This window comes from Felis catus, chromosome B1, assembly GCF_018350175.1.
Source record: "Felis catus isolate Fca126 chromosome B1, F.catus_Fca126_mat1.0, whole genome shotgun sequence".
Lineage (NCBI taxonomy): Eukaryota > Metazoa > Chordata > Mammalia > Carnivora > Felidae > Felis > Felis catus.
Genome location: NC_058371.1, coordinates 7206475 through 7701489, shown reverse-complemented (window position 1 = coordinate 7701489; position 495015 = coordinate 7206475). Strand labels below are relative to the sequence as shown.

The 495015-nt window shown below is 40.3% G+C and overlaps 4 protein-coding genes and 3 long non-coding RNA genes across 12 annotated transcripts; 2 read left to right on the top strand and 5 right to left on the bottom strand.

The window, feature by feature from the left end:
• Window positions 1-21525: 21525 nt before the first annotated feature.
• LOC123384744 lies at window positions 21526-30922 on the bottom strand. 4 transcript variants are annotated; one of them, XR_006596240.1, is made up of 5 exons: window positions 30800-30922; window positions 30346-30451; window positions 29656-29882; window positions 25559-26204; window positions 21526-23310 (listed from the first exon to the last, which is right to left on the bottom strand). It is a non-coding gene; the product is annotated as an uncharacterized LOC123384744 (long non-coding RNA). The 4 variants fall into 4 exon arrangements; XR_006596239.1 differs by lacking the exon at window positions 25559-26204 and having other exon boundaries at window positions 29656-30080; XR_006596237.1 differs by lacking the exon at window positions 25559-26204.
• A 6830-nt stretch (window positions 30923-37752) lies between these two features.
• Window positions 37753-392866, top strand: GPM6A (glycoprotein M6A). Of its 3 annotated transcripts, none has more exons than XM_023252303.2 (7): window positions 37753-37957; window positions 347531-347723; window positions 367253-367409; window positions 378634-378787; window positions 385241-385317; window positions 385873-385938; window positions 390734-392866. In XM_023252303.2, the coding sequence occupies exons 1-7, from the start codon at window positions 37954-37956 to the stop codon at window positions 390884-390886; spliced, it is 804 nt and encodes a 267-aa protein (XP_023108071.1). In that variant the 5' UTR covers window positions 37753-37953; the 3' UTR covers window positions 390887-392866. The 3 variants fall into 3 exon arrangements, with proteins under 3 accessions (XP_023108071.1, XP_019683771.1, XP_011279668.1); XM_019828212.2 differs by lacking the exon at window positions 37753-37957 and adding an exon at window positions 228945-228966; XM_011281366.4 differs by lacking the exon at window positions 37753-37957 and adding an exon at window positions 229700-230286.
• On the bottom strand, window positions 191241-218890 carry LOC123384745. The gene is made up of 4 exons (XR_006596241.1): window positions 218776-218890; window positions 201753-201870; window positions 194520-194665; window positions 191241-191400 (listed from the first exon to the last, which is right to left on the bottom strand). It is a non-coding gene; the product is annotated as an uncharacterized LOC123384745 (long non-coding RNA).
• On the top strand, window positions 206594-211683 carry LOC109498702. The gene is made up of 2 exons (XR_002155556.3): window positions 206594-209766; window positions 211174-211683. It is a non-coding gene; the product is annotated as an uncharacterized LOC109498702 (long non-coding RNA).
• Window positions 392867-442242: 49376 nt separating the features above from the next.
• LOC109498699 (beta-defensin 130B-like) lies at window positions 442243-449266 on the bottom strand. The gene is made up of 2 exons (XM_019828211.3): window positions 449209-449266; window positions 442243-442533 (listed from the first exon to the last, which is right to left on the bottom strand). The coding sequence occupies exons 1-2, from the start codon at window positions 449264-449266 to the stop codon at window positions 442352-442354; spliced, it is 240 nt and encodes a 79-aa protein (XP_019683770.1). The 3' UTR covers window positions 442243-442351.
• Window positions 449267-464918: 15652 nt separating this feature from the next.
• On the bottom strand, window positions 464919-482147 carry DEFB109B (defensin beta 109B). Its single transcript, XM_045055590.1, has 2 exons — window positions 482057-482147; window positions 464919-465124 (listed from the first exon to the last, which is right to left on the bottom strand). Exons 1-2 carry the CDS (start codon window positions 482145-482147, stop codon window positions 464919-464921), a joined length of 297 nt encoding a protein of 98 aa, XP_044911525.1.
• A 9163-nt stretch (window positions 482148-491310) lies between these two features.
• DEFB108B (defensin beta 108B) lies at window positions 491311-494769 on the bottom strand. Its single transcript, XM_019829895.3, has 2 exons — window positions 494640-494769; window positions 491311-491471 (listed from the first exon to the last, which is right to left on the bottom strand). The coding sequence occupies exons 1-2, from the start codon at window positions 494767-494769 to the stop codon at window positions 491311-491313; spliced, it is 291 nt and encodes a 96-aa protein (XP_019685454.1).
• Between the last annotated feature and the right edge of the window lie 246 nt (window positions 494770-495015).

Here is a 495015-nt window from a genome sequence, read left to right as displayed (position 1 = left end):
CAGAATCCAAAGCAGGCTCCAGGCTCTGCTCTGAGCTGTCAGCACAGAGCCCAATGCGGGGCTCAAACCCATGACCCACAAGATCATGAGCCGAAGTCGGATGCTTAACTGGCTGAGCCACCCAGGTGCCCCTGGGAAGGACTTTTTAAACTTTAATTTTTGGAAAATTTAGCCAAAAAGGCTTTAGATTCACTTTAAAGAAAAAAAATTAAAGAAAGAAAAGAAAAAGCACTCACAGGGACACCTGGGTGGTTCAGTCAGTTAAGTGTCTGACTCTTGATTTCAGCTCAGGTCATGATCTCACAGTTGGTGGGTTCAAGCCTGGTATCAGGCTCTGTGCTGAGAGCGCAGGGCCTGCTTGGGATTCTCTCCCTCTCTCTCTCTCCCTCTCTTTGTCTCCCTTTCTCTCTCTCTCTCTCTCCCTTTCTCTCTGCCCCTCCACCACTCGCTCTCTCTCCTTTCTCTCAAAATAAATATACATTTTTAAAAAGCCCTATTTTAAATGTAAAAATGGCAAGAGAACAGAAATAGTGTGACAAAAAAACTGATCAAACTGTACATCAAATACCTAGAGCGCTGAATACTTAAAAGCTTACTGTATATCAACACACTTCTAAAATTTGAAATAGTTTTTATGGGGCGCCTGGGTGGCGCAGTCGGTTAAGCGTCCGACTTCAGCCAGGTCACGATCTCGCGGTCTGGGAGTTCGAGCCCCGCGTCAGGCTCTGGGCTGATGGCTCAGAGCCTGGAGCCTGTTTCCAATTCTGTGTCTCCCTCTCTCTCTGCCCCTCCCCCGTTCATGCTCTGTCTCTCTCTGTCCCAAAAATAAATAAAAACGTTGAAAAAAAAAATTTAAAAAAAAATAAAATTTGAAATAGTTTTTTAAAAAAACAATTTATTTCCATAATTTTAATATTAAGGTGTATATTTATTACATATATTTAAAATTAGCATTTGTGATATTATGAAATGATTGCTTATCCAATGTCATTCTTTGGACTTCATGAAATACCAAAAGGGCTTAAAATTAACTAATAATTGCATAATATTTGAGATCTTATCTCTAGAATAACATCGATTTGATTCATTAAAAAAGTTTACAAAGTATTTAAAGAGGAAAATACAGATAACACTACAATAAACATATTTAATAAATTGCAGGCTTCTGTCATATTTGTATCATGTCTTTTAAAAAAAAATAACACAAATATGGATAAAGTAAAATCATCCTTTTTTTCTCTTGTCTTTGGATTACCCTCTCATCTAATTAGATTAACTAATCTAACAGATTAACATATATTCTAAATTCGTTTTATTTCTCATCATTATTTTTTTAATTTTATACATATTGGTAAGTATAGTTATAGTTTGTTCATGTTGACTGATCTGGATCTCACTGTACAAAATCACAATCTATTTATTTACCTATGGAGTATTTAAGTTATGTGAACTTTTCCGTATTGCAAAATGAAATGAATCTCCTTATATGTTTACTTTTCTATGAGTTTCTCAGACCACAGGTGGGATGATACATATGTTCCTGGGTCATGATACATACGTACCTTCAAGTACAATAGATATTACCGAATTCCTCTCCATTTATACTATAACCGGCAGTATGTAAATGTTTTTCCTGCTCCATATCCTCACCAACATCATATTTTCATAGCTTTTTTTTAATTTTTTTTAACATTTATTCATTTTTTGAGAGACAGAGAGAGAGCACAAGCAGGGGAGGGGCAGAGAGAGGGGGAGACACAGAATCCGAAGCGGGCTCCAGGCTCTGAGCTGTCAGCACAGAGCCCGACGCGGGGCTTGAACTCATGAAACGCGAGATCATGACCTAAGCTGAAGAAAGAGGCTTAACCGACTGAGCCACCCAGGCGCCCCATATTTTCATAGTTTTTAATGTAATCGATGTAAAATGGCATCTCTTTATGATTTAAATGTGTATTTCCTGAACTTGTTGATATGGAACATCTTTTTCTGTTTATAAATGAAGTCTTCCTTTCCTTTGATTATTTTTCTTTACTTTTTTCTCTTTTCCTTACCGATTTGTCATTTTTTAAATAGTTGGAGTGTTAATCTTCGTTCAACATACTCTTTGCAAATATCTCCAAATCTTCAGTTGTGAAGAACTCTCAATTTCTATTCCTTTCAATATTTATTCTATTTTCCTCCTCTAAAATTTCAAACGGACCTATAATAGAGTTGTCAGATCTACCTAGCGTATGTCTTTATCACTTTTTCTTTTCCTATTTGTTCTTATTGTCCCTCTGTACTGAATTATATATAAATCACTCAGTACAATGTTTCAGTTGATGAATACTTCAGGTGGTTTTCAAGTGGTGAGTCTAGGTCCTGCCCCAGCCTCATAGGAACCCCCTCGACTCCATTTCTCATCTAGTGCCAACTCTCATCTGCCTTTACCTGCTTCAGTCTTAGGAGCCAGAAGGCTACGGTTCCAGCCTCAACTCATTATATTTAGTCCTCAAATGTGTTAATCAAATTTTTGAGTGAGGTTGCCCCCTTTGATGTTCCAATACTCCAAATCCTGATTCCTCAACCCCCCAGAAATTTTGACTTTTTCCTAGGAAAATGTTTTCTGTACATTCACATAAAATTTGCATGTGAATCCAGAGATTTCACCTTCTGAAATCCCTTTAAGGATCCATAACCCTAGGTTACCAAGCCCTATTCTATTTCCCTGATGAGGAGTAACTCCTTATCAGGGCAATACAAATCAAAACCACACTGAGATACCACCTCACGCCAGTCAGAGTGGCTAAAATGAGCAAATCAGGAGACTACAGATGCTGGAGAGGATGTGGAGAAACGGGAACCCTCTTGCACTGTTGGTGGGAATGCAAACTGGTGCAGCCACTCTGGAAAACAGTGTGGAGGTACCTCAAAAAATTAAAAATGGGCCTACCTTATGACCCAGCAATAGCACTCCTAGGAATTTACCCAAGGGATACAGGAGTGCTGATGCATAGGGCCACTTGTACCCCAATGTTTATAGCAGCACTTTCAACAATAGCCAAATTATGGAAAGAGCCTAAATGTCCATCAACTGATGAATGGATAAAGAAATTGTGGTTTATATACACAATGGAATACTACTTGGCAATGGGAAAGAATGAAATCTGGCATTTTGTAGCAACGTGGATGCAACTGGAGAGTATTATGCTAAGTGAAATAAGTCTTACAGAGAGAGACAGATACCATATGTTTTCACTCTTATGTTGATCCTGACAAACTTAACAGAAGACCATGGGGGAGGGGAAGGGGAAAAAAAAAGTTAGAGAGGGCGGGAGGCAAACCATAAGAGACTCTTAAATACTGAGAACAAACTGAGGGCTGATAGCGGGTGGGAGGGAGGAGAAAGTGGGTGATGGGGATTGAGGAGGGCGCCTGTTGGGATGAGCACTGGGTGTTGTATGGAAACCAATTTGACAATAAATTTCATATTAAAAGTAAAAAGAAAAAAGAAAAGTTTTAATGTACCTTCAATATGTCATTAATAAAGCCCAATCAAAACAAATTAAATACAAAAAACAAATAAACAAACAAAAACAAAGCCCTATTCTATAGGCTCCACGCTTCTGTAAGGCGTTGGTCTTCAGACAAGTAGAAATGCCTTCCTTGTCTTCGGCAGTATATCCACTTTGACAAATGAGTTTCAGACTCACACTTTCAGTGTTCTCTCTCACTCATGTTAGTTCTTTAATACCTTTTTTCAGTTTGATTTATTTTACATGTAGCTGTAAAGTACATGGTGTGTTCACTCAGGAGGCTGTTAAAGCCAGATTGTACTGGCCGGAGAGAGAGGACTTATATTTTTCAGGATTTTTGCAACCCGTTGTTAAACCCAGCTACTGTTAAAATTAAATGATACAAACTAATAATTTAAAAATTTTACTGAAAACGAAGTATACTCAAAATTCACCACTTTATGATTATTTCTTAATATTTTACTTGTATCTGTGTTCTTGAGGTTATTTATGTCCACTAAGTCTATTTATGTCAAAGTCTGTATGGTGGAAATATTATATAATATTGCATATTTCTTCCCAATTTGGCATTCAATGATATCACACTGATGGCTTGAAATTGCCAAAATGGGGGTGTTCACACTCCAGAAATGAGCAAGTTCTACAAATCAGGGTGTGGTTCATAGTTTTGTTGACTGTCTCCACCTACACTGTGTAACATAGTATCTACTATCAAAATGTGGTTATTTTTTTAAATTAAAAATTTATTTTTCCACATTCATTCATTTTTGAGAGACTGAGAGAGACAGCGAGAGCTGGGGAGGGTCAGAGAGAGAGGGAGACACAGAATCTGAAGCAGGCTTCAGGCTCTGAGCTGTCAGCACAGAGCCTGACGCAGGGCTCGAACTCATGAACCATGAGATCATGACCTGAGCCGAAGTCAGATGCTTAACTGACTGAGCCACCCAGGGGCCCCTGTGGTTACTTAAATTTAAATTAATTTCAATAGAATGACAACTTTAGCTCCTCAGTCACAGTAACCCCATTCCAAGTGCTCAATAGTTACATGTGGCTAAGTGGTTACCATATTGAATAGTGCAGATAAAGAACATATCCATTGTCACCAAAACTTCTCTGGGTAAGTGCTGGTTTATTTCGGGAGTCAGAAAACTGTTTCCGTAAAGAGCCAGATAGTAAATATTTTGGGTTTTGTGCGTTGTACAGTCTCTATCTACTCAATTCTGCTGCTGTAGTTCGGAAGCGGTCAGAAAATACATAAATGAATGGAGGTGGCTGTGTCCCCAAAAGACTTTATTAACACAAACAGGAGACAAGCTGGATTTGATCTACAGGCTGCCAGTCCCTGGTATAGACTTAAGAAGGTGATGGGGAAAATATGAACAATACAATTCAGCTGTAAAGCGGGATGTGGTTGTAGCTGTTACACTGTGAATAGCACCACACACTGAGGAACTCGGCTTCCAATATTCAAAAATTATTATCCAACGCCCTGAAAATGTTGCTAAAGTCAGTGATGAACAAGCCTTTATTGTTTTGCTTTTGGTTTACTCATTAACGTAAATAAAAATATCAATCAACGCTCAAGTCAACTGTAAGTCACTACACTCATCTATCAAATGCAGCCCTAAGTGGGCTACAAATAGAAGAGTTTGGCAAAACTTAATGGAAGATTCTGTGAAAATCAATTAGGTGCATGGAATATAAAACAAAGAATATTGCATATTGTATTATGTGTAAATTGCAGGCAACATACCCTTTATATCAGAAAAGCTTACAGTAAACTTATGTACACGCATATACGCACGTGTTTGTTTTCAGAAGGCTGGTTGTTAAACATTTATCAGCAACCACTAGAAAAGTCCTTAAATGTGTCTAAAAATGTGGCTCAAGGGGCGCCTGGGTGGCTCAGTCACTTGAGCATCCGACTTTAGCTCAGGTCGCAATCTCGCTGTCCCGTAAGTTCAAGCCCCGCCTCTGTGCTGAAGGCTCAGAGCCTGGAGCCTGCTTCTGATTCTGTGTCTCCCTCTCTCCGGCCCTCCCCCGTTCACACTCTGTCTCACTCTCTCTCTCTCTCTCAAAAATAAATCAACATTTAAAAAACTTAAAAGATAAAATAAAATAAAAATGTGGCTCAAGAGTGCCTGGTGAACCTTGGTGTTTCTAAAGCCATCTGTCCATGTATCCACCTGTCTTTTTATCTATCTATCTAATGTGGCCTTGAAAATGTGTTTCTCATCTCTTGCTCTGGGGAGCATAAATGAGAGATGGCCCATCTATGCTCTAAAGCCACTGCCATTATGTCAAAGCCACGCTTCCCCATAGGTAAATTTTATCTCAGCAATTATTGTTTGACTTTGGCAAATAATGAAAGGGAAAGTTGAAATGTCCCAAGAGTGTACACTTGGCCCATCAGATTGGAGGAAAATTATGTGAATACGTTTCTTTAGTAAAAGGGGAGATGCTGTTTGAACATATATTTGCATTGAATATTGGGAGTTAATAGAAACATGAGTAACGTTATTCTTTTCCTGGACCTGACTTTATACCCTTCATTTTACTGTCTTCTACTTAAATAATAATCTATTTTCAACTTATATAGAAATATATTTTGGTAGAAGGTACAGGAAACTTTTATCTGAAATGAATATTATGACTTCCTAAATACAAAATTCCCAATGTGGGCACTCAAATCGTGTGTGTGTGTGTGTGTGTGTGTGTGTGTGTGTGTGTGTGTGTAATATATATTTTACTGTCCATGTATCTAATAAAATTTATCAAAGCTTTATAAATAACATTGAAGAAGTATATATAATACATTGACAGCATGACAGACTAAGCAAAAGAAAGCAAAGTTCAGACTTGTAGCTCTGGAAAATACACGGTAGACTGTTTCTGTATGAAAACAAGACAAGATGTTGCTATGAACGGGAGTCCCAGATGAAGCAATTTGCCGAAAATATCTCAGAAGACTGTGGGCCCCCAGGACAAAGCTTTCTGCTTCTAGAGATGACTGCCAACATTTTGAATCCACAATTTTAATCTTCAGGGACTCTAGGCTGAAGGGCTCTTGAAAATGTTTTTACCTGTTTTAAACATGCTTAAGGAAAATCTTGTTCAGCGCATGGCTGAATTTCTCTCGGCTATGCTTTTGGAGAGCAGTTGTGAAATTCCACCTCAGAGGATTTCTTCTGTGTTACTGTATTCCCAACCATAGCCAGCTTGCCAAAAAAAAAAAAAAAAAAAAAAAAGAAAAGCAACCAGAAAAGACTCTGAATATATATTTCATTAACTATGAAAACACTGGAGTCTTCTGGATGTAAACTGATACATTGATTGATTTTATTACCTAGATATATTTTTCTAGGAGCACAACAGGCTAAATTAATTAAAAGTTTGTCCTGGTTTTTTTTGCAAATTGGTTTTCCACACTACCCTGTCCCTATGCCATCCTGATTCCACAACGATATTAGTCTTGGGATAGATAGAAAAAGAAATAAGAAAGCAACTGATTCAAATAATCTTCTAGAGAAGTTAATATTGAATTTTTTTAATCAAAAGTAGAGTGTGGGCAAAGTAAGTCAGTAAGTAAGCAAGTCAGTCTTGACTGTCTAACAAGCACGTCAGTGAGTGTCTAATATTGTCACATACATAAATTACTTTGTTCAATTAATGTTTAAAATTTGAAATTTCTATTTGGTAGGTTAGAACTTAAGAAGATAGTTGTATTTAGCTTTTCAAACCCTTGCACTGAATAATGTCTTATTTTTACCTTGAAATTTAGTGATCCTGAGGCAAGATCCTTAGGATTAATTTATAGATATTCTGTAACTGTTTAATTGCCAGGGCAGTTTAGTACAGTTTTTCTTGGTATACAAAGGGACTTTCTCTCCAGTACTTGAAAGCATGGTCAATGTTGTGAAATTTTTGGGTTTTTTTTAAAGTTTATCTATTTATAAAAATAAATAGAGATATTTTAAGTTTATTTATTTATAAAAATAAATAGAGAGAGAGAGAGAGCGAGCACGAGCTGGGGAGAGGCAGAGAGAGAAAATCCCAAACAGTCTCTCTGTGGGGCTCCATCTCATGAACCAAACTCAAGAACAGTGAAATCATGATCTGAGTCAATATCAAGAGTTGGACACTTAACTGACGAACTGACCCAGGTGCCCCTATTGAGAAATTTGCTATTGAGTTATATGTCACTTCCTCAGTTATAAGAATTTTACTCATATAGGAGGGAACCAGGTAGAGGTTATAAACTGTTCAAAGGAAGATTCAGAACATCACAAATTTATATAGTGTGTAAAAAAATGTTGAAGTGAATTTCAAATGGAGGCAAAAACCATGTTTTGGGGGAAAGAGAAAGAAGTCGATTATATCTTTACCAGAGAGGACATAATTTGCCTACCTATCAGTCACCTACAATTTAAGGAGAAGGCAGAACAGCTCAGACCATGAGCAGGATTAGACCAAGCCAGCCAGGAGGATGGGTTATATAGTCAATGCGTAGATTTCTATCGTCTTTTCAACAGCTTGTGCTGGTGATCTTTGGGAAGCTAGCTACGGACACACATGTGTACTCATACAGGTGACAAATACGTAGACTTTAAATTTAATCGACTTCATTGATTCCTAACAAACATCACATACAGGTTCACTAGGAGGGGAACAAAGATAATCCCGGGGCATCAGAGGACTGAAACAGTATTTAAGACTGAGCTTAAAATAGCACATTGGCATGATTGTAAACTAGAATCATCTAATAGCTATCAAACCATTAAAAGAGAATTTTGGTTTGTTTATTCACCGCTACTATTCCAAAATCTTTATTGTCAAATGGACAGTGCTTCATAGTTGAGATTTTTTGGTGGGGGAACAAGTGGAGTGTATTATGTTTCTATATAACGAGAAACATACTAATCTCTTAATAATAAAAAAAATCCTGATGATTCCTTGTTTGATTAAGGAATGCAGTCAAAAAATAAGGTTACTGCCATTATCTGCAAGAGTGACAGGCTGGCAGGACAATCCTAATCCTTCTAATGATTTTTCAGCGATGATTTTGAGTTGCCACTAGGTGACACTGTTGCGGCCTTCGTAAATGTTGCAGGTGATTGGCTGTCCTGAAGGAAGTGGAAGTCCCAGCAGGCCAGACTTGATTCCTAGCCCTTTCCCTTGACTGTTTGTTTGCTCACTCATAAAAGTCTACTCAAACCAACAATAGCTCTGGTTCCGATACAGGGATTCTGAGAGCTGTGATTCTTCCTAGTTGTCTGGAGCCAAACCAATGAAACCCAAGCATTAGCCTTCCTGCCTTCCAGGGGTCAGCTTGCTTGGTATTGTGCATGCTTACAAAGCATATGTCTACCCAGGACCCTGCCGAGTCGCCCACCTGACAGTTCTCTCCTTAGTTGCCACTCCACTGCGGTCACTGCCAAGGATGCCTGGGCCTGGTTCCCCTAATGGGACATGTTCCATTTTGGAAGCCAGAAGCAGGACTGTGAATATGGAGTTCCTCGGACCCCTCTGTCCCTTCATGCTCCACAGCATTACCACCCCATGCTTAGGGACTGGTGTAACGAACTTGCTGAAGGATTGGTGTAACAAAGGAGTTATAACTTCAGACTGCATGCTTAATATGCGTTTGCTGACCATCCAGAGCAAAGCCACCCAGGAGCCTATGTTACAACCTACAGGGCTAGAGTTTTGACTGATGGGTACGTTGAAGTTCCTATCCTTGATCTCCTTCCTCAGTAATGGCTACTTCATAAAATCACCTCCATCTTCTGAATTCTACCATTCAGCTCTCCACTCACAATTCAGGGAATCCAGCCCTTACCCACAGAGGTTATTCTCATCCCAGGATCCCTCCCTCTTCTGCTACCAGAATATTTCTCTAAGTTAGAAATAGCCATTCTAGGGTAACAGCTCCTAGGGGTCCCAGGCAAAGAGACAGGGGAGGATGGAAGAGAGAGTAGGAAGGAGCTCCAATGGCAGAGACACCAGATCAGTGTAGACGTCTGGTGTTCCAAGTCTCCTATGATGATATCAGCCCAGACAACCACTCCCACTCTGTTGTCCGGTATCATAGTTTGCAGGTATGCCCCTTTCTTCAGATTGTCAAATGGGCTGCTGAGAAATTAAACACAGACTTGTAAGGAACACATTTGGGAGAACATACAGCCCTCTGAAGACAACCAGCAGTTAACAGAGCCAGCGGAATGTAAACAGAGGTTGCAAACCGGTCAGGACCAGCATTTGTGTCGTGTTTGGCTTAAAGGCTTACGCAATTTGTTTAAAAAATGAGCGACATTCAAAAATCAGGAGATGTTACTGTAAAACTTCACCGTTCCACCTTTTCTACCCAAACCAGAGCACTGGCAGTATGGGTTCCTCATCCCGGATGACAGCCATCAGCTGGAGCTGAGTCTCTGACCGTCTGGAGGAGACAGGCTGCCCTCTCTGCCAGTTGCTACTCCCCTCGTTCTTCTCACACCCCACTGCCTTAACTTAGTTATAATACCCACCCGACCACAGCAGGGCTGTGGTTTTGCAAAGTCTGATCTAAACTCTCGAGGAGTGAAGAAGATTTGTCCAGCTGTCCCGTTAGTTGTAAGGGGTCCCCCTCTCATGGCAATAGAATCAGTACTTGACATTGTACATTTGGTGCCATTGGTTCCTCCCCTTCGCCTTCGCTCCCCCATTCCTTCCAAATGGGCTTCTTCCAGTTTTCACACAACGTTTTGATGTCTCAGTTGACGTTGATGTCTCAGCGTTGTTGCAATGCAAACACTTCTGCCATTGTTAGGACTGACCATCCCTCTAGTTGTCAGCTTTGAACCTCTTATCCTTCCCACTTATCATCTGACTCGCACCAATGTCTTTTTGCGTTAAAACAAACAAAATGTATATAAACCCATTTCTTAGCGAGGTGTCTCAGAAGGCTCTTCTCTTAGCTACACGGACATCCCGTGGATGTTGGAGCAGAAGTGAAAGGGGCAGTAGATGTTTAGGTTATAGAGCCGTAAGCTTGTGCAACCTTGAATAAACTAACCAGCTTCTTTGATGATCAGTCTTCGCATCCGCGAAATGGTGTGCGACACGTTTCCTTATCCTTGGATTCAGAAATAAACGGGCTCACTGCATTAGGGACGTTTTGAGAAACATTCTAGTGAAGATTCAAAGTCACACAGCATTGGCCTAATAGAAATGCTGTCTGTCAATGAGGAGGAACAGCTATAATTAAGGAATTCTAGGCAACTTGAGGGTAGCTTTTATGGACAATGTTTTCCAGGAAGAGAGAGATACAAGTAAAACTGAAAATATGTACCACAAAGTTTAGTTTCATCTCACATTTGGAAGAACAGAGAGATTTAAAGATTGTTTTGGTTAAAGAAATTTGGAATGAGCCTGGGTGGCTCAGTCAGTTGAGCATCTGGTCTTGATTTCGGCTCAGGTCATGATCTCTCTGTTTGTGAGTTCGAGCCCCACCTCCGGCTCTGTGCTGAGGGCGCAGAGCCTGCTTGGGATTCCCTCTCTCTCTCTCTCTCTCTCTCTCTCTCTCTCACCCTCCCCTGCTCATGCTGTCCCTCTCCAAACAAATAAATAAACATTAAAAAAAATAAGTTTGGAATGAATAAGAGTAATCAGAAGTCATTGGGTATTAGAGGGATGGTCTAAGTCATAGAACGAAGGAAGGAGATTCTTTTGGGCTCCTGGGTGGCTTATTCAGTTAAGCATCCGACTTTGGCTCAGGTCATGATCTCACAGTTAGGGGGTTCGAGCCCCGCATTGGGTTCTGTGCTGACAGCTCAGAGCCTGGAGCCTGCTTCAGATCCTGTGTTTCCCTCTCTTTCTACCCCTACCCACTCTCTCTCTCTCTCTCTCTCAAAAATAAATAAAAATTTAAAAAAAATTTCTTTTTAAAGGAGATTCTTCTGAAGAATGAGCAACAGAAACTTTTTCTATTCACCTCTTTGTTGAATGGCAAAGCAGGGTCAAAATCAGAAAAGTATTGGGTAGATGCTTCAAGAAGGGGCTAGTAGAAAATACTTCTGTTTTCTGTGATGTGATTTAATACAATTGGTTAATGGATTGGCATTGTTGCCGTTTTAAAATTCCAGCCACTGTTAGGATTAACCATCTCCTTAATCGTCAGCTATCTTTGTGCATAAAACAGACGAACAAGTAAATAAAAGGAATTTCCTGTGTTGACTATTCTTACTCCATCCCAAGGAATCGGTGGTACAGGAACACATCCAGAAATAATTGGTAGAAACTTTAAACTTTTGTTTTTAGGAATGTTTTTAAAGTTTATTTATTTATGTATTTATTTCTTTAGAGAGAGAGAGAGCATGTGGACGCGCTAGGGGCAGAGAGAGGGAGAGAGAGAATCCCAAGCAGGCTCTGCACTGTCAATGCGGAGCCTGACGCGGGGCTTGAGGCAACGAACAACTGTGAGATCATGACCTGAGCTGAAATCAAGAGTCAGACGCTTAACTGACTGAGCCACCCAGGCGCCCAGTAGAAACCTTGAAGTGAAATAACTGGAAACTGTGTGTGTAAAATAATATAATTATAGCATGTCATAGGAGTCACCGTAGAGTGACCTCTTGCTTATTTTGAATGTGTCAAGCAAAATGTTTTCACTCCATGCTGATTTCATACTGCCCAGAATCAAATCCATTATTTCAGGAGCCCCTCTTGACGGCTAACTCCGTGTTGGGTTCTGGGACAATGAACTGAGAAAGACTAATTTTCTGGGTTTCAGAAAGTCACAGTCTATTGGAAATGCAAGAATAGGGGCCCCTGGGTGGCTCAGTCAGTTAAGTGTCTTGATCTGACTCTTGATCTCGGTTCAGGTCGTGATCCCAGGGTCGTGGGATCGAGCCCCACCTCAGGGGCTCCACGCTCAGGGCAGAGACTTCTTGAGATTCTCTCTCCCTCTGCCCCTCCCCCCTAATCACGTTGTCTCTAAAATAAAAAATAAAAAAGCATTCTCACTTAAAAAATAAATAAATACAAGAATAACTCTGGTACAATGTGGTAAGTGCTATAAAATCAGCATGTGGAATTTCAGAAGATGAAGGGGACTTGAGGAGTCCTCACAGAGAAAAGGCTACTCAACAGTGATTAGGAATTTCCCAAACAAACAAAGGTACCAGGGCAGTGCAGACCCAGGCAGGCGGGAAGTGTTACGTGTTCACGTAATAAAATGTTAACGTGGCAAAGTTATGACACTAGAAGCACGTGACATCAGCACAGGCTTCCAGAGGTGCAGACGCACCCGTTTTTTAGAACTAGTATCTGGGGGCTTCTGGGTGACTCAGTCAGTTAAGTGTCCAACTCTTGATCTCAGCTCAGGTCGTGATCTCACGGTTCATGGGTTCGAGCAATGGACTCTGAACTTGGGATTCTCTCTCTCCCTCTGTCTCTGCCCCTCCCCGGCTCCCACTGTCTCTCTCTTAAAATAAATAAATAAACTTAAAAAAAACCCAAAAACCTAGTATCGACGCAAGTAGCCAAACGGAGTTCTCCATTCGCTTGACGCGTTTCTCTGATTTAAATGATATATTTTAAAGACCTCTAAATGATTACTATTGTCTAATTATTTCCCTGTAGTTCTGTTCAGAAACATAAATAGCTATCTTTGTATCACCTGTCTGGTTTTCTATTTATAAACAGAAAGAAAACCCACTGTATCATTTTACATCGTGTAAAAATTACTTCCTTGGCAGTCTTGGTGGATGTGTCTGGAAGTGATACATGCTTTAACCCACTCATTTATAAAGTGGTTTATGAAGCTAAAGAAACCTTGAAACCAGGGGATCAATGATATCAGTGCTTTCCGAGTTTTTCCCTAAAAGAAAACAAAAAAAAAGCAGGGAGCAAAGTGTGAACTTTTAATGAGAGCATTGTGTGACTACAGAATTTTTTGGAAGTTTCAAACTATATTAGAACTTGATGAGAATGTCACATTGGACGCCATAAAATGTATCCATATTTTTAATACAAAACGCTTATTTATTTATTTATTTATTTATTTATTTACATTTTATTTTGAGAGAGAGAAAGTGCGAGCCCAGCAAGGGCAGAGAGAGAGGGAGAGAGAGAATCTTAAGCAGGTTCCACACTCAGCATGGAGCCTAAGGCAGGACTTGAATTCACAACCATGAGATGCTGACCTGAGCCCTCAGCAGAAATCAAGAGTCAGAGGCTTGGGGCGCCTGGGGGGCTCAGTCAGTTGAGTGTCCGACTTCGGCTCAGGTCATGATCTCATGGTCCGTGAGTTCGAGCCCCACATCAGGCTCTGTGCTGACAGCTCGGAGCCTGGAGCCTGCTTTGGATTCTGTGCCTCCCCCTCTCTCTGCCCCAACCCACTCACATTCTGTCTCTGTCTCTCTCAAAAATAAATAGACATTAAAAAAAAAAATACAAAAAAAAGTCAGAGGCTTAACCGACTGAGCCACGCACGTGCCCCCAAATACATTTTTACCCGAAATATTCACTGTTCACTAAAATTGATGGTTCAGGAAGATGATTCTTGCTTTTACCTGGGGCCTTGAATGTAAGCCTAAGGTGTTAATTGTTTCTGAGGGAAAAGTACTTCTGAGATTCATGTTGTGAGTGATAAACGTGGTCTCTTTGACTTCTCCACTGATGCCCGGAGAAGACACACTGAAAGATGCTAAAAGGTTAAAATTCGGAGAAAGCACGGTTGTATTTAGCAAAAAGAATGAGTTTTTAGGCCTAGATCTATGCTTGGATTCTAGGGTGCGACTGTCTCGTCTTTGGTGCGAGACACGTACTCAGCATCTTTGAGCTACAGTATCCTAATCTGAAAGTGTAACAAATAGTAATCAGTTTACAGGGTTATTTTAAGGATGGCCTGAGAAAAGGATGTGAAAGGGCTTAACACACTGCTAGCCTAGATTAGGCAATCAATAAGTAATCGCTGTTGTGATTATCATTTAGATAGTAATACAAGCTCTAAATTACTTTTTTTTTATTTCTCATCAGTGGACAAAATACTTATCTTTATACATAAATCAATGTAATAGAAGAAAAACTAGTTTTATTGCCAATAAAAGCAATTTGGGGGGGAGGATAAAATAAAATCATTACATTTTTCTTCTCAATTACTGCGAGTTTATATTCCTTTTTTTTTTTTTTAAATAGCTTTAATGTTTATTTTTGAGACAGAGAGAGACAGAGTGCAAGTGGTAGAGAGACGGAGACACAGAACCGGAAGTAGGCTCCAGGCTCTGAGCGGTCAGCACAGAACCTGACGCGGGGCTCAAACCCACGAATTGTGAGATCATGACCTGAGCCGAAGTTCAGCGCTTAACCAACTGAGCCACCCAGGTGCTCCTGTGAGTTTATATTCTTAAACTGATGTCACATGCCCCCCCCCTCCTTTTTCAGGGAATTTAAATAAAAATCTTACAACTGGTGTTTCTGAAAGCTAGGTCTGCGTATAGCCAAAGCACCAAGAACCTTGTTAAAAAATGCAGCTTCCTAGACCTTCTGAATCAGAACTCTGTGTGGCCCGGACTTCTAAATTAAAAAAGAAAGGCCTTGCTAAACACAAACATTAGGAGTCACTGCAGTAGACGAGCACCTACTCTCAGTTTTCTCTGGACTTCCCTGGTTCTGACGCTGAAAGTCCCATGTCCTGTGTTCTCATACCTCCCCCTTGGCCCACGCCAACGTGGGTGGTCAGTCACCCTAAAAACAGAATTTATTATCAAGATCTAGCTATGTAACAAAGACAATAGAGTGTTTGCAAAGCATTTAAATTAAGCTTTTGGAAAACAAGAAAGATTTAAGTAACAATTTCACCAAGATGATACTGCCTAAAGAACACCGATTCACTCCTGGTGTTAGGCTGCCCTCTGGTGGAGTGTGCTTTCAACTACAACAAAAGGAGAGCGGATCATTCAAGTGAATTGGATTTTTTTACAGGTTTTGTTGTTGTTTTAAGTTTATTTATTCATTTTGAGAGAGACAGAGAGAGAGAGAGAGAGAGACAGAGAGAGAGAGAGAGAGAGAGAGAGAGAGAGAGAGAGAGAGAGCATGAGTGGAAGAGAATCCCAAGCAGCCTCTGCACTGTTAGCTTGAGCTCAAGCCTCATGCGGGGGCTCCATCCCACGAACCATGAGATCACCGCCCAAGCCAAAGCAAGAGCCAGAAGCTCACCCAACTGAGCCACCCAGGGGCCCCTCTCTTTTAAAGTTTGCTGATTTCCTTTTCTATCAGGAATGGAATATGCTCTACATAAAGTTTCTCCTTTGATATTAAACACACAGAGGAAGCTCTCTGTAATGTACTTAATATCAGGCTGTGAGCCCAAACCATACAGTCCCCTAGTGGGGAAAAAGGTTATTCACTGTGCCCTTGGTATGCAAGTTCTCTTAGTTGCTGGTAGGGAGATTCCGCTTCGTGTGAAATCTCGAACGAAACAGCTCATGTAAAGTCGAGTCTCTCAGTGCTGGTCTGTGCATCCGCCTCAGCCCTCACACACTGGTGTCCCTGATTTCCATGTGTTTTCCTCCTTTGCTTCCTTCCGAACCCTGATGGAGTGTGATCAGAGAATCCTTCCTGAATCCATTTCATAAGTAGCAACTCTTTGCGTGATACTTTCTATGCTCCTTAGCCTGCATTAGTCCTCTCTAGATCAGTCAGCCACACCCAACATCTCTCCTCTCTCTCTCTGTCTCTCTCTCACCACCAATTCCACTAGAAACAGGCGGGGACTTTGCCCATATTGTTTACTGCCGTATCGGCAGCATCTCAGAGAGGACGCCCAGTAGGTCCCGGTAGGTGCACAGTATGTATTTATTGAACGAACGAATGAATGAATGGTCAGTTTTTAATAAGCATAACGCCAGCTCTCTGAGAAACAGCCCTCAGCCAGACACGGTGCATGTTTCCCTGCAAAGAAAAGTTTCAGTTAAAGGAAGTCACGCTGCAGTCGTCGTCCCACTTACCTAATTCCACAAACTGGAAATAGAGTGGTAAGGACGGGGGGTGTCGCTCACAGGCCCAGGCAGGCCCGGCACAGGCTGGCTGTGAAGATGGTGTAGGGCCCCCAGCGCCAGGCTGGGCTGCAGTCCTTTGGAGTCGCCTCAAGCTGGGTATAAATTACGTTGGGCAACAGACCAGGAGATCAGGACTAGGAAAGCCTCACTAAGCTTCAGGGTGACCGGAAGCAATCAAGGAAACAATAGCAAACGGGATGGCAAGTGCGTGGCAGGACGATTAGAAAGCGCCCAGTTCCAAGGCCAAGCTCCACGCTGGTTGGCACCAAGAAAGAGAAGCATCTCCGTGCGGTGGCGGTTACCTCGGGACCTCCTCGCCTCGTAAACGTGGGCGAGTCAAGTCTTGCTTTATTTTTCTCGCCTTGTCATCAGGATGAAAACAGGAGATCATCCGGGTAAAGTCACACGGCAAGTACGTGGTCAGCGTGGGCTGTCTGGCAGGTGCACGCAGACAGGCCCCTTGTGTACCCCTTGTGTGCACCTCTGTATAAAACCTCCACGTCGAACATTCCCGATGTTCACTGGGTCATTCCCATTCTTCTCAGATGTTTGCGGGTCCTGCTAACTTTTATCCGATAGCTTACAACTGGCCAGAAGATCAAACACTAGCGTGGCAAAGAAGGCTCGCTCTACAACTTTGGAGGACTTCAAGATTCGTAGAGTCTCCTTTTATTTATTGGTTGAATATACTAGCAGACATGCTTTGAAATATAGGGACTTTATAATTTTACTGTCTCTTCCTGAGCTTGTGTGAAGAGAGTAGGAAATCCACGCGTGTTTTCTCTTTTTATTCTTATTCTCTTTATTCAAAATCAAAAGACCAAAATAAAATTAACGAGATGTCCTTCTTACCTCGTAGTTCAAAGGAATCTTTATGGCCGTTCAGAAAGGCAAATTGCCAAGGGAAAGTTCCCTTCATAGAAATATCCTATAGTCCTCATCCCCAATTACGTTGATTACTTGCTACCAGACTCACAGAGAAAACCGCTTTTCATTCCAGCAACATTTTATCATTTCTTTATGCTGTGCTAATCACAGTAACGTAAAATTTATCTACAGCTAAGAGTTTAGCCAAGAATCAGAAAATAACTCTATAAATGCTTCTGGGTTATCTAAAATTATGAGCACTAAAGCTAGCGCAATTATATTCTGAATCAGAAGACTACAGACCAACATTCAGAGCATACTAATCCTGCATTATTAGCGATTCTAGCAATTGTGTGAATTACCAAACTCTAGCTCGTTTGAAGCAGTCAGGAATGGGGAAGACTGAAAGTGCTAGTAAACTAGACGTCACAAGGTAAGAAAAATCCCAAGAACCAAACCTTCCATGTTATTCCAGAGAACAAGAAACAATAACTACGGCTGGCCCTAAAAACTATATTAAATCAAACAATGCCTTTTGGAAATACTTTCTAAGTCAAAACTTATTTCAATGGACCAGGTGTCAATTACCCTGAATATTCGCTTAAGTACCAAATCTCATTTTCTAATAAAGATGCATAAATAGGGCAGGATTTGTTTGTTTCACACTCTTCTTTAATTATTTATATACAGATTTGTACTTGTTATGTTTGATGCATACATTTAACCTCAATGAATTGGAAAGTCTCTTAAGAGTGATAATGAAGGTCTTCCCAGTTTTTTTTTTTTGTACTATTTCTATGTCTCTGAACACAGCTTTGTTCATAAAACAAGAATTTTGTTGTTATTGTTGGTTTTCTTTATTTTTTTTAATTTGTTAATGTTTTATTTGTTTTTGAGAAGGAGGGGAGGGGCAGAGAGAGGGAGACACAGAATCCAAAGCAGGCTCCAGGCTCTGAGCTGTCAGCACAGAGCCCGACACGGGGCTCGAACTCATGAACTGTAAGATCATGACCTGAGCCAAAGTCAGTCGCTTAACCGACTGAGCCACCAAGGTGTCCTGATGTTTTTCTTTATAAGACAAATTACATCATGATTTCAGGGCAGTTAAAGTCTTCTCTCATTTATCCATGGACATTGTCAATATTAAAAGTTTCTAATAGCCCAAAATACAATTATGCATATCATAATATCAGCATATATATATGCAATAATATATGTAATATATATATTATATATGTTATATATACACAATATATATTATATCTGTTATATGTGATATATATTACGTATGTAATGTATGTTATATACGTGATATATATGTAATGTATGTGATATATATGTGTAATATACATATTGCCCTACAAAATATGTTTATGTCACATAGACTACTAATGTTGCTGTTACTATATTCTAGCTAAATTACACAACTATGCGTATAAAAAACTACAGGAGCTTGTAAATAAGGACATGCAAACAGAACTTCCAGTAGTCCGTCCTACACGTCTTTAATGTTCAACGGAAAATAAGAACTATTTTTTCTCATTAATACTCTTTGATAAAACAGGACGTAGCTATAAAATTTTGGGCTTTTGACTGAAAATACATCTGAGAAGAACATAACAAGTGATAGTACCTGAAAACAATGATAACAAGTAGTGTTTTACAATTTTTTTCAACCTTATACTTTGATATAATTTCAGACTTAAAGGAAAGTTGTGAGAATATTAAAAATAATTTACAGAGCACCTGGGTGGCTCAGTTGGTTAACTGTCCAACTTCGGCTCAGGTCATGATCTCACGGTCTGTGAGTTCGAGTCCCTCGTCAGGCTCTGTGCTGACAGCTCGGAGCTTGGAGCCTGCTTCGGATTCTGAGTCTTCCTCTCTCCCTGCCCTTCCCTGGCCCACACTCTGTCTGTCTGTCTCTCTCTCAAAAATAAATCAACATTTTTTAAAAGAGAATTTACACGTACTTTTTATCCAGATTCCCCAAGTGTTAACATTTGTCCCCTTTGCTTTGCTTTATCACTCTCTCTTTTGCTTTCTAATGTATTATACACAAAGTATAATTTTCTCTCTCTGTAGATATTTGTTCTTTTTTGAAAGTAATTGGCAGACATGATGCCCCTTTATTCTCAAATATCTCAGTGAATGTTTCCTAAACACAAAGACATTTTCCAGCTAAAATAACAATTAACCAAAATGAAAACATTAACGCCAATATTATGATCTGATCTACAGACCTGTCTCAAATTTTGCCAATTGTCCCAATAATATCCTTTGTAGCTAAGGAAAATTCTGGATCACACATTGACCTCAGTTATTATGTCCTTCTGGTCTGCTTTCATCTGGAACATTCCTCAGTTTTTGTTTTCATAACCTTGATAATTTTGAAAAATATAGGCCAGCTTTTATGGGACACAGCTTCATGATTCGATTCAGTTTATGTATTTTTGGCAGGAATAATGCAGAACTATGTTGTGTTCCCTGTGCCTTGAATTAGGGGGTACATGATGTCATCCTTTCCTATTCTTGTTGATATTTACTTTGATTTGTTCCTTAAGGTGGTGTCTTCCCACTTTCCCTATGTAAAGCTGTATTTTTCCAGTGTAATAAGTAAGCATATTATAGAGGATAATTTGAGAGTAAGCAATATGAATTTCCTGTTACTCATCAGATTTGCATTCCCGAGGTTTAGAATGTACGGATGATTCTTCTGGAATCAATGGTTAATATGATGGTTGCCGGACTGTGATTAACTAATTTTGCAATAGCGCTGGTTTAAGCAGACATCAGATATATTCTATAATTGTTTTTATCTTTTCATAGTTTAATTCTTTTCTTAATGGATTTTTATGTTCTCATTTTTTCCCACTGCTAGTTTTATGTAAGAGAGCTATAAAAATTGCCTAGGTCGTTTGGTAAAAAGCTACTGATTGTATAATTCAGTTCCTTTTTGTAATAAGTGATTGTATCAACCATGTTATCTTAATAATTTTAAAAGTAACGATGCTATCTTAGGAGTGTAACATTTTATATATCAAGGAACATCCTTAAGAAAGATGGTGTTTACCAGGCCGCCTGGGTGGTTCAGCCGGTTAAGCGTCTGACTTCGGCTCGGGTCACAATCCAGTTAGTGGTCCGTAAGTTCGAGCCCTGCTTTGGGCTCACTGCTGTCAGTGCAGAGCCTGGAGCCTGCTTTAGATTTTGTGTCTCCCTTTCTCTCTGCCCCTCCCCTGCTTGTGCTCTGTCTGTCTGTCTCTCTCTCTCTCTCTCTCTCTCTCTGTCTCTCTCTCTCTGTCTCAAAAATAAATTTTAAAACATTTTTTTAAGTCAAAAAAAAAAAAGAAAGAAAGATGGTGCTTTCCATTCGCTGACTTGGGACTTGTCAATGTTTTTGACAGCATTCTGATTATTGGCAGCAAACAGCAGGAGCCATAGAAAGATTGTTTACACAAACGGCATTCATTTTAATTTATTTCTTTTTCTTAAGTCTATGACACCATGTGGTTAAGATTTACATGACACAGCAAAGAGTTTTCCATAATTTTTGTATTCTGATTCTTAAAGAAAGATGCCACGTGAGGAACAACACTAGTGGGGAGAAAAGGTTTTAGAAATTATGTATTGTTGGGTAGTCCTTGCAAAGGCATTTAAAAAAATTTTTTTAATGTTTGTTTATTTTTGAGAGAGAGAGACAGAGACAGAGCATGAGTGGGGGAAGGGCAGAGAGAGAGGGAGACACAGAATCTGAAGCAGGCTTCAGTACCTGAGCTGTCAGCACAGAGCCCGACGTGGGGCTCGAACTCACAGACCACGAGATCATGACCTGAGCCGAGGTTGAACGCTCAACCTACTGAGCCACCCAGGCGCCCCTGCAAAGGCAGTTTTTTCTTAATTTTTTTTTTTAACGTTTATTTATTTTTGAGACAGAGAGAGACAGAGCATGAACGGGGGAGGGGCAGAGAGAGAAGGAGACACAGAATTGGAAGCAGGCTCCAGGCTCTGAGCCATCAGCCCAGAGCCCGACTCGGGGCTTGAACTCATGGACCGCGAGATCGTGACCTGAGCTGAAGTTGGACCCTTAACCGACTGAACCACCCAGGAGCCCCAAGGCAGTTTTAAATTTACCAACCCAAATAGACTAGACACGCTCCTCCTCTACAGACCCTTTCTGTATACACGTAGTATGGAGATCTGAAGGGTGGGTCTAATGCTTATCAGCCCACAAAAATTACTTCTAAACTTATACGCACTCTATCTCTGGATATTAAAATGTCATACTTGAAAATTTTATCTTCTTTAAATGATGTAAATCGGTCATAGTACGGGGAACATTTGAAAATTATTTTGTGATAAGGTGGGAAATAAAATTGGGAAAAATTCTAGCATGGAACTATGGATTGGCATTTATTGGTGGTTTGCCAACAATCAGGTACTGACTTCCATCTTATTATCAACCCACCACCAAATAATTCCCATGTAAATGCTTGATTAGTACTCTTGGACCTACACTTTCAGGTGTATAACTTGTTACCATAAATATTTGCTCACTGGGATAATGGTTTAGGTGAAGAGTACCTTAAATAGAGTCGTTCTGTGGTTTTTGATATTCAAATGTAGCTTACTTATTTTTGTTGTCATTTCTTCTTACTTTGCTTTGGCAAAAATTGAGGAAATAGGTTTATTGAAAGGACTTTAACATTTATTTTTATTCATATGAGACTGGATGACATCACAATTTAACGGCAGCATTTGTAACGAAAAGGACAAAGGTGTCATAGTTTTGTGAAGGTAGAAATCACATACACTTGATCTCTCTCCTCTCTTATAACTTTATAACAGCCTTTATCATTACCCCTGCTTCCTCCCATTCCTCACCTCTACATCTATTCCATTCCCAATCTTTTTCTTAATCCCAAACCATCCTTGACCTGCTTGGCTTCTAGCTTTACTAGACCTAGTTTTATGTTCAGACATAAAATATTCACCATATGTAGTTTTCACAGATTAACCATGTCAATGGAACAGAAAATGGAGGTTTTCTTCTAACCATCAAGAACTTTCAAAATTGACCTCCCCTCAACGCTCAAATATATCTCAGTACAAGGATTCAAAATGTTCTATTTTTAAAATCATGTCATACAAACTTGAAATAATCCTAATCTTAACATATACTATCGGCAGTGAAATAAGCATGTTTTTGTATGTATATGCATGTATTGTATGTATCGTATATTATGTATGACATACGATACACATATATAAGTCATTTAATAAATTAACTGCTATCCTTCAGTCAGCGCAATTTTTAACATGACTGCAGCCAACAGATAAATAAGACATCTCTAATTCTGATTAAATGATTCATTACTCTAACTTCAAGCTATTTTCATATAATTTAAGGATCAATGAAACAACAGAAAATCAATGATAATGAGAGGGCTCTCTGGCTCCGCGACTGCCTTTGATCTTATTTTTTGCTGCAAACAAAAGGAACCAGCTTCTGCTTTTAGCACTTTTCTGCAGTCAGTAAAAATAATAAAATCAGTATTACAGTGTCTGTCACACTACAGTCAAGTTTTTTTTCTCAAATGATTTGTCTTTCCTGTTAGCTCCCGAGTTTCTTCTTTTGTCAGAATTGAAATGGTTCATGCACCTTTTTGGCCACTCCAATTCACACTTACCAACAGTGTGAACGTGCCTGTCCCAACAGTAGGAAACAGTAGGGAATATTCCTAAGGGTAGCAGGAATCATAAAGAAAAGAGCCTGGAATTAGAAGCCAGAGGTCAGAGTGCTTCCCTTTGGGAGGTGGATGGATGTCCCAGCCCTTGGACCTGCTCCTTCAGGCAGGTCACAAACTCTGTGCTTTTGTCTCAGTGGAATTTTCCTGCAGCGGGTGAAAAAGAGACATCAGTAATATTATTTCCTTTTTTTTTTTTTTTTTTTTGATGTGTAAGCAATGAAAACGTAGTGGCCTAACACTACAATGATTATTTCTCATGACTGATTGGCTGGGTGGTTCTTCCTCCGTGTGGTGCTGGCTGGAGTCATCAGTAAGACAGCACTTGATAAGTATATTGAGTGGGGAAGACCAAGATGGTTCCCCTTACATGTCTGGGGCTTTGGTGCTGGTCATAGGCTGAGACACCTCATTCTCTCTCTCTGCGTGGTTGAATTCCACATGGTCCCTCTCTCTATCAGGGCATCCTGGACTTTTAACCTGGAGGTTCAAAGATCCAAGAGAGCAAATGTCCGAGTTTCCAGGCCTATAAAGTCCCTGAAATGGCAGAGTGCTACCTCTGTTGCATTTACTAGGCAAGACAAGTCGCATTCTACTGGGCAAGGCCAGCCTGACTCAAGATGAGCGTGTGTGCGTGTGTGTGTGTGTGTGTGTGTGTGTGTGTGTGCGCGTGCATGCGAGAACAGATTCCACTTCCTCATAATGAATGCCATGGACACACAGGGAGGGGAGAAATTGTTGGCTCCTAAGTTCTGAAACTATCTGTAAGAAAGGTACATTTTTTTGTATGCTTCCCAGATTAATTTCCCGCATTTTTCCGTAATCATGGACTTATACCCTCAGGAAATTGTTCTTCCTACCCTCAGTCCATATACTTTCAGGGAAGGCCCATCCCTAGCTCAGTATAAAGTATGGGACCTTGGTTTGAGTTGTTCAGAGCATCATATTGCTTTTACTGTTGAGTTCAGGAGAGAAAAATATCATCTAATCAAAGTCAGGTGGGTGCAGCAATGTATTTTTCTGGTCCTTCTGGGAAAGAGATCTTCATTCTCTTCCTTAGTGGGCTTGAAGCTAAAACGGTAGGGTTAACCAGAGACGCTGAATAGAAAATCAGCCAGACAAGAGATCAAGCAGAAGACAGTAGAGCCAAAACCCGGAGAGAGGAAAACCAGACCCCGGCAGCATAATTCGAATCTGCTGGAAGCCAGCACCCACCTTGGTTTTCTCCGGGTTGTAATACAATTTAATTCTCTTTGTGCATAAGGCAGGATGAGTCAGATATCTGTTCACTTGACCAGAAGTGTTCCAACCAATCACAGTAGAAAGCTAAAATTGTCTATAATTCCATTCCCTTCTTGGCTTTTGTGGCTCAACGTTTTAAATGCCTTGAAAGAAGACAGTGAGGAGACATAATTCCTCTGTGAGCCATATGAAAAGAGAATGAAGGATTTTCCCGATATTAAAAAAGAGATTTTTGTCGGGTCGATATTGCAAGCGGATGGAGGAGAGATCAGTTGTTATCTGATGCTGTGCGCCAGTACTCCAAGGAGGTGGCCAAGCCTCGGAAGGGAAAGAAACCATAGCCAAGGATAGCATGGAATCTACAAAGCTGGCTGGCTTGAAGGACCCGTGGAGAACGGGATAATGAGAAACCTGAACGCGCCATTTGAAAATAACACATTAAGACTCCAAGGACGTTGCAACATCCTTATGGGGAGAGCCCATGGGACCCCTGACTCCAAGTGCCCTGCCATCGCAGGGGAATTGAGACCAAAGGTGATAATAAATTAACTTTTACAAAATAAAACAACGATTTTTTTTGTATCTCCATATCTGTAGACTGAAACTTACACTTCTTAAGCACTAATAAATTACATGAACTAAGGCAAATTATTTAAGATATCTGGATCACAGCGTTCTCCTATACAAAAGCTGAAGGATGAGGGATCATGACGTTGAAAATATCTTGTATGTCGTGTCTCCCTCTCTCTCTGCCCCTCCCCCACGCATGCTCTGTCTCTCTCTGTCTCTCAAAAATAATGAATAAACATTAAAAAAATTAAAAGAAAGGAAATATCTTGTATGTCTATGATAAGTGGAGAGAGAGAGAGAGAGAGAGAGAATGTGTGTGTGTGTGCAGGTGTAAAATTTCAGGCCCTGTGGAGCACCTACTATGCGTCAAGCTCTGTGCCAGACGTTGGGAGCACAGTGATGAGAAGAATAAGCCTGGGTCCTGCATGGCCAGAGCCTGGAGTTCATGGGCACACAGAGTCACAAATGAAAGATGAGCTCTCTGCTGGGAGGGGTACTGAGCCTGTGGGGAGCATCTAGGAGGTGTGCCTCCCCAAGTCTTGAGGTCACACAGAGCCACCAAGCCAAGCCAGTAGCTGCTTACCGAGCAGAGTGGGGGAGGAGGTTTGGCGGGGGCAAGAACTGTGCTAGGCCGGGAGGAACAGCACATTCAAGGCCTGTGTGGAGAGAAAGCGTGGTAAATTACAGGAACCAACGCGTTCACGAGCAGGTCGAGCTTAATCTCTGATGTGGAGCCTGGCATCCGTACAAGGTGATGCTGGAGAGCTAAGCAGAGGGCGACCATAGCTTGAAGTCGCTTGTAAGCAATTTAAAAGTCTCGAGTCCCATTTTAATGTTTAGGTAGAGGATTTTAAGCCAGGAAATTATGTAACCGGATTTGCATTTTTAGGATGACAAATTTGGCTGCAGATTAGAGGATAAAATGGCGGGGGCAGGGACCCCATGAAGGAATCGGACGTTGTGAATGGGAGTGTTTTTCCAACAGCCCACTCCTGGTCTGAAACGCGGCTGTCACCCCTGGGCTGTGATTGCCACTCTGGTGTAGACGTTTCTCTTTACAGAATCAAAAACTGCTAGAGCTCCTTGGTGGTCTCAGAGCATCTTGTCGCTTTCACCATTATACTTGGATCCTCGGAGATCTGCTAAGAATGCCACTAATTGTTCTCACATAGACCTACGAGGATGAGCCTCACTCCGCTATTTGATGACCCCCCTGAATCGGCCTCCACCTACAGAAAGTAATAGTATAATTATGTTAATTGTGATCATATACTGAATTCAGGGTTTGGGGAAGGACCGCATATGTTATATTTATGCAGAAGACCTGGCACATAGTAGGCGTTAAAATAAAACCCATGATCATTATTTATAGCTGATTTGAACCTCCATGCAGTTCCTTCGCACAAGACTCGAGCGTTCTCTTGTAAATGTAACTCCTTCCCCTGAGAGCCGGGAGTAAATGCATGAACGGGATCAAAATAACTGTAAGCCATAGTTAGGTCTATTAGCACAAAAGACAGCATCGTAACTCAAATGTTGCGGGAAAAACAATACCAGGCATCTCCAAAGAAGCAAAGGAATAAAGAAACTTGAAAGTGCTTATCTTCATTAAAGAAATACATGAGGTGTGACTGAAGTCATGTGGCTTCAATGGGGCTTTGAAGGCTGGCTCTACAGACACACAATGAGCCTCCTTATTGCATATTTCACAACAGGGATATTAGAGGCAGGAGAGATAAGGGAGGTCTGGTTCTTCCACATTAAATGTAGATCTCATTTGAATTGCATTTTAACTACTGTGCTTCTGATGTCCCGAAATAGTTTATCATCCTACAAACATGGTGAATTCATGACAGTCTTCAAGGTTTTTTGGAGGGGGGATTACCAAATGATTTTTATCTTTATAATATCTAAAGTAAAATGAACAACGTTTAAAATTGCTTTATTGGTGGGGAAAAAATTACATCTCATTTGCTCCTGGCAAGTGGACTACTGTTCCCAATAGATTAAGAGCAAAGTTAACTTTTCCCCATATCCTTTGGGGCGTACAGAATACCACCGTGTTAGCTGAACTTATTTCATATGCAGAATCTACAGTTCTTCTCACATGAAACATTCCAACGTTTATCCTCTTACACTTCTACTTCTATTATCTAAAGGTCCTCTGTGATTTCATAAACATTTTTATGGGACATGGAAAAATAATGGTGGTTGTGGTTGTTTATAGTAGGCATACGTGTGATAACTTACAAAGTGCTGGGTAACTTAACACTTTTGGATAAAATTATAGATCATGGTCATGTTATCACAATTTTTTTAGGTCAATTCCCAACACTTAAAAAATATCTTTTGGGGGGCTGAAATTCTCCCACAAGTCTGCAAAGAAAGACACTAAATTTGAAAAATTTTTAAGGACAATCAAAATGTACTAATAATATCCATAAACATTCATTGGCCTTTGCTAGCTTTTACTAAATAATCATCAATGAGCCATATTGAACATCTTTCCAACATCGCTATTTTTTTTTTTTTTAGGAGAGTTGTCTCATATAGTCCATTTTGTCCTGATAGTGTATCAAATTTAAAACTTGATATACTATCATTCTCTCTGTCCTACAAGTGGTAGCTCTGGGCGAGTATGTGAGCCACGCAGACCCATGGTAGCATGTTGTGCTTTTGACAAAAGCCAGCAGCCCTGGAGGTGGTCACATGACCTCTAGCAGGGCCAATCGAATTCCTCCATAAAGCAGACCAGGGACAGGTGGAGTGAGAGGTGCCTTCTCTGTAGGGTTTCTCCACTAGAAGTTCTCGGGGATAATAATGCCATCTTCCCTGTCACATGTGGAAAACAGAGACTCTTTTTTGAGGGTTTTACTTGTAAGAGGCACAGAGTGAGTACCTAGGGAGGAGGAGAAGCGTACTTGGTATGTGAAATGTGAAAAGACAACATTCCAAGAGTGAATTGTTCTGTAGAGAGAAAGGGTGGGGCTACTCTGAAGGCCATACCCTCGTGGAACCACTGCTAAGCTCATGGGCACCCATCACACAAGATGTCCCATATTCTGTCTTCCATAGAAGAAGGGCACCCTACCTTTTGGTCCTCTTAGCTCAGGAAACTGGTTTGTGGAAACCTAAGGGACTTTGACCAAAGTTAGCTTTCTTCCTCTTTACCATTTTGTCTATTTTCCTTCTTATTTTTCCTTCTTCTTCCTGCTCTTTTATTTTCTTTCATTTTCTTATGTTTTCATTTTTCTTTATTTTTCATTTTTCTCATTTTGTATTTTCTGATTTTTCTATTAGCCCTTTTCTCACCTTTTCTTTTTTCATTTTCTTCTTACTTCCTTTTATTTTTTATTTTTTTTTTAAATCTTTTTTTCTTTCTCCTTTTCTCATTTTTCTTTGTTGTTTTCATTTTTCTTTCTTTTCTTTTTTATTTACCTTTTTTCTTTCTTCCTGATTCATATTTTTTCTCATCTTTAAAAAATTTAGTTTGTTAGTGTCTATTTATTTATTTACTTTTGTTTTTTTTTTTTTTAATTTTTTTTAACGTTTATTTATTTTTGAGACAGAGAGAGACAGAGCACAAACGGGGGAGGGGCAGAGAGAGAGGGAGACACAGAGTCGGAAGCAGGCTCCAGGCTCCGAGCCATCAGCCCAGAGCCCGACGCGGGGCTCGAACTCACGGACCGCGAGATCGTGACCTGAGCTGAAGTCGGACGCTTAACCGACTGAGCCACCCAGGCGCCCCTATTTATTTACTTTTGGACTGTTATCATGTTCTGATTGTTTTAGAATAAATTCATTAGATGACCTGTACTAGTCAGGGTTCTCCAGGGAACTACATTAATAAAATAAGGATTTGGCTCAAGTGATTAGGGAAGCTGAGAAGTTCTACGATCTGCCATCTGCAAGCTGGAGACCCCGGGAGAGCGAGGGGTGTAATTCAGTCCAGTCTGAGTCCAAAGTCCCGAGAACCAGGAAGACTGATTCCAGCCTGAGGTCAGGGCGATGAGATGAGACATCTTGGCTCATGTGAGGCATAGATTTAACATTCACATGGACTTTAGGCCTGGTTTTCTTTGAGGTTATTTGGATCAAACCTCCCTCCAAATTTTCCCAAACTCAAACTGACCTCATGGGGTACCTGGGTGGCTCATTGGGTTAAGCTTCTGACTTTTGGTTTTGGCTTGGGTCATGATCTCATGATTCCTGGAACCAAGCCCTGCATTGGGCCCTGTGCGGACAGCATGGAACCTGCTTGGGATTCTCTCCCTCTCTCTCTCTGCTCCTCCCTCGCTTACATACGTGCAATCTCTCTCTCAAAATAAATAACCAGGCATTAAAAAATTAAAAACAAAAAAGACTCACCTTTGAGGACACCTGGAGGACACTTTGCCTCCAACCCCACAGGAAACCCCACGCGCTATGGGCCCTCTCTGCCCGTCTCTGCTTGGGAGACCCACATCGCCAGCTACCGTCTCCTCAAGAGCATCGACAAGGGTACTTGGCCCTGCACGTCCTGACCCAGAAAGATGTGGCTGTGAGGATTATCGACGATATTCGGTAGAACTCTCTCAGCCTCCAGAGACTGTACCACAAAATCCCAGCCACAAAGGCCTTCGGTCACCTCCACTTAGGGAGACTTTTTTTTCAGAGATTGACACTGAGGAAACACTTTACCTCATCTTGAGTAAACTGGTGGAGGAGAGCTGTTCCATTACTCCGTGGCCCACGGCAGCAGGAAGAGGAAGAGGCTTCAAGTAAATTCCACCAGAGACTGTCTGCTGTGCTGTCCTGTCACACGGAGGTTGCGACGGACCGATTATTTATGTCCTCGCAAAATTCATATGTTGGTGCTCTAACCCCCAATGTGGTGGTCCTTGGAGATGATTAGGATTTGGAGGTACCTTTGGGAGGTAATTAGGTGTAGACGAGGTCGTGAGAGTGGGGCTCCCAGGACTGTAAGAAGAGGGAGACACTGGAGCTTGCTCTCTCCCTGCCATGTGTGGACCCAGAGAGAAGGCAGCCACTTCCATGAGGGGCGCCTTCTCCAGGAATCAACTCTTGTTGGCACCTTGACTTTGGACCTCCCGGCCTCCAGAACCCTGAGAAATAATGTCTGTTGTTTAAGCCACCCAGTGCATGACGTCATGTCATAGTAACCCAAACCTGCTGAGAGAGGGACCCGAGGCAGAAAACCTGCTTTTGGATGCCGACACCGCACATCCTGGCACAAGCAGTGATCTCACCTCTGGCAACAAGCTGGGTACCTCGTGTGGCAGTGCCCCTTAAGCTGCCCCAGGTTGTCCCAGGGTGACAGGTACAACAGCACCGTGGTGAATGTGTGCGGCCTGGGAGATACCCTCTTACCGTCAGTGATGCCCGCCTTTAGACAGAGAGAACTTCCCTTCTGCGTGTTCATGGAGTATGAAACTTTCTTGAGAAATTCTTATCCTCAGGCCCAGCAAGAGATACACTGGAAGAATCAGGAAAGATCCGTGGATGAACGTGGGCCACGAAGACAATCGAGAGCCTTGCACTGAGCCACTCCCTGACCGCAAGGATCGCCGACAGACTGAGCGATGGTATACACGAGAGAAGACCCGAGAGTTGCTAACGGGCCAGGACTATGGCGGAATGATGGCCACCTGTTTGCTCCCGGGCGACAGGCGACAGGAGCTGGGGGGCCACCCTATGACTCTGAGGCCCCCATCTTCAGCTGATCCCACCAACAGCTGCTCTCCTTCCCCAACCCGCAAGGGGCACGGCACAGGATCTCTGCCAACCCAAAGCGGTGGAGTTTCAGCAAACCTGTCATTCTCACCTCTAATTCTTAATGAGGATAGTCAGCGTAGCAACGCAGAAACTCCAGGGCGGGAAGGACCGGTCGTCAGGGGGAGACCAGGAGCCCATCCAGAATGCCTACCAGGTGCTCTGCACTGCCTGGAGAGGAAGACCGTCCCCAGCACAGCCCCCAGTGTGGCTCCACCCACAGCCCCCCTCCACCCACAACACCCGAGGCTGTGTGGGGGGGGGGGCCCAGACGGAACTACCTGCCCCCCAGGGCATATCCTCCAACACTCCCTCCAACCTGGGCAGCTGGGACCGGGGTAGAACCGGTAGAACTTGCCTGGTGCTGTGACCCCAGGCTCTTCTCCAGGCGACGGCCAGGGCTGGCAGGGGGCCACCGGGACGGTCTTCACCTTCATCCCCAGACACCTGCGTTCCAGGTTGCCCAGAAGAAAGCGTCTGGCAGTTGAAAACGCGCTGAAGTCAACCAAACATCACAGGGCCGGCAGCGCGGGCGGGGGCGGCAGTAATGAAACTGAGAAAGAAAGTCAGGAAGTGATGCTGACGCTCCAGGTGCTTTCCGTGGAGCTTGAAGACCGCGCGCTCCGTGGAGCCCAGCACGGGGTGTTGGAGGGAAGCCGGCGGCGCACGCAACAGCAGTGGGTGGGGCCCCAGCCAGCAGGAGCAACTGCGGCCCGGCCCGTGCACGGCACACCCGCCCAGAGGATTTGGTGCAGTAGGGGGTGGAGGTGTGCAAACTGCCTCGGCGGTTCCTCGCGGGGCTCAGATGAAGAGGATATCCAGCAGCACGCGGCCTTCAAAGCCAGCGTCTCCAGAATGACCGTTCGACTTACAAGACCGCCAGGAGCCGCCTAGGAACGGGAGGAGCGGCCCTGCATCTGGGCGCGGGCCCTGGCCTCCTCCGCCACCCAGGTGAGGCCAAAGAGACCTCCTCCCCCTCCCCTCCCCTGATTGGCTTTACCTCTTTTGCCTGTTTGTGGAGGAAGAGGGATGGTTCTATAGAAACGAGCACACCTGGGGCACCTGGGTGGCTCAGGTGGTTAAGCATTAGACTTCGGCTCAGGGCATGATCTGGAGGTTCGTGGGTTCCAGCCCCACAATGGGCTCTGTGCTGACAGCTCAGAGCCTGGAGCCTGCTTCAGATTCTGTCTCCCTCTCTCTCTCCCCCTACCCCACTCGTGCTCTCTCTCTCTCTCTCTGTGTCTCTGTCTCTCAAAAGTGAATAAACATCAAAAAAAAAAATTAGAAATGAGCGCACAAGGCAGCTCATGCACTCTCCCACCAATGACTGTCCTGATGTATACAATGTGTTTCAATGCAGTAGTTAAACCCAAACAAACAACAGTCTGCTTTATTGCCACGCGGTCACAAAGAAGGTTCTCTGGTTCTCTACAACTTTGCAAAGGAAGGCCCCGAATCCTCCAAAATTCTCTTGTGACCCGACTGAAATAAAAACGAAAATGAAATCACAAAACACAAACCGTTCCCTCAAGGGAAACGAAAGCTTGGTAAGACCGGCCCAAGAATGGGACATACGTCAGTGACCTGGACAGGGGACAGCATTTGGGGGCGGTGGTGCTGGTTTTTCTTGCTGGGAAAACAAGGCATGAAGGGCACTTCTGTAGGATCCATGTTGGTGTAAAACAACCATTCTTTGTAAGCCTCAGGAATCCAGCAAAAAACAAAGCAATAAGTCTTGTGGATGGACACTGCACTCCTGGAAAAACCAGCTTGCTCTCCCTAAAACATCCCTTTTATCATCTGTTGTCCTGCTCAAGGATCCATGGTTTCCTCTTGACCCTTCACATGTCAATTCTGTTGATTAGCTTTTATGGCCATCCAGACACCATTTCCATTCATTTTAGTAACATGTAGATTTGCAACTAACATTTGCACAACTCTTTTAACATTTTCAGCCTTTTCAAATGCATTATCTTATTTAAATCTGACTCCAACTTTTTGTTTTATTTTTTCACAGCTCCTGATATGGCTGTAGCGGACGTTAGAATCCCTTACTGACGACATCCCCAACACTTGTCCTCAGAGTCCCTTGCCTGAATACCAGGAACCATCACCTCCATTGCACGCTGCAAATCTTCTTTGGTCTTAACTTAGGCTCCAGAATCACTCCAGATTTCTCAGCCTCTGAAATCTCAAGGTCTTCTTCAGCAGTATTTGAATATAATCTATCTCCATTTTTCAAGCTTTATTTCCGCTCAATCTGATTTTAAACTTCATTTATGCTTTTAGTAACTTGACCCCTCTTTTGCCCCAGCTGACATTCTCCTGTTATAGTTTAGATCCAAGATGCATGATTTAGAATGTGTTTTTCCCCCCGACAGCCTTAACACATTTTTCTCCCTCTCTGTCGTAACCTCCACGAAAGATCTCAGCCATCTTCTAATCCAACACCCTGTTTTATTCAGGCTACTGGGCACTGCTAAAGTAATCACAAAGATATAGATTGGTTTCTCTTGAAATCTGGGTTCAGTCTTGGTTACAACCTCAAGGCTGCTTAGTATTTCTCTTATGTACCATGATCAGCTTCTCTCCTGTACCTCCCAGAAGCTTTACCAAGCTTCATTATTTCCATGAAGTGGAACCCTAGGGCTACTGTGCTCTTTTCCCGGACATCTCTTTCCTAGTGCCAAAAGAACACTCTCAGGACTATCAGGACTCTTCGTCCCAAAGCTCCGCATTGAAATAAAACCATTCTTCCTTCTTTCCTTCACTCTGTTTTCCAAACTTGATTCCTGAGGGGGACTGGAAATTTTTCCTCTTCTTCGTAGATTATCCCTCCTCTTTGTTCCAGATCATATCTCTTCCTTCTACTCTAAGAAGGAGATCTAAGATCATTATCTCATATTCAATAGTATATTAAACATGGCCACTGACGGGTTTGGGGGTGACGGTGAGGGTGTGCATCCGATGGCCAAGAAAGAATTCTTGAAGACATCTTTGGTGCAAAAAAAAGATGGGGACAGGACCCGTGGACAGAGCTGCACTGAGGCTGTTGAAGAGTGACTGATTACGTGGACACCTTCAGGTTGGGAGAGGGTTAGGGACAGAGTAAGTCTGTAAAGAATTTTGGAAGCAAGGTTTCTAGGACCTTGAGGGGCTAGCTGTTGTTAGAAAAACGTCATTTATTGCTGTTTAGTAAAACCTTGGTCATGAAGCCCTTCAGGTGTATATCAGAGGCCATATGCTTGGGGTATAATTGCCAACATGTACTTGGGCATTAAAGATAAAGGCAGTTTGCAAAGGAATTTTTATGGGTTTAAGGAGACCCACAGGATCCCGAAAGGGGGGTGGTGGTCAGGAAAATGTTAAGCCAGGATTCCCCTTTGCCCCCAGCAAAGTGTCATCATCGAGGCAGCTGAGCTCCTGGAGGGAGGTCACTCTGCCTGTTTCAAGGACTTGCCAATGGGCTGTAAGCCGGCCATACGGGAATTTAAGTTTTCATTTGTCATTGTTTCCCACATCAGCATGGCAAGCACTTAAACCCCCCTTATATCTTGGTGAGGGTGATATTAGGGCTCCAGGAAACGGAGTCTATAGGTTTCTGGAGGTTAGACTATAGATAAGATTGCCTTTCTCTTACAGTTTACTAGGTTATCCGCAAACTGGAGGAGACTCCTGTCCTGCGTGACCATGATCTTTATCAGTCAATCATTTGTTTTCTTTCCTTTCTCCGGTCCTTGGGGAGCCAGGAGTGTCTGAGGAATACCACACATATCCCACCTGGGGTGGTGGTGCTGTTAGCTTGTGCTCGGCCCTCAGCTTGCCTTATGGTCCCTCATCCGTCATACTTGTTTTATAGGTGAAAAAAAGACCTTTCCTAACCTAACACCTACTAGATACTGCCTTATCTTCTTCCCTGATGAGCTGTGAGTAGGTTATCAACAGTATTTTCCTACTTCCCACTTTCTCATTACTTACTCTCTTTCTAATTTCTCTCCTCCTCATCTCGGACAATACTCTTGCTAATTGTTGGAGAAGGTCATCAGTTGAATGGGGAGGTAGACTTAGACAGTTGAGGGGCTCCTCACCCCCTCCCCTCCCCATCCTTGGACTGTGCATTCTGTCCACTGCATTAGGAGCCTCTTCAAGGACGCAGCTTTGAGAGAGCAACGTGTTGTTGAGACTCTCTGGATGGCAGATGTGACTGAACCTCATTAAGCTCTCTGCATAAACTCTTGAGGTTCTCGTGGGTGGGTCAGTGCGAGGATCTATTTGCCTGTGCCCGCCCAAGACAAGCCTCCTACACACATCCCCTTACTTATTCAACCTGCCACCTGCCCATCTGGACTGCTCTGCCTTTCTTCTTCCCTCCCTGCCTCCGTGTCCAGGGGCCAGTTTCAAATTTCACTTGGGGAGCACCCCACGTTATGCTAACTCACGCCAATGTTTCCCCAGTGACCTCACAACTGCCAAATCCAAAGAGAACTTTCCAGTCCCCATCCTATTGGCTTTGTCTGTGATAGCTGATCCAGCTGACCACTCCGTCGTTCCTCACAGAACCTTCTCTGGGTCCTTTCCCTAGCCGAAGAGCATTCTTTGGCCCTCCTGTTTGTGGACTTCTTGCCTACAGCTGTTAAATGTTTGTGTGTTTCCATTTCCCACTGTTGATGTTCTTTTTCTTTCAATTCTGCATTCTCCCTAAAGGAATCAAACCGTGATGATGTCGGAAAGGTATCTGAGACAAAATGCTCCACGCATGACCAGCAGTTGTTCTCTGCCCAGATCAAACCTTCGTATTTGCCAAATATGTAACGAAGCCTCTCCACTCACCTCAGAATTTAGCTAACACCTCAATTTTGAGTACAGTGGCTGATAAGAAGCTTCATGTTCTAAAAAAGGTGGTGCTAGTCCCATCCTCACAGGACTTGTGAAGAGGTGACCCAGGCAGTGGGGCTGGAAATGAGGGAGGAGGAGAGAGATAGTTTGGAGACTTGATGGACAGTCAGGTGTGTGGCATGAGAAAGCAGAAATGCTGAAGAATTGGTGATGTGATTAGAACGTAGACACTGAGACAATGCATTACTCAACATTCCCATTTATAAATTATGTAATTTATAATCTGTTAAATCTCGGGGGAGAGAATGGTTTTTCTATACCTGAGATTCAGGATATTGATGCCCATTTTTATGGTCACTGTAAGATAGATTACTTAAACATCAAAAAATTTTCTATATTCACTGATAATCAGCCAAAAGAGAGACAGCATCATGATTTAGATGGCAGTATATAGCAGCTGATATTTTTAGTGTTTTTCAAAATTCTTATAAGTCACTGAGCGTGTCTGAAATATTTATAGATTATACTCAGTGCCGGAAGATACCACCGTCTTTTTCAAGCATGTAGCAATCCTCATCAATCTGAGAGAGAGTGTGGTGAACTGGTTAAGATCCTGGGCTCTGGAGCATTTCCGCTGAGGTTTGAATCTCACCTTCTTGTTTATTACCCATGTGAATTTGGACAGGTGATTTTTTTGTTTATAGCTCAGTCTCATCCGGAAAGTGGGAACGATAGTATCTCCCTTATAAGTTTGTTGTGAGAATTATGTGAATTAATATAAGGCCCTTAGAACAGTGTCCTGCATTTCGTAAGTTGTACTTAATTTGTTACTGTTGTAATTTCATATTTCAGTGTCATGATACAACGCCACTGGGAAATCTAATTGTTTAGAATTGTGCTATCTTGAAATAGGTCCTTGGGAAGTGGTGGCTGGTTATCTGGGGTGATTCACAAGCTGAGTTTAGGAATTAATCTCCATACATTCATCATTTATCTTGATTGAACCCATGTATAAGTTATGCTTTGCTGCAATCACAGTTCATGAGATTCCATTTCCAGAACGGTGATGCATTTCTGAATGGAGTGCTGAACGCTTACAACTTTTATCGATCACTTCCTTTCCCCTCCCACAAGAATAACTTTCTATTCCCATTTAACTGAAATGCATTTCCAACATGCTTCCAGGAGCATACCTCTTCCATTATGTGAGAAACAGCTGTGCAAATGTTTCTCTGCTGTTGTAAATATATGCTCTGCATTTCTGTATGTATTTCTGCTAAACATAATGTTCTTTACTTTTCATATCACGTCTTCTGCATTAGAAAGCCATGCTCCTCAGGGGTAGTAACCGTGTCCACTTTGTTTTTTACTTCCACTTGTTCGCCGCATCGATTTGTATGCTTTAGGCTAAGCAAGAAGCTTAAGACACTTTGGGGACGGATTTGCTGAAATTAACTTCTCCAGTCTGAATCCTGAAAGAACTAGGCCATTATAATTACATAATTTTTTTTTTTTAAACTTGAAGAGACCTTAGAGATCAGGTTTTCCAGATCCTTCGTTTTACAAATTAGGAAACTGAGTCCCAGTATATCCGTGGTAGAGCCAGAATCACAATCCATTCCTCCAGGCTGATAAGCCCAGGGCTGTTTCTGCAGCGTCAGCTCCCTCTTGGATTGAGTCATTTATTTTCCAGGTGACTTCTGCATATTATGGTGTGGGGGGGGGGGGGGGGAGGGGAGGGGGTAGGGGACTGGCTTTTAGGTCTTTGGAGCCTTGCCAGGTTACAGAAACCAACATATATAGCACAGAAGAAGGAAGAGAGACCTAATATAAATTAAAAGGGGGAATTTCTCTCTTCCTCGTCTTCAGTAATATCGTTATCAAGGGAAAAATGGCATACTTAAGATCTTAGGGAATGCGAAATCATCGTAACCCATCTGTCTCTTCTGGAATGATCTCTTCGTAGCCTGCACGTTAGGGGTGATTATTTTGGCCAGAGGGTCCTTGCCCGGGTTGGGGGTGGGGTGGGGTGGGAGACAATGCGTGTGTCTGTGGTGTGTAGTTCCCATTTGGGGGGAGGCGTCTGCACGTGGCTGGCTGCGGAGCGAAAGGGGGCGGGGTGGGGGGCGCGGGGAGGAGAGCGCGCGCGAAGGGCCGGGCAGTAGCCATTAGCCCGAGGAGGCAGGTGGGGAGCGGGAGGGGTCTGCGCGTCCTCCGAGGTGCCGGGAGCCCCGAGAGCCGCTCGGCCCGGAGGGGGGAGGCCGCCACTCGCCGCGGCGCCGGGAGCTGAGGAGCGGCCAGAAGAACTTGGTGGCTCGCGCTCGTCTGGGGACGTTGGTCCGGGGCCGCGGGGCAGCTGGACGTCGGGCCATGGGTGAGTGCGCGGGCGGGGGCGCCCCAGCGCGGGGCCTCGGGGGCGGGGTGGCACCGCGGGGAGAGTAGGTGTGGGGTCGGCCTCCGCGTCTGTCTCGGGACTTGCCCCCCCCCCCCCGGGCGCGGGGCGGTGGGGGCGCGGTGGCACCCGGTGGGGTGGGGGTGGGGGGCGCGGAGGTGGCGAGCGCGCGGGGACCGCAGCCCGGGGACGCCGCGGAGGAGGGCGGCCGGGGGAGCCGGGGTTCGGGGGGGACTGACGTGCGCACGTGTCCCCGCGCTGCCGCCTGCCCTTCGGGGAGCCAGTGGAGTCGGGGCGCGAGAAACGGAAACTTCGCACAACTTCCCTTCGCTCGGGTTCCCGTCCGGGCGCCGCCGGCGCGGGGCGAGGTCGGGGACACCTTCGGGTCCCCTCTCAGCTGAGCGCCGGCCTTGCACAAAAAGGTCTGCGGCCGAGGCTGAAGGCGGACTCTCCCCTCCACCCCAGCGGGGCAGACGGCGTGGTCGAGGGGGCGTCCAGACCCGCTCGGGTGGCCGGGCTGTGCACTGCGCGCAGCTCCGCTCCGCTCGAGTCCCTGGACGGGGTCCACTCCTCCAGAGTTTGGCGGCCGCGGCGGCGGCTTGGACCGGCCCCAGGAATGCGGTCGGGTGGGGTGGAGGGGTTGCGAGAGCCCGGTGCGACACAGGCCTTGCAGACCCGGCGCGAGGAGGTTGGTTCCACGGGGAGAGTTCTCCGAGGTGCGAGGGAGGGGCCGGGGAGGAGGAGCCTCCCGGCTGCGGTGTGCTGGGCTCGGGGCGCCCAGCGTCGGGCCGTGCGGCTTCTCCGGGTTACTGATTAGCGACCCGCCGGCACTCGGGGTTACTGGTCAACGCCAGCACGCTCGTTTCTTCTCGTCCAAGTCCAGTGCGCGCCCCTCCCCCAGCCTCTCCCTTGTCCTTTGTTGTAAAGGATTTTTTTTTCCCACCCCCCAGAGTAAAGGAGGCTTTGGGATAGACGTGCTCGGGTTGAAATTCCTAAGTTCCCACAGGCTCAAGGGTTAGGGGATGCTTTGACTGCTAATCGGTGCAGTTTATAGACGCTGGCCAATTCAGGAGAAAGGAAAAAAGAGAAAGCTGAGGACAGTTTTGCCTGTGAATGTTAATTGTGGTCAAGACATTCACAGTCTCTTCTCGCTTGACCCGGAAGTCTTAGAAAGACCCATTTTCAGGGCCTTTGAAAAATAAAGCAGTGTTGCAAATGATCTCCAGAATGGACTGGCTTTAAAAGCTTTCTGAAATTGAAGGACTATTTCCAAGTTAAGAAGGAAAGATAAAACACTTTCCCAAGTGGGGCAGAAAGTATTTAAGGCTTGGTCTTCCTTCCTGTCTTTCATTGTGCATAGAAATATAAACTCTTGTTAGAATAACCGCGGAGGAGAAAAGCTCTCAAAAATGGAAAGCCAAAGTAATTGACTTAGTGTAATTTACTCATTTACCCTACTGAAAGCACTAAGATGCTGTTTGTAACCAACATTCTCTAGAATGTTCTCTAGAAGGAATGAACTTGTTTGCCGTGTAACCTTAAGCTTGAGTGGGCTGCCTACCCAAGGATAAGGTGCTCTTGATTTTGAAGCTAATTGTTTCTCTACTGTTTGCATACTATAATGAACACAGTTGGTCCTGGAGTTTGCTTCAATGCCCTTGGATAAATTAGGCTTGATCCCACATATGGGAAGGTGTTATCGTGGAAAGGAGTTAAAGCTAACACCTGAGCCCTTAGGCTGATCCTGAGCTTGGTCTCTAACCCTTATGAGTTCTCTTTCCTATCTGGAATCTGACAGATGCCTAAAATTTGTCTCCACCTCCTTCTACCATTACATTTTTCTTACTGAAATTGTGGTCACGAGAAATTCCTGTTGATGTCAGATGGCCAGTGAGGGAGAGTGGGTCGAGGAAGCAAGTGAGAACCCAGGAGTCAGGGAGTAGAGAAAGAACAGGTATGTAGCAATGGGGAGTGAGATCAAGATGCCAGGACTCAGGACAATGACCCAGACACGCAGTCCAGAGATAGGAAGAGCCACCAAGCAGATGGGGGTCGGTGAGAGACCGAAGAGGGGAAATATGTACAGAAACTCCAGAGAAAACACTTGGTCACTTGAGGTCATCTTTCTCCTCTCTTACTTGCGAAAAACACAGAACATCAGTCAGAGTTTCTTTTGTTTGTGGTAGCAGGGGGTGAGGGCACTGGAGTCCACATTGCCAGGATGAAGGGGGAAAAGCAGGGTAGCAGAATGCCTGGCTGTGCCAGCAAGCTGAATCCACCCTTCTCTGGTGTCATGACAACCGAAATTTATCATTTATAGAAAGGAAGATGGTGCTATGGGAGTGAATATAGCAATCAGTTCTTGTTTGACTCAGGAGAAGAAATCCATACTCTAGTTGGGGAGAAGAATGAGAATAATTGGTTAATCAAATACTCTGAATAATTTATAGTTATATCTATAATGCACAAGGCTAATTTTCAAAAAAAAAAAAAGGAAGGTTATTTGCAAAGTAGGCAAATTGACATTTTGGCACCTCTTGCTTCCTTCTTTATTTTCTTTCCTCAGCAATGGCTTCAGCTTGTCTAGTTATGCAACAAGTTTTCCCCTCTGCCCTCAAATGTTCCCCTACAGAAAGGATATGATGAGGTGTTTGATACGAAAACAATGCAGGGCTAACTTTTGGCCAAGAGTATTTGCATTTTAGCTGCAAGGCTAACTTTGTTCTCTCATCTCTCTAGTGGTAGAGTTTCAGGCTCCAGTGTGACACGGGTCAGGAATATTTTTAATTTCTCTTCTAACCACATCACCTACTGTTTTATTTATTTAAAAAATGACGTTGGGCGTTATTTCATTCCACAGGTTACTGTGGGAAGCTGCACGGGGGGGGGGTGTGGTATTGGAGCTGATTTGGGCCATGTGAAAGGGTTTGGTAAGGGAAGAGGTGTTGTAGGTAGACAATGGGCCCCTTCTCAAAGCAGGAAGGAAATCAGTTTTGGGGAACAGTAAGACATGGAGCTGAGTTGACAGGATGGACTTCATTTTGGAGAGCCTTCAAAAGTAACCAGAGGAATTTAGAATTTATACCAGAGGAAATAGGGAGTCATGGAAGGTTTTTGAGCACAGAAGAATTACAATGAAATCAGTGCTTAAAGGAGATGAATTGATTGGTGTTGTTTAAGACAAAGGATAATTTGGAGAGAGTAGACCCAGAAGATAGACTTAGTTGTCAAAGTAATCCTGAAATGATAGGCCATGTATCTAGACCAGTCATAGAGGAAGAGTGGTTAACAGTGGAAATGGGGAAAAAAAGATAGGTGAAAGATACCTCTAATGAGAAAGCTGTAAAAATAGGCAATTGAGTAACAGCAAGGAAAGTGAATCATCTCTCTCTGGAGATTGGAAACCTTGAAAATTGGGGAAATAGTGGGTCCCTTGAGAATGTTTAAAGGATTAACCAGATGCTTTATTTTCCGGATGCTTTGGACAGAAAATTAATTTCATTTTTGGAATGTTAATTAAGAGGTGATAGCTAGACATCTAAACACAAGTGTTTAGTATGTTGGAAATGCATAATGAGAACTTAGCAGAGCACGGGAGCAAGAAGGGAAATAAAGATCTGAGGGTTGCTAACCTCTAGTAAGAGTTAAACCCATGCATCGAAAGTGAGAATATAAGGTGTGCTGGTTGAGGGGTAGGAAAAGAAAGGAACATACACCACATAAAAGGGACTAAATGCCCTAAAATTAGAACAATGAAATGTTCCATCTTTAATATGCAGCTTTAGATCCAGGAGTCTGTAAATTTTGATGAGAAGAATCTCGGGAGGAAATATTTTGCTCTCGTTCAGTTTCGGTAAACATGGACTTGGTTAAGGATCTGTAAAATTATTTGCAAATTTAGGCAAGGAATAATGAGACATCGTATTGTTTTGAACTCATACTAGTTTTAGGAAAAATATGACCCCCTACAGGCAGTTATGAGCAGGGCATAAAGAGCCTGGATTTGAAGCAGGACAAATAAGATAATTTTTTATGTCTTTGGGTGAGTCATTTAAATCTTGGGGTTTCTGTTTTCCCCAAGGGCATTGGGGGATACTTGGTATAAATTTATGTAGCTCAGATCTTGATTTGGTAACAGAGGGAAAAAAACACGCAAAGAAGATAGAGTTGAGCTATTTTCATTAAGCAAATTAAGAACATTTTAATGATTCTAGGCTACTAGGTAAAACTTTTAAGGGTCATTTGGCCTCTAGTATGTTATTCTCCCTGGAAAATTTATAAAAGCCTGAGAGTCTGAGCCTGAACAGAAAAAGATAAACTAATGTTCCGGTTATCTTTGCTGCATAACAAGTATCCCCAAAACTGGTGAGTTAAAATGACAGTTTATCATTAATCTCTGTGGGTTCTGTGGGCTGTCTCCTGAGCAGGTCTTGTTTGAAATCTGGTGCCTTTGCAGTCCAGTATCTGCTGGGGATTCAGGCATCAGAAGACTTGGCTGGGCTGGTTGTCTCAGGTAGGTCTCACATAGCAGAGCTGACAACTGGCTGTTGGCTGAGATGTCAGTTGGGGCTGCTTCCAAGGGACTTGGGCTTTTCACAAAATGGCAGCTTGATTCCTAGAGGCAGCGTCTTGGTGCAAGGGTTCCAAGAAACCCAGGCAGAAGCTACGGGGATTGTTATGACCTAGAACGTCCTGTGTCTCAGAGCATTATTTCTGCTGCCTTCTGTTGGTCAGGAAAGTCATTATGGGCGACATATTCAAGGGGAGGGGCACTGGATCCCTCCTTGTGATTTAAGGAGCAACGTAGTCTCCAAGGAGAGAAAAAGAATCGCAGTAGCCAACTACTACTTGGTCTCATTTCTACAAGAGATGCCTTATAAGTGTGCTTTGCCGTAGAGACATCCTCAGGTTTGCCAGGGAAAATTTGATGTACGTTTTCTGAAACATATAGGATAAAAGACTGCATCTTTAATTAGAAATACGAAGAAATCTAGGCAGTCCCGCTAAAATTTCACAGCAGAACGGTTGAGTGTGGAAATTCATGCCTGGGTGCAAATGTGTTAGGAGGATGCTGGGATAAAGCTCTACTCAAAATAATTTCAAATAAGATCAGCTTGTCTTTCTTATTTTAATTTAAATGGGGGAACTTCTGAAGCGATTGTGAGATGCTCTTTATTTAACTTAGAATCAAGCTTTTGTCATACAGTAGAATGTAGGTCAAATAAATCCTTTATTGAATATCCTCTCATCATAATGAACTAAATGCTTTGTGGCAAAACTGGTCAGAAGCTTGCTTCAGTTTTCACAAACATATTAATTATACAAAACACGTAATGTGAATTGGTAGGGTGTTGACTAAAAATAAGTATGGGCTTAAATATTCTGATTTTTGGAACATATGTTTCTAAATTAAACATGTAACATTCAATGTAACAGAACTTTAAATTCTCATTTTATTATTTTTTTTTTAAAAGTTTATTTATTGAAGGAGAGAGAGAATCCCAAGAATCTGTCATCACAGAGCCTGATGAGGGCCTCAGTTGCTCCACTGAGGAGATCATGACCTGAGTTGAAACCGAGTCGGATGCTTAACCGACTGAGCCACCCAGGCGCCCCTCATTTTATCACTTTTAACTGGAAAGGGTCGGATCAGAGTTGTTATTTCCGATACAAAAAAAAAAAATTGGTCTTTTTCCTAGACAATTGAAACATAAGAATTAGGGTGAAAGAAATGGGTTCAAACTCAAGGAGGGCATTAGTTTCAGGCGGAAACTTACTAGCGGCCTTAAAAAAGAGTTAGGTTCTGCCTTTCAACTTGGCTGATCTAGGCTCATTCTATTTTCAGTTATTTGACGAGGGACAAGGGTAGATACTGTGAAGCCGTATACTTGGTGCACATGACACACAGACACAGCCTCGTCTCACCGAGAAATAAAGGCTTGACCTACATAACCAGGATAGTGGGAATAACGCATGAGGTAATATGATGTGTACTTAAATTCGTCTTTACTTTGTCAAGATCACCTGTCGGAACAGTCGCTCACGACACGTCCCGCATAACGTGTCGCAACCACCCAAACTGCATAATAGCAGAAGAAGTATCTCTTGCTGCTGCTGTAAAATTTCTCGTGCTACGACTTCTAATTTTCTTGTTCCATTAGAATAACTGAGGGAATATGTTAAGTACTAATTCCTGGGTCCCGCTGCCGGGGTTCAGGTGGAGAAGGTCTGGGCCTGAGAAGCGGGCTTGCACTTTTAACACGCAGCCTCGCCCGTTTTGAGGCGGGAAGCCTGGCGCCTGCTTTGAGAAGTAACTCTTCCAGAACGCCCGCCTTCTCTCCTTCCTCAGGTCAGCGGAGCTACCGTTACAACCTTATTCCTTTACCCGTATCTCCGACACATTACATTTTATTCTAATCCGGTTCCTGCTCTAGAAAGTGTTACCAAGAGCTACATTTTGGGAGTGATGTGACGTTTCTGTTTCTTTTCTCCGTTCAGCTTGTTAGGTCTCTACACTTCCTGTCTGTCCCTTCTGCCCCAGCCATTCCTTAGCCTTATTGTGGGTGATGCTCTCCAGAGATGACTGAAACCCTCCCCCTGAAGACGGCTTATGATTTCCAGCGTTATGGCTTCAAGAATTTACGTGTACATAACACCCGAATCGCTGTCGCCGGACCCAGCTGCCCCCCTACGTCCACCCGGCCATGCCTCTATTCCCCTAACCGCAGTATGTTCCAGACGGAATGAATTTATCCTCCCCGGATCTGGTTCTCTCTTATCCCCTCTTTTCGTTTGTCGATGACTCTGGACTACACCTGGCCCCTAGCGTCTCTTACCGTCCCCCCTGGCTTGTCACGTGTCGTCCAGTTTGCTTGGACTCAGCGGCTCCCCCTCCTGCCTCCGCTCTGATGGTCTTTTCTGCGGGAGGTGCCAGCCTCTTCCATCCCCACTCCTCGTCCCCTACGATGGTCACCACACTCCATTCAAGCACGGCTCTAACCCCGCCTTTTATCCTCACCACTGTGTTTCCTGCTGTTCTCTCTCCTACGTTTTCCCTCTGACCACACTGATTCCGTCCACTCACCGTAGCTTTTTCATACCCTCCACTATGTGATCATGCCTGGTTTCGCTCTTTGCCAGGCCCTTTCTGTTTCTCTGTGGAAATGTAAAACTTTATTGCCTGGCTTACTTTCGTTAGCACAACTTAAATGTGTTCCCTGCATGAAGACTGTCCAAGATGTGCCCGGCTTGGGGTTTTCCGAAGCACGGGGTGCATACTAGTGAGGTGCCAAGTGTTGTTATTTTATGTGTTTAACAAGCACAATATTGCATATGTGCCATGCACTGTTTTAAACTTTTTAAAAAACTTTTTAAAAATATTTTTATTTATTTTTTTGAGACAGAGACAGAGCATGCGCAGGGGAGGGGCAGAGAGAGAGGGAGACAAAGAATCCGAAGCAGGCTCCAGGCTCTTGAGCTGTCAGCACAGAGCCCGACCCGGGGCTCAAACTCACAAACCGTGAGATCGTGACCTGAGCCGAAGTCAGACGCTCAACCGACTGAGCCACCCAGGCGCCCCAACATTTGTTTTTTAAGCAATAAATATGCTTTGTTTAAAAAGGAAGGCAGTGGTGTTATATATGTGGAGCTCTTACAGCGTTGATTCATGAAGAGATAAAACATTTGGTAACCCCAGTCATCTAAAACATGGTTATATTATTGGCCTTTAACTTCCATGTTTTAAGTGTCTTTGAGTACTTAGTGATCAATCTTCGTAACAGTTGTGTTAATTATTATTGCCTTTTTCATTTTTACACGGAGGTTTAAATAATTTGTCCAAAGTAACGAAGTAGCAGGCAGCAGAGAGGGGATTTGTACTCAGGCGGTCTGTGCTCCCAAACACTGTGATGTACTGTCTTTCCATTTCAGATGGGTATGACCTTATTGTAGGTGGTCACGGCATTAAACAAAATAGAATTTTAGTGATAAAGTTATTCTCATCTCATTTTTTTTCAACTCTTTTGATTAAATCAAGACTGACTCCTAATTTAGTGCTGTTAGTTTTATGCATTTCGCAGGAATTACCTTAACAGATCTCCCTTATATCACATGATAAGTGCATTCTGGTTTACATCAACTGAGAGGTAAAGTGATGCTCAAGGTAAAAAATGGCCAAATAATTAAAAAGTACCAATGATAGTTCAGATATTTCCTCTTATAATAAAGAGAGGGCAGGCTGTAGACTTCGAACGTTTGGTAAAAACTGTTTTTTTTTTTTTTTTTTTTTTTTAGATAAGCAATACTGATTATTTATTTATGGTAGAAATTGAAAGTTTTATTGACAATATATTTTACTAACAATGAAAATTGTATTTTAAAACAGGAAGTAGGGGTGCCTGGTTGACTCACTTGATTAAGCATCTGATTCTTGGTTTTGGCTCAGGTCATGATCTCGTGAGTTTGAGCCCCACGTCGGGCTCCGTGCTGTCAGGGCTGAGCCTTGCGATTCTCTCTCTCCCTCTTTCTCTGCCTCTCTCCTGCTCTCTCTCTCAAAAATAAATAAAGTTAAAAAAAACCCATGAAGTAAATGAGAGTAATGATGATACTAATAGGGATAAACCATATAACCTGGAGGCAGCTTGGTGCTGCTGAAGTAGTTAAAACAAGTATTTCAATAAATTCTTAACCTAATTCATGGAAGCCGTGGAACTTGGGCCCTTCTGTCACTTAACCTTCTGGGCCTGTGGGAGTGATACCATCAATATCTATCTTACAAGGATGTTTGTGTAAAAAAAGAAGGTATTTGGGGTGCCTGGGTGGCGCAGCCGGTTAAGCGTCCGACTTCAGCCAGGTCACGATCTCACGGTCCGTGAGTTCGAGCCCCGCGTCGGGCTCTGGGCTGATGGCTCAGAGCCTGGAGCCTGTTTCCGATTCTGTGTCTCCCTCTCTCTCTGCCCCTCCCCCGTTCATGCTCTGTCTCTCTCTGTCCCCAAAATAAATAAACGTTGAAAAAAAAATTAAAAAAAAAAAAAGAAGGTATTTGACAAGAATCTTGAGTATAGTAAGTGCTCAGTGATTCATTACATTTTTACACATTGCTGGGCAACATGGTAGGAACCATGAACATGGTGTCCACATGCCTGGAGTTTAGTAAATGCTGCATCTGATGAAAGTCAGCCTTTCTGTCTGCTCCCAATGTCTTCTCTCTCCATCTGTCATGGCAGTTATTGAATGTGTGAATGTGTGTTTGCTTCCCCAGTATTTGACGTCATGTCCAGACTCTGAAGGCAGTGGCTTCCAGATTATTGGCATAGAAACCAACGAACATTCTTCCCATTAATCTGTTTGTCTAATGTTGCCGACCTTGCCGCCTTAGTAGAAAGTTACAGAAATGCAAAACGTGATTCCTCTTTATGTAAAAATGTATTTAGAATTCATCATGGCAGGAGATGGGAAAGAAGGCAAAGGTGTGGAATGAGTCCACATCTGTCCAGAACAGAGTTAAGGATGCAGTCGTGGAAGGGATTCAGCACTGACCAACGTCCCTTAGATAAGATGAAAAACATTAAGGCAACAGAGATCTAGAAGAATCTGCTGCAAAGCAGATGAAACAGAGTTAACATAATGTCGGGAGAGTCAAAGGAGAACAGTGTTTTGAGAAATAATCCGCAGTGTTCAGTAGAATAGAAGGAACTCAGGAATGCCATTTCTTTTGCTTTAATGGCTTTTTCATTGATAGAAGCCTGTTGAAATTAGTGTTTTTAGTTAAGAGGTGAAGATACAAGCCTGCTCTCATGGAGCAGGTTTCAAGGACCAAAAACAAAACAGAACAAGGAAGGAAGGAGAAAGGAAGGAAGGAAGGGGAGGGAGGCAGGAGGGAGGAAGGCGAGAAGAGGGGGTAAGGGACAAGGGGAGAGGGAAGGGAGAAAGAAGGACAGAAAAAACTTTTAATGGATCCAAGGTTAAGTGAAGAGTTTTATGAGGTAGGAAAGAGCCAGAAGAATTGCTTCTTGTTTTGAGAAAGAGGGGAATAGACCGAAATGCCATGGAATGACAGAACCTCTGAGCAATGGATTATAAAACAATTAAGAATATGAACTTATTTTATATTACTTATAGTTAAAAAATTTTTTAATGTTTATTTACTTTTGAGAGAGAGAGAAAGCATGTGAGCGGGGGAGGGGCAGAGAGAGAGGGAGACACAGAATCCAAAGCAGGCTCCAGACTCTGAGCTGTCAGCACAGAACCTGACGTGGGGCTTGAATGCACGAACCCGTTGAGATTGTGACCTGAGCCGAAGTTGAACACGTAACCGACTGAGCCACCAGGTTTAAACATAGTTTTAAAGAAAAAAAATCCTATTTTTTTCTATAAAATGTTTGATGGCATTTGAGGGTTTTTAAATTTTTTAATTTTTTAAAAATGTTTTTATTTATATTTGAGAGAGAGTGTGAGTGGGGGGAGAGACAGAGAGAGAGAGGGGGCAGAGGATCTGAAGGGGGCTCTGTGCTGACAGCAGACAGCCAGATGTGGGGCTCAAACTCATGAACCCGGAGATCATGACCTAAGCCAAAATTGGGTGCTCAATTGACTGAGCCATCCAGGCACCCCAGGGATTTTTATTTACTCATTTTTTAAATCAAAATATATATATTTTTTCAGGAGTAGAACTTAGTGATTCATCACTTACATGGAGCACCCAGTCCTCCTCCCAGCCAGTGTCCTCCTTAATGCTCCTCACCCCTTTAGCCCTTCCCCCCACCAGCCACCCTGAGTTTGTTCTCTGTATTTAAGAGTTTCTTATGGTTTGTCTCCCTCTCTGTTTTTACATTATTTTTGCTTCCCTCATGTTCATCTGTTTTGTGTCTTAAATTCCACATGTGAGTGAAATCATATGATACTTGTCTTTCTTTGCCTGACTTATTTCGCTCAGCATAATACACTCTAGTTCTATCCTTGTTGTTGCAAATGCAGGATTTCATTCTTTCTGCTCGCTGAGTAATATTCCATTGGATATTACAACATATCTTCTTTATCCATTCATCAGTCTATGGACATTTGGGCTCTTTCCATACTTTGGCTATTGTTCTAGCGCTGCTATAAACGTTGGGGTGCATGTGTCCTTTTCAATCAGCATTTTTGTATCCTTTGGATAAATACCTAGTAGCGTAATTGCTGGGTCGTAGGGTAGTTCTATTTTTAATGTTTTGAGGGCCTCCTTACTGTTTTCCAGAGTGGCCATACCAGTTTGCATTCCCACCAGCAGTGCACAAGAGATCCTCTTTCTCCGCATCCTTGCCAACATCTGTTGTTGCCTGAGTTGTTAATGTTGGCCATTCTGACAGGGGTAAGGAGTGTTGTTGAGCATTTTTTCATGTGTCTGTTAGCTATCTGGATGTCTTCTTTGGAAAAGTGTCCATTTGTGTCATTTTCCCATTTCTTCACTGGATTATTTGATTTCAGGTGTTGAGTTTGATAAGTTCTCTATTGATTTTGGATACTAACCCTTTATCTGATATGTCATTTGCAAATATCTTCTCCCGTTCTGTCAGTTGCCTTTTAGTTTTGCTGATTGTTTCCTTTGCTGTACAGGAGCTTCTCATCTTGATAAGGTCCCAATAGTTCATTTTTGCTTTTGTTTCCCTTGCCTCTGGAGACATGTGTAGTAAGAAGATGCTGCAGGTGAGGTCAAAGAGGTTGTTACCGATTTTCTCCTCTAGGATTTTGATGTCTTCCTGCCTTACATTTAGGTCTTTCATCCATTTTGAGTTTCTTTTTGTCTATGGTGTAAGACAGTGGTCCAGGCTCACTCTTCTGCATGTCGCTATCCAGTGTTCCCAGCACCGTTTGCTGAAGAGACTGTCTTTATTCCATTGGATATTCTTTCCTGCTTTGTCAAAGTTAGTTGCCCATATGTTTGTGGGTCAGTTTCTGGATTCTGTATTCTGTTCCACTGATCTGAGTGTCTGTTTTTGTGCCAGTACCATACTGTCTTGATGATTACAGCTTTGTAATATAGCTTGAAGTCCGGGATTGTGATGCCTCCAGCTTTGGTTTTCTTTTTCAAGATTGCTTTGGCTATTCGGGGTCTTTTGTGGTTCCATACAAATTTTATAGGATTGTTTGTTCTAGCTCTGTGAAGAATGCTGGTGTTATTTTGATAGGGATTGCATGGAATATGTAGATTGTGTTGGGTAGTATTGACGTTTTAACAATATTTGTTCTTCCAACCCATGAGCATAGAGTATTTTTTCTTTTCTTTTTTTTTTTTTTTTTTGCATTTTCTTCAGTATCTTTCATAAGGTTTCTATAGTTTTCAGTGTATAGATTTTTCACCTCTTTGGTTAAGTTTATTTCTAGGTATTTTATGCTTTTTGGTGCAGTTGTAAATGGGATCAATTCCTTGATTTCTCTTTCTGCTACTTCATTATTGGTGTTTAGAAATGCAGCCGATTTCTGTACATTTATTTTGTAATCCTATGACTTTGCTGAATTCATGGATCAGTTTTTTGGTGGGAGTCTTTTGGGTTCTCCACATAGAGTATCAGGTCATCTGTGAAGAGGGAAAGTTTGACTTCCTCTTGCTGATTTGGATGCATTTTATTTCCTTTTGATTGCTGAGGCTGGGACTTCCAACACTATGTTTAACAGCAGTGGTGAGAGTGGGCATTCTTGTTGTGTTACTGACCTTAGGGAGAAAACTCTCAGTTTTCACCCATTAAAGATGTTGTTGGGTCTTTCATATATGGCCTTTATTATCTTGGGTATGATCCTTCTATCCCTACTTTTTTGAGGGTTTTTTTTTAATTTTTTTTTCAACGTTTATTTATTTTTGGACAGAGAGAGACAGAGCATGAACAGGGGAGGGGCAGAGAGAGAGGGAGACACAGAATCGGAAACAGGCTCCAGGCTCCGAGCCATCAGCCCAGAGCCTGATGCGGGGCTCGAACTCACGGAGCGCGAGATCGTGACCTGGCTGAAGTCGGACGCTTAACCGACTGCGCCACCCAGGTGCCCCTTTTTTGAGGGTTTTTATCCAGAGAGGATGCTGTATTTTGTCAAATGCTTTTTCAGCATCTATTAAAAGGATCATGAAATTTTTTTTTAAATGTCTATTTATTATTGAGAGGCAGCAAGACAGAGCATGAGCATGGAAGGGGCAGTCAGGAGAAGACAGAATTTGAAGCAGACTCCAGGCTGTCAGCACAGAGCCTGACATGGGGCTCAAACCCGCCAACTGTGAGATCATGACCTGGGCCAAAGTTGGACGCCCAATTGACTGAGCCACCCAGGCGCCCCAGGATCATGTAGTTCTAATCCTTTCTTTTATTAATGTGATGTATCACGTTGATTGATTTGTGGGTACTGAACCAGCCCTGCATCCCAGGAGTAAATCCCACTCGATTGTGGTGAATAATTCTTTCGACGTATTGTTGGATCCGATTGGCTAGTGTCTGTTAAGAATTTTGCATCTATCTTCGTCAGGGAAGTTGGTCTGTGGTTCTGCTTTGTGGTAGGATCTTTCGTCTGGTTTTGGAATCAAAGTAATGCTAGCCCTGAGGATTTTTTTTTTTTTAATGAAAGAATATGCTTCCTGATTGTTTTAAATTGTCAAAGAATATGCTTCCTGATTGTTTTAAATTGTCTAATAATATGTTCAGTAAAGATGTAACTTGTTGGTTTTGACAAGCATATTGTGTTCATTTTTCTTGTATTTCATTTATACAAGATATTCATACCTTTAGTACTGAGAGTATGTAGGTAAATATATGGTCTATATTCAAACAGTTAAATGAATCAAAGATAAAGCATATTGTGGCTAAATATTTTCAGGTCAGAAATCAGGAGAAAGTGGTTCTTGTCCAAGCTCACTTGTTCTTGATCTGTGGTCCCTTTTCCCCTCAGGTGTAGATGAAAACTTGGGTTCAGTCGCCTATAAAATTCCATGCAGCTCTGAATGCCTATGAGCTAGGGGGGCCCGGCTGGCTCAGTCAGTAGAGCGTGCGACTCTGGATCTCGACATTGTGAATTTGTGCTCCATGCTGTGTGTGGGGATAAAAAAATAAAATAAAATAAAAATAAATGCCTATAAGCTAATCAACAAACAAGAAAATAAATAGAGACAAGACACTGGTGCCCACATCCTCATCAGATTACTAAAGCGGATGGTTGCATAGCAGTGAGTGGCTCAACTGCAAACAAACCTGTCCTTCTTAGTAACTTCTTTGTGGTTTCAACCCAGACTTTCTAACAGAGAAGACTTTGAAGACTTCAACTAGAAGATTTTGAGATTTTTCCTTGTTTACAGCCTTCGATATAGTTTTTTGTACTAGTCAAATGAAGATAAAGAAACAACTGACACAAAACTCCAAACTCTCACATGTCCAGGAATTATCTCAGGCTTCTTTCAGCTCTGTTACTCATTTATAAGTCTTTATCTATTATTACTTATATACATTATTAATATGTAATAACTATAATTACAAATTATAATATTCATATATATTATTGAATATTATATAGTAATTATAGCTGTATGCTATACTACATATTATTGTTCTATTATATAGTAATTATAATTGTAATAATATGTTGCTCTTAAGTGAGGGAACTAGCTGATATATTTCAACATGTAGGTTTATATTTAAAAAAAATTTTTTTTATCATTTATTTTTGAGAGACAGAGACAGCATAAGCAGGGGAGGGGCAGAGGGAGAGAAGGAGACCCAGAATCCGAAGCAGGCTCCAGGCTCTGAGCTGTCAGCACAGAGCCTGATGCAGGGCTTGAACCCACAAGCCGCAAGATCATGACCTGAGCCGAAGTCAGACGCTCAACCGACTGAGCCACCCAGGCGCCCCTGTAGGTTTATATTTCTTATGCTGGTAGCATCCTAAACTTTTGAAGTATATTGCTGCATGTGTGTCTGTGTGTGTATGTGGGGGGTTCTTGTTTTCTGCATTTTTAAAAATTTGTTTAATTTTTGTGTGAGTTAAAGACAGTGTTCCGTGAGGTTGGGACAGTGAAAAAGGACTCATTTTGCAAGTCCCAGAAATGGTGTCTTAACCCTTGGCAGTGTTCTGTGGAGGTTAAAAAAAAAAAAAAAAAATATATATATATATATATATATATATATACACACACACACACACACACACACACACACAGCCATGCTTAGATTCTAGTGTATAAATCCCAGACATTTTTCTAGACAAAAATATCAAGGCATAGAGAAAGAGATAATATCTGAAAATGTAAAATAAAATACAAAAATAAAATATAACTCACTGCTGGCTTATTCTTTCTGGGTGGAGTATTTTGTGTTTGCTGTTTCTTTTACTAAACGAAAACAAGCATGTACAGGATGGGTGTTGAAATGGACTTGTAGAAAAAATTCTGAAGACCGAGCACAGTCATATATTGACTGTAGTAGACATTTTCTATCATTGAGACAACTCACCTGTGGTGTCAGATAAGTCAACTGTAGGCTTCGGACTTGAAGCACAGATCATGAATATTGGATACAAAGGGAGTCTCTTGCATTCCTGTTGCAACTTGTCTCCTAAATAGTTCAAAATAGACAAAAATTCACAAGGAGGTACCAGATACAGGAGACACGTGTGACAAGGTTATCCATCATTGTCACTGTTTTACATGGTGTTTTCCCTCTAAGAAAAGATTTACAAAGAAGGATACAGTTTTGTTAATTATACATGAGACAGTCAATTCAGAGTGACAAGCCTCTAGGAAAAGACCAGAGCAGCTATTAATATAGGCGCACAATTTGTAAGGAGTTTGTTCCTTACGTATAAATGAAGTAGAGATCACTAGGAAAAAAAACAACAACAGTGTTATTAATTAGTTCCATTCATTTCGCAGCCGTTACCTCAGTGGTCGTCCCTTTACGGAACATGATAGTACGTGGTTTACGTAAACTGAGAGGTAAAGTGATGCTCCACTCAAAAGAGTTTAAAAAAATTGAAAATAACCAATGATGGCACTGAACTTACCACGTATTAAAGTCACTGTTGTGGTGCAATGATTGTGCCTGGGGCCACCATTTCTTCTATGGTAAAGAGTGCTCTGGGTTATGTACTGAAAACTTGCTAAGGAAGTAGATGTTAAGCATTCCGTCTGTTAAAAAAACAAAGGTGGGGCACTTGGCTAGCTCAGGCGGTTCAGCTTCCGACTCAGGTCCTGATCGCCTAGTTCGGGAGTTCGAGCCCTGCGTGGGCTCCTGACTGACGGCTTGGAGACTGCTTGGGACTGTCTCTCTCGCTCTCTCTCTCCCTCTCCCCATCTCTCTGCACTTCCTGCATGCTCTGTCTTTAAATAAATAAATAGCGACTATGTGAGGTGATGGATGTGTTAATTAACTGAATTGTGGTATTTCACAACGTATACGTGTATCATCGTGTTGTAAGCGTGAAATATGTACAGTTCTGTTTATTGAGTAAACGCAATAAAGGCGAGCAGTTTATGAAAATAAGAAACTAACTTAAGAGTACCTCTCCCCAAAAAGCAGCCTCTTAAATTTGGTGTAATATTCATGTGAGTGAACACATATTTCACAAGAGTCTGCCACATGCTCACCCTTGTTCTGCACACACTGACATAGTGAAGGATGTAGAGTAATTCTCATTTTTGGTCCAAAAGGACTTCCATCTTAATTAGAGATACAAAACGTGCACACAGACAACTATTTGAGAATTTTGCAAGATTAGATAATGGAGATCTAGATTTTAGCATTCTAAGGATTGCTGCAACCGCTGGTCAAGAATGGAATAGACCAGTGGAGGCCCCAGCCATCACAGCAAGTTTTCCAAATGAGGAACCCTAAAGAGGAGCTGGATGGGCTGTGGCATTGTCACACAGTAGGGGTGGTAGTCGTGTGGGCATAGCCCAGGAGCAGGAGCAGAGGATGAGGGAGGTAGAGGTGGGATAAGGGGTGGGATATGGGGTCATGGCCCAATGGAAGGCGTTCTGGTCATGATGAACACAGCGTGAATGGTGCCCTGGGGTGAGCAAGGTTGGGGTTCCACCTGCATCTTGTCCTTCTGCTCTCTCCCTCCGGTACCCTAACTATACCCTTCTCATCGCCCTCATCCAGCCCTTAGAGCCTTGTCCCATTTGCTTTCTTTCTGTGCCAGCCTATCATTGCTTCCTTTCCGTTCGGTCATGGACCAGTGTTCCAACCACTCTTGCAATTATTTTTGATGCCCTTAGCCCTTTGTCCCAGTGAGTCTAGATTATTGCAACCTGGATGGGATGAAGGCTTGATACAAGGATCCAGAAAATGGTTCTATTACATGATCATGCAATTGTAGCATTTCAGACAGGGAGTGATAGGAGAGTGCAGCAGACTTGTTACAGAAAGGAAGGAACTACGAGAGATAATGAGAAGAAAAGCTATCTTTTTATCTGTCAGAATGCCAACCACAAGAAGTAGATATTGGACGAAGAGAGAAGGGAGAGAAGGCAGTCATCAGAGACAAGCACAGACAGACTGAAAAAATTCACCATGCAGGCAGTTGCCAGTTGATTAAACTTTATCAATTCCCTTGTTATTAAATAAGAGGATGGTCTGGAATGACTTCTATCAACCCAGTGATTCAGGACTGCTTTGTTGATCTTCCTGTCCAGAGTGAGGTTTTGTTACTTCCTGCTACCGCTGGTGCTGGTCCCTAGAAACTGTGCAAGATGATAAACTTTTCAGATGAGAGAGTATTTTACTAAGATTATGCAGTTGGCTTTGCTCTCGTTGTAAATAAAACCTTCAAGCAAGCTTTTAGGGTCCAATTTCTGATTGAGTGCCATGATATATCCAAATTTATAAAATTTGACCCAAAGATCTAAGGACATCGACTTAATTAGAAATGAAATAATTTAACGTAACGAATTATAGATTATAAGTTAATGGGCTGTTGTAATGATCAAACTAAATTAAAAGTTTTTTAATTGACACTTTATTCGTTTTGTATTTTTTTTATTTTCTGAGATTTTATTTTTAGGTAATCTCTATGCCCAGCGTCGGGTTTGAATTTACAAATCTGAAATCAAGAGTCACATGCTCGACCCACTGAGCTAGCCAGCACCTCTAACAGTTTGAAAGTTTAGAAACCAGAGATGTGATATGGTTATGTGTTAGTAATGACAGGATATCAACAGTTTTGAAAATATCACTTTATGTAGAATTGTGAACTTTTCTCTTTTTCCCCCCTATTTTTAAGACTTAATATGTATGGTTTAATTGAAATAAAGGACAAAGAACAAAGTTTCCTTTTTCTTATCATCTTAAATTTCACGTTTTCATCTTCAGTCTCCCTAATTCTGGGGCTCTCTTCCATTTCCTTTTTTTTTTTTTCTATCCTGTTTTTCCCTCTTTCTTGCTTTTTCTTGGCTGTTAAAGTTTAAAATGATGAATGTTCGAAAAAACTCTTATCCTTGTGGTTGAAAGACTCATTCAGTTCTCTCCCAACTTCTGTGTAAAAGAATGACTCAAAACAACGTAAATAAAATACTACATAATTAAAACAAAGCATTCTGTATAGGTGAGTTGTAAAAAACTTAATAGGGTATCTGTGACTGTGGTTTTTTTTTTTTTTTTCATTCTCCATTGAAGCTTTCTTAAATTAAGATGTGGTCCTACATGCCGGTGAATTTCTAGGTGCAAATGTGCCCCCGCCCTCAGCTGCCAAGTGGGACTGGTGGGCAGGACTCTAGTCTTCCCATTTCTGTACAGACTACAGAAGTGAGGTTCAAGTAGCTGCTTGCTCTCCTCAAGCAGAGTCCTTCTGTTTCCTTTGTCAATGGCTTTCTTTTTCTATCCCAGTGGCTGTAGCTCACTGTTTATTTATTGGCTGTTTAGAATGAAAAAATCTAGTCTTTGATCATTGACGACAAATCAGAGCAATGAGCCATCACGGTACATTGGGTAGAGTCTTAGGCTGTTAGGCTCTTGGCTGGTTTGCTGTACTTTACTGTCCTAAAAGTTTGAGAAATCTGGCTGCTTCGTTGGTTGTTTTGCTCCTCGTATTAACACTTGCCAAACCTTTTGTCATGTGTCTTTAGAGCCATGACAGCTGCTAGGTTAAATTTCAGTTTTGATCACTGCGTCTTTAGAAGTTAAGCTGAGGACGAAAATAGCCATTTCCTTCACAGTGATTGTAGTGGATGGTGATCACCTGCCTGCTGGGTGCTGAAGTCATAGCGACAGGCCCTCCTTACTCTCTTCTTGGCATCTCAATTAAGCTTTTTAGTCTTTGAATTTGTAACTACAAAAAAAAGTGTGATCTCCTCAGGAAAATGAATACGTTCTTTTATAGGAGAACAACTTCATAGAGTTAATCAAGCATTCTTTTTCTAATGTCCATTTCTGAACTAAGCTAGAAATTATTTGCACTCCTTCCTTTATTTTTCTTCCAGTTTTCATAATTAGCCTTTCAATGGACTTAATCTTTTAATTTTAAGATGATTAATTGCCAAGTTGTTGGGTGCCATTGCTTAGGTTACTAAGCTAAACATACCCGGCAATAACAAGGAGAAGTGCATTGAATTTGCTATAATGGCAACAAATACTCAAGTTTTATTTCCAACAAAGACTCAGGACGTTTTGTAGTCAATGGTGTTGTCTTGAGAAGAACTGTAGTTATTTCATTTTTCTAGAGAAAGGTAGATTTGGTAAGGTAATTTAATTTTTTTGTATTAAATTTTTCTACTATGTATAATAGGAAGAGAAAATTATTTTTTTCTCTTTTTACAAATCACAAATACAGTTGACCCTTGGGCTACATGGGGATTAGGGACCCTGGACCCCAATCCCATGCAGTTGAAAATCCACGTATAACTTTTGACTCCCTAAAAACTTAACTACTAATTGCCTTCTGTTGACTGGAAGCCTTACCAATAAACAGTCAACTAACACGTATTTTGTACGTTATATGTATTAATACTATGTTCTTACAATAAAGTAAGCTAGAGAAAAGAAACTGTTATTAGGAAAATCATAAGGAAGAGAAAGTACATTTATAGTACTGTGTTGTATTGGGGGAAAATACATATATAAATGGCTCTGAGCAGTTCAAAGTGTGTTGTTCAAGGTTTAACTGTAGTCGTAATCTGTCCCTAAGTAAAGGCCCTTTTGAGACATCGAATTATAAACTTTAGACTTCTCCCAGACAGGTTAATGGTGGAAAAAGAGTATATAATTTTACTTTATAAATTGACTTCAACAGAATTTTATATTCTTCAGTTCATGAATTTCTAAGCAAACTTGAACAAATCAGCCTGAAGAATTCATGGCATTTTCACTGCATTTTTTTTTTATTTAGAAAAGTCTGTTTTTGGGGCACTTAGGTGGTTCAATTGGTTAAGCGTCTGACTTCTGCTCAGGTCATGATCTTACAGTTTGTGAGTTCAAGCCCTGCGTCGGGCTCTGTGCTGACATCTTGGAGCCTGGATCCTGCTTCAGATTTTGTGTCTCCCTCTCTCTGTGCACTTCTCTTGCTTGCACCCTCTCTCTCTTTCTCAAAAATAAACATAAAAAAAAAATCAGAAAAGTCTGTTTTTAACTCCTTATCGTCCCTCCTTTGGTTCCTTTGTTTTATTTGTTATTTCTAGACGCAATAATATGTACCTTCCGGACTTGCTGAGATGAACAAATGAGGGAGTGTATGTAAAATAGTTTAACAGAGTGACCAAGAAATAGTGCTTGAAATACACAACACACACACACACACACACACACACACACACACACACACACCTGATTATGAAAGTAAGTTTGTTTAATTAAATCTTTGGTCTTAATTTCTTTTTAAATCTAACATAAAGGAAACTCTAGATTTGAGAGTATAATACAAACTTCGAACAACATGCTTATTTTTCAAAAGCAGTACACACTGTGTGTATTTTATCAGGAATAAACTGATTAGTTATGGCTTTTCTGGATAGAAAACATTATTCAGAATAAGCTAGAATTAAGAGCAAGACACTGCTCAAAAGTGTTTGGGAGCCATCCTGAAAGTCAGAACTTGAGAAGTCTGTTTGCATAATTCATTCACTAAGCAATTTTTAAACTTGTTATTTTCCAGAGAGCATACTTCGTGCTAGCAATTGCCAGGACAAAAATGAATAAAATATGGTACCTGACAGAGTGATAAGACAGTAGGAGTTTTTAGGTACAACAGGTGCTGTAGTGGAAGTTTGGATGGGGTGTATGGACAGAAGAGAGTAGTTAAAATTCCCCCTAAAATGTCAGCAAACTGGATTCCTAGAGGTAGTCTTAGGTTGAGCCGTAAAACGTGAAACTAGTTTGCCTGATGCATGGATCAGTGTACAGGCGTTCCAGCCACGGACGTAGTATGAATAAAGCATTGAGGTGAAAACAAAGCATGAGGTGTTCAATGAATTGTAAGCCGTTCAGTTGAGTGGAGTGTAGACATGTAGGAAGTATGCATGGATCAGGAGGGCTGCAGTGGTAAACAGGCGGCAGGTTAGGGGTCTTGACGGAGAATACTAAGTAAGCCTGGGGAGCCACTGCTAGGCATTCAGGATGCGGATATTTAGATTGTTCCTTGAGGTCACTTTAAGTGATTTTTATTTTATTGAGATAGTTTCACTTGGGGATGACAATATGATAACTGGGAGGTGAGGAAAAATAAGAAAGGGGTGCCTGGAAGGCTCAGTGGGTTGAGCATCTGCCTGTTGGCTTCGGCTCAGGTCATGATCTTGTGGTTCGTGGGTCGAGTCCCACACCAGGCTCCGTGCTGACTGGTGGGACCCTGGAGCCTGCTTTGGGTTCTGTGTCTCCCTCTCTCTGCCTCTCCCCTTTCATGCTCTGTCTCTTTCTCTCTCTCAAATAAACATTAAAAAAAATAATAAACAAGAAAATATAAGAAACATAATTTTGAAGAATGGAAGTAAAAATACCAAATAAAAGGCTATATAAAAGATCTAATCTAAAAGTGTCTTAAAAATAATTATGTCCAAGCAGCAATTTATTGGAATGCAAGAGTAGTTAAAGATCTGAAATTTCATTTTTGACATTTAAAGGAGAAAAACTACGGGATCATCTTAGTAGATACCTATTTAATAAAATTTAATGTTGATTTATGGTAAGAATTATAACCAAATTAGGAATAAAGCAGAATATTTATAAACTAATCTATATCCTACAGGCTGACAGGTAACATTACATTTAATGGTGAAATACCAAAAGCATTTCCAATGAAGTCAACAACAGGATAAGGATGCTAACCCTTATGGTTATTAGTCAGCACTGTCTTAGATGTCATAATGAGTGCAACCTGGAAAGGAAAATAAATTACAAGTGGAAAGATTGGAAAGGAAGGGGTGAATTTTCATTAATCAAGATGATGCACTTATTTATATAGGAGATTAGAGAGATTCTACAAATAAGACCAGAAAGGATGCCTGCAATAAGGTCAACATATATAATTAACGGCATACCTATACGTACTGTAGTGGTGTTGTATGGTGACTAATGGTAGCTGCCTTTGTGGTGAGCGTAGAATAACAAAAACTCGTGGAATCACTATGTTGCACACCTGAATCTAATGTAACATTGTGTCAGATATACTTCAATGAAAAAAAAAAATTGAAAAGAGCATGCCTGGGGCACCTGGGTGGTTCAGTCTGTTGAGCGTCCGACTTCGGCTCAGGTCATGATCTCGCAGTTTTTGAGTTCGAGCCCCGTGTCAGGCTCTGTGCTGACAGCTCAGAGCCTGGAGCCTGCTTCAGATTCTGTGTCTCCCTCTCTCTCTGCCCCTCCCCTGCCCACACACTGTCTCTCTTTCTCTCTTTCTCTCTGAAATCTAAATAAACATTAAAAAAAAATTTAAGACTCTGTATGGAAAAGTGATTTTCTACAAATTGACATAATTCTGAAAAAGAAGGAAAATGGAGAGGTGAATCAGGCTTTCTAAATACCTAGATTTATTTCTTAAACTCTCGTAATTATAACTCTGGTTTGAGCACTAAATGAGCAGAGAGATGAATGGAAGCCAGTAAGGATATCAAAAACAGATGCAGATTTCTGTTTAATAGGAGAGGGATTGCTAATAAGTGTAGGACTATATAATTAATGGTGTTGGGGCAACAGTTTTGCACATAGAAAATGAATAAGTTACTTTTGTGCCTCACACATACCCCTACCTCACTCCACACAGGAAAATAAATTCTAGATGTATTTAATAAGAGGGATCTAAAAAGGATCTAATTGTGAAAAACAGTCTTAAAATTATGAAGGCAAATATAGGAGAGTTACTTTGTGATAATGGCATAGGGACGGATTTTTAAAATAGAGGAAAAGTAGTACTAATAAAAGAAAAGGCTGACAAATTTGACCATACCAATATTTAAAGTGTCGTTAGAAAGAAATAAAAATATTAAAAAAATACAGGCCACATCCTAAAACCTTAATTTTTGAAAAAACCTAAATAGCTTTTGTAAATCATTGACAAATGATACAGGCTGTGTGCTGACAGCTTGGAGCCTGGAGCCTGCTTTGGATTCCATGTCTCCCTCTCTGTCTGTCCCTCCCCTGCTCATGTGTTGCCTCTCTCTGTCTCTCAAAAATAAACAAACGTTCAATAGAAGAATAGGACAAATGATACTAAACGAATGAGCAAAATAAAAGGGCAAGAATTTCACAGTAGAAGAAACTATAGATGTCCCATGAATATGTCAAGAAATGTTCCAATCTCTGGTAATCAGAAAAAATCAAGGGTGTGCATTTGTGTGCGTATGTGTGTGTGTGAGAGAGATTGAGAAAGATGACCTGAGTAATACTATACGTATCAAATAAATTGAATTAGTAGCTGTAAAGTTTGCAACAAAGAAAACTTCAGGCACAAATGGCTTCAGTGGTAAATTTGACCTACCATTTAAGGAAAATATAATAGTGATTCTGTCACTAAACTTTCCAGAAAAAAGAATAGAAAGAAATACTTCCCAGTCTATTTTATGAAGCCAGCATTATTACCTTGATGCCAAAACCAGACAAGGACTTGAATAACTCTACAGATCAGTCTCATGAACATAGATGCAAACATCCTCAAGGAAATTTTAGCAAATTGAATCCAATATATAAAATAGGTAAACCATGAAAAATAAAGCACGTAGGCGTTAGACTAGGAAAGCCAGGCTGGTTTAACATTTGAAAATTAACCAGTGTAATTCACCAGGACAACAAAGGAGGAAAATACTGTCTACTCGTCTCAGTAGACGTAGCAAAAGCATTTGACAAACTTATTACCATTCATGATAAAATTCCTTCACAAACGAATATAAGTGAACTCCTTAACTTGATAATGGGCATTTACAAAAATCTGTACTTAATGGTGAACGCTGAATACTTTTCTCCTGAGACTAGAAACCATACAGACATCCCAGCACTCACTACTCCTCCCTCATTGTGCTGGAGATTCCAGCCAGTAAGGCAAGAAAAAGAAATAAAACTCTACTTTAGATTGGAAAGGAAGAAATAAGCATTTTCTCTTTACAAATAATAGTATTATATGAGTAGAAAGTCTGAATTAATTTACACAAAAGCTATTAGAATTAATGTGCGAGTTCAGCCAGGTTGCAAGATACTTGGTCGGTATATAAAAAATAAATGTATTTCCATCTACTAGCAATAAACAAATGGAAAGTGATATTTAGAAACAGTACCGTTTATAATACTACCAAAATATATAAAACAGGCATGAGCCTAACTTTATGCTGAAACTATAAAACATTGATGAAAGAAAACAAAGACCTAGGAAATGGAGAGACATCCTACGCTCTGATTAGAGGATTCAGTGTTGTCAGTTCTCTCAGAATCCATCTGTAGATTCAGTGTAATCCCAATCAAGGTTCTAGCAATAATTTGTGTAACATCAACAAGTTGGTTCTAAAATTTAGATGGAAAAATAAGAATAATCAAAACAATTTTGAAAAAACCAAAAATGTACAATTCAAGATTTTAAGACTTACTCTAAAGCCATAGTAATCAAAATAATGTAGTATTAGTGAAAGTATAGACATACACGTGACTGGAACAGAGTGCAAAGTCTAGAAGTGAACACACATAAAAAGTCAACTTATTTTTGACAAAGGTGCCAAGACTATGCATTGGAGAAAGCAAAGTATTTTAAACAAGTGATGCTGACAGAATTGGGCACTCATGTAAAGGAATAAACCTTGACCCAACCTGTATTATGTAGAAAAATAGACTCAAAATGGATTAAAAAAACCTGACATTAAATTATAAAACTTTTAGGAGAAAACATAGAGAATATCTTTGTGGCCTTGGGTTTGGCAGATGTTTCCTAGGAAAGATACCAAAATCCTAAATTTAAAAGAAAAAAATTTGATCTAAATCAAAATTGGCAACTTCTGGGAAATACATTCTTAAGAAAATGAAAAGAACAGCAACGTGCTGGAAGAAATTCTTTGCAAAATGTATCTGATGAAGGGCTGGTCTCCTGAATATATAAAAAATAATGAAAAACCAAATAACAACAACAACAAGACCCAATAAAACAGTGGGCGAAAGATTTATACAGGCACTTTACCTAGGAAATATACAGATGACAAACATTTAAAAGATGCTGAACATTGTTAGTCCTAGAGAAAGGAGAATCAAGCTGACAGAGATGCCACTACATACCTACTAGAATAGTCAAAAACCAGACCAAACCACACCAAACCAACCCCAGGAAAACACATAAAAAAAAAAAAAACCTAACAGTATCAACTGCTAACAACAGTCAACTGGAAGTCACTTCTCATCATGTGCTGTTGGGATGCAAAACACCACCACCATTTTGAGAAATGATTTTGCAGTTTCTTATACATTTAGTATGAACCCATAAACCCACCCTTATGTATTTACCTAGGATAAATGAAAACTTACGTTTACTTAAAAATCGATGAGTGAATGTTTACAACGGCTCTACTTATAGCATTAAAAACTAAAGAATCCAAATATCCTTCAACTGGTGAGTGGATAAACAAATTGGTAAGGCCTCCAGTGAAATACTACTCAGCAGTATAACAGAAAGAACTGCTAACCCAGGCACCCCCAGGGGAACGTTTTCTATATCTTGATTGTGGTGGTGTTTATGGGACTGTATACATTTCCCCAAATTCACAAAATTATAAACTACAAAGGGTGAATTTAGCTGTATAACAAATTGTACCCCAATAAAATATAATCTGAAGCAGATATGATTAACTATTTCCCTTGGTAAATTTTGGGTGGCAGGTTAATTTTTTTTAGTTATTTTTATGCTTAAAAATAATAAAAATTAATTTGCCCAATTTTTAATAGATGAAAAAAAATTCCCTCCAGGTAACCATTTTCCCCATTCCCATTCCAAACCCTGTTTACAATCTTATCTTCCTTAGATCATTTAATATTTCTTTTTTTTCTTTCATTTCCTTCAGTTTCACGCAGTGTACAAAATCTTTAAGCGTTAGGTATAATAGAAGTGAGGATTTTTAGTTTTTTGTTTTTTGTTATTTTTTTAGAAGTGAGAATTTTAAAAACAACTGTTGATTAAAATCCTTTAATTTATGCAGGCATTAAGCATTAAATAATATGTTCCGTTTTATTTTATATTAAAAATCGAATGCATGTGAGTGACAAAATGCGCTAACGGACAGAAATCAAACCCTGTGCCTCATGACTCATGTGCTGCTTCAGGGATGGCCTTAGGGGGATCCCTGACTTTTTTTTTTTTCAATGTTTATATCTTGAGAGACAGAGCATGAGCAGGGGTGGGGCAGAGAAAGAGACATAGAACTCACATCAGGCTCCAAGCTCTGAGCTGTCAGCATGGAGACTGTATTGGGGCTCGAACTCATGAACCATAGATCATGACCTGAGCCGAAGTCAGACACTTAACCGGCTGAAACATGCGGGCGCCCCGGGATCCCTAACTCTTAAGAAGTGATATGTACATCTGTGTTTTCAAAGGTCACATCACTGTTACTGTTACCAACAATATTTTATCTCTTATTCCAAATGTGAAAAAACACATTTTCAAAAACCTGTCTTGATTTTACTCCAAGTAGAATTTGGACCCATGATTGTTATATTCCATCAAACCCATCCAATGCTAATAATAAGAATTTGAATTTCTTTAGGAAGAGCACTCACACATTTAGTAGAATAATCCAGTGAGTAGAAATTGAGCTTGCACACATGGGAGATAATAAATAGTAGGTCTGTCTCAGAAAGAGAGGTAAACACATTATCATTGGTCCGGGGTCAAATCCTACCACCTTTGTATTCCTAACAACCTGAGACAATTTGAACCATCTTCCTGAGGCCTCAGAGATGTTTTCTTTTTAATTTTTGTAAAGTTACGATACTACAACTTAAGTTTTGTTGCATGGATTAAGGATATGCAAGTAATTGCACAATAGCCCGCACTTTAGTAGATGCTCAAAATTACCTGTAATAATTTTATTATTTGGCGAGAGAATACCACTAATCCTAGTTAGGACAAAAGAGTACCTCGGGTAACGTGGTAGCCAGTATACTGGACTGTGTAGCCACAGCCGTCAGACTTGTAGAGCAAGAAGCAGATGGCTATCCTAGAATTACCATGACTACCAGTAGTGACTGGTTACTATTTACTTTTGAAGCAATATACTGCAAATCGAATAAAGCTATCTGTTGCATCTGTATTGTCAGAGATTATAAGTAACCTATCTTTGCTGATGCTGTTCAGCAGCGTAGGCTGGGTCAAATTTCTTTCCTTCTCCCTACCCTCCATGTGAACTTCTGGTGTGGTTCCAGATTGAGGAAGCCAACCTCAAGAACTCAGGGGCTCCACAAATAAAGGCTTCACGGGATTGATGTTTGCTTTTGATTATGGTTTAGAATTAGGCTGCTGAACTTAAGAGCAAATAATTGGCTCAGCTGATGCGATAATTTTTGCTTATCCCCTAGCATCTGGAAAAGTTGTGTTTAACCTCTTAGGCAGTGTGATTAAATATTCAGTAGTATAGATTGGTGCCTGCTGGAAGAACAAGCTATTAATTCATGGAATTGAAATAGAATTGGAGTAGTCTGTAATGTTTGTAAACTTATACCTGATGAAACGATAGTTAGTTTTCATGTTTTTGTGGCAGTTGTTCCTTAGTGGAAACTCAATTCTTCCACAAACACTCAGTTCTGCCCAAAGGGAAATGTATTTTCGTTAAGGGAAGGCTAACATTTGCCTGAAATTGAAGAACAAATTCATAGGGAGCACATGTAAGCTATATGCTGGATTTTTTTTTTTTCTGTAAGAGTTCTAGATTTTTAATATGGCTAATTTTTTTTTTTACCTTAAACTGATAGTTTTAGACTTTACACAAGACATGATGAAATAGATGAAATGCTGGATTAAGACAGCACCTTTACTATGACTGAATGTAAATTTAGCTCCATGGTTACCTGTGGATCTCAACTCCGAGTGTGCATCAGCATGCTTTGGAGAGCTTTTAAAAACTGGGGATATTTGGCCCACCCGCAGAGATTCAGTATATGAGTCCAATATGCAGCCACCTGTGTTGGACGCTAGGGTCTTTTATTGCTGTATTATTTATTTATTCAGGCTATAAAAGTAATACCTACATCTCAGTGGCTCACACAATAAAGTTTTATGTCTCCTTAAGTCGTAGTCCAGTGTGTGGGGAGGATGTGCTGAGGCCAGTGGGGAGGGGACTGACACCACCCCTCCCCCCATCATCCCCTGAAGGCCTCTGAATTTCCCATAAGGAGAATGAGGGGAGAGAGAATAAGGAGGCTGAATGGGAGGTTTTCTGTTCAGTCCTGTGTTGGTAAATGTGCTTATATTCTTATTACGTTAGCCGGATTCAGTCTTGAGGTCTCCACTTAACTTCAAGGAGGTCTGGAATTGCTGTCTACATTTGTGCCCTGACGGAGGGGAAACAGGGGTCAGTGAGTATGTGGCAACCTCTCCCACGATCTCTTACTCTAATGTCTAGAACTGATTTTGATTAAAATAAGCCCAGAGATATTCTAAAAGGTAATTGTGAAGGGTAGATCATCTAAAATCACTTTCTTCCTTAGGTGTTTGTTTCGTGTCTTGAAAAAATAACACCGAAGTACATAATTTTACGTGGTCATAGAATTTGGATTGAAGACGCTGATACAGCAAGGAGACCAGCATGTAATCAGGGTATCCAGGGTTAGGTAGTATGTGTGTGAAGGGAGCGTATTGAACTGAAGGGTTTAGAAACTCAGAAATACTGAAAAGAAGGTTAGGGTTACATTTTTCCTATGAAAGATCTCCTCTGAAGTAGGACCAGAAATTCCTTTCAGTTTGGTGTTAATGTTAGTGAGTCATACAGATCTTCAGTTTGGTTCCAACTTTTCATTCCATTGACAGTCTCACTGTAAGGCTACTCAGATGAGAAAAAGTTGGGATTGTCTTCAACTTTTTATATGAATATTGTGCTGCATTTGAGTCACAGGGCCTCGTCTGTGGGGCTTCTGTTTAAGATAGGGTTAATTTATTGCTGCTTTCAGGTACTGGGAAGAATGCGGTTTATTTACATTCACCAAGAATGTCTAAGTTCTCCTAACAGGTATGAAGAGTGAAGGTAAATTAAAAACCACATTCCAAGATATTATTAAAAACAGCAATAAGGTTTTTATTCTCCCTTATTCTAAACTTGAGACATTGAAATAAGTGGCTTATTTTATTTATTTACTTATGTATTTATAAAGTAAGTATATATACTTCAGGCTATAAAAGTTACCAGCCTTTATTTATATACTTATTTATAAAAGTTTATTTTCAAAGAGAGCGCGAGCAGGGGAGAGGCAGAGATAGAGGGGGAGAGAGAATCCGAAGCAGGTTCTGTGCTGTCAGCCCAGAGCCCTACGTGGGGCTTGATCCTATGAGATCCTGACTTAGCCGAAACCGAGTCAGACGCTTAACTCACTGAACCACCCAGTTGCCCCATAAGTTACTAATTTTCTTTTTTAATTTTTTTTTTCAACGTTTTTATTATTTATTTTTGGGACAGAGAGAGACAGAGCATGAACGGGGGAGGGGCAGAGAGAGAGAGGGAGACACAGAATCGGAAACAGGCTCCAGGCTCTGAGCCATCCGCCCAGAGCCTGACGCGGGGCTCGAACTCACGGACTGCGAGATCGTGACCTGGCTGAAGTCGGACGCTTAACCGACTGTGCCACCCAGGCGCCCCTCATAAGTTACTAATTTTAATACATTTGACAGCATGCTCAAGATAGTGCTAAATAAAATACTGCAAAAATTTGCTTTTTCATGGGTATTCTTGACCACCATAGGAACATTAAAGATATGAACATTTATTTTTCAATTCATGACATTATTAGCGTATCAAGAATCAGTCTGATTATTTTATAGTCATGTCATATTCTAAAGGCTAACTTTGATGAATTCTGTCTCAGGTGTGATTTCTTTTAGACACTAATTATTCAAGCTATTCTAAAATCTTTTCTTTGGTTTTCTTACTGACCATTTACTCAAAGATTAAAATATTATTTTAATATCTCAACCTCATTTCAGTGAGCATATTAACGTATTAGTCTACTAGTTTGCAGGATATTTAGACGATTTCAAAGAACCAGATAGTCTCCAGTGGCTTAATTATGTAAATGCAACTGCACTTCTTGTATTCAAACATGTTAGGGAATACAGGGTTTTATATTTGTTTTATTTTTCTGGATATATTTAATTGCCTTTTGTGTTTAATCTAGGCACTTCTACCTTTTGGTTATGGAATTTATGTTATTTATTTGAATGTCCTCTATGTGGTAGTTTTACTTTCTCTGTAGGGTCATAGAGGTGATCAGAACGGTAGGTTCTCTGTGACTGCCTTAGTCCCTGACACATGACAGGATTCAGTTAATAGAACTTTTGGATTATCATTTATCTCTGTGCCCAGCACATGGAGCAAAGCGTCTGTGCACTTGGCCATCTTTGCCGTAAACTTTCACTTACTGAGTATGCATCACAGCCCTGCACTACAATATTTGGTTGCCTACAGTGTGTAAAAAGAACAGTTGTAACGTAAAAAGCTAGTTTGAGAGAGAGCATATTTAACCACAAACAATGAGCTAAAAACTATGAAGTTATTTAAAAAACTGATGAAAAGCATTGGTGTAAAGCACCTTAAGATGATTTATTAAATTGAATACAGGTCTTGGGGCGCCTGGGTGGCGCAGTCGGTTAAGCGTCCGACTTCAGCTCAGGTCACGATCTCGCAGTCCGTGAGTTCGAGCCCCGCGTCAGGCTCTGGGCGGATGGTTCAGAGCCTGGAGCCTGTTTCCGATTCTGTGTCTCCCTCTCTCTCTGCCCCTCCCCCATTCATGCTCTGTCTCTCTCTGTCCCAAAAATAAATAAACGTTGAAAAAAAAAATTAAAAAAAATTGAATACAGGTCTGAACTAGAAGAAAGTCAAAATCACTGAATTTTCAAATGCAGGTACCGTGGTTTTGATACCTAGCACACATAAGGGCCTCAAAGCAACTGTTACCTTGATTTTGAAAAGCAAAATCTTCTATTTCTATCTCAGTGAATGAGTGACAATCTTTATAAATGGTCTCAGCACCTTTTATATAGAAATTAATTTGATTTTTAGTATGGTTTTCCGGATAGATAACTAATAAAGTATTTTTCCAACCTAAAAGTCTGTGATTCTGATTATTTTACTTGATCTTTGGTTAACAGATCCTTTCCATGACTAAAACTAAGCCTTAACCTATGATAGATTAAATGATCAAATACTAACTTAGAATAAGAACCATTAATCATTTTAGGTACACTTGCGGTGAGTCTAGCATAACGTATAAACTTGTGGAATCACTGTGTTGTACACCTGAAACTGATATAACGTTGTATATCGGCTACACTTCAATAAATTATTTAAGTAATTATTAATGTCTAAATGTATGGTGTAAGTACTGGAATATCTCTAACGAGTTAGCTAGGAACTCGTGAGAATTGAGACCCTAGGTGCATCAATGCAGTGTTGGGCAGCTTGTGGTTTGGTGTTTGTCCGTTCATTTCGTCACTAAATAAATACTGATCGAATGCCCTCTGTGTACTTACTATGTGCCAGGCACTCTGCTAGATGCTGAAAATCTGTTGATGATGAAAACAAATGTGGGTAGTGATATCACAGATACTCATAAACTAATGGGGGAGAGAGACAAGCATCTAATTGCAACTCAGGCACTGGTATTTGACAGGATCCAATAAATAAGTAACCATCATTACTCACCCGAGTCTGGATGGAAGACAAATGGTCTGACAGATGGAACTCAAAATGTTAGCTCTTTTGCTACTGATGAAAAGATCTTGGTGAAGAGAATGTTAACTCCTCTCTCCGAGGGGGCTCGTGGGTACAGCTGTGAGTTGGACAGACTCACCCCCGCACAAGCAGCGCGTACCAGTGGCTGCCTCTCCGAGCCCGCCCATCTAATAGCGTATGGCATAGAGCAGAGAATGCAAGCAGGAACCCGTGTGTTCTAGACTCCCTGAAGGCTGAAAGTGGAGATGTGAGCGATTGTGGACGTTAGGGAACTCACTGTGGTTCAGCTGGTTGTATAAAGAAAGAGTGTTAGGAGATGTCTGGAGGAGATGACTAGGGTCAGGATGGTACGGTGCCTTGTCAAGTTGAGAATTTCAGTTTTTCCCAAGAGCACCAGGGAGCCATTGAGGGATCTTAAACAGGTAGTAGACATGTAGACATGGTTGCATTGCTTTTTTTAAATATCATCGAGAAAGCATTGTGTGGGGCAGGACTGAGAGGGACGAAAACAGCCAGAAACAGGTTGTTTTCATTACGAGGGACAGAGGGCATGCAGTGTGAAGAGGGGTAACAATGTTTGAGCAAATAGGTTGGAAGACATTTGCTGTCTCATCTTTCTGGCTTCTTCTTAGCCACTTTGCTGCTCATTAGCACCTCCAGAAGGAGGGTGGACAGGGGTGCTGAATCAGATCTTTCTAATGTTCTTTCAGAGCACCTGTTATGAAGAATGCTTAGTAATTTTTTTTTAATTGCAATGGATAGTCGCGGTGCAGTTTGGGATTAACTGAAAACTTCATTTATTCATCCTGTCCCAGGATCTCATTAGCGTGTATGATTGAATTGGAAGTGATTTTAATTATTTAGTTGACCCTTTTAATTACCTCATTTTGCCTGTGATAGTTTGTAAGCTTTCTGCAAGATTTTAATTTGATCACATCAAAGAAGTCACAGCTTCCCACTGAAAACAACAGCGACACAAGCAGCAAAACCATGTTCTAAAGTTCTGTGACATTCCTTTTGGGATTAGATGAAAAGCTAAATCATTCTTGGATCATACTGTATTTTTAAGAATAAACTTAAAAAAAAAATGAGAGAGAATACACTTTTCCTCATTGTATAAACTTTGTTGAAGTAGATTGCTTTTGGTTTGAAGACCGGGAGTAGACTGTTAACGTCCAACAGCTCAAATGTCAAAATATCTCATCCTCGATCTGACTTCGGAAGCTACTGTATTTACAAAATTAAGTCCTCTTAATTTTGCCATGTCATTTTGTTAACTGTCTGGCTCCGTGTTTTAGGATCTTTTTGAGTTGGGTGCTCACTGTTATGCACATGTCTTGAGAGAGCAATAGTCATGTGGCCATCCCTTCTTCCACTGACAGTGCCCACTAAAGCCCTCATGCCGTGCCTAGCAGTGTTTACTGCCCCATGGGCCCAAGGATGATAATATATACTGATGATAGGTATAACTGCTCATGGTCATGCTAACACAGATATTTTCTATGATAGCAGAGAGGAGGGAATAACTAAATTTTCACTTCATTATCAAGGGCCGAAACTTTGGGTGAGGGAGTAAAGAATAGAGCATTTCAAACCACAGAAAGTGAGACTAAGCATACTAACATATGCAAAAACAAACAAACAAAAACCCCACTCAGAGACAAAGATAATGGAAATGTCCTAGTTTTATTATTACCTTATGTATTTATTATTGTATATTTGTATCGTCAAAGGACAGTCTCATGAAATTTGAGAGTGTATACGTGTAGATCCTAGAGCTGCTAGAGCTGTAAATTATCTTTACAGATCCTAGTCCAAAGCTGTTTATTTTATAGTGTGGAGCCTGGGGCTCAGGAAAATGAAGCGACTAGCCCGAAGTAGAATGGTGACCGAAGGCAGAACAAGACGTTACTGTCAGCCGGCCACCGTCACAGCACTGCCTGCAACCCCCCCAGTGAACACACGAGGGGCCTCTTTGAGATCTTATTTTCTGTTTCATGTTCTTGAATCCTTTGGGAAAAGTTCTGAAATTTTAACCCAAACTCTCGTGACAACAGGGATGCTATCAGCATCCAGATTAGCCAGATTAGCCACAGTTTTGTCCGGGACATTGGTGTCCTCCTGGGTCGGTGCTGTACCCTCGACAACGTGTCTTCCTCTACAGAGAACTTTGAGTAGACGCTTCCATCTAGAGTTTCCGCAGAAATGTTTCCAGACAACCAAAGATGGTTTTAGCCCCACCACTCAAGATCAGAACTTTCCGAAGACAGCTTCCAGTGCGGATGGAAGTATATTATGAAGGAAATAAAATTACAGCGTGGCAGAGGATTTGAGTCTAGGATTCAAGACCCAGTAGATTTCTAATGAATAAAAGAAGACTGTAGAAACATTTTGATTCATCTTTCAGATGAGCCAAGGGAATACCAGGGGGATTTTTTCTACCCAAGGAGTTTCCGTTCTCACAGCTACCTGTCCAGCCCTGGAGGGGTACAAGGATTCTACGGAAATGCGGGAGACTTTGTGTCATGTGCTTTTATCTTCCCAGGCAGTTTATGTTACAAATGCATCTTGGGTAAATCCCATGTCACTTAAAAAAAAAAATTGGTAAACTAACAGTTTTCAATAACAAACATTTCAGAGAAAATTGAAAAGAGCCATTACCAAGGTAATAAAGTTTACAAGTGAAAATGTTTGTATTTAAGATCAGTTTTAAAATTCTGCATTCAGTATTTTTTCAATGGTGTTTCTATCTCTGAGTCTTGTTAGAAATAATTACTGGCATGAATTTAACAGTCATCAAAGACTTGGTGTTGTAATGCACATACAGTTAGTTTTGAGCGAAACATCTATGCATTTCATTATTATTTTCATTAAGATACACTGGAATATTGTACTGTTCTTAAATGCATTTTCAGCACAAGGAAATCTGTAACAAAATTTCTGGTGCTTTTAGTAGATGCATCTGATACAAATCTATAATTTTTTTTTTTTTTTTTTTTTTTTTTACTCAATTTTAGAGCTAAGGAAGGTCTTCGAGCTGAGGTCTTTTGAATGATGAAGAATGAAGGGTGTGCAGAGAATTCTAATGAGAGAGGAAGAGGATAGTGAATAGCAGCACCACGGGAGAATTTAGGTCAGTCACGCTGCACGTGACTCTCTTCTGACTGGAAATATTTTTCAAGTAGAGAACAACGTATTCAGCTGCAGGCCTCGTCGCCGGCAGCACCGTGGAAGGCAGCTCGTGTCCTGCCAAGGAAATAACTCGTTTCCACCTGCCCGGAGTCCAGAGAACCCCTAAGTGACTTGAACAAGATGTAATTTTTTATCTCTGTTGGTTTCTCTCCCTGGAACCAAAGAGCTCCAAATCAGATAAATTGTAGCCGTTCTGTACCATTGATTCCAACACTGTCATGATCTCACAGTTCGTGGGATTGAGCCCCACCCAGGTTGGGCTCTGAGCCTGATTCAGATTCTGTGTCTCCCTCCCTCTCTCTGCCCCTCCCCTGCTTGTGCTCTCTCTTGCTCAAAAATAAATAAGCTGTTTTAAGAAAAGAAATATGACTCAGAGGATAGGCTTATCTAGGGTTTGATGAGTAGTAACCTACAGGCAAGTACAGGCTCCTTTAAATGCTCCCATGTTGTGGGGGACCTGAGAATGGCTCAGTTGGTTAAGCTTCTGATTGCAACTCAGGTCCTGATCTCGTGGTCCGTGAGTTCAAGCCCCGTGTAGAGCTCTGTGCTGACAGCTCAGAGCCTGGAGCCTGCTTCGGATTCTGTGTCTCCCTCTCTCTCTGCCTCTCCTGTGCTCGTGCTCTGTCTCTCTCTAAAAAATAAATAAACATAAAAACCAACTGAAAAAAATGCTCCCATGTTTTGATAGCAGATGAAGAAAGACCTATCTCAGTATTACCTAGAAGGACAGGTTTCACAGGAGCCTGGCAGCAGGGGGTGGGCCACGCAGTCTATAATTTTGCCTCAAATTGCCAAGATGTTAAATTAAGACTATAAAAAACCTAAACATGTTCTGTACTATAAAATTGGGCAGAGGAAAAATGCCCACGGGTGTCTTGTCTGATGCTGCAGACCAGCAGGCTTTTCCCAGCAGTGATGTCTGTTTCCTTGGCTGTCCTTCTTGAGGCCGTCTTGCGTTTGCAGCTTCCCTGGATGCCCCAGGAGTGCCCTGTGCTGGTCGGAGGCAGGGTGCGACTTCCTTACTTCTCCGTGCTGCCGCCTCTGCTGTTCAATGGGGGAAAATGGGCTTTGAGTATCAGGTGATGTTGACACTCCTAAGCACAGGGGACTGAGCATTCCGGAGATTCGGTCTTCTTCGGACAGCTTACTGATTTGAGTGGATGAGGGGACAGAGGAACTTAACATCTTGTTTTGTTTTGTTTTGTTTTGTTTTGTTTTGTTTTGTTTTGTTTTGTTTTGTTTGTTAGAGTTGTAATTCCTGCCTTTTCATGTGACCTTTCATTTCAGGCACAAACAAGGAAGTTTGTTGTGGCTTTGAAGATAAGGCTTTCCTGGATTCCTTTCCCCACTTCCTTTTTTTCACTTGTGATGGGATTAAGCTGCACTACCGTGCCTCTGACCCTCTCACTTGAATAAGGAAGGAGAGGAGCTCAGAACACTTTTTTTTTTTTTTTTTTACTTTCAAGGAGGGAAGGAACCACTACCAGCTCCTTCCGTACCTATTCCTTACGGCTCCCTATTTAGTGAACACTCGTCAGTGGATGTGTGTGTGAACACACACACACGTACAAGCATTGGTTATCGGTCACTAGTGGTTTTTCCTCACTTTCCCCGATTTCTGCATTTTTCCCTTTTCCACTGACGTTCCCCACATTGTGGCTCTGAAAACTGCACAGTGTTTGACAGCCAAGTGGCCTGTGTGTTCACGGCAACCAGAATTTGACCTTCAACCTTCGGTTTCCTTCTCTGTTATGAAGCACAAGTCAGGTTGTGTTTGTGTAAAAGCCAAAAAAGCAGATTTCCGGTGAAAACAAAACTTCTTTTTTGAAAGGTGGCAAAGTGCATGGGCAAAATCGTTTGATTTCCAGAGAATTTGCTAAATATTTTTTGGTAGGAAGCATTGTCTTTGATGAAAAAGTTAACAAAAAAGGAGAAGGGAAGGACACAGTGGAATATTTCGGTGTCACTGTGTTGGGAAGAATAATACCATCTAAAAAGCTATTGCTGAGTTGGCCTTGAAAGTAAAAATAATTAAAAAAAAATTTTTTTTTTTCAATGTTTTATTTATTTTGGGGACAGAGAGAGACAGAGCATGAACGGGGGAGGGGCAGAGAGAGAGGGAGACCCAGAATCGGAAACAGGCTCCAGGCTCTGAGCCATCAGCCCAGAGCCCGACGCGGGGCTCAAACTCACGGAGCGCGAGATCGTGACCTGGCTGAAGTCGGACGCTTAACCGACTGTGCCACCCAGGTGCCCCCAGAGGAAGTTTCTTAAAGGGATTTCCAGATGCTAAAGAAGACTCCCAGGATCCTGGAGGCCCAGCTGTTGTCAAGCTAAGGTTCCCCTCTAGCAAAGCATTATCCTTAAGACAGTAGGGAGTTCCCAGAGATGACGCCTTTTTCTTGTAATATTACTAAGGCGTTTGTGAACGGTTGGAGACTCTGTCATTTCGACCACTTGTTTTCTGTCCTTTTCTTCCTTCTTGGCAGCCAGGAGTGCCTGGGGAGCATCACACATGTCCTACCTGGGGAGGGGGTGCTAGCTTGTGCTTTGTCCTCAGCTTGCCTCATGGTCCCTCATCATCTCTGTCACCCCAGCCCCGGCAACCATCCGTCTTCTCACAGTCTCCATGGTTCTACCAAATGTCCTGTAACTGAAATCATAGTATGCAGTCTTTGCAGATTGGCTTCTTTAGCTTAGCAATACCCATTCAAGACAGGTTTCTTGTCTTCTCGTGAGTTGGTAAGTTGCTACTTTCTGTTGCTGCACAGTATTCCGTTGTGTGGGTATATCACGATTTGTTCGTCTCTTCACCTATAGGACATGGAAGGGCATTTTGGTTGCTTCCCAGTTTTTGCAGCTGTGATTGAAGCTGCTGTAAACACCTGTGTGCAGGGTTTGTGTGGTGAGTCTGTAACTCTTTTGGTTAATCCCAAGGAGTGTGATTGCTGGATTGTATGGGAAGGGTATGTTTCTTTTGTAAGAAATTGCCAAATTGTCTTCCCAAGTGTCTGTATCATATTGCATTCCTACCAGTAATGAATGTTTCCTTGGACATTTTTTCTTAAACAAGGGCTGTAGTTCTCTCTGTTGTGTCCCCCCCATTATTATGCAGCGGTGTTATTATGGTGGTGGTAGGGTAGGTGGGAAGAGGACCATTCTCTAGTCCTGTGATTGGGCCTTAGTCTTTTAGAGAGTCTGTGCTCTTAGGCTCTGCCCGTTCGTTACCAGTGCCTCTCAGTTTCCAGCACCACCCCATCAGGTGAGACTGGAAGGCTCCAGTGGGCTGGAGTTGGGTATCTCCCTTCAACCGCATGGAGCGCCACAGGAGACCGAAGTGTGGTATTTATGTCCCTTTCTCCGGGTCAGTTTGGGTTTGGTAAAATACTTTCCCTTAAGGATAGGTCTCGCTAAGAACACAATGCTCCAGGTGAGCCTGATCTGTGTGCGCCCCACCTCCATCTTCTGCTGGAAGCTTCGTGGATTTTTCTCTTATCTCTGTGAGAACTTAGTAGAACTGCTGAGGTTGAACTCAGAACATGCAAGAGTTTCCCGAAGACTCGGCCCCTCTGGTGTCTTATGTTTTATTTTTTTAATTTAAATTTTGGGTAACATACAGCACAGTATTGGTTTCGGGAGAAGAATTCAGTGATTCATCACTTACATGCAACCCCCGCAGTGCTCATCACGAGTGCCGTCTCTAATGCCCATCACACATCCAGTCCACCTGCCACCCACCTGCCTCTCTCAACCCTCAGTTTGTTCTCTGTTGTTAGGAGTCTCGAGTGGTTCATGTCCCTCTCTTCTCTTCCCCCCTCCCCCCCAGCTTCCCATATGTTCATGTGTTTCATTTCTTAAATTCCACATGTGAGTGCAATCAGATGGTATTTTCTCTGGCTGACTTATTTCACTTAGCATAATACTCTTTATACCCATCCATGTTGCTGCAAATGGCAAGATGTTATTCTTTATATGGCTGAGTAATATTCCATTGTATATATTCATCACACCATCTTTATCCATTCATCAGTAGATGGACATTTGGGCTCTCTCCGTAGTTTGGCTATTGTTGATAACGCTGCTATAAACCTTGGGGTGCATCTACCCCTTCGAACTGGTATTTTTGTATCCTTTGGGTGAATGCCTAATATTGCAATTGCTGGATTGTAGGCAGTTCTATTTTTAGTTTTTTTGAGGAGCATCCATACTGTTCTCCAGAGTGGCTGCACCAGTTTGAATTCCCACCAATATTACAAGAGGGTTCCCCTTTCTCTGCATCCTTACTAACACCTGTTCTTTCTTGGGTTGTTAATTTTAGCTATTCTGACAGGTGTGAGGTGGTAGCTCATCATGGCTCTGGAGTTTTAAGCTCTCAAAACTTGTCCACACTGAGCCTCCAGCAACCCATCAATTACAGTTGAGATTTTTCTACCCGGACACTTATAGGGATTTCTGTTCCTGTAAGCTGTGATTATCTGTATGTGCCTGTCTGTGTCTCCAGTTTTGGGGGGCACAAATTTGTCCTGGGACCTCAATTCTCTGATGGATCTGAGAGTGGTTGCTCGTTTTTTTTTTTTTTTTTTCTGGCTCTTGGTGTTAGAACAGAGTGGCGACTTTTAAGCTCCTTACGTGCCAGAAACTGGAAGTCTCTCGCATGGTATTATGATTTTGGTTGAATGAACATTCTTCTGTAAAAGTAATCTGATGGCGATTTTTGCAAGCACTTTGAAAATTCGTGTATTTAAAGAGGATGATGAGTTTCCAATAAAGGGGTCTGTGTGAACATCATGAGAGATGGCCATGACAGTGTCTACAACCGACAGTCCCTTAGCTCAAGATGTGTTTTATGGTGTCAGCTACACTGAAAGAATGTTTGGGTTAATAAAGCTTTAGAAATTAGCACATGGATTTGCCTAGGCTTTGGAATGCAAAAGCCAGTAATATTATTGCTAATAAGGTTCTTGTATGTTAAGTGGAATATGTGTGTCAAATTACATGGTTTACTTTTGTCCCTAAGCTACATCTTGCAGTTAACTATCATTTTTTCCCCAAATTCAAACAACTTTGTAGTTGAAAGTAACATGAATTTTGTACATTATGTTTGTAGCAATGTTGTGGGATTAGTCATGGGATCACAGAATTTTAGAATTTGAAGGGATCTTTAAAGTATTTTTTGTTTTGTATGGCTCAGATCAAACCTATAAAAGTTAAGTGTCTTGTCTAGGGACAGAAAATGAGTATGTGGCATCACTTGTATTACAGACTTTTAAAATGAAACTTTCAGCCTTGGTCCTTTTACTTTGATCTTACTTACTTGGAGGGGATTATACCACAGTAGAATTTATAGTGGTAACCCTGAGACACTGAAAGATTTCAAAGCAATATCTGACCCATCATAGAATGTCTGAATTCTATGCCTAGAATTCTATTCCAAGTTTAAAATGTTTGTATTTTATTATATTCGAATGATTTGCAAACTTACCCCAAGTATGACAACTTTGCTTAAAAAAAAAAAAAGTTTAGTTAGCACACATTGGTGCCAACCTATATAACTTAATAAGAGCATATTTAAGAAAATCAGTCAGGATGTTTCTGAATTCCAAAGTAGACTATCTGGCAGTGACTTTGTGATATCCTGTAGGGATGCTATTTAGTGACTATGTAACCGTGGTCTCTGGTTACTTATCCTCTTGGTGGCTCAGTTTTCTGCTCTGTAAAATGGGATGTGGATAATAGTTTCTAACTCATAGTGTTATTGTAGCTATTAAATTAATTGTATACTTTGCCTAAAACAATGTCTGGTAGTAGTTTCCTAATTAATATTAGTTATTACCATCAAAGAGGATAGAGAATCAGACTCTCACGATTCACACTGTTGACCCTCTTCCATTTAAAATCCTTCCTGAAATCATTATGGATGGATGATTGGCCATTTCTGTGTTACCTCTAAAATAGTTCCTTTCATTCCACTGATTTTGTGTGGATACGTGTAGCAGGGGGTGAGGCAGGAACATGTCCAGGGAGTTTCAGTAATTGGCTGTGTTGGTATGTAGGCCAGCAAAATCTAGTCTTCAAATTCATTGCACATAACCACCCATTAGTGGTGATTGACCTGCCGTGCTCCATAAATCCCCAGTGCCCCTAACAGTCTGGTGCTCTGGTCATCTTTGCTGTCATTTCTTTTTAAACGATTTAAGTACACTTCTGTAATTGAGCTGTTGGAATTGTGTGCATGGGACATGTGTGTGTGTGTACGTGTGTGTGTGTGTGTGTGTGTGTGTGTGTGTGTTGAGGATTGTGTTTAGGGCCATGAGTGCTTATCATCTGGTGGGCATGCAGAGGTAATATTTAGTGCCTCACGTCATGAACTGTGATGCTAGCCCCTCCTGTGAGCACTTACCATATGTAGAACGTCAAACTGTGTGCCATGAACATGGGGACATTAATGTTCATGACATGTGAATGTAGAGTTCCCCATTCCGGGCGCCATTAACCTAGAAACTTTGAAAGTAGGTAATTTTATACTTGTTTTCATGTTTCATTTCAAAGTGACTCTGTTTTCAGTCAATATTTCTCGAGTGGGTTTTGTAGAATGATTCGGTTTTTCTTCCACCATTCCCCCTACACTGCAGCCTTCCATTTCTTTTGACAATAGATTAAATTGAAACATTTTTTTTTAAAGTGGGATTCTGAGCAAATTTCGTAGATATTCAGACACTAGTGATGCTCTCAATTCATTTTTCCCATTTGTAGGCTTGTGATGTTCAGCCTTGACACGAAGACTAGAAACCCTGGGCTTTTGTCGCGGGGAGGGAAATGAATCAAAGGAGCTTTTTGTCCAAAGTGAAGACTATAATAAGACAGCGGTAAGAGGGTCAGCGGTGACTTTGTGGGTGAAACCAGGTAAAGCATGCCTCCTCTTGGAAACCCTAGTGCCCTGGCAAAGTAGACAACTCGGATGGAGGAACGTAACACCAAAATTCGTTTTAAGATATGATCTAGATTCAGGCTTAATGGACTGCTAATGTATATTCAGAGTGACTAGAGGGGAGAGTCCCCCAGAGAGTCCTCCGGAGATCTGTGGAAACTTGTCTTTCTGGTCAGGAAAAGAAAAAAGTCCAGTATCTTTAGGTAGAATACTGTTTCGGCCATTTTACATACTGCCCCATCACTTAGCAAATGGATTTAGAAACAGTTTGAAAGCTGCTTTATAGTGCTTCATGGCAGTGGCTTTGAAAACACATTTCAAATACGGTTGCTGTCTCCACACCCATAAACCCAGTGCTATGCCGTAGAGCAACAAGCTTGTCTCTGAGTGAACGCTGGTTTCCTAAAACTTCTAGGCACTTACTTCTTTAAGTGGCCACCGTTGGGAAAATACTTTGAAGATGAATGATACCATTCAAGTGTTGTATTTGACCCAGTGAACTGTCTACAGGAACTAAAAGAAATGTACAGTGGTGTAGCTTTCACAACCAGTGACGCACCAGGATCACAAGTCCCCTTGCGTGGGAGGCACTTACAAAAATTTGTTTTTATACTTACTTAATTTCTTTTGAGTACAGGTTGGCACAGGGCAAACAGACTGCTTTGGCTTTACTGAGAAGTCGTAAATACATGTAATCCACCGCTTTCAATTTTGGTGAATCTGGACAAATTATTTAGCACCATGTAAGATCCTTATTTTTTATTTTGTTCTGTATTTTTTTTTTAAGTTTTTATTTATTTTGAGAGAGAGTGTGAGCGCAGGAGGGACAGAGGATCCAAAGCAGGGCCTGAGCTGACAGCCGAAGCTGAGCTGACAGCTTGAGCCCGAAGTGGGGCTCAAACTCACAAACTGCCAGGTTATGACCTGAGCCGAAGTCAGACGCTTAACTGACTGAGCCACCCAGGTGCCCCTGCTGGCCTTAAAATTTAAATAAAGGCATAAAAAATAAAAATGCTTTTGATATTCATGCTACCATCGATAGGATGCAGAGAAGTGAAAAAAAGAAATTCTCCTTGACTCATTTGTTTGGAAGTCTGGCCCCCCGCGTACCCGTGGAACTTCTCTCTCCCTGCTCACTGCTGTCTTTTACACATGGAGGAGACCGATTGTCAGGACATTCTCCTCACTGTCCTCAGTGTGTTATATTTCTCACTGCCTTCATGTCTCACCCCGTGTAATTTCTTTGCCTGGAATAATAACACCGATAAGTTCATCTGTGGAATGAGTTACAACCTAAAAGTACTTTTCATATTTATTTGATGATGATATTTCGTAGAGGAAACAGTTGAAAATCATGGAAGTTTCTTTGCTCAAGGACACAATGACAGATTTGTCTAAATGACACATTAAGGTCATGATCTGAGTCAGGGTAGCCTATCTCCAAGCTTGCTTTTAATGTGCCACACGATATTCGTCTTTCTTTCGTTTTTTTCTAATTTCACTGTAAGCACATTTGTACCCTGTGATTGAATTCTCTGGACAATCCGAGTTCTTGCTTTTCAGATAGTAATCATATTCCCCGTATGTCATATACTATCTTTCTTTTTTCTTTTTGTTCATCTCTTGAGCACCTGGCTTGGCCTCCCTCCCTGTGTCAAGACCCTGAGAGATTCTCCTAGCTGGATTGAGGATGGAGCGTTCTAGCTGCTGGTGTGATGGTTTATTGACTTACTCTATGTGAGTGACGTTCGCCTCCACTCCTCTTAAGCAGCCTGTCCCCTTGATCATCCAGTGGATGGCACAAGAGCTGTTCCCCTTCAGAAATCGTAAATCCATCATTTTACTCTCACGAGTCAGTCAGCATTAGACCTTTAACTTCTCAACCTTATCGTCTCTCCATTTCCATTGGTATAGCTCTGAGTCTTGCTTCGATTAGAGATACCTTGCTTTAGGCTTTTCTCTCCCCCTCCAGGCTTGTCTTCCTTCGAGCCATCTCTGTTTCTGTAAATGCAAAAACTACACCGCCCCCCCCCCCCACCTGGCTGAAGCCCTTTGGTGAGTCTTCATTGACTTCAGGACCTCTAGGGGGCTGCAAATACCCTTCACCATTGTTCGTTCCTCTCCTTCTCATACGTCCTGCGCACAACATACATGTATGCACATAGTATCACACGACTCACATTTCTGAATCCTACAGAACTCTGCAAAAGATAGCAAAAGAGATCTCTGTCCACCTCGTCTGTTACTACCACTGGATTATTCCTGTGTGTTCTTACATTTTCAGCATGAGCTTAACTCTCGCCATCTTGCCTGATCCAAGTATGTGAGTACACAGTAGCCTTATCATTATGATCATTAGCATTATGCCCTCCTTCTCTACTCCCTATCCTAATTTGGCTTGGCTGTCTTGTCCAGCTTTCTTGGGCAGTCCATATAATACGCTTTTCATTTGTTGCAAAAGCTCTTTCATTTATGTTTCCAACCAGGCTATAGGTTGTTTACACGCAGGGAATTAAAATATTTCTTCTGAACATACTCACCTTGTAGAACGTCAAGTGTATAAGTATAAAGTAGGGGCTGATCTATGTGTTTGTTCATTTGAAGTGGAAATTAATTAATGAAGTTCCTTGAGAGCAGGTGCCCTTTCGTATGTCTGTGACATCTGCCTTGGCACTTAGCTTAGTGTGAAGCATAGCATTTTTGCTCAGAGTGGTGTAGGTGGGGACAGGGGGGAGGAGGAGGGCTGATAGGGAGTGACATGAGGCTCTAGCAATGGGTAGGATGCATCTATTCAATGTGTTACACCTTCATTTGTCAGCCTCCTTTAAAGCCTGATGGTTCTGTTCTGGACATATCTAAGCCACGTGCTCTGTAAGAGCTAGTTTTCTTTGCTAGCTTTTCTGGTGGAGCATGTTTTCTCCATTACCTTTTCTCCTAGGTTTATATGAATAGTTGTGAAATACACTTCGATAGGCTTTATTTCACTCCAAGCCGTTGAGTAATTTCTGTATAATTTCCTCACTAGAATATTGGAAAGTAATCTTTGACAATATGTACTCTAGATTACATGGTTTGTTTGAGTCCCACATTTAAATTAAAGAACGATAAACATCATCACATTATTACTTGTACCAGTGGTCCTTATTCCCCTCTTGCCTCTATTTAATATGCATTTTGCTTTCGTAAGATATGGTTGGCATTGAAATTGCATTACGTTGCTTAGAAATACAGTATTCAGTTGAAGTGAATACCTAACAATTAGACCATTAGAATAAGAGGACGAGGTACCAACTTTCTTTTGTACCTTCCAGTCAAACGGAATCAGTTGAACACCTTTATGTACAGATGAACTGGTGGACAGCTTCCTGTCTTATTGAAATCTGGGCCTCAGTAATTCAAGTCTTTTTAATTTGAATGAGGAAATAATTTAGAATCTGACAGTCAAATTATATAGCCGAATTTTTTTTAGAAACATTATTTAAAAAAAATGTTAGTACCTTGCAGAGATCTAGATATATACAAAGAAAATATTCTTAGAGATAAACAAAGAAATAAAAAGGTGAGGAGAATTGAGGGCAAAGGGAATTTGATTCAGAAAAATGAGGGTGCCTGGGTGGCTCAGTTGGTTAAGCATCTGATTTCGGCTCAGGTCACGATCTCAAGCCCTGAATCGGGCTCTGTGCTGACAGTGCAGACCCTGCTTGGGATTCTTTCTTCTCTCGCTCTCTCTGCTCTTCCCCCACTCTCTCTCTCTCTCTCTCTCTCAAAATGAATAAATAAACTTAGAAAGCAAATGAAAACTGACGTGAAGGTGGGGTGAGATTCTTAAGCAGAGTGTGTGCCATTAGGTCGTATAGTTATTTATCAGCAGCCTATACATGGTCTCTAATTTTTCTAACATCCAACATGAAAAGGAGGCGTTTATGTGAACGCTATTGTCCATTGGACAAGAGCAAGTCAGAATATGTGTCTTTCTGGTATATAATGATAAATTTGGCCAGTGCATTCTCAAAGAATGAGAATTGTAAAAATTTCATGAGCAATGCCTTCAACAAGATCTTTCTTTTTTTTTTTTTTTTAATTTTTTTTTTCAACGTTTATTTATTTTTGGGACAGAGAGAGACAGAGCATGAATGGGGGAGGGGCAGAGAGAAAGGGAGACACAGAATCGGAAACAGGCTCCAGGCTCTGAGCCATCAGCCCAGAGCCTGATGCGGGGCTCGAACTCGCAGACCGCAAGATCGTGACCTGGCTGAAGTCGGACGCTTAACCGACTGCGCCACCCAGGCGCCCAAGATCTTTCTAATGATATATGTGACTTAGCATTTGATTTTTTTTTTTTTTTTAAGTAGGCTTCTTGCCCAGTGTACGGCTTGAACTCAGGATCCTGTCACTGAAAGTCCCATGCACTATGGGCTGAGCCAGCCAGGCGCCCCCGCATTTGATTTTGTGTGACCAGCATCCACTGAGTGTACTTCTGTGGGGCCCGTTTGGTGTAGCCCCAATGATACAGGGGTAAATGTTGACCTGCCTGTTCTCTGGTGAGGATGGGGGGAAGCCCTCATTGAAGCATTTGTCCATTGGACAAGAGCTTTTCCAGCATTTTCATGATGTAAATATTTCCCCGAGGGCTGGTTTCAGTGTCACCGAAGGCAGAGTTGCAAGGAGGGTGCAGGCCAGCCCCAGTGCACTGCTGTACCGCCCTGGCCCGGCTCCATCCCAAACTGGATTTGGACTCTCAGGAAGGCGTAGTTCATTCATCACACTGATGGAGGCAGGCCCCATCCGTACTTTTTTTTCCTAAACCACTTTTTATTGTTATTACTGTCAAGTTGCAGTGATTGTGAATTATGCATCCTAGTAATTACTGGGAATGAAGTTACTTCTTATTACCAGTGAAGAGCAGAGCCAGATGATTTAATAATCAGGTGTATCCGAGGTTGATTGTCCATAAAGAAAACTGAGAACCCTGTCTTTGAAAAGATTTTACTTTACCTCTATGCTGATCAAGACACGTGATAGGTAATATTATAAATCTGAGCACTTGTTTGATGCCAGACGCAATTTTTGCTTTACATATATTAGCTGGTTTCAGTACTATCAAAATAAAAATTATACTGTTATTACTCATTTCTTTTACTGTAAGGACTCAGCTAATGAGTTGCACAGTTGGGATTTGAACCTTGGTCACCTGGTTCTGTAAATCTACCATGTTGCAGTTTTTTTTTAATTAATTTATTTTTTACATTTATTTATTTATTGTTGATAGGCAGAGAGAGAGCACAAGTGGGGGAGGGACAGAGAGAGGAGACACAGAATCTAAAGCAGGCTCCAGGCACCAAGCTGTCAGCACAGAGCCCGATGCGGGACCCGAACTCACAAACCGCGAGATCATGACCTGAGCCTAAGTCAGATGCTCAACCCACTGAGCCACCAAGGTGCCTCAGTTTTCAAAAAAAAAAAAAAATTTTTTTTACATTTATTTATTTTTGATAGGCAGAAAGAGACAGAGCACAAGTGGGGGAGGGGCAGAGAGAGAAGGTACCATGTTGCAGTTTTTAAATTTTTTTTTAACTTTTATTCATTTTTGAGACAGAGAGAGACAGAGCATGAATGGGGGAGGGTCAGAGAGAGAGGGAGACACAGAATCTGAAATAGGCTCTGGGCTCTGAGCTGTCAGCACAAAGCCCAATGTGGGGCTCAAACTCACGGACCGCGAGATCATGACCTGAGCCGAAGTCAGATGCTTAACCGACTGAGCCACCCAGGCGTCCCTATGTTGCAGTTTTTAAAAACATATTCTCTATTAGCGATTGCACATTTATTGGATAAAGTAAAGGACATGAGATATTTAAATAAGCTGTTCTTTAAAAATGAACTTCTTATAGATTCTCCTTTCCTCTGCGAACTCCAGGAATAGGTCTGCTATGTGGCAGATCTTGTTGGCATACGTGGGAAAGCTGTCCCTTGCCCTTCCTGTCCAGATTTAACCTGAACAGCGGGGATGTCAGGTGTGGGCTTGGCCTCATCATGGATTATCTGTGTGGCAACCCACCCCCCCCATCCCCCCCCGGCCCCCCAGCTCTTCTTCCAGGCATTGTAGCATTTGTTCCTCTTCAGGATACTTGCGAAGAAAAACCGCAGTTTGCTTTGGCCAAAGACAGAGGATGTTTTACCTATTTATCTATGTTAGTGGTTGTTGTTGATCCTCTTGACCTCAGTAGGAATAGGCCCTCCCAGCTCCCTGCGTGGCTTTCTCTGTACTGCTGGTGTGTTCCTTCAGTTCCTGACGATCTCTCTTTTGTTCAGTGGCTGCCTGCTGAGATAAGGGGGTACTCTTACTCAGTTAAGCGGAAAATGGCTAACGTCCAAAGTATGTGTAAGACCCAAGGAGATAGAGGGATCTGAGGCCCTTGACCGGGACATAGTTGTACTACAAAGGCTGAACAGCATGGATAACCACAGACGCCTTAATAGGCTTACGTAGGAAGCTGGCCCTGCTCTCAGAAGATAGACATGTGTCACCTTCCTTAATGTTTGAGGGGAGAACGCAAATGGTGATTTCTGTCTCTCTCCAGAGATGACCGCCTGGCTCATCATGTCAGATTCACGAATCTTCAGACCCCCTAGGACTCTCCTCGACTCTTTATGTGAGAAAATAAAAGGTAGCACTTAGTGTGGTGTTTGTAATCGCTCGTCATCGTTCTGGGCGCTTTGTGTACATTTTTATTATACTTCTCTGTGTACTGTCGTCCTCATTTTCCAGATGGGGAGATTGAGGCCTAGAAAGACGAGGAAACAAACGTGCTTCAGCGTATGCAGCTCTTCAGTGTTTGAACGAGGATTTGAACTGGGGCAGTCTGGCTGCAGGGACCATATACACTTGGCCCCTGGAGAAGGCTGTCCAGTTGAACTTTCTGAGACAATGAAAATGGTCTGTCCTAACCCTGAGCCTTAGACGCGAGTGGCTGTTGAGCAGTTGAAATGTGGCCAGTGCCCCTGATCAAATGCCGTTTTAAACTTTATTTTAATTATTTTAAATTAAAATTTAAATAGCCATCGTGTGATTAGAGACAATCTTGTCAGACAGTGCGGCCCTAGACCCTCCTGACTCTCTAGGAGGAGCGAAGGCACGTAGTAGGCCAGGAGGAAGAACTAAGGAAAGTCAGCAGTGTGGATTTCTGTCACCCGGCTTTCATTGCTGTCAGCGTTTATCACGACTACAAAAAATACAAAACAGTTGTTAACCAACTGGTTGACCCCCTTTTAAGAGTCACCTTGGTGCCACCAATACATGCCATGCATCGTATGTGTCAGGCCTCAAAGTCGTATGGCGTGCCACACTAAAGAAAGCCATGATGCTGTATTACCTAAGAGTGATGACAATTAAGGGAAACATCCATTAGACTCTTGCATGCCTTGCTTTGCAAGCATTTGGCTGCCCCTGTTATGGCAAGAAAAGTTCTCTCTTCCCAATCTTTGTACTACATATCTTAAAATGGATATAATTTAGGTTTCTGAAAATGCTATTTCCTGAGCCATTTTCACATCTAGTGCACAAATTATTATTCTCTTAGAATGCTTCTCTGTGGAAAATTGTCAGGATACAGCAAAGGTTCCAACATAGTGTATTTATAGACTTTTCAGCTGCAAAAACTATAGAATTCTGGGAACAGTTTGATGTCGAATAAAATTTCCCTGCCCTTTGATATCCTTCTTTATTACATAAAATTTAGGGTTGTAGATGCTTAAAAAGCACGTAATAGTCTTTGATGAAAGCAGATTCTTCCCATTATTTAACTCTTATAATCAGGGTCAGTCGCCCCAGTGAGCACGGTTAACTCGCTTCCCCGCCTGCGGATCTGAGCCGTGAGGAATGGAAGACGACTGGGTGACAGTTTTATCTTCCCGTCCAGCAGAATCGTTGTGTCTCCTGGTGCAAGCATTCCTTCCTTTGGAACCGAGACCTCCAGGCCAATGATGCATATGGTCAGAGAGACAGGAAGCAGAAATCGTGTTAGCGCATCCCCGGGGGTAGCAGAGAGTGGTGCCTCTCCTGTTTCCACCCTTCAGTTTCCAGACCCATGAACCCTGATTATGAGAGAGATCCAAATAACGGATGCCGATTCAAAGCACATGCAGCCTCCTGGAGAACCTTGGCCCGGCTCTGCCAGGGTTTGCCACCTACTTGGCACTGTGTCTGACTGAGTCTTCAAGAGTCGTGCCACTATCCTGTCAAGCCAGCTGCTTCAAGATGGTGGAGAACGTGGTAAGAGTCGCCAATTCCATGAGCATGGCCCCATTGCCACACTTCATCGTTATGAACTGTATCTCTTTGTCGGAAGCGTGGTGTGTGGAAAACTGTGACAGTGAATAAGGCATTTTATAGGTTCACAGGTGGTGGTTTGGGCAGAAGTGTTACACACAAAGGAGGTAAATCCCTATATAGAGTAAATATGTATTCCAGTAAGATGAAATGCTGCTCCTCCCATGATGCCTGTGGTCCAAAGGAATCAACTGCCATCAAGGAGCTGGCTGGCTCATCACTCCAGGAAATGGTGTTAGGTTGGGTACACACTATTGGTTTATGCTGCTGACAGATCGGACACTTCACAGTGCCGCAGCGAGGTCAGCCTTGGTGAGTGAAAGTCCATGTCACCGAGCCCCACGCGGAACCTACATCCGTGTCACCGAGGCTACCTGTTCATTAGTTCATTGGGCAGTGGCAGGAGTGGCTGGGGGAAAGAGGCTGACTGGTTCCAGAGAATACATCCACTTGCCACCGGAAATACAGTCATTAGTGCCTTTAAATATAAGTAGAGTAGATGGGCACCTGGGTGGCTTGGTCGGTTGTCTGACTTCGGCTCGGGTCATGATCTCACGGTTTGCGAGTTCAAGCCCTGTGTCGGGCTCTGTGGTGACAGCTCGGATCCTGAAACCTTCTTTGGATTCTGTGTCTCACTCTCTTTCTGCCCCTCCCCCATTCTGTCTCTCACTCTCTCTCTCTCAAAAAATAAACATTAAAAAAAAAATCTAATTAGATTAGAAAGCCAATTCCAGAAGCTCTAGAACCATTTCAAAAGAGTCCTTTTGAAGAATTTGTTCTTCTAGAACCACTCTCGGTACCAAATCTGTATTAGGGTTCTCTGGAGAAACAGACCGAGAGGATCTATACATACACATGTTATATACATATATGTATCCTATATATACATGTATATATACACATATATATGTATATGTGTATATATACGTATATATATGTATATATGTATATATACGTATATATATATGTATATATACACACATACACAAAAAGGGTTTATTATGGAGAATTAGCTTATGTTTTATGGAGCCTAGCAAGTCCCAAATCTGCACTGCAGGCAATCCAGGGACCCAGGAGAGCCTATGGTGCAGATGAAGTCTGAAGGCTGTGTCTGCTAGGAAAATCCTTCTGGCTTAGGGAGCCTAGTCCTTTTCTGTTCAGGCCTTCACAAATGGAGGGCTGTTGGCTACCCAGAGATCACTATTTAATTTTCATTTTCCCAATTTATTTATTTTTTAAATGTTTTTATCTTGAGAGGGAGAGAGAGAGTGTAAGCAGGAGAGGGGCAGAGAGCAAGGGAGAGAGGAAGAGAATCCCAAGTAGATTCTGCACCGTCAACGCAGAGTCTGATGTGGGGCTCGAACTCTAAAACCATGAGATTGTGACCTGAGCCAAAACCGGGAGTTGGGTGCTCAACTGACTGAGCCACCCAGGTGCCCCCAGTGATCACAGATCAAAATGTTAATATTATCCAAAAACATCCTCCAAGATGACAAATAAAATTTGCCATTACAGTAATATAAATACGAAGAAGCTTTGACTTACACAAAGCTATATAATTCTGGGATAGAACCAGATTTTTTTTTTTTTCAGAAAATTGTCACAATTCATTCATATTTGTCATTGGCTGGTGCTTACTAACTATGTGTATTACAGGTGCCTTAAATGCCTGATCTCTCATTGTTTCAGTCATCTTCCCATGCAGATGGTATTCTCCTCTTTAGTCAAGGACACTGAAGTTTCAAGAACTGTTTGGCCAGTCAGTGGTAGAGGACAGATGTCTGTCCAGAAATGTCTGGTGCCCAGACCAGGGCTCTTCCTCTTCTTTCTTGAAGCCTATCTGTTTTGCCTGTTCGTGACCTGATGACATGGAAAGGACAGGTGTCAGTACCTGTTCCTACTGTTTCGCCTCTGTTTCCAGTACTGTGCGTATCTACACAGCAAAGAATCCATAATGTATGGTTCTTCTACTCATTTTCCCTACTGAAATTCCAGGCAAATAGGCTGTTTATAAAGAAAATGGCTTGTTACATAATCATCTTGAGAAAGTGATGTGTTTTGTCCCATGGTGAGTTCAGTAGGCAGGATGAGAGATGAAGGTTTCTAATCACATAGCAGCATTTTTGCATTTAAGAGTATCAACTTTTAGGTTGCGGAGAAGAAAACCTCTTTTCTAGGGGCTTTGAGGAGTGGGTGACATTTACTGTAACAGAAGCCTGAAATTATCAGAAAGCCTTTTGGAGCTTTCGTAGGAATGAAAAAAAAAAAAAAAGCCTTGCAGATACCCTGTTTTTTACTTCAAGATTATTCAAGCCCCTGGTAGATATTTCCATTTAGAGAACTCAACTTTCTGACAATGCTAAATATTTTTGATACTTTGGAAATTAACATAGTTGGATTTATGGTTGGTAATTTTTTTGTGTGTAGTAATAGGTGGCTTGCTATTAATCATTTAAAGGTGATAAGAAAAATCAAGGCACTTAAAATACTTTTATTAAGATAACATTTTTTTCTTTAAATTAAAGTGAGGACCCTAACTTCCCTCTCCACACCTAATCACTTAGGCATAGGACAAATAGTTTTTTTTTAAGGCATTGCCAAATCTATTGACGATAGCATACTGTCCCAGGTTTTTCTGAGAGTAAAGTTATATCTAAAAGCTCTCCAGAGGCTTTTTTTTTTTTTAATTCCTGAAACACATTCCAATGACCAGAAATTATTTTGCAATTCTTTTCTGGAAACCTGTGGTTGAACCTGGAGTGTTTGGATTTTGTTGAAAGTCAGGAATAATCCTCAAGTATTACAATCCTGTTTTCATATTTCAAAATTACCTTTTATTTATACGGGAGATATTGGTATGTGCTTGAATTTTTTTTTGCCTTTAGGAATTAATGGCACTTATATTTAATTTATAAAGTTATAAAATGATGTGAATAAAAAATTGAATAAACATAATCATTTATTAAATTTCACAGGGACTCTAGACTCATATCTAATATAATTATTATTCTTTTCTAATGATATAAACAGGTGTTTGTGTTTGGATGGGTGATAGATCTTTTAAAATATCATAGTACTGTAGAAAGCAAATATGTTAACTCTGTTAAAGTGTATTGAATCTCCCCCCACTCATAATTTGTTATTAAATGAATTACTTTTCTTAATGGTGAACATTGTGTGTTTCAAGATATTCTGAGGGAGTTCTTACACTTTTTCTTTACAAAATCATTTGTGATTCAGTGGTGCTTGCACACAATCTGATTACTAAAACTTTATCTCCTTTCCCTCATGAATTTTTTTTAAAAAATCACTGGAAATATGATATGTGAACTCACAAAGCTATAGGTGCTTTTTCTGTTTCATGGATTGTCATCCAAAAAACTTAATGCAGATTATCAGTTAGTTTTTAAACCAGCTGTTTTGGGATAACCACCTGTTCAAGGAATGTACTAAATGTGCAGAATGAACAGATACTGTGATGCCTATCAGTTCCTTTTTATCTTCTTCATGCGCTTAGAGTCAAGTTGGGGAAGGACTTGAAGGATTGGAAGGCTGGGCCAGAGAAGACGCCCTTGTTTTTCTGCTGCTCCCAAGGAATCTTTCCTAAGGTCAGCTCTTGATAAGAAGAAAAAGGGAGTAAGTAGTAGGTACCTGATTCAGGCTAATAGCACTGCATTATTTGGCTTCTTGAATTTTTAAAAAACTCAACCTTTTTTTTTTTTTAATACAAAATATATGCCAGACATAGCTAAGATTATCTTTAGGGTTAGTATGAAATTTCTGTTACTTGACTTTTTAAAAAAATTTCCCCTTATCAAAAAAAGGAATTCATGTTTAATTTTAAACAAATCAGAAATTATAGAAAAGCGTAAAAAAGAACCTTGATGTCACTTTAATCACATCACCCATTGGTAAGTTTCTAATAGTTTCTAGCTATTACTTTTGGAAGTATTTTATGATATATTGGGATTATGTGAAAGTTTGGGTTGGGTTAGCTATTCATTTTAGGAATGGTTTCTTGAGTTGTATGGAAAGGAGGTTAGCTGTAGAAGAGGAGTTGGGTGGGTTTTTGTCCTCACCTCCCATTTCTACATACACCAGGGCACCAAATGCAGATTTCTTGGACCAGCAGTAAAAACATGTGGTCTTTCCCAGGAAGTATCACTTATTTTCAAGGATCTTTAGTTGATTTCAACACTTACACTTTATTTACTCTCATAACTATTTATTGGTGGTAATTATTGTTGTTATTATTAGTAACAGTATCACTATTTTTATCTTACTGAATGGGCACAGGCTTATAGCATAACTTTATGGCAAATGCTTCAAGATTCCTGCCAAAGGAAAGAGTAGAACCACAGTTAAAATTTTCCTCTCTTCTAGTTAGTTGTTTCTGATTTTCTCTGTGGTTATATTAACCCATGTGTGATTTATTTCTGTATTTGAGTTATAATAATACTTTACCTAAGATTTAGTGGAGTAACCAGAATTTCCTAATTTAAATGGTCTAGAGTCAAACAGTGTGGAGAAGGGGGGACAAAATGAGGTGGATTAGTCGGTTTGGGTTGCCATAGCAAAATACGATAGACTGGTGGCTTAAAGAACATAGACTTATTTCTCGAAGTTCTGGAGGCTGGAAGTGTGAGCTCAGGGTTCCAGCAGGGTTGGGTCCTTGGTAAGGACCCTTCTCGTGATTTGCAGTTGGCAGTCTCCTTGTTGTGTCCTCACAGGGCAAAGAGAAAACTCATCCCTCTGTGTCTCTTCTTAAGAGGGCACTTCTTTTTTGTTAATTTTTTTTTTCAATGTTTATTTATTTTTGGGACAGAGAAAGAGCATGAACGGGCGAGGGGCAGAGAGAGAGAGAGGGAGACACAGAATCGGAAACAGGCTCCAGGCTCCGAGCCGTCAGCCCAGAGCCCGATGCGGGGCTCGAACTCACGGACCGCGAGATCGTGACCTGGCTGAAGTCGGACGCTTAACCGACTGCGCCACCCAGGTGTAGAGGGCACTTCTTAAGAGGGCGTTAAGAAGCACCTGGGTGGCTCAGTCGGTTGAGCGTCTGATTCTTGATTTTGGCTCAGGTCATGATCTCACAGTTCGTGGGATTGAGCCCCTTGTCTGGCTCTGCACTGACAGTGTGGAGCCTGGTTGGGATTCTCTCTCTCTCCCTCCCTCTCTCTCTGCCCCACCCCTCAAGCACGTGGACTGGACGCTGTGTCTCTCAAAATAATAAACATTTACAAATAAATAAAAGGGCACTAATCTTACTCCTGAGGGCTCCACCCTCACAAACGAATCTCCTTTTAAAGGTCCCACCATCACACTGACGGTTAGCATTTCAACTTATGAATTTTGGGGGGATGCGAACATCCTGTCCATGACAGGAGGATTCCATAATTTTGGAGAAAGGATTACAAAGTTCTACCCTTCCTCAGAGGGCTTACTAAGCTGCCAGTAGTATCCTCAAGTGTCCTCCTCAACTGCTGACCCGGAAATGGGATAGAAAGTCAATAGGTGCCCTATTGCTTGGTACGCTATTGACACATACTGTTGCGGAGAAAAAGAGTAGAACTTCATTCACTCATGTTTCATTCCTATGTTAACTCATCCACATTAAGTAATATACAGTGTCTGCTCTGTTCCACCTGCCTTGCTAAAACTTCAGAATGAGATGAGGAGACTGGGAACATAAAGTTTTCAGTGTTCCTAAAAAGAGTGGTGGGGAGTTAATATAACGTACTTAAAAAAAATACTCAGACCTCAGTTCTAACATTGATTGTGCAGTTAAAGTCTTGGGTGTCTTTAGTTAAATCAATGGCATTTTTTATTTTAGCTGAGTGGTCATAATACCTGTTCCGCTAGCCAATCATTCGGAGAAGCAAATGAAGCAATGAATGTAAAAGCGCTTGCAGGATATATATTATAGCACAAATGCTAATTATTATTAGGACTAATGTGAAAATACATATGGGATCTAGGAGATGCTTTTGTAATACTTCATCTTGGAGACATCATTATTTTTGAGTTCTTCAGATTTATGAAACCAATGAAGATATTTTTAAATGACTTTCTTCAGTAGAAGTCTTCCCTCTAGTGGCTGCTGTGAGAAATCACATGAAGAGTTTCTAATGCTGAATGTTCAAGTGGAAAACAAAACCAACTAAAAAGAATTGAAAAAGAAAAATGCTCTGATTGAGAAGGTGTCAGCTAGTTTTTCTTTTAAGACTATCTTGCAAGTGTTTGAAAGCGAGGAAGAAAATTCCTTGCTCCTTTTCCGGTATCTGATTGATTTGAAGGGAGACGATGGTTAATAGCCTGAGGCCTGGAGGAAGTGGGAGAGAAGGCACGTGCTCTCCATTTCACCATTCATGAAGCCCTTTCAGATACATGCCCTGAGGGGATTTTGCCTGCTCTCCTGATCTGTTTCCACAACAGCAGCAACCTTTAATCTTGGCTTCCTCACAGGAAGTTGGCTAGAAGTTCTGGGTGAGTAAGCATATTTGGTTTGTCTTACGGACACCTTAAAAAAAAATCATTCCCAAAGGGGGAAAAACATTTTAATTTGTTGGGCTAATTGCTAGATTTACAACCCCAGCCCCTCACAGGTCCCCATTCTCTATCCCCTGCCCCCCCCCCTGCAGTTTTGTATGTCCCTTTGCCCACGTGTTCTGCCTGTGCTCCCGTCTTTCCGTCCCTGCACATTCGGACTTGCTGTTCCCTATTCTTGGCATGCTGTTCATCACATCACTGGTCCCTGTGGGCTCCCACCTCCTCTCCTTCAAGTAGGTCTTCCCTGATCCACGAGCCAAGCAGGCTTTTGACAGTTAATCTTTGTCACATCACCCATTTATTTACTCCAGAGCTCTTTCCAAAACCTGAATTACTGTGTAATCTATTTATTTGCTGATTCACCATCTGTATCCCTCACAAGAATGGAAACCACATGAGGCAGGAACTTTGTCCCTTTTATTCACAGTTGTTTTCCAGAACCCAGCATGGTTCTTCCACTTGGCACATCCTTACTAGTGGTTGGCACAATGAATGAATGAATGGAAAATGATATTAACATTAACTAATTGGTGTTAGTTTTTTTATAAAGGTTTACTTAATCTTGAAGTAGTCTTTGGTACCTTGTCTTCGTTGAGACTCATTTTTCCATCTTTGAAATAATTTAACTTCTTAGTTTACTTCATCGGTGACGTCAGATGTGTAAAAGATTTTCAAGTTTTTATGTAGAAGTTCCATTACAGAATTATAACATTCAAACATTTGAGGAGAATGTTTAGTGAGCTCTTGTTGTGCTAAACAAGAACGTGATGTTTTTCTGTCTTTTTAAAATTCAGTTTGGTTCTATAGTTTATTTTGTGATATATTCAGGTTTTTATAAGTAGACAATAAGAGGCGATTTCATAAATTAGTTTTCCTGAAATTTATGTTATTCCACCTTGTTCAGTTTTCCACAAAGAGATAATTGCTGTTCACACTCACATACTGTCCTCTTTTCTAGTCTCAATACATGATTTAAAAAAAAACCCATGTCTTCTCAGATGGCTTACTTTTTATACCTCTCATCAGTTTAAAATTTTTTTTTAACATTAATTTATTTTTGAGACAGGGAGAGACAGAGCATGAACAGGGGAGGGTCAGAGAGAGGGAGACACAGAATCCGAAGCAGGCCCCAGGCTCTGAGCTGTCAGCACAGAGCCTGACGCGGGGCTCGAACTCACGGACCGCGAGATCATGGCCTGAGCCAAAGTCGGCCACTTAACCGACTGAGCCACCCAGGCGCCCCATCCCTCATCAGTTTTGATTGCTGGTCTCCTTTGAGACTGTTGTAAACAGACTTCCTGTTCCATCATGGTTTTGAGACCAAAAAATGTACATGGAGCCCAAAGATTCCAGGTCTCAGGGACTGAGGCATCTGTATCTCTGTCCCCCGACAGACTGCGGTGGGGGGCAGCTGGACACGTCATTAGGAAGTATATTGCCGTGTTTGCCCATTCTATTCACGTTCGTGGCCTACTGTTGTGAACGTGTTGCCTTATACAGCTAACAAACAGGTGGTTTTGCTCTCAAATTGTGGCAAAACGGCTGACTCCAAAAACTGAATTTCTTACTTGAATTTTCTGCTCTGTCATTGTCTCCATACAGCCCTGTGAAAGCAAGGGCGATGTGCACAGATTGTAATAGTGTCCCCCCGATAATGTTTTTAAAGAACTGTATGCTTGCTTTCTAAATGCGGAAATAATCTGAGTCTGTTCTGACTGATGCTGTGTATGTGTGTGTGTGTGTGTGTGTGTGTGTGTGTGTGTGTGTGTTTAAGAAATAATAAGTTTTAACTATTGTCAATGAATGATAGGAATTGGAATAAAATTAATATGCATTTTATAGATCTCCTTATTACAAAGACTTTAAAAATAAACAGATAAAAACCAGCTTATCATTGGCTTATTCAGGCTTTCTTCTTTTGCACTGTGCTTTTCTGCTTTCGTTACCATAGTTACTGGTTTAATCATGATGCACAGAACCATTTCTAATTACAGTATATGCCAGCACAAAAATTAATTCTTTGCATATCTTAGACCACAAACAGCTTGTAGCTTGTTTTTTGGCACTTTATTACCAGATATTCTGAAGAAGACATTTGTACATAATTTTAAATCTGTTATTTTGTGCTATTTATTATTATCATGAAAGTAAGTCTCTAAAGTGGACTTATGTTAAAATAAGCAATCCAAAAAGTTTTTTAAGAGATGAAAGCTTATTATAAGTGAGTCATCATTAGTATTATCCCTAACATGTGAATTAATAGCAGTTTATACACATTTAACATTAATTTCCCATCAGGAAATACTGCTAAAAGGATGTTCATCATTTAGAAACCAACATTATTAGATTGCTATAATTAAGCAATTTAGCCAGAAGCCAGGATTTGAGCATTCAGATTTTTTTTTAAAATGGGCAGTTTACATCAAAATTTCCTTTCTAGAGTTTGAAGGGTCTTGGAGACCACTTAGTACAAACCATTATTTCTTCATGTGTGTCAAACTCTTGTACGTTAGTGGCTGTGGTTAATTCTAACCAGAATTCAATCTGGCTTTTTAGCTTCTATTCCAGTAACCCTGATTGTATCAATATAGTTAAGAGCAGGTACCAAAAAAATGTTACAGGCATTCCTTTTAATTTTCATGATTATTTTGCAGCTGAACAGCTTTTGTTTTTTAATTTTTTTTAATTTTTTTTTTTAACGTTTATTTATTTTTGAGACAGAGAGACATAGAGCATGAATAGGGTGGGTCAGAGAGAGAGGGAGACACAGAATCAGAAACAGGCTCCAGGCTCTGAGCTGCCAGCACAGAGCCCGACGCGGGGCTCGAACTCACTGGCCGCGAGATCATGACCTGAGCTGAAGTCGGACGCTTAGCCGACTGAGCCACCCAGGCGCCCCTGAACAGCTTTTTAAAAATATCAATAAATTATAAACAATAGAGATTTTAGAGTATAATAATTTCTATGAACATTTTTATTGCTCATGTGAAAATGTTATTATTTTTATTATTAAAATATATCATGCTTCATTTCTGCCTCAGTAAAATGTTTGAAAAACCACGAGAGCAGTTATTCTCACAAAGTAACAATGTATCTTTCCCTAAACCTGTAGGTAAATGTTTTCTGTTAGATTGTTCAAAGGAATTGTCATTTCAGATTGTTGTGATTATTATGTTGCCAAACATATTTGAATCCTTTACATAGTTTGATGGAAACACGTCAGAAGTCATGCATGTTGTTTCCAGGATTCCTCTGGTTCTAAAACCTCTTGTGTATTTCATAAATGCTAGTCCACTAGGCATTTTCAGTTTTGCTGATCAAACTGATCGCAGTCATACGGTTTAATTAATAGCATCATAAAATAATAAATGGACTCGAGCAACATCATTAATCTGACCTTGTTTGTATCTGTGTTGCTGTGTTGGTATCTTAACTGGCACGGGATCTTTATGGCATGTGTACATTTTCCCGGAAACAATGTATGTAGCCTGGCACGGGACCCTATAGTTCCATTTGTGCTTGGGGGAAAAGCTGGGACTACCCAACTATATAGGTTTTTCTGCCTATGAAGTCGGAAGTAGATAATTGTAAAGTAAAAGCATGTAATGTTTCCTGCACAAAGCCCAGATCCTTTTTCCTGTTGTTTCTGTTTAAAACCACGGTACTGAAGTTCTAGTCCAAAATATGTATCCACTCATTTGTAGTTTTTTTCAAAATGAGTTTTCACTTCCAACTGAATTTTATTCTGACTTTTTCCATCTGGTAGACTTACATTATAGTTAATGGACACATACAAGGAGTATATGATGTTGTTAACTGAAATAGCTTTAAAATTAGTGAATTATTTAATTGCCATATAATTGGTGAAGAGTGGCCTCTCTTTATTTGGGGAAGGCGTATTTACTGGCTTTTTATTTGGTATTTTTAACTTGTGTGGCAGCAAATGTAAATCGGCTGGGACAGCGTAATTCTATTAAATGTAGCTATGCTGATTTGAAAGAGAAAAAAGTCTCTTAATTTGGATAACAGATTTTCCATCAGGAGGAATACAGATTACAAAATCATTCACAATTCTGAATACCCTAGAAATGAAATTGTAGACATGAAGATTACTACATGAGCTTGTCTGTCCTTTTTTTCCAGGATTCTTTGTTATTTTTCTGACATTGCAGCAGCCGAGTGACATTAGTTGTATTTGCTCGAAGAACATTGGGTCTTCCTCAGAATGCACTCTGAATTCTAACTCTCATCTATAAGGTGTGACAGACCTAATTTAGACTTTTATGCACATACGATCAATTGGCAATCATAAACAAGGGTGATATTTTTAAGTGCAACATTTTCAAACTTTTTTTTCTATTTTATTTTTTTCATCATGATGAGTGTATTCTTTAATCCCACCCCCTACTTCTCCCCCATCCCCCCACCCACTTCCCCTCTGGCAACCATCTGTTTGTTCTTTATAGTTAGAAGTCTGGTTCTTACTTTCTCTCTCTCTCTCTCTCTCTCTCTCTCTTTTTCTTTGCTCATTTGTTTCTTAAATTCCACGTATGAATGAAATCATAAGTATTTTCTTTGACTTATTTCACTTAACATTATACTCTCTAGTTCTATCCATGTTGTTGCAAATGGCAAGGTTTTGTTCTTTTTTATGGCTGAATAATATTCCGTGTGTGTGTGTGTGTGTGTGTGTGTGTCTGTCTGTCTCTCTATCCATCCACTATCATCCATCTGTCTCCTCTTTTTTATCCATTCATCTATTGATGGACACATGGGCTGCTTCCATAGTTTGACTGTTGTAAGTAATGCTGCTATAAACATAGGGGTACATGTATCTCTTTGAATTAGTGTTCTTGTATTCATTGGGTAAATACACAGTAGTGTAATTCCTTGGTCATAGAGTAGTTCTATTTTTAACTTTTTGAGACCTCTCCATACTGGTTTCCACAATGGCTATACCAAATGGCATTCCCACCAACAGTGCAGGAGGGTTCCTTTTTTCTCCACATCCTTGCCAAACTTGTTGTTTCTTGTGTTTTTGATTTTAGCCATTCTGACAGGTGCGAGGTGATATCTCATTGTAGTTTTCATTTTCATATTCCTGATGATGAGTGATGTTGACCATTTTGTCGTGTGTCTCTTGGCCGTCTGTATGTCTTCTTTGGAGAAATGTCTATGAATTTCTTCTTCCCATTTCATAATTGGGTTGTTTTTCGGGTATTGGGTTGTATCAGTTCTTTATATATTTTGTATACTAACCCTTTATCGGGTCTATCATTTGCAAATATGTTCTCTCATTCTATAGATTGCCTTTTAGTATTGTTGATTTTGTTGATTATTTCCTTTGCTATGAAGAAACTTTCTATTTTGATGTAGTCCCAATAGTTTGTTTTTGCTTTTATTTCCCTTGCCTCAGGAGATATATATATCTAGAAAAATGTTGCTACAGCAGATGTCAGGGAGATTATTGCCTATGCTCTCTTCAAGGATTTGTATGGTTTCAGGTCTCACATTTAGGTCTTTAATCCATTTTGAGTTTTTGTGTGTGGTGAAATAAAGTGCCGCCATTTCTTCTGCATGTGGCTGTCCAATTTTCCCAACACCATTTGTCGAAGAGGCTGTCTTTTTCCCGTTGTATATTCATTGCTCCTTTGTTGAAGATTAATTGATCATATAATCATGGATTATTTCTGGGTTCTATTCCATTGATCTATTGTCTTTTTTTGTGCCAGTGCCATACTGCTTTAATTATTACTGTTTTGTAATATAACTTGAAATCTGGAATTGTGATACCACCAGTTTTGTTTTTCCTTCTCAAGATTGCTTTAGCTATTCAAAGTCTTTTGTGGTTCCATACAAATTTTAGACTTGTTTGTTCTAGTTCTGTGAAAAATGCTATTGGTATTTTGATAAGGATTGCATTAAATCTGTAAATTGCTTTGGGTTGTATAGACATTTTAACAATATTTGTTCTAACCCAGGAGCATGAAATGTCTTTACATTCCTTTGCATCATCTTGAATTTGTTTGATCAGTGTTTTATAGTTTCTAGAACATGATCTTTCACCTCTTTGGTTAACTTTATTCCTATATATTTTATTATTTTTGGTGCAGTGTCACTGGAATTGTTTTCTTAATTTCACTTTCTGCTGCTTCATTATTAGTGTATAGGAATGCAACAGATTTCTGTACATTGATTTTGTATCCTGCAACTTTATTGAATTCATTTTTCAGTTCTAGTAGTTTTTTGGTGGAATCTTTAGGGTTTTCTTTATATGGTATCATATCATCTGGAACTAGTGAGAGTTTTACCTCTTCCTTACCAATTTAGATGCCTGTTATTTCTTTATGCTGTCTGATTGCTGTTGCTAATGTTGATGTTGTACTGCTAATGTACTATGTTGAATACAAGTGGTGAGAGTGGACATCCTTGTTTTGTTCCAGACCTTATGGGGAAAAGCTCGCAGTTTTTTACCATTGAATATGATGTTGGCTATGGGTTTTTCATTTAAGACCTTTATTTTAAGATATGTTCCATCTAGGTCTGCTTTGCAGAGGATTTTTGTCATGAATGGATGTTGTACTTGTCAAATGATTTTTTTTTTTTTGCGTATATTGAAATGGTCATACAGTTTGTGTGGCTATGGGTTTTTCATTTAAGACCTTTATTTTAAGATATGTTCCATCTAGGTCTGCTTTGCAGAGGATTTTTGTCATGAATGGATGTTGTACTTGTCAAATGATTTTTTTTTTTGCGTATATTGAAATGGTCATACAGTTTGTGTCCTTTCTCTTATTGATGTGATGTATCAAGTTGATTGTTTTGCAAATATCAAACCACCCTTGCATCCCAGGAATAAATCCACTTGATTGTGGTGTATGATGTTTTTAATATATTGTTGGATTTGGGTTCCTAATATTTTGTTGAGGATTTTTGCATCTATATCCATGAGATATCATGGCCTGTAGTGTTTTCTCTCTCTCTCTCTCTCTCTCTCTCTTTTTTTTTTTTTTTTTTTTTTTGGTAGTGTCTTAATCTGGTTTTGGCATCAGGGTGATACTGGCCTCTTAAATGAATTTGCAAGTTTTCTTTCCTCTTATATTTTTTGGACTAGTTTTAGAAGACTAGATATTAACTCTTCTTTAAATTTTTGGTAGAAATTGCCTTTGAAGCTGTCTTGTCCTGGACTTCTGTTGTTGGGGAGGCTTGGTTCTGGATTCAGTTTCATTGCGGGCGATCTGTTCAAATTTTCTGATTCTTCCTGCTTTAGTTTTGGTAGGTTATATGTTTCTAGGAATTTATCTATTTCTTCTAAGTTGTCCAGTTTGTTGGCATGTATATTTTCATACTATTCTGTTGCAATTGTTTATATTTCTGTAGTGTTGGTTGTTATTTCTCCTCTTTCATTAATAATTTGGTTTATTGGGGTCCTCTCTCTTACTTTTCAATGAGTGTTGCTAGATGTTTATCAATTATGTTGATCTTTTCAAAGAACCAGCTCTTGGTTTCATTGATCTGTTGTTTTTTTTTTTTTCGGTTCTGTATCATTTATTTCTGCTCTAATTTTTATTATTTCCTTCTTTTAGTGGGTTTGGGTTTTGTTTGTTTTTCTTTTTCTGGCTCCTTTAGGTGTCATGTTAGGTTGTTTATTTGAGATTTTTCTTGCTTTTGAGGTTAGGCTTTATTGCTGTAAACTTCCCTCTTAGAACCACTTTTGCTGCATCCCAAAGGTTTTGGATCATTGTGTTTTCATTTTCATTTGTTTTTATGGGGTTTTTGATGTCTTCTTGGATTTCTTGATTGACTCATTGTTTAGTAGCATGTTACTTAACCTCCATGTACTTGTGATCTTTCCAGATTTTTTCTTGTGGTTGATTTCTAGTTTCATACTGTTGGCTTTGTTTTGTGGCCTAAAATGTGACCTGTTCTGGAGAATGTTCCATGTGTACTTGAAAAGAATGTGTATTCTGCTGCTTTAGGATGGAAAGTTATGAATATGTCTATTAAATTCATCTTGTCCAATGTATCATTCAGAGTCACCATTTCTTTGGATGATCTGCTCATGAGGATAAGTGGACTGTTAAAGTCTCCTACTATTGTTGTACTACTATCAATTAGTTCCTTTATGTTATTAACTGTTTTGTATATTTGAGTGCTTTCATGTTGGGTGCATAAATATTTGTAATTGTCATATCCTCCTGTTGGATATTCCCTTTAATATTATGTAGTGTCCTTCGTCCGTCTTTATCTCTTGCCACAGCCTTTGTTTTAAAGTCTACTTTGTCCAATATAAGTATTTCTACTCCGGCTTTCTTTTCACATCGACTTACATGGTAGATGGTTCTCCATTGCCTCACTTTCAATCTGCAGGTCTCTTTAGGTCTAAGATGAGTCTCCTGTAGGCAGCATACAGATGGGTCTTGTTTTTCCATCCATTCGTTCATTTTGTGTGTTTTGATTGGAGCATTTTAGTCTATTTACATGCAAATCAGTTATTGATAGATATGTTCAAAATAATTTTAATAGTCAAATAAAAAATTTTCCTATTAAAAATTATTCTGTCTTGGGGCACCTAGATGCCTCACTCAGTTAAGCATCTGACTCTTGATTTCGGTTCATGTCATCATCTTTCTCACAGTTCATGAGTTCAAGCCCCACATCAGGCTCTGTGCTGACAGTGCAGAGCGTGCTTGGGATTCTCTCTCTCCCTCTGTCTCTGCTCTTCCCCTGCTTGCTCTCTCTGTCTCTCCCTCAAAAAAAAAAATAAATAAATAAATAAATAAGCTAAAAAATTTTAAAAATATTTAAGATTTATTTAAATATTTATTTAAAAAGATAAAGGGATTGAGGGCAAGGCTGAGGTACAAAAAGATGAAACCCAGACACTGTGTTATCTATTCACTTGAGGTCAAATATATATAAGTAATTTATTAACATTTTAAAAATTAAATTGGTTGATTCAGAGTCACCTTGCTGACCAAATCAATTATATTATTTGATTTCAGGTTTTGATCTAAGTGGCATTTGTAAGTGTAGATGCAGTTTTTCATTATAAAGATTAGCTTATTTATTTAGCATGGGTTTGCTCTGGACTTAGTGCTTTACATGAATTATTTATTTATTTATTTTTAAATTTATATCCAAGTTAGTTAGCATATAGTGCAGTAATGATATCAGGAGTAGAATTCAGTGATTCATCCCCTACATAAAACACCCAGTGCTCATCCCAACAAGTGTCCTCCCTAATGCCGCTTACCCGTTTAGCCCATCCCCTCACCCACAACCCCTCCAGCAACGAACAACCCTCAGTTTGTTCTCCATGGTCTGTGTGGAGCCTGATGTGGGGCTTGATCCCTCGACCCTGGGATCATGACCTGAGTCAAAATCAAGAGTTGATCACTCAACCGACTGACCCTAAGAAATGCCCCTAAACAAATGTTTTAAGTACTATGTGTCATGCAGAGTATTATGTCCATTTGTGTGTGTAAGGCACATTTGTATATTTTTATAACGTGAATTGGGTCACACTTTGCAAGCTTTTCTGTAGCTTGTTTTTTATTTGTTTTTTCATTAAGATTTTTCATAGCATTACATATATAGAAACAAACATTTGTATTAAAAGGCTGCATATACCTGTATTAGATATGTAAAGTAATGTCTTTAATTTAGGGGCATTAAGGTTAATTCCTTTTTATTATTTACAAAAAATGCTACAGTATAAATTTTGCCCTTGAGTGTATATGTTAGGTTTTTTGTAGATTTCTAAAATAGAATTGCCAGATCAAAGAAAATGCACATTTATAATTTTAATATTTTGATTAATTGCCTCCTCTAAAAGCTATTTCCATTTTTAATTCCACTAAAAGTGGATAATGGTTTTGTTGTCCTGTACTCTTGGAAACCCCGGACATCCTGAATCTTAATTGTGGATATAGAATGAAAGATATCTTCTTATGTAAACTTCTTTGATTCTGAGTGAGATAGACCATCTTTTCATGTATCACTAGGTATTCGTGTTTATTTTCTGTGACATATGTGTTCAGATCCTTCCATTATTTTACTATTTAATTGCTTGTCTTCTTTTATCATTTATTTATGGTTCCAATTGTATTATGGATAGTAATTCCTTGCCTAATACAATTTAGCAAGCAGTTTTTCTTAATTTTGTGTTTATCTTTTAAATTTATGGTAGTTTTACTTGACTGAATGCTTAAAGTTTTTATACTATTACATTTTTTTCTGGTTTTATGTCTTGTTAGATTATCCGCCATATCCCAAGAGCTTGTAATATTCTTTTATATATTTCCTAGATTTCTTATGTATATTTTAACATTAATTCATGAAATACCCTCAAGTACCTGCTGGCTGCTGAGATCTTTGTCCTCTGCTAGGGTACAGAGTGGGGTTAACCCAACATGAGCCCTGCTCTCAATGGGCATAGTGTCCTAAGAATGCTAATGACATAAGCAGTTTAGTGACTTAATTACAAATTGAGATACAAGCAGTGTTGGAGAGACATTCGTGGAATTTATATTTTATTTTTTTTTTATTTTGCTGGGAAATCCTGAACTCACCTTTCATGGACACACCAAATCTACAGCTATGTCTATGGAACAATTCCCTCTAAAAAGGAATGGAAAGGTAACTACACTATTCCTCCACAGCAAAGGATTAAAGGGCTACAATTTCAAAGGGTAGGAGAAGAAGAGATGTGGTCTTGGTAAAATCCCCACTCCTGGTGGGGCGACCTATAAGCAGGAGCAATCTCACAATCTGGAGTTTCTCCTGGAGGAGGGAGGGGCTTGTGCCCCACACCAGGCCTCCAGATATTGGGATCTGCATTGGGGAGATTAGCCTCAATGTCTGGCTTAGAAAACCAATGGGACTTACATCCAGGAGACCCAAATGGCTATAGGGAGCTGAGATCCTTCTTTTAAAGACATCACAAAGAAAAAAAACTTATAGGCCAATATTTCAGATGGACATAGATGAAAAAATCCTCAACCAGAAACCTCAAATGAAATTTAAGAATATATTAAAAGGCTCATCCGCTATGATCCAGTAGAATTTATTCCAGGAGTGCAAGGATGATTCAACATCTGCAAGTCAATCGGTGTGATACACCACATTAACGAAATGAAGGATAAAAATTATATGATTATCTCAATGGATGCAGAAAAAACATTTGACAGAATTCAACATTCATTTATGATAAACAGTCAACAATGTGGGTATAGAAGGAACATACCTCAACATAACAAAAGCCATATGTGACAAGCCCATAGCTAATATCCTGCTCGAAAGTGAAAAGTTGAAAGCCTTCATTGTAATAATCAGGAACAAGGCAAGGATACCCACTCTCCCCACTTTTATTCAACATGCTACTGGATGTTCTTGCCAGACCAGTCAGGCAAGAACAAGAAATAAAAGGCGTTCAAAGTGGAGTGGACGAACTTGTAAAACTGTCACTATTTACAGATGACATGATTTCATACATAGAAAAACCTGAAGACTCCACAAAAAGAATCTGTTAGAACTGATAAATTCAGTAAAGTGGCAGGATACAAAAATCAGTACATAAAAACCGGTTTTGTTTCGATATGGTAACAATGAACTGTCAGAAAGGGAAATTGAGAAGACAATCCCATTTACAATTGCATCAAAAAGAGTAAAATACTTGGGAATAAATGTAACCAAGGAGGTGAAAGACCCATACACTGAAAACTATAAGTCATTAATTAAAGAAATTGAATAAGACACAGAAAAATGGAAAGATAATTTATGGATTGGAAGAATTAATATTGTTATGCTGTCCAAGTGATCCAAAATAATATACAGCGTCAATGTAATCTCTATCAAAATTCCAATGACATTTTCACAGATATTGAACAAAAACAATTCTAAAATTCATATGGAACCACAAAAGACCCCAAATAGCCAAAGCAGCCTTAAAAAGGAAGAACAGTTGCGTCTGGAGTCATCATTTTCATTGTTTTCAAACCTTATTACAAAACTGTAGGAACCAGAAGAGTTTAGTGATGGCATAAAAGCAGACACGTAAATCAGTGGAACAGAACAGAGAACCCAGAAATAAAGCCATGCATATATGGTCAATTTATTTACAACAGAAGAGGTAAAAATACACAGTGGGAGAAAGACCATCTTTTCAATAAATGGTGTGGGGAAAACTGATGAGCCATGTGCCAAAGAATAAAACTAGACCATTACTTACACCATACACAAAAATTAACTGAAAATGGATGAAATACTTGAATGTAAGACCTGAAGCCATATAACTCCTAGAAGTAAACAGAGGTGGTTAAGCTACTTGACGTTCTTCTTGGCGATGAATTTAAGTATCTGACTTCACCAGGAAAGGCAAGAAAAGGGGGAAAAAAGCAAGTGGGGCTCCATCAAACTAAAAAGCTTTTGCACAGCAAAGGAAACAGCAAGCATTAATAAAATAAAATGGCAGTCTACTGAATGGGAGAAAATATTCTCATATATTCATATATATCAGATAAGGGGTTAGTATTTAAAATATATTAAAAAAACTCATAAAACTCAGTATAAAAAAAAATGAAGCAATTTGATTTAAAAATGGGCAGAGACCCTGAATAGATATTTTCCAAAGAAGACATACAGATGGCTAACAGGCATGTGAAAATGTGTTCAACATCACTCATCATCAGGTCAGAACCACTATGAACCACAGCAATTAGAGTGGCTGTTATCAAAATGACAAGAATCAACAAGTGTTGATGGGGACGTGCAGAAGAAGGGACCCTCGTGAGCTGTTGGTGTAAATATAAATTGGTGCAACCACTATGGAAGTTACTAAAAAAAATTAAAAATAGAATTACTAGCCGATGTCTGGGTGGCTCAGTTGGTTAAGCATCTGACTCTTGATATTGGCTCAGGTCCTGATCTTGCCATAGTGAGATTGGGCCTCACATTGGGCTCTGTGCTGACAGCATGGATCCTGCTTGGGATTCATTCATTCTCTCTCTCTCTCTCTCTCTCTCTCCCTCTCTCTCTCTCTCTCAAAATAAATAAATAAGCATTAAAAAAATAGAACTGTTATATGATCCAGCAACTCCACTTTTGTGTATTTATTTGAAGAAAACAAAAACACAAATTGGAAAGATACATTCATTGCAGCATTCACCCTTCTATTCATTGCAACGTTATTTATAATAGCCAAAATTTGGAAGCAAACTAAGTGTCCATCAATGGATGAATGGATAACGAAGTTGTACACACACACGCACACAAACACACACACTGGAATACTGCTCAGTCAAAAGAAGGGAGATCTTGCCATTTGCACCAACACAGATAGACCTTAGGGGAACAATAGTAAGTAAAATACGTCAGAGAAAAAACAAATACCATATGATTTCACTTATATATGGAATCTAAAAAACAAAACAAAGAATAAAACAAGCAATACAAATATCATAGATACAGGGAACACGGTGCTGGTTGCCAGAGAGGGAGGGGTTTGAGAATGGATGAAAAAGGTGAAGAGGGTCGAGAGGTACAAACTTTAGGGGCACGTGGGCGGCTCAATCGGTTAAACATCTGACTTTGGCCCAGGTCACCATCTCATAGCTCATGAGTTGGAGCCCCGCGTTGGGCTCTGTGCTGACAGCTCGGAGCCTGGGGCCTGCTTGGGATTCTGTGTCTCCTTCTCTCTCCGCCCCACCCCTGCTCCCGCTCTGTCTCTCTCTCTCTCCTTCAAAAATAAGCAAACATTAAAAATAAGAGGTATAAACTTCAGTTACAAATGACTAAGTCATAGGTGTATAATGTATACCATGGTATACATTATATACATACCAATGTATACTATGGTATATACCATAGGTGTATAATGTATACCATGGTGACTAGAGCACATCTCAAAGTTGTCAAGACAGTAGATCCTAAAAGTTAACTCTCCGGTGACAGATGGTAAATAGACTTACCGTGATTATTTACAATGTGTATGAAGGCCGAGTCACTATGTGGTACCACACTATGTGGTAGTTTATGTGGTAAACTAATAAAATGTTACCTGTCATTTTACCTCATCAAAAAATTAAAAAAAAAAAAACCCTTGACAATATGTGCTCTAATGAATCAATGTGATTCTGAACTTCATTTTATTAAATCAGCAAGACGGTACTTTTTCAGTGCGTTTAGCACATCCGCTCTCCAAGATCAACTTTGGATTTGCTTATTATATTTTATAAAACTTAGAGTATCATAAAATTTTCACTGTGGTTTACTGATTTCCTAGACAAAAAAGGGGAGAACTGGGGATATTCTATTAAAGAGTACTAGAAATCAGGAATTTGAGTTTATTCAAATCCTACTTTATTCCTTGAATTAAATGTATTTCATGTTTTATGTTTTGTTCATAGGTAATACATATACCTTATATTTCTCTTTAGTTAATTGGTATTTATTTATTTATTTATAAAATTTTTTTTCAACATTTATTTATTTTTGGGACAGAGAGAGACAGAGCATGAACGGGGGAGGGGCAGAGAGAGAGGGAGACACAGAATCGGAAACAGGCTCCAGGCTCCGAGCCATCAGCCCAGAGCCCGACGCGGGGCTCGAACTCACGGACCGCGAGATCGTGACCTGGCTGAAGTCGGACGCTTAACCGACTGTGCCACCCAGGCGCCCCGTTAATTGGTATTTAAATGGGGATGCAAAAAATTCTGATTTCTGCGTCTTCTGTTTCCTCTGACAATGGTTTTAGAAATCCAAATCTTCATGGCTTTGGCACGACAGAAGGAAAAGCGGAGGGTGTGCAATGGGGCAGACTTGCTTTAATATTTGAGAGTAACTTTTTTTCCTGTACAGTGAGGGTCCGTACATTTGAGTAATTCCTGAGAGCTGCCATAAACAACCAAATTCAGTGAATCAGAGGGATTCACCACCAAGGGGATGGGGGCTTAGAGGTGGAAAGGTGACCTGCGAGGCTCTCACGCGGCAGGAGACGACGGGGTAAAGGCAGAAGGGTCAGCCAGTGCCCCACGGCCCGGGAGTCAGCGTCGCTATTGGAACTCAGAATGGAAGCACCTTACTGTGCTCTGAAGGGTCAGCGCTCAGCCCAGTGCCTAGGACGGCAGGTGTTTGGGCAGTCGTGCCCTCACCATGAGAGCAGTCAAGAAACACATGTGAGATTAAATGGGACTGAGAGATGGTAATTTCTTAAAAACAGGTTTTAACATTTGCTTTGGAATTTTATGCTTGATTGTGACCTCTGAGCATAAGATGAGGGCTTGAGCAATAATTTATTTTTAGCACTATTGTTTTTAAGCATATACACGGAGGGTTTGGTTGAGGCAGCAGTCTAAACAGTGGGACTACACGGTATAGCTAGCATAGTCAGTATGAAGCAGTTTGTTACACGATTTGTAAAGATGCCTGGAGGTGTAAATGACAGCTACAAAATTATAAATGGAGGGAAAATAAATGTGATGGTTTTATTGCCTGGCTGAAAGGGTATCTGAAAGCATTTATAGGAAATTAATTTTCTTTTTCTGTTTACTTTTATTGAGCTAGTTAATTTCAAACAAAACCCCATAAATTAAAAAGTTTTTTAATGCTTATTTATTTTTGAGAGAGACAGAGATGGAATGCTAGTGGGTTAGGGGCACAGAGAGAGGGGGAGACACAGAATCCGAAGCAGGCTCCAGGCTCTGAACTGTCAGCACAGAGCCCGACACAGAGCTTGAACCCATGAGCTGTGAGATCATGACCTGAGCCGATGTCGGACGCTCAATGGACTGAGCCACCCAGGTGCCCCAAGACCCCATAGATTTTAGAACCCAAACAAAACACTGGTATATGCCCTCAAACATTGTAAGTTTGCGTGAAGAGTATCTTTAGAAAATTATGGTGTTGACATTTATTGAGATGAATATAGTCTGTGTAATTTCTCCTACATTGTCAGATTTGGGGGATGTTTTAGAGGATTCCAGTCACTACAACCTTGAATTAACAACGTTAATAACCAATTTAGTTTCTATTGTCATAAATGATTGACTTATTTGACTTACAGCCAAAATTTGGTGTATCGGTGTTTTCCTAGATTCATGGATATAACCCCTCCCCCCCCTTTTTTTTTTGGTCAGGTGTTAATTGATTCAAGTTTGAGAATCACTGGTTTACAAAAGAGAGTAAATGGTGTAAAATTAGCATTTAGAAAATTGGCTTTACAGAGGAAAATTTCACTTATAATGAAGCACACTCATTTCAAGCATAGATAGAGTTCAGTGACTTCTGACAAATGCGAAACCAGTGTAAGCATCACCAATCCCCAGAAAGATCACTGGTGCCCTTTGCTACTCTTCGCCAACACCACCCCCCTCCGCAATCACTGATCTGCTTTGGCTGCTGTAGAAGTTAATGTAAATGAATATAGCTTTTGTCTGGCTCCTTTCACTCACCATAAAGCTTGAGAGGTTCACGCACACGTTGCTGTGTGCACAGCGCATTTTTCTTTTTCCCGTGCTCAGGAGTGACCCATTGTATGGATTTACGATTTGCTTATTCACTCACCTCTTGATAGATATTTGGGTTGTGTTCGGTTTGGGCTGTTTGAAAAAAAAAATAGCTTTTAAGAACATTACGTGCAAGTCTTTGTGTGGACATAGGTTTTCCGTTTTTTTCATTAACTACCTAGGACGTCTTTGCCGAATCATGTGGCAGTGCCTGTGGAACGTTGTAAGAAACTCTGAAACTGTTTTCTGAAGTCGTACCATGTTATATTCCCAGCAACAGTGCGTAGGACTTAGTGTTACCCCCACATCCTCACTGATACTAGATATTGTCTACTTTGATTTGAATCATTCAGAAAGTTGGTAGTCATATCTTACTATAGTTTTAATCTGCATTTCTCTGAAGACAGGAGATGTTGAAAATGTTTTCATGACCTGATTGTCAACTTGTATATATTATTTTTTGCAGTGCCTTATCCTTTACCCAGTTTTAATGGACTTTTTGGTTTTCTTGTGATTAGGACTTGCATGGTATATCTTTTCCAGTCTTTTACTTTTGACTTGATTTCTGTCTTCATACACACGTGTGTATCTTACAGAACGCATGCAGTTGAGCACAGCTTTTTTATACAGGCTGAAATCCACATTTTATCACACTCTTTAACACCATGAGCGTTATTGTAATTGGCAGTAGGGGTGGATTTAATTCCTTGTTTTTTATTTTCTATATATTCCATCTATTTTTTGTTCATTATTTAATTTTTCCTGGCATTTTTGGAGTTGAGTATTTTTACTATTCCTCTAGTTTGTTATCAACTATATTTCATTTTTTTTTTTTAGCATTTGTACAGGGTTCAAGTAGGATTCATAATATACACTTCAGTGTATTATAATTTACTTTCAAGTAACATATATCTTCACATGTAATGTAATAACCTTAAAACAATGTACTATTTTCAACTTCCTTTTTGTGTATTATTGTTGTTATATATTTTACTTCTATGCATGTTGTGAATCCAGATTACTTTGCTATACTTTTGTTTTAAACAATTATCAAAAATTTAAAAAATTTAAAAATGCCTTTAGGTTATACCTACTTATCACTTCTGGTACTCTTCTGACCTTTATGTAGATCTGACTTCTCTCTAGTATTATTTTCTTTTTGCAGAAGTATTCTCTTTCCTGTTTTTTTTTTTTTTTTGGTAGTATTTCTGCTATAAATGGATTATCTAAGCTTTCGCTGATATGAGAACGTGTTCTCTTTATTCCTTCAGTGTATGTTTCCCTGGATGTAAAGTTTGTGGTTGACAGTTTTTTCCCCCAGCACTTTAAAAGCAGTGTTCCATGTATTTTAGATTGTATTGTGTCTGATGAGAAGTCTGAAGGTCTCATTTCTGTTCCTTGACAATTAATGTGTGTTTTCTCTCTGGTTGCTTTTAAGATTTTTTTTTTTATTAACTCTTTTCAACAATTCGGTTATGAAATGCCTCGGTGTGGTTTTCTCTGTGCTTATAAACGTTGAGACTTGTTTTGTTTTGTGTTTTTGAGTCAGTGGATTTTGAGATTTTATTAAATTGGGAGAAAGTTCAACCATCATTTCCTAAGAATGCTTTTTCTGTCTTGCCTATCTCTTTTTATCTGAGATTCCAATTACACCTGTATTAGACTGTCCTAGAAGTCACTGAGATCATTTTCTTTTCTCGTCTTTCTGTACTTTTATTTTCCTGGTTTCTGTATCTATTCCATATCTTCTTAGTAGATTGGGCTATTAGTTCCATCCAAGGCACATTTTAAAAATTATTATTTATTTATTTATTTATTTATTTATTTATTTATTTATTTATTTATTGGTGGGGGGGAGAGGGGAAGACTGAGGGAGGCAGAGGATTCTAAGAAGACTGTGTGCTCTCTGCACGGAGCCCGATGTGGGGCTCAAACTCATGAGCCACGAGATCATGACCTGAGCTGAAGTGAGATGCTTAACCGACTGAGCCACCCAGGTGCCCCATTCAAGGCACTGTTTTTTTTTCCCCTAGGATTTTATGCTCTTTTCTTCTAGAAGTTCTATTTGTTTCTTTTAAATCCTATAGCATGCTTATTATAGCTGTTTTAAAGACCTTTTTTGCTCTCTGGCATTTATGACTGATGGGTCTGTTCTGTTGACTGATTCTCTTTCTGGTTTTCACACCGAGGACTAGAGGAATATTTCTATGGATGTCACAGGTTGTGTTGGAATTTTGTGTGTTCCATCAAGAGTGCAGGAGTTTCTTTTAGAGGGAACCTAGGTTACTTGTAGGTCTGCTTGGTCCTTCTAGGCTTGTTTTAGTTTTCTTAAGGCTAGTTTACAGTTGTCTTTCCTTCAGGGCTAGTTGAGCCCAAGCGCTGGGATGTGATCCTGCTGGGGTCTCTACTGATTGCCTTGAGCCCTCAACAAAGTTTGTCTATTATGGCAGGTTGCTATTCAGAAAACTCTGCACTTTGTTCAGTCTGTATCTCCCTGCCTGCTATTCTATACAGAATTGTAATTTGGAGCAGGATCCTAAAGCAGACGGCCTGGGCTCAAACCCTGCCACTTGTCATGTGCTTTTGGTAAAAGTACATAACCTCTCTGTCTTTGTTTATGTTGCTGTAACAAAATACTCTTGACAGGGTAGTTTATAGGCAACAGGAATTTACTTCTCACGGATCCGGAGCTGGGAAATCCAAGATCCAGGCACCAGCACGGTTGCATTCTGGTGAAGGTCACCTTCTGAATTGCAGACTGCTGACTTCTCACTGTGTCCTCACAGGGTGGAAGTGTCTAAGGAGCATTGTATGGTTTCATTTATAAGAGCGCTAATCTCTTTCACGAGGGTTCTACTCTCCTGACCTGATCATCTCACAAGGGCCTCCCTTCCTAATGCCTAATGGCAATGCCATTGCCTTTGGGGTTAGGATTTTAACATATGAATTCAGGGGGCTCACAACCATTCAGACCATGGCATTTTTCATGCTTCATTGTCTTTATTTGCAAAAATGGGATGTGCTACCTAGTCACAGGGTTGTTGTGGGCGTTAAATGCATTAAGATATGTAAAGCACTTAGAATATGTAGGGTACAATGCAAGTGCTCAGTAAGATTTAGAAACTATTATCAGAACTTTAAAACTCTTAAATATAGAATATTCAGAATTATTGTACAAGTGTGTGTATGTGTGTGTGTTTAATAGTGACTCGTGTGTGTATATTATACATATTGATGATTGAAACCTCAGGCATAGAATCTGGATTGGGGATGGAAGGGTGTTATAAACTGCTAATTTAGGGTTACCAGATTTAGCTAATAAAATTCAAATTTGAATTTCAGATAAACAACAAACAATTGTGTAGTATAAATATGTCTCAAATATCATATGGGATACAATTGTAATCAAGATATATTATATCTCTATTATAATTATATATAAAATATAATATGATTTCCTTTTTATCTACCATTAAAATTTAACTAGACATCTTATATTTTATCTGGCATCCCTGTTATCCATGAGCAGTGGAAGGATAGAAGCAATCTTCATATTCACACTGACCTAAGCTCAGGACTCAATAGTGCTTACATTAACCAGTATTTATTCAATATTTCTCTCTGCCTCCATTTCCCCATCTGTAAAAGGGGCACAGTAATAGTGATTACCTCATAAATGGCTGTTGTAGATCAAGATTGGAGAGACCCATGCTTGCAACTGTGCCTGTCTCAATCTAAGTGCCCAGGAAAGATTCACTGCGATGTTGATGCCTGTGATAATAATTATCATACCAAGATCCTCTGATTGCTACTATTATTTTTTTAATTATTTATTTTTTATTTTTTTTAGTTTATTTATTTTGAGAGAGAGAGAGAGAGAGAGAGAGGGTGAGGGAGGGGCAGAGAGAGAGGGAGAGAGAGAGAATCCCAAGCACGCTCTGTGCTGACAGTGCAGAGCCCGACGTGGGGCCCAGTCACACGAACCGTGACATCATGACCTAAGCCGAAATCGAGTCGGCCGCTCACCCGACTGAGCCACCCAGGTGCCCCTTGATGTTTTTAAAATTAGATACGATTTCCTGTCTCAAGAATCTGGTTGCTAATTCAACTAGGAAGAGCTAAATGCCATCACAATAATGGAAAACTAATTGAAATAATTCTGTGACTTGTATTATCTAAATTTCATATATTGCACCCCGCTGTTGTTTACCAGAGTGTCAGTTCCTGAATAATATATTGTACCAGAGTTGTGCAACATGGACTGAGAAAGAAAGATCTATGTTTAGGAAATAGTTGTGTTGCCTTCCTGCCTGCTATGTGGGAGGAATGGAATGCTCATTCATTTTATCTGTAGGAAAAGTGCCAGAATTCTTGATAGAAATTTTCAGATTATTTGAATAGCTTTTATTCTTAAGAATTCAAAGGGATTAAAATGAGGTTCAGCATTTGAGACTCAAGAAAACTTCAGTAAGCAAAAAAAAAAAGGAGCCCTTTAAAAATTTAATTCAGAGTTGAGTGTGACTGTCTAAATTTAGCTTGTGAAGTACATAGAATAAGCTGTATGAAACTCACAATGCTCCTTAGAAAAGATGAGTTCAAGCTGCAGCCTTTTTCAAAAATAACAGAAGAAAGGTTTTTAAAGATTTTTTTTTTTATTTTAAGATCATTGTTAACGCTTTTTTTGTTGTTGATGCTGTAGCCGAGTCTAAAAACCTCTTCAAAAAAGGAATATTTACATGGAAGCAATCTTCACCATGAAGAACTCAACTGCTTCTGGTGTTTTTTGTTTGGAAACTGCACGCTCTTTTCGAGCAGAGGCAAAAAAGCACAATTTTTACAGGATGTTTTTAGTAACAGAAGGAGGAGTGCCTCACTTCAAAGTGACAGTGTTGTCTGTTTCAGGACTACGACAGTCATCTCTGGGGCTTGGGTAGCATGTCAGATGAAATAAAACAGCTCTTGATGGTTTGTGTTGAAAACAGAAAGAGCCAGAGAGAAGGAAGTTGAGATTAATTGATTTTTAGGCTTGCCTTTATCCATAGGGAATATGTAGGTTCCCAGAGGACAGGAGTGAGAGAGAAGTTAACTCTTCATTTCAAAATACTGTTTGGTCCCTGTTGCCCCAAGACAGGCACACAGCCATGATGTACACAGGAGACCGTATTCCTTCTTACGGTTCTTTGTGATCTCCACTCTACCCCCCCACTCTCTCTGCTTCTCCCTCTCTCGGCATTTATCACATTCTGCTCTATATGTTTTGTATACTCCTCTTTCTTACTAAGATGGAACAGAAGATGTTAGTAGTATAGTTTTGTTTATTTGTACGTTCATTGCATTAACAAATACGGTGGTCTACACATACCCAAGTCTTTGTAGACAGTTATTTGAAAATAAATGGGTCATGGTAGCTGAAAGGGAAAAAAAAAGCTCACTGTGTTTGCTCCTTTGAATACCTCTGTACTCCAGATGTGTGGGTTTCCTCCCAACACCAAGCAGTTCTGACTCCGAGGGCCTGGAGTTTAGCATCAGATCACAGAGGTTGTAGGTTCACTCCCGTAAGACCGCCTCCCCCCAGACGCCACTCACAAGTTGTGTATGTACTCCACTCAGTTAACGTGTTTGGGGGCAGTTTGACAAATGCAGAACAGTGCTATTTCATTGGTATTTTAGTAATTAAATTTATTTTTGTTTAACACAGAGTCCTACCAATGGGGATAAAAGTGCCTTTGAGAAAATGCTAGAGCAGTGCCGTCTTAGAAAAGCACTTATATTTCCAAAGTGCTTCTGGCTTCTTGAAGCAGGAACTAATGAGGTTTCCTAATAAGATTTAGCCTTCAAAATATTTTGATTGAGATAGGTGATTTCAGGAATATAAAGATGTTTCTTTTATTTATGAAAGTGTCCTAAATACAGAAGAAAATCCCTTGTGTTCTCAGATTGAAGGCTAATGTTGGGTTCCATGTCATAAGGCTGCCATCTTTAATTTTCATTAGCATTTCTGGGAAGACGGTTGCTTTTAAAATTTGGTTTACTTCTTTTACTGAATCACAGCTCTGAAACTACTGAGAGTTAAAGTATGTTATTGTATTCTACACAAGCCTTAGACTTCCAGCATGGGGTAGCTTCATCCATGACTTCCTTATGTGTTGGCTACCCATCAAAGGAAGTGCTCCTGGGAAATATTGTAATAATGTGCAATAAAATGTATTCTCAGACAGCCCCATCCATGCAAATTAATGAAGGATATAACCTATTAATAAGGGTGTGTTTCCCTTAGAGCATCATTATTTTAATTTTGATAGTTGGATGTTGAATAGATTCCTATTCAGAGTTCTTTGGCCAAATTGCATGATAAAAATATGTGTGTATATGTATATATATATACACACACACACACACACACACACACACATACATACACACACACACACACACACACATACACACATACACATATACACACACACACACATACACACACACATATATTTAAAAAAATTTTTTTAATGTTTATTTATTTTTGAGAAACAGAGACTGAGCATGAGTGGGGAAGGAGCAGAGAGAGAGGGAGACACAGAATCTGAAGCAGGCTCCAGGCTCCGGGCTGTCAGCACAGAGCCCAATGCGGGACTTGAAGTCACGAACCATGAGATCATGACCTGAGCCGAAGTCAGTGCTTAACCGACTGAGCCACCCAGGTGCCCCCAAATGTATATATTAACGTGATGAATCAGAGTTAAATATGCTTCTTTCTGTACTTAGGTCCTAAGTCTTTTGCAAGTGGTAATCAAAAGAGAAAAAAAAGCAAACTGCTGTTTTTATGTTTTTATGGCAGCTTTCCTTGGTGCATATTCAGTTCTCTACACTGCCCACTACGAGCCCCCCAGGTTCACTGCCACCCCCCCAGGTAGCATCTGTCTTCTGAAGTGATGCCTGTTGCTTCTCGGCCTTTTGGCTGACATCAAGTGAAATGATGCCCAAGTAGACCTTGCTTTTGTCTCAAGCTCTTCTGGATGAATTTTTGATTTAGATTTTTATTTTATTTTTTTATTTTATTTTTTTTTTTTTTAATTTTTTTTTCAACGTTTTTATTTATTTTTGGGACAGAGAGAGACAGAGCATGAACGGGGGAGGGGCAGAGAGAGAGGGAGACACAGAATCGGAAACAGGCTCCAGGCTCCGAGCCATCAGCCCAGAGCCTGACACGGGGCTCGAACTCACGGAACGCGAGATCGTGACCTGGTTGAAGTCGGACGCTTAACCGACTGCGCCACCCAGGCGCCCCTAGATTTTTATTTTGGGGGTGCAGGAGGTTGTAGTGGAAGTAGCGAATAATGTCCCAGTCTCCTAAACTTGTAACCCTTGCTACGAAATCATACATCCATTTGCTCCCTGTGGACAGACTACAGAAGAAAAGACTGGATAATTTTCCCACATTAGGGTTTGTGTCACTGGAGTAAGACTTTCCACATTTTTCAAAACTGTACTATTTCACTCCATTTATTCCATCTTTCTTGTCCTGAGTCACTGTTGTGTTAATGAGGAAGTATTTATCATTGAAAGGCACATTGCAAACTTCTTTGCAAGAGGCTTCCAAGTCTTGAGGATTCAGGAAGGAAGAATTTGCTTGCTTCAGGGCACTCCTAAGGCACAGCGTAAACTTAGGAAAACATACAAAACTTCTGTTTTCTGAAACTGACTTCTTTTCAGCAATGACTGAGGTTTCATGAGGACTCTGTGTGTCACGAGAGCGGAGTTCTTGTGGATTGTGGAGCCCATGTGTCTCGTCTGTTTCAGCGGTGCTCAGGGGGCAGGGCAGTGCTCCCAGAGACGACCGGACATCGCTCAGTCAAGAGAATCAGCCTCTCAAAGCCATGTTCTTCTGTCCCATGTGCAGTTTCAGAAGAGAATCTCTGCATTCCTTGTGTTTGTCTTCACATTTTATCTTTTACGCCGCCTACCAGTAAAAACATTTTCCGTACGTGTCCTCCCTAGGAGAACACATCCAGACCCTCGGCGTGTATCATTGCCCTTCTGTGAGATGTAGATTACAAAAAATATTTCAAGAATAGAAATTAGAAATACTTGAGATAAAGTAATTAATATTTTAAATACTATTTCATTAGTGACATAGGCACCTATTTGGTTTTCCTGAAATATCATGGTGATGCATAATCTTTTTATTACAAGTCACATTTGACCAAATATACTCCCATATATATGAAAATGGGCTAAGGCAGTGATTTGAAGGATTTTAAGTACACTTTATCTTGTGGTTATTAAGTTCCAAATACTCCTTTAATTGGCATTTCGGCATATACCATAATATTTTGAACGATCAGTATCCTGTCTCTACCAGTGCTGAGGTTCTCATAAACTCAGAAGAATATTTTTCAAAATATTCCATTTTGCTAAATGGAAAGTATTCTTTGTTGAAGTATCATTTTATTTTAACGCGAACCTTTTCTAAATCTAAAGCACATGCTTGATTTATAAAAAAAAGGATTCTTAATTCTAATATGTTCTTCTTGTAAAATGATAAATATCTCAGGTCAGATATTTTCACAAGTACTGTTGTTGCGCCTCGATTCATAGTAATTTTTCTTGGACAAATACGTAAGGTAAAATTTGTGAAATACGTTGATTTCTTTTCAGTGTTTTCTTATCAAATTTAGATACCACGTAGTCTTAGGTCATCTCAGTTTTAATTTTTTTTTTATTTCCCTCTCAGAATTTAAAATTATCCAATGAAAAATAGGAGCTTCATTAAAAGATTCTTCCCACAAATCAATCTGTTCTTAAAAACAGATTTTAAAATTAAATCTTAAAAATCAGTTTGATTTCCAGTTGTTTAATTTTTTCCATATCCTTGTCTATTTTTCTTTCAGCTTACCCTAAGTAATTGCAGTTGACCCAAAGCTTCAAAAGCCAACGTTTTTGACACTGCATTTATTGAATACATTGTGAAAACATTCAAAATTTAGACATATACATTCAAGATTTAGAGATTTGTTTAAAAATGCACACAAGTATACATACACACAGATAAATTTTGACAACTACAGCCATATTTTGATTAGTATAATATTGAAATTAGAAACTCGTATGAATTCCCTTAAAAAAAGGAACTAGTATGAATAATAATTCATCAAAGCCAATTCCAAGTACCTTTATTAGGAACATTGTTTTTATTCTAAAGCTGTGCTCCAGCAAAGTTTGTATTCATACCATCACCATAAAAGCAAATAATTCTTTTCGTCAGTGATGAACTTTTAAACTGCATTTACAGTAGTAGTATTGGCCATAATGCTATGTGTTTCACTTTAACTGAATGAGCTTCTAAAAGCTTTGTTTCAGATACATAAATTAGATTTTAAAATTCAAATCATTCCGGGAAGTAAACTTAACTGGTTTTCGTTTCTGTGCTTCTCTTTGGAGCATTTATGACACAGGATAATTTAACTGTTTGTGAAGTTCATTTGCCAAGTAAAGGCTACATCTTAATAGCTCTAGCCATGTGCACAAGAAAATTTGCAATAAAATAATTTGTGGAACCATCTCCAAGTCAGGCATTTGGTGTAGGTGCAGACATCCTTTACACAGTGACACGGCAACACCCCTTCCCCAGCTTCACATCCTAAGTCACTGTGACCAGGTACAGGCTTTTTAACAAGATCTTTGAAAAGGATATTCCTTCTTAGCAGATTTACATTCTCTTATTTTCATGTGAACAGATACATTAACGCGACTCTCAGTGGATGAGCATTTTAAAAAGTTAACACATACATCATCAACTTCTTTGAGAAATGCAAGTCTGGTGTTTAATGTTCTCATTAAACAAGAGCTTTAGAGGGGCTCCTGGGTGGCTCAGTTGGTTAAGCGTCCAACTTTGGCCCAGGTCATGAGCTCATGGTTGGTGGGTTCGAGCCCCGCGTCGGGCTCTGTGCTGACAGCTCAGAGCTCGGAGCCTGCTTTGGATTCTGTGTCTCCCTCTCTCTCTGCCCCTCCCTCACTCATTCTCTGTCTCTCTCTGTCTCAAAAATAAATAAAATATTTAAAAGAAAACAACCAAGAACTTTAGAGCTAATTGATGGCAGAATGGTTCACTGCAAAAGGAAAAGCTTTGCCAAGATAAATAATATAAACAATGGTAGATTTAATGGCCCAACCACTATAGCATGAGCGTTGAGAATTCTCTTGGATTTATTCTCAGGCCAAACCGTGCAGTCTCTTTTTCCTTCACATATTTCCCGTACACTGAACCCATCATTTCCCGTGTACCTCACTGATTCCTCTGACCAGTGGCCGGACAGCTCTGCTCCCCTCAGTCTTTAGCAAGAGCCACGGCACATCCAGCTGGGACAACAGATGCCAAACGGGCTCCTGTGTCTCATTCTTCTCCCGTTCCTTCCTGACGCTGCTGCTTCACTTTATCCATGATCACACTGGGTGCTGTCACTGCCAGGAGGATTTGGTAATATTTCATTTGGAGAGGGTCGGCAATGGAGACACATCATTACCAGTCTTCTCCAGATGTAACCATAGGTTAAAATGAGGGCTCTGTCTGCTGCACACAAGTTTCTCACATGTTATTGGAGATGGGATGCCAAAGGCAGGAAGTAGAAATCAGAGGCTGCCAAACGCATCTTGCCTATGTGAGTGCAGTTGTTAATAATGACACTTCATCTGGAAAGGAAAGATCCAGGACAGAGATTTAAGTGAGGACCACTGCAGGCAAACGTAGATGGCCCCAGGCAAAGAGGGAATTAGGACCCTTTTTATTCCTCATGTTTGTCTTATCGAGATGTGCGTGATATAGTGGAGCAAGATAGGGAAGTGTGGAAAATATCTTTCTAGTGGGGGCGCCTGGGTGGCTCAGTCGGTTAAGCGTCCGACTCTTGATGTCAGCTCAGGTCACGATCTCACGGTTCATGAGTTGGAGCCCCACGTCAGGCTCTGCACTGGCAGTGTGGAGCCTGCTTGGGATTCTCTCTTTATCCCTCTTTCTCTATCCCTCCTCTGTTCTCTCTCTTTCTCTCTCAACAACGTATAAACACCCTTAAAAAAATCTTTCTTGGAACCTTCCTCATTCTCAGCAGACTTCTCACTTCCGTCTGCTTCTGAGGTAGGTGTGTGCTAGATTCTCATTGTTTAGTGTGTTACTTTCCCTGGTGTCTCATGATTGGAAGAACTTGGACTCTTCAGTGTTCTTCCCACTACACATTCCCATGGCCCACTTCCTTCGGGGTAAAATTCTTCTAAAGAAAGAATGCTCTCAGGTTATTAAATTTTTCAGTTCTGTGGTACGTAAACTATTCACACTACTAAATGTCAGTAACTAGAAAGACTGTCTTTGACAACATGTTTAAAATCTATTTGACTTAGATATTACCAGAGATTTAGCATTTTTCCTTCAAAAAATATTAATAAATCGGTGGTGATATGGATAATGACAAACTATCGGTGAGCTCATGTTGTTACGTATCCTAGATAAATAACAAGTGTGGCTTGCGTTGTAATTCACCATTACTGAGATGAAGATGAGCTAAAAGGTGTACCAATTACATTATAGGACAATATAGGCAGTGATGTGTTTCCATTTGTAACGGCTAATGCAGTTAAATAAATGAAAGAAACAAAGAAGAAACTTTCATAGTCAACTAGATTTTATATAAGGTTAACTTAAAATTATTAGTAATTATGGATTTTGCTTGAGTATTTATAAAAAAATCATATCATGTAAATATTATTGTAAATTCCAAATGGACTGATCCTTATCTAAATTCAGACTTGGTTCCAGTAGAAAGGAAATCAACTGAGCCAGTTTCATCTACATAGAGATGTTAAAATTGGGCTCCTTGAATTTCATTTCATTATACCATTATTGAAACGTTTTTATTTCTCCAGCATCATTTTTTTTTTCCTTTTGGTGTGGACTTCAGAGCAGAGATAAGACTGGAAAGCCTTTGGGGCCCTTTCCAGTTTGGCTTGAATGCCCAAGGATAAAGTAACCCTTGCCAACATCTCAGGCTCTCTGGAGGCTCTGAGATTATTATAGAACTGAACCAATATCTGGCCAGAGAATCCAAAAGGAACTTTTAGCCTAAAGATATGGGAGAGGTAGTGAACTGATATCAGGCACTCAAGAAGACCATTGTGGAACATGCAGCACAGTTGGGTGCGATTACTAGAAATTCCCTAAATACTGATGTCAGCCTAGGAAGGAAACTAACATTGTTTCCAATGTGGAGGAGTTTACTTGCATTTTACTCATGCAATCTTCACATAAACCCTGGAAGGCATGTACTAGTAGCTCTGCTTTACAGGTCACATATTTTTATCCCACCTTATATGAGTCATACACATATTAGGTGGGGGAGTGGGATTTGAACTCAGCTCTCTTGACCTTCAAGGCATGTTCAGTTTGCACACAAACTGGGTATTCCACTCTTTGCCTCAGAAGTACATTTCCTCCTCATTTTACCTCTGCTCTCCCCGATTATTGCGGGTGGGAAATCGAGCAAAGAGTCCATCTGGATAGACTTCTTTTACCAGCTCTAAGGCCTATCCAGTTTGAGTTGTCATTTTTGAGAAATATGGTATGCTCCAGTAAGTAAATGCAAAGAGCGCACTCCAAAAACAAAAAACAGAAAGGAAGAAACATGATGCAGCAAAGAAGAGGGACAGGTCATGGTCAGAATTTGAATACTTCGTGTAATGTAAAACCCATTCTAGTCTTTCATAAAGCAGTGGGTTTCCAAAAGGTGTTAAACTCACTGCACACACAAAATTTGGGCCCCATTCTACTTCTCTTAGGAGTTCCTTGAGGCTTTAGCTATTTTACATTATTTAACAGGTTATGGAATATTTAATCTTTTTTAGAGCTCATTTTTAAAATTGGGAACAATGGTCCTTGACTTTTTTGATAGGATGGAGCATAGACTTCCTTGGGAAATCTGACTAAAATGTTGAAATTCTCCTATCCATGAATAAAAAAAAACTTTTTATTTTGAACCTTAGGCCATTCACAGGGTTTGGAGGGCAACTGTGGCCCCATGGAAATCAGATTAAAGTCACTATCACATTGCCTGCCTAATTAACCAAATTAATTTATAATCTGTTTGGGCATTCCTTCCTCCTCCTCCCTGCCCCTCCTCCTCCTCCCCCTCTTCTTCCTTCTACTTATTTAAGGAGAGAGATTATTGTGTATTATAAATGTTCTTTTTAAAGAATGGTTTTAATTTAACTCTGTTGATTGATAGAAAGTTAGCATAGTCTGAATGAAATCTGTGCCTGTATATCTTTCTTGGATGATTTGCAGTGTGTGTTTAATCTGAAGATTTCTTTCTAATACATAATTTTGCCACCTCATTGCATTTGCAAAGTCACTTCGTTATCTTTTCCAACCCTTGCTTTAGCGGTATTACAGAACCTTTTTCACACAAACCAGCTAGTGAGTCCTAACTAGGAAAGAGATACTCCTCTCAGAATTACCGGTAACTGCCAGTCCGTCCCTGTGCTAGGTTCCCATTTTTTCCCAAGATACTCATGTGACCCCTGAGAAGACCATTCCTCAGGATATTTATGGATAGTGGTGCTTTTTGGTATAGTATCTATGAAATATCTTTAGACATTTTGTGAGAAATGATTAAAGCTACCTTATTATAGAAGTATGACACATACCATTGTAATGCCATGCAACTTAATATTGTATTTTAGGTATGAATGAATTATTGTGAGGAACTGTGTAAGAGGAGATTGACAGGAAAAGCCCATTATTAAAGCATGAGAGGTACTTAACTGGATTGATTGATCCTGCATCTGTTTTATTCAAATAACATGTTTTGAATCTCAGCATTGCCTTAACTATGCCCAAGACCCTCATACCAAAAAGCAGGAATCGTTAAGAACACACCTTGTCTCAACTTTTCATAGCTTGATTCCTTGTCTCTGGAACTAATGTCTTTTGTAAAACTTTTCCTGTTGTGCATTTTAGTGTGCCTAACTGATGTCATACATATATAGATGTCATACATATATTTGTAGCATTTTCATCTCTTCTCTTGCTGTCTCCATAGATCTCTTTAAAATTTTTATTCTTTTCAGTTTTATTGAGGTATAAGTGACAAAATTATACAATACTGAAAATGCATATTGTGGCTATTTGATATATACATTGTGAAAGGATTCTCCCCCCCCCCAATCCAGTTGATTAACACATCCATCACCTCAAATATTTACTCCTATGCATATACTGTGAGTATAGTCTGGATCTATCTCATTTAAAAGTGACACTTGATGCTGAAAGGGAAAAAAAAAAAAACCCTACAACCAAGAATTCCCTACCCAGCCAGGTTATCATTCAGATTTGAAGGAGACATAAAGAGTTTCTCACACAAATAAAAATTTAAGGAGTTTATCACCACTAAAACAGCCTTACAAGAAATGTTAAAGGGATTTCTTTAAGTGGAAAAGAAATGGCTATTATTAGACATAATAAAAATATGAATAAAAAGATGTAAAATATGTCAACATATGTATAAAATGTGAGAAGGGGGGTAAAAAGGGAAGAGAAGGGGATATTTTTTTCCTGTAAATTGTGTTTGAACTTAAATGACCATCAAATTAATACAGGCTGCCATTTACTTAGGATGTTGTATAGAACCTCATGGTAACTACAAACCCATAACCTATGATAGATACACCAAAAATAAAGAGGAAGGAAGCCAATCAGAGCACTGTAGATATCCACTGACCACAAACAAGAGCAAGAGAAGAAGAAAGGAACAAAGAACTATAAAAACAACCAGAAAACAAATTTTTAAAATGGCAGTAAGTACATACTTATCAATAATTACGTTAAGTGTAAATGGCCTAAATGCTTCAATAAAAAGACATAGAGTAGTGGAATCGAAAAAAAAAAAACAAGACTCATCTATATGCTGCTTACAAGAGACTCACCTCAGACCTAAAGATGCATACAGACTGAGGGTGAGGGATGGAAAAACATTCACCATGGAAATGGAAGAAAAAAGGAAAGCCAAGGTAACAAAGTAGATTTTAAAATAAAGACTGTAATAAAGAGACAAAGCAGTACATAATGATAAAGGGATCAATCCCACAAGAGGGTTAAACAATTGTAAATTATCTGTGCACTCAACACTGGAGCACCTAAATAAATAAAGCAGATATTAGCAGACATAAAGAAAGAAATCAATGGTAATACAATAATAGTAGGAGACTTCAGCACTCCACTTACATCAGTGGATAGATCATCCAGACAGAAAATCAGTAAGGAAGCAGTATCTTTGAGTGACTGACACAATGGAACGGATAGACATGACAGGTATACACAGAACATTCTTTCCAAAAACAACAGAATATACATTTGTTTCAAAGTGCACATGGAATATTGTCCATAATAGGTCACATATTAGGTCATAAGACAAGCCTCAGTAAATTTAAGAAGATTGAAATCATACCATGCATCTTTGCTAACCTCAAAAGTATAAAATGAGACATAAATCAAAAGAAAAAACTGGAAAACATCACAATCATGTGGAGACTAGACAACATGTGGATACCAGACAACCAATGGGTCAATGAAACAACCAAAGAAGAAATAAATACATGGACTCAAATGAAAATGAAAACACAATCATCTAAAATCTCTCAGATGCAGCAAAAGCAATTGAAAGAGGGAAGTTTATAGCGATACAACCTCAAGAATCAAGAAAAAAACTCAAAACAATCTAACCTTATGTCTAAAGGAACTAGAAAAAGAACAAATAAAACCAAAGTTGAGTAGAAGAAAGGAAATAATAAAATTCAGAGCAGAAATAAATGATGTGGAGAGTAAAAAGCTATAGGAAAAAAAAATCAGTGAAACCAAAAGTCAGTTCTTTGAAAAGATAAACAAAATTGACAAACCTTTAGCCAAAGTAGAAAAAGAGAAAAGACCCAAGTAAATAAAATCAGAAATGAGACAGGAGATTTAACAACTGACACCACAGAAATACAAAGAATTATAAGAAAATACTATGAAAAATTGTATGCCGACAAACTGGACAACCTAGAAGAAATGGAAAAATTCCTAGAAACGTACTATCTTCCCAAATTGAACCAGGAAGAAATAGAAAATCTGAATAGACTGATTGTAAGTAACAAAATTAAATTGGCAATCAAAATACTACCAAAAATGATACTTATTTTCTTCAGAGTATTCCAAAAAATGAAAGAGGAAGAAAAAGTCATTCTATGAGGCCGGCATTACTCTGATCCCAAAACCAGACAAAGACACCACAAAAAAAGAAAACTATAGACCAATAACCTTGATGAACATATGTGCAAAAGTCCTCAATATTTTAGCAAATATTAGTAAACCACCTATCTTTTTAATGTATTTGAAAAGATAATTCACTACCATTAGGTGGGATTTATTCCTGGGATGCAAGGATGGTTCAATATTTGAAATCAATTGATGTCATATACCACATCAACAAAATGAAGGATGAAAATCATATGATCATTTCAGTAGATGCAGAGAAAGCATTTGATAAGATTTGCCATCCATTCATGATAAAAACTCTCAGCAATACAGGGTTAGAGGGAATATACCTAAACATAATAAAGGCCATATATGAAAAACCCACAGCTAACATCATTCTCACTGGTGAAAAACTGAGAGCTTTCCCTTAAGGTTAGGAACAAGACAAGGATTTTCCCTCTTGCCACTTTTATTCAACATAGTACTAGAAGTCTTAGCCACAGAAATCAGACAAGAAAAAAAATGAGGTATCCATATTAGTAAAGAAGTTTAACTGTCACTGTTCACGGATGACATGATACTATATATAGAAAATTCTAAAGATTCCAGTAAAAAACTACTAGAAGTAATTAATGAATTAGATAATGTGGGAGGATACAAAATTAACCCTGAAAGTGGGTTTCTGTACATTAACAACAAAGTTGCAGAAAGACAGATTTAAAAAACACCATTACAGTTGCACCAAAAAGAATAAAATACCTAAGAATAAACTTTACCAATGAGGTGAAGACCTGTACTCTGAAAATGACAAAGCACTGTTAAAAGAAATTGAAGATGACACAAATAAACGGAAAGAGATTCCATGTTCATGATTTGGTAGAATAAATATTGTCAAAATGTCCATATTACTCAAAGCAATTTATAAATTCAATGCAATCCCCATCAAAATGCCAACATTTTTTTTTGCAAACTAGAATATATAATACTAAAATTTGTATAGAACCATGAAGACCCAAATAGCCAAAGCAATCCTAAGAAAAAAGAACAAAGCTTGAAATATCACAACTCCAGATTTTAAAATATATTTATAAAGTTGTAGTAATCCAAGCAATATAGTACTGGCACGAAAATAGACACAGAGATCAATAGAACAGGAGAGAGATCCCAGAAATAAATCTACATTTATATGGTTGATTAATCTATGACAAAAGGAGGCAAGAATATACAATGGTAAATACAAAAGAAAATTCCAGGAAAGCAAGTTAAGAATCTTTCAGTCAAAATCTTAGGTTGAGGAAATTCTATCTGTAGTTAACTTTTGCTAAGCTTTGTTTCCTATAGAAATGGTAAACAACCATTTAAGACATTTTCCAGAATCTATTTGTTGTCGCAGACTATGAGTCTGGTGTTCTCTCTTGTCCAGCAAGGGAGCAGATGCAGAATTGAATACGAGAGAGGCTAATGTCCGGGAGGAGACAAGAGCCCTGAATAGGGGTTTCGTCTCCATATTTTTTAAGCTCACAAGATATTACCCACGTGGTGAACGTGAAGAAACAAGATCTTACACACGTGAATGTGGAGAAAACAATCAGTAATAATGTGTGTGTGTGTGTGTGTGTGTGTGTGTGTGTGTGTGTGTGAAGCAAAGGGTCTGGGGGGCAAGTGGAGTTTGTGATATTGGTGTCAGATTGAAAGTAATTTCCTGCAGGTCATACAAGTTACTCGTGATCCCATTACAGTATCTTGCTACCTAACCTTGGGCACTTTCACCCTATGGTGGTGGCTTTCCACCGTAAGCTTTTTTGTAATCCATTTATGTAAGCAGAACCTATTTCCCCACAATTTGTCTAATATCAGCCTATTTTTTAAAAGATATTTATTTATTTTGAGAGAGGGAATGTGAGCAGGGGAGGGGCAGAGAGAGAGGGAAGACAGAGAATCCCAAGCAGACTCCCCACTGTCAGCCAGAGCCCGATGCAGGGCTCAGACTCTTAAACCACTAGATCGTGACCTGAGGCGAAATCAGGAGTTGGATGCTCAACTGTCTGAACCACCCTGGCGCCCCTCAGCCTATTTTGATAAAGACAGGAGTTAAGTCTATCAGACTTCTTAATAGAGACTAACATTAATTCAGAAACCATTGAAATATTAAGACATTATTTATTGAGTATTGAATAAGTCCTTTTCGTATTTAAAGGTTTTTCTTCTTGATTCTTTTTTTTTTTTAAAGCTTTTTCCACCTGTAGTTGAACAGCTCTTGCTTCTGGAACCAGTTCCATTACCTAAGCAAAGCTTTCATTTCTTAAAACCTGACAAATGCTCAGGTTACATCTTTGTCGTTTGTCCAATATTTTTAAAGAAAATTTATACTTTGCACATATGGTTACCTTCAGGTTTGTCTGAAATACCTCTTCATTATAAAATCTCTCTTCTTTTTCATTCAGTGTCAGCGTTTTAAATTATGTATGCAACATATGCCCTCATGTAACTCCTCATTGTGAGAATATAATATGTTAGAAAGGGAATTACAATAATTTACTTTTTTATCTGATGGGATTTATTACTTAAAGGAGTCTTTCGGTTAATGATTAAAATGGCCTAATGATTTTAAGTTTCATTAAATACAGAACCAGGAAAAAATGATCTACTTATTTAAAAATTATAACAATAACATATAATTCCTTACAGTTTCCCCCTTATAAGATAACTTTGTTGTCTGTGTTGTGTTCTTTAGAAAGCTTTCCTCTCCTCGAGTTGAGATTTCTTGAACTATTTGGATTATTTTTCTGATGCCTTTTTCCCCTGTGTTTTTTGTACTGACTCATTCCTCCCACGTACTAGCTCTCACAGTTTTTAACATGTTCATCTGGAATTATTTTACGATCCTTCCCCTCTCCCTGATTTCATAAATTTTGTATCAAGGAGGATGAATGAAAAGGAATCATCTGTTAGGTGGATTTTTAATAGCTACCTACACTGTGATGACGATAGTACATGGACAGATAAAAACCAGCCTTTTTCTGACTTCTTTTTTCTTAGGAGAATTATATGCTACTTTTCTTTGGTAGGAGTTCTTTTGCCATCTCAAGCCCTTGTATTCATTGTTTCGCTTATTTGTTGATAATATTTCATTTCTCACAACATTCAGTCGACAGTAGCCTCTAGCAGGGCACTGCAAACGCAGGTAAAGGGCTCCTTTAACAAAGGTTAAAATGAGGAGGGCATCTTCAGTTTTAGGACCTCCAGAGATAAATGTGATTGTGTAGAGGGCAGACTTTAAGAAGCTGCCTGTGATCCATTCATTTGCTTTCCCAGGGAGATGCTTCCCTCTGCCCCCCTTACCCCTTTCTAGGGGGAAAGCTAAATAGTCAGGTGATCCAGTCCAGCTTCCTCGTTAAGTGGGCTCCTGTAGACCAGTGGTATTTGCCAGGAGAACTAGACTTTCTGTCTTCTGCGAGAATGCTTTTAGCAGGCTGTCCTTGGCCAAAAGATTTCTGCTAGTGAGTAAACCCTGGGTCTGTGGATTTACACGGCAGGGGAATGCCCATCAACTGCAGAACACTTTGGGGTTATAAAATGAAGTGTTTAGTAACTTAAAAAGTCCTTTTCGTGTGAACAATAACTTGTGAAGCCTCTCCTGCACTCATCTCTTGTTCTAGATCAGAGGAACCATGTCCATTGCAGAAAGGGACCTGAGGAGTCACATGGGATGTCCTAGCCATCTTTATATGAGCCCTTGGATTGTTCTTGCCTTTGAAATTATTAAGAAAATGTGGTACTGTGTAAGAGCTCTGATTTATGGTGTTTGATTTCACAGTTTGAAAGTGTGGGTTAGATCAAATTACTACCTTTCCCCCATGATGTGTATACCTTTTAGGCTAGCTTCCGTCTCTCAGGGCTGCCCTGGATATCATAGAGAATGGAGGAAACAAAATACAAAATTAGCATGGGCGTTGACGCCCGGGGGCCCTGATGAATGCTATCTACACTTTTTACAGGCTCTTATAACTCCTGAAATAGGCACATGAAAAAGACAACATTCTAGAGGACTTAAAAGAAACACTTAGCATTAGAATATAGGTAGTTTTGATTTACACAAAACTGATGGAATTAGGTAGCCTGTATATGTTATATCCCTTGAACCACCCTTATTCTGTCTGTTGCATAGCAAAGAGATGGAATGCACTAAATGGAAAATGAGGTTTCTTTTTATAGGACAGATGCGAGTTTTAAATCCACGCTCCCCCTATACATTGTGGCTCAGGGAGAACAGATATGGAGGAGGTGGCATGTGGGAAGGGATGGGGAGTGTGGTTGCTACAGGAGGAACCCTGGGACCTACAGAGGTTGCAGGGCATTTGAAGGAGTGTTGCTTTGCATGTATCTACTTTGTATGGTCAGACCAACAGAACCAGGCAATGGGATAGGAGAATACCACATTTCAGCCCCATCTCAACAGAGTGGGGACAGCCTGAGATCACTCTGAGCATTCCACAGCAGCGACCCTTCCAGCTTTAGATCTAGGAGAGATGGTTGGATGACCCAGCTTCCTGTGCATACAGGTGACTGGGGGAATCCTCAGTCCCTTCCCTACTGATACATGTAAGGTCAATGTGGCTACATTCTCATTTGGAGATGAGCAAACAAATAACAAAGCAAAACAACAAACAAAATCATGGAATAATCAGTGTATAACAGTAACAGCACAAAAAGACTAATGCATTGCCTAGATAACATTGTCTGTTTCCTCACACTCTTGATTTGTCCCAGACCCTGGGTGTTGTCAGAGTGGATAGAAGAAAAATAACATTGTTACAATGGATTTGTATTTGTCAGATTACAAGTAAGACTGACTGACCCTTGGATTTATTTTATTTTATTTATTTATTTATTTTTAATTTCTTTTTTAATGTTTATTTATTTTTGAGAGAGACAGAGTGTGAGCAGGGGAGGGACAGGGAGAGAGGGAGACACAGAATCCGAAGCAGGCTCGGATATGTGAAATCATATTTGTATTTGTATTTGTCTTTCTCTGACCAATTTATTTGACTTAGCACCATACTCTCTAACTCCATCCATGTCACTGTAAATGGCAAGATTTCATTGTTTTTTGTTTTTTGTGTGGCTGGATAATATTCCGTTGTGTGCATGTATACTAATTCTTTATCCATTCATTGATTGATGGACACTTTGACTACTTCCGTATCTTGGTTATTGTAAATAATGCTGCTGTAAACGTAGGGGTACATGTATCCCTTTGAATTAGTGTCTTTGTATTATTCTTTGGGTCAATACTCTGTAGCACAATTTCTGGATCATAGGGTAGTTCTGTTTTTAACTTTGTGAGGAACCTCCATACTGTTTTTCACAATGGTTGCACCAGTTTGCATTCCTACCAGCAATGTAAGAGAATTCCTTTTTCCCCATGTTCTTGACAACACCTGTTCCTTGTGTTGTTGGTTTTTAGCCATTCTGACAGGTGTGAGGTGATACCTTATTGTAGTTTTTGATTTTCATTTACCTGATGTTAAGTGATGATGAGTATCTTTTATGTTTCTGCTGACTAGCTGTATATCTTCTTTAAAGAAATGTCTGTTCGTGTATTATGCCCATTTTAAAAATGGATTATTTGCTTTTGGGTATTGAGTTGTATCAGTTCTTTATATATTTTGGATACTAATCCTTCATAGGATATGTCATTTTCACATATCTTCTCCTATTCCGTAGGTTGACTTTTAGTATTGTTGATTGTTTCCTTTGCCATGCAGAAACTTTTTATTTTGATGTAGTCCCCATAGTTGATTTTGCACTTGTCCCAGAAGATATATCTAGAAGAAAGCTTCTATGACTGATGTCCAAGAGGTTATTGCCTGTATTTTTTTCTAGGATTTTTATGGTTTCAGGTCTTCACATTTAGGTCTTTAATCCATTTTGAATGTATTTTGTGTACGGTGTAAGGAAGTGGTCCGGTTTCTTTCTTTTGCATGGTGTCATCTGGTTTTCCCAACCTCATTTATTGAAGAAACTGTCTTTTTCTCATTGGTATTCTTAACTGCTTTATTGAAGATTAATTTACCATGGTTGTGTGTTCATTTCTGGGTTTTCTGTTCTATTCCATTGACCTAAGTGTATGTTTCTAGACAATCTTTTTTACTTTTTTTATTTTTGAGGGAGAGAGAGAGCGGGAGAGGGGCAGAGAGAGACGGGGGTGGAGAATCTGAAGCAGGCTCTATGCTGACAGCAGAGAGCGCAGTGTGGGGCTTGAACTCACGAGCTGTGAGATCATGACCTGAGCCGAAGTCAGCTGCTCAACCAACTGAGCCACCCAGACATCCTTCTGTGTGTCTGTTTTTGTGCTAGTACCGTACTGTTTTGAATAACTACAGCTTTGTAATATTACTTCAAGTCTGGAATTGTGATGCCACCAGCTTTACTTTTCTTTTTCAAGACTGCTTTGGCTGTTTGGAGACTTAGGTAGTTTCACACCAATTTTAAGACTGTTCTAGTTCTGTGAAGAATGTTGTTGGTATTTTGATAGGGTTTGCATTAAATCTGTCGATTGCTTTCAGTAATATAGACATTTTAACAATAGTTGATCTTCCAATCCATGAGCATGCAATATCTTTCCATTTCTTTGCATTGTCTTTAATTTCTTTCATCAGTGTTTTATAGTTTTCAGAGTACAGGCCTTTTTCCTCTTTGGTTAGGTTTGTTTCTAGGCATCTCAATATTTTTGGTGCAATTGTAAATGAGATTGTTTTCTTCGTTTCTCTTCTTGCTTCGTTATTGATGTATATAAATGCAACAGATTCCTGTACATTGATTTTGTACAGTACGACTGTACTGAATTCATTTATGTGTCCTAGTAGGTTTTTAGTGGAGTTCTTTGGGTCTTTTATATATAGTATCATGTCATCTGAAATAGTGAAAGTTTTACTTCTTCCTTGCCTGTTTGGATTTGTCTGATTTGCGTATTTCCTTCCCTGTTTGTCTGATTGCTGTGGCTAGGACCTTGAGTCCTAGCAGTGAGAGTAGTGAGAGATGCCATCCGCGTGTTGTTCCTAACCCTAGGGGAAAAGCTCTCAGCTCTTCCCCATTAAGAATGATGTTATATGTGGGTTTTTAACATGTGGCCTTGTTTTATTTTTTATTTTTAGTGTTTCTTTATTTTTGAAGGTGGGGAGGGACTCAGAGAGAGGGAGACAAAGGATCCGAAGGTCTCTGTGTTGATGGCACTGAGCCTGATGTGGGGCTTGAACTCACGAATAGTGAGATCATGACCTGAGCCAAAGTCGGATGCTTTACTGACTGAGCCACCCAGGTTCCACTCATATATGGCCTTTAGTATGTTGAGGTATGTTCCCTACTTTGCGGAGGGTTTTTGTCAGATCCTTTTTCTGTGTCCCTTGAAATGATCATATGGTTCTTATCTTTCCTCTTATTGATGTCGTGTATCACATTGATTGATTTGTGAATACTGAACTACCCTTGCATCCCAGGAATAAATCCCGTTAGATAGTGTTGAATGATTTTTTTAATGCGTTGTTGAATTCAATTTGCTAATTAGTTTGTGAGGATTTTGCATCTGTGTTCATGAGAGATATTGGCATGTATTTCTTTTGTTTTTTTTGGTAGTATTTTTATCTGATTTTGGTATCAAGATTATACTGGCCTCATATGAATTTGGAATTTTTCCTTACTTTTCTATTTTTTTGGAATAGTTTGAGAATATTAGGTATTAACTCTTCTTTAAGTTTTCTTCTTTTTAAAGTTTATTCATTTTGAGAGAGAGAGAGAAAGAGAGAGAGAGAGAGAAAGTGTGCATGTGAGCAGGGGAGGGCCAGAGAGAGAGGGAGAGAGAGAATCCCAAACAGGCTCCGAGCTGTCAGGGTAGAGCCCAACACAGGGCTTGATCTCATGAAATGTGAGATCAGGACCTGACCTGAAATCAAGAGTCAGACTCTCAACTGACTGAGCCACTCAGGTATCCCAGTTCTTCTTTCAGTGTTGGTAGAATTCACCTGTGAAGCTATTTCATCCTGGACTCGTTTGTTGAGAATTTTTTGATTACTGATGCAATTACTTTGCTGATTATTGGTCTGTCAAATTTTCTATTCTTGTTTCCCTTTTGGTAGTTTATATGTTTCTAGGAATTTATTCATTTCTTTCAGCTTGTCCAATTTATTGGCATATAGTTTTTCGTAGTAGTCTCTTATAATTATTTATGTTTCTTTTGTGTTGGTTTGTATTTCTCCTCTCCCATTTGTGACTTTATTTATTTGAGTCCTTTCTCTTTTTTTCTTGATCAGTCTGGCTAGAGGTCTACCAACTTTATGTATTTATTTTTCAATGAACCAGGCCTTGGTTTCATTGATCTGTTCTATTGGTCTTGTTTATTTGACTCTATATTATTTATTTCTGCTCTAATCTTTATTATTTCCTCCCTTCTGCAAGTTTTAGGGTTTTTTTCTTCTTTAGGAGTAAGTTTAGGTTGTTTATTTGAGATTTTTCTTGCTTCTTGAGGTGGACCATTGTCGCTGTAAACTTCCCTCATAGAACCACTTTTGATGCATTCCAAAGGTTTTGGAGCATTCTGCTTTCATTTTCATTTGTTTCCGTGTAGCTTTTTATTTCTTCTTCTATTTCCTGGTTGACCCATTCATTGTTTAGTAGCATGTTATTTAACTTACATATACTATGGTCTCTCCAGATTTTATCTTGTGTTTGACTTCTGGTTTCATAGTGTTGTGGTCAAAAAAGATGCGTAGGTATGACTTTGATCTTCCTGAATTTTGTGAGGTTTATTTTGTGTTTTGTGGTTTGGCTAATATGTGATCTGTTCTGGAGAATATTCTCTGTGCACCTGAAAAAGGTGTGTGTTCTTTTGTTCTGAATATATCTGTTAAATCCCTTCTGTTTCAGTATGTCATTCAGAGCTACCATTTCCTTCTTTGTCTGTTTGCATGGTCTGTCCATTGATGTAAGTGGAGTGTTAAAGTCCTCTACTACTATTGTATATTATCAATTAGCTCCTTTAAGTTTATTAACTGTCGTATATATTTAGGTTCTTTTTGCTGGGTACATAAATATTAACAATTGTTACATCCTCTTGTTGCATTGTCCTCTTTATCATTAGAGTATCCTTCTTTGCCTCCTATTACAGTCTTTGTTTTAAAATCTATTTGGTCTGATAAAAGTATTGCTACTTGGACTTTCTTTTGACATTTGTTTGCATGTTACATGTTTCTTCATCTCCTCACTTTCAATACAAGTCTCTTGTATAGATGGGTCTTGTGTTTTTATCCATTCTGTCACCCTGGGTCTTTTGATTGGAGTGTTTAGTCCATTTACATTCAAAGTAGTTATTGATAGGTATGTATTTATTGCCAGTTTATTTATTTTTTTAAATGTTTGTTTATTTTTGATAGGGAGAGAGACAGAGCGTGAACAGGGGAGGGGCAGAGAGAGAGAGGGAGATACAGAATCCAAAGCAGGCTCCAGGCTCTAAGCCGTCAGCACAGAGCGCGATGCAGGGCTTGAACCCACCAACCATGAGATCATGACCTGAGCCAAAGTCAGACGCTTAACCGACTGAGCCACCCCGGTGCCCCAATTGCCAGTTTATTACTTGTTTTTTGGTAGTTTCTGGAGATGTTTCTCTGATACTTTCTTGTCTTTCTGTCTTTCATGGTTTGCTGATTTTCTTTAGTGACATATTTGGATTTCTTTCTCTTTACTCTTTGTGTATTTATTAGTGGTTTTTGATATATGGTTACTATTAGGTTTTTATATAACCTCTTCTGCAAATAGGAATATATATTAAGTTGATGGTCATTCAAGTTTGAACCCATTCTTTACTCTTCTCCTTCCCACATTTAGGTATATGTTGTTACATTTTACATCCTTTTATTTTGTGAATTTTTAGACTGTTTTTTTACAGAACTCTTCATCTTTATTGCTTTTGTTTCTTACCTTTATACTGTCACTTTTGTTCTCTTCTTCATACTCAGAGTGTCCCCTTTAACATTTCTTGCAGGGTAGGTTTAGTGGTCATGAATTTGTTTAGTGTTTTTTTTTTTTTTTTTTTGGAAACTCTTTATCTCTCTTATTCTGAATGATAGCCTTGCTGGATAGACTGTTCTTGATTGCAGATTTTTCCTGTTCCAGCAATTTGAATATAGCATGCCTCTCCCTTCTGGCTTAGAAAGTTTCTGCTGAAAAATCCCCTGCTACTCTTATGGATTTTCCATTATAAGTTACTGTCAGTCTTTCTTTGTCTGTCTTTCTTTCTTTCTTTCTTTCTTTCTTTCTTTCTTTCTTTCTTTCTTTCTTTCTTTTTTTCTTTCTTTATGTTTCTTTTATTTCTTTTTTTTCTTGATGCTTTAAAAATTTTTTCCTTTGAGGGCGCCTGGGTGGCGCAGTCGGTTAAGTGCCCGACTTCAGCCAGGTCACGATCTCGCTGTCCGTGAGTTCGAGCCCCGCGTCGGGCTCTGGGCTGATGGCTCAGAGCCTGGAGCCTGTTTCCGGTTCTGTGTCTCCCTCTCTCTCTGCCCCTCCCCCGTTCATGCTCTCTCTCTGTCCCAAAAATAAATAAACGTTGAAAAAAAAATTAAAAAAAAATTTTTTTTCCTTTGTGATTATATTCTGCCAATTTAATTATAATATGTCTTGGTGTGGATCTGCTTTTGTTGATTTTAATGGGAGTTATCTGTGCCTCCTTGATCTGGATGTCTGTTTCCTTCTCCAGATTAGGTAAGTTTTTAGGTATTAATTCTTCAAATAAATTCTCTGCCCCTTTTTTCCTCTCTTCTGGGACTCTTTTAAAGTGAATGTTCTTAAATTTGATGAAGTCACTTAGTTCCCTAAGTCTGTTCTTGTTTTCCATAATTCTTTTTTCTCTGTTGTGTTCAGCGTCATTACTTTCCTTTCCTCTGTCTTCTAGGTCACTAGTTGGTTCCTGTACTTCTTCCAGCCTGCTGTTCATTCCATCAAACATGTTTCTCATTTCACTTATTGAGCACTTTATCTCTGCTATGTTATTCCTTATCTCTTTGTTAAGGGTCTTACTCAGGTCTTCCACTCTTTTTTCAAGTCCAGTGAGTATCCTTATGATCATTATGTTAAATTCTCTTTCAGCCATATTACTTATATCTGTTTCACTTAGACCTCTGGCTGTGACCTCATCCTTTTCTTTCATCAGTAAATTTCTCTGTCTTCTCATTTTGTCTAGGTCTCTGTGCCTGTTTCTTTGTGTTAGGAAGGTCAGGTATATCTCTTATTCTTGAGAGTAATGTCCTTATCAAGAAGAGGTCCTTTCATGCCCTGCTGGGTAGTGGCTCCTGTGCCCCAGGCCCGGCATTTCCAGGAGTGTCTCCACTGTGTGCTGTGTGTGCTCCACTCTTTTGTCCTGGTTGCTCTGTCCTTCAGGCCTGTCCTCTGCAGAGGCTGTCTTCACCTGTGGTGGGCAGTGTTCGGCCCCTGGCTGGAACGTAGCACATTTTAACCTGGCATGTTCTGATCTGTTTGTGAAATGAGACCTGTCACCACTGCCATCAGAACTGAGGTTCCACAAAACTCCTGTGTGGGGAGACACCGTGTGAGCAGCGGTCTAGGCTGGTCTTCTCAGGGAGGGTGCCTGCTGTGCTGGGGCTGAGGCAAAGGAGACTAGGAAGGGTGGTTGTTCCAGAGCTCCAGGGGCAGGGCTTGGTGTAAACAAGTTAGGTAGGAGTGTCAGGGCTGTGCTTGTTCCTGTGCTTATGCTGAGGGGCGGGGGAGGAAAATGGCACTGACCAGTTCCTCGTTCCCAGAGGGGTCTTTCCATGAGTGCTGTCTCTCTGGGGTTCACTCTGAGATGAATGAATAACCTGCCCACTGTGTGCCCCAGGCACTCTTCACCTCGCTGTTTCCACACTATGTCCTTGGATTGATTGTCTTGTCTCCAAGAGCAGCATGGGGCCTTCAGGGCTCTATCCCAGTGAAGCCCACTGAGCTTCAGAACTCCAGGCTTTAAGCCTTGCTGGTTGCAAGAACTCATAACATTCGGCCCCTCTTGCTTTCCAAGCCCATTGCTGTGGGGATTCCTTTTCCCCATGCACTCCCTGTGTGTTCGTCTGTCTCTCACCTTCTCCATGACCATGGCTGCCTCCCCACCTCAGTGGCCATGGTGTGTTTCTCTCCCAAACCGTGTCTCCACACTTCCTACCTTCTCCAGGGTGGCCTTTTCTCTCCCTTTAGTTGTGGAGTTTGTTCTTCTAGTCTTCAGGTGGATTTCTGGGGTATTTAGGCTGACTTGACAGTTATCTAGTTGTATTTATGGGATGAGGCAAGCCTAGGGGCCTCCTACTCCAGCACCATCGTCCAAACTCCATATGAACTTGTTTTTAATTAAGGAAGAATATCTTCCTTTCTGATATACATATTACAGATATTTTTTCACAGTTTATCATTTGCCTTTTGGTTTCAGGCACACATTTTAAATTATAATATGATTTCATTTGTCAGTATTTTTCCTTTCCTTTAAAGCATTTGATTTTTATATCTTGCACTGAAATCTTTCTTCATACATTTATGGTTTTATTTTTAAAAAAAATTTTTATAGGGATGTTTTATTTTGACCATGGACTATTTTATCTTTAAAATTATTATTTGCCTTTCAACTCCCTTCACCCATTTCTCCCATCTCTCTGCACTGCCCACCTCTATAACGATGGGATTTTTTTTTAAAGATTCCACATATAGGGGCATGTGGGTGGTTCAGTTGGTTAAGTTCCGACTCTTGATTTAGGCTCAGGTCATGATCTCATGGTTTGTGGTTTTGAGCCCCACATTGGGCTCCACACTGACAGGGCAGAGCCTGCTTGGGATTCTCTCTTTCCCTCTCTCTCTGCCCCTCTCCTCTTTGCATGCTTTCTCTCTCTCTCTCTCAAAATAAATTAATTAAAAAGGAAGATACTACATGTAAGAAAGATTATATGGTATGTGCCTTATCATTAGCATATTCTTTTTTTCATATTCACTCTGTCCTATTCTTATTTTCACTTTTAATTAACATTCACTTCTTCTCTGGTTTCTGTTGATGTGATAAAGCCTTTTCTACTGCATACTTTGGATCTTGGACTTTAAGGATGGAACTGTGTGTGAATACTGCAGACCCTTAGGATTTGTGGAACATCAGAGGACATAGATGTAGGTGCAGTTCATTTGAATTACATCTAGAAGATCTGCTGCCTCAAACAGATGGGGTTGGAGACGAGGCAGTTTGGTAAAAGACAAGGAGATGTGAAGAATAAGGGATTTAATCAGGACTAAAACTGGAAAAGAGCAAAAATGAAACAAGAGGATTCTTGTGGGAGTATGTAGTCCTCTCAGGTGTATGTGTGTGTGTGTGTGTGTGTCTGTGTGTGTGTCTGTGTGTGCATGTGCCTGTGCCTGTGTGTAAAGGTGGAAGAGTGGTTTTAGTCTATTAGGCTGCTGTAACAAAATACCATAGACTGGGTGGCCTATAAACAACAGAAATTTATTTCCCAAAGTTCTGGAGACTGAAAATTGTTAAAACAACCAAATTCAACCCAGTAAATTTGAAGATCTAATGGGATTTATTAAACAATTCATTAATTAGGCAGCATCCAATCTAGCAAGTAGAGGGGGGCTCCAGGGAGTTATATAAGATGAAACGTTTTTATAGGAAGGAGGGTGGGACAAGAAATTTATCAATAAAAGAAAAGGATCATTCCAGGCAAGGTCCCCGTGCCTTACAGGGAATGGGGGTGGTGGTCTTGCAGATGACTTCATCTTCCTTTGAGCATTAGAGATGGTCCCTGTGGCAAACTAATTGGCACTAATTGAAATATTCCTAACTGACTGGTTAAGACTACATTTCTGGGGAATTTGAAACCACACTTAGATTAGATATAAAACCCTGGTTTGGGGAGTCAGGTTAAGTGATGCCATTTGGGGCCTGTGGTTTTCTTTTTAACAAAGTCCAAGATGACAGTGCCGAAAGTTTGGGTGTCTGGTGAGGAGCCACTTCCTCACGACAGCTGTCTTCTCATGTGTCCTCACACGGTGGAAAGGGCAAGCTGGTTCCCCAAGGTCTCTTTTGTAAGGACACCAGTCACAGTCACGAGGGCTCCATTCACATGACCTGATCACCTACCGGAGGCCCCACCTTCTCATACCAGCACAGTGAGGTTAGGATTTCAGCACATGAAGTTTGGGTGGACACAACTTTCAGAACATAGCAAGTGGTGTGTAGGCGAGAGAAACCAGAGGTCAGAGGCAGCGGGTGTTCCCGAAAACAGAGCAGGAGTAGGTGGCACGACGGCCAAGAAGCTACTCCAGTGAGTCAGAGGAGCCCCGTCACCCTCGAAGTGAGTCTGTTGTCCGTACTGGCTGAGGAGCAAGTTTTGTCTGTGTGGTTTCAACAAATGTGCTCGTTGTTGAACTGAAACGGTCACAGGCCGTTTGTCCTTGTGGCAGGGGTGGTTCTGCCAGGGCTCTAAAGGTGGTGTCACAGACTGCCCGGATCCCAAAGACAGTGTTCGCTTTTACCGATGCCAGAAATGCCTTTCACTTTGATCTAGTTCAGTGGCTGACGACACCCCTAACATCTGTAGCTAAGATTCCCCGGCTTCATTTGCTTCTCATCAGAGTCCATTTTTGTCCAAAGCAGTTGCAGCATCTGTACCTACAGCTCTGAGGGAGGAAAGATGTGTTTGATGGTCTCCCCGAGTCAGCAGCGTCTACTTGAACTCATTAGGATTAAAAGGGAATCCGAGGAAGAAGGAAAGAAAGGTAAAACTGGATTGCAAAACAAGGGGCTTTGGCTGCCTTCAGCGAGGAGGAGATCTGTAGATACGCGACAACGGCGCTGTGTTTCGGAACAGCACCATGGTTACCGCCTGTAAAAATAATGCGGAGAGAAAAATAAGAGCGCTGGCGTTCGACCATTTTTTTTCCTAAGATTGGTTTTTATCCACTTGTTTGATAAAATGAAAAGATCCTGCAGTTTGCGTTATCTTGACGAAATTAAAAGACCAAAAGCAAATTATAAATTTGTCTTTAAATGCTCACTGCTAAATATTCCCGAATGTTGTGCTCTCTCTCCCTCCTCTAGACACCAGGAGTCTTATGTTTAACAAATCTTTGTGAAATCATCCGTCTGCTGATCGACAGTCAACATTCTGTGACGACTGTAACTTTCACCCACTACTTCTTAGGCTTATTATCACTGATGCTGTGACACAGTTGCCGGAATTTCAATGCTTTTTGCATCCAGCTGTGGCCATTGATTCCCTCATTGGATTTGATGGTGTTAAGCACAATAAGAAAGATGACTTAATGGGTCTTAAATGTTTACTGTTATTGAAACCATTCTGCAATTTTCATTACCAAAAGAAGTCCCTGTTGAAATGTTACTTTCCACTTCCCAAATGCTTCTTGTAAGCCGACACAAAGAAATGTGGTCCACGCCAGCTGTTTCCGTCTAATTTAGAGAGAAATTAAGTGCTCGCATTCAGTAAAACTCCACTTAAATGCTCTTCTTAATGAGGAAAGGACGGAAGGCCATTTCATTTTCACAACTGAACGTAAGCTTGACGTTTTTCCAGCATTAGCATTCTTATATAATATGAAGAACAGCTCTTTTAGAAGGTGATTCTTTAGTGTCAGAGGATATGTGTTGAAGGCGATCGACTATGCCACCCCAAAACATGCTCATGTGACATCAGGATTTTTTTGAGCTGCAAGAACTGAGAAAACAGACACAGAGAAGTTCTCCATCCTCCTCATTTGCACAAAAGCAGGCATCAGTTTCCCTTTGTAACGAATTCTGCTGAGTGTTAAAAAACACGTAACGTGAGCATCGCTGAAGGTGACTCGGGTTTTGCCAAGTAAAGGGAATAACAGTGTAGGTAAGGAAAGAAAGGCGTATGAGGGCATAGAAAGTTCTAGAAGCATAGGCACCTATCTGTTTATCTGGTGCTAGGTCTCTAGTACCTAGCACAGTGCCTGGCAAACTAGTAGGTGTTCAATAGATACATGTGGAAACATGAATAAGTGAGTTTTTGTTCCTGTAGTTGCATGGATGCCATTAACAACATCACTGCAGAGAAATAGCATGATTTCATGTATTGATTGTGATGGCTGACTTTTTTTTAAATGTTTATTTATTTTTGAGAGAGGGAGCATGAGCAGGGAGGGGCAGAGAGAGAGGGGGACAGAGGATCTGAAGTGGGCTCTGCACGGACAGCAGAAAGCCTGATGTGAGGCTTGAACTCATGGACTGTGAGGTCATGACCTGAGCCTAAGTTGGACGCTCAGTTGACTGAGCCACTCAGTCAGGTGCCTCGAGATGGCTAACTTTGGTGGCCATTTGAATAATTCATGGCAGAAAGGATTTTCATCCAGCACATATGTTTTGAGGGCCACAGTGTCTCCCACATACTTGTTGGGTTTACTAAGGATGAAAAAGGTGTGATTCCTTCTCGGGGGGGGCTCACAGTATGGTGGGGGACGTAGAAACAGAAACAGACAACTCCATAATACAGTAATTGCAGTGACAGATGTATTCCCAGGGGGCGTGTGTTCGCAAGCCCATCTTGGGGCATTGGGATCCTCTGAACTTGAGTTGAATCTAGATGGGTATCTCTCAGAAGAAGGAAGTTGGGCAGATGTTTCCAGAGAGATCTAGCATGAGCACAGATTCTCCCTGAGACTCGGCCCTGGGTGTATGCTGCATCCGGCCTTCATAGAATTCCACAGAAGTGCAGACGTAGAAGTGGAGGTGGTCAAGAGAGGTGGGTGCCAGGCCTTGAGTACTTAGGATTACGTACGCAAGCATTGCAGTTTTGTCTACCTGTGAATGAGGGACTGCTGAAGTGATACCAGCAGAGGGGTAACACGCTCACATTCATATTTTATAGAGATCATTTTTAAATTGGTGTGAAGGATGATTTGAAAAAAAAAAGACAGGATTGATGTGGAGACATCAGTTGCATTAATTGAAGAGAGAAATGATTCAGGAAGCCAGAGAATTGCTGTGCAGAATGATAACTTTTATTCATCAGAATTAACTGGTAATATCAAAGTAACTTGATGTGGTTCTGGTTTAATAGAGTTTTATTTTGCTTATCTCTATTCATAATTTGAAATTGAAAAATGCTGAGAACTTAGTTACTTGCCAACCTCAGTGACATATAACAGGCATCATTAATATAGCAAAAGGAAAATGGATTCTAATTTAAGGACAGTCATTTTTCAGATTCAGTGGCTTGTACGGAGGACCTGATCCTGCAGTTCTGAGTCTAGGCCGATCTTATTCTTTAATCAAAGTAGTTCAGTTGACTCAATTGCCTTTGTAGAGATTCGGGAAGGAATTTTAGTGTGCATCCAGCACTACACTTTTCTCTTTAGCCCTTAACCGTGTGAACCCATTGTTCTTAAATATCTTACATTTCAAAGAGTGGCTGTATTATATTTTCCCAGTTTAGGCAAGAAACAAATTCATTAAAGGGGTCCAGTGATAACCAGCCATTTTGTTCAGCATGTGAGTGTAGCTCCGGCCTGCGTTGGAGACGCCTAGATCTGCCGGTCCCTGGGCTGTTGCCTGGAAGGCCCGGTTCTCACCTCTCCCGGGCTCAGCATATGAAGATACTGTCCTCGGCAGGCTTCACTGTCAGCTGGCTTCCAGCCACATTCTGTCAGTGGGAGGCCCTGGAGGGAAATTGGGAAGTGGGAGGTAAAGAGAACTGGGGTCCTTACTGTCTTCTTTCCCCACCTCCAGTGGCATCTGTGTCTGTGGCTCCGCCTCCTGACATTCAAGCCCAGTATGGACCCAGCCACTTGCCCTGGTCCTGGACTCCAGCAACACATCGTCCTCCCTCCAGTTAAGGGACCATATCAGCTTCCCACTCTTACCAATCCCTACACTGTCTCACTGGCCTCCTCTTGGCTTCTCAGCAGTTCCATCACCTATAAAACCTATTCCCTATATTGATTTCTCTCATTTAAATTCGTAGAGTGATTTTGTTGCTGGGTGAACTGGGGAGACCGAGGGCCCTGGGGCCTCGAGCTTGCCTGTCCCAAAGATGCGGCTGAAGTCTCTTGGTCACGTCGCAAGAAAGAATGCAAGGACAGACAGGACACTGCAGACAAGTGACACAAGTGGGAGAGTTTATTAAAGCCAAAGTACACTCTTGAGATGTGAGACACAAGCTCAAACAAGATCTGTGAGCTGGGGTTTGTGTTTCTTTTACTGACAGTTGTTAACAAGGGGGTGGGATATTCATTACTCGGGGTGGGGGATTTCTTAGAAGCAGGGTTTCACCACTTTTCTTCCTATAATTGGTCAGGGGTTCCTGGCCTACTTTTTTGGCCATTTTGGACCTGTCTGGTTTGATCCGTTTCTTGTGGAGGGCTGCCCCGACAGGCCTCTGACTTTGACAGCTGGCCATGACTTTCTCTCTGTTGGCCTCCAGGCATCCTGGTTGAGCCTAACTAACTGCTGCTAGCAGTTTTTGTTTTCCATGTTGGGCCCCACCGGGTGCACAAGGCAAGTGGAGTTCTTTAAAGGCTTGAGTTAATCATCTTGGATTAAACATTTTCAGTAAATATCCCCAGTACACTGTTCAAATAGAAGATACCACCCACAGAAGAGGACTTCTGGGTAATATAAAAACAAACAAACCAAAGAACCAAGAATCTTTTCAAATTTCAACCCCATTTTATGGATAAATACAGAATTCGGCCCTGAATAATCGATGTTGTGGCACATTGCTTTACTGAAATAATGTTTTTTTATATGTTACTTCCCAAATTCCACCCTGCCTGCCACCCCAAAGCAGCGGCAGAGATGGGTTCTTTTGTAACTTATCTAACTGGGTTTTGTTTTGTTTTCTTTTGTTTTGTTTTGTTTTGTTTTGTTTTGTTTTGTTTTGTTTGCAAGGTAAAGGGCTGAAGTAGAGGGCTCTTGGAGACAATGATGCTCTGAATTCTGGTCAGCTCTGTAAGCAGTAGTGCTCAGTCCATGACTGGGGTAGGTGAGGATCTGTCATGAGAAAGCTTTTGAGAAGTTGTGGAAAGCCTTGAGCACCAGTGAGGACAGGGATCTCTGGATCTCAGAGGGAGCCAGGACTCCCATCTGTGTTCCCAGGCACCTCCCTGAGCAGGTGGCCGGGTCTCAGGGGGTTATTTTCTGGTGCATTTAGGAAGTGCATTAGGAAAGAAAACAATAATATTCTAACTGTTAAAGGAAAGCGTTACTCATGATACTTGTTGAAGCACAGTGAGGCCGACTTGATTCAAAGGGGGTGCTGTCTCGATAGGTGTGGGGACCTCTGCAATACGTCTTGCTATGGAGGAGAGAGCCTAGCTTCCATTTCTAACACAGTGTGGGCAAGTGAGAATTCATAGCCCAGGAGCAGGATGGGGGTCAGTGGATGGAAAATTACTAACGGGAAATGATGGGGAAAAATCTGTTACAAGATGGCCGACAGGACTGATAGGAAAATCCCAGTCCCTGCCTGAAGACTCACTCCCCTTCCGGGTTCTTCTTCCCACCCTGCTTGCCTTTGCGCCAAATTACTATTAATGAGGAATGCGGAAGTAACAGACTATAAATTGTCCCCTCTGTTGATGCTTGGGACTCAGACCTCTGGAAGATGATCTCCTCTGAGCCCACCGGTGTAAAATAAACCTCCTGCCTTCCACGATCTCCCGAGTGCCGCTTGGTTCTTCTGCCGGGTGATCCAGACCAGTTTCCATAACAGAAACAATAAAGGTTAAGGGAAATTTTGACCAAACTACCCTAACAGGATTCTTGCCGAAATTGCAAAAGCCAGGTGATTGGACGTTACCTGGGGGATGGTGGAGGATGAGGTACCTGATCAGTTATCAGGGATGGCTAGATTGACTGAGCAGGATTCTGGATAAAATTGAACAATTGAGAGATAAACACAGAAGCCTGAAAAGGAACTCAGTAAAATTTGGTCAATGAGAGAAACTTACCAGAACCTAGGTCCTTGTGACTCTAGTGTCTTAAGGCTGCCACAGGGACGTCAGAGTTTTTTGACCTGAGGACCCTGTGGGTTTGGACACTGAGTGTCATGGTCACATCACCAGAGCAGACTGTCGTAGACCCTTTGCCAAATGCCTTGGTGCTACTGAACCCTAGAAAAACCCCAAGTCTTTGTCATCCTGAAATGCAGAGCTCCCTAAAAAGATAAAAGTTGAATTTATTGTCATTCTTGAAGGATGAAGCCTAAAAGTCAGAATGTTGATTTTAAGAAAATAATTAAAAGTAATACTACATATATACCTGGCTTTGCTGACTCAGATTTATAGCTGAGGTTGCTTATTGAGATCACACTTCTTGATTTGCAAAACTATCACAAATTATGTTTTAACTACCAGATGTTAACAGCAAATTTGCGTAATAAAAGTAAGTGGGAAAGGCCAGGAATGCAGAGATTTAGAACCACTGGAAGCCAAAACAGAATAAATCAGAACAAAATCAAATGCATGGTAGATCAAAAATTTGGAAGTAACAGCTTACGTTAAGGCGTGATTATGAATAGTTACATAAAAAGCTGTTAAAACATGTGTTAATTTGAAGCATTGCAAAAATAGCCATTATGCTTGTGTGTGAGAGAGAGATCAATGCCAGTGTATTTAATACAGAGTTTAGCAAATATTACAAACCCTCACAAATCTTAGTTTTCATATCTTTTCTACATTGCTAAGCACAAGAAACAATTATTGAGACTATGTCTGTGTATTGTTGTGTTGATAGGCTGGCCTGGGATTATTAACCTGTTCGTAGCATGTTTTCCTATGTTCAAATTTATTAGTAATTGTATCCTTTTTGGTGATATGCTTGCATATCACTGTCCTTTTTCCTCACATATGGTTTCTAAATTTTCCACAAAGAACATTTATTACTTTTAGAATAAATATAAATAGTTTCTTTCAAAGTCCCCGATTACCTCACTCTGGCAATAGGAAAGGTTAATTTATTCACTATTTTTTTTTTGAAGACACAAGATACATTCTTTATATCACTATTACTTTTAATATCAAAATCTAAAATTATTCTGGAAGGAAAATTTTAAATAGAATTTTGAATTCTTTATATTGACCACATGGAGTCTTTTGATCTTTATTCCAGCCCATAAAGAAGCTTACTGTGCAGACCAAATAAAGAGTGTATTTCAAAGCAAGCTGGCTTCACCAGTAGAATCTAAAGGCATTCATTGGCATTCTGGATCTTAAGGTGGTCTTGTGCTACAGATAAGATTTAGTATCGTATTTGAGTGTACTTTGGAAATACCATGTTCTGGGTCCCCTGAGGTACTAAGTAACCCAGTGACATGTGTGGCAAGGAACCATCATGATGACATATCTTATGGGATGACTTGGGAAGTGGTTGTAGTCTTAGTGGCTTGGGTTTTGGAAACAGAAACTGGCATTAAAGCATGGATCTGCTACCTAATAGCTGAATGAGCTTGGACATGAAAATATGTCTCTAAACTTCAAAGACTCTCCATATGGGAAAAGGGGGTCGGACATTCCCTGTATGTTATTTGGTGTATAGATTTTCTTCCTAAATGATAACTGCTGTTCCAGAGCAACATTTTTTGAAACTCATTTTGTGTTGGAGATCTTTACACATTGTCCTATGTCAGTCTTTTTTTTTTTTTTTTTTTTAATATTTGACTGCTACAAGGTACCCTTAGTATGAGTTTAGCTAAATTCACTTAACCACTTTCCTTTCGATGGACCTTTGAATAGTTTCTGGTGTTTTACTGTTAAAAATACCGCTCACGTGAAAACCCTTATATCGGGTTGTTTGTGCAGATTACTGTGAAGAAGTTAATAATGAAAAGGTGGAAGGGTTTTGGTAGAGGATGTAGCCCCATTATCAGCTAGAAATAGAACATTTCCTTTTGGCATTTGCCTGGAAATCTCTTTTTTGTGGTAAGCAATTGTGGGCAGAATGGAACAGTTACTTCTCCAGAGGGGTCTCATTCACTAGGTGAAACTAGTCTTTTATATTTTGTGAGTTTTTTTTCCAGTTTAAGCAGGGCAATCGCTCTTCTAGAGGAATTCTTCTAGAGGTTCTTTTCTTTGAAATATACAGAAGTATCTTTGTCTAGATTAGATATAAATGATTCCGCATTCTTGGATTTGTCTAATCACTTAATCTCAGAGCATTTAATTTGGTCTGTACCTTTTTTCTTCTTTCTGAGTGACAATAATCTTTAAAGGACTCATAAAAGCCTTGTAATTCAGAGCTGGAGATAATTTGCCATCCTGTGCTCTGTGGTCGAACTAGATTCTACCTCCTCGATTTTAAATCATCAACAAATAAGGTGAATGTAGCTCTTGTAAAATTGTCATCCTCATAGAGACCAGAATAGCTTTGGAAGGTGGGAGTCTAATAGATGGTGGGAGTCTCTGAAACTAGAGATTAATTCATCCTTCTATTTTTAGGACTTGACTTTTTGCTAATCCATTTTGACAGGTAAGATCTCAGAAATATTTAATAATGTGAAGTGTGGAGCTCTCTGGGGTCAGATTCTGACCATAATATATATATACATTTTTAATTAAAAAAGTGGGGCACCTGAGTGGCTCATTCGGTTGGGCATCCTACACGGGCTCAGGTTATGATCTCACAGTTGGTGAGTTTGAGCCCCACGTTGGGCTCTCTGCTGACAGCTCGGAGCCTGGAGCCTGCTTTGGCTTCTGTGTCTCCCTCTCTCTCTGCCCCTCCCCCACTCATGCACGCTTGCTTGCGTGCTCTCTCTCTCTCTCTCTCTCTCTCTCTCAAAAATAAACACTAAAAAAAATTAACATGTTTTTTAATTTTAGAGAGAGTGAGCTAGTGGGGGACAGGATCAGAGGGAGAGACAGAATCCCAGGCAGGCCCCAGGCTCAGCACAGAGCCCATTGGAGAGCTCGATCCCGTGACTCCAGGATTATGACCTGAACTGAAATCAAGAGTTGGATGTTCAACCAAGTGAGGCACCCAGGAGTCCCATTATTATTTTCTTGAATAAATTTGTGCTGATTTTTCTTATCAAGATTTTTAGCATCTCCAGGTCCCACAAAGAGATGACTGAATTGATAGATATGAGGGTATCCGAGGCTATAAATTCCTAGGATAAACTTAAATTCTTCAGTGAACTTCTGTCTTTTTTTAGGATGTGAATTTCTTAACTAGATTATGCAATTCTGAGCTAAATCAAGATTTGAACCTATAAAATCAATATGGTTGGTCATCATCTTCACCTAAATTAGAAGACATTAGGAAGGAATATCACACATTCAGAGGAATGTGTTTAAAATGGAGAGAGGGAAGGGGCACCTGGGTGGCTCAGTAGGTTAAGCACCTGGCTTAGGCTCAGGTCATGATCTCGCAGTTTGTGAGTTCGAGCCCCGCGTCGGGCTCTGTGCTGACAGCTCAGAGTCTGGAGCCTGCTTCAGATTCTGTGTCTCCCTTTCTGTCTGCCCCTCCCCTGCTCACGCTCTGTCTCTCTCTGTCTCTCATTAATAAATAAATAAAGTTAAAAAAAAAAAGATGGAGAGAGGGTGCCATGAAGGTGCTGGAGAAACAGAAGAAAGAACAAACCAAAGGCAAAGAAGATGTCAACTTACAGGAGGCCAGAAAGGAGGCTGATCAGACTCTGGTCAGGAAAGAAAGTATTTGCATGTTTTCATTATTTTTTTCTAAGGAGTTCTTAAGGGAAACAATTTTATGTTTCAGAGGCCCCTTCATAGCAATAAAAACTATAGCTCATTGAGTATCTGAAATTTGTAACCTTTTTTGTCCTAGGCATCTCACAAAATGATTATTTTATTCATATACAAGTTTCTCTAGCATGGTCAGTAATTAAGTTCAGAATTGTATGTGGTAAAATCCTGACAGAATATAAGAAGTTGGACAACAGCCCACAGGTTCATTGAAATGACTAGGCAAGTGATTGAAAATAAGAGAATCTGAGAATCAGACCCTTTGAATCTTGGGTCCAGCATCACCACTCACCCACCCCCATGTTATCCATGTGTCTCACTAAATAGTAAAACAAAAGCCAATAAAAAATTTGCATCCAGAAATATGAATATGGAAGGATAAAAGCTTAGGCAGTGCTCCCAAGGGAGCAGAGGACTGGCCAGGAGCAGAGCTGGCCCAAATGTAGTCGCCAGGAACCCTAAGACATCCACAGGGTGCTGGCATGTCGAAGGGGCCCCTGCTGAGCGCCAGAATACCCAGTCCTGATCTGCGACTCTGCATCAAAATCGTGGAAGAAAATCAACCAGAATATCAGTAAAACCTTTATTAAAAAATGTCAGGCGGGGAAGACGCGAAGGAAGATGGGATGTTTAATGAGGTTTAGCAGGAAGGCCCTGTTATATTCACCTAATAGCGTGAATAGTCCGTCAGGGATGGTTCTGGCTTGTTCCCTACCATTGTTTGGGCGATTTGGAGGGTATCTAGAGGGTAGGAAGGAATAGAGGCCATGTACAAGAGACAATGGGAAGAGGGCACAGCTGTGGGGATCAAGCACATGCAGGAGCCACAGCAGAACATTCTTAGTGCGTCAGTGTCTCTTACAAAATGGATAAAAATACTAATTGAGTAAATGAAAGAATGAACAAATAAACAAAAGAAATAAAAATAGAGTGCAAGAAGATTTCTCAGGAATAGCCCATTGCTTCTGGGATTGTTCACGAATTTCTGTGAAATAGCGTATGGATGACGAATTGAGTTTGGAACATGTGACAAGAGGGATACACGTTCCGCAGAGAGAAGAGAGCACGGACGGTTGAGAACTGAGGCAAAACGAGGGAAGGGAAAGGGAATAGTCAGTAGCATAAGTTTTTTTCTAGATTTTCATACATTTTTTTCTAGGTTAATAAAGTAAATTGGAGTGAGGATTTTAATTACTCAAATGCTGGGCGCCTGTGACGCCATTTCTCACTGGGACAGTTCACATGAACAGGATGCCATTTTGTTAGTTTTGTTCTTGTTGAGGGGGGAAATGGTCATTTGCTTTGCTTACCAGAAGCTGTCCACGTGCTAGGCTTGGTGGTCGGAAACCAGTAGACTGCTTCTCACGGGGGCCTTCTGACCTTCTCGGCCTCAGTGGCACCTCACGTACAGCGTGAAGCATAGCAATGCACCACAGCCACGTTGCAACTTTCAGTCCATGTGCTGCTCTCTGTTCTTGGCAGTATCGCAGCTCCACAGCTTGCAATATTATGAATCATAGCCTTGTCTTTTCATTTTATTCTTTATTTAGTCCTATAATTATCTAAATGAGCTTTGAAATTGTGAGCTGAAGCTTCAGATTAGTCTCTGACTCTGCTATTCCCAGGCTAAATTTGGTTCAATACTTTATATTTCTTAAAAAGAGGAAAGAGCAAAGTAATTTTGAAAGTATGGTTCAAGTTCTCACTACCTGCCCTTCTCTCTTCCTCTGTCCTAAGGAATAACCACTGTCTTGAAACAAGAGTGTTTTTTTTTTTCTGTGTATGTTTCCGTATTACTTACTCCCCTCCAAAGACCAACAAGAACACTCCTGTATTTGAGTAAGTTGGGTGTATTTCAATGAGGAGGGAAGTGTGAGGAATCTCAGAGAGTGTTGGAAAGAGCTTGTAATAGATTTGTGTTTGTGTTAGGAGATTTTGGGGGTAGGATTTGAGCAAGTGGGTTTCTTCTCTGGATTGCTTACTATTAGGAAAGAGTAATTCTATTATTGAATATCTTAGTACGTCTTCCCTAAAAGGAGGGAAGAATGGATAGGTTAAAGCTGTAATTGGTAAAGAAGCAACAACTGCTCATGTTAGCCAGGACAGGGGATGCTTAGATGCTCTTTTTCAACATGAATTCATAGTGGTCTTGTTTTTTATCTTGATCCGTAATGGCCACAGAGTGGCCTTGTCTGACACTGATGTTCTGTGCAATTGTTTATATCTTATAGAAGAAGCCAAAGTCCATGTATTATGAAACTCATCAAAGCAAATTCTAGCCCAGTTCCTAGTTGATTGTATCAGCTCCACTGACAGGTGTCCAAGGCTGCTTTTTTCATGCATCTACACGTATGTGTATATGTGTACATATATAATTTATGCCATTTAGACAGTTTTCTTAAAATTTACATGGATCACGTCATGCTGCAGGCATGATCTTTACTAATTTGCTGGTTAAAATGCTCATTCTCGATGCATCGGGTTCCCTGTTCTCCGCTGTGTGTGTGGTGTGTCATTGTATGAATAAGCCCCGTTGAGTCACCTATAGATAGATGGTTTAATTATGTGGGTTGGCTATTTTATTGACTTGGGTAGTGCTGTCAAAAACATGAATATAAATGTCACATACATGCAGATGGGTTGCTCTAAGGCATTTATTCTAAAACAAAACTGCCATTTCAAAAGTAGGTATTGCCAAGTTGGTCTCCAAATCTTAATTGTATACGTTTTTGCTGTGTCTGCTATGAGAATTTGTTTCCCCACATCTTCCCACAGCACTTGTTATCAAAGTTAAAGGTTTCATAACTGACAAAAGTCAGTCTTCTGTGTGTGCATTAGAATTTTATTGCTATGTTAATATGATTTTTCTATAATTATCAATGAGCCTGCCTATTTTTTTGTGCTTTTGGCCATTTAGTTTTTCAGTTCTATGCATGATTTGTGTACATTATTTGGTCACTTTCCCAATGAATGTCAGGTCTCTTGCTTATCTTGCTTAAAATATTTTTATATATTTTAGACATCATTTGTACCGTCTGTGAGTCTGTGACTTATCTTTTCCTTTTTTTATGTTATTTTCTCACCCAGAACATTTTAATTTTAATGGGATCAGGTTTATTAGTTTTTTTCCTTTGTGGTTCGTATTATCCCTCTTTTGTTTTTTAATGTCTTCATTTATTTTTGATATATATAGAGAGAGACAGAGAGAGAGCATAAACAAGGGAGGGGCAGAGAGAGGGAGACACAGAATCCGAAGCAGGCTCCAGGCTCTGAGCTGTCAGCACAGAGCCCAATGTGGGGCTCGAACTCATGAACCATGAAATCATGACCTGAGCCAAAGTCAGACGCTTAACCGACTGAGCCACCCAGGCACCCCTGTTCTAAAAGTTTTAAAAGTGTTATTTTTCACATTAGGTCTTTAGTTGGACCCGGTTTGTGTGCGCGCGTGTGTGTGTGTCCAGGTTAAGGTAGGTATCTGTTTTTTTTGAACCGTGCTATTAGTCGGTTGTCTAGCACATCTTTCCCTTTTGATTTATGACGGCACCTTATTCCTGAGTCCAGTTTCTCTGTATGCATGGATCTATGGCCGAGCTCTTACGTTTTCTTACATTCTTTAATTTGGCAATATCTCAGCGTTTTAGTTGCACTTTCTTCTTGTACTTCTTTAAAGCTGCTTTATCTATTTTGGGCTTTTTATGTTTCTATATTGCTTTCACTTTCATCATGTTATGTTCCTTGGATTTCTTCCGGAAGTTTAAGAAGAATCACCTTAGCTTATAAAATTATGGGGAAAATATCCTCCTTTAAATATGGACGCTTTTTATTAGTGAACATGGCATAATACCTGTGTGTATTGCAGTGAGATTCTCTAATGTTAAGCCATCATTGTACTCTGTTTGGTGCTTATGTATTATTTTTTATGTTTTAAAGTAGATTTTTCGAATTTCAGTTCGTAATTAAAATCAACTAAATTTTCCTATGGATGATGTCCTTTTTTGTCTATAGCATCAAGATTTATTTGGTAATTTAATTGCAACACTCGCTCTCTTTCGATTCTGTAAAACAGTTTGTTTAAAATAAGAATTCTCTTCAGGTTTTCACGGGGCTTTCCTTTAATACTCTCTAGATCTTCTTATTCATCAGTGGGTAAATTTTTAACTACAGATTCATTCTTTAAATTGTAATAGTGATATTCAAGGTTACCATTTCCTTTTGAGATGTTCAGAATATCCATTTCATCAACATTTTGTCATACACTCAACTGACTTATGATGTCTTCTTGTTTTTCAAAAGCTTTATCACAGTTGTATCCTATTACATCTAAAACCATCGTTGGCTGTTCTCTTTTGTTTTCGGTAAAACTTGCCAGTGGTTTGTCAACTGTCGTAGCGTCATCATGAGGAGCGAACTCTTGTGTGTCTGCTTTCCCGCACTTAGCCTTCTTCTTGTGACACATACCCATTTTGTTGCATACGGTGGTAGTTTACTACTGTAGTAGAAGTTCTCCTTGCTTCACAGGATTTTACAGTATTGCTATACCACAATGTACTTTTTCATTCCAACATTAATTGGTATCGCAGTCGTTTTCGGGTTTTGGATACTATGAAAGGGCTGCTTTGGACTCTTTTTCATATATCTTTTGCCGCATATGCATATATACATATTTCTGAAAGGTATATTCCCAAGAACTGAAATTGCTGAGTCATACAGTTCAGGTATGCCCAGATTTAGTAGCTAATTAATGTCAAAGAGTCTTCTGATTTGGGGCAACTTGATGGCTCAGTTGGATAAGCTCCGACTTCAGCTCAGGTCCTGATCTCACAGCTCATGGGTCTGAGCAGTGGGCTCTGACAGCTCGGAGCCTGGAGCCTGCTTGGGATTCTGGGTCTCCTTTGCGCTCTGCCCCTCCCCTACTCACGCTCTGTCTCTCTGTCTCTCTGTCTCTCTCTCTCTCTGTCAAAAACATTTTTTAAAAAAGTAAAAAAAACCAGAGTCTTCTGATTTGAACTGTGTCAGTGTATGAGAGTTGCTGCCACCCAGTATTCTCACCATAACATAGTTTTGCGTGTCTCTTTCATTTTGCCGTCTCGAATCAAAGGACTTCGAAATGTACAAAGAAATCTGAACTCAACATATATTGTTGAATCTTGTACGTATATCAAAGGAGCGTTTCACCTAAATATGAAGAAACAGTTTCTCTAACAGTAACTGGTGCTTCAGGTATGTTAGTTCAAGATTAGAATTATTGGAATTTTAAAACAAGACCCTGACCTTTGCCCTATTACTTTGGTCCACTGTATGATACACTTTGAAACATTTGTGCTCAGTTTCCTAAAGCCAACTCTTAACTCTACGAAAGAATCATGGATGCGGTTTCTTAAAACTGTTCAGAAAATTTGTTTAAGTGATATGAATCATCACCAGTGTATGGAAATGTTGAAAGAAGTGGAAGACAATGAATTTAATGATCTTGTGTTCTTTGCCAGTGCGTATTGGTTGACTCATGGGAGAATTTTATGAAGATTTGCAGCTCTTTTAACTCCATTCAAGATTTCTTGAAACAAAAGTAATGCTTGCCAAATACTCAATAATCAGGGACAGAAATGGCAATGTGATTTACATTTTGTCGTCAATATTACACTGCATACGAATAAGCTAAATTTGAAGCTCCCTGGAAAGGAAAAGCTTATTTTGGCTTTAGCTAGATATCTATGAGAATTTTGAAATTGAAACTTTTCACAATACAAGTCACTAATGATTTCATAAATTTTTCTAAAATGAATCGGTGTGTAGAACAGCGTTCTGTAAATTGGCTATAAAAGCAATAAGAAAAATGTGAATGTTTTTTGCTCTTGACAGATTTAAATTTGTTTTCAACTCATGCAATATCTCAGTGACACAAAATTAATTTACTTACCTTGGACTTTTTTTTTTAAAGTTTTATTTGTTTTGAGAGAGTAAGTATGAGCAGGGGAGGGTCAGAGAAAGAGGGAGAGAGATTCCCAAGTAGGCTCTGTGCTTCCAAAGCTGAGTCCAACACAAAGTGCTTGGTTTCACAAACCATGAGATCATGACCTGAGCCGAAGTCAAGAGTCAGACGCTTAACCATCTGAGCCACCAGGTGCCCCAGACCGATATACTTTTGAAACATAGTTTTGAAAGTGATATGCTTTCATTTTAAAGCCCTATCTATTGTTCTAAAAACACATATATGGCTAAAAACGTATGTGTTCTAAAAATAATATGTGGCCACCAGAAAATTAAAGATTACATAGGTGGCTCTCATTATATTTCCATTGTGCACCGATAATCTGGAGCAGTAGGTTAGATGTGTGTATTTTCAGAACAAGAAACCCCAAACTAATATGCTGGAAAACCAATTAGCTTAGTGACCTTATGTTTTAATCCCATGATTTTTCATTGACTCCAGGAAGTAATATAAATAACTTCAGATGGTGCAAATTCCATAGTTCGACTCTGACTCCTGTTCCAGCAATATGACCTACTCTGCTGCCTGGTGCATTTTAGTGTGTATGAGAACATGCATCTTTTGAATTTCTTTGATCTTGTCTTACAATTTCCTGTGCTTTAAAAATTTGTATATAAATTTTGTGCCTGATGCTTAGAATCCCTTTCTAATTCACCTTGACTTCTTGGTAAACTCCTATAATTTTTCGGAGACCCTGCTCATGTTTTTTTCCTGTTTGCTAGGTTCCTTGACTTCTCTGGGTGCAAGATTAATCTTTCTCTGTGTAACCACTGTCTGCCTCATACTTCTGTGATTATCCTTTATGATAATATAATTATTTTACAAATCTGTCTCCCAGGTAGACTGAATTCCTTTTAGCCTTGTTTTTCACATTTCCTTACACGTTCTCTATAGAGTGTCTGGGATTGCCCATGCCTCATAGTGTGTATGTTAATATTCTTTAAATGTATGAAGGACGAAAACTTAAAGCGTTTTAATGAGAGGATGAAAAAGATGAAGAGAAAATTAAAAATTTCAACATCTATAAAAAAGGTAGGCCACCTTCTTAACTTTGTAGAAGAAGACTTTTACATATTTGTCAAAAATCTAAAGATAAATAATATGAAAAAAGATGAGCTTTTAATTTTATGTAATATTTAATAAGGCATTATATAAAGATTAATATTGAATATCTATCATTCTTTACTGACAGTTTTATTAGCCATCCAGTAGCATAAAATAATTTCAGTGCTCACTCATGCGTTAAATTACTGGCTGTGTCAATTACCTTTAAATATTTTGAAAAGTACATAGCAGACCTCATGGAAAATATTAAAGGAAAATTGTGTCACCAAAAAATAATAATACGTATTATTAAAGAAGCACACTACTTAGGCAAAATGGAAAACTTAAATATACTCTCTTGCCTTTTATTTCCTGGAAATAGAGGAAATGAGGCATAAAGTTTCTTTTTTTTAATTTAAATTTTAGTTAACACCGTTCAGTGTTGATTTCAGGAGTGCAATTCAGTGATTCATCACTTAAATACAATAACCCAGTGCTCATCCTGACAAGTGCCCTCCTTAATGTCTGTCACCCATTTAGCCCATCCCCCACCCACCCCCCTCCACAATCCTCAATTTGTTGTCTATCATCATCTCTCGTGGTTTGTTTCTCCTCTTTTTATCCCTCCTTATATATTCATATATTCAACTGTTTTGTTTCTTCGATTCCACATATGAGTTAAATCATATGGTACTTGTCTTCCTCTGATTGACTTGTTTAGTCTGCTTAGTATAATACATTCTAGCTCCATCAACATCTTACAAATGGTAAGATTTCATTCTCTTTGATGGCTGAGTAGTATTCCATTGTGTATACACACACGTGCTCATCCCAACATATATATATGTGTTGTGTGTATGTATATATACATATACATATACATATATACATACATATATACATATAAATATACATATGTATGTATATATGTATATGTATATATATAAACATATGCCACATCTTCTTTATCCATTCATCAGTAGATGGACATTTGCACTCTCTCCATAGTTTGGCTATCGTTGATAATGCTGCTATAAACATTGGGGTGCAGGTACCCCTTTGAATCTGTATTTTTGTATCCTTTGGGTAAATATGTAATATTGCAATTGCTGGATCATAGGGTGGTTCTCTTTTTAATATTTTGAGGAACCTCCATACTCTTCTCCAGGGTGACTGCACCAGTTTGAATTCCCACCAACAGTGCAGGAAGATTCCCCTTTTTCTGCATCCTTGCCAATACCTGTTGTTTCTTGTGTTGTTAATATTAGCCATTTTGACAGGGGCGAGGTGGTATCTCATAGTGGTTTTGACTTGTATTTCCCTGATGATGAGTGTTATTGAGCATCTTTTCATGTGTCTGTTAGCCATCTGGATGTCTTCTTTGGAAAAGTGTCTATGCATGTCTTCTGCCCATTTCATAACTGGATTATTTGGTTTTTGGGTGTTGAGTTTGGTAAGTTCTTTATAGATTTTGGATACTAACCTTTATCAGATACATCGTTTGCAAATATTTTCTCCCATTTCATAGGTGGCCTTTTAGTTTTGTTGATTGTTTCCTTTGCAGTGAAGAAGCATTTTACCTTGGGGCGCCTGGGTGGCGCAGTCGGTTAAGCGTCCGACTTCAGCCAGGTCACGATCTCGCGGTCCGGGAGTTCGAGCCCCGCGTCAGGCTCTGGGCTGATGGCTCAGAGCCTGGAGCCTGTTTCCGATTCTGTGTCTCCCTCTCTCTCTGCCCCTCCCCCGTTCATGCTCTGTCTCTCTCTGTCCCCAAAATAAATAAATGTTAAAAAAAAATTTAAAAAAAAAGGAAAAAAAAAAAGAAGCATTTTACCTTGATGAGGTCCCAGTAGTTCATTTTTGCTTTTATTTCCCTTGCCTCTGGTGATGTGTCTAGTAAGAAGTTGCTGCAGCCAAGTTCAAGGAGGTTGCTGCCTGTGTGCTCCCGTAGGATTTTGCTGGTTTCCTGTCTCACATATAGGTCTGTCATCCATTTTGAATTTATTTTTGTGTATGGTGTAAGAAAGTGATCCAGTTTCATTCGTTTGCATGTTGCTGTCCAGTTTTCCCAACACCATTTGTTGAAGAAGAGACCATCTTTTTTCCATTGGGTATTCTTTTCTGCTTTGTTGAAAAGTTGACCATATAGTTGTGCATCCATTTCTGGGTTTTCTATTCTATTCCATTGACCCATGTGTCTGTTTTTGTGCCAGCAACATACTGTCTTGATGACTACAGCTTTGTAATATAGTTTGAAATCTGGAATCGTGAGAGGTATAGAGTTTCTAATTGTAATTAATTAAAATGGTAAAATGATTTATAAACTATGGATAAATGTATAACAAACCATTAATCTAAAAGATTAGATGTAAACTATTTTTGTTATAAATTAAAAAAAAAATATTTTTGAGAGAGAGACAGAGAGCATAGGAGGGCCAAAGAGAGAGGGATACCAAGAATCCCAAGTAGGCTCCGTGCTGTCAGCACAAAGCCTGATGTGGGGCTCAAACCCATGAACTATGAGATGATGACCTGAGCCGAAGTTGGATGCTCAACTGACTGAGCCACCCAGGCGCCCCTAAATGTACACTAATTTGGGAGCACCTGGGTGGCTCAGTCACTTAAGTGGCCGACTCTTGATCTCGGCTCAGGTCATGATCTCACAGTTCATGAGTTCAAGTCCTGCATCAGGGTCTGTGTTGTCAGCACAGAGCCTGCTTGGGATTCTGTCTGTCCCTCTCTCTGCCCCTTCCCCACTTGCGCACTCTCTCTCTCTCTCTCTCAAAATAAATCAACTTGAAAAAAACCCCAATTTTTTAAACATTTTTTTAAGTTTTATTTTTTTTTTGAGAGAGAGAGAGAGAGAGCAGGAGGAGCAGAGAAAGAGGGAGAGAGAGACAGAATCTCAAGCAGGCTCAGCACTGTCAGCGCAGAACCCGATCAGGGGCTCGAACCCACAAACTGTGAGATCATGATGTGAGCCAAAACCAAGAGTCAGACACTTAACCAACTGAGCCAGCCAGGTGCCCTTAAATGTGAACTATTTTAATAAACTTCTCCCAAATTATTTTTTTAAAACCCTTTGACTATAAATTATATGTTGATTATGGCTTGATATAGTGTGTGTTCAGAAAAATCTTTTTCAATATTATTCATTACGAATATCACCGTCATTATTATTTTGATTGTTTTCTCAAACATTCGATAATAAAAATAGCATTCTTTTTTAAACAAAAATTACCTTTCAAAAATAAAATCAGTTTCTTACATATGATACTTAGCAGAGGAAGAAAAGCCATGTCCCTCACTATTTTGATGTTTCTACATAAAGGTACTCAACTTTTTTTTGTTGGATGATTATATAGGACACCAGATTGCTGTCCTGTTACAAGTGTCACTTATTTTGATTGTCACATTAGAGTGACTCGGTTTTACTGCCCCCCCCCCCCCCCCCCCCCCCCCCGCCTCCTGTATCTGAAGCTGGGAAAAAGTCTTCTGCAGAGGAGAGGCCAGTAGCCTGTGGCTCACACGTGCCCACATCTGGATCTGTTGGCTGAATTCCCCTCAGGGCAAATCTCACTTCCTGCTAGATTTCCTACTGGACATCATTTCCCTGTTGGCAGAGAATCATCAAGGTGTATTCCTTCTTAGTAATGCTTCTAGAACCTCCAGAATTGGACCTTGAGGCACATTCTGCTTATGCATAATACCATTGGGATGGTGTTACCAAATCTCTGTTTCCTTTCTTGTCCCTTAGCTGGGATCTTTCCATTCCTAGCCCCAGGCTCTCCTTACCATGAGCTTCACCCCTAGGTGATACCCAGAGAAGATGTGTGAAGAAAAAAAGAGAGAAAGAAGGAAAAGAGCTCTTGATTGTCCGAGCAATGGCAAAAGTCAGTGTATTGGTTGGATCCCATCCCTCTTCCCCATTCTTGGCATTTTATTTTGACTAACACTAAACGATGTTCCCACTTTCATGGTGAAGCGTAGCCTTTCGGGTCTGTTTAGTGTGATCTCAGGTGGCATTTGCAAATGTCTTAAATTGCACATCCCACAGGACAGACTTTGCTGCAAGGATGTGGTTACCATGGTACTCAAAAGACAGTTCGGGGAGAAATGTATCTCCTCCACAACCAGAAGTAAAAGCCAAAAATAGAGTGGCATGTTTTCTCCCCAGAGAGTGAGGACATAAAGTACAGTATATGTTAGTAATATGCAAAGTGTAATTTTAGTTTGTAAAACTTCCTTATTACTTTAAATCTAATCTATTTAATGAGTTTTAATTATGACTTCCCTGTAGCATGAGTCATATTATTACTCCTGTCGCTCGTTCTGATGAGAAAGTCAATATGCTGGCAATCTAGTAGGAACTGCTTCATGAAACTGCTCATCTAAAGCTCATGGATGGCACTGTCACGACACTCCTCCTAGATTTCTTCCCACAGTAATACTATTTTTAGATCTGTGTACCATATGGGAATCAGACTACATGGAGAAATCACAGCACAGGTTCCGGAAGCTTCGAGCTGGGTGAAAATTCTGTCTAATCTTCTCAGTCTACAGACGAAGAAAATAAAAGACAAAAAAGGTATCTGACTTAGCCAGCCACTCAGGTGATTAGAAGTAAAACCAGCACTTGCTGTCAGACCTCACTGAGGTTCCCTTTTTGGCACTTGCTTGTAGGTTTCCTGTTGCTTGCTTTATCATTGCAAGACATCAAGGGCTAGTCTAGCAGAGGGAAGTCAAGGCTCTTAAAGATAGGAGATCCAAAGTGATATTTCTGCTTCCAGGGCATTCATTCTTAAAAGGGCTTAAGGGATCTCGAACGATCATCATCTGCTTTTCTATAGGTTGCTGAGCCTGGAAAAACGTTGATGTGTTATAAGTCATTTTGCTGTGTCTGGATATTTCAGTGGAGTCTTTAGGGAGGCAATATCCAGTGCCTTGGCCAGTAACTGGCATCTTGACTGTCTAACTTTTGAAATATATCTCCTGACTGTGGAGAATCGTTATCATGTGGATCATTACACTTGACCACTGTAAAACCGTTACTTTATGTCTTTTTTAAATCTTAACTGGGTTTTTAGTGCTACTGGTGATTCTCTTTCACCTCTGAATGACTCTGTTAATGATTCCATGATCTCAATTATGAATGCTGTCTCTTCCTTCAGTCTTCAACTACTGTGCCAGTTACATTTATGTGTGTGCGTGCATGTGTGTGTGTGTGTGTGTGTGTGTGCGCGCGTGTGTTGGTGGGGGAGGTTGTTGTTGCAACAAATAAAACTACTTACGGATGGATCACTTAAGCCAAATGAAATTCACTGGCCTGATACCAAAAGCTCATGGAAGTGCAAGAAGTCTGGAGAAACAGCCTTGCAGAGGACAAGACCAAGGCAGCCGGGAAGCCAGGACGCAGGAGCTGTGGGAATGGTTATTTGGCAGGACCGTATCAGGGCACAGCTGCTAGGGAGGATGTACTTCCCACCCTCTGTCTAGTCTTGCATCAAGGTTTAAAGTCCCGGGAGGAAATTCTCTGGCTTAGTGTAGGACACGTCTGCCTCTTGGCTGTATGGGCTGGTGAGAAGCAGGATTGGGCCCCCACAGCTTTTGTGATGGGAGGCAGGCACCTGGATTTCATGTTGTAGCACACTCACAAACACTGGGGCTCAGGTAATTCCGCAACAGGAAATCCAAGTGCTCTTAAGAATCCAAATAGGAAAGGATATAGTGTGGAAAACAACAATTGTTCAGTGATCCTGCACACTTCTCTTCTCATTCTTTGCACATGGCCACATCCTGGATTAACTGAAAAGATGAATGCCATTTGAAGTGAGCTGTGTAAAATTTCCCCTTCACCTATTTCCCATTGATTTCACAACAAAGAGCCCGGATTTTCAATCCAATTTACCTTTTCTGGAAATGTGTTATCGCATCTACCTTCTTTCCCACATTCAGTCTCATTATCACTGTCTCTTTCCTCTTGATTTAAAAAAATATATATTTATTTATTTTTGAGGCAAAGAGAAAAGGAGAGGGAGAGAGAATCCCATCCAGACTTCACACTGTCAGCGTGGAGCCCAGCACGGGGCTCAAACTCACAAACTGTGACATCATGACCTGAGTCAAAATCAAGAATCGGACGCTCAACCGACTGAGCTACCCAGGCACACCACTTCTTGACTTTTAAGATATTCACCTTCTCATTTCCAAACGATTAAGAAAAAAAAAAAACCCTTGCCACTGACCTTTCTTTTTCCGTAAGTACCATCAGTTCACCAATTTCTCAAAGTTTCAAAAGTGTGGGTCACACCCATTAACTTTGCTCCTTCGGTATCTACTCCTTTGTCCCCCTCATGCCACAGTTCCAGAACTGTTTTCTCAAGTTCCTGGAGCTTTGTCCCAGGACCAAAGGTCTCCTGTGCATCCTCTCCCTCATTGAGCTCTCTCAACACCATTGACCACATGTCTTTTATTGAAAAATCTTTTTTCTTTGCCTTCCTAGTATTACATTCTGTTTTTAAAGTGTCTCTGACCTCTTGTTTTTCTGTCTTTTTCCTGGAACATTTTGTTTCTCTAACAAATTATACGTGGGTGTTGATCAATGATAGTCCTTAGACTTGTCGTTACTTCTGTTTCTTTATTCCACGATTGTCATTGACCTGCAGCACCATGAGGGGGGCACTGCCCAGATTTGCACTTCTGTAAGGAATGTGGTACGACATTTTCCTTTGTGTTTCGTCATGCCTCTTTCGTGAAAGATGCCATTCTTTACTTTTTAGACCAGCTATTCATGTATTTTGCTCCAGTTTTCCATAGGTTGTAATTTTCTGGCATTTATGGGACGCTTTCATTGCGTTTTTACTATGTGACAGGTGCTCAGTAAACAGTTGTTAAATTAATGCAGTAAGTTAATATAATGGAAAACAGACATCTCCATAAAAGTCTAGGAAAATAGGAGTACAGTAGAAACAAATGTTAGGTAATGAAACATAACTTAGGGCACATGTAACGTTTTATGAATGTAAGCACAAATGTTTGAGCTTTCTGATTATGAATATTTGGCTCTGTTTCCATATTGAGAATCCGTCATAGAAAGGAGACTTAAGAGAGATAAGGTCACGCTTTATTACGTCTTTTAAAATTGGGTATTCATTTTAAAACTATAAAGGAAACGAGGCACCTGGGTGGCTCAGTCAGTTAAGCGTCTGACTCTTGATTTCAACTCAGGTCATTATCTCATGGTTCGTGGGTTTGAGCCCTGTGTTAGCGCAGAATCTGCTTGGGATTCTCAGTTTTCCTCTCTCTCTCCCCTCCCCTGCTCACTCCCTATCTCTCTCTCTCTCTTCAAAATAAATAAATAAACATAAAAAAACTATATAGGAAATAATGAAAGAACACAATTTTTAAAGATTAGATTTAGATTAAACAAAGGTTTATTGAGCTTCTTGTATAGAGCATACATTATGTTGGTGCTTTCTCATTGGTTTATTTGATGGTCTCTGTAATTTCATGAGAATGGTATGTACGTTATTTTATTTTATTTATTTATTCTTTTGAAGTACGGTTGGCACACAATATTACATTGGTTTCAGGCATACAACACAGTGATTCGACAACTCTGTTAACCATGCTATGCTCACCACAAGTATAGCTACCTTGGTTCACCGGCCACCACACAATACCGTTACGGTATCATTGACTGCATTCCCCATGTTGTACTTTTCACCTCTGGGACTTACTCATGCCATAACTTGAAGCCTGTACCTCTTATTCCCATTCAACCCATTTTGCCCATCCCCGCTCCCTCCCCTCTGGCCACCATGACTTTGTTCTCTGTATTTATGGGTTTGTTTCAGCTTTTTTGTTTGTTCGTTTTGTTTTTCAGATTGCACATACAAGTGAAACCACATGGTATTTGTCTTTCTCTTTCTGACTCATTTCACTTAGGACAGTTCCCTCGAGGTTCATCCATGTTGTTGAAATGGCAGGATCTCTTCTTTTTTATGGCTGAGTAAGATTCCATTGTAACACCTCTTCTTTTTCATCCATTCATCTATCAGTGGGTGCTTGGGTTGCTTTCAGATCTTGGCTGTTATAAACAATGCTGCTGTAAGTATAGGGGTGTTTATATCTTTTTGAACTAGTGTTTTTGTTTTCTTTGGTTAAATACCCAGGAGTGGAATTAACTGGATCATAGGCTATTTCTAGTTTTAATGTTATGAAGAACTTCCATACTGTTTCCACAGTGGCTGCATCAGTTTACATTCTCACCAACACAGCCAAGTGTTCCTTTTTCTCCACATCCTCATGAGCCCTTGTTATTTCTTTCCTTTTCTTTTTTAAATCTAGCTATTCTGACAGGTGTAAGGTGATACCCCATTGTGCTTTTGATATGCATTTGCATTTGATGATGAGTGATATTGAGCATCTTTTCATGTGTCTGTTGGCCATCTGTATGTCTTCTCTCGAAAAGTGTCTATTCAGATCCTCTGCCCATTTTTAAGTCAGATTATTTGTTTTATTGGTGCTGAGTTGTATAATTTTTTAATATATTTTGTGTATTAACCCCCTATAATATATATCATTTGTGAATATCTTCTCCCATTCAGTAGGTTATCATCTCATTTTGTTGATGGTTTCCTTCATTGTACAAAAGCTTTTTATTTTGGTGTAGTCACATTAGTTCAATTTTGCTTTCGTTTCCCTTGCCTCAGGAGACATATCTAGAAAAATGTTGCTAAAGCTTATGTCCGAGAGATTACTGCATATGTTTTCTTCAAGGCGTTTTATGGTTTCAGGTATCACATTTATGTCTTTAATCCATTTTGAGTTGGTTTTTGTGTATGGTATAAAGAAGTGGTCCAGTTTTAGGAGAATAAAATTTTTAATGAAAATTAAATGCCTTCTTTTGGAAAAATGAAATGAATTCATTGATAATTATTAGTTATCTGTGAGAAACAACAGAGTTGGTCCTTCATATCTTTGATTTATTGCAATTAATTGCTTCATAATTTGGTCATTTTTAAAGAATATATTTTCTCATTAGTTTCATTAGAATATATTTTCTCATTTATATGGAAATTATTACATAACTGGATAACAGATGAAGTAGTGATTACATATATTTTAAAGTGTAAACAGCCACCTATTATAGTTGAAAATGTGATTATACTCTTAATTGTAATAAATAATATACAGAATGTTTATGGTGATCATTTTGTTTTCTTTATTGGGCAATTTTCTTGGCAGACCTATGGATAATTTTTCAGTAGATGTAAAATCACAAATGACAGAATAATTGATTTAATAAATGAATATCTTAATGTGATGTTTATGAGTACTAGGTAAATGATTGTTTAACAGGAAAGACCTGCTGATGTTTGATGTGGACTCATTTTTTCTTCATTACTCATCTGAAAATTAGCATATTATATATATATATATATATATATATATATATATTTCTTTATTTCTCATCTGAAAATTAACATATATGTCTATGTGTATATTCAACTGAAGTAGCTGAAACATATACACAGACATGCACAGGCCCAGAGAAACATAAATTTTAAAAGCATAATATTTTATCTTTCCTCTTCCCCAAAATGCCTTAAATATAATCAGTAGGTATCTATTTGTCCAGTAACCAATGCCATTTTTTTTTGTCACTCCATGAGGGTTAATTAGCATTATTTCTAAACCCAGAGGAATATGATTTAATCAATTCTAATAAGACTTGTTAGAGAGTACTCTGATGATCACATTTTGGTTTCACAGAAGTGTAAATTTTAGAATCTTATTTTCACAGGAAGGTTATACCATCTGTCTACATGTTAATTTATTGCTTCAAATGCATTAACTTTTTTGCACCTTTTGTCACATCAATTTTGGCATTGTTTACTTATTAACTCTTATGTTTCTAAGATAGAGTTGAGGGACTTTTACTCTCTGTACTGCAAATAATAAAACAACTTAAAATAATATTAATTCATTATATTCACTATGCTACAAGAAATTTATAATGCTCCTTCCATTCTCAAAGAAAACCAAATAGAGTTCTGTTATATGAATTTTAGAAATATTTTAGTCTCTCTTTTTGCCCCAGTTAAAAATTTTTTTAATTAAACAAATTTTTTAATGTTTATTTATTTTTGAGAGTCACAGGAAGAGAGCACGAGCAGGGGAAACAGACAGAGAGGGAGACACAGAATCCGAAGCAGGCTCCAGGCTCTGAGCTGTCAGCATAGAACCTGATGCAGGGCTCAACCTCATGAACTATGAGATCATGACCTGAGCCGAAGTGGGACACTCATGAGCTGAGCCACCCAGGCACCCTTGCCTCAGTTTAATATACTATAATTTCATGTCAGTTCACAAACCTGCTTTGTAAGAATGTTTTAATACTTCCTGGGCAAAAACTAAGATGGCCTCCAAGAGAAAGAAAAAATCAAGGAATCTCTTCAAGCAGTTTGAGGAGGTGCCTGGAAATAGAGGATGTAAATCTGAAAGTGGAGTAGTGAGGGGGAGGTAGAGACCAGAGTGCCCGTGGGGACACCTGTGGTGCAGCCTGGGGACCAGAGGCATTGTGGAGTGCCGCACCTGATGAACGTGCACATCTGTAAGCTGTACAAATGAGAGGAGAGGAGATTTTTTTTTTTTGAGTTACTTTTAATGTCAGCTTGCCTAATTAGCCAGGAGAATGAGGAAGAGCCAGTAGAGGGAAGTGAATGAATAAATGGAATTTCTGAAGGAAAAGAACTACAGTAGAAGGTTAAGCAGTGTCACATTGTTAGTTTTATTGTAAGGAATTTAGCCAAAAAAAAAAAAAAAGAGCACAGAGAGATTATGTTTTATAAACCATAATTAGAAATTCTCGGTAGAATGCATCAGACATGTCAGGAACAGAAAACATGTTTGTTGAGTTCTAGTAATGAAATAATTTATGATCTCTTAGCAATAGCTGGAGGAAAAAGGAATAAAACTTTTGATACGTTTCCGCAGCAGAAATTGTGAGTAGTTTACAAATATTCACATATAAAATGGTCATTATAGATTGCATTGGTCTAAGGGTAAAGAGACATCATGATGCTCTACATTTTACACAAAGACCATGAACATGCAATGTTCCTATCCTGGAGAAATATAAGAACAGGTAGTCCTAGTAGGGAAGAGGTCAGAATAAAGCAAAATTAATGGTGTAGATGGGTGTAGGGAATGGTGTCTTTACTTCCCAGTACAGGTAACAAGGAAGAGAGAGACAAAAATAATGACCAGGGTTAAAAAAAGGAGCTTGAGAAGTATTCCAAGATAGGGGGGATGGGGTGGAGGCATCTAATTTTGTAAGATTGAGTTCTTCTTTTGAAGATAAAAATTCCAATATTTTGGCTACAACTTTGTCTAAGACAAAGGTAATAGGATCAAGATACATCACAGGGAGAGTCTAAGGAAACACCAGAAGACTTTTTCCTGTACAAAAAGTGGGGAAAAGAAGACAAATGGTCTTAAATAAAGTCTGAAAATATGATATTAACATCATTATGACAATATATAATAGCAACTCACATTTATTGCCAATTTCTTGTTTGTCACAAGTGGTTTGTGTCTTGAGTGCATTTACTCCATCCTTCCAACATCAAGTTAGAATAAACATCCTTTTTGGTCACCACTTTATAGATGAAGAAATAGCAGCTTTGGAAGACACAGGTTATCTGTGGATCCAGGACCCAGGATCCAAGCTGATAGAGACTGGTTCAGATCTGAACTGCCTAACTGTAGGAGCTGGAGCTTTTAATCACTAGAGACAGAAGAAAGGAGAGGAAATCTCCCAGAAGGGCAAGTTTTCATCATGAAAAAAGGGATTGGGATCAAGGAGAAGTTAGAAGGGAAGATAAATCATGTGGTGATAGCAGGACTCCTGTATATCGAGACGAGGAAATTTTCAGAATTCTCAATAGAATTGTCTGCTGTAGCAGATCCAAAGAGAATTGTGAGGCTTAGAACACAAAGTAATAACTTGAGAAAGTTTCACTTGTGTGAGTAAAAATCTCATACACGTTATTGTTTCCTTTCTATCCTCAGTGTTTAGCATTGTGCCTGTCACATAGCAGGCACCTAGTAAAATTTTATTGAAAGAATAAATAAAGGGGCAGAGAAAAACCTGATAGTTGAATGTTCAGTGTCAACAAAGTAGTCTGAGAACCTGAACTGAAAGGATTAGGCTAACTTTTTCTCCCCCACAAGAAAGCTCTCATGAGGCATTGCTGTTTGATATTTGAGGAGGAGAATTTGTTCACTGAAAAAATGGAGGAAACGTTAAGACTTGTTTCAAGAAGAAAACAGGAGAAAATCCGAGTGGTCTTGAATTGGCCATAGATTACCCAAATGGTACGGAAAAAACACAAACTGTAGAGCAAATACGATAAATTCGTTTTAATCAGAATTAAAACTGTTTGTTTTTCAAAAGACATTTCAAATAGTGAAAATACTGGCCACAGAAAAAGAAATACATAACTATAATTAATTATAAATTTTATCCAGATTATTGTAGGAATCATTACAACTCAACAATAAGAGAAAAGCAATCTTATTAAAAATTGGCACAAGATTTGAAAAGGAAATATCAAGAAAGAAGATATGTGAATGGAAAATAGACACATGAAATGATGTTAACTTCACTGTCGTGGAGAAATACAAATTTAAAGTACAATGAGGTATCTTTACCCACCCATTGGAATGGGATCATTAAAAAAGTCCAGCCATGCCAAGTGTTGGCAGTGATGTTGAGCAAATAGAAAGTCTGTACATTGCTGGTGGGCATATAAAATGGTACAGTTTGGGGAAATAATTTGGTGGTTTCTTATGAAATTCAACACATATTTACCATGTGAACCAGCAGTCTCACTCCTGGGTATTTATCCAAGAAAAATACGAAAGCATATGTTCATGCAAAGTCTTATACACAAATGTTTATAGTTATTTTATTTGTAGTAGCCTCTAACTGAAAAAGCTCAAAAGTCCATGAACAAGTGAGTGAATTAACAAATTGTGGTGTGGTCATAGAATATAATACCAGTCACCAGTAAAAAGGAATAGACCTTGGGGCGCCTGGGTGGCGCAGTCGGTTAAGCGTCCGACTTCAGCTCAGGTCACGATCTCGCGGCCCGTGAGTTCGAACCCCGCGTCAGGCTCTGGGCTGATGGCTCAGAGCCTGGAGCCTGTTTCCGATTCTGTGTCTCCCTCTCTCTCTGCCCCTCCACCGTTCATGCTCTGTCTCTCTCTGTCCCAAAAATAAATAAAAACGTTGAAAAAAAAAAAAAAGGAATAGACCTTTAATATGTGCAGTGTCATGGAGGAATTTCAAAATAATTGTTCTGAGTGAAAACAGCCAGAAAAAAGGGATGTGTACTGTATAATGTCATATGCATAAAATTCTGGAAAATGCAAACTCAACAGTGTCAGAGAGAAGATACGTGGTTGTCTGGGTCACAAAGAGGCATGAGGAAACTTTGGAGGGCAATGGAAATGTTCTTTATATCGTGGTGATGGTTTAACATCTGTATGCACATTCGAAAACTCATGAAATTATACACTTTAACTTATTGCATGTCAACCAGTCCTTTATACAGCTGTTAAAAATGTCTACAGAATAGTATCATCAGGATAGGTAAAATGGAAAGAGACAGGAGGTGGAGTAGAGAGATAAGAGACAGAGAGACAGGTTGAGGAGGGAGCAGGGAGAGAGAGAAAGAGAGCCAAAGGAGACAGAGCAAAATCCAAACAAGCCAACAGACAGACAAACATATTTGGAGAAACTGAAATGCTCATTTCAGTGTATTTGGTACAACAGCCACTTTGGAAAACGTGAAGCTGATATGACCTTGATTATAGCGGCAACCAGAGCCTTAAATGCCTAGTAAAAATTTATTTTAAAACGTATAATCACAGAGTATACCTGCCAGAATTGCTTAAATTCTGCTTCCCAGAAAAAGGAAAAGGGAGGAAAACATCAGTCTTTGGAGTAGAATGCTCACTTAATACTACTGGGAGTTTAAACTGGTTGGTAAAGCCAAACACTGGCATGCCCTCCAGAGAAACGTGCGTTGTTTACTGATGAGTTGAACAGGGAGGTCCAAACAGGACTGTTTTAATAGTCAAACACCAGCAAGTACATAGGTGTTCACAACAGTGGTTTGGATTAATAAATTGGGCTGTACTAGCCCGATGGAGACACTAGGCAACACAGGGAATAAACAACCCTCACCTGCAGGATGAATCCCATGGACATAATGCTGAGCAAAACCAGACAGATTCAAAGACTAGGAAGTGTGTGATTCAGTTGCTATAGGTTCAAGAACAGACAAAATTAATTCATTTGGTTAACGGTCAAGGATGATGGCCCTTGTTGAAGGTAGTGACTGTGGGGAGTTAGGAAGTCTCTGGTGCCGTGGCAATCTGCTAGGCGCTGTTTATGGGAATATTCAGTTCGTGAAAACTCACTGGAGTCTTGCAATGGCATGCTTTTCTATACACGTGAGATCCATACGTAAAAATTTTTAAGGGGTGCCTGGGTGGTTCAGTCGGTTGAGCCTCTAATTCTTGATTTCAAATCGGGCCATGATCCCAGGATCAGGGGATCGAGCCCTGCTTTGGGCTCCACACGGATCGTGGAGCCTGCTTAAGATTCTATTTCCCTCTCTCTCTTTCTCTCTCTCCCTCTTTCTCTCTCTCCCTCTCGCTCTCTCTCTCTCTCTCTTGGGGTGCCTGGGTGGTCATTTGGTTGCATCCAACTCTTGATTTCAACTTAGGTCACGATCTTGAGGTTTGTGAGATCAAGCCCTGCGTTGGGCTCTGCGTTGACAGCAAGGAGCTTGCTTGGGATTCTCTCTCTCCCTCTCTTTGCCCCTCCTCTGCTAGCATTCCCTCTCTCTCTCAAAACAAATAAATACATAAACTTAAAAAAAAATCCTCCCTCTCTTTCCCTCTGCCCTTCTCCCCTGCTTGCACTCATGCTCTCTGTCTCAAAAAAAAAATTTTTTTTTGAAGAACTTAAAGCCTCAGGCAAAACTAAATCTATTGAGGACATAAGATGTAAATACAAAGTGTGCTTTGAGTGGGAAGATTTTTAAATATAAACTTGTCAATTCTGCCTTGAATTGATCTGTATACTTATTTCAACTTCAAGTGGTATTTTTTAGATTAGCAGAGCAATTATTATAAACTGCATCTGGAAGAATAAATGTGTGCTTATTTGTATCATAAAAATTATGTTTTCTGTTTGGGGTAGGAAAATGTATAGTGTGTTGCTTGTATATTATTTATTGTTCAGTCCATTTCTGTTCCATACAAGATAACATGACTTGTAAATTTGAAAACAAATTCAAATTGCTATTAGGGATAGTGAAAAATGGAAGTGTCTAAGTTTATCTCTAGCAATGTGATTTATATATAAATGTTCATGAAATTGCCGATAAATGATTCAACGTGTTTTAACGGTTGTTTTTTAGTTTGAAATAAAATTACTGAATTCATTATTTCTTGGAGTCATATAGATGAGAAATAGAGGAATAGAGGTAGGGATATACATACATACATACATATATATATATATTTTTTTAAAATGTTTATTTACTTTTGAGAGGGAATGCGAGTGGGGGAAGGGCAGAGGGGGAGGGAGAGAAAGAATCCCAAGCAGGCTCAAGCTGTCAGCACAGAGCCCAGTGTGGGGCTTGAACCCATGAATTAATGAGATCATGACCTGAGCCTAAATCCAGAGTCTGATGCTTAACTGATTGAGCCACCAAGGTGCCCCTATCTATATATAATTTTTATACATGTATATATTTTGTATTTTTATCTTTTATCTAAATATATTTATCATCTATATATATCTTTTTTCCTCTTTTAAAGCAAGTTCTAGTATTATTTGTGGTTTTAATTCCTTCATAAAGGGTAAACAGAGCCTGATGCAGGGCTCAAACCCACAAACCGTTGAGATCATGACCAAAGCCAAAAATCAAGAGTCGGATGCTTGACCAACTGAGCCACCCAGGGGCCCCAATGCTGTTTTGTTTCATAGAGCTTCACAGTGCATGTTAGTAAGTGGAAAAGTGCATATTCCCAGGTTCAGGGAAGAATTGTTTTATGTCATTGAATTTCTTGGCTAATAGATATCTGGAGTAGGTTGTATTTAAATTAACTATAAAGAGAAAATATACCATTCACTTTTTAAAAGCTGAAAATGTGGCTAATTAAGGGAGAGCATATCTAGCAGAAAATATTCTGGTGCCTGTTTAATATCCCATAAATATTTAAAGCATATAAACTCCATAGACCAAGAGAGTTTATTTAGAGCAATATACTGACATAGGGCTAAGGGCACGTCAAGACTCTCTGATGATAGTTTGCCTATAATCCCTGAGATTTGTCAGACCAAAGACCTGAATTTCACAAAAGCTAGTCTTTTTTTTTTTTTAATGCTTGATAATGTTGCTTACACATACACAGTTTCACACAATTAATTGAAAGTTGCTTACACACAGTTAATTTCATTAAATACCTTTGGAATCCTTAGGAGCTTAGGTTATTTACTAATAGACAAAGTGGAAGTTACAAATTTTCCTCTGAATTCTGCTTTTCCTGCCTCCTGCAGACTTCCTTAAGGTGTATTTTCATTTCCATGTATCCCGATAATTTAAAATTCCTCTTGAAACATCTTTGATCCTGTATTACTTAGAAATATTGTACACCTGAAACTAATATTACACTGTATGTTAATAACTGGAATTTTAAATAAAAACTTAATGAAAAATATATTGCTTTATTTCCAAATATTTGGGGTTTTCCAACTGTCATGTGTTGTTTATATTAGAACTCTAAGTGGGGCGCCTAGGTGACTCAGTTGGTTGGGCATCTGACTTCGGCTCAGGTCATGATCTCCCTCCTGGTCCATGAGTTCGAGCCCTGCATCGGGCTCTGTGCTGACAGCTCGCAGCCTGGAGCTTGTTTCAGATTCTGTGTCTCCCTCTCGCTCTGCCCCTCTCCCGCTCATGCTCTGTCTCACCCTGAAAAATAAGTAAACATAAAAAAAAAAAGCTCTAAGATATTACTCATCGTTGTTTTGAATTCATGGAACCACAGCATGGCTATTTCTGTTTCTGGGCATCAAACTGCTAGCAACTTGGTGTTTTGTGATATAGGATATTTTCCAAGAAAATTCCAGAGAGCACTGTATCTGAATTCTTGTCGTCTCAGTCTTTGCGAGTGGAATCTAACGAGGATGTGTGAATCCAGGGACAGGAGGGTGGGAGAGAATCTATTCTGTGGGTTTATTGGGATATTCTTTCTGTGGGAAATTCACCTTTCTGCACTACCGCTCTATAGCACATGTGAAGTTCATAGAAGGGTATGGAGACAGAGAGATCTAGTGGGAGTGAGTTTCATAGGACAAATTATACTTAATTACAAAAGAAGAATACATACTTGGCCTCATGTTCCTTAATTTGTTTAGTATTAATTTAGAAGATTAAACTGCTTTCACCTTTGGCTCTCTCTCCTTTACATGTTACAGGAATATAATTAATTCCCAAACTTTGAGGATCTAGTCCTTGAAAATTTTGAGATTTAACCTAATTTGCCTTAGATTTTTAAAAAGTAGTTTGTGTGTGTGATTTATTGAAATATAATTGATGTACATAAAAACTGAACATGTTTAATATGCACAGTTTAAGTTTTGACATATTTATACAAACCTGACACTGTAACCACATGGAAGGTGATGAACATATATTCCCCTTCCTCCCAATTTCTCCATCATCCTTTGGAGTTCTTTCCACCTGTCCCACTCATCCCCTCCCTCCATCCCCAGGCAGTCACTGATTTTCTATCTACCGCCACAGGTTAGTGTGCAGTTTTTAGAACTTCAGATAAATGGAACCATACAACATGTACCCTTTTATCTTCTTCCATTTAGAATAATTATTTTGACACTCATCCATATATTTTGCAATGCATATCAATAATTCATTCCATTTTATTGTCAAATAGTATTCCATTTTATGGAAATTCCAAATTTGTTTATTCCTTGACTTGTTCGTGGATGTTGGGTTATTTTCAGTTTTAGAATCCTACAGATAAAGCTGTTATGGATATTATTGTAGAAGTCTTAGTGGGGACATAATGCTTTCATTTATTTTGCATAATACCTAAGAGTGAAATGGCTAGATCACGTGGTTGGTGTATATTTAGCTTTTTAAGAAAATTCCTAAATGCTTTCCAAAGACATTTTACCACTTTATATTCTCATCTGCAGTATATGAGAGCACCACTTTCTGCACACCGTCAACAACACTAGGTATGGTCAGTCTTCCTAATTTTAGCTATTCTCATAGATGTGCCATGATACCTTATTGTGGTTTTCACATGCATTCCCCTAACAACTAATGATATTCAGTACGTACTTGTATGTGCTTATTTACCATCCGTGTATTTCTTTCATGAAATGTTTTTTGGCATCTTTTGGCCAATCAGTTAACATGGTATATCTCTCCATGGTATATATTCTTTCATTTCTCTCAGAATTATTTTTAGTGTTCGATATTTGCTTCTTGGCTGTTTTTGTCATATTTATCCTTCGGTATTTCATGTTATTTGATGCTATTGTAAGTGATATTTTTATTGCAATTTCTAATGATCAAAATCGGTTTCTTTTTCCCTTATTGTGCTGGATAGAACCTCCAGTGTATTCTTTAATAAATGTGGTAAGAGTGAACATCCTTATTATGTTTCTAACCCTGGAAGGAGAGAATTCAGTCTTTCATCATTAAGTATGATGTTAGTTAGATGTAGCTTTTTTTGTAGATGATTTTTATCAAGATGAGAGTTTCTTTTTATTCCTAGTTTTTTTTAAGTTTATTTACTTATTTTGAGAAAGAGAGAGAGAGAGCGAGCAGGGGAGGGGCAGAGAGAGAGGGCAAGAGAGAATCCGTGCTATCCGCACAGAGTCCGATATGGGCCTTGATCTCACGAACCACGAGATCATGACCTGAGCCGAAATCAAGAGTTGGCTGCTTAATCGACTGAGCCCCACCAGAGGCCCCTGTTCCTTGTTTTTAATCAAGAATGGACCAGCATTCTTCAAAGAGCTAGAACAAATAATCCTAAAATTTGTATGGAAGCAGAAAAGACCCCAAAGAGCCAAAGCAATCTTGAAAAAGAAAACCAAAGCAGGAGGCATCACAATCCTGGACTTCAAGCTATACTACAAAGCTTTCATCATCAAGACAGTATGGTACTGGCACAAGAACAGACACTCAGATCAATGGAACAGAATAGAGAACCCAGAAATGGACCTACAAACGTATGGCCAACTAATCTTTGACAAAGCAGGAAAGAACATCCAGTGGAATAAAGACAGTCTGTTTAGCAAACGGTGCTGGGAAAACTGGACAGGGACATGCAGAAAAATGAACCTGGACCATTTTCTGACACCAGACACAAAAATAAACCCAAAATGGATGAAAGACCTGAATGTAAGACAGGAAGACATCAAAATCCTAGAGGAGAAAGCAGGCAAAAACCTCTTTGATCTTGCCTGCAGCAACTTCTTACTCAGCACATCTCTGGAGGCAAGGGAAACAAAAGCAAAAATAAACTACTGGGACCTCATCAAAATAAAAAGAAGGAAACAATTAGCAAAACCAAAAGGCAACGGACAGAATGGAAGAAGATATTTGCAAATGACATATCAGATAAAGGGTTAGTATACAAAATCTATAAAGAACTTCTCAGACTCAACACCCAAAAAACAAACAACCCAGTGAAGAAATGGGCAAAAGACATGAATAGACACTTCTCCAAACACTTCTCCAAAGAAGACATCCAGATGGCCAACCGACACATGAAAAAGTGCTCACCATCACTCCTCATCAGGGAAATACAAATCGAAACCACAATGAGATACCACCTCACACCTGTCAGAATGGCTAACATGAACAACTCAGGCAACAACAGGTGTTGGTGAGCATGTGGAGAAAGAGGATCTCTTTTGCATTGTTGGTGGCAATGCAAGCTGGTGCAGCCACTCTGGAAAACAGTATGGAGGTTCCTCAAAAAACTAAAAATAGAACTACCCTATGACCCAGCAATTGCACTACTAGGCATTTATGCAAGGCATGTGGGTGTGCTGTTTCGAAGGGGCACGTGCACCCCATGTTTATAGCAGCGCTATCAACAATAGCCAAAGTATGGAAAGAACCCAAATGACCATTGATGGATGAATGGATAAAGAAGATGTGGTGTGTATATACAATGGAGTATCACTCGGCAATCGAAAAGAATGAAATCTTGCCATTTGCAACTATGTGGATGGAACTGGAGGGTATTATGCTAAGTGAAATTAGTCAGAGAAAGACAAAAATCATATGACTTCACTCATATGAGGACTTTAAGAGACAAAACAGATGAACATAAGGGAAGGGAAACAAAATAATATAAAAACAGGGAGGGGGACAAAACAGAAGAGACTCATAAATATGGAGAACAAACTGAGGGCTACTGGAGGGGTTGTTGGAGGGGGGATGGGCTAAATGAGTAATGGGCATTCAGGAATCTACTCCTGAAATCATTGTTTCACTATATGCTAACTAATTTGGATATAAATTTAAAAAAATAAATAATAAAATTAAAAAAAAAAAGAAAAAAATGGATGTTTCATTTTCTCAAAAATTTTTTTCTGCAAATAGTGCCGAATTGATACAACTTATATTTAAATGTGATTATTGAGGGGCGCCTGGGTGGCGCAGTCGGTTAAGCGTCCGACTTCAGCCAGGTCACGATCTCGCGGTCTGTGAGTTCGAGCCCCGCGTCGGGCTCTGGGCTGATGGCTCGGAGCCTGGAGCCTGTTTCTGATTCTGTGTCTTCCTCTCTCTCTGCCCCACCCCCGTTCATGCTCTGTCTCTCTCTGTCCCAAAAAATAAATAAACATTGAAAAAAAAAATTAAAAAAAAAAATAAATGTGATTATTGATATGGTTAGGTTTAAATCTGCCACTTTGCTGATAATTTTCTGTTTATTTCTTCTGTCTTTATTTCCTTTCCCTGTTTTTAGATTGAATATTTTTTATAATTCTGTTTTACATTTTTTCCATGCTTATTAACTACAAATCTTTATTTTTTCTATATTATTGGTTGTTTAGTGTTTATAATACTTATTTTAACATGTCACAATCTATCTTTAAGTGATTTTGTACTTCAGGTATACTGTAAGAGCCTTGCAATTCTGAGCTTTATTCTCCCCTCTCAATCTTTTTTTTTTTTTTTTAAATTTTAACGTTTATTTATTATTGAGAGACAGAGAGAGACAGAGTGTGAGCAGGGGAGGGGTACAGAGAGGGAGAGACACAGAATCTGAAGCAGGCTCCAGACTCTGACACACAGCCTGACTCGGGGCTCGAACTCACAAACTGTGAAATCATGACCTGAGCCAAAGCCAGTCGCCTAACCAACTGAGCCACAGGTGCCCCTCCCCTCTCAATCTTTGTACTGAAGTGTATTTTACTTCTTGTCTGTTAATAAATCACATACTACATTGGGGCGCCTGGGTGGCGCAGTCGGTTAAGCGTCCGACTTCAGCCAGGTCACGATCTCGCGGTCCGTGAGTTCGAGCCCCGCGTCAGGCTCTGGGCTGATGGCTCGGAGCCTGGAGCCTCTTTCCGATTCTGTGTCTCCCTCTGTCTCTGCCCCTCCCCCGTTCATGCTCTGTCTCTCTCTGTCCCAAAATAAATAAATAAACGTTGAAAAAAAAATTAAAAAAAAAATCACATACTACATTGCTATTATTTTTGTTGAACCAATCAATTATATTCTTTAAGATATACATGATAATATTAAAACTTAGAAGTATAGAAAAATTCAAATTAGTGTACAGAGAATTCCCATTTTCTGTTTGCACACCATTTCCTTGGTTAATAATCTCCTACATCCGTATAGTGTATTTGTTAGAACTAATGAACCAATACTAATACATTATGATTAATCCAAGTACATACTTTATTCTGATTTACTTAGTTTTTACCTAGAATCTTATATGACTGTTCCCGGAAACTACCTTATATCATCAATGGGTTTATTAATATATTTTTGTTTTTTGAGCAATTCCTTTTTTTCTAACACTGTAAGATGCTCCAGACTCATCTTGTATCTTTCCAACCCAGTCATAGAATCAGCCATTTCTCCAGAGATTCCTGGTTCAGTTTATTGGTGAATGGTGTTAAAAAGCAAGACATGGGGACTAGGTGTGCTCATGGCTGCTGGAGTGTCATTACTTCGAGGCCATCTCAGCTGACAGAGAAAAGAAATACATGTGTGGATGTGAACTATATGTATACACATATTTATACATGTTTCTGTATGCAACATCTGTGTCTATATAAAGTTAAACATAAGTTCTTACTGAGATCTCCAGTTCTGGTCCACTACCTTCTGGGTCATTCTAGCGTCTTCCTCTTACTGGTCTACACATGTTCACTCCCAGTGTAAGAAACGTGACTTGCACTGTCTGCTGTTCATTTACTTATTTTTTCACTCCGGTATACTTGTATAGTTGGACCAGAATTGTAATTCCTCCTCCAGTGGAAAAGTTGTTTTCTACTGGAAAACAGCTTTATTGCCTGGAGTTATTCATAACTGAACTTCTCTGTTCATTTCCCTTTGCCTCTTGTCTTCCAGACTCCATTTGTTTCCAAGATGATTTTATCCGTCACCTTATCCCTATCCCTTCAGTATGGTTGTTTTATACATTTGTTATATCGTTAGATTATCCTGTTACAGTCTGTACTCTTTCCTTGGATCCTCTGTCCTAATAAATGATTTTTTAAAAAATTTGCATACATGAAGGTTCACTTTTGTGTTGCAAAGTTCTGTAAGTTTTGCAAAAGCAAATTAAATTCTTGATATTTAGAAGACAATTATATGTATTTTTTGATGTCCTTGCTTGCTAATTCTAATATTTGGTTCTGGGTCTGTTGAGATTAATTTTCTCCTCATTTTGGGGCATGCTTTCTTGCTTCTTGTATGCTTAGTAATTGTTTTTAAATTGAGGTGTGATTGACGTATAACGTTGTATGAGTTTACAGCGTGCAGCATGTTGGTTTGATAAATTTATATATTGTGATATGGTTACTTTCTCCAGTAGCATTAGCCAACGCCTTTATCATGTCACACATTTATCATTTCTTTTCTTGTGTTGGGAACAGTTATGATTTAGTTTCTTTGCAACTCTGAAGTTTATCACACAGTATTGTGGACTGTGATCACTATGTATGTTATGTATCAGATCTCCAGAATTTATTTATCCTATTAGTTGTAAGTGTGTACCCTTAAACAATGTGTCCCCAATCTCTCCACCCCCAAGCCCTGGTAACCACCATTTTATTCTTTGATTTTACAGATTCAATTTTTTTTTTTTAGATTCCACATGTAAATGATACAATATAGTATTTGTCTTTTTCTGTAGACTTATCTCCCTTAGCATAATGCTTTCAAGGATCATCCATGTTGTTGCAAATGGTAGGATTTCTTCTTTCTCATGGCTGAATAATATTCCATTGTGTATATATACCACATCTTTTTTATCCATCTACTTATATATATTTACGTTGTTTTCATATTTTGGCTATTGTGAATAATGCCACAATGAACATGGGTATATGGATAGCCCTTCAAGATACTGATTGCAATACCTTTGGAGATACATACACAGGAATGGGATTGCTGGATCATATCATAGTTCAATTTTTAATTTTTTGAGGAATGGTTTCCTTTGCTGTGCAGAAGCTTTTTAGTTTATTATGGTCCCACTTGTTTTAGTTTTTGTTGCTTGTGTTTTGGTGACTTATCTAAGAACTCATTGCCTAGACCAAAATCAGGGATCTTTTTTTCCTGTGTTTTCTTTTAGGAGTTTTCTGGCTTCATATCTTACATTTAATTTTTTTTTAAGTTTTATGTATTTATTGTTGAGAGAGAGAGAGAGAGAAGGGGAGGAGCAGAGAGAGAGACTGAGAATCCCAAGCAGGCTTCATACCTTTAGCACTGAGTTTGAGGTGGGGCTCAAACTCACAAACTGTGAGATCATGACCTAAGCCGAAACCAAGAGTTGGATGCTTAACTGACTGAGCCACCCAGGCACCCCTCAGGTCTTCCATTTAAATCTTTGATCCATTTTGAGTTAATTTTGTGAGTGGCACAAAGTAGGGATCCTTGTCTAGTAATTTTTGAGTTTCTTGTTGAGTTTTTTGTGTCGTTTATTCTTGAGCTGAGTTCTGGGGTGCAGTTAATTACATGGAAACAGTTTGATCCCTTCAGGGCTTCCTGTTCTGATTTGTTAGTTGGGACCAGACCAGTGTTTTGCCCAAAGTCTTTATTACTGAGACAAAACTCTTCTCAATCTTCTCAGAGACGGTCATAAGATCTTCCACTAGCTGGTGGGAACAGTCACCATTTCCAGCTCCGTGTGACTAACTGGTGCTGTTCCTTCGAATCCTTTCCCGTGGTCTTTTCCGCACTTTGGTATTTTCTCACATGTCTTTGTTGATCAGTACGCTGCTGAATACTGCAGACACACCTTCAGTGGATCCCCAGATTTTCTCTGTTCAGCTCTTTTCTCTCTGGTACTCTGTCTCTGGAACTTCTGCCTCGGTCTTTCTGCTCAGTTTAATCTCTTCAACCAGGAGAGTTCAGCAGCCATGGCTGGGTTTCCCTTTCCATGCCTGGGTTCGGCAGACCTGGCTGGGTTTCCAGACTGCCTGGAAATTCCTTCAGGTAGTAGCTGAGGAGTTAATAGGGCCCGCTTTTCTGGGGGATCTCAGTCTCTTGTTTCATCATGTCCTTGGTTTTAAAAGCCATTGTTGCATATATTTTATTCAAGCTTGGGTTGTTTCAAGTATGAAGGTAAATCTAATCCTAGTGACCCAATTTTGGCCTTAAGCAATAGCCCATCCACTGTCTTTCATTAGAACTTTCTTCTCTCCCTCCTTAAATCCTAGGATTTTTACCTATCTGAGCTCCCACTGTTGTCAGATAAAAACAGTTCTTTGTGACACTTAGTCTCTGACTTTACTCACCTTCAAGTTCAAGAAGCTTCAGGTAATTTCTGGACGGCACACCCCCACTTTGTCTTCTTGTGCTTCTTTCTTTCATCTTGTTTCCTTTTATGGCTTGGCTTTTATTTTTTTCGAAGAGACTGATTGTCACAGATCCTGGGGATATTTATCTTCTTGCTAATTTGTGCTGGCAGGAACTTATTTCCAAACTATGGGCTTCTTTTGTAAATCAGATTTAGGTCCTTAGAACTTTGTTCAGCACATTTTCAGTTCACCTGACCAAGTCAGAAATACACTTTCCCTCTACTTGATCGTGTGTCTTCTCTTGTGAGAGTTTATTTGTTCCCTAACTTACAGGCATGTTTAAGTCAATTGGCAGCTTGTGCTTAGTTTCAAGGTGAAGTGGGTATGTACATTTCAAATTAATGTGGCCAGTTATATATTGTGTATGTACGTTTTGATAGTGAAATAGTTAAGAATGTTTAGGCTTACAACAATTGTTTGAATTGGTTAAGAAGGCTTAACGTTTTTATGTTTGGTAACCGAGTGATACTAATGTCCTAATATCTTTGCACAGAAATACTGCGTAGAAATAAAACTTCAGAGAGTCACGTGAATTCTCAAGTTACCACAACTCATACTTGTGGGGTATTGTCCTTTCCCTTTAAAAAAAAATACCTTGGAACTTAACTCCTTACGTAAAAGCATAGAATGACTCTCCTGGTAATCTTATTAATTCTTTGTAAAGAGCAATGAAGATTTCCTGATTTTCTTACTTCTTGATCTCATCGCTTCTATGGCTTTGTAAAGCTAAGGAAAAAAAAAAAAAAGAACTTGTTTTATTTTCCATTATTGTCTGATTTGTGCTGCACTGTTATTTAATACTTCCTTAATATTGTGGTAAGCTTCAACTCAAGTTTTTTTCAGTTAAGATCAGGTAAAAAGGGAAAAAAAAAAAAGAAAAGCTTCTTTTGTTAATACTTATAAACTCAGCTCCAGAGTTTTTTTTTTTTTTTTTCATTAAATAATCCTTTTGGATATTGTGCCCCAAAAAGCCTCATTTCAATAATATTTGGGAGTTGAGTGGAAGTAATCACTATAAATATGTATTAGTTATTAAGGGCAGAAGTGGTAAAGTAGTCTTAAAGTGCTTTGATTTCTATGAACCAAAGTGGTTTGAAAATTTTCCCTTAAAATAAATATTGGGGGGAAAATGCAGCAAGTTAGCTGTACCACTCAATTATCTCTGTAGTTTTGTGTAACCAGACTTTTTTAGGATCTGTGCACCCTGAAGATGATGTTCAATGGGAGAAGAAATGTGATGCTAGCAATAACTAGATGGCCTACTTGGCTACCACGTTAAGGAAGGAAAAAGAGTGTTTACTGAGCGTTGATCCAGATAGTTCCTTAGATCTTACATAATATGTCCATTAACTTCCAACAAAGCTGTACATCTTTTCTGATTTCCACCATGCTGTAAGAATGTGAAATATTTTGTTTCATCAGTTTTTCCATGTCTTCATTCAAGTGATTTTTTTCATCGTGTTTGTCTGAAAGCCGTGTGAAACTTTTTATATTATAAAGGTAGCAGAATATTAAATATATAGGAGAGAAATGTAGATGTTATGTAATTAGCACTCTGAGGGTGGCTCAGCTGGTTAAGCACATAACTCTCGATTTTGGCTCAGGTCGTGATCTCGCAGTTGTGAGATCGAGCCCCATGTCGGGCTCTGTGCTGACAGCTCAGACCCTGCTTGGGATTTTCTCTCTCTCTCTCTCTCTCTCTCTCTCTCTCCCTCACTCACATGCGTGCTTTCTCTCAAAAAAAAAAAAAAATAGTGCTCTCAAATTATTTTCTTCATTCCTGAAATTTTAAAAAAAGGCCTAAGTACATTTTCAAATTTTGGAATGGAAATAGTTATTAATGTGAACTCTAAGGGCCATATCAATGAAGATACATGATGACACAATCAGGGATGTTTCACTTTTTCTTTGTCATCTCTGATAAAGTGCAAGTTAGAGCCAGAATGAAGACAAGTCCGGGCCCTGAAAGAATGCTTAAATTTTTAAAAACCCATCTTTATTTGGTCTAATTGCTTGTGGTCTCTGTACTGTCACACTTCCCTGGTGGTTTGCCTGTCTCCGTAACTCTCCCTCACTTCTTCTGGTCCCCTTTTCTTACTTACTACCTTTTAACAATATAGGTCTTCCAAAAACTTCTTTTTTACCACCATCTTTTTAATTTTTATTATTTTTTCTTTATTTAAAAAAATTTTTTTTAATTTACATCCAAATTAGTTAGCATATAGTGAAACAATGATTTCAGGAGTAGATTCCTGAATGCCCATTACCCATTTAGCCCATCCCCCCTCCCACAACTCCTCCAGTAACCCTCAGTTTGTTCTCCATATTTATGAGTCTCTTCTGTTTTGTCCCCTCCCTGTTCTTATATTATTTTGTTTCCCTTCCCTTATGTTCATCTGTTTTGTCTCTTGAAGTCTTCATATGAGTGAAGTCATATGATTTTTGTCTTTCTCTGACTGACTCATTTCACTTAGCATAATACCCTCCAGTTCCATCCACGTAGTTGCAAATGGCAAGATTTCATTCTTTTCGATTGCCGAGTGATACTCCATTGTATATACAGACCACATCTTCTTTATTCATTCATCCATCAATGGTCATTTGGGCTCTTTCCATACTTTGGCTATTGTCAATAGTGCTGCTATAAACATGGGGGTGCACGTGCCCCTTCGAAACAGCACACCCACATGCCTTGCATAAATGCCTAGTAGTGCAATTGCTGGGTCATAGGGTAGTTCTATTTTTAGTTTTTTGAGGAACCTCCATACTGTTTTCCAGAGTGGCTGCACCAGCTTGCATTGCCACCAACAATGCAAAAGAGATCTTCTTTCTCCACATGCTCACTAACACCTGTTGTTGCCTGAGTTGTTCATGTTAGCCATTCTGACAGGTGTGAGGTGGTATCTCATTGTGGTTTCGATTTGTATTTCCCTGATGAGGAGTGATGGTGAGCACTTTTCCATGTGTCGGCTGGCCATCTGGATGTCTTCTTTGGAGAAGTGTTTGGAGAAGTGTCTATTCATGTCTTTTGCCCATTTCTTCACTGGGTTGTTTGTTTTTTGGGTGTTGAGTCTGAGAAGTTCTTTATAGATTTTGTATACTAACCCTTTATCTGATATGTCATTTGCAAATATCTTCTTCCATTCTGTCCGTTGCCTTTTAGTTTTGCTGATTGTTTCCTTCGCCATGCTTTTAGCTTTTTATTTTGATGAGGTCCCAGTAGTTTATTTTTGCCTTTGTTTCCCTTGCCTCTGGAGATGTGTTGAGTAAGAAGTTGCTGCAGGCAAGATCAAAGAGGTTTTTTGCCTGCTTTCTCCTCTAGGATTTTGATGTCTTCCTGTCTTACATTCAGGTCTTTCATCCATTTTGGGTTTATTTTTGTGTCTGGTGTCAGAAAATGGTCCAAGTTCATTTTTCTGTATGTCACTGTCCAGTTTTCCCAGCACCGTTTGCTGAAGAGAGTGTCTTTATTCCATTGGATATTCTTTCCTGCTTTGTCAAAGATTAGTTGGCCATATGCTTGTGGGTCCATTTCTGGGTTCTCTATTCTGTTCCATTGATCTGAGTGTCTGTTCTTGTGCCAGTACCGTACTGTTTTGATGATGACAGCTTTGTAGTATAGCTTGAAGTCCAGGATTGTGATGCCTCCTGCTTTGGTTTTCTTTTTCAAGATTGCTCTGTCTATTCGGGGTCTTCTCTGGTTCCATACAAATTTTAGGATTGTTTGTTCTAGCTCTGTGAAGAATGGTGGTGTTGTTTTGATAGGGATTGCATTAAATATGTAGATTGCTTTGGGTAGTATCGACATTTTAACAATATTGTTCTTCCTATCCAGGAACATGGAATCTTTTTCCATTTTTTTGTGTCTTCTTCAGTTTCTTTCATAAGCTTTCTATAGTTCTCAGTGTATAGATTTTTCACCTCTTTGGTTTGATTTATTCCTAGGTATTTTATGGTTTTTTGTGCAACTGTAAATGGGATCGATTCCTTGATTTCTCTTTCTGTTGCTTCATTGTTGGTGTATAGGAATGCAGCTGATTTCTGTGCGTTGATTTTATATCCTGCAACTTTGCTGAATTTGTGAATCAATTCTAACAGTTTTTTACCACCATCTTTTTTCTTGATAATTTATCCTTTAGATTCTTATGCCTTTCCATGTGTTTATACTTTTATTCTGAACTGATGGAGTACCTATTATATCCCAGGAATAATACCAAGTGCTAGGAATATAGATTTTACTTCCTGGTCTCCTCCTTTTATTTAACACCTAATAAGATGACGAGAGCTCCTACTCCAAGTATCATGGGGAGTTCAGCACCGTCTCCTGAGAGCCTGCTTTCCTGTATCTATCATTCTCATTTTAAAGCTCTCACAGATCCTGCAATACCCAATTACTTCCTGAGGCTGCCTTTTTCCTGTGTGTGTGGCCACTGTCCTCTTTCTGGCTTGTTAAGGCCCTAATGACACACGTTTGTTGCATAAAATGGATTTTACTGGGGGATGTGTGGGTGGCTCAGTGGTTAAGCATCAGACTCTTGATTTCGGCTCAGGTCATGATCTCATGGGTTTGTGACTGTTGCCCCCCCCCCCCCCGCCATTGGGCTCCATGCACAGACCGTTCAAAGCTTGCTTGGGATTCTCTTTCTCAGGACTTCCCCACACTCTGTCTCTCTTAAAATAAATAAACAAACATAAAAAAAAAAAAAGGATGCCTGACTGGCTCCGTTGGTTAAGCAGCTGACTTTGGCTCAGGTCATAAACTCACGGTTCATGGGTTCGAATTCTGGGTTGTCAGGCTCTGTGCTGACAGCTTAGAGTCTGGAGCCTGCTTTGGATTCTGTGTGTTTCTCTCTCTGCCCCTCATGCTTTGTCTCTTTGTGTCTCTCAAAAATAAATAAATGTTAAAAAAAATTTTTTTTTGAAAAGGATTTTACTGAAAACTAAAGGGTAATGGAAGAAGATTATAGCTCAGTACAGAATAGAAAATTGTTTAAATTCATTATTTAAATTTTTTTTAACATTTGTTTATTTTGAGAGAGAACATGAGTAGGGGAGGGGCAGAGAGAGAGGGAGAGAGAGAATCCCAAGCAGGCTCTACACTGTCATTCCGGAGCCTGACTTGAGGCTTGAACCCATGATCTGTGAGATCATGACCTGAGCCAAGATTAAGAGTCAGATGCTTAACTGACTGAGCCACCCAGGTGCTCCTAAATTCATTGTTACACTGAAACAAAGCCAACCCTTGGAAGTGAATGAAATTTCCACGGTGCACAAACCAGACTAGCAAATGGCAATTTGTTTGCATTTTTGCACCTGTAGGTGCAGCAAACTCTATGTATGTGGAAGTAGGGTCTCAAGTTTCCCCTTGTGCACTCCAAAGCCGCTGTTTCCCTGATGCCTGTGTCGCACCAAGTGGAGGGCTAGGGGCCCATCCCTCCTCAAAGTAGTCTGACTGCTCTATCGTCTCATTGCACGTCAAGAACAGTTGTATATTTGGTTGGAGACTGTAGCCTCCAGAAAACCAAGGGGCAGGAAAGGGGAAAGTGGGCTGCAGGAACACACTGCTTGTGGGAGGAATGTTTCTACTAAGAAAATTGTGGAAAGTGTAACAGAGAGAAAGCCTGCCTACACGGTGGGGATATCAGTCCTACAGATACAGGAGAACCTTGGACTGCCAGTACCTTGGTCTGCAAGTGTTATGCAAGATGAGCAAATATTTCTAATAAATTTTAACTTGATAAACGAGCAATGTCTTGCAATACGAGTAGTATGTGACGCCCGATGTCACATGATCAGACCTGAGCCAATGGTCCTTGAAATTTTCTTGGATATACGAGTGTTTTGGATGACAAGCCTGTTTCCAGAATGAATTATCCCCGCAAACCAAGGTTTTACTGTATACATTTCTTGGAAGTTATTGTAAAACTGGATATTGGTTGTCCAAGAATATCCCACATCCAATCAGACTGTCGTCCCTATGAAGTATGCATCTCCCAGCTCATACATCCTCTCTGACTCCAGGACCGCCTTCTCTTCCCTCCTGGATGCTGTTAGTGTAGCAAGGCTAGCCTATCCAAAATCAAATGGCCTCATCCCCAAATTGTTTCTGTCCTTGCATTTCTTAATTTTGTTTATGCCAACGATAGCCCTCAATCATTCACATGTGTATCCCCTCCCTACCATTGCCCTCACATTCGTACGTTTCTTTTCCTGACGTTTTGAATAGGCATTTCCCGAAGTGTTCCAGTTCATCATCTCTCTTGAATTCCAGTGGTTGGCCCCTTGCTGTGCTGATTTAGTTCCTTGTTATGTCTATGCAGGGTATTATAATAAATTCCTTGCTCATTGTCATGTCTCTGTCTCTCTTATGGCATAAGATTCCTAAAGTGGAGCATAGAATCACACTCCTGATTAAAAATTTTCACAGCTGTCTTCTTTCACACTGAATAAAGTTTTCATCTTTTTCTTCAGATCTTCCCTTCAGTAATGTTCTTAGATTTGTCCCTTATTTTTTATAGATGTAGGAGAGGGAGGGTGGTAAGTCTCTCTTCATTTGCTGCTCTGCGTCCTTCCCTTCTTCCAGGCTCAGCCAGTCTCTCCTCTGTGTTCCTGATTTTGCTCATGCTGTTTTCCCTCATTCTGGAATATTCCTCATTCCTCTGTTCCCATATTCTGCTCATCCACCGTGTCCAAATGCCTCCCAGTCTTCCCAGCTCAAACCATATGGCATCTCTTCCCAGAAATCTTTTAGTACGACTCATTTCTTTTCTCAGAATTCATTTAACACCTTCCCTGTGCTTCTGTATTGCTATGATTCTGTGTTTTATTATAAACGTTTGTGTCTTCTCTTAAGTTCCAATATTTATCAGATGAAAGAAAAGTGAGGACATTGGCAAATATTATAGGTGAAGACAATTATCAAGGGATAATTCTCAGTGACATATAAGTATTGTTTTCATCTCTTTGTCAATGAAACCATTGCCGTATTAATCAGAGCAGGTTGGGCTGGGCTACAGTAACAAATTAACTCGCAAATCTGAGAGGCTTAACATATCAATAGATTTTTTTTTAATTTTCAATATTTATTTATTTGAGAGAGAGAGAGAGTGAGGGAGAGAGAGAATGAGTGGGGAGAGAAGCAGAGAGAGAGGGAGACACAGAATCCAAAGCAGGCTCCAGGCTCTGAGCTGTCAGCACAGAGCCCGACGCGGGGCTTGAACTCAGGAGCTGTGAGATCATTACCTGGACCAAAGTCGAATGCCCAACCAACTGAGCCACCCAGGCGACCCTCAGTGGATTATTTTTGCTCATGCTGCAGGTTCAGTGTGGGTCATCAAGGGACTTCTGAATCGGAAAATGGTGTATCTCGTAAAACTACAAATATGAATAAAAGTAATTACCAGTTTTGAAATTAATACATTTTATACATAGAGATAATTGTCAAGGAACAGCATTTCATGTGGTTCAATACTATCTCCTTGTTAAGGAATTAGTTGAACAACGAAACATCCAAAATGAAAATCAAGTGGCTTATTACTTTTCCTAATATGAAGTTGATTGGATACATTTATTTTCTTATTGGTTTCTTACTTGAATATTCTTTTTATTTACACGTAGATAAATAGAACTCCAAAATTAGTGTAATATCTTTTTAGCTTAATCATAACTGTAACAACAATACGTTAGGTTTTATGTTTATTAGTTAATAACTAACAATATTTATTGTTGTGTGCTGGAAACGTGTGCAGAGAGCCTTGTATACGTTATCTCCTGAAATTCTCAGAACATTCCTCTTTGGTAGGGACATTATTAATATTCTCACTGTTTAAAATAATTTTTTTAACATTTATTTATTTTTGACAGAGAGAGACAGAGCATGAGTGGGGGAGGGGCAGAGAGAGAGGGAGACACAGAATCTGAAACAGGCTCCAGGCTTCGAGCTCGAGCTGTCAACACAGAGCCCGACGCGGGGCTCGAGCTCACTCACGAACTGCGAGATCATGACCTGAGCCAAAGTCAGACGCTCAACCGACTGAGCCACCAGGCACCTGTTAAATGTTTATTTATTGAGAGAGAGAGACAGAGACAGAGACAGAGAGAGAGCATGCTCATGAGAGCTGGGGAGGGGCAAAGAGAGAGGGAGGGAGACAGAGGATCTGAAGCAAGCTCTGCATGGACAGCAGAGAGCCTGATGTGGAGCTGGAACTCACGAACTGTGAGATCACGAAGCCGTGAGATCATGACCTGAGCTGAAATCAGACTCTCAACTAACTGAGCCACCCAGGTGCCCCGGTGTTCTCATTTTATAGGTGAGGGAACTGAAGCTAAGATAGGGTGGTACCTTTCCAGACATGCGACAGCTAGAGCCAGGTAAAGCTAGAATCTGACACCCGCTACGTCTGACTCGAGTCTCTGAATTATAACGTGTCCTCAGGTCTGCTGCTAGAGGCACTCCTTCTCATAAGTTAGTTTGCTTCTTAACCTCCAGAATTTTATGTAACATGTTTGATTTTAAAGACTGGAAGCCAGTTGAGGAGTTTTAGAACTTAAATATGAAAGCCCAGGAAGATTTAAAGTCTTTCCAATTAAGAACTCATTCATCTGATGAGTCCCAAATGGCATCAAATAGTTTCAATTCGTTGACTTTCCTCGGTAAAAATGGAAATGTACTCATGTGGGAAAAGGCTTTTCATTAAGGACTGCTGTCTTTGAAACGAGGAAGGCCAGACAACTACAAAACAGATTGTCATTAAAAATTACACTTTACTGGGGCGCCTGGGTGGCACAGTCGGTTAAGCGTCCGACTTCAGCCAGGTCACGATCCCACGGTCCGTGAGTTCGAGCCCCGCGTCGGGCTCTGGGCTGATGGCTCAGAGCCTGGAGCCTGTTTCCGATTCTGTGTCTCCCTCTCTCTCTGCCCCTCCCCCGTTCATGCTCTGTCTCTCTCTGTCCCAAAAATAAATAAAAATAAACGTTGAAAAAAAAAATTACACTTTACTGAAAATGAGCAAGAAACCAGTTTTAGGATGAGTCTGCTTAGAACCACTAGAGTATAGCCTTAGTGTTTTGACATCTATTCAAGAGGAAGATCTGTGAGCTTTCTTACCAACTAACAATGGACGAAGAGCTAGGCATTTGGGCGATTGGCAGACACAAAATGAAGAGGGGATCTGGAGAGACAATTGAAGAATTTAATATTTCATCTGCAGAATACTGTTCTTGGTTAGAAAAATACTGCGAGCCTCTGAAGACCAGGAGTTTGCCTTAATGGGCACATGTACATGTAGAAACCTTGTGTCTCTCGTGAGAGAAAGGAGGACCATCCAGTGGGCAGTTTCAAGTAAGAATCCGTATTGTAGCAAAATGTTCTTGAGTTCATTTGGTAGAGTATATATTAGATGGAGTATTCTATCTCTTCTGTATTAAGCCAGGCGTCCTGCTTCTCCACTGAATTACTACTTTGGTTTAGTAACTGTTTTATGTCTTTTTCTATATGTTCTAGTATGCTTTAAGCTGATATGGGAGATTCATTGATTACTGGCTCTCACTTATACAGCTTATACTGGCAGCCAAAATGCTCCAAAAATATTGTTTGATTTTGGGCTCAGAATGAAGCTGTGTAAATGAATGCATTACCTTCATTCCTTCTTGTGTAGATCAAGTCTCGCTGATCATATATATTCTAGTTATGAGGTTGAGCACACAGAAGCTTTGTATGTTTGTATTAAAGTTCTTAACATAATGGCTTTATGTCTGAGATTATTTGAATTTAGTATTCTTTACCTTGATACTTTGGGTAATATCTGATTATTCAGGCTCTTTAATTGTCATGCAATATGGCAGAATCAGGCAAATGGAGTAGGGGACATAGGGACCTGATGCTTCAATACATCCGTGTCTTTAATCGCTAAGAAAAAAATACATTTTCTGAACATAAAAAGTTGTGAATATATCAACTGATGATTTGCTGTGTAATACATTTCTTTGGGGAAAGAAAACCCATCATGATTTACTTGGTATCTAGTTAATGCAGAGAGCCTCTCAGGCTGAAGACCTTATACATAAGGGCATAGTTGATAGGGCTTAGAGAGATAAATCAGCCACACCACCTCCGAGCACTGCTCCCTATAAATTTCGTGAGAGAAGAATCAGTGTTTGAATTTTCTTTCCAATGGTGCAGGGTGTTTTTAACTGAAGTTTAAAGGACTTCATGGATTCATATTGGCCTTCTTGAAACACCAAAACATACACAAAACTTGCTAGGTTTTTACATATTCATTTGCAGGCAGTCGAGATAGAAGGCCCAAAGCTTTTATCAGATTATCAAAAGGGCCCACGATGCACAAAAAATTGGGAATCATTTGAAAGAATAGTTTCTTTCTTTTGTTGTCAAGTATAAGGTGAACTTACAGGTTACTTAGAAGTAACTTAAAAGTAAAATTGGAAACAGAGACACAGTATTGTGGGATATTAGGATTTGAAAAAATAAATACCTAAGGCTGCTATAACCACAGGCAGGAGGTGTAAACAGCGATTTATTGCTCATAGATCTGGAGGATGGGAGTTGGAGACCAAGTCCCTGGCAGATACAGTGTCTGGTGAGAGGCTGCTCCCTGGTTCGTGGATGGCTGTCTTCTTGCTGTGTGGAAAGAAAGCAAGAGGTTCTCTGGGGTCTCCTCTTGTAAGGGCACTAATCCAGCCCATAATGGTTCCATCCTCATGACCCAGGCACCTCCCAGAGGCCCCCCTTCTGAACCCCATCACACTGAGTTAGGTGTCAGTACATGAATGTGAGAGAGACACAACACTCCCAGTCCAGTGCAGTGTTCTAGTGATATTTCCTATAGAAAGCGTGCTGTGAACTTGAGGTCGGTTAATATTTGGAAAAGGGAAGGAAGGGCAATCCAGGCCATGAGAAGGGCTTGAGCACATAGATGGTATATTTTGGGGATGGCAAATTATTTTATTTGTCCCTACTGTTAAGTATAAGAAAGGGTACAGTACAATATACATTTGGGACAGGTAGCTTGGAGACGTTCATGAATTCAATCATTTAAGCAATGGAGAAAAACTAAAAGTGTTTTAGAATAGAAATAATGTGACAAATCCCTTCTATGAGCCTTGTCTCGACAATATTAGAAAGGGGAGCTTTGGGGATATTATTGTAGTGATTCAGATCAGGATTACTAAAAGGAGAAACAGTGGGAATAGAAAGGTCTAGATTATTACAGAAATTTCAGGGCACCTGGGTGAGTCAGTCAGTTGAGCGTCCAACCCTTGATTTTAGTTCGGGTCACAATCTCAGGGTTGTAAGATTGAGCCCCACATTGGGCTCTGAGAGGAACATGGAGCCTGCTTATGATTCTCTCTGTCTCCCTCCCTCCCTCCCTCCCTCCCTCTGTCCCTCTCCCCCACTCACACTTGCTATCTCTCCCTAAAATAAAAAATAACAATAATTAATAAAAAGAAATTATTATAGAAATTTCAAGAAAAGGAATTATCACCAGACTGGAGAGGTATTTAAGGATATACCCATATTTTCTGCAATTAATGAAAATAACGTCCCTAATTGACTTATGTCATACATAAAAAAGTCTGTTTCTTTTACGGTGTTGTTATTGAGTATAAAGGAAAAATTCAAGATATAGCACTGTTGAAGGGAAGGTGCTATTTGACTTCAGAAAAAGAAGACTGAATTAAGCAAGAATAAATGCAAATACAGTAGAATATCTAAGACCCTTTTCTGTAGCTGTTATATCTGGAAAAGGTGAAAGAGGTTAAGATAAGTTTTGCCTGTACCTGTCTTTCAAAAAAAAATCAATGTGTAGAGAAAAAAATTTAAAAGTAAATTCAATAAAAAATAAAATAAAATAAACCCTGATTACCCAGAGCCCAAGAGACACTTAAAAAAACTTGTCAGTGATCAGAAAATCAGCATAAGTATTTGTAAGAAAATTAAGAGGGATTTAATGAGTCCTTAGTTAATTTGAGACAACGTGTCTCTTATGCAAGTTACAAGCCTTCTTTAACCACTGCTTCCTGGTCTCAGCCATCATCAGGGGCAATCATGAATGACTGTGGGTGATCATGAGTGATAGAGGACTATCTGGAAGGTCATAGGCAATCACATATGATCATGGACAACAATCCCTGAGACCTTCTCATTTGTGATAAAAAATTTCTGGGCACAGAAATATAAAGAACTATGTTTATTCTTTTCATGGTCACTTAGCATGTAATGTTTTGAGCATCAAATAGCCCACTGATGGAAAACAAAGTTGGTAACACTATTTGCCCTTTCCCCTTCACATTGAGTTTCTGTGAAGACAAAACCCAATCACATAAAATATATAATGTAATATGTATAATTTTAAATGGCATTTAAAACTTAAATTGTCTCGGGGCACCTGGGTGGCTCAGTAGGTTGAGCATCTGACTTCAGCTCAGGTCATGATCTCACACAGTTTGTGAGTTTGAGCCCTACGTCGGGCTCTGTGCTGACAGCTCAGAGCGTGGAGCCTGCTTCGGATTCTGTCTCCCTCTCTTTCTACCCCTTCTGTTCTTGGGCTCTCTCTCTCTCTCTGTTTCTCAAAAATAGATAAACATTAAAAAAAACTTAAATCATCTTACACAATTTAATGTTAAATTTGCCTTTGGAGAATCTTTAGAATTTAAGAAACCTTGGAAACATTATCCCAAAAAGGAATTCTCTGCAAAATATTGCTTCTTAGAAAAACCAAGATATTTTTCCATAATTTTCTCAAATGTTTTATATACACATAACCAAAAAGAACCAAAGTCTAATTTTTAGAATAACCGAGTATGAATGACTACGTATGTCTCATATTGTAAATATTTTAAAAATTATTTTGGCTACATGTATATTCATGAGTAAGCCCTTTCCATGTTATATTAGAGCAATACAGATTAACTGGGTGTTTTTGAAAGTGGTAAATTGAATGACAAATGCGGAAACTACAACACTAATGTTTTTTATGCAATGCAAGTTCATATCGTGCATTTTACTTCTACATTTTTCAGAGTCATTTGAAAACCTGCTCATCTGTATGTGACTATCAAAACATCAGCTCCTTACCCTCTCTGTGTTTCAGAAGGGCTAGGATGTTTTCATGGTCCATACGAAGTTATAATTTAGGATGTATGTGAAAGATTATTCCTTTCCTTGGAAATAGATGATTGAATGTATCGGCAAGGACACACTGCAGAGGTGTGCTGGCCCTTTAACGCTCTGTTTCTGTTGTCATGGAAATAAGATTTTCAAGTGGGTTTATCTGCTGTGCTTTGCTTTTTATAGATTCCCTATCATTGTAAGTTGGTTTTGGATGAGAATTCTTATCCTTTAAATAAAAATACCAATCTTTACCTTACCATCTTTCAGTGTATTTCCCCATAGGGTTCCTTAAAAACCCAGGAGTGGGGGTGTGTTAGATTTTCCAGGAGTAGGCATTATATATAGATGCTTAGCTCCTGGCTCTAAAAACTAGGATTTTTTTTTTAAAGAATTATAATGGAGAACAAAAATGCAGGATCCAATGTCAAGCTTTTAACATGTATTTTACTCTCACATTATTAGTTGTACAGGTATAACTTATACAGGAGAAACATTTTTTAATTTTTTTTAAGTTTACTTATTTATGAGAGAGAAAGACAGCATTAGTGGGGGAGGGGCAGAGAGGGAGGGAGATACAGAATCCGAAGCAGACTCCAGACTGTGAGCTGTCAGCCCAGGGCCCAACACAGGACTCAAACTCATGAAGTGTGAGATCATGACCTGAGCTGAAGTCGGATACTTAATTGACTGAGCCACCCAGGTGCCCCAATATACATGAGAAAAACTTGAAACATGAACATAATCATGTACCTGCCCTTATGTTGTTTATCCAAATTCCTACCCTTGGCCTTACATGTTCCTTGATGATTTAGCACCCTTTTCCCTCAGAATTCATTCCTACAGAGATAGATGCCAGGTTGGAGTGTTGGTTCTGCTCCTGACAAGCTGTGTGACCTTGGCAAATTTGTTGAATTATCCCTTTCTCAGTTTCCTTACCTGTAAAATGAGAATAGTAACAGGGTTATTGTGACAACAAAATTTTTTAATATACGTAGAGTACTTAGAACAGTAATTTGAGCTCCAAAATAGTGCTCAGTTAACATTGTTTCCCCTGGTATTATCTTTGATAGTTCTCTGCCACCTTTTTGTTCCCTCTTCACATACATCAACCCTTTTGCTGTCTTCTGATGGGATTTATCAATTAGTAATGACAGATGCCTGCTTTCCCTCCCACATTACCCGATACTCTGCTTCCTTGCCACTTACAAAACTTGGAAGTTATACATTTATTTCATTACTAGTTTACTGTCCATTCTTCCACGTGTAAGGGGATTTAATACATATTTATTGAACTAATAAGTAATGGAGAAAACTCATTTAAACTGGCTGAATGTTTTGCCATTTCCTAAATCACTAAGTAGATATTTTCAAAGTAGAAATGATTCCTGAATTTCCAAATGAGGCATTTTCCTATGTTCTGGAGAATCTAGCATGGGTTAGATTTATTGTTAATTAAGAGAAAATCTCTTTCGTATGCCAGAGTGAGTGGTGACAAAGGTTTCACCCTGTTGTACTAGAGATGATTGTTGATTTCTTCTTTATGATTAGTTAACACGTGTAAGAAGTTTCATTGCGATGGCTGTAATTTACATGTCATTTACACTGCCTTCTCTTTTTAGGAAGTACAATATTAAGTGACATGCTTAAAAGGTGTCATGGTAGAATACTGTTTGTTAGGGCCTTCTCTGACTTCTTCAAATGAAGGTGTGTGTTCTTGGGTGGCCAGAGACACATGAAGAAACTCTTTGGGGTTGGGAATGGACAGCGATGAATAGCTTCAAATGATTAAGTGTTTCACTAGAAAACTGGTGTTGAAACTTGGTCTGCTCCTATGTTAAAGATATTTAGATGGTGCCTACTATTTGGGTGAAGTGTCTGTTTCAAATATTTTGCCCATTTTTTAATTTTTTGATTATCATGCTTGTTTTTCTGATTTTGAGTTCAAAGAGTCCCTTGATATTCTGGATACAGGTTCATAATCAAATAATGCAAGCATTGCTCTCAGTCTGTGACTCACGTTTATTTATTTATTTTTTAAGTGATGGTGTTTTACTTATTTAAATTTGGCAGATTTTTTTAAACTTAAATTGTTTCTATTGAGTATAGTTGATGCATACTTTTTTTTATAACAGTGTCTTTTAAAAAGAAATGTTTTTTTTTGAAGTGAAAACTCTTTTCTTCCAGTTTGTCATCAGTATGTTCTTTCCTTATTTTTCATGCAAAGTTTTGTTGTTGTTGTTGTTGTTGTTGTTGATGATGATGATGATGATGATTTTAATGTAGTAGAATATTCTTTTCTTTTTGATTGGATCTAGAATGTCAGTTGTAGTTAGGAGTGTGGTGTTCCCTTTCCAAACCTACAAAGGGGATTCGTCTGCGTTTTCTCCTAGCACTTGTTGAATTTTATTTATTTGTCTTCTGATTCATTTGGAGTTTCTTCTGGTATGCGATGTGAGATGTGGGTTGGACTTCTTTTCCAAAATGCCTATCTTGTGCCAATACCATCTATTTAAAAGTCCAGCTTTTTTTTTTTTTTTTTTTTTTTTTTCAACGTTTTTATTTATTTTTGGGACAGAGAGAGACAGAGCATGAACGGGGGAGGGGCAGACAGAGAGGGAGACACAGAATCGGAAACAGGCTCCAGGCTCTGAGCCATCAGCCCAGAGCCCAACGCGGGGCTCGAACTCACGGACCGTGGGATCGTGACCTGGCTGAAGTCGGACGCTTAACCGACTGCACCACCCAGGCGCCCCTAAAAGTCCAGCTTTTTAAGGAGTCTACCAACTTTTACCATATCTTGAATAGCTCTCAGTGAAATATACTGGCAATATTAAGATAATAGACCAGTGGAAAATGGCACCTCAAATAGCAAATTGTGATTTATTCCTAAAGATTCCTAGGGTCTTATGTAGATTCACAGCTTCCTCTTAATAGAAACACTGTCTCCTTTACTCACATGAAGTTTTCTTCATGGCCAGGAGGGAGTTATAGAGTAAACGGGAGTGGGGATGTACTAACAAAGTGTAATTATATCTGTTTACAATCAGTGCTGCTTCCTTGAGATCCTGCTTGTGTCGCAGGGAACGAGCATTGAGTTGCAGCAGACAGAAAAAAAACACTGTGACTTTCTCATTTAGGACAGTAGCATTACATGTGAGCAAGTGTGACTTTTTTTCTATTTTTATTTTTCCTGAGCAAATGGAAATATGAATTTTCACTTCTAGAGATAAAGAGGGCCAGATTTCTTCTGGGGCGCTTTAGGTAAAGGGGGAGCAGAAACCATTCTGTTTCCAGAAAGGTTGAGTCAGAGGTGTCTGAAGAATTCTAAGTGGGTCTCTCTGTCTACCAAGACAGCTGGATTCATGAGCCAACTTCAGGTTTTTGGTTTTGTTTTCCCCTCAAGTGCTCAGGTAGACACATTTAACAGATCATGGTGGTTTGGGGGCTAGATTACAAACTAATGTTTACCTACGAGTCATGGTACATTTCAAGTCCAAACAACTATGTTGTGTGAAGCTTGGATGATATTATGATGCTCATTTCTGTTTTTCTGTGGGAGAAATGACTCAGTAATTTCAAAATGAATGGTGTCTTCTCATAAATGAATTAAGAATTGCTTTCCATTCTTTTTCTTAGCCCCTTTTCTTGGAAAACACAAGCAGAACTGATGACTTAATCATGATCGGTCATTATCAGAAGAGTACGTTTGTGGTTTATCCAACACCACTTCAGTGGCTGTCCTTTGCAGGGTGTGTGCAGGTGCTTTGTGGAATAATCCAAGAGCACAAGAATCTGGCTCTTGGCCCAGAGCACGGGTGACCCTCTATTTGAGGGTTTCATTTCCAAAAACTTGGCCTATCCCCGTGTGTTGGTCACAGATTCAATAGCCACCCTTTTACTCTTATGTAATTTTATATCTAGCCAAGTACTCAGGTTGAAAGTGCAGAGTAGAGATTTCAGTGTTTATCTTCTGACCACCAAGACAGACATGGACATAAAGTACTCTATAATAAATGCTCAAGAAAATGATTACTTCTCACTGCCCCCTCAGGGACTCCACTGGCTCTGCCCATGCCCCCCTCTCTCCTGGGTTACTCATTTGTCCTGAGGAGGTCTCCATGCCCTGCTCTTGCTCCCTTAGTCTCTTCTCAACAACATGGCAACATGGCAGCCTGGTGTATTTATTTCCTAAGGCCACTCTAACAAGTGACCGCATGCTGGTGGTTTAAAACAGCAGAATTTCTCTATCACACACTACTGGTGGTCAGAAGTCTGAAATGGGTTTCACCAGGCTAAAAGCAGCATGTCAGTGGGGTGGTCCCTTCTGGAGACTTTAGGAGAGAAGCCAGTCCTTTGCATTTTCCAGTTTCTAGAGGTTACCAGTCTCCCTTGGCTTCATAGCCCTTTTCATTTTCAAAGCCAGAAGTATAACATTCTGTCTCTTGGTCTCTGTTTCTCTCTCTCCTTCTCCCTCAGTCTCATTCTGTCTTTCTCCCTCTTACCTCTGCTTCTGTTGTCACACCTTCTTGGACACTGACCTTCCCCACCTTCCTCTCATAGGAAGGAAGACCCTTTGCATTTACACTGGACTCACCCAGATATTCCAGAATTATCTCTCCACCACGAGATCCTTAACTTAATTGCATCTGCAAAATCCCTTTTTGTTTCATGAAGTCACATACCCTGTATTCTTCTTGCCACATCTGGTGATCCTGTATAAAGTAAATAAGATCATATCACTCCTCCATTTAAAATGCTCCAATAGTATTAAACTCCTTTTTTTTAAAATTTTTTAGTTTTTATTTATCTTAGAGAGAGAGATAGAATGCAAGCAAGGGAGGAGCAGAGAGAGAGAGGAAGACACAGAATCTGAAGCAGGCTCCAGCCTCTGAGCTGTCAGCACAGAGCCCGACACATGGCTGGAACCCACAAACCGTGAGATCATGACCTGAGCCAAAGTCAGACTCTTAACCGACTGAGCCACCCAGGTGCCCCAGGTCCTTCTTAATAAAAGTCAAAATTCATAAGTGGCCCTCAAAGCCACTGTTGTTTTTCTGATGTCATAGCCTGTACTCTCTTTAATCCCTATGCTTGAGCTCTGCCGTCTTCCATGCTGCTGTTTGGGGCATGTTCCAGTACATTCTTGCCTTAAGACCTTTGTTCTGCTTTTTCTTTGCCTAAAATCCTTCCATATATCAACATCAGTATCTTTGCACGTCTTCCAAGTCTTCATTTAAACTCATGTTCTCAATACTCCATTCCCTGGCCAGCCTCGCTAAAGATTCAACACGTTTCTCTAGGAACGTCATACTGTTCTTCTCCTTTGACGTTACTACAACCTATCTAATTTTTTGTTTGTCTCTTGACCTCTGTACCAAAGAGGATAGAGGTTTTGTCTTTCTTTGCTTACTCCTCAGTCCGCATTGCCTAAAAGAATTCCTGCCCTGTGGTAGGGCTCAAAAGGTATCAGTCGAATGAGGGGCACCTGGGTGGCTTAGTCAGTTAAGTGTGTCTTGATTTTGGCTCAGGTCTTGATGATAGGGTTCGTGAGTTCAAGCCCCACATCGGACTCTGTACCAGCTGTGTGGAGTCTGCTTGGGTTTCTCTCTCTTCCTCTCTCTCTGCTCCTCCCTCCTCTCAAAATAAGTCAATAAACTTAAAAACAAAAAAAAAGGTACGAGTTGAATGAAAGAACAGCCTGGGGGACGGGTGGGGGGAGCTGAAGAAAATGGAGCTGAGCTGGAAGAAGTGGGCATGTTTTCTGTGGAGACATGAGGTTGAGAGAGGGCTGCAAAGAGAGCTCAGGGAACACCAACAAAGCTGGTGAGGTGGGGCCATAATGTGGCGGAGAAAACCCACCTACTCACCAGATTCATGCTCCCGCTTTGAACGTCAGACCAGCCACTGGCAAGTGGCCTCCCAGCTAAGGACCACACTTACCAGCCACCTTACAGTCAGATACAGCATGTGACAAGAGTCCTAGCCATTGGGGTGTCACCGGAATCAGGGGCACGCCTTCCAAGCCAGACCCACAAAAGTTTCGCACGTGTGGCACCTTTCCGCTCTTTCCCCTTGTTGGCTTTTTGGATAGGAGCCAGCTCCCAGGGGAACAGTAGAAGCCCCACACAAAGTGGCAGACCTTAGGTCAGCCTGAATCTCTGAATGGCCGCTCGTGGGAGGAGGGTCTCCCATTGTTTCACCTCTCCGGTTGTGTAATGCAAGCAAGACGTGAGCTTCTGCTGTGTTTGAGTCATCTGTGCTTTTACATTCAGGGATCTTTTTGTCACACCAAGGAGCTTACCCTACATCATAGAATACCGTATTATGTACAAATGGAATAGTATTCTAGTGGTACATAAATTTGGAAAGTTAGTTGTAACCAAATAATTGTGGAAAGTTAGGAAAATGAGAATAATTTCTTATGATAAAACCAGTAATTGTACGAAAATCAGAAAATATGGATAATCAGAAGGAAGAGAAATAAATTCATAATCCTACTGTACACACATAGTTTCTATTAATACCTTGCATATCTATGTATCTATATATCTTTGTTATGAGAATGGGATTCAACAGCCACTGTAATTCATAAAATTTTTCTAAGTCAACCCTTTTCCACTTGGTAAATGTTCTGCAGCCCCTATTTTTTAAACACACCCAAATATAACTTATTTTTACTCGTAGATGTCTGTATGTGTTTGTATTGGCCTGTTAAAGAGGAGCTGAAGTACACACAGTAGAAGTTAACGTCAGTCCTCCTGGAAGCGTGGTGGAGATTGGTAATGGAGAAAGACGTTGAAGAATTATTTTTACATACATTTTTGTATATTGTATTACTTTCAGAAGCAATACTGAGATTCATGCCCAAATTTTCTGATTCACTAGGTATAGAGTGAGTTCTGGGATCTATATTTTCTTTAAGGCTTCTCAGGTGAGTCAGATATAAATCTGCATTTAGAAGATGATCTTTGATTCCCCGAGATACATATTCTTGCAGGAAATAAGCTCTGTCCATGAAGGTTATATTGAAGTAAACAAAAGTACTTAAATTTCCATCACGTGATAAAATTTATGTTTTCTTATCACTTTTAAATGGGCTCGTATCAGTGATATTTTCCTGTGCTATTTATGCATTCATATATTCCTAAGGAGAAACGCAATAGCATTGGCTTTCCAGGAGAAAGGGGCCTGGGAGATGTAATCATGTGGGCATTCCTGACTTCCCAGGAATTTGTGACAAGCACCTAAGATGGTAAGATATAGTTCTACAGCAGCATCTTCTCAGGGTCAGCACATGAGCACATGATGGGATCCCGTAGCGAGGACAGGCACACCCAGAGAGATGGATGAGGGAAGGGCAGAATGGATCAGTTTAGTAAATGCTAAAAGGAAAGACATGGCAGGTGCCATGCAGCCCAGTCATGGGGCTCCTGACCCAGTTTGCATATTCAGGGATGAAAAGAATTAATATGACAAGTAATCAACCAAATTTTTATGCTTCTCTCTCTTTGAGGGCAATCTATGCTGCCAAACATTCACAAGGGCTTCAATAAGATGAAGAAGGGATATATTTTGGCTTTCTAATAATAGTGGGGTAGTAATTCTAATATTTACATAATCATTATTTATGCTCTCTTAGCCTTTGTCAGTATAAACTTAGAAATAGTGTTTTTTTAATGTTTATTTCTTTTGAGAGAGACAGTGAGAGGGGGGAAAGACACAGAGAGAGGGAGAGAGAGAGATTCCCCAAGCGGACTCCACTCTGTCAACACAGAGCCCGATGAGGGGCTCAAACTCACAAACCCTGACCTAATGACCTGAGTCTATCTAAATCAAGAGTAGGATGCTTAACCAACTGAGCCACCTAGCCACCTCCCACCCCACTTTTTATGTTATGTTATGTTATGTTATGTTATGTTATGTTATGTTATGTTATGTTATTTATTATTTTTTAATATGAAATTTATTGTCAAATTTGTTCCCGTACAACACCCAGTGCTCATCCCAACAGGTGCCCTCCTCACTGTCCATCACCCACTTTCCCCTCCCTCCCACCCCCCATCAACCCTCGGTTTGTTCTCAGTTTTTAAGAGTCTCTTATTGTTTGGCTGTCTCTCTCTCTAATTTTTTTTTCCTTCCCCTCCCCCATGGTCTTCTGTTAACTTTCTCAGGATCCACATAAGAGTGAAAACATAGGGTATGTGTCTTTCTCTGTATGAGTTATTTCACTTAGCATAGCACCCTTCAGTTCCATCCACATTGCTACAAAGGGCCATATTTCATTCTTTCTTATTGCCACGTAGTATCCCATTGTGTGAATAAACCACAATTTCTTTATCCGTTCATCAATTGATGGACATTTAGGCTCTTTCCATAATTTGTCTATTGTTGAGAGTGCTGCTATAAACATTGGGGTACAAGTGCCCCTGTGCATCAGTACTCCTGTATCCCTTGGGTAAAATCCTAGCAGTGCTATTGCTGGGTCATAGGGTAGATCTACTTTTAATTTTTTGAGGTACCTCCACACTGTTTTCCAGAGCATCTGCACCAGTTTGCATTCCCACCAACAGTGCAAGAGGGTTCCCATTTCTCCACATCCTCTCCAGCATCTGTAGTCTCCTGATTTGTTCATTTTAGCCACTCTGACTGCCGTGAGGTGATATCTGAGTGTGGTTTTGATTTGTATTTCCCTGATGAGGAGTGATGTTGAGCATCTTTTCATGTGCCTGTTGGCCATCTGGATGTCTTCTTTAGAGAAGTGTCTATTCATGTTTTCTGCCCATTTCTTCACTGGATTCCAAAGAAATCTACACATTCAATGCAATCCCAATCAAAATTGCACCAGCATTCTTCTCGAAGCTAGAACAAGCAATCCTAAAATTTGTATGGAACCACAAAAGACCCCGAATAGCCAAAGTAATATTGAAGAAGAAGACCAAAGTGGGAGGCATCACAATCCCAGACTTTAGCCTCCACTACAAAGCTGTAATCATCAAGACAGCATGGTATTGGCACAAAAACAGATACGTAGACCAATGGAATAGAATAGAGACTCCAGAATTGGACCCACAAAAGTATGGCCAACTCATCTTTGACAAAGCAAGAAAGAATATCCAATGGAAAAAAGACAGTCTCTTTAACAAATGGTGCTGGGAGAACTGCACAGCAACATGCAGAAGGTTGAAACTAGACCACTTTCTCACACCATTCACAAAAATAAACTCAAAATGGATAAAGGACCTGAATGTGAGACAGGAAACCATCAAAACGCTAGAGGAGAAAGCAGGAAAAGACCTCTCTGACCTCAGCCGTAGCAATTTCTTGTTTGACACATCCCCAAAGGCAAGGGAATTAAAAGCAAAAATGAACTTTTGGGACCTCATGAAGATAAAAAGCTTCTCTACTGCAAAGGAAACAATCAACAAAACTAAAAGGCAACCAACAGAATGGGAAAAGATATTTGCAAATGACATATTGGACAAAGGGCTAGTATCCAGATCTATAAAGAACTCACCAAACTCCACACCCATTCTGCTTTTTAAAAAAATTCTTGTTAAGGGAAAGAAGCACACAGATGAGAGAATGTTGATAGTTTAATCCATCCACTGTGAGTTAGAAACGTAATGGAGACGTGTGTCCATACAGCAGCAATGTGAGCTGACAGTCCACATTCAGTGCTCAGGGAGTCGAGAAGGGAGAACAGTCTGCGAAGGTCAGAGAGGCAGACCTCCACTGGGAATATGCTAGCCGACTGCATCCTGGATAAGAGGGCTGAGAATTCTGCACCATTTCTCACTTTTCCAGCATTTTGTAGCCACCTGAGCAAACACACACGCCAAGTATAAAATAAACTGAAAATGACTGAACAATGATAAGGGAGGGTAGGATCTTTTGTCGTGTTGCTGAAGTGTCCTCCTTCCCCTCCCCCATGTCGGGCTGGAAACCACAGCTGAGGTGTGGGAACATTCTGTAGTGGATTTCGCTTTGCTTTGTGAAAGCAAGGCCATCATTGTCAGATTAAAGGCCTGACAAATAACTACCGGAGTAAATCTCAACACGTCTCTTGGCCTGGTAGCCAACAACCAGTTGGGCAGCATGAAGTATACTCTTCCCTGTGAAGATGCCGTGTCTCATACACCTGTCACAGCGGCCACACAGGGTACAGGGGCCACACAGAGCCCTGTAGAATTGACTTGAGACTGCAGCATATTTGCAAAGGACCTGGGAAACTCCTACCCCATTTTCTTCACATATAATTCAAGAAATGGTGGCCTAAATATCACTGGCCCAAGTAGAGGGTTAGGAAGGATGGTTCTCTGCTTGCTCAGACCTGGAGACTGTTTGTTGTTTTTATGTATGGTTATGGCTGATTTGAGGTGACCACTAGGGACCAGAAAAATTTCAGGCTGGCGGTTCAAGGCAAGAGTTTGGATGGTTGCGATGAATCACAGTTTCTGGTGTGACTCATTCTACTCTCAGGGCATACCGCTTAAATTCTCTGTCCCTTAATTTCCTTATTTATTAAATGGGAAAATAATACATCTTAATTTCTCTATTAGGAACAATTAGACTTGGCTGCAAGTATTTATTTGTTTGCATGTTCATACCTTGCCGTATTCCAAAAGAGGTCTCTGTTGGCTAAGAAGATACAAGCGTGAAGGACTGAAGATTGCTTTGTGAGCTAGGTTGAGGATGTGGTAAAGACCTTTGCAGATAAAACTAGCCAACCAGCATTATCTGGAGTCTCCACGTTTCTCTTGCACACAGCACATTTTCAGAAAGCAGGATGGTGCCAAAACACCAGGGTATAAAAGATAAGCCATTGTGTGTCTAATTTTGGTCTTGACGTCCATGACGTCCATTACATTAGGCTCGTGCCCACTCTGGCCATGTCTACTCTCATCCTAGATTTACTACTTAGTTTTTTTGTGTGATGCTGAGAACATGTAACTTCGTGTGTCCAAGTCCACTTCCAGTGTTGCCCCTTCCTTAATCTTACCGTAAACGAACTGACCTCTCTTCTGCCTCTGAGGTTTCTTCATACCAGTCTAGTGGTGCCTAATGACGATATGAGGAAATGCACCGTGGATGTTGCATATCCCAACAAAATAGGGTTTTGAGGTAAGAAAGGTTTCTTAGCAACTTAAAAAAAAAACTATTCTTTGCAGCCCATAGTAGAGTGCCTTGAACTAGGTATTTTATTAATACCGATTGAAAGAATTTAATGTTGATTAAATTGATCCCATTGATAAATTTGAATGAAATTCTCCAATGGTCTATGAGTATTCCTGTGCTTACACAGAGTTCTTGGGTCCCTGGGGGAGGGGCTAGCAGGAACGATCTTCCCTAGACTCGCTTAACGCCCTGTCTGGTTTCACCTGGTATAATTTTTGCTCCTGATTCCCTGTCTTTTTCGCTGGCTCATATTCTTACTCATTTTGCCTTCTTTCTTTAATTTCCTCCCTAGGAATATTTACCCATTCTAACGATTTTAACTAGAATTTCTCATTGATGGTATTTTTGCTTTTTTGTTAAGAGCCTGTGCTGCGAAGACATTTTTCCATTGCACACCCAGCTCTTCCTATCTTCCGGAAACAGAACCTTTTCATCTTTGGGGGAGGGGCGAATGGTTCTACCAATAAATTCTCCCACCAGTTGGAATTACCCTTCATTCTGGTATTGCTTTGAGACATGAACATTGAGGCTAGGCATTGTTGTCAACCCTATACCCTGCTGGGGGTGGAGGGAGTCTGTGATAGAGACAAAGGTGTCACATGGCAGAAAGAGTAGAGGCTCTACTTCCTTCTTCTCATACTTTTGGGTGCACACAGGCGTTTTGTGCCCTACACACTCCCTTGTCATGACCTGTCCACTTTGCAGGTGGATGCATGAAACTTCCCTTTGTTTTGTTTTGCTTTTTTAAGAGGGAGAGATAGAGAGAGTGTGAGTGAGCGGGAGGGGGAGAGGGAGAGGGAGAGAGATCTCAAGTGGGCTCCATACCCAGCGCAGAGCCTCACACAGGGCTCGGTCTCACGACCCTGAGATCATGACCTGGATTGAAATCAAAAGTCAGATGCTTAACCCACTGAGTCACCCAGGTGCCTCTATAACTTCTCTTTGGTTTAAGCTTGTTAGAGTTGGGTTTCTGTCTCTTGCACTAAAAGAGCCTTGCGGGGCGCTTGGGTAGCTCAGTTGGTTGAGCGTCTGACTTCGGCTCAGGTCACGATCTCACGGTTCGTGAGTTTGAGCCCTGTGTCGGCTCTGTGCTGACAGCTCAGGGCCTGGAGCCTGCTTCAGATTCTGTGTCTCTCTCTCTCTCTCTGCTCCTCCCCTGCTCACACTCTGTCTCTCTCTCAAAAATAAGTAAAGATTAAAAGAGCCTTGAGTAACCTACCAGATGAATATAATATTTCTACTTTAATAAATAGAAAAAAGTTGTATGGTTTTTGGAGATTGAAAAATAGACATCAAGATCTAAAATCGTCTGGTTTCTGTTACATATGGGAGAATTTTGTAGAAGAATAGAATAATACCCAAGTTAAAGTTCCTTTTTACAGATGTCATTGTTTCCTTCTGCCAGATTCTAAAAGACCTCAGGTTCTTGGAAGGTAGATATACCTTATGAATTTCTTTGTTGTTAGTACATAACACAATTTCTGACACATAATAAGAACTATGCCAGTGATTTTCAATTGAAGTAATATATGAATATTATTGATTATAATGATAATTGTCCCGATACTAAATCCCTGGATAACCAGGGTATTTTTTTAGAAGTCCATTACATGGTATAATATACTATTTTGTTTTATACTCCCTGTATTTGTAAAGAAAAAAATAATATTAAGCTTCCCCTTTTACAGACACATAATTTATTTAAGAGGGGGAAAATTACGGTCTTCTTAGTTGGGATTAAGTTTTAAATCTCAAATAGTTTGGGGAAGTCAAGATTAAAAAATATTTTTAGAGTCAGTCAGCTGAAGAATAATAGCTTCTCATTTGTGTTTTGCTTGTTAAGGAGTAAGTTGTTGCGTTCCTTGAAAAAAAAAAAAAGATGAGAGCCAGAATTTTAAGAAATAAACAAAAACAAAAAGGAGACAGGGAATTGGCAATAATAGGGAAGATCAGGGGGTGCTGATCTAGGCGAGTCTCTGTCTAGTATCAGTCAAGTATTTCAGTGTCGAGAGCCATCTAGAATTGAGATTGTAGAGTGGCCCTTAAATATGGAAATCAGAAGTTCCATTATGGCTTTTGAGAGCGGTGTTAGGGGCATGAAGTGAATGGAAATCAGGTTTCAGGGGGACCTTCTAAGGGGTGGAGAGGAGTGTGGGAAGCCTGTCAATTAATCTCATTAGGGCATGGATTTGCTTTGCAAAACAAAGAGAGAGGTTGTTATGTTACTGACATAGAGCCTATCAACGGAATATTTTCAATTGCGTGTTGAGGAATTTGTATTTGATTCACTGGGGCATTGGTCTGTTCAAAATAAATTACTCTGAACAGTCAGTCATAAAGTAATTTAGACCCTGGGAATGTAAGCCTAGTGCTTTGAGCTTTTGTTTAAAAAAAAAAGTGTCAACAGAGGTAATGTTACAATAAACACAGCAGCCATTCAAAAGCACCTCCACTTTGGACTCATAATTTTTTTCTTGTTCTTTTTTAGTGTCTTCAGTCTTAACTCTGTAATCTATTAGATTCAAATATCATTTTGTTTCTATCCAGTGAGTTTAATTTATCCAGAATGTAGCTCTACAGGGATTCACAGTAATTAAATAAAGGGCATTTCTCCCAACCACTCAGTGTGTTTTCATAAAAACTCCAGCTTTAATTATTAGCTTACAATAAAAGGGCAAGTGGAAATAGATTCTGTATTATTTTCAATAAAGAATTCTTGCGTAAGTTCTTTAAAAAATAGATAAATGAGAGAAGTGAATCAAATGGGCTCAGGGGAGGAGTAAAAATTGGCAGACTAAATATAAAGTTATTCAGCCCACTTTTTCTCTTGTCCCGGTTAGCCTGGGACGTACACGGAGCTATGGACCAAAATAAGTCAGCAAATATAAGTCAATGGAATCCATGGAGAAATAAATCAGAAATAATGGAAACGTCCTATAAAGCTGAACAAACACAATGAAGAAAAAAATAAGCACGGCATGGATTTGAAACGTAGTAAGAGCCCTCTTTTTCATCTATACCCTACTTCTTAAAAGTGAATGAAGGGTGTGGATTCTGCAGGCAGGCCGCCTGCTTGCATGTCACATCTGCCAGTCATTCGTTGTGTGATCCTGGTAAAATCTGTGCCTCCGGTTCAACGTCTACTAAATGGGAATAATAGTAGCACCTACCTTCCAGAGTTATGAAGAGTCAATGAAACAATCTACATAATGTTCTTGGAACAGCACTTGGCAAATCAAAAGGACATATGCGAGCATTAGCTACCATTATAGTTGTTATTACTGTCACCAGGATTCTATATACTAAGAGCTACTCAGCTATAATGTGTCAATGAAGGAATGTCACAAGTAGCATCTGTGTTATTTATACGTCTGTAACAAATGTGATGTAATAACTGTGCCTCCTCTCCCTCTCCTCTGTCTCGTCTTCCTCTCTGTTCCTCGAACCATAGACAGTCTAACTGTTTGCCTCCAGAGAATAGACATCCACTTCCTGTGGGACCAGCTGTCATGACCAGACACTGGGCTTGGTCTGACCATCACTGTTCAGTTCGTGGCAATGACAAGAAGCTGATCATTTGGTACTCAGTGTTTAAATTAATCTGTTTTAAATAAAACGATTTAAGGGACTGTCTCAGTCCGGTCCAATCTAAATTTACCTTGTTCATGGCATCTACATCCAATTATAGAATAGCTTCTCATATCCTTCAAGAATAATGGCTATATTCTTATTTTATATTTACCATAAAGGGCCCATCTTGGTAATTTTTCTGAAAGAAGGCTGTGGAAGTTTCTACATGCAAAAACTGAAACCTGCTAAAACCCCTCAGTGAGTAACACTCCAGGAGAAACATTAATCTGAAACACGTTTTCACTTGGCATATCCAACTATACCATGGATATTGTTGCTTCATTAATTTGCTTTAACATTGTCTGTTACACGGAGCACCTGGGTGGCTCAGTCGGCTAAGCATCCGACTTCAGCTCGGGTCGTGATCTCACAGTCCATGAGTTCGAGCCCCGCGTCAGGCTCTGTGCTGACAGCTTGGAGCCTGGAGCCTGTTTCAGATTCTGTGTCTCCCTCTCTCTCTGCCCCCTCCGTGCTCATGCTCTGTCTCTCTCTGTCTCAAAAATAAATAAAATTTTTTTTTAAATTAAAAACATTGTTACAATTTCCCCAACACAGCTGCTTTAACAAATTATTGTTTGTACTAGAGGAGAGTTACATTTCCCACCCTGTATTCTGGTCTAAAGGGGCATTATTAAATAATCTTTCAATTCGAGGCTTTTCTCCCTTGCAATATGGTTATGCTTTGCCACTGATAAATATCAAACCCATTTTCAACTTATTTGGGATGTATAAAAAAGTTTAACATTCTTCACAATTTTTAAGATTTTTTTTTTTTTAAGAGAGAGCACAAGTAGGAGAAAGGGGCAGAGGGAAAGAGAGAGAATCTTAAGCGCAGGGCTCGATCCCATGACCCTGGGATCGGGACCTGAGCCAAAACCAAGTGTCAGACACTCAACTGACTGAGCCAGGTCTCCCCACAGTGTTTAAAATCTTAAAGAATGTTTTTTAACGCTGGGACTAAGGAAGAAATACCGTTTTGCTCCCTTTCTACATATATAAACCGTGTATTGCATCATTAAAAGATGAAGTTTGATACAGTTGAAACTTACATTGCAAATACTGACATATAAGAACAGTTTAAAGTACTTCCTTAGAATTCCTGACGAATGTTGGCAATTCATAAGCTCTGTGGGTTCTTCAACAATCACTGTATTTGTTACTGCTTTTAGCTTAGCCTCTATCAAAGACTCAACGTAAGTATATATATTCTTGTCTCTAACACCATCCACAGGTTGGGATTTAGATGTAACAGGGCCATAAAATTACTAATTTTAGTAATAATTAAACTAATTGTGTTAACCTATAATTAAAAATTCAGCTTGACAGCCTTAAAGAGCCTGTGTAATATGAGAAATTCTCTCACAAACATGGATATCTGATTCTGTTAGAACAGCAGAGTTACCACACAGAGAATAATCATGGTCTTGAAACAACATGCTGAGGTTGCCACCTGCTTTTTTTCCCCCCCGACTTCGGGAACTCTTTAAAGTTTTAGCATGAGATCCTGGAAGCTTCTAAAGTTCTTACACACAACCGATTAAAATTATGCCCTTCACTAAGCCTCAGAAACAGTTTATAATATATAAAGCTCACGTGCTGTCAGGTATCAGTGTGATTTACTAGCAGGTAGTAAGGCGTCATACGTCCTAACAGTTGGAACACACTTCTGCTCTGTGTGGTTCGTCAGGCAGACCTATGGCTCGGGCAAGTCCAGAGCTGAACCGGGAATTACTAAACCAGATCAGTCCACCAGTGTATCACATTGAATATACAGACTCTTGAGAAAATCAATACATACTGTTTAGGGAGAAAAAAAAAGGCTTATTTATTGATACACTGGCTAACATTATTTTCACAAAGCAGATTACCGTATGACTCAAGACAATATAGAGTTCATCTAAAACCTGCCTTGCATGACCTCAGGCCTTTCTCTTACCTTTTCCTCAGCAATTTATGGGAGAGTAAATCATTTGAACTGATGTCACGTATGGGGATCGGAGAAAGAAGGAAACTAATATTTGCTGAGTGCCCGTCATGGCTGCACCAAGATTTGTGCTGACTGTGCTTGATTTTATAAAACCCCCGATGAATAGGTTATCTTTTTCTTAGCTTGCAAATGAGAAGCAGAACCATAAAGAGGTCACGGAGGATGCACAGATCTGGCGGAGCCGCCGTTGGAAACTGATGGCCAAACCCAGGCTCCTTCCAGTACATCAGGCTGAACTCAACTGAGCCTGGAGAATGGCCGAAAGGCTTTGTACCTGAGGACAGATAATCTGGTAGTTTGTTCCTTAGGCCTGTTGAATAAAGAGCTAATTGGTTTGCATCCTTTACAGCCTACTTCACAGAAGTTGTTCAGTGTTAATAATTCAAAGCCCTGGCTTAGGAGCCAGACTGCCTGGTTTCTAATCCCAGCTTTGCCATTTACTGGCTGTTCCCTCTCTGTTTCCACATCTATAAAATGGGGATGATAATAGTGTGTGTCTTGTGAGGTTATTTTGAAGGTTACTGCGTAAAAGTTTGGACAAAAATGTAAGAACCAGGACCCCTGGGTGGCTTCGTTGGTTAAGCGTCCCAACTATTTTTTTTTCTTAATGTTTATTTACTAATTCTGGGGGGAGAGAGAGAGCGGGGGGAGGGGCAGAGAGAGAGAGAGAGAGAGAGAGAGAGAGACAGAGAGAATGCCAAGCAGGTTTCACACCATCAGTACAGAGCCTACGGGGGCTCAAACCTACGAACTGTGAGATCCTGAACTGAGCCCAAACCCAGAGTGAGACGCTTAACTGACTGAACCCCCTGGGTGCCCCAAGTGTCCAGCTCTTGATTTTGGCTCAGGTCATGATCTCGTGGTTTGTGAGACTGCAGAGCCTGCTTGAGATTCTCTCTCCCCACTCTGTCTGCCCCTCCCCCACTCACGTGCACTCCCTCTCTCAAAATATGTACATAAACATTAAAAACATGTAAGAACCGTGATGGGCGTATAGTGAGCCCTGACCAGACGTCTTGTTGTTCTGAGCTGCATCAGGCAGATGGGTACAGTTTCCAGGGTGCTCTAGCGGATAGTATTTTTCATACAGCACGATTTACTTCTTCCCGCTTAATGATAATGGTGGTTATTATTTCATCACTTTTGTATAGCATTATACGTCTTTCAAAGAACTTTTTCATTCACTTTCCTCTGGGGCCTTATTTCCCCTCACCTGCCAAATGGCTTCAATTAACGAAGCCCTGATGTTGATGGGGACAGTCAGGTGCTGTGTCAAGATGGCGTATTAGAGACACTCACCTCAGTATCTGGCGCTTGGTACACCACCTTGCGAAGTCAGCAAGGCAAGTGTTGATACATTCACTTTGTATTTCAGACAATGGAGGAAGAACCTCGTCGCTTAAAATCCTGTAATGGGTTAGTGGTGCCTCTTAGCACATAACAGAGTGCCTACTGCTTGTTAATAAAGAAGCAAGTCATGGGGCCCCTGGGTGGCTCAGTCGGTAAAGCATTGGACTTTGGCTCAGGTCGGATCTCATGGTTCACGAATTTGAGCCTTGCGTCGGGGTCTGTGCTAACAGCTCAGAGCCTGGAGCCTGCTTCGGATTCTGTGTCTCCCTCTCTCTCTGCCCCTCCCCCACTCGTGCTCTGTCTCTGTCTCTCTCCCTCTTAAAAAAGATGAATAAACTAAAAAAAATTAAAAAAAAAAGAAGCAGGTCACCATTGGAACTTGTGTTGGAATGACTTCTAGTCATTCCATTTTATTACACTGCCTGGTTAGACTTCCAACGATATGGTGGTCACATGAGTTCATTAATAGGAGACTCAGTAATGAGCTCTGGGTTTTGAAAATGAGAAATTTTTGTTGTTGCCTTACACAAGATGTTTACATTTCGCTGCACACGTTGAATTTTGCTACAGTTTTGGTTTTTTATATGTCAATATTTAGCTCCTTTAGTGAATGTAATCAAAACCCAACGTTATGTTGAAACCACACTATTAACAACTTGGATGTGCTGAATAACCACCTGAAAGGTATGTATAAAAAGCAGTGTTTTATAATGGAAGGTGTGATAGCTCTGGAGTCAAACAGACTCGTGTCTCAGTCCTGATCCTAGTGCAGGACACACACACACACACACACACACACACACACACACACACACGGAAAGAGAATGGATTTGTGTGTTAGGTAATATTTTAGACTGTTCTAAATCTCAGGATACAGATTAATGGCAAATGGTTTTTGAGACTGAATGCAGCAAGCTTCTTTTTTAAAAACTGCAACTCTGATTTCAGTTTGGCTTCAAAATGTTCTAGTTTAAAATGCTACGTTGTACCACATCAAAGTAATTACAAAAGATCCATTTGTACAGAAAACATAATATTTATGGCCACTACTGATTGCTCAAGTGTCTCCTTGATAGTTTTCCTTCCCATGTAATAAATAATAAAATTCTGTTGATGACCATTTGATACTAGGGATTTTCAGATATACATTTATTATGACGGCTGTGGATGATGTTCAAAGGCCTCATCTGTTGACAACCCAGATAAGGAGACCCCCGAGCCCTCTTTAGTATATTACTGTGATTTCTTTTCATCCTTGCATATATCAGAACCTAATAGTATCTTTTAAAAATGTTATTTGTTTAGTTAGCCTCTTACCTCCCTCTTCTAGGGTACAGATACCATGGCAGCAGGTACCTAGTGCATGTTTCCAATGAACTTGCCCTAGAAGTAAGATTTGTATCTGGAAGAAGGTAAACACTCAATGTACCATTGGGGAATTAATGAACGAAAGACTGTCCCTGGGAAAATTTCCTTGGATGTGTGTTTTCATTGAGTTTTTACTCTGAGTTTCAGATATATAGCATAGTGATTCCATAAGTCTGTTATGTTATGCTAAGCTCACCACAAGCTTGGCTACTGTCTGTCACCATACAATGCCATTACGGTACCCTTGACTGTATCCCCTGTGCTCTACCTCATCCCCATGACATTCATTCCATAATGAAAGACTGTACGTCTTCTCTCCGCTTCACCCATTTTGCCCAACCCCCCACGCCTCTCTTTTTTGGCAACCCCCAGTTTGTTCTCTGTATTTGTGGGTCTGGTTCTGTTTTTGTGTGTTTGGTTAGTTTGGGTTTTTAGACTCCACATATAAGTGAAATCACATGGTATTTGTTTTTGTCTGTCTGACTTAGCATAGATCCCCCTGGATCCATCCATGTTGTTGTAAATGTCATGGTCTCATCCTCACACATTCCCTTGTGTGTGTGTGTGTGTGTGTGTGTTTGTGTGTGTGCGTGCATGCGTGCGTGTGTGTGTATACCTCTTCTTTATCCATTCACCTATGGATGGACACTTGGGTTGCTTCTTTATCTTGGCCAGAGTTAATAATACTGTGATAAATATACATTTGCATGTATGTGCCTATGTCTTTTCAAATTAGTGTTTTTGTTTTCTTTGGGTGAACACCTAGTCCTAAAATTACTGGATCATAAGGTATTTTGAGGACGTTTTCCATTTATTGGCATCTTCTGTAATGGTATCCTACTCATTTAGCTATAAACATTAAAGTTGATGGGGCGCCTGGGTGGCTCAGTCGGTTAAGCGGCCGACTTCGGCTCAGGTCACGATCTCGCGGTCTGTGAGTTCGAGCCCCGCGTCGGGCTCTGTGCTGACACCTCAGAGCCCGGAGCCTGTTTCAGATTCTGTGTCTCCGTCTCTCTGACCCTCCCCTGTTCATGCTCTGTCTCTCCCTGTCTCAAAAATAAATAAAACGTTAAAAAAAATTTAAAAAATAAATAAAGTTGTTTGTATCACTTATTTGCAGTAATTCGTTAGTACTTGTTTACTTTTGTTTATTAAGTCATGTAATGTAATGGAAACAATGAAATTTTGAGAGAAATGTATTCAAATTTTGCTTTGTCATGGCTGTGGAACTTGTGCAAATGATTTGCTCCTCTGAGTCTCAGTGTTATGACCGATAAAATGGGAATACCACTTATTCTCAGATTCTAAATAACCATCAAGGTAAAAAAAAAAAATGTGTCTAGTATACAGTGGGTGCTGCACAAACACGGGTTCAGTTTTATTGGATAAGAAGAGTTAAATATGGAACCAGGAAGCCTGGGCCCTTCAACCTAGGTCTGTCCTCTTCATGAGCGGTGAAGGAGAAACAGTGCAGCTGTCAACCATAGGCAGGGGAAATGTCATCCGTGTAGAAATATTAAAAATGAAAAAATGTCTGATACTTGACAAACGTGAGTTGTAGAAAAATGATACGGAAATTTAGTCCGTGGGATGGAGGGAGGAAATAGATCAGATCTTCCAGAGTGTTTGCAATATAAATCCTCAAAACAGTTTTGCAGTTTATCTAGGGCGAGGGCAGTGGGGTGTTTACTGGGGATTTGAGCATACTGCGGAAAACCAGGAGACGCAGTTGCAACTTGATGGATTGTGTGATGGCCACACGGCTAGACTGAAGCCCAGTCGTGCCCTCCAGGGCTGCTTCGAACCTCATAGTAAGGGAGCCCAGAGTAAGGGAACTTTTAGGATGTAAAGTATTTTTGTTGTTTGAAAGCTTAAGTGTGTTGATCTAACCAGAGCCGTGGGATGGGTCCAAACAGACCATATGTCATCGCCGATAGAACTTTCTTGGGACGATGTTTTCTGGCTGTTTCTGGTACGTGAAGGATGTAGGCATATTTGTATCCTCGTAATTAATGGAAGATGGATCGCAGTCACAGAGCTCTTGCTCAAGACCAACAAACCCCCCAAATACCAGCCCACAAAAAAGGAACAAGGCATATAAACTCACGCGTCTCTCTTGGAAGACAGGAAGGAAGCGCGTTTTTTTCTCCACAGCTCTTTGGGAGAAGCCTGGTACGTCCTGCTTTTGAGGTATCAGTCCAAGTACATTGGTAGAGAGCCTGCTGAAGAATGAGAAAAGTTGTCAATCTAGGAGTACTTTCCTTTTAGGAGATAAGAATTTTTAGGTTACCTAAGATGATCTCTGGAAATGTAAGAGTAGACTTTCATATTTTTTTTTTCATCCAGAAAAGGACTTGCAATCTAATGTGTAAGCAGAAACACCAAGATGCTTATTATAAAGCTGAGAAGACTTGAATCTTATTTTTCCTCATCATTTCTCTATGCACCATGTTGTGTAATCAGCTTTTTCAGAAGATTTTTCCTATCATCTGTGTCTGCCGGAACACTCAAAGCAAGATTTAAAATCGGGATTTCAAAACTCAGAACTTGTGGCAAGCTGCAGCTTTGCGGACCTTGTGCTTGTCTCCCTGCCTTTCTTGCTCCGTCTCTCGCTCCCTTTTCTTACTGATTTGTACGAGCTTTGTCGTTTGTAAGATCCAGTGTGGCAAGTAAGGTTAGGCTTAACTGAGATTTCTAAGTTGTTGCACTTTGGTTCAAATACATGGAGAAAGAAAGAATTCATCCTTCAGCCAAGATACAACGTATCCAGTGTCCTCGTTGTAACGGTGAGACTTCACCCGAAAATGAAACAATGCTGGCGTGAAGTGCCCTGTGACCTATGTTAATCACGTACTGGGTCAGTCGTGTTTTTGCGGGGGATGAATTTACAATTACAAAGACCAAAATTCAGATTCCAGTTCCTTCATTCACCAGCTGCGTGACCTCGAGAAAGCCTCAGTTTTCTCCCCTGAAAGAAGGGTAGCTCTCACAGTTGTCTGGGTGGTAGAAATAACTTCTGTGAATTATTAGTCTAGCACCTACGACGTAGAAGGTGACCATGAGTGGTGGCCCGCTTACACTGTCAGCTTTATAAAACTATTCCACGTTTTGATAACTAATATATTAAACCACTGAAACAGGACCAACAGACATGCAAAGAATAAATACAAATATTATTGCAAATTCTACTTTCTCATAAGCAGCATTTTAAAAGTTATTTTATTTTTTAAGTTTATTTTGAGAGAGAGAGCGTGCGCACATGCAGGGGAGGGGTAGAGAGAGGGAGAGAGAGAGAACCGCAAGTAGGCTCTGCATTGACAGAGCAGAGCCCAACACAAGCTGTGCACCTGTGAACTGTGAGATCGTGACCTTAAGCTGAAGTCCAGAGTTGGACTCTTAACCAATTGAGCCACCCAGACGTCCCTGGAGAGAACCATTTTTAACATTTTCAAATATATTTGTTCAGAGTTGTTTTCATACCTGTATGTACACTTTAAAATATATCCTACTCAGACTATTTTGTTATACGGTTCTGTCCCTTCACTTATTGTGAACAACTTTTCATGGTGATAAGCATGATTTACATAATCACAAATGGCTACATGATATTCCAATCTGGGGATGCACCAGAAATGTTATAACTGATTCCCTCCTAAAGTGCTTTTTTTTTTTTTTCCTGGAAAAGAAAAAAAAAAGCAGTAGCACTGTTCAGAGAAAGCCAGATTGAAAAGGCAGTTCCCAATTAAAAGGAGAGCTTCCGGTAGATTAAAGGCAGAATGAAAGCAATTATATAATATAGCCAAGTGGAGTTTATACCAAGAGTGCAGGCAGAGTTTAATACCTGAAAACCTACTGTAATTCATATTTTATTTTGGGGGGGGGGCAGGTAATTAGTGGAAGATAGCTTGTATAGACTGGAGCTGTCCTGGGTGCCACCAAACTGTCACGTACAGAGGAGAGCAAGCAGGAAGCACAGGTAGCTGCGGTGGTGATGGGTGAGGACACTGACAGGTGCCCTGGGTGTCTGGCCGGGTAAACAGTGGCCACCGGGCGGGGCCTCGTGCGTGGGAAGAATAACGGAATTGGACGACCTCTGTGAGCATGTACAGATTCCTGTCGCTGATGGAGAGGCTCAGCATCACCAAGGTCGTGAGCGTGTGTTGTATGCGGCACACTGTGTGTCCCACGGAGTGCGAACGTGTATGTGTTTTCAGGGTGCGTAGCTCAGCGGCTTTCGGCCGTGTCCCCTCCTTTTCCTTCACTTTCTGGATACTATATTATTATTTTTTTAATGTTTATTTATTTTGGGGAGAGAGAGAGAGAGACAGAGTATGAGCAGGGGAGGGGCAAAGAGAGAGGGAGAAGACACAGAATCTGAAGCAGGCTCCAGGATCTGAGCTGTCAGCACAGAGCCCGACACGGGGCTTGAACCCGTGAACCGTGAGATCACAACCTGAGCCGAAGTTGGACATTGAACTGACTGAGCCACCCAGGCACCCCTCTCAATGGAATATATTCGTAGAGATAATAGATATACTCATGGAAAAAGATTGCTGAAGTTCAATATAATTTATTATAAATGAGCCTCAGCAATGTGGAATCAAAGGGAATCTATTTCTGCAGGAAAACACATCTACCCAAACCTACTGCAAACAACATCCAAGGGAGACAGAGTAGAATCATTCCTTTTTAATTCAGCATTGTGCCAGTGCCCGTGGAATGCACAGGAAGGTAGCAGGAATACATAAAAAAATAAAGACTGGAAAGATAGAATCAAATCTGCTTTAATTCAAAGATGTTAACAGTTGCATAGAAACTTCAAGATCTGTACATTAGAACTATAGAAGAGGTTAGCAAATACACTTTTTCTAGAATTAAATTTAAAAATGTGTTCCTTTACTTCAAAGAGAGTTGGGAAATGTCATATAAATTTTTTTTTTGTAAAAGAAACCGGAATACCTAGAAATGAAAATGATGAAATGTATGCACATCTTTTAGGGAGAACTTTATTTATTTATTTGTTTGTTTGTTTATTTATGTTTATTTATGTTTATTTACTTTGAGAGAGAGTGTGTGCATGGGGGCTGGGGGGCGGGAGGAGAGGAGCAGAGACAGAGTGGGAGGGGGAATCCCAAGCAGGCTCCCTGCCGACAGCGGGGCATGAACTCAGGAACCATGAGATGATGGCCTGAGTCGAAACCAAGAGCAGGACGCTTAAGCGACTGAGCCACCCAAGCGCCTCCTTAGGAGGAACATCTTAAAATGTTCACAAGATATATGAAGTAAGTCCAGAAACAATGGACAGATGGCACATGTCCATCGAAGCTGACTCAGTGTTATAAAGATGTTAATTGTGTCTCATTAAATTTGTGAAGGTACCATAAGTTTGATAAATGCAAGTAATTTTCCCCTTTGGTATTTGAAAGCTGATTTTAAAATGTATATGGATGACCAAGGTTTTACTGAGACGGTTTTGAAAAGGATGACCGAAGTTTGAGGATTGGTCTTCCAAATAAAAGTTATTGTAAAGCCGCTGTGTAATTAAGAAAATGTATTATTGACACAGGAATGGGTTCATAGACCAATGACACTGAACAGAGAATTCAGCATTAGTCATGTTATATGTAATATAGGTGTAGATACTATATATGTAATATATAGTGACGTATATAGTATATAAAGGGGAACTTTTACCTGTGTGCACACAGAGACATGCAGAATATTCATTGTAATATTTTCTGCAGTAGTTTAGAAATTATAAATCAATATTAAATGTTTATCAACAAGTTGGATCTATAAATATCATCAGAAGATTGGGGAAAATATGTGGAAAGATACATACAGTAAAATATCATTTATAATCAAAACCTGCAAAGCATTATCAAATTGTGTGTGTGTAATTTATATACATATGTGTGTGTGTGTGTGTGTGTGTGTGTGTATATATATATATATATATATATATATATATATATATATATATATATATAATTATGAGGACAGTATACAGGAATAAAAACACCCTGATACTGATTGTTGGTTAACAGGGCTGAGTGGTAGGATTGGGGGAAATGTAAAGACTAGAACGCAATTAGCAAAGGGACACAGGGGCGACTGGGTGGCTCAGTTGGTTAAGCATCTGACTCTTGATTTTGGCTCATGCCAGGATCTCATGGTTTATGGGTCCGAGCCCTGTATCGGGCTCCACGCTGACAGTGCACAGCTCTTTCCCTCTCTCTCTGCCCCTCTCTCCCTCTCTGACCCCCCCCCCAAACAAGTAAATAAACATTAAAAAAACAACAACAAAAGGACATGGCAGTCTTTCCAGTACTTTATTTTATATGTTGGGTGGTAGATACACAGCTGTTTATTGTTTATGTATAATATTACGTCTGAAATAGGACTTTGTGACAAGAGCCTTAGCTTAGCTCATATTAAATGCTGTGGGGTCTACTCCTTAATGTAAGTGTAGGCAGATAGAGTGGCGGTTTGAAGAATGGTCTTTGGGGTCAGAATGCCTACATTTGAATCCAGCCTCACCACCCTGTTATTTTATACAAAGAACTAAACCTCTCTGTGCCATTTCATTGTGTATAAAAATGGGGATAAAAATAGTAACTACCTGAGAGGGTTATTTTAAGATTAAGTGAGGTAAATATAAACGCCTTAGAATAGCGCCCGCCCATGCGAAGGGCTGAGTATAACTTTAGTTATTATTATTATTGTTGCTTGTATAATATGTTGCAACCACTTGTTTAATTGTGTCTCTCTCTGGGCCAAGCTGTGAGCCCTGCGAGAGGGGCAACCACCTCTCTCTGGTTGGCCTGGCCCAGCTTCTGCTACATAGTAGTCATTAATTGACAACTTGAGTTGTTTGAGTGTTTGATCAAGTCCATTCTTCAGCGAGCTCAGTTTAAGTAGCATTTCTGAGGAAATAAAGAACCAACGGGGGCCATTTTTTATTATTTCTTTCTAAGTTGGTAGCCAAGTTTGGATTTCGAGCTGTGAAGCACAGGCCACCGGCCCGGTGACACCATTGCTTCTTAGAGGCAGGATTTACCCACCACCCTCCCCCTGCTGTGCCCAGCATGGTTCCTGCAGGTTTCAGGGAAAACACAAGTACCAAAGGGATTTTTGGTTTTCTCTGGTTTGCTGGCGTTTTGGAGGGAGACAAAAACTATTTAGAAGTGTAAATTTGTATCAACTTTTGGGTTTACAAGAAATGCTTATAAAACACGATTCCTATTTTGAAAGGGTCAATTTGTTCTAAGAAGTGTCACTCTTGGAATTTTACTGTCTCTCCTTACCATAGTCAGTGTTTCAGACAGGATAGCTTTCCCTAAGTAAAGGAAATGTGGCACATGATTAATAATTTCCCAGGTGGGGCATCTGGGTGGCTCAGTGGGTTAAGCACCTACCTCTTGATTTTGGCTCAGGACATGATCTCAGGGTTTTGAGATCAAGCCCCATGTTGGGTTCCACACCTAGTGTGGAGCCTTGCGATTCTCTCTCTCTCTCTCTTTCTCAAAAAAAAAAAAAAATTTTCCAGCTGCCTTCGTGTTTTACTGTTTTCGTTTCGAAATACCTCTTTATTGTTCTGCCATCAACTCTTCAGGAGCGGCTTTTGTTATATATGAATATAATGTGTATGTCCTGGAATTATTGTAAATGGTGTTCGCACTTTAGAACACTTTGTGGAAGCTGCAGAATGTAAGAGAAAATATATTTTAAGCCACTGAATTTATCCACTCATTCATTATTATCATTTCATGTATTCGTTCGTGAGTTCAGCAAATATCTACTGAAAGCTTGCTATGTGTTTGTCTTGTGGAAAGTGGATCCAGTATCTGATCTCATGAGCTTGTGAGCTGCGGACCAGTGGGGAACATAAATGTAAAATGCAAACTTTGGGGGGAATAACTCTGTAATGGCAACGTGTTATCAGTGCTACAGGAGGCCTGTTCTCTGGGTGGGGGAAGTTTTGCCAGGACACAATTCATTTAAACTAAGATCTGATAAGTGTATAGATATGGCTCTCTAAGGGTAGAGGGAAAAGTGTTTTAGGCAGAAGGAACAACATTGACAAATAGGTTGGAGACACCAGGAGGAGATAACTGAGTGAGGAATAGCTAGGGGAGGTTAGGCGTGAGAACCAGGCTCTGCCCTGTCAGGCCTCATGCCTCCAGCCAAACTAAGTAGGTTGCACTTTGCCCTAAGAAACCGGAAAACCATGGGGGCACCTGGGTGGCTCAGTTGGTTGAGCGTCCGACTTCGGCTCAGGTCGTGATCTCACCGTCCGTGAGTTCAAGCCCCGCGTCGCGCTCTGTGCTGACAGCTCGGAGCCTGGAGCCTGCTTCCGATTCTGTGTCTCCCTCTCTCTCTGACCGTCCCGCGTTCATGCTCTGTCTCTCCCTGTCTCAAAAATAAACAAACATTAAAAAAAAAAAAGAAAAGAAACTGGAAAACCATTGAGCAGATGTAAATAGGGCCATGAGATGGTCACGGGAGCAGGCTTGGCCAACTCTGAAAATGCAGTACGAATAGATTCAAGAGGAAAGAGCTTGAAAGAACTAAAGGTAATTTCTTGGGGTGAAAAATAATAGCTTTCGTACCTTCTACCTTTTAAGACTCTAGGCTTCTAGGGCACAGGACTGTCTCTGGATTGTGTCTCTGCCTTCAGTAACTCTGGGGACCAAGACTCAGGACCTAATTTTCCAGGACTAACCACCCTGGGGATAAGATGCCCCATAAACACTAAAGGAGGATTTCTGCCCACGTAGCCTGGTGTTTGTCCATTACGGGTAATCAGAAGACTACCCCTCTTTATGAGCTCTTGAGTATTCAGTTTCAACTGTGTAGAAAACCTTTTTCTTCTCCCTTCTACCCCCTTCTCTTTTCCCTAGAGAATATCAGGGTATCAGATCAGCTCAGCCTGTACCTCCTAGGAAAGCAAGAAATCTTTTTTAACTATCAAAACTAAGTAATAGGTTAGGTATCCTTGCTGTGAGCTCATGTAGCAACCTGTGATTTTTTTTTTTAACATTTATTCATTTTTGAGAGACAGTGTGAGTGGGGGGAGGGGTGCAGAGAGAGAGGGAGAGGGAGACACAGAATCCGAAGCAGGCTCCAGCCACTGAGCTGTCATCACAGAGCCCCACACAGGGCTCGAACCCATGGACCCGCAAGATCATGACCTGAGCCGAAGTCGGACGCTCAACCGACTGAGCCCCCCAGACGCCCCTGTACCTGTGCATTTTTATCCTTGATAGGGATCACTGTCGTACAGTGTTGTGAACATCATCATTAAGGCCTGGTTTTTTATCAGTATTTCTTGCCTACAGAAAGTTCCTATGTGTATAATAATGCTGAATAAACATTTGTATGATTAAATAATGAAAGGGAGTAGGAATAATGATACTTTAGTTTAGCAAGACCCATATGACCATGGTCATTCTGTGAATCGACTGCACTATACGATTATAAAAGATGATAAAAGTCTAAAGAATGTTACGCTACTCTTAACAAAACACTTAAAACACTTAAGTGTTTGTGGTGGTTTTATTTTCTTTAGGAAAATGTTGTGGAGTCCCTTTCTGACTTAGAGCTTAAACCAGCAGTCAAAATTTCCTTTTTTTTCAAAAATGTTTTATTTATTTTTTTGAGAGAATGCAAGTGGGGGAGGGGCGGGGGGGGGAGGGGCGGGACAGAGGATCTGAAGCAGACTGTGCTGAGGGCAGAGAGCCCGATGTCTGGGCTAGAGCTTGGGAGCCCTGAAGCCATGGCCTGAGCTGACATTGGGCGGTCAACCGACTGAGCCACCCAGGTGCCCCCAAAATTCTCTCTCTTTTTTTGAAATGTAGGAAGAAACCAACTAAGACATTTCCTTTTCAGGATAACGTTAGATCCGTGTCTGAAACATTTGAGGAAAACCAGATTACTGAACGGTGTTCATGTCTCCTCTATACTTGGTTCATGTTTTCACTCGTCTTTTTTGTTAGTCTGACTCAAAGACCTTAAACATTTTTGTCCATTTCTTAAAGCTGATCCTGTATTTGGAACCCTTAACTTGTCGTTTAATCTTAACTCTGTTTACTTGGCTTTACAGAGTCATCACAGAGATGACTGAATTGTGTACTAGAAGAATATGTAGATATTTTCTTGGTTTATATGATAAAATGTTTATAAAGATAAGATGAGGTATTAAGGAAAAAAACAGCTCCAAATTAAAGTGAATTAAGAGAAAGGAGAAGGACAGATACGTTCAGGTTTAGTGACTAATGCGTCTTTAGCTTATGCGGGAAAAATGTAGTGAACGTTATAAATATTTCTTAGATAATATTTGAAAGAGAAATCATATTTCACATTAACTATCATATTTTTAGGCTGCCTAGTAAACTCATACCTTCTATTTTAGATAAATGACTAGAAGAGTGGGGTAAGTGCAGTGTGGTATAATGGAAAGGACTTAGGTTGTGGCATCTCACTGTGTCAGCTTCTAGGTCCTAAAGGAAATCTAAAAGAAACATTGTTGCCAGTTTTTAAGGCTCATGTAGCATGCTTTAGGATTCATGTAGTTCATCTACAATATAATGCCAATCATTTCTTTCTTCTAACTAGTGTTCAGATACTTGATTGTTCGAAATGTTTTTAATTCAAATGAGACCAAAATTTTATTTTTTTCTCGTTTATTTTGAGAGAGAGAATGAGTGGGGGAGGGACAGAGAGAGAGAGAGAGAGAGAGAGAGAATCCCAAGCAGTCTCAGAGCCGTCAGCACAGAGCTTGACTTGGGGCTTGATCCCACAAACAGTGAGATCACAACCTGAGCCAAAATCAGGAGCCAGACTTTTAACTGACTGAGCCACCCAGACGCCCTGAGATCAAAATTTCAAAAGACAATTCTACAAACAACAAATGAGCCCGGCAATCACCTGCCCTCAAATAGGGAGAAAAGGAAATAAGGAAATTCATGTTTAGTGGGAACCGAGTTTCCATTTGGGAAAATGAGAACATTCAGGAGATGGATGGTGGTGATGACTGTACCTGATACCATTGCCCTGTGCACTTCAACGTGACTGAGATGGTATGTTTTACGTTACATGCGTTTTACCACAATAAAATAGTTGATCTTTGTTCCCTGACGGGTGATGGCCGTAAGGAAGCTGTGTGTGTGTGTGTGTGCGGTCTGCTCCTAAAAATCCATTTAGCCTGGATTTGGGGTGGTTCTTCACACATTCAAGGAACCAGAATAAGTTGCAGTTGTCCTCTTTTGTGAACAATTTGAGTGTGAACAAGTCTATTTGGGAGAAAAAGTTGATCATTCAAAGGAATTTGTTCACCTTCCACAAGGCTCCCAGAAGGGAGAGTCTAGTTACTTTTCCATTCATCTCGCCCAAGGAATACTTTTTGTTTCCCTTCCATTTCTTCTCTTTCTTTCCTACGTGTGGTGGAAAAGAAAGCCATGCGCTGAAAGCTGAGGTTTGAGAATGCTGGTGGCCCTGGTCATGGAACGGAGCGTAGGCTGGGGAAGCGGCTGCCAGCGTCAGAGCGTTCGACGAGAAATCGCTGACGTGGCTTCTAAGACTTCCTTGGTCCCTGAATCTCCCTGGATCTCACTTTTTGTCCTACGTGTAATAGAAAAGTCACTCTTTCCCTATCTGTTTTACAAACGGGTTAATGTGTGTGGATGTGTTTTGTAGATTGTAAACTGCTCTAGGTATGCGAAGTGGCCTTATTATTTCCACTGCTCTTACCATTAATGATTCTTCGCTGAAGACTTGTGCAGCATAAAATGAGGAAAGAAGGTAAATGAGGAGTGAGGCTCCGTTGTGTTTTGACTCTATGCCAGGTTATGTCAGCCCTGGGCTAAGTTGAGCAGAGACACTGCTGTGATCTGGCTCCTTGATTTCCCTCTTGGTTTCTTTCTTTCGGTCTGTGCCCTGAGCAAGCAGCTCGCTCACAAACCCTTGAATACAGATTGAAATATATTCAGAAGAGATAGGTTTTTTTATTTATTTGAACCACACTTACCTGTGGGTTCAATTCATTTGAATGGGGAAAATAAATCACAGATGACTTCAGAAGGAGGAAGTCTGAACACTCTTTCCTGAGAAATCGTGAGACATCCAGTGGGATGTTGCACGAGATTTGTCTTGCCTCTAAATAGTTGCTTTTGTAATGATTTCAAAGGAGGCGTGTAACGTGTTACTGACCCACTTTAAAAATATGTGTGAAATACAGGCTATAATGCAAGGAACTTCAACTGTGGATAATTGGGATGTGAATTAGTTTTCATGAAAGGTAAGGAATTAGTTGTGTGTGTGTGTGTGTGTCTGTCTGTCTCCATGTGCTGGCTTATTTGGACATGGAGACAGGGACAGGGATTCTTCTTCATACTTGATACTCAAGTAAGGCTGTATGTGCCCTTGCAAGAGAAACTGTTTCTCACTATACCTTTTGTGAAGTTGGATTGCGCCCTGTCGCTCAGTGGGCTGAAGTACAAATGCTAATTTATTGCCAGACTGCAGGGCTATGATTTGCATTCCAAATCAGACTGCAGATTCCCATTATAAATTGTTTATCCCGCCGTTCCTTATCTCGAATTTGTTCCTTCTTTTATTGTCCTACTCATTCCCCAATAATGACCCTGGAAGCTATTCCCTTTCAAGAGATTCCCATTTAAAATCAGCAGTTTTCGTGGACTAAAATTACAACAATAAACTACAAAGACATCAGTAGATTCCTTTTGAAAAACTTCAGTGTTTTTCTCCCTTTCCCCTAAGAATCGTAATGCACTGAAGTACAATAATTGCTTAAAACATATCCTTCAGGCTTTAAGGTTTATACCGTATTTTTGTATCTTTTTAAATCTGAAAGGTGTGAGCTTATAAAACCTCCGTCAGTAATAACCTCTTACAGATAAACCCTGAGATGGCATGATTGCAGCCTTTCTTGCCACTTTAAAATCAAAGTAACTAGATGCTCGGAGAGGAGAGCAAAGCAAACGCGTTTTCGCATTTTCGCGAGGTATCTGACTGGTGAGAATCAGGCTGCAGCATAAAGAAGCAGCAGGAATCTGGGCTTTCCCACTCTGGTGGCAAAGAGGGGGAATCATGGGTTGGTGGTCTGCTTCATGTTAGGAGGACACCCCTCCATCTGTTCACAGCTCAGCCTCTTTCCAATTTAAAGCCCAGATTTCCATACAAACCTCAATTTCTTTTCCCCATTTTAAATGCAAAGCAAGGCTTGTGAATCACAGAGTCTCTGCTCCTGGGATTCAGACCAAATTTCCCCCCAAAATTCTCAGGCTGTTTGCTTGAATACCTGCTTACAGTGGTACACAATGGGCAGCTTTGAGAAGAAAAATTGATAATCTTCACGGAAGAGTAATTTGAATGAAATTACACTTGACAGTCTGTCTCCAAGCAAACAAGAGGCGCGAGGGAGCCTTTGCTAAGCTCCCAGGACTTGCCCAAGCCACTGCTGTGGGAGCTTCCCAGGGAAAAAAAATCACCAGTTTCTCCAACATCTAATTGAGCTTTTGATTAATTCCGTGTACCAGATTCTACTGAAGAAAGGTAGCCATGGAAGAGAATATGGAAGAGGGACAGACACAAAAAGGTACTGTGCTAAAAAGGGTTTGTTTGTAACTAAGTAATTATTTTGCAGTTTCCTTGTTTGCTTTAGACACTTGCCAGTGGGGCTAATGAATGTTTCTCTCTTGGAAGGCATGTGTGTGTGTGTGTGTGTGTGTGTGTGTGTGTGTGTGTGTCCCCCTTTTAGTCCGTAATGTCTGGCTTGAATGTTGTCATTATTTGCAAATCTTTCAGATCTCAGTGTCCAGATGCAAAGTCGAATTTGGTGATAAGAGCATTGCGGTATTGTTGCGAACTCTTCCTTAGACCAGTCTTTGTTAACCTTCCTTTATTTCATGCTTTCACGCTTGTCAAGCTGGGTCAAGGGACTCCTGGCGTGAGCCACAGACACAATATTAGGACCTAGTTGTCGCTAAAAATCTGATGATGTAACCATTATCGATACCTTTGAATGGACATCCTATAGAACAAAGACCAGGCGTATATTTATTCTGTTTTGGTTCGGGCATCTTCTTAACAAGATCTTTTTTTTTTTTCTTTGCGTGGTTGCAGTTTGGTTTTAATGTAGACGGAGCAGAGGTTCATACATTTTCCCAGTGCATAGTGATGTTAAGGTTTTCCTTTCTTATGGAGTTGACCATAACCCACTTCTGAGTAATAAATGTCAAGGGTATTTTTTGATCCGTTTTTTAAGCCTGTGTAGGTGTATCTGCTGTTTAAGTGAAATTGCCATTTTTATAGGTTAACAATAGCCAAATATTGACAATTTCAAATGATTCAGACACTGTAGAATGTGTGTGTGTGTGTGTGTGTGTGTGTGTGTGTGTGTGCGCGCGAGCGTGTGCACGCGCACCAAGCGGTAGCTCTGGAGGGAAGTGTAGCTGTATCTCAGGATCAGAGCATTTTCTCTCGTGTCTGTTCTCAGGCTTATGTAATGTTGTACAAAATGCTCTTGTGTTCTTAGGATGGAAACAGTGACACAGGTAATATACATAAAGGTAATATTTAAGAGTAGTGCTGAAATATAGCGATCATATTTGGTCTTGAATGTATGTAAATGCATTATTTTAGAAAACCATATTTTACATGATAAAACAGATAGTTTGGAAGCATAGTACAGTTTTTCATTATTTTGAGCCATTCAGCTTTGCTGAGTCTTGAAGCACAGACACACACACACACACACACACACACACACACACCCAAACACTCACATATACATAATCTGAGACTGTTGACATCACATATATAAAGGTTTTATATAAGCAACAGGAAGGTAATACATAAGCTAATGTCCAAATTTTAGTCATTAGCACATTTGTTAATGATACTCTCCAAGGAAACACAATAATCTACCTGGGTGTCATGCGATCTAGTTCTTAAAAAAAACAAAAACAACCCTCAGCTACCTTTATTGTATGAACAAATAGCTTAAGTGCTCATTGGAGATTTGAAATGGCAAATTTTCATGGTGATTTTCACCCTTTAAAGGTATCTCAATTGACTACTTTGCGAATAGATTTTCTTAATATTTTTATAGCACATAAGGGGATTGCTTCTTGGCCAGTTAATTTGTTGAAGGAAAAATAAAGTGATAATTTTCACATAGAGAAGTGATATTCATTACACTAAATAAAATCTTGAGATAATTCATGGGTTGTGGTAACAGGTTGAAAATGTCTGGGCAAGCCTTGGTAGATACAGGAACCAAGAAAAATGATGTCATCAGTTATGTTTTTCCCAGGTAACACTGAAAATCTTTCCTTCCTGGGGATGGAAGCAGCAGGGATGTGATGAGGAACAAACATCCCGTCGCAGTGGGTTTTTTTCTTTATCATTAAGGTGTGCATGTTTAGATTAGGAACGGTAGTGGAAAATCATCTTTTAAAAATGAAAAGAATAGGTTGTATGATGGTCTGTAAGTATGTAAGGATACATAAGTAAAATACCCATAATTAAGCTTTTTTTATTAATTGAGAAAGATGATTTAACTCTGCATTCCTGTTTTCTGTTGCTTTCAACTCTGCCTATGACCCTTTTTCTATGTGAGTTTGCTTTTAGAAAGTTACATTTGAATATAAATGCTCTCTGTGCCTGTGCAGGGGTCAGGGAACAATGTACATTTTGAGAGGATCTAAGTTGGAAAGGTACTTGGCAAGCAGATTAATCGTAAGAGATTTTTCAAGAGTTGAGATGGGCAGATTTAGTGATCCATCTACTTTAAGGGAGAGCAACACTTTGCATCAACTCTCATCCTGTTTTTCTTAAATTGCGCAGAATTTTCTTAAGCAATAATTCACGTATCACAGAATTCTCTTCTGTTTGAAAGATGCCCTCCTGTCCCTTCTTACAATTTCAATCTATTTTTCCCTGTTACAAATTAGAAAGACTTCAGTTCATGTCAGTATTGACCCATGTCAGCTTCCAGATTCAACTACAGTATGAAATGGAAGCCAGTGGTTCCATAAACATATTTGAAAAGATAATATAGTTGATGCTTGGAAGATATTCTTCCATAAGAAATGGACTTTTCTTCATAATGAGATCTCCCTTCCCCACTTAATCTGTAAAAGGCAATTGAAAGTAGCCCTAATACTTACCCTAATTTAACCATGTATGTTCAGCCTGGAAGAAACCATATATGTTCAACCATATATGATTTAGAAGTATGGGGTTTAACCATGTATGTTCAGCCTGGAAGAGAGCACGATTTAGAAGTGGAGGTGACCGGGTGACCTCACAGTCAATTCTGCTCAACGCCTTGGCGTGAAACTGAAATGGGTTCACTAATCTGTTGCTGCACCCATTTCTGCCACCGTCCCAAAAGGCGAGCATCTCATTGTACTGAGTGGGAAACTAGTGCTTTAGGAAACATGTCTTTTTTGTAAAACATGCCCTGTACGTGAAAGCCCGTTATTTTATCTTGGGTTCAACCAAAGCAACAGTATTCTGGTATTGGAGAAAAAAAGAGAAAAAGGAGAGAAGTTGTTTTGAACTTGGCCCTTAGGTACAGCCATAACAGACCTAGCATCCCTGTTGTCAAAACTTGGGACACATGGTCATCAAATCGTGGCAACAGTGATTTCAGTTACTGTAGAGGGATTGGGCCAAGTGCATGAAGAGATTTTTACACAGATTTAAAAGGTATACGTTTATGACTTCTAGACATGCAGCCATGTCTGGAACATTTCACTCAATCCTATGGGAAAACACATAAATGATTTAAGTGTGTCTGATCATTAGTGACCTAGTGAATGTGTGTTCCAGTGGCCAGACAAGTGGGTGACCATTACTTTACAGACAACCGCAGTGAACAAGTTACTGAATTAGGAGGAGGTCAGAGCTGATGAATTAATGATTAGAAGAAATGATGACATTACACGGACACAAAAAGAAAATAGCAATGAACATGAAGAGCTAGCAAGTGGGAATGTTCGTAAATTGGCTGAACTGCTCCCAATAGCCAGAAATTGATTGATTTAATTTCTGAACATGAACATCATATGAAACAAAACCTCAAAATTGACATGTAGTGTACCAGAAATGTTTGATCAACTCCAAAGATAATGGCTACGGCGTTACTCGGCATGTTTTTCTAGTATAATTATCAGTATATGAATCTCTTTGTCAACTTCTTGAGTTCAGCGGAGGCAACCACAGCCTCTGCCCCAACAGTGATGCCTGACGTACCCTGTCCTCGAAGGAATCAGTCCTTGGTGATCCTCGGGGACTACGTCACCAGAGGAAGGAGAAGCTCAAACTCATGTGACAAGGCACAGTTTGTCATCTGCACACCGATCACATGGCTGTTGTTTAGGGGCCATCGTTCATCTTTAGCCAAACACATGTGCACGTGCCCCAGTTCAGCATATCCTTAACTTGTTAAAACCAAAAAGAATATCTGGATGAAAGGGCAGTACACAGGGTAATTTATTTTTTTTCTCTTGCTGTCTTAACGTTTGTCTCATAATGAATACTGTACAATTATAGTTGACATGTCTACTCATAATTATATACTTTTCATTTTACATTATACATTTCGACATGCATTACTATTAGGAAGTCTGTGCCCAAAAGCATGTATGAGGTATTTATGGGCTGACTGAAATTCTTCTCGAAAATTTTTTTGATTAGGGTTAGTTTTGCCTTTGAGGGATGACTTTGCAGCCTAACCCTTCTTTAGTCAGACGTCATCCCTCAAGAAAAGACACCACGTAGTAAGTGAAAAGGGAGGTCCTTTTGGCTCTATGACTAAAGAGGATGTTGGGCAACTTAAATTGCCCAGTGATTTCAGTGCCAGATAGTGGCCTAAGGACTTCACATAAATTAACTCATTGACTCTTCACAATGACCTTAAGTGGTACTAATACTGAGGAAACTAAAAATCAAATAGGTTAATTAACTCGACCAAAGTCACATAGTAGCAAGGAGTAGAGACAGACTGAGACCACGCCCTACGCTGTGCTAGATATCAATAATGGCCTTTCTACCACACCTTTTTTTTTTTTAATTTTTTTTTAACGTTTATTTATTTTTGAGACCGAGAGAGACAGAGCATGAACGGGGGAGGGTCACAGAGAGAGGGAGACACAGAATCTGAAACAGGCTCCAGGCTCTGAGCTGTCAGCACAGAGCCCAATGCAGGGCTCAAACCCTCGGACCGTGAGATCATGACCTGAGCCGAAGTCGGTTGCTTAACCGACCGAGCCACCCAGGCGCCCCTACCACACCTTTTTTTAAGTGCTGTGCTTAAACCACACACTTCTACTACACTAATGAGCTTGCTCCGTAATGTCTGGCCATGTTCATTATCACCCATTGTGGCCTTTTTGGCTAGATATGGACAGCTTTGCAAGTGCAACCAGTCCCTAGGTGAGCCAGCAACATGTGACCTGTGAGTCTTGATTCAAAAAAGATGAGCTGGGTCAGTGGGACTCTTCTCTTGAGAATTGAGAAAAAAAATGATCCTTTTCGTTTTGTTTGCTTGTTTGTTTAGAGAGAGACTGTGAGTGGGGAAAAGGGAGAGGGGGAGAGGCGGAGAGAGAGAGAGAGGGAGGGAGGGAGGGAGGAAGGGAGGGAGGGAGGGAGAGAGAGAGAGAGAGAGAGAGAGAGAGAGAGAGAGAGAGAGAGAGAGAGAGAGAGAGAGAATCTTAAGCGGGTTTAATCCTCACTAAACTTGGAACCCGACTTGGGGTTAGATCCCACGACCCTGGGATCATGACCTGAGCCAAAATCAAGAGTCCGATGCTCAACCTACTGAGCCACCCGGGTACCCCAAGAATAAGTGATTCTTGATGTGCCCTGAAGATCTCTTCATTCTGCCAAATATCTTTACAGTGATTGAGCTGTCATCCCTCAGCTAATCTGAGTGAATCTCTGTCCTTTGCAATCAAAGACCTCTAAATAAAACAAATGAGCAGATCCTTTTAGGAGGAATCTTATGGAAAGAAGTTCAATGTTAAGAAATATTCCCTGACTTTAACCTACCAAGTGACAGGTGAACCAAATGTATACTTACTATATACTTGAATCTCAACGTGAAACTACTCTTTAACATCCTAGATAATTCTGAGCTTTTCCTTCACCATTCATTTTTTACAGTGAATAATTAGTTCAACTTAAAACCACGACCTACCAGTAAACTATTGGTAGTAAACTATTTTGAGAACCAAGGAAACCAAAGAACCCAGAATGAGTCAAATTGTCTGCTTTGTTAATAGACTTGGAATCTTTAATAGTATTCCATTGAAATCCACAAGACAGTGGCTAGGCAAATAACAATCACAACATCAAAAACCTTTGAATAGTCATTTAAATGGAAGAATTAACTAGCCTGGTTTTGCATCTTGGATGTTGGCTACTTGCAGATCCGTGAAAAAAGGAATTTGTCTTGTCTTCCTCCAAGTGGACTTCATCTCAACAAATATTGTTGGCTGCCATCTTGATATTTGAATAACAGAGCTACAAGAAACTGGGACATTCAGATTTTATAAAGTGTATAGGAGAAATCTGTCCTGTGAGTAGACAGCTGTGTTTTTACTGGCGGTGAACACTGGAGTCTAAGAAATTATCCTCCTGGTGTTATCAAATGTAGTCCAAAGACGCTCGTCAGTGGGGAGAGTTAGGTGCATTTGTCATAAAAAGTGATATCCCCAGAGCTTCTGCTTTGCTCTGATTATTATGACTTCTTTGGTTCCGATAAAATAATTTGGAGTTGTGTCATCTTACATTTTCTTTGGATCAGTTGCTGATTATGTTTTTTATAACTGTGGTGCTATTTGTCTCAGAGATCCAAAATCCTCAGTAAAACATGTGCCAACATCTTAGTAAGATAAATGATGCATATTAGGGTTTTCTTTTCTTTTTTTTTTTTACATTATCATTAGAATGAGTATATTCACCTTTTTTAAAACAAAAGCTCCTGATACAGTTACTTCATTTTCTCCCTGAATTGAAACTTAAACATTTAAGGAGACTAAGTGAGAAGTCCAGTGTAGTAGATTGAGATATTGATACAGAATGTACTTGAGTGAGGACTTCAAAATGGGTCTTAGAAATTATTTCTTAATTAGTCCAGAAGGCAAATGGCTTGTGTGGGATTCATAGAATTCAGAGGATAACTGCTAGTTTGTCAGTTTTGGCTTCCATTTTCCTCTGAACATCTACCCCTCCCCACTATGCAAAATGTTTGACAGTTTTCTTTTTCATATATCGAAGACAGACTGCCTGGCTTCTTTTCAAAATCCTTTTGGATACCATCCATACTCACAGGTGGCACAGCTGTGGATTAGCTGACATGATGAAAATAATTCATGGTTTCCCCATGTGCCCTCTAGTCAAGTTGTGACCATTGTCTTGGATATTCTTAATCCGAAAGAAACTTTATTCTTTGAAAAAGAATGGAAAATAAAAGGAAAGAAAAACAGAAGATAGCTGATTTGTTTCTCTCAAATTGTGAATGGGAAATTTAACTTTAGCTCCAGATAAAAGCCAGTCGCGAATTGGGGTGGGTTGTAGAGCACATTGGGGAATTAAGTAACAATAGGAGCAAAGCTGAGGTCAGAGGAAAAAGGGAGGATGACTCTTGACTTTTAAATGATGTGTGTTCCTCAAGTCTTAAGGTGGAAGAACATGTTGGAACGTTACTGCTGGGTACAATCAGAATAATTTCCAAAAGAAAGACATTTTGGCACGTAATTTAAATCACGTAATGTTTTCGGACCTAAATTTCTATCATATGAGAAATGGTAATCTTTTAGGATACCTACCTCTACAAAAGAGAGCGATTTGATGGAGTCTAGCCCTGAGAATGACGCTAGGAACGTAAAAAACATGCATGGCCTCTGATTATGGAGCATGCATACTTTTTATTCTCTAGCAAAAGTGAATCAGTTGAGAAATTTTGCTAATTATCATTTCTCACTAATAGAAATTTCAGTGTTTTGCCAAATGCTTTCTTTTTCTTTTAGTGTAATTGATTTCCTTCACTAGAAAGGTTCTTTGAATGATATATTAGCTATTTTTTAATAATATAAAATTTGGAAGGAAAACTTTTAATCGCTTATATTCCTTTATTGTTATTTGATGAGAAATATTATTTTCTTGTAAATAATCCAAACAAAGAAATAATACATGGCCAAATCCCTTTCCCCAAAACCTTAGCCTCTTTTTTTTAGTTTTTGAGACATGTCTCCCATTTCCTACAATACTAGATATTTCATTTTTAATAGTCTGTGCCATATCAATTTTGCACTTCGATTTAGTGATTGCACATCTGAAACGTAGCTGTCTTTACTAACATGGTTTATATTTTATGGAAAAATAGTAAATATAGTAGCTAATACTTAATAATCCAGGCACTGTCTTCAGCATTTCATATTGAGTATCTAGTATCAGTATGAATTAATACATTTTGATTGTGGTTTTCTTGTCAATTTCCAATGCTTTTTGACTTTCTAGACACACTCTTTCATCAATGGCTATTTAGTTCAAACTCAGCTCTACAAGGAAAAAGAAGAAAACCTCATACAAATATCCAGAGAATAAGGAGGATTTTAATGAAATAAGATAGTGTTAATTTCATCTTTGAGAAAGAATGGTTCTAGTTAGAAACACTATTTTTTTTCCATAATAATAGCATTCAAATGCAAATTTTGGAATTTTAGACTGGGAAATTCTTTCTTAATGGTAGGAAAGAATTGTATTCATTTTTGTTAAAACACCATCAAGTATTTTGCAAGCAGAACTAATTTTAAAAAAATACAGTCTTGAGCATTATCTGAGCAATGGAACTTGTAGACATGACGTTGAGCGTGGGTTGTCCATTAAAACCAACCTCAGGGTTTGAGAAGTTCTTTTAAAAAATTTGTATATTTGTTTTGAGAGAAAGAGCATGAGCAGGGGAGGGACAGAGAGAGAGGGAATCCCAAGCACGTTCCACACCACCCAACACGGGGTGTGAGCTCACAAACCATGAGATGATGATCTGAGCGGAAATCAAGAGTCAGATGCTTAAGGGAGTCACCCAGGCGCCCCGAGGCGCCAGAAAAGTTCTGATTGTCTTAAGTGATATCCATATTTCACCAAACCCAGATTCATTTATAGTTTGTTATACTTCAGAGATTTTATTATGGATTTTCATCGACTTTTTAAAAATCTCATCCTTTTACAGTATAAGATGACAGTGGCTGCTACTTTTACAGAATAACTGAAGCTAAAACATTTTTAAATTGCTTTATTCAACCACCCGCATAGAAAATTGTAATTAAGATGTAGAGTTCAGAAACAATACAGTAAGATTCTCTTTATAAAGATCAGACATGTAGAAAAGCCAGCAGTTTTTGTAGCCAGTCAAAAGAATTGATTGGCCAGTTAACTTGTGGGTTCCGCCATCAAATGACTTGTTACAGCCCTCTTACTTTCAACTCTAACTCGCTTTCTTTGTAACTCTGTCTTAGTCCTGGTTTTTTCAAAACCCTTATTTTTTGAGAATTCATTTTCTCTGCCATTATCTTTGGGTTTGGCGGGTTTAATGTGAGTTTTAGATGAAATAGTGACTAGGTGGACATTCCTGTCATCATATCTGCAGCATTGTAAGAGTCTACTAAATTCAGATCTGTCTCCCTGTCTCCTTTCCTCTCTTCCATAACACATTGTGACCATTTAAAACATAACTAAGCCACTTCCCTTGAGGCAGAGAGTTCCAAAAGTTAAAGGATGTTATGGGTTTAGTCACTTGTTTGAACTGTTGGAACAATTACCTTCTGAAAGTTTGTTTAACATTTAATGAAGGGCTTCTCTTATCGTTTATTTTTTTATGTACTATATGTTATACCCATCTCCCTTTTCGAAGTACAAATCCCATAAGGGATGGATTTTACCTTGTTCTTGAACCCAACTGGCAAGTTTCTCTGAATACAATCCCATTCGTACCTGATGGATGATGACGGTGGTCATGGTAGTAATGGTGATGTTGGTGATGGTGATGATGACAGTGATCGTGATGATGGTGATGATCATGATAAGGAAGGTGATGGTGATGATGATGATAGTGGTGGTGATGGTGGTGGAGACTAGGAGAAGAGGAAAAGAAAGAGGATGGAGAGGGAAGAAAGAGGAGGAAGAAGAGGAAGAAGAAAAAGATGAAGTCAACTGTTCAGGTTAAACGAAGGGTGAAACTCTTTTCTAAATAAAAACACATCTTTCAGAACCGCTAAATCTAATTTGAAAAAATGCTGTCACGACTCCATTTCATGTCCTTAGATTTGAATTTTAAAAAACCTTTTTTTTTTTTACCTGAAATACAGTTTGATAGCCGCCTTCGTGAAAATGAATAGATTTTCATTTTTATTATTAAAGAGTTCACATATATATTGCATTACAATTCCAGCAATTAAGTGAAATATATGGAACTGTCAAGTTCAGTAGGTGGATCCTGAAACCTGGAAAGTCGTGTCTCACAACATTTTATAAGATGCTAATAAAGAAAATATAGCATAGGTGTATTTAAACTCGCTGACACTGAGCTCATTGTGTTCGTTAGTCAGCGTTAATCAAAGAAAACAAAACTGTGGAAGAAATAACAGTTTAAAATCATTGAGGACAATTTAACAAGATAAGACCTTTCTGAAGCTCTATCCAGCTGGTCCATATTTGAGATCGTAGCTTTAAAGACCAGCGTGTCAATGAGTAGCATTTCCCTTTACCATCTTTTATGCTTTCAATTTTCATATTTTTATCAGTATACAGTCTTAAACTGTTGCCTGATAGTATGGTTGTGACCAGGCCACAGTCTGAAAGCTCGAGTCACTAGTACGTGAGGAGTATTTATCACAACATTTACCGGATCATCTTTTTCTCCCTGAGGAGAAAAAATTTGGCGTACTAATTTTTTGGTATACTAACCACTAATTTATGCTTTGGGATAAACATGTGATACCATTATTTGGCGACATTGAGAGTGAGTTCTTCCTGAGCTTCTAAAATCATGTCATGTTTTATATGCCAGCTATGTGGCCCGGCCAAAAAGTATAGTCTCTGGGAAAGATTCATTACAGAGATTTGCTGCAACACTAGATAAAATTTAATCAGCAAAGAGGTGGCAAGCACTTACGGTTGACATTGGTCTCAACACCACAGAAGACTTAGGAGCTTCAGATGAATGACATACGACGTTCTTTCATAATGATGTTTGGTAATGGTGTCTGCATATCAAGGGTGGCTACCATTTTTGCATGAACGTCAAAAAAATTTTACTCATTGTTTCCGGTAAATTAGAGGGAAATTTTGTATCACATTCATGGTTCTGTCATCATTACGGTATGTGGCTGCAGCTCCAGTACTTTATTTTTTTTTTATTTTCAAATTTTGCAGTGATGAAAGGCAACATCATTATGGGTGTCAAGGTCTCTTGAGGCAGCTGGATGTCCAGATGCCTCTCTGCCACCAAGCATTGCATACGTTTTAAAATATTAAAAATACATGGGGCGCCTGGGTGGCTCAGTCGGTTAAGCGTCCGACTTCAGCTCAGGTCACGATCTCACGGTCCATGAGTTCGAGCCCTGCGTCGGGCTCTGGGCTGATGGCTCGGAGCCTGGAGCCGGCTTCCGATTCTGTGTCTCCCTCTCTCTCTGCCCTTCCCCTGTTCATGCTGTCTCTTTCTGTCTCAAAAATAAATAAACGTTAAAAAAATTAAAAAAAATAAAATATTAAAAATACAGAGTATGTTTTTAAATCTAACATGCTCTATTTAAAAAGCAAATCAACTTCAGGGTGCCTGGGTGGCTCACTAAGTTAAGCATCTGACTTCAGCTCTGGTCACGATCTCACAGTTCATGGGTTCGAGCTCCATGTCGGACTCAATGCGGATAGCTCGGAGCCTGGAGCCTGCGTCGGATTCCGTGTCTCCCTCTGCCTCTGCCCTTCCCCTCCTCGAGCTCTGTCTCTCTCTCAAAAATAAATAAACGTTAAAAAAAAAATCGACTTCACTGGCTGCTCCATTCCATCTGTATCAGATTCCCAGTGCATCTCCTCCTATGTATTGTCATAACCACTTTGCTTCAGCCTTAGGTACTACAAGAATTTTTTTTTTAATGTTTCTTTAATTTTGTTTTGAGAGAGAGCACGAACGGGACAGAGGAAGAGGGAGAGAGGGAATCTTAAGCAGACTCCACACCCGTGTGGAGCCCATTGTGGGATCATGACCTGAGCAGAAATCAAGAGTTGGACCCTTAACCAGCCAAGCCACCCAGGAGCCCCTAAAAGAATTATTTTTAAATGCACTGGTTGATTTGGCTTACTTGACTGTATTATAGATGTATTAAGTTGAACTATGTCAAATTGCTAATATTAGACAATTTTCATCTGCAAAAAAAAACAGGTACTTTAATATATCTATACTCTTAGCATATACATTTATGAAACTTTTTAAATGTGTTCATCATTTCTATTGAGAAAGTAGAAAATAATACATGATATGGAACTATTAAGGTTTGTGTATTTACATTAAGTATGGTTAAACTTATCAAACTTCCTCCAATTTCTTTATGACCTCATTAATTTGTTGTGTTTTTTCCCTTTTAACAAAAATTGGCAAAATGTTTGGAGATTTTTTTGTTTGATGCATTTATATATAATGGGAAAGCTAACATTTTTCTCATTTTTGAAGTCATCCGATCTGAAAGTTTGGTCATTTGGGGGCTTCCTAAACATAGTACTAAATTAATATCTGTGTTTTTTTCTGCCTGTCTCAGAGTGGACAGTATGACCTTTCATCTAGAAAGTAGAATATTTGCTTTGTTCCTCCCTGGTTAAAATAGCACTCCCCAAATCATTTCCCATCTATGTGGCATGATCCAAAGGAATCTCATCTCCCACAAGCTGAGAGTATCACTCTGCCACGAGCAGTTCTTACTTACATCATCCGAGACAGGTTTGCCAGGCTGTTTGTGGTCTTTGAGGGGCAAAGACTTAGATACCATTTCAATATGGAATGTAACCCAGACATTAAATCGAACTATTACCTTTTGGGTTATTTTGATGTTTTATTGTGCGAGATAAAGAAGCCTTCATTGAAAGGGTCTTCTAATCTGTGTTTTAGAAATAGAGTGATGCCACAGTTTAGGCTTTGGAGTGGAAAGTAATTCAGGACAGCACCAAAGAACCCTGAAATGCCCATTACTTTATGTAGATGCACAGTTTCACCTGTTAGTTTTTTTAAGTGTGGGTGTGAGGGGGGAAGATAGGAATGGATGGGAAAGAATTAGGGTGGACTAAATTGTTTTATTTTTTATTTTTGGGCTAAATTGTTTTACAGCAGTTTTGGCCCAGAGTGGGGAGACTCCCACCCCTAATTTAGATGAACTCCATTCAGTACAATTAATATGAACCTCATATTACCAAGAATTGAACTTACATTTGGTTAGCATACACTGATTAAGTAAAGTAATTTATTTCTCCAGCCCACAGTTTGGGATAGATTTGCTACATGGGTAACTTTATTTTTGTTGTATTTTATGTATTCCTATTTATGTTCCATTTTGTAATGTCTCAAAGAAGATTCCCCTTCAGTTTCTGCAACAATGTTTAATCATCTGTCACAAATGACACAGTTATTGGAATCATTTCATGACGTCTTGACCACTTAGAAGTCTGTGTAATTTTTAAAAAAATTTTTTAGACTTTTTTTTAATGTTTATTTTTGAGAGACAGAGACAGAGCTTGAGTGGGGGAGGGGCAGAGAGAGAGGGAGACCTGAATCTGAAACAGGCTCCAGGCTCTGAGCCGTCAGCACAGAGCCCGACGCAGGGCTTGAACTCATGAATTGTGAGATCATGACCTGAACTGAAGTCGGACGCTTAACCAACTGAGCCACCCAGGTGCCCTTATATAGTTTTTTTTTTTTAATTGTACTCTTAAAACTGGTCATGTTATTTGAAACAAAAAATTTTTAATATTTTTTGAAAACTTGTTATCAAAAATCCATCCTGCTTAAGAAACCGTAACAAGTTGGATAAAAAGAAGAACTGAATCTGAAAATATTTGAATGATGTGCTTATCAAAAGAGTTTTGTATATGCCTTTTGTCTAAGGGCTTTTTATTTGTTTGTTTTTGAAACTGTGTCCTATTTCTGTGATGACAAATAGAAGTCTTCTGGAGGTGTCTGTTGGACCTCAGCCCTCTCCCTCACTACAGTATTAACATTTTTACTTTTGTGTATAAGGAAATCCATATTACCTCTAGTCCTTGTATGCTTTACTTTGTTGCATTTGTGTCACTCTTTGTTATGAGTTGAGTTTCCGATGCTGTTCTCAAAAATTGAGTCTTAGGTTCATGGAAATGCCCGGTGGTGTGTGGGGGGAAGGGAACAAGAAGGAGTGTGAGCTCATGGAAGAGGTCACAGAATGAAATTGCCCAGAAAGGACAGTGGCCCACAGTCAGAAACTAAAAAAATGGATATGTGCTTTGGTCAAGCAGAAATGATTTCTATTTCAGAAGAGGGCTGGTGGCTGGAAGAGTCTAGAAAGGAGAGTGACCGGAGCTCCCTGGGACAGCTGAGGAGAGAGAAGCCTGGCCTCTGCCTTACGATATCGAAGAGCAGGAAATCAGATAGGGTTAGAGGGCAGGGTTGGGAAAGAATAATGTTTCCCGTTTTGCAAAATGAAAAAAAAAAAGAAAAAAGAAAGAAAGGAGATGTTATTACATATCAGGCCCCTGAAATCTGTGAACTCTCTGCTCATAAGTAGCCCCTGGCAAGGATTTCCAATTTCCTTCATTTTCTTTTATGTGAAATACAGCTGAGGATTTGCAGACAAAAATTGAATACCTCTTTTGGAGCCGTGTAAAAAATGCATTTTATATTTCCCTTGGTAAAATTGTTTCCTGAGGAAATTCGCTATTTTCTAAGGAGAAAATGTAGGCCACAAAGAGAAAAAAAAAAATTCTTCCATTTCAACTGTGTGCTGCATTTGCTCGGATGAAGAATTGACTCCAGTTTAGGAGATGAATAGAAATGACACACTGGAGAAGAGTAGCCAAAAAAAAAAAAAAAACAAAACAAAAAACCCATCTGTGTCAATGAAAGAGGTAAGTTGCCTCCACCCCCTCTACCAAAAAATAATTTTAAAGACTTTCTGCGTTGTTTGTAAATTTTCGGGAAGGCAGTACGTGGTCAGTCTGCAAGGAAGATGGCCGACACTCAGCACGTTGCTCTGTGAAACCCAGCTGAGCTCACGCTTTCCCAGTCGGCGGCCAAGCGCTTCTGTCGTGCCGTGTAGCCGCAGCAGCGCGACGCAACGAGATACGGACCCAGCCTGTGTGACCAGATCACACATGTGGTGAATGGAGTGCTGTGGCGACATTTGGTGTAAAGACAAACCTGCTGCCAAGTGTAGACAACCGAGCTTCCTCAATGGTTGTTAAACAAGGCGCCAACAACCTTTGTTGCTAAGGGGATGACTTGGCCTTAAAGTGTTAGAAATGAAAACCTTAGAAGAATGGTGTCTCTGTGAGTGACACAAGTTGTGTGTCTTGGGTGTCTCTGTGAGTGACACAAGTTGTGGCAGTGCTTACGCTCGGGTTTGCCTGGGTACCACCTCTTTTAGGTGTGTTGAAGCCTAGACTGCTGTCCCTCCTTCTACTTCTGATGTTAGATTCTGATTCAGTAGGTCTGAGGTGGGGCCCAAGAATCTGCATTTCAAACACTCTCCCAAGCTTGACTACAGTTGCAAATCCCGGGACCACACATGGAGGGCCACTGGGCTAGTAGGTGATCCTCTCCTGGTTTTACTGTGTAAAATTCAATGGTGAATTTCCCAACTGAGATTTAGAATGTATACATCAAAATAAGGGTATTACGGATTTGAAATCCGAAGCCTGAGAGGAAAAGCGTAGTCAGAGATGGCAGTCATTTAAAATGAGAACTTTCTGGATAATAACCCCCAAATTTCGCTTTTGAAAATCAAAAGGATTTTTGAAATCTATGATCATGTGCGTAAGCTCTTGATTACTTCAAAAAGTGGTCTGAAATGTGCAGTGATACACAGCCTCCCATCTGGATGATTCGGTAGATGCAGGAGAAAATTATAATCATGGGATGACAGGGAAATGGCATTGAGATAGGAAACTTAGAGTTACTGAAAATGCTAACGCATGTAACAATAAAACAGTTAGGCATTCAGTGTACATGGGACCTCAGTTGTTTAGGGGGAGGGTCTGAACATTGATTCTGTGTCACACTGGACTGTCATGAACTGTTGCTGGTGTTAATACCATTGTTAGTGTCACTAGCTAAGGAACAAACATCTTAAATAAATTTTATGTCGGAGATCATGAAAGATCCAGTGAAGGTCACCTGTAGGTTATAAATATTATAACTAGTTATAATATTATAACTAGGACCATAGGTCCTAGGTCCTATGCCTAGGACCATAAAAACTAGGCATTTTTTATTCACAAATTAAAGTAAGTATAAAAAAAAGTGTGACTGTTGGGGTGCCTGGGTGGCTCAGTCAGTTAAGCGTCGCTCAGGTCATGATCTCACGGTTCGTGGGTTTGAGCCCCGCATCAGGCTCTGTGCTGACAGCTCGGAGCCTGGAGCCTGCTTCACATTCTGTGTCTCCCTCTCTCTCTGACCCTCTCCTGTTCATGATCTATCTCTCAAAAATAAATAAATGTTAAAAAAGTTTAAAAAAAAAGATTGTAAAAAAAAGTGAGACTGTTGAGATTCCAGTTGTTAGCATGTGTTATACACTTATTTGATTTTTGCATTTCTCTGTTAAAATGTACATAAATTATCTGGAAGAAATAACTGAGCGTTGTTTGCACACTGAAATGGAATATGATATCAGATTAGTTAATTTTTTCTAGAGAAAAGAGCCCTCAAGAACCTGAGGTAATCATTTTCCCTTGAAAAAAATGAAGACATAGGCTTAACACGCACCAAACACAGCTTGGGACTTTATAGAAATTGGTGAAATTTTTGTTTTGATCAGAATGACTTTCAAAGTGAGGTCAGTAGGCACTGGGGAAGAAAATGCCTCTGGGAACTTATTATATGTTCATTAGCTCGAAAGCAAACCAGAAAACAGCTGAAGACTATGCCTTCCTCTTAGTATGGCCCCTACGAATGGTACCTCACTACTTATTACAGGATTCCCAGATGTTAACGTCACTGTGGAATTATGATCTGTTTTTGGTAAACACAACAGAAAAGGTGTGTGAATACAGTAGAATGGGGAGAATGGCTTATATTCTAGCTCCTCCATATTGACAGAGAAAATCATAAACTGCCAGAGGGAAGGTAGTGGAAACAACCAGAACCATTCACTGTGGGTTCCAGTCCCAGCTCTGCCACATGCTGGCCATATTTTTGGTCAGGTAACTAAATTCTGATCTAGACACTAAATTTTATCATCTATACAATAGGCAAAATAATGTCTATATGTTGGGATTGATATATTATTAAATAAGATTATTGTTAATTATCTACATGATTGGTACTGGTTGGTAAATTGTAGATGTAAAATGGGTTTTTATTCATCTTTTAGAATATGGTATTATTTTCATTTGTGTTGTATTGCCTCCTTGTCCATGCTAAAAGCCATCTGAAATTTACAAAGTTTGGTCATTGCACGTAGATCATTATTTTAGGATGACTATGTGCCAGCCACTCTTCTAAGTGTCACTGAACGAGGCCAGCTGGATAATGGGTCTTTTGATGTGAAAGTGGAGACAGGCTGCGACCTAGACAACATCCCGATGTAAATAAACAAATAAATAAGAACACATCAGCGATATGCTTACAAGAGAAACAGACTAACGTGTTGAGAAGTGACAGGATTGTACCTGAGCCATTGGCAGTGGCTGCAGTCTCATCCGAAGATTCCCCCGGGGGAGTGGCTGTGCTTGGCTGCTTACTCACCTGCCACCTTGTGGGCGGGCCACAGCATTGCCTCATCACACAGCAGCTGGCTTCTGAGCAAAGGATCAAAGAATATGCAAGATGAAAGGCACAGTGCTTTTGCAATGTATCTTGGAAACAACATTCCAACACTTCTTCCTTAGTCCATACATTAGAAGCAAATCAATAAATACAGCCCTTATTCAAGTGCAAGAAATTCAGAAAGGCATGAATGGCATGAGCACGGGTCGCTGAGGACCATCTCAGAGGCTCTCTGCTACAGGTATCCACAGGTGCCTCAAAAGCAACGCATCCTAAATGCAATTTATCCATTTACAGTGGAATCTTCTCTGCATACTTTGTTCTCGACTTCCGTCACTTCTGACACCATTTATATATTTATGCTGTGTCCAACTACTGCCTTCCACGTTCTCATCCACATCTAGTTGGTCTCCTAGTTAGTCTCTTCAGAAATGTCTCCTAGTTCTGGCTTCTTTTCATCTGTTCAGAGCTGAAATCAAGAGTCAGACGCTTAACCAACTGAGCTACCCAGACATCCCAGCCTTTAAGCTCTTCATTCTTGGGGCATCTAGGTGGCTCAGTCTGTTGAGTGTCTGATTCTTGATTTCAGCTCAGGCCATGATCTCACAGTTCATGAGCTGAAGCCCCGCATCGGGCTCTGTGTTGACAGTATGGAGCCTGCATGAAATTCTCTTTCTCTCCCTCTCTTTCTCTTCCCCTCCCCCATTTGCGCGCTCACGCTCTCTCTCTCTCTGTCTGTCTCTGTCTCTCTGTCTCTCTCTCTCTCTGTGTCTCAAAAGATAAACTTAAAAAAAAGACTCTTAATTCTTGCCATAAAACTATTATCTGATTAAAAAACGTGCTTCTCATAAAGATGTTGCTATATGGACATGTTTTGAAAGGTGGTGGAGGGGACAACATTTCAATTTTAGAAAGTTGATAAAAGCCACAGAATATTTGAAAAATAATTTGCTCTTATTATGAAACTGTGTGTGTGTGTGTGTGTGTGTGTGTGTGTGTGTGTGTGTGACAGAGAGAGAGAGAGAGAGAGAGAGAGAGAGAGAGAGAGGGAGGGACAGAAAGAGAGAACTATGAATGGCCCTATTTTGTGGTATTTCTCCTGTGTGTTTTAGACTGGTGCTTCCATTTTCCTATAATCAATTATGAGTAGTCTCTGTTAGACGAGAGATCGTTGATGCTCTTTTCTCTTACACGGATTAAGATGATTGTAATCAATTCCTGAGTTCAATTTTTAACATGTGAAGTTAGTGTTTTATAAATAAATAAATCTTCCTTTACACATAACGAAAACGTAATGGAGAACTTTTCAAATTCATTGGAATAATAAAGTGAGCTCCAAATTCTGTGGCTGCCATTAGTTGGCTGCGTGGCATATGGCGAGCCACTTAACCTCCATGACCTTTATGTTCCTATTTGCAATGTTAAGAAAATGCACTAGAATTCCCTGTCTATGCTTCTCTTAATTTGGGACATGATTTTTAAGCCTGATACTTTCAAAGGCAATGTAAGAACATTATTACATTCTTGTTATCTACTAAAACTAGAATACCTTCTCTATTCATATGTTTTATTTTTCTTTGCTTATTTTTTCATAAAATAAGTTCACCTGTCATTTGATGTTATTTATAAAATAAGCTCATTTGAACCTCAGTATTCTGTTAGGTAGTAGAGACTACATGGAATGATTACATTAAATGGAATCTCTAGTCCAAAATGTATGAAATATCTACCAGAAAATAAAAACATTCATATTTTATTCATTCCCTCTCCCTCTCTCTTTCTCTCTCTCTGTCTCTCTCTCTCTCTCTCTCTCTCTCTCTCACACACACACACACACACACACACACACCCCCACACACACACCCCAAAAGCAAATTATAAATGTAATAAAGAAATGGCCAAGTGAGAGTAAAACATCTTATATGTTATGTATCTAAAGGATTCATCTAAACATTTCTTTCACTATGGTGCAGGCATTGATGCTGCCTTGTTTTCCTTTATAAGAAGGAACAGTCTATCTTTTTTTTCAATTAAGAGGTGACTTCATCATGTCGTGAAGTCCTTCAATCCATAGCTTTTGTTGTTCTTGCTTTTGAACTAAATAAAGGCCTCCTTAAACAGTAGTTAACAGGATTATACAGTTTAACATGTGCCTTCATAAACTTTCATTCTTTAATATCGAATGGAGAAAATTTTTCCATTTGGTGTTTTCTAATTTGGAGAATATGGTATCTTTATACTACGTGTAAGTAAATGCCCCAGTGGCATTTGATTTTGTAGTAAAAAGAGAAGCTAAATATTTCAGGCATTTGGGTAGAAAATAAACTCATAAAGGCAATAACCAGGGCAAAAGATTAAAAGCATCATACTTGTTATACTTCTAGCATTCTGATAATTTAAAAAATTGATGGCACTTTTAGCTGTTGTGAACATCTCTATAGTGCAGTTTCAGGAAATCTCATTAATATATCAGTCCCTTTATTTTACTGGTGAATTTGTTGACAGATAGTAATTGGGCCACTGTATTGAAATGCCCCATGTAGCTCAGAATTCTCTGTGTGGGTTGGCATGACAACCACAGTGGTCGATTAAACATGCTCAGAAATGGAGAAACTGCTTCTCAAAAGATGGTAACTAGATGAGGGAGCAGGAGACTGTCCAGAGAATGGCAAAATGGATGGAAATTTCTAAGAATCGCTTTGAGTGTGCTATTCTGTCTTGATTTATGTAGCCTTAATAGGGTAAACACAATATGTAGGAAGAGCTAGATGTTTAAAACTTCACTTAGATGATTGGCATATGTATTTTTGATTTTGCGTAGATTTTTATAAGAAAAGGTTGAGATAGCCTTAAAAGATTAAGTACTCTTTCAGAGAAAATGCTTATATTACCCAGAACAAATGGAATCACTATAAATGGTAACTTCTCCTTAGCTCTTTCCCTTTGAAAGCATTCTGGGAAGCGTATGGCAGATGATAGATGCAGATGGCATAGATTGGCATGTTGGCACCCAGGCACTGCCTTTGCCAGCCAGAATTGCCATGGCCAGATTCAGGGACCAGGGAGATGGTGAACGGATAAGTCATTAGCAAGACAGACAGAGGTTGGAGAAAGACTGATGGTTGGCTCCAGGTCTCTTTTTTCTTCTGTATTTCGAGTCCATCCTGTGGCTTGTATGTAACCAGTAACCTAAGACAAAATTTGGAGGTAGTCCATAAAAGTGAGTCATTGTGATCGTAGGACACTTCGTATTTTTTTGTCCTTCATTTTTTTATTACCGGTACCTCAGACAGCACTTAGGGTAGGACGAGAAGGCATCAGCTACCTAGCAAGTCTTGTTTTTAATGAGCTTGATTTTATTTGGCTACTAAGATAATAAAGACAAGATAAAATGGGCACAACAGATTTACTGTGTCTGCAACTCATGTAGGTGCCAAGACAGTCCATAAGTGACGTGAGTGAAGGCGGCGGATTTTCATTTGATTCTTTTTTATTAGTGCTGCGCCTGTATGGAAATTCAGATATGGATGTTTTGAGTAGTCAATGAACAGGATGTAAATATCAACTACAAAAGAAATAATTTTGCGTAGCCAACATCATTTCAGAAGTCTCTTACTGAAATGAATTTTAAACATCAGGCTCCTTTATAACATTTTTGAGAGGGGGTGGTATTATAGATCGTCTTCATTCTACAAAAGGAAATTAACTGTGTAGGATTAAGGAGCTAATTAGTGACAGAACTAAGCCTAAGACCCTGCTGGCCTGATTCAAATGCAGGCTCTTTTTATAGCCCCGTGGTGCCTTCTAATCCCGCCACCATCCCTACTGTGGTCCAACGCGATAACTTCCGAGTTCCACGAGCTGTCCATTTAGTGCAAATGAAACCAATACTGTTGGCTTGATGAGTTTTATTTTGGTTTTCCTCATTTTCTTCCTTTGTCATAGTTCCTTATCTGAGGCTGTGGGCTCTAATTGATTACTTTGTGTGTTTTCATTTTTAATTTTGAATAGCCGTATTAATATTTTTGCTGTATTTAAAGGTCTGATTTGTTCGTCAAGAATGATCAGAGGGTGGGTAGGGTTAAATATTTACTTGTCATTGGTTGGTATTTAAAAATCAACCCTGAAAAAACAAAAACAGCTTTTGAAATTACCCTCTAATGTTATAGATAGCCGTCTCCATGAAATTCTCATTTTCTCCATGCACGTAATTAACAGTAATAAAATTTGGCTTCAGTTTGTTTTGGAAGTGGCTCCTTCATTAAATTTCTAGCTATGGGGGCAAAGATTTTGTTTTTCTCGTATTACTATCCTCATGCTGCTTTGGTTGAAGCTTTTCAAGTACTGAGGACTCAAACTGTTACATTTTTAAAAATCAATAATCTGCATTTTTTATTTTATATTTCTTATTCCTGTTACCGAATATGAACTGAACATGTCTTACCGATTTGAAGATAATTCTCTGAGAAAAAAAAATTGTTTTCCGTGATTTCCAGATTGAAAACACATCTCTGTTGCCCTCGCTTTTTTTTTTCTTTCTGACATGTCAGTTAAACATCTTTGTTTTCATTCTTTGTTCCCTCTTTTCAGTCTGTCCTCAGACCTTTCTCATTGTCCTTTCTTTTTCAAGTCTCTTCTCTGTCTTGTTCTTGTCTATTCAGATCCAGCCCCACTCTCCCTGGATTCGGTTGCTTCCATTAGATTAGCACACGTTGAGGAATCTCCATAAAAGAAGAAAAGAGTGGGTGTAAGAGCAGGGTGGCCTGGAGAAGAGATGTGCTGGAAAGTAAAAGCTCAAATGAAAAATGGGAAGAGTACAGATAAAAAAAAAATGAAGGGAAAGGGATAAAACCATGTACAGGAATGCTATTTTTGTTGGTTCAAACTTCATAGCATATATCTATATAAGGTATTTTTTCATTCTGTATTGGATTCACTCATTCTTTCATTCATTCATTCATCCATTCTACTTAATAAATAGATAGTGAGCCCCTGGCTTGTGCCAGCTCTAGCTGAACCGCTTGGGACACAACAGTTAAAACCACACACAAGAAACGACACAAAGTCCTAGCCTTTCTGGAGCCTATATTCTGGTGGATAAAAACTTAGCTTAAAAATGGTGCTTTATACTGTTTACGAATATCCTGGTTTCAGACGTAAAAGCAAAAAAGGTTTTCCCTAGAGGATTGTACCTTGCATAGACTGAATTTGTTTGACTGCGAAGAGTGATCTCCAGTAAGCAGTTCGAATTCAGTAGAAAAATCTGCATTGGAATTTTGCACTTTTTTTTTTTGAGAGACAGAGTAAGAGAGTATGTGTGTGTGAGTGGGGAGAGGGACAGAGGGAGAAAGAGAGAGAGTATTAAGCAAGCTTCGTGCTCAGCGTGGAGCCTGATGCGTGGCTCGACCCCACGACCCTGGATCATGACCTGAGCCGAAATCAAGAGTTGTAGGGCTCCTGGTTGACTCAGTTGATTGACTGTCTGACTTTTGGCTCAGGTCATGATCTTGCAGTTTGTGAGTTCGAGCACCACATTGGGCTCTGTACTGACAGCTCAGAGCCTGGAGCCCGCTTAGGATTCTGTGTGTGTCTCTCTCTCTTTGCCCCCCTCCTGCTCATGCTCTGTCTCTCTCAAAAATAAACAAACATTAAAAACAGAAGTGTTTAAAGAAAAAAAAATCAAGAGGTGGACACTCAACCAGCTGAGCCACCCAGGCATCCCAGAAGTTTGCACTTTTAAGTTATCAATAACTATGTGATCATTGATGATATCGGTATTGAGTAAAATCAACCTGAAGGTGTTTGTAGATCAAGAAGAGGCCCCGTACAGATTTAAAGAAAACATTGTTGAAAGAAGCTGAGAACAAGAAAGAGAATGTTAAGTTACCAGAAAGGATGTGTCGTGTCCTTGAGGGAAGGTGCAAACGAAGTCACAGAGGAAGAGGAGGCCAGGGGTGTCCCACTCTCATGAAGGCATGGAAGACAAGGTCAAGGATAGCCAAACCTTTGAGTGAGTCTTTCCTGCGGTATTTCTCTGAGGCTCATACTATCTTATATTATTACAGCTTTAAGATCTATATTCATGCCTGGTATGTCCCATCCTGTGAGAAGAATGTTACTTTCTCATGCCTTGTGTGATCTTTGATACGGTAGGGATTTGAATGTGCATTTACATCAAGGGCAAGGAATCGAAGTAGTGGAGAAACAGAAAACAAGAAGACCGCCCTGAGTTCTAGGCCAGTGAGAAGCTGGTAGAGGGAAGTCATTTGTGGGAGGTGCTGAAATCTTGTGTGAACTTGGAAAGGCTCATGAACGCTTTGCAAGAAGACCTGACCACAGGTTTTTTCCTGTCCCTATTTAAAGAATAAAGTTTAGGCCTGTTTCTTGAACACAAAGAAGGAAGATTTTTCTAGGTTTCATTTTTTGTGTGTTTGGCCTTATATTTTCGGTCAGAGAAAGCACAGTTGTGGGGCAATTAGTCCGGAGGCTCCTTGAGGGATAGAGTGGAGGATCAGAGACTAAGGGTTGGTGGTGGTAGCAGCTACACCCAGATAAAGGCTATAAGTTGAAAGGATTCAATTGATTCAAGGAAACATGGGGACAAAAATAGATGAGACACCAGGTGTCTCCAGGCCAAAAGAAATACTTGCGCTTTTATCTGTTAAGTAGTCAGTAATAGTATGTCCGACAGTGTCTGACAGATGTCCCTGTGTTTTCTGTTGCGAGTTAAAAACATCCAGCGGTGTCCTGGGAGTTGGCTGCGGCGCCGTGAAGTGCTTCGGGTCACAGGTCGCAGAGCCTAGGTTAATGCTGTGGTTTCTCATATCTTGTTCTTTCCGGAACAAGTCGTGTGCTCTGTCATAATTGCTTGTGGATTTTCGGTCCTCTTGCTGGGCTGAGCCTGCAGAAGACATGAGCAGAGAACCCACATCTGTTTCGTTCCTCCTTGGGTCCCCTGTGCCCAACATGGTGACTGGTTTATGGCAAGGGGTTCAGTAACTAGTTGTTGGATTAATCCAAATTGTGGCTAGGTTAATCTCATTAGGCTTTATATAAAATGCTAATTTATCTACATGTATTTTGCAAGCCGTAATTAATTTCTGGCAATATGTTTTAGCGGATTCACTGTTACAGTCTCTGTGAGATCTGTTGACGATGTATGAGCAGAATGAATGCAAGTGCTCGAGTGAATTGCTTTCCTAGGTCTGCGTGAGAGACCGTGAATTAGATGAATAATCAGTTTGGGTACACTTTTGAGGGAATTGTGGTAGACGTGAGAATAATAACGATGACAATAGTGAGAATTCGTATAGTACACTTAACTCATTTTATTCTCCAAACAGCTGTAGGAAGGATGATGCATAGCAAATTACCCCCCGAGTTAGGGATTGAAGACAACATTTGGTTTTTTCTCTCTCACAGTTATGTGGGTTGTCTGATTCATTCTTCTGCTCCATGTGGTATTGGCTACAAGATCCTGGGACATCTGCAGTCATCTAGGGTCTTGATTCGCTGAAGTGTCCAAGGGGCCTCAGTTGATGCTGGCTGTTGACTGAGACTCAGTGCCAGTACCCCTAGGTGTGGCCTCTGCGTGGGCCTTGGACATCTCACAGCATGGTGGCTGGATTCGGAGAGCGAGTCTGACAAGAGCAAGTGGCCTTAGAGACCCAGGCAATAGTCACGAGGATTCTTGTGATCTAGACTCAGAATTCTGAGACCTTCTCTTCCACCACATTGTATTTGTAAAGGCAAGTCACTGGAGCTAACCCAGATTTAAGGGGAGGGGAATTAGATCCCACTTTTCGGTGCAAGAGACAGCATGCACAAGAGAAGAAATGAATTAAAAGTGGTTAAGTTTGACTTTCTACTGCATGTAGGTACTATTCTTCTTACTTTAGAAATGAGGGCATGGATTCATGGAGAGGCTGGTAACTTAGTTTCATAGCTGAGAAATGCAGCAGCCAGGACTCAGATTCAGAGAATTTGCTCCCAGAGCCTGTGCTCTTAATCACAACCTGTTACTAAGCCTCACGTCTAGCAATACTGTTCACTGTCCTACATGATCACACACATGCACACACCCACATACACACACACACACACCCACACACACACACACTCAGTATAGTGAGAGATCATGATGGCAGTGATGATGGCTATAATACTTTGTTTTGCATCATTTATTAATGTTCACATTGACATTTTATTTACTCATAGATTGAATTTTTCTTCTGTACTTTAATGTTTAAATGATTTTAAATTTACAAGAGCATTGCAAAGATAGCACGGAACGTACCAATGTAAGGTCACCCAGCTTTCTCCAATTTTTACACAAGCGTGGTACATTTATCAAAACTTAGGAATTAACAGATACACTTTATCTGGACTTTACCCAGACTTTATCTGGATTTCTAATGTCATTTACAGATGTCATTCCACGTCTTCAGATCTAATGCAGGATATGAACTTGCATTCAGCCAGATCTCCCTAGTTTCTTCCAGTGTGTGACAGTTTTTCCATCCTTCCTGGTTTTACAGGATCTTGACACCTTTTGAACGATACTGGTCAAGGATTTTGAAGAATTGCCCTCATTATGTGTTTGTGGGATGTTTTCTCAAGATCGGCCTGCGTTTTGGATTTGGGGGACGAATGCGACAAGAGTCATGTGAACATTGATTGCTTGCTTCGGGTTCTGTCCACCAGGCGGCTTCTCTCTGAAGTTACTCTTTTCCCCTTTACATACTGTATCTGTTAGACATCCGTCATTGAGTCCATCCTATGTTTTAGTGATATCAGATATTTCAGAGAGGTCCTCTGAGGCTCTGCAAATATGATGCCGCTCAAAGAAAGAATTTGAACCTCTCTAGATTAATCCTGGTTTTTCTCCTCAGATTTGAACTTTTAGGTACCACGTTTATTTTTATAATGATTTAATCTTTTTGTCTGTAAATGCTGTGGTGTTATGTGACAAAATGAAGGACCATAATATAATCCAAGTAATTCTTACCAGTCTATGTAATTCCTCATACAAGCTATCTGCAAAAGTATAAAACACATTTAAAATGTGTTTTATCCACATCTTCTGTTTACTAGATTTCCTTTAATGAATCAAGTGAAAATACGCGTTCATCCTACGTGATTCTATCAAAGCACATAACTTATTAAAGCGCAGTATTAAGCTTTAATACTGCGCTTTAATAAATTGTGCATTGTTTTAAGTCGTTAAGTTTTCTTTCTTTCGTATGAAATTTGGTCTTCTACAAAGATCAACTTTCTTAAAGACTTTAATTTACGGAACATTGAAGTCGGAAAGAGTTTATAAATTTCTGATGAAATTAGAGAAGTATCCAACACCTGCCACGATAAGTCACAACTGTTCAATTCTTTTCGCAGCTTTTAAAAAACTATCCTACTGGTAGAATTGATATGAATTAATCTCAGACGAATTTTATTTTGAGTTAGGTTTCCTAGACAGATGAAAATGGGGATGTTGAGGCAGTGCCTGATTATTTAATAATTTGTGTTTATGTTGAGAACCATTAATATTACAGTGAAGGAAGGAAACAAACACATTCCTTTGTCAGGAAACAGTTCATTCAAAGCCTTTCTCATTTTAGTAAGCAGAACAAGAACACAAGCAATTTAAACTGTTACTAAACCAGGAAAGTTGAAAATAATTTAGAACTAGTATTACTTTTTCTGAGTTTTGATTCATCGTTGCTGATAATTTAGGGCAATATATTTTTTCAAATGTGTTCTAGAGACATTGGCTTTACCAATTATGCATTGATTTTATGCAGTGCATTCAGAACAAAACAAATACATATTTTAGAATGATAGCCATTGAACCATGAGTTCTGCATGTAAATAGTGTTTTAGAAGTTTAAACCATAACACCATATATTAAGAGAAGAAATGAGAGTAACAGTTATTTTCACTACTAAATTTGGAAAATTATTTATTCATCAGCTCTGTCCTTAAGGTATATGCAAATAATGCAGTTTACGCTAGTTATGGAATATAAGTTATTAAAATATATAATGTAATTCATCCACCTTATCTATGATTTCCATAATTGCAAATATTCTGGGAGGATTAGGTGCTGTTTTCTATTTGGTTGATTCTACTGGTTCATCAAATGTGATGACTTTATATAGACTGGAGAGTTTTATTCATTTGCTATACTGTTGGTCAGAGAACCAGGGAGCATACAATGATACAGCCTTTTTTTCTGTCTCCAAAGAACAGGTGACCAGGTAGGGGAGGGAGACATAAGTGTGAACTTCTACCTTTTAAGGCTGTGTGTGATTTTCTTAGTTTTTTTTTTTTTTTTCCTTTGGGACTTCAGGGAATTTCTATGTAAACGTGATTCTTTTTTTGTGAACCTTAAGGATAGTTAAGATTTCAAATGGTAGAAATGGGTGAGATGATATTCCATAAAGAGAAACAGTCTTAGTAAAAGCCCAGGGTGGGTAAAAAAAAAAAAAAAAAGAATTTTAAGAAACTCTAAAGGTCCTTTGTTAGAGCCAGGGTAAATGGAAGATTAGTCTGGGAAATAAAATTGGGGCCAGATGATTAGAAGGTTTTGACCTAACCTTTTTGACTCTACACAGCAGAATTTGGTGATTAAATGGTGGTGCTTGTTGTAATTGGCACTTATTTAGCCTTATTTTTTTTTTATTTTTTAATTTTTTTTAACGTTTATTTATTTTTGAGACAGAGAGAGACAGAGCATGAGCAGGGGAGGGGCAGAGAGAGAGGGAGACACAGAATCCAAAGCAGGCTCCAGGTTCCGAGCTGTCAGCACAGAGCCCGACGCAGACGCGGGGCTCGAACTCACAGAACCGCGAGATCATGACCTGAGCCACCCAGGCGCCCCGCCTTATTATTATTTTTTTTAATGTATTTATAGAGTTTGAGAGAGGGTGGTGAGAGGGGCAGAGAGACAGCATGAGAGAGAGAGAGAGAGAGAGAGAGAGAGAGAGAGAATCCCAAGCAGGCTCTGCACTGTCAGCACAGAGCCCGATTCAGGGCTCGGTCTCAGGAACCATGAGATCATGATCTCCGAAATCAAGAGTCGGAGTCTTAACTGACTGAGCCGCCCACGTGCCCCTTGGCTTCATAACTTTTTGTCACCATGTCTTCAGGGCATCCAAACAGGCTACTTGGCTTTCTTTTTTGCTACTTGCGTCTCTGATAGAAAAATTTAATGTGCCTACATGGTTTTATTTCCCCTCTGTGGGTGATATTTGAGTGATGGTATTAAAAATAAATAAATGAAGGTAATGGCTGTCCTTTTTGCTTTATTTTTGTTTCTTATTACTGTGCCTGAGGCCCACTGCTTCACTTTTAGGCTGTCTTTTTTTTTTTTAATTTTTTTTAATGTTTATTTATTTTTGAGACAGAGACAGAGCATGAACAGGGGAGGGTCAGAGAGAGAAGGAGGCACAGAATCTGAAACAGGCTCCAGACTCTGAGCTGTCAGCACAGAGCCCGACGCGGGGCTCGAACTCACGGAGTGTGTGAGATCGTGACCTGAGCCAAAGTCGGCCGCTTAACCGACTGAGCCACCCAGGCGCCCCTCTTTTAGGCTCTCTTTATACAAGTCTGAGTCATTCAGTGTTGCTGCTGACGAGGAACTAGGGGTTTCATTTTCCTGTATGTCCAAACATCTTGCGTTTCCACTGGAGACTGAGCGTGTGCTCTGAGCCCCCCGAGTTCCTCTGCCGCAGGCTGGCCTTTCATGCGTGTGTTATCACTTACCCTGACTCATCCGAGTTTGGGAACAGAAGCTTTGGCTCAGACCTACCGTAGAAAGTTATCTAAAGCCATCCAGTAAAATACAACCTTCTGACAGATAGGTGATTACAAACTCACTGATTTGGGAAGTACGGAACCCGCTGGGAGCAGATTGTGAAATTGCTTTCCCTGGTTCTCTAGAGCTCTGCGGTATCCAGATAGTCTAGGTACTGTGCACAAAGCATTCACTAATTTGTGTTGAGGAAATTCAAATGGTCATAAACTTCAAGAAAAATTTAAAAATATTTCCTGCTTTTAGAAAAATACTGAATTATTTAGCAAAAGCAGTGAGATAAGGAAATAAACATAGGCCTGAGTGTGAGCGGAGCGCCTACTCTGTGCCAAACACTTGGGATGAACAAAAGTGACGGAAAGCTGTGCTGTTGCACAGACTTGCACTCCCTTTAGCAGAGTGCCAACCTGAACCTTATGCGGGTTTTCTGTCAGAAGCTGGATGGGGCGCCTGGGTGACTCAGTCGGTTAAGCATCCGACTTCAGCTCGCGTCGTGATCTCGCGGTTCCTGAGTTCGAGGCCCGCATCGCGTTCTGTGCTGACAGCCCAGAGCCTGGAGCCTGCTTCGGGTTCTGTGTCTCCCCATCTCTCTCTCCCCCTTGTGCGCGCTTTCTCTCTCTCTCTCTCTCTCTCTCTCTCTCTCTCAAAAATAAATGAACATTAAAAAAGAAGTTAGAGCATGCACTAAGGTATTGGTTCTTCTGACTTGGAAATTCCCTTTCCACTAATTGTGTTCCATTCTAATGAGTTGTATGTTTTTACAGTTTTTCAAAATGAGTACAAATGTACTGTCTTCTTTGAAGGAAGCCCCTCTTTTCATAAAGCATATTAATTTTGAACTTCTGTTTTTTCCCTTATTTCCTTCGAACACTTTTACCCTCCTGTTCCCTTACTAAGAATATCTTACGCAGCACTAGCCTGTGAGGTGCAATCCCATTCCTGCCAGAGTGCTGTGTTTGTTGCCAGAGTGGGAAAAAACCCCACAGAGTTGCTAATTTTTATTCTGTTTAATAGAAAAGTCTTTTAAAATTTCTTAATTGATCCTCGGGGTGTGCTTCTAGAGATGTGTGCAGGCAGATGATCCCTGACTTGTTTCGTGATGGGAGTTTGTATTCTTGAGGGTCATGACAACTGAGAAGCTGTGTGAGAACAGTCCCTTCTGGCAAACATACGTTCCTGTTTCCCCACCAACTTAACTGGGAACCACTGGAATGTTCTCCAGTATCCTCAGCTCCACGATGTGCTTTTGCAGAGAATGACGTAGGTCTGCGTGGAGTGACTTGGGAGGGTGTTCAGTTTCCATTATAAAATCAAAACAAAATAGAAATCATTCTCCCCATGCGTGTGAGTTTGGAAATATTTTTATAGGGGCACCTGGGTGGCTCAGTCGGTTAAGAGTCTGACTCTTGATCTTGGCTCAGGTCATGATCTCATGGTTATGGGATCAAGTCCCGCATCTGGCTCTGTGCTGACAGCACAGATCTTGTTCGGGATTCTCTCTCTCTCTCCCTCTCTCTCTTCCCCTGCCCATGCTCTCTCTCTCTCCCTCTCTCTCTGCCCCACCCTGTGCTCTCTCTCTCCCTCTCTCTCTCTGTCCAACCCAGTGCTCTCTGTCTCCCTCCCCACCCTGTGGTCTCTCTCTCCCTCTCTCTCTGCCCCACCCTGTGCTCTCTCTCTCCCTCTCTCTCTGCCCCACCCTGTGCTCTCTCTCTCTCCTTCTCTCTGCCCCTCCCTGTGCTCTCTCTCCCTGTCTCTCTGCCCCACCCCATGCTCTCTCTCTCTCTGCCCCACCCAGTGCTCTCTCTCGCTCCCTCCCCACCCTGTGGTCTTTCTCCCTCTCTCTCTGCCCCTCCCCATGCTCTCTGTCTCCCTCTCTCAAAATAAATAAATAAACTTAAAAAATAAAAATATGTTTGTAGGTAAGGGAATGTCTACAGAGACTTAAAGATCAAATGGTTAACAGTGATTATATCAAGCTAGGTGAGATTAAATGACAATATCATGAGGAACAGCCATAGGGATAGATCAAGAACCGGAGTAGGTGAGGCCACATACAGAGAATGTGAAAACACTCCCCCATCATTTTCCCAAACGTCTGTGAAAACTTGATGGCTTGCTAGTAACAGCGTTTTTTTGTTTGTTTGTTTTGGTTTTTGCTGGAATATCATTTTATAGGACAGGTTTTACCTCAGTTACTAGCAAATTTGTAAATAATTGGCAAATTTTATTTCAATTGTATAAGTAATAGAATAATACTTAGATTATAATATGCATAATTATATAGTAATGCATATGCTAGTAATATACAATTATATTATTGATATATTTGTATAGTTTTATAATAAATGATTTATTTTATAGAATAGTGATGCTCTATTTTATGTGTAATGGATATATATTGTTAATGAGAAAGAATTACTAGGTAATTAAAATCACGTATGTCATATTAAGTGGAAAAAAATTGAGGAATCTTTAATAAGGAAATCTCTGTGGTGTTTGATTTTCTCATGATCTACCGTTTTATTACATATCATTCTTACATACCTTAAATATGGAGTTGGAGAAGCACAGAACTGGACGACTGGAAAAATGTCAGGAACGGATTTTAAATGTTGCCCTGAGTTTCCTACAGTCACTGTAATAGTTAGAGCTTAAATTAAATGCTGCCCATCACTGTAGGATAATTCCAAGTGCAGGAAGCCTGGGTGCTCTAAGAAAACCATTCTGGTGGCCCTGCGCTGCCATTCTTCTAGGTACACCCTTACCTCTGTGACTAAGGGTGAGGGCTGAATTGGAGCCGGAAGGAGAGAGGGTGACAGGTAGATTCAAAGTTTTGTTCCATATGCGATGAAAGAAATGAGAGGTAAGTAATAGACGCTGAATAAAGTAGTTCACAGGATTACTGCTCTATAAATGCCATGTGGATTCTTGAAAGACCTTTTAAAGGTCAGCTTGTTCTTTCTGGGCTGGTTCCACTGGGTAAGTAAAGTGTAGAAAGCAAAGATAATTGCTATGGTGTAATGTGAAGAACCTTACAAAATGTTTCATCACTTACTCTTCGGTTTCCCCGTATCAGAATGAGATCTGCTTTTTTTTTTTTCTTCCCTAAGAAAATTGGATGACTCCTCTGGTCGTCATCATCTACAGATAGTATATTGGGCACATTATTGAATTCTAATAACATTGGAGCAAAGGCTTATGATTATACATTTAACATATTCATTTATGCTAATTTAACATACTGTTAGAAAGCTAGTTCTATTTAAAATTTGCAATGTTTTGCTATTTTCTAATTAAAAATTGACTGTTACTAATTATAAAATAGGAAGCCTAACCCGGTAACTTACAAGACAAGTAGATATAACACACCCGCTTAAGAAGTCTTGAAGAAAAAAATTTACATTTATAATTTCTGTACAAGTTTAGTAAAGAGGAGAATGTTCCCTCTCTGATAACTTCATGTTACATAGTGGAATCACTTCAAGCTTAAGAGTAAATCAATAAAAAATATCTTCCTTATAAAATGTGTTGAGTATCTAGTATATGTTAGGGACTAAGATATGTAATTTTATTTATTGAATATTCAGTATTAGGTCATGTTGAACCCATTAGCAAAGACTCTGAAAGGCTGAGTGCTTTTTTTGTTTATAAAGACAAAATCCCCTTGTCTCCCACTCGCTTCCTCCACTCATGCTTCCATAGCTATTAGCAAAGTCTAAAATAAAATTAGGGTTTTGTAAATGTTGTTTTATGTATCATCTTTGTTTCTTTGCATTTGGGCACGAATTTCTCTGTAGATAGCTTTGCTGTTTGAATTTGAGCTGGTGGCATAGCCCTTGGCATCATGTGGTTTGTAGACTTAACATCCCTACTGGATACACCATTTGAACGTACGTACTCTTATTTTCCCTCTGTTCGCAAAAATGTCACTTCTTTTACATACCTATCCCTTTGTATGTATTAAAATATGTTAGAAGCTTTACAAATCATGGTATGGGATGGATATGTAATATGGGAGCGTGAAATGGAAGAGTAACCTTCGGTAGGGAAAATGAAACTTTGTTAGGAAGCACTAAATATGCAGTGAAACTAAGTATTATTGAGGTGGGGATTCTTACTCTTCCCATTCATGAAATTGATTTCCCAGGGCAGCTTCCTAGTCGTTGCTAACCCTGGTCATGCTTCCGAGATCAATGTTTGAATATATTAGAGACTGAATAAGTTAAAAGACGCTCAGAGATCCCTTACACACCTGACTTTTTTGGCAACAGCTCAGGTTTTGACATCATGAATCAACACAGTTTGCTCTTTCGGAGACTGGGTTTCTGTTATTCCTTACAGATTGCCTTCCTCACATCAAGGTTGGCTAGGTCTTTGTTTGGAAGCCAAGTGGGAAGATACATTTGCTCTTACTGTCAGTTATATGAAAAAGGCACATTAACCTAATTCTCTGTAGAATTTACATATAAATTGGTTTAACACAGGGGGTAAGTCAGTTCAAAATAGGACACTCTTAGGATAGACACTTAGTATAATGCTTAGTATAATATTGAATTGAATTTTTATCTAAGAAAGTTTTATTAGGGTTCTTGCTGTTAAAAAAGTTCAGCTGGGTACATTTAACGATCAAATTGGCTTTATGCAATGATTCGTGTCAGACAGCGTCTCATCAAACAAACGGAAAGGAGCTCACAAGAGCTGTACAAATAGGATACTTTTATAGTCAGAAGGGGCAGGGACGAGGAAAAAGTGTCTTAGCTCATTTTTCTTTCAGGGTTGGAAGGGGTCTGAGTGGATCACTTACTACTGCTGACCAGGAAATCCCAGGCTGACGGGTTAAGATACACTCCTGGGGAAGGACGAAACTGCAGTTCAGTTAGTTTGGGTTCGGTGACAAAGGGTTAGCACAAATGACTCTCGGTGTCTTTTTTTAACATCACCATAGATCTCTTTTTGGAAAAGACTTTTCTCATCAGAATGCTTGTCTCTTTTATTTGCCCTTTAAAAAAGAAATCCTTTGTTTCAACTCTTCGCGATCTTGATGGTAATTCTCACACCACAAATTAATAGTGATATCAGATATATTGCGCCCTTGCCTTTTTATAACCTGTGGATTTCCTTGAATTCGGTGTCAGTTGAGTAGTTTCTTTTAACATTTTTACTTTGTTTCTCAAGCTTTTCTCTTTAGTGTTCAAATCCAATGTCAGTCTATACACGGTAAAATATAACCTCTTTTTTTGTGCTTTCATCCCAGTGGGCTGATTTATAGATTTATAACTTAGGTTTTCACAGCACGTTGACCCAAGGTGGTAGGAAAAATGGCTCTGTTTTTATAAACTTTTTATTAGCTTTTCTAAAGATAGTAGATTATATTTTGCAATGTATTTCACACATGACTTGCTTTATAATACTTTGTATGCTACTTTGCATCATCAGAAATTTTCCTGATTTCTAATTGTTTTGAAATTCAGCAGATAGACCTTTGCATGCCCTTTAAAGGAGCTCAAAAGCAGGGTGTTTGGGAATGAAGCTGTCATTTCTTTTCCCTCTGCTCTGTCAAATTTTTTCCACATTATTTTGAAATACAAAATATTTGCTAGCGATAGGACAGGATTAAAACAGGATTATACATCTAGCTATGTATATACGATGGAATATTACTCAGCTGGAATGAAATCCTGCCATTTGCAATGACGTGGATGGAGCTAGAGAGGATTATACGACGTGAAATAAGTCAGAGAAAGACAAATACCATATGATTTCACTCCTATGTGGAATTAAGAAACAACAGATGAACATAGGGGAAGACAAAGAAAAACAGAGAGGGAGGGAAACCATAAGAGACTCTTAACTATAAAGAACAAAGTGAGGGTTGCTGGGGGGGAAATAGGGGGGGATGGGCTAAAGAGGCAATGGGGATCAAGGAGGGCACTTGTGATGAGCACTGGGTGTTGTATTTCAGTGTGAATTACTAGATTCTGTACCTGAAACTAATATTACACTGTGTGTTAACTAACTGGAATTTAAATAAAAACTTGGAGAGTATATAAAAACAAATACATTGAGGCTGGCAGAATTCAGTTGTGCATATTATAGTATATTTTAGGCAATGAAACAACCATTTGTAGAATTACAGTAACTAAAGAAGATATTTTATTGTATTGTTCATGAAAATCAGAGATTGTGACTGCCTTTACAAAACACTGTAAACGTGATGACACTTGTTGCATAGTTTATAAATAAACATTGACCTTGAATACAACAATGGGTTGGGTGAAAGGGAAGGGAAGGTAAAACTATAATGCCTACTGGGAATGCATTCAGATCCTCTGGGTGCATATTAAAGGAATGTGTTTTAGATGAAAAAAAATTACCAAGCTGAAACAACATTTGAGTTAATGGAAAATTCTAGAAATTTAGTAGAATAATATATATATGCTAAATATCAGAGTCCTCACTTTCCATTTTTGGCTACGACTTGGAAAAATGCCCTTCTAGACATCTTCATTGGTTTATATTGAACTGTGAGAATGATCTTAGAGAAAAAAACTCCGTCTTCTCCCATTTCTGTCCTTCAGTGGCTGCAGAATGTCTGGAGTCCTCCTCAGGTGTGCGTTTTATAACTGATTGAGTCTACATTCCTCAGCTTTTTGAAATTTTATGAGGTTAATTTATTATTTGACCAAAGATATTTTTCTTAAGTTTTTTTGCAAAGATTTTTTTGCAAAGATTTCTTTCTTAATTGCAGATGTTTTGACAATACTGCTCTTACACAGCCTCGAAGACTTTTAAATCAGCTGTAAATACATCCAAAGATCTTGGCCTAACATGAAAACTGGTATGAGTTCCCACTCATACCAGCCTTCCCAGCCAGGGTGGATCTTCCACATTCACACAGACAGACAATAAAAATGTTAGCATTACAGAATTCTGCTCACCTTTTATCCTGATTTTAGTTTACATCCACAGGGAAATACAGTTTGGGGATCATCAGGGAACTTAAAAACAGAAACTATTTTAGGCACATTTTTAATTAAAACAATGAATGAACAAAATCCAACCTATTATTAAGTGTTTGAGAAGGTATTTTTTATATATCATTAATTTTATAAACTCAGAGATAGAAAATAACTGTTTTTTTTAGTGATTTGTCAGCTGTTCCTCCTAAAAATATCCTTTATTAGACAGTCATGACTGTAACATGAGGTTTTTCTCACCAATTGATTGTAGTATAATGATCCAATGTTGCCATTGATAATTATTCTTAGCTCTGTTGTTCAGTTGTTACAAAGATCCTATCATTATTTTATGATACTGTTCATTGTATAAAATATTGGTGAAATTCACTCCTGACTTAAATTATTTTATCTGTAAAGCTCAGCGCTCAATTGTCTTTAGTTTCCATTTGGAACGTATGCATTGTTGAATTCTATGCCCAAGTAAAATATCAAAGTTGGGTTTTTTTTAGTTAATTAGATTGGCTTTATTATTTGACTGTTGATGTCTGTAGTTTGTGAACATATATTTTCAATACTTTAGTATTAATATTATAGATTGGGTGAGGAAGTGATTCGAATGGCAGACTATTTGAGGGATTTGTATTTTGTATGAAAAAATGAATAAGCTAATTAATACTGTTAAGTGATTGCTAAGTCGAGTTGTATTAGATACTGTGGTATTAACCCAGTGGTTGATTGCTGACCTTTTTGGAGACTTTTGGTACAGTAAGAGGTAGAAATGAGACAAACTCAAAATCAGTTTTCCTCCTCACTTGTCTAGTTACACACTAATGGGGTTATATTTGTACTGCATAGATATCTAAATCACAAACAGTGATTTTGACAGAACTCTGGTCTATAGACCTTGGTTGTCCTTAGCGGACTTGAGGCAAGTGGGAATTTGTTTTACTGATGAATTTCAAGCCTTGTTGGACAACAAAGTTGATAGAACTGGGTTTCATGACTTTGATATGTGGATTAAAGAAATAATTAAGGAAATTTTATTTACTTCATTCTAATTAATTTATGTTGAGGGATTTATTTTTTTAAGTATTTATGGGATGGTATATAAACATTTTGGTTTTGATGTTTAGCATATTGAACATTTTCCTTTCTGTTTGTGGAAATAAAGGCTTTGTTACTCAGGGTTCGGTGTACTGAAATCAGAGCTTAGGCAAGCCTTTTGTCTGGAGAGAACCGCTTTCACATTAGCTATTGCTGTGTTTCTATGGAAACTGCAGGACTCTGAGGTATAGAGGGTTTGGTCCAACAATGCACAGTGATAGCCAATCAGAGTTTCCTTCCCTGTTCAACCCATTAACATAAAACTGTGCTTTCACTTGCTCTCTAAGGAATCCAGAAGCAATTCCATTAATTTTCCCCCCATAATATGCATATGGCATTTTGTGTCCAATTAGTAGTTTCTAATATTAGTGAACACCAACCATCATTTTAAAAGGTAATTTGGTAGATACAAAAATCAGTATTTACCTTCAGAGTTCTCCTTTTTGTATTAGACAAAAATATTTCCTTAAGATCGGATGTTGAGATTTTGTCTTTTTTCGTTTGCCACCAGTATATGCCAATAGGCTCTCCTCCTTTCTGTATTTACTGTAATGATGCAATATGGCATCTGTTAATAATTTCAATGCAAGCCATTTGTTATGTTTAAGGCTTCGAGTATACAAGAAAAGAAGATTTTTTTTTCTACTAAATACTCAATGGCTTATGCTGTTCTTATTCCTTGACGTGTACAAACGTGGTAGTGATTAATAGGTTTTGAATGTAGAAAAATGATGTCCTGGAAACCCATTCAACTGGTTTTCCATATGTAATACAGCTGATAGACACTTGCTTATATGAGCTGATGGAGAATGCCCATCGGATGTATGGAATCTTCACCAAAATGTCACTGGACAAGACTTTTTGAATGAAGATGTACGGATGAAGTGTTTTGGTTAATTAAATAATCATAAAGACTTTTAGTATGCTGATTTATTCCACTGCTCTAATCAAGACCTGAGATGAATCATTGACCGAGAGTGTTCTGAGGAAATTCAAGATGCCTTGATCTGTAAGCACATCTCTTTATATTTTTGGACTCTCCCTGCTTCCATTTGATTTCTGAATACTAGATAGTTCTGTTTCGTCCTAGATGATGGATAGGATCATGACTATCTTTCTCTTTACCTCTTGCACTCTTTTTCGGTATATGACACGTAGATTGAGAACAAAAGCGTGAAAATCTGCGAGTGACTTAATAAACGGAGAGCAGGAAGACAGATGCTAACCCAAGGGGATGTGAAGAGAGTAGAATCTGTCTTGAGATTTCTCTTCCCTTTGTTTTGCTTTTGTTTTTCTTTGTTCCTCTTTCCCCCAGAGCAAGTGGATAGAAGCCAGTTGGGAGGGCTTGAGGCTCAAAACTCAGCACAGTGACAGGAAGGCAAGTTAGTGTGTCTACACTGGGGCGATGTGGATTGAAATAGGAAGATTTCGTCCCCTGCGATATACTTGTGACATTTCTGGATGAAACACGGTGACCTAGGCTAGGACAGAACTCCGCCAGTGATACACCATTGGAAGCACGCAACAGACTTCTTTTCTCGGGTTGCTCTTTCCTCTTTATACCCTCTTGGCCTTTAGCCTTTCCTGACGCTTTTATTCCAACCAAAGCCCCTTTCAAAGTGGCTTTTGCTCAGCTTTCATCCGTTTCCTTCCAATTAAAAACTGGCATTTACAGAGGAAGATTAAGGAGCAGTACTTGAAGTAACCTGGTAAGTTTGATTGACAGACAGGCTGACCCCAGGAAAGGGTTCGTGTCTGTAGCCCCAAGGAGGCTGTGTGGGAAATATTCATGAGTACGATACCTTTTTTCTTCCTCTTGTGGTTGACCTGGGAAGATCAGTAAGTGTGTACTGAACAGAAGAATAAAAGAAGAGGCAATTCCTAGTAATGCACAGAGCAGGACAGAAGTAAGAATCTGAAATCAATCTGGTGGCCTCGCACAACAATAAAAATTAATTCAGATTAATGGTCATAACATTAATTTGGAAGTTTAAAGAAGGAATGTCAGGTTTTCACTGAGATTTGGAGTCCATGGACTTAATTAGATTATGGCAAGGTAAAACCATTCCATTTATTCAGAAGAATAAAGGCGGAGATCTCATCTGTATCTTGTGCACTATTGCACATCCTGTACCTAGCTCCATGACTTGTGTGCACGGCAGTAATAAAATCCTTGAGTTCAGGAGTAAACAAATGATTTCTCTGTTTGGACAGTTGCAGTGTGAGCACAGACATCCTGGTTTCTTTGTATTTGAATTTGTATTTGCTTTTTCTGTGCTTTCATTGTGTTTTATGTCTTACAAATGTCGCCTATGGTATTTATGGGCAATTCATGAGACTTAAAGCAAAAGCATTTAAGTCACTGAAAGATCTTGAGCAGTGAGAGTGGCAAGATCCAGTTTGAATTTGTAAAAGATTTCATGTATCGGCTGTGGGGTTGGAACAAACAGGAATAAAAGAAGCAGAATTTGGAGGACTATAGCCATGGTCAAGGTGATAAAGATTAGAAAAGATAAAAGAGTTCTTTTTTAAAAAACTGTTTATTTATTTTAAGAGAGAGAATGAGAGTGTGAGTGAGCAGGGGAGGGGGCAGAGAGAGAGAGAGAGAGAGAGAGAGAGAGAGAGAGAGAGACAGAGACAGAGAATCCTAACAGGCTCCACGCTGTCAGCACAGATCCTGACGTGGGGCTCAATCTCACAAACTGTGAGATCATGACAGGAGCCAAAATCAACTTAGCCAACTGGGCCACCCAAACACCCTGATAAAATAGCTCTTAACACACAGACACACGTGCATGCGCGCGCACACACACACACACACACACACACACACACACACTACGGCAAACAGAGACGTGATATATTTAAGAGAGGTCACTGCTAGATATATATTTAGATAAACATCTAGATATTTTCAGTAAGTATTTTTATTTGCCACTTGTTTCATTCTTCACAAGGTATATAGGAAGCTGTCCTTAATGCCGGCGGGGGGGGGGGGGTGGGCGGGGGCACCTGGAGGGCTCAGTTCGTTAAACGTCCAACTTCGGCTCAGGTCATGATCTGATGGTTCATGAGTTCGACCCCGCGTCAGGCTCTGTGCCGACAGCTCAGATCGTGGAGCCTGCTTCGGATTCTGTGTGTGTGTCTCTCTCTGCCCCTCCCCTGTTCGTGCTCTGCCTCTCTCTCTCTTTCTTTCTCAAAAATAAGTAAACATTAAAAAAAAAAATTTTTTTAAATACTGGTGAACAAGGGATATGCCACAAATGAGGTCACTTTGGGAGAAGTCAGGTTATTCTGGTTAACTTTGGGGAAAGCTGTGTAGAGAGAGTGCACACCGTCTCCATGGGTAATACCTGAGCATGTGTGGCTCTGACGGCCAAGGAACTGGCAGGAAGAGAGGGAGTAAATCTGTAGCGGGGGGATTGTTGCATGAAGTGAGGAAGATCGGGACTTGGCCGGGATGTCAGAACCGGCTCTCCAAGACCCTCATAAGAAAATTTTGCAGGAGAAGGTTGCCCTAGCACAAATTCAGCACATGCGACATCGTGAAGAAAGAGAACTTAAAGCAATTCAGGATTAAGATAGCATGGAGTTCAAAGAGGCAAGTGTGGGGGTGAGCTGGATGCTAAGCAGGTGCCTCGAGTGGAATTTATAAGCCATTCTAAGACGCTTGAAGTTCATCCGCGGCGGGGAAAACCTCTTAGAAAATGTTTTAATAACATAAATGATATGTTAAAGTTGGCATTTTGGAAATGCCACTGGCTGCAGCGAGATGAGATTAAGAGCCTGAAGATTAAAGTTAGCAAGCCTGGTGGCCACAGGGCTCTGAAAGGGATCTCGGGACTTCTTTCGCAATGCTAAAAGTCAAGATGGGAGTAATTATAACATTCCCCGTGCTATTCTTCTTGGAATCATTCTAGCAGAATGTCACTTAGAAATAAAATTCAGCCATTTGATGAAACTGCTAACCTATTGAGACTGTATAAAGTATTTCTTAACTTTTAACATCTAAGTGTAATATTTTCTGGACAGTAATTTTCCACTGGAAGAAAAACTAAAAATATCACATACATATGTAACATAATATATAAAAATATAACTATAACAGAATGAAAACAGCGAGCAAGTTTAGCATTTACTGGAAGTATGGTGGCCCATGGCCAGACTTTCTTTGGGTCCGGGGACAAATTAAGAAATAGTGTATGGGGATATAGAATTTATTTGGCGAGTGGTGTCTCTTCTTATAACCCCAATCTGAAAGTCAGCCAGCATGCAGCCCTGGGCTTCCCAGACCTGGGCAAGACCTCACTCCGGACTGTTGGATCACCTGCCGTGGAATGAACCCTCAGGAGGCCCAGAGAGGCCCTGGGGAGAAGTTTCCATTCACTTGTAACTTTATCTTTGACACAACTTACTCCCTCTCTCGTCTTCAAACCCACGCTGGCCTCTATGTTAAATTCAGCGAAGTGTTTTTGTGCATTTATCTCATTTATCTCTCTAAGGTAAGGAAATGTATCCCCATTTTTAGATGAAGCGTATAAAGATTGTGTGGTTTATCCAAATTCACATCGCCACTCTACTTGTTTAAACGCTTTCACTGCAAAGTCAAGATTTAAGCCCAAGATTATTTGAAAATAATGTCATACACAATCCCAGTTAAGTAAGCTGTCTCTTAATTAACAGTCTCTTATTTAGGAACGTAAAGGATATTTCTGAAAACTACCTTTCAAAGCATACCTCATTTTCTTCTTTTGCTTTACATGTAAATGTTTATATTTACCTATGTTTTTGTTCCAAATGATGAATGGTCCCCAGATATTTAGACTGAACGTTTGGAATAAATGAACAGTACAGTATATTATACAATAAAAAATTTTAAATGCACAAAGTACTTTTATTAGATCACAAATTGACTTTGTAGGCAATGGGCCATTTTTTTATTTTGTTTTTTTTTTTCACTTCACCCTCACTACACGTTTTTTATCTTCTTCGAGTTTAGTCACCGTGTAGAACTAAATTTTTTAGTTCCTTTTCTCTGTGTTTGCTCCGGCAACTCCTAAACCCCCAAGAAATGTGATAGCTACTTGAATTTCCCCAACAGGCAGTCTCTGTATCCTGTGTTAGCAATATACGGCATCTAAGACATTTTCTACAGAGTTTCTATGTTCTTCCACTGGAAGAAATCTGGAAGGCACACTCTGCCTCATCAGTGACACAAAACCGATTTGATGCTTTCCTTCAAGATTGCTTTGTACTCTGCTATGTAACATTCACAGTCTAAAAATAGTCTTTTCTTAAACCACGTTTGCACGTTCCATATCATTCCCACCTTAATCAGGTGAAAGCTTTTTCCTAGAATTGTGCTTGTCAAACTGAGCCCCGTCATGTAGTAATCAAATAGTAATTCAAAAGCAGGTGCTAATTAGAAGAGAAATCCTTCCACTTTCTAGAGAAACAGGAAGCATATTGGGTTTAATGGAAGTTCTGATTTGTGTTTTTACCTCAGCTGTAGGCGTGAATATGAAAAGACCGTCCATGTTGAGAAATGTTAAACTAAATGTTGTAACCCTTAAACTGAAAAATGTGATCCCCACTTGAATCTCCCAAGCAGACTGCTTCCTTTCCCTGTGTCTATAGTATATGGCATCTCGCAGGTCTTCTACATACAGGGTTTATCTTTTCCCTCTGGAGGTCTCTGAATGTTCTGGAGTGAACTGTCCCCTCTGTGCCAGCATTACAGGTCTGAATTCGTGGGTGCCAAGTCTATGCCTGATGAATATATTTCAGCAAACCCCACATTTCTAGCTAGCCCATGTAATGAACGAAATAGAGAGGAAATGACAAAACTCTTCAGATGCGTTCTTGTCCAACGGCTGAGGCCTTACCACGGCCACATATTTGATTTCACGGTGCACCAGAGACATACAGTGGATTTCATCAAAACTCCCCTACACAAAAAATAAAATGTGACGAATATTTCCTCTGAGAACCTGTATTTCCTCAATATGTTCGTTTCCTGGTTTGTAAGACTAGAGAGGGAATGTGTGAAGGATCTTTTGAGCTTTCAAGGGCCAAGCAGCCCAGTCAGAGGTTCCTGGTTTTGGCAAAGGTTTGCTGGGCGTAGGGCAAACACATTTTCCTTGGCCAGGTTACAAGCAGCTTTCATGTATAGAGAAGTCATCTTCCTGTCCCCCACAGGAGTGTCACCTCACCGCAACATATGTAGCTGTATTCTGCCAAAAAGGGGGCAGATTTTTAATCTTGGCTTTCGAAAAGAGGTTCCATCTGTAGCTCTTGATCTCTTCTATAAACTCTCCAGTTTCTTTTAAAAGAATGGTATGTGTCTTCAGGAGAACTCACGTGCCTGCTGAATGTTTAAACGGTTCTGATAGGTTTTATTTCGAGAAACTGTGTCAGACTCCTTAATTATAAAAAGAGAGAAAGGAGAGAATAGCTACCTCATATTCTCTCGGTGCCCAGAAAGGCAGTGCCGGGAAGCCAACCAGTGTGGTTCGTTCACTGCTGAAAGGTCACGATCACCACGGCACATTCGGGGGTAAAGAGCGAGTGGAAACGTCGACGCTGTAACACATCGTTGGAAATGATGCATCAAGGATAGGTATCTTAGGGGAATTTAAATCCAGTTTACATATTAATTCATATTTTAAGACAGTCAAGGAGTTGGGGGGGAGACAAAGGAAAATGAAGCTGGTGAACAAAAGTCATCTGATTGGTTGTGAACTGAAATTGCTTTACTTGAAAATCACTCCTTGATTTTGAAAGGATTGACATCCTTTCTGTTTTTTGTTTTTTGTTTTGTTTCCCCCCAGAGAGAGGTTTATTTTTTACTGAGCACTGTTTTCCTAACAGAATTTGATCTGCGGCTCTTCAGAATCCGTTACCTTGGCAACCTTTTTATTTTCTTCATCTAGAAAATTCAGGAGGTAAAATAAAGTTCATGAGAACAGTATTCCTAATTTCCAACATTTTTTGAAACGTCGTAACTAAATGAACTATTTCAGAGACCAGAGTATAACATTTACTTAATTGATGTATGATTGTTTTACTGAAAAGACAGGTATCTGTTTCTTACTATAAAAAGCCTCCATGGGTTTACAATCTACTGTGGGAATGGAAGATTAAATAAACAACCAAATCAGTACATAATAATAAATGACATTAAGTGCCGAGAACAAAATCAGTTGAATGTATTTTAAACAAAAAGCACCATGATGCCCTAGTTTTTATTGGAGGGATTGGAGGTTGGTTTGGAAAACATGACATAGGAGGAAAAGCCTGAAAGGAGATTTAGGACTTTTTCAGGTGAAGAGTTATTAGTTGATAGTGGGGGAAATAAAACAGCATTTGAGAAGGTTCTAGAACAGTGTGGTGCAGGGAAGATGTTGACAAAAGGTCCATGTTGACAGGACACAATGAGGAAGGGGGATAATGCTGCTAGTCATACTACGGAACAGGTCAGGGTCCAGGTAATCCAGAGACGGGTTGTATTGAGAGCTGGGCTTTTATTTTAGCGGTAAGAGAAAGCTTTGAAATGGTTTAGGGCAAGGGAAGTACCTAATTTACTTAAATTCTTAAGAGATTCCCTCCAGTCTTTGGGGAGAAGAATAAAATTGAGATGGTCAAGACAAGAGGGAATGGTCTAGATAAAAGGTGATGGTGACTCGGTCTAGGGTAAAGGCTGTGGAAAATTTAAAAACTGGAAGGGTTCAAGCCATTTTGCACATCAAACGCACAGGATTTGAAGATGGAATGAATAGTGGTAATGAGAGAGAATGTGTTCACAAAGGGCTGCCAGGCTTTGGGTATGAATCCCTAGATGAGTGGAGTTGCCTTTTTATGGAAATGGAGAAAGCCAAAGAAGAATTTAATATGAAGGCGAAGATATTTAATTCAGATAAAAGTTTGGGGCATACACACGATATCCTACTTAATGTCTCACGTAGGTTCTTGGCTACCAATCCTGGTGTTTTGTCATAGTCTTGAAATTCAGTGAGTTTCAGGCTTCTTTGAAGATATGCATTTTATCTTTGGTATGTGACAGATGAGCTCTTTAATGGAAAAAAAGATGTTTCGTCTGTAGAGAGAAAAAATTTCCCCCAAATCTTATATTCTTGTTTTCTTTTTTTTTAATTTTTAAAAGTTTATTCATTTATTTTGAGAGAGAGAGAGAGAGAGAGAGAGAGAGAGAGTGGTGTGTGTGTGTGTGTGTGTGTGTGTGTGTGTGTGTGTGTGTACAAGTGGGGGAGGGGTAGAGAGAGGGGAGAGAGAATTCCAAGCAGGCCCTGCACTGTCAGTGGGGCTCAAACCCAGGAACCACCAGATCATGGCCTGAGCTGAAACAAAGAACCCGACGTTTAACCGACTGAGCCACCCAGGTGCCCCTATTCTTGTTTTCTTAATTTGCATTTGCAAAAGAAACATACCATGTGGCATCTATATTTTCTATAAAAGCAAGCAAAATGAATGGTTAAAATAATATCCCAAAGTAGAAACACCCCAAATGCCCAAGGACCAATGAATGGACAAATTGATATATCCATATAGAATAGTATGCAGGCATTAAAAAACAAAAATGACACATGCTACATCATGGAGGAATCTTGAAAAAATACACTGAGTGGAAAAAGCCAGACACAAAAGGATACATACATATGATTCCAGTTATTTGAGATTGCCAGAATGGGCAAATCTGTGGAGACAGAAAGCAGATGAACCACTGCCAAGTGCTGGGAGATGGGGAAATAAGGATCAACAGGCCAGTGGGTACAGAGAGTCCTTTAGGAGTGATGAAAATATTCTGGAACTAGACAGTGGTGATGGTTGCAGAACATCGTGAATGTACTAAATACATAGAATTGGATGGTGAATTTTAGTATGTGTATTTTGCCACAATAATAGAGGGATCAAATAAAATATTTATTGACTAGGGGCACCTGGATGGCTCGGTGGGTTAAGCATTCAGCTCTGGATTTCAGCTTAGGTCATAATCTGACGATTTGTGAGATTGAGCTCCGTGTCAGACTCTGCACCAACAGTGTGGAGCCTACTTGAGATTCTGTTTCTTCCTCTCTGCCCCTGCCCCCCTTGTGCACTCTCTCTCGCTCTCTCTCTCTCAAAATAAATGAATTAACTTAAAAATATTTACTGACTAAAACAGCATTTCCCAAATCACATCGCACAAGGCTGTGTGAAAAGTGCTTGGCAGAGTCTGAGTCTAATGATGCTAACTGCAGAACTTCACACAAATATCGATTTTATTCTATTAAAATCAACAGTAGTTTAGGATATTTAAAACTGAACATTTTCTATTGGAGAGGAAAAATAAATTAAAAGGAAGTTGTTCTCTTTGGGTATATGGGAGACTCCAGGAAAAAAAAGCTGCATGTTTTCTGATATTTTCATAAGAAACCAATGTTATTACTTCAAGTTTATCATAGAGACACGTAGAACATTCTGTTTCACCCTATTAAGTAAAGAGTTTATAACTAAATAGTCTGGGGTTATTTTATATCATTGCATTTTAGTCCCCAGATAAACTACATCTAATGAGGCCACATTTCATATGTTAAGAATGGGACATACCGGGGCGCCTGGGTGGCTCAGTCAGTTAAGCGTTTGACTTCGGCTCAGATCATGATCTCGCAGTTTGTGGGTTCGAGCCCGTTTCAGACTCTGTGCTGACAGCTCAGAGCCTGTGTTGCATCCACACAGACTCCTGAAACAGAATGCTATGGGCACCAGTGACAGTCACAACAAAGTTTATTACAATGAGAGGCAAGGCCGACCGATCGGGACCAACACTCTTGATAAGAGTGCGGCCTCGAACAGCCGGGGTACAGAGTTTTTATAACCGATCACATCGTTTTATCATCACCTGGGAACAGAACAAAGAAACAGTTTCCAGATGAGTTAGAAACAGTTGCCAGATGAGTTAGAAACAGTTGCCTAATGAGGTGTTTATTTTAGACTTTCTGCCTCTAAGTTGCAACCAGTGGATCTCCTTGACCCTGCCTCTGATGCTCTTTTCTTTGAACTTTTGTTTCCTTAATTGGTGAAGCCTAATTTACAAGGGTATGAGGCATAGTTTACCAGAGCAAAGCAAGGCTGTTATCTCTTAACCTTCAGTGTCAACACAAAGCTGTTATTTTTCGAGCTAAGCATTAGCCCTACACTACAATTTAAGCCTTACACCTGGAGCCTGGTTCGGATTCTGTGTCTCCCTTTCTCTTTCTGCCTCTTCTTGTCTCTCTCTCTCTCTCTCTCTCTCTCTCTCTCTCTCTCAAATAAACGTTAAAAAAATAAAAAAAAAATAAGAATAAGACATACCAGTAAGTGGGAAGTGAAATTACTTTTCATTGATCATTAAGAAGTCATGATATATTTCAAACCTCAAAATCTTAGTAATAGTAGTCAAAATAATATGATTATTGAAAATACCGTATCTTTAAAGGGAAAAGAAAAACTCTTGGTGGCAGTCAGAGGAAACCAATTTCATATGACTCAGTTGATGCACATCCCAAAGGAGAGATGACTTAAAAAATGGCGCTGAGGGGCGCCTGGGTGGCTCAGTTGGTTAAGCGGCCGACTTCGGCTCAGGTCATGATCTCGTGGTTCGTGAGTTCAAGCCCCGCGTCGGGCTCTGTGCTGACAGCTCAGAGCCTGGAGCCTGTTTCAGATTCTGTGTCTCCCTCTCTCTCTCTGCCCCTCTCCCGTTCATGCTCTGTCTCTCTCTGTCTCAAAAATAAATAAACATTTTTTAAAAAAATGGCGCTGAAATAAACTTACAAAAGATTGCAAAATGTATTGAGACGCGCTGGATTATTTAGGAAACAATTCTGGCAGCATCTTTTTTCAAAAATGGATTTATTGTGATACAAGTCATATGTCGTAACATTCACCAACGTAAAGTTCACCATTCACTGGTTTTTAGTATTCTGGCAGTTTGAAACCATCACTACGATCTAAACTTAGAATCATTTCATTACTCCGGAAAGGAACCTCCTACTGTCAGCAGTCACTCCCCATTTCCCCTCCTTTCTCCCAGCCCTAGGCAGTCACTAATCAATCCACTTTCTGTAGTTGGCCAGCTCTGCTTTAAAGTGATAACCCAGGGTGGTATTTTTTATTTCTGGAGGACTTAGTATTTTAATTAAGGTCTCACCCTGGAGATTGTGGGGAAAGGAAAAAAAAAATCATCTGCACTTGACCTGGAGACAGTCATACTTATTTCTGGCCAGTTGTGGGGATTTCACATTTCTCTTTCTATTTGCCCCAGCTGAAATTTTTTTTCCCACAATCCTTTGTGTTTTTTTTTTTTTTAATCCAGCAGCTTTTTATAATATGAGTGAACAACGTTGTATCAGCCCAGGAATGTATACTTAGATTTGCTCATTTAAATTCTTTATTGCATTATAGTCGGACTAACTCCCGTATTGATTTCAGAGTTTAAACCTATTGCATAATGCATATAGAAATGATCAATGAAAGAGAAGCACATTGGTACTAAACATAATGAATCTACTCTGACTTCAGTATTTGATAAATAGTGAATGTTAGTGGTCATGTAAATGTCTTTGAGTGAGTGAATGAACAGTAAAATGAATGTGTAAATAAAAATATGGCAAACTGTTTGTATACAGATAGCATAACATATGTTTTTAATTACTACCAGCTATAGATGCTCAGGTCTGTGCTGCTTTTGTGGTTCAGAACATTAAGTGTTCAGTGCATCTGTGCATTCAGTTAAGAATTCCGCCAGCTCTGATAAAATGTATCGTGGATGTCAGGTGAGGGTAAGATACCTCAGGGAATTCACAGCATAGAGAGAGAACACTTACACTTGAGGGACCTATGAGCCTTCACAGACATTTAAAGCTTGTTATTTGGCAGCTAAGAAATCATTGATGTTATTTGCCATGTTTGTAGGCTGCAAGTGTGAATTTAGATTTCATAAATTTATCTTTAATTTTCCATAGGCAGGGAGAGATTATTTGGGTGAGTTGTATTCATTTAAAAACATTTTTATCAGTATGTTATTAGTGGTTCAATTATAAATTTCCAAGTCATTTATTCCCAAGTTTGAAACCTTGTCACCTATTTATTTAATTATGGCAAAATAGATACAACAAAAATTGAAAGATGTAGCTTTGTCTGCCTGAAATACTGGTAACAGTGTCTTTTTGCGTTTTAATAGAAGTACAGTGTTAAATGATATAGCAGCACAGGGGTGAAAGTCATGGACTGGGCAGTGAGGTTACCTGAGTTCAGTGAAGGACTTAGCTGTTGACCTTAACGTGTCTTTAGTTCCCTCCGTGAGACTCTGTGTCAGTAAATTCAGGATAACAATAGCACCTTCCTCAAAAGTTTTTATGAGGATCAAAACAATAAATAAATAAATAAATAAATAAATAAATAAATAAATAAATAAATAAATAAATAAGCCTTAATACAGGACCTGGTATAAAATAAGCTTTCAATAAGTGTTAGCTATTATTCCTGTGTCCTAATCACTCTGAAATAGTTGCCTTTTGATCTCCCATTACTACTGTTTACATTTTACACATTCCCAGATGGCCACTTCCCACTCTAAAAGTATTGTTTTTCTGTGGCTTTCTTTCATTCCCTGCAGAAGGATCTTGATGTATATCTCTATCCCTGTATTTATCATTCTCTCTCTCTCTCTCTCTCTCTCTCTCTCTCTCTCTCTCTCTCTCTCTGCATTTGGTTAATGACTGAACAATTCACTACTAGTAGAACTAGTTTGATAAATATTCACTAATTTCGTTTGATTCATATGAAGAATATTTATCCTTTTCCTATAATTTTCCTAATTTATAATCTGTCTTTGATTTTTGAATTCAGTCTAAAGCATTTAATATATTTCATCAATTTCTGAATCTTTTGAGTGTATTTTCGTAAAATGCCCCTAGAGTTCCATAATGTGAAAAGATAGGAGATTAAAAATAATTCCCCAAATCATGTTGTATTTCTGGTTTGTGCATCTTTTCTCAGATGCCTTCTTACAGATCTGTACATTTTGAGCATCATTAACCTGTCACTGGGAATTACGTGGGAAACGTGAAAAGTTAAAAACATATATGCAGAGGTCATTATGATTTGAGGAGAAAGTGATTTAGATTTGGGCAAAAAACAGCATTCTTATATTCATTCTGGTAGCATTATGAAGAATAAAATTCCCTTCCTTCTGAAAGTCGTTAACCCCCCTTGTTAAAATAAAATTCTTCATATTTTAGTGATACTCAGTTTTTTTATTACAAAGTGATGTATAATCTTGGTAAAACAGCAAAAGCTATGGGATGATAGATGACAAAAATTAACAACCCCACTTAGCCTCCCCAAGCCCCAGGACTCATTTCTGGACAACTAGCATTAATAATAGTAAATTTTCAGCCCTAATACTAGAGATCAGTTTATATTCATAGTCTGTCAGAATAGTTTTGGAAGTCTTTTTTCAAGAAAGAGGAAAAGACCCTCAGAATTCACAATAAGAATTATTTAGTTGGATGTCTTCAAAAAGAGGGCATTTTACAGTCTTTATAGAAAGCTTCAACTTTTTACCATCTTGACCTTTTATCTTTAATGCTCAGTTGTCTTGAGGGATTATCTACGTGTAAATTACATTATTGTCTCGTCTCTTTCTCTACGTGTAAATTACATTATTGTCTCGTCTCTTTCTATGGCCATTGTATTTCTTTAGCTTCTGTCTGTTTCATTTCCACGCATCAAAGTCACAAAAATCACTTCCTTTTCTGAAGGAAACCATTGTCCTGAAGCAGACAGCCACTTCCAGAAAATCCACACAGGTACAGCCATCAAAAACACCTGGATGTTTTCTTCAGACCCTCACAGACTCAGCAGCCTGAAGTTCCATCAGGAATCATCCACACCTTGACTAGCACATGATGGGTGCTTGCTCATTTCTGAGTGACCGAACGTGTGAGCTAAAGATTTAATTTTGCTCAGCGTTGTCTTTATCGCATACCTGTGTGTGTGTCCCAGACATCACGAGCAAGACGTGACCCCTACTGTCGAAGCGTGTAGGTTGTAGCGATTTTTGTGGCTTTGATTTGCTAATAAATGGAATACATGGACTGCCTTGTATAGGTTAACATGGATTTGGAAATAAAACTGATGCCGTGGCCGTTTTTAAGGGACTAAATAGAGAACTCACGGCCTCTTGGACCCTGGAGGTAGACTGCAGGGTTTGTGTGTGGAGAGTTTGACTTTCCTGCTCTGCCCAGCAGAGGACAGCAAGGTGTGCTCGTTACCTTGTACTTACATTTATGCACTAGCACCTTCACACTGTCACATGACATACAGTCACCGAAGGATGCTCCTTGTCTTTGTATGTCTGAAGTGTTTCCAATGTCCCTAATAGCATCAATGAAAATGGTCACTTTTAGATTTAGTTTGCTATTTTCTCCCTGTTGGCTCAACTGAGGCCCTCTACCAGCATCTCCTTTTTTAAAAATTTTTTTTACTGTTTTTATTTATTTTTGAGAGAGAGAGAGCAAGCGGAGGAGGGGCAGAGAGAGGAGATGCAGAATCCGAAGCAGGCTCTAGGCTCTGAGCCATCGGCACAGAGCCCGATGCGGGGCTTGAACCCACGGGCTGTGAGATCATGACCTGAGCTGAAGTCGGACGCCTAACCGACTGATCCCCCAGGCCCCCCTCTCCCAGCATCTGCCAAATAACACTTCACGGTACCGGACAGCTAGAAAGATACTTCCCATGTTCAGGCATGTGCGTGCTGTTAACCCAGAGGAGCTAGCAGATTTGATGGATTCCAGCCACATTTAAGACTTTCCTCATATTATTTGCTACTCTGTATTGATTTCTCCAAAGTTGCCATCCATTTTCTTAGAGATGTTACTGATGTGAAAGCAAAATGCCTCTCTTTTATGTCATTTCTTAGTTTTCCAGTTTTTTTTTTTTTAGTTTTTTAAATGTCTTTATTTATTTTTGAGACTGTGACAGAGTATGAGCAGGGGAGGGGCAGAGAGAGAGGGAGACACAGAATCCAAAGCAGGCTCCAGGCTCTGAGCACAGAGCCCGACACGGGGCTGGAACTCACAAACCATGAGATCATGACCTGAGCTGAAGTCAGACACTTAACTGACTGAGCCACCCAGGCGCCCCAGTTTTTCCAGTTTTTACAGTTTTTAAAAAGGAAATGAGGTAAATAAGAGAAAATATTACTTACTGGGCATTTAAATTTTTTTAAAATGTTTATTTTTGAGAGAGAGCGGGAGAGGAACAGAGAGAGAGGGAGATAGAGAATCCTAAACAGGCCCTGCACTGTCAGCTCAGAGCCTGACGTGGGGCTCGAACCCATGAATCATGAGATCGTGACCTGAGCCAAAGTCATGCTCAACTGACTGAGCCACCTAGGCCCCCCTGCTGGGCATTTTGTTTTTATGTCTCAGGCCTGTGCTGGGTCTTTTAAAATAAATACATATTATTTAAACTACACAGTAGCTCTTAGAACTCCCCTGGTCTAACAGTCGAGGAAACAGAGGTGGGGAGAGGCTAGATGTTGTATCAGGTTAGCCCGCTGACTGGGAGGTGGCGGGAGGTCCAGGGGGGCACCATCAGACCCAGGCCTTCCTCCCACAAAGACCACTCCTCCCATTGACAGGCTACACTGTGCACTTTCCCCTTCTTTGGCTGTGGTTTAAAATGGACCATACAATGCATTCGCAATTATATAACTGAAATTATATTTTATTTTGTTTATCATAATATTAGGCTTTTAATCTACTTTTTATTCTGTTTCTTGCTAATCTGTTCAAACACCTATAATGTGCAGATTTTCATATTCATTTTGGTTCTATGAATGGTTCTCTGTTCAGTCAACCGAGTCTTCTCTTGCTTCCTTTTTGGATGTAGGTTTGCTCCCTCTTTTTGTTTCTGTAGCACTGTTTTCCTGCGAGCCTGTATTGTTCCCTTGGAGAATTTTCTCATTACGTCTTTTTTTTCATGAGCTTTAAAGTTAAGGCATATAAACCAGTTAGCCCAGACTCTGCTGTGTGCATGTGGACATCACCTTCCTTGATGAAATACCCCTGGTCCTGGGGATCTGGCATCATGAACACGCATTCTGGACCTTACCCTTACTGGGAACACCGGAAGAACCATGTGGCGTGATTGGAGTGCACTGTGCTCCCTATATTAGTTATTTATCGCTGAACTACACATTGTAGTGGATAAAACAACAGCAAACATTTTTTTTTTCATATCCTGTAGTTACTGTGGGCCAGGAATTTCAGACCAGTCTGTCCTGAATCATGTTTCATGAGGCTGCAGTCACATGCCAGTGGGGTCTGTAGTCACATGCAGGTCTGACGGGACAAGGGGATTCACTTCCGAGGTGATTCACAGGCTGGTGCTGTCGAGTTGGGGTTGGCTGTCGGCGGGAAGCTTCGGTCCCTCCTTGAGTGCATTTTTCTACAAGACTGCTTGTGAGCCCTCATGGCGTGGCAGATGGCTCCCCTCACAGTGCTCGAAACTGTGGTGCCCTTTATAAACTAGCCTCAGAAGTGACACGCTGTCATGCCCTTCGAGTACCACAGCTAAGACCAACTGACAGTGTAGGGAAGAGACTACGTAAGGGCGTGAGTATTAACGTAAGAGCAACATCACTGGGAGCCATCTTGGAGGCTAGCTTGCCCACATGCCAGGGTAAGGTTCCATTATGTGTTCCTAAACCTACTGATTGTCCCATATTTGCCTTTTTGGATTCGCTGTTGTTTCCTCGTAAAATAAATAATATTATTTTTTATCCTCAAAGTTGCTCTCTATGTTTATAATCTCAGTTTACTTGGGGAGGCCAGTATCTTATCACAGGAGCAATTTATTTCATTTGTTCTTTTAGTTCTTATCACCCAGGGTACTTATCAATATCATTTCGACATCGCATGGCTGTCCATAATTGCATTATTGTATAGGGTATTTCTTCCACAGTATACAGATATTCGATAAATTCATAACTCTAGCTCTGAGATATTTTTTCTGGATTACATATTCCGTGCCTATTGTGTGTCAATGCCTTGATACCCCAGGTGACAAGGCAAAATTAATTTTTTCCCTTCTCTTAGCTCTACACACTATCCCGTCAAATTCAGTAAATGGTTCACCATATCCTAGTCTCACAAGCAAAATATTGCCATTTATTTGACATTCTTTTCTTCATATGTAACATGGAACCAGTTACAATCATTATGGAGTTTACCTCCTTAATACCCTTTGAGATTGTATGTTCCTCATCGCTGGTGTTGTGGCCACAACCCAAGTCTTGTCGTCTCTTGCCTGGACCGTGTCGTTCATATCCTGTTTGCCTGCTCTCCATTCTCGGCCACAAATCCGCCCTCCAGCGTTCTCCCAGAGCACCCTTCAGTGCTTCCTCATTAACGTGCAACGTAAGCCTCACACTCTGTTCCTTTTGTAACTCTCACTGCCCCCTTCACTCCCATACCTTCCAGAACATACTAGGCCCCGATCACGTGAATCACCTGAAAGCAGCAGCGCACCAGAGCTCAGCTCCTGTGGTAACACACTCAATCCCAAAGCGTTTCTCCTCTTAACTGTCTCTCACCTACAGAACACCGACTCATCTTTCAAGGCTCCGTGCAAAGGTTACCTCTTCTAGGAAAGCTTTGCTTAAACTCACCTTAAATAGGACACACCTTCCTCATTTGTTTGTTTCTTAAACTCCACATGTGAGTGAGATCGTAGCATTTGCCTTTCTCTGACTGACTTATTTCGCTTAGCATAATACTCTCTAGCTCCTTCCACGTTGTTGCAAATGGCAAGATTTCATTCTTGTTATGGCTGAGTAATGTTCTATTGTGTATATATATACACCACATCTTCTTTATCCATTTAGAGGTCGATGGATACTTGGGCTATTCAAAGAAAACAGAGGAGTAAAGGGGAAAAAAAGAGAGGGAGGCAAACCAAGAAACCATAGATTCTTCACTATGGAGAACACACCGATGGTCACCAGAAGGGAGGTGGGTGGCCAGATGGGGGAGGTAGGTGATGGGGTTAAGGATATACTTGTTGTCCTAAGCACCGGGTGAGGTGTGGGAGTGTTGAATCACTATATATTGTACAGCTGAAACTAACATTCCAGCGTATGTTAGCTAACTGGAACTGAAATAAAAACTTGAAAAACTTGTTAAAAGATTGACACCTTCCTGTCTTTAGATTTCTCTTCCGATAGCCTGAAAACCCATTGATGTCAAGGATTATGACTGAGTTTTTCCGAATTTCCTGAGCTTACACACAGTAAAATGCTAATGATACACAGATACACAGAACTCATCAAGTAAAATGCTAATGAATGGAAAGGGAAATTCATTCATTTGACCTCGGTAGATGGATTGCTAGTCTGTGACTTATTCAGGAGCATTACATAATTATCTACAATAGTTTGTATATTAATGGTATTTTCTTTTTTTTTTAAATATGAAATTTATTGTCACATTGGTTTCCATACAACACCCAGTGCGCATCCCAACAGGTGCCCTCCTCAATACCCATCACCCACCCTCCCCTCCCTCCCACCCTCCATCAACCCTCAGTTTGTTCTCAGTTTTTAAGAGTTTCTTATGTTTTGGCTCCCTCCCTAACCTTTATTTATTTATTTATTTATTTATTTATTTATTTATTTATTTATTAATGGTATTTTCAAGGAATTGTTTATTGGGTTTGCTGAGAAGTACCACTATCATTTGATTGGAAAACCCCTGTATGTACAATTTTGAATAGAAGCAGTTCGTAGTTTCTTGAGTATACATAGAACTTAAGAAAACATGATTTTGATTGTTTCATATTCAGATGTCCAAAAATAAATAAACCTTTTTAGTTCCCTGAACCTCAGTAATTGAAAACGTTAACTATTGGTTGTATGGTTCCAAAGTTTCATTTTAAAATTGAAAAATCTCTTTTGTTCCTTGAAAGCTGTAACACAAATTTTATATCCTCTTCCTGGCCCCATCTGAAACCCCCAATTTTGATTATGTGGCATTCATGTAATGACAGAGAAGAAAAGAATTTATTTTAGCTAAGAATGCCATATTTAATTTTTACATTTAAAATATTTTGAGTGCATTTATCACATTGCCAACCAGAACACCACACTGTTTTCTCTAGTATCATTGTTCTTTATTCCCCTAGAACTACAACAAATTCTATTTCTCGGAGTCTTTGTGTCGTTACAGTGTATGAGAGGACTTTGAATTTAAAATATGTTAAATGTTCTGTTTTGTTCTAACCATGTTGTAACGTTCTGTTCCACAAAAGGTTTTTTTTAAAGATTTTTTTCCTATGTCTCTATTTCTTGAGACACAATTAAAAGTGCCTAAAAGACAAAAAATGTGTGTAACTAACTGTGTGTGTGATATATAGAGAGAAATGGATATACTTCTTCAGTTTTGAGCCACAGGAATACAATTTCACTTTGTTGCTAGACTAAAATTATTGGATGCTGACATCTGGGATAAATAGTTGAACAAGTAAAGTCAGAATGTTAACTGCACATTTTCTTTATTTTAATTAAATAAATAATTTACAGCTCTGTTCTTGCCTTGTCTTTGTCACTGGATTATGAGTTCTTTAGGTAGATGGAACAAAGGCGAACAGCATTCTAGATACTGGCTTTTTGTAGTCTCTTCTTCACGTGGAATGCCATTATTATGCTCTGAAGTAAATAACCAATACCTGGGAAGAAGGTACATTTTAACATGTGTGATTTAAGAATCTGAGCTCTAAAGCTGAATGAACATCAAACATGGAGAGTGTACTTTTATTTCTCCTGAGGTTATTGCTTTGCAATTGAATGAAATGTGTTTAAATTATGAAATACAATTACAGAGTTAAGATTAGCCCACTGGTATATAGAAAGTCAGAAATTTGGGAGTGTTTGTTATCCTCAGACTTTTTTAAAAAATCTTTTCTGCTTAGAAATTAATTTTCTGGGGGTGCCTGGGTGGCTCAGTCAGTTAAGTGTCCCACTTCGGCTCAAGTCATGATCTCAAGGTTTGTGAGTTAGAGCCTCACGTCAGAATCTGTGCTGACGGCTCGGAGCCTGGAGCCTGCTTCAGATTCTGTGTCTCCCTCTCTCTCTGCCCCTCTCCCACTCACACTCTGTCTCTGTCTGCTTCAAAAATAAATAAACATTAAAAAAAATTATAAGGAATTAGTTTTGTAATCTGAAGGAATTGAGCTTTCCATGGGGCTAACTTACACCTTTTAATTCTTTCATACCTATCTTCTAAACCAAGGCCCTTGTCATTGTTGCTGTTGCGATTTCAACCAACCAACTTGAGCACATCAAGATTTTTTTTTTGAAAATTTTATTTATTTTTATTTATTTATTTATTTATTTTTAATTAATATATGAAATTTATTGTCAAATTGGTTTCCATACAACACCCAGTGCTCATCCCAAAAGTTGCCCTCTTCAATACCCATCACCTACCCTCCCCTCCCTCCCACCCCCCATCAACCCTCAATTCTCAGTTTTTAAGAGTCTCTTATGCTTTGGCTCTCTCCCACTCTAACCTCTTTTTTTTTTTTTCCTTCCCCTCCCCCATGGGTTTCTGTTAAGTTTCTCAGGATCCACATAAGAGGGAAAACATATGGTATCTGTCTTTCTCTATGGCTTATTTCACTCAGCATCACAGTCTCCAGTTCCATCCACATTGCTACAAAGGGCCATATTTCATTCTTTCTCATTGCCACGTAGTACTCCATTGTGTATATAAACCACAATTTCTTTATCCATTCATCAGTTGATGGACATTTAGGCTCTTTCCATAATTTGGCTATTGTTGAGAGTGCTGCTATAAACATTGGGGTACAAGTGCCCCTATGCATCAGTACTCCTGTATCCCATGGGGAAATTCCTAGCAGTGCTATTGCTGGGTCATAGGGTAGGTCTATTTTTAATTTTCTGAGGAACCTCCACACTGTTTTCCAGAGCATCTGCACCAGTTTGCATTTCCACCAACAGTGCAAGAGGGTTCCCGTTTCTCCACATCCTCTCCAGCATCTGTAGTCTCCTGATTTGTTCATTTTGGCCTCTCTGACTGGCGTGAGGTGATATCTGAGTGTGGTTTTGATTTGTATTTCCCTGATGAGGAGCGATGTTGAGCATCTTTTCATGACATCAAGATTTTTGATTCAGCCCATTTTGATTCAGGCACATATTCATGCACCGAACCACTATGTAGTATTATTCAACTGCGGTGCACCTTGGGTTTATTCTACTTGGAATCAGCAGCGGGTGGGAAAGAGATCAGGACTGAAAGAAGTAGTTGAAATATCTGCTTATTAGGAGAGATTGAGAAATTGTCAGTTGCTAATAGTTTTAATAGGAAGATTAGCTGTAGAGCCTTCTAGGTGAAGTAACTGGTGTAAGCAAAACTCCGGGGAGAAAACACACTTCTCTCTTGTGAAGGGTGGCCCTACCTGGTATTTTGATCTGTGTTGGGGTACAATTGCATAGCTGAGGGACAGTGGAAGGTGGGGTACATGAAAGGCAGAGGTAATACTTGATGTAGAAGGCAAAACATGACCAAATTGTTGGACATAACATAGGTAGGTCCTTGCAAAGTAGTCTGTTTTACTTGAACCATTTGCAGAAATGATAAAAATAGAAACAGAAAGAGGATTTTCAGACGAATATGCATAGTGCGTAGGAAAGTAGAGAAACCAGAATTTGGAAGACCATTTAAGAAGCTGTTAGTTTAGATGTTTAGACATGAGCGGGCAAGGAATTTGCTGTGAGATAATGAAGAATTAAGTTTTAAATTCCTAAGAGTAAAATTTCTTATTTAGTGAAGGGGATAGGAAAATCGAGGCCCTGAATAAGATAATTTATGAAGGTAAAACCAAATTGTTTCAGGCAGGGTTTATTAGTTCAGGTAAAACTAGTCAGATTTCCTTTTAAAATGACATTCCTATTTTTATCTATGAGACATAATTATCTCCAGTCCATTTCACTTTGATATTTTCCATCTCAAGGTAAAAATATATTGTCTCTGTGCAGATATGCATTTTAATAACCTGACTGTATCATTTTGTTCATAATTCCTTTCTAATCATTTAGAGCAATTTTCTCCTAATAAATGTAAAACATTGCTGGATATTATTTTTAGCATTTATGAATATATATTTCATGCTAAGATGAATTACTTTTTATGATCAAGAATAACCCACAGATTCTGAACGTGGAATATCCAATATTGATGCTGTTGAAAATCTCTGGGATTGTTTCCTGTAGGAACAGAAGGGTAAGGCTGTGGATCTCAGCCTGGAAATGAGTTCACGTCTGTTGGTTCTAACTTTGTGTCCCACTTGGGAAATGCGGACACAACGTTTCAGTCCATGGGGACGCTAATGGAATTGATTAAATGATACTTCCCCAAACTGGAGAGCATTCCGTCTACCGTTATTAGCACGCGGCCAAGCAGTCTACTCGCCTAACCACTGGTCTGACACATAGCTTTCCCTGTATTCAGATGGGACCTTGACACAGCTTCCTGAAGTGACTTCCTCATCTCATTGTCCAGATTAGGACCCAGATCCCTGCGAAGAAAAGAAATGTTGTAACCAAGCAGGAGATGCCGCAGAGTTTATAAAGCAGGAAGAGATCTTCATCCTTACTGTATGCCTTCATCCTTTATTTTCACGCAAGAGATAGATGAACAGATAGAGGAAGATAGAATTAAGGACTGTTTTCCTTGATTATACTACGTCAAAAGTAAATATTCCTAGCACCTGAGGGCTTGAAACCAACCTTCACACTCTTGGAAAACATGTTTCCTGTGAGGCCGTTTCTTTGGTCCAATCCTTCCTTCTTGGAGCAGACTTTATTAGCATAGAGGAGGGATCACCATACTCTGCCTGAGGAAGATGGGAGGACCAAGTGGTGACTCATTTTAAAAGACAAGTGGACGTCAGACAGGCATGGGAGAATTCCAGGTAGTGAGGCAGCATGCATGAAGGAACAGGATTGGAAGGAAGCGCGTCCAAATCAAGGAACTGCTCACTAACCCATTTAAATTATTTTTAATATTTATTTTTGAGAGTGAGAGACAGAGTGTGAGCGGGGGAGGGGCAGAGAGAGAGAGGGAGACACAGAATCTGAAGCAGGCTCCAGGCTCCGAGCTGTCAGCACAGAGCCTGACGCAAGACTGGAACCCATGAACCACGAGATCATGACCTGAGTGGAAGTCGGACACTTAACCGACACTTAACCAACTGAGCCACCCAGGTATCCCTGTCCACTAAACCATTTAGATTCTACCCTCGGGGTAACAGGAAGGCTAAGGATAACATGAATGAATTTCACAAAGGACATTTGATACTTGATAATATTTGCATTTGATGTCATCATCCTGTCCTAGAAGGTAACAATGTTGTGTTCACAAGAAATGAGGAGAAAAGAAACGATCTTCCTAAGCAAGATGCGATCTACATCAGCGGTAATGCGATGGAGAAACAAGGCCAAATTAGGAAGTGTTTCTAGAGAGAATGCTGAATGTGGTAATGTGAGAGCATTGAAAAGAAGGAAGACAGCTGGGAGGACTCCATAGCTTTTTAGCAACTGAGTGCTCCCCAGTACCATGACGCAAGACTGAACCCAGATAAAAATGTGCAGATATCAAATTGAGTCCTTCATGTCCTTACGATATCCTCTGAGTGCAGAGAAAAAGCACTCCGTCATCATCTCCAGGGCAGACATTTGATCAGGCCTTTTATTTCTGACATTTGCCAAGTCCAAGAACTTACTCCCCAGTTCTGCCTTCTTTCTCCAGTGTTCCTAAAGTTTCTCCTTTCCCCTCATCTTATAACTTCATTTTCCCTGAAATGGAAGAGAATAAACATACTGCCTTTTGTGACCATGGGTCCCCCTGTGTTTATTGTCCATGGGACAACCACATGTAAAATTATATCAGTTCTGTTTTCTCAATTAATGCAAATGTTTTTACTACAGACAGTATCACTGAGCTATGCAGAGGTTAAGAAATTTGCTGAAGGTAACCCGTTCATATGCAATACAATATAATTAGCTCATACAGTTAGAGTATACTGAGGTTGGAATAATAAAATGCCATTTCCGCAGTTCAGGGGAAGTTTGAAAAATTTGCTCTATGTTACTGATTGAGTATAATTTCCATATGATTCCTACCCCTTATTTTCTAAAATGTCATGATTTTATGTAATCACTTTCTATTTCCTGGCAATGTACCTTCCATGTGCCCTCTGATGGTAATACTGTCATACCCTCATATCCATCTTTCTGACTCTTCAAAATTGTTTTCTTGTCTTCCTGGACTTAGATTCTGTTGATGCATTCAAGCATTAGAATCGAAATTGTTTACAAGACTATAGAAGTAAATCTCTTTTTATTCCTCCTGCCAATCACACAATCTCAAACGTCCCATTTCTGGTTTGCTACCCTGTAATCTACTGCTGTTACTCCTGGGGACGCAATATGTCTACTTCATTTGTGGATCATAGATGAATTTCTCTAAAGATTTTAACCAGAATGATATTCCCTTCTAAATGTCTTCCAGAGCTGTTTAAAAAAAAGAAAAAAACCTTTTTTTTAATGTTTATTTTTTAAAGAGAGACAGACAGAGTGTGAGTGGGGGAGGGCCAGAGAGAGAGGGAGGCAGAATCCAAAGCAGGCTCCAGGCTCCAAGCTGTCAGCACAGAGCCCAATGCGGGGCTTGAACCCACAAACCTCAAGATCGTGACCTGAGCCGAAGTTGGACGCTTAACTGACTGGGCCACCCAGATGCCCCCATCCAGAACTACTTAAAGAGCTTTAGTTAAGAAGCTGAAATAGAGAAACACAAACTCTTAAAATATCATACATGCACTTTTATAACCACCCGTGTTGATTTTGTTCCTACCATTTCTCAAGAGCTCCATTTTTCAATCCGTGGGTACTCCTGTACACATAAGTCTGGGCTTCTAGAAGCCATAACCCACACGAACTTTAAGGACCATGCTCTGGTTTAGAACTAGGTATACCGTTGGATAAAAATCAGTAGAGAGATTTAACAGGAGTATAGTTAGGGAATCTGGCCTTATGCACAGGGGAAGTGGCCAAGCCTTTGAGAACAATGCCCATCACCCAGATGTGCAGTGGTTGGTCCTAAAGCACGCCGAGATGCTTCAGATTCTGTGTCTCCGTGTCTCCCTGCCCTTCCCCCACTCGTGCTCTGTCTCTCTCTCTCAGTCAAAAGTAAACGATTAAAAAAAATTTTTTAAAAAAGGGGGTGCCTGGGAGGCTCAGTCGGTTGAGCATCCGACTTCGGCTCAGGTCATGATCTCACGACCCGTGAGTTCGAGCCCCGCGTCGAACTCAGTGAACTTTGTTCAGTCTCTGTGCTGATAGCTCGGAGCCTGGAGCCTGCTTCGGATTCTGTGTCTCCCTTTGTCTCTGCCCCTCCCCTCCCCTGCTTGCTCTCTCTCTCTCTCTCTCTCAAAAATAAGTAAGCCGTAAAAAAAAAAAAAAAAAAATTAAAAACAAAACAAAACACCGAGAGACAGCGAGGAAGCAGAGAGTCTAACACATGTTGCAGCACCTTTTCATTCTCTGACAACACATGCTGGCCTGATAGTCTGGGGGACGTTGTCATCAGAGAGTCGTGTGAAGAATGTCTTAAAAAAAGGAATTCACATCCAGATGACCATGATGTTTTATTTAAATATACAAAAGAGAGAGAGAGAGAGTGGTTAGGCATTACCCATCACTTTTCATGTCCATGTTTATCATAAGCAGTGGTATGCACAACTGTGCCATTATGGGATCAAGATACAATGTTCTGCTCTGTGCTCATTCTTTGAGCAAGAACCAGAAACTTTTATCTGGATATAGTTATTATATGAAGGACACTATACATATATTAAAGAACATATCACTGTACGCTTTAAGGTATTGGCTTAAAATAATGGTCCCCTTTGTAATTCATATTCTCTCATTGAGTGATCTCATACTGAATTCAGTCCAACAATTATTTTACCAGTCATGAGAAAGGCACGGTGTTATAGCGTTCTTTTTTAAAATACGTTTAAGTATTGCAGTGTCTTCGTGCTAAGTAGTCATCCAGAGTGACCTGCTTGGCATCGGACAAAACAATCCAGTTGACTTCCCATATTTTGCCTCAGTGAGTGTATTGGTAATCTAGGAATATATTGATAATCTATAGACAGAGCTTTATAGTGGTTTGTGAAGATTCAACTCTTCTAATGTCTATTATTTCACGTTTTCAAAAGATAAACTTAATCACCATCTAGCTAATCTGGGAAAAATCTACCTTTTAGACTAAATATGATTGGCATAGATTTAGTACGAAAAAAAAAAACCTCCCTGGGAAAAAATGTGAATATAAAGGGTTCATTCTCTAAAGGTATCACATTTCTGATCTGCCCATTTTGAATATCAGAAGCTTTATTCTAATTATGATGGGTTTCACATTTCAGAAACTTTTATGTAAAAATATAAAATACCATATTTGATCTTTAACTCTGATCTTTAACTCGTGATCTTTTAACAGACCGCATGAAAGACTGGTTGAGGATAATTGAATTCTAGTATTGTGTGACCTATATACAGGTTAATATACAAGCAGCTTAAGAAGATGTACATATGAAATTAACACAATAATTTGAAATATTTACTCCCTAAGGAATTAATAAAATCCCTAGTCAAGGGTAGCTACAGTGTTTCTGTAATGACCTATTTCAGTCCTCTTCCTTGTTTTTCATAGTGGTTCCCCCATCAAATACTGATTTTCTCTCTTTTACCAATGTGTATCTTGTACTTGTCTGAACCTAAACGAGTACTTTGCGGGGCGGGGGGTGGGGGATGCGGTAGCTGATGTTTATATTATATGGAAATTTTAGCCTGTCTCTCTGGGACTGCTCAAAATGTACGCTTCTAGTCCAGCAGATGATGAGTCCTTTCCTTCTTCTTTATTCCTGCTGCTGTGTCTGCTGTCCAGCAAGAACCCCAGTCACCTCCCATTGGGGTTATTCAAATGGACACTTGATTTCTTTTCCTCTGGTCTTGTCCCAGCTTAAATCCATCATCCACACTGCAGTGTGATCTCTCTAAACTCTACATCTCTTTCTGTCCCTCGGAATAAATAAAACTCAAACCAGTTAGCATGAAAAAGCCCTCTGCATCCCCACCTTTGGGTCCCATTTCCAGCCTCAGACGACATCTTTGTTCAGTCTGCGTCGTGCACCCTGGTAATATCAGAGGTGATTGTATTTCTCTCCACTTACCGCGACATTTCTGCAGTCCTTTGTGTGTTTGGTCATTGTCTCCTCTCTGCTAGTCTCGTTTTCCTTTGCTTGAACAGTGCCTCTATATGATAGAAGTAATAATAATGCAGGCATCCTTTCTTTAAGAGGATTTTGTGAACTACAGCTTCGTACCATTTTAGAGGGAAGAGTAGTACAGTCCCCCTGCCAACTGCACCAGAACTGAGGCAGGGGCATCTCTTTCTTATTCATCGTGGTGCTGTTAGCACCTAGCCCAATGGTTGGCACACAGTGGGCAGGAAATGTCTGTTGCTCTTTTCCGTTTGTTAATCTGCACATTAAGCACAATGGCAGTTGCACCTGATTCACATATGGAGGAACCGACCCAAGAAAACACTTTTCACCTGCTTAATTTTTCTGTGAAAATCCTTAGCTAACTAATGAATACTAACCTTGAATCTCTAAAATGAACCCATTGCGGGGCGCCTGGGTGGCGCAGTCGGTTAAGCGTCCGACTTCAGCCAGGTCACGATCTCGCGGTCCGTGAGTTTGAGCCCCACGTCAGGCTCTGGGCTGATGGCTCAGAGCCTGGAGCCTGTTTCCGATTCTGTGTCTCCCTCTCTCTCTGCCCCTCCCCCGTTCATGCTCTGTCTCTCTCTGTCCCAAAAGTATATGAATGTTGAAAAAAAAAAAAAAACTATTTAAAATGAACCCATTGCTCGTACCCTCAAGACAAAGACAAACACTTAGTGTAAACCAGAATAACAGATTTAGCCCACAAATACTTTGTGTATGTTGTAAAGAATCTGGCCTTTCACGCCTTTTCTGATTTTTCATCAAAATATTATCTTGGGTGGTTTCTTTCCTATCTTCATCTTTGTAGTTTGGGCAGTAGATCGGACAGGAAGGAAAAGCTCTTTGGGCTTTATTTTCAGAGGAAAGGAATATGAAAAGAATAACTGAAGTCCTGACAAAATTGCTTATTTTCCTGTCTTTTCCTCTTCATTGTGCTAAACAATTTAGAGTTCTCTGCAATAAAAATACATAATTGCTTTAGCTACTCTTCCCCAGTCCTCTACCCCCATTAGACCCAGAAGCAGGGTATATATTCAATGTCAGGGAGAAAAAATGTTTCTTCTGAAATGTTTTGTATTTATGAACAACTTCTCTTCAAGACTGTAAATTTATCTTTTAGAGAAAAGGGAATGAGGGAGAAACTAACATCTTTCCAGGACCTAGTACGAGACAGGTAATGTTGATCTCATTTAATATCAAGGTTTTTAAAAATATTAAATTTTTAAAATTTTTATGTTTTATTTTTATGTTACATTGATTGTGCTTCTTATTTTTATTATTTTCTTCCTTCTAATTTCTTGGGGTTTAATTGAACATTCTTGTTTTTTAAGGGTCTTGAGATGGATGTTCAACTCATGGGCGTTTAGCCTTGCTTATTTTAAAACTTACATATTTATTACTGTAAATTATCTATAACAGATTTAGTGCATACTGGAGGGTTTGAGATATGATCTCTTTCATTATTATTTATTTCAAAATATGTTCTAATTTTCTTTTTTATATCTCTTTGGAACATGGGTAATTTGGAAATATGTTATCTAAATATAACATATTTGGATTTTCCCCAAGTTTTTTTAAAAATCATTTATTATTTAATCCCATATTGATGAGAGAATATGATAGATTTCAATTTTTTTTTTTTTACATTTGATGTAACTTACTTTACTGCTTACTTTATGGCTTATTTTGGTAAATATTATATGTGCATTTGATAAGAATGTATGTTCTACAACTTGTCATTGTGTTATTAAACACATGTGAAATTGGTCAATTTGTTAATTATTTTGTTTATCTCTTATATATCCTTTTTTTTATTATTTAAATTCAAGTTAGTAAACACACAGTGTAGTCTTGCTTTCAAGAGTAGAACCCAGTGATTCATCACTTAGGTACAACACCCAGTGCTCATCCAAAGTGCCCACCTTAATGCCCATCACCCATTTAGCCCCTCACCCACCCCACGCACCACACCTCCAACAACCCTCAGTTTGTTGTCTGTATTTAAGAGTCTTTTATGATTTACCTCCCTCTTTTTATATCTTGTCTTTCCCTTCCCCTGTGTTCATCTGTTGTGTTTCTCACATTCCACCTATAAGTGAAATCATATGATATTTGTCTTTCTCTGACTTATTTCGCTTAACATAATACCGTCTTGTTCCATCCACATTGTTGCAAATGGCAAGATTTCATTCTTTTTCATCATCAAGTACTATTCCATTGTGTCTATATCCCACATCTTTACCCATTCATCAGTCGATTGGGCTCTTTCCATACTTTGGCTATAAATCATATATATCCTTCTTGACTTTTTGCCTTTTGGTTTATTCAACTACTAACATAAGTAAGCTAAACTCTTCAGCTATGATTCTGTATTTGTTTATTTCTTCTATTAATTCTTTTAGTTATTACATTACATGTTTGATGCTGTTTAATTAGGTTCCTAGAAATTTAGAATCATTTTACATTCCGCTTGACTTAAATCTTTATCAGGTGAAATGTCCCTCTTTATCTCTAGCAATAACTGTTGCCTGAATATTTACCTTATCTGATAACAGAGTTTTCATACAGCCTTCTTTTGTATACTATTTTCATGTTACACATTTTTTCTGCCCTTTTATTTTTCATCTTTCTGTGTCCTTATATTTAAAGGATAGTTACAATTGTGAACAGCATATAATTTTCTTTTCTGACCCTTGTCTTTTAATTGAAGTATTTAGTCTGTTTACATTTATTTTAATTAATAATACATTTAGGTCCAAGTTTACCATTTTACTTTTTACTTTTATCTGTAGTTGCTTCTCATTCTTTTCTCCTTGTATCTTATTAATTATGATTTTTAAAAGTTATTTCTTATTAGTTTTTTAATCTTCTTTTAAAAATTATTTTAGTGATTCCCTAGAGATTATAACATACATTCTTAAGTTATATGAGTCTACCTTAAATGAAACATGTACAAATTTTCAGACCTTGCACTGTAACTTACATTATTTTAATTCTATTTACTTCACTTCCTTTGTACTATTATTGACAGTTAATTTAAATGTACTTATGAGTCACAAAAGTTTTATTTTTTAATCAGTCAGTATTCATGTAGCTATATCCATAATTTTAGGTTTCCACTCCCTCTGTCCCATCTGGCCTCATTTTCCTTCTATGTTTTTATAAAGTCTTCAAAATAAAAAGGGGTGTCTGGGTAGCTCAGTCAGTTGAGCATCCGATTGTTGATTTCAGCTCAGATCATGATCCCAGAGACATGGCATTGAGCCCCAAATCAGGCTCGGCACTTAGCATGGAGACTGCTTGATATTCTTTCCTCCGTCTCTCTCTCTGTCTCTCTCTGTCTCTCTCTCTCTCCCCCTTCTCCTCTGCCCCCCCACAAGCATGCGTTCTCGCATTCTAAAATTAAAAAATAAGAAAAGAAAAAGAAAAAATAAACAGTAGTTCTTTTTTTTTTCCTGCTTTTGTTCCTGAAAATTTTTTCTTCTATTTTAGCACTTTAATTCTTTAAATAGATCGTGTTTTTGGCTTCCATCGTTTATGTTGTGAAATCAGCATATTTAGGGTTTTCCCTGCTCACCCTTTCTCCAGGATCTTGGCCCCTCCCATCATGGCTGCTTTGATTACTCTTAGAAGCTCTCACACATCTGATTTTGTGTTAATTTTTATATTGATCTAGCTTGCATGTTGTTTTCTGCAGGACGATTATCCAAAGAAGCAGTTTTTGTAACTGGAAATTAACATCCAGCTAACATCAGTCTGAAACGTACATTATCTTAAACGTCTGTTTTCTAATATCCACTTTTGTACTCCTTGCTGAATGATTGATTTTGTGAACATAAGTTTAATACGAAATAATGTAGAGAAAAGTAGCATGATCTGGCTTTTGAAAGTAAATATTTTAAAAATAACTGATAAATCAGTATATGATTGTATATTTTGTCTATGGCTATCTCAGGTTCATTAATGCTTTTGGGTATTTAATTGAAATTTTAAGAAAGTGAGACTTTGTACACATCTCTCTGATGCATAATGCAACAGAACATTTACAATCAGTCTGGAACAGACAACTCCCCTTGAAGGAGCAGATGGAATTATTTATGTCATGGATGTACATGGCTTAGACATCAGAAGACACTTCCTGTCCCACTTCACAGGATGATGAAAATGCAGTACTAGGGTAGTATGAGTATTTGGGTACTTAGTTGGATAAATACTCTTTAAATTGAATCTGCTTCAGAGAGAAAAGTTTTATACGTGTCTTGCCACCCCCCATATATTTTATTTCCTAAAACTTTCCAGAATATTTTTAATAAATGATGACCGTAAAATATTTTGTTATCAGTGAGTTTCATGAACACATGAAGACTGTAGGGGCACTGGGGTGGCTCAGGTGGTTGAGCATCCGATTTCAGCTCAGGTCATGATCTCACAGTTCGTGCGTTCGAGCTTCACATTGGGCTCACTGCTGTCAGCCTGTCAGCACAGATCCTGCTTTGGATCCTCTGTCCCCCTCTCTCTGCCCCTCTCCCAGTTGTGCTCTCTCAAAAATAAATAAATATTAAAACAAAAAACACAGGATGACTATAATCAGAACAATCTACTTCTTGCCTCTAACTCTCTTTTTAATTTTAATTAATTTTTTTTAAAGTTTACTTACTCATTTTGAGGGAGAGAGGGAGAGTGCATGAGTGAGGGAAGGGCAGAGAGAGAGAAGGAGAGGCAGAGAATCCTAAGCAGTCTCCACACTCTCAGCCTGACTGGGGGCTTGAACACACGAACCATGAGCTCATGACCTGAGCTGAAACCAAGAGTCAAATGCTTAATCATCTGAGCCACACAGGCTCCCTGCCTCTGACTCTTATTTTCATTCTTCTTTCCGTAAATGTCATAGCTCTGATTCTGAGTTCCCATTGATTACCAAGACCTATCACTAATTTAGTAACAACTTTTCAGGAAAGGAAAACAAAATTTCTTCCTTTGAATTATCCAAAAATTGTAAGCCAAATCCCAGAAACATTAAATTGTGAGACAAACTCTGCATTATAAAAGGGACAAATTATGGAATGGGTTAGAATGCTAATGGAACGCTGGTTAGCTTGCAAACAGCGAGGACAAGCAGGTGAATCAGACGTACATCCTGGCCTGGGAGAGTCTGTACCAGGTTAGGCATTAGCAGCGAAAGCCATAAACACAGCAATATGATGAGTGCTTCGGTTTGGTGTGTCTGAAGTTCCATAGGATCCTGGTTGGAAGTGATGCTGTTTGTCACGTCCTGGTATTGAAAGGTCATGTACTTCATGTGCAGAAGTGTAGGGATGTCTTCAGTTAGCAGTTATATCCCTTGTACGTACTTGAAAAGCTCAGAATGGCGGCACTGTGGAAAATGGATTGGAAGGGAGCCGTCCGTTTTATGTTGAAAAGTCATGCAGAAGATCCTTAGTAGTCTGAAGTAAGGTGGGAGTGATGATGAGACAGAAGAGAAATGGTTTTAAAAGCGATTTAGGAAATTCAGATACACAGATCCTGGTGACTGTAGGGATAGGAGATGGGAAGGGACAAAAGGGAAAGTTCTTATCTTTCCAGCTTGTAGTTTTGTGTTTTTAATGGAGTGGTTTTAAGGGGCTCCTGGATGGCTCAATTGGTGAAGTGTCCCGCTCTTGATTTTGGCCCAGGTCATGATCTCACTATCTTGAGACGGAGCCCCAACTCCAGCTGGGCTCCCAGGGCGTGGAGCCTGCTTAGGATTCTCTTTGTCCCTCTCCTGCTGTTCTTACCCCGGTGGGCACGTGCTGTTTCTCTGACTCTCTCAAAAAAGTAAATAAGTAAAAACAAATTCAGTGGTTTTGAGTCCCGTCAGCTCTTAACAAGTTAATGCAAAAGTGATTTGTTTTTGATTATGTCGAACTTAAGGTGCCTGTGGATGTGTTGGAGAAGCAGTTACACGGTTGTGGTTGTTAGGAGCGCACTTGTACCGCGGGAGGGAATTTGGGAAGATTGAGCAAGTAATTTACAAACCTGTGATGGTGGATGAGCTCATGGGGAAAAGGGCTGCAACCTGGGATCACGACCAAACGAGAGAACTGGCAGCCTTTGCGATATGGGAGGAAGTGGGGATGCCTGGACAAGTGGACGGAAGGGTACTAATGACGAGTGGTTCATTAGGGCTCCTCGGGGAAGCTTGGTTAGTGATGCCCAACGAGGGATGGAGGGTCAGAGAGGAGAACCGGACAGCTTTATTTAGATCCGGATGGGAAGTGACTACGAGTGGCCTCCTTGAGAGTCATTCCCACAGCGTGACCATGACCGCAGATCTCCCAGCATCAGATTTGAGGACTGGAGGCAACGAGTGATATTTCAGTAACATTTATTAAGCAGTTGCCTCCCTGACCACTGGAACCGTGGATAAACGCAGGGTCTGGGTCTTTGTGCATGAATTTGCCCGTACTTTTATACTTTCATACTGTCACATTTGCCGCTGACATTTAGCAGCCTGCTTCTGAAGCGCCTTTCACGGTTTCTTTAGTGCTACTTAAAATGCTGCCCTTTCGGCTTATTTTGGAAGCCCTTTACATGTGACGCTGTTAGAAAGAAACACGAACATGAAATGAACCCTTCTAAAAGCTAAAACAGTAAAATCAGTTATAATAACAAAACAAAAATCTTTTCTCATCTAATAACTACTACCTCTCTGCGTAGATATATACATGAAGCAAAATTCATTCTACCTCCAAAATGTTTCTAGGGCCCCCAAATATATCACTTCTGGGGTCTATTAATGTTATTTTTTTCTTTCTATTGAGAGGCATTCATGGGGACAAAATTACAAGGAAACAGAATAAGATTTTTTTTCTGCCGGAGTTGTTCAGCATGATACTTACTGGTCTTCAACGACATATTCCACAAAGGAACCCCCTGTAATAGTTGTAACTGAAAAGATGATGTCATTTAAATTCTATCCATAATTTGCATGCAATGCTGATTCTTCACAAATTTAAATAGATGTAAGTTATCATTCAGAAACGTGTAGTGACAGAGTATCTTAAGATTCACCTCCCCATGTACATTACTTTTATTACACGACTAACAATTCCACAACTAGTTTTTCTGTCCTAAGTTAAATGTATTACTTAACAGGAATATGGTTCCAGTTGCCATCTTGTAATTTTTGAGTGTTTAATTAGATCAGGCACATCAAAATGTATTTGATATGGTAACCTAAAATTATTAACCTGTTCCTTCTTACCTCCCTAGAATTTAACTAATTTAACTAAAAAAAAAAAAACTCATGTTCTAGGGCATCGTGTTCTGTGTATTGATCTTGGCAAGCTGTTGGTCAAATACTATTTACTATTTCTTAAGCTGTGGTTGTAGTTCTTTGCTTTATGTCATCTATTTTCTAGCATATTTTTAGATAAGTCTTAGATTTGCTTAGGGAATAAAACAATCAGTAACAAAGCTTTTATTTTTATGAAAGGAAAATACAAATACTCTAATAATTTCTACAGGTTCACTTCTTCATATATAGAACTGGATTAACATGTTAAAAGGAGAGTCTTAAGAAATCCTGGTGGCTTGGGGCGCCTGGTTGGCTCAGTTGGTTAAGCGACTGGCTCTTGACTTCGGCTCAGGTCATGATTTCACGGTTCGTGGGTTCGAGCCTCATGTAGGGCTCTGTGCTGACAGCATGGAGTCTGCTTGAGATTCTCAATCTCTCCCTCTCTGCCCCTCCCCCACTCGCGTGCTCGCGTGCTCTGTTTCTCTTTCTCTCAAGATAAATAAATAAACTTAAAAAAAAGAAAAGAAAAAGAAATCCTAGTGGCTTCTCACAGTGGAAGAAGCCAGATGACTCAGGTTTCCAATGGTTCATGAAAGTATTTTTTAAATATGAATATATTTTAATCTTTTAAAAATGTTACAACCTTAAAAATTGTAAGTGTGATATTTGAGGGTTATTTGCTTATAAAAAATGTGACTCATGAATTTCGTTAAGAAAAAGATTTCTTTATGTTTTCAAAACAGTGCAGCCATTCTGTCCCTCTTTGTTTTTCATATTCCCCCGGCGCATATAGTTAGTACCTTTCCATAGCACTTGATTCTTAATTATTATTAGTTCTCAAATTGGGAATTGCCAGAATTAAACTTTGGGCATCAGCGATATTGAAGCTTAGAACATTTGTCTCTAGGAATAGACTGTACTTCTGTGCACGTTTGTAGAAAATATGGTAAACTTTTATGCCCAAATCCTCCTATCAGCTGATAGATGTTTGACAAAATATGTCTAATTTGTTATTACTTATAATTGAATATATATTTCCTTGCCAAAAGTATATACCCCAGACGACTAAATGACATCACATGAAATTTTGGGAGAAAAATGAGGTAAATAGAAAAACAGATATAACAATTTTTAAATTCAGGCGAAGAACTTAGGATAATTAGGGACATATGCTGTCAAATGAAAACTAAAATAAAATATCGTCCATTCAACACCTTGTCAGCCACAGCTGTAGTTTTCTGGAATGTTTGCTTCAAGCTTACACCAAATGCTCTTTACTTTCTTAGAACAAGTTATGACCACCTACACAAATTATGTCACTCTTGTAGTTAAATGTTTTTTTCATGACAGCAAAGGCTACCAGGCTTCAAAAATAAGCCATGAGTGTTTTAAATTAATGTTTTCAAAATCAGTCTGCTGTCCGCTGCACCTATAACTTTGTATGTCTGAAACACAGATAGCAGATGGCATGTGGGGAGGGCGGGAGGGGAGAACTCCTCTGAAAGGAAACTACGTGGAATCTCTTTGACTTAATCAAATTATCTGCACATTACATTAAATTATTTACAGTATGAACACATTGCTCCGTGTTAAATTGGGAATTGCATGTTTTAAAAACCCTCTTTGTGTCCCATGTATTGAGCAAAGGCTGCTTGTCCAGTGCAGAAAAACGTGGAAAATTCCCCAATTCCTGTGCATTCTGTCTTGGAGCCCTCCGTCCACCCATTCCTTCTGGCCAGACGCCTTCAGAGAGCCTGCAGAATACAGGAGAGCTGAGGTCTTTGTTTGCTGAATCAGTGTCTGCATTTAGCTTGTTCGGGACTTTTGAAGGAAAGATACGGAGGAGATTTTCTCAAGGTCGTGCCACCGGCAAAAGCAAGATGATAGTGCCCGCAAGACGACCGTATTGGCATTTTCCGAAAAGCTGTCAGCGGTTGCCAGTGATGAGCACTGAGCAAAGTAGCTTTACTTTTTTTAAATGTTTATTTATTTTTGAGAGAGAGAGAGAGAGAGAGAGAGAGAGAGAGAGAGAGAGGCAGAGACACAGAGGATCTGAAGCAGGATCTGCGCTGAGAGCACAGAGCCCGCTGTGGGGCTCGATCCACAAACTGAGATCACGACCTGAGCCGAAGTGGAACGTTTAACCCACTGAGCCACTCAGGTGCCCCCAGAGTAGCTTTATTTTGAGGTTGGGTGGCCAAGAGGTGGTTTGGGTTGGAAAGCATGAGCATCTCGTTCCTGAAATGGGGGGGTTGGGGGGGCAGGCAAGTGCTACCACTCACACTGCTGGCCTGCAGTCCTTTCAGAATCGCAAGGATGGTTTCCAACCTTTGGATTAGTGCACCACCTCATTTACATAGACTCAGAGATGCTAACCTTCTGTTAGATCAGCTGTCCCTGAGAGCTCATCATAATCAAATCATGTCTTCGCACTATTAAGGTTCTTTTATTATATTTAATTGGCTTTAAGATTTCTTTAATATAATTTAAAATGCTTTGCCTTAAGTGCCTCCTCTTTTGAAAGTCTCTGTGGATTAACTTCTTAATCGTATTTGAAAACCAAGGTTTCCTTTATATGGTAGAATCTTCCCCAAACAAGAAACCTGGCACTCAAGAAACAAAATGTTCTCGTTGTGAGGATTTTAAAATAAAAGGTTTGAAAAGATTGTGGTGAAAATCATTGGAAGGTAACCGAACTGTGAGTACAGAGTACTGTCCCCCTTAGCCACACGACTTGGGAATCACTTTATGGAGCTACTTCCTTAAGAAACAAATTGATGACATCCCTTTTCAACTTTTTTCTAGAAGCAGCATCGCTCTGATCTTAGATGCTAAATTGCTTTGTATTTTCTACTGCTTCCCCCCACCCCAGAAAAACAAATTGAAGCAGGCTGGACTGATTTATTTCCTAAATAATGTGATACGGGGAATTTGGAAGGGTTTCCGTGTTCCTCCTTCTATGCATACATTCGAGTTTGCTTCCATATATTTTGTTTGCATCACAGTTGAATAAAAGAGTGCTTTCTATTATTTTTTCACTTGATTATGAAAGGTCATGAAAGGGTAATTTGTCTTAAAACATCAGTGCCTCATTTCTCAAAGAGGTGCAGTATTGATTTTAGAATAAAACACGTGGAATGATACTTGAACTCAAATAGCGAGAATTTGCCAAGATTAAATTTTCATTCATTCATTTCACATCTGAGATAAAAACACAAATATTTAAAAATAATTTAAAAGGACAGACGTTTGCCCTCAAGAAGTTTAGGTCCCCTGAGCATGAGGGAGCAGCATGGAAATGGGCTCCAGTCCCCGCTTGGCTCCTTCCTGAGGCTCTGAGACTGTGGGAAAGCTCCTTAAGTTTCTGGTGGTCCTTTTAAATTTATTCCCCTGGTAAAAAATGAAGGTGATGTCGATGGAGTAGGCGTCAACCTGGTCATCGGTGCCAGCGATTCTCTCTGACACTGGGTGTTCAGTTTTCCTGAGCACTGTTTGATGACCCATCCAAAGTAACTTTAAAGTGGGTAATGGAACATGTCAATGGGTGCTAGCATGTCTATGCTCACATAGCTCTGTGCTCACAGGCTACTTTCATGATCAAATAGCTCTTAGAAATCATAACTGAATTGTCTGAAGATTGATCTGAAAAAAGCTTTGGCATGTTTTCCATAGCACAGTTATCGAATCTTGCCCCTGGGTGCCAAAGTTGTTGTTTTAAGCAGCCGTTTTGCCGTTGTAAGGGGAAATACAGATGGAATAATGACTATTCCTTGTTTGCACTTGACCTGACACAAATTTCAGGTAATGCATGTTAATACAAGTATACAAATGGGGGAAATTAATGTTAATGCCAAAAGAGGAGCATAAACTATTTTCTCATTGAGTGACTGTTGTCAGTTCCTTCCGGCTGCTATACCTTGTGAAAGCTGGTTCCTTATTTTATTGAGTTGGTAATCTTTTATCTTTATGTACCTTTATTTTTTTATATTGAGATGGCAAGTGCTAATATATTTGTCAGAAGCAAATAACCCTTTTATAAATGTAGAGTATATAGTGCACATTAAGATACAGGAATGTCAATAGAAAGAAAACACCAGTGGGGTGCCTGGGTGGCTCAGGCGAGCGTCTGACTCTTGATTTCAGCTCACATTATGATCTCGTGGTTCATAGGATCAAGCCCCACATTGGGCTCTGCGCTGAGCATGGAGACTGCTTAAGATTCTCTCTCTCTGTCTCTCTCTCTCTCTCTCTCTCTTTCTTTCTCTCTCTCTCTCTCTCTTTGTGTATGTATACATATGTATATATGTGTATGTGTATATACATATATGTGTATATGTGTATATGTATATATACATATATATACACACACGTGTGTGTATATATATATGTACATGTATATATATGTACATGTATATATATATGTACATGTGTATATATATACACCATCTGCCCCTCTCCCCTGGTTGTGCTCTCTCTCAAATAAAATTGAAAAAATAAATTAATTAAATTTTTAAAAATTGAAAAAAAATAAGAACACTAAGGTGATACGTAAAGGTAGCATAATTTATTAACTTGATTACTAAAGGTGTAGAAGCTAGAGAGTTAATTACTTCGTGATATAATAGAAATTCAGTATAATTATAAATGATATGATAAACAGATTCAAAAGTATTAAACTATTAAAATTTTAGTTACCAATTAGAAATGAACATTCTAGGGGCGCCTGGGTGGCGCAGTCGGTTAAGCATCTGACTTCAGCCAGGTCATGATCTCTCGGTCCGGGAGTTCGAGCCCCGCGTCAGGCTCTGGGCTGATGGCTCAGAGCCTGGAGCCTGTTTCCGCTTCTGTGTCTCCCTCTCTCTCTGCCCCTCCCCCGTTCATGCTCTGTCTCTCTCTGTCTCTCTGTCCCAAAAATAAATAAATGTTGAAAAAAAAATTTTTTTAAAGAAATGAACATTCTAATTTTCACAATTTTATTTTCTGTTTCCTCTCATTGTCAGATTTTTCAGAGACTAGTTATTAACAATAACCATTAAAGTGGCTGCTCTCTCTAATAAATAATATTGCTTTCTTTGTATTCATTACTTTTGGTTAAAAGGATGCCGGTCAACACAAAGTATTAAAATGCATATGTAAAACTGAAATTAGAAGTCTGCATTATAATAGGAACTGGAAATTTTTTTTTGGCAAACAAAGCTTTATTTTAATTTTATACATACTTTTCAAGCACTCAGTCAACTGTCATAGAGTCTTTACAGCATTCCCAACTATTATGGACTTCTGTAAACCTCTTCTGAACTCTATAAAACATAAATAATTATCGCATTTGTTGAATGTTCCCTACATGCCAAGTTCAGTGATAAGGACTTTCATTTATCAAGTTATTCTGTCGTGGAGCAAGTTCTGAATTACATAGCCTTTCATCAGACACCCAATATTTGAAAGACCTGGGGGGGTGGGGTGCCTGGGTGGCTCAGTCAGTTAAGCGTCCAACTTCGGTTCAGTCATGATCTCATGGTTTGTGGGTTCGAGCCCCGTGCTCAACTCTGTGCTGGCAGCTCAGAGCCTGGAGCCTGCTTCGGATTCTGTGTCTTCCTCTCTCTCTGCCCCTCCCCAGCTTGTATGTTGTCTCTGCCTCTCTCAAAAATAAATAAACATTAAAAAAATTAAATTTATGAAGGACCTAGTAATCCGGCATAGGTCAAAAGGTTAAGCCTGGCCCTGGTAGGTTCCATGGTTCTATTCTTCCACCACCTCCAAGGGGGCAGAGGGATCTTTTCCTTTTAGCCAGGCTAAAATGTATTCACCTTATAGTGACAAATTTCCAGATTTGTTTTGAAGCCTGTCAAAATAGGATGTTTTCTCCAAACAAAATTTTTGATAGGGAAATTTCATAGGGAAAAAAAGCCCTTCTCTTTGTGATCATCAGTGATTACTTATTTCTAGCTAGTCTCATCAATCACTGTAGGTTTCAATGCTGATGGCCAGTGGCAGAGGCTCATAAACTGAGTCTTTCTAAAAGACTGGCATAGTGAGGAAGGTGGTGGCAAACACATTGCCTTCTTGTGAGCTTGTAAGATTCCTGAAGATAGAAGCAGGTAGAATTTCTGTATCTCCAGCATTCTATAGCCTCCTACATTTCCCCCAAAGTAAGTCTCTCTCCCCAACTCCAGATTCAGTTAAGTAATGGCTTACCTGACACCTCACATGGGTATCTTTTTTAAAAAAAATTTTTAACGTTTATTCATTTTTGAGAGACCGTGTGAGCAGGAGAGGGAGAGGGAGAGGGAGAGGGAGAGAGAGAGAGAGAGAGAGAGAGAGAGAGAGAGAGAGAGATACAGAATCCGAAGCAGGCTCCAGGCTCTGAAATGTCAGCACAGAGCCCGATGCAGGGCTTGAACCCACAAACTGTGAGCTCATGACCTAAGCCGAAGTCAGACACTTACCTAACTGAGCCACCCGGGTGCCCCTCATGTGGATATCTTCTAAATAACATAAATTCACACAAGCCCAAAAAGGGATTCACTGTTTTTCTGAAACCTGTCCCACGCATTGATTTCCCATCTCAGGTGATGGCAGACGCACCGTTCTGTTTGCCCGAGTTAAAACTTCTGGGGGGCACCTTGGAATTTCCTTTTTCTCTTGCATCCGTTCATCCATTCCATAATGAAATCCTGGAACTCTACCTTCAAAGTGCATCCACATGTGACCTCTTCACCCCACCACCAATCTGGTGTGACCCACCTTCATTTTCAGTAGCACGTCCTTTGCAAAATTCAGTCAGATGATGTCACCCTCCTGCCCTGTGCCTTCCTTTCTCTCCCCTGTCGATGCAAAGTAAATGCCAGTGTTCCAGTAATGGCTTCAGGGCCACTTGCTGTCTGCCCTCATAACTCCCCTGGTCTCATCTCCTGCTGCTGTCCTCGTCCTGTTCTTGGTCCAGCAACAGCGGCTGTCTTGCTCGTCTTTGAAAAACCTCCTTAGGGTTTGCTGGAGCAAACCCGGGACGTTCTTCCCAGGTCTGCACGCGGCTAAGTCACCAGGTCACGGTGTGTCCAACTCTCGCCTTCGGGATGAGCACTGCGCTCCTGTCCTGACTGCCCTGTTTGGTACAGTACTGCGTCCTACCTTCTTGCTCCCACGTCACTCTTCGGACCCCACCCTTCTGCCACTCTACTTTTACTTTGTGACCTTGCCCTTGTCACATGTTAACCTGCTTACTGTTTTGTTGTTGTTGTCGTTGTTGTTCTTTCAGTTATGTTTTCGGGGTCAGGTCCACAGGGGCAGGGATCTTTGTGATATTTGGTGATGTAATCCAAAGGAGTAGGACGCGGCCCCTTGATAAACCTTTGTTAAAGCAGTGCAAGAGTGTTAGAATGATGTGTTTTTGGCTTTTGCAGCAGAACCCCACACTCACATTTTCCAGGAAGCAATGTCAGTAATAATTTGAGAATATTTAGTTGATGTGGTTAAAAATAGTCCATAGAAGGGTTTTCTAGGTTGCTTTCGGCAGTCTCAGGGGTAGCAAAGTAGGCTGAATCCCACGTTGTTTCCTCCCTAGAAAACACTGTCTTGGGCCCCTGCCATCATCGTTTCCTCGGGGGCTGTTACAGTGTCGCCTCTTCTGAAGAATTCTCCTTTGCCTCCCTTCATCTGTCAGCCCTAGCCCTAACTGCCCCGTCTGGTGTAGCAACCACTGCTAGGGGACAAAGATCTCTGCTTCGCTCAACTTACATTGTGGAGGTAGGAGAGAGACAATTAAACAAAGGTCTCTGTAAAGTTAAAAAATAAATAAGAAAGGACAGAGGAGAGGTTGTCCCCCGGGGCCCCAGGGTTTACACTTTTAATTGGGAGAGCGGTCAGGGACACCCCCACTGGGGAGTCACATTTGGATGGGGAACTGGAGAATGCGGGATGCCGGAGCAGGCAGAAACTGGGGCGACCAGTTCCAGGTGGAGGGGTCAAGGCCGGTGGCAGGGGATGCACTGGGGTCAGGTCGGCTGGAGCCGAGAGAGTGAGGGAGCAGGTCAGTGTAGCAGGGACAGAGGTAGTAACTAGGCTTTGTGCTGTGTGTGTGTGTCTCGCTGAAGATGAGCACCGTGAAGAGAGGATAAAGTCTGACAAAGCTGAGCGCTCAGTAAACACTAGGTACTCAGTAAATACTGTCAAATATTGACTAAAACTTTTCTTTCACGCTTTACTTTTCTTGTCTGAAAATTTAAAAATCAAAATACCATTTGCAATAAATAAGCATGTAACAGGCAGGTATTTCATCAGGTATAACATATTCTTTAAGAAATTTTTTTAATGTTATTTATTTTTGAGAGAGAGAGACAGAGCGCAAGCAGGGGAGGGGCAAAGAGAGAAGGAGACACAGAATCCAAAGCAGGCTCCAGGCTCTGAGCTGTCAGCACAGAGCCTGACATGGGGCTCGAACTTACCGTGAGACCATGACCCGGGCAGAAGTCAGAAGCCCAACTGACTGAGCCACCCAGGTGCACCTAAAGTATTCTTTTTAAAACCATACTTTCTCTCATTTTGCATTCATACCGAAAAATGCGAAGGGAATTCACATGTCTTCGTGTAAATGTAAACAGTAGTGAAAATTTCAAATTTCCTGAAGCCCATTTCTAGGTTATGTGATTTTGATGAATATTTATAACCGTTGTTTTTTTGGAGCCAGGCAGTTGATACTTTTCATTAAGGAAAAAACATTTTCATTGTATGAACATTCCACCTATAACATTTTTTGACTCTAAAACCCATAAAGGTAAGAATTGTCTTCTAACAAAGACAGCATGCAAATTTACCTTCTTACTTATGTAACTTGCATATTTATGCTTGTTATTATTTTATTACTACTGGGTAATCACTGTCTTCTAAAAAGTGATCTGATCTGTTCAGTTTAGTGAACTAAAACTAAAGCTTACTTGTTAAAATAAATCTGAAGACTGTGCTTTGCTGGAAGTTTTCAGTTTATAGACTTAGCTGTTTTGGGGTAGTTAAGGTTTGCTTTTATTTCAACAACAGAAAGCTGATTTTATAAAGAAAAAATAGCCCTCGTTATAGCATTTTCAAAGAGATTTAAAAAAAAAGTTTGACACTGTTTTTACTAGTTGGTGCACCAGGAGACAATCATTTGGTAGAATGATGGTCATTCTAAGAAAATAAACAAGATAGAGTTCATGCATCAGGACTCTATTCGGTTTATTCATGTCTTATCCATGCTTTCTTCTAGAGACCTTTCTGGAGACAACACTCTTTTAATCCTAGGGAGTTTCTGGGTGAAATCCGCCAGACAGAAGTCAGGAGATACAACTGCCTTTATGTTTTTCTGTGGATCTATTTTTAAATGACTCCATGCACACTTGTTTATTTTTCAGACCCATTCGTGTGCTCAGACTCATAAATAGTTCTGATGGCTATTTGAAATACAGGCTCCTAATTTGTATTCCACTTTTGGTTAATGATTTTTATTTGTGAAAAGACTTACAGTTGGTATTATATATGCATTCATTAGATTCACAGCTTGATTAGTGTATTTGTCCTTCTCGGGGACTAAGAATGGACCACTTAATAACAATAATTAGGAATAACAACGCCTTCTTCTTGCTTCCCAAATTAGATAGAATTTAGGCCCAAATCTGAATATAACTACAGTCAGTTTTCTTTTCATATGACCGCTAAGATTGTAAACTCCTAAGATATAAGCCCATCTGTTTTTGGTTTTCGTGTTTAGCCCCACATTCACTTTTCTCACTGCAAGTGGTTGGAAGATTTTTTTTTCCAGGAAGAATAAGGATTATTATTAATTATAGAAATTCATAATAGGCTAAAGTTATGGAAAAATCCAGAAGGTTGTACTCTGAAAACAGTGAATTGTAAATTATGCTAAATGACCCATATAAAATATAAAATAGAAACACTATTCTGAACAAAGATAAATATTGTTTCATGACATTAATGAAGTATATTTAGTAATTGCTTATTGGCTTATTAACATATGTAGTATGAAAAAGTGCTTAAAGATAAATCATTCTCAGGGCACCTGGGTGGCTCAGTCTGTTGAGCGTCCAACTTCAGCTCAGGTCATGATCTCACAGTTCATGAGTTTGAGCCCAGCATCGGGCTCTGTGCTGACAGCCCAGAGCCTGGAGCCTGGTTCGGATTCTGTGTCTCCCTCTCTCTGCCCCTCCCCCGCTCGTGTGTGCATGCATGTGCTCTGTCTCTCTCTTAAAGATAAATAAACATTATACAAAATTTTTAAATACATAGTTCTCAAAGATAGAGGTTATAAAGTAAGGAATAGTTTACCTACTGTAAATATTACAGCATTTTTTAAAGAAAGGGATTAACTGATTTGACATACATTATGTTTAAATTTGAGAGAGAGAGAGTTTGAGCAAGGGAGAGGGGCAGAGGAAGAGAGAGAATCGTAAGCCGGCTCCACGCTCAGCACAGAGCCTGATGCGGGGCTCGATCCCACGATCCTGGGATCTTGACCTGAGCTGAAATCAAGAGTCGGACGCTCAGCTGACTGAGTCGTCCAGGCGCCCCTACATTTGAAATAATTTAATGTGGGTTGAGGATCCGTGAAAACCAGCAAAGAAGATTGACGATCATACACAAAACAGAAGACCACCACACAATCTTGTGTAGGGAAAGTACCAATAGTAGGTGGTTGAGCATATTAATTGATGCCTATTTGATGTGTATCAGAAAAGAGAACTAGAGGGAAGGGAGCAGAATTTGATTCTGAGCCACAAATAAGGCTGGAGGAGCTACAAAGTTAACATAGAAATGGCAAGGAAGTGTTGAACTAAAGAAAAAAGATCTGGCAGGAAATAATAAAACTGTGCGGCTTCAGATTGAATGTGGACAACAGAAGACAGGGGTTTAGTCAAAATACACTTTAATATTTCTTGCTTGAGATGTTGGAAGTCAATTTGAAGGAGATGATAAAAGTTCAGTGCTAGAAATTTGAGTATGACAAAACATCAACCCTGTGCGTTCTATAGGAATTTAGGTATTCGGGATGGAGGATTAAATAGAATTTCCATTAATAATATTATGAGGAAGGGGGCATCTCGGTGGCTCAGTCAGTTGAGTGACTCTTCATTTTGGCTCAGGTCACGATCCCAGGGTCGTGGGATCAAGCCCCATGTCGGACTTATGGAGCCTGCTTAAGATTCTCTCTTCTCCTCTACCCCTCTCCCCTGCGCTCGCTCTCTCTCTCTGTAAAATAAATAAATACATAAATAAATAAAATATCATGGGGGCGCCTTGGTGGCTCAGTTCTTAAAGCATCTGACTTTGGCCCAGGTCATGATCTCACAGTTTGTGAGTTTGAGCCCTGTTTGGGGTGAGCTCGTGCCCAGCTTCTGGTGAACATGAGCCCTGCTTTGGGAAAAAGATGAGTCCTGCTTCAGGTGAGCCCACTTCCCTCCCTTTCCTCTCCGCCTCCCCATCTCTCTCTCTCTGCCCCTCATGGGATTCTCTCTCTCTTTGCCACTCCCTCACCTGTGCCCTCTCTCTCTCTCTCTCAAAAAAAATATGATGAATGACAACATTTTAATCTTATAAATGTAACTGATTCTCAGAGTGGAATTAAAGTGCCATTCTAGAGGTAGTCTAAGGTAACTTTTTAGGCAAAGTTAAGTGCCTGTGCTATGTTCCCCCTACTCTCTTAAACATGCCATCAAGCTAAAAAACTGCAGATCTGAGACTTGGTCTTTCCCCTGGATCTTTGTATCTTATTTTGTTCATGGTTACTTTTTTTTTTTTTTTCATTTTTTTTTTCACGTTTATTTATTTTTGGGACAGCGAAAGACAGAGCATGAACGGGGGAGGGGCAGAGAGAGAGGGAGACATAGAATGGGAAACAGGCTCCAGGCTCTGAGCCATCAGCCCAGAGCCTGACGCGGGGCTCGAACTCACGGACCGCGAGATCGTGACCTGGCTGAAGTCGGACGCTTAACCGACTGCGCCACCCAGGCGCCCCCATGGTTACTTTTAAAAATAGCTTCAACTGTATAAATAGCCTGACTTCCCAGTGTTTTTGGTCTTTTACAAGCAGCATCTTTTTCATAAACAGGTGACGTTATACAGTAAAGGACCATTTTGCCACTGGGCTATACGATTCAAGAGAGAAAAGTAGCATGTCAGTTTCACTCATCATTCTATTGCCTGACCCTGCATGGGTCTGACACTTAGTAGATCTGGTTTATATTTTAGCTCTGCTAATGCAGTCCGTGTGGCCTCAGGCAGTTCAGTTCCTATCTCTCTGGCTCAGTTTCCTCAGGTTATAAAACACAGATAATAACATTCTTGTGTAGCAGCTGGCTTAATAGATGGGAAATCTCTTCAAGATTCAATCCCCTATATAGATGTAAATCCTAGTATTATTTCATAATATTTCTCTGAGATAAGTGACAAATTAAGGATGACTTTCAGTTATACGAAGGAATCTTAAACAGAAACTGCAGTAGCTCTCCTGGTATCTGCTACCGTGAGGCAACAGTAAATTGTGGCATTAAGTATTTGACTTAATTACATAAGGGTAATATTTTCATGTCCAAAGATTCTTTTTCTGTATGTTTTTAAAACACAGGGTGGAGTATTTCTTAACTGCTATATTGCAGATCCATCCTTCACTGAAACTAAATTCTCCAGAGTCCCTTGCTGTTTCAGATTATATTATATAGATTAGTTTAATGAAAAAAAAAAAAAAAGCATGTATACACATAAGCACACACAACTCAGGGAGGAATCTGTGCCCGTCTTTTAAAAGGTATGGGCATTAGGGACGCCTGGGTGGCTCAGTGGGTTAAACACCCGACTTCGGCTCATGTCATGAACTCGTGGGTTCCTGAGTTTAAGTCCTGAGCCCCCCACTCTGTGCTGACAGCTTGGAGCCTGCTTCCGATTCTGGAGCTCCCTCTTTCTCTGCCCTCCCCTGCCTCCCCACCCCCCACCCCTGCACACGGGTGCCTGCGCCCTCTCTCTCTCTCTCAAAAATAAACATTGAAAAAATAAAATAAAAAATAAAAGGTATGGGTATAATAGCATTTGAAATTAAGTGACTGACTCAAATTTAGAAGGTTAATTTATACCGATTATAGCATGTAAATTTGAGTCTTTTTAAAAAGAAATATTTGTTCAAGTACCAGATTTTTCCAGATGCATAGTCTCATTTAATTGGGGTGACTGTATACCCCAGCTTCTTGGGACAGTCTCAGTTTACCCAGAACAATTTTAGTTATTGCTTGTTGCCCAGGCCTAATTATTAAGAGCACCTTCTCTTTTATTCTCAAAAGTGCCCTGACTTAGGGGCGCCTGGGTGGCTCAGTCGGTTAACCGTCCAACTTCAGCTCAGGTCATGATCTCATGGCTCTTGAGTTTGAGCCCTACATCTATCTGGCTCTGTACTGACAGCTCGGAGCCTGGAGCCTGCTTCAGATTCTGTGTCTCCCTCTCTCTCTGTCCCTCCCCCACTCACTTCTGTCTCTCTCTCCTTCAAAAATAAATAAACATTAAAAAAAATTTTTTTTAAGTACCCTGAATTGGAAGACGAGTTTTATCGTCTCTTACATGTCATTCTAATTCAACAACTTTGCCACAAGTGTTTGACCTACAGAAAAAAAATAAGTGTCAGAAAGGACAAGTAGCTGGTATAAATTCTCTCTCCTGGTAAGTGACTGGCCCAGAATCTCAAACCAGATCCAGCTTTTTTCCACTCCTGTCTGCTTTAACATTTCTTTTTTATTCATTGGAAGGTTTATTTCAGCATCATTTAAAATAATGAAAAATCAGAAACAACGTTAATGACCAATGGTAGAGAATTTGTAAACTAAATTATAGTGTATCTGCATACTGAAGCAGTCATTAGAAACGTTTTAGAAAACTGCTCAATGATAGGGAAGACCACTTAAGTCATATTACTTTCATCATTTTATTTTATTTTTTCATCATGGCAAGTGTACTCTGATTTGACATTTCTGATCCCCAGTGCAGGCCCATCCAGTATCCAGCATATTTCAGTATATATGAAAATAAAACAAAGTTTGAGGTGCATGTTCTGTGATTTGCATTATGAAAGAGTCCCGGATTCAATACCAAAGTTTAGGTTTTCATGTGTTTAGTATGCACATTTCACTGTAGATCCCCAGGCATTTTGATTGTCCTAGAAACGTGTGTATTGATTCTAATGTCTTTACTTTCTTGTGTTCACATGCATCCCTGTGACCTGTGTAAATAAAGTGTTGGTTCTTTTTCTCTGGGTTCTTTATTTTGGTTTCTCGTTGGGATGAAGGGCAGATAAGCGTTTGCTTTTATTGACTCCAGTATAATGACAGGCTTACAATGACCATTACTAAAAATAAATTCATGTTATTGTTTTCTTAAAACTGTATATTTTATTTCCATGGAATTTATTGGTTAAGACTCCTATTCTTACTTTGGTAGTTAAGAGAAGAGAGGTTATTGTGATGGTAATGTTTTTGTTTTATTTATTTTTTAATCAAGATTAGCCCTAATTTAATAACGAAAGGGACAGATTTGGCATCTGTTCCTTCATTTAATGAACATGACCTAAAAACTTCCATTGCAATGGAATAATACTTCCATTATTCGTATTAGGAATAGCTAATATGTAACATGGGCTGCCTCTCTTGACCATTCTGTGCTCAGAGCAGCCGCTACGAGTTTATGCACGTGTTCTTTCCTACGGAGTCTGTGGTGGCTTCACAATCGTTTGCAACATGGCTCTCGAGGCAGCCGCTATTAAAGATCAGAGATGGTGTGATGGTCAATTTTCTGTCTCAACTTGGCTAGGCCATAGTGCCCAGATATTTGGTCAAACATGATTCCAGATGATTCTGTCAAGGGTTTTTGTTTTTTTTTTTTTTAGTTCAGACTTTTTGTTTTAGTTGAGATTTACTCAAAGTCAGTAGACTTTGTCCAGCCTTTTTATTCAGTAGACTTTGAGTGCAGTAGATTACCCCCTCTAATGCGGATGGGCCTCGTCCAATATGTTGAAGGCCTTAGAGAAAGAAGACTGACTTCCCCTGAGAAAGAGGAATTTTGCCAGTAGGCTGCATTTGTTTTTGCTTTGCTTTGCCTTTCCATTTTTTATTTAAATTCTAGTTAGTTAACATACAGTGCACTATTGCTTTCAGGAGTAGAATTCAGTGATTCGTCCCTTACATACAACACTGATATTAATGGTTTTTAAAATTTGATTAATGTATTGAGTATGTATTATGTGCCCGGCACTGTCCCAGGTGCTGAGATACAGCAGGGAACAGAGCCAAACACAATTCTTTATGGATCTTACATTCTAGACGCATACAAATGTGGAATTTAAATAGTCTGTTGGAGGCATACTATAGTATACTAGAAGGCAATAATTAATGTAAGAAAAAAAGAGAGTGAGGAATGGAGAATATCAGTTTTGATAAGATTTAAAAAGGCCCCACTATAAAAATGAAATATCAAAAAAATAAAATAAAATAACACTTGAGCAGAGCCTTGAGGAGGTGAAGGACCAAACCATGGAGTTACCTCAGGAAGAGTAGTATAGGCCTAAGGAATAGTCAGTGCAAAATTTCTGAAACAAGAACGTGCCTGTCGTGTGAGGAGCAAGCGTCAAGGCCAGTGGGGCTGCGGTCAAAGATAAGGTCAGAGGGCTAATGGATGTTGAAATTATGAGGGCTTTGGATGTCTGTTAGCACTTAAGAAGTTACTCTGAGTCTGCCAAGGGGCCAGGGAAGGGCTTTACGAAGAAGGGTCATGTGATCTAACTTTTCAGCAGAATCCTTCAGGCTGTTCCCTTCAGAATAGACATAAGTTATGATAAGTAATATTAGCCCTCCACAGAGTGTTTTTCAGATTCCTCAACTGTTCATTCAACAAGTATTTATTGAGCATTTGATTTGTGCTAGGCACCAAATGTACAACATGCAGCAAAAACCTGTTGTTCCTTACCTATGTGCAGAGTGACATGATTATAGGGTCAAACACATGCTGGGGGCCACATTCCAGAAGGAGAGGAGACGACCTTGTCTGGAAGATCAAGGGAAGTTGTCTCATGAAATAATCATTCAGTGGAGTGAAGTAGGTGAAAGTGAAGGCACCACGTGTGTGTGTGTGTGTGTGTGTGTGTGTGTGTGTGTGTGTGTGTACCTTCCAGACACTGGGAAGTCTGTATGTGGACAGCCTCTGTGACGGAGATGAACTCAGAGTCCAGTGTCAGCCACAGCAAGACCCAAAGATCCAGCTAAGTAGGGGCCAGAGAGTGAAGACTTTTTGAAAGTCAGGCTAAGGATTTATCTTTATCCAAAGATCAAGAACGTTATAAGTTATTCTAAGATCAAAGTCACTAATGTGATAAAGCATAGAAAAGGCATAACATTATATTCAAAACAGTTATTTTGGTTGAAGGCTGTCAGGACGGCCGAGTGGTAAAAGGTTCCAGACTCCAGCCCTGCTTCCCTGCGTGAGGGGTTCTGGAGTACAGATGCAGCCAGCGGTGGGTGGGTTCGAATCCCACTTCTGATGTGCCATTTTTCACCTCCCCCTAATTTCCTACACAAGTATATCTGTCTGAGTAGTCTGCATAAAAAAAATTATTTTGGTGGAGATGGGCCAATGGGGATGCAGCATTGGATGTCCATTAAGGGCTCTTCAAGTCTGAAAGGGACAGGCTGGCAGAAGAGACCGTCAGGATTTAGAACCTTTGCCGAAGAAGGTAGAGGTGAGGGTGTCGAGGAAGAGTGCCAGAAAGGCAGGGAGCAAACCGTGAAACCAGTTGGTTGTTGGATCTCATGGGCCAAGCAGAAGAAGTGTCAAGAAGGAGGGAGGGGTGGTCCGTGGTCTACCCGGGGAAATGCCACACGGACAGAGTGAGCACCAGTGGCTTCCATTGCACTAACCTAAGTGAAGTGCAATTCAAGGCAGGCTCCTGAGGGCTAGGAGACAGGCGGGAGTTGGGAAGAGGAACCAAAGCACAGAGAAAATATCAACAGTGATACACGGAAACATGATCATTTGTGGTATTGAAGGTCGCTACGTACGCTAGCAAATTTCTAGTGGCAGTTGAGATGGCATTGGTGGTGATTTTCATCTTTATCTACATTTGACAAGTAGGAACTTACACTATGGAGAAGTAAATCACAAAATCAGAAGAATGGTAAATAAAAGGCTGGAAAACAAAATCACGGACTCTGGCTTTGGATACTCTATGTTCTTTTCAAAATGGCACCTGCCAAAGATCTTTTCGATGCAGTTTTTGAATACTTCTTATTTTGTTTGGTTTGGTTTATGATGGATCATTTTTAATTTGTGTTTGTGTTTTTATTTTTATTATATTTTAAATTTTTCAATGTTTATTTTTGAGAGAGAGACAGAGAGCGAGCAGGGGAGGGACAGAGAAAAAGAGAAGACGACGCAGAATCTGAAGCAGGCTCCAGGCTGTCAGCACACAGCCCGATTGGGGCTCAAACTCATGAGCTGTGAGATCATGACCTGATCTGAAGTCAGACGTTTAACCAACGGAGCCACCCAGGCGCCCTTTTAAATTTGTGTTTTTAAAGTTTATTTATTTACTTAGAGAGAGAGAGAGAGAGAGAGAGAGAGGGAGGGAGGGAGGGAGGGCGCATGTGCGCACATGAGGTGAGCAGGGGAGGGGCAAAGAGGGAGGGAGAGAGAATCTCAGGCAGGCTTCTTGCTGTCAGCACAGAGCCTGACATGGGGCTCAATCCCATGAACCATGAGATCATGACCTGAGCCCAAATCAAGAATCGGACACTCAACGAACTGAGCCACCCAGGTGGCCCTAATCTGTGTTTTTAATGGGAAAGACTTCATTGTTCTCTTAGATTCTCACAGAAAAAGAACTGCAGTCCATTGGTGTGGGGTTCACAGGTTTTGTGCTTTAACTCTAGCCAATAGTATTTCTAAGTACCTACGTATAATTCAATATTACATTCTTATTTATGGTGATTAATAATAATCAATTAAGTGAATGCATTAATTACTCCATGGAGCAATGCATTAATTGCTCCATTACTATGCAAAGTATGTAAGAAGTAAAATCATCCTGAAATGGCTTTAAGTATTTTCTAGACACACACTGTTAGAAGTTTTCTTATTTGTATAATGACATTAATAGAAGAAATGAGTGGATGATTGTGATATGCAGACAGTTGATCACTGGGTGATGGTTTTCTAATCAATTAATTATTAGACCCAAATCCATAGCAAACCAGGCCATTAGTTTAGCACTTTCCCCATAGACCTACTCATAATAGTCTGGCAAATGAGTTCTTTAATTAAAAAGACCAGAAGTCCCATTTCTTATCTCTCTCACAGATTTGTAACCAAAAGTCTATGGCATTCAATGAATCACTTGCCCTGTATTTCTTTCTCCATTGAATTTAATGATTTTTTTTTCATTTGCAACTTTAGAAGACTGTTTGCTGTTCATCATCCCATGTATTAGACCTCTTACCATAAGGAAAATGCCTCGGTAGCATCTTGTTTTTATGTCTGCCGGATTGCTTCTTTGAAGCCTAGTATTGCTTCCTGTTTTCTAAGTAAATCATTCTTGGAAAGTATGAGTCACAGGCTTCAAGCAAGTTATCTGTCAGTGATATAGATGGCATCATGTCATCCAGTACTGTTTTCAATTCCTGTTTAGAATTTTTGCAATTTGCCCATTTTTGATTTGGGCATTTGGGGGGGAGATGCTAAAAGTTTGAGGCAATAGGGAGATTACTTTTTCTTACAGAATATTAAGGTAACATTTTTGCATTTTTATGTGCCTTCCCACTCTTCTGCATTGTAAATTATATTAATGCCTTGGGATTTTATATACAAGATAAAATTTCTACAGCTAGTTCTGGAATGTAGGTAACCAACACAGAATGAAGATTAAAAAATATAAAACTTTAGGATAGTTACCTTAGTAAATTAGCTCTTTGGATAACATGACATGATTTTTTAAAAACTTCCTCAAGCCATAAGTACAAAAATATTTATTAGTATCCATTTAGATTGTATTTTCTATGATATGGGAACAACACTTCTGGGAGAAGAAAAGACCATTCTTGGGAGTTTTTAAAGTTTATTTATTTATTTTGAGAGAGAGAGCCCGAGCTGGGGAGGGGCAGAGAGAGAGACAATGCCAAGCAGACCCCGTGCTGTCAGCTTGGGGCTTGATATCACGAACATGAGATCATGACCTGAGCCCAAATCAAGAGTCAGACGCTCAACCAACTGAGCCACCCAGGTACCCCAGGAGTTTCTGATAAGACTTTCACCAACATTTGTCAATAGAGACAGACGTATAAAATGATTCAGCTAAGTACACGCTGTGTTGTATGAAACTCAACTTTGCTCTAGGTATTTAGGAAAAACAACAGGCTGTTTGAAAATCATGATATGACACATGAAGATAAATTTGATAATATCTCTATGAAATATCTTACTATAAAAGCTCATTGCTTTGGGGCGCCTGGGTGGCTCAGTCGGTTGAGCGTCCAACTTCCGCTCAGGTCACGATCTCGCGGTCCGTGAGCTCGAGCCCCGCGTCGGGCTCTGGGCTGATGGCTCAGAGCCTGGAGCCTGCTGCCAATTCTGTGTCTCCCTCTCTTTCTGCCCCTCCCCCGTTCATGCTTTGTCTCTCTCTGTCTCAAAAATAAATAAACGTTAAAAAAAAATAAAAAGCTCATTGCTTTTAGTTCTATCTTTCATGTTGACAAACTGAATTATGATTTTGAGGTTTACCTCTAGCCAATGAACTGCAAAGCATACGTTTCACTGAAGTTGCAAAGATAGAAAGTAGCTGTTTTGCAGACTGTCCTATATGACAGTCAATTTACATTTTATAACACTATACTCTTCTATACTGCTTTTGTTATGTTTGTGAATTATGGACTGTATCATTTAAACTTGAATGAAAGTCGATGTGATAGAGAATAAAAATATACTAATAAAACACTCCTCATTTGGATAATACAAAAATGACAACGGCACTTTAAAAACAACACGGCACCAGTGTTTTCAGGCTGATAACAATAAAAATAACTTATATTTATGAAGTTCTCCTTACGTGCCAGACCCTTTTCTAAAGACTGCACACGTATTATATCACTAAGTGCTGAATTACAAACAAAATAAAAGTATTTTCAAAGGCTCGTCCATAAAACCTACCTTGTTAAGGTCCAATTAAATGCATTGCAAAATAAGATTTAATACTTAGGTAGGTAGTTCACTTTATTTATAACATGCCATACATTTCATTCTTCTAAAAATGTAGGTAATTCCATCCTACATCATAGAAATGTTCCACGAACAAAGAGGTGCTCAAAGAGTACGTTAAGCAGAATGTCACGTTATTAATGCTGATGGAAATTGTTTTATTTTTATGTATGCCTTTTTGAGAAGACCTTTATATTTTCTAGAAACTTCCATTAATCAAAACTTTTTAGACCGGAGTCACGGAAGACACAGACCTCGGGAACAGCTGGGTGTAAAGGGGTGGAGGTAAAAAAGTCCAGGCAGATGATGAGAACGTGCCATGCCCAAAGGGTTCATGAAGTTCTGCTTAAAAACAATAGGCCGAGGCTGGCCCGCAGAATGCTTTTGGGAACCTAGCTTGATCCAGATTTAATTGCAAGGGTTCAAGTTTTTAAATTCTGCATATGAAAAATACATTATAAAGTTAGGGGAAGGGAAGTAATACTGCAAAAGCAGCAATGATCAAACTCAGTACCTTTCGTACCATCACATACTTGCCTCATTTTCCTACATCGTCTGTTTCTGTCGATTTTCCTACCGTTTTCCCATGATTGAAATCTGTGAGTCAACTCGGAATCCTTCATTTTTCAGCCTGACACTGGGTCCTGCACTTTTTCCCTTCGTCGCCCACCTTTAACACATCCCTTCATTTATTCTCCTGTAGGTACCGCCTCACAAGAAGCCTTCCCTCCTTGGTGGCCTGTATTTTGTAATTTATATGCTTAGTAATAATATTCTAATGCTATTATCTTCACTCCATTTCCTCTTTCTCCAGTACTATTTGTACCAGCGAACTAAATGACTAGCCTCATGTACTGTGCCAATCTGATGGCAAGAACCCCAGTGCCCACCAGAGAGCTCTGGAGGCACACGATGTGTGATCCAATCCCTCACCCCTTTCGGAGTCAACAGGTGACATGCCTGTCAACCCATTTTCCTCACTGTCTACCTCCCACGCCTTCTCCGGGACCTTCTGTCTGCATCACTCGTCGTGTTACCTTTGCTCAGAATATCCCTCTTGTCGTTCTCCTCCTTGGCTCGGATTCCGCTCATCCCTCAAACCCATGTTCAATCCTAACTCCTCTGCTTACATCTTCTGATATTTATATATTAGAAAAATATAACATATCTTGCAGTTACTTCAAAGGTTCTCGAAAGGAAGGTATGTAACCTTTTTCAGGTTACACATGTGTCTGTGTGTCTGTAGGTTATTTTTATCAGAAAGCAGTTTGAGTATTCTGTACATGTGTGTATTTTTTCATGTACTCAATCTACCGGAATCACATAATCTACCGTGGGCAGGGAGAGATGGGTTAAAATCCTTCCCTATTAATGTCTTTTTTTCTATAGTATTTCATATTTTTATAATTCTGACTTTACTAATGCTAGTTATTCCTTTTGAAGCATAAAATGTTCATAACTGTTATGTCTTTATTACGGACTGAAGCACTTAGCATTACGAAGTTGACTTTTTCCGGTCACATTTAATGCTTTGCTTTGCTTTTTTTCCCTGGACTTCAACCTTGTTGTTCATGATACCTGCGTGCACTTTGGCTTCATTGAGGGAAATGTGAGAATTTGGGGAGCCACACAAGCCATCATGTGAGAAAGCATTCACTCTGAGTAGGATCAGATTTGAAAATACACATTATGGACGAGTGTTCTTGTTGGGTGTAGATTATTATTGGGTGGGGTTACTAGGGCAACACGTTTTGTTCTTGTAAAAAATGTCTTCGTCCTTGTCAGATTCAGAATTTAAGGAAAAATCCAGGCCTTTTCCTTCCTTGGATAGGAAGGTGACACTTGGGATCTCAGGTTGACAAGTATTTAATTGTCATTTTTGCTTTAATTTCTGTATTTAAAGTAATTACTAAACATCTAATGAAACCAAGATTCAACGATTGGAATGAAACTCTTTATTAATAACTTAAGAGAAAACAATGACTTCCAGTTTTTGCTAATGTATTAGGATTTCTTTATTAGTAACTTTGAAGAGAAAACAGTTCCTTAGGGTTTTCACTAATGTGCTAGGATTTCTTTATCAGACCCCTTCATTGCATTGTATATAAATATCAGTATTCATTATAACAATCCGAGTGGAATTTACACAGCAGCAGAACATCCATAGCTACAAAGTTTAAATATCAGGTGTTTGTAAATCTGTATGAGACTTTACTCTCCCGTTATAAGATGATGTTACATTTTATAATATTTTTTTTTGATTTTTTTTTCAACGTTTATTTATTTTTCGGACAGAGAGAGACAGAGCATGAACGGGGGAGGAGCAGAGAGAGAGGGAGACACAGAATCAGAAACAGGCTCCAGGCTCTGAGCCATCAGCCCAGAGCCTGACGCGGGGCTCGAACTCCCGGACCGCAAGATCGTGACCTGGCTGAAGTCAGACGCTTAACCGACTGCGCCACCCAGGCGCCCCAATATTTTTTAAAAAATAACACACTAAGTTATTTCTTATACTTTTAAATGTAATATCAAATATTTCAAAACTAAGAAAATTTACTACTATAATACAATTTCAAACCCTATTCTTTGAAAGACCTCTGAAGTTCAAAACTTTACGTACCACTAAAATGTTACACATTCCGTATGTACAATCTGGTAGGTGAACCATTGGCAAAAATGGATCATGGTAGCCTCATCAAACCCCGTCATCCTCCCTCAAACTTCCCAGAGAAGGGCAGCTCTGGGAGCCATGAGTGCTTCTTGAAGAGAGGTCATGAGTAGACATGAAGGGCAGGCCAATCTTCCGTGCTCCAGAGGCATTTTCTCCCCATGTCTCCCTGCATATGGCTCTTGTGATACATCCCATGATACCACACCCAGTGCCCATCCCAAATGCCTTCCTCAATGCCCATCACCCATTTTCCCCACCCCCATCAACCCTCAGTTTGTTCTCTGTATTTAAGTCTCTCTTACGGTTTGCCTCCCTCTCTGTTTGCAACTTATTTTTCCTTCCCTTCCTCCATGGTCTTCTGTTAAGTTTCTCAAATTCCACATATGAGTGAAAACATATGATATTTGTCTTTCTCTGACTGGCTTATTTCACTTAGCATAGTACCCTCCAGTTCCAACCGCATTATGGCAGATGGCAAGATTTCATTCTTTTTCATCGCTGAGTACTATCCCATTGTATACAAAAACCACCTCTTCTTTATCCATTCGTTTTATAAACAGAAAGGGACCTTAGAGACCATTCAGCCCATTGGATCATTTCACAATGTGGGAGGGTTTAGAGGCTTGCCCCGTGACCGTGACCGGCAGTGGAACTCGCTTAGCAGGCAGGTCCTGGCTCCCTGCTCAGAACTCCTTGCTTTTGAATCTTAAGTTGTGGTGCTTGTCTTGCTTACCATATAGCAATTTAGAACGTATGTTTGAGATTCATTGTTCTGGAGGGTAAATATATCTGCACTATTTTCTACGTAAACAGTACAGTGTTTATGGCTACCATGTCAGTAGACTTTTTATTTTGATTTGATCCTTTGTTTCTTTTTTTTTTTCTAAATTTTTTTTTAATGTTTATTTATTTTTGAGACAGAGACAGAGTGCAAGTGGGGGAGGGGCAGAGAGAGAGGGAGATACAGAATCTGAAACAGGCTCCAGGCTCTGAGCTGTCAGCACAGAGCCCGATGCGGGGCTCGAACCCATGGACCGCGAGATCATGACCTGAGCCGAAGTCGGACGCTCAACCGACTGAGCCACCCAGGCGCCCCGATCCTTTGTTTCTTAAACGATCAGGAGAAATGTTCCACGAAGTGAGACTGAATATCTACACCTTCTCCTTACTTCCGTTTACTGACATACCTGCCATATTGATTATATTGGTGGCCAAAATAATTGGAAAATGGAATTGCTATGTATGGGCTCTATTGCGAAATTTGTTAAAATCTCAAAGTGACATTATAGTTTTATTTTCTGGGAGTTTCGTAATAATTCTCGCATTATTGTGGAAAGCCAGGCCTCAGTCAAATGGCTTGCATTCTTTTCTTTGTGGTTGTGGACCATATCACGCAGCTTTTAACAGGAAGCCATTTATCTTTATGGCCGTGAATTTGATTTTGAGTTTTTGAGTGTTAATTTATATTTTCATTACAAGTACATATTGAATATAGTTTTTATTTCTAAATAGAGGAAATGTAGCACTTCCAAATACATTGGAATGTGGGATATTGGATATGAACTCTGCACATTTAAGCAACTCTTTTTTTATTTTCCTTGTCGACTATGAATTCTAGGTTTTTACTTTGTAATTGTCAGCGCGGGTTTTATGTGTATGAAAGATAATATTGGTTTAACCAGTGTTAATTGACCACCAACAGTGTATGAATTTACATCCCAATGGAAGAGAGAGATAAACAATAGATAATATAAGTAAGTCAGTTTTGTATGATGCTAGAAGGTCGTATGCTATACGGAAACAAGAAAAAGAGCAGGATCCAGGGGATCTAAGGTCTACGTTGATGAATATGGGAAAACAGGAAACAGTTTGTAAAGCGGATAGGATAAAATTTGAGCAAACACTTGAAGGACGTGTAGAAGTTAGTTCAGGAGATAACTGAAGGAAGAATGTCTACAGCAGAGAGCATAGCCACTAGGAAAGCCCGAGACTCAGAACGCACAGGCTGTTAGTTCCACATCAAAGAGAAGGTGGCAGGGGCGCCTGGGGGGGCTCAGTCCGTGAGGTGTCCTGCGGTCATGATCTCCCGGTCCGTAAGTTCGAGCCCCACATCTGGCTGTCTGCTTTCAGCACAGAGCTCGCTGAGGATCCTCCGTCCCCCGCCTCTCTCTCTGCCCCTGCCCCTCTCATGCTTTCTCTCTCCCTCTCTAAAAAATAAATACACATTTAAAAAAGAGAGAGAAGGTGGCAGAGGGAGGGAGGCAGAAAGAAGAAGATGAGGTTAGAGAGATGATGGAGAACCTCAGGCGGGGTCTTGAAAACCATTGTTAGGATTTTGGCCTCCCGCCGAAGGAAACGAGGAGCCTATGGCAGGTTTGGGGCCAAACACCCTCCCTCAAGGTGGTGTCTTTCTGTTCTCATCTGACCCTCAGGCTGACTCAGGTCTGTTGTCAGTGTATATGTATCATGAGCAAATGGCATAGATAGTGCACGGTACGTTTTTAATATGATTTTGTTTCAGCGTTAAGAGTCCCAAATTATTGGTGTTAATGTCTGGACTCATAAATACTCTGTTAGTTTATTTTTTTGGTTTTTTTAAAATAGGTACTACATTTGTGACTATTATTTGTCTAGTAATAGATTCAACAGGTAGTAACTTAACAGATCTTTATAAATGACAAGAATACCTCCCTATTATTACCTTACATTTCAAAAGCACCCAGGGGTGTCTGGGTAGCCCATCTGGTTAAGTGTCTGACTCTTGATTTTGGCTCCTGTCATGATGTAACAGTTCATGAGATTGAGCAAGGAGTCTCCTTGGGATTCTCTCTCTCTCTCTCTCTCTCTCTCTCTCTCTCTCTCTCTGCCCCTCCCCTGCTCTCATTCCTTCTCTCTCTCAAATAAATAAACTTAAAACAAAAAAGAAAAGCAACCAAACTATTTGATAAATGTTCCATATTTTCTTTTTGTTTTGTAATTTAATGAACTATTTCATTTCTTTAATTTTTTTTATTTTTCATTTTAGAGAGAGACAGTGTGAGTGTAGGAAAGGGGCAGAGGGAGGGAGGGAGGGAGGGAGGGAGAGCGAGAGAGAGAGAGAGAGAGAGAGAGAGAGAGAATTTTCAGCAGGCTCCACACTTAGCACGGAGCCCAACAAGGGGCTCAATCCCATGACCCTGTAATCATGACCTGAGTCAAAATCAGGAGTTGGATGTTCAACCAACTGAGCTGTCCAATTGCCCCTCTCTTTTTTTTTTTTTTAATTTTTATGTTAACTCCAGTTAGTTAACATGGAATATTATATTAGTGTCATGTGTACAACATAGTGACTCAACCATTCCATAAATCACCTGATACTCATCTTATTTTCCCTTAATTTAGGTAATGAATGATGGAAATACCATAAGTCTACCACTTCAAATTCTGGAACCCTTTGGTAAAAATACAGCATTCTGGCCAAAGTCCTCCAGAAGTATCCTTTTTTTCTTTCAGTACTTTAGCATTTGCCAAATTTCCAAACAGATAGGCTTCCTGACTCCCAGCCACATCTAACAGAGTTAAAAAGTCAAATACATGGTTGAAATGGGAGTCACAGTAATGTTGAGCAAAGAGGAGGGAATCCCCTTGATTTCCATTAAACACTGGACTGAAGGAAACAGAGTCCAAAGCCCCTCCGGGACGTGTGCTTCTTTGTCATGAGTTATCTGGTCAAGGCCCCTTTCCTACTTCCCGTGGATTTTCTTTGTTCAGTTCTGGTTGTAAGATACTTCAACTCTTGTGGTTTCTTAAGTAAAAGGAAAAGAACGTTGGAGACATACGTCATTTTTACATAACTAAACAGCAGCGAGGCGAGGCCTTGTTTAGAATTTGCTTATGAGAATACATCGTTGGAGTTACTGTCAGCCTCTTCTCCCAGAATATCATCTGCAAACAATGATAGGATTTTTTTTAAATATTGCTATTCTAACAGTAGAGAGCCATTTTTACCTATTTGACATTACGCATCATATAATTTAAAATTATTGCATGGGATTTGGTCACATTTGGGAACTAAAGAAAATAGGAAAGACTATCATACCACTGGAATATATTTTTCACTGTCATTAATTAAATCCATTTTAAATGTCTCACTCTAATTACTTTGTCTCCCTTCCAAGTTCAATCTTAGAGTGAACATTGTTAGATGCGTTAGAAAAAAGATCCTTTTAATTTTCTGGATTTGATCATATATATCTGTGGAAGCTGCCTGAAGGGTCAATAGTTTCCATCATGAATACAAAACACTGTCTTCCATGTTTTAATTCCAGAGAATGTGTTTCTTTAGCAAACAGTATCTTTAAGGATATCTAAGCTAGGACTTTAAAAAACCATTAAGCTAATTAGTTTATGCAGCAACTTTAAGGGTAATAAAAACCAATCCTGTACCTCGTAAAACCTTCCTGTAGAGTTTCTTAAGTTAGATTTTGCTTTTTAAAAATAGGGAAAAGCCAGCAAGCATTAGACAGATTTAAGGAACTGCTACTTATTGAAAAAAAGGCAGAAATGTAACACAGTTCTGTTACGACTTTCTGCGGACTTTGTTCATTATACCTCAGTGATGACCACTCACGGCCAAAGACAGAAATTACTGTTTTTTCATTACGCAGTAAGATATATTCCTAAGGTTTGCTTGGGTTTAGCTCCATCTTTTGATTCTGTTGCTGTGACTCCAGTGTATTTTTTCCAATATAATTTGAGTGGACAACATGTTGAAATTGAAGGATAGACCTTCTTTGATGGGCGAACTTGACTCACGTCGGTAACTGATGCAAAGAAAAACAGCACAACATGGAGAAAGAAGATAGGTCCTTGGTTGTTCCGTGCTCGCTGTGTTCGCGAGCCAGACTCCATAGGACACGCAGCATGTAGAAAGATCCATGAATCCTGACCCCTCATCTCAGAGGCTTGTTACCGAATCACATGCAAACCACGACATAGGAGCACTATATCCAAGCGCTCTATAGGGTCTGGACTCGAGATGACAAAAACCTCGTGTTTCATCTAACGCGTCTGCTTTTTCGGTTTTCCACGGGCATTCTGCTGTTACTTTTGCAACAATTCTTCTTTTGCTCCACAGCCGCTAGCAGTGACTGGCAGGACCTGAAAATGAGCTTTGTGTGTATTCATAAAATTCTGGGGATTAGTAATGTGAAAGAAGAAAGATCTATGTGAATTGCAGGTTTTCAGACATCGACTGAGTTCTCTTAAAGACGCGCCCTGTGGTGAGCAGAGTATAAAAACAGCCCAAGGGCATATTCTGTTACCACGTGTTCACAGTCTGCCTTGGAGTCTTCTTATCGCCCTGTTAAACCTTTGTCACCACTACTATCTAGGAGTTATATGGGATCCGATCAAAGGAAGCAAAAGGCATTAAGCATTTGGGGTATGGGACAAATTAGTAGAGAGTGACGATCACCGCAGTAAAAACACGCTGCGTTTTTATTTTGTCATCTTGGTGCTCTCTTTCCAGTTGTAATACAAGCAAAGTGACAGGCTTGGGCATGGCTCCGAGAAAATCAACATTGCCTCTAGAATATTTAAAAAGATTTATTACAGACTTTGAACTAACACTTCCCTGTCCTTGAGGGATCAGAACAGGTACCAACAGCTCCTTGAAACGAGAAGGACATGGACAGAAAAGAAGACTATTGTTCTGTTGATTTAAAGACATATTTTAGCTTTTTAAAGACTCTGGGTGCTTGAGAAAAGATAGTGCTTACAGAAATGACATTTCTACTTTGAAATGCTGCCATTTCTCCTACTTCCAAATATACATTAGATAATTCAGAAGCCCTTAACGGTACTTTTGGACCACAGAAGAGACTTCTTCTCCTAACATATTGTGACAGTTGTTTGTGACTAATTGTGAAGAAATAACTGTTATGTACCCATTTTGAAAATTCTGCTAATGTTCCTGATACAACACCATCATGGGATTTGTCCAGAGGTGACTTATTCTCTACTCCATATATATTTTGAAATAATCTTTTGATTTAGGAAATGTACTTTCAAAATATTCCTATCGTTTTGACGTTTCAGAACATGGCTTTAAATTTTGCCTCATGCCATAACTGTGAAATGGAAAATTTTAACATCTGCCTGTCTGAGAAACAAAATCATCTTTAAATTGAGAAAAAATGTGTAAATTCTAAAATACCAGATTGCATTAAAAACCTATTGTTATGTTTCGAGAACCATGATTGTGTCTGCAAATGTCATAGTGAATTTCCATGAACTGAATTGAAGAAGCAAACTTTCAATAAGGAATTCATGTTGTCTTTTATTTTTTTTTTAATTTTTAAAAAATGTTTATTTTTGAGAGAGAGTGGGCGTGTCGGAGGGGCAGAGAGAGAGAGGGGGATAGAGGATCCAAAGCAGACCCCACACTGACAGCAGAGAGCCCCAGGCAGGGCTGGAACTCACCAACTGGGAGATCATGACCTGAGCTGAAGTCCAACGCTCACCAACTGAGCCACCCAGGAGTGTCTCGTGTTGTCTTTTAAAAGAGAATTTGGGGGCACCTGAGTGGCTCAGACAGTTGGGCATCTGACTCTTGATATCCGCTCCAGTCATGATCCCGGGGTTGTGGGATTGAGCCCTACATCGGGTCCTCGCTGAGCATGGAGACTGCTTAAGATTCCCTCTCTCTGCCCCCCATTCTATTTCTGTCCCCCACTCACGCTCTCTCTCTAAAATTAAAAATAAAAAAACAACAACTTTAGGGGCATCTGGGTGGCTCAGTCTGTTGAGTGTCTGACTTGGGCTCAGGTCATGATCCCACTGCTCATGGGTTAGAGCCCTGTGTCAGGCTCTGTGCTGACAGCTCAGAGCCTGGAGCCTGCTTTGGATTCGGTCTGCTCGTCCCCTACTCTCTCCCTTTCTCAAAAATAAAATTAAACATTAAAAATTCACTTATTCTTCTATTTTTAAAATAACAATATAATAATAAAATACATGAAGACAATATTTGCTGATCAGCTAAATTTTGCATAAGGTTTTTAGAAATAATTCAGATGTTCCCCCCTTAATAGCCTAATACATTCACTTAATTAAAGAATAAACTTACATTGAATATAATTTTTTTTAAGTTTATTTATTATTGAGAGAGAGAGACAGAGTGCGAGCAGGGGAGTGGCAGAGAGAAAGGGAGACACAGAATCCGAAGCAGGCTCCAGGCTCTGAGCTGTCAGCACAGAGCCTGACGTGGAGCTTGAACTCACAAACAGCAAGATCACAACCTGAGCTGAAGTCAGAAGCTTAACCAACTGAACCACTCAAGCGCCCCAACATTACATTGAATATAAACACTAATTTTATTTTCTAAAAATCCACAGAATATCTGAAATAATGGCATAAACAAAATATTGCTTTTTTAGATGTGAATTTCTTTATAAAAAATTTCTCAGTGGTCATAAAGATAAAAAGCATCTTAAAATTGCCTTGGTCTTGAGGTTCAAAGATAGTACCATGTCAGGATACTTGATCTGGAATCCAAACTGCTATACTTAATTGGCACAATTTTACAAACCTTATATTCTTTAATGTTAAAAACACAGCCTCATAATGCCATATTGCTTCATTATATAACGCATAATGTTTATTTGAAAACATAGAATGCCTAATTACCCTGAAAACTCTTGGCAACTATTGTGGCTCCATTGTGATGTGCAGGGACACTTAAAAAAAATTTTTTTTTTTAATTTTTTTTTTTCAACGTTCATTTATTTTTGGGACAGAGAGAGACAGAGCATGAACGGGGGAGGGGCAGAGAGAGAGAGGGAGACACAGAATCGGAAACAGGCTCCAGGCTCTGAGCCATCAGCCCAGAGCCTGACGCGGGGCTCGAACTCACGGACCGCGAGATCGTGACCTGGCTGAAGTCGGACGCTTAACCGACTGCGCCACCCAGGCGCCCCTAAAAAAATTTTTTAATAACACGTGGTGCACCCTATCAGCCAAGAATAAAACACGCATCCTAAGTTGTGTAATTCACATGGGTATGAATTATTTTTTTTATGTAAAACAGCATATCCCCAGTGATCCTACAGGATCCGTTTTATCACCGGGTTTTCTCTTTTTCTTGGAAAAGTGGTCTCTCCTAAAGAGTGATGGTTCATTTTTTAAATTATATTGCTCATCTATATTTAACATGGGACAGTTAACAGCGGTGCTCCTGTGCTATATTACAAACTTCCACCGAACGCACGTGTTGGCCATCTGTGCAGGCTCATCATTAGTGACCAAGTGGTAAATACTGGTGCCGAAAAATGCACAGTTTAAGAAGTAAATGCCTGTGAGTAATGGATGAGTTTTAAGTCACGGTGCGATTAAGTAATTCTGCCTTTTCGTTAGTGAATATGCAATTTCCACGAGACTTTTTTCATGTTGAAAATAGGATCCTCTTTCACGAGCCGTGAAAAGGATTCCCTGTAAGGAAGAGATGTAGACCATGCGAAGGAAGGAGTATAGATCAGTCACAGCGGAAGGAACAGCATGAGGGCAAAGGCTCATCTTCAGGAAGGGAAAGGTGGCCGGTGGAGCTGGCGTGCGGTGGGCGGCGAGAGATCACCAACAGCACCCCAGTGTGTAAGGCCAGTGTGACGCTGCAATGGTGGCGAAGCACAAAGGAAAGTCAAGGAAGGATTTTAAGCTGGAGGGTGACCTACTTTCATTTATGTTTCCAAAGATTTTCTCCAGCATTTGAGTGGGTGATACACGTACGATCAGGGAAAGACCCATCTAGGAAGGCAAAGCCCTTTCAGAGAAAGTCTGTCTTAGGTACCACATTATTTTGGAGCGTTACTTAACAAACGATTTTCAGAATCACAGCAAATGTTATAGAACAGTAGTAAATAACGTGTGATGAATGCATTTTTAAAAATACCATCCTCTTTTCCTAAATTTGTTTGCTTAAGGGGGCCACTGACTCTGCTTTTATTGTCAATGCCGTCAACTTTTTCTGTTTGGAATTTAATCATTCGGAGGCTCTCAGGATCTTCTGTGAACTTTTTCTGTATGGTTTTTGGAGGAGAAGTATGTGTCTTTATTTCGTTTGGCGGAGAGTCCTATTGATAAGCCTCAGTATGGTGTAATCATCAGAGCAGAATGGTAGAGACAAGCGTATTAGTTCAAGTGCAAGCATTGCCAGGTGCGTAGCTGTATGCTATTGTATGATGAGTATCCTAATCCGAGTTTTTTCTTCTACAAAATTAAGATGATCCATTACAGGAGGGCTTTTGAATTATCTCCCCAGCAAACCTGCAGAAACATTGTTTACATGTTACACGGAAAGAAAAACAAGCTGATAACAACAAGAGATATGAAACCCCCCAAAAAGTAAAAATAGTGTTGTAACCAATATCTCTTCCCCAAATTTGTCTTTCTTGATCCCAAAGTAGGAGATTTTCATGATTCTGACATTTGTGTCTACAGGGTAGACATGGTGGAAAGCATGAGGCAGGCGACTTTTTTTGACCTGTCCTATTTGTTTGTTGAGACAGATTTTCCAATTAATTGACTTACTCAGGAAATATTAGTTGAACACCCACCATGAGGAAGATACTATTGCAGGAACGGGGCATATAAAAATGAACAAAAAGCAGAAATGTTTGAGCTGATCGTTTTTACATTTTGGTGAGAAGAGTACACGAACCAAATCAACAACTAAGATCAACAGTATGTTTTATGCTCAGGAGCATCATGGAGAAAACCAAAGCAGCTCTTGGGGTAGAGAGTTCAGTTTCTAACTGGATAATCTTGTGGCCAATTAAAGATGGCTGTAGACTCTTCACCACTTCTTCCATCCAGAGCTGGAGTCCACCTTTCAACCTCCAAGAGTCTGGGCTGTCGGTGATGATTTTGAGAGGAGGTGTGGCAAAAATGGTGCTCTGCCGTCTTGGGGCTCATTCTTTAAGAAGATTGGAAACTTTTTCTTTTTCTTGGAGCTACTGCTTTGATGGAAGTCTCCCATTGTGTCTCACCGTGCTGTGAGAGAGCCCTAATAGCTACTTGGAGAGGCCGCTAGAAATGAGATATTCCTAGTGAGTCCTCAGTTATTTCAGGCATGCTACCTGGGCACCATATATGCAAGCGAAGAAGCCATCTTGGACATCCAGTTCACTCAAGTTTTCACATGACTTCCAGCCCCACCCACCTTTTGGCTGCAATTGCTTAAATAATCCCAAATGAAAACTGTCCATTTGAGTTCAGTAGCCCCATGAGAAATGTGAGTAATTATAATATATCATTGTTTTAAGCTAATACATTTTGGGGATGGCTCATGAGGCACCAATGGGTGACCCAACAAACAAACAAACAAGCAACATTTTGAACAAATTTGTAAGTTGTTAGGAAACAAGCCATGCCAATATTTGTAGTAATAGGTTGATTCATTGCAGGGGGAGATAAGAGTTTTAGCTAGATCCCCAGACATCATCTGAACAAGATGTGTGCTACAAAAACCTCACAGGGGTGTGAAATTCAGAGTAGTTTGTGCTCCACTCCCCCCACCCCCCCAGGGATTGCTCTGATTTCACATGAGAAATATGTCTCCACCTGATTGCTATCTCACCCTCCAGGCTTATTTATCACAGTGAGAGAATATGGCTCTAATCATTATTGAAGCAATTAACTTTTCTGCTTAGGGAAATATCTTTAATTAATCAAGACATTCTTGCCAAGTCATGTTGACCAGTACAAAATGTTCTGTAATCAGTGATACAGTTTTATAAAAGCGATCTGAATCACAAATATTAGTATTCTCGAAATTCCTTAATAACGAATGGTAGAAAGAAAAATATCATTCCTCTGGAAAGCCCACACTACATAGACCTTCATGTACTTTTCAGTATTGACCCTCAATAATCATTTGTAAAATTGCCTGTATGTGATCATACCTCCCTCATAGCGTTGCTGTGGAGAGCACACAGTTGACACCTTAAAAGTCTTGGCAGTGTTTCTGATGCATTGGAACTGCTCAAAAAGTCCTTATGGATGTGATTGAGTTATAAACTGCTTACTTTGTTTAATAATCTGTACAAAATTCTTAGAGTAAATCCTTCTTAATCCCTGTATTATATGCGTATCTAGTTTATCAACTCATCTTAAAACATGTTAGGCATGTAATATGATTTTATACGGTACTACATGGCTTCTCCATGCTGTTCCGTCAGAGTCAACTGAAGCATTTGATACAAACAGAGTTGTCAAGGGAGGAAATCCTAGGATCTCTATTTTTGTCAAAAACCCTGGTGGTTTTGGTACCCAGCCACAAAATTAGGAGGGGATAAAGAAAATCTCCCAATATTATTTTCCTCTTTCAAGATGCTCTTTTTAGTATTAGGAACTGATTTGGTTAAGTATGTAGCAATGACTAACATATGTACATTTAAAACCTGTCATTTTAGTTTGCTGTCTTAATAATTTGCCCTGAATTATTCAAATGTTTATCTTAACTCTGTATTTTGTTTAGACTAGGAATATATTTAAATGTTAGTTAAAATTTTAATAATATTTGGGGATTAAGTGGACTATATTCTTGAATGCTTTAAAAATATAGATGATCATGAGGCGCCTGGGTAGCTCAGTTGGTTGAGTGTCCAGCTCTTGATTTCTGCTCAGGTCATTCCAACATCGTGAGATCAAGCCCCATGTTAGGCTCCACGCTGAGTGTGGAGCCTATTTAAGATTCTCTCTCTCTCTCTCTCTCTCTCTCTCTCTCTCTCTACCTCTGCCCATCTTCCCCACTTGCACTCACTCTCTCTAAAAATAAAAAAATATATGGAGAGAGATGATCATGTCATTAATTAAAGGGTTAACTATTATAAAGTCTGTCTGCTATAAACTTTACAGTATAATGCATTCCTCAGAAGTACAGTTTTGTGCTTTTATGTTATTAGATAAGCCAGATAAGCCAGGCTGTGATCCTGGGTGTTCTGACTGGGCACTCAAGATATCACAGTGCTAGATATTTAGAAAGAATAATTTTAGAAACCTTTCTGAAAAAGTACTAGAAATTTCTGATTTTATTTCTCCTAGTATGTAGGCTCAAAAAGAGTAGAGGCCATATATATGTATATGTCATTCCTGTATACTCCGTGCAGAAAACTAGTATGTGCTCAAAAACATTCCCTGAATATTGATAGAGTGATTCAGTGCCCATGCTGCTAACAAGCCAGAGAAAAAAGGGGTGAATTTGTGAAATAAACTTAGTACAGTCAAGTCATGATGTAATGGTAACTGTACTATTTCTATTCAAGGGATATGTTACCTTGCATAATAGGGAAAGAGACGGTCGGGTTGGCTCCGTGCCACTAACATCTCCACAGACACTGAAGGATCTTAAGGCTATATTGAATTGTTACTCATTTTCAGAAACAGTCCTCTGAAAAGTCATTTGCTTTAACTTTACCCGTGTGATAACTTCACATTTCCCTTGTGTGTTGATGACTTTGTCTAAGACCCTTATTGGCCATGGCCCCAGAAGCTGTAACTAAAAGTGCTTTTTTGGCCACACAGCACAACCCCAGCCTCTCTGTGCTTTGGTATTGGCACGGCTATGGGGCAGTAGTAGTTGTGGGGATAAAAGGATGCCACGAAGGGAATCCTCCCAGAAAGGAGAGTCCTATCAATCTGGAGACTCACATTCTTCAATTTTAGAAACTGTTTTTGAGTGTCTGCTAATTTGCTAATCTTCATTTTCTCTGTTTTTCATGGTGGACCTCATATTTGAATGTGGATCTTGGACCTCCTTATCTGATCTCCTAAGTTGGTTATCTTTTCTCTCTAGTTTCCATCTTTGTCTTTTTGTTCTACCGCGTCATATGTTTCCTCTCCTTTGTCTTTTAGCCCTTTCATTAAAATGTAAACTTCTGCTATCATGTTTTTATTTAGTAAGAGCTTCTGACTTTTTTTTTTTTGCAGTTGCCTATTGTTAGCATCTACTCTTATTTCAAGAATGCAATGTATTTACTTATATCCTAGGGGAATGTAGGAGTGTGTGTGTGTGTGTGCGCGCGCGCGTGCGTGAGTGTGTGTGTGTGTGAGTGTACTGTTTTTAAATCCTCATCAACTGCCTGCTGTGTCTCTCATTTCTCTGAGTTCTTTTGTGTTTATTTTGGTTTCCTTCTTTCAAGTTGAGATATTCCTCCAAAACCTATCGATCTTTTGTTGTCCCTGTATAAGAGTGAACTCCCAGCAGTATGGTAGACTACATGACATGAAAAACTTTGCTGTTGTGAAACAGTTAAAATTATGGAATTAATATGTGTATGTATTTAATATACACATATGTAAAATATAGATGTAATTAAAATATATTTACTCCTATATATGTATGCATTGGTCTTCTGAGCCTGAGTTCCACCCCAGGCATGGAGTCAGCTTGGAATACATAGTGTAAAAACCAGGACTCTAAAAGGCACTGGTGGAGGGCTAAGCCATGAAAAGAAAAGAAAAACAAAAAACAAACCTAACAGCAATCATGACAAAAATTCTGTGTATGATAGAAAAGAAAATTACCTTCCTTTTACCTTGGGTGGGTTGGGAGGGGAAGTCCCCTCAAAATTTGATCCCACAAGCCCCCTCTCCTCTGAGTTTGTGACCTTAATTTCTGCTACCTGAGACTGAAAAACCCAAGTTTAAGATTGAATTTAAAGGAAGTCACCATAAATTCCAAAAGATTGCTATTCTGTAGCTCATGTTTTCTAACAATGATGCAGTTAAGATATGAACACATAATAACCCAAAAACACAGAAAAATATCACATATTTGGGAATTAAAACAAAAAAATCAAAGAAAACAAATATATAAATACATTTTGGGTCAAAAATCACAGTAGGTAGGCTTTAGGAAATTCTTACAACTGAACAATGATGAAAAGATCACATATTAGAACTTGTGAAATTCACAATTAGAAGGGACTTTATATCCTTAGGTTTTTATTAGAAAAGAAGAAAGACTAAAAACTAATGAGGTCAGCAACCGCCTCCAGACATTATGAAATGTACAGCAAAATATACCCCAATAAAGTAAAATCAAAGAAATAAGTTAAAAACAGAAATTAATGAAACATGAAATACTCATGCAAAATGGGTTATGTAAAAAGCATAGTAATATTAAGAAACATTAGAATTTTATTATGATAGTTATTAGTACTATTTGCTAAGTATTTAGGGCGCTGCGTCTTGTGGAAACATAGAATTGCTCTTTGTGACTGAGAGGGAGGCATGATGGCTCTTTCTGGCCTTTGGACTCGAGTAGAAGTGGCATCTCTCACCTGTAGCTCAGAGTATTTAATTGTCAAAGTGAGACTTTCCTGATGTTTTTTATTCTGAGGGTATGACTGGCAGGGCTCAAGACGATGTCTCCTTTTTTTCAGCCTGAGTTTCTGAACTCAAGCTATAGTAGGCGGAGAACCCCAGCACTAAACTGGGATAGAAATATTATAACCTGAATGAAAGATAAAATGTGATATTTTAAATCATTAAAACTGTTTTTTTTTATCTTTATTTTTTAATGTAGCAAACATGGAACATAAAACATAGGCTATCCTGACTGGTGGACTTTAAGAACAGAGAAAGAAGGGCGACTGGGTAGCTCAGTCATTTGAGGTGTGACTCTTGATTTCAACTCAGGTCGTGATCTCACAGTTTGAGAGATCAAGCCCCAAGTAGGGCTCAGAGCTGACAGCATGGAGCCTGCTTGGGATTCTTTCTCTCCCTCTGTCTCTCTGCCGTTCCCCTCTCAAAATAAATTAATTCACTTAAAAAAGAGGGGCGCCTGGGTGGCTCAGTTGGTTAAGCGTCTGACTTCGGCTCAGGTCATGATCTGATGGTTCGTGAGTTTGAGCCCTGCATCGGGTTCTATGCTGACAGCTCAGAGCCTGGAACCTGCTTCAGATTCTGTGTCTCCCTCTCTCTCTGCCCGTCCCTTCTCAAGCTCTGTCTCTGTCTCTCTCTCTCTCAAAAATAAATAAAACATTTTTAAAAATTTAAAAAAATAGAGAAAGAGAGAAAAAGGAAAAGAGATAAAGGTGGGGAGGCAGAGGGGAGATGGAAAATAGAGGGGTAGAGAAATGAAGAAAGGAAGGATATTGAAATCATCTGAGAAAACAAAAGGAAACATGAACAGATGATAAATAAGTTAAAAATACTATAAAATGGGTACCTGTGTGGCTCAGTTGGTTAAGCGCCCGACTTGGGCTCAGGTCACGATCTCCCAGTTCATGAGTTTGAGCCCTGTGTTGGTCTCTGTGCTGACAGCTCAGAGCCTGGAGCCTGCTTCGGATTCTTTGTTCCCTTTCTCTCTGCCTCTCTGCTGCTTGTGCTCTCTCTCTCTCTCATAAATAAACATTAAAATTTTTTAAAAAATACTGTACAACAAAATTACATACAACATCATAAATTTTAAATCTTATATTAAATGTACAAATATATAAAAATTGAACTTAGTAAACAGACTTAAAAAAATAGAAATCTTGATGAGTTCTATAAATATTAGCAAATTAGATTAGTAGTTAAAATTCTTCCCCCAAAGTACACAAGTGGCCTGAATGGTTTTACTAGCTAGTTCTACCAAATATTTGTTGTTCAGCTAAACCTGACACAAACAACCCCACAGCCCCAAGGGACAGAAGGAGGTCACTGTACAAGACTAGTATAAACTTGATTCCAAAACAAGAAAGCAACAATTAGATGTCAGTCACATTCATGAACATAGATGTCCCCACCCTCACCCATTACGTTTTTAGCCTCATTTTATATTCCTTTGTTTCAGCTTCAATCTATTTTACCATCAATGGCTTCCTAAATTTTCCTTAGAGACTCTAGTCACACACCTACCTCAGGACATTAGCATTTCCTTTTCCTGTTTGAAACCCTCTTCTCCCACCGACCCTCTGGGACTACTCTTTTCCCTCCTTCGTGTCTTTTTAAAAATGTCACCTTGGTTATTCCTTTCCTGAAAAAAACTGAGATCATTATTCCACTGTTCCCTACTTCCCTTCCCTGTTTGGGTTTTTCTGTCTGCACTTTCCACCACCTCTCGTGTGTTACTTCTGCATCTTGCTGGTTGTCTGTCTCCCACCTCTAGAAAGAGAGCAGGGCCCTTGTTTACTTCCTTACTTGCACAGCTCTGGCGGTTAGCATGCTGCCTGGCACCTGGTGAGGACCCAGGAACTATTTGTGGAGTGAATTGATAAATGCAAAAGTATTGAACAAAATGTTAGCATGACAAATTCAGCAACGTATGAAAAATACAGTATGACTCAGTTGGATTTTTCTCAGGAATGCTGGTTTAAATTAGAAAAGCTTATTGAAATGGCAGATAAAGAGAAACAACAAAATTATTTCAACAGATGGGGGAAACGCATGTTATGGAATTCAAAATTGAGGAGACCTCCTTAACCAGTAAACCAACAGCAAACATCACACTCGATGGTAAAACCTGGCAAGTGTTTTCTTTATTATCAGGAGCAAGAAAAGGTGCCCTTTTTTTCATTGTTTTTCCTTGTCTCCGTGCATTGTACCTGACGGAATAAGCCAACAGGAAGATAAGTAGAAGGTACAAATCATGAAAAGAAAGCAAGCTCAGAATTTCACAGATGGTATGATCATCAACAAACTCAAAGTAATTCACAGAATCAAAATAATTCAGAAGATCATCACAAGAAGTTTGTGAAATTTCTAGATACAAAATCAGTGTATAGATACCAAATCAGAATTCCAATTAGTTAAATTGTGGAAACAGACAAACTGTTCCTGAAATTTACGTGGTAAGGTGGGAGGGCCATTAACAGCATGATCCGCAGGAGGAAGATGAACAAGTTGGGGGAATTTTCTCCACCACAAAGCAAGACATATTGTAAGGCAGTGTGATATTGGCCCAGGGACAGACCAGGACACTGATGGAGCACAACGGACAGCCCCCAAACAAACCCAGGCCTCTCTGGGTACGTGGTAGTGACCCAGGTGACATCACAGCTCAGTAGAGAACGCATCAACTCATTGGTAAATGATGCTAGGAAATATTTATCGATGAATAATTGCCCATATCATTTGTTAACCTCTTTTCCGGAATCCACCACTGTGCTAGCCTCCCTTCCCAGACGCCTTTCTTCCAGGCTCTTTGTCTTGTTGGCTTACGTTCTTTCCCCTTGACTTATCTCGGTGCACTTTGTGGAAAGAGCAGTGGCAAAGGCTTGTGTTTATTTCACAGTGTTTAAATGGAAGTAAAGTACTCATAGATCTCATCCTTCTAAAAAAAAATGTGGACTATGTCCAGAGCTTCTGTCTTCTTTGAATTTTTATATCGGGGCAAGTCCGTGTATAACCCCACTAGATATTGGACAGATGCTAATGTTTCCGAGTATTGAAAAGGAAGTCCAGTCATTCCTTCAATGTATTTTTTTCATATGAGATTAAAGGCGTAGTGTTAATTTGAGAAAATACAGCCAGCAACCGGGTAGGTGTGAGAAGTGCTTCTGTGCGTGTACTGGTAGTATCTACAGGACGGCGTGTAAATTTCGCGTTCAGCATTAGAACCATCGGCTCTGTTTGAGAGTCGGTGGCCCTGTTCTCCTCACAGCTTGTACTGAAAGCGTTTGCTGTGCAAATTCATCTTTATTGTCTTTGTAGAGATTTTCTCAAGAAATCTTATTTTTCTCCCGTGCCGGCCCTCCGCGTATGACGCTCTCACCGATCATCACTAAATGGAGTGATTTCTCGTTTGAGGGGCAGTGAAAACGTGGTGGTGGGAGGCAGCGGAAGCCTCAGCCTTAAAGGATGATTGTTGGGAGCACGTCCCGGGCCCCAGAGCACGGTTGCCATGGTGATTCTGCTGCTCTGCCAAGGCTCCTTCTCACTGTGGGTGGAGAGATGCTCTCCTGCCAGCAGCTCTGTGGGATTCTGGCAGCTGGAGAGAAGGCTGAAGTGATGCTCCGCTTCCCCCGACGGGAGTTCGGAGAGTCTTCTTTTAAATCCAACAGGCAACTCGGGCCCCGTGGCAGGGCGGGGGCAGTTAGGATCTAGACCATCCCAAGTGCAAAATGTGCATGATAAGATTCTTACTGTTTCTTATTTTGAGTAAAACTCTTGCAGAGGATTGGGGCTTAAATTGAAGGAGGCGAGCCTAACGTGGCAGTGAGGAAGGTTCAGAGAAACCTGGATTTGTCAGTAGGGATGATGGAATTCTGAGGGATTTAAATGGCCGCATTTCAACAGGGAGGAAAAAAAATCCGTTCCATTTGGAGACCTTAAACTCATTCAGAAATGCCGTTGAACTCAAGGTCGTCAATTTGGGTTTAACGCACTATTGAAATTTTTCTCATGTTTGTCGAAATTTAGAAGGCACTGCTCAGTTAAAGCTGTAATTAATCCTATAGACCGTGACACTAACAACCCCCCCCCCCTCCTGAACGTATACAGTCTAGGTAACTGGTAACTGCTAAACCACAACTGAGAAAATATAAAAGAAGTAGAAACTGACTCTGAATTAGAATTCAGACGAACAAAATTAATCAAAAGTCGTCAGTGGCGTTTTAGTGACCGTCTATAGGCTTACCTCTTCATTTGTCCCTGGACCTCATTCTGATTTTATTTTTGCTTTGTTAAAAGCTTTAGGAGGACCCAGCAAAGATAATTCCTATCTGTGAATTTGATGTTCGGACTCTTTCTTTCTCTTTAGACTTCTGTTCCGAAGGGTTTTGTTGACTACATTACATTAATCTGATTTTGACAGCTCTGACTGCAGAGGAAAGCCCCCATACCTATATCAAATTCTTCAAGAACAGTAGTAGGGAGAAATCACAATGGGGTTTGAAATCATGGGAGTGTTTGGGGCGCTTCCCAAGATAAGGGGTAACTCCTCTTTGGGTTGGTACTGATTTTGTTTCTTGTTTTCCTTTATCTTTACATAATCAATAAGGTGAAAATTTTACAACATGGAGAGACAGAGAGTAGTTCAAAGATATTTCTGCTCTCCTGTTAATCTCCACTCAAGACTGTGTTCAGTGACATTCAGGGGCTACACACTCTGGTCTCATCCATCTGCTAGTGAAATCGCTTCCCATCATATGAAGTGTCAAGCTGTTCTACCGTTTTCTGCTTCCCCACATTCTGTGTGTGCGCACGCACGTGTGTGTGTGTGTGTGTGTGTGTGTGTGTGTCGGGGGAATAAGGTTTAGGAAATGATTTTCTGTAATAACAGTTGCTTTGAAAGTGCAGAGGTGTTCTGATTTCTTTTTATTTGCCTCTGGGGCAGAAGAGGTGAGCCATAATTCTCTCAAGAAGGCCAGTTCCAGGGGCGCCTGGGTGGCGCAGTTGGTTAAGCGTCCGACTTCAGCCAGGTCACGATCTCGCGGTCCGTGAGTTCGAGCCCCGCGTCAGGCTCTGGGCTGATGGCTCGGAGCCTGGAGCCTGTTTCCGCTTCTGTGTCTCCCTCTCTCTCTGCCCCTCCCCTGTTCATGCTCTGTCTCTCTCTGTCCCAAAAATAAACAAAAAACGTTGAAAAAAAAATTAAAAAAAAAAATAAAAAAAATAAAAAAAAAAGAAGGCCAGTTCCAATGATCAGTGTTCAAATTAGCCGTCTAGACCACTCTCTAAATGTAGAGTTACTTCACACAGGAAGCTTACAATTATTGCATGAATCATATGTTACTATAAACACATATGCATTCTAGATAAGGTGCACACAGATCTTCCTATGACTTAAGTACAATAAATAACAGTCCATTTTCCAATCTCATTTTTTATTTGCTTCTGCAGAAAGGAAGAGTCAGTTATATGGAGAGTTTTTGAGAGGCTTCAGCATTACAAAAGGAGATTGGATCAAGAATTTCCAAAAGGAGAAGAGTAGGAGGAAATCTCTGGAATGGGGGTAGGGGGAGGGAGGGACACAGGTAGATGGAGGGGAAACCGAGATCATCGTAGGAGTTGCTCTGGGCCTGGCAGCCCTTTGTGTTTCCTTTCTCACCAGCAACTGGTGCAAAGTACCTCATCAATATGTCTTATTGCAAAACATACACACTTAGGCATTCTAGTTAATCTCTTAGAAGATACCTAGCAAATTCTCACAGTTATTTTTGATACTAACAGCCTGATGTCTTAAACAAAAAGTTATCTTTCAAAAGACTAACGTGACAAAGCTTTAAAAAACAGAAGTGATTACTGTAGTCAACGTGTTTTTGAAAACCACGTTACAACACAATCATAGTTCATCTCAATATAGTTAAAGGTGTGTCTAGCAATGGTAGACATGATATTTATTGAGTAGCTACTGTTTGTCATGCACTATTTTATGTATTGACGCACTTTTATTTTATTTTTTTATTAGCTCACTTCTAAATTGTATTTCTTATTTTATTTTTTTTTCAACGTTTATTTATTTTTGGGACAGAGAGAGACAGAGCACGAACGGGGGAGGGACAGAGAGAGAGGGAGACACAGAATTGGAAACAGGCTCCAGGCTCTGAGCCATCAGCCCAGAGCCTGACGCGGGGCTCGAACTCACGGACCGCGAGATCGTGACCTGGCTGAAGTCGGACGCTTAACCGACTGCGCCACCCAGGCGCCCCCTAAATTGTATTTCATTTTAATTCCAATGTACTTAACCTACAATGTTATATTAGTTTCGGGTGTGCAATGGGGTGCTTGAACAACTCCGTACGTTACTCAGTGCTCACAAGTTAAGTGTACTGTTTAATCCCCATCACCTACTTTACCCATCCCCCCACCCACCTCCCCTCTGGTAACCATCTGTTCTCTATAGTAAAGAGTCTGTTTTTTGGTTTGTCTCCTTTTTTCCCTTTGTTCGTTTGCTTCTGTTTCTAAGATTTTATTTTTAAGTAAACTCTACACCCAATGCGGGGCTAAAATTCATCACCCTGAGATCAAGAGTCGTACGCTTTCCTCACTGAGCCAGCTGGGTGTGCCCATTTGTTTTATTTCTTACATTCCACATATGAATGAAATCAAGACATGGTATGTGTCTTTCTCTGATTGTCTTATATTGCTTAGCGTAATATACTCTGGCTCCATCCATGTCATTGCAAATGGCAAGATTTCATTCTTTTTTATGGCTGAATAATATTTCATTACACACACACACACACACACACACACACACACACACACACATATACATATCCACACCACGTCTTCTTTAACCGTTCATCTGTCGATGGACACTTGGGCTGCTTCTGTAATTTGGCTGTTGTAAATAAATACTGCTACAAACACAGGGGTGCATAGATATCTTCTTGAATTAGTGTTTTCATAGCCTTTGAGTAAATACCCAGTAGTGTGATTACCTACTTAATGCTCACAAGAATGATTTGAGGGAGGGGCACCTGGGTGGCTCAGTCGGTTAAGCGGCTGACTTCGGCTCAGGTCATGATCTCGCAGTCTGTGAGTTCGAGCCCCGCGTCGGGCTCTGTGCTGACAGCTCAGAGCCTGGAGCCTGTTTCAGATTCTGTGTCTCCCTCTCTCTGAGTCTCCCCCGTTCATGCTCTGTCTCTCTCTGTCTCAAAAATAAATAAACGTTAAAAAAAAATTTTTTTTAAAGAATGATTTGAGGGAAATTCTGTCACCCTTTTACAAATGATGAAATGAAAAGAATAAACCTACTGAAAAACATAAAGTGATAGAGTCAAGATTTTACCCGTCCTCGTCTTTCTTTTCTCCTGTGCCTGTATCTTTCTCGTTGCTTTCAGTCATGCACCACAGCCAAGAACTGGGTTCTGCATTTGAGTCACTACAAAGCTAACGTACACTACTCTCTTAACTCAAAAGATTCTAATATAATTTGCATTGCTACATGCAATGTTCAGATAGTCTCTAGTCTATTCTCTCAAACTTCTGAAAATTTCTGGTTGAAGTTCACTAAATTAGGTTCACATTGAATAGGTTTTGACTCACGATTTTAAAAACACAGCTACAGGGAGTTCCTTAGAGTAAATGTCATTGAAATAAAAACTCAAGCATGTGAAACTGACAGCAATAAAGTGAAGGTAGAATGATAAGTATGCATGTTGTGAAGATTGTGGGAAGTCTGAGTTGGGAAGGAAGGGCATCTGTTGGTCTGGGGGATAGAACAATGGAAGTAAATATTCTCTTATTTGTGGAGGATGGGCATATAATTAAGAAACCTGATTTTTATAGCCCCCAGGGCAGCCTAGGACTGGATGTGCGTGTTGACCTGATGTCATCTTTAAATGCAAATATACATTCCCATAATGCTGACTTTTTTTTTAATTAGATGAAGAAAAAATATAAATTTCTAACATTTTCCCGTCGGTCTTCTGCAGGGTGTTTTGAGTGCTGTATTAAATGCCTGGGAGGCATTCCCTATGCCTCTCTGATTGCCACCATCCTGCTCTACGCTGGGGTTGCCCTCTTCTGTGGCTGTGGTCATGAAGCGCTCTCTGGAACTGTCAACATCCTGCAAACCTACTTTGAGATGGCAAGAACTGCTGGAGATACACTTGACGTCTTTACCATGTGAGTCACCCTCCTATCGCTTCTTACGTTGACAGTGTATGTTCGCATTGCTGCGTGTTGAATAAACAGGGGTCTAAAGTCCAGTGAGGCAAAGTTATAGGTGAAGAAATAAATACCCTTGGGTTATACACCTGAGATGAGATACCTTTGACCTTTACCATGAATACAGGACACATAGCAGAAGGTTGGAAGCCAACTGAATCTGGGCTTGATTTGTGTTTCAATTTGACTGTCAAGTTTTATCCAAAATTCAGTCACCATTAAGTGGAATGCTTGCCTTTCTTTGGCTCTTCTCATTTGAGCAGAAGCTGTTCTAATAGAAGAGAACAGAGGATAAAGAACAGAGCCAGGTGTGAACGTAGACACTGCTGCTAATTGTAGGCAGTTAGCAGAATTCTGCGGGTTCTCTCACCTTCTAAACACACCCATTCAGCTCTGGGTGTAATACTGTCTTTCTTTCCTGCCTCACAGAAGTGATGTGGACTTCCTAATTAATCTTTGGGAGTGGTTCTTATTAACTTCGGTTAATGACAAATCATAAGAAATATTGAGCACCTTTTTGCTATAACCGTGAGTTATACTTAAGACGTACGTTTGACTCATAAAATGCAGAATCCTGGGATCACTGAATTTTAATATTTTTTAAAAAGTAACTCACACATGGTCTAGAAGTAAAAGAGTTTGCTGTTTAAGTTGCAGTCCCTTGTTGCTGACTATCACAGAGAATGAGTGTTGAGGATTGAATTTAGTTCCAAATAAATTCCCAAGTCAGCTCATTTATTGAGTGATACAATGCCCACAAAAAGAAAATAACTTGTTTTTACGCTGTATTTTGTAATACCAGCTGATAGTAGACTTTCTATTGCACTAGCCAGCATAGCATCTGTTCCCCTACAACTTCTTGCATGGATTTCATGCTTCTTGATACTGTGCAATTACAATATTTTTCATGTTGCTTTATTTTGTCATTCAGAGTAAATTCAAATCCGCTTAATTTATGTATACTTTTTCTGGAGTAAGATGGGTTTAGAGTTACAGATCTTAGTAATTAATACGGCTGGTGAGAGTGACTTTGCTTTTTACTCTTAGAATTCCATCGAAAAGGTTAATGACATTTCTTATTTACCCAGAACCAGTTCCTACTGACCTGGTATAATTCATTCTAAGACCCTAATCTAAGACAACGCTCAGTCAACCTGGACAACTTTCTAGGTAGAAGACAACTTTTCTCCAACTCCAATATCAGAAAATATACCCTATTGCTAAAAATTTTTATAATCTATCAGCTACAGACAGAATATCTTGAATAAAATATTGGCCGTACATTATGTTTGTTATTGTATTAATTAAAATTGCTGATTTCTATATAAATGAAAAGGTAAAAAACAGCACACATTTCCACCAAGTTATAGAGAAAGAATTTCCTACTTTGCAAAGTGGAAAGCATGTACCCTTGGACATAGTGTATAGCAAAATTTTTAGGAAAAGGAGTATTTATTGGAAATATTTATGCTTCTCTCAAATATAATGTCACTTAAAATTTGGGAAAGATTGGCCATAAAATAAGAAATATGACAAAGCAGGTGTGTGAGACTGAGCACCTCCTCCCAATATAGTTGTTAAGAGGAGAAAGGAGTTAATTTCCCTAACTCTGAAGTATCAATTTAGAGCTCAGTCAATGTCACTGACTTATTGAAATGAAGAATTCATAGCAAATTTTAAAAATCATAAACTAAAAATGACAAAGGACTTTATATCACTTTCCTCATGTTTACCAATGTAATTGCATTTTACAAATTAGTTTTGAAAAATAGTAATGATCCATTAAAATTAAACTCTTTAAGCCCTTAGTAGACAGTTTATCAATTTCCATTACATTAGCTATATAGCGTGAATTGGCCCTTGAAAGTTTATTCGTCATTTGGAATATGATTGAATTATCTGAAAATGCTTTGGATTATTGCAGGATAGCCTGCAGAGATCCTTAAGAAGATGATGGCAAGGATATATTTTCATGTGATAAAACTGACATTTTCTTTTTAGTTTTATCTCAGCCTACGCTGGACAAAATATGTTTTCACTGTGCATTATTTTAAGCTACCACAGATGTCCTTAAAATCTACAGATTCTCTATATTTAGGCTACATCCAAATTGCTAACCTTAGATACAGAATAGAAGTTTGTAAGAAATCATGAGCCTAATAAGTGACAGGAGGCGATCGTGGACATCAGGAACCATTTGTCAAGACATCTATTTGACATTTAGACAGCAGACTTTCATATATCACAGACTTCTATTGCTCTGAAGGAAGAGTATATGTGGGAGTTCAGAAGAGAAAGCAGAGATCGTCTGCTTAATTTGGTACTTTTACCTTTGCTCTGTTTCGTTGGAAATTAACTGAAATGAATAATGCATTTTTGGAATGGGAAGGACGCCATTTTGATTGGAATAAAGGCAAGTGCTCACCTTATCTCTATTTTTATATTTCAAATAACTAAAATTCTTTATACAAGGCCTTCTGAAGCTACCGAACGAATTCCGACTCTCTCCCTGTCTGCAAACAGCTTGGCAAAACAGAGGGAAGATATGCATCATAAACTTCTTAGGTACCATTAGTGCCAACTGATAAAGATTTTAAATGCAGGTTTAGAGCCAGTTGGGATTACCCTATGGGATGCTGCCTTACAGGGATATCAGAGGAATAGATAAAGTGAGGGAGAAACAGAGGATGTAAAATAAGAAAATCCAGAATAGAGGTGGATGAGAGATGTGTTTAGTGGGCAGCATAGTTTGCTTGGAAATAAGCTAAGGTAAGTTTGGAAGAGAATGTGAAGAAAACCCTTGTTGGCCAACTTTAGTCATTTACAGAGAGTCTATTTTTTCCCCCTACTTCACATGCTTGGTTCAGCCAAATTAGGCACTCCTATCTCATTTACTTATAAAGGAAAAGAAGCCTGTTTACTGGATGTGTGAACTCAAAGATAAAACCAATTGCCCAAGCCTCCACTTTGTCTCCTATGGTCCTCGGGATCTGAGGATTACTCCATTCTTTCTCTTAGCTTCTCTGTCTCTGTCTCTTCACTGTCTTCTTTCTCTTAAACACACACACACACACACACACACACACACACACACACACACACACACATCTCAATATGGTCAGTATCTCCAAGTCTACAGAAAGAAACATGTAGGTCAGGAGCTCTGAGAGATGACTGCTGTATTGCATTTCACTAATCATCTGTGTGGCCTGCAAAACTGACTTCTCATAAATAAGTTTGCATGTAAATAATAAACAAGTTTATAAATATTAAAAACCAATAAAGGAGTAATCTCCGCAGTCACGCAGTCTGCGTTTGGGACTCGAAATTCCCAGCAGTGCCAGCCTTCAACAGGAGAAGGCGACTGACACGCGGCTCCTCGATCCTCAGCTGATGTCACCCATCAAATCATTTTGTCCTACTCCATTTGGAAGGGGAGACCCCCAAAGAGAGAGAGAGGAGAGGGAATTGCTCAAAGATTTGGTGACCTGTTGATCTGTTTTTAAGTATTGCTCTGTCCCTCCTCATCAACTTGGTTTCTGAGGAACTTTTCATCCTTGCTAAGTCCGTGATTATTTGTTGGCTCCAAAGTGTTGTGACGATGAGTGTGTGGCCTAGCCCACTGCTTCTCTTAGGGGATAGATAGTCTTATCCTCTGACTATAACTTTTTTTTAGTTTGGCATAGCCGTTTAAGGCCCCTCAACATGGGGAACCGGTCCACCACTCCACCACTTTCTGCTGTATGACCGAGAGATCATTTTCTGATCCGTGATTCAGACTTCCTCACCTGAGAGCCACTTGGTAAGGTGTTCTGTGTTCCATCAGTTTCATTTGGTGAGTGAGCAAGAAAGTGGGGTAAGCATTTCACTTCTGCAGGACAGATTCATAGAGGACAGTGCAACGTGGAAACTGATTAGAAAATTAGATCTCAAATATCCAAACCACTAATTTTGCTAAGTGATTTGGCTTTTTCAGTAACTCTCTGGAGGACTGAGCTAGAGACAGTCTTATTCACAAATACACCCTCTTGTAACTTATTAGACAGGGATTATATTTGGGTTTTGATAAATTATGGAGAGGGTCTAGGATCTGGTACCATTGATTTCCAAAGTGAATGTGGTTTATGTTCGAAGTTTTATTACTGTGACTTGAAGCTAAGGTGTCAAAAACTGAGGTTACTAGATAATGAATTCTTTGATATTTAATGCACACATAAAAATTAATCTTGGGGCACCTCGGTGGCTCAGTTGATTAAGCATCCAACTTTTGATTTCAGCTCAGGTCATGATCCCAGGGCTGTGGGATTGAGCCCCATGTCAAGCTCTGGGCTGAGTGTGGAGCCTGCTTAAGATATTCTCTCTCTCTCTCTCTCTCTCTCTCTCTCTCTCTCTCTCTCTCCCTCCCTCTCTCTCCCCCCCGCCCCCCGCCAAGCCTCCACTTTTTCTCCCTCCCTCTCTCTTTCTGCCTCTGTCCTCCATTCGTGCACTCTCTCTCTCTCTCTAAAAAAAAAAAAAAAAAAAAAAAAAGAGAATCTGTGTTTGCCTAAAACAAAAGCAGACAGTAAGCTCAGATAAAATAGATATATTGGATTTGCTCTCAACTTCCTATGTATGTAAATCTTTAAGTCTGCTTATAGTTTACATGTTTCTTTCTTGGAACTAAATGATGCAGAAAACAGTTTTCAGTCACTTAATGGATGGGAATGAGAAGGGAAAAGAAAGTAGGAACTCATGGCAAGACAAAACCAGGTTTCATAGGCTGACAGAAATCACAGCAGTGTACCCGTCTGACCTGGGGGATTGACAGTCAAACCAAATTGCTGGAGTCTTCTACTTACAAGTGTTTTGAAGACCAGACAAATTAGTACTGATAGGAGATTGTTGAGTTGGAGGTATTGATTATTGAATTGGAGATTCAAAAATAATTTCAGTCTCATCTAGAACTTATGTTAGAAAAACCATACTGAATTCCTTACTTCTGGTACAGTGACCAGAGAGGATCTCCTTAGGCAGTATTTCAGCCAGACTGGTAGTCCTCAAATAAGTGTCAGAAAAAGAAAAAGGAAAAACCCACTTCATTAATATAAAACATCAACGATGAAACCCAGTATATAAACCATGAAGATGTTAGATGGAGAGACAACAGAGTGTGGTGGATATAAGAGCCCGGGTTCTGGGGTCAAACTCACTGGGTTAGTTTCATGTGGTATCTGCCCCTTTATATTGTTGGGGTTTTTTTCAGTTTATTTATTTGGAGAGATGGAGAGAGAGAGAGAGAGAGCAGGAGCAGGGAAGGGGCATAGAGAGAGGGAGAGAGAGAGACAGAGACAGAGAGAGAGAGACACCCAAACAGGCACCATACCATCAGTGAGGAGACGTATGCCGGGCTCAATCCCATGAATGTGAGATCACGATCTGAGTCAAAACCAGGAGTCAGTTCCAAGAGTCAGATGCTTAACCAGCTGAGCCATCCAGGCACCCTTGCCCCTTTCTAGTTCTCTTACCTTGGACAAGTTTAACCTGTCTGCCTCAGTCCCTCATCAGTGAAAGGGACTTAACTAACGCTGCCAACTTCCTAAGGTTGGTATGTGGATAAAATGAGTTGATATTTTAAAACAATTCTAACAGGACTAGCACCTATTAAGGCTACACACCTGTTTATGAACATACTGCTGACACTGCTGCTGTTACGATCATGATGATGACCACTGTCACACTTCCTAAAGTCTGTCCCTGCACACAATACCCCCTAGTGGTGGACTGTTTGACTAGAGTAGATATTCCAACCAAGGTAAGCACCGGAGTAGGCTTCAGACTCGATTAGAATTCAAAGATCTAATTTCTGTTCTCTCTCTTTTTTTAAAAAAATTTTTAAATGTTTATTTATGTTTGAGAGACAGAGACAGACAGAGTGTGAGTGGGTGAGGGGCAGAGAGAGAGACACAGAATCCGAAGCAGGCTCCAGGCTCAGCTGTCAGCACAGAGCCTGACGCGGGGCTCAAACCCATGTACTGCAAGATCATGACCCGAGTGAAGTTGGACGCCCAGCCAACTGAGCCACCCAGGCGCCCCTGTTCTCTTTTTTAACATCCAGGGAAACAGCAACTTTAGAAAAAAATGTTTACAGATAAGAATATGATGATTTCATTCAAATACAAATTGAAAGGTTATCTGGTAGAGGAAAACTTGCTTTGTGGTTCAGAGAGATATTTAGGTCAATGAATTTCAGTTTATAAGGAAATAGTTTTTTGACTCAGTATAAAGAATTTTTCAAAAGTCAAGAGTTTTCCAAAGAGTACTTGGTCTGCCTTGGAATGCACTGATTTGCCTGTCAATGAAGTATTCAGACAAAGCTGGTAATGAACTTCCAGTTCTGACATGCTTACAACCTGTAACTCACTTGCTAAACCTTAGTCTTTTATTCCAGAACAGCTGAGTGTTTCTGCCTGTTTTGCAAATTGGGTTATATAGCAAGTATGGAAATATATTTACATATATTTAAATATATACATATATTTAAAACTTATTGCATTTATTTTATTTCTATGCTTTTGTTTTCAAATATGCAAATATCATTTTTCAAGCTAATCTTTTGTCTGATTGGTTTTAAAATGAATTCACTCATTCAGCCAAAAATAGTGGGTCATATTATTTGCTAATCGCTGTGCTAATCCTTAGGGATCCAGTGTAGAACAAGATAAATTTATTTTCCCCGGACACTGACATGGGAAAGGTATGTGAGCAAAGTGCCTTCCGTATCAGACTGCACAGATAGGAATCCAAGAATGGATAGTTAGTACTTGAATTGATTTCAGGTTAAGAAACAGAGGGAATGGAGAAGCTACAATAATTAATACTATAAGAGTATTGGCACAGGCATAAAAAGTATATCAAGTGGGCCAGAAAAGAGAGGGGAAAAAAAGAATTAAGTGTATGTAAGTAGTTATATGTATATATAAAATTATGTCCCTAGTCACATTTTTACCAAAAAACTTCCAGATGAACTGAAAGTTAAAATTTGAAAATAAACTATTTTGTAACAGTCAGAAGAAAAATAGATTAAGATTTCATCTATTATTGGGCAAAAAGTATCTAAGAAATAGAAGAGTAAGAAATAGAAGAGATCACAAAAGAAAATATATATGATTTTATATCATATATATTAAATTCTACTCATTGAAGTACTTTAAAAAAGTAAAAGATACATGGAACTGAGAAAAATTTTTACCACTTACATGAGAAGAGGTCCTAATTTTAATAAAGGCAGAATTAATTCAACAACGAAAGGATACATATTCTAGCAAAATATGAAAACATATTTCATCGAAGAATACAAATGGTTAATAGCGTGTAAATATATGTTTATCCACACTACTGAACTAAGAAAATTAATTTAAATGATACCATTGTTTTTACTGTCAAATTATCAGAAAAATTAAATAATAATACCTGGTATTGGGAAACAGAGAATAAGTCGTCTTACTTGTTACCGATGCATTTTTAGTTTGCTTCAGACCTTCTGGATACCATGTTGACAATACATCCTTTACAAAGATTTATCTAAAATGATCGTTATTATCATGCTATTTGTAATAGTGATGCCTTAGCTTCCTATTGCTGCTCTAACAAGTTACAACAAACTTCGTGAATTAAAAAAACACATATTTATTGTTTTGAGGGTATTTTTTTTTCTTCCCAGTTCTGGGAAGTCGGAATTGGTCTTACTGGGTTTATTGAAATGGGCTGAAATCAAGGTATTGGCAGGATTGTGCTCCATCTGGAGGCTCTAGGGGAGAGTCTGTATTTTTACTTCTTCCAGCTTCCAGAGGCCACCTGCATTCCTTGGCTCGTGCCCCCCTTCCCTCTTCGAAGCCAGCACTATCGCATTCTCAGATCTCTCTCTGAATCTGACTCTGACTCTTCTGCATCGTCCTTTCACTTATTGGCACCCCTGCGATTATATTGGGCCCACCCACTTAACGCAGGATCACTTCCAAATCTCAAATCATTAATTTAACCACATTTGCCGAGTCTCATTGACCAAGGTAACCTATTTGCAGGTTCTGGAGATTAGATACAAACATCTTTGGGGGGCTCTTATTCTTCCTGCCATTCACCAAAAGTAGAGCATTGGTAAAATATATCATGATACCTTCGAATGATAGAATGGGCCATAATCTTTAAAAAATATTAGATAAATTAGATAATATTTTCAGAGTGTATTGACCAAAAATGAAGCTTGTAAGGGAGTTTATAATCATCATAACTTTTGGAATTAATTGTAGTTCCTATGGGGAAAAAAATCTGGGAGGATAAGAAGTGAATAATCTGATTTTCTGGTTTTAATTTTATTCTTCTCTACAATGAATATATATTGCTTTTAAATCCATAGGACAGTTGTTTCTAGAAACATTATCAAATTTTGAAGTTTGCATTTCGAAAGGAGGTTAAGTACTTTCATGAATTCTTTAAGAAGCAGGATAATATCGATTGTTGCTTTGGAAAGCAAGAGTAGTGAAATAAAGGTGAGTTTTCTTATAGTCTCTGTCATTTCATCCTACTATGGACAAAATCAGTGACTTCATGATCAGAGGGGTAATTAATGCATTTTGTTGACGTATCATTGACAGAAAACTCATTTAATTTAATTTTTCTAATATCATATTTCAAGTTCTTTGTCCTGTTAAGTTCATACATTGCAAGTACTTTTGAGGGAAAGAGGGATTCAGACCAGTCAGCTGATGTCAGGTATATCAAAACTTAAGTGTTTGGATAATTTAACATTTTGAAATGAATTTTGGAATGTAACATCTAGCAAATGTCCTTCTTCAGATTGTTTGAAGAAAACTTCACGTAAGAATATTTGAGTGCCTAGAAATGTCGATCAGGTACATAGCTTGCGGCAGGCTACATAACGGCCCCCAAAGATATCCAGAATCTCATCCCTGGAACCTGAGACTATCATTTTATGTGCAAAACAGACTTGAAATTGTGGGTGAGTTAAGGGTCTGGAGGTGGGAGGCTCTCTCACCTCGCAAGAGTGGAGTGATATATTCGAATTACTGAAAGAAGGAAACTGCCAGCCAAGAATACTGTGTCTGCCAAAATTATCCTTCAAAAAGGAAGGAGAAATTTCAAAATTTCCCAGATAAACAAAAGCTGAGAGTGTTCTCACCATTGGCCTTACTTATAAGAAATGCTAAAGGGAGCCCTCCAAATTGAAATAATTTGGTTAAAAGGCAACCAAAAAAAACCTACAAAAGTATAAAGCTCACTTGGTAAAGGTAAATGTATAGATAAATACAGAATACTGGAATACCATAATGCTGGCATGTAAATCACTTAAAAAATTTTTTTTATTACTTATTTTTGAGAGAGAGAGAATGAGTGCAAGCCGGGGAGGGTCAGAGAGAGAGAGAAAGAGGGAGACACAGAATCCAAAGCAGGCTCCAGGCTCAGAGCTGTCAACACAGAGCCTGACTCGGGCTTGAACTCACGAACTGCTAGATCATGACCTGAGCCAAAGTTGGATGCTTAATGGACTGAGCTACCTAGGTGCCCCATGTAAATCACTTTTAATTCTGGCATAGAAGTTAAAAGACAAAGGTATAAAAAAAACTGTAAACTATAAAAGTGTGTTAATGGATACATAATATTAAAAGGTGTCACTCATGACGTCAATAAACATAAAGTGTGGAGGGAAGAAAAGTAAATTTAGGTTATTTATTTGTGATAGAAGTTAAGTTGTTATTAGCTTAAAATAGATTAACTATAAAATATTTTATGTAAGAAACATGGTAACCTCAAAGAAAATATCCATAAAAGGTATACAAAAGAAATTAAGAAAGGAATCACAACATGTCACTACAAAAAATCAATGAAATAGGAAAGAGGAAAAGAAAGACAAAAAGTTACACAACAGATAGAAGACAATTTAAAATGGCAATACTAAGTCATTCACTGTCAATAATAGCTTTAAAGATAAATAGATTAAACTCCTCGGTCCAAAGACATAGAGTGACTAAATGGATCATAAGCAAGATCCAAATATATGTGATCTGAAAGAGAATTGCTCTAGATTTACAGACACAGGCTAAACATAAAGCATGAAAAAAGTTATTCCATGTAAATGATAATGAAAATAAAGGAGGAATGGCCATTCTTACATCAATCAAAATAAACTTCAAAACCTATCAACATTTTGAGACAAGAAAGGCGCACCTGGGTGGCTCAGTCAGTTAAGCATCCGACTTTTGATTTCAGCTCAGGTCATGATCTCACAGTCATGAGATCTGAGCATAGATTCTGTCTCCGTCTCCATCTGCCCCTCCCTGCTCTCTTGCTCCCTCTCTCTAGGAAGGAAGGAAGGAAGGAAGGGAAGAGAGGGAGGCAGGGAGGGAGGGAGGGAGGGAGGAAGGAAGGAAGGAAGGAAGGAAGGTAGGAAGGAAGGAAGGGAGGGAAGAGAGGGAGGCAGGGAGGGAGGAAGGAAGGGAGGGAGGAAGGAAGGAAGGAAGGAAGGAAGGAAGGAAGGAAGAAAGAAAGAAAAAGAAAGAAAGAAAGAAAGAAAGAAAGAAAGAAAGAAAGAAAGAAAGAAAGAAAGAAAGAAAAAAGAAAGAAAGAAAAAGAAAGAAAGAAAGAAAGGGAGGGAAGAGAGGGAGGCAGGGAGGGAGGGAGGGAGGAAGGAAGGAAGGAAGGAAGGAAGGAAGGAAGGAAGGAAGGAAGGAAGGAAGGAGAAAGGAAAGAAAGAAAGAAAGAAAGAAAGAAAGAAAGAAAGAAAGAAAGAAAGAAAGAAAGAAAAAGAAAGAAAGAAAGAAAGGAAAAAGACAAATAAGGACATTTTATAATGATTACTATGTCAGTTCACCAGGAATATATATGTACACTACATCCAAGCACCCAAATATATAAGGCAAATATTGACAGATGTGAAGAGGAACTAGACAGCATCACAATCATGGTAGGAGAATTCAGTATTCTACTTTCTACACTGGATAGAACAACCAGACAGAAGGTTAGTAACAAATTGAGGACTTGAACAACACTATAGAACAAATGGGCCTAATGGACTTATCTAGAACATTCCACCCAACAGCAGAATACACATTCTTCTTGAGTGCTCATCAAACATCATCCAGGATTGGTCCCATGTTAGGTCACACAACAAGTTTTAGGAAATTGAAGAGGCCTTGAATTCATATTGCTACCTTCTCATTTATGATAGAATCAAGAAGAATAAAATACTTAGTGATAAACCTAAGCAAGGAGGTGAAACATTTATATGCTGAAAACTATAAAACATTGGTGAAATAATTTAAGTCAAACTCATAGAAGCAGAAAATAGCATGGTGTTGGCCAAGGGCCAGGGAGAACGAGAACGAGTTCACTGGGGTTTAGACTTTCGGTTACGCAGAATGAGTGAGTTCTAGACACTGTGCTTATAGTTAATTCTGTGTTACACACTTCATTGGTCAATGGGGTAGAGCTCACGTTATATGTTTTTTGCCTCAATAAAAACTAATAAAATATGAATATTCTCCACAACTGTGAAGGTTCCAAAGCAGCTTCAAGTAGTCTCTAAAATTGCTGATTTTTTTTTTTTGACTGAAGTTGAATAGGATATATATATATAACTGAGCTGGAAAAGCCACTCACCTCCTACTCAGTAATTCACTGGTTTTAGGTGCTTAGGAGGAAGCAGCCATTTTTCTACTTTTTTAAAAACAACCATTTTCAAACTTCAAAAAAGAGCTGCTATTTATGCACCAGCAACTTGTCTGCATGACCGTCAAACTACTCTATTCTATAGTCTGTAACATACAAGTGCATTAGACAGTGTCCAAATTAGTTGAAAACCATCCTTAGAGTGAGAGAAATACTGAAGAAATAAAGAAATAGAGTAACTGCATGAGTGTCTTGGGTCCGCCATAACAAACTCGCTGGCTTAAAACCACCAGCCCTATTTTCTCACGGCTGGGGAGACCAGAGGTCTGAAGCCAAGGTGTCGGCAGAAGGGCACTCTGTCCCTAAGGGGGTTCTGTTCCCTGCCTCTTCCGGGTCCTGGTGCAGGCACTCCTTGATCTGAGGCCCAGTCTCTGCCTCCATCTGAATAGTATCTCCTCTTGCAAATGTCTCTCTCAAAACTCCCCGTGCCCCATCTCTCATAAAGATACCTGTGATTGGGGCGCCTGGGAGGCTCAGTTGGTTAAGCGGCCGACTTCGGCTCAGTGATCTCACGGTTGGTGCGTTCAAGCCCCGTGTCGGGCTGTATGCTGACAGCTCAGAGCCTGGAGCCTGCTTCAGATTCTGTGTCTCACTCGCTCTCTGCCCCTCCCCACTCATGCTCTGTTTCTGTCTCAAAAATAAATAAACATTAAAAAAAATTTTTTTTAATGCAAGAAATAAATAAATAAAAGATACCTGTGATTGCCTTGAGGGGCCACCTGCATATTCCAGAATAAGCTTCTCTCAAGATCTTTAACTTCTCACCATGTGCACCACAGAAGGTAAAATTCACTGTTTGCCGTATAAGGTAATATTCAGATGTTTCAGGGGTTAGGAAGTGAATATATTTGGAGGGAAGCATTTTTTTTTAACCTACCACAGTCACCAACACTGTTTTATGCTCTTGAAATAAGTTGCTACCTGTAAAAGCTTTTTCTCAGTATGAATATATTAGAAATGTCTGGCAATACGTGAGCACAGTAAATATGACTGTATAGTTCTTTCTCGAGACACTTGTGATCACCTCCTTTTTGCTGTGAGAGGAACACAGGCGAGCATAAGCAGCAACTTGGGACATTAGAATATATAGGAGCCAGGGGCGCCCGGGTGGCTAAGTCGGTTGGGTGTCCGACTTCGGCTCAGCTCATGATCTCATGGGTTGTGAGTTCGAGCCCTGTGTCGGGCTCTGTGCTGACAGCTCAGAGCCCAGAGTCTGCTTTGTATTCTGTGTCTCCCTCTCTGCCCCTCCCTCCCCGCCCCCATGCTCTGTCTCTCTCTCTCTCTCTGTCAGTAATAAATTTAAAAGAAATTTTTTTTAATTTTTTAAAAATTTAAAAAAGACTATATAGAAGCCAAAAAGAAAAACATCATTCTAGGTTAAGATAGGGACTAGATCCCATTTCCATAAGACCTAAAATAAACACACACACACACACACGCACACACACACACACACACACACACAATCTGTTGCTGACTGTTTCTATTCCAATCTGTAAGTTTTCTGAATTGCTACGTTTCCTAATAAACTCAAGACATAAGTATAGATGGATATTTTCATATATATTATATATATTGATATATATATCTATATATATCACTATATATATATATATATATCGATATATATGCCATAACTCTAAACCCCAAATATTACTCCTTCCTACTAAAGTCAGGAACAAAGAAAGCAAGGATGAACTCTTTCTATTTAACATGTTCTGGATGTACTTGTCAACTCAGATTAGGAAAAATAATCAGGAAGGTAAGAATTGGAAAACAAGAAAACTACCTCTGTTTCATGTCATTTGCAGATGACATGATGGTGTATGTGGAAAATTTGAGAGAATCAGTGATAAAACGAATTCACATAATAGGAGAATTTAGCAGTGAAGCAGGATATGGAATTTACATGTGAAAATTAATAGCATTTGTAGAGACAGATAATAACCTATTAGATGTACTGGTAGAGGAAAATTTGCTTTACAGTGACCACCAAAAATTAAATAATAAATGTAATAGGAAAGGCTCAAAACGTACAGGAATCAAACTATAAAACATTCCTGAAAGATGGAAAAGTAGACTTTAACAAATGAAAAGGTACCCCGTGTTCTTGGATAGGATCACGAACATGTTAGTGCTCTCAAAATTAGTGTATAGATTCCATGCACCATAATAAAATTCCAGTGAGTTTTTTTTTTCTTTGTGGAGCTAGACAAGTCGACCCTAAAATTCATGTGGAAGAAAAACACAAGATCAGCTAGGAAATCACTGAAGAAGATCCGTGAGGGGATCTAACCCTACCAGATATTAAAACATAATCAAAGCCCCTAAATGGAATGGAAAGGAAAGCAGAGAAATAGAAACATTTAGATCCAGAAGATAAGTGCATGATGGAGAGAGTCCTCAAATCAGTAGAGCAAAGGTGGTCTCTTTTTTTAATTCCAGTATTATTAAGCTATACAGTGTTATATTCGTTTCAGGTGTGCAACATAGTGATTCAACAATTCTGTATTCTGTACTCAGTATGCATCACGGTAAGTGTACTCTTAATCCCTTTCAATGGTGGTCTTAATGATGTTGGGACAACCAGACAGCCTTTTCTCTCTTTTTTTTTTTTCTTTTGATTCCTTGTACTCTTGACTTTCTTAACTTCGTAAGGGATACGTAAATATCTGGAGTTTTATCACGCGAATCCCTGATGTCATATCATGTCACCCCCAAATCCTCCAGTATGTGTCTCTGGAAGATGACTTATTATAATAATGCTATTATATAACATTGGATACAATTAACGATACTGCTGCACTCTCTGATATTGAAACTAACATAAACCTATAAAATATGGGTGCTGCTAGCCTCCCCACCCCCCAGAGAAGCATCCACGTCTGAGAATTTCCAAGGTGTTATAGACAGCCGGTTTGAAAAAGATAAAATTAGGTCCAATTCTTGCACTTCCCAAAATATAAACACCAAATTGATCGGAAGTCTAAATGTACTAAAACGGAATGATACACACACTAGAAAAAAACATGGGTGAATTCCTCGATAGCTTGGGTATTATGACAAAAATCCCAGTGTAATGAAAAAGAAGACAGATAATTTTGAGAACATCAAAGTTTTTTTAAGTTTTATGGCAAAATGCCATAAGCAGTGTCAAAAGAGATGGCAAAGTAGGAGAAAATTTAGCAACGTGTATTATAGGTAAAAGTCAGATAGCTCTACTAAGCAATTGTATTTAAAAAATTGAGGTGAATATAGGACGTGGGCAAAACACATAACGGTTCACAAAAAGATAAATATTGCCCATGATCATATAAAAAGGTGATCAATTTCACTCTTACTAAGATAAATAAAGGAAGACTACAGTACCAGTTATCACCCATCAGCTTAGCAAAAGTTCAGAAGCTTGACGATACACTCTATGGTTGAGGTTGTGCAGAAACAGATTCTCATACATCGCTGGTTGGGATACAGAAATGGCGCAGCCCTTACAGGGAGGAATCTGGCAGTTTCTAACCAAGCTACACACCTTCCCTTTTTAACTGATCGATCCTCCTACCCTAAGGATACACTATCAACTATTTTAATACATTTCTACAAGATTATTCATTGCGGTATTGTTTGTGATTGCAAAATATTGGTAACTGTCTAAACGTGCAAGCATAGAATACTGGTGAATAAATAATATATGTATATATATTATACTAGGAGTACATGCAACTGTCAAAAATAATGAGGAATGTTGCTGTGAACTGAAATGGAGTAATTTTAGAGGATATTATTGATTGGTCAAAGCTAAGTGCAAAAGAGCCTATGTATATGCTCCCTCCCATGTAAAAAAGAAGGGAAAACAGGAATATGTACACACACATGCATACATTCACACTTGCCTTTACGTTAAAAAAAACAGAAGGATTAGAAGGAAACAATGAACAAGGAACAGGTTGGAAGGGATAGGGAAGGTCATGACACTTCTCTGGGTGTATGTTTTTATACAGATTTGACTCTTATAAGCATGATGATGTTTTACATGTTCAAAAATGAAATTAAGTCAATATGGATGGAAGGGGGACCTAAAACTGAAACAAACTAAAACAAATAGACCCCCACTGCATTTCAAATGAATACCATAACCACAAAGAAGGGAAGAAAAAAGAATTCACTTATCTAAGTAATTTAGAAACACAGTATTTGTATACTCTCAGTGTTAGGCGGAGGGCAAGGGGAATTGCAAACATCCTAAATTCTTCATTTTAAAATTTTTTATTGTTTATTTATTTTTGAGAGAGACAGAGCATGAGCAGGGGAGGGGCAGAGAGAGGGAGACACAGAATCCGAAGTAGGTTCCAGGCTCTGAGCTGTCAGCCCAGAGCCCAATGCAGGGCTCGAACCCATGAACCCCGAGATCCTGACCTGGGCTAAAGTTGATGCTTAACTGACTGAGCCACCCAGGTGCCCTCTGACTTCTTTTTAAGTAGGTTTTATTTTTATAATACTTTGGATGAAATAATGTTAGAATAACTTTAGGCTTATTACAAATTGAACAAAAGAATACATGTGTATTCTTGGGAATCAGGATTCTCATTAAGGAAGGAGGACATACAACATAGGCTGGAGGAAGGCAACCAAGAACCCTGTGGAAATCGATTGGGTTTGGAAATATCACTCTGAATTTGAGATTTCTAAAATACATGTGTGTGATATGCAGACATGTGCACATGTACATATATGTGCATAGGGATGTTACATGTTTGTGGACATGCATATATGAATGTCTAGCTGTATAAATAACCACAGACACCACAGCAGCAGTGAGAACACATACTACCCACATCTTGATCTCCAATACTACTAATTAAAAGAACCAGGGCCTGGGGCATCTGGGCGGCTCAGTTGGTTAAGAGACCAACTCTTGGTTTTGGCTCAGCTCATGATCCCACAGTTCATGAGATTGAGCCCCACGTCGGGCTCTGCACTGACAACACTGAACCTGCTTGGGATTCTCTCTTCCCCTCTCTCTGCCTCTCTTTCTATCTCAATAAAATAAAATAAACATTAAAATAAAGAACCAGGGCTTGCCAAAGGGATTCCTAATTGGGGCTTGAGGAAGATATAAACCAAATGAGCTGGGTCCTCTTGCTGTGTGAGAAGGTAAGGAATACTTTACAAAAAGTGATGGCCAAATGTCACACAGATATAGGAGCCAGCTTTGGGGGCACCCATTGGCCAAGTCGAGAACAGTCTGAGCACCAAAATTAAGTATAGTAGTGCCTTATAAACTTCAGGAGAAAGAAGCAGACATCATTAGTCCATACCATTAATAGACAAATAGACAAAATCAAATAAGTAAAAAGGGGAGACGGGAGGGCTCTTGCTTACGCTGGAATATCCAGTGCCAACTGGTAAATGTGAATGAGGGCTACCGGTAGAAAATGAGCATTTTGTTAACACAGTGGGAAGATTGGATTAGTCAAGATCCACCCATCGGTGGCTGCTAACACTGGCAGGAAGTTTTGATGAGGAGCAGGGTGTTTGCATGGTCCTCCAGTGGCTCTTTACAGATCACTTATTAGTTACAAGGGAAGCAGTAGTAATTACACAGCACAGAAATCAGACGTCACCTTGACTAGATGATGCAAATTAGTATCACTACGGAGGGGCAGAGGCACAGAGTATCACCTTTATCATATTCTAGCCAAGAATGAGTAATCTGAATCTAGTCATAAGGAAACATCATCAAATTCAAAATGAAGAACATTGTATCTAATGAGGAGGGAGTGGGATTGTACTCCTCACCTGCGCCAATGTCATAAAGACAAAGAATCTGTGGGAGTGTTCCTGGTTCAAAGAGAGTAAAGAGACGTGGCAAATAAATGCAATACGTATCCCTAGACTGGGTCGCATATTGGGGGAGAAGATGCCATAAAGTTCATCCGTGGGTCTGTCCAGTTGGTAAAACTGGAATACAATAATAGATTTGACACAAGTATTGTATCAGTGTTAGATTTCCTGAAGTCAATACCAATATGGTGGAGAATTTCTCTATGTTCAGGTGTAATTATCCAGAGAGAAACACAAGAGAACAATAAATGAGGTAAGCATTATCAAATAGATAAAGGATGTACAGTTTTTCTTCGTATTATTCGTGTTCCTCCACTTTTGTAAATTTGAAATCCTTTCTAAACAAAAACTTAAATATATTTTCAAGTATGTCATTTTAACTTGAAAATTTTATGGAGAAGCCCACTAAACCAAACTCTTCAAAGTCTGATCTATCAGTCGAAATCCTCAGATTCTTTCGCACGCCTGGTGAGCTCACAAGTTCGCATCGTCTGCTGCATTGCCCCTAATAAGTAAAATTGTGCAGTGTTTAGATTTTCAGACAGGGGAAGATCAGTCATTAAACAATTGCCCTGGTACAGTGAATGCTATTACATGCATTCAATTAAAAATAATATTGTCATAGCATCAGGAGTTCCTAAATCTCCATCAGCATGATCAAGCCTTCTAATCCCTCATTTGTCCTCTTGTAAACAGTCCTCATCATTTGTCTCCACCCTGTCTACTCCATTCATACTCCAATAATAAGAGAAAAGAGAAAAAACAAACAACGATGTGAAAGAAAGAGCAATTCTCGTACAAAAGGATATCAAGACTACAAAAAACAGAATGTTAGCTAACATGTATACCTCTCCACATACCATGGCTACACAAGTAGTTTTGTTTCTAGAAGCAGCAAAATAGATAAGTTATGGTTTTTCTTTCCAAAGGGCTTTGGGGTTCCCATACAATATCTAGAATAACAGAAACATCCATTTACAATTTATAGACAATACATGTGTCTCCCCACCTTTAAATACCTGGGCACTGACCCATGAGAAAGGAAAGACTACCTGCCCATTCTCTGTGGTATTTATGTCATACCTGAGCTCAGGCTCAGTTCTGTGTCTGAATTCTAAATCCATTAGTGATTCTGCCTAAAAAAGGCTTGATTTTTCAAAATTATAACGTTTCTTTAAAAACATAATTTTTTCATTATTGACATTATTATCAGCAGAAAATACTCATCATTGTTTACAGTAAGCATGAAATAAAACACAGTGACCATTGACTATCATAAAAAAAATTACGAGGTGGTCATGTTATCAAAAATGGATTCGTCTACTGAGAACAAACTGAGGGTTGATGGGGGGTGGGAGGGCGGGGAGGGTGGGTGATGGGTATTGAGGAGGGCACCTTTTGGGATGAGCACTGGGTGTTGTATGGAAACCAATTTGACAATAAATTTCACATATTGAAAAAAAAATGGATTCGTCATTAACCATGAAGCCTTCTTTCTCTTTTGATATGTTTTCAGAACTCAGTAGTATATACATAAATCTTTATATCTGACATTTTGTCATAACTGGAGAAATTATACGATGATTATCCTACTTGTCAAATGAATTTCAGCAAATCCCTCTAGCCGCGTGACTCACTGCTTTTCCAAGACTACCTCGGCATGAACCAGGGAAGGGGAGGCAGGAAGGGAAGAGGGGTAAACAAAGACGAAGAGCCCTATCAACAGATTCTAGAAGGGGCAGAACAAAACGTATATACAGATATTAGGCATGTAAAGCAAAAATGTGTTTAAATCCAGCCTCCATCCTGGGCATAAATACGCTATCGCTGTCATTCCAAGGGAGCCATGAGCATAGGAGAATCAATTGCCACCAATCAGGCATGAAGAGTTGCTGAAATAAACGCCTTTGTCTCTTCTCCCCCAGGATTGACATCTTCAAGTACGTGATCTATGGCATTGCAGCTGCGTTCTTTGTGTACGGCATCCTGCTCATGGTGGAAGGCTTCTTCACCACCGGCGCCATCAAAGACCTCTATGGGGATTTCAAAATCACCACTTGCGGCAGATGTGTGAGCGCCTGGGTACGTTGTGTGTCTGTGTTCACGTGGGTTTCTTTCAATAGCACACAGGTGTTTGTATTCATCTGCCGAGAATTAAAGTATTTTTTTTAACACAGTCACGTTCCCTCCCTGCGATGGCGATCTACGATTTTAAAAATATTATTTTCTCAGTTAAGATTATTCCACGTGAAAATTCAGCTGCAAATTCTCAAATCATAGGCAACACAACTAGTTTTTGTTTTAGAGGCAGCAAAACGGTAGGTTGATTTATGATTTTTTTTTTCCAAAGGGCTTTGGGATTCCCATACGATATTTAGAAGAGCAGAAAAAAATCCATCTGCATTTATGGGCAGTATGTGTGTCTTTCCTCCTTAAATATATGGCTCTGTGTTTTACTGTAAATTTGGGGGAGCTGTATTGTGTAATTTCTGTTTGATATGACATAAGGTAAATATCGTACTATTACTGGGGCACCTGGGTGGCTCAGTTTGTCAAGCGTCCAACTTTGGCTCAGGTCACATCTCACGGTTTGTGAGTTCGAGCCCCACGTCAGGCTCTGTGCTGACAGCTCAGAGCCTGGAGCCTGCTTTGGATTCTGTCTCCCTCTCTCTCTGCCCCTCCCCTGCTCATGCTCTGTGTCTCTGCCTCTCAAAAGTAAATAAACATTTAAAAAAACTTTTTTAAATTGTGCTATTACTATTGTACTATTTTTAATCCTTACTGATAATGATATTTACTGGTAAATCAAACTTATAGTCTAGAACTACAGCAAGGCAAACAATGCATGTAGATCTGTTAAAGCCCAAGAGTGGTTTAAAAATTGAGTAATGTAGTTGCAAGTACTTTTGAACATTTATGCAGAATAATTTTCCTATAAAGAAATGTTGGAACTTCCATTATTGGCTGAAAACATAAGAAACATGTTTTTCTTGTATTTCTGGTGTCGTATAGGAACATCTGTGTGATTGCAGCATATGTTTCATATTAAATAAGAGGTCTCTAAAAAGGAATGATATAACTTATATCAATCTCACAGAAAAGTTTGAAAATACCTGTTCATCACCAAACCTCTGTTATTGTTTTACCAGCTTGTAGCAAGTTCTGTCATGCTGTTCAGTGTCAGCAGTGATAATCATCTGCAGAAAGGTTGCCCGTGTTGTGGGTGTTCGTAGTTTGCCCTGGAATCATTTCTTGTAAGGCTCGTTTCTTTGGAATGACGCTTATTGAAAGAAGTTTTTAGGGTCAGTAATATCAAATTACAGATCTGGAGGTAGTTAAGTTAAAGGTCTTTGGTTGATTTCAAAAATAAAATATGACTATTCTCTGGGCTACTTGTCAGTGATTCCTAAGCGAAGATACCTGTGTCTATGAAGAAAGCAAGTTGCGATTTGAGATTCATGTTCCGCCGATAGAGTATAGTGATTTCAGTTAGTGATAGGCTGTTTCCTACCATCGGGAATCATCACAATACTACCTGTGGGCCTTAGCGAGTCACACGACTCCTTGAGCTCACACTTGACTCAGTTACAGAATGAAGACAGTAGATCATCCCTTCTGCTTGTTCCAGCCCAGAGAGTCCATGATGCTCAAGCACTAGTGAAATAATAGAGAAAACCGATATCTCTAGGCACGTTTTCACCATCGGGGAGCAGCCTTTTGCCAGGAAGGGTGCAGTTGATTATGCTGTTTCGTTGAGAATTGTAAAATCACTTCCTCGGGTCGTATGCAGAAGTAAAAGATCACAGAAAAAAACTGCTATCTCTGTACGGTTAATAATGATCTGCTGACCTTTCACACGGCCCAAAGGTATTTCAAATGAGAATTTTTAAAGCGAAAACATGAGCCACCTTTTCTTCTGTAATAGTCACAATAGTGTTCATCGGTCCCGCCCAAAAGACCAGAAGCTGCGTGGGCTCCTCCAGAGGGGACGCAAGAGGGAGTTGGCCCCCCAAGACACCCCACCCACTCCTGGAGCACCCCCAACCTGGGAAGGAGCAGAACTCGGCAAGAGCCGGAGCTGTATCCTTGTGCACCTGCAGAGGTCTGTCCCCACACCCAGGGGCACAGCTGCACTGCCCGGAAGCAGGTGGGGGCTGTGGTTTCGCAGGACCTGATACCCTCTCTACCCACCTTGCTGGTCCCTCGGGGCTTGTGGTCAGAGTGAATGGGGGTGGGGATTCATTCACCTTCTCCTGCTACCCTTTTCCTTTGTTTCCTATTTCCACTCTGTTTTTCCCCCCATTTGTAGGTAGATGGTACCTTACAGTCCACTCTGTGTTCTGCAAGTTCACCTGTTAGCCCATGGTATCTTCCTTCACTTTAAAAATGTCCTATTGATGCTACACCCATGCATTTCTTGAAATACTGAGTAATACTGAAAGGTGAAATAGTTTTTTTGCAGCAACCATATTAAGTGAAAAGCTTCCAGAAGACAGACTAAAAGAAACTTGTCATTCTGTCCTGTTTCTCTATGTTGTATAGAAAGTAAAATGGCTACAAACTGAACTGACATCAGCACAAGTGAAATTAATTTTTTTTAATGTTTATTTATTTTTGACAGAGAGAGAGACAGAGCCTGAGCAGGGGAGGGGCAGAGAGAGAGGGAGACACAGAATCCGAAGCAGGCTCCAGGCTCTGAGCTATCAGCACAGAGCCTGATGCGGGGCTCGAACCCACAAACCGCGAGATCATGACCTGAGCTGAAGTCGGACGCTCAACCGACTGAGCCACCCAGGTGCCCCACAAATGAAGTTAATTTTAAAGCAGCATTATATCACTGAATAGAGGATGCTGATCAATACTCTCTTTTCTCAGTGGATGCTCTTGAAAGCAGAAGTTGATCTGCATTATAAATTTCCTCGCCTGCGTATCAAAACCAGTTGAAATCCATTTCAGAATTTTAGGTGCTGTCATTCAAAACCCTGAATGTGCGGCACATTAAATGTAAAAGCACAGTTTTAACCTTTGTATTATGACATCAGGTGAACAGTTATTAAAATACTTTAAGGAACAACATTTATTTAAATTAAATATTGGGGCGCCTGGGTGGCTCAGTCAGTTAAGCGTCCGACTTTGGCTCAGGTCATGATCTTACAGTTCGTGGGTTTGAGTATCACATCGGGTTCTGTGCTGACAGCTCAGAGCCTGGAGCCTGCTTCAGATTCTGTGTCTCCCTCTCTCTCTGCACCTACCCGCTCACACTGTCTCTCTCCTTAAAAATAAATAAACATTAAGAAAAATTAAAATAAATAAATTAAATATTAAATGGCACCAAGTTGAGTACAAGTCAACAGGTGTTATTCGATACGTTAAACACAAACTCATACTTACTTTTTTTGAATGTCTTCTCCGTTAAATATTAAACCAAAAAATCTCTTTATTCAGTTGCAGTTGGGGAGGCATTCAGTGTCTCACATTTTGAAATCTGAGGGTATGTGCTGTGACATCATTAAGCTTTCTTATTTCTAAAAATTTCCCATTACTGTTGTGACATCAGTGTGGATCTTGGAATTTGTCTGTGTTTGTTCCGACACTTAAGATTTTTAAGCCCAGCAGTTTTGAAGTAATAGAATTCTTTTTTTAATGTTTATTTATTTATTTTGAGAAAGAGAGAGAGATCGTGATCTCACGGTCGTGAGACTGAGCCCCACATCGGGATGCACACTGGGCGGAAAGCCTGCTTGAGATTCTCCCTGTCCCTCTGCCTCCCTCCCCCACTCACAGTCTCTCTCTCTCTCTCTCTCTCTCTCTCTCTCTCTCACACACACACACACACACACACACACACACGTAAATAAAGAGAAATTAAAGCTTTAAAAAAGGAGAAATTATTTTTTAGAGCAGTTTTAGGTTCACAGCAAAATTGAGTGGAAACAGAGATTCCCTGTATACCTCCTGCCCGCACGTGTGTCTGGCCTCCATCACTATGAAAATCCTGCACCAGAGTGGTTGGTACCTTTGCCACGGCCAATGAACCTAAAGTCATAGTTTACATTACTTTACCCGTGGTGCACGTTCAAGGGGTTTGGACAAATGTATAATGACACGTACCCACTATTACAGCATCATACAGAGTAGTCTCTCTGCCCTAAAACTCCTCTGTGCTCCACATGTTCACCCCTCCTCTCTTCTAAACCCTGGCAACCACTGATCTTTTTACTGTCTCAATAGATTGACCTCTTCCAGAATGTCACACAGTAGGTAGGCTTTTCAGCTTGGCTTCTTTCACTTAGTAATAAGCATTTTTAATCTTCCCTCCGTGTCTTGGCATAACTTGATAGCTCAGTTCTTTTTGGTCCTCAGGGATACTCCAGGGTCTGGATGGACCACAGCTGACTTATCCATTCACTGACTCCAGCACATCTGCATTTCTCCCGAGTTCTGGCAATTATGAATAAAGCTGCTATACACATAGCAAATAGTTTTTAGAACAATTTTCTGATCACTACTTGTGCATAGGTAGTTTGGGGCCATAATGATGGCAGTCAGATGATGATGATTGCATCTTTTCAAGTTAATTTACATCATGTTACGTGATTTTTTTTTCTGCCGTCAACTTCACACGGTGTATACTTTCGAGAGCCTTCTGAGTTCGGTATTGCTAGTGCTGTTCCATTTTGCATCTGTAGTGGTAGCATATTCCGGTATTGATTTGCTTGCTTTTCTTTGACTTAGCATTTCTTCGTGTTAGAATTGCGGTTCTCAAGCGGGGCTCTTTTCCCCGCTGGGGACGTTGAGTAGTGGGCAGCTGCAGAGCTGGCATCTGGTGGGTTGAGGTCAGGGATGCCGCTAACCGTGCTGCTGTGCACAGGACACTCCCCCGTAAAGAATTTGCTGGCCCCGAATTTCCATAGTGCTGAAGTTGAGAAACCCTGGTTTAGAAATTTGGTTTCTGTCCAGTGCCTCATTCATGCGTGCATTTGGCTGACACTGGCATAAATTTCTGGCAAATCGTCCCCACTTTACCTTTTTTCACTTCAGATGTACTGCTCCGAAGAGCCTAAAGATGAATGCCAAAGAAGCCTTCACATCACATGTGCTCATGAGCGCTTCATTGATTCGCGTAGAGCAGTAGCCCTTCACACCGGATGTCCGTTAGAATCACCTGCAGAGATTTTTTTAAAATATAGATACAATCCGCGCAGGCAAGGCCTGGGGCATCTCTTTCTCACAGTCGCCAGATGGTCCCCCTGTGTGGCCACGGCTGAAAACCACTATGAGAGGCTGGGCTCCCCCCAACTAATGTCCACGTAGTGAGACTTCTCCATCACAGTATACATCTGGGCTCCAAGCTATTTCTGCCCGCACGATGACTATAGTTGATGATATGACATTGTGCGTTTTAAAGTTGTGCAGGGAGTAGCTCATGAAAGTTCTCATCATAAGAAAAAACTACGTGACCGTGCCTGGTGGCAGACGTTAACTGGACTTACTGGTTATAGTGAGCGTTTATTTCACAGTGCGTGTAAATATCAAATCATCATGCCATACACCTGATACTGGTATGTTGTCTGTCCGTTATTCCTCCGTTGAGAAGGAGAGTAGTTCATTGATTGATTTATTTTTTTTTCAACGTTTATTTATTTTTGGGACAGAGAGAGACAGAGCATGAACGGGGGAGGGGCAGAGAGAGAGAGAGACACAGAATCGGAAACAGGCTCCAGGCTCTGAGCCATCAGCCCAGAGCCTGACGCGGGGCTCGAATTCACGGACCGCGAGATCGTGACCTGGCTGAAGTCGGACGCTTAACCGACCGCGCCACCCAGGCGCCCCATGATTTATTTAATCCTCAGGTGACAGAATAGCATCTGCCATGTTACTAGCAATGGAAAGCTAGAAATAAACTAATGATAATTATGAGAATTTTATTACATACAGAGATTTTTTGTTTTAACCTTGGATTACACTTGATCAATTTGAATAATCCTTCAGTGTGGGTAATCATCAGATTCTAAGATCAAACATTAAATAGGAAGATAGAATTATATCTTTTGCTTGTTTAATTTGGGTACTTTTGTGACCCCGAACTGCTACGCCCTGAAATATGACGGGTGTGTGCTCAAAATTCCAAAAAAAAAAAAGTTCTTTTGTGCCTTTCTTAGAACAACATGCATGAATTGGGCGTCATGAAAATACTTTCTCACAGCAAAGATATCTTCTGTCGGCCCTGAGAGTTCTGGCCTTGTAGCGTGCCGGGGACAGCAAGTGTGAGTCCTTGTGGTGGTTTCCAAAGTCACGCCGTCCATCGGCCCGCAAAGTAGCGGCCACCGCACGCTTCAAAGTGTCCCAATCCACTTGGAATCTAAACCTGTTGAATGGTAAGTCCCATTCTACAGTGAACAGCACCTTCAAAGGAAGCTTTTGAAAAAACCCCTGGGACCGAAAGAAACCGAGATAGACAGGATGCAGCGAAGGCATGCTGATTACCCTCCCGGGGACTTCCGCGTGGCCTGCAGCGGCCGAAGCGCTGTGCTTCCAGCCGCGTATCGTGTTCCCCGTTCTCGAGGCTATGAATTAGCCTTGAGATCTGCAATGGCAAATCATGAAAATATGAATCAAGACGGCTTCTTTCTCCCCCAAGGAGTTCCACTAACATTTCTTCAGTTTTCGGGTGGTTTCCACGCTTTCTAGAACCTTTCTCCTCGAGTGGGAGCCCACTTTGAATAACTTGCCCAGACTCGAGAACTTCTCCTCCTTTATATTTTCTCCACACGTGAAGTGAAGTCTAATTCCCTTATTCTGTACGGTCCTATCATTCAGGAAAAACGTATATTTTGATAGTAGTGGCAGTGATCACAATAATGCTCTCGCATGAAGACAGCTAATGTTTTGTCTGTGCTTCTTAAGAGCCACAGTCTTTGCTAAATGATTTTTATGTGTTATCTCTTTGCAGCCTCACTAAATCATGTGAGATCAATTTCGCAGGTGTCCTCCTTTTACAAAGGCAGACACCACAGCATAAAGAGCAGTCAGACTCCATCCAGCTCAGAAGCCTGTGCCTTTAATCAATATGCTATAAATCCCCCTTTATGGCTAAACAAATGTGACATTTAGGTTGGGGACACATCGGTGAGTGGCATGTTGGTGCTGGACAAATCTCTCAGCCTCTGCCCTCTTACAGAATAGAATCAAATGGCAAAGAAGGGAAGATGACTTGCATCAAATCTACAGATTAGCGGTGTTGAAGGTGAATGGGTGCTGGTACGCAGAGCATTCTTTTTCTTCCTTTTTAATGTTTATTTTATTTATTTTTGAGAGAGAAAGACCGAGCGTGGGCCAGGGAGGGGAAGAGAGAGAGGGAGACACAGAATTTGAAGCAGGCTCCAGGCTCTGAGCTGTCAGCATAGAGCCTGATGTGAGGCTCGAACCGACGGACCGTGAGATCATGACCTGAGCCAAAGTCAGACGCTTAACTGACTGAGCCGCCCAGTTGCCCCGGTACACAGAGCATTCTTAACGTATGGAAACTTTGAGGCTCAGCAGACCTTTGTCACCTAGACTGGGTGCATAAGACCATGAGAACTGACAGATTTGGAGCTAGCAGCCACACAGCCCAGTGGACTTCATCTGTTTATTTGCTTCATTCCAGTTCCAGAAAAGAGAAAAAATAAAGATTACCCAAGAAATATTTCCCTTTCTCTCTCGTAGAGTCAGACACAATGTTTACCATAGACAATCAAGTGTGTTTTAAGACCAGATATTGTGTAGATTTCCACATCTAGATATTTCCACATCTAGGAATATTTGTTTTCTTGTGAGAAAAATAAGGGGTAAGTGTTTATTGCTTTCTGTGACTGAAATCCTCTGATATATTTTTACACGTATTAGGCCCTCATTAAGTACTTGTTGAGCAAGACGAAATAATTGTGAAAGTGATATAAACTTTAATAATTCTATTAAAGAGTAAATAGCTGTTAAAGGATATTTACTCCAGTTCCTTCAGTGATTTATTTTTTTAATGTTTATTTATTTATTTTTGAGTGAGAGAGAGTGTGAGCAGGGAGGGGACTGAGAAAGAAGGAGACAGAGAATTGTAAGCAGGCTCTGCACTGTCCGCACAGAGCTCGAAGCGGGGCTTGAACTCATGACCTGCGAGATCATGACCTGAACCGAAACCAAGAGTCAGATGCTTATCCAACTGCGTCACCCAGGCACCCCTCCTTCAGTGATTTAAATAAGTTAATATTCAACAGGTTTTATTTTCTAACATTTTTAGACCTGGCTTTGTTTCATCTTCGATGTAAAGGTATAATTATGTCTGCCAAATCATAGTTCAAGGGCATTGCTAAGCTAGATGTTGACTCTTCAAACTCTCCAACCATTAGTATTGCAGAGTAGAGGCTAACAGGAAGTCAGATTTGAATGGAGATTAAGCAGTGTTATTAGAAAGTACGTGTTTAAGTATGTTCTGGGTTTCTGAAATCCTGCAACATTTGCCAGTTTATAGGAGACAGGTTTCATCTTCGGTCTCATTGGCTTTATCTTGACTCTTTTCATATTTGTTGTATCAATTCCCTACTATCCTTAATCCCATTAATTTCTATATTAATCACAACACAACTTTAATACAGGTGCATAAGCTCTAACATGACAGTGACACCAAGTTTATCATTTTTCAAAAATGTTACTTTAATATGTATTCTGAGAATTACTACATGAGTTTCACTTGTCTGAGGTTTTACTGAAATCATGAAGTCTCTCCATAACTCATCGCCAAAGGAATTAATAGAGTTGAATAAGAGATTTCGTTCCGTACAGTGTATTTATTTTATTCTGTATTGTCATTTTGAAAATGTGACTTGACATGTTCAAGTTAAGCCAGAATACACTACTGTTTCTCTTCAAAAGTCTTCTACAAGGTGTCTTTGAAACTCAGAAGGGAACCACGTATCTATAGAAACTTAGCTTTTGGTGTCCAAGGACCACATTTCAGACACTTTCAAATAGAATTCTATTGCCGTATTTGCTAATAGAGTTACATTTAGAGGATTAAAAATACAATTTCACCCTTATACCTACGTTCACATGTGCCGGTCATCCCATGTTCTGAGTCTGATTATATAAATACGGTACAATCATCAGGAAATTTTTCAGAAGGTGCCGCTTTTCAGACAATTCATACTGTAAGGTGCACAGGCTCACAATACACGACATACACAGATAAGAAGGTAATACAATTTGGAGTGGATCGCTCTTAGGATGTGAATTTGGATCCTCATCTTGAACACGTGGAAATGCACATGCAAACCGCACACACATCTCTTTCCACCCTCCAGTTTTGATCGGAAGACATAATTAAGGGTGGTTGGGTTGGGAGAGAGAAGGGGAGGAAGTAAAATCATATCCCTTTTGGGGACATGTACAAAATACAGTCATAAGCAACAAAACTGAAGATCGAGGGAGCACGTTGCTATGTGAGTTACCTGCGAGGATGTGTCACACTGTATGAGTCTGAAGTCTACCAGCCTGCACGTCCCCTGCAGTCAGAAAACTGGGTTCCCCGCTGGGCATCCCCAGGGCGCAGAGCAGTGTGAGGGCTGCTGCTGGTTGCTAACACCGTGTGTGGATGGAAGGAATGGATAAATGTATGAGTCAGCCATTGAAAAGTGGATAGCAGCGTAGGTCTAAAAAGTCTTCCCTGGATTTTTTTCTTCCTTCATGTTTTCTCTGGCTGGACAATGACTTGGTAATCATAAGGTCAGGACATGAGTGATGGCAGAGAAGGCTATAGTCTTACTCGGTGACACAGGATTCAAATGAGAAGAACCACACGTTGTAGCAGAACGCTTGTTACAGGAGTGACTTTCTTCTTTGGCTACTTTTCAGGGATAATACGGATTTTAATCTCTGATATCTGAGTATGGTGAATTAACACCACATAACAATAATGTGGCCACTCCCATGAGCCTCTCTGCTTTCATCCTCTGTTTCTAGTTGGTGTTTATGTACGTGGGTTCTTCATGTAATGGATTTCTCCTGTGATCATGGGAAATCTGCTAATAAGTCCAGTGGCACACCACTTGCATTGAGAAATATAATCAGTTTGTATTAACGTGTACATTCAAGCCTTCACTTAAACCTCAGGGGATTGTGACTTACACTTGTTCCTCTCCAGTCGTATCTGAATCCAAGTCTTAGCTTGGACAATTCAGGGTGTATATTGATGTAGACAATTTTATATGTAGATAATATGGATTAAATAGTTGATAAGTAATGTGAAGCGTACATCTATCTTTTACCAGCTCTCCATCCATCTACGAATGTGGGCATCTGTCTTTTTATCCAGCATCTAAGTCGTGCTTAAATCCAAAATGCATTTAACTTATGCTGAAACGAAGTCTCTTGTTCAACTATATCTGGGCATCTGAACAGCCTCTTCTGGTGTTTTATAAATACTAAAAATGTTTCTGAAATAAGCAAAAAAAAAAAAAGCCCCTTTAGGTTCAGCTGAAAAATCACATTTTAGTATGTTTCTATAGCAAAAGTAAAATTAATAGTCATGAAAAAAGACTTCAGACTTAAAGTTTACAGAAATCCGAAAAGAAGTACACACTTGTATATCATTAATGCTAAAATGACTTGAGAATTACCCCATTTACAATATTAAATGTAAACATGACTAAGCAGCTTACGTAATTATGTGAATGGTGCTCATTTAGTTGTAATATAAATTTATTGACGTTTTGGGGCACGTGGGTGGCTCAGTCAAGCGTCCAACTTCGGCTCAGGTCATGAGCTCACGGTTCGTGGGTTCGAGCCCCACGTCGGGCTCTGCGCTGACAGCTCGGAGCCCAGAGCCCGCTTGGGATTCTGTGTCTCCCTCGCTCTCTGCCCCTCTCCCACCTGTGCTCGGTCTCTCAAAAATAAATAAATGTAAAAAATGTTTTCTTAATTTATTGACATTTTAACTTTGCAGAATTCCCTCTAAATATACCAGGTAATATTTTCTAAAAAATGTGAGGTGAGATTTTTGAGACAAATACATGAATGAAACAGACATAAAGACGCAGAAGGCTCCTTCCTTCCTTTGTTCGTCACCTCTGCTGTGATGCGACTTGCCAGCAGGTTGTTCACAGGAACGCACTTCCTCTCTCAGCTTCCCGTGGCCCACTTCCTAAGGTGTTGGTGATAATGATCTGCGCAAGAGGGCACTTACCCCTTCGAATTGGGTTTTCTAGATTCGTCCCAAAGCTCTTCTTTTCCAGTAACTTGCACATTCTCTCTCTCTCGACTCTCTCTGTTGCAGTTCATTATGCTGACCTACCTTTTCATGCTGGCCTGGCTGGGAGTCACGGCCTTCACCTCCCTGCCAGTTTACATGTACTTCAACCTGTGGACCATTTGCCGAAACACCACCTTAGTGGAGGGAGCGAACCTCTGCCTGGACCTTCGTCAGTTTGGTAGGTGGATCTCTAACTAAAACAAGGCCTCGTACTGTCTTAGCCTCAATGACTGTGTCTGGAATATTGCAGATCACTTTGGAGCCATGATTACTTCTTCTAGCAAAGAGATAAATGTGTCACAGTATTCACTTTCAAGACATTCCTTTTAAATTCACATAAGTAGGAATTTAAGAGAGATTGGAAGTTGATCTCATAACATGAACATACAATGTGTGTGTTTGAACGGGCTGTCGAGTTGTGTTTCCTGGTGTTGGCATGAAATAATTGTGATGCCCTCAATCTGATTCCTTTGTACTTTTCCAGACTTGATGTGACGCTTGCATCTACTTTTTTTTTTAACTTTTTTTTTTAATGTTTATTTATTTTTGAGACAGAGCATGAACGGGGGAGGGTCAGAGAGAGAGGGAGACATAGAATCCGAAGCAGGCTCCGGGCTCCGAGCTGTCGGCACAGAGCCCGACGTGGGGCTCGAACTCACGAACCGTGAGATCACGACCTGAGCCAAAGTCGGAGGCTCAACTGACTGAGCCATCCAGGTGCCGCAGTGCTTGCATCTACTTTTATTCTCCCATGATAAACTATACAATTTGTGAAATCTAGAGCGGAGACCATCTAATAAATACGTGTTGCACTGGCTTCTGAAATAAGGCAGAAAAAGTTAGCATATAATATTAGAAAATCAAAGAATCCTAAGCCAATCAACAGTCCTCTTTGGTTATTTTTGTTTAGGGCTAAAACCTCATGTGATAAAATGAGTTTCATACGTGTAGATGAGCTTGTGATACAGGGATCCTATTCTGATTGTTTTGTCCACGTTGACTTGTTTGTCAACAACAACTGTCACAACAATTCTACATAGTGGACGCTACTATCATCCTCTTTATAAGTGACAAAACTGAGGCACAGAGAGGTTACATGAGTTCCCCAACGTTATCCAACTAGTAAGTGACAGCACTGGGATTCAAACCCAGGCCGTCTGGTTTCGGAGTCTGGTAATTACAAGTCGGCACGCAACTCTGTCCTGTTGACAGACGAATGTGGAGAAGTGGATCCAGTCTCGCCTAACCTATTTGGAATCCTAGTCCCCCATTCATAAAAAAAACATGGCAGCTACAAAATTTACGAAAGACCTGGAGATCCACACGTTTGCATGGTTTTTTCCCCCAGGGACAGGCTATTAAAATCTAAGCCATGAACATCTGGGAATGCTCCCTAAGATTTTCTCTAATGAGGTCTCCACATACTTCGGGAAAGCGGGGAACATTTCACTGGGTACTGTCCGCAGGCCTTGTGGCTCTTTGGGGGTGCTCTAGACAGGTTGTAGGGTACAGCACCACTGTCCAACCCAGCCAGCTGTATGTTCCAAAGCTGTGGCCCGCTCGCCATCCTGAAAGCCAGAATCCTGATCCTAATAAAAAGCAGCATCTGCTCGGTGGATGAAGTTCTTGGCAAGAAGACAGCAGAGGGAATATGGACAGCTCTTCTCCTGGAGAGGTTTCAATCTTGGAATCATGTCCCACGTAAACACAGGAAGAGAACGTCGGCAACAGCGGTTGGAGGCCACCAGAACAGCTGCTTGGAAAACATGGCCCTCCTTTCAGTCCCTCCCCCTCGATGTCTTTTATTCTGCTGATCTGCAGATTGGAAATTGGAAGAGAGGTGACCGGTCTCTCAGACACGGTTGCCACCTAAAATACGGGCCACCTAGTGAAGTTTCAATTTGGGGTAAACAGGCAATTTTTTTTAGTAGAGTGTGTCCCAGATATTGTCTGGGCCACACTTCTGGTAGGTGTAAACCCTGACGAGGGTTAAAGCTGCTCTTTGAACCTTAGCACTGCTTATGACATAGTTATCAAGATTTATTCTAATTTAACTCTTATCCATGCTGTGGAAGAGAAGGCACTTTTCAGATGCCATGCAACCTTTTGCATCAGCTATTATATCTTTGTGTTTGCCCTCAATACAGAATCTACTGCCTGGATGGCATTTATTTGGTTTCCGAAAAACACACCCTTAATAAGAAGCCTGAATGTATATGTAGCAGTCAAGTTATCAAGGGGCATCAGCATAGAAACGGACACTGATTATGATCAGTACAGACATGTACTAATGTCCTCAAGAAAAGTGATCAGGTGGAAAAGAACATGCTATAAATCAATTTCCCTCGTTTTGCGAAGTTGTCTCATTACATCTAGGTGGTATCTTCTCTCTTAGGGGTCAAGGTCTTTGGGCTGCATGGTGGGGGCTGTTGTCACATAGCGGCTGCTGTGCCTGCTTAGTTTCTAGTTGCATTTCACCGTTCATTCCCCTGAATGTGATAAATGTGTATGTGGCATGCAGATCGAATGGGAAGCTGGGGCACTCTGCAGTTCATACACCTGTGGAATTTAAAGATGGTTAGTCCTATCAGGGTTGGCCATGTTTCAAAATTAGTCATGAAATAATTTGTCTTGCAATTTTAATTTTTAGTGCTTTCATAATTATTTCTGTTGCTTTTCAATTATATGTACAGCAGTATAATGACGTTGAATGCATTAGGGATTTAGTTTAGTGAATTTGTTTCATAAATTGTTTACACTGGTCCCCATAATATCATCTAGATCCAGAATTTAAAACTATGCTTTGTTAAACCCTGGTTGTTTGATGAAACTCCCTCGGGGCCAACCACAGGGAGAGAGTGGTCCAGAGCAGGTGGTGCTCTCCTCTTAGCCTCGTAACCAACCTTCCCTCTCCTCTAGCATGTCCACACCCTGTAACAGGAGCAGCTTGTTTTGATCTGATTTCCAGTAAAAGTTCATTTCACTTGCTTATTCATACTTCTGCCAGACAAATACTTGTTGAGCTTCTGTTATGTTTAAGCACTGCTCAGTTTTGAAAGGCAAAAATCTCCATGTCAAAAAGTAAAAATCTACCTGTGGAGGGGAATTAGGTTACCAATGGAATGAAGATTACTAATCCGAAAACATGCTAATTGTCCTGGATGGTCTGGATGGGCCCCTGTAATCACAAGAGTCCTTAAAAGTGGAAGAGGCTGAAGAGAAGAAGTCAGAAGGAGATGGACCTCTGAAGAAAGGCACAGAGAGATGCAGTTTTGCTAACTAGGAGGGTGGAGAAAAGAGGCCAGGAGCCAAGGAACGTGGGTAGCCTACAGAAGCTAGAAAATGATACTTTAGATATTCTATCATCTTTAAAACTGGTAATGTAAATGGTAAATTCTTTGAAAATTAAGCATTTATATTTGCTGGTAAGGAGTTAATTTCCGATCACCCTTAAGGGTTCATAGCATCCTAATACCTGTTCATTCTGCTTCCCTCCACCTCTAGCTTGCAATTTCCTTCATAAGAATTTACATCCTGAATAGTGGTGCTTCTGCTGTCCAGGAACCTCTAAGAGGCTTTCATTACTTCAATGATCAAAGTAACAGACATGAGGCATGATTTTCTCTGAAAGTTTTCCCTATTTCAGACATAACCAATTCTTAGAAAGCCAGAAGTATACTGCTTCTATTTACACAGCTTAAAAGACATTAAAAAAAAAAAAATAGGGGCGCCTGGGTGGCTCAGTCAGTTAGGTAGCTGACTCAATTTCAGCTCACTTCATGATCTCACATTTTGTGAGTTCGAGCCTCGCGTCAGGCTCTGCACTCATGCCACGGTGCCTGCATGGGATTCTGTCTCCCTTTCTCTGCCCCTCCCCCCACCTCTCTCTCAAAAATAAATAAATGTTAAAAAAATATTTAAAAAAAACATAGAAGAAGCTCACGGCTGCAACTCTGATGCCTCAAATTCTCACCATTATCTCTCCTTGCAGTGTGTATCTTGCTGCTTCTCTTGTACAGTCCTAACTTGTTTGTAAGAAACTGGAAATGTCATTGTGTATATACTTTAGTTAAGGACTTTTCTGCATCTGGTGGATAAAATATGTGTAAATGTATTCAGTTTTAGAAAAATTAGTAAATCTGAATAATATACTTAATTGGGGGTTAGGCCAATTTGGCCGTTCATCGACAGATCCGTGTGAATCAAAATAATCAAGTTTTCAGATTTGCACTGCAGCACATCTCAGATACACTTGCTCATTTTCATCGCTTCGTATTACACCAATGTGCATTTGCAAACTATACTTCATTTGTAATGTGTATATTTGTGATATGTGGTAGTTACATCACAAAATTATGGACTATATATTTTTTATATCAACGTATATAGCGTCAGGAGTACTGGAGACTGAGTGGAAGGGTTGTGTTATATAATATTTTAAAGGTGACGGAGGAAGGCTTCCCCGAATAGCTGTTGTTGGAAAGATAGTAGAGTCATGGGAATATTCTTCGTGGAGGGAAGATTCAGGCAAAGTTACCAAGACACCTGGGCGCCATGCCTGGGGGTTTAACACACAGCAGAGAGGCCAGTGTGGCTGAAGTAGAACGAGAAAGCAGGGAGAACAGACGGTGGTGGGTCTGGGGGAGTCGTGGCACTCCATGATGAACACATTGCAGGATGTCAAGTTTTAGAGACTTTTATTCTGAAGAAGTAGTGAATATGGGAGGGTTTTGGCAGAAGATCCCCCTTTACGGTGTAGAAGCGTCGCTCTGGCCACCGTCGGGAGAACGGGCTGTCGCAGGAGTGGAAGCAGGGAAGCCAGGTGACACTCTTGCAGGAGCCCTGAGGGCCTGGCTGTTTTTTCAAGACGGGGACTGCAGAGCGCCCTGATGGGTGGGCGTGTGGGTTTGAGAGAAAAAGAGGCTTCAGGGAGGGACACACTTGTTGCCGGGCCCCCCAGGAAGACTGACTTGCTGTCACATGAGCCCAGAAGCCTACAAGAAGAGCTCACCTGGGAGTGAGGCAGGCGAGGGAGGTCAGAGTTCACTTCCGAGGATGCTGCTTTTTAGAGACTTCTTAGGAATCTAAATAGAGCTGTCAGGTAAGAAATTGGTAAATGAGCCTTGACTTCAGGAGAGAGGTATGTGGCTGGCTGTCTGTATTTAGGAGTGGCTGATAATGCTTAGGAAGCTCTGACACTCAGTGAGATCGGCACGGGGCAACAACGACCGAGGTGTGCGCACTGGGCGCTCCCGGGAACCAGGTCCTAGAGAGAGGGGGCCCGTGAGAATGGAAAGACAGAAGCAGGAGTCCGTAGATTTGGGGAACCTAATGAAGCGAGCCTGAAGGAGAGGGAGCCATCAGCTGCCCCCCAGTGCTGCTGACTGGCCAGGAAGAGGAGAACGGAGTATTCATCTTTGGTTCTAATTATGTGTAGGTCACTGCTGAGAGTTGAGGCAAAATCTGCCAGGAGAGGGTTTAAGTAGAAAGGAAGAGAAGAGAATTGCGAGTAGTGAGCGTAGTCCGTGCTTTCTAGGAGTTTTGCTGCAAAGGTGAACCAAGACCCAGGTGAGGAAGTGCGTGCACAGCCTAGGTATCCCACCCGGATGAAGTCTGGGAACATCAGCACAGAGAAGGACGCCTGCGAGGACGCTTCCTCAACGGTGATGCGTCTTAGGGAGTTCTGACTTCCCCTCCCCTATAGTGCCATCTGGGCAGAGAGGAAAGGTCACAGAGAATGGACTGCATTCGATGGACTAGCTCAAAGCCAGAATACGTGAATGTATACACATATTAAATTAGATAAAGAGCAGGCAGTGCTAAAAGCTTAGGTATTAGTTTGCTCAGAACTTGAGGGGTTTTTCTCCTTTATATGTATATATGTTTAACGCTTCAGTAGGTCTCAGTACAAAATCAGAGACCCGTTTTAGGATCATCTCGATCTCTCTTCTGTAAAATGAGATGTGTCGCGCTGTATCAACTATGTGCTTCCTAAAAATGCAAGACTCCTGCAAGCACTCCTAGATTCTGATTAAACAGTCCTGTGGTGCCGTTCAGAAATACATATTTTTGATAATTTCCCAAGTGATTCTCATGCAGTGGATCCATAAACCAACTGGAGCAAGCGTGAATAGGAGTGAAATTATAGTATTTTTTTTTTATTTTTTCCTCCTAATAGCGTTGTTTTCAATATTAGCAGAGAAAAATTAATCCTTTGGGCAATATGCTTTTATAGACTTGCCAGAAGCATTGTACCAGCAGAATAAATTTAGATCCAGACTCCAGCACAGTCTGGGACATAGTTATCAACATAATTGTGATGCCTACACCATTACGTTAATGGACCAAACCAATCAACTAGCCGCAATTGAATCTGTAGATCCGGTGGCAAGGTCCAATTGAATTCAGACTGAAAATGCTTTATGTCGCTTGCAGGCGAAATAGTTTTGATCTTCCATTCATAATTCTGTGTATAATTATTATCCAGCAATAAAAGCTGAGGAAGAATGTTTCCATCATACTATAGCACAAAATGGAACTTGCCTAGATTTTATCAGCCTAAGATTCCTTTTCTCTCTCTGGGCTCTTGAAAACATTTATAAACTAAGCTATGATTTTCTCCATGTTGTAGGGATTGTAACAATTGGAGAGGAAAAGAAAATTTGCACCGTCTCTGAGAATTTCCTGAGGATGTGCGAATCCACTGAGGTAAATGTTTCTAAGCTGGTTATATCGTCCAAATTTTACCTTCCTTTGAAAAATATATCATTTGAAAAATATATCATTAAATCTGTATCAAATTGTCCCCTTTTTCTCTCAGAGGCAATTTTACTCACAGTGATGCTATGCAGGGGGACTGCAGAATGAATATGAATGAGGTGCTCTGTCCATTTCAGTGCACATTATAACAAATATATTTTTTCTAGAAAGTACCATTTTAATGAAAGTTCAACGTTTTCGCTGTTATATTTAAAAAGATTGAATGTAGCCTTATGTTGTTACAAGATCACGGAAAACCATCATTATTAATCAGGACCTCATCTTTGTCATAAAATTATATTGAAATGATGCAGTGGCCAAGATTTAAATAATTTGCAGGAGAAAAGATACTAGGATAATGTTTTTTTGGATTGAGTAAGCGAGTTATCCTAAGTACACTCTTGTTAAAGATGGACAAAGTTCTTATTCGTCAGCAGCAGTCCTGACCTCTCTTCTGCTTGTAATCCTGACACGTGTTTTGATTCTCTGCGGTTTCCTTTGCAGCTGAACATGACCTTCCACCTGTTCATTGTGGCACTGGCTGGGGCTGGGGCAGCTGTTATTGCGATGGTAAGACCCCAGAGCTCTGAGGCTTGGTTTTTCAATTTGTATGAGAAAGCTATTTACGTGTAGAGATGAAATTTTGTCTCCCATCCTGAAGCCCACACGAATCCTATTTATTTGAATATCAGTAAAACAAAAGGGGGGGGGAGGGGGAAACAATGGGCCCATAAATAAGTGAAAAACAAGGCTTCACCTGAAAAAGTATTGTCGCTACTATTGGGATAGTATTTGGCCAGCAGTTTAAGGATCCAAACACTCAATAATATTGGCAACATTAACAAAAATAAATAAATTCATTAGCGTTGCAGATATTAGGTTACTCTTTAACATAGAAAATCCTCTCTGTGGGGTGCCTACGTGGCTCAGTCAGTTAAGCCTCCGACTTCCGCTCAGGTCAGGGATCTCCGAGTTGGTGGGTTTGAGCCCCGCGTGGGACTCTGTGCTGACAGCTCGGAGCCTACAGCCTGCTTCAGATTCTGTGTCTCCCTCTCTCTCTTTCCCTCCCCTGCTCACACTCTGTCTCTCTGTCTCTCTCTGTGTCTCTCAAAAATAAATACATGGGAAAAAAAAAAAAAAAGGAAAGAAAATCCTGTCTGTATCATAGAGGTATTTATCAGTGTGAATTCTGAGTCCCCTAATCAATTGCTTGACTTACATTTTCCTTTTCTCCTCCTTATTTAAGAACATGAAAAAGCCACATTGAGTCACTTATGAAACAAGAATTAATTTATTCTTCTTAACACAGACCTCGGTCGTTTTACTGTCATTTCTTTTACATCTAATTTTGTCCAGAAATATTAATCACAAGTTTTTAAAGTGAGGCTCACGCAGAGTTTGGTAGATCCGCCGTGTTCCAGATGCCCACACTTCGTACCCCACTGTGACGGCCGGTTTGCTCACTGGACTAGGAGACACCAACAGTGGGCAGATACTTGGAGCCTCGATAATAGTTTTGCAGCCAAGCCCTTCAGTCCTTATTTCTGCATCCTTGTATACAAAATCATAGTCCAAAAATAAAGTAGTATAGAACTCCAGAAGGTTCCCAGTAACCTCACAAATATAGCCAATGCGATATGCAAAAAATGAATTAATTTGGTGCCAACATAGGTTCTCATGTGTTGGCGAAAGGAACCCTTTTTTAAAAATGAGAGTGTTTTGGGGTGCCTGGGTGGCTCAGTTGGTTAAGCATCCAACTTCGCCTCGGGTCATGATCTCACAGTCTGTGAGTTCGAGCCCTGTGTCAGCTCTGTGCTGACAGCTCAGGGCCTGGAGCCTGCTTCGGATTCTGTGTCCCCCTCTCTCTCTCTGCCTCTCCCTCACTCACACTCTGTCTCTCTCTCAAAAATAAATAAACATTAAAAAAAATTTTTAGGGGTGCCTGGGTGGCTCAGTCGTTTGAGCGTCCAACTTCGGCTCAGGTCATGATCCCATGGTGTGTGGGTTCGAGCCCCGCGTCAGGCTCTGTGCTGACAGCCCGGAGCCTGGAGCCTGCTTTGGATTCTGTGTCTCCTTCTCTCTCTGCCCCTCCCCCACTTGTGCTCTGTCTCTCTCTCTCTGTCTCTCAAAAACAAATGTGTAAAAATAATAAAATATTTTTTAAATGAGAGTGTTTTATCTCTTGTCAAAGAATAAAACTAGGAATGGGGCACCTGGGTGGCTCAGTCGGTTGAGCGTCCAACTTCGGCTCAGTTCATGATCTCGTGGTTTGTGAGATCAAGCCCCACATCGGGTTTACTGCTGTCAGACTGTCAGTGCAGAGCCAGCGTCAGATCCTCTGTCTCCCTCTCTGTGCCCTTTCGCGGCTTTCACTTTCCCAAAAATAAATATTTTTTAAAAAAGAATAAAACGAAGAATAATCAGTGCTAAGGAGCTAATGAGCCATTTCCAGACTAGTTATTTTTAATCACTTTATGATCACTTATGTATTGATTCTGATTCTGCTTTGCTAAAAATTATTTTTAAAAATAACAAAAAATGACTGTCAGTGCTAAAGTGAGTTTTCAGACATTTTAATTTAATATCATGCTAATTGTTCAACATTTTAGATGGAGTATATCAACCTGTACATAGGAATTTTATTTCAGAATATGAGGTGCTTAATAAGATCATGTTGGCTAATTAATTGGAGGGATCAGAATGAAACAGTTAGCAAAGACTTTATATTCTCAGCCTAAAATCAGTGCTTAAATATGCCCTGGGGAAGCATTACATGTTCTGGGCAGTGACGTTCCAAACACTCACGGTCCCAGGCGGCACCCAGCCTGGCCGTGGGATAAGAGGAAACATCTGTTCGTACACACATTCCTGTGCAACAGATGATTATTAGGGACTTGTGCACATTCAAGTATCCAGTCATGTATTAGAGGTCTACCAAAGCACTTTTGGAAAGGAGGTATGTAATAGGGCATTTGTTCACATTTGCTACCTGTGTGTGTGAAAAATTCTGTGCAAAAATGCATGCCTTTTAGGCATACGTAGGTGAAAAGTACCTATCTAAGTGAATAGTGTTATTTAAATTTCCCTAAAAAGGCTTACTCTGAAATGAATCTATTATCAAAAACATCTCATGATTATAGATATTTAGGTATTATGTATTTCTTAAGGAATCTGTGCTTCGCAGGAATTTAGGCATTAAGTTATATGTAAACTTTATATCAAGCTGCAAGTATTTAGGATATTATGTTTTAGGTACTAAGCATCCTTTTGGATACCTAAATATATGCCAAGCATAAGTTCCTTAAGAAATACATAACACCTAACTATTGATTGACATCAGTACATATTTCCAATTTATTATCTCTGATAATAGTTTAGGTTTTAGGAGACAGGGATCCTATAACAATAATTACGGCTTCTGTTCCTGGTACTAACACTATTACCAATAATACCGTTATTAGCTAATATTTCTTTAAACTCACTCTGTTGAAATCACCGTCAAATGCTTAAATCCACGAATACATTCAGTAGTCATAATATAGCAACGGTCATTAACTTCATCCCGAACTCTTGCAATGCTCAAAGTATACCGCTGTCATTATTTCCACTTTAGAGATGAGAAAATGGAGATAAATTCTTCTCTACCAAAACACTTAAAACATCATCCAGGATTTAAGGCAAAGATCATGAGGATTTGTATGAAAACTAACACGTGATCCACTCCATTATTTTTCAGAGATGTTAGAAAGTTAGGTAGATATTAGCAGATGTGGTTCACGTGGCCTTGCACCAGGGTCCAGGGACCGCTGCTCACCTCCCAAGGGACAGTAACAAGCCTGGCAGTGTGTGTTCTCCTAAGATGAGAGGGAATGTCTAAAGACCTACTGAAAAGTGTCAGTTTCTGAACCTGAATGACTTCAGCTCTTTTGAGTATTTCACTCATACATATTTCATATTGGGGCCATATTTTCTCAGACTTCAAAAGGAAATTTTTCGTACATCTAAAAATATACTTATTCATGTGAAACATATATTAAGTACTTGCTTCTAAAGTACTTAAGGGCTGCGCAGCCCTTGATATTTTCACAGCAACAACAGCAGAGTGCCACATGAATTTGGTTATGTATAGAAACTGTTCAGTCTGCATGTATGTAGTGATGGAGCTTTTCACTATGAAAGTGACACAGAGTAAAAAGATAGAACCCACTGCTCTTTCTTGCATGTGGCTTACAATTTCCACTAAACAAAATGCAAACTTTCAGAGGAAATAGAACATTCTGGAACTTCTTATTGGTGGGCATCTTTTCCCATATTGCCGTGTCAAAACTCTTTTTTTTTTTCTATTGCCTATTGACTACCTTAACCTACTGCAATAATGCCCATTTAGAACTGACTTTGTATTTTTTACGTCTGTACTTTTCTAAAACCAACCTACCTGCTGTCTTTCGGCGTACTCCTGGCTAATCAAAATTTTAGTGTTCCATTTTACTAAATTATGGGTAAAATATTGCCTACCCTTTAAAATTTAGATCAAATAAAGCATGAGCAACTCAGTTTCTCTTTCATATTCATCCATTGAAATCCATCATTTGGAAAACTGCCTTCCCTCCCCTGTGGCCCAAGAGTGAGGGAAAGAAGGAAAAACAAACAGGTAATCTCCTAGCTGAGTCCATTCAGGTCAAATCAGGACCTTCATTACTTGAGTAACTTCATTACTCGAGACAGATCAGGAGTTTCTTAAAAGAAACTGGCGCTTAAAAGAACATGGCGCTCTGTTGTGAATGAAAGCATACAAAATCCATGGGACCCAATGCTTGCTCTCTTGTACAGTCTAAGGGAAACTACAAAATTCAGCATATGGAAAATTAACTTGATAATTCAATCCACAGGTTTATCTTGGGGGTTCCATGGTCCCTTTTTCTGTTGCATAGCGGTCAATAATATATCCTCCCATTAATTCAAAGTTGTCTAGACTCAAACTGTGTAAGTGACTATTTTCTGTTACGGATTGGAAAACGTAGGTACACGAACATGAAACGTATAATCTTTCAGTTTGGGTAAATGAGGACAGAAAGGACAGGAAATATCACAGGAAGATTAAGAATCAACCTTGGATACTCCAGAATTGAAAAAGAAGGAAAAGAGATACTGAAAGAAAGGGAGCTGAGAAAATACTGTCATACAGTTGGAGACACGAGCAGGGATAATATAATTATTGATTCTGTCACCACAGAAATTTTGCTTCTGTTTTATGAGCAAACATATTCTATATAAGTCTGTAACTTGAATGTTTCTTCCCTGGTAGCAAGGTGCATTGAAGACACTGAACAGCCTTCCAGTATAAATTATTTCTGTCTTTGATTAGGTCCACTACCTTATGGTTCTGTCTGCCAACTGGGCTTACGTGAAAGATGCCTGCCGGATGCAGAAATACGAGGACATCAAGTCCAAGGAGGAGCAAGAGCTTCATGACATCCACTCTACTCGCTCCAAAGAGCGACTCAACGCATACACATAAATAAGCCCTTCCAGTCCTTTCTGCCATTCAGATGCATTGGTGTTTAACTAAGGGCCATCCAACCATCCAACCTTTTGAAAAATAAAATACAGAAGTGCTTCTCATCAATGATATGTAGGGTGACTTATGAATCACCTGAACACAATCCTTTGTTGTTGAGCACCTGGTTTCCTAATTTGTTAAATTGGTGTGATCAGATCTCTTCTACAAGCTCCTATCCAGCCTTTTCCTTTTTTCAGTTTCTCAAACTCACTTAATAATTGCGTAAGATTGAAGATACTAACATTGTCACATGCAGAGATGTCTTTGATTTTTAACCACTCCCCATGTGTTAATACATAACACCTTTTGCATTATTTCTTATGTTTTGAGAAGAAAAGTAGCTTTTTATACTTTTTAGTTTTGATTTCGGTAACTAGTTTAACTACAGGTAACCTTCAAAGGGACCACTGTACATTATGAACACTAGACAGAGATGGTACCATGATGACTCTTCTTGTAATATGGAAATCCTGTCTGGAGGTCCGGGACCACGTCACGACAGGCCCTGGTTCATGTTCTCATCAATCTAAGGTGCAATTTCTAAATTTGTAAGAGTAGGATTAAAAAAAAAAGTGCTTCTTATCTTTGTTAACATTGTATTTTTTTCTTGATGTACTTAAAAGGTATTTCTCTCTGATTACTCATGTTTCTGTTGTGAGCACGTAGAAACAGTGACGCTAATGCATGGCTAGCTGCCTTTTTAAGATTGTGACACCAGACTTACCTTTTTCAAGTTTAGTATAGAGACAATTTTAATGGAAATGACTACTGTGAACTATTGAAGAATGACCTCTTTGTGATTTAAGCTGTGGCTGGATTGGAACTTTTAATATGCTAATGTGGAACATTAATTACCTTTATGAAGGTGGTATATTAAAAATAAGCACACTAACCCCTCGGAAGTTGTTTTACCTACTTTAAAATGTTTTAACAGATTGCACCTCTGTAAACTATCCCTCCGATGTATATGATATATTTGAAAAGGCTTCCATTAATATAATAGTTTTGCTTGCAGCCTTCCGATCTATGTTGGTTTACCTGTAGTGTTTTTTAAAGTGTGGTCAGCGGCCACTATAGAATGTATCCCTCCCGAGTGTAGTGATATATCTGTGTTTTTATTTGAAGTCATTTTAACCAAATGTTCATTCATAATCATTTATAAGAAGTACCTATATCAAATGAATAAAAAAAAAAAAAGCAATCAGTATTACTGGACCAAAATTGGTGTTTGTTTTAACCTTGACTCTTCTTTTGATTATTTCTAATGCTACAAGAATGCTGTAAAGTGTCTTCTACAATGATGTAGCCCTGACAAGACATTTTTGTCAGTGTATAAAAATTAGGTAGTATTGTGCACTGATTTGACCATTGTGAAATCTTTTCTCAGTGTAAGTGCATTTCTAATAAAATTTATGAGTGAAACAATCTTTGTACAATGACCACTCATGCATCATCCGTAATTTCTCAAGTTCTTGTAGTAGGTAGAGGGGTATTATTAGGGTTATCTGTGGCATGATTATGCATTCTGTAGTATAATTTAATTAATTTGGGGTTTTGCTTCTTTTCTTTTTTTTACATGTAGATTATCTTACTGGTTCAACATTTTTTCTGATATAGGCAGTATTACAGATATTCAGCAAAAGTATTAATGGGCTTCTTTAAAATTCTATATTATAGTGTTTCAGTTCTGTGTCTTAACAGTTTGTGATGATTTTTACAACTGTCTTTTAAACTTATGTAATGATGTTGATGCTTTTGGCTTTTTTTTTTTTCCTGGTATTAGAGTTTGTATTTTCACAAAGAGTGCTTTGTAGCAGGCATTACAATTAATCTGTTTTGTACATAAATGTGCCAACAGCTCGATGGTGGCGTTTTTGAAATGTAGAACGAAGTGCTTGCAAAATGTAATAAATACACTTGTGTACTTTGTGTACTTATTATTAGTTTCTGCAGTGTGGTTTTTTGTGTGTGTTTTTCTTTGTTTTGTTTATTCCTCTCTCCTCTGTGTGTACCCTCTTTCCAGATGCAATGGACACTGTCGTCGTAGGATGCTTATGACCTCAGTTGAGCTGACCTAACCCTGAACTGAAAATTCTTTGCATGACACGCAGCATAGAAAAGCCAGAGGGTTGGGGAGAGGGCGAAGGTGGAAAGATTTCGGAGGCCATTTGGTTTAGCAAATGATAACGATGCCCAACTTCCGCTATTTCCTTGCCTAATTTCTGTTGTTTTGTGTTTTCTTTAGACCTTCATAAACTAATAGAGACACAAAAAAAAGGCTAATTCAATTCAGAAAGAAAAATGATTTCTTGGTTCGCTTCAAACTATCCAGGTGAGAGCAATTAAATGGAAAAAATATATATATTTTCTAGGCTTTTTGTTTGTTTTGGTTGTAACTTCTTCTGGCCAAACTAGAAGTGATGGCAAATTAAAAATAATAAGATAGTGATCAAATAAAAATCTTAATTTTCACAAGACCTAAGTCAATTGTATTAGTCTTAAATTATTTATGTATTATTATGAATAGCGACTTGAAAATGTCATGCACTTACATTACAAGTATCTACGGTAATTATAAGCAGATCTGGACAAAATGTCTTATGTTTTAAATAGTCACTTTTAAGACAATAAGAAAATAATCGTGTATCTAAATCTTATTAGATGACAATTTTTATTCTTTTCAGGGTTTATGGAATTCTTAAAATAGCAAGAAGAAAATAAAGAATTATATGTTAAAGATTATCAGCATGAACAAAAATTTTATGCAATAATATTTTTATTTTTTTCAATGTTTGTTTTTGAGAGAGAGAAAGTACAAGCTGGGGAGGAAGAGAGAGAGAGAGAGAGATTGAGAGAGAGAGAGGCAGAGGATCCAAAGCAGGCTCCATGCTGTCAGCACAGAGTCCGAGGTAGGGTTTGAACTCACGAACCTTGAGATCGTGATCGGAGCCCAAGCCCGACGCTTAACCTACTGAGCCACCCAGGTGCCCTGCATAATAATGGTTTTCAAAGAAACTGATCATTGTGAGATAATTATATTTTTTGAAAACTTAGAAGTCCATTTCTGTTTGTGAAAATACACATTTATCCTTAATTTCCCTTTGGGCATTTTTTATCTCCTAGTTTTATTGGACTATAATTGACAGATCAGCCCTTTGGAATTTATAAAGCTAATGTGAAGACCAAGGAAATTACTCACTTTGAGAAGAAAATGTGTGTCGGCCAGCTTTGGCTTGGGTGAAATCCGTTTACTTCTTGATGTTAAAACTTAGAAATGGCAGATTCTGATTTATTCACCCAAAGGTCAAGTAAAGTTGTCTTGGGTTTTATTTTTGCCTTTTAGACGAAACAGAAAGGTATCATCTTAAAGTATGTTCCATCCAAGTAACTCAGTAGTTTACGTGTGCTTAACGTGATGAAACTTGATTGAACTATCATACCTTGAGAAACACTCTTACGTTCTGTGAGCTTTTCAGACAGCAGATCATTTGAAGCCCGTGGAGGCAATCCGACAATGTGGTGGCTCAAATATGACCTTCTTCCTACTGACTTAAGTAAAACCCCCGCACCTTGAGTGTTTTCTCACAGAAGCAAGTTTTACCTGTTTGATCATTTTAGATTCTTTTGCTCTTTTCCACAAAATTCCAACATAGCTGAATATTGGAAAGAACTTAGAAAATGCAAAACGTTGAATTGTTAAATTCATCATTAAATGAATTAATGAAATAAAATATTAAGTGAAATAATACCGAAATGAAATAAAATTTACCTAGACCACTGTATTTTTTTAAGTTCATTTATTTATTGAGAGAGACAGAGAGAGACAGAGAGAGAGAATCCCACGCAGGCTGCACACTGTCAGCACAGAGCCTGACACGGAGCTCGATCTCACAAACCATGAGATCATGACCTGAGCCAAAATCAAGAGTGAGATGCTTAACCGACTGAGGCACCCAGGTGCCCCTAGACCACTGTATTTCTAACCTGTGGAACCCCCTAGAGAAGGAAACATCAAACAAAATGAAGCAAGTAGACGATGGGAGGATACAAAATAGGAAAGAGAAGAGAGGCAAAAAATTCTGCTATTTTACTTGGACTAAGAGGGAGAAAGAAAAGAGCAGAGTTGTTGGAAGATATATATTGCCTGGGGGTGGGGGAGTGGAATTTTTGGAAAGTAAAAAACACAAAAACCAAAGATCAGTCCAAGTAACCCCCTACAAAATTAAAAATATGTATATGGAAAGTATTTGCGGCCACAGCTATTATTTTCTTCGGCACTGTGTGCCCTCCACTCGATGTACTTGAGCAAACACCCTCACCCTTCTGGCCTTGTAGAATGGAACACACCTTCCCAACAGCTGAGGTCCAAGCTCTAGAGGAGCTGATCCCACGAAGTTGCCCAACTTTGCTGCTCTGATTAGAAAACAGGAACACTGTTTGGTTAAAAAAAAAAAAAAGTGTTGCAATCTATTTGCCTTTTTGTTGTTTCAACAATTATTTCTGTCTCTTGGGGGCCGCCCTGATGGGGACGGTGGTATCCCAGGAAAGCTCCAACTCTGTGAGTCAACCCCTCTGAAATGTGGACCTTGTAGGTAAGCCCCAGACTTCTTGTATTGATTTCTTCAGCATGCCTAGAAAGTCTGATACTTTTTTCTCAGAAGGATTTGCACAAGTGTCACAAATAAACACCCCCATGTTGACATTCATTTGTTAGTTGACATGGCAGAGAAGGCTCAGTTACAGGATCCGATAGAAATCTAGTGATAAAATAAAAAAAATTCATGACCTACTTCTGTGCTATCTATCAATGAGTGTTTAGAATTGTCAAGTTTCTTGAGTTTTTTTTAGATCTTTTTTTCAGTTTTTTACCACTGACATTGATGAATCTCTATACAAAATGTGTTAATCGCTTTGAAATCTCACATAAGCAGGCATACAGTATAATCTCTTCGATCAAACTGAAAGACACAATGCCGACCTACCCCTCCAATAGGAAGGAGAGGATTCTCAGGAACAGGAAATGGATTTTGAGGAAGTATGACATCATTTAGAGGGAAGATTTAATAATGCAGCAGAATTACTTTCACACAACTGAAAGACCTGCCTCTTTCTGAACTTGCCATAGTCCTCCAACCTCCAGGTTATAAGCTACATTCGCTTTTCTCTCTGTACACGATATTCACAATGATTACTGTATTCCTCGTCTTTCTCGGTGCTTCATTTGTGCAAACCGTGGGGTCGGGTCTTCAAGAGAAAAAGCAATGTCCTGCATGAGAACTGAATGCTATCAGGCTAGTAGTCTTCCTGAATGACGCCTTCCTGGTCTTAAAATAATTACACTTTTCAAAAAGCCCCCTGGGTCATACCTAGTCCCTACTACACCTGGTAGATTAGAGACAGCAATGTAACAAATGCAAATGATATAAAAGCCACATTGTAAACATACGGGTATGGTCTTTATAAAGTCAGCACAATTAATTTTAGAATTTTTTCCCCCTGACTTCTTAATTTTCACTCCCTAATATCCAAGATCATCAGGTACCTTCTACATTTCCATGAGTAGGATATCTATTGAGTCATATAATAAGTATAAACTTAATGCTTGAAGTCACAATTAAAAAGTGCCCAGCTAAGCCAAGCGTAGACTTCAGATATTAAAGTGACACCCTGACAAATCCGTTACAGGGTCAGTTCTTACTTTGTCTCCTCCAATGGTTTTGCCCCCTGCCCCCACTCCGCGTACTCAATTTCTAGAACTTAACAATTTCCAATAACTGCATACCATGTATATCTTAAATTTTATGCATTCCATTTCCAGCTTCTGTTTGCTGCTTTTGCTGCTAACTTAGCCCCTCAGGACCATCTATTTATTGACCTCCTACGTTTTACAAACCTCACTCCCCTTATGTCATCAGGCTTCTCCGTCACTTGCTTATATTACATGGTCCGTCATTGGGATCCCTCCCTAGGCAAGTCCTCCTCACCTCTGACCCTCTATTTTCCTTCAACTCACACACTAATATGCCAGCCTTGGTTTAATTCATCCATCTGTCCACTTTTGAACCTGCATAGCTAAACATCAAGAAAAACACAGCCTGACCAATCTCACCCATGTTTAGATGAGCCCTCAGAGCTGTCAATAGATTGGCTCCATTTTTTTTTTCTAGAACAAGGGTTGACAATACTTTCAGTAAAAGACCACATAGTGAATATTTTAGGTTTTGTGGACCGTGAGGTCTTTGTTGCAACTTTCTAGCTTTGACAGTGTAGTGCAGGAACAAGCAATTGGAATATGTAAATAAATGGTCAGAGCTGTGCTCCAATAAAGCTTTGTTTATGGCAACAAAGAGTTGCCCATATTTAGCCGGAAGGCCATAGTTTGCTGACTCCTGGGCTAAGCATTCACTGTTCTACATTCCCTAGGTGGTTGCAATATCGTAGCTTTCTTTTATCAAACTTCCTTATCAACCACTTTCTTTGCATTCACAGAGTTAGAAGTTGCTTCCTGTTTCAGAGAGAAATGAGAAACAATCAGGAAAACATGTCCCTAATTTCCATCCCATCTTCTGTACCTACTCAAGGGTAGGCATCACGCCAGCAAATCTTCCCTCTCTTCAACCTCTCCTGAATCATCAATTTTTCACTCTCTAATGGCTCATTCTGATCTGAAAGCAAGCAAACAACAATAACAATAGAAACCAAATCACCTCTCTTGATTCCTCATCTATCTACATCCAGCCTCTGTCTCTGTTCTCCTTTACAGCTTATCTCTTTGAAAGACCTGTACAATTACCTCCTATTACTCCCCTATCGTTTTATCTTAACTCCCTTACTGTCAGTCCCTTGCAAACAACACTCCATGGAAATTAGTCTTGTCAGGGTGACAAATGTCCTCCAGATTTAGATTGCTAAATCAAATCCGATGCTCTGTTCTTAAGTATCCATTCACTCTCTCTATTGAATATTTATTGAGCCTACACTATGGCCAGTTATCCTTCTAGTCACTGGGATATAGCAGTGCATAAAATATAAAAAAACCTTTGTCTTTTGTGACTTATACTCTGATGCAGGGAAACAGACACTAATAAAAAAGAATTCAGATGTATTTTTGAGATGAGAGATGCCACAGAAAATAACAAATCCTGTAAGCCGCTTAGAGTGTTACAGGGTTGGGCTGGGGTGGAGAGTCTTCAGAAGTCTTACTAAAAAGGTAGCGTTTGAGTCAAGACATAAAAGAGTTGAGAGAGTAGGTCGTGTAGCTGTCTGGGAAGGAACATTCTGAGCAAATGGAATCGTAGGGAAAAGATCCTTACTGGAAATAGCAATGGAACCAGTATGGGTGAACAAAGGGAAAATAATTAAGCGAGGGAACCAGAGGACAGATTGCTTAGGACCTTGCAAGCCATTGGCCTCTTCTTGCTCAACTTGTGAGCGGCATTTGACACAGTTGATCAATCCCTCCAATTTGATGTGTGTTCCTCAAGTGGATTTCAGGAGGCTCACATTCGTGGTTTACCTACCAGCTCTCTGGCTCTGCCTTTCTTAACGTCCTTGTCTTAATGTCCCCGTCTCTTAGTAAACAGCCTCTAATCTCATGGCTGGAAATGCCTCCTATAAACTGATGGCTTGAAATTGATCTCCGTCCAGAATCTTCCTCTGAAATCCAGACTCGTTTATCCCAAGAACATCGACTTACTCTCCAGGCTAACAGACGCCTCAGATTTTAACAGGTGCCGAATTGCAGATCTGATCTTGTCCCCATAAGCTGCACTGTCTCTGCTTCAGGAAAGAAAGTCCATACTTCAGCTTCCTCGGACCCAAATACTAGACTCCATTCTTGACTCTCTCTTCCAAATGTGTCCAGAATAAGACCTTCGTGGCTTCCACTAATCAAGAGACCGTTGTTTCTTGTCTTGATTATCAGAAGACTTTACTGACTGGTATTCTGGCTTCTGCCCCGTTCTTCCCTTTCCAACAATCTTGGCTCAACTCAGCAGTCCAAACAATCCTCTTAAAAACTGAGACAAATCAGGTCACAACCTTAGAACCATCCCTTTAAAGCCCTGGGTGCCTTAGAAGACTGTCATCAGTTCAAGGCTTGCCTGGGTGGGATCCCCTCCGTGCTTACTCACCCCCACGGCTGTCGGCAGGATTCAGTTCTCAGTGGACTATGCCCTGACACCTCACCTCCCCACAAGCTGTTGAGGGAAGTGCTCTGCATCTTGGTTCGGATGGTGGTTAGGTGAACACACACACATTTGCCAAAATGAATGAACCTGTACACCTAAATGCATGAACTTCATTTTGTGTGCATTGTGTGTCGTGATGATACCTCAATTAAAAATCAGATTAAAGGAAATCAACATTAAGAGAAGAAACATGCCGATTCTTGAGAACGGCTATCTGCATTCATGTCTTGTTTCTGTCATTATGATCTTGGAGAAGGTAGTAGTCTCTTTTTGTTTCAGTTTCCACATCTGTAAAACTGAATTTGGGATAAAAAGGGTACCCATTTCATAAAGATTTGAATAATCCGTGTGAGGTAACTGAGAGATGGTGACATCATTATATTACTGTACATCTCAAATAGGAAATTATGTCAACATGATCAGGATTTGGTGGCTGAAAAGGACTGTATAGATCATTTGTTAATTTCTCATTTATACAGAAATAGAGTCAGAAACATTAAGTGAATTTCCCAAGAGCATAACAATAATTTATTTAACAACCTTGGACTGTATCTCAGGCTTTCTGTTATGATCAACTGAAGGTAGCTGAAGTGGGGAACATCATACTTTTTTTCTGGGATTTCTACAGGACTTTGGGCTGAATGCTTCACAGTGAATATGAAGCCCTCAGTAAAAATAAAAAAAAAATTAAAGGCACAATATAACTAATATATTAAACTGATGACAGCCTGTTTCATATTATAAGTATTTTCATCGACATCTGCCCAAATGATAATGTTAGCAGTTTACCATTTTCCCATCTTGTTCACGAAAAAAAGGAGAATCTATGTGTTTACAATCCTATGCTAGAAAACAAATCAGTTGGCCTCCTATCACAGTCTTTTTGTAAAACCAATGTTTTAAAATTAGTCCTATTAAAATGGCAAATTTTGTATATAAAAATAGAATACCAGTATTTGAAAGAAAGAACACCTTCATTGTGTGGTACTTTCAATAATAATATTCTGTGAGAGAGTTTGCAAATGATTACAACCTCATTTGGTTGTATTAATCTCAGGTGATTGTATACCAGGGAGTCTATCTTTATTTTTACTTTTTAAAAATTTTGTATTTCGTATTTCAGCCCTTAGTTTCAAAAACATCACAAAGGCATAAAAAAAGCCCTATGTCTTGGATGGGAACCCTTGTGTTCTTAGGGGAGTCTCATAATTTCAGATTTTTCATTATAAAGAAATAGCCTAAACCTCAAAACGAACATTTCCAGCGATGATGAGTGAATTCCAATGGAAATATGAGTTAGCATATTTCTGATGCGTGTGTAACATAATTTTAAATGGAAGTGTGTGTAAAAATTAAAAAAAAAAAAAAGGGGGCGCCTGGGTGGCGCAGTCGGTTAAGCGTCCGACTTCAGCCAGGTCACGATCTCACGGTCCTTGAGTTTGAGCCCCGCGTCAGGCTCTGGGCTGATGGCTCAGAGCCTGGAGGCTGTTTCCGCTTCTGTGTCTCCCTCTCTCTCTGCCCCTCCCCTGTTCATGCTCTGTCTCTCTCTGTCCCAAAAATAAATAAACGTTGAAAAAAATTTAAAAAAAATAAAATAAAATAAATGGAAGTGTTTGTTTTTAACCTTTTTTTATTCTTCTTATTTCAAGATGCCACTGTCAGAACTCAAAGGCACGGTAGGTCTGTATCTACCCTGTGCTTTGAAATAGGCTCACACTCTTTCCAGGTCATTTTATTATGGGAGCTCAACCTCTATGATCATATATATATGTATTTTTTTCTTCTGTATTGTCATCATATCTAAAACTTCTATAACCCTTCTGATTTAAAGGTCCTGAGACATTTTTCATCATTTTTTGTAATTATTTTCTAGAATTTATATCCTAGGTAACAGACTCTAGTGACTTCCAATGACCTGCCGTAGTATAATTTTGTAACTGATTTGAGAATGCAAACCCATAGATAGAAGGTTAATACACTGTTTCATTGTATTTCTATTAGTATCTCATTATTTTCTTTTTTTTCTTTTTTTTTTTTTTTTTACCTTTATTTTTGAGACAGAGAGAGACAGAGCATGCACGGGGGAGGGTCAGAGAGAGGGAGACACAGAATCTGAAAAAGATTCCAGGCTCTGAGCTGTCAGCACAGAGCCCGACGCGGGGCTCGGACTCACGGACCCTGAGATCGTGACCTGAGCCGAAGTCGGCCGCCTAACCGACTGAGCCACCCAGGCGCCCCGTATCTCATTATTTTCAATTAGAATTATGCTCGAGAGAATGTTTACTGTGGCTTGTTAATTTTCTTTAGTGTACTTTATAGCAGCTACTTGAAGAATGAAAACCAACCCAGATATTATGCTTTCGGGGCAAGCCCGCCATCTGATATAAACTATTTTTCCTGAGCGACAGTAAATAAATTACCTAGGAAAGTGATTAGGTCTCTGGTTCTTAAAAACAGGCATTTGGATGTTTCTCTTATTTGGTAGAGCTTTGTTTTGGCCTTGGACCGTGTGTCATGAGAGGGTATTTGTCTACTAGCTTTCTGAAAGTATGTTGGCTTACTTTTTTTTATTTTAAATATGTTTACTTGTTTAATAAGAAGCATGGCCCATGAAAACTGTTGTTCAGTTTGTGTATGTCTTGAGTTTTGTTTTATAACTTTAGAGAAACATCTCTAATTAGAAGAATTCAATGACAAATTTCAGCTTTAGTTATGTTAATGGAAGTCTCTATGAAGAGGAGAGGGTCCCCAGATATAGAACAATAAATATATATATTGTAAAGATATACATATATTTTTTGCCTATCTGGCAGTATAAAACAGTACTATAAAAATTCTGTAAATGTTTGTCCCAACAGTTGGATTTATTCTCAGTTGTGCTGATGAAAATGGACACAGCTGCCCCTGGATGGCTGTTAACTTAACCCTTTAAGTGGTAAGAGTCTCTGAGAGATTCAGGATAGGCCATCAATCATAGATTTTGTATCGAGTAAGTAAGAGATGACTGAGTATAAAAGGTCAGCTAAGCAATCTTGTTTGACCATATCAGCAGTATCAGTTGGGGTGAACACGGGGAAAGAAACTCAGATCATTGTCCGTGCTGCTTTATCTATAAGACAGGGGAGATAACAGTACCAACCTCATAAAGTTTTAGTGAGCAGTAAATTGTGTGCATGTGTGTGTGTGTGTGTATATATACACAATGTATTGATCCATACATCTATTAGAACTTGGCTTAATGTAGGCATAATATATTTTAGCTATGAAAATTATGTATTAGCTACCATTCATCATTCACAAAACATTTACTGAACAGTTTCTGTGCACCAAGCACTGTTTTAAGGCTTGCATATAGCACTGTAGAAAAGACACTAAGGTTCTAGCCTTTTTGTAGATAACTTTCTAGCAGGGGACACAGATTATTAGATTAGTTCAGGCAAGGAATGATGATAATTCTGACCACTGCAGTAGCAATAGAAATCATGTGAAGTGGCCAGATTTGGGATATGTGGCTAAGGCAGAGTCAGGAGGATTTCCTAAAACAAAAATAGGAAGGGTCTGAAAGAATAAGAGACAAGACAAAGTTGATTTTGTATTTGAGTTTTATTCATAATGGTCAAAACTTGGAAGCAACCAAGATAAGTGAGGGCCAAGGTGTCCTTCAGTAGGTGAATGGATAAAGAAACTGTGGCCCATCTAGACAATGGAATATTATTCAGCACTAAGAAGAAATGAGCATCAAACTCAGTGTTTGCCAGGGCCAGAGATGGGAGCATAGTAATTGACCATAAAGAGCACCTGGAACTTTCCTGCCCTTCTTTATTCCTTTGGTCACGTTCACAAACAAATTTTCATTAGGAAATGTGTTTAGTAGTGCCTAGATGACAGGTTGATTAAAGACCGAGCACTTGAATTAGTTTCTTAAAGCTGTTGTCACAAATTGCCACAAGTTTGGTGGCTCAGAACAATAGAAATTTATTTTCTCATAGTTCTGGAAGCCTTAACCCTGAAGCCAAGGTATCACGAGGGTTGGTTCCTTCTAGAGACTGAGGAGGAACCCATTCAATGCCCTCTCCTGGCTTTTGGTGGTTGCCACCGTCCTTGGTGTTCACTCACTGGCCTGTGGACACATCACTCCAATCCCTGTCTCCCTCTTTACCTCAGCTTCTCTGCTGTGTGTCCTCTTTCCTTCTCTTCTAAGGACAGTTGTCTTTAGAACTGTCCACCCTAAACCAGGAGAATCTCCTGTTGTGATCCTTAATTATATTTGTCAAGACCCTTTTCCCAAATAAGATCACATTCACAGATTCTGGGTAGACCAGCAACGTCAGACTCTGGTGTGGACTCTTCCTGCAAATGACCACCAGATCCTGGTGTCTTCCCATGACAGAGAGAATGCTCTGCTGTCTCTTCTTATAAGGATCAGAGCTATACCCTTATGACCTCACTTAACTTTAATTATTTCCTTTAGAGGCCTCATTGCCAATACAGTCACATGGGGCATTAGGGCTAAAATATGGATTTTGGGGGGCGTCTATAGTAGGGAGCCACTCTTCAACCCAGCACAGTACTGTTCCTTCATTCATCCTGTGCTGTCGCAAGCAGCCTGGACAATCACCTGTGAACAGACAATCACGGGGAACAGAAGCAAATCAACAACACAGACAACGATGTCCCCTTGCCCTGCTATGTTTCATCCCTACAATTTCCTTTAGACATAACACGCTAATCATTAGGCTCAAATTATAAAAATACAGGAGAGTAATTTTGGAAACTTTTTTTCTTTTTGGTTGTTTATTTGCTTTACTCTCTGGGAAAGCCCATCTGTGATAAGACCTTATAGTAGTCACTCATTCATTACGTGTGACAGATTGAGCTGTCACACCCTGGTTCTGTGGGGCCCTACCTCCACATAAAACTGGACATCCATAGGGGCGCCTGGGTGGCTCAGTCGGTTGGGTGGCTGACTACGGCTCAGGTCATGATCTCGCGGTCTGTGGGTTTGAGCCTCCCATGTCGGGCTCTGTGCTGACAACTCAGAGCCTGGAGCCTGCTTCCGATTCTGTACCTCCCTCTCTCTCTGCCCCTCCCCCGTTCATGCTCTGTCTTTCTCTGTCCCAAAAATAAATAAAAATGTTGAAAAAAAAATTTAAAAAAAAAAGAAAAAAAAAGAAAAATACATACAAATAAAGAATAAAATGCAAGATACCAGAGTCTGTTTTAGGCGTTCACTTACAATCCCTGAGAGTCTGAACTGCTGTTCTTACAGCAGAGTCATCGTCTGATGAAGATAAAAGTTGGTGAGGTCGTTCAGTTCAGCATTCAGTTAAAGAAACTAGACATTTCTCAGAGAATCATAAAGACGATGTGAAGGCAGATTGAGGACTAAATGGCTCCTGAATGTGGTCCCTGCGCAGCTCCTCAGGGCTGTTTGCATGCGGGGATTCTGTCACTCCATCTGGTCCCTGGCTGAGTGACAATCCGCTGCTGCCAGTGCTCGGCTCACCAGCAGGAAGGCGAGAATGTCTCCAGGTGCACGTGGACGGACCTGATCTCTTTCTCCAGCCTCCCTCGATTGAGTTACTAGAGTGAACAGAGTCAGAGAGGAGAGAGCTAAAGCTGGGGGGATTGGGGGTAAATAGATTTGAAGCGAAAAGAAGGGCAAATCTTACATACTCCTCTGGGATAAGCTGAAATAAATTCTCTTCCACCAAATATTTGGTGCCCAGGAGTCATCCCACCGCATCATCGTATTAATAGTGATGCTATTGATGCTATTGATGCTACTGTTTCCAATCAAGATTCTACTTAGGAATTCTAGGACAGACTAGCACCACTTGCTAGTGAAGATGGTTATATAATCTCATCTCACTCCATAGCCTGCAGCAAGCCATTTTATCTAAAAATTTCAATTACTTTATCTAAAAAAAGCTGGTTAGATTTGATCTCTCTGTATGTTAAATGCACTAATGAGGGTTTTTTGTTTTGTTTTTTTTTTTTGCAAGAGGATTCAATGTCCTCTGCCTAATTGTCCTATGTGAGTTTCAAGTATTAATAAATTATGGAACGTTAAGACCATAATATATTGTAATTTAGTTATATGATTCATTTTAAACTTTGGAACAGGGACTCTTTTGAATGCATCTTCGTACCCAACCCACTCCCACCCCAGAACCTAGCACAGTGCCTTACGGAGTTCCACTGAATCGATATGAATGAATATATTTTACAATCTCAGTTTGTAGCTACAGTTTCTCAGGGAAAAGGGGAGGCCTTGTTTTAAAACTGGGATTGGAAGAATGGTATTACCCAAAGGACTGAACAAAAATCCACCCAAACTGTAGCCACAACAGGAAACCATTGCTAAGTGATCTTTAAGACCTTTGCGAGTGTCAAAATTCCCCATTTCTATCTGCACCCTTCTTTTCCCCAAATCCAACACCGCATTTACATCGATTTTATATAATACCCATTGTCAACTGTAGGCAGAGGGTTCCGGAAGGTGTCATTTGATTGTATCCTTTGTAGTTCTCTCTCTCTCTCTCTCTCTCTCTCTCTCTCCCTGGCTTTCCTCTCTCCAAAGTTAGGTGTTGGGAGAAAGTGATACACAGAAAAAGGCAAACCATAATTCCTTAGTTGTTATTTGAAGATGCCTCATACCTGTAGTCCGAGGAAATGCAGTGACAAGTATTCTCCAACATGCCTTCTTCAAAACTCATGGTCTGGCTTAAGAGACATGATGACTTGTTCTTAAAATTATTTCCTTGTGACTAATCTGTACATTGATTCACTCACCTCATTTTATCCTGCACACAGGATGGGCATGAGATTCTCCTAGCCCTCAAAGAAACAATAGTTCTGCAAAAGTGTTAGAAATCCAAATATATCGGTACAAAATGTAGAAAGGGCTAAATCTACAATTAGAGTAACAATGAAAGAAATGGTCACATGTCTTCATTTTCCCCTTGATATAGCATATGAAATCCTCTTGAAAAGAGGGAGGCACTTGTGGAGAGCTTAAGGAGCTAAAAATATATTAATCAATTCCTTCTCAAATCATGGAAATGTGCATTATATATCTATATCAATCTGTGTGTATATATATGTGTGTGTGTATATATATGTCTTGATATGTGTATCTGTATTGCACACACATACATCAAGATATTTGTATTAATATCTCTGCACTACTTAACAAGTCATAAAACTTATCTTTGGAAGAGTAGTTGCACCGGAGAATTGCTGATCTTTTGTTACATGTGATATGATTATTTTAAGTGGCATACGGTTTCACATTCACTCTTTCTATGGATAGAGAAAATGGCTGAACAGAAAGTCTGTCGCAGAGAGAAATAAAAGGCAGCCCGGGTCTTTTCCAGAGAATGATCAGATGCTGACATCTAGTGGCTCCCCAAACCCATCGCTATGGAGCACTTTTAACAACATTGCACACTGCGTTTGCCTGACGTGTGCCCCAGCACAAATGCACACCTGTGCGCGCACGGAGGTGGTTACGGATGTGGTCCTTTATGCGTTAAGTTTCTGCTGATATCCAGATACAATGAAAAACGAAGTGAAATGGACATTCTGGGATCAGTTTTACCCCACATTCTACAAAAATCAGAAGCAAGCTCACTTTTCTTTATTATGTTATTTACTGTGTAGGAGAATGTCTTTATAAATAGCCTTGCTACTTCCTGGTTTAGGCCTTTTGTAATCTGAAATAAGCCTCTTGTGAATGAAATTCTTCTGACATTTTCAAGCGCTTCCTTAAATTTCCCATCTCCGCCCTGCTTCACCACAATGCTTAATAGGATACATGCAAAAGTATGGCGCTGATAGTTCTCATTACCTTTGCGTATTTGGTATGTTTTATATGTTGCAGAGTTTGTATTTTTAAGGATATATGTTACATATGTAGCTATTCCACCTGCGATTTCACTTGATTTTTTCTTTCCTCCCTCCCTCCCTCCCTTCCCTTCTTCTCTGCACCTTATAATTTTAGCTCAATACTTATTGCTAGTACATTTCACCAAGGTTTATCTTCCATTGTTTTCCATTGACCAACATACATAGTAAAAACCTTATTCTGGAAAGCAGTTTACACTGAATGCTTTCTTTTTTCTTTGCTTTTCTTTTTTTCTTCCCCATCTTGGCTTCTCTCCTTGATCCCTCTCCAAAAGCCATCAATTTAATGAATTTGCAAAAAAAAAAAAAAAAAAAAAAAAAAGCTTCCTAAGCATGAACTTCCTCCTTTGTGGAATTTATTCTTTTTTTTTTTCCCCCCAAGAGACTGCACAAACAGTTCCGTGACAAGAAAATGCAAAGTAATCTGCTTGGTGTTCTTATTCATGAGTCCTGTCAAGTTAAGCTGTCAGAAACTCAGAGATGTGAGTGCGGGGAGAGAGGCGGGGGGGCGGGGGGAGAAAAAAAGAAAAAGGGGAAAAAAAGAGATTGCCCCTCCCTTGGATAGCAAGGAGCCTGTCGCCTGGTGTGACCAGTAATGACCTGTAAGGATTGGTTCAGAGGCTCACCCGGATAGCCCAAATGGGCTCGCAGGTGCAGCGGAGAGCAGCTAGGTCGGGAAGTGCCAGGAACGTTCCAAGTCCCACGTGACCATTCTCTGCTGCCACTTCCCCTACCCTGTCTCGCTCCCACCCCCCCCCCACCCCTGCTAGGCCCCGCTGCCCACCCCCACCCCCCTCCACATCAGGCACACCCAGGAAGCTGATCTGGGGATGGGGCCAAAGGAGAAGGTCATTCTGGTTCCTGAACTAATGCTCAGAGGTGGGACCACTCAGGAGTCTGAACCAGGATTCTATTTGCTAGAATCCCCTCAAGGTGACATTTTTCCTGGAAATCGTCAAAGCCCTTGAAGAGATGGTTTCAACTCAGTTGTACCTAGAGAGTCCATGGGCTGGAGTACCTTTGTGTCTTTTTCAAAATACTTTTACTGTATTTAAACGATTTTTCGAAGAAAATTGCTTCTATCATGTTTCTAGTTGGTCAGTAAAACTGTGCTTTTATAGAACGTATGTGGAATCCAGCAGAAATCAAGAGACAGTTTTCCCTGAATGTCTGTTATGCAGACTTCTACCCCGAAGCTTGGAAGCCAGCTTTGCTGGGGAAGAGGCCACTGTCCCCTCTCAACAATGAATACGGGTGCTTCCTGAGAGCCACCAGCATCGAGGACCAGCTCACCGGCCATATATCTGTCCCTGTGCCAGTGGAGGGTTTTGCCGGCGGGCTGCCTCGAATACGCTGGCTTCCCTGGGGCCACCTCATGGCGTGTCATAATGTAGGCGACAGGCGAGCAGTGTCAGTGTGCCTGGTGGCCTGGGCCGTGTCTCTCGTACACGTTGCTTGTCCTCCTGCACTGCTCAGTCTTGAAATCCAGGGATGTGGCGCTCCCAGAGCCTGGGCCACAGGAGGCTCAGCTGGTCGGGGGCTCACAGCGGGCCTCATGAGTACCCTACAGCACTACCAGAGAGGTGGCCGGGAAGTCCTGGGCCACCAGCATTCGTGCACACTCCTCAACTGAGTGCGGGTGACAGCTTAGTTTTATCTCGGAGTGAGATTGTTAACATTTTTAGACATATTATTTTAATTTTGTATGTTATGTTTACTTGTATGTACATTAAAATAGAGAGAGAAGGGGCGCCTGGAGGGCTCAGTCGGTTAAGCGTCTGACTTTGGCTCAGGTCACGATCTCACAGTCCATAGGTTCGAGCCCCACATCAGGCTCTGTGCTGACAGCTCAGAGCCTGGAGCCTGCTTCGGATTCTGTGTCTCCCTCTCTCTGCCACTGGCCCGCTCTTGCTCTGTCTTTCTCTCTCTCTCTCTCTCTCTCTCTCTCTCTCTCTCTCATAAATAAATAAATAAATAAATAAATAAATAAATAATAGAGAAATATAACTAACTCTAAGAAACACACATACCTTCAGGGGCACCTGGCTGGCTCAGTCTGTAGACTGTGCAACTCTTGATCTCAGGATCATGAGTTCAAGCCACATGCTGGGCTTAGAGCTTACTTTACAACACACACGTGTGCTCACACACGCACACACACACACACACAGACACACATACCCTCATCATCCAGATTTGTCAAAGCATAATGTGGGATATTTATCATTAAAAAAAAAATAACACACCAGTTGAGGAGATCTCTTTCTTTTGTCTTAATCAGAATGAATCCCTTTCCTCTCCTTCTCTCCTTAGAATTAACTGCTACCATAAACAGACTTGCAGCATTCCTACACATATTAATGTTCGAATAGATACTTAATACATATTCATGTATTTTTCACACAGTACATAAGTTTGTATAGTTTGTGTTATCCATCGACATTGTTTTAAAGTTATAGCCATGTTAACACATAGCTTTACGGAATTACCCATAAATGTTGTTACTCAGGTTGCTGTAAAGCTTTTGTTCTTCCTATTTTTTTTTTTCCTTTTAGAGAGAGACAGTGCAAGCAGGGGAGAGGGGCACAGGGAGAGAAAGAGGGAATCCCAAGCAGGCTCCACAGCTCAGCATGGAGCCTGACACGGGGCTCAAACCCTATGACCCTGGGCTCACGACCTGAGCCAAAACCAAGAGCTGGACACTCAACTGACTGAGCCATCCAGGCGCCCCTACTCGTCCTATTAATTGGTACATAACGTACCATGGTTAGAATATTACATATAATGTTGTTCTCATGTTCGTAACATAATACCTATATAAGTATATCGTGATATAATTTTCCATTCTTTTATTTAAAAAGGGTTAGGTTTCCAATTTTTTCTCTTATGAACAATGTTACAATGAGCACTTGTTCACATGTCCCCTTGTGCACATGTGCAATGGTTACTTTAATATTTTTTAATATTTTTAATGTTTATTTTTGAGAGAGAGAGGGAGTATGAGCAGGAAAGGGGCAGAGAGGGGGACAGAGGATCTGAAGCAGGCTCTGCACTGTCAGCACAGAGCCCAATGCGGCGCTCGAACCCACGAACTGTGAGATCATGACCTGAGCCAAAGTCAGATGTTTAACCGACTGAGCCACCCAGGCGCCCCAGCAGTCGTTACTTTAAGATGCAAAGCCAAGAGCGTTCTTCTGTGATTAGGTGGTGAGAATATTCCAATTTAGTAGCTATTTTTTTTATTAAAAGCCCCAACAACAGATAAGAATTCTTTTCTCCACATTCTTGGGTTGTTAGAGTTTTTAACTTTTGCCAATCTGACAGAAATAAGTTGGTATGTAATTATGGATTAAATTGATATTTCTCTGATAAGTGTGGAGACTGGACATTTTTCATACGTTTATTGGCCCTTTGGGATTTTTCTTCCATGAACTTTCAGTGGTAACACACATGTAAACTCGCAGGAGACCTGAATGCCAAAGCATATTCTGAGAAGCCCACTCTCTTCTATTAAGCCAGGCATTGAAGATTTTTGCTAAAATATACAACAATGTCACTCTTGTCCCATTTTTCCTAATTTTGGAAAGTATATTTTTCATAAAAGTGTTACTTATGCTAACATACAACAGGTTCATCACTATATTTAAAAATTTTTTGGGGCGCCTGGGTGGTGCAGTCGGTTAAGCGTCCGACTTCAGCCAGGTCACGATCTCGCGGTCCGTGAGTTCGAGCCCCGCGTCAGGCTCTGGGCTGATGGCTCAGAGCCTGGAGGCTGTTTCCGATTCTGTGTCTCCCTCTCTCTCTGCCCCTCCCCCGTTCATGCTCTGTCTCTCTCTGTCCCACAAATAAATAAACGTTGAAAAAAAATTTTTTTTTTCATGCTTATTTATTTCTGAGAGAGAGCGAGCAAGCAAGTGAGGGAGGGGCAGAGAGCAAGGCAGACACAGAATCGCAGCAGGCTCCAGGCTCCGAGCTGTCAGCACAGAGCCCGAGGTGGGACTCGAACTCATGAACCATGAGATCATGACCTGAGTTGAAGTCGGATGCTTAACTGACCGAGCCACCCTGGCGCCCCCTTAATTAGCTAATAAATACATATTTTCAGCAAAATTTCAGCTTTAATTTTTAATATGGTCGGCATCGATATATTTAACCCACAAAAGCTCAGTCAGTTTGAAGAGTGAGACCACACGCTGGAGAAGCGCTGATGCCCGCTGCAGAGGGAAAGAGAATTTCTCGCTTTCCTGAACACGTGCAACGGTGTTGCTAGAGGAAAGCAGGAGTAGAAAACAGGGCAGTGTACGTGAAGTAACAAGCCCTGGGAAGGGCGGAGTTGCATGAAGGAACCTTCTGGAGCAGTAGGCAATGGCGTCTCTCCAGAGCAGCACAGATGCTGGCCTCATTCCCTGAGTTTGAAACAAGACAGTAAACTTTCTGCCGCTCATATGAGGTCAGGCTTGTGAGACAGGGAAGAAGGAAACACCCAGAAAACTTGCGATTTCTCAGCTATAAAGGCAACCACATCCTACACAACTGTGGCCTGTGGGTCCTCTAATGTGCATGTTACATTCAGAATGACAAAATTAGACACTGGAAATTTCACCTTCACATCTGACTCCGAAGGAATCATACAGCAAGACTGTGTTTCTTTTTTTTTTTAATTAGAGAGAGAGAGAGAGCATGAGTGAGGGAGTGGGGAGAGGGAGAGAGAGAGGAAGAGAATCTTAAGCAGGCTCCATAGTGAACTCAGAAGGCAACGCAGGGCTGGATCCCACAATACTGGGATCATGACCTGAGTGGAAACCAAGAGTCGGGTGCCCAACGGACTGAGCCACCCAGTTGCCCCGCAAGATTGTATTGCTAAATGCATGACTTTGTAGTATTGCTTTTCCCAATGGTCTGAATAAGTGTTGGATTGATCTTGCCTCATTTACAGAAATGTCTTCTAATGTATGCTATGCTGTAAGATACTACACTATGAAAGAGGGGTCACTTCCTTTAGATACAAATCAAAACTCGCAGTGGTTATTTTTTTTCCTTCTGAAGTACTACAGGGTAAAGCAGACAGGCAGGACTGTCACATCATCTAACTGTAATTGGAGTGACAGCAGGAGGGACAGAGAAACTGGAAGAGAGACAGTATTGGAAAGAAAGTGGCATGAATTTTCACCAAATTTTCCTCCAATTATGGAAGTTTTCCAAGATTTCCCTCAAGTTCCCCAAACACACAGGTGGAAGGATTTCAGCATACTCTTGGCAGGATAACAACGAAGAAAACACATCCAGGCATATCATACATCGTCAGACTGCTGAACGCCAGAGGTGAACGGGGCATAATAACGTCAAGGGAGGGGGGTAAGACTTTCCGCTGCCTTTACACCAAACAGCGGAAATGGGGAGACCATAGGCTACTGGTCTTGGAAAATTCCTCAACCTAAAAGTCTTCACTCAACAAAATACCTTTCAAAAATAAGGGCAGAATAAAGAGTATTTCTCCAGGTCGACAGAAGCTGAGAGCATTTGTTCTCATCGGAACAGCACTGTATGAAATACTAATGTAAATTACTTAGGTGGAAGCAAAATGCTTGCAAAGGAGAGTACAAGACTGTAGTCACAGATGAAGGACACTGGGGTGGGAAACTGGGAAAACATCAAGACCACTCAGAGAAACAGTCATCCCTATGCTGAAAACTATGCCTGTGGTTTTATGAGATGTAGTTAAAAATGGAACAATAGCAAAGGAAAAGGCAGAAGAATAAAGAGAGCCAAAGGTGGTGCGTATTGTATTTTAAGGAAGGTTGATAAAATTCTAATTTAAGGTAGGCTCTAATGAGTCATGGACGCGTAATCACTAAAATAATAACATATATGTTCTCATAAAAGCTAATAGAGCATATCAAATAGAACAACAAAGAAAATACTTGAGTGATGCAAATGAAGGCAAGAAAGGGGAATAAAAGAACAAAGAGAAAGACGGTAGAATTAACTCTAATTATATCAGAAACTAAGTTGACTACACACAGACTATATACTAAATAACAGGATAGATTTTCAGGCTGGATTAAAAAGAAAACAGAACAGCAAGACCCAATTACATGCCATTTTTGAAGACACGCTTACCATGTAAGGACACAGATAAATTGAACGTAAACTGATCAAACATGACAGACGGCAGAAACCTCAACAAAAGAAATCTGGTGCGACCATTTAAACATCAGAGTCAATTTTAAGCACATAGTTTTACCAAGGAAAAACCAAGGTCATTTTATAATAGTGAAAGGATCAGTTCAACAGGGAGAGCTACCAATCTTAAATGTGTATGCTCTTAATAACGTAGTGTCAGTTCTCAGATTTAAAATTCTCTCTTCACTTTTGACACTCAGAAAATTCTCTTTTCTTTTTAACTAGGACATGTATTGAGTTTTAGGTGTTATTTTTTTTTTTACATGATTTCTACGTACGCATAGAGAGGGGAGGGGCGTTCCCTCAATCAGCTATGCCTTAATAATTTTAACTAGTGTTTCACAAGGTGTTACAAGACGCTTTATAAGTGCACTATTTTAGGGGGAGAGTACTGCAGGGTCAAGAATCAAGTGACAACAATTGGGGGAATTTTACAGGGCAATTATGCACAAAATTTGATACAGTTTTAGGAATGTTGCTAATAATCCGTTGTATATATCCCGCTTAGTATCCTGACAGGTAGAGGCTGACAGGGAGTCTGTATGCTTTAGAGGCTGACAGGGAGTCTGTACGATTTAGGAGAGCTACAATTGAGAGTGGTTCAGGTGAAAGGAAGCAGGAAGCAGGAGGAGTTCCTAGTGGTAGATGGTCAAGGCTACATGTGAGTCAGAGCTCCCAGGAAAGCAGAGCACAGCTCCCGTCATGGGCTAGTGCCCTCCCTCCCAAGGTTATGGGTCGGCCAGAATTACCCCAGTATCTATGTGAGAATTTTAGAGTGCCCTCACAATACTGTTAATGTGAAAGCATCCATCACCACCATCAGACTAATAGCTCACAAAATATAATATATCGATATTCATAAAATACAGCTTTTATAAATCTTGATGCATCTGGTTTCAAAAATAAGGGACTACTGAATTATAGAAATTAATATTTTTTCCTTCAAAATGAGGCAAGAAAACCTATTCTAGTTTTCTCTGTCCTCTGCCTCCACTTAAAATAGTAGCTTTCATATCAGAGAGTAATCGTGTTACCTCTTGAATGATACATATAGGCTATATCCCAATAGAACGTGAATCACATTATTATCAGAGCTTCTCTGGCTTTAGCCTGTATTCAAAAGCAAGATAAAAAAAATTCTGAAAATAATTTCTCTGCCGTCACTGATAGATTTGGCTTGGTAAATATTGCTTGGAAAATGTGCCTGATTTTAGTCCGTAGAATCCAGAGGGCCATCTGGGGTATCAAGGTAGCTCAAATGACTCCTTAGAGCGCAGGCATAGAAATAAAAAGAAACACCTTTTCCAGAGAGTCCCATTAGTGCCCTGAAGGCAGAAGCCAGATTCCAAGGGAGGAGAAAGCACAGAGGCCGCATGTAGAGCACACTTAGTTCAATTCGTGTCGGGACTACTGCCACCAGGCCTTAAAGACGGCTCTGTGGGTGTTCTTGGAGTCAGGGAGCGACGCATCCTTTCCTTTCTTGCCTTCACCTACCACTAAAGGTCTTGAAATGCCAGCGTAAGCTTTTGATTACATCTTGAAGTCGGCCTTGTGGTACTAACGGAACCCTTCGCTCCTAGAAGTATCGACGGCCTCCTAGTTCTCACGGGCAACGGCCCGCCCATCCTCCCTGACTCTACCCTGGCGGCTGTGTCCGGCTCATTTGCGCCACTCCTCTCTCCTCCACGGTGAGACACCAGACGACTGCAAGTGCTACACCTTCTCAGACGATGTCCTCCCTCCTCTCAGTGCCTAAACGCAGGCATTCACGGTGTTATTTCTTTGGCACTGCTATGGACTCACTGTTTGTGTTTCCGTCCCCCCTAAATTAATGCCTTGAAATCGAATCCCCAACGCGGTGTTACTTGGAGGCGGGGCCTTTGGGGTGATGAGGACACGAGGGTGGGGCCCTCAGGAACGGCACTGGGGCTTTTGCAAGAGGCCAGCGAGCTAGCTCGCTCCTCTCCCGCCTGTGAGGATACATCCAGGAGATGCGGCTGCAAACCAAGAAGTGGGCTCTTACCAGACACAGGATCTGCCCCGCTTTGATCTTGGATTTCCCAGCTTCCGGTCTCAGAATTGAGGAATAAAAATTTGCTGTGTAAGTCACCCAGTCTTTTTTATTTTATTTTATTTTTTATTTTTTTGACAAGTGCGGTCTTTCAGTTGCTACAGTCACACTGCTCTGGGCAGGCCTCGTGGGTTCCGGCGGGAGGGTCCCGGCCGCCAGGTGCGGCAGGTGCGGCCCCGGGGACAGCCGCACGGTGGCGCCGTCGCAAGGACGCCGTGGCAAGGACGCCTGGCACCTGTATGGGGTGGGAGGGGGGGCGGGGGGATTCCGGGGGTCCCCAGGACCAGCCTGCGCCGGGCCGGTGAGCCAGGGAGCCCCTCCTCAGGCCGCAGGGGGGCTTCTCTCCGTCCGCGAGGCCCCCCCTCCCCCCAGAGGCTGGGGCCATCTGAGGGGCAGAGCGGGGGCGGGGGAGCCACAGCCTGGGCCCTGGGCCAGCCCCGCCTCCTGGCCCCAGGTCAGCCCGGGGTCAGCCCGGGGTCAGCCCGAGGTCAGCGCCCAGCTGCTCCCCGACGAGGGGCGAGGCCCGGGAGGACGCAGGACGGAGGACGCGCGGCGGGGACGTGGCGTGGAGCCGCCAGCACTCCAGGTAGGCCCTCGCCGCCCGCGGCCCCGCAGCCCAGCAGCTCTCCAGGACGCGGCGGGGGGGTGGGGGTTCCTTTGCAGCGTTGACTCACCTCGGGGACCCCGGGCGGGTGTCGTCGGGGTTGCGGGGGCAGAGGGCAGGGCGCCGCGTCGGGTAGACGCGGCCACGGGGGTCGGCGTCCACCACCCTGCGTGTCCTGGGGGTGCAGGTGCAGGGGGGGGCGCTGCCTGTGCGGGGTGGCGGGGAGCGGCCCTGGCCTCGCGGGGTGCAGCTCTGGGGGAAGACCCCGTCCGCGACGACCCTCTGCAGGCGCCTGGTGGCGCCTCGTGGACAGAGTCCAGGGTACATATTATCTACAAGCGTGGAGCACAGGCTGCACACATACGTATGACAGTATTCTCCAATGTATTTGGGCACAGTATATAGAACTTTATACACTTATAGTATATGCACACCTCATATACACACTGTGTACATTAATATATAAATACCCAAAATATAATGATATGTTACATAATAGTGTAAGTATATAATGTACACATATAAAAATATATAATTATGTATACACATAATACATAATTATTAGCATTAAATTATATTTAAATCTATAATTTATAAAAAGGTACACTACGCTATAATGTATAAAGTGTATATAGAATATACATGAATATATTTTATATTTATTATCAATCTAATTAACATCCATCACCACATATAGATAGATTTATATATGCTGTTTATATGTTATCACATATCTATATACATGTGTATATATATCGTACATATATGTACATTTAACATGTACAACATATATTTATAGTTTTATATAACATTTGTATTATTTTAACGTAGGATATCATCCACAGATATATTTCTATATCAAACTTATAGATTTGATGTAATTATAGCAAATTTTATATAAATCGTATATAATTATCAATACTTTATATAATTGTAAACGTTTTATAATTCTACAAACATGTCATTTTGTTTACACTATACATTTAGATATGGTTATATATTAAACGTGTATAATTAGTCATACCCTTCATGTATGACTTTTAATTTTTGTGCAGGTGTTTCAGAGAAGTAACCCTGAGGTTTAAAGCAGAAAGACGGGGCTCCATTGTCAAGCAGGTCTCTGATTAAGACTGAGAATTGCATAGGGTTTCTCCCTACTCACCTACTTCCCACCACAAACTGGGATGCGTGGTGGGAAGGACCGGGGACAGCTGACCCCCTATTAATACCCATCTCTGCCCTTTCAAAGCAGGTCCACACAGACAACCCAATAGCCTGGGGTTCCCTGCTCCCAGCCCCTGGGACCTGTGGACTCTGCCCCTGTCTCTTGCAGGCATTGATGGCTCAAGAAACTATAGGACCCTGGGCTGAGAACCAGGGTGAAAATACCCACAGCGCTGTCTCAGTCCACGGACCTTACTGCACCTCTGTCCCCAAAGGCTGTCCTGGGCTGAATCAAAAAGTCAAGACTCTAGGGGCGCCTGGGTGGCGCAGTCGGTTAAGCGTCCGACTTCAGCCAGGTCACGATCTCGCGGTAGTGAGTTCGAGCCCCGCGTCGGGCTCTGGGCTGATGGCTCAGAGCCTGGAGCCTGCTTCCGATTCTGTGTCTCCCTCTCTCTCTGCCCCTCCCCCGTTCATGCTCTGTCTTTCTCTGTCCCAAAAATAAATAAACGTTGAAAAAGTCAAGACTCTATATGAACTTGTCTCTTAAAACGAGACACCTTTGCTTGCTTGTGGCATTTTACTTGTTCTTGGGCATTAGCCCAATGGAGTGAACTCCTGGGTCTCCTCCATGAGTGTTCACGTCCGGGCCTGGACACCCCAATGCTGGGGCCCCACCTGGACACTCTGCCTCCCATCCAGTTGCTGTGCCTTGAGGAGACACACACCAATTCAGTAAAACATGATTAAGTATAGGAAGTAAAACATGATTAAAGGTATGAATCAAATGCTGCACAAGCAAGCACCGATTTTTAGAAGGTCAGAGTTTATCCTTTATTCTAAGAGCAGATGTAAATACTCTGTGAGATTACCCACAGAGCTGGCTTCCCCCTCGTAAGACTAGTGGAGAGCTAGCTGGGTGCATTTTGGCAAACACTTCACCTCCCATGGAAGTTGGGCATGGGAGTCAGTTGTCAAGGTCTCTACAGGCACAGCTGTCCCCAGTGTGGCCCCGCTCTCTCCCTAGTGATGCTCAGAGTTGCCGATCTCCACAGAGGAAGCAACCACAGTAGGGAATGAACGTGGGGGTCCAAAATTTGTGTATTTGGTGCACAGGCTGAGACTTGCAAGTGTTTTCAAGTCAAGATGCCAGTTTTGCCTTTGTCTTCAGCAGATGCCTCCATGGGCTCTCACTTTGGAGAAGGCTGGACTTTTGAGAGGCTATAGAGCAAGAGGTCCAGGAAAGGTGGAGGGGGGTTGTCAGGACAAGACGGTAATTGAGCTGGTCCAATTTCAGAGGAGACTTTTCAGGAGCTGCACTTTAATTAAGGACATGATTAGGCCCTTTGCTTCCTGAAACTTCTCTGGTGTTTGACATGTGCTCTTCCTTCCTCTCTGCTTCCCTCTGTCCCTCCCAGCTGGGCTTCTGGGGGTGGTGTAGGTGTGGCATCGGGCTGCTAGTCTTTTGGAAGGGGGCCCGAGAGACTGTGCCTTCAGTCGCCTTTCAGCCTGGTGTGGGAGGGGTTCCCAGGAAAGCTTTGTTGGCCTGAGCCTCCAGCCTGGATGCCCACGTGGGGAGGCCTTCGGGACTAGCTTATCCTCTCTGCTCTCCCTGGAATTCTCACTCCATGCCAGTGTGGTCTTTGGCCAACTTATTTCCTCATGGTCAGCCGTGAAATATCAGTGCCGACCCATATTGAAAGAGGGATTCAGTGCTGCTGAGAGGTTGGGGCTGACGTCTCCCCAAGAAACTGTAGGAGAATTTGCAGATTGAGGATGGTGCCAGGAGGGATGCAGTGCTTTGAACTGTTCACTGAGGTGGGGATGGTGAGCCTGCTCCAGCTCTGGCTCCCCTGGGGTCCACTGTTGTAGGAAGGAAGGAAGGAAGGAAAGGAGGAAGGAAGGAAGGAAGGAAGGAAGGAAGGAAGGAAGGAAGGAAGGAAGGAAAGGAGGGAGGAAAGGAGGAAGGAAGTAAAGGAGGAAGGAGGGAAGGAAGGAAGGAAGGAAGGAAGGAAGGAAGGAAGGAAGGAAAGGAGGGAGGAAAGGAGGAAGGAAGTAAAGGAGGAAGGAGGGAGGGAAGGAAGGAAGGAAGGAAGGAAAGGAGGGAGGAAAGGAGGAAGGAAGTAAAGGAGGAAGGAGGGAGGGAAGGAAGGAAGGAAGGAAGGAAGGAAGGAAGGAAGGAAGGAAAGGAGGAAGGAAAGAAAGGAGGAAGGATGGAAAGGAGGAAGGAGGGAAGGAGGAAAGGAAGAAGGAAGGAAGGGAAGGAAGGAAGGGAGGGAGGAAGGGAAGGAGAAGAAAAAAAGAAAAAAAAGAATCTTTTCCTGAATATAATGTTGCTCTCGTATCTTTTCTCCAAGCCTGACCCAGCCCTCTATTCAGATGTAGCCTTAGTTACATTCAGATGTACCTTAGTTAAACGGTTCCTCAGTGCTGTGGGGATTTGTATGTTCTCTCTCTCAAAATTTCACATTATACCAAACAATTGGCACATATCTTTGTGTGTGTACCTTTATGTCTATCTTTATCACTTCCTTAGAATAATTTCATTGTGAATTTCACAACCTCTTCTAGTGTACTGCCTACGCGAAACTGAGAGAAGCATTTAACTACCTTAAGGCTTATTTTCCTCAGTTCTCAAGAAAATAATATCTAATTCGTAGGGTTGTTTTAACGAATAAACGAGACGTTGTAAGACACGTTGCACAGTGCCTGATATATCGTAAGAGATAAAATTTAGCTCTAAGTATGATAGCATCATGATGAAAATGATCAGCCGCGTTCTTCTGGCAAAATTGAAGTAATTAATACCTCTGCCAGCAGCGTGTGGGAGTGTCACCATTTCGATATGTCCATTGGAAGGGATATGATCAGAATGCTTCTCATTCCATGTGTCCTTTTATCATTGGAGGAAACCATTAAGGGAAGCCCTTACCGTGCTTCCACGCAGGTCTCATCGGTTGGACTCATTGGCCGCCATTCCATGCCTAACCCACCTGTGGGACAGGGAATGGGGCCCTCGTGATTATCTGTGACCTTCGTGATTATCTCTCTTGTGATTATCTATCTTGCCCTGTGCACATGAAGTCCTTGTTGTGGGATCTCTCTGTTTGGGGACATACAACCACCTGAGGAGCATGGGGGAGCTGTTGTGGTCAAATCAGGGCCATTTCCTACGTAGAGCTCATCACGGTCATGGAGCGGAGTGTTGTGTTTGTTCTCTTTATGCTTTCTTGCAGCTACTTTCTTTTACTCGGGTCTTCACTTATTTTAATGAAGTAATATTACATTTGGGGGCCTTCTTGTTGTTTCCGGAACATGCCAGGCTTATACCGTCCTAGAGACTTCAGTCAGCAGCTTCTGATTGAGACACTTGTCCTCTGGATACTTGCGTGGTTAATTCTCTTCTCGCCTTTACAGCCTTGCTCACAGAACACCTGCCCAGTCAGGCCTCCTCCCAATTCCCTTTTTAAAACCGTGACCCTGCCCAGGATTTCCAAATAACTCTTACCCAGCTGTTGTCTTTTCTCCCCCCCCCCAAAGCGCTTGGCACCTTTTATCAAATGTGCGTGTTCACCTTCATTATTCTTATTAATTATGTCCTGTCTCATCCTCCTACAGTACGAGCTCAAACAAGGCAGGGGCTGTGTCTGTTTTACTTACTCACGTGTCCCAAGGACCCCCAACTCTCCCCAACATATATTGGGCACCGAATGCATAATCGCCATGAACGAATTAATAAAATGTCCCAATGTGCCACACGTCACCTGGAACCAAACTGGCTGGTAGAAAACGTTTGTCCAAAGCCCTGAACAAAGAACCAGTAAAAATCATTTCCGAGGCCGTGTGGTGGTGGGAAGGGTTGCTGCTAGGTGTCGTAATGTGATGACAGAATGGCAGTGGGGCTTAACCAAAGGGTTCTTGCCTTTTAGAAATACATACTGAAATTTTTACCAATAATGTGATCTCTGATACCTGCTTCACAATAGTTGTGTCGGGGAAAAGGAATCATAGCTGAGATAACAGTGGCTGACAGTGGCTGGGGGTTGTCAGGCGATGATGGATATGTGGGATTTCATGGTCCTGTTCCCTCTACTTTTGTGGATATTTGAAGTTTATCCAAATGAAAAAAATGATAAAAGACTATAGATATTAAAATAAATCACCTACCTTCTAATATGAGGAATACAAGGGGTGTTCTTAAGAGTATAAAATTTAAGGGTACCTGGGTGGCTCAGTCAGTTAAGTATCTGACTCTTGATTTTGGCCCAGGTCATGATCTCATGGCATGGGTTCGAGTCCCATGCTGGGCTCTGTGCTGACAGTGCGGAGCCTGCTTGGGATTCTCTCCCTCCCTCTCTCTCTACACCCCCCCCCCTTCTCTATCACAAAATAAAGAAAGAAAGAAACTTAAAAAAAGGAATGTAAAATTTAGTCTATGAAGCTTCGTACTTCACAGTGACCATGAACACTATTGCTTTTTACTCCGTGTATAAAGAATGTAAATTAACAGAGTTCTCCTTGGTACAAAGCAGAGCCAGAAAAACTCCACGAAACAGCAAAGGAAAACTCTGCCTCATGGGAGACACTGATTTTTTGTATTTCAGCTAGTAAATTGGACCTGGAAGAAACCGTGTCTTTTTAAGTATTTAACGTTTGTATTCAAAATTGCTTACTGATGATAAAAATAAAGAAGCACTTTATTTACATTTTGTAACGAAGTACTTCCTGCCGTACCCAATTCCTACTGGGGTATATGGCATGTAGATATTCAGGCTGTTGGTGCAGTGTTCAGGACCCGTTCTGAGCAGCGTCGAGGAAGCCAGAGAAAGTGGCCTCATAGAAGTTTACAAGCTGCTATTAACACAGCTTCCCTTTTCCCGAAAAATTTAATACTTACCAGAACCTCATGAGTACATTTGCCAAATAGCAGTGGCTTTTCATAAGTATCCATGTACAAAATTGAGATTGGCCTGACAGCATAGATCTTTCTGTCTATATACTAAAGCTGGGGCAGTATTCTTTTTTTTTTTTTTAAGTTTATTTATTTATTTTGAAAGAGAGAGAGAGTGTGCTTGCCCACAGGGGAGGGTCAGAGAGAGAGGGAGAGAGACAGAATCCCAAGCAGGCTCTGCACTGTCAACATGGAACCGGATAAGGGGCTCAGACTCGGGAACTATGAGATCGTGACTTGAGCAGAAATCAAGAGTTGGACCCTTAACTGACTGAGCTACCCAGGCGCCCTTAGGACAGTATTCTTTAATTCATTCATCAGAAACAATTAACCTCTAATTATACTGTATACTTGGAACTCATCCCTCTGGAGCTCTTAGTCTAGATGAACATTTAATTAAAAAAACAACCCACAGATAATAAAGTTACCTTGAGTTATAATCAGAGAGACTTGGCCTTCCAGCCCACTGAAGGGTAGAAGAAAATGAAGATGTCATAGGGAATCTACAGTTCACTCGTGCCGGGAAGAATGGGAAGCCAACATCTCTACACAGTATGGTAGAAAGTCAGGAGATCTGGGTTTTGGATCAGGTTCTTGTCTGGAGTCTGTAGGATGTTTTTGCTTGTACATGGCATGGTGTTCTCTTTATGAAGAACCCGGGCAGGAATCCATGGCTAGGATCAGTCACAATAACATTATCCTGATGGTATTGCCGTTTCTACCCTCATTTCTCCACCTTTTATGATTCTGCTCTTGCGGGACAACCTGCATTGTTTCCATTTTGATTTTGTATTTTATCACCCGCCTTAAGTCCTTAGGCAAGATCTTTATCTTCTCGGGGTCTTGGTTTCTTTACCTGTATTTCAAAGTAAAATAACTTTGAAGAGGTTCTACATTTTCAAGAGCTTTATCTTTTACCAGAGTATCCGAACTTCCGCGATTTGCCATTTATCCAAAAGGAAAAGACAGCGAGGATTATAATTGTACCGTGTAATGGTACCTCTTACTTGGGCGATACAGTGAAACATTGTACATGTGCCGAATGAAAATTTTGTCCAGATTTGTGTATATTCTTTCCCAAATCTCTAAAAAGGCAACAAAACTGGTATCATTCAAAACTTCAATGACTAGAACGGACATTATTCATGGTTGGGAACGTGAATCTTTAAAAAATAATTTTGTTACAAATAACAAGGATTTATATTGAAAATCTTCTATCATTAAAAAAAAACACAATTCGTGGAGTGAAACCCAAGTATATTAGTGGAAAGATGTTGGTTTCACATAAATTTACAATCATACCCCTAAATCTTGTTTAGAATTAACATCCCACCTCCCTCACCTTACCCTGCTGAATGAGGAACAAGTTATTCCAACCAGCAGCTGCAATACTATGAGAATAGAAGCTGCACCACAATATACTTTCCGACCTAGAGACAGATGCTCTGCTCTTACCTGTTCATCGGCAATGTAAGAACCCATTGAAAGGAGCTATGTAATTCTTTTGGAAAATGTTAGATTGCTAAATGTACAGTTATGCGTGAGTCATGATTTTCAAAATGTAAGTTAACAGCTGGATGAAAGTGCTGTGGGAGAAGGCCTGCTAATTTGTTCACATTTAATGGCATTCCTGCACAATCTACTGAACAGTTCAGCAAAGCAGAATCAACAGCTGCTGTGGAAATGAGATTATTTAAAACAAGCAGAGAGAATACATTTACGCCCAGGGTCAGAGCCTGAATATCGCTCTCTAAGTAGTGCTTGGATAGTCACCACGGCATTTTGGCAGAGGAGAAATTACACTTGGGTGAAATCCAAGGAGGACAATGCACATGAAACTCCGGATGATTATAGGACTATCACATTTAGCAAAAATCTGCTGACCTTTATCTGCAATTCGTGACAATAATACCATGTCTAGAGATGGACACCAGGCAACCCTATTATCCTAGAGAAAGACAGGCAGTGCATGATAACTTAGACCCAAAATATAGGGGGAGAATGCTTAAGAAGTGGGTTTCAGGGGCGCCTGGGTGGCTCAGTCGGTTAAGTGTCCGACTTTGGCTTGGGTCATGATCTCAGGGTTCATGGGCTGAGATCGGGCTCTGTGCTGACAGCTCAGAGCCTAGAGTCTGCTTCGGATTCTGTGTGTGTGTGTGTCTCTCTCTCTCTGCTCCATCCCCACTCATGCTCACTTTCTCTCTCTCTCTCTCTCTCTCTCTCTCTCTCTCTCTCTCTCAAAAATAAATAAACATTAAAAAAACTTTTTTTTGAAAAGGAGTGGGTTTCAGCATGGTTGGCAGGGAGCAGTTCTGATGACCAGCGGTAACTCCTGGAATTTCCCCCGTATCTGGATTAGAAATAAGGTGGCCAGATTTAGCAAATAAAAATACAGGACACCCAGTTAAATTTGAACGTCAGATAGGATGGATAATTTTTCATATAGGCATGTACCAAATATTGCCCATTCTTATATCAAAACAGTATATTCATTGTATAATTGACATTTATATTTCATTGGACATCCTGTATTTTATCTGCCAGCCCCAGTCAGAAAATGAATGTTCACTGAAAGACTTGGACAAACGGGATCGAGTCTCCCCATCTCTCGGGTCCACCGTAATACAGCAGAGCTGGTCGTTTCATATTTGTGTTGGTTTTCTATGGTTGGCACAACAGATTGCCACAAATTTAGTGGCTTAACAGCAACATGAATCTATTGTCTAAGAGTTCTCTGTAGGTTAGAAGCCCAACGTGAGTTCTCCTGGGCTACAATCAAGACATCACCAGGGCTGCATTTCTTCTGGAGCAATATCCATTTCCTTACCTTTTCCACCTTCTGGAGGTCACCCACTTTCCTTGGCTCACGGCTCCCTTTCTCTGTCTTCTAAGCTGGAGATGAAAGGGTCAAATCTTGCTCACACTGGATCATTCTGACCAGTCCTCTGGACTCTCCTGGCTCCTGCTTCTTAAATAGACTGTTGTCACTATTTGGGGCCCACCTGAATAATCTGAGATAATTTCTCTATTTTAAGGTCAGCTGATTTAGCAACCTTAATCCCACCTAACATATGCACAGGTTTGGGGGATTAGAGCATGGACATCTCTGGGGGGAGGGCATTGTTTTGCCTGCCACAATATTGAAAACATACTTGTCTTGAATTAGGCAATATTTATTTTATTTTATTTTATTTTATTTTATTTTATTTTATTTTATTTTATTTTATTTTATTTATATTTTATTTTTAATGTTTATTTATTTTTGAGAGAGACACAGAGATACAGAGAGAGAGAGAGAGAGAGTTCACGCATGCACGCACAAGATGGGGAGGGGCAAAGGAAACAGAATCCAAAGCAGGCTGCATGCTGTCAGCACAGAGCCTGTTGCGGGGCTTGAACCCACGAACCATGAGGTCATGACCTGAGCCTAAGTTGGACGTTTAACTGACTGAGCCACCCAGGCACCCCTAGGCAATAATTTTAAAGCTGCCTTATCCCAAGTGAGTCTTTTAATTTGCCAGCTTCATTTTCTAATAGGATGCAAAGAAAGCAGATTGTTTTTGACCCACATAGCAAACATTCTATGCTAGTGTGTTTAGAACAAGGCAGTGCAATACTATACAAAAACGTCAGTGGGGAAAAGAGCCGACATACCAACACCAAGTAATTTCCTTGATTCTCTTAACATCGTTTTCTTGACAGTGTACTATGAAATCCTTGCACTGCATAGTTTTGTGAGGAATAGCATATGAAGTGTGAGCAATAATTCTACAAATATAAGCCTTCAGGAAGAAAAAGTTAAAGTAACAGTGGGCACAAAATTCTAATTTTCTGTTTATTTATTATTTAATACAAAAGTTTATTTCTTGATAGACACATATACACACACAAAAACTCTGGGATCAAATGTGAGCTTGGTTAATGTTTGGATGGGAAATTACTTGGAGATATTCCATTTTTAGGATTCTATTCTATTAATACGATTTGCTAGCAAGGGCCATTCTGTATGTCAGGATGTTCTCCATCAGCATCTGGAAAGATCTACTTCTCCTTGATAAAATCATTCTTATAACTTTCTTTTATAGATGTGGACATTCAGGAAAAACTAAATGCTTTTTTTATTTCCAGAGTCTTTAATCGAATTGATGTAAATATCAGGCAATTAAAGCCACAGCTGGGTTCTCTGTATGTAAGTGAATTTAGGTTATCAAGATACTTGAGAAATTATTCACTCTCTTAAACTTTCTTTTTATAGTATAAGCTCAGAGGTGAGTTTCTATGGTGTATAATCTTCCTTGAATTACAACTTTTAATGATAATAAGTCCTGCAATTATTGGACACTCAGTAGGAGCCACATTATGTTCTAAGCTTTATACATACTCTTCATGCAAAGCCTATCGAAATAGGTATTACTCAAATTTTATTGAAGAGGAAACTGAGACTTCATATAACTACTTGATTTCAAAGTCTCAGTCAAAAGTTGAAATGAGCTCTAAGGCCTGAACACATTGCTCTTAATAACTACGTAAGCATGCCGCCAGAATTTATGATTGTGCTATATTTCTACAATCATCATTTGCTGGTTTGCTCTTATACTGTTAATTACAGTAGTAAGGGTTGCATTTTATTCTCTCCTACTTGGTTGTCAAGTGAAGATGTAACAAATGTTCTTTGGCTTAGAATTCCTTCTTTCTTCTCCCTACTCCATGCTTCATGAACACGTTGCTTATAAGTCCTCTGAGGTCAGGGACTGTGATTTATTTAAGTATTTTATATTCTGACAGTACCTACCACAATAGGAGATCACTGGAATGCCAATAAAGATGTTAATTAATGAGCTAGAGATCAAAGGCCTTTGTGTTAACATGTGTAATCCGAGTGCACAATCACCCTGGGCATCCATTTCTTTTGTAAAGTGAGGGTATAAATCAGGGCTCTGATGATGGGCAGAATAATGGCCCCCAGAAGTTGTTCGTGCCTTACTTTGTGGAACTTGTGGAAATGTTTGGTTACAAGGAAAGGGGAATTAAAGTTTCAGATGGAACTAAAGTTGATAATTAGATGACCTTAAAATAGGGGGATTATCCTGGATTATCCGGATGGGCCCAGTGTAATGACAAGGGTCCTTATAAGCGGAAAATGGAATGGAGGCAAAAGAGAGTCAGAGGGAGATGTAACTAGGGAGGAAGGTCAGAGAGTCGCGATGTGAGAAGGACTGGATCTTCCATTGCTGGCTTGAGAGATGTAAGGAGGGAGCCAGAAGCCAACAAATGCCAGTAGTATTCAGAAGCAGAAGGCAAGGACAGATTCTCCCCTTGAACCTCCAGAAGGAATGTGGTTCTAGCAACATCTTGATTATTAGTCCAGTGAGACCCATGTTGGACTTCTAACCCACAGAACTCTAAGATCATATGTTTTTTGTTTTAAACCACCTTGTTTATGGTAACTGAGTGTAGCATTACTATGAAACTAATATAGTTCATAAATTACAACCTTAAGTTCTAACGATAAGGATGTTTTATGACTTTTCGATTTGGTCACTGAACTGCCACTGCTTGACATACATTCTTTTTTTTTTTTTTCAACGTTTATTTATTTTTGGGACAGAGAGAAACAGAGCATGAACGGGGGAGGGGCAGAGAGAGAGGGAGACACAGAATCAGAAACAGGCTCCAGGCTCTGAGCCATCAGCCCAGAGCCTGACGCGGGGCTCGAACTCACGGACCGCAAGATCGTGACCTGGCTGAAGTCGGACGCTTAACCGACTGCGCCACCCAGGCGCCGCATGCTTGACATACATTCTAAGTGGAGCCCAATGAGAACATGACTTGAATAAGTGCAAATACTAGATAAATACTAGATAAACTAGATCATACTGGCTTAGTATTAAATACTATTAATAATATTCGATACTAGATAAACAGTTAATACTAGATAATACTAGATAAACAGTTTTAAACGGTGCCTTTTTTTGATGAGGATGTTACAACTTTTTTTAAGACTTATTTGAAAAACAGAACCAAATATAGTTTGTACAAATTAAAATTATAGGCTCTGAAAAAAGAGGACATCTATTTCTATTTCAGTCATCAGTGTCGTGGACTGAGTATTCTGAAAAGCCTTCTTCTGAAGCCCTTAGAATCCTTTCTTATTGATTCTATGGTTAATTGTTCACATTTTCTTCAAGTAATTTTAGAGTTTTAATTCTATAGCTTAACTCACCATCTAAGTGTGATTGGTTGGATTTTGTTTTGGTGTACTGGAAGTGGTTAGCTAGCTGCTTAAACATCACTTGTTGAAGAGTGTGTCCTTTTTAAGTGATTGCAAAATACAACTTTATCTTTGTATACACTTTACCTATTACTTTGGCCATTTTTGAATTTTTAAAATTATTTTTTTAATTTTTATTAATTTGTTTTGAGAAAGAGAGAAAGCACAGGAAGGAAGGGGCAGAGACAGAGGGGGAGAGAGAATCCCAAGCAGGCTCCGTGCTCAGTGCAGAGCCTGACACAGGGCTCAATCCCATGACCCTGAGACCATGACCTGAGCCAAAATCAAGAGTCAGTCACTTGACTGACTGAGCTACCCAGGCACCCCCAAATTCTTAAAATTCTGTTCCTTTGTTATCTCTTTATATTCCCACACAATTCCCATAACATTCTAATTATTTTAGTTTTCAAATACACCAAACTTGTTGGTAAGTGGTAAATCAGTTTTACTCATTCAATTTGAACAAAGCAAACAGTAATTAGCAAATCAACAGTAAAGTTGTGTGTAAAATCAAAATACAAAAATTAGTCACGTTTCTATACACTAATAATAAACTATCTGAAAGGAAAGTTAGGAAAACAATTCCATTTACAATAGCATAGAAAAGAATAAAATAAATAGGCCTAAATTTACCCAAAGAAGCGAAAGACCTGTGCACTGAAATCTATGGGACATAGTGAAAGAAACTGAAGATGCAAATAAATGGAAAGATGTTCCATGTTCATGGATTGTTCAGAATATTGTTAACACGTTCATACCACTTAGAGCCGACTATAGATTCATTGCAATCCCTATCCAAGTTGCAATGGGATTTTTTCACAGAAATAGAAATAAACAACCTTAAAATTTCTTGGAACCATGAAAACTTCTGCCTCTCTAATAAGCACCCCGGTATGCTGATGTGGATGCTGGTCCAGGGACTACCTTTAGTGCCAAGAACGAGGCTTTTCTTCACAAAAAGGCCATTCAGTTGACTTGATGCACATATTTATTAAGGAAGAAAGGTACATTCTGAGTTTTGTATGCTATAAAATTTTCTAATTAAACCATTTCACTGACTTGTACCCCCAGCAACAAGAGCTGGCAAAACAGGTAGTTGTGTCTGTTTGGGGAATTGAAAAGCACTGAAAGACACCCACTCTTTGCCGGATAAAACAAAGGACACACAGTTAAGTTTGAATTTCAGATAAACAATGAATAATTTTTTTCGTGTAACCATGTCCTAAATATTGCATAAGACATATATAGTATAATTTTTATGCTAAAATTATTTATTGTTTATCTAAAATCCATTTTAACTGGGCACCCTACATTTTTATATGCTAGATCTGACAATCCTATCTTTGTCCCACCCTCAAAACCCACCTGGACACCTAAGATGCCATGGTGGGTTATGAGCATGGGTAGCACTCATGCAGAGAAGCATCGTCAGAGGCGACTAATCAGTTTCCTCAGAACATTTATTTAGATTAGTAATGATGGACCACCCGATTCCTTAGGCCTGCAGGCAATGTGATCCCAGCTTTCAGCCTTTTCTTAGAATAACTGAGCAACTCTGGGGAAGGAGAACAAGGATTAGGGTGGGGTGTGGGGCAGTGATGAGTGTATAGGAAGGTTACTGAGGGTGAAACTGAGGAATTTGGGGCCAGAGGGGAAGTAAAGAGTGACAGTCATGAAGGAAGACTATGGAATACTTTGGAGTATATCCTCTTGTCAGCCCTTAGCAATAATTAAAACATTCATCTGTTCCTTATTAGGCAGCATTCCCACTTAAACTGGGAATTAAAAGCAAATTCTCCCATTAGCACTTGAGTGTTTCAAGCATTGGTGATTTTTATTGCAGCTTGATCCTTGCCCAGACTTTGAAAATTGTTTCTCTTTATTTTAATTACTATACACAGTTTCTACCTGGTGTCAATGCTCTGGAGATAGAGATGAGTTTATGGGACTTTTCTACCCTGAAGGAGGGTGGAATCAGAACTGCCTACTCCACTGTGAAAAACTCCAGCTCACTCATTTCCAAGCTACTCTATAGACCATTTTAATCCCATTCATCAGAGTATGAAATCCTACATTCTAATGCTCAAGAATTTTGAAAAATATGTTAAACCTTTTTATTTGTAGTTTAACAGTCTTCCTGCTTACCCCTCACCCCCTACCCAACAACTGCAAACTGCTCAGTTAATCTCAAATTCCTCAGGCTCCATAGAGTAAATACACTAAGTGGTGGGATCTGTGACTCCTTCACAGTTTGGGTGGGTTATATTTGTTTTAAAAAATCAAGCAATTTAGGAGTGCCATGGTGGCTCGGTTGGTTGAGCAACCGACTCTTGATTTCGACTCAGATCATGATCCTAGGGTCGTGGGATTGAGCCCCATGTCGGGCTCTGTGCGATTGTGGAGCCTGCTTGAGATTCTCTCTCTCTCTCTCTCTCTCTCTCTCTCTTTCTCTTTCTCTTTCTCTCTCTCTCTCTCTCTCTCTCCCCCCCCCCCACCTCCCTGTGTCTCTCTCTCAAAAAAAAAAAAAAAACATTTTAAAAATCAAGCAATTTAAATGGAAGTCTCTTAGGGAATATCTTGGGCATTTAGTGACATGCCTTGGAACAATGAAATAAATCCTGCTGTACTAAAAAAAGAAAGAAAGAAAACAAAACAAACAGAAAAAACACCCTAGATGTGATTTGATTTTCTGTTTGCTCTTTCTCAGAACTAGTAGTTTATCTGTTAAATGATCACGATGCTTGGGGAAACAAAACATGTTGTTGTCTAGGAGCTTAAGGGTTTCAAGTGAAATGTTGGGCATGTTGCAATTAAATTATACTTTTTCTTACCAAACATTTTATTAGCAATTGGGTGGTGGTCTTCTGGCAAAAGCTGTTAGAGAAAGCTCGTTGAGTTCCTAGAAAACTTAAGATACATAGTGCTCTGCTGCACAGGAGCCCATGGAGATTAGGAAGCCAAGAGTCTTGTCTGAGGTTTCCGCTTTGAGCTGTGACTGCCTTCTCTGACCCGTCTCCAGGCTGGGATATCGACAGCATTTCCCTGTACTCCTAAGTCAGGGTGGCAGTCCTTAGGAACCTGGATCTGAAGCCCAGCGTGGCCACATAACTCTACAGTCTTTTTCTCCATTTTCCCATCTGTGAAACGAGCATAGTGTCTACCACATAGAGTCTTTAGAGGGAAAAAAGAAAAAGTTAAATCATAGAAAGCACTTAGAACACTGCCTTCCATACGGTAGGTTTTCTGTCATACTTAGCTAGAATTATTCATCTCATTCTTTGTTTATTATGTTTTTTCCCTCACCTGTTTGCTCCACCAATGATTTCAGGTGGTTTTCAATAAAATCACAGATGTGAGGGACTAAGAAACAGTTCAGATAGAAACAGGGTGAGGGTTTTTTTTCCCAGTCAGGGATCCTGGGAAGAGTTCATATGATTTTAACTAGAAGCATTCTCAGGAGACGGAAATTAGATCCAGGTAAGCATGGGAAGAACAACATGATTCTCATTTACCCCTCATATCCATCTGTCTACAAAGTACAATAAATATTTTTGAAACTTCCTATTTCTTTAAAAGTTATTTATTCTTGAGAGAGGGCGGGGGAGGGAGAAAGAGAGAGAGTGCAAACAGGGGAGGGACAGAGAGAGAGGGAGACACAGAATCTGAAGCAGACTCCAGGCTCCGAGCTGTCAGCACAGAGCCCAACGTGGGTCTCCAACCCATGAACCGTGAGATCGTGACCTGAGCCAAAGTCAGGCGCTTAACCAACTGAGCCACCCAGGTGCCCTTGAAACTTCCTAGTTCTTTTAATACTTACTATAAGAAAATGATGGCTTTTAATAGAGTTCCTAAATAATGAGTTGGCATATAAAAATACTTTCATTCAGTCTGAGAAGCTCATGAAACCATGGGAGGAATCTAAGCCTTTCTTTTTCTTTAGTGTTTTGACTAAATATGATGGGTGCCTATGTGTTTACGGCAGACTGGCACAGCTGTTGGAGGTAAAGTTACCAATTACATTTTTTCCTCCCTTGTTGCTTTTTTTTGAATCTTGACCAAAGAACTATGGTTTAGAGATGATTGGTTTGGACTGCTTCACATAATATGGACATTGTGCTAATGGTTTCTATTAACCGAGTCATGAACCTGTAGCAAGTACTTGGGGTTGTCAACTTAACTGTATTTATTGATGTTAAATTGTATACATTGTTAGAATTTAAAATACCCATTTCTAATTTATTTTTAGCATTTTACTTTAGGTGGTCAGTTTTTTTAAGTTTATTTATTTATTTTGAGAGAGAGAGAGAGAGCGAGCAGAAGGAGAAGAGAGAGAGGGAGGGAGAATCCCAAGCAGGCTCTGCACTGTCAACCTGACGGAGGGCTCGATCCCATGAACCGTGAGATCGTGACCTGAGGCGAAACCAAGAGTTGGACACTCAACTGATTGAGCCACCCAGGAGCCCCATGGTGGTCAGTTGTGAATCACATTAAGTGTTAGTTTTATGGGAAAAGGAAACTAGATGTGTCTTACTCAGTTTTATGTTTAAATCTCTCATTCCATTAGCATGCAATCTGAACCTGTTATTTTTCGTATTAGAGATTTCCAATTCTTTTACGAAACGCTATGTATTCTGCCAAAACAGCTACAACTTTTAGCTGTCTTGGAAACTCAGAATTGTCAAAAGTGGAAAAAGTCTGGCAGCCACAAGATGTCATTGCTTGTCCTTTCTCGAGAGCGGGAACTGTGACTGGCTGAGTTCGGCCAAGCCTCCTGGATTGAGGGGCAGAGTCTGCTGTGCTGAGCCCGGCTACACAGACAGGTTGCTTCACCCCCACAGCCTTATGGCCCCTATTCTTCATCTCATACTATTTCCCAAATTGTGTGCCCCTTCTGGGTTTAATGAGCATAAGAATTTAAAAGAATATACTCTCCAGGGTGCCTGGCTGGCTCGGTTGAGCATTCGCCTTTGGCTCAGGTCATGATCTCATGGTTTGTGAGTTCAAGCCCCACATGGGACTCTCTGCTGTCAGTGCAGAGCCTGATTCAGATCCTCAGTCCCCTCTCTCCCTCCCCCTCCACCGCTTGTGTGTGCCCGTGTGCCCGCGTGCGCTCTCTCTCTCTCTCTCACACACACACACACACACAAATAAAAATAAACATTAAAAAAAATAAGTGTTTCTTCTGTGGTAAACTGTGTCATATTTAAAAGCTTTTAAAATTGTTTAGGTTTTCTTGAAAATTTAATAAAATGACAGAGTGTCAATTAAATATAACTTAAAAGGAACAGATTGGTTTGAATTATTCAAATCCAATAGGGCCTACATTAGCCAAAGCTGTTCTTTATTGAATCCTTGTTTGGTTTTGAGTGCATTTGATTTGTAAGGGAAAGAAAGAGATTATAATAACCAAACAGAAATGAAGTATTCATTTCAAAATGCCATTTCTAGAGATTGCTATAAAAAATCAGCTTGTCTTTTCAACCTTTGACATTTATCTCTAGTCTCCCCTTAAACATAACTAGTACTCAGCATGATACATATGAAGTTCCTCAGTTATAAAGAATATCTTCACAATTATGAATAATCAAACCATTTATACTCATAAGAAAAAAATTCCAGAATGTTCTAGGTACCTTATTATTGAAATATTAGTAGCTGATAGTTTGCTATCTCAGGAAATTTCAATGTGACTGAACTAAACCAAACTTGATTTAAACCAAAAAAAAAGATTGTGGGCACCTGAGTGGCCCAGTCAGTTGAACATCCGCCTCTTGATTTTGGCTCAGGTCATGATCTCATGGTTCATGGGTTCAAGCCCTGCGTCAGGCTCTGTGCTGACAGTCAGAGCCTGGAGCCTGCTTCGGATTCTGTGTCTCCCTCTCTCTCTGCCCCTCCCTCACTCATGCTGTGTCTCTCTCTCTCAAAAATAAATAGACATTAAAAAATTTTTAATTATACTATCATGGCAAACGTTTTTAATCCTATATTTTCCAAGCGTTGGCTTTATTAAATATGCACAAACCAGCTATTCCCAAATCATATTACATGTAGAAGTAGGGTTATAGATTGAATCTTTCCAAAATTCACATGTCAAGGTGCTTACCTCCAATACTTTAGAATGCGACTTTATTTGGAAATAGGGTCACTGCAGCTGTAAGTAGTTAACAGAGGTCACAGGGTGGGTGTCTATTCCAGTATGACCAGCATATGTCTAAAGAGAAGACGTTTGCACATAGACACACACACACACACACACACACACACACACACACACACAGAAGAACACCTGATGACGGGAAGGCAAAGATGGGTTGATGCTTCCCCAAGCCAAGAACACCAGAGATGCCAGCAGACCTCCCAGAGCTGAGAGAGATACCTAGAACACATTTTCCCTCACGGCCTCAGAAGGAAGCGTCCCTACAGACACCTTGATCTTGGACTTCTAGTTTCCGGAACTGGAAGGCAGTACAGTTCTGTTGCTGAGATCACTGAGTGTGTGGTACTCTGTTACAGCAGCCTTAGCAAGTGACGACAACTTAGAAACTGGGTGGTAACAGGTGTTTCTTAGGGAAATTAAAAAAAGACATTCTAGAGTCACTGCTTCTTTTCTGAAACTTCTTTCTTGGCTTTCAGCACACTCTAGTTTTCTTTTTTCTCAGTAAACTAATTCTCCTCTTTCTCTCCCTGACCCTTCCACAGGGCAGTGCCTCAGAATTTAGTCTCTACTGACTCTGAAGGAATCTGTCAGTGCCCTGTCTTTAAGTAAGTGCTATTTCCCAAATGTGTATCTCAACGCTGACCTCACTGCAATTGCAACCCTGAGTACCTGTTGACCCACCTGATTTTCCCAGTTGTGTGTCATTACACATCTGGAGCTAAACTCACCTGACACGGGGTTGCCCATCTGCAGGCCAGTTTCGCCCACGTCATCTCCATCCCCCTGGAGGATGCATTGCTCTGGCCAATGGATCTGAGAGTCAGCCTCAACACTTCTTCCGGTCACTTCCAATCACTTGGAAAACGTCGTTCCTCGAGCTCCAGAATACATTATAAATCCAGTCCATTTCCACCCCCATTGCATTGTCACCAGCTTCTGTTGTCTCTCTGATTCAGTTCCATTTCACCACCCTCAGTCTGTTCCTCACCCTGAGGCAAGAGTGGTCTTCTTGGAGCACAGTTGGGCGAGTCCCCTGCTGCCGAAATCCACCCCGTTTCCCGTGACCGTCAGAATAAAATGCAGAGCTCTATGTTCTGTGAAGCCTGATTTCACTTTTCCCCTGCTGAGCTCTCTGTTTCCCACTCAGCCCCTCACCATCTCTATTCCAGCCACATCAGCTTCTTTTCAGTCTTTAAACATGGAAGCACCCCAGGACCACTCATGTTCTTCCCCAGACACTTGCGCAGCTCAACCCCTGTCCTGCAGGGCTCACTCACGACAGCTTTTCAGAACCCCTTTCCTGCCAGGGGCTGTAAAGTCACACCCCTCCACTCTTGTCAGCTCAAATTGTGTATGCGTGTGTGCGTGTGTGTGTGTGTGTGTGTGTGCATGTTTTATATACGTATATACATATGTATGTGTACATGTGTGTATATGTGTATATGTATATTATAGGCTTAGTTGGTCATTAGCTTAATGTCTTTCTCTCCCACAAGAATGTAAGAAAGTTCCACATAAGTAGAAAATTGGTATTGTTTGGGGCGCCTGAGTGGCTCAGTCGGTTAAGCATCCAACTTCAACTCAGGTCATGAACTTAGGGTTCATGAGTTCAAGCCCAGTGTCAGGTTCTGTGCTGACAGCTCAGAGCCTGGAACCTGCTTCTGATTCTGTGTCTCCCTCTCTCTCTGCCCCTCCCCTGCTCGTGCTCTGTCTCTCTCTCTCTCTCTCAAAAATAAATAAACATTAAAAAAATTTTTGTGATGAAAAAAATAAAGAAATTTTAAAAAGAAAATTGTTATTGTTTGCTGCTGAATTTTCTCAGGAGCCAAAAACCTACTTTAAACCTGAGAGATTTAAGATTTGTTTTTTCATGTCAAATAAACAAGCACACAAAAAACAAAGATACACAACAGAGCCTGTATGTGGCTGGCAAATCCTAAAATATTTACTATCTGACCTTTTACAGAAACAGTTTTCCAAACTTGGCACCTATTAAGCATTCAACAATAATTTATTATCATAGTAATTTTATTATACATATTTAATACATATAAGAATATATCAGAAACTTTGAGAAGTCCCGAATTAGTTCTAATCTTCTAATGGCTGATTTTTATTGTGACTCTCTCAAGAGCTGGATTTTGCTGTCCTCTGGCTCTCAAATGTGTATCACAGCATATTTATTTACATCTCTTAGAGCAGTGATATTTGTCAGAAAATAACTCGAGAAATGCTGTTTGAAACATTAAACAGTGTTGAACAGTAGACTGAATGTGATCGACCATGAAGACAGTTCTCCAGAACTCTCGGCACCTAGAAAGAAACTAGCTCCTGGGCTGATCCCGGCATATCCCACTCAGCTTTCGGGAGGAGTATCACTCTGAGCAGAACGTTTGGTGTTGCTAATGAAGTCCTTTCTGCCACCGAGTGTATGATCCTGACGGGATCAGAGAATGTGCTCTTGGTGTGCAGGCCAAGCCTGGTAGGAAGTAACCCTATGATTCTGTCTCCAGTGGTCATTGTTTCCTCTCTGGCCAGGCACTAAGAAACTCCCTTTTCTGGCTCGGTCCACGTTCCTAATGTGTCACTTTTCAGCCTCCTTGTTCTGCATCAAGTCAGTGACGGCCTTGTCTGGGTCATTAGTGAAGTGCAATAGACAAGTTTTCATGGGTCATCTATTGTAACCGTAAAACCCAAAAATTACGGCCGCTTGTCTACTCAGCCCATACCATCCATTGATTCAACAATTTTTAACAACCCACAGTGTGGCAATCTGCATAGACAAGCGGCAAATAAAACACAGTTCCTGTCCTCAGGATGGTCATAATCTGGAGCAAAGGGTAGACATTTAAAAAACACCAGCAGTAGTGGTTCACAAGCTGCGTGACGAGGTATCCCCGTGCTCCCCAGCCGGTTCCAAGGGTACCATGAAATATTTAAGCAATTCAGTGGAAAGGCAGAAGCTGAGTGTTTGTTGGACACTGCAAGAATGGCTGGTTCAAAGTGCTTCATAGTGTCAACACCAGACCTGGCCGAGGTTCCTTTCGGTGACAGACCTGCTCAATGTGGAGCAGGAAATCTGTGTCCGAGATTTGAAGAGGCTGTTCAGTGCCCAGTAGGCACACATATACATTTAGTCGTCAAGGTGGTTATTTAAAAGTTACGTTGAGGTGCCCGGGCACCTCAGTCAGTTAGGCATCCGACTCCACTCAGGTCATGATCTCACGTTTCATGGAACCGAGCCCTGCATCAGGCTCTGCACTGACAGTGTGGAGTCTTCTGGGGATTCTCTCTCTCCCTCTCTCTGCCCCTCCCTGGAAAAGGTAGCTCATTGCATTGTTATTGCCAGTTGTTCTAATATTTCACCAAAGTTGTACTTCACTCTCAGCCTTTTGGTGTGACTAAACCTTTCCAAACTCCCCTTTCTCTCCTTACCTGAGATGCTCTGTCCCACACCCCCAGGCACCAACACTGACGCACAAACACGCACAAACCTTCACACCCCTAGAAGACACCCCTTTATCCAAACGAATTTTGAGTCTCTTCTTTGGTCCCCCCCCAAAATTTCTGTCTTCTGAGTGGCTTGATGGAAGGTCTGGCCGAGAAGAAAACGTGATCATAAAACGGATTCACTATGAAGAGGAAAGATTTATAGGCCCTCTTATCCCCCCAGGTTACTCAGAGTTTAGGAGTCCTGTCAACACAACCGAATTTCTAATCTGTAGTAGTGTATTCTCTGTGGAGAAGACTAGGCTGAGAAAATGAGTTCATTTCAGTCAGAGATTTTCCAGTTTGCTCCCACATGGGATTGAGTCTGCCCTTGAGATTGTGTCCTTTCAGCCAACACAGGTTCCTTTTCTTTTGTACCTTCCCTTATTATTTCAGGGGAGCTCCTAAAACTTACTCCTTTCATTCTCTTCCCACAGGTGTCATATAGGCAGCTTAGGAATACAGTGTCTCCAGATGATTCACGAGGGAGCTGACAAATTTTGGCTTGTGATTCTTTTAATTCTAGAACTTTTCCTCAATGTGTAAGAACATATTTCTCCAGTGTAACTTTAGTTGTGGAAAGCCATGTCCTAAATTTTCGTTCCTGGCACCTTGCAGATAGAGCTCTTTGAACTCATAAAAAAAAAAATAACGTAACTGTTTCAGGGATTGGAAGGCTAGTTCTAGGATGAAACTGGGAAGGAACTAGATGCCCCGGGGTCTCCAATGCCCCTCCACTTTCTTTTCTCACCACCCACCCACCCCCCAACACCCAGGATGGGTGAGCATTGCCCTCATGATAAATGCGACAACTCCTCTAAGGGCTTTTTATATGCAAATTTATGTGATCCTCCTAACAAGTAATGAAGTAAATGCCATCATTCTCCTTATTTTTCCAGAATAAGATATTGAGGCACCAAAGGGTCATATAACCTACCCACGTCACGCAACTGGTAGGAATGGAGTTGAGATTTGAGTGCGGGCAGACTTCAGTATGGTCCAGAGCCCAGGTACCACCGTGCACCAGTTCAGTGCTCTAAAGCTGTGTGATGTGAGTCACTAGCCACATGTGGCTGTTTAAGATTTACTAACATAAAAACTCATCTTCTCAGTCACTGGCCACTTTCCAAATGCTCTACAACCACATGTGGCTAGTGGACAATGCAGAAATAGAGAATTCCCATCATCATCGGAAGTTCTGGTGGATACTGCTGCTCTAGAGTGTAGACTCAAGGCTTTCTGATTTAATTCACTGATGTTCTTTAATATTTTACTGATATTCTTTAATACTCTTTCCAACGCTTATGAAATAATGGAGTAGCTACCTACTAGCATCAAATATACAAGCATATTAGTGAAGGATAATTGCCCATCATTATTACCCCTTCCAGAAAACATATTTGAATTTTAATGAAATTTTAATATGTTCTGTCTGAAATGACTGATGGGGATCACTTCCTACTCTGCTGGTGCATCTGGCTAGAACTGTGAATGGGATCCAGTTGTGATGCTACGTCCCTGCTCACACATTTCAAATGATGCCTCAACTGGGTCTAACCGAGACAAAGGGCATGGGCTGTTCCTGTGAGTCCTTCTGAATCAAAGGAGAAGAGACACTCTGAAGTTTCATTAATGTTCCAGTCAGTACACTGTTGACATCATATACTGGCTTCAGTAACGGCTTATTGCATTTTTCTATGGCTAATAATTTCAAATTGTATTTTGTATGTGTTTCCAGGTGTGAAACCAAGCGTTACTGTGTGCATAGGCACGTATATGCCTATGTAATAGGCATTTTAAGTAATAATAAAGAGCTGAAAAGAAACCTTTGAATTCTTTATGTGATCTAAAGACCAGAAAGAACAGAGAACTGAGGCTTTGGGAAAAACCATTTTTCAGAGAAGCTAACCATCCTTCACACCATTAATAAAATAAAATTCTAGATTCCTTTGTCATCTCACTCCCTCCCCCTTGATATTGTTACTTATTTTAATTGGTGATGTCGTTAGAAAGGATTGTCTAATGCTAATGAAATGTGTGTATTTCAGCTTCATTATCAGTCATGATGAAACTTCCCTTTAATTTTTTTCTCTGACTTGCTTATTTAATTTCAGTTTGCATAGGAGTAAACAGACATATTTGTTAAACAAAGCTTTGACTATCAGAAAGTAATGGTAATTATAATATAAACTATAACTTTTCGCATATAGTTTCTCCTGAAATGTCAAAGAAATCTTTGTTTTCCCATATATTCTTTTTTTTTAATTTTTAAAAAATTAATTATTTGTTTTGAGAGAGAGAGGCAGAGAGAATCCCAGGTAGGCTCCATGGTGTCAGCACAGACCTCAGTGAGGAGCTTGAACTCACAAGAGCTGCAAGATCATGCCCCCCCACCCCCCGCCGTATATATTCTTTCAATATTGAATGTATTTTGTGGCATTTTATTCACTTTAAACTAGTAAACTATGTCTCATATAATAATATACTAACATGACTGTCTGACTACACATGATGGTTTCTTTCCCCTCAGTGTTTTAGTAACAAGAGAAACTACTAGTGGCTGGATTCCGTTGGGTTTCACCCTGTGTGTCCCACATGCTGTTTGTACTCGATCTCATTCAGTCCTTAACACGAGCCCAGAAGTTAAATTGTTTATTTTGCTCATTTATTGAAGAAGAATTTTAAGGCAAATGAAGGTTAAATAGTTCAGAGTCATGTGACTGATAAGCAAGGGAACCACAGTTTAAATTAAGTATGCCTGACTCCAGAATCTTCCCTCATAGGCACAGGGTGTTAGGAGACTGAAGTGTGGCATCCTGACCACACAGACAGGGAGGAAGGTGGCTTTTGTATGCAACACATTTATGGTCTGTGGACAACTGATATCCACGTGAATAATAGAAACAAAAATCCTAATGAATATTAAGAGGGATAACCCACCTTTCTCTATTGTCCATAGGCTTTATGGTCAAGAAAAGTCTTCAGAGCCTGGATGGCTCAGTCAGTTATGTGTCTGACACTTGATCTTGGCTCAGATCATGGTCTCAAGGTTTGTGAGTTTGAGCTCCATGTCAGGCTATGCACTGTCAGTGAGGGGCCTGCTTGGAGTTCTCTTTCTCCCTTTCTCTCTGTTTGTGCTCTCTCTCTCTCAAAATAAATAAACGTTAAAAAATGTAAGGGCTGCATGGATGGCTTACCCATGGATGGCTTGGGCTCAGGTCATTTTCTCACGGTTTGTGAGTTTGAGCCCCATGCGGGGCTCTGTGCTAACAGCTCAGAGCCTGGAGCCCACTTCAGATTCTGTGTCTCCCTCTCTCTCTGCCCCTCGCCCATTCATGCTCTGTCTCTCTCTGTCTCTCAGAAATGAATAAACATTTTAAAAAAATTTTTAATGTATAAAAAAACAGAAATGAAAGCCTTGAAAATTATTTGTGGGGTAATTGTTTCCGTCTTTGTGGAACTCATGTCATGTAACATTCCTGGTCCCTTGCCCTTTAGTTTGCTTAGCCATAAAGTAGAAATCATCCAGAATTGTTACTATGGTGGGAATTATTCCAGCCAGAAGATGGAATTATCTAATGTTGAAATCTGGAAAGAACTATCAGGGCCCGCCGAATTCTCAGCTCCTCTGAGCAGACAGCCTACTGGCTGGGAGCAGTTGTCCTGTGCCACTCCACCAGCGCTGTCTGGCCAGGCTGGGGAGGCCAGCCTCAGTTCCCTATTGCCTTGGCTGGTGCAGTGTGCCTAATTCCCGGGGGCAGTGCCAGCAAGATCACGTGGTTAGGACACCTTCCTCCCCATCACTCAGAGAGGTCTCTATCAGTAATGAGATGGTATTTGTACAGAATCAGGTGGTGAGGAAGGTTGATAATCCACTTGAGATAATCAAACACTACCGGCCTGCTATTTCGTATCCTTACTATTTTACATATTTAAATTTCTTAACTTTATCATTCTTTTTTAAATAATTGTTTAAATATTTATTTTTGAGAGAGAAAGAGAGAGAGAGAGAGAGAGAGAGAGACAGGGACAAGGGAGGGGCAGAGAGAGAGGGAGACACAGAATCCGAAGCAGGCTCCAGGCTCTGAGCTGTCAGCACAGAGCCGGACGCAGGGGTCAAACTCACGAACCATGAGATCATGACCTGAGCTGAAGTCGGACGCTTAACCAACTGAGCCACCCAGGCGCCCCTATCTTTATCATTCTTAAGAAATGTTCTATAAATAGCTTTAGGGTATGAGATTCCTCTATCATGAAGTTTGGTCTTATAGCTCCTGAGAGGCTTGCATGTACATCGAGAAGAAGTTCCCCAGGAAGGAGTACATGTGGATTTAGGACATTTATTTCCAGTCAAGGGAGATAAACAAGCCGGGTTAAATAGGAAGCTACAAAACTCATCCCTGTGTTCTGGAGTTCGAAGGGCTTACAGTTTGTTCGCACTAAGGAGATTTTGCTTTGGGAGCCGGTGTTGCGTAGGGATAAAATATCCACCACTTTCTACAACACTTTTTCTCATCATTGCATTCACCAATGGTATCATCTGTGGAGGTGCACCCTCCGTCTCTGCACACCCCTTTCAGAAGAACACACTGTTTCTTCCCCGGGATCATGCCAGGCCTTGCTGCACAGAAAGAGATTGGATATCATTAAATCAGCATCAGATTAAACCACCATCAAATTATCGTGTTGCACATAAAGCAATACATTTACAGAGGATGGCCTGAGGATAGAAGAGATGATATTACCTAAAGGAAAAGCCCAGGCCCTTCGGCAAAAGCGTAGTGTTCTTTGGAGGGAGGAGGGCTTCGAGTGCAGGGCTATACATATCCTGGTGTGGGTAGGCTGATTTCTAGAAGCTTGAGAGAGTTGTCCTCATAGGGGGCAGTGCATTTTGAGATGGATCCATTTGTTGGTGTCACCATGACTAGGGAGGCATCCTTGGTATTTAGTGGGTCAAGTACAAGGTAATTGGATTTCCCACCTCATGAATTGTCCTGCCCCAAATGCCAATAATATCTTCACTAAAAGTACGATTTCAGAGGAAGTATGCATCTCTCAATCTCCACATCTGTGCTGACCACCCCATCCAGGCTTACAACATCCACCTTCCCTAATTCCCCCACTGCAGAGCTATGGAAGAAACACATTTTCTACGTTGCTCAGTGCCCCTTATCTGTAGATACATGAAGAGAATTTCTCTCGAAAGCTGAAATGTATTTTTCCTTAAATATATGTTTTCCTAATTCAGTTGGCCACTAAGAAGTATGTGACTAAGTACGTGCTTCAAGAGAGTAACTTCCTTTAGTCTTAGATCCTTCCTGTAGCCTTTCAGGCACAACTAGGGTTCCTTCTTTCCCCTGTGCACCTGGTGGATGTTACATAAAAGACACACCGTTCATGTTCATTAATAGTCACTAGTCCCTGAACCATCCTGTCAACCCACATGTTGTCTTTACCAACCTGTAACTTATTAACCTTAACTGGCTCCTTTGCTGCCTCACTTCTACCTCTTAACTAAGAGTTTGACCTCCTTTTTGGTTTCTCCATTCTGAAGAAAGATAATAGCCAAATAAACCAACACAACTGAATTTTCAGAACCTGTGTGAGACAATTGTACCTTTGCCACAGGATCCTGTCTGGTGCCAGCTCGTGACACATCCTGTCCTCAGGCTGGGGAGTTGGGCAAAATCTTGTAGCGCTGTGCCTGCTTTGCCAGTTCTGGAGGATGAAGTGTCTGTCTTTCAGGAAGAGAACCTAAGTTCCCACCAGGTAGCTGTGCGAGGCACTGGCTTGGCTGCCTCATCTACACTGAGCAAAGGCTTGTGCTCAGCTGTGCATCGGTCCTATAGATGGCTACTAGTCTCTCCCGTGATAAATTTATTCGTGTGCTTAATGTCACCTGTGGGGACATTTTCAGGTTTTCTAAAGAAGCTAAAGTCTAGAGTTCTTGGAATGGGGAAGGCCACAGTGAGAAGCAGTGGGGTAGTCTTGGCACCCATTATGCTGGAAAGCTCAACTTCCCGACATAGTGTGTGGTGTAGGGTAGTACCGGTCTCTCTTCTTGGCAGATGCCTCTTGCTTGAATCGAAAGGATCAGAGCAATTCATCCTCCCAGTGATGTGCCCTCCACTAAATATGAAGCTTAATTTCAGAAAGTGTCATCTGAACAGGAAACCAAAGAGTTATAGTCTCCCTTCCAACAATGACTGACATACATTTGTTGCTAGGCACTACTTCAAGTCAAGAAGATAATAGTAAATTACCTGGTTCATAAAGAAGGGAATTTCTCCCTAGATATCAACACTTATTTTCACTTATTGGAACAATAGGGCAATAGAGGAGAATGATCTAGTCGATTTCAGAATTTACATGATATTAATGTGTTCAGATGGTTATGTCACATGTAGCAGGAGAAGAGATACATGTTTAATAATTGCTGTTGAGTAAAGAAAATGTAGATATGGTATTCATATGGTATCACAACATAAATTTCCATGGATGAAATGGGGAAAACTCAGAATTGCACTAAAAGAAAAGACCACAGAATGGAACGTACTTCTAACCTCAAAAAGGACATGATTTTCTCAGCATGAGAACACATTGAGTCATTAGCTGTTCTCTTTCTTCTGGTGATGGGGGACAGGGTTTCAATGGGGTGGGCTCTTCCTGGAACGTTATCCATGAAGAAATAGATGGGTAGTTTTCTTTTCTGTAGGTAAAATAGAGTTCAAGCTTTCTTCTGCTCCTGTCCAACGTGCTGGTTAAATATTATGTTATTCTCCAGAGTCAGTATAAGAAGAATTCTATAATTTTCTTAATTCTCAGGGGGCTAATGAATCAATTTAACAGTTATGCCATTCTAACCTCTTTACGTCCCTACTCTCAAGAGTGTGTGTGTGTGTGTGTGTGTGTGTGTGTGTGTGTAATTTACATACATATATATAAAATACATATATATTCTTTTCTAGGATGTCATGGACTCTTTTTCAGAGTCATATGAAGATATGCTCAAGCAGTGATTATTTAACATTCATTGGACTGTAGGTTGATAAACCCAACATTTTCTCATTTGGATTATGTAGTTTCTTTGGAGAAATTTCCTTCATGAAGACAGTGGCTTTTTTAATTTGATTTTTTTTTTGTAAATGCCATCAATAAAATTCTTCATGACCTCAGTACTCAATTCTCCTCCAAAGAAAATTTGTGAGTAAAAGTTATTTAGTATTCACTGAATTTCTAAGATTATGGGATTTATTTTAGACACCCAATAGATTCCAGATCAAGAGTCACAGTGGGGATCAAAATTAAGATTTTGAAGAATGTGATATTATTAAACTGCTCAAACATTTTGGCAATTAACCATCAGTACCAAGAGGCAACATCTAGCCAACTAACAACGAAATTCCTTTTCTTTGACCAAAAGAGGGTTCTAGGCCTTATTTCATAATGTGGCTAAGAACAGCTCAACTGCAAAAGTAAAGTACCGTGACCTTCCCATGCAACTTCAGTATCCTCTATTCACAAGAGACCTGGCCATTTGAAAGTTACTCCCTCCTCTGCAGACTTATGGAATCTTTGTCTCATCCATCCGCTTGGCATAAGTGATTTGGGAGACACAAGGAGAGGTGATCTGCAGGAAGAACATGTCCTGAAAGGCATACCTCTGAAGGATTCTTGTCATGTTTGTGGGGAGGCTGACTCTGCCCCCGACTCCACCCCCAACTCTGCCCCCAACTCCCAATACCCTCCTATCCTTCACCTTTTCTTTTTTCAAATTGTGGTAAGAACCCTAACGGCCTACCCTCTTAAATTTGTAAGTGCACAATGCAGTGTTGTTACGACAGGCGCAGTGGTGTACCGTTTGTCTCCAGAACTTATTCATCTTGTATCACTGAAACTTTGCACCCACTGAAAGCAACTCCATGCTTCTCCCTTCCCCTGGTTTCTGGCAACCACTGTTCTACTCTCTATTTCTAGAAGCTGGACTATTTTAGATACCTCATCTAAGTGGAATCATGCAGCATTTGTCCTCTTTGCTTTATTTCCCTTAGCACGGTGTCCTCCAGGCTTATCACTGAGATTAGTGTTGAAGTAGGGTCTGTTGTGCTCCCTCTCAACCAGACCCACATCTATTATCATTGGCCCCGATGGTTTCTGTCTGTAAATTCTGAGTCCCTCACACCTTCAGTGATGCACTTTCCTCACCACTTTTGCTAGATTTGTCTTACACTTTAGAATCCTACCTTAAGGAGTGCAGATCTTGGTGCCTCGAGTAAGAACTTGCTTTGGGAAGACTCCAGAGGGGCCTTATTCAAATTAAAGAGGGAGGCACAAAAGATGGAAGAATTTGGGACAGTACAAGTTCTCAAGTCCAAGGAAGATCATGACCTAGAGAATCCCCATAGAGCTAGAGTAGGCTTATTTACCATTAGATCACAGCAAGTGTAAGATAGAAAAGTTACAAATTTTGATTTCCTGATTCCTTATGATTGTTTTTTATACATTTTCTCTATTTTCACACAGTTGCTGGTGGTTTCTCAGGCTTAATTCATTGTGTTTACCTCAAAAGAGGATTCTCCCAAGATTAGAAAGAGGGAAGCTGCTATTAACTCAAAACTCCTTCTGCAGTGGAACCAGGAAGAGAGACACTGAGGGCAGGACATTGAAATGGTGAAACAAAGGAAAAGTTTGTCAAGGGACTTTTCAGACTTGCAGGCTGCTGAGAACCCATAGATGAGCCCACTCTGGGTGCATAAACTGTGAACCCCCATGTGATTTAGATACCAGTAATTTCTGTTACCCACGTGTAACATCTGATTGTCTTGCCTTCCTTGTTCTTAAAATGCCCTCCTACAAACTTAGTGTCTGTGCCAACTTTCACTTGCGCATAATTCCATGCAACGCCTGGCACATTTTCTAGTATAAACCAGTGCTCTCGTACAGAAGCCTTCTTGCAGTTCCTTGGGCACACTATGTGTTCTTCCACATCAGGGACGTTGCACTGGCTTCTTTCTTTACCAGAGGTGTTGACTGCTTAACTAACACTTCTCTTTCTGCTTTGGGCATGCCTCAAGGAAGTCTCTGACATTGCAAACAAGACAATGACCACATGTTATAGGCACTTGTAATACTCTGTCCCTCTCTATTGTCCTTATTAACGTTTATAATTATATATTAATTTGTGTAATCATTTGACAGATATCTGTCTTTTATATCATGGGAAGACACTTTCCTTTGTTTCCCACTATCTCCTGTATTTTTGAAATGCACAGTGTTTGTATAGTAAGAGGTGCTCAATAAATATTTGTTACCATTGAATGCAATAAGGTATTCTTTGACCCCACACACATTTTCACTCTCCTATTCCTTCTAAAACCTGTTGACTGCGGTCTATTTTTTTTTTGACTCTGTAGTATCTATGACTGCCTTGCTTTTGGATGTACTATTGTATTTGTGGGTCTCCAGTCTTGTCATTACTTTCGTACCTTCTCTAAATGTTAGGCCTACGTTTCCTAGAATCCTGTTTTCCCACAAGTTATTTCTTGCCTTTGGTCTAGGACAAGCTTTTTCTCAATTTGCTTCCCGCCCTTGCCATATCCCTTTTTCCACTAGAATGGGGGGTTTTGGCTAAACTCTACTTCAAGGAGATCTATCTCTCATTAACCTTTTTTAAAAAAAGATCCAGCTCATAACATAGGCTATGACTTTGGGAGGAGACAGTGATTTATGCTGAACTGAATTTAGCTCAGGTAGGGGAGAGCAAGCATGAGCAAAACCTGTTCGCTTATCAACCACGCAGGCGTAATTCTCTGGTGCCAAATGCTTTCTGCTATCTGAGAACTTATAGCCATTTATCAACTTTTAAGAAACACAGATCAGGAAAATCTAAAGACTACCATTAATAGTCCCATAATAGTGCCACAACATTTATCCCATTTGACATGCCTACCTCAGACACTGAAGGAAAGAATTTGGAGGTAAGTAAAATAAGATGTTTCACAGACATTATGTCTTCCAAAAGAGGAAACATAGGAACCTCGTTAGGCTCCTCAGTATTTAGTTAGGAGATTTTGAGGTAAAAAGCCTGACAGAAATCAGGGTTACTATTTTATAGGCTATCCAAACCTGTAGATTGATGGAAACAACACTGACCCAGGTTAAAGATGGTTCTAGGTGCATGTTGCCACCGCCTGTGTGACCTCAGTAAAATCATATTCTTTACGTGGAAACAGATTCTGTTATCTGTAAAATTAAAGAATTAGCCATTAAATTGCCTTCTGATTTTAATCCATGATCATTGTGAGATTTTACATTAGATGTCACTACAAGTGTGTCTCCCTCAAGCTGTGTCTTCTTCTGAGAGAATTGAGAACCAAATGAGAATTACATAAACTCCCTCATTTGGAGAGAGCTGTATGTCAGGTGAATCCCAACAGATCCACAGAGTAGGTGAAGGTCAAACAAATGAGTATCGTTGATTATAAAGAATCTTAGAGATGAACCAACAAATAAAGAGAGTTATCCAGACCTGATCTGTGTTCAATGACCACAGACATAATTTTGAGAGTTGTGGACATCCTGTCATTAACAGTAGGCAAAGGAATTTTATCAGTTCTTACAAGGATCTGGTTGAACCAGACTGAAGATGACCACATTCCCCCTTTTCTTTTGATTCTACATTTTAATATTCAAACTTCTGAATCATGGGTTCTAAGGATATAATTCATATTCTTAAAATGCTTTCTTCATATTTTGCCTTATGCTTAAAATTTTGCCATTGATGTTTTATTCCACTGTTTATGCTTTTTCCAAATTCCTCTGCTCCCTATTTTTGTTTTTTCTGTTTGTTTGTTTTTAATAACTTGGTGCAGTTCTTTTTTTTTTTTTTTGCGGAGCTCTGTCTTAGGGACCTAACTTCTCCAATAGACTCCACATCACTTCTATTCACTAACCAAGTTTAAACCAGTAGTCATTTGTACTCTCCTTTATGGAGATTGGGACCCTGGTAAAGGCTACTTGATTTGTTTGCTAAGGCTTAAGTCACATGTCATAGCTTCTCCTCCTCTATCTTTATTTGAGCTGCACGTTCTAACCATGAACCTCTTGGATCCCATTTTCTGTTGATGGAAATCGTCATTCTACTTTGCAGTGCTGGCTTCATCAGTTCTAAAGGAGATGATCATGATGGGCTTCTGAATTCTTAGGCTGTGCATTAGGGTCTGAGTTAAAATGGCCACAATATAATGGAGCATCCCAGTAGACCTCCTAAGATACCAACAGTTATTCACCATCTTACCTTTTGGTATTATAGTCACAAAGAGGAGAAGAACAGAAAGAAGAGAATGGAGTCTCATGGCAGAATGCCTGGTAGAAAGGTGAATGATCAGGGATAGTGGAACACAGGGCCTTTTATTTACTTCTGGGGGACTAAGGTTCCTTGTGGTCAGTGAAGCTTAACAAGTAAGAAAATAAAATAGCTTCCGTTGGAATATTTCCAAACCCTGGAGTCTCTAAATTTGGTGACAAATTAACCTAATGGTAGGAAACCAGATGGTTAACCCTCTACTTTTTCTATGGGCTCTCAAACTCCCCAGAGGTCGGTGCCTCTGGCCAATTGTCTTTTGAAGGGGGCCAAAAGGAAGGTCACATGAGTATAAAGTCTTTATTACCAGAAGTAGTCTGACTTGCAAGGGAACTCATCTACAGTACACTCTTTTCCAAAATAAGGATAAGAGAATTGCCTAAAGATCATTTAAAAATAAAAAAGAAGGGGGTACTTGGGTGGCTCAGTTGGTTGAGCCTCTGACTCTTGACTTCAGCTCAGGTCATGATCTCATGATTTGTGGGTTTAATTCCTGTGTTGGGCTCTGTGCTGACAGTGTGGAGCCTGCTTGGGATTCACCTCTCTCTGCCCCTCTTCTACTCTCTCTCCCTCTCTTGCTTTCTCTCTCTGTCTCTCTCTCTGTCTCTCTGTCTCTCTCAAAATAGATTAATAAAAAGAAGAAGCTGTATTTTTAAGTTATTCCTGAAAGGAGAGACTAGTGTCACATATGTAAGATATTCTTAATAGTATCTGGAAGGTAAGTAGGCTTAGATCGCACTGAAAACTAACATTTTCTCCTCTATTATTAATCCTTTGTATAACAGCTCCATGTGACAAGGATGGTGAGATCAGAAGAGTTAAAAATCAAACATAAAGAGCACACTATTTCTTTGATAACCATTTATTGTCAAAAGATTATATGTGTACAGTTTCCAGAGACCTCCTAACCTCTCATCCTGCCCCACCATATAGAAACAAAATACTGAAAATATGAGAACATGACTTTAGCTAAGAATCAAATGACCTAAAGCCAAATCATCTAAAGCTAATTTACCTACCGATCAATTGCTTAATGATACATGTGTGTGAATTCATTTATGTTTTCATTTGTAAACTTTCATATGTGAGATCAGCTTTTTTGAGAAATATTTTATTTACTTTTATGTCTTCTATTTTGGCTACTTTTGATCATTTTCATGTTTGTTGTTAATGTGTTATTTATTTTTAATAATTGACATTTAACATGCCTCATTTGAAGACGTACAGTGAGTTGATTCAATGCATTTGTATGTTGCGATATGATTGCCACTATAGTGTTAGATAATACTTCCATCAGGTAACACAATTATCATCTTTCTTGTGGTGAGAACAGTTAATATCTAGTCTCTTAGTAACTTTGAAGTTCGTAATACAGTATAACTGACTATAATCACTAACCTGTGCTTTAAATCTCCAAAACATACTTACTAGTTGTTAAGTTTGTACCCTTAAATAACATCTCCTCACTTACCCCAGCCTTCAGCCCCTGGTAACCACCATTATAGTCTCTGTTTTTATGAGTTCAGCTTATTCATTCATTCATTCATTCATTCATTCATTCATTCATTCATTTGTCATAGACTCTAAGTCTAAAGTTTTCTTTTGGCCAGCAAAAGAGCAGATGCAGGATTAAAGCAAAAGATGGCTAATGTCCAGGAAAAGACAAGAGCCCCGAATAAGGGTCCTTGCCCCATATTTATTCAGATCAGAAGGCTTACACATGTGATGGGTGTGTACAAAGAGATAAAGTAACTAAGAACATTAGTTTGGGGATGTGAGGGAAAAGGAGGGTTTTGAAGATATACAGTGTTTGGGGTTTGGGTCAATATAAAACAAAATCTGGGCACCAGGCAGATGGGTAGATGGTTGTTAACGGTAGACAGGAGGTGCCATGTCTGTTTAACTTAGCTAGCCTAGGGGATGAGACAGAGGAATAACCTCAGGGTTACCAAGGCACCTTTTCTTTTGTTAACCATCTCTGCTCTGGGCTGCTTCGCTTGCAGCACAGGGTCCATAGTCCCTTTTACCTAACCTGGCCCGATCCTCCTGTGAAAGCAGCTTTTCTGCCATAGTACTGAATTGAGGATGCTTCCACCCTGAGCATCTAATCTTGTTTATTTCATGTACCTATGTATTGGGCACCTTTGCGCCATTTCTGTTTCAGGTCTTTGCCTCTCCCAATGTATTTTGGGGTGCCTTTGCATCTCCCTGTTCCTGGCATTTTTGTGCTTCCCTATTCTTGGGCTGTCTTTGCACCCCCCTATACTTGGAGTGCCAATCTGGTTTACCCAAACTCACGTGTGAGCATTTTATGACTTTGTATTTCTTTATGCCTTGTTAACCCATTGGTGGAAACCCAGGGTATTCCTAAGTTTATCCCCACATTTATTTATTTATTTATTTATTTATTTATTTATTTATTTATTTATATTTTTTCATTTTTTTAATGTCCATTTATTTTTGAGAGAGAAAGAGACAGAGCATGAGCAGGGGAAGGGCAGAGAGAGAGGGAGACACAGAATCTGAAGCAGGCTCCAGGCTCTGAGCTGTCAGCACAGAGCCTGACATGGGGCTCAGACTCACAGATCATGAGATTACGACCTGAGCTGAAAGTCAGATGCTTAACTGACTGAGCCACCCAGACGCCTCTCTCTCTCTTTTTTTTTCTCTCTCTCTCTTTTTTCTTTGTCTTTATTTATTTTTGAGAAAGAAAGAGAGAGAGAGAGAGAGTTCAAGCAGGGAAGAGGTAGTGAGAGTGGGAGACAGAGAATCCCAGGCAGGTTCCACCCTGCCAGTGCAGAGCCTGTCACAGAGCTCAATCTCATGAACCATGAGATTGTGCCCTGAGCCAAAATCAAGAATCAGAGACTCCACTAAGCCACCCCGTCACCCCACAAATGGCAGGATTTTCATTTTTCTCATGACTGAATAATATTCCATGTATGTGTATTATACATACAATGTATATATGTCACATTTTCTCTATCTGTTTACTGCTGATGGACATGTAGGTTACTTCTGTATCTTGGCTGTTGTGAAAAATGCTGCAATAAACATGGGAGTGGAGATGTCTCTTCATTTCCTTTGGATATACACCCAGAAGTGGGATTACTGGATCATACGTTGTTTCTATTTTTAATTTTTTGAGGAACCTCCACAGTTTCCATAGCAGCTGAGCCATTTTGCATTCTGCCAGCAGTGCACAAGCACTCCCCTTTTTCTCCACTTCTTGGCCAATGCTAGTTATCTCTTGTTTGTTTATTTATTTTGAGAGAGAGAGAGGACATGAGCAGGGGAGGGACATAGAGGGAGAGTATCCCAAGCAGGCTCCGTGCCATCAGCATGGTGCCCCATGTGCAGCTATAACTGATGAACCATGAGATTATGACCTGAGCCAAAAATCCAGAGATGGATGCTTAAACCACTGAGCCACCCAGATGCCCCTCTTGTCTTCTTGATGACAGCCATTGTCACAGATGATATCTCATTGTGGTTTTGATTTGCATTTCCTGATGATTAGTGATGCTGAGAATCTTTTCAGGTACCTGCTGGCCATTTATATGTCTTCTTTGGAAAAATGTCTGTTCAGTTCCTATGTTCATGGTTTCAATTCAATTGCTTATTTTTTTGTTATTGAGTTGAATGAGTTCTTTACATATATTTATATGGATACTTATTAACCCCTTATCTGACAGATGGTTTGCAAATATTTCCTCCCATTCTGTAGGTTGCCTTTTCATTGTGTTGATTATTTCTTTTGCTGTGAAGAGCTTTGTAGTTTCATGTGGTTCCACTCATTGATTTTTGCTTTTGTTGCTTGCACTTTTGGCATCACATCCAAAAAAGTCACTGCCAAGACAAACGTCAAGGAGCTTTCGCCTATGTCTTCTTTCAGGAATTTCACAGCGTCTCGTATTGTTTTACGTCTTTAATCCATGTTGAGTTAATTTTTGAGTGGGAAGATAGGTGTCTAATTTCATTGTTCTCCATGTGGCTGTCCAGTTTTCCCAACACTATTTGTTGAAGAGACTATCATTTCCCCCTTGAGTGTTCTTGGCTTCCTTCTCAAATATTGGTTGACTTTATATGCAGAGGTTTATTTCTGGACTCTCTATTCTCTTCCATTGGGTCTCTGTGTCTATTTTTTAAAAATATGTTTTAATGTTTATTTATTTTTTGGGGGGGAGAGAGAATGACATGGGGGGGGGGATGAGAGAGAGGAGGATAGAGGATCTGAACCAGGCTCTGCACTGACAGCAGAAAGCGTGATGTGGGGCTCAAACTCATAAGCCGTGAGATCATGACCTGAGCTGAAGTTGGGCGCTTAACTGACTAAGCCACCCAGGCGCCCCTCTGTGTCTATTTTTTATGCCAAAAGTTTTCAATTTTTTTTGGTTTTGATGCTGTTGTAAATAGAATCATTTTCTTTTTCAGATAATTTTTTGTTGGTGCATGGAAATGCTACTGACTTTTTTATGTTTACTTTGTATCCTCCAACTTTACTGAATTTGTTAAATAGAACAGTTTTTTGGCAGAGTCTTCAGGATTTTCTGTATATATAATCATGTCATCTACAAATAGAAATAATCTTACTTGTTCCTTTCCAATTCTGACTGCCTTTTATTTTTTTCTTGCCTGATTGCTGTGGCTAGGGCTTCCAGTACTATGTTGAATATGAGTGGAGAAAGTGGACACCCTTGTCTTGTTCCTGATCTTATGGGGGAAGCTTGCAACCTTTCATCATTGCATATGAGGTTGGCTGTGGGTATGTCATATATTGCCTTTATTATGTTGAGGTACTTTCTCTCTATACCTAATTTGTTAAGAGTTTTTTTTTTTTGTCATGAATGGATATAAAATTTTGACAAATACTTTTTCATCTATTGAGATGATATGATTTTTACCTTTCATTCATCTATTAACTTGTGGTATTACATCTATTAATTTGCATATCATGAACCATGCCTGCATCCCAGGGAAAGATCCCATGTGACTATGATGGATGATCCTTTTAATGTTCTGCTGAATTCAATTTGCTAGTATTTATTAAAAATGTTTGCATCTATCTTCATCAGGAATATTGTCCTAGAGTCTTCTTTTGTTGTAGTGTTCATTTCTGGCTTTGATGTCAGTAATGCTGAGTTTGGGAATATTCCCTCCTCTTCAACTTTTTGGAAGAGAATAGGAAGGATTATCATTAATTCACCTTTAAATGTTTGGTAAAAGTCACCGGTAAAGTCAACTGGTTATGGGTTTTCTTCATTTGATTACTGATTCAATGTCCTTACTAGTAATTACTTTGTTAAGATTTTATATTTATTCCTGATTCAGTCTTGGTAGGTTATATGTTTCTAAGAATTTATTTGTTTCTTCTAGGTTGTCCGATTTTTTTAGATTATAGTTGTCATAGTAGCCTCTATGATTCTTTTTATTTCTGTTTCCAGTTGTAATGTCTTCTCTTTAATTTATAATTTTGTTGATGGGTTCTCTCTCTTTTTCTCTCATTTAGTCTTGCTAAAGCTTTGTCAATTCTGTTTATCTTTTCAAAGAAGCAACCCTCAGTTTGGTTAATCTTTTCTATTATTTTCCTGTTCTCTGTTTCATTTGTCTGTGGTCTAACCTTTATTGTTTCCTTCCTTCTGCTAACTTTGGGCTTAGTTTGTTGTTCTTTTTTTAGTTCCTCAAGGCATGAAGTTAGATTGTTATGTGAGTTCTTTCTTGTTTATTGCTATGAAATTCCTTCTGAGAAGGAATGTGTGCTTTTGCCACATTCCATAAGTTTTCTTGTGTTGTGTTTCCATTTTGTTTTTATCAAGATATTTTTTTATTTTCCCTTTAATTTCTTCTTTGATCCTTGACTTTTCAGGACAGTATTGTTTAATTGTTCTGTATTTATCAGTTTTCCTCCTATTACTGATTTCTTGTTTTATACCATTATGGTCAGAGAAGGTAGTTGGTATGTTTTCAGTCTTCTTGAACTTGCCAGTTCTTACTTGTTTTGTGGCCTCAAAAATGGTATGCCAGTAAATGTTCCATGTGCACCCGAGAAGAATGTGTATTCTGCTATTATCAGATAGAATGTTCTATATATGTCTGTTAGGTCCAAGTGGTCTATAATATTGTTCAAATCCACCATTTCCATATTGATTCTCTGTGTGGATGATCTATCCATTGTTAAGAGTGGGATATCAAAGCTCCAAAGCTATTGTCTTGCTGTTTATTTCTCCTTTTAGTTCGATTAGTTCTTGCTATATGTATTTTGGTGCTTTGATATTGAGTGCTTAAATATTTATAATTTTTATATCTTTTTGACAAACTGACCCATTTATCATTATATAATGACTTTCTTTGTCTTTTTAAACCATTTTTAGTTTAAAGTCTATTATACATTATTAATCATTTGACTAACCAAAAGAAATCTGAAGAGGATTTTCACTTTTACCAAAAAAAGGCATTCATGTACTAATGTAGGTCTTTCATAAAAGGAAAGTACTATAATGTGATTTTTTTTAATTTTTTTAACGTTTATTTATTTTTGAGACAGAGAGAGACAGAGCATGAATGGGCGAGGGTCAGAGAGAGAAGGAGACACAGAATCTGAAACAGGCTCCAGGCTCTGAGCTGTCAGCACAGAGCCCAATGCGGGGCTCGAACTCACGGACCACGAGATCATGACCTGAGCCAAAGTCGGACGCTTAACCGACTGAGCCACCCAGGTACCCCTGTAATGTGATTTTTGGCAAAAAGGGAGCTATTCTTTACTTTATGCCACTTTAGCTTATGAAAGTTTTTATAGGAATGCTCTCTTTTTAGATAGTGGGGAGAAACCTGTAACTTATTTAAAATAGACAAATTTCTTGAAATACCTAAACTACCAAGCTTACATAAGAAGTCATAGTTAACACGAGCAGTCCTATATCTATTAAAGAAATCTAATGTGCAATTTAAAGCATTTCAGCAAAGAAATTCAAGACCAGATGGTGTCATTGATAAGTGTATTCTTTCAAGCATTGAAAGAATAAATAATACCAATTTTTCAAAAATTGGATGAGAGAAAACTGACCAACTAATTTTGTTTTCTTTTGTTTTATTTTTTGAGGCCATGGTATATTAATCCCAAACAAGACAGAGTCTTTTCAAGAAAATAAAATTTAAAATAGAATACTATCTCTCATGAATTCAAGTGTTATTTATAAAATTTTAGCAAATTTAACCCATTAGCGTATCAAGAGGATAATATAATATAACCAAATGGGGTATTTTCTAGGAATACAAGATTGGTACAACATTCAAAAATTAATATATTTCCACATATCAGTAGACAGAAAAGAGAAAATGTTTGATCGTCTCCACATATACAGTTGACAGCACTAACAGTTGACAATATCAACATCCACTTATGATTAAAATCTCAACAAAATAGTAAATAAATAGGGATTTACCAACCTGTTAACAATATCTATGAAAAACTTAAAGCAACAATCCTATGTCTGGAGGTCTTATATAGTGTAATAAGGTAAGAAAAATAACATTTATACAGATTAGAAACAAAGAAATAAACTATCTTGTTCACAGGTGATGGTGTGTCACTTTCTATATAGAAAATCTCAAAGCACACCGAAGAGCTACTATTATAATTAGCGGGTTTAGTAAATTTGCAGGAAACAGTATATAAGTCACTTGTGTTTACTTATGCAAGCAATGGACAACTGAAAACTGAAACAAAACAAAACACCTCCAAAATTTACAATAGTTTCAACAAACATGAAATAATTAGGGATAAATCTAAAACTATGTATGCAAGATTTGTATCCTGAAAACTACAAAAGATTAAAGTGAGGAATTCTATACGACCTAAATGAATGGTAGGGCATACAGTGTTCGTGGAATAGAAGACCGTTTATGGCCAAGATTTCAATTCTCCCCAAATTGATCTATATATACAATATAATGCCAACCAAACTCCCAGCATGATCTTACTTTTTTAAGAAATTGATAAGCTGAATATAAAATTTTTTACTGAAATGAAAATGTATACAGTGGCCAAGTCTTTGAAAAAGAAAAGGAATATTGGAAGACTTATACTACTTTTAAAACTTACTATATATCTATAATATCAAGATAGTATAGCTTTTGTTTTAATTTTTTTTATGTTTATTTGAGAAAAATAGAGAGACAGACCATGAGCAGGGGAGGGGCAGAGAGACAGGGAGACACAGAATCTGAAGCAGGCTCCAGGCTCTGAGCTGTCAGCACAGAGCATGACATGGGGATCAAACTCACCACCATGAGATCATGACCTGAACTGAATTCAGACACTCACCCAACTGAGCCTCCCAGGTGCCCCGCGATAGTATAGTTTGATGTCAGGATAGACATATAGGTAATAGGACAGAACAGAGTACAGACATAGATCCACAAAAATACAGTCAATTGAAATTTGACAGTGATACTGCTATAGTCTGACGTTTGTATTCCCCCCCAATTCATATGTTGAAATCCTAACGATGCTAAGTGATAATGATGTGGGAAACAAAGGCAAACAAAAAACAATTACATTTCCTTACTGCTTACAGCCTATTGATAGGTCATGAAATAGGCTTCCTCTGGGAGCTCAGTTGCCTTGATGTTGACACTAAGGGCAAAAGGCAGTCTTAGCTTAACATTATCCTTAACACACACCTGGGGGTCCACTTTAAACATAGAGAAATTCCTTTGGAAACTTCCTTTGTCTCTACTTCCTGAAGATATATGTTACGAAACATCCTCCAGAGCATATGGACCACTGATAGACATCTGAAGGGTCTCATGACTGAGGGTTTACTAACCAGTAATAAATGACCTTTTCCTAGCCATAGCTACCCCCCAAAGGGTCCTGGATACCTTATTTCCCAAATTCCTTAGAGGCTTGTGCTGTCCCTAACTCCCTCCCAACTTGAAAGTATACAATCTGTCACCCTTCACAACCCCAGTGCGGCTCTTTCTGCCCATGGGTCCCATTGTTACAGAACCTGGTCTGGATCACCTGGCGGAAGAACCAAGTGGCACTCGGAGATCATGGAAGGCAGGAGGTTTATTTCACCCTGGCGGGCTCAGAGGCGATTGCTCTCCAGAGGTCTGAGTCCTGAGCTTAAACAGAGGGGACAATTTGTAGTCTGTTATTTCCTCATTAGTAATTTGGTGCATGTGGCAAGCAGGGCAGGAAGAAGAACCCAGAACGAGGGCGGGGGGGGGGGGTGTCAGTCTTCGGGCGGGGACTGGAATTCCCCTATCAGTCCTGTTGGCCATCTCATAACAATTTTTCCTTATCATCATCCCCATGCTTCTTTAAGAAAGCCACCTTTTTTCACTGAAGACATCTCAAGAATTCTTTCTTGGCTTTTGGCTCCGGACCCCAACATTTCCACATCAATGATATTTAGGAGGTGGGACCTTTGGAGGGTGGTTAGGTCACAAGGCAGGGGCTCGTCGGGGATGAGTGCCATCTCAAGAATCCCCAGAGAGCCTGCTTCCCCCTTCCGTGTGTCAGGATACAGCCAGACGTCAGCAGTCTGCAGTCTGGAGAGGGGAATCACACCAGACCTTGACCATGCTGGCAAATCCATCTTGCATTTCTAGTCTCCTGAACTGTGAGAAATAAACCCCTGTCATTTGTAAGCCAGAATGGCTGTGGTATTTTGTTGCAGCAGCCCAAGCAGATTGGGACAGCAAACGGATACCAAGAAATGGAGATGCTGCCGTGACACACGCCTGAACGCGTGGAATGGGCTTCGGAACTGGTAACGGGCTGCAGGAGTTTTGAAAACATCCACACTGCCAGGAACAGGGCCTTTAAAGGTGATGCAGATGGAAGGTCAGAAAACAAAGTGGAAGCGCGAGCCTCAGCCTTCTTAGAGGTTACCGAGGAGCCCTGCACCGAAGGGTAGCAGACACCCACCGCGAAGGCCATCTTTGAGGTCTCCACCGGAAATGAGAAGTGTGTCATCGGACAATGAAGGAAAGGCCATCCGTGGCAAAGGATGTGGCAGAGTCGTGTTCATGTTCCAGGGTTTTGCAGAGGGCAGTGATGAGGTTTTTGGGTGATAGTGGGGTTTGTGGGGTGCAGAGTCAATGGCCAAGAAAGAATTCTCAAAGACATCTTTGGTGCAAAAAAGGTGATTTTATGAAAGCACAGGGACAGGACTCGTGGGCACAAAGAGCTGCCCGGGACCATGAGGAGAGACTAGTTATCTACTATGAAGTCTGGGAGGTAAAGCCCAGGGGAAGTTTCCAGTGAGATTTTCATATGCTAAAGAAGACTCCCAGGATACTGGCGGCCTAGCTATTGTCAAACTAGGGTTGTTTGCCCTCCAGCGAATCATTAGCATTAAGACACAGGGAGTTCCTGGAGAAGCGTTTTTCTCTGGTTTTTCTCTGCCTGCCTCAAGTATTTGTCAGTGGGCTGCAAGGTGTAAGGAAATTTAGTTCTATCTGCCATATCCTTCTGCCTTTGTTCCCACATTGAAACAGGGTGAAAAAACAGACAAACAAAAAAACCACCAGACACCGACTAGAAGCGAGACAAGGCCGTGCCAAACCTGATCTCCTGATCTTAAGGAGAAGAGTGCAGAGAATGGCCCCGAACAAAGGTAGCAGTGAGCTTATATGGATTTTGGCAAGTGAGAATACGTCATTATTTAGTTAACCAATTACAATTTACAACATTTCATGGTAGCCAATTATATTGTGACATAGAGATGTTAGTTTTGGCGGGAACCTATCAATTTAAAGTTCTTTGTCCTAAGAGGGTTTAAAATGACCAATCAGACACCTAAGATACCGTGGGGCAGTGAGTTCTGACTTTTTACAAGTTGGTCTTGCCTAGGCTAGATCTTGGTAGACGGGGTGGGGGAGCATTTGCCACCTAAGTTATCTATTTAGCAAACAGGCGAAGTTACAGAAGCGAGATTGGGCAGTTAGTAATTTCTGATAACCCTAAAAGGGAACTACATAAGCTTTTGTCTCAATTATTCATGAAAGGTGAGTTTAAACCGAACTCATATACAATAAACTTTCTGATATCTTATAAGTTGACCTATTGCAACATCACTATGGTGGGGTGATGTTGGGGCTCCAAGAATCGGAGTCTGTAGGTTTCTGGAGATCAGGCTGTTGATAAGATTGCCTTTTCCTTGTGGTCTACCAAGATATTTGTGAATACGTGGAGACCCAGGTCCTGCAGGACTCTGATCTCTAGGAGTTAACCATTTGTTTTTCCCCTTTCCTTTGTTCTTGGGCAGCCAGGAGAGCCTGAGGAGTATCACACACTTCCCACCTGGTGGGGAGAGGGGTGTGTCTGTGGCCGGTCAGCTTGCCTTACTCTCCCTCCTCTGGCAACACTTAGGAGTCACGAAATTGGATATCTGGCTGAGGAAATACCTAAGCAAAGTGTTGAAGGGGTGGCCTGGTTTCTCGTCACTGCTGCTATTAAATGCAAAAAGAGAAATGACTGAAAGACAGAATTGTTAATCAGAGAGGAAGCACAATCTAAACATTTAGAAACTCTCAGCCTACCCCGTTGAAAGGAGTGAGCAAAAGCCGGTTCGGGAGAGAACACATGGGTGTGGCCAGACCAGAGAAGATGAGGAAGGACGGGCCACCTCAGCAAAAGCTACCAGCTATTCCTCAAGACCTGGGTGATTAGTCAGCATCTCCGCAGAAGGCAGGACACCGTCCTATGGAAAATTCACTCCTGAAGGCATTTCGGAGATCACAGCACTGAGCTCCCAACTCTGGCCCAGAGTGCACAGGCCTGGGGGGTGGCATGATTTCTAAGGAGCCATCTGGTTCCTGCTGCCACCTCACATTGGAGGCTCTGCTCCCTGTCCTCAAGCTCCTGGCTCCTCAGCAGCCCCGGGTGCCCCACAGGCCTCAGTGTGGTGGGCACTGTGCCTCGCCAAGCTGTGGGAGCACGGCTGCCTCCACCTAGATTTCAGAGATGCCCTGGAGAGCTGCGGGCAGAAAACGACTGTGAATGTGGGGCCACCACAGGGATCCCCCAATAGGGTGATGCTTAGTGGAGCCATGGGGGGCATGGCTGTCCCCAAGACTCCAGACTGGTAGAGCAAGCAGTGTGCATTATGGCCCACGGGGCCGGTAGGCGTGTGACACCAATGCATGAGAGCCCTTGCACGGGCTGTGCCTGGAGGAGGCATGAAAGTGGGGACACCCAGAGACGTGGGGGCAGGGATGCTTGGAGCCCTAGAGGCCCAAACCCTACCCTAGTGTGTCTGGAAGGTGGGACCTCCTGTGCCCCAGTGGGTCTGAAGGGTAGAGTGTGGAGCCAGGATTTTTCTCAGCTTGACCCCACTGTGTTGTGCCAGGTGCTGAGAATCCCCACCCCTTTCCCTAGGTCAGTGTGCTGACATGTCAGGAGCTGGGCACAGCTCCACTACTCTCCCTCCCTCCCTGAAGGAGAGGTCTCAGAGTTAATTCACCTTTTACTAATGCCACATTGTCCAACCAGCTGGTGAGCTCCATGTGCTGGGGGGGGGGGGGGGGGGGGAGGGGAGGGGGCACACAGGGGATCATCGGTGTGAGCACTCAGGCTGGTTGCTGGGGTTCGTGAATGGGCTGGAGAGTGGGATCTGCAGGCTAGTTGTTGAGATCCGTGTGTTGGTGGCTGTGAGTCCTGCAACTTCTCTTTGTCCTCATGTGCCCCTGGATGATGTGTAGATCCCCTCAGCATGCTGGGTAGGTGGAGACATAAATGGACCTGTCAGGCAGTGCCCCAAAGCACTGGGAAGCTGTTGCTCACTGAACTACCTCCCCTAGGAAAGAAATCAGAGGCTGAGGGCATCTCTCTCCATGCTGAGCTCTGCCACCTTGGAGCAGGGGTGACAGGTGACAGGTAAAGCAGAACTCTCCTTACCCTTTTCCATATGGCTGTTGTCACATTTTTGTACAACAGTGGCATGCTACAATGTCTCATTGGGGCTCCAGAGCTCTCAGAAAGGTATTTTCATCCATGGCTGATGTTTCAATCAGTGTTTCTGTGGAAAGACAAGATCTGGGACCTCTTGCTCTGCTGTCGTACTTCCTGAACTATTTATAATGATCCCTTATAGTTCAATATTCCTAGTCCAGTATTTAGAGCCTGAACGTAGTTGGAAACATGCAACATACTCACACCCTCTGTCTCATGGAAGTTAGTCAACATATTGACTTGCTAAGCCAGGTGGGGCATGTTCAACAATCAGAAAGGTTTAGACAGGATGTGGAGGCCTGGTGTAAGTTTAATATCAGAAGAATGTTTTGATTAAAATGATTTAAAACATACCAAGAGACAGAAGATGTTATTACTGTACACGACTAATTAAAAGATACTTATAGGGAGACACTCATGACTTAGGAGATTATTCTTTCATCAGCAAGAGAGAACTAGGTGAAAGGTGGGCCGAATATATCAGTCTGTCCAGCAGCTTTCTGGAACCGGCCTCCAGGTTTCTTTCCTCAGGACTACAGAGTCTGATCATCTCTCATTGATGGCAGTTGTGATGCGGCCAAAGCCTATTGTTCTTACAAGGTCGTGAACTCTTTCCCGAGGAGTATCTGTAAGGGATTTATCTTTCTCTTGTAATCCTCCTCCCCCCAAAACTATGATTCCATCTCATTAAGATTCCATCTCATTAAGTCTCTCGGGTTTTTTCCTTAGTTATATGAGATGTAATGGTTCTAGGATAAATCAGGATAACAGGTAGTTTGGGTCGTCTCTAGCATGCCACTTCCGAAGTGTAAATAATGGGTGCCATACTGTTTTAAGTGAATTAAGTCAGATTAAGGGTGTCTTCTAAACTCTTAGGCTGTGGAACACTCATAGGAAATTAGTCTAGTTGAGGAACAAATATTGTGCACCCTATTTTGTGGAGTCTAGGTATGGATAAGTAACATAGGATTATATTGACTTGGCTGAGAGGCTGTTTATCATATCACCCCCAAAAAGTCCTAGTCTTTGTAAAATAAATGCAATTCAGGTGTGGTGCTTATCCAGTTCATCCCTGAATGGTGGAGAGGAGGGAAGGAGGAAGAGAGAAAGACAGAGAATCAGGGTCTGTCCCTGTTTACACAGTGAACAGATAACCTGTGTTATGTCTCCAGTGTTTTAAGGTCAAGTTGGCCATAACGTGAGTCAAGACTATACCAAATGATTGTGGAAAACGTCCACACTCCACCAATGAAAAAACAAAACCAAAGAAGACTTCATAAATACTGCATTAAAGAAGAAAGAAGGGGGGTCCTACTACCAAACCATATCTATTTAGTTATCAAAATTTTCTACTTGAGTGAAAAGGAAAACTCCTCCTGAAATCTGCTTTGAGTTATGTAATTGGGTTGACGTCTTCCGACACTCAGGACAGGAAAGTGAGACCTCATGACACTCGAGATGAAGAAGAATTTATAGTCAGAAGTTATGCAGCATCAGGGGGTGCCTGGATGGCTCAGTCAGTTCAGCGTCCGACTTCAGCTCAGGTGATGCTCTCACAGTTCTTGAGTTCGAGCCCCTCATTGGGCTCTGTGCTGACAGCTCAGAGCCTGGAGTCTGCTTCAGATTCTGTGTCTCCCTCTCTCTCTACTCCTCCCCCACTCATGCCCTGTGTTTCTCTCAAAAAATAAACATTTAAAAAAAAATTTTTTTAAGTTATGCAGTATTAGAATGTCTATTTAGAAAGGGATACTGACAGCACACTCTCAAAAGAGGTCACTATATTTTTACAATAAAATGTTTAGGTCCTATGAAAAGGAGTTATTTATCTTAAGGAGTAATAGCTGGAGACTCTCTAAATGATCATGATGTTTCTTGACAGGAGGGAAGCATAAACGTCTCTTTGTTGGTTGAGGTTTTACCTTTTAATGTACATAATACACATTTTTGTTGATCTTCAAGCTCTCATTCTCTCTCCTTTCTTGTTTTCATTTCCTTCCAATTATCTGCCATATAGTGAAAGTCCTTGTGTATTATCCCAAAATGATTTTCTCCTGCCCCATTCCAATTTTCCACCTTTGCCCAAGCCACAGCTCTTCCCACCCCTGTTATTTGCTGTATTTCCTCTGTATTTTGCCTGTGCATTTTCTTTGTAGTCTCTATGTGTCTAATTACATTTTGTATAACTGTATCTTCAGGTTTTGGTAACCTTTTGGTCTTTTGTGACAAATTAAAAAAACATTTTTGTTACATAAATGGGCTTTCTCACTTAAAATCTTAAAAAAATTTTTTTATGTTTATTTTTGAGAGAGAGAGAGAGAGAGCATGAGCAGGGGAGGGGCAGAGAGAGAGAGACAGAGAATCTGAAGCAGGCTCCAGGTTCTGAGCTGTCAGCACAGAGCCCGAAGCGGGGCTTGAACCCACGAACCGTGAGATCATGACCTGAGCAGAAGTTGGGCGTTCAACCAACTGAGCCACCCAGGCACCCTGGCTTTCTCACTTTTAAAGAGATTGTGTGAATCTGAAGATGAGTCACAAAGAAGTAGTATCTGGAGATGTGAAACCCATATTTATTTGTTGTTATTGACAAGGGATAATAGGAATTGGTAACAAAGCTGGAAGCGTTTATGTATATTCCAGTGTTTTAGATGCAGAAACTTTCCTTCTGATGCTTTCCCTAGTTTCACTTCAACTTATGCTTAAGGGGTGCTTGATAATCTGAATAGATAAGTGGGGTTGGAATTGGAACCAGAATCCACCAAGATCTACAGCACTTCCATCTTCTTTTACAGGCTCCAATCTGATCCTCTGTGATTTTGCAGATGTCTCTTCTGCAAATGCCAGACAGATTTAGACAATGGCTTTCAGCAGAAGCCATACCACTTCTTACTGCAGAAGAAGAGAGGCAGTGCAGTAATTAGTTCACGAGTGGAGCGTAAGACCCTGAGCCCTGTCACGTGTGAGGGTGGACGTATTCTGGCGGGACCAGTTCTGTGTGCAGAAAAGAAGCTGGACAGAGGACCCATTCAGTTGCCCCATCACCTTCACTGTCCTTTTCTACCCAACAGCCCAAATGTTAACAACCCCCTCCCTCCTTCTCTCACAAATTCCTGGCATTGCTAATTTTTGCTTCAGTAAGAACTTTGGTAAATGTCAAACTGCAACAAGGGGGTGGGCAAAAATACATGTCAACATAAAATTGTGAGGAGGCAAAAATTAAGCAAGAGAGTTTATATAGGATCAGAGAATTGCAATTTGGGGTACACAGATTTGAGTGGCAACTCAGAGAGTGTCCTACTAGGAAGCAAAAGTTCTTAAAGCAAAAAGGTTTTTTTTTTGTTTTAATTTTTTTAATGTTTATTTATTTTGAGAGACAGAGAGCATAAGAGAGTGCACAAGTGGGGTAGGGGCAGAGAGAAAGGGAGACAGAGAATCTGAAGCAGGCTCTGCACTGTCAGCACAGAGTTCGATGTGGGGCTCAAACCCACACACTGTGAGATCATGACCTGAGCCAAAATCAAGAGTCAGACGCCCCACTGACTGAGCCACCCGGGTGCGCCTAGAGCAAAAAGGTTCTCAAAGCAAAAAGGGAATGCATTATATACGTCGTTCACGAAGAATTTTTGATTGGTGTTGGCGGCAGCAAAGCTGATCTTGACTGAATATGGTTGGTTGCTAAGGCCATCACTAAGCAAAATCTCGTTCTGTAGCCAGGTGCTCGGGCTGAGTCCGTGGAATATTTGCGATTGGCCCAGATCAAAAGTTTATGGCTCCGCAGGTGAGGGCGTGCATACAGCCCACCTCCTAAAGGGCCTCCCGGCTCCATTTTAAAACCCCTTAACATAAGTGACCCCATTGCATTTCCCTTTCACATATATGTTCTAAACACACCGATTCCTTCGTTGTTGCTCCTTTATATGGATCTTCGACAAATATTTGCTGAGCATCTTCCGGTCACCAGATATTTTCCTTTGCACTAGCAACAGAACAGTGACAATGGAAGAAATGTTTCTTATTCTTACACGACTTAACTTCAGTGAATAAAATCTGACCGTGCAAAATTAGGTTGCTAAGCTAATTTAGGAAAGCGGTGTTTAGAACAAAATAATACAGTCACTGACCAGATATCGTCTGGAGGATGCAGTTAATGGAACGGACAGAGAGAGGCTTCCTGAGGATGTTGCATTTGAACTGAGGTCTGAATGATGGGTGTGAAGAAGCCAAGCACGTATTCGTGTGAGGGCATGTTAAGCATATAGAATAGCTAGGTCCCTTCCTTAGTGTATTGGAAAAACAGAAAGACCTGTGTAGGTGGAGCACTATGGGAAAAAAAAAAAAAGGTTGGTAAGAAATGAGATGAGATAAGACAGACTGAAGACCATGTGTGGTTCACAGGCCAGAGTAAGCTTGCAGGTTCCTGGACCTGATGCAACAGCTGCCTTAAGAATCCGTATGCGCATTCTCCTTTTAAAATGTTGTTTTTTACTTGGGCCACCTGGGTGGCTCAGTTGGTTAAGTGTCCGACTTCAGCTCAGATTATGATCTCACAGTGTGTGAGTTCAAGCCCCGCGTCGGGCTCTGTGCTGATAGCTCAGAGCCTGGAGCCTGCTCTGGATTCTGTCTCCCTTTGTCTCTGCTCCTCCCCCACTAACACTCTGTCCCTGTCTCTCTCAAAAATAAATAAACATTAAAAAGAATTTTAAATGTTGTTTTTTTACCGTTCCCGTCTCCTTCTTTCTCCTATCTGTTTAGCTCGGGGGTAAGGTGAAGTTTCAGGAAAACAGATCGTGTGGATCTGTGGTGGTACTCGTCTATTCTACACACACCAGTTGACTCTAAAAAGCTGAAAATTTGTCATCATGTCCAGGCCATTCTTTTCTCCAGATGACTCACATTAGAGCCAAGTTAATTTAATAGGAAACTCTCTAATGGTAGAGCTGATGACCTGGCAGTACAATCCTCAAAATCACTGTCCAGTAGAAAAGCCACCTAAGGAAGAGGTCGGAGAAGACAGTTAATAGCTCCAATTGGTTTCACCTCTGTATTGAGAATTTGCAGTGTCAAGGATTTCCCACCCATGATGTAACTGAAGGTCCACTCAATAATGAATAGATCCCATCAAATAAGAATTTTTCAGTTGTCACATTACTTTTATTTATATTTGCCTATTGAGGCCATTCCTAGCTAAGAATGGTAAGACAGTATTTTTAGATTAAAATTTGGTGATAATGTCCCTGTTTACTGTAGCAGAATGACATAGACAATATACCCAGTGGATCGAGTAATTTAAATATGTATTTGGGAGGAGAGAATTGAAAAGAAAATCAACATTGATTTCTGATAAACATTATTTTAAAAATAGGAAGAGAAGAATATTACCTTAACCAAATTGCAGTTCATCTGAACATAAAAAATATCCATATAGCACTTCATAGTAAAATACTAGCCTTAGTCCCGTGAAAATCAGAAGGGAAAGAAGAGTGTCCACTGTTGATAGTGTATTAATATGTGGTAGGGGAACAGCCCCTTCCTCAGGAATGTGGTGGAGGCCTTCTCAAAACAAAGGAAGGCAACGTAGCCCAATCAACTCCTATACACGTATCCATAGCTCTGACACAACTCAGTAACTTTGCCTGCGTCCATCCAGACTGTGTGTCTGTGACATTCCTCACGACCCTGTGACGTAGACCGCCCAATCAGATAGCATGTCTGTATGTTACCATGTGCGGGAGACAAAGAAGTAGAAATTGTATAAAAGGCTACACCCCGCTGCATTCGGGGCTCAGCCTTTTGATTCTTAGCCCACTGAGCCTGTGCTAGCATGAATAAAGCTGCTTCCTGGAAGGAAAGGCCGTGGTGTCCCATGAGAATCCTGCTACAAATAGAGTTCTGAAATTTGTGGACAACGCCATCAGTGATAAGAGGTCAGTGGTGACTTGAGCATACTGGTTTTGCTCTCCTTCTATTCCTCCCCAGATGCTATTGGAATTATGTGGGTTGCATTTTGAAAGAATCTATAGGAGTGCCCCAAGGCACAGAGTACCATCAGTACATCAGAAACAGAAGTTTCTGGAAGATGCAGAACAAACATGATGAAATTGAAAGAACGATTTAGGCTTTTGGCCACAATTGCAAATTAGATACTCTCAAGTGACTGCTGTCATAAAACAAATGGATCATAGTATCTCTGAAACACCGCTATTCTTGAAAGTGGTAGGCCAGTGTCCTAGACTACTCACTCCTTCAGGAAAAACAAGTCTTCGAACTGAAGCTTGAGCAGTGGGGCTCTGCACTGGTCGGCTGGCTGGGGTGGGGTTTCTAGAAGGTCGGTACTACTATCAGTAGTGCTGACGGCGGTCCTCACTCCTGGAATAGCAGCAGTGGCAGTTTGTTAAGCCTGCAGCTCCTGCACTGAGAAGATCATGGAGGAGGTTTCATGGTGGTAGCTTTGGATGGTAACAGAGACACATTCTCAACTTAGATCCATAGGATACTGGTGGACTAAGGACAACCAATGACTTCACCATGACATGATCAGCAAGGTAAGGCACCATGAGCAAAAGTGAATGAAATAAACAACATATTTGGGCCCTCAAGGACTAAAAGTATTGGCATGACCAATGTGACAAATAATTAAACAGCGATGTATCACATTGTTTAAAGAAATAAAACCTACTATCACAAAGCTGTACGAGCAACAAGGAGGTAATATAGATGATAGAATAAGTGGGCAGTTTTGAAAAATAGAAACTTCTAGAAGTGAAAAAAAACTTTTTTGAAAAAATAAATGAAGGTATTAATGACCAATTATTAGACACAAGTGACAAGAGAATTATGAATGGATACATCCAATTTATTTACCCAGAACTTAGTACTGATACACAAGGTCTGACATTTATTAAATTAAAAGCCGAGACAAGAGAGGAATAAGAGGCGGAAGTCTTAAAGAGATTCCCTGGAAATGATGGAAAAAATACAAATTCACAGATTCAAGATAAAAAAGCACTCCTAACTGATAATATAAAAGAGATTCACATTAAGTTATAAAACAAAACAAATGGTAGATCATAAAAACGTTGGGGAAAAAAAGGACAAAACACTTAAAATGAAATTAAGCCTCTGACTCTCAATTGTGGCACAGGTCATGATCTCACGGTTTGTGGTTCGAATCCCACATCAGGCTCTGTACTGACTCGGCTGAGCCTGCTTGGGATTCTTTCTCTCTCTGCTCCTCCCAGGCTCACGCTCACTCTGTTTCTTTCAAAGTAAATAAATAAAAACTTAAAATTAAAAACTAAAATAAAAAAATAAATGATAAGCTATGGCGGTAAAGTGAAAGTCAAAGAAGATGGACTGTGAGAAAATACCTGCTGGGATGGAACTGTGTTCTCAGACATGCTTTCTTTCCAGAATAAGGATAACATTTACAGATTCACACATAAAGACTGAAATGACTCACCACCAATATACCTACCTCTAAGGAAGTTCTAGAGGACATACACTATGAAGAAAGAGTTTAACACAGACAGAAGGTGGCCTCAGAGCCAAGGTAGAATTCTAGTAAATACCATGAAATTGATGACAGTAATAATAATACTCTCCAACATATGAGGTTTGAAAAAGGACAGGAGTGAACTTCTACTTCTGTTTAGGATGTAAAACGTTACAAAAAGAATTGCTCTTTTCCTGAAAAAGAGAGCGAGCTGGATCATTCCTAGATCATAGTTTGTTAAAAGCTCAGCCCAGAGCTGAGTGCTCAGAGAAAGCTAATTAACTAAAATCCAAAGTGATAAGGCCCTACTGAAAGAGGAGGGAGTGACATCACCACTGTGGGGGTGTGGGAGAGCCCAGCCTCCGTGCCCCCATGAAGATGAACAGTTAGCTATCTGTGAGCAAAAACCACCCAGGAAGAGCTCTGCTGTGCACTCAGGAAGCCACAGAGCAAGACAGTGAAACAAAACCCTGAGAATAACATACGCGAAGGGAAAGAATGGCATCAGATTACCTGTGCCATCCCATCCCCAAGGTCAGCATGCTCAGCCCCAAGGGGGATGTCCCCATCTAGAAAGAGCCCCCCTATCAGGGAAGGGAAGAGGCAGGTGAGCCACAACTTCTCTAGCCTTTGGGGGGCCTCCTGAAGGAGCTGTTTCAGTTTTACCCCACCCAGACTGGCAAAGCCGTGATGTGTGGAGGTGGCTAGGAACAGAGGAGAAAAGCAGGGGCTACCATAACCACCACATGCAGCTGGTGACTGCTGTCCCCAGTGACTTGCTCTGCCAGGACCTCAGCAACTTTTGCTGTAGAAGAAACCAGTGGCCAGAAGAAACAGAGCCCTGAAGGTTTCACCGGGTTTTCACCCCACAGAGGTCCTTGGTCACTGATGCCAGCCACTGAGTCCCTTCCTACTTCTTCCCCTGCCCTGCCCTGCCCTGCCCTGCCCTCACCAGAGCTGGGAACCTGCACCAGCATCCAGCCTAGGCCTCTGTGGCTTCTCTAGTGCAAGACATTAGAGTAGACCCCCACAACTGACCCCCATGCCACGTGTGCACTTTGAGGCTGTGCACTTGCACACCTCTGTCCGATGCCTGTTTTTGGCCTCCGTTGCTGTGTCCGCTGATGGTGAGATCCTGCAGTCATGAAAATGCACGCCAACAGCCAAGGGCCCCACAGCAGCTTACGGACCTGGATTTGAAAAATTGAAGAGGAGGGGACACTCCCAAACTCAATTGACAAGGCCAGCATTATTCTGACAACAAAGCCAGATAAGGACACTTTAAGAAAACTATAGACCAAGGGCGCCTGGGTGGCTCAGTCGGTTGGGTGTCCGACTTTGGCTCAGGTCATGATCTGACAGTTTGTGAGTTCAAGACCTGCATCGGACTCTGTGCTGACAGCTCAGAGCCTGGAGCCTACTTCAGATTCTGTGTCTCCCTTTCTCTCTGCCCCTTCCCTGCTCATGCTCTGTCTCTCTGTCTCTCTCTCAAAAATAAACATTAAAAATTAAAAAAAAACCCTGCAGACCAATATTCTGGATGAAGATAGATACAAACATTCTTAACAAAATACAGACACACTGAATTTAACAGCACATTAATAGGATCATATACCATGATCAAGAATGACTTTTCCCATGGGGCGCCTGGGTGGCGCAGTCGGTTAAGCGTCCGACTTCAGCCAGGTCACGATCTCGCGGTCCGTGAGTTCGAGCCCCGCGTCAGACTCTGGGCTGATGGCTCGGAGCCTGGAGCCTGTTTCCGATTCTGTGTCTCCCTCTCTCTCTGCCCCTCCCCTGTTCATGCTCTGTCTCTCTCTGTCCCAAAAATAATAAACGTTGAAAAAAAAATTAAAAAAAAAAAAGAATGACTTTTCCTTGGGATGTAAGGATGGCTTAATTGATGCAAATCAATCAATGTGCTATTCCCCATTAATAGAATGAAAGGTAAAAATCATCTGATTATTTCAATAAGTGAAGAAAAAGCTTTTGACAAAATTCAATATCTTTTCATGTAAAAACACTCAATAAATTGGGTGTAAAAGTAACATACCTAAACATAATAAAGGTCAAATATGACAAACCCACAGGTAACATCATACTCAGTGGTAGAAGTCTGAAGTCTTTCCCTCTAGATCAGAAAACAAGCAAGGGTTTCCACTGTCAATACTCCTATTCAACATAAGTACTGGAAATCCTTGCTAGAGCAATCAGGCAAGAAAAAGAAAAAAAATGGGTCCAAATTGGAAATGAAGAAGTAAAATTGTCTCTGTTTGCAGATGACATGATATATATATGATCTATATAATTAACTCAAAATGGATTAAAGACTTCAGTGTAAGACCCAAAGTTGTAAAAGTCCTAGAAGAAAACAGGAAAAAATTTGCCTTGACTTTGGTCGTGGCAGTGGTTATTTGGATGACACCAAAAGCACAAGCCACAAAAGCAAACATAAACAAGTGGGACATTAGCAAACAGAAAAGTTCCTGCACTGCTAAAGAAATATTCAACAAAATGAAAAGACTACAGAATGTGAGAAAATTTTTGCGAATCATGTATTTCATAAGGGATTAATATCCAAAATATATAAGGAAGGCACATAACAACTCAAAAGCAAAAAAAGAAACCCCTCAAGTAATCCAATTAAAATATGGCAGAGGACCTGAATAGACATCTTCCCAGAGTAGACTACCAAATAGCCAGCAAGTATATGAAAATGTGCTCAACATCACTCATCATCAGAGATACGCCAATCAAAACCACAGTGAGATGTCACCTCATACCCATTAGAATAGCTATCATCAAAAAGACAAGAGATAGTAAGCACGGGTGAGGAAGTGGAGAAGACATGGCACACTGGTACATGTTGGTGGGAATGTAAATTGGTGTAACCACTCTTCAAACAATTAAAAAGAGAACTACCATATGATCCAGCAGTCTCACTTTTGAGTGAAGGAGATGAAATTACTGTCTTGAAGAGATACCTGCATTCTTATGTGGATCAAAGCATTATTCAATTCACAATAGCCAAGACATGGAAACAATCTAACAGCCCACCAATGGATGATGGATGATGGATGAGAAATCTGTTGTGTATATAAATATGGAATATAATTCAGCCAGACAAAAAAGAAATCCTGCCATTCATGACAAAATGGATGGACCTTGATGGCATTATGCTGTGTAAAATTAGAGAAGGACAAATACTGTATGATCTAACTTATATATGAAATCTAATATCAATCTCATAGAAACAGACTGTGGAATTGTGGCTGAGAGGTGGGGAAACGGAAGATCTTGGTCAAAGTGTACAAACTCTAAATTATAAGATGAATTAAGTTCTGGGGATGTCATATACAGCATGGTGACTATAGTTAACAATTCTATATTGTATACTTGAAAGTTGTTAGGAGAGTAGAGATTTAATGTTCTCATGGGAACAACAACAAAATGGTAATTATATGAGGTAAAGGACATTACCCTACCGTGTGTGGTAAACGTTTCACAATATTAACGTGTATCAAATCAAATTGTTTATCTTAAACTCACACAATGTTATATGTCATTGACATCTCAGTAAATCTGGAAAATTTAAAAATTAAAAGAAGTAAAAGGGAGGGGGCCCACATGTGTTTTTATGTGTGGATGCACGGAAAGAGGAATCAGCCCCTTCAGGAGATAAAAAGGAAACAGCCGAACTTCAAACAAAAGTTTAAGGTCTGAGTGTGGGCTTTTGTAGCATTATAGTATCACTGGGTCCCAGATACATCAGACTCACTCTTTTGTCCTGCCCTTCCATTGAGTGTTTTTTAGAAAATTGGGTGGAGAGCAACAGGTCTGTGACCTGTTGGAGGGACAGGCACGTAGGGGCTACTGAAATTTGAACCCGAGCAGAATTGTGAAGTCTCACCCTAAGGCAGAGACTTTGTCCCTGAGACAAAGTCTTGCCCTGCCTCGTACAAGGCAGCAGCTGTGTGAAACTGTAGAGGATGTGGAGAAGGTAAGAGAATTCCCTCACAGGTACACAAGTAGAGAGTCTAATGCAGTCTGATGCATGGCAGGGCAGGGATGCCAAGGGAGATTCTGGAGACACTCTGAACTTTCACTGAGTATGGAGCAGCTTCTGTCCAAGGCTGGACATAGACAGGAGCCCTGAGGGGGACCTCCTAAGGTGCCCATGTGGAGGCCTACTGAGGGTGGAGGGGATGCATCAGAGCCAAGAACAGGTCCATGGAGTGCCAGCTACAGCACCCTGTAATGGGGGAAAACTGTATGGAGGGAAATCAGGAATTCAGATTTGGGTATGTTACCTTTGAAATTAAACCAGAGATAGAAATTATGCCATTGGATATTTGTTACAAGTCTGGAGTTGAGAAGAGAAGTCCAAGAGGAGAATTTAAAAGGATGGGACTAGCCCCAAGGAGTAGATGGGGAGAGGGAAGAGAAGAGTCCCAGAAACTGAGGGCTGGGTCTCCCCAATATGGCGAACACTGGGACAACTAAGGAAATGGAGGAGGCAGGTCCAGGGAGGCAGGCTGTGAATCAGGTGAATGCAGTACCCCGGAAGCCAACCGAGGAAAGTATATGATGAAGGAGTGAGCGACCATCTGTTTTAAATGCTGATGATTGGCCAAGTAAGGTCACAACAGTTGGTGACCATTAGATCCAGCAATGTGGGGACCCTTGGTGACCAGCAAGCCCAGCTCAAGTAGCAGGGAGAGGGTCGGGAGAATGTCTGCTCAGAATATACTTAGGGATTCGAGAAGAAGGACTGGAGGTGGAAAATGTGGTTGACTATCTTGAGGTGCTTTACTACCAAATGGGGCAAAGAAAGAGGGTGCTAGCTGGCATTGGAAGAAGAGGAAAAAAGAGTTTGTTGTTTTCTTTTTTTTTAATAGGAGAAAGAACAACATGCTTGTATGCTAACAGTAACAATCCAGCAGAAATAAAATTGATGATATGAACATGAGGGAAGAATGGCCACTAGGGATTGGTTTCTAAATGCACAAGAGGGAATGGGACCCAGTGTGCAAATTCATCCTACCCTTTCTTTTTCTCTGGCTGTCTGGGGCATCTGCTGTGACTTCAGCCTGTTCAATCCTGAGGTGGTTATTTTAAGTATGTCTCATTTTTTCTTGATCAGTGTCCCCAGATTATTAGTCTTTAAAACACCAACTTATTGTTTTGGTGATTCTTTTACCCATTTGTGTCTCTTTCATGTGTTTCTCTAAATTCTAACTTACCTTCATGTAGCTTATTTCAGTGTAATTTACTTGCTAATTTTCATATTGATGTTTCCTTTGATGCGTGCTTTTTGTAGAAGTATATTTCTGCATTTCCAAATATTTATATTTTTGTTAATGATTTCTGGCTTAAATAAATTAGGTTCAAAGAAGTTGTTCCCCAATTTTGCAAAATTTTACTATTTTATTTTTTTCCAGCTTTCCTGAGATAGAACTAACATATAACATCGTGTAAGTTAGGAATGTATAATGGTGATTTAATTTGCTAATAATTTAGATTTTTAAAAATTTTGATGCTTGCTTTATGTTTGAGTGTATGGTCATTTTTATAAATTCTTTGGCTGAACTAAAAAATGTGTATTCTGTAGTCGGATGTAGTGCTTTCAGATTCTGAGAAACCCGAGGGAAGGATCGGTTCCATCTCATTGGTTTGTAGATGGCCATCTTCTCATTATGTCTTCACACTGTGTTCCTTCTATATGTGCCTGTGTCCAAATTTCCTCCTCTTTTAAGGACGCCGGTCATATTGGCTTAGGTCCCACCCTAATGACTTCATTTTAACTTAATCACTACTGTAAAACCCCAGTCTCCAAATATGCTCACATTCTGAGGTACCAAGACTTAGGATTTAACATACGCATTTTTAGGGGTGCCTGGGTGGCTCAGTTGGTTAAGTGTCCAACTCTTGCTTTCGGCTCAGGTCATGATCTCATGGTTCATGGGATCATTCCCTGCGTCGGGCTCTGCACTGACAGCGTGGAGCCTGCTTGGGATTCTCTGTCTCCCTCTCTCTCTGCCCCTTCCCCACTCACATGTTCTCTCTCTCTCTTTCTCTCTCTCAAAACAAACAAACAAACAAACAAACAAACACCAGGGGCTCCTGGGTGGCTCAATCAGTTAAGCATACGACTTTGGCTCAGGACATGATCTCACAGTTTGTGAGTTCAAGCCTCATCTGGGGCTCTGTGCAGACAGCCTGTGGAGCCTGGAGTCTGCTTCCAGTTCTGTGTCTCCCTCTCTCTGCCCCTCCCCCACTTGCTTGCTTGTGGGGGCTCTCTCTCATAAATAAACATTAAAAAAACCTTAAAAGATGCATTTTTGGAGGGACGCAGTTTAGCTCATAACACTCTCCTTTTCTTTCTAACCTTTATGAATGCTTACACTGTAGCTGTTTTTGTTTGTTTTTTCTTTTAGTTTAGTACCATGTAGTTGAGTTTATTTTTAAAATAAGCACTGACCATCTTCGATTTGAAATAGAAAAGTAACCTGTTTGCGTTTTAGTGTCATCACTGATATATTTGAGTTTATTTCTACCATCTTTTCTGTTTGCCTAGTCTCTGTTCCTTTTCTCTCACTCAATTTCTCTTTTCTACTGGATTGTTTTTAAGCATCACATTTTTTATTAGTTGGGAAATTAAACCTTTGTCCCCATTCTTAGAGTAGTTCTCATAGAATTAAAACTTATATTCTTGGAGTGCCTGGGTGGCTCAGTTAGTTAAGCAACTGACTCATCATTTCAGCTCAGGTCATGATCTCATCGTTTGTGAGGTGAGCATGGAGCCTGGGCATGGAGCCTGCTTAAGATTCTCTCTCTCTCCCTCTCTCTCTGCCTCTCTCCCCTGCTTGCTCACTCTGTCCCTCTCAATAATTAAAATAAAAAAATAAAAAAATATATATGGTCTTAATATAGCAAAATCTAAATTTAATCAAAATATTTACCCTTAAACAATACAATGACTTTACAGCTTTGTCATCATCATTGAACTCCTCCCAATTATTTACTTTTGTTGTCAACTATTTCAATTCTACTGTTTTTAATTCCTACCACTTTCAAACACTTAATGGGTTTCTAAATTTGTCCACCCCAGTTTGAGAAGAATATATTTTCACCTAGTAAAGCTGAGGATTCATATTATAAGATTCCATTCTATCCCTAAGATGGTGCTCCAGGGAACCAAGACATATGTGAGAGAATTTTTATAGTAAGATTATTTATAATAGCCAGAAACTAGAAAAAAAAAAAGAAGAAATTTCCATCAAGATTGCAATAGTTAAGTGTGTCATTACTGTTGTGTCAACTGCAAATAAGAATAGTCAAGTGTTTTTCATTTCTAGTTCTTCTACTTCATTCATTTTCTTGTCTTATTGATTTGTCATTGTACTTTATAATTATTATGAGCATCTGTATATAGACAGGCCATTACCTATTTAGCTGTGTTTTGATTGATGGGAATCAGGTATGGGATCTCCAATCCTTTGTTTTTATAGATAAAGTTGTGATGATTAACATTATACACATGCTGCTTTCATATAGATGATATATATATATATATATATATATATATATATATATAGGATATATTCCCATCTATTCTCATATAGATTATATATATATATATATATATATATATATATATATATATATATATAGGATATATTCCCATGGGAATGGATTGCTGGGTCTAAAGCATTTAAAAATTTTGTTGCCTGTTCATCTTTCATCATGTAAAAAAAATGTTTAGATTCCAGTACTGTTCACTTTTCATTACTTCTGGTTTTGAATGAGATGAGTTTTTCCCAGACCTAAAGCTTTGTGTGGCATTATGTGCCAGGAATTAATTTGTGTTAACTTTTACTTTTATTCAGACCAATAGAGGTAAGCAAGTATAACGTTATTCACAATACAATGTCTCTTTTACCCTTCCAGATTCACCTATAGATTATGTATTGCATATATATAGCTTTTTTACACCATTCTTGGTTTAATCTGAATTATCTGTTTGTCAAGTCCACTATTGGCCCCTGGGATGCTCCCACTAATAGCCCGTGAATTCTGTTTTTGTTTTGCTAAGGAATGTTTTTGAGTTTGTTCTTAGGGTGTGCCCTTACCTTCTAGAAGTGTTCTTTGCTGGAACTTCATAAGAAATGGAGACATATGCCTCTTTTTCTCACATTCCATCTATATCCTAGTTTACTTGAAGATGCTATTTTCAATTCTTTTTCTCACTCATGTTGTTTTTTGGTGATTTCTAAACAAAAATGGTGGGAATGCTGAAAGTCCTTTTATAGGCTCCATTTATTAGAATGTTTGTCTTACACTCTCTCAGGAACCTCCAGAAGGTCTTATATTTATTCTTAGAAGAATAAGCTATCCTCAGTTTCCAGGTTATCTTCAATTTCTTCATTAGTTTTATAGATACTTCTCTTTAAAGGACTGGAAAATGACAAGATGGATCACAACTCTTGTTAGCCTTATGTGAAATAAGAAAAAAAAAAAACTATCCACACTCTTTTTCTTGCTTATTCAGTATTTACTTATTATTATTTATTGAGCATGCACGTTTGACCAGACACTATATAGTTCATTCCTGATTGAACTGCTAGCATGAACCACATTTTCTTCTAGATAAGAGTTCATTTTCTTACCAATCAATTTGACACTCAAAATACTAGTTTTTGGGTTACTCTGAAGGACTCCAGAGCTGTAGGCAAAGGGAAGAAAGAGACTGGCACACTGTCACAAATAGGGGACTGATGTTTGTGGGCAACGAAAATGGTGAAAGCATCCCAGCTTCCATATATGTATATTTCCATGAAAACTTACGACCTCCCCATTTCCTTCACCCCCAGCTCTTGGGAACCACCAGTCTACTCCGTGCTTCCATGAGTTTAACTTTTTAGATTCCACATATAAGTGAGATTGGGCAGCACTTGTCTTTCTGTGTCTCACTTCTGCCATTTGGCATCACGTCCTCAGGTTCCTCCATGGTATTGAAAATATATGGATAAATCTTCATGCTGTACACCTTAAATATATAAATCTACACTTGTCAATCATACCTCAAGAAAGCTGGGAAAAACTTGTAAAAATAGCCTTGATGACCTTATTTTAGTTCCAGCTTTACCAAATCTTCGGGTGGCATGTGATTTCTTGAAAGTCTTGTTGCTGTTAGTTGACATGGTTTGATGTTCACCAGCTCAATATTTTAAATTCACTGACAGGCTCCTAGCAACTTTTCTCCATTTGCTCAGTCTGTGTGGTGTTTTTTCTGGTTGTTTCAATGGTATTCTCTTCCTTTCTCTTCTCCGATTCTGTCTTATTCTCTCATGTCCTTACTTGCATTTTCTTATCTTCTCTATTTTGTCTTCTCTCTCATGCTACTGGCTTCCCCTAAGCATTACCACATACTTCTGAAGATTTAGACACATATTACAGAACAGTGACATGACTCATGCAGGGATTTCACATCTGAATATCAGGCCCATGTCTTCAAGGTTATATGCTTCTACCTGGAAGATGCCTAGGCTCCTAAAACTCAAGATGTTGAATCTGGTCCTCATTCTGTCCTTGTCTGAGCCTCAAAAATGAAGACACATGAAAACATCCTCCTCACTGTATTTTCTTTCTGGATTAACACCCTTTGACTTTATCCAGGAACCCAAGAATTATCATTCCAGAGCATTCATTTATTCATTAACTATAATCAATGATAGCTCTTTCACGTTCCCTTCACGTGTCCCTTCTCTTCATCCAGAGTTATTGCTCAGTTGTATTCTCTTACAGGTAGAGTCCCATGACCATTCCCTTTTAGGCTGCCCCTTCCTGTTCATCTTCTTCATTTCTTAAAGAGATGTTTCTAAGGGTAAATGAGTCTGTCCATTCCATTATCAGAGCCACACAGGACATGGCAACCCCTCCTGCCCCAGCACGTAGCGCTCTGTGGGCTGCCTCGGATTCTCTTTGCCAGCCTTCAGGCGCAGTCACTTTGCCTCAACATCCCTGCATGCTGAACCTGTAAAACACTGTGACCATCACATCTTGGTGTCTTTACTCATATCCATTCATGTGTCTGAAGCCCCCTGCAGTCCTCAAATTCACTTTGCAAATCATCTTTCATTTGCAAGCATATACAATCGTGATTTCTTGTTAAATCAATGTGGGCTTTTTTTGTACTTTGACTAATCTCACAAAAATAATTCATTCACTTACTGTCTAACCTCATGTTCCGAAACATCTATGCTTTAACTTTTCACTCATTTTGTAATAATTTTTTTTACATTTTTATTTATTTTTGAGAGACAGAGCACAAGTGGGGGAGGAGCAGAGGGAGAATGAGACACAGAATCAGAAGCAGGTTCCAGGCTCTGAGCTGTAAGCACAGACCCCGATGCAGAGCTCAAACTCACAAACTGTGAGATCATGACCTGAGCCGAAGTCGGGCGCTTAACCGACTGAGCCACCCAGGCGCCCCATGGATGCACTCTTCTTGATTCAGCCTATCCTTAGAGTTGTCAACAAATTTAGCAAAGGATAAAAAGAGCAGCGTGGGGACAACATGGGAGATTAACATTGGAAACTCCATCAAAGCAGGAAATATGTCCCTACTTTTGTCACAGTATAGTTCCTCAGTGGACACAATAGTCCACTTGATATATTACTACCTAATATGAAATTTAGAACAGTGCCTGGCAGTTAGTATATCCTAAACAAATCCTCCTTTAATGTCAGAAGAAAGTATTTCCAAGTGCAAACATACTGATTATTTTGTCTGATATGTGTTTTCTTTTTTTTAAAAAACATTTATTTATTTTTGAGACAGAGAGAGACAGAACATGAAGTGGGGAGGGTCAGAGAGAGAAGGAGACACAGAATCTGAAACAGGCTCCAGGCTCTGAGCTGTCAGCACAGAGCCTGACGCGGGGCTCGAACTCACAGACCGTGAGATCATGACCTGAGCTGAAGTCGGCCGCTTAACCGACTGAGCCACCCAGGTGCCCCTGATATGTGTTTTCTTAACATGCTTGGTCCAATTGATAGCAGCTCATCTTGTATGACATACAAATTATTTAAACTCTTGCCACATAGTTGGCAGCCTCTGCAACTCTGACATATTCTTTTCAGATGCATGTATGAATACTTAAATTATAGAATTGTGAAGTATTCCTATGGACCTCAGTCATCTCATCTGAAAATGATGAGTTTGAACCTGATAACCTAAAAAAATTTTTTTTAATGTTTTATTTTTGAGAGAGAGACAGAGAGACAGAGAGAGCAAGCACGAGTGACAGAGGGGCAGAGAGGAGGGAGACACAGAATCTGAAGCAGGCTCCAAGCTCCGAGCTGTCAGCACAGAGACTGACACAGGGCTCGGACCCATGAACCACAAGATCATGACCTGAGCCGAAGCTGGATCCTTAACCGACGGAGCCACCCAGCCACCCCTGAACCTGATAACTTTTAATTTCCATCTTAGCATTAAGGATTTATGATAGCAGAGCATCTCCTTTGGTGTTACTGTCTCCATTTCCCAGCTCAACCATTTCTTCCACACAGCTTGTGGATGAGCACTCCAAAGGGTATGCTCCTCCTACTTGCTTCATTTTGGGGACCAGATATATGCTTTGGCAGACCAGTAATCCGTCTTCTCAGTGACCCTTCCTTGGGGACTGTAATCCTCTTTCTAAAACCCTATTCTGGGTCTATGCCATTTATGCAGAATGACCCTGTGGCCAGTTTGACTGGGATAGTTCTAATTTCTGTCTGCTCTTGTGATATAGTTATAACAGTGCTCCATTTACTTTATTTTCCAAAAGTGTCTGTTTTGGATGAGAAAAAAAAAAAAAGACATAAGATCAACCTAACCCTACTTTTACAACTATGAACATACGTCTCCCATAATGAGAGCTGTGTATCATTACTTCATTTTGACTCTGAATTCTTTTGGGAGCCAAATACTTACATGACAGATTCCCCCAAGAAACACCCTTAGCACTAGATCTCATTGATGGGATTCCATCCTTCTCTTCCTCTGACCTCGTGAGTAGATCTGATGGTAGATGCCTCTGAAATCCAATCCTTTTAGATCTGCCTGTCTATGAATCAATTGTCATGCCTCACCAGGGCGTCCTAAGTACAGAGTAAGGATAAACAGAATGTGACTGCATCAGGCAAAGGAATTGTCTCTTTCCTATTTCACCACATTATAGTCATACTAACGAAGCTGTTGATATCAGGTTTATGAATCTTGTCTGACCTGCCAGACAGCTTTCTAGATAGCAGACCCGAGCAATTAGCCACCGCCTTACCTGGGGATAAGAGTGTCAAAAAGAGGAGTGTGAAGAGAAACACATGGAGTCTCATGGCTGAACGACCAGTGGAGAAAAGAGGCATCGACATGCTTAGAGCTGGGCCGGGCAGATCCATGGCTATTTATGACGCTTCCTGGGCCTGTGGTTTGTTCTTGGTTAGTAGACCCTAACAAAAAGGGAATAAGTCAGGCTCCCACAGAAAATCTCCAGGGCCAAAGTACCCAAAGGTGGTGATAACTCATGGACGAGAGAGCAGAAGGTCATACTGTCCATTTCCCACACACTGAGGACATCCTCATTGTCAGCTCTGTTCTCCAGTAGGCTCCATGCATGCATGCACGTACAATCATCGATCGTGCCTTATGTATCTGTGATGCATCAGGCCGTACAGCAAAACCCAGGGCTACACCAAATCCATCACAATCAGATAATGGGAGATGGAAAGTTAAGTGAGTGTGGGCAGTAGTCTAGGTAAAGGACACAACCCAGAAGAGACGGTGGTTATTTTATATAAATCAATAGTACTAGTTTCTACCAAAGGGTAGGAGATGGGAGGGGTAACGAGAATGTCAGGAAAGGCTTCGTAACAAAGGTGATACGGAGCATGCTTCAAAAGAGTTCCGTGTTTCATCTTTACAGCAACACTGTTATGTTGAAAGCATAATCCAATCTCTTTTTATATGTTATATCCTTTTAACTTGATTTTTAGTACTTATTTAGGTATTTGTATTCTAATTAAAACCTGGAACTGAATCTAGAAAACACGGAAAAGCATAAAAACATTAAATTGCTTGGAATTCCACTACTGAAATTCAATCATAGCTTAAGATTTTAGGAAATTTCTCCCAGTATAGGTATCCTTTGCTATCTTGGCAGAATAATCACTATAATAATTGTACTTCATTTTAAACTACATTGCACTCTGTAGATAAAAATCTACTCTGTTGGATACTATGATTTTCAGCTCCTCTGATGGTGCCCAGTGACCCCTGCCTCCTTTTCTTCATGCCTTTGTGCAATCTCCTTTCCTCAGAGGAGGCTGGACATGGGAATAGGGTACCGCAGAATGGATGGGATATTACTTTCTAGATTGGGTTACATTTTTTCCATCTTGGTTACCCTCTCTAACCCTTATTCTGGCTTATTCAGTTGCTCTGAGTAAAGCGGCTGCCATATTCTGAGCTGCCTTCTGAAAAGACCCTTGGGGCAAGGGACTGATGACGCTAGCAATTAGCTAAAGAAGACCTGGGCCCTGTCAACAATGACATAGGTGAGCTTGGATGCAGATTCCTCCCATGTACTCACAGTCCATCCTCCGGGTGAACCCCCAATCTGGGCCAAAAGCTGGACTGTGGGTGCATGGGGGCCTCATCAGAGCCCTTGAGCCAGAGGCACTCACCTGAACCTCACCACATAAATTGTTTACATAGTAAATTCTTGTTTTTCCAGGCCTCTGAGTTTGGGGTAATATGTTGTGCGACAATCGATAGCTAATAATACAACAGTGCATCTGTCCTCTGGCAAAAAATGCTTTCATAGGGCATGAGTTCAGGTGTGAGGATGCCATACGTGTCACAGTTGTGTTTTAGGTCTTTTCCAGCCACGCGTTAAAGAGGGGGATGTATAAAAATATGTAAAATCGCCACGCAAATGACCCTATCAACCTTGTGTACAATTAGGCATCTGAGTGTGTGTGTGTGTGTGTGTGTGTGTGTGTGTGTGTGTGTGAGAGAGAGAGAGAGAGAGAGAGAGAGAGAGAGAGAGAGAGAGAGAGATGGGATGGGAGAGAGAGAGAATAAAGAAATACCATGAGGAAAAAATGATTGGTTCAGGAGTATTCCCTGTGATAAACAAGCATTGCTGTTTCTTTTTCAACTTTATGTTCGTTATTGAAAGAAGGAAGAGCAATGAATACTCCATGATAAAACTGTAAGAGACATTTTAGATCCTGCTGAAAAAAAATCATTGCTATTGGTAATAACCATAATGAGGGGGTGAGCAGAGACAATGACAGTGGTCAGTTACAAAGTCCATTTCATGTCTCCAGGAGCTCTATAATCACAGGGAAAGAAAGCACACAAATACCCATTTACAGCTTTTGCTTCTTTGTTTCTTCTCTTTGCTTCATTCAGAGATTCAGACAGATCAGCACTTATGGCCAACTGATTCTGAGCCAGCAAGAGCTGTGAGTGCCAAATCCACCACATTTTTGGATTTGAACCTGGCGAATCTCACACATTTTCTGATTCCCTCCCAGTGTGGCCATTTCACTTTTGCTCGACTCCCCCTCCCTTAATCCAACCATGACTACTGTCTCACCCCCCTTCTCCCACCACCAAACCTCACTAAGCCACTGACTATTTAAAAATATTGTCTTGGGGCGCCTGGGTGGCGCAGTCGGTTAAGCGTCCGACTTCAGCCAGGTCACGATCTCGCGGTCCTTGAGTTCGAGCCCCGCATCAGGCTCTGGGCTGATGGCTCAGAGCCTGGAGCCTGTTTCCGATTCTGTGTCTCCCTCTCTCTCTGCCCCTCCCCTGTTCATGCTCTGTCTCTCTCTGTCTCAAAAATAAATAAAAAAATAAATAAAAAAATAAAAAAATAAAAATATTGTCTTGTTTATTTTTAATCTTGCTAAATATTATTTTCATTCGTTCTGTACCTTTACTGTACTGTTTTATTCTTCATTTACACCCCAGCACATACTGATTGCGGTGTAGAAGGAAACACAATTCCTGTAAGATTGTGTTGTGTTCTGTTACATATATGGACCTACCAGTGTGTCATATATTAAATAATGAGGAAATTGACGTTTTAAGTGCTTGAAATTGTACTAAAACCCTTGGCGGATGTTTAAGTAGATATCGAAGAGGATTTTAGTGATGCTCTTCTGCTAGTGGAGAAGCAAGAAACACGAAAATTATGTTTCATTGGATACACTGCAGAGCACAGTCACCGTCAGAATTGTTATCACATTCAGTTGAATAACATTTTACACTTTACATTATTTTACATCATAATCCGGTATAGTATGTAGAAATGTTGGCTTCTCTGCTAGGTAAATCAGTATAAGGAAGATTTTCATTATCATTTCCTTTCTGGTTATTAAGAATGTTTTTAAATTATTTTATGCTTTCTTACCTTAGTGTTCATTTCGTTATTAAATTCCAGTTACACTGCATGATGATCAAATGTACTTGTCCGTGCTATTTTCACTTAGAATGATTGGGGATCTTGGGTCAGTTCTCCTTTATGTTCTGTAGAAAGAGAAATTGAGGGGCGCCCCGTTGGCTCAGTCAGTTGAGTGTACCACTCTTGATTTCAGTTCGGGTCGTGATCTCAGTTTGTGAGTTCCAGCCCCACATCGGGCTCTGCACTGACAGTGTGGGGCTTGCATGGGATTCTCTCTCTCTCTCCCTCTCTCTGCTGCACCTCCCCAGCTTGCTGTCTCTCTCTCTCTCTCTCTCTCTCTCTCTCTCTCTCTCTCTCTCTCAACGTAAATAAACTTTAAAAAAGAAAAGAGAAATTAAATTATATCTCACATTGATAATGCTTAGAGTTGAACGTATGTTTTCTAGATTTTACTTTACAAACTGTTGTTTTAGATCCTCTATAGTCTTAATGTATTTTTCACCTACTTGATCTATCAATTGTCAGTGATGAAATACAGCCTTCATTACGCTTTGTCTCTTTATCCGTTAGGCACCTAGACCTGTCTAACAGATTTAGAGGATGACGAGTAAGTAGCAGCAGCAACAGAAGGGCACAAGTAGTAGCCGTGACAGCAGGACTTATAGGAGCCGGGATTCAGGTGACTGGAATATACCAGTATTTTGAACAAATTTAAAACCAGATTGGTTGCACAGGTAAAGAAGGGCTCAAGGGAGGGCTGAGGTTACCCAGAGATGATGGCAGGCAACAGGTGCTACCCCGCAGGGGGACACCAAAATGGAAGCAACCAAGAGCCTGCAGAGGGGTCTCCCAGCTCTCCAGCTCCTGAGGACGGACATGCCGCCCAGATGTCGTGGGCATCCTTGGAGCTCTGAGAAGAGACTCCTCTTCCTATGGAAAGGGGACAGGAACTAGCTGTTGCTGGTGTCTCTGTGTGGGCACGACGAGGTTGGCTCTGGCCGTGCCCTAACAAGGGGGACACTGCAGCTGAGTGGTTAAGGAAGCCTTTCCGCTCTTCTCCAGGCTCCAGCCCCCTCCCCCACCCCAGTGCCTGATGTTTGTTGTGACTCAACTGGAAGCAGGTCAGCAAAGGAGTCTGGGAGGCGTAGTTTGCCAGCCGCTGTCCCAGCGTCACCGGAGCACTCTGGGACACAGTGGTGCCACCGCAGAGACAGCATTCCACATTTTGAATAGTGATAATTTCCTCTGACATACAGATGTTTTAAGTGATTATGTTGTACACTCATTTATAATTGCTTGGATGGATTTTTAAGTCATCTAGGGAAACAGAGTTCCACGGCATCACGCAAAAGACTAAGCATGGAACGGGGAATGAATTCATCAGATTTGTTTGGACAATCAGACCTGATTCTGGTTGGGCCAGGAATCTGGTAGGCTTAGGAAACAATGGAGAAGCGAAGCAAGGGACAAACAGTCTGTAAGAAAAACTATGTTAATAATGACGCTGGAGTGTCCAAAAATTTCTTTCCTATGCTGCGTGCCCATGAATTAAAGGCTATGCCTTTAATTCAGAAGAATAGATGTGGGAGTGGGTTGGTGCCTCATACCTACTTACAGGTGATCTGGGGTCTCCTAGGGAGGCCAGGACGTGCTCTTGAGGCAAGACATTGATCTTCTTCCGGTTCTTCTCATTGCCTCAAAGCCTATAGCAGTTTTTCAACCTCAGCACTGTCGACATTTGGGGACAGATAATTCTTATTTCTCTGTCTTCAAGGTCATCCCTGTCCACCGTAGGGTGTTTAGTATCATCCCTGGCCACCGGCCATTAGACACCAGTAGCGCCTTTCTAATGGTCAGAACTACAGTGTCTCCAGACATCGCCAGTTCTGTGCTGGGGCCAAACCTTGTCCTGTCGGGACTTCTGGTTTACGACATCTAAATCCTCATGCAAGGTTTGTTTTTCTCTGGCTGTTTGGACCAATTCTTAGGGCTGAGGCTTGGCTCTAGCATCATCAGGGTGCAGCTGACTTTGAAAGAACCTGGGAAGAAAGGAAGGTTACATGAATGTATCCGGAGTGGGGTCACACGGGATTCTTTGTCTGCTATCCCGTTATCAGTGCACAAGGCTTTATACTTTGGACTGTGAGAGAGAATGAGGTGGCTTCTCCGCATGACTGGACCTCCTCCGGGTTGTTGTCTGCCCCTGTAGTTGAGCCAGGCCTCAAGAATCCAGGGAAGTTACGGGGATAGAAGCTGTGGTTACTCTGGAGGACCATGTTCTAGGTGGACAAATAGAACAGATTCTTATAAATGAATCCTATCGTGGCACTGCTGCTTAATGAAAAGGAGGCACAAGTTATTAGAGTTATGTAAAGGGAACAGCAAAACTCTAAGACAGGAAGACAGATGATATTTGCTCTGTTGTATTTTAAGTCAGAATTATTGGGCTATCCCTTATACGCAGTAAAATTTTATTCATTAAAATTTAGTGTACATTTCTTTCTTTTTTAAGTTTATTTATTTATTTTTATTTATTTGTTTCAATTTTTGTTTTTTGAGAGAGAGAGAGAGACAGACAGACAGAGTGCAGCAGGGCAAGGGGCGTAGAGAGAGGGAGACACAGAATCCAAAGCAGGCTCCAGGCTCCAAACTGTCAGCACAAAGCCTGATGTGGGGCTCGAAGTCATGAACTGTGAGATCATGACCTGTGCCATGCTTGGATGCTTAACTGACTGAAACACTCAGGTGCCCCTATTTATCTTTTTTTAGTAATCTCTGCACTCAACATGGGACTCAAACTCATGACCCTGAGATAAAGAGTCACATGCTTTTCTGACTGAGCCAGCCAGGCACCCTGAAATTCAGTGTACATTTCTATGAGTTTTGAAAAATGCATGTAGTCGTGTAACCAGAATCACAATCATGCATTGGATGGCTCCCTTACCTTTCTTCCTCTCTTTGTGCAGTCAACAGCTCAGGCCTCCAGCCCTTGACCACCACTTATCTTTCTGTCCATATGGTTTTGCCTTTTCTTCTTTCTTAAGTTTTGGTAGTTTGTTTCTTTAAAGGAATTTACCCTTTTCCACCAAAGTTGTTGAATTTAATGACATAAAGCTATGCCAGATAAGACCTTCTTATTGATCCAAGATTTGTTCCTTGCTTTTATTACTGATGTTCGTCATGTGTTTAGTTTCTCCCTTGACTTTCTCTCTCTCAGATCAGCACATAAGGGGTTTGTACATTTTATTGATCTTTCCAATGAACCAACTTTTTTTTTTAATAGTTTATTTTTTTTTATTTTATTTTTTTCAACGTTTATTTATTTTTGGGACAGAGAGAGACAGAGCTTGAACGGGGGAGGGGCAGAGAGAGAGGGAGACACAGAATCGGAAACAGGCTCCAGGCTCCGAGCCATCAGCCCAGAGCCCGACGCGGGGCTCGAACTCACAGACCGCGAGATCGTGACCTGGCTGAAGTCGGACGCTTAACCGACTGCGCCACCCAGGCGCCCCCCAATGAACCAACTTTTGATTTCATCTTTGATTTCTGTTTAATACATTTTTTCTTATTATCCTTATTACTCTCCTGTCTTTCTCATTTTAGATTTTCTCTTCTTTGGCAATGTGAACATATGGATACTACAATGTATTGCAAAATGCTAATTTAGCTTTATTCCACACATTCTGATATGATGTGCTTTCTTTTTTACTCAGTTCAAAATGCTTACTCATTTTTATTCAGAGTGCATTGTTTAATTTCCAAATATATGGGAATTTCCCCAATACTGAATATTGGTTTCTACTTTACTTTTGTTAAGGTTGCAGAACATACTTTGTATGATTTCGATAATTTTGTTTATCAAGATTTGTTTTGTGGTTTATATTGGTAAGTGCACACTTAAAAAGAATGTTTGGGGCACCTGGGTGGCTCAGTTGGTTAGGTGTCCAACTCTTGATTTCGGCTCAAGTCATGATCTCATGGTTTGTGAGATCAAGTCCCTTGTTGGGCTTTGTGCTGATGGCATAAAGCCTGCTTGGGATTCTCTCACCCTCTCTCTCTGCCCCTCCCCTGCTCACACGCACTCTCTTTCTCTCTCTCCCAAAATTAAATAAACAAACTTAAAAAGAATGTTTATTCTGTGGTTGTGTGAAGCTTTTAAATAATATTAATTAGATTAAGTTGGTGGTCATCTTATTCAGGTCTTTGATATGCTTACTGAATGTCCTCTCATGTTACTGATAACTGAAAAAGAAAAATTTTTATTGAGATATGATTGATACATAACATTATATTCCCTTCAGGTGTACCACATAATGATTCAATGTACCTCTGTATTGTGAAGTGATCACCACAGTAAGCCTTATTAACATCTGTCAGCACACACAGTTACAATTGTTTCCTTGTGATGAGAACTTTTAAGTTTTACTCTTTTAGCAACTTCCAAACGTGTAGTCTTATTAACTATAGTCGAGTGCTGTACATGACACCCTGAGGGCTTCTTTATTTTATAACTGGGGGTTCACACCTTTTGACCCCCCTCGTCCATTTCACCACACATCCCCCAACCCCTGCCTCTGACAACTGCCAGTCTTTCCCTATATCAATGAGTTTGTTGTGTTTTTTTTTCTTTGAATTACACATATAAGTAAACTCAGATGGCATCTGTCTTGCTGTGTCTTTCTGAATTATTTCACTTCGTGTATGTAATGCCATCAGGATCCATCCATGTTGTCATAAATGGCAGGGTCCCCTTATTTTCGTGGCTGAGTAACATTCCATTGTGTCTGTGTGTGTATGACATTGCCTTCAACCATCCATCCCTGGAACCTGTGAATATGTCACCTCACATGGCAAAGGAGGTTGCACTGGAAGTTGGAACTGAAGATCCCAGTCGGCTGATCTTAAAATAGGGAGATTACCTTAAATTATCTAGGTGGGCCCAATTTAATGACAAGCCTCCTTAAAAAAGGGAAGAGAGGGGCGCCTGGGTGGCGCAGTCGGTTAAGCGTCCGGCTTCAGCCAGGTCACGATCTCGCGGTCCAGGAGTTTGAGCCCCGCGTCAGGCTCTGGGATGATGGCTCGGAGCCTGGAACCTGTTTCCGATTCTGTGTCTCCCTCTCTCTCTGCCCCTCCCCCGTTCATGCTCTGTCTCTCTCTGTCCCAAAAATAAATAAAAACGTTGAAAAAAAAATTTTAAAAAAAAAAGGGAAGAGAGAGGCTGCAGGTTAGTTTTGAGTGTTAGGATGTGAGAAGGATTAAAGCCTGGTGTCGGCTTTAAAGATGGGTGAAGCATAATGGCCCATGATGCACAGGAACATTCCACCATTGCTGCCCTAACCACGGAGGAAGGGAGCCGTAGAGCTTCCAGAAGGGAACTCAGCCCTGCCGATACCTTGATTTTACCCCATTGAGATCCACGTCCATGGATCTCTGGTTAGATTCTGACCGACAGAGCTGTCAGATAATGAGTTGTTTTTGCTTTAACAAAACAAAGATCTGCTCTAATTTGTTAGAGCGGGCAGAGGGAGCAATGCAGTGGCTTCCAGGATGGAAGGAAAGCTGATGGCCATGCCCAGTGAAAGTGGGAACTTGAGAAATTCCATGGATCTCAGCCAGAAACACGTGGACAGGCCAGAGCGCCACCTCTGGAAAGAATGTAGAAGAGGTTGTCTCGTCTCTGGGTGCTGCTCTGTCTGGGGAAATTTCCTGTACGTCGCCTCTTTGTCAGGGAAGAGACGCCATGAGGCTGCGTGGAAGGAGGTAACGCATTTTGCCAGTGGAAAGGGGAGCGGTGCCCCCAGATGCTGGGTTCGGGGGCAGCAGCGCCTGCAAAAGATAGGTATGATCACAGCTCCCCCACCCAACCCTGGTCACTTAACTAGAAGCTTGTCCACACGCGACAGAAAGACGGGGACCAAACGGTGATGGAGTGAAAATGTACAAGATGAACTTTTGAAGTCGGTCTTGTGCTTGCTAGTTTTGCTTTATTATTTACTGAGGACTCCATAAGAATCCCTGTGAGAAGACAGAAAGAGAGAGAGAGAGAGAGAGAGAGAGAGAGAGAGAGAGAACACAGAAGAGAGAATAAAACGTCAAAAGAAACACAAAGCTTCAAAAAGAATTCATCTTTCCTTGGGTGTTGTAGGCTCGATGAAGGGCTCATTCCCCACGGGCAGGCAGCATGTTAGGCCATTTAAACATTGCCCGGCGTGGACTTCTTTTTCAAGGCAAAATTCCTGGCAGGAGCCATTTGGGTGCTCACAGATCTTGAATTTGCCCCTGGCTGTGCAGAAAGGAGGGTTATTATAACTATTTATAAGACTCCCTGAATTAAAAACAAATTTTTTTTTTTTTACTATTTATTTATTTTTGAGAGAGGGGGAGGGGGGCAGAGAGATAGGGAGACACAGAATTTGAGCAGGCTCCAAGCTCCGAGCTTTTAGTACAGAGCTCAGCTCGGGACCCGAACCCATAAACTGCAAGATCATGACCTGAGCTGAAGCCCGGATGCCACCCAGGCGCCCCAAAGGCATTTTTCTTACTTTTTAAAATTGTTCTTTGCTAGTGAATCTTGTAGATTGCACAATGTCATATCTAGGTTTTTGCTTTCAAAACAGAAGCTAGAGTCACCAAGCACATAAAAGAGGATCTGGTCTGCTTAGTCAACTTCCAGGTGGGGAAATGAAGCACCTTGGCCAAGCTCAGCGATTGGGTGAGGGCGGGAGCGGGACAGAGGTGAAACCGTGTTCTCGGCCCCATTGTATTTCCCCTTCCCGCTTCCACTCGGTGTCCCCCTCCCCTCTCCTGGCTTCCCACGGAAAAGCTTCAGTCCCGCTGCACATGACCCCTGAGGGCAGCAGGAGAGATCCCAGTGCACCCAGCACGGGTATCAGAAACGGGTTTGCCTCTGCTTTTCTAAACACAACACTACTTTCCTTTCTTTTGGTTGAGTGACTGAAAACAAAACAAAAAAGAATTAGTTTTCAAAATTTGGAAGCTGTAAGACTTCATTTCCTATCTTCCATGCAACCCATCTGGTTAGTGAGGATGGCCGCTTAGTAAGTACCAATCAGACGGGTCTGTGGCAATGCCACGTGGACATTTTAAGCTGAAGTTCCCAGCTCTGTGTGCTCCTGAGTTAATGTCCTCGGATATGGCTTCACCTCTCACCAGGTCCGGGAGTCCGAGAAAGGAGGCAGGACAGTGGAGCCCTGGCGGGGAGGAGGTGAAGACCAAGCCTTGAGTGACAGTTAGCTCCCTCCTGCAGCCTGGGGGAGGCCCTCACTTTTTTTTTTCAATATATGAAGTTTATTGTCAAATTGGTTTCCATACAACACCCAGTGCTCATCCCAAAAGCTGCCCTCCTCAATACCCATCACCCACCCTCCCCGCCCTCCCACCCCCCATCAACCCTCAGTTTGTTCTCAGTTTTTAAGAGTCTCTTATGCTGAGGCCCTCACTTTTCACAGCCTTGACTTTTCCTCTATAAAATACAAACAATAGACTAGAGCATCGAGACCTTGTCAACGACAGCGAATGATTTTATGGTATCTGCACCTGTCATACGTAGCTTCTCTGCTCATTGTAACAAGGGTAAATGCTCTTTTGTTTTGGTAAGAAATTACTTCCGCATCGATTAAAAGAATACTTATTCTGGGGCGCCTGGGTGGCTCAGGTCATGATCTCGCAGTTTGTGAGTTTGAGCCCCACCCCACGTCGGGCTCTGTGCTGACAGCTCAGAGCCTGGAGCCTGCTTCAGATTCTGTGTCTCCCTCTCTCTTTGCCTCCCCCTCTGTCTTAAAGATAAACATTTTAAATAAATAAATAAAGGAATACTTATTCTTCCCTTTAAATAAGAGAAACATTTTCAAGTTAAGTCATAATGAGCTCAGCCAGGCTTTTACATATTAGCTCTTCACAGTGGGATGGAGTAGCTTGACCCCAGACCCAGAGGTATGATTCCAGACTGTTGTTCACGCCAAACCCTCGTGTGTGTGGAACGGTGGATATACTTCACACACATGCACACACACAGATTATTGCTAAGGGCAAGATGCGACGAAAGCCCTGGAGAGACAGCCTCAGACACTCCCAGTACCATACTGCTGCCGTGATTTTCCATCCAAAGCCTGCTTCTGCAGGGCGGAGGGCCTGAAGCATCCCAACCTTGTGTTGCCTTTGGCTTTTGTCACTCTTTTGGTCATGTCTTATTCCTCTCCCACCTCTCACTTAGGGAAGCTCTCCTTCATCCTGTGCCACAGCTCTGTTTTGGGGCTTGGTGACTCTCGCCTGGGCTCTACAGCCACCAAAGTGACTGGCCTGTGACTTCTTGGGAATCAGGGGCCATCATATCTTCCTTGGCATGCCTGCTTCCTGGTAAGGGCCTCCCCTACTGTGGGAGCCTGACAATATCTGATAAACCGGACCGGCTTCCCACCCCCAGCCTCTGCGCACCCGAATCTCGCCCCCGCTGCTTCCTCCAGAGTAGCTCTCCTGGAACCGAGTTGCAGCCACTTTATAAGCCGTACCCTCCCCACCAACCTAAAGTACTGTCTACCTGTTCGCAGTAAGCAGTCCCTTAAAACCCAGGCTTCGCTGGGAAAGTCGGGATTCACCGAGACTAGGCGTGCCTCCCATTATATTTTCTGGTGGAAATTTTGGGAAGCATCCTTTTGCAAACAACATAAAACGCAAGAGTCAACAGTTCCCTGACGAATAAGAGGACGGCCCAGCTCCTCTTATCTGTGCCTGTTTTCCTATCCCTTCCCGATCCTCGAGGCCCCGAATTGTCAGGAGCAGATGACAAGACATTCCACTTGATGGAGAGCACTACGTTGCTCGTGCCTCCTTGGAGCTACAGGTCCCGAGTTTTAGGGAATTTAATGATCCATTTTGGGTATCTGGCCACTTCCTTGGGTGAAAGCGAGGAGTGCCCACCCAATTACATGTCTGTGCAGGGCGCCTCACACCCGTGACCCATGTTTGCACGCTGAATGCAGGAAGATACACTCCACTGGGGAGTCTTTGCTGATGCCTGTGTTTAAGTTCAACTTTGTAAGACTAGATGTCGGAAAGGGGGGGAAAAACTAGGGGTTGGGGTGGAGCCTCCAGGGACAGAGTCAAGCACAGGACACCAGCAGCGCGAAGGAGCAAAGGATTGGACATTTCTTAGATCAGAGTAAGCCTTTCGAGGAGACCCCCTGGCTCGTCCCTCTGCCGGGGCCCCTACAGCTCTGGTGGGGCTCTTACACCAGTACCTTGGAATACCCTGGACTTTTGCTGCAGGTAGGTAGGGGACCTTGGGAACCAACAATTACTAGAAGAAATACCCATTTGGGGGTTTATGTGGATCTAGAAAATACTGGTAAACTTGCCTAATTAAACCCATCTTCAGTGGTGGAGCAAAGAGGGTTTCAGACGCTTGAAGCACCCTGCCTTCCCTTCATCTGACTGAGAGCTGCTAGCAGGGACCGATGAGTCAGGCGGCTGCAGGTCCCAGCCACGGGGTCCTCCGGTTTCCTGCGAGCCCGCTGCTCGGGGTTCAGGTGACGGCGATTTTGCTCCAAGTACTGGATCCCCATAAGGTCTCAGGCACTCGACTCTTACCAAGACTTCAGCAAAGTTTCTTTTGTTACCTGGTAGAACTTGGCTCGTAGACAATGGTAGAGAGGAGGGCTGGAGAGAGGAGAAAGCTTGGCTTCATTTCCGAGAGGCAGAGAGGACTTCCGTCTGCGGCTCTCCAGCACTGGCAGAATGTCTCTGTCTGGATGATAAGCACCCTTCTGTACCTCATTAGGGATATTCATGGACCCAGGTGTTCTACGCAT

Bases quoted from the DNA above. Each gene is read 5' to 3' on its own strand.
- LOC109498699 (XM_019828211.3), bottom strand. From the start codon at position 449,266: ATGAGACTCCATTCTCTTCTTTCTGTTCTTCTCCTCTTTGTGACTATA. The intron at 442,534-449,208 runs GTAAGATGGTGA...CTTTCTGTGCAG, and splicing joins TGTGACTATAATACCAAAAG to CAAGGCCTGGCATGATCCCG.
- GPM6A (XM_011281366.4), top strand. From the start codon at position 230,250: ATGGAAGAGAATATGGAAGAGGGACAGACACAAAAAG. The intron at 230,287-347,530 runs GTACTGTGCTAA...GGTCTTCTGCAG, and splicing joins AGAGGGACAGACACAAAAAG to GGTGTTTTGAGTGCTGTATT. The intron at 385,318-385,872 runs GTAAATGTTTCT...TTTCCTTTGCAG, and splicing joins GGATGTGCGAATCCACTGAG to CTGAACATGACCTTCCACCT.
- DEFB109B (XM_045055590.1), bottom strand. From the start codon at position 482,147: ATGTCGATGCCTCTTTTCTCCACTGGTCGTTCAGCCATGAGACTCCAT. The intron at 465,125-482,056 runs GTAAGGCGGTGG...CTTCTTCTGCAG, and splicing joins TTTGACACTCTTATCCCCAG to TAAGAAGTGGTATGGCTTCT.
- DEFB108B (XM_019829895.3), bottom strand. From the start codon at position 494,769: ATGGGGATCCAGTACTTGGAGCAAAATCGCCGTCACCTGAACCCCGAG. The intron at 491,472-494,639 runs GTCAGATGAAGG...CTTTCTGCACAG, and splicing joins GTCCCTGCTAGCAGCTCTCA to CCAGGGGCAAATTCAAGATC.